General features: G+C 39.5%; 4 protein-coding genes across 12 annotated transcripts; 1 reads left to right on the top strand and 3 right to left on the bottom strand.

The window, feature by feature from the left end:
- Window positions 1-19,739: 19,739 nt before the first annotated feature.
- SLCO1C1 (solute carrier organic anion transporter family member 1C1) lies at window positions 19,740-79,095 on the bottom strand. 8 transcript variants are annotated; one of them, XM_070049452.2, is made up of 18 exons: window positions 76,580-79,095; window positions 70,072-70,153; window positions 69,052-69,308; window positions 68,533-68,666; window positions 64,365-64,518; window positions 63,125-63,266; window positions 55,820-55,952; window positions 52,214-52,338; window positions 49,177-49,323; window positions 46,701-46,799; window positions 44,776-45,021; window positions 43,300-43,464; window positions 36,195-36,390; window positions 31,163-31,328; window positions 27,312-27,496; window positions 26,648-26,712; window positions 22,257-22,374; window positions 19,740-20,788 (listed from the first exon to the last, which is right to left on the bottom strand). In XM_070049452.2, the coding sequence occupies exons 5-18, from the start codon at window positions 64,491-64,493 to the stop codon at window positions 20,566-20,568; spliced, it is 2,139 nt and encodes a 712-aa protein (XP_069905553.1). In that variant the 5' UTR covers window positions 64,494-64,518; window positions 68,533-68,666; window positions 69,052-69,308; window positions 70,072-70,153; window positions 76,580-79,095; the 3' UTR covers window positions 19,740-20,565. The 8 variants fall into 8 exon arrangements, with proteins under 8 accessions (XP_069905553.1, XP_089160037.1, XP_051706798.1 ...); XM_089303911.1 differs by having other exon boundaries at window positions 76,497-77,916; XM_051850838.3 differs by lacking the exons at window positions 69,052-69,308; window positions 70,072-70,153; window positions 76,580-79,095 and adding an exon at window positions 68,961-69,022.
- Window positions 79,082-412,267, bottom strand: LOC100009330 (cGMP-inhibited 3',5'-cyclic phosphodiesterase 3A). Of its 2 annotated transcripts, XM_089303908.1 has the most exons (17): window positions 411,893-412,267; window positions 391,271-391,342; window positions 221,576-221,626; window positions 158,060-158,317; window positions 155,494-155,648; window positions 147,933-148,057; window positions 133,408-133,627; window positions 129,742-129,827; window positions 126,097-126,251; window positions 122,790-122,927; window positions 117,894-118,005; window positions 111,192-111,305; window positions 110,838-111,037; window positions 108,708-108,911; window positions 107,572-107,727; window positions 105,397-105,655; window positions 79,082-87,137 (listed from the first exon to the last, which is right to left on the bottom strand). In XM_089303908.1, exons 3-17 carry the CDS (start codon window positions 221,621-221,623, stop codon window positions 86,896-86,898), a joined length of 2,472 nt encoding a protein of 823 aa, XP_089160034.1. In that variant the 5' UTR covers window positions 221,624-221,626; window positions 391,271-391,342; window positions 411,893-412,267; the 3' UTR covers window positions 79,082-86,895. The 2 variants fall into 2 exon arrangements, with proteins under 2 accessions (XP_089160034.1, XP_051706797.2); XM_051850837.3 differs by lacking the exon at window positions 391,271-391,342 and having other exon boundaries at window positions 411,893-412,197.
- LOC100357065 (ADP-ribosylation factor 1) lies at window positions 123,866-125,685 on the top strand. Its single transcript, XM_051850852.3, has one exon. The coding sequence runs from the start codon at window positions 123,994-123,996 to the stop codon at window positions 124,537-124,539; it is 546 nt and encodes a 181-aa protein (XP_051706812.2). The 5' UTR covers window positions 123,866-123,993; the 3' UTR covers window positions 124,540-125,685.
- LOC149124738 (cGMP-inhibited 3',5'-cyclic phosphodiesterase 3A-like) lies at window positions 302,252-414,070 on the bottom strand. The gene is made up of 2 exons (XM_089303914.1): window positions 413,026-414,070; window positions 302,252-303,385 (listed from the first exon to the last, which is right to left on the bottom strand). The coding sequence occupies exons 1-2, from the start codon at window positions 413,935-413,937 to the stop codon at window positions 303,365-303,367; spliced, it is 933 nt and encodes a 310-aa protein (XP_089160040.1). The 5' UTR covers window positions 413,938-414,070; the 3' UTR covers window positions 302,252-303,364.
- Between the last annotated feature and the right edge of the window lie 79,150 nt (window positions 414,071-493,220).

Genomic DNA, 493,220 nt, shown 5'->3' with positions numbered 1-493,220 from the left:
ATAACAAAATGTCTGGCTTCAAGACATGGTTCTGTTCCTGAGTCCAGCTTCCTGGGAAGCAGCAGATGATGGCTCAATGGTTGGGTCTCTGCAACCCACACAGGAGACCCGGACTGAGTTTCAGGTTCCTTGCTTTAGTCTAGCCTAGCCCTGGCTGTTGTGGGAATTTAAAGAGTTAAATAGTGAATGGAAAACTCCTTATTCCATGCTCCATCTCTCTCTCTCTCTCTCTCTCTCTCTCTCTCTCTCTCTGCCTTGAAGATTAATAAAACAATTTTTTAAAAAATGTAACATTTGTAATTCTCTATCCCTTTATCATTTATCTCTATATTTCTTAAAACTACATAATTTTATTCAATGTTTGCATGTAGTCTTCTTCCAACTATAATATTAGCAACAAAAGAAACCCTAATTAGTCACAGTTTTATGACATATTCGTTTTTAAAAAATAATATTTCTTTGGGAAGAAGAGAGACAGACTATAGAGATAGTCAGAGAAGCAAAGCTTCCATTTGCTGCTGGCTCACTCCCCCCCCCCCCCCAAATATACACAATGGCGAAGGTTGGGACAGACTAATGCCAGGACCCAGGAATGCTATCCAGGTCTCCCTTATGGGTGGCAGGGACCCAATTACTTGAGCCATCAATACATCACTCAGGTCTACATTATCAGGAACAGAGGTCAGGAGACAGAATTGAACTCAGGTGCTATGATGTGGACCCGGGTACCTTAGCCATCAGGCTAAATGCCTGTCATTTTGATATATTATTCATACTACAGATCACAAAATAACAGTTTCCCTGGAAATTCCTGCTTTCCTAGAGAATCCTCAAGGCTTTGTTCCCATATGACATAACAAAGACAAGTCCCAGTCAACTGATTTGTCTTTGGAGCAATGGCGTCCTTCTGCCTTCCACTGCCGATAATCAAGTATTTCTGGAAATTCTGAATGTGACCAAATCTGGGATGATCTAGCTTGTCCTCCATTCTCGTTCACACTGTTCTGTGTCCCACAGACTTATTCAAGTCTTCTTGGATATTCTGAGGATCTGTAACTCACTAAGACTTTTTATAACACAACATGGAGTCTAGTTTAATTGATTACTTCAGATTCTCAGATTACAGAGAGGTTACAGGTTTTGAAGTAAAGTTGGAGACCTAGGAGAAAAGCTGACATTATGCCTACAAATAAGAAAGATGTAAAGATCCAAGTAGAAATTACCTGTATGATACTGATGACTGTGAAATTCTCCAGCCAGTAGGTGGAAGCAGACTCCTGTCTGTAGAGATTAGTAGAATAAGCAGGTCACATACCTGGGTAGGCAAAATCATTTAGAAATTTGCAGCAAAGAAAACTTTCATTCTTCAGGAATCATAAATCTGCTCTTTCTCAGGCAGTATTTATGTGGCCACTAATCTCTACTCAAAGGGGATTAGGAGCCTTCCCAAATTTAACCCATGTGTTGCATATTGAAATATTTTTCATTGCATCTAGAAGTTACGTTGAAAGGAACTTAACAAATAGAGTAAATCATCGCCTGAATAGGTTTTTAATGCTAATAAATTGTGTTAACAGAAATCCCATGGAAAAATTTATTCTGTTCTTGCCCCGTTCTCCTTTAAAGATGGTCCTATTTAGTGTAGGGTTAGGAAAACCAGCCTGGACTTGGAAGAGCAAATCTAGAGCATCAGGGAAAGAAGTGAATGGAAAAATTTTCCTGATGTGATAATATGGATGCTGTGGCCTTTTGTCTCTGTGAGGGCAGGGATATATCTAAGACATACGTTTCAAAGGTTAACAAAGTTTCCAATATATTGGATAGATCCATTGCATAGTTGATAAATAAAATGGTGAATGACAAAATAGACGTTTGGGTGGTGTTTGTTCTCAGGATTTGATATCTTAGTGCAATTGCTTGAATATTTTATATAACACACAAAAGAAGTTGTAGGGCAGTGAAGACTGGTTATTCAGTAGATTGAATTATGGTCCCCAAAGATATTCACATCCTGATACCTGAAACCTGTGATTGCAAACTTACAAGGCAAGAGATTCTGCAGGTGTGATCGCCAATCTCAGTTAGAAAACATCCTGTATTATTTGGATCAACACTGAGTAGAACCAAGTGTAATTATTAAAGAGAGGTCAGAGGAGCAGGCAATATGAAGATAGAGCAGAGACTAGATCCACTCACTCTGAACAGGGAGGAAGGACTCACAAGCCAAGGAATACAAGAGGTCAGTATAAACTCAGAAAATCTAGGAGATGAATTCTCTCCTCATCTGTCCTGGAAAGCATTAGCCTTGCTAGTACCTTGACTTTAAGTCAGTATAATGTTTACAGACTTGCAACTTCCAAAATAGTAAGAGAATAAATTTGTGTTATTTTAACCCACTAAGTCTGTGATACTTTCACAGCAGTGTTAAGAAAATAATAGAGGTGGCGGCTGCTTTCTTCATCCCTCATCATCATCTTTCCTCCTCTGGCCACCGTACGTCTCCCTCTTCAGAGACTAAGGATAGTGAAATACTCAATGAAACGCTCCTGAATGTTTATAGCCTCAAAGGCTCCTGAGGCTAGAGGTTGTTAATGTGCTGTTGTATTATACCCAGATACAAGACTCATAGGGTATCTTCTAGATATCTTGTATCTCATAAACTGACATATCCACTGTTAACCACTATTCTCAATTTTTTACTCCTAGTATTATTGTTTTTCTGAATTATTAAGCTTTCTCCTGGTCTTCTTGTCAGTGAGAATGCACCTTACAGATCTTTAACTACAGGTATGTGTATCATACCCATCCTCAGAATACCCTTTCAAACATCCTTTGTACTACCAAAAATGAAATTCATACTCCCTATTTTAGAGTCTTCATACCCCCTAAATCCAGTCCTTGCTTTTGGTTTCATTTCCCAATGTACCCCTAAGTGTGTTAGACATAAACAAAAAGAAAGCTCTGTGCTCTCTTATGTTTCTTCTTATCTATAACGTCATCTCTAATTTTTTTTTTTTGACAGGTAGAGTGGACAGTGAGAGAGATAGAGAGAAAGGTCTTCCTTTGCCATTGGTTCACCCTCCAATGGCCGCTGCGGCCAGCATGCTGTGGCCAGTGCATCGCGCTGATCTGAAGGCAGGAGCCAGGTGCTTACCCTGGTCTCCCATGGGGTACAGACTTGGGCCATCCTCCACTGCACTCCCGGGCCACAGCAGAGAGCTGGCCTGGAAGAGGGGCAACCGGGACAGAATCTGGTGCCCCGACTGGGACTAGAACCCAGTGTGCCGGCGCTGCAAGGTGGAGGATTAGCCTATTGAGCCGCGCCGCCAGCTGTCATCTCTAATTTCTAACCTCATCTCTAACCGACCCTTTAAACTCCTTGTCTCTTGTTTTCTAAACTCTTGATTGTCATTTCCCCCTGAATCACAACTGTTTGATACTGTCCCAAATCAAACTTAATATTTTTGTAATTCCCAATTATGTCCAATTGAACTAACCTCTCTTACATGGCTATTACTGAAGAGTATGCCCGTATAGATATTACTTTTCTCTGTATTTCTCTCAATTTCCTAGACAGAACACTAGTCTATTCTTCTGTCTTAAATCTCAAATAAAGCACTCAGCAAGGAAATTGGAAATTGGAAATAGTGCTTGGAGTGTCTACCTTGTCTATCTTGGAGGTTAAATTTTAACACATAATAGTAGAGTAACTAGGAAGTTGGAATGTTGGCGTAGACTGATTAGCTACCATGCTTTCTATTTACCATGGAACGTTAAGCCTGATTTTGAGCCACTTAACATATTTTTCACTGCATATTGTTTCTGACTTTGAAATGAATGGCACATCAATGAATTTAGGGGCACAGTATGCTTATAAGACAGGGCCGCAGCATGAGGAGGGAGCATTGCAACTTCTCTGAACACAGCAGCCCAGTTCTTCCCAGTTAGATTAAAGAGGAGTAGGCGATAGAATCCTACCAGTTTCTGCTTCTCCTACTCAAGTTTTTGCAATTTCAGAGGCCACGGGAAGCTGTGCAAGTCAGATGAGCTTGTTGCTGGCATGAGGAGGAAAGGAGAGCAATTACTAACTTCTTAGACATTTCATGGTGGGGAGGTGTTTCCTATTCCCACCTCATTTTAGCAATAACAAGAATTCTGTTATAAGGGCAGTCACCCTCCTTAGTTGGAGAAGAAAACTAATATTTGCTGAGTGTGTGGGTTGGGCTAGGAACTGTGCTGAGCAAGGTTACTTCCTCTTGCTTTTCCAGAGTGTAACTGTGATGGATCAGGACACCTTTTTCCACTGCCGCAGGGGTGGTGCTGCCCTTCCAGACAGCCCTAATCAAGAGGATAATGCTACGATCCCAGTGGGCTTGGAGGGGCAGAACAGTAAGTAAAATAGGATTATTGTGAGCCTAAGAACTAATGTAATTTGGGGCTGGTTTGGAGCCCAACTGGTTAAGCTGCCACCTATGATACCAGCATTCCATATGAAAGTGCTGGCTTGAGTCCTGGATGCTCAGCTTCTGATCCGATTCCCAAACGTTAATGCTCCTGGGAGAGCAGTGGAGGATGATCCATGTGCTCGGGCCCTGCCACCCATATGGGAGACCCAGATTGGATTCCAGGCCTCCTGACCTTGCCCTGGCCCACTCCTGGCTGTTGTAACCATTTGGGGAGTGAACCAATGGATGGAAGATATTTCTGTTTCTCCCCGCTCTTCCCTTTGTCACCCTGCTTTTCAAATAAATACATCATCTTTAATTAGCTCTAATGGAATTTGCTGTTGTGGGAAGAGACCGACTGAGGCCACTATCAAGAGTGGTGGAAGAGTTCACCAGAGCAGTCAGATGCAGTGAGCAGAGCTCGATTTATTAAACGTGCTGCAAGGGAGCAGTGGGCCTGCAGGACACTAGAAGCTGACTGCTGCTGCAACACAGACTGTAATCTGAGGTACCTACTTGTGGTGACAGTGCCTTCTCAGTTAGGTGAGTTTTTCCCAACCATTCAAAAGGTTTTCCCAGGTAAGTGACTTGCATTTTTGGGTGGAGCTGGGGAGTCTTCACTGCCCTCAGTGTGCAGATATTCCAGTGTTCTGGGCCAACCCTCCACATTTATCTTGCTAGATTATGGACTACTTTAGGACTTGTTATGATTTGCTTCTGGTTTCTCCCTTGTACAATAGAAAGGTCTAGCCACTGCCTCTTCTACCATTGTATCTTGGAAGCATATAATCTGATAGCACAGGTTCACAGCTGGGTAGAAATTTTTTTATCAGGATGAATTATATCTTGAGTATCACTCATGCCTGATTTAGATGATATGCAAATGAAACTTTGGATTTCGAGGTTCAGAGATGATGTTGAAATTAGTTAAGACTTCTGGGATTTGGAAGGCGTTCTGAATTTATTTTCATGCCTAAAGACATGACTATTAGTGAGCTTGAGGAATATACTATAGATGGAATTGGGTCTGTCTCAGAACACTTATGTTGAGATCCTAACTGCCAATGTAACTGTATTTGGAAATAGGGTCTTCAGGAGTTAATTAAAATTAAATAAGATCATTAGAGTGGGGATTTAATACAATATGATGAGTTTCCTTATAAAAGGAGACACTAGAGAGCATTCTTTCTTGGCATGTGCACAAAGATGAGCTCATATGAACATATGACGACGTGGCAGCTCCCTGAAAGCTAAGAGTGTCCTCAGAATGGAATCCACCTTGCTGGCATCTTGATCCTGGACTTCAGAGCCTCCAGAAATGTGGAGAATTAACTTCCATTGTTTAAGTCACCTAATCAGTCATATTTTCATTATAATTGCCCGAGCAGACTAATACAGGAAGGTTAGGTTCCCTAATGAGCAGTCCTTTGTCTCTACACTTTCTGCTCCCATAGGTACACAGCTGAGGTCCCATAAGCCTATTGTGAACTGCCCAAGTTCTGAGAGAACATTCAGTGTTTCCTATAACAAAGCAGTGTTAACATCCAAGGACAGGATCTTCAACAAAAGATAAACAAGTGATAGTTTTCAAGTATGTTTATGAAACACATAATCATTCTGATCAAGTAAAGTCAAAATAAGGGATTGTGGGCTCAATTTATTTCAACAGAAATTAGATATAACCAGTAAAATATGAAGTAAAGGCCATCCAGACAACACCATCTGTCTTAGCAGGAAAGACTCAACTATTGGCCCTGGGAACAGAGGAAAGATTCTCCCAGAGAGGACACAGTAAGGGTGAGAAGTAGAGTTCTTCAAATGTGAACTAAATTTTAAAACAGCATTACAAATATATTGGTAACACAAAGGCTGATGAGACTCAACCTTAATTCTGTTATCTCTGATTATGTGCATAATCTATAAACCTCAGGGCCATCTACATCACACCTTGGATCACAGAGGGTAGCTAAAAACAAGAGACTGCGTTCATTCAGTTGAGACACATTTAGGGAGCAGCATTAATAAGCTAAGCCATGTGCTCCATACTGGGCATCTGTACTAACAAGAAAGTTATGGGGGCCGGTGCTGTGGTGCAGTGGGTTAAAGCCCTGGCCTGCAGCATCAACATCCCACATGGGTGCCTGTTCAAGTCTGAGCTGCTCCACTTCTGATCTTTCTCCCTGCTAATGCACCTGGGGAAGCAGAGGAGGATGACCCAAGCTCTTGGGCTCCTGTACCCACGTGGGAGACCCAGAAGAAGCTCTTGGCTCCTGGCTTAGGATTGGCTCAGCTCCGGCCTTTGTAGCCATTTGAAAAGTGAACCAGCAGATGGAAGACCTCTTTCTGTCTGTCTCTACCTCTCTCTGTAACTCTTTCAAATAAATAAAATAAATCTAAAAAAAAAAAAAGTTATAGCTCCTGTTCTCGGGAAACACATAGATTACTTGCACATAAGATTAATGTCCTTGTGGTTGGGCTGTTCCATAAGTAATAGTCTTGCTTAAGCATGGAGAAGGTATCAACCATTAAATTTCTTTTAATATATGAAGAATTACTACTATGTTCAAATATTTTTTTCTAAATGCTAGGGGTTAAGAAAAGCAGGTGTCTGTGATTGGTTTGGGGGTACCAGCTTATTGTTCATCTAGAGAAGCGGTCAGAAAACTGTGAACTGAGGACCCAATCTGGTCCCTTGCCAGTTTTTGGATAAAAAGTTTTACTGAAGCACAGCTCCTCTAATTCACTTATGTATTATTGTCTTTGGCTGCCTTCAAGCGATAATGGCAGAATCAAGTGGCTGTGGCAGAAATCAGATAACCTGTCTAAAATATGGCCTATCTGCTCTAGAGGATTTCATCCCTTTTTAGCTACTGGTCTAACTCCCAAGGTTGAGCCCCATGTTAAATCTGTAGTAGGTATAGATATATGCTATCAATTACCTCATGACTATATCCAGATGGGAACTTGGGTCTTCTCTCTCACTGACCTATATCCCACCCTTAGTAAAATTTTCCAGTTACTTAGGCTAATGCCATTAAAACCCACCTTTCTTTCATTTATGAGTCCACATAATAACAGGAATAAAGTATTTTCCTTATAGGTCTTCCAACATTTGCAAAAGCCATGAGCACACATTGTAATAAAGGAGTAATTTCCTTATAGATAAAGTATTATGGAGACATCTGTGATTCCGAAGAGCTGTGTTGTATTAGCAGCCTGGGATCTAAAGCTCAGGAGAAATCACAGGACTTTTAGGGGTCATCAGTGCATATAAAGTACAAAAACTCTGTGACGATAAATCTCTTACATGATGGTTCGAGTGTTATTGTAGACACGAAAATTAAGAAGAGATGGCCAAGGAGGCAAATCCTGAGAGGAAAAAAATCACAGATGTAGGAGAGGCCAAGAGATATGGTAGTCAGAGCAGTCTAGAAAGCAGGTAATATGGAGCTAAAAAAAAATTGCTGAAGAAAGACTGAAAAGAACTAGGGCTAACATTGTCCACTGAATTAGAGTCTGTATTACCTGGAAATCAGATTATTGCAGAACGAATTGTGTGCACTGTAGAATGAATGGGTGTTGAGCTCAGACACACATCACATCTGGGATACCTAAGAACTTGGTAGGAGTAAGAGTTAAGATTTTAATTTTCCCCTCTGTGACTTTGTTGAAATTTGTTCATCTCTCCTAATCTCCATGTGTGATTTGTAACACGTACTATAAATGTGTACTCTTTTAAACTGTTCAAATCATTAAATGATACAGTATATTAAAATAAGCTGGGGCCCGCACTGTAGTCTAGTAGGCTAAGCCTCTGTATGCAGCACCAGTATCCGATATGGGTGTTGGTTCATATCCCAGCTGCTCTTCTTCCAATCCAGCTGTCTACTTATGGCCTTTGAAATAGTGGAAGATGGCCCAGGTGCTTGGGCCCCCAAACTTATGTGTGAGACCCAGAAGAAGCTCCTAGCTCCTTCCTTCAGATCTGCCCAGCTCTGGGCCAGTGAGGCCATTTCAGGAGTGAACCAGCAGATGGAAGTTCTTTCTGTCTCTTCCTCTGTAACTCTGCCTCTTAAATAAACACACAAAAAAACTTTTAAAAAATAAGCTAGCACAGGGCCTGACTATAGTGAATATTTAATGAGTCACTGTCAGCCTTCTGCAGAATATTCTTGGAAATAAAAGAGGAGGGATACAACAGCATCTGGAGGGAGCTCTGTGTTTCTTTAGTTTTTTTGTGGTGTTTGCTTTAATGTTTAATCACTGGACTTCCACTTAGTGGAAATACAAAACAAAAGAAAGAATGAAATTAGAGAAGCGTTTTAAGTCAGACTCAGAGCTTTAAAAAGTTTCCTGTGTCCAGAAAAGTGACTTGCTTGAGCTTCTCTGAACCCGCAAGTTCAAGGAATGGGTGGTATGAAAATTACTGGTGAAGCAAGAACGCAGGAGCAGGGACACACAGCAGGTTCCCCGGGTGCCTAGGAAAATCGTAGGGTCCACAGAGGGTTTTGATGAAGACAGAATCGGGGCACTGCTGTTGTGGGAGCTACTATGTTCCTTAAGTGTGGTGAAGTGGGCAGGAGGGTAGCTAGTGGAAGTGGAGCTAGTACAGATAGGGCATTTTGCCTATTGCCAGGAAATCTAGGCCCAGATTTAGAATGCCAGACCCCATCAGACAACACACACATTTAAGAATGCACAATAATAACCACTTATCACAAAACAGAATTGTAATAAATATAGACTTTCAAAATGGCCAGGTTTTTGACAGGACTGTGTTTTCTCATTTTTTAAAAAATAAATTTCTGAATAAGGCAAAACAGATGCACTTGTTCGTCTCCTAAATACTTTTCTGTCTTGGAGTTGGAATCTTTCACTGCTCTGGATTTTTCTTATGAGGCATGGAGTATGTTCCAATTCCACTGGCCTTAGGCATAAAATAAATCAATGCCTGGATTTTTAAAATATGGGTCTGATCCAAGCCATGCCTGGCCCGAAGTGCTGCATAACCTATGATTGAGTTGTATTGATGTCAGAAAGAGAACCTTAGAAAATGCAATCTATTACAGGATCGTATGCGCAGATCCACCTGAGTGACCGCAGTAGTAATGTGTAATGGGTTGTAAATAATCCCTCAATAGACTCTTTCTGTCAAGAGTCACTCATGTAAAACTTGTGGGTAAACGGTCGCAAGCCTCCATTAGGTCACATCTATTTACACATTTTTAAAGGCAAATTGATTCTTTTTTAATAGAGAGGAAACTCTAGCCTCAACTTTCACTCAGCTGTCCTGTCTCTCTTGAGTCTGGGGTATTTTATTCATTTTCACACTGTGTTCCAACTCTGTTCCAGGTTTGTTATAACAGAGAATAACAAGTGTCCTTTGACATCCAAGAAATATGCGAGAACTTCAAAAGTTCATGGAAAACGAAGTCAAAAGATAGGTTTATTGTGGTGCAGAACTTTGGAAATACACAAATAGGTTTTCTTTTCTTTTTTTTTCTTTTTCTTTCTTTTTTTTTTTTTTTTTTTGACAAGCAGAGTGGACAGTGAGAGAGAGAGACAGAGAGAAAGGTCTTCCTTTGCCATTGGTTCACCCTCCAATGGCCGCCGCGGCCAGCGCGCTGCGGCCGGCGCACCACGCTGATCCGATGGCAGGAGCCAGGAGCCAGGAGCCAGGTGCTTTTCCTGGTCTCCCATGGGGTGCAGGGCCCAAGTACTTGGGCCATCCTCCACTGCACTCCCTGGCCACAGCAGAGAGCTGGCCTGGAAGAGGGGCAACCGGGACAGAATCCGGCACCCCAACAGGGACTAGAACCCGGTGTGCCGGCGCCGCTAGTAGGTTTTCTTATTATGCACTTTCTGTGAACTTTATGAAGAACCCTTATATGCATGTATTTCTAAATATGGAAATATTAATATATAAATAAAATTTAAAGGAAAATTAACAATAAAAATCCAAAGATATAAGTACCTGACAAGTGTAATGCACAAAAAGGCAAATTCTGTATGCAAAATTAAGAGTGGGAAAAGGAGGATAATAATGTATACTAAGCTTAGATGTTCTAAGTTTATTAAAGTAAAAGTGTCTTTAAAATCTAGATTGTTTTCTAGAAAAATAATGAATTTTCAAAGGTGAACACGTAAGCATACATTTTTTAAAAGCTACAATGATGGCCGGTGCTGCGGCTCACTAGGCTAATCCTCCGCCTTGCGGCGCCGGCACACAGGGTTCTAGTCTCAGTTGGGGCGCCGGATTCTGTCCCGGTTGCCCCTCTTCCAGGCTAGCTCTCTGCTGTGGCCAGGGAGTGCACCTTTCTCTCTGTCTCTCTCTCTCACTGTTCACTCTGTCAAAAAAAAGATTAAAAATAAAAATAAAAAAATAAAAGCTACAATGATGAAGCAAACATTTTTCACAGTGTTTTCTCCCAATAGACAAAGTACATCCTTTCAAACATGAAAGGAACAGATAATTCCTATGCTATAAACATGATTCCAAAGGGGGCCAGCACTGTGGTGTAGAGGCTAAAAATGATTCCAAAGCATTAAAAATTAATCAGTCTTCTAGTTGAATTTATAAAGCTGTATCATCATGATACCAGAATCTGACACAGATGGTACAAACATAGAATTCTGTTTTCCAAAAAAGCTGTATTGAAAATCAGGTCCAGGACTTTTAATTACAAATTGATTCAGTGCCAAACAAGCTGAAAAACAAAACCCCTTCAGGAGATGGAAGATGTCTGTTAGCATCTTAAAGAATCAGAGAGACCCTGCAATTATGAGTCATCATTAACTCAGCAGGTTCCCAAATCATTCAGACAGAAAATGCCTTGGCATCACATTTATTAATATTTAAATATGTTAATGTGCCTCCAATGTCTGACATATACCAGGTCTTCCATAAATAATTTTGTCTCCCTCTTTTTTCTAGTGGTGAGCGCTCATGGTATTGACCTTGGGTGGCATTACTCTTAATCAGAAACATGCAGGCTTTTCCTAAGATAGGTAAAGTGAGAGATGAGTAAAAGTGCTATTGTTCTTAACAAAGTTGTGGGGAGCAACCCGGACTAGACTAAGTTACTGGAATTAAGACTTATTCTATGCATCTGCTCTCCCACAATATGGCGCTGGGAGAGGAGGAAACAGCTTCTACACAGCTGCCTCCAGTTCAACCAATAAACTGTAGGACCTGCTCCTGATTGGAGGAGAGCAGCGTACTCGGCGTGTGGGTAGCAGAGTTGGGATTGGCGGAAGAGGACTATAAAGGAGGAGAGAGACAACATGCACCAGGAACATCTATCTGAAGGAACACCTGTGCAGCCCCCGAGAGAGCCGGCCGGCGGTGTGCCGCTCCCCCGCGGAAGTGGGGAAAGTGGCAGGGGGAACCGCCCTTCCACGGAGGTGGAAGGGATGGTAGCCAACCCGGGAAGAACCAGCAGCAAACCCGGGGAGGGCCGAGCAGACAAAAGAACAGCGCAGGGTCCTGTGTCGTTCCTCCACGAAGAGGGGGAGCAACAAAAGAGGGGAGGCATAACTGAGAGAGAGAGAGAGAGAGAGAGAGAGAGAGAGAGAGAGAGAGAAAGAAAGAATTTGTAGACCTGGAGGGAAGGGCAGGAGTTCCAGGACCTTCATTTTGTGAAATGGGGAAACATACTGTCTTATGCAATTTGCTGTGGCTATAACAAAATACCTGAAGCTCTATACTCTATGCAGAAAAGAGGTCTGTTTTGCTCATAGTTCAAGAGGTCCAAGAGCATGGCACCAGCATCTGCTCAACTCTGGTAAAGGCTTTCCCAACATGATGGGGGCAATGTGTGAGAGGGAGAGTGCACTTAGGAAACAGGAAGCCAGAGGGATCCAAGGGCCAGCTTGGGTTTTTTAAATAATAAGCTGATTTCATAGAACCAACTGGGTTCCCACAATAACCTCATTCATCCATTCCAACGGCCATACCCCTGGAAACCCGAGCACTGTCCAGTGGGCCCCACCATTTCACCACCTCTCAACATCACCACAGTTGTGGGTCAAGCTCTCAGCACATGAATCTTTGGGAGCACACGCAAACCACCATCAAGTCAGAGCACACATGGTACTGTGTGTTCAATGCACAAAAAGTGCAGGAGTTAATGTGATAACTGAAGAACTCAGAATAGCGACCCTATTACATACAGATTATAGGAGAAGAGCAAACGAGTACAGTGGACATGACATTTGACTCACTCTATCAAAGTGCACAGTCAACTGATGTTACCTAAAGCTGGTAAATCAAGAAAGTGATTTGAGCCTATTATTTAAAGATCTGAAAGTGACCTTCAGAAAACCCAACAAACCAAACTGGTTAGAATTCCTCGCCTTAGAGGTGTGGAAGTGAAGGTGGAGGGAAGAACTGTCACTTCTCATTTTAAATCATTTTGTCCCATTTGCTTTTTAAATCATGTATGTGCATTAGTGTATTCACACTTTCCTAATTTAGATATGCAAAACTGATGCCTTATAGAGTTACTGAAAGGCAGCACCAGAACATAGATTAGTACAGCCACAACTCGGCTATTTGATTCTGATAAAACCCAATTTAAACAATGGCTCTATCAACTCTAAGAACTTGTTAGCTTTGGAAAAACCACTAAAACTCTCAGTTTCTTCCTCTGAAAATATAATTAATAACACCAAACACCTAAGGCTATTTTGGTCTTTGAAATTGTCTAAGTCACTCAGCACACATGTAGTGTTTATTAGAAATATATCTAACAGTTGTTATACAAATGAGAATTACTCTCAAGTATAAGTTGTAGTCCATTTATTTCTTGAATCTCCCTTTACGTAGCAGTATAGGTATGTAATATTTAAGTGGAAATTCCTTACGAGCTAATGGTCAAAAATGTTCTGCCAGCAGTTCTGAGTATTCCTATAGTTTGTTTTTCTTTCTTGCTATGAAGACACCCTCACACACTGGAAAGATCTGAAGCAGGCCATCTAATCCAGTTTAAGCCACTCGGTCTGTACAATGACATTATGGAGCTTTATCTGCATGAAGGCTTCAGTGAGTCACATGTTTATTTGAGTTGCTGGTCACTTTCAAGGGCCATGGCTGTAGAATAAGAGAATACCATGACCAGCTAAATGTGGAGTAATTGTGGAATTGACACATCATTCAAAGTCTTACTTCTAATATCTGACCCTGAGACAGAAGGGATTTTTTGACATCTGAAATAGGACTTGGTTTGTTTAGAAAAAACTGATTATGTGCCTTTGTCAGCCGAGTTTACTTATATAAAGTATCAGTGATTCCTTCAGCAAATTGAATTTCCCACTACATGCTACCCTCTTATGCCACAAGTTGAGTTTGGTCTGTGTTAATTCCACTACCGAATTAATAGTTATACATACACAATGTGCTTACTCTAATTGGCATTCAGTCCTTTTCTAGAAAGGACCAGAATTTGATTTTCCTTTGTGCTGATTTATTTTTCATGTAACTCAAGAATAAACTGGGTAGGATTCTTTTGAGAAATCTACTTGCAAACAATTTATTTTTCATCATACTTCAAAAAACTTTGAAAAATAAAGAGGATGCAGAAGACAGAATGAGGGATTCTGATTTCAGTCACATCTGTACAAAGAAAATTCTCAACAAGTGCAATTACTCACAGATTCAGTAAAAATGTCTTATGGGTAAGACTGAAATCAGACATGACCCCCTAAAATTTATACAAAAATGTGGCCTTTTAAAGTTCCCCAGAAGCGCCATCTGGGATGCCACATATGCTACCAGAACTTAGGGTGCCATCCGATTTCACCATGGGCTTATTACTAAATCCTCAATATTAATACGCCCAAGAGGGTTCTTGCCTAATATTTAGAGAAGAGTTCTAAATACCAGCACTGATAAACGAGGCAGCATGGTACATTTGAAGCCTTTTATTTAGTGAGAAAGATGCCCAGAAGAGTGAGAGCTTTATTTAAGAGAAAGAGGTGAATCTAGGTTCATACCGAGCACCCGGAACCAGCCGCATGGAGGAGCATCTAGGCCAGGAAGCCTAGGGTACGTGGCCCGAAGGCCATGCGTCCTGGAGGCAGGGCTACAGCAAGCCCCCTCCTAGCAAGAGGCCAGGGAAAAGAGAATGGCTAGACACACTCTGTCCCAGGCTTTTAACCCACTTCCAAAGGGGAGTGGTTAATTGACCTGATTGGCTGGTGGACACCAGGTGTGGCCAGGTAGGGGGATGAGGTCACACAGGGGTGTGGCGAAGGCATGGTCTTCCATCTCACAAACCTAACTGATTTTAGTCTGTATGCCTGCCTACTTCAAGATCAATATGGAGATAGCACAGAGGATTTCTACTCACAGCTGGCAGGGCAGCAGCAGTTCTGATGTAGGCATGCTGGGGAAAAAGTCTCTTCATTTTCAAAAATAGTGAAATATGGGGATGGATTTTAAAAAGATTTATTTGGCCGGCGCCGCGGCTCACTAGGCTAATCCTCCGCCTGCGGCGCCGGCACACCGGGTTCTAGTCCCGGTTGGGGTGCCGGATTCTGTCCCGGTTGCCCCTCTTCCAGGCCAGCTCTCTGCTGTGGCCAGGGAGTGCAGTGGAGGATGGCCCAGGTGCTTGGGCCCTGCACCCCATGGGAGGCCAGGAAAAGCACCTGGCTCCTGGCTCCTGCCATCGGATCAGCGCGGTGCGCCGGCCGCAGCGCGCAGGCCGCGGCGGCCATTGGAGGGTGAACCAATGGCAAAGGAAGACCTTTCTTCTGTCTCTCTCTCTCACTGTCCACTCTGCCTGTCAAAAAAAAAAAAATTAAAAAAAAAAAGATTTATTTATTTATTTGAAAGACACAGTGAAAGAGATATAGGGAGGCAGGGAAGGAGGATGGGAAGGAGGGAAGGAGGGAAGAAGCGAGGGAGGGAGGGAGGGAGAAAGGGAGGGAGGGAGAGAGAAAATGAATCTTCATGTGCTGGTACAATCCCCATATGGTAATACCCAGCTAGGTCTCTTATGTGGGCAGCAGGGGCCAAAACACCTGAAAACACTTGGCTATCTTCTTCTGCTTCCCCAGGCACATTAGCAGGGACTCTGATCAGAAGCAGAGCAGCTGAGACTCAAACTGGCACTCTAACACGCAATGCCAGCAGCTTAACCTACTGTGCCACAGCATCAGCTCCAGGGGTGCTGTGTTGCAGCAGTTAAGATGCCAGTTGGGACACAGGCATCCCATGTAAGAGTCTGGTTCAAATCCTGGCTCCTCCTGGGAGGCACTGGATATTGGCTGAAGTGACTGGACCCTTGCCCCTCTCATGGGAGACCTGGTTTGAGTTTCAGCTTCCTGGCTTCATATTGGCCCAGTGTATATCTCTCTGTCACTTTCTGTCTTTTCCTCTGTCTCTCTGCCTTTTGAATAAATTCAAAAAGTTTTTGTTTTTTGACAGGCAGTCAGAGAGAGAGAGAGAGAGAGAGAGAGAGAGAGAAAGGTCTTCCTTCCATTGGTTCACCCCCCAAATGGCTGCTACGGCCGGCGCTGCGCCAATCCAAAGCTAGGAGCCAGGTGCTTCCTCCTGGTCTCCCATGTGGGTGCAGGGCCCAAGCACTTGGGCCATCCTCCACTTCCCTCCCGGGCCTCAGCAGAGAGCTGGTCTGGAAGAGAAGCAACCAGGACAGGACCCGGCGCCCCGACCAGGACTAGAACCCAGGATGCCGGCGCCACAGGCAGAGGATTAGCCAAGTGAGCCAAGGCGCGGGCTCAAAAAATTTTTTTTGAAACCTAGTTATTATGAAATAATTGAGTATCACCAATTCAAATAAAATGAGAGATATACATTTAAATCACATTTCTCTATCTCTATTTTTTTTTTTTTTTTGACAGGCAGAGTGGACAGTGAGAGAGAGAGACAGAGAGAAAGGTCTTCCTTTGCCGTTGGTTCACCCTCCGATGGCCGCCACGGCCAGTGCACTGCGGCCGGCGCACCGCGCTGATCCGATGGCAGGAGCCAGGTACTTATCCTGGTCTCCCATGGGGTGCAGGGCCCAAGTACTTGGGCCATCCTCCACTGCACTCCCTGGCCACAGCAGAGAGCTGGCCTGGAAGGGGGGCAACCGGGACAGAATCTGGCGCCCCGACCGGGACTAGAACCCAGTGTGCCGGCACCGCAAGGCGGAGGATTAGCCTAGTGAGCCGCGGTGCCGGCTTCTATCTCTATTTTCAAACTTCATTTTCTCCACTCATATTTTCAGGACAGATATATAAAATGAAATTAGAAGACTGAGGCCAGCGCCACAGCTCACTAGGCTAATCCTCTGCCTGTGGCGCCAGTACCTCCGGGTTCCAGTCCCAGTTGGGACGACGGTTCTGTCCCGATTGCCCCTGTTCCCGTCCAGCTCTCTGCTGGCCTGGGAGTGCAGTGGAGGATGGTCCAAGTGCTTGGTCCCTGCACCAGTATGGGAGACCAGGAGAAGCACCTGGCTCCTGGCTTCGGATCGGCGCAGCGCACTGGCTGTAGTGGCCATTTTGGGGGTGAACCAACGGAATGAAGATCTTTCTCTCTCTCTCTCTCTCTCTCACTGTCTAACTCTGCCTGTCAAAAAACAAAAAACAAAACAAAACAAAAACAAATTAAAAGACTGAAAACAATTTGTATTATTTGATATCAACACTGTATAAGTAAAGCTACTACATTTTTGAGCTGGTCTCCTTTTAGGATGTATGTCTCAGGAAACATCCCAAATATTCTCCTTTGCGGGAATGTTCTATTATGTGTTCTGTTTGTTTGAAAGGCTACTAAGAATTGTGCTTTAATTCCAAGTCTCCATGATCTAAAGTGCTGCCTGAGATTAACTGCTAAAAGTAGAGTATTTCAATCCATAAGTCAAAACATTCTAATAAAAAAGTGTGTGAAATGGGGTGGGCAATGTTTTGCAGAGCAGTGAGCCACTACTTGGGGTCCCACATCTCATACTGGAGTACCTGCTTTGAATTCCTGCTGCTCCACTTCTGATCCAGCTTCCTTCTGATTCACATCCTGAGAGGCAGGAAATGATGGTTCAAGTGCTGGGATTAGTACCATCCACTGTTACAAAGAACTTACTTAGCATGAGAGAAAGAGAACAAGAGGAAATCTTCCATTTGCTGGTTCAGACAAAAATAGATACAACAGCGCAGCTGGGCCAGGCCAATGCCGATCCTGGAACTCCCATCTGGGAACCCAGTATGGGTGGCAGTGATCCTAGCATTTGAGTCATTGTCTGCTGCTTCCCAGGATGTGCAACAGCAGGAAGCCGGATCGGAACTGCAGAAGCTGGGCCTCAGACCAGACACTCTGATACGGGATGTGGGTGTCCCAGTGACAGAAAACCCATCCCTATTTAGTGTATTCTTTTATTATAAGGTGGATGATTTATAGTTTGATACACTGTAGTTTTAAGAGTTAAATCCAAATATGTTATTTAACTTAATCCAGATGATCAAGGGAGATCCTTTAGAATTGTTTCGAACAATTGATTATCTGCAGGCTGTTGAAATTTACAGATGAAGACAACAGTCAGAACAAACTGATTTAACAGAATACTGGATTGTAGAGAAATTACAGATAAAAGAACCAGTTTATTTAGTATTACATTATTGGGTCAGGCTGATTAGTGGCAAAGATAGTTTTAGATTTATATCTGAGTTCAATCCCAGTTGGGCGCCTTCAAGGGTAAGCCATTTTTAACCTCTTTTAGCCTCAGTTTCATCATCTGTTAAATGGATATTCTGATACTAAGAATGCTAAAAAGATGAAGATAGTTTTTCGAGCAGACTAGTATGCAATAGAGTTATGGGTTCTCATTCTGACCCTGAGCATCTCCTTGATAAGTGAGGGTTCTTTCTGTGCACTGGAGAGACTCTACAGCCTCATTCCCACTGGAATCCTTCAGTTCTCCTTTCCTAATCCAGTTTTCCTTCCACTCAGTTACCTCTGGATTTTACAGGACTTACGGACTGCTGACAGATTGGATTGTGAGGTGGCAGTAGCTGAAGGTGATGCCTCCTTAGGGTGGATTCTGTCTGAGGTCTGCTATGGTGGAGGAAAAGAAAGGTATCACATAAGAGAGCTGCAGATTAAAGATGGCAGGTGCTGAACCCACTCATCCTTGTCGCAGGAGCACCAGGAAGCTGAGGAAGCGGAAATGCTGGCCTTGACTTCCTCAGCTGCAGAGAAACAACCATCTGGCACTGTGTGGCAGGGGCAGCTCCGCGTCCAGAAGTCCCTGGACCCTGTGAGGAGTGGCAGGAGGAGTACCAAAGCGCACCATACTCAGTCTTACCATTACCCCACCCATCACTCTTCTTTCCTGTTATAACACCTAGATTTATTGTAGACTATCAGAAATTTAACTTTCTTTTTTTTTCTTTGAAACTAAATACATTTTAATAGAAAACAAAATACAAAATAACTCTTCAGAAAACAGAAATATTGAATCCTTTTTCCACAATTAGAACTTGCTTTATCCTCAGAGCACAGTTTGATATGCGTGCGTATGTACTTAACGATTCACAAAGTGTTCATTAAACTGATATTGCAGTGCAGGAGGTGGGAGCAGATCATCACAGGACAAAAAGACATTGAAAGAGCTACACCTCTGTAGAAATGGTCACTCGGAAATTCACCATTTTTCTAATTTAACCTTGCGGCATCATTCCAAATTATTCTTTATTATAATCTTTCTTTTCAGGGGAGACAATTATTACTTGAAGTGCAGCCATGGAAAGAATCTCTCCTTCCCACCATCACTGCAAGAGCCCAAAATGTTCGCAGTCAAACCCACCCACCCGCTTTCAGGAACATGTCAACCCAAAATTTCCCTTTCTCCCAATACACTGTGCTACCAAATTCTCTGAATTCCCTGAACCTCAAAATTCTAAGTATCACAGCCAGTGCCAGCAGTCAAACCTGAAAGGTAAAAGCAGAGAAGGTTCCCTCTGCCAGTGCTAGGTTTCTTCTTCTCAATAATAATAATAATAATTATAATTATAATTATAATAAAAAAAATCCTGGTTCTCTGTAATTACGGAAAAGGAAAAGACTTTTTGCCAGGACCATTCCCTCCCCTTTCCTGGTTCCCGCCCCAGCATCCCTCCACCTGTAAGGAACTCCCTTCCACCCGGGGATGGGCCACACGTGACACTCCAGAAATTTAACTTTCAAACACATTTTATGAACATATGCAACTAAGCAGTGAGCTACTTACATACAGTATAATATGGGTGGTATTTAGTTAATATTTTTTAATCCACTGAATTCATAGCAGGACAATAAAACAGGTTACCATTCATTTTATTAACTTACAACCATGTTCACATGCAAAGGTAGGGAATGTCCAATCCACAAGCCGTATAAGGCCACAAAATCATTTGGTCTGGCCTTGCCAAGACAACCACAGGCAGGACTCAAAGTTCAATAAATATATAGTAGGCTAATTTTTTAAGCTGATAACTTTATGTGGTCTTCAAATGAGCTTATAAATATCCAAATGATCACTAGAAGAAAAAAGGTTCCCTATCCCTAAAGGTGTCATACAAATAGCACATATAAATGAATAGAAAAACAATTCAACTCCCAATAGCACCTGCCACTACATTTATCTATATTAATTATTGTATTTCAAAAGAAATGAGGAGCTTAAAATGAAATCTCCATCTACGGATTCTAACTCAAGTCTAACATCGTCATTAAGGTTGAACTCAATGGAACTTGAGATGTTAATTAATCTTTCAAACATTTTCTCTTACTATAGACAAATAACTCAGTTGTAAATTGCTTTATACATAACAGCATCCAATAGAGGCAGTTGTTCTAAGAGGAATACAGCAAATACATCAACTGGCACAAGGCAAAGTAAAGCAGGGTAAGTAAATAATATAAGAAATTTGTATATAAATTTAAAAGGCTTAAAATTAGTTCTATCATCCACATCTTGTTCTACTTAGTTATATTACTTTCAAGTGTATTATCTAAGATCTCAAGTCAGAATCATATAGACATTTTTGAAAGAAAAAAGATATTACACATTTTAAAACCATTTTCATCAAAATACATTGCAAAACTTCAACAAGTTAGGAAATATGGCTTCCGGCAATCATTTTCCTAGAGTTGCGTTTCCTTGCCTGGCCAGCAGTTGGGCTGAAGCAGATGGTCACTTGGAATAGAATTTTCCTTCCTGAATCTTGTAGACACCATTGTTCTTTCTCTCTTGGCTATGAAACTTCTGTGCTTTGAAACATCTTTTTTCTTTAAAATGAAAAGCACTGCAAAGCTTAGGAAAATGGACACTGTACCCAGTATTAGGGTTACTCCCAGGTATATGTGTCTAGAAGAAGAGAGAATACCAGTCATAATTATGTAAACTACCCAACTTAAAATAAAGTGTTGAAGGCAGGTAACAATTCCATTCTGAGAATTTCCCTGAGAATGCAAATGTAGACTAGAATGGTAACTCTTGAGGGGCTCTCTATAAAGACTGATAGCTATTGAAGACAGTTAATACAAAGCAATTTCTTAGTACTACAATAATTTTCAGATCCTAGTAATTACAGAAGAACTTCTGCCCTCTTTGTAAATTATTTCCTTTGAACAAGTAACTCTATCCCTCTTTGCCCAGAACAGTCTCAGTTTATGCTACTGTTGTCTGTCATTTTACTACTATCTCCTTTCAATCTCAAAAGTGTCTAGATTTGAACAATAAATTGTGTGGTTATCGTATTCTCAGACATTTCTTGAATTCATGTCTATGGAAAAATTGCATGAAGCAATGCTAAGGAAAATCGGGACTTTCAGTAAAGTGGAATGATTTACAATAAAACAGAGGATTAAATCAATTCCTTTCATAGGAAGCTTTTAGTTCTACACTTCATCAGAAGTACGGTATGAAAGAGCAGGTTGAATGTCTCATTCTGGTCATCTTATAAACACACTCTGGGTTTCTGATTGAGTCTCATTGTCACTACATTAAAGGGAACACAGCCATAGCAAATGTGAGTAAAGCCCAAATTATACTCACAGATCAGATCCCTTTCAAAGAGCAAAATAAATTTCACACATAACATCAAAGCCTATTAAATCAAACAACCAGCTTGTTTCAGATGGTCTACCCAATTCACATCCAACTAAGGTGGTTTAGCACCAAGTTTATTTCCCTAGAAAATGCTCAGCTTTTAAGTTTTTTTTAAAAAAGTCCTTCCTGCTTTTAAGCCATTGAAGTACTGCTTGCAGGACTTAGCATTTGATGAACTGAACTCAATGATATGCTGTGGAAAAGCCATGCTCCCTACTCTATACACACTCAGCCACACAGAGGAAACATTTTACTTTTATGCATTTCAAGTACTGGAATAATTGAACATCAGTTTGGCAATAAAAGCTGGACAGATTTAGAGCCAAATCCAACTCTTGCCCAGGGGGATTATATCTGACGTAAATGGTACAGTCTGGCTCAGTTTGAAAAAGAACAGAATTAAACCCAAAATGTGACCCAAATTTAAATGCTTCTGAGTTACAGTGAATTACCATGAGTGCACAAACTTTCAACATTCTACTTTATTCAGGAGTCTGTCATCTTTCTTTTTAAATGATTAATCACAGTTAGAAATGGGGGTAGAGTCTAAAATCTAGACAATAAAATAACAATTTTTCTTCAAAGTACATCATACTTTTTGATTTGACTATTTTTTACTTTGCAAACAGTGAAACTTCAAGATGAATTAGCACTGTCCATGGCATTTACTGCATAAACCAGGATAATGTGGCAGTGAACTGTGGGGAAGCATTTAAGATGGTACCTGAAAGAATTTGAATCATATAATCTGCAGGATCCTCTACTTCCACATCTTTTAAATCCCCATTTGAGGCAGGAAGTGTCAATCAAAACTCCAAAGTATACTGGAGCTGGGATTCCTGCTGTGAGAAAAACAAATTGCTACCAAAGCATCTGCACATTTTTTTGGTTAGGAATGGCTATGTGCCCTATTACCTTTAGGTCAACAATTACTGTTCAGGAGCTGAAAGGTCATCTCCAACACGCTGAAATCTCCAAAACCTTTCTTCTAGCCCCGTCGTTTCTTATAATCCCCAAACCTATTCAGTAACTGCCAATCGCTGACCTCAAGAAGCGACTTTCCCAGATACTTCAAGCTCAGCTTCAGTTCAACTTCTTTCTCCCCAGGACTGACTGACTGACTGACTCTCTAACCTAGAAACGTTTTATTTAAGGTATATAAACGTCATGCATTTCACAGATGCACATTTAGTAACACAGTGATTCTTCCTTTCCTATGCTCCCTCCCACTCTCCCACCCTCCTCCTTCCTCCCTCTCCTATTCCCATTCTTATTCTCTACAAAGATCTAACTTCATTATATTTTTTTTTTTGACAGGCAGAGTGGACAGTGAGAGAGAGAGACAGAGAGAAAGGTCTTCCTTTGCCGTTGGTTCACTCTCCAATGGCTGCAGCGGCCGGAACGCTGCGGCTGGTGCACCGCGCTGACCCGATGGCAGGAGCCACGTACTTATCCTGGTCTCCCATGGGGTGCAGGGCCCAAGCACTTGAGCCATCCTCCACTGCACTCCAGGGCCACAGCAGAGAGCTGGCCTAGAAGAGGGGCAACCGGGACAGAATCTGGCGCCCTGACTGGGACTAGAACCCGGTGTGCCAGCACCGCAGGCAGAGGATTAGCCTAGTGAGCCACAGCACTGGCCTATGCTAACTTTATACTCATAAGATTAACCATACAATAAGTAAAGAATTAAAAAAATGCTATAAAAAAACACTATTCCTCAACAGTAGAGACAAGGGCTGTTCAAAATCATTGCATCTCACAATGTCAATTTCCCTTCTATAGATTACCGTTTAGATATTCTATTAGTTAGATCAGGGAGAACATATGGTATTTGTCTTTTTTGGGACTTGCTTATTTCACTAAGTATAATGGTTTCCAGTTGCATCCAATTTGTTGCAAACTACAAGACTTTTTTTTACCACTGTGTAGTATTCCAAAGTGTGTGTGTGTGTGTGTATGATAATTTCTTCATCCAGTTATCTGTTGATGGACATCTGGGTTGCAGTTCAATTCACAATAGCTAAGATATGGACTCAACCCAGAACCGTCTCTTCATCAATATATTCCTCACTCTCCTCTATCTGATCATCACATTTAAACCATCCCAGAATCATTTTAATTCTACCGAGTATATGTTAAGCACAGAATCTTTTCCCCACTCCTACTGCCACTGCTTCTACACTAGCTTAAAGCCATTACAAACTCTTCCCTAATGGCATGTTTTACTGACTTTCCTACTTGATTGAAAGCTATACAGGGCAGGAAAAAATGGAGGGAGGAATGTGAAGCCAATACATTAAGAGATATAAGAGAAACAAAGGTTTTCACAAAGTTCGTGGAAAATGCATTTTATGGAAAACCTATGGATGGATTATTTTTATACCAAAATAAATTCTTCTTTTGATTCCATTTTGTAATGAACCTTTTGAAGGTGTATCACCCGAACGCAATGTATGTCTCTGGTCCTTGATCTACGCATATGTGGAAGGAAATATCCTGGCTTTAGCCTGGCTGTTGTGGCCATTTAGGAAGTGAACCAGTTGGTGGAAGGCACGGTGGGATGGGTCCCTGACACCCATGTGGGAGACTCAGAATGAGTTACAGCATCTTGACTTCAGCCTGGCCCAGTCTGGATGTTGAGGGAATTTGGGAAACAATAAGTGGACAGGAAATCTCTCTGTCTCTGTCTCTCTGTGTCTTTACCTTTCAAATAAGTAAGCAAGTCACCAACTGTACCTCATTTTAAATCACCAATTACATGACAAGTTACAGCTAGAAAATCTCACTTCCAGAGCTTACTCTCTTCCTCTCTCGCGTGTGATTTGGTTCCTGCCATGCACTCTGGAGGCCTGGACTGAGTTCCTGGTTCCTGGCTGATGCCCAGACCCAGCACTGGGCATTATGGGCCCTTGGGGAGTGAACCAGCAGATGGGAATGCCCTCTGTCTTCCTTTAACCCAAGTCTCTCCCTGCTTTTCAAATAAGTACATAAATTTTTGTTTTGGAAAAGAGAAGATCTCAGTTCATTTCTGTCCTCTTTTCCCTCTTCTTTTGTAGGCACCATTTTGGGAAAATTTGTTTTAAGTTTCTGCTCCTATTGTTTCTGTTTAAGATAAAAGCAAATTCCTTTGCACATGTGAATAGCATTCCCAACTTTCCACATTTATATCAAAATCATCACAAAAGAAACATTATTCCACATTTTGCTTCTTTTATCCTAAACTTATATCCCAGAAATCACTTGGTAACATGAGCTAGAGATTTTTTGCCTGATTCATCCGTATGCATTAGAGCTTATTACAGCTTATTCAACCAATCTCACACTGTTGAACTAATAGACTAAGATTTTTTATATCATAAAGCATTTTATAGTGAATATACTAGTCCATAAGGATGAAATTTATTTCATATTTTTACTAGCAAATTTTTGGTATCTTTCTAGAGCTGGGGATGCTAGGCCTAAAGGAAACTCCATGTATAATTTTGATAGTTATTGCCAAACAGCACTCTTCAGAAAGAGCATCATTTTCGCAATATCAAGGTGTAAGCATATCTATTTTCTCAAACATTGCAAACAACGTTTTGTAATTTAAGCGTCTGAAAAATAATATCTGTGCAGTTTGACTCTTCTTATGAGAGTATCTTTTCATATATAGAGACATTTATATTTATTTTTCTATTTGTTTATTGTTTGCTTGATCATCTATTCTCAAAATTGAGTTTTTTTATAACAGGGTATTAGTCACTTGTCATATATAAATCATAAGACTTTTCTCAGTTTTTAGACTTTGATTATGATATTCTAACCATTTTCAAATGCTACTTTTTATGAAATCAACTTTATAAATAATTTCTTCTACTTGGAATCAATTTTAATTTGTAGGTTGTATCTATATTCCAAAATAAGTAGATTTAGAACCCAGTTCTAGTGATGAATATTCTTCTAACTCAATAATCTGATGCTTTGATAGGTAACCTTTGTTTTTATATTGCAGAATCACAGACAGCCATGTTGGCACACACTTTTCTTTGTTTACTGTCTAGTTTTATTAAGATTATATGGTATCTTCAAATGTAGCCATTGTATATCAAAAACTATGTAAATTTAACTTAATTTCAAAGTTCTAAAGCTCTTACTTGTTTTTCTTCCTAGGTAATTCTGTCAAATTATAGGAGAACTTGTATAATTATTGAATTTTATTGTTTAGACAACAAACTAGTTAAGGACAGAAACTTTACCTGTCTCACTGTTTTCTACCGATTTTTTTTTATTTTTTAAAAATTTGTTTATTCACTTGAAAGGCAGAGTTATAGAGAGAATGGGAGACAGAGAGAATGGTTTTCCATTCACTGGTTCACTCCCCAAATGGCTGTGATGGCCAGGATCTTCTTTCAGGTCTCTCATGAGGGTACAGGAGCTAAAGCACTTGGGCCATCTTCTACTGCTTTTCCAGGCCATTAGCAAAGAGCTGGATCAGAAGAGGAGCAGCCAGGATTCAAAATGGTGCCCACATGGGGTGCTGGCAGCACCGGAAAAGGCTTAACCTACTATGCCATAGTGCCAACCCCTTACTACAGGTTTTAATCAATGCATATTGAAAAACTTGGTAGTCAGAATAAACATTTCAATTATGATTGAAAGAATTACATCCTTAAATGCATTTAGTTTTATTATTTGAATAATGTTATTTTTCTACTTAATGATATATCCTATGTTTGGGCATTGAGATTAACTCAAAGGATTCTTTCCATTTTAATAATTGAAAAAAAATATACACTAAAGCTTCAGCCTTTCTTACTGATGAATTATGGTTTCTTCTTTGAGGGCTTTCCCATTAGAGCAACGAATGTTCTGAAAATAGGCTGGTACTGGAAGATTGTTAAGCAAAAATTGAGACTGGTCTCACGACAGGCACAGGCATTCAATAAATATATCTGGACCAAAGGAATGGAAGAGGTAAGGAAAAGAGACAAAATAAGGAAAGGAAGAAAATAAAGAAATTAGGGACTTTACTTTCATCATTTAGTTGTATATGGTAATTCTGTAAAGACATTCAGAAAATCTCCCAAATACACTTCTGATAGCTACCAAAATCACAGAATAGATCATACTTACCAAGAACTCTTACAGCTAAGGTGTAGATACCCAGGGCAAAAGACTTAAGTTGTGGCTTAATGCACCTAAAAAAACAGCAGAAGTACTATTACAAAAAATCCATTACGGTAACTGGAAATCTTAGTGATAATCTATTAATGCACATGAAATTATGTTAGAACTCAGGAGGCATTTGCAGAAAAACCACTGGTGGGCTATCAAAGGAAGGCATAATGTGAAAAAAAAAATCCCATTATATGCACTGCTTCAGTGAGTTTATAGTTAATAGCTGTAGAAGAAATAATCTATACATAAAAATACTAAATGCACAACATAGTGGTATAAGATGATCTGGTGAAATCATATTTCATCTCAAACTCATTTTATCCAAACTAGTCAGTATGATCACCAGCATCAAAGTAGCATATTTTATTTATTAAATGACTACAGTGATGTAGGCAGTATATTGTTCTCTAGAGCAATGTTTTACAAACATTTTTCACTAGGAAAATGTCTAGCTATACTTCTGCATAAAAATGAAAATGGGATATATATATATAAAACAAGTTATCTGAAAAGGCCATGAAGAATCTAATGACTGCACAGAAAAGGGTTTTGAATCAGTGTTCTAGATGAATATATTCTGTCTTATATTAAAATTGAGGTCAGAAAAATGAGTACTTACCTCAGAAGTAATATGTATCCAGGTATGCCACCTAGTGATAAAGTGTAAGATGTAATCACTGAAATCACAAGAAAATACAGAAACATTCTGGGACATCCATTGTCTTTCTGACATCTCCCCACCACGCCGGAGGAATCTCCTGATTTAGAGGTTGCAATTTCCACACAGGTGCAGTTATAAAATATCTGTAGTACAACAGAGAAAACACTAATATTAAGGTGACATTTAAATAAGATTAAAGATAAATATTTAAAACTGTATGGTATAATGTTCATGCATGAGAAAAAGAATGGGGAAATATTATTTGATTGTCCTGTATCAGAGTACATTGGACATAGTGAAATCTATAGAGATACAGTATTTCCTTATCCAGACAGCTCCAGACAGACAAACTACTAATCCTACAGAATAATATCCCACCAGGTCCTAGCAAACCCAGCCATACCACCTTCTCTCCTTCACCTCAGCTTCCAAGCCTACATCATCATTATTTCTACCCTTGCTTATCGCAATGATCTTTTCAAGCTCGTCTTGTTTCTACTCTTATTCAGCAATAGCTTGTTTTTCACACAGCAACCAAAGTGTCCCAAAACGATGATCAGATTGCATCATTATCTCATCCTCAACAGTCCCATCAAACATGGCAAGTGTGTCTGTGGAACATGACCCTGCTGCTTTCTCTTCTCTTTGACAGCTGCATGGCTGGCATCTTCCCTTCAGATTTTATACTGAGATTTCACTAGACTTCCTATGACCACTCAGTTAAAAGAACACCCCATATGTCCACCTGTTTGTCCTAAGTCATTGTTTCCACTATGCTTATTCTTACCTATCAGAATGTCACAAAACTGTCCACTCATTTAAAAATTGTATTTCCATATTAGGAGGTAATCTCCACAAAGACATACACTTTTTGCTTTGTCATCATTTTATACTCAGAGTGCAAAATACAGGCCCTCATTTTAGGCAATAAACAAAAATTTGTTAAATACATGGGCATCTAGGAAAAAATCATGATGCATAAAACTCAGCTAAATCTTGACAAAAGACAACTTTTATAATTCCTTAGTTTATTTCTGTGAATTTCATTTGTGAATGTATACAGATCATATAGTGAGTTGTTATTTTCATCACAGAAGAGTTTGTTAATTTTTAGAGAATAAACAAATCTGGCCTTTCATTTTCTAGGGAGAATAGCAATATAGACTATTTTTTTTTTAATTTTTTGCCAGGCAGAGTTAGACAGTAAGAGAGAGAGACAGAGAGAGTTATAGACAGTGAGAAAGAGACAGAGAGAAAGGTCTTCCTTCTGTTGGTTCACTCCCCTAATGGCTGCCATGGCCAGAGTTGCGCCGATCTGAAGCTAGGAGCCAGGTGCTTCCTCCTGGTCTCCCATGTGGGTGCAGGGACCCAAGCACTTGGGCCATCCTCCACTGCCTTCCCGAGCCACAGCAGAGAGCTGGACTGGAAGAGGAGCAACCAGGACAGAACCAGCACCCCAACCAGGACTAGAACCCCGGGTGCCGGTGCCGCAGGCAGAAGGTTAGCCAAGTAAGCCACGGTGCTGGCCAGCAATATAGACTTTTAAAAGCATATCAGAAATTTTGAATCTTGATCTTTGATAGTGTGTGCACAGCGTGTGCGTGTGTGTGTGTGTTATAGGCAAGTCCTGTGTATCTCAGTGTCTTAGTTCTTGCATTTGTAAAATAGAAAAGATACCATTACTTGAGAATCATGGGTTTTAAATGTAATTTTGCTTTTAAAGCACATTAGTCCCTGTTTACATAATGTCTCTAACAAATGGTTGCTCTAGTTAAGAGAAACTGTAGTGGCATTGTTGGGCAGTGGTTTAAGCCACTACTAGTTATACCCACATCCTGTGTCATAGTGTCTAGGATTGAGTCTTGATTATTTCCAGTCCTACTTTCTGCTAATGCATACCCCGGAAGACAGCAGGTCATGGCTCAAGTACCTGAGTTCTGGCCACTCACATGGGAGTTCCAGATGGAGTTACTGTCTCCAGGATTTGGCCTGGCACAGCCCTGGCTGTTGCTCGAATTTGAGGAGTGAACCAGCAAATAGAAGATCCCCCTCTCCCCCCTCCCTCCCTCCCTTTCTGTCTACGTTACTCTGCCTTTAAAATCAACACATAAATAAATAAAATATTAGAAAAAGAACAATGGTCACAGTTGTTAGGAAAAAGAATAGCAATGTAAAGGAAAAATAGAGGAGAGGAGAAGAGAGGAGAGGAGAGGAGAGGAGAGGAGAGGAGAGGAGAGGAGAGGAGAGGAGAGGAGAGGAGAAGAGAGGAGAGGAAGAAAAAGGGGGATGGGAAAAATGAAGCTTCCAGATGAACAGGTAATCTTTCTTGCTAATGATGAAGACCAATCCTTTCTGCTCTAAGACATCAAAATAATTATAAACAGATGAAACCAACCAACGTTACTCTCTAACTGCTGATATGTTTGCCTAAGCCCTCATATTTAATTATTAAGCTTATGTAAACATGTGTGTGTCCTAATTTTCATCCTTACAGTACCTCGGACAAAAACAAATTTTACCAGCTGTAAACAAAAAGCAGTATGACACAGCAAGCCTGAGTCTATGTCTGGGATAGGAATGCAAGGGTGTCATTAGGAAGATGAATCTGTTAGTGATTTGGAGTATATCATGTCATTCTGAATTGCCTTCAGTTGTACACCAAATGCTTGTACCAAAAGTGTATGTTAAAACCCAAATACCAAATGAAAGGTATTTGGAGGTAGTGCCTCTGGGAACTAATCAGGCCATGACGATGTAGCCCTCATGAATGGGGTTAGTTCCATTTATATATATATAAGTATATATAAAATCATGAGAGCTCTCTCCCCATCTCTGCTGTCTGCCATGTAAATACACAAGAGAGTCATCTGCAAACCACCCAGTACATGGCATACTATTTATATCAGCCAGGACCAACTAATACAACTTCCTTCCTGTATTTCCAACCACATTTCCCACCCCTTGATTCCAGCCCACCTACTCATATTATCCAACCAATTGGCTTGATTACCCCAGCAGAGCTGTCTCCGAACCAGCAACCTCCTCATAATCAGAGGTGTACAGACCTCTGTGTTTAGAATTTCTAATACCATCCTCTAATTGTCCTGTCCCTAAAACCTCCTCAGGACATGGATCCCAAGGCAGATTTTTAATATTTATTTATTTATTTGAAAGTCAGAGTTACAGGGAGGTAGAGGCGCAGAGAGAGAGAGAGAGAGAGAGAGAGAGAACGCAAGCGCTTGCGAAGTCTTCCATCTGATAGTTCACTCCCCAAATGGCTGCAAGCCAGAAGCTTCCTCCATGTCTCCCATGTTGGTACAGGGGTCCAAGGGCTTGGGACAGCTTCTACTGCTTTCCCAGGCTATAGCACAGAGCTGGATTGGAAGTGGAGCAGTCAGAACATGAACTGGTACCCATATGGGATGCCGGCACAGCAGGCAGCGGCTTTACCTGCTATGCCACAGTGCTAGCCCCCTGCCCCCAAGGCAGATCTTAGGTTATGATCTTCTGCCTGGGACTTTCTTATCCAGGCTAATACTCCTTATAAGCAAAATGAGAGAAATAGAAACAAAGTTACAAAAGCAGCTGCACCCTGCTTCATGACTCTAATTCTTACCTAATTCTTTTCAACAACTCTAGTTGCATTAATAAATGGTTATAGCTTTCCTGTTTCCTTGTCACAAAATGAGAAGGGAAAGGTAAGAGCCAGGGCTCCTACAAGTGGGTGACAGAGCTGAGTCCCCATGGAGTTGCATAGTTTTTACATTGTCACTATCCCTTGGTCACACAGTTCAGAGGAGCTTTCTTACGATATTATTTCCAGTCCTGTTGGAGGTTTGGCAGCCAGCAAGACAAGGTGATGCATATGTGATTCCATTCTCACCACACATGGGTTCCCATTTTGTCTCTGAACATTTGCATCTTGTGTTGCAATCTGAAAAGAGAGCTCGTTCATGATAAGAGACAGGTTTGGTTCTGAAAAGAAATATGACAGTATACAATATTACCTCTTAGTAGGTGGCACCCCAATATTTTCAAAAGTCAATGTTCTTGTGTGATATTATACCGTAAAAAGCACGCCTTTTAGGAACACAACTATCTTCAGAAATGACAGCTTCAGACCATTACAGTGATACACTATTAACCAACGTTCTCTTGAAAGTTATCTTAAAAAGTTTACAAATTTACACCATGTCCAGTTCTTAGCTCAGGGATTTTACTAAAAACAGTCTACTGTTAATATGATTTTCTAAAATAATCCTAAGCAACGCTGTGTGAACATACACAACAAGGTAGAGAAATCAAGTGAATTTTCATAGCAATTGCTGACATTAGTCCAAACGGCTTGCAGATGATGAGTGTGTGTGTGTGTGTGTGTGTGTGTGTGTATGTGTGTATGAATTTCTTTCAGAATTGTGGTCTCAGCATAAGTAGAGTGTATATTGCAAACAATGTGGCAGAAAAAAATAGCCAGGAAGTAGCCCCTACAAACATGAACATATCCTACTTGTATATGTCTTACCTATAAAAACAACCCAGAGCATCCATCACTTCTCCCACATATCCTCCCACTGTAGACAGCTCTTCCATATCTTACACCATCCTTTCTTGATTCCACATGCTATGTCAATGACCTATTAACTCATTTACTCACAGAAGTTTATTGGACACCTACTAAACACTAGCTTTGGGAGTATGAAAGGTATTTAAAAATATGGGGCACTCAAGCAGTTGATTTTGTTTAGACAGTTATTTTATATAATTTTGATTGCTTTTGCTCCTTTTTTTGTTTTCTTTCATTCTGTATTATCATCATTTTTTGCTAGAATTCCCTCTACTTCTTTCTCTCACATGAATTGCCTAATCCTTCTTTTCTAAGACTACTTATTTATTTGAAAGAGTTAGAGAGAGAGAGAGAGAGCGAGCGATCGAGCATGTGTGTGCAAGCACATTCCATCCTCTGGTTCCCTCCCCAAATGGCTACAATGACCAGGACTGAGCCAGGTCAAAGTCAGGATTCTGAAACTCCATCTGTGTCTCCCATACGGTGGCAGGGGCCCAATTACGTGGGTCATCTTTGGATGCCTTCCCAGATACATTAGCAGAGAGCTGAATCTGAAGTGGAGCAGCCAGGAACAGAACTGGGGCTCATATGGGATGCTGGCGTCAGAGAAAGCAGCTTAACACACTGCACTACAACAGCAGCCCCTACTCTTCTACTGTGATCCTTCGCCATTATTCATGCCCCTCTAATCTTTTGAAAGAGTACACAAGGGTATGCCACTTTTATATGCTTCAGATATTACATCCACTGAGTGCCCTTCATAATTCACTCTTTCTGTTCCCATTTTGAATTAATTTATTTGGTTGTTATCCACTCTTACTGTCTTCCCAAAGACATTTGAAGGATGTAACACAAACAAAAACACACTGGCATGCATACCCAGTAGAGGGCAGGAACTCTTTTATTCACTCCTGAATCTCTAGTACCAAGAATAATTCCTGGCACAACAGTAGGATATCAAACAAATCAATAAATTCAAGAAAAATGCTACTTAATTTTTGCAGAAACAATCAGTCATTTTGGCCCCTGCCTGTGAGAGGTATTTTCTATAATGATTCTAACTATAATTTTTTTTTTAATTTGACAGATAGAGTTAGACAGTGAGAGAGACAGAGAGAAAGGTCTTCCTTCCGTTGGTTCACCACCCCCAAATGGCCGCTAAGGCCGGCGTACTGCACTGATCCAAAGCCAGGAGCCAGGCGCCCCCTCCTGGTCTCCCACGCGGGTGCAGGCGCCCAAGCACTAGGGCCATCCTCCATTGCCTTCCCAGGCCACAGCAGAGAGCTGGACTGGAAGAGGAGCAACCAGGACTAGAACCTGGTGCCCATATGGGATACTGGCGCCACCGGCGGAGGATTAAACAAGTGAGCCACGACGCCGGTCCACTATAATTTCTTAATTGACAAAATGTGCCATCTGGCAGAACAGCTATGGTTTTGTCACCTTGAAAGTAGAAATAGAAGACCTCTAAAATGTCTCAAAACAGAGCAAAAGGGTATTTAACCATCTTGAAAAATCCTATAGGCAAGTTGAACCCTATTCTCTTCCATAAAGTATTCATTGCAGATCCAGTGGTGTGGCATAGCCAATAAAGCTGCTGCTTTGGAAGTTGGCATCCCATATCAGAGCAGTGGTTTGAGTACAGGCTGATCTGTTTCTGATCCAGCTCCCTGCTAATGCACCCGGGAATGCAGCAGAGGACAGCCCAGATACTTGGCCCCTGCCTGCCACATGGGCGAACAGGATGGAGTTGCAGGCACCTGGCTTTGGCTTGACCTAGCAATGGCCATTGTAGCCATCTGAGGAGTGAAACAGCAGAGGGAAGGTAAGATCTGTTCTGTCTCCTCTCTTTTCTTTGCCTCCTCTCCGCTCTACGCCCCTCCTCTTCTCTTCCATCCCCCTCCTCCCCTCACTCTAAAATAAATAAATAAATATATTGAAAGTATTGTGAGCTAAGACCTTGTGATAGTACCAGAAAATATAAAAATGTGCCTTTGAAAGCCAAGAATCAAGCTACAGTATGGACACAGTGGGGCTGAGCTTACAGAATAATAGGGACCGGTAGGAACTTTGGAGTGACCTGGGCCAAACTCTCATTTGGCAGATCAGCAAACTGGGCAGGTAACTTGCTCAAATTCATGGCATTTAGTTGAGAAAAGCTTGGAAATAGACTGCTTCCAGGCCTCTAGATTTTAAATTCCTATACCGGGCCATTCTCCTCACTATAGAAGACTCCTTCCACTGCCATATCTAAAATTCATCTACATCGTCCTGTTGAATGTCCAGGATCAAAACAGCCTTTTAGAACAAAGCAGCATGGGTAATCCACGGGAAACATTTTGTACTTTATAACCACTATAATTTTTTATTAAAGAAATAAGTTTAGTTTGCCATCTAGGGCAGAAATTGATTGCATACATGTTTTATGAAGGATGTGTTGAGAGTAGAATTGTGGATTAAATTTTTTAATTTTAAGCATTTTAAAAAATTTATCTGAATATTTACATCCAAACTAGATTTTTCTTTCAAAGTAATTTCACCGGGAAGTAAGAAATTTTGCCATTTCTTCTGTTGCTTTCTAAAAGCAATGCTCTTCTTAGAATTTGAAGCTTGGCCATTGTCAAGGATATTCTGAACAATATGAAAGCAAATTCTGAGGGGTCACAGGAAGTTTTAAACAATGATAGCAGTACTGCTGTTCAGTACCTTCTGGGTGACTGCTCTGAGGAAGCTAGCACTCACCAGTGAATACTTTATATGTTTAAGAATCTTTCATCTTTGATTATGTAGGTAGGTACACTTTAATGTGAACTTCTAAAATTTTCTGTTGCTCTTTCTGTGTTAGCTTTTGGTTTAGAAACACGATGATATTGTAGAAGAATATCATGTGAGTCACTTATGCCTCTGTCCAAGCCTCAAATCAGCCTTTTGCAGATATTTAGCATTGGGGAAACTGACTTTTATAAACTCAGTTCCTCTAAAGATAGCAAAACATAATTCATAAAGAGGTTTTAAGGTTAAAGTGAGATAGTGATAGTTAAGGTATTTTGTAAATTGCAAAATATAAAGTAGTCCACTACTGTCCATCTATTACGAGGATTGTGGGCACTGTTAAATATGGCACAGGGCTTCTTTTATCCACCCAAAATCTTCTTCAATTTCCTATTTAAAACTAGTATTCTTAGTCTACACTGCTGTTACCAAGGCAATGTTACACTTGTGAGCCTAATGGTGTGACTTCCAGAACTTTATGAACTTTGCCGTCACTAATTTTCCTGAACATTTTAGGAGGCAAAAACTCTAACTGGTGTCCACTGAGCAACAGGAGAAACCAAATCAATGAAGGCAACTGTGGTTAGAACATGGAGTCAAGATAAACAGGCATGGCAGGGGAGAGGGAGCTGGACAGCAAGGAGACCGTGACTGAGCAGGCAGATACGGAATACAGTGTCAGGATCATCTGCCTTTCAGCCACAGGCAGAGTTTCAGGCAATCTGGGGGTTCTGTCCAGCAGATTGAAGAGGCTCAGTAGGTTTTTTAAAACAAAGAATGAATGCATAGCAAAGAACGAAAAATGCCATTAGTGTAAAAAGATGAAATAGTTCAAAGGATCCAGCCTTGCATGAAGACAGAAACTGGAAACTGAGAAATCTAAACACACAGCCTAAATGGGATGAGACAGGTTTTAGGGCATCAATACATATTCTCTCGAGCAACTGTAGGACACCCCGCTAAAGACAGAAGATGTGGGGTCAGTGGGTTGAAGGACAGCCTACTCTTGAAACTTCCTATGACTGAAGTGCAGCAGAAACCATGGAGGCTGGCCTTGAGACCCCACTCCGCTATTCCGGTATCCAGGGAAAATAATAAATTTTCCCATGAATGGTGCATCTATTTTGTGGTAGGCAGGTATGTCATGTCAGTTTAATAAATGGAAAAATAGCATACAAAGCCACATACTGCCACTTTATTAAGAATAAACAGAGGTAAAATTCAAGGTCTGTATTTCACCTATCAAGTATTTTCTTAAAAAATTCATGTTATCTAGCATAAAATGTAAGTTAGGATTTTTTTTGTATTTCTCTAAGATACTCAAATTCAAACAAGATGACAATAACAGATTCTGACTCAGAAGTATTGCTAGCTATTTCATAATAAAACATTAACTTTCATCCCATAATTATGATGTTAAAAATTCCATTATCTTATTTTAAAACTATATTAGTAATTGGACAAATCAAGCCAATCCCTTGAAACCATTTAATGAGGGAACGTACCCTTGGTAGGAGACTGTCAGTCCTGCCACATCCAAGTTTTCACAGCCCAGTGCAAACAGGGAAAGGAACAGGAGGTAACCAAAGACCGCTGATCCCAAGTAGAGTTTTGCAGCTCCACACACACTGATTTTGAATTTTTTCATTACTATTCCCCCAGAGAATACTCCAAGGGCTACTGCTGGTATGTTGATAAGCCCTGAGGAATAAGAAAAATATATCATTTGACAAATTTCTAAAACAAATCTAAGTGTGGTCATACAAGCTTTCTAAGAGATTATATAAAACTATACAATAGTACCTGATATATAATTAGAAAATTCTGCCTTTTACAATTACAGAGATATTGAGTCACTGTTATGTAATGACATATATATATATATATATATATATATATATATATATATCAAGAACTTTTGATGAGAGGCTATGAATGATAGCATAACTGCATACGCCCAACACCATGTCTAGCATGAATTATTAAAGCAATAAACACTGGGGCCCAGCGCTGTGGTGTAGAGGGTAAAGCTGTCACCTGCAGTGCTGGCATCCCATATGGGTGCCAGTTTGAGTCCCAGCTGCTCCACTTCTGATCTCGCTCTCTGCTATGGCCTGGGAAAGTAGCAGATGATGGCCCAAGTCCTTGGGTCCCTGTACCTGCATGGCAGACCAGGAAGAGCTCCTGGATCCTGGCTTTGGATCGGCACAAGCTCCAGCCATTGCACCCATGTGGAGAGTGACCAGTGGATGGAAGACCTCTCTCTCTGCCTCAGTCTCTCTGTAACTCTGCTTTTCAAGTAAATAAATACATTTTTTAAAAAAAGCAATAAACACTGAAAAAAAGCAATGAAAAAAAGCAAGAACTGATGTGCTTCTTGTCTAATTCTTGGATGAAAAGGTACCTGGCAACTAAGTGTCTGTTAATGTTTCTAATGATTGTGTGGTAAAGGGGCTGGTGTTCTTGCATAGCTGGTTAAGCTGCTGTTTGAGATGCTGGCATCCCCTAATGGCATGCCAATTCTAGTTCCAGATGCTCTGCTTTCAAACCAGCTTCCTGAAAATGCACCTGGAAAAGTAGTGAATTATGGTTCAAGTTCTTGGGCCCCTGCCACCTATGTAGGAGACCCAGATGGGCTTCAGGGTTTCTGGCTTCAGCCTGGCCCAGACATGGCTGTTGAAGCCACTTGTGGACAGAACAGATAGATGGAAGAGCTCTTTCTGTTTCTCCCAGTCTCTGTCACTCTGCCTTTAAGTTAGATAAATCTTTAAAAATAAGAGAGAGGATTTTGAGTTAAAAATAATCAGCAAGTGGGATACATGGAATAAAAAAATCTTGGTTTCCTTTTTCTTAAGATTTTAAAAAATTTATTTGAAAGGCAGAGTGTCAGAGAGAGAGGGAGACAGAGAGGGAGAGAGAGAGATCTTCCATATAGTGGTCCATTCTCCAAATGGTTGCATTTGATAGGGGTAGGCTGGGCCAAAGCCAAGAGCCAAGAACTCTATCCTAGTCTCTCACATGGGTGGTGGGGGTCCAAGGACTTGGGCCACCTTTTACTGCTTTCCCAGGTGCATTAACAGGAGGCTGGATCAGATGTGGAGCAGCTGGGACTCGAACCGGACACCATATGGATGCTGGCATTGGCAGGCAGTTTCTATTTTCTTGCCGAAACAAAATTTATTTTTCTTACTCCAGCCTCTTAGCTGGTATATGAATGGTCTTCAAAGTATCCACAGAAAATGCTTAGTTATGTGTGAAAAAAAAACTAATGTGGGGATTTTAAAATTATTTCACACAAAGTTATCTTTTATTTCTATTTTCCATGAACTCTCTGAAGCATCCTTATACTTCCTATCAACAATACCCACCTATAGTTTTCTTTGTTTATAATATACTAGTCCTCAGGTAAGCATCTGAAACACTTACTGGCCATGATCTTAAAACAAGCATGTTATTATCCCTGCCTCAGAGAGCAATCTGTTCATGGTCATGGTTACTAAGTAGTAAAACCAGATTTGAAGCCAAGTCTAATGTCAAGTCCCAGGCTACTGTCACTATATTATATTGCTTCTCTTCCAAGGGGCTTCAGAAATAGTGCCTTTGATAAACAAATGTACAAGAGCAGGGTAATTAGATACACAGATATGCAGTCTCACCAGTAATCAAATGAAAGTGAATAAAACCCAACAACACTAGTAAAAGTCCCATGGAGTGGTTGAGAGCTTGGGTTCTACAGACCCAAGCTTGGGACTGGATCTCAGTTGTACCACCTCATAGTTGTGCAACTGAAGTTAATTCTCTGAATGCCTCTAAATCTTGTCTCCTTTCCTGTAATATTAAGCCAATAATCATGTTGTCAAGGTGATAAAATGACACCGGTGTCCTTTTTTGTTTAATATGCATATTCACTCCAACACCAAATAAGCTAGGAGCGATGTAAAAGCTAATTTATTACTATATCTTTATTAATTATTGTTAATAATCACTATTGCTTCTTCGCACTTGCTGAGGTTAGAGTCCCTGATACTTCTGTTACTGATTTAAAGCAGAGTTATGAGGCTTGTGCAATATACTTTGAGATAGTCAGCACTATTACCATGTAAAGTGAAAACTGTGATAGCTGTACAAATACTTTAGGATGAAATAACAATGAATAATAATAAAAAATACGTTGGGATATTTCAGGGCTTCTCCCTGTGTGAGATATTATTGCAATATAATTCATAACATCTCTCTTATGTTTAAAGAAATAAGTATTAAGATATAAATTTTACAGAGAGAAATGAAAACAAAAATATCTGGTACTTTCAACACTCACAGCCAACTGAATGCAGACAAAAATGTAAAATTTATCATGCATCCTGGGCATAATAAACATAACTTTCTTTCTCACAAATTAAGATCTTGCAGTCTTAATTTTCACTTTAGAAAATTCTAGAGCACATTATAATACAATTAGGAAACATGCTATGATGACTTAACTGCAAGAAAGATAATGATGTTTTCTTTCCTAAATGCCTATCTCCAAATAATTCTCTAAGTATTTCCTTGTTTGTTTGCATAATGCCTCCTAGAATTGACAATGGTACCTCCAAATATCTTCCAGTAGAAATTACAGGGAAATTTAAAGAAAAACCTATAAACTTAAAGCAACAAAATCATTCCACCATATACTTGCCATTCCTTGAATTTGAAACATTTTTCATTGGTTTTTCTTTACAAAGTTAAAGTAATTAACAGAAAAAATGCCATTTGTTTGGAAAGAATATAGCTTTAAACTTTAGGAAAAAGATGTGTACAGCCAAAATAAGTTGCTGTTGCAACAAATGGCCCTTGAATATGCAGGAAAATTTCTGTTCATTCTTTCACCTGTGTCACATCAGATGCCTTTTCTGAGAATAAAGACAGAAATACGTCTTCTTGGTGCCTCTCTCACATTTTAACACAAATTTAATAAGGAGAAGAAGGTGGTAGTGGGATGGAAGAAGCAAAGCAAGAAAGTGAGAAAACAATGTTTACTGAATGACAGCTCTCTGCATTTTACATGCCTTCCCTCACTTTGATTTCACCTAGGGAGTATCTATTTTCATCATTCTACAGATAATCAAAATAAGTGTCACTTACTTCACCCATTTTCCCTTATGCTGCTGTGTCCCACATGTACTAATATGAAACCAAGGGAAGGATCTTGGCTGTAATGATGTGGAATTATTAAGCACTCTCATATACAGCTTACAAAAGCATTTGAATTATCTGTAGATGTGATATATTAGAAACTATGATTGACTGAATTTTAGGCAACCTTTGATATATGATTCCAAACATTCTCATGAGTTTGGATCTCAGAGTCCATTTGATTACAGAGAGTGGAGTCACAGATTTAAAGAAATCAAGTCATAACTTAAAAGAAAATTATCAGTTTGATTCTCCCTGTAAGTATTGCAATTATACACAGTGAGGGTATTTAGCTTGTAAACTCAGGGGAAATTTTATTTTTAGCTATGCCATATGCATGTAAAGATTATATATGGATGGCATTGAGCAGAACACTGAATTGCTCAGAACTTCAGGTTCTTTGATGTGTGCTCATTCTCCTTAAAATAATTTTTAGGAAAAAGTGTTTCATTTATTACCTACTCAGTAAAGTGTTATTATATAATCTAATTATCTATTAGAAGCACCTCTCTCTAAATAATGCTTTTAATTTTCCTTTATGAATTGAATCTTAATTTTAAAGTAAAAAAAGTATTCATCACTGCAGTGCAAACAAAATGAAATGCCTTCCAATCTCCAAGTGGTTTGCACATGTGGAGTAGAGAGAAACAAAACGTAAAAATGTGTCCCTTCACTATAGCTCAAGGGCAAAAGATGGTCTTTTCATTTTGCTAAATGCACTTAAATGTTTTCCTTCACATTCTATAACAATTAGCTGAAATGATGATAATGTAAATGTAAAATCCTTAACAATTAAGGTAGTAGTAGAAATACCAGGAAAATACTCTCATGATCTTTGGATTTACAAAGGACTTCTTAAAACAGCATCAAAACCACGGTGATGAAAATTAAATAAAATTAAAAATAAGCAGGTTACCATTAGGAAAATTCAACAGCATGCTGAAGCCTCAGAGACAACATTGGTAATGCATATATGCAATAAAGAACTTGTATCAAAAAATATAGGAGAGTTCTCCCCAAAGTCCATAGAAATGTATATTATGAAAAGCTATGTATGGATTTAAAAAACTTTTACATGAAAACAAACATCTTTTAATTCCACTGCCCCATAAACCTCTGAAAGTATCTTCACATAGTACTCCTAAAAATCAATTTATAAGAAGTGCAAATGAAAAAAGAAAAAAAGGGGAGGCAAAGGACTAGGCCAGGATTACTGAGAGAGAATGTGGAAATGACCACTGAGCCTGTGAATTAGCGCTTGTTATCATTAGTCATCAGGCAAATGCAAATTAAGCTGTAATGAGATACTACCACCATGCCCCCTAAGAATGGCTACAGTGAAAAGGACTGAGAGCTGAAAAGAATAGGGAGCAACTTGGGACCAGCGCTGTGGCATAGTGGGTTAAAGCCCCAGCCTGAAGCAACTGCATCCCTATGGGCGCAGGTTCTAGTCCTGGATGCTCCACTTCTGATACAGCTTTTCTGCTATGGTTGGAATGCAGTAAAGGATGGCCCAGGTCCTTGGGCCCCTGCACCCACATGAGAGACCTGGAGGAAGCTCCTGGCTCCTGACTTCAGATTTGGCTCCGCTCTGAAGTTGTTGTGGCCATTTAGGGAGTGAACCAGCGGATTAAAGACTTCTCTCTCTATCTCTGCCTCTCTCTGCAACTTTGTATTTCAAATAATAGATAAAAATAGATCTAAAAAAAAAGAATAGGGAGCAACTGGAATGTAGTGGCACTTCTAAGTAGAGTAAAACTTTGGATGACTACACTGTGCTTGTAAAAAACTACTGAATCTAAACAAACACAGTATTTATTACCCAGCAATTGCTCTCCAGAGTAAAGCCAAGAAAAATCAATGTATTGGCTCAGCAACACACAGGACAAACTGTCACATCTTGGTTATCTATAAAATCCAAACGCAGAAGACTTCTCAAATGCCCACCAAAAATACAATTAATAAACAAATAAAATTTAGTCAATTTATATAATCGGGTATGACATAGTAATCAAGAATAACCCACTTGTAAACATGATAACATGGATGAATCTCATAGGTTTTTACTTTAATTGAAATAAGCTTGACACAAAAGAGTATATAGTATGTTACTCAACTTTTATGAAGTTCAAAAATAGAACTGGTCTATGACATGAGAGCTCAGAAGTTATTAGATTTGAGACAAATATTTACTGGAAGGGATATTTGAAGGAGCCTGACATGTGCTATATGTTCTGGATGACGGTTATCCACCTGAGCTGTACATTTGATATTTGTGGACTTAAGTTCTGACTGTAAGTTGTATTTCCATAGCACATAAAAATTAAAAATAAAATAATGTCTCTTCAACTTTTATTCCTCGTCTATTCTTTCAAAAGTCAAGATAAAGCATTGCTTGGCAATGATGGTTGTCTGGGGGAAAAAAAACCCAAAATATTGTTTTCAGATCATTAAATAATAACATTAAATTAACTTGAGTCAATTAACATTAAACATAGAAGAGCAACCTAAACTTAACTTCAAGAATTTTGGAGAATAATCCAAAGAAACAGTGAATCTTACCAGCATCCGCTGATTACCCAGGAGGATCATAGGAAAATTACATCTGCTAAAACGCACTCAGCTATTACCCACCTCTAGCCTAAGGTCTCTTTCAGGGAGGAAGACAGAATGATTTTTAAAGTATGTAATGAAGAAGAAATAATTTAAATCACTGGATACTTGTATCATAAAAAATGTCCAAATAAATAGAATACATGTTATGCCTTTAAACAGTAACACTAAGTGACGTTTATGGACCAAATGAACTAACCCAGGGTTAAAAGTATCCAATTACTTCCAGCATGATGGCTTTGCATGTGCAGACTCTGATTCTTATTTGTTCATTCTTCATCCTTTTCTTTGGCCCTGGAATACCTTTCTCATGTCTTTACTGTACTGCTGTGCTAGAAACACAATCCTTTTAAATAATCCCACTGCCAGGAATCCGAAAAAAGTCTTTTGATTCTGAATAAAAACAAGCTTTGTTTTTTGATGACCACCTCTTAACCTAAGTGTCCTTTTTATATAATGCCAGAAACTGTTGATGCAAGATGGTCACTGTTGTAGGTTTGCAGCTACACTTGAGACATAAAAGCCCAGAGGGAATAATCCCCTGATAAAATGCATGCTTGGTCTGCACAGTATTCCTTCACGAACTGCTTAGGGTGTGTGTCACGCACCCACATGGATGAATAATTCTTGCTACAAAGGTGAGCCAAGGACTAACCTAACATTTTATTCTACTAGGCACTTTTTTTCACTTACTTTTATACTTAAGCTAACATGCCCTAAGTTATCTTAGGTGTATGAGAATGATCTCTAAGATTACCACCAGTTATCCAGATGCATCTGAGCTAACACCTGCAGGAAAGCACAAAGGGCAGATAAGCATACCGATGACAAAGTTGGCTTTGGAGGATGACTGCCCATACTGCTGCTCGATGTACTTGGGTTTATAGGTCACCATGCCAAATAAAGAATTGAACTGAATGGTGCTCGCACACAGATACAAGAAGTATACTGGATTCCCCAAAAGATTCTTCAGAGATGGAAGAAAATCTACAAGACAAAAATAACACAGAGTAATTAAAGACAGCATAACACTTGGCAGAAGATGAAGCTGCGGCAGCAGGATTCAGCTGAGTGAGTCTCCCCCATCACAGAACTCAGGGCAATTGAGGGTGCCACACACTTATGTATTATGTGTACCAAGCCACTGCTGCAAAGCAAGGCTGTGATCTGGCAAGACTTAGACACTGGCTTCACCATGCAGGTAAGACAATTGCATCAGTGGTGAAAGTCAGACAGGACAGATCCCTGTAACAGAAGGAGCTAACAGGCAACATGGATGAGAATACCCCCATGGCCATGCAGCTGGGAGCCAAAGGCAGGGCAGCAGGAATGGTTGTTTTTGAGGTGCTTGGCTTAGAAGTTAAGATGCCTGCATTTCTTACTCGAGTGGCTGGGTCTGAGTCACAGCTCTGCTCTGGATTTCAGCTCCCTGCAAAAGCACACCCTGGGATGCATTGGTGCTGGCTCAAGCAGTTCCTCTCACCCACATGGGACACCTGCACTGACACCTGGCTTCTGGCTTCCACTCTACCCAGCCCTGGGCATTGCACACATTTAGTGAATGAACCAGAGGATGGGAGCTCTTCTGTTTTTCTTTTTGTCTGTCTACCTCTTCATGTCTCTGCTTCTCTAATCAACAAATTAGAGAATGTTTGTTTTCTGGTCTCTATTCTTCAAATTTGGATCAAGGTTACAGGGAAGAAATATGAATGTTACCTCTATTTAACATATATATTTTAGCATGAGAAATGAATTTTCTTATTCTCTCTTCCTATTGTTATCCAGCCAATCATGTCAATACTGCTTGAGGAGGAAAAGGACCAGCCTTGTGGGCACCCCTCCCCCTACAAAGAATCTGTTAAAACTCTTCTGGCCATGTGCCCACAATGCACTCTTTAGTGAGAGAGATGCACTGATACAACCTCTCAAATGGGTGGCTCTCATCTGTTAAAAGACTGCAAACCCTGAAGACCCATTGTTCTGTCCACTGAGATTTCTACAAAGCAGTGATCCTGGGTTCAGACAATTGATGTAAATGTCCACCAAGAAGGTTAGCAAAGCTTGTGGTCATGTGCTCCACTCAGTTTTCCCATAATAAGGCTGATGTGTGAAAAATCCCACTACCCTCCCTGTGTGTGTGTGAGTATGTGTGTATGTTTCTCTTTCCCCCTCCCACTTTCTCCCTCTCTGAACACAGGGGAGGCAGAGAGTGGTATTGTTTGTAAATCTTCTATAGCCCCAACAAGTAAACTGAAAGAACTTCAAAATCAGGAAGAAATCAGAAAGAATCAGACTTACCTCTTGCCATTTCCAGCATTTTTGCTTTTTCTCCATGAGCTGTTTGGTAGTTGACCTGATCATCCACAATGAACCTGGATTTCTCAGAGCAGGAACTGGACTCCTCTCTACTTTGGGGTCTTGGTAAATTCTTTGGTAAACACCAGAAAGGCACGGCTGCAAGAAGACTTACAGTTCCTGCTATCAGATAGCCAAGCCACCAGGCACCTACCCACTGGGGATCCTTCGGGGTAATAGTTACATGATCTGAAAGACAGAGAGGATGGCCAAGGAGCATGCATTGCAAGGCCAATGGGTTGACATAGGCTTCTATTAACAAAATTAAATCCTGGCATTAGCTCTATCCTATCACAAAATACCTAACAATTCATATATGACTTTTATCCTAATCTGGATATTAATGTGTGGTTTGCTGAAGGAATGAGAGAAACCATGTGATGCTTTCTCCTTTGGGTCCTTAGATGAAAAATTATAGAGTCTTAAGTTTGGGGAAGGTCTTATAAAATCCAAACTGTGTACTAGTGCCTGAAGAAGGACCCAGGACAAGAGAAAGACAACACCTGAGAGAGACTAATGAGGGCTCAACATGTCCCACTCAGCTACTCCACATCAGCACCACATTCATCTAATTTATGCATAGAGCATCTAAGATTTTACTCGAAGGAAGATTAATGCCTTGCACCCTCCAAGCCAAATCTAGAATAAACATTTTATTTGAATTCAGATGGTATTTGTATATCTGAAGCACAACTTCAATAGCTAATTTACCATGGAATTTTATGTTTGACATTATTTTTCATTTGATTAAAAAGATTTGACAGATTTTAAATCAAATCATTGATTTCATATATAATAATCTATAAAATATGATTATACTTTGTCACCATCATATTCTATGAGATCAATAAAATGGATACTCATACCTTGAAATTTGGGCTCAACTGCTACCACATTATATTTGGTAAAATATTTATACAACTCTGTCACTGCATGTTAGATGCTTCCCCTTAACAATCCTCTTGCATACCTCTCATCACACTTATATGTCCTCATCTAGATCAGGATTTTACACTTTGTGAAGTCAAAGAACTGAAGTATTTTGTTCACTGCTCTGGAATATCAACTAGGGTATAGTTACAGTAAAATAACTTTGGTGAAGTCATGAATGGACAAATAAAATTTGGGCAGCATACCTTGCAGTTCATTTCATTTAAAAAGTGCAAGAATTTTATATTCTGTTTTAATACACAATGACTTTAAAATGCAATTTCATATGAAACTTGTTTCTAATAGCAGTCTTAGAATTCTTTTTTAAAAAAGATAAATGCCATTCATCTTTAGGGGATGTATCTCCTGGGGATGGGAATAAGTGACTAGCTATGGGAAGATAAAGCCGCCCAATGAAATCCTGCACAAGTATTCTAAAAGGAAGGTCAACATTCTACAATATATTTCCACTTGGAAAAGACTTGGTAAGTTAAAAAAAAAAGAGTGGGGGGTCATTTGGTTGCCAGAAGAGTTTCAGTCCCTAGTTCTTCTGGCAAGTCCCCAGATGCATTATCAATTGATGTAACTCTAATGAATGCTCACACACCTGAAATTGGCAAGAGCCCACAGGCAGCCTTGGTTTGGGGTCTTAACTACACTGGAATGCCTCTCAACTGGCCAATCAGAAATGAAACTAGGATACATCTTCCAAACAAATTATGGTCATTTATTCAGTTCTATCACCACCTATTTTCAAGTTCCATTTACTAATGCATGTGATGATTGTATCAATAAGTTTCCCATGGATTATTTTCATTTTATGAAAGATGACTACCCCGTCATTTTATAAAGAAATGATTTGATACTTTTCACAATGTACCCATATCAAAATTCACAGCATCTAAAGTAAATGAATAAATAAAAATAAACTCCCTTACCTAGGTTTACAAAGCCAATGTCAACATAGAGTTTGGCACATAATGAGCCTAACAGGAAGCCAAAGATTGGTCCTATAATTGCAACTGTCTGCACACACCCTGCACAAACAACAAAAAAAGGAAAGAAAAGAGAGAAGAAGTTGCCGTTTATTTGTTTTGATAAATTAAAATTTTAAACAAGAAATGTGAGATCCAGTTAGTTGCTGAAAATGTTCCAACTCTACATTTGTGTGTATTTCATTTGTCAACTTTTTCAACCACACTGAAAAGGAATTAAGTTTTCTACTTTGAGGGAAGAACAAACACCTTTAAAGCCCTTAGTGTCTTGTGATAAGAAAAGAATATCAAAGCTCTAAAGAAGCTAATTTAGCAAACTTCACTCTCTGGGATTAGATTGCCCACTCTTAAAAACTGCAATTGTACTGGTTTTGATAGTCTTTAAACAACTTGCTATGGTCAGATGAGTGTAAGATTCCTCTTGACAATGAAACTGATTCCTTGCACATTAGAACAGTGTATCCATACACTTCGAGGTTCTGTAGGCCTGTTTTCTTTTTCTTTTTTCTTTTTTTTTTTTTTTTTTTTTTTTTGACAGGCAGAGTGGACAGTGAGAGAGAGAGAGACAGAGAAAGGTCTTCCTTTTTGCCATTAGTTCACCCTCCAATGACTGCCACGGCCAGTGCGTTGTGGCCAGCGCACCGCGCTGATCTGATGACAGGAGCCAGGTGCTTCTCCTGGTCTCCCATGGGGTGCAGGGCCCAAGCACTTGGGCCATCCTCCACTGCACTCCCTGGCCACAGCAGAGAGCTGTGTAGGCCTGTTTTCAAGAGCAGTATCTGTGCGGAATCCTGGAAGCAGCCAGTAAAGGAAGCAGACTTGGGAACAGGTTGAGTGCTCTGGGAGGCTCATGGCCATCAGGGAAGCCCTAACAGTAACATGGCCGACTGCTTAAAAGACACCATCTCTAGGAACCAGAAAAGTGGCTCTTTCTTGCCAAAGATTCCCAACTGCTTTGCATTCAACACACAGCTTAAGGCACACATATTTCTGTAGATTTCAATTAACTGGAGGTGTAACTAGCAGGTCCCAGATCGTTTTCAGAACAGAAAAGAGGCTGGTGCTATGGGTAAAGCTGCTGCCTGCAGTGCCGGCATTCCATATGGGCACTGGTTCCAGTCCTGGCTGCTCCACTTCTGATCCAGCTTTCTGCTATGGCCTGGGAAAGCAGTGGAAGATAGTCCAATTCCTTGGGTTCCTGCACCTACATGGGAGATGCAGAAAAAATTCCTGGCTCCTGGCTTTGGATCAGAACAGCTCTGGCTGTTGCACCCATCTGGGGAATGAAGCAGATGATGGGGGATTTCCTTTCTCTCCCTCTCTGCCTCTGCATCTCCGTAACTCTCCCTTTCAAATAAAAAAAAATTCAAAAAATAGAAGAGAAGAGAGAATTAAGAGAAGAAGTGGGCTCTGTGCTCCTGGTGAGGAAGGAGGCACTGGGCCCGTGCATGCTTCTCCTGGCTATAAACTTTCCTCCAAATCCCAAAGGAAATGCCCAGTGCATGCGACAGAGATTTTGTTCCAGTTCTATTCCCTGCTTAATACTGATTTTTTCCCATAAGTACAAGAAACCATATTCTTAATTATAGCCTGCTTGGCTCAACCAGAACACTGCAAAGTTGTACATAGCACAGACAGGGCAGGTCTGTCCTATGGACCTAGCTGCAGTCCCCTCTCCCTGTCCAAAGAATTTAAATCATACCCTTCTGTCCCCAGTAGACAGTTCTTTAAAAGATCACGAAGCCAAGCTGATGTGTGAAACAGAACAAGCCTTAGTCATTCTGTATCTCTAGCTTTGAGCTTAATTCTAAGACATAGAGTCCCCCAGTAAATGCTGCTTAGATGCATCTGAACTTCGAGGTATGTCTTTGCTGTATCATTTTGGCCTTTGCAGCTTTTGTTGTTGATCATCCACAGAGACTGATTCCAGAGATAGGACAGCCTCTGGCCTTGCTTCCATCCTTTTATACTTTTCTTTACCCATCGCTACCTGCTCTTGTTACCTCAGAATTCTTTGTGATCTCTCATAGGGGTAAAAGGTGCTTTTAATAATCAGTGCTTATAAATATCAAAGAAATTTCTGAGGCTCTGGAAACAAGTTTAGAATATACAGATATGTACACACCTAAATGCTGCAGCAGCACTATAATGATCCCACTTAAAAAAGCCTATAAAATCTGATGCCCACAAGAAGACTTTGAGGCGGTCAGGCGTCACTACAGTGGAGCGCACGATTATTTCCTTCCAACTTACTGTTCTTTCCTAATAGGTCCTTCGAATTGGAGTGCATTCATCATGCAAATCCTCACTGAGCACTTCAGAAATGTGTGAACTGAATATAGGAACTGGTTGCAGTATTCAATGGAATGGAGAAACCAGCTACCCTACTTCCCCCAAAAATGGATAGAGTGGGCATTACCAATATAGAAAGGTGCATTGTCTTCACTGGCAAAGTCATCCAGGTAGGCAATGCCTAGAGGCTGTATGGGAGTCTCTCCCAGGCCACGAAGAAGGTTTCCCAGGAAAACATAAACCCACATGGAGGAGCTGGCATCAGCTTCACATTCTTAAAAGAAAAGCAAACGAGAGCATTGCAATTAGATAACTATCGAAATTAAATATTTACTCTGCATCTCTACAATGTGTCCTAAAAAGGAATTAGAATGCAAAAGTGAAATGGCAAGTAGTCATAATTTGATGGAAGGAAGACTGGAAAATGTTTTGTCACTGTAATCTTGTAGGGAGTGGAAACCTCCCAGAGACTTAACCAAGCAACTCTATTGCTTCTTGTTTCTGTTCTCTCTTCTTATTTTCTCTCTTCTTTTTATTTTGTACCCATTTCAAGCTATTTGAATTCCTACAATCCAGTCACACTCAACAACCTATTGAGGGCAAAATATGCATTTTGAATAAAGACTTTCTCACCTTAACTCTAGACAGTTCTATTTTTCAGTAGAAGTCATAAATGTTTTTATTATTGAGCAAGTTTTATCTGAAACGCAAAATTCTAAACTGCCTATACTTCAGTATTGGGCAGTACTGGCTACAATTATGTTTATTTGATAGTGAACATTGTTTTTAGGATTTTTAGGAAAAAATTTACATAAAATTGGGAACCCCCTATGATTTATCATTGAAATTTTATAAAAAGATTTTTTGACTATTTTTAGAGTGAGATTCAAAGCAAGCAACTTTAAAATGCTCTCAGAAAATCCAGGTCTTGGTACAATCCTGTGTGAAGTAGGATAATAGCCTCCATATCTAGCTTTGAAGAGGTCAAACTCTTTAATAAAATCTATAATGTTAACAACCGCCAATAATTGCCATTTCTAGAAGCTCCCTCCCGGCCACTCACTGGGCTAAGAAATTGGTGGGCATCTTTTAATTGAATCTTCCTAGTGACCCATGGGCTGGGATTAGTCTTTAAAATGGCATTTGACTAGGAAGTGTGAGTTCTGACGAACTGAGGTGAACACCTCTTAACAAGTGGATCAGACTGCATCACAGCTGTGACGACTGTGCACTCTTCTGGGCTTGATCCCTTTTCTGCTCCTTCGGGAAAAGTAGTGCAGGACCAAGGATTTGCACTCTCCTCTCTGGATTTCTAGTCTGCTCCCCAAAATATGATGTGAGTTCTTTTTCTAAAAATTAATTCTAATATCAATTCTAAACTTAACATTTGTATAATCCTAAGAAGCTTTTTATGGTCATCAGTTTTGCTTAAGCGTGGATACTTTAGTTCTGTGTGTAGACACAAGCAATGTGTGGCTATTAAAATTTAAATTAATTAAAACATTTTGAAACTCAAGTAATTTTTAAAATTAAATTAGATAAAATATATCTTTTGGTTTCTGAGTACCACTAGCTCCAGTCCAAGTGCACAACACTCCCATCTGACTAGTGGCAGCAGTATTGGGTATAGGACATGGCCATCGCCCCAAGTCCTGTGACTAGCTCTACTCCAGGGTGTCGTGAGAGAGAAGGAGGACTGGGTGTGGAGCATTTCTGAGAAGAATTTCATGTTCAATCCCATGACCATCTTTAGGGTAGCTTCACATTCATGGTATCTAAGGAAGAGGATGTTCATACTGGAATGTTCCTCACCTAAGGAAGGAGAAGGATTGACTGTGAGTGCTATGCTCCGTACATATCAGGTAACTTTCCCCCTTATATTAAAGATATTTTACTTAAATCCCATGACTCTAAAGCCTATGTGTCAGTTGTTTTTTTTTTATATCAGAATTTGAAGTATTTCCTAACTAGTTGTGCTGCCATTTGTATCATCTCTTCCCTACAATCTCATCACTGACTATACATTGTGTACAGATGAAACGGAATACTTGAGTCAATCCTTGCATAGTGCCCTAAGGAAATTGATTCCCCAGGTCAGGAGTAAAGGAGGGAGAAGGGGGTGGCATGGGAGGGAGTGGTGGCATATTGATGCTCTGGGGGACAAGAGGGGACTTGTTCTCTTGCCCGCACTGAGTCCTAGAGATGCAGGAAACCTCTACAGATAAATATGTAGAGTTTCTGAGTGAGAAAATCTCATTGCACTTTGGCCTGTTAGAACCCAGGGAGGTAATCAGACCAAATCAGACCGTGGAGACAAAAAGGCTGCATGGCAGAGTTAAGCACCCTTGCCTGGGGCTCCTCTCAAGATTCTCACAGTGCAAATCTCACGGAAGAGATGATGGCCTGTTCCCAAGGGCAGTGCAGACACGGCACTGCTGGGCCACATTCACCAGTCCCGTGGACACTAGACCTGCTGACAAAACTCCCTGTGCCCCATCTCATGTGGGAAGCAAGATGATTTCCCTGTGTCCAAGACTGTCACTTCTGTATCAGAGAGCGCTGCTGTGCCAAACAGGACATAGATGAGAACACAAGACGACCCTGTGATGTCATGTGTGACCAAACACTGTGACCAGCAGGGTTTCAGACATCTAAGCTGACAAGGGACTGATAACACCAAGAACCTTACTGCCTCCATGATATTTTGCAAGCTCCTAGAACACAGGCAATGCCTGGGGGAAGGAGGGAGATTAGGACAGAATGAAATTGTTTCTCCCATTCTGATGGAAGAATCTGAATAGGGAAATTAACTTGATTTATGAGGGAAAATTACATTTCTTTCACTCCTGAGAAACCAGGAGTACGAAACCAGTTTTTCCCTGCTATCAAGGTGGTCCATCTTATTTTAGAAACATTGGAAGGCTTTTCCAGTCACCAGTCATTATAGTCATAATATTTGATCATCTGTATATTTTCTTAGGATCTCATCATTTACTGCTTTCTATTCTAGGGATCTTTATGACATTGTAATATTTCAATTTAAGCGATAAAGGCTTGAGAGCCAAAAAAGTACAGATATTCTTATGCAAACCAAAGCACATAGAAAGCACCACCTTGCCTCCAAAAAAAAGAGTTTATTTTGTCAACTTAAAAAACTATCTTACCTTTATCTATTTGAGGTTTTGATTTTTCCATAACTGAGATTGATAATTGACTTCTAGACTCTGGAAGACATGGAGAGAAGCTGAGAGTGGAATTGGATGAAGGAGAGTATCTGTCATATCTGTACCTGTATAAAAAGAACATGTTCTTGGTGATAGACCCATTAACGTAATATATATATTATGTACATGCTCTGCAGACAACTCATCCAGGCATTAACTGAGGTTACAGCTATCTTGGAATCTGAATCACCAAATCAAGCCAGCATTTAACAGCAGAATTTGCTGCAGAGGTAGACTGCGGTTCTGGTTCATGAGTTTCCTATCATACCTGTCCCTGTCAATTACAGAGTGCAGTAAAAGAAAATAAAAGAATTATTTAAATCATCTTAATATAAAATAATAACCACAAATCATCTACTCCGTTGTTGAAAAAGTATCCAACACTTGATAGAAATCATGAATCTCTCTGAGACAGAGCCAAGCAATAATTAAGGCCTTTAGCATAATCTGTTTAGAGTTTGAATTTAGTAGAGCTGCAAGGCTCAATCTAGAGAAAGGATAATGATACATGGGCTTCTTGAATCATTATCTAGGTAATAGTCTGCTTTTTCCACAATTTAGTAATCCAGCTACAACTTGTTTCTAATTCCAGTCCTTCCTCCACTGATGGAGCTATGATGGCAGCCAGGCTGGAGACTGAAGGGCCAGAGTAGGCCGAGGCTATCTACAGTCCTCTGCTCCACGCCACCCAGGGTGACCTTCAGCCAAGTTCTCAGCTCCATCTGGACCCTTCAGGGAAGAGGTACATAGTACAAAGGTCTCCTAACATCATCGTCATTCTCATTTTGTTTTGGTGCTATATGACTATGTGTCTGGCCATCACAGTAATGTTATTTGAGATGCCAATCATAGAATCTCATTTATTCAGCATGGTAAGGAAAACATGTACTGAGTAGTTAAAATATTCAAATGGTCAACAAAAGGGTTACCTTACCTCCCTTTTGTGCACCCTATGCCTCAGTGGGTCTACAGATTCCCCTGAGAAAGGAGGATCTTTGGTACACACATTTTATGTGAATGTTTTAAGGGAGGAGGTTCACAGTTGTCATCATTCACCAAATGGTTCCCTGACCAAAATAGGTTAAGAACCATTTCAAAAGGGTAGCTATTTCCAATTTTTAACTATACAGAACACGTGTTATTGAAATCATAGTAAATATAATTCTGATTAATTAACAGGGACAGAGACACCATGGACTGTTATAATGACTCAAGGCTATTAAAGTGAGCATCAATGGTGATTATGTAGCATTTTATAAAAAATTTAATTTGAACATTCTCAGTTCCTTTTGTCAAAAGCTAACTGTTGCAAGCATGATAATTATTTAGGTTTTGAATAAATAGACTCATGTAAGTGCCTCTTTGTCACCAAATTTTATCTGTGACATTCTAAAAATTATTTGTTTTCAGTTTAGTTGTAAAATGAGGGCTACAGATGGCATCTGTGCCCATTTAGACTCTGTTGGACAAAAAGACAAAAAAAGTGATTGAACAGAGGACCAAGGGTATAGGTGCTTTAGTTCTGATCTACACTAATGGGATAGGACTCTGATGCAGGAAATTATATAGCAGTCTCCTAAACAGTCTCCCTGCCTCCGTATTCACCCACTAAAATCAATTCTTCAGCAGTAGTCAGTGTGATCCCTTAAAAATCTAAGTCAGATGGGGGCCAGTGTTGTGGTGCAGCAGGTGAAGCTGCTGCTTAGGCTGCCGTATCAGAGGGCCACGATTATAACATGCAGAAACCAGGGGCTAGAAAGATTAAGTAACATGCCTAAGGACACATGGAAGAGTTGCTGATCTCCTGCAGAGAATTAAGTCTAGAGCCAAGGATTTATTTATCCTAGGTGACTGCTTCAAATTTTTAATTTTTGTAGTAGAGGAACTATTTTTCCCCTGAGCATATACTGGCGGCCCAATGAATGAGACAGACTGCAGTGCAGGTGAAGCAGGGTTTAAACATATTGGAGACTCACTTGCTCAGCTTTCTCTTTTCCCTCCTTCTTACCCGTCAGTCCCCTATCACACCTCTGCAGAGTCTCAATGATGCAAGCAAACTCCTACCTTGTGGAAAGGATGCCAAAGAGGTGTTCAAAGAGCAACAGAAGTGCCAAACCACAGCTCCCTCTCTAACCAAAAATGAAGGTGTCAGGGAAAGCTCCAAATAGATAGGAAGGCTCCCATTTAAAGATTCTTGGGGCCAGCAGCTGTGTATAGTAGGCTAAGCCTCCAGGTTTGTGTCCTGGATTTTCCTTTGCTGATCCAATTATCCGCTAATGGCCTGGGAAAGCCATTAGTGAAAAAGTGAAAGATGGAAGTGAAAGATGGCCCAAGTGTTTGGCCCTTGCACCCATTTGGGAGACCCAGAAGAAGCTCCTGGCTTCAGATCAGCCCAGCTCCAGTCATTGCAGTCATTTTGGGAGTGAACCAGCAGATGGAAGATCTTTCTTTCTGTCTCTCTCTCTGTCTGTAACTCTACCTCTCAATTAATTTTTTTTTAATTCTAAAAAAAAAAAAAAAAGATTTTGTGTCTTGCCTTTAAAGATTGGCTAAGGAACAAAAAATTGGACTGCACTGATATATATGACCTAGGAATTAAGTCTCTCTAGCTCTAAAATGTCAATGATACAATGACCTAGAACTGACAGTAATCAAAATATCATCTGAAGTGTACTTTTTACAAATACTCTCCTGCTTTGGATCGTTTTGCTAGTCATTTTTCTTAGCTAGCAAAAGGTAAGCCCCTAACTGGGGAATGGCATGGATACATATGAAGGGTGTTGCATGGGAAGTCTGAAGATCTGCTTTAGGGCCCTGGTTCCATAATTAGAAGACACTGACCCTTGACCAAGTCACCAAACTCTCCAAGTTGTGGGCCTCAGCTCTACAACAAAATATATGATAAACTAGCGCGTATATCAAAGTTGCTGTCAGGATAAAAATATTAAAATAATATTATATTAAAATAATAAAACAAACAAATAATAAAATAAAGGTGAGAATCTTTGGAATTACTACCGTGTAAAGTATCAACAAAAGTGCCAAGAGTAGACTTCAGGATTACTAGGACATAGATACTACATTTCAATTGATAAAGGCCTATGTGTGACTACTGGGACGTTGAATGGTTGTGTGAGCTATTTTAAACCCCTTACTCCTCAATTATCCATCAGGCAGTGTGCCACAATCCAACATTTATTATTAACAGCATTCATAAATTACCCATGTGATATTTATAACATAATATGACAATTTATTTTTATAGATATATTTGTCTCCACAGCTAAATGCAAGCATTTCAGTTAAAGCATGTTAGTGAAACTTTCCCTTTAATCTTGTTGACATCAATACATATCAATAATTTTTATAGTTATAAAGTCACAAATAATTACAAAAGTATTCTGAAATTCTCTTCAAAGATGTTATAATAAAAATAATATGAATAATTATGATAGTTTAAGCTTAATTTTAAGTAACCAATTTTAATCATAAAAGGGAGAAATGCAATGGTTGGATAAGAAAAAAAGGTGACTGCTTTAGACTTACTGTTCCATGAAGAACTGAGGCATTGCAATGAACAATGTTCCAACTCCCATGATTAGGCACCCTGCTCCAATTATTTTTGGCCTGTGAAGTTTGGCTCCAAAGTAACTAACAAATGTTATAACTAAGAGATTCCCTGGAGGAAAAAGAAGAAAGCATTTTAAGTTAGAAAACTTAAAAAAATCCAGCAGTATAATTGCATGTATGAATGTACACAGCAGGCCTAGTGATGTTTTGTTTTTATAAAACCACCTGCCCATCATTTTCCCATTTTACCTTTCTGTTCTTTCATCTGGGATGACAAAATCTCTAATATTCATTACTTCAACGACCTCATCCCTTTGTCAAAATATATTAATTGCCATTCCTCCATCTCATTGCACCCAACCTTGTCCTCTTAAAATGTTTTATAACATCAAATTGTAGAAGGTTTCTTTTAGTCACTGTTAAATTTTACTTAGAGTTTCTGAAATAAAATAATTACTCTTCCTTCCTTCATATTTTTCTATTAAAATTTCTGTTAGTTTTATAATTGCTTTTGAAACATACAGTGCATCTCAGTCTAGTTGATATCCCCTATAAAAAAGAAAATTCGCACACCTGTACCTAGTTTTGAATGAAATCAAATGATGAAACTCATATTCATATAAATGACACTTTATAATACATCTATAGGCTTTTTCCAAAAAAGGCCAAATAGAAATAAAAATGACATGACATATAAAAATTTAGGCATCTATATGTCCATTATAAAAACTCAATGCTCACCTATAAAGCAAATTTTATGAAATACAAAAATTGCCATAAAATATGCCCATCAATCTGTTTGTTAAAAAATAATTACAGAGCACGGGAATTTTTGAGGGTTGGAATTACGTCTTTCTAAAATGTTTCTATTGAAGCATGTGATAAATCAGTTTTAGTTGAAGACTGATTAAACATGTTTCAAGGAAGATTTCTCACGCTTTGCCATGCATAAAAATTACTGGAAGGAGGCAGTGAGGGAAGCGGAAACTTGTTAAAAACGCAGATTCTTGGCAGATCCCAAGAGTTTTGGATTCCATGGATCTGGGGGTAAGCCAAGAAATCTGCATTTCTAATGCTAGCTTAAATGTGTTGCTGAGGTTCCTTTCCGGAACACACATTGATAAACATGGTTTGGGGTTTTAGATTGGAAGGATTCTTAATGTTTCAGATATTTTCATTTGGGATATTTAGTTTTTAAGAAGTGTTCTGCTTTCTAGACGTCAATAAGTTCCCAGCAATTAATTATTATGGCTAATGGGTGGCCGTGCTTTGAAGTTCTTGATGTTCTCGGTTTTCTAGCAAGATTCTGTTTCCTTCCATCTGTAAGCAATCACCAAATTTCCTACTGTTTAGTCACATCTCCAGCTTTAGTCAATTGGAAAAAGAGCAGTAATTTTTAAAGCCTTGAGCATAACAATAGAGATATTGAGAAAAGTAGCCTGAGGCTTTGTGAGTCTAAGAAGAATTTGTGTTCTTATTTTAAAAAAAAAAATTAAGCATGATATTTCCAATTTGACATTTAAGCATTCAGAAGACATTTTCTATCTCGTTATATCAATAATTTTGTCCACACTTTTGGGCATGTGCCACAGTAAAGGAAGCAAAATGAAGGGAAAGCTGACTTAGGTTACAGAGAATCCCCGCCCACCTCTACCTATCTTCCATCAACAACTCACAAGGACTCATATCTGCAAGATGTGTCTGTGCTACTTCACAAGTGTGCCAAATAGAAGATGATACCTTTCCAGCATCTGAAATAGTTATAGGAGTTTTTGCTTCCTTTACTTAGTATCTTTTCTGAGTTCTTAGGAGGTACACTTGGAAAATAGATGGTGATAAATAACCTTAAAAACCAGATATCAAAATTACCCAACACCTACTCTCATTAGTCTTTGAAAAAAGACAACAGGTCCAAGACTTTTACAGACGTGTTTCATCGGATTTTCAACAAATAGCAGTGGGTGTCTGGTATGACATAAAGTATCACTTGGGACACATGTATCCCATATGGAAGAGCCTGAATTTGAGTCCCACCTTCACTCCTCTTTCCAGCTTCCTGCTAATTCACTCCCTTCGAGGCAACAGGTGATGGATCATTCTTGGGTCCCTGCCATCCATGTGGGAAACCTGGATTGAATTCCAGCTCCTAGCTTCAGTCTGGGACATCTCGGGTTGTTGTGGGCATTTGTGGAGTAATCCAGCAGAAGAGGGATCTCTCTCCCTTCCTCTCAAATTTTAAAAAAGCCGAAGGAACAGAATGTCTCTCCCTTACACACATACACACACACATTCACACAATTGCATAGAATAGAAAAGAAGGCTACCCATGTCAGCTTGTAAGATTACTAATCCATTGAAGTGAAAAGTAGAAAAGATAATACAAGAAAGGCCATTAGAGCCCAAGCTTAATTATAGATATAAATATAAGAATCTGAAACAAAAAATAGTAAACTGAATAGTATATAAAAATATCTCAACCAAGCAGAGTTTATTTCACGAGTACAAGGGTACCACCAAAGAAGACTTTTAAAAAAATCTATTAGTTAAATCACTATGTAACTGATGGAAGGAGAATAACTCCATGTGTACCTTAATAGTTGTAGTAAAACCACTCTATAGAGTTAATCGCTCATGTATAATAATAAAATCTGAGAAAACCAACTTTTAAAATGTTTCAATAAAAACCATGCAGCAAGCCTATGTATTGTTTCACAGTGAAGTTTTGAACTATTTGCATTTAGTCAAATGGAAAAGAATGCCTATTGTCAATGCTTCTGTTCAATATAGTAATATAGCCAATGCAATAAAGCAAGAATAAGAACTAACAGATCTAAGACTTAAAAAAATATATACATTGTCTTCTCTTCTGGCAATACCATGGTCTATTCAGAAAATTTGACAGTTTCTATGGTCAATTAAAATTAACAGAAGCTCAACAATTATGCTGTATACAGTTAATATTTAAACAGCAATATTGTTCCTAAATCACAGGAATCATAAATAGGAAATTTAACAAAAATCCTTTTAATAACAATAAAAACTTTAAATATGGAATAACAATAAAAATTGTAAATCTAACTATTAGTAATATATTTAGAGAAAAATTGCAAAAAGTTGAAAGCTATAAAACAAAAAGTCTGATCAAATGGAGAATTATACTGTGTTCCTATATGGGAAGACTATCATAAAATATCAATTATATGATCTGATCCACAAATTCTTGCAATTTCAATCATATTCAAATAGAATATTTCCAACAATTTCTTCCTGAACACCCAAGAAAAAATTTGAAAAGTAAAGCTGGAGATTTTCCTACATGATAGGAAAGCTAATTAAAAAATTATAATCATTAAGACATTCTTCTATTGAGTCATGGATAAACACACTTAAATAGATTTACACCAAAGTTGTAAATTACCATATGACAAAGAGGGCATTAGTAATAATTGAGGCCAAATATATATTCAATTAGTGCACACTGTAGTTAGTTAGATCAAAATAAATGAATTCCCACATCATACCATACCATTTAAATTCTTTTTTTTTTTTTTTTTTTTTTGACAGGCAGAGTGGATGGTGAGAGAGAGAGACAAAGGTCTTCCTTTGCTGTTGGTTCACCCTCCAAAGGCCACCACACCGCGCTGATGCGATGGCAGGAGCCAGGTACTTATCCTGGTCTCCCATGGGGTGCAGGAGCCAAGGACTTGGGCCATCCTCCACTGTACTCCAGGGCCACAGCAGAGAGCTGGCCTGGAAGAAGGGCAACTGGGACAGAATCTGGTGCCGCGACCGGGACTAGAACCCGGTGTGCTGGCGCCGTAAGGCAGAGGATTAGCCTAGTGAGCCACAGTGCCGGCACCATTTAAATTCTATTTCAAGTTGGTTAAATACTAAATACTGGCCAGCGCCACAGCTCAATAGGCTAATCCTCCGCCTAGTGGGCCCGGCACACAGGGTTCTAGTCCTGGTCGGGGCACCAGATTCTGTCCCGGTTGCCCCTCTTCCAGGCCAGCTCTCTGCTGTGGTCAGGGAGGGCAGTGGAGGATGGCCCAAGTGCTTGGGCCCTGCACCCACATGGGAGACCAGGAGAAGCACCTGGCTCCTGGCTTTGGATCAGCGCGATGCGCCGGCCGCAGCGGCCATTGGAGGGTGAACCAACGGCAAAGGAAGACCTTTCTGTCTCTCTCTCTCACTGTCCACTCTGCCTGTTAAAAAAAAAAATAATACTAAATACTAAAATTTAAAAAAAAAAGCAAAACTTTTAAATATAGAGAAGAAAGAACACAGAGAAATATTTGCAGCAAAGAATTAGTATCTGGAAATATTAGGTTGTTATATGATAAGCCTTATCTTTTCCTGGTAACTGTCATTTTTAGAAGAGTTTTATTGTATTAAAAACTACTTAGAGGAGAACTTGGGTTTCCAGTATGTAGGCATTAGGTGATAATGCCAAGAGATGTTCAGAAATAAAGGACATTGTTTTATTTAACAGTAACTGAGAGCTAGAAAAGGAGAGGGGCAGTATGTCCAGAGCCCTGGAAGGAAGGAATATGGGAAAAGACAAAAAGACCACGTTAGGATTATGGTCAGGAAACTCACTTGTCTAGAGATACATGTAAATAACTACAGCCAATCTATGATGTTAGTGATAAAAGTTTTCAATGGAAGTTATTAAGAGAACTATATGTCATTTATGGCGTATAGCCTCCAATGAATAATTCTGTATTGAGAACAGTCTAGAATAATGACTAAGAATGTGAAATTATATCCTGGCCCCTACAAATGAAAACTAAGTACCTTCTACCAAATATAGACACATTTAAGTTGTACTGGGACTTGGGAATCCAAGAAAAACTTTGGACAAGATCATTTCTATGTTTCTTTAGCACTAAAATGTTTTTACAATATAATCTGGATTGAGAAAAAAAGTATTACTTGACATTTAATTTTCTCTGCTCAAATCTGGTTCTTTCTGCAAATCTGCTTTATTCTTTCAATTTGCACCAGCTGCCCCTACATAATTAATCTCTCATAATGTATGAGTCACTCATACCTTGACTTCCCATGGCCTCCCATTCAGTTCAGGGCCATTAGAAGGGCAGGTGTAAGGAACAAATCAACCACCCAGGCCTGTCTACAGAGCCTACATAAGGGAGTGATGTGCTCTGATATTGCTGAATCTTGCTATACAAAGTGTGGTTCAAAAACATCACCATCATCTGGGAGCTTGTTAGCAATGTAGAATCATATCCTCTCTATACAGGATCAGCATCTGCATTTTAACAAGGCTCTGGTCATCTGTAGGAATTGTAAGGCCATTTTAAAAACTATTCTGGATTTTATTAAGAAAATATTTTTGTGCTGAGTGTAGGTCAGCTTTTTAAGACTTCCACTAACACAACAGTGCAAAGTAGATATCAGGACAGCTCCATGTTTACAACTGGCAGCTGGACTTGAAACACTTTGTCAGGTTTTCATACAAATTACAGAATTAAAGTACCCAGATTTATTATAAAATATTTTCTGTAAATTTAGTACAGTATCAATAATTCTGCTAGGATATGAAGGGAAACATGAGAATTCATTATTTTTAAACCTTTTTTCCCCTTAGAGAAAACTAAATTCTAACCAGGCAGAACTACAGTTGGCTAAGGTTCAAATGCTGCTTTGCAATTTTTGCTACCTTAGCTTACTCTCCCTTCACTAGTGTCTTTGGATTAAGGAAGATGAGCACTTGATTTATAAATCTCATTTTGGTAGGGTGTTAAGTGATGGATTTGGGAAGCAAAAGCCTGAAGGCAAAAGGATATCTACCAATTTTCTTATTTGTTTTCTGTAAAATTTTGAGTAACAAGTGAAATGTTAAGTTCAAACTAAAAAAAAATTGAACAGATAAAAATATTTGTTAATGTTTCTGAAAACTTATTAGATAAAATTGAAATTGGAACAATGATTTTACTACTGTAGGTATTTGAATTCCAAAAGACTTCAAAGATTGCAAAGGGAACTACTTTGTTTACTTACATAAAAAAAAAACTAAAGCCTCTTAGTAAGTCTATCAATTTGGGACACAGAACAACTGGGATTATAGTCTTACTATTTCCAAAACAGTAACTCAAATCGCTTTCCTTTTTTTTTTTTTTTTTATTTGACAGAGTTAGACAGAGAGAGAGGCAGAGAGAAAGGTCTTCCTTCTGTTGATTCACCCCCCAAACAGCCGCCAGGCCGGAGCTATGCTGATCCGAAGCCAGGAGCCAGTGCTTCTTCCTGGTCTTCCACATGGTTGCAGGCACCCAAGCACTCAGACCATCCTCCACTGCCTTTCCAGGCCACAGCCGAGAGCCGGACTGGAAGAGGAGCAACTGGGACTAGAATCCAGCTCCCATATGGGATGCCAGCGCAGCAGGCAGGGGATTAACCAAGTGAGCCACCACACTGGCCCCTCAAATCACTTTTCTAAAAGGGAATCTACAGTCAATTGCTAGCTAAGGATACCTGTGAGCAGAATTTTTGTTGCTTGCTCTTAGCTGGTAGGAAGCTGTTCTTGTTAATATAATCCATTTTCTAATCTATCTAGACCACCAAGTCCCAAATCCTTTTTTATGGTTTAGCTTCCTAATCATTGCAATACATTATGTAAAAAATTTTAATTTACTTGAAAGGCAAAACAAGAGAGAGACAGAAGACAGACAGACAGACAATGAATGAATCTTCCATCTGCTGATTCATTCCCTAAATGGCCAGAACATTCACAGTTGGATCAGGCTGAAGCTAGGAGCTAGAAATTCCATCACGATGTCCTACATGGTGACAGAGCCCAAGGACCTGGGCCATCTCCCACAGCTGGCCACTTAACCCAGTACACTGTGGCACCAACCCCTGCAGTAAATTCTCAGAGGGTTCCTTTGGGTTCTCCCATATTTCCTAAATTGAATCACAGTACTCCCAGCATATATTACTCTTCTGTACAGACACTTGTCGTATGTTTATGACTCGAAACAGCTACCAGCATGTGATGAAGGTACTCTTTCCCGGGAAAGTCTTTCATTCTGATTGGGAGCCCTGAATTGTGTGTGTGTGTCATACAATAGTAAACACCTGGGGCAGAAAACGTATTGCTAGTTGTGCTGAGAAAGCGAACTACCTCTACAATGGCACAAAGTTTTGGCAAATTCTGTTTCAAAAAAGGTTTTACAAGTTGGATCCCAGCAGAAGAGAGCATGCAGAGAGGGTATCATGCAGGCATGCCTAGGATTAAAGTCAGCCATGTGCAATACCTACCAATTTCAAAACTACCATCAATCACTCCCACCAGTGAGGAGGGAATATCAAACCTTCTCTCTATCTGAGTGATGGTGCTCTTCAGATAGCCTTCGGCCAATGCTTTTGCAAAGTAAACAAAAGACAAGGCCCCCAGGAACATCTGGAAAACAGGGTAGATCACACTTAGTCGGACTGCATTTTAAGAAAAAACTGTAAACCTACTAATCAGACAGACAAGTAAAACACTGAGAACAGTGAATAACATTAAATTTGCTATCAATTATGATTTCTCTCAAGCACTTTTTTTTTCTGACAGGCAGAGTGGACAGTGAGAGAGACAGACAGAGAGAAAGGTCTTCCTTTTTGCTGTTGATTCACCCTCCAATGGCCACCACGGCTGGCGCTCTGCAGCCGGCACACCACGCTGATCCAAAGGCAGGAGCCAGGTGTTTCTCCTGGTCTCCCATGGGGTGCAGGGCCCAAGCACTTGGGCCATCCTCCACTGCCTTCCCGGGCCACAGCAGAGAGCTGGACTGGAAGAAGGGCAACTGGGATAGAATCCGGCGCCCCGACCGGGACTAGAACCTAGTGTGCCAGCACCGCTAGGTGGAGGATTAGCCTAGTGAGCTGAGGCACCAGCCTCTCTCAAGCACTTTTATAGGTTGCCTTCAGCCTGGAGCTCAGGTAGAGTCCTCCAAATTCAAACACTCTTAGAATTCAAAGTGTTTATTGGTTTTCATTCAAAATGAAAGTTGAATTTTCTTTTTGTACCTTTTGCCCCCTGTCTCCCAAGGTCATTCCAATGAGTCTAACTTTGAAAAGATCAGTGTATGGTAAGGCAAGGAGAGGAAGGGTCCATCTATACAGAGGAAAATACCACAAATAAGAACCATAAACAACTCTAGCACTTGTGATTATGTTTTTTACATAATAGAATGAAAAAGTGGAACTACACTTCCTTGTATTTAGGTTCACATTTGTCAAATGCAAACTCAACTTCTTTCTCAATATAAAACATTTTTAAAAATATGGGTTATATGGTTTGTAAGGCATGGGTCTGAGATGAAGTAGCCAAGGAACAGTTTAGCATGTATACGAAACAAACTAATATTTCTTGAGTGAATATTTAGTATAAAGAAAGAACAGGAGATGAGAGCCAGTAGAAGCTAAGTTCAAAAGCAAGATTTACTATGTAACAATGAAAATCAGCAGATGAACAGAAGGCAAGAGCATTCCACCTCATTCTTTTTTACTCTACCTTTAGCTCACCACAGCATGGTTCTTTTGCCTCTGAGGAAGGATACTCTGTTTCAAATGAAGGACTTCCAACAGGCTGCAATGATTTTTTGCAGAATAACTGGATATTTTCTTTGGATGAAGTATCCATTATGAAAATGTCCTTTGAAGCTGTTCTGTCAAGGTTGATTTTAAAAGTAAAAGAAAAGAAAGCTAACTTGTACACAATTTATTAAATTTTTTATTTCACAGTGAGTTACAATGGTAGAGCTATAATTTAAACTGAAGCTACCTTTCGTTACCACAATAAGTTGGCAAAATTTTTCAATTAAAATCAACCAGGATATTTGATTAGCTAATCCTGCTATTGGAACTCTGTAACCAGCATTCTTTCTCAAGCCCTCCAAGTTTAAGCCTCATTATGGCAAAGAATAAATTTAAATGTTGCCTTTGGAATAAATAACGAGGCAGAATTTTGCAAACTTTGTGGTCTTGCCAGTTTAAACTAGGAAAGGAAGAAGAGGAATTCAACCACTTGAATATTAATTCATTGGAATTAAGTCTCTAAAGCTTTTAAATCCATCTTCTTGGCAGAAATGAACAGAAAAGATGACACTCATCATAGATCCCAGTATAGGACCTCATGATTCCTGCGGCATCCAAAGTGAAAATGAAAATATGGCCAAAACAAAGAGATCCATTCTGTGTATCATTTCAGTTTGAGAAATAAAGCAGCAGTAAGATTATTTCTTGGGTTTAGATTTAATTCAAGGGCAAGTAAGCAAGACTGTACTTTGTGCTCTACAGTAAGAAAGATAGCCTCCCTCCCACACTCAGTTGACTCTCCTCCCTCTTGTCCTGGAGAAACTCTGGTCAGTGTCACATACCCTGACCCAACTTCCTGTTCATATCAATACTTACACATCCCATGCCCTCACTTTCTTAGAATTCCACATGGCCTGATATATGCCTGATAAGCTAATGCGAGTAAAACAACTAAAAAAAAAGAAGTAATTTCTGGGTCTCCTTAATGGTCCTCAGATGATATAATTGTTCAATGATAGAGATATTCTACATCCTCATTACACCAACTACAGGAATGTTACCAGGATTAAAATTTCATGTATTATGGTAGGAACTTGAGGGGTTTATTCTGCCTACGTGTACACCATCTTGATTTTATGAAGTGCTTGTTTTGTGTTTACTAAGCCTTAACCTTCATAGTCTGGATTCATAAATAATATTAGGACCTAGAAAATGCAGTAACAATTTTACAAACAATTTATTGCAACCAATAAAGTTAAGCATCATAAGAGGAAAACAGTTTAAATTTAGACTTGCTTCTTTCAGGGATTTGTAAAACAATGGGATAAAAGGCCTGGTTTTAAATTTATATAGTTAGAATTTTTTTAAAAATGGACAAAGAAAAGTAAACAAAACAAAGCTAAAAATCTAAACAAAACAGATTTGTTAATTCCAATCATCAAAAGACAAAGAAAAATACTAATGAGACAAAAATGGGTGTTTAGGAGTATAATATACAAAAATTGTATACAATATGCGGAAATAACTCTAAAATCTTGATAAGACAGGTACTTCCCTGGAAAATATTAATTACCTGTACTGACACCAACCAGAAGAGAAAAACAGCCAAAGAGCATATGAACAGAACTACTCTACAACTATTCTCCAAGTTGAGATACTGGGGATAGCTGATGTAGTAGGAGTGCTTGAGCAAGGGACATTCTTTGAGGTAAAATACTAGGCAAAGAAAAGAGCTAACTATTCATTGGACAAAATTTAAAATGCCTTCCTTATGAAGTCCCATAAAAATAGCACAAACAGGAAAAACTTCAAAAGCAGGTTTTTAAGTTATAAAATCCTCAACAAAATATTAGCAGATACAATTTAACAAATATAACAAGGATTACTGTAAAAATTCAGTAATTGATTAAAAATAGAAATTTTATTTACTCAGTCACCACATGACATGGAGAGCTCAAAATTACATGTCCATTCCTGGCTTTTAAGAAATCTTAAGGAATTAAGAATATAGATTCCCCTTTATCAGCATCTGATATCAACAGTTAACTGTACACATCCACTGAATTACCAGAAGATGAATGCTAAATATGTTCCTTTTCTATAAAACTACTGAGTACTTTTAATTTAATTCCTAGCAAGATCCATTGACTGGTGATGAAATACATCAAAATAGTCAAAGGACCTAAATGTCCAACAAATTATGGTGGATTTATGCTAAGAACTCTTTCTGCAGCCACTGGAGGTTAACGTAAAGAAGTCATTGTAAGTATATAGGTTGACATCACAGAGTTGATTTTTAAAATACATGCTACAAAGCAGCATAAATAACAAACTATGTTATAAAAGACACACACAAATATATATGCATAGAAATATATATATGCATGGAAACAAACCTTCAGGAAGTTTAGAAAAAATGCAAACATTATTTCTGGCTGGTAGCACTGCAGGAGATTTCTTTAAAAATGTTTTATATATCCATATTTTCTATTATTCTATAATGAGCAAATATTTCTTATATGAAAAATATTTTAAAACACTAAAAACAAATGTATCCCCAAGAAAAAACTATATAAAATCAAAAATACTGTAAAACACAAAGTGAGTAACTTTGAATTTACAGTTTAAAATGCAATTCTTTCCCAATAATTACATGACACAATTCAAATTTGCCTACTGTTTTAGGGGTTCAGTTATATTATTTATCATCAACCATAATTTTAAAGCCAGTGTCCAGAAAATGCAAATATTTAATAATAAAATATGCTATCATTTCTAATAAATTTATCTTTAAAAGACTCAATGGGTTAGCAGGAATGCTAATGCCAAAGAGAAAAAATATGTTGAGTATAATGTTTAAAATAATAAACTACCAAAACACAGCATGGAGACACAAAATCACTCTAACAAAAAAAAAATTCACAATAACAAAGAGAAACAGATAATTTGATACTATGTTAGGACAAACTACCACCCAGCTTCACATCGAAACTACATAGTTTTACTTAAAACATTTTATCTCACTGGTTAATGTGCAAATCAATGCATGTATAGTTTGTGAATGTCAAGCTGTCCAGCCCTGTTGAAAACATGGGGAAGAAGTTCAATGACATGAATGAAAGATCCTTGGAACATGCAGGTGCTCCCTCCTCCCCCCCTCCCCGCATCTGCCCTTCCAGAAGCACAGTTAGTACACAGTTATTTTAAAAGACTTATATTTGGCAAGCCTTTAATTGGCCTCCCACTACTTAAATAGATTTTCCCAGGGATAGCCACATGGCAAAGTTTTCATCCAACAAAGTGTGTTGGAATATAACTTATTCTAGAGGTCAAAGAAAAAGGAGCCACGCCACGTCTCTTCATTTCGATCTGAACAAGCTGAATTCTGTGTTCACCTGGATTTGCACATCAGTCCCCCAGTCTTTAGATGAAGAAAGAGCACTGGTGCCCTGGGAGGCTTTCACTTGGATCTGCAGGTGCACTCAAGTCCTGCACTCTGGAACGACTGAGACCCTCTTGAGCAATCAGCGTCCAAGGACTGCTACAGACAAAGTCACAGAGGGAGCTGCTGCCATCCTTCACTTCTCTTGGACACTGACCACGAGGCAAACATCTTTACCAGCATGGCTTCTGGACACCAGGATCCTGCATTCAGATGACCTGAGAAATAACCTCATGGTGCTTGCCAGACAGAAGTCTGATCCCCTCCCCCAATGCACACATACCCAACACAGATAATTATTTGTGCCAGATTCAGATTTAATAAGTGCTAGTGGAGTTTTTTTGTGGCAAGTGATATATGGATATAGATGTAAATATAGAAATACTTTTTCTAATCCTTAATAGCATCCAATAAATTAACATTAAAATTTGCATTTTTTAACATGAGACAGCTCAGGAGCAGCTAAGTGAGTCAGTGAATCCTCAGAATCTATTCAGAGTCAAAACTGGATTTGAGTTTCTCAGACTTCTTGGACCAGACATCTCTCCTATTTGCAGTGAAATCACCAGGGGTCCATCAAGTTCACAGAGAAGTGTTAGGGACCAAAAGCAAGTATGTTGCAGATAAGGGGTTTATTAGCTTCTTTCCTGTGAGACTTTGACATGACCGTCACAAGATTCAAAAGAACAGAACCAGATCTTACCTGGAGGTGGTGATCAGAGACAGCCAGTTCCCCAATGTGCACAGCCAGAGGCTGCACCTCAGGAACGCAGATGGAAAGAGGATAGTGAGGTGCACTCCACAGCAATCGGAGCCATTTTGGCAGGTGGGGACAGCCTGGGTAGAGACAGACAAGAGCAAATTAGGAGAAAGCAAAGGGGAAGTACATGTTCTCACTCCTGGGCAATCTCTTCTTTTTCCTCTTTCCAACTGGCCTCTTTTTTTCTGGCAGTCTGCGGAGAATTGGCCACGCTGGCAAGGCCACTGACGTGCGTCTCAGCTTCCAGGGCACAGAAAGAGCTGAAGCCTTTGAGCCATTTCTTTCCAATTTGCTGCAAGTTTAAGGCTACACGTGATAAAGCTTTCTTTATGGGACAGAGTGAAAAAAGAAAAGCCTGCTTGTGATCTTACTTGCTGATTTCTAGAAAACACAACACTGCAGGGTACGGGGGTAAAGGAAGAGAAGCGGATGAGGGACAGAAGTTTGCAACAAAGATCCCACCTTTTCCTTCCAAGTAGCTTTTAAGCCAGCCTTTCCTTAGGGACATCACTGGGACCCTTTTGTTTTGCTTATTTGTTTGTTTTTGTTCTTTGTTTTACCACTGTTGGGTTAAATCACTGCATGGTTTCCTTTCCTACTGGGATTCTACAATCTGCAGGAAACACCTCTCAGGTCAGATCAAAGCTCTGTAGAGCTCTTTGCAGAAAGAGTTAAATCTCAGAGACATCAGCAGTTGTTGACATCCTCCATTTCTGGGTCTTGAAAAACAAAAAACAAGAAAAATGAAAAAAAGAAAAATCATTGAGTTTCTGACATTGTTTATGCTACCTAATTCCAAAGAAAGAGAACTGCTTGCACAGAAACTTTTCCAAGAAAAACAATTTTAGAGAATTTCCAGCAGTATTAGTTCGCATTAGATTTCCACCAATAATTGAATTAGCTCCCATAATTACCCAAGATTTGTCCCATTCTGAAGTGGCTGTGACACTGGGCTAGACACTTCACTTTGCTCAGCCTCAATTTGTTTCCTCTGTCTAGCAACATTTTTGCTTAAAAACAAAACGAAATGCCTGACAGTTGTCACCCTCATACACACAAAGGGACGGGCGGTCAATATTACAATCACCTTACTAAAAAAGAAAAGAAGAGGATGCTAGGAAAACAGAGTTTATCTTAAACCTTACAAGGAAGCAATAGTATACCCAAACTCTGAGAGACTATTTTATTTTAGAACTCAAATCTGTCTGTGTCATGAGAAGTAAGTGGGCAAACATCTTTAAACATGTTAGATTTTCCAGTGTGCCTGACAGTGCACACTGGCATATTAAAGGGGCAGTTCTATATACCGGTCAAAGGTGCAAGGGGTGTACTTCTCACTAAGAAATATAACTCTCCCCTCAGCATGTAATTTGGTTCCCGACTTCCTAACATAATTCCTTTTCTTATTTCTACAGCTTTCAGTTAAATTTACTATTTTGAACGTGCATTTTTCCTATTTTCACAATATTCAGAGCTTCTTACCAAGGACTGTGCATGGGGTTGTATCTTTCCTTGGTCTCACATTCCACTTTGCCGCTCTAGGCCAGGGATGAGCAAACGTCGTCTATAAAGGGTCAAATAATAAATACTTTAGGTATTTGTTGTTGTGTCCTACAATCTCTATCTCACACTCAGGTCTGCCTGTGTGGTATGAAATTACAATGGACAGTGTTATATATTACTGTTAGCTGTCGCAAAACACACCGAACACCGGAGTAAGGGAACAGGTTTATTGGGAACACCCAACAGACTGGAGTGAAGGGGTGGCAAAGGAAAAAGAGAGGAGACTGTAAGAGAGAGAGGAGAGAGAGACGAGAGGAGGAGAGGAGTCAAGAGGGCAGAGAGAAGCCAAGAGAGAACCAAGAGACCAGAGGAGGAGGCTAGAGAGAGGAACCAAGAGAGCAGAGAGAAGCCAAGAGAGAACCAAGAGACCAGAGGAGGAGGCTAGAGAGAGGAACCAAGAGAGCAGAGAGAAGCCAAGAAAGAAAAACCAAGAGAGCAGGAGGGAAGAGCCAAGAGAGCATGTGTGCAGGAACAGGCCCTTTTAAAACTTTGCCAGAGGGCGGGCAGGGAAGCAGGAGCAGCGAATCCCATTAGGATGGGGGTGGAGCCTGGCTCAGGTAGCTGGGCCATGTGGCCACCTGGCTAAAACTGCGCCAGTTTCCTAACATTGACAGCATATAAATGAGAAAGTTTCCTAAGGCTACAGTAAGAAAGCACCACAAACTGGATGGCTTAAACAACAGAATTTTATTTTTACATACTCTGGAAGTCAAGTCCAAAAATCAAGGGGCGGGCAAACCCTGCTTCCTCTGAAACTTGTAGGGAATTCTTCCTTGCCTCTCCTCCCTTCTGGTGTTGGCTACAGTCACTGTCATTCCTTGGCATACAGACTGATCCATCATTCCAGCAACTGCTTCCATTGTCACATGGCTGTCTTCTCCCTCTGTTTCTGTCTTCTGTTCTTAAAAGTACATTCATCTTATTGTGTTAAAACCCACCCTAATGACCTCACCTTAATTTGATTACAACTATAAATATTGTTTCCAAATAAGGTCAAATTCACAGGAGCAGAAATTAGACCATCTACATATCTTCAGAAACTCAAGTCCATCCCTAACTTGCATGTTCTCCTTTATTTCCTGAGTTATTTCATGCAATCATTTTAATCACTCCCTTCAGTACACATTTAATTCCCCTGTCTTTCAATTTGTTTTTTCTTGGCAAATCTCAACCAGGTTGAATCCAACTTTCTGTCTTCTCCATGTTTGTATCCACACTGTTCTAAAGGATTGGAGAGCACTTCACTAACATGCCTCATGGTTTACTTCATTTTTATAATCACTAATCTCAGGATCTCAGAGGCACTATTAGGTAGAGTATTTACTAATGACCCAGTTACTTTCCCTCTCTCCTAAATGACTTTTCATCTCAAACCTTCCAATGCTCACAATAGCCAAGGTTTGTCAGGTGGAAGCCAGAAACTTAGAGTTTCACTCGATCTCCCACATGGTGGCAGGGATCCAATGCACTTCCTAGGGTGCACATTAGCAAAAATATAGAATCAGAAAGGGAACTGGGACTCAAACTCAGGCACTCCAATATGAGATTCAGGTGTTCTAAGCAGTGTCTTAATTGTGCGAATGCCCACTCCTAAATTTATTTTTTAATTCCACTTTTCTATGAACTTTTTAAAGTACTCTCATGTTTCATACATGTATAATGTCTACATGTCTACAATTTAGCGTTCTCTGTTCAAAAGATCTGGAAACTATGGCCAAGAAAGTGGCCATAAATTCTCCTTGGATCCATGTTTACCGTTAGTAATGAACCATACATCTGATAGTGACTGACACCAGGTCTGCGGGTCTGGTAATATCTCTTCAAAAAGCAAATAGCTGGGACCAGCACTGCAGCACAGGAGGTTAAGCCTCAGCTTGCAAAGCCAGCATCCCAATTCAGAGTGCTGGTTCCAGTTCCAGCCGCTCCACTTCCAATCCAGCTTCCTGCTAATGCACCTGGGAAGGCAATGGTGATAGCACAATTGCTTGGGCCCCTACCACTCTTGTGGGACTCCCAGATGGAGCTCCTGGCTCTCAGCTTCTGCCTGGCCCAGTTCTGGTTGTGGTGGCCATTTGGTGAATGAACCTGCAGATGGAAGATCTCTCTCTCATTTGCTCTCTCTCTCTAACTTGCTGTTGCTCTTTCAAATAAATTAAAAAATCTTTAAAACAAAAGCAGAAAACTAGGAGGACTTGAAGACTTTATTGTGCTAATTAGGGCTCAAGAATCCATCTGAACCCACTCCTGCTGGTAAAATAAAGGAAAAACAGCTACAATAAGATAACTATAACGCTGAAACATATACAATGCTAAAATTCATGAACTCATAACACTAAAATAATGACATGATGTGAGTGTTTGACATGGTAGTCAAACTGCTGTTTGCAACATCTCTGACCCATATCAGAGTGCCTAAGTTCCAGTCCCAGCTTCATTCTCCATTCCAGCTTCCTGTTAGTGTGCACCTATGGAGGCAGCATGTGATGGCTCAAGTACTTGGGTTGCTGCCATTTACATAGGGAGATGTGGCTTGAGTTCACAGCCCCTTGATTTGGCCTGGCTCAGTCCTGGGTAACCAGCAGATGGGAAAAAATTTCTCTCTCCTCTCTTTCTCTCTCTTACCTTCTCTCTCTTTTTCTCTGTGTGACCTTTCAAATAATTGATTTTTCTCCCCCAAAGTAAAAAAACCACATGGTTACTTCATATGACAGTAACTAACAATTTCAATATATTTTAAACTGATGGTATTTAGGAGAAAAAGCTGCCTTTATCTTGCCTTTCCTATCCAATACATTCTTTAGTTATTAAAAGCAAATTTTTCTACAGAATTATCCCCATGAATAAACAAAGGATATTGGTCATTAATGATCAATGATATCAGAAAAAAGACATTTTGAACATGTCAATACAAGTTAAAAGCTTGAAATATCATCATTGAGATAGTCTCTATCCTTTTTTCCATAAAAACCACCAATCTCATCAAGCTTTAGATTAAGTGTAAATATCAGTTCAGAAGAAGTACTAGAAAGAGAAGCACTTTTTTTTTTTTGGACAAGCAGAGTGGACAGTGAGTGAGAGAGAGAGAGAGAGACAGAGAGAAAGGTCTTCCTTTGCTGTTGGTCCACCCTCCAATGGCCGCTGCGGCCAGCGCATCGCGCTGATCCGAAGCCAGGAGCCAGGTGCTTCTCCTGGTCTCCTATGCGGGTGCAGGGCCCAAGGACTGGGCCATCCTCCACTGCACTCCCAGGCCATAGCAGAGAGCTGGCCTGGAAGAGGAGCAACCGGGACAGAATCTGGCGCCCAGACCAGGACTAGAACCTGGTGTGCCGGCACCGCAGGCAGAGGATTAGCCTATTGAGCCGTGGTACCAGTGAGAAGCACATGCTAAACAAGACTAGAACAATACAACCAGCCAAATTTGGAGTGGAGAATCTCATTAGCATAAACAACCCAGATTCTTTCCAACTAAATGGAGATAGGGGAGATTGTATTTGAAACTTAATGAATGAGTCAGTTACAAAGTACTGATCTTGTTCATTCTCTTCAAAAAGAATTTATAAGAAGAAAATTCTATAATATTCTTGAAAGATCCATACCCTCAGAAATATGAAAACTATATGGATTGTATCATATGGAAGACTTCTTGTTAGTTTTCTCCAGAAACGATGATGGTGTTTTTACTATCTAATGGCACAAATATTTCACAGATAAATACCTACACTTTTCATTATTGATTATTTACAAATAAAAAATATATTGGGTTGGATATTTTCAAAATGATTTTGAGAAAGTTTAAGTTCAGGGACATATAGGGAACAGAAGGTCAAATATTGATTGATATGGGTGATAGGTACATAGCATTGCCATACTTTTTTTTCTGGTTTGAATATATTTGAAAATTTCCATAATTGTTGTTTAAAAAGTTTATTCTTTTTTGGTATTTGAGAGGTAGAGTCATAGAGATAGATAAAGACAGATTATAGACAGATGACAGAGAGAGATATCTTCCATTCTCTGGCTCATTCTTCAAATGCTTGCAACATCTAGGGCTGGGCGAAGCTGAAGCTAGGAGCCTGGAACTCAAGCTAGTTCTCCCACATAGGTGGGAACCTAAGTACTTGAGCTATTATCTTCTGTCTCCCAGGGTGCACATTAGGAGGAAGCTGGATTGGAAGCAGAGGCAGGAAATAAACCTAGGCACTCTGATATGTGATATGGGCATGCCAAACAGTGGCTTAAGCTATTGAAACATAATGCCTGCCCTATAATTGATATTTAAATCAATTATACTTAGCTAGCTATACAGTTAAAAAGTGTTAATAGGGGCCAGACATTTGGCCTAGGGGCACGATGCCATTTGGGACATCTGTATCCCATTCTGGAGCTGCAGGCTTCAAGTCTTGGCTCTGCTTCTGATTCTAGCTCCTCACTAATTTGTACCATGGAAGTTCAGAAGATAATGGCACAAATCTCTAGGTTCCTGACATCATCTATGTTAGAAACCTGGCCTCGACCTGACCCAGCCCCATATTGAGGGCATTTGGGTATTGAAAAGTAAGCCACTATATTGGAAATCTCTCTCCTTCTCTCTCATCTTCATCAAATAAATAAAATAAAAATATTAAAATTATGTATAAAAAGGGTTAGTATATAAATTATAAATTCATTTGTATAACTTGCCACAAAGCTACCTTTGATTAATATTACTTTAATTTTCCACTATCCATACCATGTTTTCTTTGCTCATAGTCGGCAGTTGAATTGGTTGAGGTTTTTTACTGATGAGATGACCTCAACCTTCATTCCTATGAGGTCAAGTTCCTTAGCAGTCCTGCTTTTACAGGACACCAATTTCCCACTAAAATTTCCATTAAACATCAAGGTACTAAAAGTTTCTTCAGAGAATTCTCTGTGTTCCAAACACAATATTTCTTGCCAAGATTTTGTATCAGAAACTACCCTCTCCTGATGGTGTAGTAACACAGAACAAAAGGACCACATGATTGTGATTCCAGGGTAATGGAACCATTGTGCATCCTGTGAAAGTATTATTGTCTTAGAAACTATTTTTCTAAATAAGCAGAATCAAAAGTTTGAGATATGAAGCAACTTAAATAGGTTACTAGCTATAATTCCAAATAGGACAATATCTAGTTCCACCCTAAAGTATCCTGATTCTGGCTATCCAAACAGCAATATAAGTGGGTATATGGCTAAGAGCTTGCAATGCACTCCATCAAACTGTACTCCAGCCTCACAGGATTTTAGCTGGGACTCAAGCCCAGTTCTCTGTAACCCAACATTCTTAAGATGGGATCTTTGCTGATTTCCCCATTGCCATTATTGGCTTCTGCATTTGGACCATCAATTTCATCATGGGAAGGAGCTTCTACTTTGTGGCTTACGTGTGTGGTCCATGCACCTTCATTACCTTCATTGTTTTCTTCATGCTTTTCTTTATTTGTGGAAGATGTAATTAGATCTGTCAAAGATTTCTACACCCTAATCCCAGGGACTATAAATAAATTACATAAGAGTCATAAGTCTCATAAGAGACTTTTCATATGTGACTAAGGATACAGGCCCACAATCACATGAGCCCTTAATAACAGAGAACTCTCTTCAACTGGAGACAAGAGATGCTTCCAAAGAGGAAGGTGGAAAGCCTCAAAGCATGAAAAGAACCCATGAGCCATTGATGCTTTGAAAACTCGGAGGTGAGGAGCAAAGCTGGGGAAAACGCAGGTGGCCTAACAAGGCTGAGAGGGGGACAAGAATAAGGTAGTCAGATGCAGCTTGGGATTCCTACATCTCCTACACTAGCACCTAGGTTTGAGTCCCTGCTCTGCTTCTGATGTCAGCTTCCTGCTAATATGCACTCTGGGGGGCAGGAGATGATGGCTCAAGTACTTGGCTCTGTGCCACCCACATAAGAGACCCAGGTGGAGTTTCTGGCTACTGGCTTTGGCCTGGCCCAGCAATGGCTGTTGTGGGCATTTGGGGAATGAACCAGTGGATGGAAGGTCTGTCTGTCTCTCTCTCTCTCTCCCTTTTCAGTCACTGTCTTGCTGAAAATCTGCCTTTCAAATAAATAAAAATTTTTAACAATTAGAAAAAAGACAGTTACAGAAGGATTTGGGAGAGATTCTAGGTGATAACCAGCAAGACAAAGGGAATCTCAGTCCTATAACTTCATTGAACTGCATTCCTGGTAAAAATCTGAATGATCCTGAAAGCAGATTCTACCCTGAAGTCTTTGGAGTTCAGACTGGCCAACACTTAGAATTCAGTCCTGTGAAAGTCCCAAAGCAGAGAGCCCAGACAAGCCCATCTGGTCTTCTCACCTACAGAGCTAATGCATTCACATTATGTTCAAGTCATCATGCGTGTGGTAATGTATTCTGGCAGAAAGGGAAAGCTCATATACCATTCGTATCAGTGTCAAAGTCCTGTAGATGAGAGAACAGCCTTCTGTGTGTTCACCTCTCGCATCTGTCAGGGAGAAGCCAGACACTATTAGGGTATTTCAAAAAGTCACAAACAGTTTTGAAACATCATGCATAATTGTTCCATAACACACATTTCCCATGAATTTTTTGAAGACCCCTCATATGCTGTGAATTCATAATTCTTTGTACCAAAACCAACTTGTTGGCTAATTCCATTTTGCACAAACATTTTAAGTTAGTTTGTAGGACAAGCTGCTATTCTACCCCTCTGAGTGCTTACTGCAAAGTAGGAAGCCAACACTCCCCAGCTCCCTCCCCTGTTCTGTGTGGTCCCAGAGCACAGAGGACACAAGGCACACTGGCAACTCACTAATACATTACACTGACAGACCTCTGTACAGGTGGGTCTGGGGATTCTTCCCGATGCCAGGGATGGCATCAGAAAGAATGTTCAGGACACCAAGTACCCCATGACTGTTGTTTAATCTACCCTAGTAAGGAGATTTTCAAAGAACTCTTCTTTTTTTATTGCATTAAACAGGGTTTTGCGATCATATCACAAGCTCCACCCATGTGGTTCAAAGGGCTGAAGTGTGGATTAGTGTGATCGATACCACACTCACCTGATCTCTGAGGTTTCCTAATTCAGGTAGCAGCTGTAGTCACCCTTCCTCCAGCATGAATCTCAGGCTCTGTTAGAACTTACCCATCATCACTCTTAATACCACATCATTTATCTCTTCCTTACACCAAATCAGTTCAGACTAGGCTGCTCCACTTTGTCTCCTTTGCTCTGAGGACCACAGCATCATGGTACAAGGGAAGCCCTGGGAGAGGGGTGAAATCTGAAACTCAAGCAGACACAGTCAAACTTGTCCTGCTGTGCTATGTGTGTGAGGAAGAATGTGTATGTTCATGTGTGTATACACATGCATACTAAGAAATAGAGAGTGTACATATACCCAGAGAAACAAAGAATCTAAGTGATGACCTGTTCATCTAAGAAAAAGAAACAAATACTAAGTGATGGTTCCTTGTAGAAATGGATAGTCTGAGCCAGATTGAATGGACCTTTAAAGATATGAGACTGGGCCGGGCATTTGGCACGGTGATCAAGACGCTATTTGGGATACTTGCATCCCATATCAGAGTACCTAGGTTTGAGACCTGGTTCTGCTCCTGATTCCAGCTTCCTCTAATGCACAAGTGATGGGATGGCAGCAGGTGACAGCTTAAGTAGTTGGGTCCCTGATACTCATGTAGGACATCTACTTCTGTTTGCCTTTCAAAAAATGACAAAAGAAAAATCATTTTCAAAATATGAGGTTTAGGAGTTGAAATTTCATCTCACAGGTAATGGGGAAATCAATACTTGTAGATTAAAGAGTTCCTTGGGAATTTTGGGCAACACTCACATTTTGCTTTTGTTTCCGAGTACTGCATTTGAGTTCATTAAAAAAGTTTTAAGAGAGTTTAGATTCAGTTTTATCAGTTTCCATCACATTCTTGTTAGGCTCTCTGAAGGCCCATGCACTGATGGAAGTATTACTGTTTTATTTTTATGATTGACTTAAGAGACAGAGATAGACGAGAAGTACCATCTGCTGTTTCACTCCCCAAATACGCATAGCAACCTTTGGGGAGGGAAGAGAATCCAGAATCATGAATCACCAATCCAGCTCTATGGAAGGGATTCAAACACTTGGGCTGTCACTGCTGCCTCTAGGGTGTGCACCAGCAAGAATCTGGTAGTCAGGAGTTGGACTGGGCAGCGGTCCCAGTATTTCAACATAGGATGAAGGTGTCCCAGTCAGCATCCCAACCACTACATCAAATGCCTGTCTCTAAAGTTATGATTTTGTTGCTTTTGTATTGTTATGAATTAACTGCTTAATAGCTAATATAATTGTTCCAGAAGATTCTAGGGATTTAGGTTAAATTGCTTGTCACATTATATCATAAAATGGAAAAAAAAAGAGTGGCTTCAACACAATAAAATCCCAAAGAATCTCAAAAAAAATGTTTTTGAATCATTCAAACAATTCTAAAGCTTTTCAAACATGCAGAACAAAAATAATTCCATGTGTGTGCAATGAAATATTGCATGTGTTGGGCATCCACTGGCAATCTGTAGAGGATGATGTGCACTGGATTCATAAAACAAAAGGCAGCACTGTGTATGTTACAGAACTCTGAAGGTGAATGCCCAAGTTTTGGCACCTTGGTTTTGATGCTCTTTGATTAGAGAAACAATACAGGTTGGTGGTAGAAGATGATGATGATCTTAAGAATTCACCACTGATTGGGGAGAGAGTTGTTACTGTGGGATTACAAGCTCCTAGGGGTTCCTTGGAAATTGGCCAGTGGATCTCATTACTGAGGTGTTGACTACCAAGTCACTGAAGATGGATATGAGAGAGAAAAGATGCCTTCAGAAGACTGGAAGACTTGGGTTGTACAAATAACTACATCAAACATGATACCACAGAATTGTTTTTATATTATACATTATCTTCACATTGTAACATCCACATTGATCATCTATGACACAGCTTTAATAATTTTGAGTATATATTTATGGTATATTAATATATTTATATATATATAAAACCAAGAGGCACTTCCAGTAATTCTGGCAAAAAGAGAGCATCAATATAGTGTCTAAGCTAAAAAATAATAAAAAATAAATACAATTTATCTAATATATTTTTCTGTACAGATTCTACTTTATACAAAACATCAGCCATTAACTAAGTCACTTAAATATTTGTGATGGGATGACAGTAAATATTGCTACATATATTAAGTGCAAGATACAAGTGGAAGGGCAAAAATTCTGTGATTTCAAAATGATCATTTAAGGTCCAATGACTTACTCTTGTGTTTCTAAAAGTTGAAAATTTGGCAAAGTTAGTAATAAACATATTCAGGTTTGTTGACTGTGGTGAGAATTATATTATAAATAATCATCATATACAAATGGAATCCCCAACAGTATCACTTTGGTTGGCAGTTATTTGAATATATTGCTTTTTAGGAATAGCAAAATAATCCAATACTCTGTGGTTTACAAATATCCTAAAAACTCAAAGATTTGGGACATGATAATTAGAACTTGTCAGGAAAAGGAATTAATTGATCAACACAATTGCTCGATAAGTAATTAGAACAGATTTTTCACACCAGAACCCGAACCAAATTAACCAAACCAATGAAAGTCAAAAACATTCTGAATCCAGATTAAAGTTCACTCAGCTGCAGGTGTTATCTTTACAGAAAGCCAAGGAGAATTTCATTTAATTATTTTGCATTGAGAGCTCCAGAATATATAAAAGCACCAATTTTCATTTTGTGATTTCCATGACAAAAATTTTCTAGGAAGAAATATCAGTATGTGTGGAATCAGTGATATTTATTTCCAGTGCTTGTCACCTAACAAATTGTCCTTATGGAAACAAGAATGGTATGAGTTTTTCTGTGAGACTATATTATAACACAAACTGACACTCAGGAAAAAAGTACACCAGTTACACAAATATGCTGAAAATCCCATGCAAATATTTTACAGAGTGTAAAAAAATTAGTGATTTTTAAACTAATGAACAAATGCATATTAAAAGTCAAGCCATTAAAACCCCACTAACAGGTAATATATAGATATGTTAGGTTATTATTTAGATAGTAACACTATAGTATTATGCTTATAAATAGCTAAAATGAAATATCTGATAAGTGGATTTTTGGAGTCATAAAAGTAATAAGTTGCAAATTTTTAAAAGAGATGTGACTGGGGGAGTTCTATCAGTCAACAAGCTGAATACACAAAGAGAACATCTTTAAACAATTAGTTTTAATTTCACATTAAACATCTGAGTACTTTGCTATTATGTCAGGAGTGAAATTACTAGAACAAAAAAAATCCTTTCTTCAACAAATATTCAAGCATCATTTTCCAAGCTCTAAGGGCTAATTCACATTCAGAAACATATATAAGTGTTCATGGTAATAAAGGAAGTCAGCGTTGAAATATGGACCAATCCGACCATTTTTACTCCTGAGTAGCTAATAACTCAATTGGCTTACACCAAAGATGGAGGGGTGTCTTTGGATGTCCCTTGAGTTTTCTTGTGTGTTCACTCCCAAACCTCAGCTCTATTCTTTCTGCTTCTTAGTACCACGGGCTTCACAAAGAAACTAAATATGGTGAACTACAAATTGGAGGGCAAGGCATTTTTTTCTCCTTCACAGGAGAGAATTGTTGATTACTTTCCCTTTCCTAACACTGAGTTAGACAATTCAAAGGGAAGAGGAGCCATACTTTGCTGCTGTGAGTCTGACTTTTTCTTTTTCTGGGCTTTCTGAAAGAGGAAAGAAAGAGTTCCCTGCTATAGTTTTGGTTACATATGAAGTAGGTACTTTCAATGATATTGAAAATTTAGTTAAAGCAAAAAAGCTCTTTTTTACTACATTTATAAGAATCAATTTCAAATGATCACCTACCATTTGACCATGCCTGGCAGGTGAACTGCAGTGGGTGTGGTTTATTGACTGGTCAGTCTTTGGTCTGTGAAAGTCAAGATTAATACAGTTAAATTTTCCTTAGCGGTGAGTATTTGGATTTTTAATTGTGTTTGAATTTAGCAAAATAAAATTCACATTAACAGATTATTTGTTTTTTGACCGAAACTATAATAAATTACAAGATAGTATATTATTTTGTTTAGAAATCACTCAGAAGAGCTCAGGTTAAAATCTGAATATCTAAGGTCAATTTTGGAGAATAAATTTATTTTTTGATCATATGCATTTATTCCAAAAACATCTTTTCCCCACGAGACATAAGGATCTCAGGAAAATAAATTCCATTTTCTGTTATGTGACACTGTTTCTGATCATGTCAAAATATTCAGCACCCCAGCATGAAGGAACGTTATTTTATGAGCTTCAATTTAACTGAATAATGGAAAAATTTTTAAAATAGTGTTAGTTCAGGAAAATAAATCTAATTTAAATAGCATCAATATTACTAATAGATAATGATTTAAAACTACTTTTTAAAGCATCTTGATAGATTTATTCACATGATTAAAGATTTTTTGGTCTGAAACAACTGGGAAACCCGTCTCAACATGGTCACATTCAACATTTCTGACCTATAAGGAGGTGTGGCTTTTCTTCTGTGCATCCCAACTCTTCTGAGAAACAGAATTCCAAGGATCCCAAAGCCTATGAAAGTAATCAACCTTAAAAACATGACATGGAGAAGAAACAGCTGCATTTAGACAGGAAATCCATATTGTTTTTAGAGCCTTAAGCAAATACCAAGAGCCATTATTATTTTTTACCTATATTCAAAATTCCATATAGTCTACAGCCTCACTTGTGTGAAAATAACTTATAGTAGATTGAGATCTACATGAAAATAACTTTCAGTGGATCAGTACTTTGAATCAGCAGATGGACACTGAGTTCCACCAAGGACATAAAGGCTTAATTCTCAGTTTTATGTCTTTAAATATAGTAAGCAAAAAAAAAATACACTCAATTATTTTTGTCATCATTGTTAACCTGCTGTCAGAATAATAAGCTGGGTGAACAAAAAGATCAATTCAGGTAGGGTAAAAAGCACCATTAGGCAAGAAGATAAAAACAACATTGTTTTAATCAATGCAGTGTGTTGGGCAATAGCACAAATTGCCTAACATCTGTAGTTAATAATATAGACAGAAAAAAATAAGTTCTCAGTCTCTGACAACCATTCATTGGTTTGATACATACAAAGATTTATACATATCTCAATTTATCTAAATTATAGTTTAGTTATAGTAAACTTGATGTATATAGTTTACCTCTTCCCCAACTAAAATTCCAATAAGAATCTGAATATTTTCTAGAGGAACAAAAAATAGGATATAAGATCTGAAACTAGCATATTTCTTATTGATTAGGACTTCTCAGAATAATTTAATTTTGGAATGTTCTTTACTTAAAGTGGATAATTGGCTGCTTAATCTTCAAGTTGAATTTGCATAAACAGACTTTAAAAATGGACAGTATCAGCAAATTCATACTTTATTGCACAGGGATGTCACAAGATGAATAAATGACTCAGACAGTGATCATAAAATGTTTTCTTGCTTGCTAAGAGAGATGAATGAAAAAAATTCAGTTTGGTTTCAAAGTACATAGACATTAAAGCTCTCAACTATTTGAAGTTGAGCTAGTAAAATGTGAAAACCTACTGGAATTTTCCACAAATACTACTGACAGTTTTTAGGATAAGGAGGATATTGATTTACTCTAGATTATGAAAGTTCACAGAACTCTATTTTACGGGAGTCTTCCTCCAGTTTGGAAAGGCAGTTCATTTGCAAATGGTGTATCAGTGTGGAAAGGCATTAAATGTGAATCCGGGTTAGGATGGAAGAGGAGGACAATAAAACACTTACTGCAGTTTTCATTAATATGGTACACATTTTGTTGAGGATGGGGAGAGGTTCCCTACACTGATATGGAAGCACCAAGAATATTTCCAAAGTAGAATATAAATGATTTTGGATTATTTGCTTCTCATCAGTTGGGAATTATTCACACAAATATTTCACTTTCATAAAGCAGTCATTTCAAACTTTAGACTTTATTTATGATGATAATTTTCATATTTTTATTACTTAGAAAATAATTTATATTTTTCCATCATTTAAACAAAGAATAGGCCTGAGTCTCATGTCTTTTGCACAGCTTTTACCATCAAAGAAAGTTCTCTGGGAAAGACAGGAAGGGGGCATAAGGAAATGGCAAATCAACAGCCTACATACATCTAATATGAACAGTCTTCAGGACATTTAATTTCTTCTCCTTAATGTTACCAGAATTGCAATAGGTAGGATTTGTTCTGGAATTCAACAGACAGAAGTTGGCATTCTGTTTTGTGGATACTCTTAAACATACTATGAAGAATACCTTCACTTGTCAGATGAAGACCAACATAGATGTATCTGGACCGTGCTACTGCCTCCTTCTTTTGCTAAGAGCAAAACCAGGTCTTATATAAATGACAAAAAATAATTTTATAGTTCAGAAAAAAAAGCAAAAGTAGTGTTTTCATCAAGGAAGAAACATTCTAAACATGAGAGTAGAGAGATCACAGAAAAGACATTCTATAAGTATGCTGAAAATGATACCAATGACACTCAGAACATAGCTGGTCTTTCACTTAACAGAGAGGACCATAGCTTCCAGCTAACCAGTTCCAACCTTTCTTACCATTAATTTTATGATTTTCTATACAAGTATACTCTTCCATAAGTGGGCTAGAAACTCCTTCATTTAAAAGACCTGAGTTTATCTAATGGCACCTGTAAGTAGGCTCATATAAAAATGTAGTAAATTCCAACAAACACATTGGCACCACAGGAAATAAGCTTTGGAGTTGGAAGTGAACACAGTAATATTGCTGTCACCAAAGAAGATGGGGAAACATCACTAGTATTAAATACTTCTTATGTCCCTAGGCATCCCTTGAGATATACTGGGTGTGTATCAAAGTCATACACTCAGTGGATCTCCATCTCTCTCAAATTGTCAAATAACTTCTAGCTTTAATATAATAGTAATCTACTTTTGAAGAAGAAATTACAATCAGCTTGGTTTAATAAACACAGTTCTGGGATAAAGAGGTTCCAATGGCTTTGGCCTACTATTTCATGTTCTTTAAAACAAAAGAAACAAAATCAGGCAGTTTTCTGGGACTTCCACTGTGACACCAGGCTGCTCCCTACATGGGCCATGCAGCTTTAACAATACAGCCAATATGTGGTTATGATTCCACATTGGTCCTGCCAATTCTACTCCCATCACACCTAGCTTGTCCCTCAATTTCTGTTTAGAGATGCATAGGGCAAGATCAGTTTTGTTAAGTAATTAGATGCAAGAGGTATGTGAGTACAAATGGTTTTTTTTTTTTTTCCTCTCTTCTTCACAAAGGAAAGAGAACAGTTAAATTCACTGGAGAAATGTATTTGACTCACAGCAATTTTTGCAAACATGCAGACACATAGACAGTACCAAGAAAACAGAAACAACAAAGTAAATCCTCAATAATGAAGACCTGGTGTTAACTCAGAAATACACTGAAAAAATTTCTAATTATTTAGGTAGAGTCTGCATTTATTTGATCCACTATATTTTCCCACTTACTGAAAAATCTGTCTTGAAACCATGTTAATTTTTTAATGCATCGTCTTCACCTTATTTGGCAACTTTCATGGATTACTATAAAAATCACACTTCCAACAAGAAGAATACAATATCCATTCACGAGTTAACAAAGGTACTTTTAAGGTAAGCTCTCCTTTCTATGACTTCAGAGGAAGTGAAAGCACAAATCTCAACCAAGATTTCCTTGTTTGGATGATGAGTATATAGGATCACAGGAAGAGTTAGAACAAGGAAAAAAATGTTGAAAAGAAATAGACACCAACCATAAAAATTTGGTGTTGGTTAAAAAAGTCTTTCACCTTGGACTCATGGACCCAGAATTCATTGAGTTAGCAGAAGATATTAGTGGGTACAAAAACAATATTCTTTGCAGCATTCTCATTACATTGGCAAAAAAACTATCAAATTATCCATTACATTGGAATAGGTAGATGAGTGGCTGTCCATAGACCTCCATGCAAATGAATCATTGCTTTCTTAATGGGCTTGGAGACAGCTACAAAGTATAAAAATGGTGATTAAAATATAACTTTATAAAAATGTTTCCCTCCCGCCTTTAAAAAAAAAAGAATTGCTATCTACAGAAAAAAAATCTTTATATTTACATCAAGGTACTATTCAAGACATATATAATAATATGAAATAAAATATTGAAAGTGAATATCAACTTTTTAAATAGAGGTTTGGCTCACAGCATAAACAAGTGTAGATAACAAACAAACCAAAAAAAAAAAAAAAGGCTTTCATCAACAGCCCTATCCCTACACAATCCCTTTCTAACCTTCCCTGTCAAACGTATGAAAATGGGCCAGTCTGCAGACAGAGACCACTTCATCACACAGCACAGGGACTAAAACAGGGGTCATCACTGGGATCTCCATACCCAAAGCCAATCTCCATCAGGTATCCATGACCGGGCTTTCTTTCCATCACCATAGAAACCCTTGATTGAAACTTTCTCCTTCATCTCTCTACATAACCCAAAGTGGGTTTCCCGTTACCTGTTTTCTTCGTCTACCATGCCTTTTGCAGCAAATGAAGATGATACAAGAGATCTCTACGAAGTGTCATTTCCCAGGCTTTCTCTAGCATCCTTCGTAGAATTTTAATTGTGTTAAAAGACCTGACTCCAGGTCCTCCCTAGGTGTCTATGAATATAGAATACCCATTCCCTTCATAGGAGCATTTCTCTGAGGTCCACTGGACAGTGCCTCAAATGTTCCGATATGAGGCTGGTGACAGAGTGCCTGCAAGTGGTAGACAGCAGTAGTACCAATTGCAAGGCCTGCAAACACACTCCATCAGCAACGGGACCTTTATTGAAACTCAAGGAGGGCATTTGGATGGATGTCTCCGAAAGACCTCTCAGAGGGAACACCCTTCTATTTGTTCATGTGGTACTGAGTCGACTGCTGCAGCTACTCTATGAACTACTGAAACACTAACAATCTCTCCTACATTTGTGCACATGTGCATGCACACACACGCACGCACACACACACACACACACTCTGTTGGCAGGATGTACCCCAACTCAAATAATGCTCTAGAACTTTCAGCCCTCAGTGCTAAGAGCTGAAGATGCTTAGTGGGTAACCAACACTGGCTGTCCTGTTCCCTTGCTAAGTTGCACCATTTCCTTCATGACTGGTTTTCTTTTACGAACTATTATATCACAGTGACCACTATATAAATATGAACATTACTATGTGTGGAGCCAGTAATCCTGGCTTTCAGTGTGGTGTGTGTGTGCTGCGTGTGTGTATGTGTGCACACATATGAATTTGTGTGTATCTACGTGGGAGCTTATGTACACACAGACACGTGGATATATTTCCTTCTTAAAAAATATCCTTAGAAGCTGGTGTTGCAATGTGAAAGCTTCTTTGAGCAAGAGTTTTAAACAATGTACCTCACCGTAAAAATAACACAGAAAATGTGAAGAGTCCCCAAATGGAACAGGCGTTTGCCCATCTTCTCATTCCTCTACAGTGTTGTGTCTAAGAGTTGTGCTGGCTTGAAGAGAGTCTGCGGCAAGTCAGTGTGTTTGGAAACACGGCTCATCTATCCATTGTCACTGGTTGGATTGTGGGGTTGGGATCTCCTCAGCTCTCGGCTTCCCTTTCTCCTCCTCTTCTTCCTCGATGGCCTGGATCTTTTCTGAGGACTGCTGTGGAGGGGTCTGCTCTACGGACTGATCTTCTATGCCTGTCAACCGCTGCTCATCCTCGATGACTTTCTTCCACATCTTGTGGTTCTGCAGGAGGTGCTGAGTTATTTGGCAGTAGATTTTCCTCCTTTTGAAAGCTTTCTTTCCTTAAAAAGAAACCCACACAGTTAGACTACTTATCTGTGTACTGATAGGAATTAAGTGCCAAGTGGATCCATGTAACCTATCACCCGATTTGCATTTTGTAATCAAGCAGTTTTCAAGAGCAAGGAAAGATGAAAAACATGAAAATATCACTGAGAAATAACTGTGGACAGCATTTGATATTTGGTAATGTCCGCACAAGGCTCTTTTGTGTCCTGATTTTACTTCCACTACAATTGGGTTCTCAAGACTTCACATGGACAACTAGAATAACTTCATGCTATGCCTTGCTTTGTCAAACAGCTCAACTCACAAGAGGGTGCAAGACTAATTTCTTTTCTAAAAATATTGTTTTGTTTTATTTTAAAAATTTGTTTATTTTATTTGAAAGGCAAAGCTACCAAGTGTGGGGAGAGGGGAGAGAGAGAGTATGTGTTTTTTATCCACTGGCTCACTCCCCAAACGGCTTCAATGGCCAGAGGGGTCAATCCACTGCCAGGCACCAGGAACTTCTTCTGGGTCTTTCATGTGTGTGCAGGGGCCCACGCACTTGGGCCAAGCTCTGTTTCCATCCTAGGTGCATTAGGAGGGAGCAGGATTGTACATGGAGCAGCTGGGACTTGAATTCATGTCCCCATGGGATGCCTGAACCAGCCCCAAGAATAGTTTCTTTAAAGACAGTTTGGATGCTACTTGTCTGCTTTGTGGAAACTAAAAAATGCATTTCAAATTCCAAGTCCTCACAGAAGCTGGCAGAAGTCCACTTCTGCACTCCTGTTTCTGCAGCCTGGCTGTTCTCTCTGCTTGCCTGCTGTTCTCCAGAGACACTGTGTCTTCTCCTCTCAAGCTGCTGCTGCTCTCCTTCTGCAATGTTCTCCGTCACTGAAAGTTCATATGCATTCAGCGTTGTAAGACCCTGTCCCATTTCACTGAATTCCTCTTCTAAGAAATAAACACTCTCTCACTGCTCAATGCTCATGCAACTCCATCTATACCTCACAGAGTATTTATTGTAACTAGTATCTCCCCTTCATCCCCTTCTTCTCACTGTCATTCTCACTTCTTCTTGTAACTGTGCATTCAGAATTATTTGGGGAACTCTCCTCCTCTTCTTCCACTATGTGGTATCTCCCGACCTGCATCCCGACAATAAAAGCTGTCACTGATAGGTAGGTATGTGACTCAAGCCAGCCAAAGTCCTTCCCTGGGATTTTCCCCAGTGACACAGAATGAATGTGGGGTTTTGAGGTGGGAATTGGGGATCTGTTCTCCTTTGTCAAGTATCTGGAACAAACCCAATTTAGAGCTGGCTACAGTTTCAACTTCAGAATAAAGCAAGGTTAAAAAAACATAGGCTACATTACAGGTAAGGTGGAGACAAAATTAAGAGAAAGTAAGCACTGATATTAACCTACATCATTTACACAAATAATAAACCTTCCCTTTTTTATGTACTTACTCAACTGGAATTGTGTCACTTGTATCAAAACATAACATCTTAAATAATGAACCTCCTTTAACGAAGGAACATCTCTTGTTCTTGTGTGTTGTAGGGATTCCATTCTCTTCTAGCCTATAGGCTCTTCGAGAGAGCCTTGGACAGCCCTGTACAGATCTTATCCACGTCAAGGCTCAGCAAAGAAGCACTGAACATATAAATAAACTTTTGTGACAAAACAATTTAAACTTTTTGATATGGAAGTATTAAAGTGAATGTTCATAGATTTACATCTCTTGATTGGAGAAACAAAAATCTATTGTGACAGAAGAAATTTAGTGTTTTTTTTTCTCTCTTTTTAAAAAACTGAGTTATGCAAGTTTCATGTATTTCATATATACAGATTTAGGAACATAGTTGCACTTCCCCTCCTACCCTCCCTCCTGTCCATACTCTAACCCTTCCTCCTCCTCCCTGTCACATTCCCACTCTTAATTTTTACAAAGATTTTCTTTCAGTTTACTTAATGATTATATAGTTAATCCTACACAAAGTAAAATATTTCAATAAATAGTATGAAGAGGAAAAAATAAAAAACATTGTTCCTTTACAGAAGAGACAAGGGCTGTAACCAATCATTGAATCTCAAAATGTCCATTTCACTCTGATACATTACATTTCAGGTACTCTATTAGTTGCCCCAGATCAGGGAAAACATATGATATATATCCATCTTTTTAGGACTGTTTATTTCACTAAGTATAATAGGTTCCAGTTGCACACATCTTGTCACAAAAGACAAAATTTCATTTCTTTTTTACAGCTGAGTAGTATTCCATAATTTCTTTATCCAGTCAACAGATGATATACATCTGGGTTGATTCCATGTCTTAGCTAATGTGAATTGTGCTTCAATGACCATGGGGGTAAAGAAAAGTCTTTCATATAATGATATCTTTTGGTTTGGGTAAATTCCCAGGAGTGGGGTGGATGGATCATATGGTAGGTTTATATTCAGATTCCTGAGGTATCTCCACCATACTGTCTTCCACATGGCTGCAACAGTTTACATTCCCACCAGCAGTACACCAGGGACCTTTTCTCCCATGTCCTCGCCAATACCTGTCATTTGCTGATTTATATATGAGAGCCATTCTAATTGGAGTGAGGTGAAAACTCACCTTGGTTTTGATTTGCATTTTCCTGATGGCTAGCAATCCTGAGCATTTTTTCATGAGTCTGTTGGCCGTTTGGATTTCCTCTCTTGAAAAATGCCTGTTCAACTCCTCTGTCCATTTTTATAACTGTATTGTTTGTTTTGTTGTTGTTAAGTTTCTTGACCTCTTTATAGAATCTGGATGTTAAGCCTTTATCAGTTGCATAATTTGCAAATAATTTCTCCCATTCTGTTGGTTGCCTCTTCACTTTGCTGAGTGTTCTGTTGTAGTGCAGAAGCTTCTGAATTTGATGTAATCCCATTTGCCAATTTTGGCTTTGATTGCCTGTGTCTCTGGGGTGTTTCACAAGAACTCTTTGCCTGCCAATGTCCTGCATAGATTCCCCAATCTTCTTTAATAACTTGATGGTATTGGGTCATAGATTTAAGTTTTTAATGAATTTTGAGTAGACTTTTGTTTAAGGTGTAAAATATGGGTCTAGTTTCACACTTCAGCAAGTGGAGATCCAGTTTTCCTGGCATCATTTGTTAAAGAGACTGTCTATGACCCAAGGATTGATTTTAGTTCCTTTGCCAAATATAAGTTGGTTGTAGATACCTGGATTGATTTCTGGAGTTTCTGTTCTGTTCCATTGGTCTACAAGTCTGTTTTTTGGCCCGTACCAGTCTGTTTTGATTACCATTGCCCTGTAATATGTATTGAAATCAGGTATTGTGAAGCCTCTGGCTTTATTTTTTGTCATATGAGATTGTTTTAGTTATTTAGGGTATCTTGTATTTCCATATGAATATTAGCATTATTTTTTCTAGTCTGTACAAATGTCATTGGTATTTTTGCTGGGAGCACAGTTTATCTGTAAATTGCTTTTGGTAGTATGGACATTTTGATGATACTGACTCTTCCAATCCATGAACATGGAAGATTTTTTACATTTTTAAAGTCTTCTTCTGTTTCTTTCTTCAGTGTTTTGTAATTTTCATACTAAATATCTTTGATATTCCTGGTTAAATTTATTCCAAGGTGGGGCTGAATCTGTGGTATAGTTGCCTAAGACTCTGCATGAAGTACCAGCACCACATATGCATACTAGTTCATGTCCTGGCTTCTCCTCCTTTGATCTTTGATCCAGCTCTCTGCTATGGCCTGGGATAGCAGAAGATGGCCCACGTTCTAGCCCCCTACACCTTCATGGGAGACCCAGAAGAACCTCCTGGCTCCTGGCTTCAGACTGGCCCAACTCCAGCCAACGCTGCTATTGGGGCATGAACCAGCTGATGGAAGACCTTACTCTGTCTCTCACCCTCTCTCTGTAACTCTATCAAATAAATAAATAAAAAATTTAAAAAATATATTCCAAGGTATTTTATTCTTTTTGGAACTATTGTGATTTGGACTGATCTTAAAAAGATACTTCTCAAACTTCCATTGTCTGTGTATATGAAGGCTATTGATTTTTCCATGTTGATTTTATATCCTGCCACTTTATCAAACTCTTTTATTAGTTCCAGTAGTCTCTCAGTGGAGTCTTTTGGATCCCCTGTACGTAGAATTGTGTCATCTGCAAATAGGGATAATTTGATTTCCTCCTTTCCAATTGCTATCACCCTGACTTCTTTGTCTTGCCTAATGGCTCTGGCTAAAATTTCCAGGACTACATTAAATAGCAATGATTAGAGTGGGCATCCTTGTCTGGTTCCAGATCTTAAGGGGAATGCTTCCAGTTTTTCTCCATTGAATGGGGTGCTGGCTTCGGGTTTGTCATAAATTAACTTGACTGTGTTCTATACCCAATTTGCTTAAGGTTTTCATCACGAAAGGGTGTTGCATTTTATCAAATGCTTTCTCTGCATCTGTTGAGATTACCATGTTGATTTTGTTCTTCAGTTTGTTAATGTTTTGCAAATGACTTGCAAATGTTGAACCATCCTTGCATACTAGGGATAAATCCCTCTTGGTCTTGGTAAATGATCTTTCTGATGTGTTGTTGGATTCAATTAGCTAATATTTTGCTGTGGATTTTTGCATCTATGTTCATCAGGGATACTGGTCTATAATTCTCTTTTGCTATTTTGTCTTTATCTTTTTCTGGTTTAGGAATTAAGGTGATACAGTCTTCATAGAAGGAATCTGGGGAGATTCTCTCCCTTTTAACTGTTTTGAACAGCTTCAGAAGAATTTATTAGTTCATCTTTAAATGTCTGATAGAATTTAGCAGTAATGCCATCTGGTCTTGGGTTTTCTTTGTTTGGGAGGGTCTTTATTACTGATTCAATTTCCTTCTTGGTTATTGGTCTATTTAGGTTTTCTATCTTCATCACCCAATTTAGGTAGGTTGTACGTGTCCAGGAATCTAACCATTTCTTCTAGTTTTCCCAAAATGTTGAAATATAGCACTTTGTAGTAATTCCTGATGATTCTTTTAATTTCTGTGGTATTAATTGATATATTTCCTTTTTCATCTCTAATTTTATTGATTTGGGTCTTCTCCCTCTTTTCTTGGTTAGTTGGGCCCACGGTATACCAATTTTGTTTGTTTTTTCAAAAAACCCACTCTTTGTTTCACTGAACTTTTGTTTTTAATTTTATTTCTTCTATAAATTAATTACTTTTTTTCTCCTAATAGGTTTGGGTTTGGTTTGCTGTTGTTTTTCTAGGTACTTGACATGCATTGATAGCTCATTTATTTGGTACATTTCCAATTTCTTCATGTAGGCATCAAATGCTATAAACTTCCCTTTTAATACTGCATTTTCTGTAACCCATAAGTTTTGATATGATGCATTGTTGTCCTCATTTATTTCCAGAAATATTTTTATTTCTCTTTTGATTTCTTCTATGACCCACTGTTCATTCAGCAGCATGTTGTTCAGTCTCCATGTGTTTGCATGTGATCTACAGATTCTTTTTTTATATAAATTTTTTATTTTTTATTTTATTTTATTTTTTTGACAGGCAGAGTGGACAGTGAGAGAGAGACAGAGAGAAAGGTCTTCCTTTTGCCCCTGGTTCACCCTCCAATGGCTGCCGCACCTGGTGTGCTGCGGTCGGCACACCACGATGATCTGATGGCAGGAGCCAGGTACTTACCCTGGTCTCCCATGGGGTGCAGGGCCCAAGCACTTGGGCCTTCCTCCACTGCACTCCCTGGCCACAGCAGAGAGCTGGCCTGGAAGAGGAGCAACCAGGACAAAATCCAGCGCCCCAACTGGGACTAGAACCTGGTGTGCTGGTGCCGCAAGGCGGAGGATTAGCCTATTGAGCCACAGCGCTGGCATTAGAGATTCTTGAGTTGTTGATTTCCAGCTTCATTCTTCTGTGGTCAGAGAAGATGCACAGTATGATTTTGATATTTTTGAATTTGCTGAGGCTTGCTTTAGGGCCTAGCATGTGGCTTATCCTAGAGAAAGTTCCATGCACTGATGAGAAAATTGTGTTTTCTGAAACTGTGGGTTGAAAAGTTTTGTAGATCTCCACTAGGTCTATTTGGTCCATAGTGTCGATTAACTCTGTTGTTTCTTTGTTGATTTTCTGTCTAGTTTATCTGTCCATTGATGAAATTGGGGTTCTGAACTCCCCTGTTACTATTAAATTGGAGTCCATTTCTCCCTTTATATCCATTAATATGTTTTTTAAATAGCCAGGTGCCCAGTAATTAGGCACATACATTTTATAATAGTTACATCTTCCTGTTGAATTGGTCCCTTAATCATTACATAGTGCCCTTCTTCATATCTTTCAAGAGAGAAGACTATTTGAATGAATGTCATAATTCACTTTTAGGACTTCTAATTCCTAGACTATTTATTGAGACCTGATTGGAACTAAGCACCGTGTTAGGTTAGAGTGACTCACTAGATATAGACAGACATATAGATAGAGATATAACACTTGACAGAATGGAGTTCTGACTATTGGAAAGGCAGAGTAAACTAGCAGGTACAACTACCCTGAGACTGACAAAGTCTTTAAAAGGCGGAAGAAAGAGAGGAAAATCACCTTTTAGGGAGTGTACTGTATGATGATGCTGGCTTGGGTTAGGACAGGGTAATGGAATTGGAGATAAGCTGGTAAATAGAAGGTAGAACTAACAGGACTTAACAAAGGATTAGTGGTATAGAATAATCTCAGGGAAGAGTCAGGGAAAAAAATAGCAGAAGAAACTCCATACAAGTTAGAGGGACACCAGATCTACATGGAGGGTGTGCACATTCACAACTCAGGATTTGAGCAGCTGAGACCCCCAGCACCAGCTTTGGAGACTCAGATGAGACCAGACTGCAGCAGTCCAAAGATAAAGCTGTGGAAAGACTCTGGCATAAGTCCAGCTTGGAGCCCTGTGGGGAACACTGTACTTAACCAACCTAGAGAATAAAAGCTGGGGTACATTTCTCTGTCTCCAACCACTTGGCACTTGCATCCTGTATCTAGCTGAGAGAGCCGGTGCCATTTTAGACATACACAGCAGCTACACCAGCGCATGTCCATGCACCCAGCAACTAGCTGAGAGGAGATACCTGAGTCTGGATGGGAGAACTGACAAAGGACTGGGGGCTTGTGACCATGGGAGCCTTGTGTGCAGGGACTGTGAAAACACTATGCTGCATGGGAGGGCACAGGGTGTGGCTGGGATTTTGGGCATTCACTGTGGGGGGCTCCACACACGGGGCTTCCTGACTCCCAGATGAGAGTCATAGCTGTGGGATGCTTTGAGTTGTTCTTGTAGCAGCATGGATGAATATTGCATGCACGGGGGCTAGCACCCACACATTGATCTCCTTTGAGAAGAGGAGTTGAGCATGAGACTACAACAGAGCAAAACATACTTCCCCTTTGATAAAAAAAAAGAGATTTACAATGTTACCTGTACATTCCCCTCACCTTAGAGCACTGAATAGAAACCCTGAGCACAGCCAGCACACGCCTCTGGGTATTCATCAAAATAGTGGACACTCCACCAAGTCAAAGGGGCATAGCCCAAAGATAAAAGCAATCACAGGAAAAAACAAACTCAAAAAGTATCTCCACAAATGCCTAAAAAATAAATGCAGCAATTCAAGAAACAAGAAAACAGAAGACAACAAGAATTCCCCCAAAAGAACACCATAATGTTCCACTTCAATAGTGGAATGCGAAGATGAAGAAACTGAAGAAATGCCAGAAATTGAATTTAAAAATTAAATCATAAAATCAATCATAGGATTACTTAAAAGTAATTAGATGCAAATTCACGAACTAAAAAAATCTGACCATGACATGAATGAAAAATTTTCTCATGAAATTGAGATTTTAAAAAGAAATCAAAACAAAATATTAGAAATGAAGAACTCAATAGATGAAATAAAAAATGCTGTGGAAAGCCTTAACAACAGACTCAGTAAGGCAGAAGAAAGAATATATAAGTTAGAAGACAAATCTCTGGAAATTTTACAGTCAGACAAAAAAAAAAGAAATATGAAAACTACAAAACAGTGTTGGAGATGTGTGGGATAATATCAAATGACCCAACATATGGGGCTTAGGAATTCTTGAAGGTGTGGAAAGAGAGGATGGATTATAAAGCCCTTTTTGTGAAATAATTAAGAAAGCCTTCCCAATCTGGAGAAACAAAGAGACACTCAAGTACAGAAAGCACATAGAGCTCCTAACAGACATGACCAGAAAAAATCTTCACCACAGCACATTGTGGTCAAACTCTCCACAGTAAAACAGAAAAGATTCTAAAATGTGCAGGAGAGAAATCTGCCAATTACTTTCAGAGGATCTTCAATTAGCTGACTTCTCAGCAGAAACTCTACAGGCTAGGAGAGGAATGTGAGACATAGTCGAAGTCTTAAGAGAAAAAAACTGTCAACCCAGAATACTGTACCCTGCAAAGCTCTCATTTAGGAATGAAGGTGAAATGAAGATCTTTCATAACCAACAGAAATTGAAAGAATTTGTCAACCACTTGTCCAATCTTATAAAAGATGCTTAAGGATGTGCTACACACATAGACAAAGAAACATGGTCATCATTATGAATAAATTGAAGGCAGAAAATATCCCACTAAAAGAACAAAGGAAATTCAATGTAAACAATAGAAATATTTATGGAAAAATAGCAGGGCCAAGTTATCACTTATCAATACTCACCTTGAATGTAATGGGCCTCAACTCTCCAGTTAAAAGATACAGACTAGCTGAATGGATAAAAAAACAAGACCCATCTATTTTCTGCCAAAAAGAAAAACACATCTCAATAACAAAGATACACACAGACTGAAAGTGAATGGATAGAAAAAGATATTCCACGCTAACGGAAACCAAAACAGAGCTGGTGTAGCCATCCTAGTATCAAACAAAATAGACATCAACACAAAAACTGTTAGATAAGATGAAGAAGGGCACTATTTAATGATTAAGGGATCAATTCAACAGGAAGATGTGACTATAACAAACATATATGCATCCAGAGGACACATGTCTATTTAAAAGAAATGTTAATGGATCAAAAGGGAGACAGGGTCTGCAATACAATAGTAATAGGGGACTTCAATACCCCACTTTCAGCAATGGACAGATCCACCAGACAGAAAAACAGAAAGGAAACAACAGAGTTAATACACACTATAGAGCGAATGGACCTAATGGATATCTACAGAACTTTTCATCCCACAGTTGCAGTTGTGGAGCTTTCTCTAGGTAGACCACATGGTAAGCCATAAAGCAAGCCTCAGCAAAATAAAAAGAATCAAAATCATACCGTGCATCTTCTCTGACCACAATAAAATTAAGCTGGAAATCAATAAATCAAGAATCTTTAGATCTCATGCAAACACATGGAGACTGAACAACATGCTGCTGAATGAACAGTAGGTCATAGAAGAAATCAAAAGAAAAATTAAAAATTTCTAGAAATGAATGAAGACAACAATACGTCATATCAAAACTCATGGGATACAGCAAAAGCATTATTAGGAGGAAAGTGTAGCAACTGGTGCCTAAATCAAGAAATTGGAAATGTACCAAATAAATGAGCTATCAATGCATCTCAAGAACCTAGAAAAACACCAGCAAACCAAACCCAAAACTATTAGGAGAAAAGAAATAATTAATAAATAAAATTAGAGAAGAAATAAAATTGAAACCAAAAAAATACAAAAGATCAGTGAAACTAAGAGCTGGTTTTTTTGAAAAAATAAACAAAACTGATGCACCAAAAAATGGAAGAAAATCAGGGAGAAGACCCACATCAATAAAATTAGAGATGAAAAAGGAAATTTAACAAGAGACACCACAGAAGTAAAAAGAATCATCAGGAATTACTATAAAGTGCTGTATGCCAACAAACTGGGAAACCCAGAAGAAAAGGATAGATTCCTGGACACAAGCAATCTTCCTAAATTGAGCCATGAAGAAGATAGAGAAAACCTAAACAGACCCACAACCAAGATGGAAGTTGAATCAGTAATAAAGATCCTCCCCCCCAAAAAAGCTCAGGACCAGATGGCATTACTGCTAAATTCTACCAGACATTTAAAGAACTAACTTCAATTCTTCTCAGGCTGTTCAAAACAATTAACAAGGAGGGAATCCCTCTAAACTCCTTCAATGAAGCCTGCATCATCTTAATTTCTAAACCAGAAAAAGATAAAATACAGAAAGAGAACTATAGACCAATTTCTCTGATGAACACAAACACAAAAATCCTTAACAAAATACTAGCCAATCTATCCAACAACACATTAGAAAGGACCAAGTGGGATTTATCCCTCCTATGAAGGGATGGTTCAACATTCCCAAGTCAATCAATGTGATACAAAACATTAACAAATTAAACAACAAAAACCATATGATTAGTTCTATAGATGCAGAGTAAGCATCTGATAAAATACAACACCCTTTCATGATGAAAACTTTATGCAAATTGGGTATAGAAGAAACATTCCTCAACACAATCAAGGCAATTTTTGACAAACACACGTCCAGCATCCTACTGGATGTGGAAAAATTGGAAGCATTCCTACTGAGATATGGAATGAGACAAGGATGCCCACTCTCATTATTGCTATTCCATGTATGCCAGAAAGTTTTAGCCAGGGCAATTAGGCAAGAAAAAGAAATCAAAGGATTACAAATTGGAAAGGAGGAAATCAAACAATCCCTATTTGCAGATGACATGATTATATATATGGGATCCAAGATACTCCATTAAGAGACTATTGGAACTCATAGAAGAATTTTGTAAAATAGAAGGATATAAAATCAACACACAAAAATCAATAGTCTTTTTATACACAGACAATGCCATGGCTTAGGAAGAATTTCTAAGATATTCTAAGAACTTATAAGTCCATTCAAAACAGGTACAAAAAAATCAAATACCTTGGAATACATTTCACCAAGGATGTCAAAGATCTCTACAATTAGAATTATAAAACATTAAACAAAGAAATGGAAGAAGATATCAAAAATTGTTCATGGTCATGTTTTGCAAGAATCATTATCATGAAAATGTTTATACTACCAAAAGCAATTTACAGATTCAGTGTGATACCAATCAAAATACCAAGAACATTCTCCTCAGTTATAAAAAAATGATGCTGAAATTCATATGGAAACAAAGGAAACCCCGAATAGCTAAAGCAATCTTAGACAATAAAAACAAAGCCAGAGGCATCACAATACCTGATTTCAAGACATACCACAGGACAGTGGTAATCAAAACAGGCTGGTACTGGCACAAAAAAAGACTTGCAGACCAATGGAACAGAACAGAAACTCCAGAAATCAATCCAGGTGTCTACAACCAACTTATGTTTGACAAAGGAGTTAAAATCAATTCCTGAGGCAAGGACAGTCTCTTCAACTAATGATGCAGGGAAAACTGTATCTCCACATGCAAAAGCATAAAGCAAGACCCCTACCTCACAATTTACACAAAAATATACTCAGAATGAATTAAAAACTTAAATCTATGACCCAATACCATCAAGTTAGTAAAGAAGATTGGGGAATCTATGCAAGACATTGGCAGGCAAAGAGTTCTGTAAAACACCCCAGAAGCACAGGCAATCAAAGCCAAAATTGGCAAATGGGATTACATCAAATTCAGAAGCTTCTGCACTACAACAGAACACTCAGCAAAGTGAAGAGGCAACCAACAGAATGGGAGAAATTATTTGCAAATTATGCAACTGATAAAGGCTTAACATCCAGATTCTATAAAGAGGTCAAGAAACTTAACAACAATACAATTAAAAAATGGACAGAGGACTTGAACAGGCATTTTTCAAGAGAGGAAATCCAAACGGCCAACAGACTCATGAAAAAATGCTCAGGAAAATGCAAATCAAAACCAAGGTGAGTTTTCACCTCACTCCAATTAGAATGGCTCTCATATATAAATCAACAAATGACAGGTGTTGGTGAGGACATGGGAGAAAAGGTCCCTGGTGTACTGCTGGTGGGAATGTAAACTGTTGCAGCCATGTGGAAGACAGTATGGTGGAGATACCTCAGGAATCTGAATATAAACCTACCATATGATCCAGCCATCCCATTCTTGGAATTTACCTAAGGGAAATGAAATCAGCATATGAAAGTTACCTGTACCCCCATGTTTATTGCAGCTCCATTCAGAATAGCTAAGGTATAGACTCAACCAAAATGTCTGTAAACTGAAGTCTAGATAAAGAAATTATGGGATATGCGCACCATAGAATACTACACAGTGGGAAAAAAATAAAATCTTTTTGTTCACAACAAAATGAATGAAACTGGAAAACATCATACTTAGTGAAATAATCTAGTCCTAAAAGGAGAAATATCATATGTTTTCTGTTACCTGTGGTATCTAATAGAGCACTCAAAAGGTAATCTACAGAAGTGAAATTGACACTTTGAGATGCAATGACTTTGAAAAAGCCCTTGTCTTGACTGTTGAGGAACAGGTATTTTTTTTTTTTTGTACTAGTTATTGAACTGTTTACTTAGTATAGGGATAATCATATGTGTATAAAGTTAATTGAAGATAGATCTTAGTATAAATAAGAATGGGAATAGAAGAGGGAGGAGGAAGTGGGGTGAGAGAGCAGCTACAGTGTGAAGAATCACTATGTTCCCAAAGTTGTACTTATGAAATCCAAGATGTTTACATTCCTTAAATAAAAGGTTTCTGGGAAAAATTACCTTGAATTATGACTGAACCACACAGATAACAGAAATTGTAAAATGAATGAATGCCAGAGGAAAATGATCACAGGCAGGTTCATAACCAAGAATTGAAAATATACATGTTTACTTTGTCCATCATTATTCATGAGATGGACACATCAATCAAACATACTGCCCAAATGACATGCACTTTTCTGGATGCTGTGGAAACAAAGATCAATTAGGTTAGAGCTTGCTTTAAAGGAGCTTATACTCTACAAGAGAGAAAGACAACCATGAAGACAAAAACTGAAATACATGTGCTGTGTTTTATGACAAACATACAACTGTGACCAAATGGTGTCACCTCGCCTCTCAGTCTGACTAATCTGAATCAGGTTTCTCCCAGATTACAGATCCCTGACCTCAATCTTTACACTTACATTTACTTTAAAACAAAAACAAAAACAAAAAATTTATGTTTATATACCCTTCACTGCCATCTTGAAAAATAGATCAATCTCCCATTCTCTAGCCAGTTTTACAATCCAAGAATATCTCTATCAGGGGTTAGGGAGCTGTCCCGTTGGAATGCAGTCAACAATAAAGTCTCAGGGCAGCTGTTTGACCGTGCTGTCAAGAAGCCATTTGGGATGTCCAGATCCCATGCTGGAGTACCTGTTTTCAAGATTTGGCTCTGCTCCTAATTCCTGCTTCATGCTAATGTGCCCCCTAGGAAGCAGCAGGTGATAACTTAAGTCTTGGGGTTCCTGACAGCCACATGGGAGATCTGAACTGATTTCCCAGCTGCCAGTTTTGGCCTAGCCTAGCCCTGGCTTTTTTGGGAATTTGGGGGAGTGAACCCGCAAATGCTACCTTACTCTCTCTGTCTCTCAAATAATTAAAGATGTAAAGTAAATCATACGGAATTTCTGACTATAAATACAATATTGTATGCCAAATCTCTAGAACTCATCCCTTAAAACTTTAGTTAAGAGGGTAGCTGTCATATGTGTTCTTATCACAATAAAATTTTAAAAATTAGAGAAAGCAAAGGGATTTGAGGTGGGAGGTGGGAGGGAGAGAGAGAGAGGAAAGGAAGGAAAAGTTGGAAGGATGAAGACAGATGGAGGGGAGGAGAGGAGGGGAGAGAAGGGAGGGAAAGAGTCTTGGAAAGAAAGGGATAGAGGGGCAGGGAAGGAGGGAGGAGATCCCTCATCTCCTAGTCTCTGTGGGAGAGCAGACGCCTAACTTCAATATGCACAAATTAATACACACAGATGGCCCAACCACAGGAGCCTGCTCCCGCCCAGTCTCCTCTAGGATTTTTTCACTAGCTCATCCCAGTACTTAAAAACTCTCCCATCTTTTGTTTCAACAGAGCTGAGTTCCATTTGCACCAAGTGTCTGGTGCAATTTCCCTGTGATGCATCAAATCATGGCAACACACAAATGTCAACCTGTGTGAGAATAGGTAGGACTATTCAAAGGACAAGGTACTAAGCTGGATGTGAACTTGAGAATTCTGTACACTGGATAGAAAAGAGGCTAGCTGCATTCCAGGCAGAGTGAGTGACAGGGACACAGGTCCTGGCCCATATACCAATTTTTTCATTTGCAAGCTTCCAAACAAGATATACTAAAATTTAATAAATTTGGATCTATCGAAGTCTACAATATAGTTAAGATTTTTAAGGCAAATTATTCTTCCATCAAGGCCAAATACTGTATATTTCTGCTTCTTTTTGTTGTAAGTAAGCACAAATTGTGCTGTTGAGAGATTTTTAAATGTTAACACACTTTTTGCCTAATCCTTTCAATCAGGGTGTGACAGATGACTGCTGGCTGAAGGACAGATGTGAATCGCAGTGATGAGAAACACACTATTGCTCAAGGTGATTATTCCTTCCTAAGGTCATCCACATTCATGGCAGTACATTCCTAGGAAAGAGGCTAACAAAACCTCCATTTTTCTTTTTTCCTTTCAGGGCGGCCCCCATGAGAGCAGCTGGGCTCTTATTAATGCCTCTAAATGTTAGCAACAAACCTCTCTGGAATTATACTGAATAAGGTGACGTAGAAGAAAGTTTGTACCAAATAAATTTGCGTAGATTAGAGCCTGCAGGTGGCCTAAAGCATGCCTCTATTGGGAGCCAAACTGTTCAGCACTGGAACCTTTTGAAATGAGAACAAAGAGCCTTTCATTGCCCAAATTCTAAATGCAGCTTAGTACTTCATTAGAAACCTCTTAGTTCGCTGTAGGAATCTTTCAGAATTAATTATGAGGTGGGGTAAAAGCCTTCTTCTCCCAGGATACCATATTGAACCATTTTATTCTGTGTTTCCTGGGAGACCTCCAAGTTGTACAAATTGCAGAAGTCACCAGTCATATTGAATGTAATTTTTTCCTGAACCATAAGCATTGGGTTAAACCAAGTTATCCATCTCTGCTGATACAAACTCTCAACTTAAACTCACTAACAGAAACAAAGGAGTTAAAATTTAAGAAACCTGGGTTTTCTCTCTGGTTCCTTAACCTTGGGATGTTAAATGCCTGAGCTTTACTTTAGTCTTTTATAAAGGAAGGCAGCAAAAACAGATGAGCTTCAATTCCCCTTCCATGTCTAAAATTCCACCACTCTATTTGGGCACCATTTAGTAACTGCCAAGCACTTATCAAAGATAATATTTCCAAAGCTATGGTATCAAATCATTGTGGTTGAGATGTTTTAAATTTTAACTTTTGGAATTCTAACTCTTGCTTTAGTGAACTTGATAAAAAATAGGAAGGTCAGGAGATTCAGAATCCAGAAGTCAGCACAGCACCCCAACACAATGGCACAGAAAGGAATAGAATATTCAGGTGCAGCATTTGCTGCTGCAGCCCAGGATGAAAACCTGAGCCTGTTACATCTCCTGGCCTTGGCCTTTGAATTTCTGATGTCCGGATTGTATGTCTGTGTTTTCAAAGTACATGAATTCAAATAGCCATCAATCGGGCCAAGGGAAGCAAAACTTTTACAGAGGTTGGACCAACAACCCCCTCTAATATCATGCAGTGAGGGAACTGTACTATCCTCAGCCAACTACTTTGTTGTCTGAAATGGAGACAAAGTAAAAAGGGACAGTGAACATATGCTCATTACATGAACAAATGAATAAACAACCCATGAATCTCAAGTTTTGGCTTCCAGCTCTGATTGCCAAGATCAGTGCAAAACTCTTAATGGAAGTCTTTTCTAAGAATCAGAGAAATGAAGTATTACTTATACAATAGAATATTGAAGGAAAACAGCTTCTGATTTCCCCCTTTCTGTACAAAAATTAACAGCACAGAAACAAAAATGTGGTCTAAAGCCACATTTGTAAAACTTTATAAATCTCTAGTTGATAATGAACTCTTGGTCAGACTCTGTTTTTGAGTGCTTTGCGGATGAGGGCAAAACACATGAACACAAGGCTAGAGAATCTCCTTACTAAATCATCGAAGTGGACCAAGTTGTGCATTAGTTTGATGATGATAAAAGCAGTAAGAAAATGATAAGAATGGGGGCCGGCACTGTGGCGTAATGGGTAAGGCTGTTGCCTGCAGTGCTGGCATCCCACAGGGCACCAGTTCGAGTCCCAGCTGCTCCACTTCCTATCCAGCTCTCTGATATGACCTGGGAAAGCAGTAGAAGATGGCCCAAGTCCTTGGGCCCCTGCACCTATGTGGGAGACCCAGAGGAAGCTCCTGGCTCCTGGATTCGGATCAACAAAGCTCCAGCCATTGCAGCCAATTGGGGAGTGAACAAGCAGATGGAAGACCTCTCTCACTCTCTCTCTCTCTCTCTCTCTCTCTCTCTCTCTCTGACTCTCCTCTGTGTAGCTCTGACTTTCAAATAAGTAAAATAACTCTTAAAAAAAACTGTAAGAATGTCTTTCATTGTCACGGTTTTTGTTAAAGGCATTGAAAAATATTCAGGTTATATTTTCTCAAGAAATCACATGCTCTGTTCTCCTGAACCAAGGAATAGAATTTGTACAAATGTCACAGCAAACAATATGGATTTTTAATAATAATGTTGTTAGTCCTTAATCTTTTTCATGACAAAAAATTGAGAAATGTAAAGATATAAAGAGGGTATGTTTTTATAACTCATTATGTACAATGAATTTGATTAGCCATATGATGTAATCCAACCAGATGTGGTTACAAGAAATGATTGCTTCTCATTGTCATTATTGCCACCACCCTGGCCCAAAGTCAGCCATCTTTCATTTGGATAATATCAACAGCCTCCTAACTGAACCCCTACTTCTACTCTTGTTCATACTGCAACCCCATGGATACTGCCAATACTGCAACTGATGCAATCCAAGTTGAATCCACTAATGTTTGAGGAACGTCTGGCCCATGAAATCATTTGGTCTGGCCTTGCCAAGGCAACCACAGGCAGGACTCCAAATTCAATAAATCTATTGCAGGGTAATTTTTAAGTTCATAATTTTGTATGGTGTGCTAATGATGTTATAAATACCAATATGTCATGTGGCAGAAAAAAGGTTCCCCACCTCCGCTGCCACTGAGGATTTCCCATCTTAGAGCAAAAATCCTTACTGTAACCTACTGTGCCCCATCTTCAAAGCCTACCTAACTTGTCTCCCCATAGTCTCTCTCTGCTCCCCCATGACTTTTCTCTTGCTTCAGCCACTTCAGTTCTCTGATACTTCCTGAACACCCTAGCCAATGCCCACTCAGGACCTTTGCACATGCTGTTTCCGCTTCTTGGAATCCTTCTTCCGCACATATCCCCTGGGATCACTCATTACTTATTCTGAATTTTTCTTTGTTTTTTTTTTTTTTTTTTTTTTTTTTTTAATCTCCCTTATTTAATTTTCCCTGTCCCTGGCTATTTTATATAAAATTCTAGTTTTTCTCTGCAATATTTTCTATCTCCCTCATTTTTTTTTTTATCTCTAGCATTTAGTAGTATTTTGTTGATTTGTTTTTCTTAGTATCTGGCAACTCTAAGACTAAATTTATAAGGGTAAGGGTTTATTAATGTTTTATCTGTTTTGTTCAGAGGTCTATCTTCAGAATCTGAAAAAATGTCTGGTACAGAAAAGCAGCTTAATAGACAGGCACTAAATGAACAGATGAGTACTATCCTCTTACCACCTTACTTGGCTTTTTCATAACCAGACTAATAATGGCCTGTAATTGCTCTACACAGTAACTGAAATTCCTTTCATTTCTAAATCATCTAAGATACTCTGAAGAAAAGTCTTGGACTCTCGATTTCTTTTTTTACTGATAGCAAACACATCTTTGTATGATGCTTGGTGTTATTATAGGTTTCACAACCTGCAATTTCTATTATGATTTTGGGAAAGGGAGCTGTGTAACACCAACCCCAGCAGAATGCAGTTGGGCTCAAAATAGGTAATTCATGAGTAATGTAAAACACACCTGAACTGAAGCAAGAAAGCAATTCAGGAAGGAGACATGAGAAGAGGTTGAGTAACTTACGTGGAGATTCACTGTTTTCACAGGCTTCACCTTCATTGGATGCCTCTGCTTCCTCCTCTTCCTCTTCGGGGTCATCGGTATCTCCTGACTCATCACTGTCTTCCACCCATTTTCCGGGCATCAGTCCTGCTGAGTCATAGGAGTTGCACAGGGGCCCCACAATGTGTGAGATGAAGGATTCCTGCAGATTGGCCAACTGGGGGGCAGAACGGTCCATGAAGGGGCTAATGGGCAACCCGAGGCTGGCCTCTTCATCACCCTAGGGATAGGAATTTAGCATGAACGGTTAGCTTGGAAAGGTAAAACACAAGGGGAGTTTGAAATACAAGGAAAGCCAACACTGTCCACCTGGCATCTAAAATGTGTAGAAATCTAAGAACCCAAGCATTCACGTGGAAACGGCTTCTTTACTGCACCGCTAAGAGTTTCAATCAAGAATATTATAATTCTTAAAGCTCTGTTGCAATGTACTACTTTTGTGATCTTGAGAGTTTTGGCTTCTTGCCAAGGAGAAATACAAGAGGTTTGACGTTTCACTAGATACTTCTTATCATATCAGCTAGTGTTCCTTAATCGGCTAATATAAATGCACCTTAACATGCAATGCTAGGTATAATAATCTAACAAATATATAATTTGTTATGCTTTATTTTGTGCATGGGTTCTAGAAAACTTCAAGCACTTATTGACCAGCTCGAGTTGCCATTCTATTTCACCATGTCTTCTGTAATTATGTGGTTTCTGAAAGTCATGTTTACACATATATATTTAATATGCATATTGTTACAATATATGTACTTATTTTGAAGACTTCAAATCCTTCTGGGAAAAAATGACAGATCATAAACCAGAAATTACTCAGCAAAATTAACAAGGGAAATATTCCAAAATATCAACAATATTTATGCCTATGAAATTGTTATTAATGTTGTTATAAATAGATTTTCCTTTTAATTTATTTTTTAAGCATTTAAATATTTCAGGATTGACACTGAACGAATCCTATTCTTGGTATAGGCAATACATTTTTTTTTAATTAACCAGGGTCAGCGTTGTGGCATAATGGGTTAAGCTGCTGCCTGCAACACCAGCATCTCACATGGATACCAGTCCATGTCCTGGCTGCTCCATTTCCAATCCAGCAGGGAGCTCTGAAGCTTCAGACTCCCAATGATTTACAAACATTATATCCTTGCTTTCCTTAATTTCTGTAATGGAAAATGCTTTAGAGGAAGATTTTATACCAGCTTCCAGTTACACTAGGAGTCAAGATCAGCAAGGATTTTCTTTTGTCCAACTGGTTGTTGAGAAGTTTCACAAAACCATTTTTCTAGCTGTGGTCCTTCAAACATATCTTCTGCACCTACGTCACACATTTTAATAAGGCATTTTCAAGACTGTTGGTCACTTCAATTTATCTGGGGCTGGTACATGAGCCTAAGTATTATTCAGATTTTATATCTCTAATCCAATTTTTTTTTCTTGCTAAACATGAAGATGCTGATTTTGTATGAATGTGTTACTTTGGATGTGAGAAGAAGAAAATGCCAATTATGTGTTTTCCTGTTTCTGCACCAATTCTGGAAAAATATAAGATTCTTCATTTTTTAACATGGTTTTGGGGATCAATTGTATGTCCATTCAGGGCAGATTAATTTAGGCAATCAATTTAATTTAACAGAAGAAATATTCCATGTCATACAGAATACTATATATCATTTTTACCAGATATTTTACAAATGCCTCACCTCATCCTGTATGTAATCAATAATAATGTATTACTTTAGAGTTTAGAAAGACACAGCAATCAATATAGATTATATTTAAGCCCTTCAAAAAAAAAAGAAGGCCCTGGGAAAAGCAGCAGAAGATGGCCCAAGTGCTTGGGTCCTTGCCACTAATGTGGGCGACCCAGATGAAGCTCCTGGCCCCTGGCTTCAGCCTGGCTCAGCTCTGGCCACTGTAGCCACTTGCAGATCAAAGATCTCTCTATGCATCTTCCCGCTTTCTCTGTAACCCTGACTTTCCAATAAATAAATAAATCTTTTTTGTAAAAAAAAAAAAAGCAAGCAAAAATATAAAACAAAGTGATCATACTTTTACAGGGTTTGGGGGCTTTGATGAATTTACAAGCAAATTGAAAGTACAGATTATGAGATTTAAACAGTTAATTACCTGTTCATAAAACTCATTAACAATACCCTCTGTCCACTGAAGATGGAGCTCTTTACATTTAGCTGGTCCATTAATGTCCGCCAACTTAATGCACATTTGACAGACCAGTAGACGATCATTTTCATTGGTCCAGTCTATTCCGACTTCATCATTTACCTGTATGAAGGGTAAAGTTTAAACTGTGTTTTGCGGGGTCTGGCACTGTGGGGTAGTTGCTAAAGCCTCTGCCTGTGGCACTGGCATCCCACATAGGCACTGAGTCCTGGCTGCTTCACTTCCAACCCAGCTCCCTGCTAATGCATCTGGGAAAGTAGCAGAAAAGAGCCTGTGCTTGGGCCCCTGCACCCACGTGGGAGACCTGGAAGAAGCTCCTGGCTCCTGGCTTCAGATCCGCCCAGCTCCGGCCTTTGCGGCCATTTGGGGAGTAAAACGGCACATGGAATACCTCTCTCTCTGTCTCTGTCTCTGTCTCTCTCTGTAACTCTGCCATTCAAATACATAAGTCTTTAAATAAATAAATGTGTTTTGCCTCAGTTGAAGTACAATGAAAAAATATTGTCTTGCTACTATGTGGAGATCAGAACATCAAACAATCAGGAACTTCTCAGCTTTGTAAAATACGATTGATGGCTTACAGAAATTAATAGTAAAATAGTTCAGTAAAAAGTGAAATAATTAATATTTAATAATTCTTAATTGTGGTATTGATAGTACTATTTATCAATTACTACATAGTATAGCTCCAAAGGATAAGAAATTTTCTTGATTTAACATTCACATTTGGCATATGGAATTTTGCTTCAAGTTTGTGACCTGACTACTGACAGATAGTTTGCATCTGTATACCAGACAAATGAGAAAAATCAAGTCAAACCCAACAAAAAAAACCCTCAATAATAGTTAAAATTCATTGTTGTTCCTGTAGAGTGAAGTATAATGTAAACAGCACTCCATTTTCTTAGGTATCTAGATTTGGATCAATAACTTTATGTCTGCTTCTTGCAAAATATTTTACTGTACTTCAGTTTTCACATTTGGCAGATACAAGTTGACAGCCATAAGTCTTGTTCAGCTCTTAGTTCCCCAACATTTTTCATTGTGACCATAAAAAGGAAGACTGGTACAAATCTAGTTACCTTGGCATTAAACTTGGCTACGAAGTCAAAGTGTTTCTTCAGGTCAGTGGCCAATATTGCTTCGATGACAAGGAAACGGAAGTGCTTAAATTCCACATGGTCAAGGTTAACCAAGAAGTTGTATTCTGGCCGGGACATGAAAAGATTCCACGCAGCCGCTGCGTGATGATTCTCCAAAACTGAACGATCATTATACAGCACTGCCTAGACAAAGAAGAGAATTAAAAGTCCAACTTGTTAATTTAAAAAATAATCAAAAATAAATGAGAATATGCAATGATTTTGAAATAACTCCTTTTTTAACTGCGACAAATATATAATTTTGTGATGACTCATTATTAAGAAAAACTTATTGCTGTCCACTGACTGTAGATTATGTTCCTCAGTTAAGTTTTCTTCTTTGGTAAGTGAGGAGTACTCACCTATGTTAACAGATTTAGCTTTTCCTTAAATGTTTTTTTTTTTATATTTCTATTCAAGACATGGGAACTTAAACATTTTTAAAAAAAGCAAATATACCAATATCCTTAAGCAGTGACTTGGTTATTTTCCATATGTGGCATAAGAATTGTCTTTCATTAAACACATATGACTATTAAATAGGAATGGATCCCTAGAGGACCACAATCCAAAACATCCTCACCTAATAATCAGCTATAGGAAACATAAGGTGGCTTCCAAGAGTTCATAGGAAACAGAATTCAAAGGTAAGTTTATTTTTGGTGCAAATTTTTTTTTTTTTGAAATCCACACACATGAGGAGTCCTCATAATGTCTATGGAAATGTGTACCATGAAAAAACTGCACAGATGTAAAAAACAACTATCTTTTAATTCTATTTTCCCACAAAATCTTGGAAGAACCCCTGTATCATCTGAAGATGCTTCTTTTTTGAATCTCTTTAACAATGCTGAGGAAGCTGATTAATAGGAAAAAAAAAAAAAAAAAGAGCAAATTGCCTAGAAAATGGCTGAAGATTGTCCAAAGGAGACTATAAAGGGCAAAAAAGGTTCCAGGACGAACTTGAAAGACAATGCACAGGAATGTTACTACTGAGCTAAGTAAAATGGTGGACAGGGTAGGAAAATCCAGATGGTGAACTGTCTTTAGGGAACATATTTTAGCTTTCATTAGGGAAAATAATTCTAGTGTAAGAAGGATGGGCAGCAAGAAGATAAAGGAGTTGGGGGAAAACTGTACATTTTTGTTCAATACAGAATTGAAGAAAATCACAGCAGAGTCCATAGAGAGGTTGTGGAAACGGATGGGAATAGGATAAAAGACAAATGGCAAACGAACAAAAAGAGCAAATATGGGACCACATTGCCCTCTAGATGACCTGGAAAGGAGAGAGAATCCCAGGATGTTCAGTCACCTGGGTCCAGCTGATTCAAGCAAGAGGAAGCTGACCGAGTTTCTTTTTAGAAATGGAGATGCCTAGGTATTCAGTGATTTTTCAACTTAGACATAAATACAAGGATACTTCCAAAAGTTCATAGAGAAACTGAAATGAAAGGTAAATCTATTTTGTAGTCCACAATTTGTGGAACCATGCATAGGTTTTTCATAATATGCATGTTGCCTAAACTTTTTCAGGCCCTCTCCTAGATACAATCAAGCTCCCATAAAGTTATTGTTTTACAATCCATGTTAAGTAAAAATCTACCCTCAAATGGACAAAAGTTCATTCTTCACCTCCTGCAAACCATACGATATGCCAGAGGGATCATATTTGTTGTACTGAAAATACTTCAAAGGAACAACACTTCTACACAAAGAAGACTTACATTCTTAAAAGTCAGGCTTTGGTTCTCAGATCTTTTCATAAATAAACTTCTTTATAAGTCACCTTTTCTTTGTTGAGAAGATTCATTACCGGGAATTCAAGTACACTTTCTTCCTGAGAAGGGTTCCCTACGGGCAGTAAAACTGTACACCTGCCATTAACTCCTTGGGACAAACCATGGATCTTTTCAGAATTAGCATGTTCTTTAGGAATTTTATTCTAGAGCTAAATACAATTTGTTTTATGCTTCCTTGTTGTCCATGATGACTCAGATTTATCAAATTAATTTTTCAGTGACATGTCTAAGCTGAATTATTTCTGCGAATCAAAACCTGAAGATTTACCTGAGGAGCACTTGTTGCAACCAGGAAGGCATTAGTCCTTCCTGGGTGATCGTAGTCATGCATGGCTGCAGCCACGTAGAGAGCCATCAGTTCTAAGGCGGGGATATTCCCAGACAGGCATCCATATCTGTCATCGGGTACATTGTACATTTTTGAGAATACATAGCCCATATGTCCATGTGTAAATCCACTGTCAGAATCTGAGAAGAGAAAGAGAAAGCAAGGGCAACTTTTAAAAAGCACGAAACTGATGTCATTTGTCTTGATTTCTTAACCAACCAAACAACAACAACATCAAGGACCATCTTGTTCCCCTCTTTCACAAGGGAGCGCACAGAGGGACTTAACACATACCCGAGTCACTTGCTGATCCATGATCGTTAATCACAGTGGAGAGACCTGGAATAGGCTGTGTTGTGAGATACCAAACGGCATGCAAGACATCAGTGGCATGGACTCTGTTATGATCTGTAAGCAATGCAGAGGAAGTCATCGATTTGTGAACTCTGGGGACCAAGGATGAAGAGTGCCATCTACTGGATAAACATTTTAGGCCTAACATTTAACTCCAGACAAACGTTTCCAGGACAAATACTCTTATTACTCTTCCATAACTCCAAAATATCCACCATGACAAGAAAAAAATAACATTCACAGCACTCATTATGCAAGCAAATATCTGAAATGGAAAATTCTATATCCTGAGTCTACCAGAAACCTGTGTATTTAGGAAATTCACTATGTAAAATAATGTATTTTCCTCCTGTACTTATTTTCATGCTCCTGTATAAAACCATGCTGAGGACCAAAATAAAAGTGATGATACACCTCAATAAGATCTGATCAATGAGCTAATATTTCATTCTGACAAATGGCACCCAAATATTCTCTGTGAATAAGACACAGTACTATTCTTCTGTATTAATGTTAAAACACTGCGCTAAAAAATGAATGGTGCACCTTTTTTATGTAGATCAAACACACAAGGCAAAATTCAAGGCTAAAATCAGTTATGTTCTTGAATCAACACATTCTAATTTGAGAATACCTTAAACAAAAGACAAAAAGACTTCCTTGTATAATAATGAACATTTATAAGAGTAAGAACTACAGAAAACTCAAATACACTGGTCATGAAGTCATTATCAGGGCAGGTCACTTCTACACAGCAGCTGAGCTTCTTTTGATCATAACCAAGTGTCCAGAGTGCTGCTGGCTCCCCTCCTTTTCCTGGCTAAACTCTTCCATGATTTTTCTTGTTTGTCTGCCCCTCTTGTAATAACCCTTCACTGCTTGCGAAGATTTATCATAAAAGTTCTAACTTTACACATTTCCCATGATGCTAATTCCTTTATAATTTATATGGTTGAATAATAAATACTCAACAGGTAGAGAAGTGAGAAACAGAACATGAAGAATGGCAACGGAATATGAGGATAACACCTGCTCCTTGGGCTGTGAAGAAAGAAGAAACCTATGGTATCTGTGATGTTGGTGGCACCCAGGAGGTCTGTAGGTGAATGGTACCGATTTTCCTACATTTCTGGCAACTCTCAGGAGTCCATCACTAAATGATGACACATAAATAAATCTTGGGTAAATACTCCAGCAAATCAGTAGAGGGGCATGCATGAGTAATGGGTTTCAGAAGATATCAACAGAAGATCTTTGAGAAACAGATCCCCTAGGCTCCCAAGAAAAAAACAACAAAATCTGTACAATTATGTCTAGCAACAGAGATGAAATCTCATGTTGTGTAGTCTTCATAAAGCTGATTTTTTTTAAACACTAGAGTCTATGAGGCTGGAGCTGTGGCACAGCTGGTTAACACCCTGGCCTGAAACACAGGCATCCCACATGGGTGCTGGTTCGAGAACCAGCTGCTCCACTTTCAGTTCAGTTCTCTGCTGTGGCCTGGGAAAGCAGTGGAGGACGGCCCAAGTGCACTCACGTGGGAGACCCAGAAGAAGCTCCTGGCTCCTGGCTTCAGATCGGCACAACTCTGGCCATTGCAACCAACTGGGGAGCGAACCAGCAGATAGAAGACCTCTCTGTCTCTCTCTCTCTCTCCCTCTTTCTCTCCCTCTCTGCCTCTCCTCTCTCTGTGTAACGCTGACCTTCAAATAAATAAAAAAATCTTTAAAAAAAAGACTGGAGTCTATTTCCCCAATACAGCTCATGTTTAGTGATACACACTCATTACATTTACAGATTTTTACACACAAGAAACTTAGAATTACTTTCTACATCTATACCTGTGCCATGTACAAAGTTGATCACTTAGGAATTTTCTAGATTTGGACAAATTTTCTTTTAACTCTGCTCTGATGCTTATTATTCATGTTTTCTTGGGTGACTTAAAAACTCATTTCCTTCCCCTAAAATGCGATAAAGTTTCCTTTCCTTATCTTAAAAATATGCGGACAGTAATAGGGCTAATTTGATAGTACAATTGCCAGAATTACAGAAGTGAATAGATTTTCAAGTGTCTGATACACAGGGTAAGCTTACAATTAATGTAAATTATGAGTGTAATTCACGTAAAATAAGATGTTGCTGTAGAACAAGATGTTCAATGAGCACTGATCACCTGACTTTATTGTATTATGCTGGAGTTGTAAGAATAGGACTGAAGAATCAGTAAGCCCTTGAGGAGGTAGAAGGCAGCAATGATGTGGTACAGGAAGAGAGTGGTGGTCGGGGAGAGGGTGCCACTTGGGGTGGGAATGAACTTTCCTCCGTGGCAAGCTGTCAAGATGACTATATGCAAGTAATTACCATTAGTACTCCAAGTCAGAATGAGCCCAGAAATACAAGGGTGGATGGGGACATACCAGAGGGATGGCAAGACCTGTTGGAGGTGAGGAACAGACAACATTAATCACAAGTACACTTGCAGCTCTTAAGCTGTACTGTTCTCTGCCCTCTCCCCAGTCCCAAAGGCCAGCTCCAGAAGACCTTGTAGGCAGTATTTACAAACTTCCAATGAACAATCCTATCCAAACAATTTAATGCTGAAAATACAGAAAGAAGTGTCCAACTCATTTAATGAGGCCTGTATAATTTTGATTTAAAAATGTGGTAAAGATGGCATGGTATGCGTAAGACAAGTTCCTTTTGCTTTTGAATATAAGTTCAAAAGTACTAAGTAACACAAGTGTTATTCAAAGTTAACTGCTTATTTAAATATGCATGTCTAGTTCTGTGTGTGCATGTCTAGAAGAAGTACGTTGTTACCAATCCTCTAGGCAGAATGGAAAACCAGTGTGCCTTGTCAGTAGCCAGTAAAATGTTTATTAAACAAATATTTACATATTGTCTGCTACATGCAAGCATTATGCCAAGTGTTGATACCTCTGTTGCTTTTGCCATTAGCTGTGTAGTGATCCAGCTCAGGGACAAGCCAACCAGGAAAGTATCTATCTACTTCAATGTCAGGTACTGGCAGGTTTCTATACTATATGTAAACAGTCTCAAGGATTCTTTTTCTTGTTTTGGCTATTGGAAGCCACTAGGAGGAATAAGAAATGATTTCAGAGGTATCTGTACTTTATCCCTGTTATTATCATCCCTCTTATCTCTGCACAATGAACTAACCACCATCCATCGTTATTCTATCTCCCACGCAGCCAACCTCCCTCAATGACACACAACACCCATGTACTCACTCCCATGTGACACACCCTGCCTCTTCCCCAGTGCCTGCCCCTTCTCTCTTCTCTATGGATGCACTTAGTTTCTCAACGTTCTCCTTCTCCCTCAAAGCACTGAGCTGAAGTGAGTTGCTGTAGAGGCTTAGAATTGCGTATCAAGTTTATAGACTTTTTAGACTCAAATTTCTAGCTTTTTATTAAATTTCTGCTTCTATTCCTATGCCCAATATGATGGAGGAAAACAATGAAGAAGGCAAACAATACTTTAAACATGTTCTTTTTCTTTTAGGATATACCTAATATAATAGTGCTAGTCCCTCTAGCTAGTATTGGGTCACCTGAGTATCTAGTTCTGAAATGGGAGAACACATCAGACAAAGCTTCACTGGACTAAACATGGCTGACCAGCAATGTTCCCATTTCTGTCACTAAGCAGCTACATGATGATAGGCTTTTCTGTGGCATTGTCCCCATTACTCAAACAGGAACAGTGATGAGCGCTGGCTTTTACTTTACAAATGGGAGTCCTTGAAATTACAAAAAGCATTCTCAAAAAACTTGACATGTATGAATGAATATGACCAGATGATTATCTTCTTTATTAACCAAAATGTCCAACTGAAAGGGACTAGAACACTATTATGCGTTTATCTCTTGGGGTAGGTGTTTGCCACAGAGGTTGAGCCACTGACTGGGATGCCCACATCCCACATCTAAGTGGCTTTGACTCTTGGCTCTGCTCACAACCCGAGCTTTCTGACAACATGCACCCTGGGAGGCGGCAGATGAAGGCTCAAGGTTGTGGGTCCTACCATCTATGTGAGACCCAGATTGAGCTCACAGCTCCTGGCTTTAGTCTAACCCAGCTGTAGTGGGCACTTGGGGAGTGAGACAGCTGATGAAACTCTCTGTCTTCCTTTCAAACAAAATTTTAAAATAAAAAAAATTAAAAATTAAACACTATTAAAAACCACATTTATCTCCTTGTGCAATTATTAATCACATCTTAACTTGTGCTAGCCCATAATGAAAAATCTATTTTATCACATTTCTATCAGAGAAGTGCCTATATTTATTACCTTATCCTACTCTGTGAAATTTCTCTTTTTGCCTGCCTTTCTTTCTAAATCCATATTCTTCAACTTTTATTCAGAGTCTTGATCATAAATTTTTCTACTTTTTCTCTTCCTTGAAAATTGTTAAAGATGTTCTTAGAACAAAGACAAAAACATAATTTCTAATGTTTTAGCCAATTGTCATGGTAATGTTAGTCTAACTCCATTTTCTTAGGTTCTTAGCCTTTTCCAAATTCATCATGGATTTATTTTAAAGAGTCACTAGAAATATAACTTTAAGGAATAAGTGTTAAAATAAGTAGACGTATCATACATTTTTCATACATGTCAATTATAGTAATATACAAATCTTTCAATAAATAACCATGTTCATTTGAATTCATAACCTCAGCACATAGGAGGTATGATTATTTAAAAGCGACCATGTTGAAGCTAACATTTTCTTGTGAGAAGGTGTAAATAAATGGAAAGTGCCTAGGACTTCTAACAGAACAACCAGGATGACTGCAACAAATTCATTACAATGGAATGAAGAACTAATGAAAAAACCTCTACTCACTTGTAACATATAAAACTGTAATAAGGAAATATAAAAATGAATAACTTCAGAAACCTTTTAAAATGCTCAAATGTTGATCATCTTTTACTATGATTTAATGATAAACTCCCCAGAGAAAAGTTCCCCATTATGACTTGGAGGGTAGTAGTAATTTGAACTCACTGGATTGAGCTATGGCTGATGATATCACTAAAATATGAAGATTACCCAAAAGTTCATGGAAAAATAAAATTAAGAGATAAATTTGGGTGTAAAATGTTCATAGTTTTTCGTAAGATAATTTTCCATGAAATTTTTGAAGATCCTTGGTCCATATTTGAAAATATCACATTAATTCAGAAATTCAGTCTTATGCCTGGCCGGTTTCAGTGTTTTCAGCAGCTTCCTTTCTGCACCAGTTTATTTATGTAACTCTTTAACCTCTGAGAAATCACTAACACTTTATATCAATTGCTGGCATCCAACCAGAGTGAGCCCTGGGAAATTTGTATTAAGAAAGCAAGGCTTATCTTGAGATTCTTTGAAACCATCCACTTTTCATACTTCTATTCTAACTTCTGTGGCCTCGTCAGCCAACCTTTCCCAAGCGGCCTCCCTCTCCCCGACTCCAGCTGTCCCAAATCTCATTTGCAGATTCAATTCTTCATTCTTCTTCCTATGCCGCACTTATCAGCCGTGCATTTTTATTCCCATGCAGTAAGTAAATGACATTTTGGGAAACATTATGTTAACAATATTAATCACAAGCTTAAGTGCCTCTTTCTGAAACTACTTCAGCTTTTTCTAGGCCCACATTTTTAAAATTTAACGTCAGCTCTTTGTAAATACAAACAGACCTGGGATTCTGAAGTCCGAGGTGTATAAAAGCAAATGTAAAACTTAAAAGCGAAAACATGATGTTGACAACATACTTCTATGACACACTGCAACTAATACATCATATGTTAATCATTTTTCTGGCCATGTGTTATGCCCTAGAATTATCACATGATTTCTATGCACCTCCCTGGTTGGACCTATGAGTACTAGTTATGTGACATTTTCTTCAGTCCTATTATGTTGGAGCATTATAGGACAAGTCTACTGATGTGATCTGAAGATACTTGAAATGCTGCAGAATTTTCCAGTTTCCCATTATTATCCATGGCAAAATCAATGTATCCTCTGATACTCAAAGCTTGAATGCTGGCCTGTGGCCTCTCCTTTGGTTTTTACATTTATCTCTTTAGCAACATGTTTCTAATTATTTTCCCATAACCACTTCCAGATGTCTCTTCATTTCTATTTTATCAGTTAGACCACCACTCTCCCGTTCCTCTACATGCCAAATAGATTTATCTTATTTGGGCTGAGAGAATGTTTAGTATTTTGTAGTTTAACTCTTCACAGATAACATAAATTAAATTTACCCAATTAAAGTGGCAGATTATTAAATGACCAGTTAGTTAATTACAAGACATTTAGTTTGGACTTACTGTATGCCAGGCAGTATTATAACATCTTTAAAATTATTATTTCACTTGATCCTCACAATTCCACAAAGCATATATTATGACCCCCATTTTAAGAATGAAGAAATGAGCTCTATAGAGGTCTCACACCCACCTTATAAGAGACAGTTCTAATACAGGTATCTCCTAATCATGTGTGGCCACACTGAGCATCTAGAATGTGTAATTCTATGCTGTCTAGTAATGACTTAATATCCTATTTCCATTGCAAATTCAACAGATTTTAAAATATTCTTGCACAAATTACTGATACTTACAAGGAATATCCCTATAGCCAATCTCCAAAGCATGAAAATAATTCATAAATTCCCTAACAGGAATTTTAAAAGCTTCAAAGAGGCCCATGTCTTCAAAGAGTCTGTACGATACCTGTAAAAGAGTAAGACAAACCCTTACGAAAGATCCTTCTGTGAGTGCTAGATCCAAAGGGAACAACGGGCAAAGGGTGCATCCCAAGAACTGTATTAATTCACCATCAGTGGAGACAAAGGGGAGAAGAGGTCAGGGACATGTGGGAGATATTTGTGTGCTTCTCTGTGAATCAGGACAGGAGTAAAATATGTTAGGGATTGGGTTGGTGTGCATGGTATGTCAGGGGGTAGTCTTGGAGGCAGATGCACCATGGAAGGACTCTTCCTCTGAGTGTAGGGTACCACTGGAGAGACAGGAGCATGGAAATAACTTTGTCTTATTTATGAAAAGAACCTCCTGGCCGCCAGTTGTGAAATAGATGATTGTATAATATCTTCACCTCAGCTTCAATGAACTTTTCTTCACTGTGGTTAGCAAACATATTAAGTTCTCCTCTTTATCTGTGTAAGAATGAATCCCCATCTCTCCTCTTCAAAAATGCAACAGAAAATAAAGTTTATAGGATCCGTCATATTATTTTCTAAGCAATTTCTTTTTCTAGCTATGGCTTTCCTACTATTGCTTTAGGCTACATTTGAATTCTTGTTTTTAAGTACATAAGTACAGGGCATATTACTTCAACAATAACAAAAATGAGAGTTACTGCATACATGAAAACACACACACACAAAGCATTAAATGAGATGCTTCCTCGTGTGTGCGTGTGTGCATGTGTGTAGTTCATATATGGGATAGCACTTATGAGATGGGTATTTTTCAATATGAATATTTAAAAGAAGAGGAATTTGAAGCACCAGAAAGTTTAAATATACACAACTGGTATATATTAGAGCCAGAATTTAAGCCAAGCATATGGTGGTTTCTGATTTTATACTATTAACTGGTTCAAGTCCTACTATTCCTATATGAAAACCAATATTGATAGGAGAGCAAATAGCTCAAGTTTCCTGTGAAACCAAGGGAACAAGATATTTTAGGATATGATTTTAAAGCAAGGGAATTTTCATCAAGATGCTGTTAAAATTAACTACCAATAATTTTACATATGTGATTCAACCCATAAATAAACAAAAGGCATGTTTAAGTGGATAAATATTGGTAACTGCAAACAGTAAGCCCTAATTCAAAATTAGAAGGATGTTCTTTTAAATTTGTTAAAATAAGCATGATAATTATCAAGAGGCAGGCAGTACATTCAGACTGAGTAGTCATTTCCATTGCATGCATATCTCTTTAAACATCTTTTGAAGTGAGAATTTTCCTGCGAAGTGTCAGCCAAAAGGTGATTTCTTGGAATGTCCATGTTAATTCTTTTCAGCTGTTGTAAAGTCTTGAGTGAGAAAGAGAATGAGAGAGAGAGAGAGAGAAGACAAAAGACCCTTCCTATAATAAAATTTTCATGACTTTCACACTTGTAAACTCAAATCAAATGGCAAAACTCACAGTCCTAGTTAGCAAGGCAAATGAAGCTGCATTTTTTCAGACTTGAATGTTTTGTAAATTTGAAGTACAGAGTGACTAGCAAGCATCACGTGGAACTGTGTTGCCTGTTTATTTTTGAAGGATAACTTGAACAAAAGTATAAGTATTTCAGTGAATTTTGCTGAAGTCTAATTGTGAGTTATTCTCAGTCTGGTCTACTGGTGTCCATATTTCTTACATCACATTTGGTCTCACCTCCCCACCCTGAGCTCAAAGAACTCAAAGGGAACCAGCTACCAACAGTGGTAGTTTGTATGCTGTCACTGGTGCTGTAAGAGCCACTGCTGTAGCAGCCCCATTTTTGCTTGGTCAGGCTTCACATGTGGAGAGTCTGAAGAAATAAGAAGTGAATATGTTCTTTGAGGAATGAAGGAGCAGTAAATGTAAGACACCCAGGCTTCTGATAAGGTGATAGCTACATCTGAATCTGGATCTAATAACGACATTTTAGAACAGCTTATCTTCCTTTAAGCCTTGGGTTCTTCTGTAAAACGGGCATTAAAGAAAAGTTCTGGAGAGCCCTGGACATATAGGAGAGTACGTCCCAAAGTTCTTGGGAAAACAAAATCAAAATATAAGTTTATTCTGATGCAAAATTTTGAAATTCATGTAATTTTTTCATGTTGTTCATTTTTCCATGAACATTTTGAAGCCGCCTTGTATATCAAATACAGGACAGAATGAACTTTTTCTCTCCATAGAAAGGAACCACACATTCACTAGTGAAAGATGAAAAAGACAACTTCCTTCCTAGTGCTGCACCTGTGGGACCACTACAGGCCTGTTTCCAGAGAAGATTACCCCAAGAGCGCTAGTCTGTGATGAGTTTTAGAAAATGGGATTCAAAACCTCTCACGAGGATCTCCAAGGTATGAGGCTAAGGTTGAGTGGATAAAATGGCTGTCCCTAAACCTGTACTCAGAGAGAGTATAAAAGGCATCCCTTAGTACTAAGGAGAAAGAGAAGAGGAACAGAACTCCTGAAGTGCAAGGGCTGCTCTTGCATTCCTCAATGTGCTCACAACAAACACATATCATATAGATATAAATCCCATGCGTGTTACATTCAAGCAATAGTCTTGACATAACTTTTTTGTATGCACCCAGTTGAACTGTCATTATTTTGACACATGCCTATTTGCCTAATGGATTAGGAATTCCCTTAGGGCAAGGTCCTAATTCTTTTCCAGAAGGTTAGATTGGTTCTGTTTGTGGAGCTGCATGACAGAATAAGGGCCAGCCCGCTATCTTCTCCTTCCACACCTTCAGTGGCTGGGCTCCTCAGCCTGAAGATCCACACTCAGATATTTGTTGAGAAAATTCACCTCTGATGCATCAAGCGGGAATCAGTATTTCAGGGACTCCTTTTTAACCGCTTTGCAGAACCGTGTCAGGGTTTCCAACAAGCCTACACTGGGTCTTGAAATCTTACCTAAGTGTTGTGTGAACAAGTCTCTTAGTTTCTTGTACCTCTGCTTTGGTTTTTATTTAGAGGACTCAGTTAAACCATTTTAAAACAAGCTGGTAAATATTACTGCTTCATCCCCTTTAATTAAGAGTGTGTATTTTGGTAGATGTTAGATAATACAGCAAATCCATCATCTTGCTTTGTTTTGACTTTTGAAACAAACATCTTCAAATTCTTAATTTCCTTGTGTTTTCTTTCTCCCTCAGCAAAATAAATATGTCTTTAATTGAAAAGCCTTGAAAGTAGTATGATCTAAAGAAAACAATACTCCAAGGTTTGTTATGTAGAAATAGTTTTCATTCTATATTTCTCATAATAAATACAGGTACTCAGCTTTGAAATAAAGAGAACTCAATTTGATGTGCTTCTCACAGTATTAAGGGGAAGATATTTCTGGACAATATGTTATTCATTTTAGAAGATTTGCATATTTATTTGAAAGGCAGAGTTACATACAGGGAGGGAGGAAAGGAGGGAGGGATGGAGAGAGAAAGGGAAGGAGGGAGAGAGGAAGAGAGAAAATCTTTCATCTGCTAGTTCACTTCCCTAGTAGCTGCAAGGGCCAGGGCTGGGCCAAGCTGAAGCCAGGAGCCGGGAACTCTCAACGTCCCATATGAGTGGCAGGGGCCCAAGCTCTTGGGCCATCTTCTGCTGCCTTCCCAGGTGCATTAGCAGGGAACTGGATTGGAAGTGGAGCACCTGAGACTTGAACTATCACCCATAAGGGATGCCAGCATTGCAGGCAGAGGCTTAACTTGCTGCTCCACGATGCTGGCCCCTATTTATTATTTTTTTTTTCAATTTATTTATTTGAGAGGCAGAGAGAAACAGAAGGAGAGAGAGAAAGACTGAGAAAGAGAAAGAGAGAACACTCAAGTAAGTTCCTGTCTTCTATTTTCTTCCCAAATGCTGGCGATGATTGGGGTTGGGCCAGGCTGATGCCAAGAGCTGGGAACTCATTCCATGTTTCCCATATGGACAGCAGATTACTTGAGCCATCACTTTCTGCCTCCCTGTGCCCACAACAGCAGAAGAATCAGTGGCTTGAGCCACAGATTGGACCAGAGTGCTCTTATTTGACTGTCTTCACCACTAGGCTAAACACTCTCCCCAATATGTCATTGTTGGTAAGGCCTAAGCATATGACAATATTCAAGTTTAAGAAAGTCGTTGGAAATGACTGCAGACAACATATTAGTTTATAGATAAGCCACTTCCTTTTTGGGGGGGATTGTGTCAGCTTTTCCTTTGCTTAAATCTAAATTACACACATTTGTCTGCCCTGCTTGTGTATCTCTGCCCCTTTATTAAAACAATACATAATATTTTAATTACAGAACATGATATTATATTCACTTGAAGTCCAAATTTCTTTTTTTAACCTGCTAGCTGTGAATCTACAGAATGCTGGGTGTCAAAATTTACTTTCTTCACACAACACCTAGCAACAGATTTCGAGAACACAAAGAACTTCTGTTTCCTACCTTTAAAACCAAATGCATGAATGCACTTCTTTGTTTTTAAAGATTTATTTTTATTTACTTAAAAGGTAGAGTTAAAGAGAGAGAGAGAGAGATAGCAAGGTCTTCCATCTACTGATTCACACCCCAAATGGCCTTAAAGTCCAAGATTGTGCCTGGCTATAGCCAGGAGCCTCTTTTGGGTCTCCCACATAAGTCCAGGGGCCTAAGCACTTGGGTTATCTTTTGCTTCTTTTTCAGGCCATTAACAGGAAGCAGGATCAGAAGTAAAGCAGCCAAGTCTCCAAATGGTACCCATATGGGATGCTAACCCACTATACCACAATGCAGCTCCATGAATGTGTTTCTTACCTGACTAAGAATACGACCACATTTTCTTCCTATGTTTTCCACTAAATCAAAAATTGGAAAGTTCCAGGTATTTAGTTGTTCCATAATTGAGTCCAGGTTATCCATGACAAGAGGTTCAGGAGCAAGGATTGGTTTGTCCTGCAATGAAAATTAAAATATTTTTCTTCCAAGAAATTCATATTTGCTAAGTTTAACTTAACAACTATGGTTACATGAAATAAATGACTGAAAAATTTCAGATGAACTAGTCTTTTTTCTAATGAAAAAAGATGAAAAACCAGACACTGACCCAAAGTAACAAGGAAAACATCGAACACAGCTTCAGACTATGTTGCATTATTAACTGACCAACTATCCTAGGTTCTTATACACTCCAGCAAAAGCACAGATACTTCTTCTTAGCATAACTGCTTCTGAGTCTATTACAAGGATCTTAAACCAAGGTCCAAGGAGTAAAGCATACTGGAAACTACATACATTTATATCTTTTTATGTTTATGTAGAATTTTCTGGGATAGGATCTCTGCCTTATATTGGGACTCTCAAAAGACTTCGTTGGTGGGAAGGGGAACAGCACCACCTTACTCTAACTAATCAAGTTTATATGAATACTACGAAATCAGCATCATGATTTTATGCTGAAAAATGATAACTGTCACAGTTTTCAGGAATAACTGACAGTTGTTTTGTGATCTGCTGTTTCCTGAGAAACACACACCAATATAAAGACACTTTACAACTGGTCCCATAGGAGGATATTCTTAAGAGTCCATTCACAACAACAGCAAAAACAATGATAAAACATAACAAGGATAAGTAAGCAAATAAATTCTTTTACTTGATAATCTCATTTAAAAATACAAAAGGTAAATAAATTAAAAGAACAAGGGTAATAGCAGCAACAGATAATCACATTATAACTATTTTCTACCATCCACTCCTTCCTTCTAATTAAAGTGATTCAAACTTATGTTTCTTTTTTCTTTAAACACATAAAATAAGTCATCTTTAAAGGGTATTTTAATAGGCAGTTAAGTGTCAAAGAAACCTGGTTGAATATAACCAGGAAAAAAATACGGGCTCATTTTCTAAATTAAGAAGATACTGGTCAGAGCCGCCATCTTGTGGGAGGGCAACCAACGCCTGGCTCCGAGCAGCCGCCGCCGAGGTCTCTGGCTGTTGTAGCTTCCACGTGTGCACGACCATGGGGAATATCTTTGCAAACCTCTTCAAAGGCCTTTTTGGCAAAAAGGAAATGCGCATTCTGATGGTGGGCCTGGATGCTGCAGGGAAGACGAGGATTCTGCACAAGCTGAAGCTCGGTGAGATGGTGCCCACCATCCCCACCATAGGTTTCAACGTGGAGACTGTTGAATACAAGAACATCAGCTTCACCGTGTGGGACGTGGGTGGCCAGGACAAGATTCGGCCACTGTGGCGCCACTACTTCCAGAACACCCAAGGCTTGATCTTTGTGGTGGATAGCAATGACAGAGAGCGAGTGAATGAGGCCCGGGAGGAGCTCATGAGGATGCTGGCTGAGGATGAGCTGCGAGACGCAGTCCTCCTGGTGTTTGCCAACAAGCAGGACCTCCCAAATGCAATGAACGCAGCTGAAATCACAGACAAGCTGGGGCTGCACTCCCTACGCCACAGGAACTGGTACATTCAGGCCACCTGTGCCACCAACGGGGACGGGCTCTATGAAGGACTGGACTGGCTGTCCAATCAGCTCCGGAACCAGAAGTGAATGAGAATCCCCCTTCCCCACCTCCTCCTCTCCACCCTCTGCTTTCCTCTCATGTGGCAAACGTGCGACTCTGTGGTCCTGAGTGCCAGAAGCTGTCTCCATGGGGGGTCACAGTGTGCATCGCACCCTGCTGTCCCTGTGCAGACGCAGCCTGCAGCCAGGTTCTTATTTAATGTAAATAGTTTCTGTTTCCACTGAGGCAGTTTGTGGTACTCCTATGCAATATTACTCAGCTTTTTTTTTTTTTTATTGTAAAAAAAAAATCAACTCACTGTTTAGTACTGAGAAGGGATTTGGGCACATTGACACCTGCCCTCCAGGAGTCCGTGGCTGTGTTAAGAGCTAGATGTACCTCTGGGTGTTAGATCTGCTGAGATCCATTTAGTGGTTGGTTTTAATCCGAACTCAGTGCATTTTTAAAAACAGTTTAAAATACAAGATGAGAACACTTGAACTTACAGCAGGGAGACTGCCTAGTGTGGGGTTTGCAGTAACAGCCCGAGTGCTGGTCCATTGGATCGTCTGCTCCCCTTTGGGGACAAAACCACCCCATGATGCACTCTGCATGGCTGTCTCTGGGTCACCCTGCATTCCATAGCGTTGTGCTTGTGCTCCTGCTCACATGGTCACCTGGGGGAGGGGGCTGGGAGGCCAGGGCGTCTAACTTTTCCCTCAGGCCCCCCTTGGTGAAGCACGCGGCCAGAGTAGGAGCCTGTCGTTCCTGGCACCCACTCGCTCACGCACTTGCTCAGACACGTTGGCGGGATGTGTGGGGTCTCACCAGCAGGAGCGCGTGCAAGCTGAGAGGGTTGGCCCGTTCTACAGCCACAGCCCCCGGAAGCACCCCCACCTCCATGTGTGAAGTAGCTTTCTCTCCCTCAGCCTGCAAGGGTCCGATTTGCCATCGAAAAAGACCTCTACTTGTTTTCTTTTGTATTTTGATAAACACTGAAGAAGCTGGAGCTGTTAAATTTATCTTGGGGAAAACCTCAGAACTGTTTTATTTGGTGTCGTGGAACCTCTTACTGCTTTCAATACACGATTAGTGATCAACTGTTTTGTATACTTGTTTTCAGTTTTCATTTCGACAAGCACTGTAATTATAGCTATTAGAAATAAAATCTCTTAACTATTAAAAAAAAAAAAGAAGATACTAAGAAAAACCAGCAGACGTCCTAAAACTACAACTTCCCCCACCATTCTTTTTGCAATTTTTCTATTATTATCAAATACTGTTTTGCTGCATGACATAATTCATTTTTCTTATGCATATTCCTCCCTTTTGTGGGGGTTAAGAAATATGTACAGATATTTGTAAGAAATGAAAAGTCATTTGTTAAGACATATGTGTAGTCAATTTGCCGTCAATCACCACATAACAGGACCATTACAAGATCAGGAAGGAAAACTGTATTGATGGGGCAGTGCCCCAACTCATGTGTGATCCAAGTGAGATATGCCTGTAAATTTAATGACTCAGGGATCCACTTCCAAGCCAGCCTTGATAGTAGGAGCCCGTCTCTCAATACACACACGAGTTAAGTGACGGGGGCCTACCAGGAACAGCATGGTGTCAGCAGTGTAGGTGCTGCAGCCCGACACTTTCCTCAGAGGCTGTCTGGAGCACTCGGCCTCGTCTTCATTCTGTACTATGTCGCTGCTGTCACTGTTGTTATTGGTTTCATAGTCAGAGGTAACCTGAGCAGTATCATCTGCAATTGAAAGAGACCAGCTTATCATGAGACCTGCAACAGTTTGGAAAGGATTCTCATTTATACAAACTGTCCTAAAATTTACCACTACGTGGTAAATACAGTATTTAGGCAATATCTCTTTCCTGAGCTTACACACCAAGAACATCGGGCTGTAAGAAGAAAAAAGTGCAGTTTTTCCTCACCCAAAAAAATAGGTGAGAGTTATGATCTGTGATTTCTGGGACATTCAACAATTTCTCAGTAATAATGTTTAGATCAGCAGTTCATACTCTGAAAAAAATATGACTTTATGTATCTTTTCCTGTTATCCCTGCCCCAAACCATTCAGAAAATGCCAGCTTTGGATGGGCACATAGATTGGGAGAAATTGCGTTGACACAGCTAGGAAAAAAGTGATCTGTGGCATTCAGAGAGATGGCCCATGCTAAGGAGCATGTGGGATCCTATGTACCCAGTCTTGCTCCTTAGGGGTCTGTGGCTTCCTTCCTTGCCTGTTCTCTTCACTCTATCACATTTCAGTTGGCAGAAAACTGTGCTAAGTGAGGGCCAATCAGAAAACTCCAACTGTCTGGAGTACACTTGCTCCTGGGACAAAGACATCAAGAAATTTCTCAGAGCTGAACAAAGTACCTTCAGGAGGTGTACTGAGTACTTGCTATGATGCGGGTACTACTTAAGGCATTTTATTTGTATGTTCACATTTAATCCTCTCTACAATCCTGTGAAGCAGGATTATTATTACTATTAATTATTATTGCACTATCATCTTCACTTAACAGACGTCAAGCTGAGGCATAGAAGGGATTAGTACATTGCCCAGTGTAAACAGCCAGGTAATCTGCCGTGAGAACTGGAACTCAAGAAATCTGACTCTAGCTTCTTAACTCTATTTTGATGAAGCCTTTAAAAAAAAAAAAAAACTATTATTATTGTGTTCCATGACTTACAAAATCAATGTGTTCTCCAAAGTCACAAAGATATTTTCTGTTTTCTTCTAGAAGCTTTATCAGTATAGTGCTTACATTTAGTTCCATCTCATGACAATGTTTTTGCATGACTGAGACACAGGGTGAAGTTCATTTTTCTTCAACGCACTGGCAAGACCCACTGGACGGTTGTGGACTTCTGCTGAAAGTCCAATGACTGTGTATGTGTAGGTCTAAGCAGATGCTTGATTGCCACTGGATCCATCTGCTTTTTTTGAGTCAGTATCACACCAGCTTGATTACTGTAACTTAAGTTTTGAAGTAAGATAATACATTTCCACTAACTTTGTTCTGTTCCAAGACTGTTCAGAGAGTGGTTGTTGTATGCCCTAACACAAAAAAAATAAATGATTTTTTGCTATGTTGTTGGTGATAAAATGGTTTTTGTGTGTAGCCTATTCCAATCAGAAATGTCTTCTAAGACTGTTTAGGGATCCACCCTTCTTCCATTTTTTTCTCATGCATCTGCTTGTATATTAAAATTAGATACAGGAAGAAATGTAATTGATAGGCTTCAATTCAGAATCTGATGATAAAGAAGCCACACTTCCAGGCCATGGCTATACATGGAAATGAAATATTTCCATTAATCCATCAGTTTTATCAGAGTTAGAAAGGATCAGGATGCAGAGAAGGGATGTTCTACAATGTTGTGAATCTTGAGACTGCTACAGTATCAGAAAATTCTTTGAGTTATCCTTGCTTATGTCTGCTGTACATGTTGCATAGTATAATATTCTCTTGGGAAAAAAATCAGCCAAGAGTTATCGTGTGTCTTTTGACAAATGCTGGAGCAGAGATTTAAGAATTATTGCTAGGTAGCTCTATCACCCTGTTGTCTAGAGTTGATAGAAGCTTTTTATTTTAACTTGGGCACTTTCTTTTCTTTTTTCTTTTCAAGATTTATTTATTTAAAAGGCAGAGTTACAGAGAGGGATGGAGGGACGGAGAGGGAGAGAGGGAGAGAGGGAGAGAGGGAGAGAGGGGGAGAGGGGGAGAGGGGGAGGGGGGGAGAGGGGGGGGGAGAAAGAGAGAGAGAGAAAGAGAGAGAGAGAAATAGAGAGGGAAAGAGAGAGAGAGAGGTCTTCCATCTGCTGGTTCAATCCCCGAATCACTGCAGTGGCTGGAGCTGGGCTGATCTGGAATCAGGAACCTGGAATTTCTTCCAGGTCTCCCATGTGGGTGCAGGGGCCCAAGGACTTTTGGCCATCTTCTACTGATTTCCCAGGCCACAAGAGAGAGTTGGATAGGAAGTGGAACAGTCTGGACTCGAACTGGTGGCCATATGGGATGCCTGCAGTGACCCACTAAGCCACAGCACCAGTCCCCTAACTTGGGTATGTTCCACACCAACAAAACAAAGTCCCTATGGCTGCATCAATAACAAAATAATAATTATTACAGCAATAGCAGCAAAAACTAACTGCTTATAGTGATCCAGATACTATAATAAGGAGTGCTTTGCATGCTTAAAGTGATTTAATTCTCACAACAGTATTTTATGATAGGTACTATTACTTCAAATTTTTAAAAATACTTTATTTATTTGAAAGGCAAAGAAAAACAGAGGAAGAGCAAAGAAAAAGTGGAAGGAAGAGAGGAGGAGGAAAGGGAGTATGAGACACACAGAAAGAGATCTTCCATCCTCTGGTTTATACCAAAATGCCTGCAACAGCCAGTGAAGCCTCAGGCTGCACCCAGGAGCTGGGAAGCATGCCTCCCAGAAGTCAGGAAATGGCCCAGGTATTGAGCCATCACCTCCTGCTTCCCAGGCTATACATTAACAGGAGCATGGAATTTGGAGTGGAGTTGGAACTCAAACCTATACACACTAATATGAGACTTGGGTGTCCCACGAAGCACCTTAACCTCTATGCCAAAAGTATACCCCAGGGGGCCTGGCTTTGTGGTGTAGTACGGTTAATTCACTGCCTGTGATACCTGCATCCCATATGGGTGCTGGTTTGAGTTCTGCCTGCTCCACTTCTCATCCAGCTCCCTGCAAGAGCACCTGGGAAAGCAGCAGAAGATGGCCCAAGTCCTTGGGCCCCTGCATCCATCTTGGAAACCCATCTAAGGCCCCTGGCTACTGGTTTCCAGGCTGGCTCAGCCCTGGCCATTGCAGCCATTTGGGGAGTGAACCAGTGGATGGAAGATTCTCATTCATATTCTCTCTCTCTCTCTCTCTCTCTCTCTCTTTCTGTTCCTTGCTTTCTCTCTGTAATTTTGCCTTTCAAATAAAGAAATAAATTTTTAAAAACTCACAAAAGTCCCAAGGTCCCTCTCTACAGGTGAAGAAACGTTAGAATAGGATTACAGGCAAGCAGGTAGCAGAATCAGTTGATTTTGGTGCAAAATGAGTTTGAAAGTCAAGCAGAGTTTTTTCACCATGTGCATTTTCTATGGATTTTTGGAGGACCCAACTATAGGATGCCTTTTTGATCAGGAAGAAAGAAGTGACTTCCTGTTCGAGAAAACAGAATCCACAGCAATGAATTTACCTGTTCTGCTCGGTGTCCGTTGGGCTGTGCCACTTTCCACCAGGGGCCCGTCAGCAGGATTCCCCTGAGAATACGGTCTGCCACAGCTGGGGAAAATCAGAACAGTTCTAAGTATAACCTCCTCCTTGCAAATTTCATAGGCACACACCATCCATGCATATGTTCACAAAGACAACAATAATCAAGTCTTTCTGCTCTTTACTTATTTATCTAGTGGAAAATTCATTTTGTTTTACATGTGGATATTGATGTAGGGTGTCCTGCTTTCTTTCTTGTGAGAGAATGATCAATAAAATGCACTAGAAAATGCATCCGACTTTCATTCTCCTCTTCCATATCCTGCATGGTATTTGAGGGGAAGGTGCTAGTAAAATGTATTACATTATTTCCAGAATACTGGAATAGGTTGCTACCTATTTTTAGTAGCAAGTTTGGAGGTGCTGGCATCTATTTGGTCAAAAGTATTTTCCCCAATGTAATACATTTGTGTATCTCTAAAAACTTCACCATTAGATTTGTTTCTTAGAGTCCATTTTATGTCCAAATAGGTCTCTAAGAAAATCAAATGTGGGTTAAAATAGCATGATGCTATATCAACTTTATTTTTTTGGCCATAGTTTCCAAATGAATTTTTTTTCAGACTGACCCATCACCTCTCAAAGCCCTAAGGAAATGAACCATGCAGAGGGACACTTTGATGATGAGTGAATGTACAATGGCCTGCACAGGGTACTGGTTGAGAAAAACAGGGCATTGGGTGCCACAGGCAACCAAGAGAAAAGAGGGTGCTTGAGAGGGCAACAGTGCCCCTGGACACAGTGGCTTGGAGGATGTGAAATACTTCTTCCCCCCAACAGTTGATTATTTTGGAAATTAAAAATTAAGCCCACAATGACCTGGTAAAGTTCCAGACTGGCTTCTCCCTCTTTTATCCTCTTTAAAGACTTCATGATTACATTTTAATTCTTTGTTTTGCTGCTGGATTCTTTCTTTTTGCCTAATAATACAAAGCGTCTCAGAGGGGTTTTGTTCATGATTTAATTAAAAATTACCTGCTCAAAAATGAAATGGGTCAAAGTTCATTGTTCAGTATCTTAAATGTTTTATAACAATTCTTTTGAGTGTATTACAGATACAGTACAGAAAAACATTTTTCATGTAGAGAATATCTTCATAAAAAGGAAATATGCTTTTTTTGCTCCAAATGTAAGTAGGAAAGCTACAATTGCTAATTATGAAATCCTATCAGTTTGCCTTAGGCAATCACAAAAAAATGCCAAGACACAAGTAGATACAATTGATGGGCACACATTCTGAGATAAAACATAGAAGTAGAGTTTAGTAGTTTGCATATTTTTATTGCACAATAACACCTAAAAACACTATTTAAATTAGTAGTTCCAAGATATCAGCTCCCATGCCAAAAAAAGAGCCCGTGGCACAGAAACTGCAGCAGCCAGGGGCCAGGAAGTCAACGCCAAACCCTTCCAGTTCAGCAGGGGAAACCACAGCAATTAGTCGTGTGTTTCTGGAGCTCTCTTTGCCTGCATGGGTGGCTGCCTTGAAGGCAACAATAGAACCTGGTTTAAATTATAGACTTATAAAGCCCGAATAATAAAACACACACTACTGTATGTATAAACATCACCCAACAACTAGACAGTGAAATCTTGTTTTTCTCTGAAGCCCCTTTTTATAAAAATCCCATTACATTTTTCCTGCTAAGGATATGAAACAAACAAAGAAGCCCATGATGAGAAAAGCTATGTGAGTGGTAGATCTTTTCTGGACATGTCTCTACCACAAGTCTGGAGCCCACAGTAAGATTCTTCCTAAGAAAGCTGGGAACAGATGTCCTTGGAGGCAGATTTCTCTGCCAGACATCACATCTTGACCCTGAGTATGCATCACAACACAGTACTTTTCTAGTATGTCCTTCCAAGCACTAGATGCATGGGCAACTATTGGCCGTGAACCTAGAGAAACTGGTTCTGTGGTCAAACACTCAGGAAACATGAGATGAGACAAAAATCAAGAGGTGTTCCTTCAGAGGAACTTCTTGGAGCATTTAATAAAGTGACATGTGTTATGAAACATGACACGTCTCCTCGACACTGTACTTCAGAACGCGCTTTTTCTGGTGTAGGAAAAATGATGTTTATATTTCACAGAAATTATTGTAATGAAAAAGCTGATGGATGAAGAGAGGACAAGAAAATAATGTGTCAGGACAATTTTTTTTTCTCTTACCCTGGCTAAACAAACAAAACTGTTTTTAAATGTAAAAATATTTGCAAGGAGAAAATAAAGATTACAAAATAAGAGACATTAATTTGGCTTGCAGAGTTTATGAATAAAGTATATCAACTTGAAACTTGTAAGGTTTAATATCAGCTAGCTGAATATATTGGTAAAATCAGGGTCTATGAACCAAAGTTAGACCCTAGAAGACCACCATGTTACTATAGTAACCTTAGAAAAAGAAATGGCATTTTATTCAAGATATTCACATGAATATGCTTAAAAATACTCTGCTGTTTTCTGTTTTAAAACAATGTAATGCTAAGATCAATTACTCCAGAGATGCTTATTACAGAAAACACTACAAAAATGTTAATCAGTAAGAAAAGGTATTTTTTGCTTAGGGATAGTATTGGCAGAATTATTATTACAGCCATCCTCTGTGACAGAAAACACTTTGCAACTCCATTTTGACACCCAGGATCAAGACCAGCAATTCAGAGAAATATTTGTGTCTAGCCATTGTGTGACATGTACAATATTCACATTTTTAAAATGGGAAATGGAAACTTAAAAAATCATTAAAAATCAACATAAAATACTCCCTGGAGAGCAAGTAAAAAAATCCCACAAAATTTCCTATTATATATTGTATTGTATTATATATATTATATATACTATTTTTATTATAATATTATATTGTAACATTCACATTTTAATTACATATTTTCCACATTCTCCATAAGCAGACAAAACATACAACTAATTACTTTGTATCATTTCTAAAGATTAGCTGGTTGGCTCATATGGACTTTAACAGAGAAGCACTGAAAAATTAAGTTTCTGGGATAGCCCATCCAACACCAATCACATCATCCTATACTTTCTTGTCAACTATTTTGGCAGCCTGGAGTTGTGTGGGCTGTTTTTTTTCTTTTTTTATTTCTTTCTTTCTTTTTTTTTTTTTTTTACAGGAAGAGTAGACAGTGAGAGAGAGACAGAGAGAGAGGTCTTCCTTTGCCGTTGGTTCACCCTCCAATGGCCGCTGCGGCCGGCGCACTGCGCTGATCCGAAGCAAGGAGCCAGGTGCTTCTCCTGGTCTCCCATGGGGTGCAGGGCCCAAGCACTTGGGCCATGCTCCACTGCACTCCCGGGCCACAGCAGAGAGCTGGCCTGGAAGAGGGGCAACCGGGACAGAATCCAGCGCCCCAACTGGGACTAGAACCCAGTGTGCTGGCGCCGCAAGGCGGAGGATTAGCCTACTGAGCCGCGGTGCCGGCCAGAGAATTTTCTTTTTTTCTTTTCTTTTTTCTTTTCTTTTCTTTTTTTTTTTTTGTGTGTGTGTGTGTGGGGGGGCTGTTGATGGGTGTCACTTTGGGGAAAACCATGTTTCATCTTGTGATTCAACTCCTACACAATTCTTACCTGCTACATATCACAGGTGGAGTCAGGATCTGTGGGGAGAGATCTGGGGCACTCTGAGTGCAAATTAAGGCCCTGTGAGAACCTGGGCCTTGTCTCGCGGCTGTGTCAGCAGATTCTGGAAACTGCACTGTAGAAATTTTGCTGACCGGGCTGCTGGCAGGAGTCCCTTGGAGAGGTGAGGAGCAAGGGGACGAAGGAGGTGAAATTTTAGAGAGGGCACCTGAGAAAGAATAAGAGTTAGGAAGTCACTCAACAATGTCTTTGAAATCAAAAGCTGCAACTCTTAAAACTTCACCTTGATTCCTATAAACTCAACAGCCACCATCTGGAGGTAGCGTGTGTGGTTGGGTGTCTCCATGCTATGACATGTGAGTAACCGACCCATTACGAAAACCACGGTGGCGATACTGGCACATCCAGCTAACGCCCTGTTGTCCCAGAGTAACTTCAGGACAGAAGGATATTATTTTCTCCTCCCAGTTTTGCTTCTTCTTGTCATTCTGACATGAAAATAATAGTTGAAGTCTTCTCTTGTGTTTGGCTTCTGTTAAGTGGTGAAATGTTGAGTAGAAGCTGAATCTGCTATTGTTTTAAACATAACCCCAGTATCTGGAGCAAAGTTTTGGAGGCATGGGGTGCTTAAAATATGGAAATAAAGACAACAAACTTTGGAGAGGCAATTCAGTTTATGAGGTCACTTTCAAAAAGTTCATGGAAAGGCATATAATGATGAAACTATGCATAGATTTCAACTTTTTGCACCCAAGTAAACATGTATTTGAATTATATTTTCCATGAAATTCTTTAGGTATCCTTGTATTACACTGACATTTTCAGTGGAAGAGTTCCTTCCTGTGTAAAACAGTACCTTGACTAAAATAATTTTGGGAGGAGCCATTAAAAATATATAGTATGATCCATTTTAGATCAAACATAGGCCCAAAGTTCAAATTTCAAATGTTGTATTTGTGCCGAATTATCTATGCTTATTGCGCGAGAATTTTGCAAGACTTGGGGACAGGGGCCATGTATCTAGATGTCATTCTCTCTTGAACACAGAGAGGGAAGCCAACACTGAAAACTGAAATAAGGAGAAAAAACTTCTGAACGACCCCGTTTACTGGTTTTCATGATTTGACGGCTGAACAATCTACTATAGGGCAAAGCAAACGTAATCACTCCGAGTGCCTCTATTTCTCACCATGTGGGAAATTCGTAAGAATCAACCTCCCATCTCTTGCTGATCTGGGTGGTTAACTGACTGCTTGGCTTGGAGCAAAGCTTGCTCCCAGTGCACAGTTCCTTCAAACGTCTGATTTATCACACCCAAAGCTTTGCTGGTCTCCTCAAAGGAACATGAGGCTTGCTGAAGGTTTTTGTGATTTTCATTTCACATTCTTTGTTGGCACTGTTACTTCTTTTGTTTTAAAAAATGAAGCCTCTCACTCGTCCTTTGCTTAAGCGTGGGGAACAGCAACTTCTCTTTTTCCCACTGTTCTGTTGGTGATTCCTGATGGATTATAATTAACAAATTAAAGTAGGCACAGTGGCACAGCAAGTTAAGCAGCCTCCTGGGACACCTACTTCCTGTCTGGGAGCATCTGGTTAGAGTCCTGGGTCCTCTGCCTTCATTCCAGCTTCTTGGTGATGGATTAGGGAGCATTTGCATGGCTTTTCAAAAACTCACCTTATGATCTGTATTTTGATTTATATTTGTGTTAAACAGATTTAGCTATTTTTACCAAAAATATTGGCTAACTCTCACATTACATAACCTCCAAAGCTAAAAGAAAACTAAGATCATAAAATTTTTAACTCGGAGTTTCCCAACCAACATATCATTTGTGCAAGCAAATTAGAGTGTGATCTAAGTATTAATGTCTGTAAAGTGGAAAAAAAGATAAATGTATTATTCAAATAATAAATATAAAAAATAGAGGCTAGTGCTGCGGCACAACTGGGATTCCAGCATTCCAAGTGGGTGCAGGTTGGAGTCCCAGCAGCTCCACCTCCAATCTGGCTCCCTGCTAATGCTCCTAGGAAACCAGTGGGAAATCTCCATGAAGCTCCTGGCTCCCAGCTTTGGCCTGGCCCAGCCCTAGCTATTGTGGCCATTTGGGGAGTGAAGAAGAGGATGGGAGATCTCTCTCTATATATCTATCTCTCCCTCTCTCTCCAACTCTGCCTTACAAGCAAATTTAATAAATATTTTTTTAAAAAAGAAACATTTGAAAGCTCAAGAATAAACTCAATTTTAACACTATGTCTAATATTCTAAAAAGTTCATTCACAATAGCTACAAAGATTTAAATACTCTGGAATAAATTTAACCAAAGAGGTGAAAGATCTCTACAGTGAAAATTGCCAGACATTCAGAAAATAAACAGAAGACTCACACAACAAAAAATGGAAAAATCTTCCATGATAGTTGATTGGAAGAATTACTATCATCAAAATGTCCATACTACTGAAAGCAATTTACTGATTCAATGAGATTCAAATCAAAATTCCAAGAATATTCTTTGCAGATCTAGAAAAAAACAATGCTAAAATTCATATGGAAACACAAGAGACCTTGAATAGCTACAACAATCTTAAGCAACAGAAAGAAAGCCAGAGGCATCACAGTACCAGATTTCAAGAAGTACTATCTGGCAGTTATAACCAAAACAGCCCTGGCCCTGGCACAAAAGTAGATATGCACACTAATGGAACAGATTAGAAACCCAGAAATCAATTCATGCATCTGAAGCCAGCTAATCATTGACAACTGAGTTAAAACCAATCCCCAGATAAAGAACAGTCTTTTCAACAAATGGTGCTGGGAAATTCAGATCTCTGTATGCAGAAGTATGAAGCAGATTCCTTATCTTACGCTTTATACAAAAAAACAACTCAAAATGGATCAAGGATCTAAATCTATGACCTGATATCATCAAATTACTAGGAAAGAATAATAATAGAAACTCTGTAAGATGTTGGTCTAGGCAAAGAATTCTTGGAAAAGATCTCAGAAACACAGGCAATAAAAATATAAATAGACAAATGGGACTACATCAAGCTGAGAAGCTTCTGAACTGCAAAGAAAACACTCAACCAAATGAAGAGGCAACCTACAGAATGGGATCAAAATATTTGCAAAATATGCAACTGATAAAGGATTAATATCCAGAATCCATAAAGAGCTCAAGAAGCTCAACAACAAAAATAACAATCCAGTTAAGAAACGGCACAGGACTGGAATAGATATTTGTCAAAAGATGAAATTCAGTGGCTGGCACTGTGGTGTAGTGGGAAAAGCCACCGTCTGCAATGCTGGCATCCCATATGGGTGCCAGTTGGAATCCTGGCTGTTCCACTTCCAATCCAGCTCTCTGCTATGGCCTGGGAAAGCAGTAGAGGATGGCCCAAGTCCTTAGGACCCGGTACCCACATGGGAGACCTAAAAGAAGCTTCTGGCTCCTGGCCTCAGTCTGGCCCAGCTCCAGACATCAGGGCTATTTGGGTAGTGAACCAGCAGCTGGAAGATATCTCTCTGTCTCGGCTTCTCTGTAACTCTGCCTTTCAAATAAACAAATACATCTTTAACAAAAAGATGAAATTCAAATGGCTGAATATATACACTATGGAATATTACTCATCTGCAAAGAGGAATGAAGCCCTTTCTTTCACAACAAAATGGATGCAACTGGAAGCTATTATGCTAGTGAAATAAAACATTCCACAAAAGACAAATTTCCTAGGTTTTCCTTTATCTGTGGTAATTAGCAGAGTGCAAAAATACAAAGTATAATTATTTGCATTGCAATCTGCATAAAATTATTCCTGTGCATAAACTTAGAGAAAATGGCAAAAAAAGTTAATGGGAAATGCCTGTTATTAAAAAAAAGAAGTGCCTGGATTTCAATTTCTTTTTGCGATGAAATGAGCCTATTTTTAATTGGGTTTGAAGGACTGTAATATCTTTTTGAAAAGATATCTTACATGATTATTTTCTAATATTTTTAATTCATGTAGCTAGCATTTGTATAGGGCAATTTACCTAGGTGTTACATGTGTTGGCACTGTAATTATGTCCCCCATGATAGGCTTCCTGATAGCTATTTGTACACTTCTGATCACCCCTCTGATTACCAGGGCTCATCTTAGTGCCAGGTAATAGACATAGCATGTATGATGAGTGAATCCATCTTGATAACTAAATGAAATATAAACGCAGCTTATTATTCATATAATTTTTTATTTTTAATTATGTAGTCTCAACCTAAGTCTACATAGTATCAGATATTTTCACATCTTACTAATATGCTTGATACCATTAAAATGTGGTATTTGCTTTAAATTTATCTTGAATCAGGTTTAATTAGGACACTGCACCTCAATTCACAATAGCTAAGATATGCAATCAACCCAGATTTCCATCAACTGATGACTGAATGAAGAAAATGCGGTATTTATATAAACTATGGAATACTCAGCCATAAAAAGAAGGCAATTCTGTCTTTTGCAAAAAAAAAATGTATGCAACTGAAAATCATTATGCATAGTAAAATAAGTCAGTCCCCAAAAGACAAATACCATGTGTTTTCTCTGATATGTAGTAGTTAATACAGATTGCGAAAAAATGTACAGGAATGAAATGGACATCCTGTGATTCGACTGCTGTTTTCAGTCCTTGTTTATACTCTCGTGGAACTCTGGCCTTTCTACTTACTACTTACTGAATACTACATTAGTGGTGCATCAAGCCTGTGATTACAGAGTTGACTGAAATTATGTTCTGCAAAAATTAAATTAAAAAAAGAGGAAACAGGAGGGTGACTGAAGGAGGGAAAGAGGCAGGAATCAAGTATGGTTATGTTCTTAGAATTGCACCTATGAAACAGATGGAGCCTGTTTTCTTTATATTAATAAACTCTTTTAAAAAAGAAATTGAAATGGCCAAAAGACACATGACAAAATGCTCAGGATCACTAGCCATCAGGGAAATGCAAATAGAAACCACAATGAGGTTTCACATCACCCCAGTTAGAAATAGAAATATATATAGAAATCAACAAAGAATAATTGCTGGCAGGGATGTGGGGGAAAAGGGATCCTACTCCACTGTTGTGGAAGACAGTATGGTGATTCCTCAGAAGTCTGATTATGGACCTACCATATGACCCAGCCATTCCACTCCTGGGAATTTACCCAAACAAAATGAACTCAGCATATGCAAGAGTGATCTGTACCCCTTAGTTTACTGCAGCTCAATTCACAATACCTAAGATATGGAGTCAACCCAGATGCCCATCAACTGCTGACTGGATAAACAAATTGTGGTTTATATACGTCACAGAGTACCATTCAGCTGTAAAGAGAGATGTAATTCTGTCTTTTGCATTGAAATGGATGCAACTGGAAACCATTCTACGTACTGAAATAATACAATCTCAAAAAGACAAATATAATATGTTTTCCCTCATCTGTGGTACCTAATAAAGTACAAAAAATATAAAACATATGACCAAAATTGACATGTTGAGATCTGATTACTGTTTACAGTCCTTGTCTCTGCAGTTGAGGAACAGTGTTTTTTTCTTCTTAGTATTTGTTGAATTTTTTACTTAGTGGAGGGTTAAACTTATGAGTATAAAACACACTGAAAGTATATCATTGTAAAATTAAAAGGAACAATAAGAAAGGAGGGAGGAGAGAGGGCGGGAGTGTGGGTAGGAGGAAGGGTGGGGCGGGAAGTATCACTATGCTCCTACCTCTGTATATATGAAATATTTGAAATTTGCTCCCTATATAAATTTTAAAAATTCAAAAAATAGTTCACAAAGCTCTAAATCCCTTCCCATTTCCTCACTGCCATATAACATCAACCTATTTACAAGTCTTACACATACCGGGGTGCTCAAAAAGTTCATGGAAAATGCATATCATCTAAAAATTATTCATAGATTCAAAATTTTTTGCACTAAATAAAACTTGATTCGATTTTCCCACAAGCCATTTGAAGTCATGTATGTGTGTTCTGATATAAAACAGGTTAAAAAGGGCTGGATAATGTAGACTTATTTGAAATGACAGAGACAGAGACTTCAGGTAACTTCAGAAAAGCAGTGTAACCATTAAGCAGGTGAATCCTGGTGTGAGGTGGCATCAAGTTTACTAAAGTATATTTGTCTTTAGTAAATATCTGAATAATAAATATGCATCATGTGACTCTTCCTAGGAATGCAGTGATAAGTAAAAAAAAGTCCCAGCTCTCCGGGAGCTCCCAGTGTTTTGATGGAGAAACTAAAAAATCACAATCAATGAAAAAGAAGAAAGATAAGTGACGTGATTTCAAGTCACAGGAAGCATAATAAAGCAGAGGCTGGTGGACAAAGCAGAGAAGCTCTTTAGATAATCCAGTCTGTGTAGGCTTCTCCAGGGAGGTAACACTGAAAACTAGGCTTGGTAAAATATGGAAGTCAGTGAAACGAAGTCTGGGGAAGAATATTCCATTAGGATGGATCTAGCTGGGGCATGTCAGAGGTCAGCGAGACGTCAGTGGCCGCTCAGCAGAGAGGAGAACCAGAAGGGAACATGGCCCAGACGGGGCTGTGTGGGCCCACGCCAAGGTTTCAACAGCAGCGTCTTAAAAAAAGAGCCTCCCGGCTGGCGCCGCATCTCACTAGGCTAATCCTCCACCTTGCGGCGCCGGCACACCAGGGTTCTAGTCCCGGTCGGGGCACCGGATTCTGTCCCGGTTGCCCCTCTTCCAAGCCAGCTCTCTGCTGTGGCCAGGGAGTGCAGTGGAGGATGGCCCAAGTGCTTGGGCCCTGCACCCCATGGGAGACCAGGAGAAGCACCTGGCTCCTGCCTTCGGATTCAGCGTGGTGCACTGGCTGCAGCACGCTGGCTGCGGCGGCCATTGGAGGGTGAACCAATGGCAAAGGAAGACCTTTCTCTCTGTGTGTCTCTCTCTCTCACTGTCCACTCTGCCTGTCAAAAAAAAAAAAAAAAAAAAAAAAAAAAGAGCCTCCCAACAGTCATTACTCTAGTCAATTCCTTGATTCTTTTAATGGCCAACTGTGTGTTTCGAATATTTTCTATTTTTTTTTAACAGAACTGTATTTCAAAACCTGCGCGAATATGGTGTTTCTATCTTCCCACACTGTATTTTGTAAAACCAGCTTATAAGAACTATATGATCTATTTGGTCATAATTTTTAGTAGCTGCCAGCAGATAGTCTTGGAAATTCTCGATTCACTCTTCAATACAAATTTCAAAGTCCACATGGCCATTAGCGTTCTTGGAATTCACGGATCAGCTCAATTTAAACAAACAAGCAGACTTTAAGATTCCTAGGATGAAATTTTACGTAAAACTGAAACACAGCAGAAGGGCTTTGCCGCCTTGGTACTACTAATCTACATATTTTGAATTCTTCTAACAAGCATGAATCTTGGCTACAACTATGAGAAGCAGGGATGTGTTTATCCTGTAGGTGAGAAGATAAAGATGCAAGTTTACATAAAGTTTAAAAAACAGAAAGGACTAGAAATGCCACAGGAAGTGAACACATATTTACATGTATTAGTCTTCTGTGGGATGGAGAGATAAATGCAGATACAGGCTGGGCAGCGCTTACACAAAAGGCTTGGGACCAGAAGTGCTTCCGATTTTGGTGTTGGTTGGATTTTGAAATATTTGCACAGATTTTACAAGTTGAGTATCCCAAACATCTGAAAAGCTCCAACTTAGATATTTTGTCATAAAAATGTTCAACCTGTAAAGCCAAATATCCTTTCTCCCTATAACAGATACGAGAGGCTACAGATAAATTATTTCAGACACAGGAAGAGGATTCTCCAAAGGAATCAAAGGAAGAATCATCTTTGCAAAACATCAAAAAGAGATTTTCTAAGGTGCTTTAAGCATAATCAGGTTGAAAGTTAAAGGAATGAGTATTATGAATTTTAGAGTCTCCTCCAATTTATGTAGCACATTTACACACACACACACACACACACACGAGTGAAAGGGCCAGATAAATACACATTCTCCCAGAGATATTTATCTTCATTTCATATTTGTGAAACTTTAAGAAATTCCAGGAAAAAGACAGAGCTCATGAAATATAAATCTCTGAATGATTCAAACTGTCCCAATGTGAAATACTTAACACTGAAACACTTAAAAACAAAAAAATTAAAAATACAACTTAAAAAAAAAATCTAAAATACCAACTCCTTTGAGTAAGTCAGCCTGTAATTCCTTGTTCCCGAGAGCCTGAGAAAATGTGTGTCAAGACACAAGGAACTTGGGGCAATCAAAGGAAGAAGATAAACAATACTGGAGGGGAATTATTTAAGTGAATCCATCTGTTTTGTGCTATAAAACTCTCTCAGTTCCATTTTAATTGAACAAGAAAGGAACCAGCTTGTCTGATAAATATGTGCCTCTTTTCCATGCCTACAGGAACATCGTCAGCCTTAATATTTTTCCAAAACATAAAATGTGTCAAAAATAAAGAGAACACAAAATCAAATCTAAACAAAATCACAATATCAAAATTAAGTTTTATGCCATTTCTAATTTTCTATAGGAAAAACTTAGTCTAGTTTAGAGGTATAGAGACATCAGTACCATTATATCAAGCAGTCCATATTTACAAGAACTTGGATAAGAACTACTGCAAATCCAGCAACTTTCCAATAGCAGATTTTTTAAAAATCGGAGTGGTATAATCTTAACACCCCATTTTCAGTAACTCACACTCAAAAGTGAGATTAAAAGTAGTGAGATTAAAAATACAAATTATATTTAAATCTCTTGTTCTGCTTTAATCAAAGGACTGTTATGTGGTATCACCCATTCATTTTATATGAATAATTGTATGAAACTAGGTTGTATTCAGCTATCTGAAATTAACACAGATTTACTGAGCCAGAGGACACTTTGTTTACTTGACTTGTGCAAAGAACAGATCTCATTAGTCCCCTCTGGAAACAGGTCATTAATCTTTCCATTTGCCTATTCTGTATAGCTGCTTCCCCTCAATTCATCGCTTGTTGCTCTTACATTTCTCCTTTTACTCTTCATCAGATTCTGCTTGCTTATGCTCTTTGCCACCAAAAGGGGGCTTTTGGCCAGCGCCGTGGCTCAATAGGCTAATCCTCCGACTGCAACGCCTGGCACCACAGGTTCTAGTCCCGGTCGGGGCGCTGGATTCTGTCCCGGTTGCCCCTCTTCCAGTCCAGCTCTCTGCTATGGCCCGGGAGTGCAGTGGAGGATGGCCCAAGTCCTTGGGCCCTGCACCCCATGGGAGACCAGGAGAAGCACCTGCCTCCTGGCTTTGGATCAGCACAGTGGGCTGCCCGCATCGGCCATTGGAGGGTGAACCAACGGAAAAAAAGAAAGACCTTTCTCCCTGTCTCTCTCTCTCACTGTCCACTCTGCCTATCAAAAAAAAAGGGGGGGGGACTTTCCCCAGACTCTTTCCACATAGTTGTTCCCACAGTCATCTGCATTCAAACATGGCACACCTACGTAGCCCCACCAACCCAAGCAGGGCATTCAGGAAGGGGCACAGGCTTTCAAAACAGAAGGACACATTTGACCAGGGAGAACTGTAACCTAATTCAACTCTCTGGTTCTTGATGGATATTTTTCTCCCTATTGGCAGACTTCCAGGGATTTGTATAATTGAAGTCAGCATGCATTGGATGTAAGTTATTTTATAAGCATTTAGCTCTTCTGTAACAGCAGTCCAAACAGGTCCCAAGGCAAAACTCCCTCCCAAGTAGTCACGTTGCAGAGATCTTATGCACTTGATGTCAAGAACCTCTCTCTGTGGCAATAATTCCTGCCATCTGCCCCTGTGGAAGCTCACCTGGGCGTTGTTTTCTTTTGCACTCCGCCCTATCTTCGGTCTTATGAATGGGGCAGTGGGACCCAGGAACATGAGAATGATCCATCTTTTGTGCTGGTATGTCCACTGTCTGCCCTAACCATTATTTTCAGCTTCAGGTTTTTTTTTTTTTTTAAGATTTTTATTAATTATCTGAGAGTTACAGACAGTGAGAGGGAAAGAGAAAGAAAGAGAGAGACAGAGACAGAGACAGACAGAGAGGTCTTGCAGCCACTGGTTCACTCCCAGATGGCAGTAATGGCCAGAGCTGCACCGATCCAAAGCCAAGAGCCAGGTGCTTCTTCCTGGTCTCCCACAAGGGTGCAGGGACGCAAGGACCTGGGCCATCTTCTACTGCTTTCCCAGGCCATAGCAGAGAGCTGAATAGGAAGAGGAGCAGCCGGGACTAGAACTGGAGCCCATAAGGGATGCCGGAGCGGCAGGCGGAGGATTAACCTACTACGCCATGGTGCTGGCCCCAGTTTCAGCTTCTTGACTTTAAGTTTTTATTTGATTACTTAACTAAAGAGAGCAATCGAGAGAAAGAGAACCAATCCTCCTATTTTCTTGCACTCAGGCAAGGACAAAACAAAACAAAAAAATCCCAATACAAACTGTGCCAATTTGCCATTATCAACTTTTTTTCCCAGTATGAGATCACTAGGAAAAAAGAAGATTGGGGACTCATGCCTCAGTTTCCTCATCTGAACCAACTTTGTGACCTGCTCAAGGGTAATTTAAAAATTTCATTTCTTGAGGAACATTTCATTGTCAGGTATTTTAATTCTGTCTTGAAAAAAAAATGCCTTGAAAAACTACCCATAAATCTGGAAATTGTATTACTTATGCAGTCACGTTTATTTGGATTGTCCCGTGGTACTCCAACTTGTTTACCACTATTATTAGATTCTGGACTTTCTAATATCATCTTCTTTAATATTTCCATTACATATTCCTTTGGTGAAGATGAGGTAGGTAGAAAAGTGTTGACGTCACTCAAAATGTCACTCCTATTTCTGCTGGATTTTCCAAGTATACAATTTTAGGTTGATTTATTATATTCTCTCAGAATGTTGAAGACAATCCATGTTCTGACAATTTTGCTCTCAGACTGATTTCCTTTGATGAAAAGGTAACTTGTCTTTTCTCTGGCTGACCCATAGAATATTTTTTTGTTTTGGTTGTTGGGTAGTTTCACCATTTTGTGATGGGTGAGTTTCTTCTTTTTTTTTAAAAGATTTATTTATTTTATGTGAAAGAGTTACAAAGAGAGAGAAGGAGAGGTAGAGATAGAGAGGTCCTCCATCCACTGGTTCACTCCCCAGTTGGCTGGATGGCTAGACCTAGTCCGATTTGAAGCCAGGAGCTTCTTCTGGGTCTCCCACACAGGTACAGGGTCCCAAGCACCTGGGCCATCCTCCACTGCTTTCCCAGGCCACAGTAGAGAGCTGGATTGGAAGTGGAGCAGCTGGGACTTGAACCAGCGCCCATATGGGATGCTGACTCCACTGATGGGCAGCCTCAATGGCTATGCCACCGCGCCAGCCCCACATGTAAGTTTCTTTGCATTTATTCTGCTTCTCTGCAAATATTTTATGCTCTCATCTTCTACTAAATGTATGATGATATATATTAGACTTCTGATTCCTTGTCTTATACCTCTAAAAAAATTATTTTAAGATTTGAAAGTGACAGAGGGCCAAGAGTGAGAGTGAGACAGAGAGATATTAAACCCCCTGGTTTACTTCTCAAATGGCTGCAACAGCGAGGTCTAGGCCAGTCTGAAGCCAGGAACCTGGAATTCCATGCAGGTCTCCAGAACTGAGTGGCAGAGGCCTAAGTACTTGGACCATCTTCTGTTGCCTTCCCAGGCACATTTGCAGGGAGATGTATGGAGGGATCAGCTAGGACTCAAACCCAAAATTCCAATATGGGATGTCAGTGTCACAAGTGGCAGATTAACCACTGTGCCACAAGGCTAGCTCTCTGAAAATCATTTTTATTTTACAATTTCTCACCTTGTAGCCTTCTGGATAATTTCTTCATATTCTCTTCTGTTGAGTTTACTCTTTCTCTTTAGTGGTCTATGATGCCATTTAACCTATCACCTATCCTTGATTATAAGACCAAAAGTTAGATTCAGCTTCTCTGTTATTATGCCTTTTCTCATTGCTATTGGTTCTATAATCATGTTTTTTCCTATAAACATGTAAATATTAAAATTAAATAACACAGTTAAGTATTTACATTGAAATATCTCAACCTTTCTAGAGATCTAAAACCATTTTGTTGTTCCTGTTGATTGGAACAGTGTTTTCCAGCGTGTTTACAGCTCCTGCTTGGACGCTCTGTATTTAATCTGTTAAAATCCCATGACCTTTAACTGGTGATGCTTTCCTTCAAAAATTCATGGCATGTAATTTTGTAGAGAGCCAAGGAATTCTACAGACCCAGGACCATCACAGTGGCCTTTAAGAGCCTTGGGTTTAATGTGGAATTATCAAATTCAGTTCTTCCACCTTGCTGAAGTTCCAGATGAGTCTCTGTATTACTGGGATAATCTGTATTTGCCCACAGGGCAATCTCAGTTGAAGCGTTTGCTTCCATTATTCTGCATTGCCTGGCGCTAGTGAAAATTCAGTTCTATTTCAGGGTCATTAATGACTTCTGTGTTTTAAAGTGTAATGAACGTCTCTAAAGAGCAGAGAAGTTCAGATGTGTTGCTGGAAAACCAGATTACCAAGAGTTTATTTCAGTGATGTAATTTTAATAGAACTGTATTTTTTGGAGGAAATGTCTTCCTGAACTGAAGAGTAGAGATTTACGCAAAGGAGGTGACAGTTTCAAGGAATATCCAGTATAATGTGCATAATTAAAGAAAGTTTTATGTTTCCTTTTCATGATGAAAGAAACAGCAGAAATCTTTCCTTAAATTGGATCCCTGAAAATTAAGTTTATATTTCAGGATGGGTGTTTGACACAGCTGTTAAACTCCCGCTTGGGATGCTCATATCCTGTATCCAAGCGCTTTGGTTCAAGTCCTGGATCCACTCTCCATTCCAGATTCCTGCTAATGCACATTCCGGCTGTGTAGCAGAGTCCCCCACTCACATGGGAGACCTCGTTGGAGCTCCCAGTTCCTAGCTTTGACTGGGCCCAACCTCAGCTGCTGCTGGCATCTGGGGGAGTAAAACATAAGCATTGCCATTATGAGGACTTCTACCTGTAGAAGTAGAGGCTCTGCTGCAGTTAGCCTGTAGTAACCCCATGATTCTCTGAGAACAAATAGAAAAGCTGAGGTCAAAAATAGGAAAATGATACCAAAGCAAACTGCCCACTTCTTAGGGACCAAGTTCCCAGGCAGAAGAGAACCTCAGAAGGGTGAGCCTAAATCCTGCCAAGTGTTCTTCCCTTCAGAGCATTATTTACTGACTATTGGCATGGACAGGAGGCCTCACATCCAGCCGAAGGGTGCAGCTATCAGGGAGGCAAGCCAGTAGAGCTTTTAGCAATGTCACGAGGCTGATGATACAACAGTTGGAGTCTGGGGCTGCCATGGCAGCCAGCACTCGAATGTCTCATATCTCAGTGCAAAGGGGGTAGCTTTTCCCCAAGAGCTGTTCGGTGAATTCTTAAACTGCTCAAGAAGAGGATGAATAAACTAAGCAGGAAATAGCTAAAAACCTCATGAAAGTTTCCTACAATGTTGAGAAGTAAAACTTTGAAGTTAATGCTTTCAAGAAGTGACCAAAAAAAAAAAAAAAATCCCAGGCTGTCAGTTGGGATTTTAGAAGAGCAATTAAGTGACAGAATTTAACAAAAACTGTATCTGAGACCCTCATCAAAGAAATCTTCCACCAAATCAGTTCATTTTACCTAAAACTTTGTTGTTAATGTTGACATCAGGATTACTTGTTGCAGATAATCTATAATAAAACTTTTCCTCAAACTCATATAGATATCAACCTCTTTTTTTTTTTTTTTTTTGACAGGCAGAGTGGACAGTGAGAGAAAGACAGAGAGAGGTCTTCCTTTTCCGTTGGTTCACCCCCCAATGGCTGCTGCGGCCAGCACGCTGCGGCCGGTGCACTGTGCTGATCCGAAGCCAGGAGGCAGGTGCTTCTCCTGGTCTCCCATGCAGATGCAGGGCCCAAGGACCTGGGTCATCCTCCACTGCACTCCCAGGCCATAAAAGAGAGCTGGACAGGAAGAGGAGCGATTGGGACAGAATCCAGCACCCCGACTGGGACTAGAACCCAGTGTGCTGGCACCGCAGGCAGAGGATTAGCCTATAGAGCCGCGGCACTGGCGATATCAACTTCTTAAAACAGACACTAAAACTAAACTTGAAATTTTTAAGATGATGCTTCTAAAATTATCCTTAATTATGACACTAATTTCCTGTTCATTGAATAAATTTAAGATAAGAAACCTGGTATAACAACCTTGAAAGAACCCTTATCATCATATAAAGTAGAAATTTAAATAACTAATTGGTTACTGAAACTTCTTATTTTTCGAACAATGAGCCCTAAGACATGTGAGTATAGAGCACCCTTAGGACATTTCAACACTGAAGGTTTGGTCACTGCATGGTGCACAGGACATGAACACTTCCTCCAGGAAGTCACTTACCTGGTCGACTCTGCTTCTTAACCTTTACATGGTTAGCGGCAGAAACAGCATAGGACGAAGAGAAGGATCTGCTTTTGGTGAGGGTCATCATCATGGGGTTATTCCAAGAATCAGGACTAACAGCACTGTAATGACAGGATTCAAAGACAAATGAAGACATTATTCACCCACTGTTGGGGCAGATACTGCCAGAATAAAACCATCCTTCCCATAACGGACTTGTCAGTCTGAGTATTGGTACAGGTTCAATGACAAAACCTCTTCACTAGCAGATGACAAAATAGGTCATCCAAGCTCAATTTCTGTGGCAGGGATACTGTCACTCATCATACATACTGGGCTAACAAAAGAGAAAACACAAATTTCTTATTTATCCAACTCTAAGAATCAACCGTCTCATTCTCCTTCTACAAGTGCTCTTCCAAATGCTCAAGGAAAAATGGAAAGATCAGTTGATTTTGGTACAAAATTTTTTTAAAACCATATGTACAACAGATCTGCAAAAAGCTCATGGAAAACATGAGAATTTGTGTGGTTTTCTAAATTTGTTGCAAGGAAATAAACATCTTTTCATCCAATTTTAAACTTTCCCCCCAATTTTTATTTATTTTGTTTTCATTTTATTTGAAAGAGGGAGAGACAGAGAGAAGAGAGATTCTGCATCTTAGTTCACCCATAACAGCCAGGGCTGGGTCAGGCTGAAGCCAGGAGCTCGGATCTCAATTGAGGACGCTTTGGTGAGTAGCAGGGACCCCAGTACTTGAGCTATTGTCTGCTACTTCTTAGGGTGCACAGTAGGAAACTGGATTGAAAGCAGAGTAGCCAGAAGTAGAACCAGGCCCTCCAGCATGGGATGTAAGCATGCCAAAAAGCAACCTAACCCCTGTGCTAAAAGCCCATGCCTCAATTCCATTTCTCATGAACTTTCTGATGTATCCTCTGAGACTCATGCTCCTCACACATTTTCTAAACTAAGCAGATCACCTGCCTAAGATGCAGGTGAACCTACAAGAGCTATACATGTCCTAGTATTTACTTCAGGGCTCTTTAGCACTTATTATTCTTCATGCATCTACATCTAAAACTTAAAACGCTTATAAAATCATTCGAAGATCTACTTTTCACACTATTTTCTTCTGAAGGAAAAGGTTAGCAGCAGGCCTTAATCTGATGATTTCTGTTTGTCAGTGATCCTCCAGAAAGATGGTGACTGGTCAGCCGAATCCACTTGTACACACGATAGTGATGGACTTGAAACCAGCCATGCTGATGGTACTTACGAAGATGGAAGATGTCATGGGGAGACTTCACTGAGAGAATATTTACTACAATGTATAGGGGTCATCAAAATGCTAACTGAAAATGTGAATTATCTTTTAATTTCATTTCCTACAGACTTTCTGAAGTACTCTCATACTTGGGGGTCTATAGGTTGCTTACTGTAAGTAAATCTACAATTAATAGATCTATGAAGGGCTGAGCTAGAGAATATAATGTAAGCCATGTAATTAATGGGAAATAAATCCTGAAGGCTTTACAAACTGAAACATCTCTGTGTGTATTGTTCAAAACATTCCATGTTATTTTTAGTATATGTGCTGCTGAAGCGAGCACTCCATGTTAATTTTAAAACAGAATTCATCCTAATGTGTGAGAGAGAAGAATTTAGTAAGCTGACAATTTTGTACTGCTCCAAGAGGAAAACATTTGGCCTGCATTTTGATAATGCCTTTTTTTAAAAAAATATTTATTTATTTATTTGAAAGTCAGAGTTACACAGAGAGAGAGGAGAGGTAGAGAGAGAGAGAGAGAGGTCTTCCATCCAATGGGTCATTCCCCAATTGGCTGCAACAGCTGGAGCTGAGCCAATCTGAAGCCAGGAGCCTGGAGTTTCTTCCAGGTCTCTCATGAAGGCGCAGGGGCCCAAGGACTTGGGCCATCTTCTACTGCTTTCCCAAGCCATAGCAGAGAGCTGGATTGGAAGTAGAGCAGCCGGGTCTCGAACCAGCGCCCATATGGGATGCCGGCGCTTCAGGCCAGGGCGTTAACCTGCTGCATCATAGCACCGGCCACTGATAATGCCTTTTAAGCACAAGCAAATTTGGTACTGAGTAAAAAAAGGTAATTTTCATCAATATAATTTGACAATTTGATCTTCTTTCAACCTAATCTTGGCAATGTAAGCACAATGTGCGTGGTCTGTCTGGATGTTTTATCGTAAATGAACCTGAAATTGATGGAATTATGGGGTCATAGATGTATGGAGATTGCTGTAAAGGCTGTATAATTAATGGGGAATAATTTTGAGAGAGTCTGTAACCAAAATGGCATTTTTGGGGTGAGCAATATGCAGGCACTGCTAAGAATTTCACATCCAAAATACAAACCAGTACACGTGCTAATGAGGAACCAAAGTACTTTTGGGGAACTGCACCAACAGTCTTGGATCTCTCAAAGGGAAGAATGCAGAAAATGTACTTACTGCTGCCTGGGACCTTTGATTATTGATATACCAGGCAATAGAGGCAGCGCATAATTTTTTTTTTTTGAGACTGATACAACATGCTGACATTTGCATCATTTCATTTTTTTCCTTATTTCATTTATAAAGAGATTTTTCTTTTATCCAGGATCCTTGTATTTGTTTATTTTTAAAAAAGACTTACTTATTTATTTGAAAGGCAGAATTACAGAGGCAGAGGCAGAGGCAGAGGCAGAGAGAAAGAGGTCTTCCAACCTCTGGTTCACTCCCCAACTGGTTGCAACAGCCAGAGCTGGGTCGATTTGAAGCCAGGAGTCAGGAGCTTCCTCTGGGCCTCCCCGTGGGTGCAGGGGCCCAAGGACTTGGGTTATCTTCTGCTTTCTCAGGCCAGAGCAGAGAGCTGGATCAGAAGTTGAGTAGCTGGGACTTGAAACCAGGTGCCCATATGGGAATGATGGCTCAGCAGGAGGTGACTTTACACACTATTCCACAGTGTCAGCCCCTCCTAGTATGTATGTATGTATGTGTGTGTGTGTGTGTGTGTGTATATATATATATATATATATATATATTGACAGGCAGAGTGGACAGCGAGAGAGAGAGAGAGAGAGAGAGAGAGAAAGGTCTTCCTTTACCATTGGTTCACCCTCTGATAGCCACTGTGGCCGGTGCGCTGCGGCCGGCTCACCGCGCTGATCCGAAGTCAGGAGCCAGGTGCTTCTCCTGGTCTCCCATGCGGGTGCAGGGCCCAAGGACTTGGGCCATCCTCCACTGCACTCCCTGGCCACAGCAGAGAGCTGGACAGGAAGAGGAGCAACCGGGACAGAATCCAGCGCCCCAACCGGGACTAGAACCAGGTGTGCCGGCGCCGCAAGGCAGAGCTCTGATTAGCCTATTGAGCCACGGCACCGGCCTTCATGTCCTTTAAAATCTCATCATAGGTATTTCACAAATGGCTGAAATTTGGATAATCATAAGATCAAAGGATACTTTGGACTTGACAGGTAATTACACCAGCTTTTGCCTTATGGTGCAAGTCTGTTTAAACTCACTTGCTGGACTGATTAACTAATAAGATTTACAATGAAGAATTTTTACATAATGTGCAAATGAACTAAATATTTTCAGTGTTCTATATATTATACAGTACGTTGCTACTTTTCCATGTAGACTCATAAAGATAAGACTTTAACATCAACTGAATTTTTTAATACAGTATCTCAAAGAATACATTATGAAGGCTAACTCAATATTTGCCTTCAATTTTATTCAAATAAAATATTTAAAATATGCTCATTTTGGGGCCGGTGCTGTGGCGTAGCAGGTAAAGCCACTGCCTGCAGTGTCAACATTGCATATGGGCACCAGTTCTAGTCCCAGCTGCTCCACTTCCGATCCAGCTCTCTGCTATGGCCTGGGAAAGCTGTAGAAAGAAGATGGTCCAAGTCCTTGGGCCCCTGTACCTGTGTGGGAGACCCAGAAGAAGCTCCTGGCTCCTGGCTTTGGATCGGCGCAGCTCCAGCTGTTGCAGTCACGTGGGGGACTGAACCAACAGATGAAAGACCCCTCTCTCTGCCTCTCCTTCCCTCTCTGAAACTCTTTGAAATAAATAAATAAATCTTAAAAAAATGCTCATTTTGAAAGGTTTATTAAGTTCCATGGTGGAGTACCTATGAAGCATGAGATTTTAACAAACTCAAGATAAATAAATAAATCCTAACCATGTATACCCTATTCCTCATGGAATAAATATCACTATTATAATACTAACAAAATATAATATCAATATTTCTACTATTTGTCTATATATAAATATACACAGACTCATTACAGGTCATAGGTTCCCTCATACACTGTGTGATTCTCATGGTATTTTCAGGTCTTCATTGACCCTTAGTTCTTGATTCCAGTTTAAGTTTCATAAACATGTAGTAGTAACTTGGATACTAGAGAAGAAATCAGCATAGGGAAACCTGTTCTTAATTCCCTTGTGCTGACACAGCAGAAGAAAACTGTACACGGGCCTGCAATGGGAGAGCTCCACCTTTCTCACAAAAGTGGTGTTAGACCCTTATTCTCCCCATTCCTAAAAGTTTCCTAAGTCCTAAAAGTTTTACCAGTAACCATTGTCTTTTATCAAGTTTACAACTGCCTATGCCTGCAATACAGATTTACAGGGGTCTGTTCCAAGGTTCATTTAGAATTATTTAGTGTGATTTATTTTAGCCTTTCCAACTTCTCTAAAGCCTGTTTTTTGTTTTTTTTTTTTAAAAAGACACCAACTTGTATCCTGCCATCTAATTCACCTCTTCCAGCTATGCCTTTGGTACCCTCAACCTAATGATTCCTTGTAGCGGGCATGTTGACTCAGGCAGGCTAATGACTTCCACTCAGAACACACATTAATGTGTGAAAGGACTAAGGGTATTCCAATTCACAGTCCAGTGTCCCTGACTGTCCTTCAAATGACCTGGAGTAAGTCACCCAGCTAGATACTCAAAGGGTCTAAGTCCGTACCCTTTTAAATTGTTACTTATCACCATTGTTCTTTATTTGGTCACTGCAGTCCTCCTAGAGCCCCAATACAGGAAAATCACAGAGAGAAATAAATAAAAGGGCTAGTGGGAAAGAAATTCCAGAGCAAAAATTCAAATGGTCTGGAAATCAATCAGCAGTGTTAGCAATAGGTCTCCTAAGTAAAGAGGATTTTAACTTTGGTTTAAAATCAAGGGCAAAACTAGCTGTATTTAGAGGTGGCACCATCATTATGTACTCATATATGGGTCACCCCTGAGGTCTCAAATTCTACTCATTTCCTCATAAGGCTGAAAATGCAATATCACTTTCAGATTTTCCATCAGGACTCTTTATAGGACAGTGAAATTAAGGGGTAATAAATTAGACAATGGGAAAAACTATACCAAGGCAACACAGTTGTGAGTATTTTTAGGGGAAAGAGAATGAGTAGAATCATGTGCTATTCCTTATCTCTTCTGAAAATATTTGAGGTTGAGCATCTTATAAGCAAAATGGGAGGATCCTTGGGAGTTAAGTTCATAAATGTTCCTGGAACCTTCTTCCTAATGATTCCACTTTCGGCTCCCAATTTCATTTAATTAACTAAAATAAGAGAAGAGGATGGGAAATGAGATGTGACCCGAAGTAACAAAGAATAGAAAGAATGAAGACATATTTGAGAAAGCAGGAGTGGATTTTGGTAGAATCACCTAATGGAAAGAAAATCACAAAACATTTGCTATGCAATGGCAGAAAACTTGGCAAAGGGTGTTAGTCAAATAGTCTCTTGAATCATACACACTGAGAATGGTACTCATTTTCTTAAGAAGTATTTAACAATAATAGTATTAACCACCATTTATCAATGTTTGCTGCTGCTGAAATTGGCAAGTCAGTATTTTTACAGAAAAATAGCACCAGTGTCTTCTAATTCCCAGTGCTGGGAAGCATTCTTGAGACAGTGACTTAATTCTTTCCTGTGATGCATGCAGAAGAGTCACAAAGTCCAGGTTACAAGACAGAGTCGGATTACACTGATACCTGTCAGAATCATTCCATTTTGTTCCTGATTCTATAGATTAAAATATAAACCTTAATATGGAAGAAATCAAACATTTTCCATCAAGAAATCTAGAACGTTCAGCAGTCATTAATTATTTTGAATTGGGGCTGGCGTTGTGGCATGGTTAAGCTGCTGCCTGAAATGTCAGTATCCCATATGGGTGCCCGCTCGTGTCCTGGCTGCTCCACTTCTGATCCAGTTTCCTGCTAAGATGCTTGGGAAATCAGCCAAGTGCTTGGACCCCTGCTACCCACATGGGAGACCCAGATGAAGCTCCTGGCCACACCGGCTTCAGTCTGGTCCATGCCTCACTAATGCAGCCATTTGGGGCATGAACCAGCTGATGGAAGATCTTTCTCTCTGTCTTTCTCTGTCTCTGTCTCTTCCCATCCCCCTCAACTCTGCCTTTCAAATAAATAAATCTTTAAAAAAGTTATTTTGAATCGAAAGATTTCTATTTCTCAGGCAATCTCCGCATTGTGTTGGTATTGCAATCCTGTAATTCAACAAAGATGTGATCATTAGTCATTCATCAGGTTATTAAATGAAATTGAGACATACCTGTGTGTGTGTTTCAAAAATCTTAGATCATATGGTCTCATAATTTTAATTCATTTAAATAATTTTATTTAAATTATTCTAAAATAGAAAAGGATAAACTCATAGCTCCATCTAACCCCACTTCATTAAGTAGGCATTTTCTTCAAAATTTGTTTTTGGATATTAACATTACATTTTATTTATCTTTGTTATTTCTTGATTTTAAGTTATTTTGTAAAAATGAGACAAATGTACTAAATAAAGTTTAATTTAGCAGACGTTTGAACCTATCCAGGTATTCTTCAATATGATAGTCCTTGGTATATGTTGATCTACTTCTCTATATGCTTTTCTGCTGCTGCTACCTGGTTAGCTAGCTGATCCAGTGGCCCAGCAGAATCTACCTTTATTTGCAAATGTAAGATTGGATGTCTGATTAAGGGCCTCAGGATGAATAATAAAGTAGGTGAAATCTAGTCTGGCTCAGTGCTCTTCATTCAAGGTTACACTGGCAGGTCAAGCTGCCCATTTATATTTAAGCCCACATAATAGAGTTTAAAGCTAATTTTCCAAATGTTAATCCCTACATTGTTCTGCATTTAAACCACACACCTTTTCCATGTTCAAAGCTGGCTCTAACCAATGGTACAGGTACTTCAAAATGTTCATGAAAAATGGGATTAAAGGTTAATTTTATTATGGTTCAAAATTTTGAAGTCCATGCATATGAATATGAGAGGTTTTCAAAAAGCTCATGGAAAATGTACACTACAGAAAAAATGATGCACAGATTTCAAACATTTCGTACACCAGAATAACCACCTTTTCATTCAATTTTCATTCAATTGAATTTTTCTTATCCTGGTCAGTGGGCGGACCTCCCTTCTGCTCTAATTTGCCACTCCCTCTCAGTAACTAACTTCTCTAAGAGATAAAATTCAGGAGAAAGATTGTCTAACCTGGGCGAAGGTGCTTCGTGGAGTTTGATGCTGGCACTACGGTCCCTCCGTACTGGTGCAGGCTCCAAGGTGGGCAGACCTGTTGCAGAGGTGGTGGTTGTCCAAGTGGATGAAACTCGTCTCAACAAGCCAGGGGGCAAACTCCTTCTGAGGCGCTAGAAGGGAGTGTTGATTGTATTACCAAGCACATTTTATATAACCAACTTTTATGTAATATAACAGAGGGAAAGGAATTTTTAATTATAAGTGAATGATTAAACTGCACTGGCTGAATAGCATCTATGTAAAATTAGGTTGCTTGGGGGTGGGCATATAGCCAAGAGGTTAAGATGCCCTTGCCCCTTATCAAAGTCTCTGGGTTCAAGTCCCTGCCCTAGCTCCTGACTCCAGGTCCCTGCTGATGCAGACCCGCAAAGGCAGAGATGATGGCTTAAGCAACTGCGCTCTGGCCGTGAGGGAGTCCTGGACTGAGTTTCCAGCTCCCAGCTCTGACCCAGCCAGCCTTGCTGGGGCCTTGCACCCCATGGGAGACCAGGATAAGTACCTGGCTCCTGGCTTCAGATCAGCGCGGTACGCCGGCTGTAGCACGCCGGCCGCACCAGCCATTGGAGGGTGAACCAATGGCAAAAGGAAGTCCTTTCTCTCTGTCTCTCTCTCTCACTGTCCACTCTGCCTGTCAAATAATAATAATAATAATAATAATAATAATATCTAGGGAGTCTTATTTTCAAAGCTTTCACAAATATGGTATTATAGGAACAAGAGTTACTTATTACCTCTAGGATAACTTCATAATTCACCTATACACACATACTGTATTACTTATTATGAACAAAGATTTTTCCACAAAAGTCACCTGCATGGATTAATTTACATCACCTTGTTCAACAGTCCATACTCCCAAGTATCGTGCACTGATAGTATCATGCACCAATACTATCTTGGTAGACAAGTGATAGGAGATAAGTTTAGGAATGTCTCTTTTTCACTGAATGCACCACTCTCTTTTGGAAACTATGACTCACACATCGTGAGATAGAGGAAATATAATCAGTATCACATCCTCTTAAATGAAGACCTTGGCAACTTACTGTTGCTTTTCTGGATTACTTCTCTCATTGTAAGAGTGAAACACAGCATAGGCAGTGAGACAGCAGTATGCGATCTTCACCCTCAAATTAAAGTGAGGGGACTCTCCTAACATAACATCACCAGCAGTCATAATAGGTAGAATCTCAATCTCATTTTATTTGGGGCTAATTATTCCTCCTAAACCAACTGTGTAGGCAGTTTACAAAGATGCATTCTGCCTTCCTAAGACGGTATGAACTTTGAGATATGTACAGCACCTTGAGTTCAAGAATAGCTCTAATATTACATAGTTTCCAGTGTCTCCCGAAGATGTGAATGGGCTTCTCAGAAGGTAACTCAGTAGTGAGTCAAACATTGGTAAATACAGATTTCTTCCTAAAGTCTGCCACTGACCTCAGGTCTGCTTTTCAAGACCTAAAGAGAATGAGTTGCATCTTTCTACATGTCTTTAGTGTTATATCATTCTTAGGAACACCTTTTCCAAGAAAGTGGAAGTCTGAAGGAAGGTATGTAAATACTTAGTTGATTAAAATATGGAGACCACACTCCTTGGTCAAGAGACACACCACAGCAGGGGCGTGAGTGTCATGGACAGACCTCCAGCTCTAACGGACAGCTACTTCTAACTAAACAACGTGTGGGGGTGGGTATCTGAACACTTTAGTCTTAAATATTACTTATTTGCATCTAACACTAACAACTGAACTTGGGACAGGATCCTAATCTCAACAACTTTTATATACTTTGTATCTTATACAGGTTGAGTATTTCTTACCTGAAATGCATGAGACCAAAATTGTTTCAGATTGGCGAGGTGTTTTTTTTTTTTTTCAAAGAATATTTTCATCAAACTTACCACTTCAGTAGCCTTTTTTAAAAATCCAAAATTCTGAATTTTTGGAATGGGATATCTAAGGTGAAGAGTTTCAGATTTCAGAGTTTTTCAAATTAGGGATGCTCAAATTATAAGGTATGAATCTATATAAATCACTACGGTCATCTTTTACTGTAAGTAATCTACAATTAACTAAAACTGCTCTGAGTGCTAACCTTGACATGTTTGAGAAAGCCATGAAGGTATTTTGAATGATTTCACAGTAAGCAAAGAGCAGAAAGCCTTTGAGTTTCAGAAGTCGATAGGTTTAAACAGAAGCTACATTTGAATGGAGAGAGATTATTGCCTGGTATTTTTGGCTTCAATATCCTTATCATCGAGAATATAGCCTGGTATGCAGAGGCATCAACTAAGAATTTCTTGAGAGCTTCAATAAACAAGGTAATAAAAAAAAAAGCTGCATTTTCTACTTACAGAAAGCTATCAAGAGTAGGGACAGAAGCCTTTATGTTTACATTTGTATTGCTTTTGCACTGTGATCAGTTATCTTCCCCACCAGCTGCTATGAATGCAGGCGGGTTTGGGGTAAGACAATTACAAGAGAAAGGGACACTCTACAGGAATGTCATCAGCACTCACCTTGGGAATAGCCAGCTTGTCTTTGTCAGCGCTTTCTTCAGAGTCGGAACAGGTATAGTTTTCACTGAAGGCAATGACAGGGTTCAGCCGGGGCTTGTGTACGGCCTGGAAGGTGAGCTGTGTGCTGAGCAGGTTGCTCACTGCCCGCAAGGACGTGCATACATTCGGTGGCAGAGAGGGGTCTGCCAGGAGGTCAGTAATGAGACCATGAGCCTCGCCCATCACAGCTATGTCCACAGTGATACTGGTTCCTGAAGACTGAGACACAAAACCAAGACCACGTCAGGGCAGCGCGGGCCTGAGGCTGGAAGCACGCACAATTCAAATGGGCTTTTTCCCTGAAAATCAACCTGAGTTGACCGTTCAGTAAAATTCAAGTTACATTTCTACTTTAAATTCTGCTAAAACTGGCCTCGCTGCCACTCTTAGTGTGTTCATGACACATTTTTTAGTGCTATAACTTGGAGAGGGGTAGAGCATAGTTGAAGACAAACAGTTTTGAAAAGTAAGAAAACTCAGAACTGGGAAAACATCTCCTATCAGTCATTCCTGATACATGGAGGGAAGGCACTTGAAAAATATCATGGAGCAATGGAATTAAACCATGAGCTTACTGGTGCAAAAAGTTTTGATATCCACACATAGCTTTTTCATAATACACATTTCATGAACTTTTTAAATAACTCGCATATTATCTAGAAATAACATACCATAAAATTAATGTGACAATAAACCAAATTTCATTTTAGTAATCTTTCAATGTGATACTTGAACATGGGATATGATAATTATTCAACTAATATTAGAGACAGACACTAAAAAGAGCTCAATTTATATTTAAAATCACAATATGTCACCCTTCATGCAGTTGGTAAGAAAGGTGATTTCAGTTCTGGAATCCTGTGATACATTTGCTCATTCTGACAAGTTGCCCATCACAATAGCGTCGTTGTTCTGGACTCATTGAAGAAATGAGAAGCTCAAGAAACAGAACAGAATGGCTGCCCAAGCTACTGGTCAGATAGAATATGGGCGAGACAATGCAAAACTAAGGGAGCTCATGGACAGAAGCAAGGTCAAGAAGGCAGATGAAGCCTAACAGCAGAATGCCAAGGATGCCTTCTATTGGAAAGCTGCCAGGTGAGATGTTCAAGGAACCCACATCCAACTGCATAACCCAGTAAATGATCCAGTATGAAGGTTCTAGAACCAAGTCTTGACTACTGACTACGTCACTTTCTATCTGGACTAACTGTGGCAACTTACTAAACTCTGCATGCCATGATTTCTCCATCTGTCAAAAGGATAGAATAATCATAGTATCAATCTCACAAAATAATTATAAGAAATAATATATGTAGGGCCAGCATTCCAGTGCAGTGGGTTAAGCTGCCACCATGTGACAGCAGAAGCCCTGTGAGTGCTGGTTCAAGTTCTGGCTGCTCCACTTCCAATCCAGCTGCCTGCTAAAACATCTGGGAAAGCTACAGAAGATGGTCCAAGTCGTCGGGCCTCTACCACTCACATGGGAGACCCAGATAAAGCTCCTGCTTTGGCCGGGCCCATTCCTAGGCTGCTGTGTGTGTGTGTGTGTGTGTGTGTATAATTACATGTAATAATAATACTGGTTTCTTTTCCTTTCTATTATTTGTTTTAGTTGAAAGGCAGAGAGACATATAGGCACTGACAGAGAAACATCTTCCACTTTTTGGTTGGTTAGAAGATCTTCCATTAAACTTCTGTCAAACTGGTCCCACGGTTGGACCAGTTTGAAGCCAGGAGTCTGGAGCTCAATCCTGGTCTCATAGATTGGTAGTAGGGAAACAAGTATATGGGTCATCAACTGTTGCGTCTATGATACACATCAATCGGAAGCTAAAATCAGAGCAGAAACAGAACTCAAACTCAGGCAATCCAATATACGATGCAGGTAACTTAACTGTTCTGCCAAACATCTGCCCGTGACTTTAGTTTTTTTAATAATAGGTTAACAGAAGGGTTGGGCTTTTGGCACAGCATTTAAGACACCGCTTGGGAAGTTCACATACCCTATCATAGGGACTGGTACAAGTTCCAGGAGCGTCACTTCTGATCCAACTTCCTCCTAATGCACCCCCTAGCAGGAAACAGGAGGGCTCAAGCACTTAGGTCCCGGTTACCCATGTGGGAGACCTGGACTGAGTTCTGGGCTCTTGGTTTCAGCCTTGACCCTGCTCTGGCTGTTGGGTCATTTGGGGAGTGAACCAGCAGATAGATAATCTCTGCATTCTCCAATCACCCTTTCCTTTCTCCCTGCCTTTCATTTAAGATATAAAATAAATAAAAATTTTAATTATTTCTTTTTAGAGTGTTAAGTTCCCTCATATACCATAAGGAAAGGAAAAAAGTCCGTGAGAAAATGTTAAATAAAACATATAATCAAACATACAGACATCAAATTGGCTCCCTAGTAATAAAAATTATTTTAAGAAAAATATTTACTTACTAAATTAGCAAAATGATATGGCTGGTAGCACCAAGCATTTACAATGGTTCAGGATTGAACAGTGTGTAAGAAATCCAATATTGTTTGAAGGAAATTTTGTTGGTTAAAACATACATTCCTATGATCCAGCAAAACAGACCTCTGACCTAAAAAAAATGCTTCTCCTAATATATAGAAATACAAAAACAGGGACACACAAAAGGCATAGCATGTCTGGGGAAAACCAAAGAGTATAACCAAGAAATGTGTATTGGGAGAGAAATCCTTTTTAAAAAGTTGTCACACCAGTATTATAAAGACTTAAGAAATTGTGTAAAGGGTTTGGGAAGATCCACATATGACTACTTGGTAAACTGTTTTAAAAATATTGTCCAATAGGAGGAAAATGTGTGCCACTGAAGCAATCAATATGTTTACTTTGGTGAGTAGAAAAATACTACAAAAATGAAAGCATCCAGCATCTATGAAGATACCTAGTCCTGGAATAGTAACAAGTCATGGATAGATTATTCTGCAAAGGTGCCATAGAGAACAAGTAAGTCTTCTACCACTAGAATGACAATAATCTTAATAATGATGACAGATGCTATTTACTGAACACAAATCTGCCAAGTAGGTGCTACTGTTAAGTTCATTTCCATTAGTCACAAATAGCTTGTCAACGTCAGAGCAGGGGATATGGGAACATCAGGCTATAAACAAATGCTTTGATCCCACAGGTCAAAGACTGAATCTACATGCTGAATAAATGCCAAGCTTTTTCATTTTACGTGCTTCTTATATACTCAGAAAAAAAGGAATATTAAAATTTTGAAAGTAACTTTAAAACAAACAGATTGACAACTCCTCTTCTAAGTTAAGGTTACTGCTATACAGGATTAACAAAAGCAGCACATTTTGTATCTGAGGGTTAGCACAGTGTAGCTTTTATGAAAGCAAAGGTGGTCAGGGGAAAACAATGACAACATTCAAGCCAATAAGATGTAAATTATCCATCTTGGAACTGGCAAAGAAACCATAGTGGGAAGAATCTCCTTAGTGAGTCTGGTCCTTGCTTTATTGGTTTTCTAACTCAAGTATAGAATTGTGTAATGGTCAATAGCTACATCATACAGAAGTTATCATCACCTTTTTTCTCCCATATGGAAAGCCTTCAATGAGGCATGAAATGGAAACCCAAAAATCAGATGTGTGTACCATAAACCTGCCAAGAGGAACCACACAGGAGATGCCAAAAGGCAGAAAGATAGGCTGAGACTTCAATAAACAACCTGCAAGCCAGAAAGACCATCTAGGGAACCCTCTTTAAGGAATTCCAAGGGCTTTAGTTGTTGGCAGATCTGTTGTTGCAGTTTTTTTTTTCTTTTAAGATTTACGTGTTTATTTATTTGAAAGGCAGAGCAACAGAGGGAGGGAGGGAGAGACAGAAAGATCTTCCATCTGTTGGTTCACTCTGAATTGGCTACCATAATCAAGAGCCCAGAACTCCTTTCAGATCTCCCACATGGGTGCAGGAGCCCAAGAAATTGGACCATCCTCCATTGCTTTCCCTGGTGCAATAGCAGGGAGCTGGATAGGGAGCAGAGTGGCCCGGAAGTGAATCAGCACTCTGATATGAGAAGGCAGCATCACAGAGGCTTAACCCGCTGCACCACCCTACCAGCCTCTGTTGCCAGAGTTTTAAAAATCATATACAAAACAGGGGGAAAAACTGAGTGACTCACATAGAAGTATTTCCATGCCTACTCACTATAAAAATTATACTTCTAGCCATATTAATAACACTCAGAAATATTTAACTGATGAAATCTTAGATAGTGATATTAAAGATTAAGTTTATAAAAAAGGCATTTTTTTTAAGGAAAACCTTAAACTCACAGCCTAAAATCATCTCTGGGTACAGTAATGACCTACAACAAGCAAAAAGCTACAGTTGTCTTGTTATGGTGCGGATGATCAAACAAATCTTTTCTTTTAATAAAAGTTAGTGACAACATAAAACACTCGACTTCACAGGCCTCTGCTTATAACAGAAATATTTACATTTAAGATTTAAGAAAATGTAAGTATGGTTCCACAGACACTATTTAAATGACAACCAAATTTGGATTGCCACCTTTAAATAGAAAATCTGGAATTTAAGTCTGGTAAACAATGGGGGAAAGTGCAGTTTTATAAATCAAACCAAAAATAACCAATTCTCTTGGTTTCAATGCATCTGTTCTTTAAACATTACCCTTTTCTTCCTTTTCCTCCATGCGATCTACTTCACTATCTACCCCAGGATGGATTTGGAAGGCAGAGAGGCCTAAGCAGACACAGACAGCTCCCATTAGCTGACTTACTCCCCAGATGCCCACAGTGATGAGGGGACTGACGCTGTAACACTGAACTCTACCCAGGGTTCTCACATGGGTGGCAGGGACCCAACCACTTGAGCTATCACCACTGCCTCCAGGGTGAGCATTAAGAGAAAGCTGGAATCCAGAATGGAGCCAGGATCTAGGCATTCTGATGAGAGTCTTAACCTCTATCCCAAACTTCAGACTTTCACAAGTGTAAACAGCCTTGTTGGATTACTATCTTGACTGTTACCTGGGCTTCTAGATATGAAGTTAGAAAGGCATCAATAAATATATTCAACATTAAATGTAAGTCCTACATTAGACATGTATCTATCAGTTCAATTACAGAAAATTTGCTTTCACAGTTACTACTATGGTGCTAAGACACTGAAATGGAAGTAGTCCCATGAAAAGGAGGTCTCTGAATATGTGTGTGGGCCAGGAAGGATTTTCACTCTATAAAAACAAAACTAAGGTTCAAAACTATCATAAATTGCAAATGATAAAGTATTTCAATAAATAAGTTTGTGTGATCAACTCACTGGAAGTAAAAGAAAATTATGTATCTTTAAGATGCCAGAATATTTTCTAGAGTTCTGTGTTTGGGCTTATCTCAAAATATTATTCAGAACAGAGATTCCTGAAAGGTAAAATTTTTAAAGAGGGATTAGGAATTAACTATGAAACAAGGTAAATGAAAACAAAGAAGCACATAAAAATAATTTTACTTAAAGACAATGGATGTATCCAAGAGAAAAATCAGAGAGTGGACAAATGGTATCCACAGAACTTTGTTGCTTAAAATGATCAGGAAGATTAGGGGTAGGGCAAGGATAATCCCACTTGTTTTGCTTTAATTTTATTTTCATTTATTTCTTTGAGAGGCAGAGAGAGAAACAGAGAGGGAGACTGCCACACAGAGAGAGGAGAGACAAACACAAGGAGAGAGACCATTCATTGGTTTACTCCCCAAATGATTGCAATGTTTCTCAGCTTGAGCCCAAGGCCAAGAAGGTAACAACTCAACCCAGGTCTCCTGTGTGGGTGACAGGAAACCTACTACTTGAATCTCCTCTGCTTCCCAGCGTCTGCATTAGGAGGAAATTGGAGTTAGAACCCAGGTTCCAGTCCAGGCACTCTGCAGGGCCTAACCACTAGCCCCACCAAAGCCTGGCGTCCAGTGCCCGATCAATTTCCTTTGAAGTGGGACTAGCACAAACAAGTCACAACTCTGCTTCCCACATATTTTAAGGCAAACATTGATTGATAACTTAATAAAAACAGGTTGAAAGCATCCCTGCCCAGAGGCAGATAATATAATAGTTCTGAAGTTTTCTGACCCAATCACTTGATGTGTCATTTGCTTTGGAAATAAATTTATCCTAACTGAAGGAAAATCAGAGCCATACAAGAGCCTTTACTCTTATGTCTACGTGAAAACTCAGATAGAAAGCAAATGCTGACTTTCTCAAATTTGGCCACATAAAAACATTTTAAATTTTATGATGTTTACAGCACTACTGGAACACCAAGGCTAATGCCCTCCCAGACCAGAGGACTGGGCTGGAACTCTTGATGGCCCCTCCCAATGCTGTAAGTTTAAGTCATTTCTCTATGTAAAGGGTATGCAAATGTATCAAAGAATGAAGGAAGTGCTTTTAATATGATTTACTGACATCTTAATCCTTTTAAATTCTGAAAACAGATTTTAAGATTATTATGCAGATTTCAGTAAAATCTCGATTTAGTTGATCTTTTTGCTGGATCTTAAAATTTATTATTTAATCATTGATGCTGTTTACTGCATATGGTAAAATGCCTACTGTATCTTGAGTGCTCACTGGGAACATACTTTCTCGGGAACCACCACAAAATTTTTCTCCCAGCAGTTGAAGCACACATTTCCTATGAGTCAGCTTGGTTTGCTCAAATCTGTTTATCTGTATTTGTCATTGTAAGTTACATATGCCAATGAATTATCTATAAAACAATGTTATGTGATTAAAAATGGAGTTATTTCTGTTATTTCTTCAAAAAATAAGTTAAATATCTTTACATAGACTCATAAAACTGAAGCTGATATGCATTTCTCTTAAATTAAGTAGGAGAGACAAAACTGTAAAAAATTTTTAAAAAATCATAACATACCTGAATGATTTTTAACTACAAATGCTTTCAAGTTCCTAAGTCACGTCCATGATAAAGAAACAAACTGGCATTCATGTACAATAAATTATGACTGTAATATATTTAGAAAAATAAGCAGAAACTCTAATCCACATAATGGACACACATTCAAAGATAAACACTTGACTTTTCATCAACAGACGTGTGCATTGCATGAAGTATTGAGTTAAAACACATCACTAAATGTATGGAAAATTTCCCTATTTCTATTATTCCATGCTCTAAAAACTTTTAAAATTCCTAATTATGTCTGTTAGGAATATCCCATAATATTTTAAACATGATGCTTCTTTTCACTTGAAATGAGACATAATCTAATAGCTCACATCAAAGTGATTCATTTCCATTTCTTGGAGCTTAGTTAATGAATTAGCACACAGGGAGCAAAAAAGTACAAATGCCTATTTTCATCATATATTTAATTTGTAAGGCGGTGCAAGTGAGAAGTTGGAAAGGGACACCATAAGAACTTGGGGTATAGAAATGAATATTTACTTGACATCTCTCAATATTAAATATTTATTTTATGAAGTAGTACATGGGGTGTTTCAAGACACAGGATCTGATGTCAGACAGCCCATGTCTAATTCTGAGATCTGCTAGTATTTTGAGAAATTCCTTTATCTCTTTAGCTCTTATTTTCTCATCTCTACAGGATGTTTAATAATTATATCTACTTTATAGTATTATGGATGATCAAATGAGATCTGGCACAAAAAGGGTCTCAGTAGAAGTTCTTGACCCAAAGTCCATGTGTGATGAATGTTACAGATCACCAACATTAGTACTGTATTGAAAATTATTGTATGTGCAAAGAGATTCATATTGTGCATGTGTTTGTCCAGCTCCACATACTGGGCCAGTAGTCCATCTGTAAATAAACATGGCATGGAGATCTGATTTCTCTACGAGCACAACCAAAACACAATGAAAACAAAACAACAGATTTTCACTTCTTATTCTGAGTAAACATGCTTACAGAGATTGTGCTCTCTACTCCAAACTACTATCATAGTTTTGAGATTAATTTTAGGATTTAAAAAGGAATTATACAAAGTCCTGGTTTCAGTTAATACAACTGGTTGCACTGGTATGATTTATAACATACTATGTGAAAAGGATTCTACAATTCTACAAGCAGGCATCTCAGCTCCATTGTTGGGTGAATTTTTATTTTTTTCTTTCTGTTTAGTCACCCTGGGAGGCACACACAGCATGGGAAGAACATTCTCAGGGTACAAAGACACTTGGGATAAGAGAGGAAAAACAGCCTAAGAGATGACACACAAAAGGGGAAGAGTCACTGGGACTTTTCTTACTCAGCTTTGGTCCTCAATGCTGGGAAAACATGCCTGGCGGGTTTGGAGGCTACAACTCTATAGCATGGTTTTTACCCCACCCGCTCCAAACCTTTCCCTAGGAGACTGTCTATGACACTGGGGAAATAGTATATTTTGGTCTTAACATATTAAATTAACTTAGCAGATAAGTTGAATTTGATAAAATGATCTTTGGTGCCTTACTGGTTCTGACCTCAGAGCCAGCAAAATTGCGTATCTGTTTATACTTTCATCGGACCCATTTATAATTTTAGACTTCAAATTGGTTGGGAAATTTTTAAAAAATGAAATCATGTGAAAATTTTGCAGTAACTCATTGTAGGCTGAACCTTGGCTACAGGCCATCCTAAGGAAACAGATGTTTGCTTACTTTAATTTTCTGGCAGGGAATATGAGTTTACATTTGGATTTTCTCCTTTAGATAATTTATATGTACAGTAGGAGAAAAGCACACAGGCTCTTCAGCAATCACTTTCTAGTATCAAGTCTGGCCATGCCCAGTGTGAGATGTGAGGCACAGCAACCTTCAGCCATTACTGAAATTCTCGATGTCCTTGTATGTTCAAAGAGCACTCCACATCCCCCAATGGAAAGTGGAACAGTGCCTTACGTATCCATATCTATGTCCCCACAACCTATCTGTAAATACACCCAAAGTGATCTAACACTCCCTCTGTTTATGCTCTCTACTTATTTTCCAGACATGAGTGAATTTACTCAGCAACTCAAAACTGACAACGAATGTAGAATACTGTTTTATTACTCAAAATGAAATGATTACTAAATTGTTTACTCTAATAAGCACCGTGTCTCTGAGAGGATAACCTCAGCTGCATTTGCCATTCATGATGGTGCTGTCTCCTATTCCTAACTGGAAGAGAAAAGGCAGCAAAGATACAACAAACTCAGGCAAGGAGCTTCTCACATGACGACTGCCACACATGAATGTGGGATGGTTTGGTTAAGTTAAACCACCATTCAGATAAAAGCATCACTCTTTCTATTGGTGGAAGAAACATTATGAGAACTTAACTGGACCCTCTGATGTGGGTTTGAGTTTTAAAATATTATAGAAAGAATTGTGAATTTGTGAAATAAGTATGTATTTAGAAAGCTGATGGAATTTTGCATTTTAAGGATTCCTATTACACTTGGTTTTGAAGCTGTTTGCTTAACCTAAAAACAATTCAGTGAACAACAGATGGCAGTATTTTGCCTTTTTAAAGAACTGACCATCTCTGAATGAGTGTTGCTCTCCTGTTAACAGGCAGAGCTTCGTTTCTTTTTTCATAGAAAACAAAAATGACTTACATTAAAACCATTGATAGAAATTAATTTTAAAAATTAAAATTGTGCTATATCATTGGTATGACATTAATTACATGTTAGCTGTCACCTTTACTTTTTTTAAATTTATTTATTTAAAAGTCAGAGTTATAGAAAGAGAGGGACAGACACAAAAAGAGGAAGAGACCTTCTATCCGCTATTTCACACTCCTGATGACAACAGTGGCAAGGGCTGGGCTAGTCTGCAGCCAGGAGTAAGGAACTTCATCTGGGTCCCCTACATGGGTAGCAGCAAGCCAAGTACTTGGGCCATCTTCCATTGCTTTCCCCAGGCCACCAGCAGGGAGTTGGAAAGGAAGTGGAGTAGCGGGGACACAAATCAGAGATGCTGGCATCGCAGGTGCTGGTCCTACCTGCTATGCCATAATGTCAGCCCCTCTTTCTCTATTTTCACAGGACGTAATAGATACATGATCCATAGCCACACATAATTTTATTTGAATTTTATATTTTTTCCACATACAATTTCCTATTGTGATTATTCATAAACAACATGTGCATTTGAACACAATGGTTTTGAGAGCCTTTGCTGGCATTTGTTTTATCCCTGTTGTGTTCATCACTAGACTATTTCCAGTCTCAAATGCAAAGGTGCCGCCGATTTTCCTCTACTACTCTCAGTGCAGGGCATCTTCCCTGGACTGCACTGCTACCCTCTGAGCTCATCACCATATCAGTGCCCCTGGGACCAAGTAACTGACTTCCTCCACCCACTTGGGGAGACATGGACTGAGTTCCTCACTCTCAGGATGGCCTTAGCCCAGGCCCTAACATCTCAGACATTTGGGAAGTCAATCAGTGGACAGGAGTTCTATGACTTTCTTTCTGTCTCTTGGCCTCTTAAATAAAGGAAAAATGAGCTGTTTCATTTACTATCTTAATCCTGGAATCTAGTAAAGCACATGCATTCTATGGGCATATAGCAATATTAGACATTATGAATATATTAATAACATGCTCTAAACTTGCAAAGATAAGTGACTTTCCTTTGCTCAATTCTGTGCTTAAAGAAATATACACAAAATTTATAGCATTTGAGGCATTTCTTCAAATGCTTTTTAAAGGCAAATTACTGTATTTTCTGAGAACTGTCCTAAAACAGTCAATCTTCCAGCACAATTTTATGTTCTAATGTTACACTTAAAAAAAAATGTGAGACTAGAAACTAGAGTCACAAATAAAAACTGTATTTAACAAACTGATCCTAGAATAAGCACCATCCATAAGACAGTGAAACCACCAGAGAGAATTAACAGTACTGATAAAGAAGGTGACTCTACATGTTTTTCTGTAACCTAAACATCATAAAAAGAAAAGCAAATATATGAGTGACTACCTTCTGAAAAGAGAGAAACTTCTTAACAAGCCTGGAGGTAAAGAAAAACGGCCTTTGGGGAACAAAGCTCAGAGAGCCTCAGGTTGAAAGGATAAGTCTGGTGAAGTTTGAGGAACGCGACCACAGCAGGAACTTGAGCCACACTCAAGAACTATGATTAACTACCAAGGGCGATGAGAAACCCTGTAGAGCGGTGACATCATCAGTATGTGTGGGGAGAGGAGCCAAGCTGACTCTTACAATCATAGCTTGGGAAGATGGGTAGCTAAGAAGCTCCCACCAAGTTAGGAATCAAAGGAAAAGCAACCAATTTTGATGGGGACACTGAGACGTTCCTCTTTAATTACTTGAAGTCCACAGAATGATTCAAGGTAATTATGAGGAGCAACATGTGGACTGGAAGGACACATTTAGGCATTGGTGACACATGTAGTCATTTCACCAACACACTGATATGGTGATGAGCTCAGAGGGTAGCAGTGCAGTCCAGGGAAGATGCCCTGCACTGAGAGTAGTAGAAGAAAATCGGAAATGTGTAAAGACAAACAAGAAGTTGACCCACTTTTTAAAAACAAGGCAGAAGACAGAGTGACAAAGGAAAATGGGAAGAGACACCTGAGAACTAAGAATATGGTGTCAAAGGGTCCAAGGAATCTATTCATCAAGAAGGAAGGCGTGTGTGATCACTGGGGTTGGAGGCTTCAGAGATTAGTACATTCTGAACAACGCCCACTCATTCAGTACCTGGAATGTCGCTGGCAACATTGAGAGAACAGTTTCAGTGAAGTCTTCAGATTGCCAACCACATTGCAGTAAATGGAGCAATGAAGGGAAGTTAACTATATGAAGAGCCTAAAGCCATTTCTCACAAATGCATGCTGGTTGCAGAATGGGAGATAAATATTTGTTAGGTCTGGAAGGGAAGCAGGGTCCCAAGACTGGTTGGGTGTGCAGTAAGCACGAATGATGCTGGGCACACTCACTAGGGAGACAGCTTTAAAACCCAGGAAAGACAGTGGAAGAAAAATAGAAGAAAGTCCCATGAAAGGAAGTAACGTTCACAACAGAAGGTGTCTTGTCTAAGATAACTATGAAAGAAGGTTTCAGATTTGCAGGTGAGAAGTTACAGTTCTTACGCTGGCTTTTATTTACTCTGTAAATGGCTGAGAACATGATATGGACACCAATGACACTAGAGGTACCTAAGAGAATGAAGACCTTTCAAAGGAGGAAGAAAGAAAGAGCTGCCTATATTTTTGCGACACTGACAGCCTGGCTGAGGTCAGGGACCATGGAGTCCACCATTTTGCTCAGGTACTTTCTTGTGCACATATCATATGAAAAGGCAACAAGCTGAACAAAGGCAGGAGCTTCCAGAGAGGAGAGAAAGATCAGCCAATTGAATAGGAGATTCTGGTAAGAATGGAAAACAGGTGAGAGTAAGTGAGAGAAAAAGAGGGGAAAAACTGGAGGAAGCAGCATTAAGTCAGAATGCATGATGTTGCATTAGAAAGATGGACACAGGATTCCATTAGCAGACTAGTCTCTGAGGCACGAAAGGTTTCTGCTTTTTATTAGCAGAAAACAAGGTTGAAAAGGAAGGATGATGTACACGAACCAAAGACAAAGTTTTCTAATTTTATTAGTTGGCAATTAAGTGATGAAAGATGTCTGAGAAGGAAAATGATGTCAGTTAACAGTATGCAGAGCTAGAGGAAGAGTACAGTGTAGCATAGAGAGTACAGACTTGACCAAGGTTAGGAAAAGGGCCAGACGAGGCTACCTGAAATGGGAAGGCACAGGAAGGAAATAGTGATGGCAACATCATGGAGAATCAGCTGTACTTGGACACTGGTTAGATACAGGGACTTGAAAGAGCAGTGTATTCATTCCTGTAATAGTCTTCTTTATTGTGCCTATGATACTTTCTTAGATCCTTTTTTCAAAAATTTCTTCGAGTCACCAAGCCTTACAAAATAATATGTGGGCAGTACACTGTGAATATATAAAATCTATACTGATTCTGAACAGCTGCCCGAGAAAATGTTCTTTATTTCACTAGCCCCCCACGAGGTTAACAATCAAGGGAGTGGATGCTCTCTGTAGCCCCAAATTATTTGAATATATTTAACATTTCAAAAATGTATTTTAAAAACCTCAGTCAGCTCCATTTTCTCTAAATAATCAAATAAAAATAAATCAGCCTTCAAAGCATTTGTAAATTATTTTTTTGGAACAAAGAATGCATTTTCTCTAAAGAACCAATGTTGTGAGTGACTTTTACTCTGGACTGATACCCTGTTGCTTCGGATGAACTACTTCCATTTCTCGGTAGCCATTGCTCTAATTGTGCTTTGACTTTAGAATTATACTGGTGAGGTTGTTTCCTGTTAGAATTCTTAGGAGAAATGCTTCAGTATCAAGTATTTTTACTGGAATGTAAATTTTAAAGATTCTATCTCAAAAACTAAAAAAAAAAAAAGAGAGAGAGAAAAGGAAGGATGGTGACAGGAAGAGAGGAGAAGGGAGGGAAGAAGGAAACATTATATGCTTGGAACTGTATCTGTCAACTATATTGAAAATGATAAAAACTAAAATAAAAAATTAAAAATTCTTCAGGATCTTCACTCTTTAAGTTTAGCATTTCCACTGGAAGCTCTGTTCTTATCTGAAACTGATCTGCACACAACAGCTTTGGCACCCATTCAACAGAAAATCTGTTCTGCTTTAATTTTCCAGTCAGAATTGTAGAAGGTGAATCATCTGGGATATTTATGCTGTTGGCTACTGTTTATGCTGTTGATTATCCATGGGTCCTCTGCACTGATAAGATGTCATTTTGAAAAGAACTCCTATCTTTAGCACTTTAAACTTAACAAACTAGATTCTATTCAGACATGTTATAACAGGTTAGTGCAAGGTTATTTTGGTGCAAAAATTATTTGAAACCCATGCATACTTTTTACATATTTATGAACATTTTACAGATACAAGAGCAATTTTCAGTTTTCGATTGCAAATATATTGCATTTCAACTATATGACAACATGTTAACAGAAAAAAAAATCAACGATGTGGTTCAAAAAAGGAGTATGCGGGCACTGGGAAAACATCCACTTCTTCTCATTTAGTCAATAACTGTTTACTGAAAATCTATGGGGTAAAAAGTCCTGTCCACACTCTAGGGCCACAGAGATGAGTGAATCAGGGTGCTCTATTTCAACAGCTGACAGTCTACAGGAAGATGCTTGGGGGATGAAAGGAATCAGAGAATTAAAGCGGGAACTGAGGGAAACCTGTGCACGTATCACCACAACTTCAGCTACAAGGATAATGAAGTATTTGCTTCCAAGTATAAACAATCTCATATACACCCAGACATGTGGTTTATTTCCACCCAACTTTGAAAATGACTATCTTGAACTACATTACCACTAATAGTCATAACTCTCCTTAGAGAAGCATAATATGAAAACACCAATAATGATAAAAACAAAACAAATTATCCATAAAGCAGAATCATGAAAAGAGTGAGGAACTGGCAGCAAACACATTCATTAATCAGACTCAGAAACCTCTGGCTTCTTGGCTTTGTCCTCAAAATCTTGAGTTCCTAGAACTCTCATAGTTCACCTTCGAAACATGGATTTCTGCACTCTCCAGCTTTCTTCCCCCTAATAAAGAGTAGGGCCTGCTTTTTGCTAACTGGTTTTGAGGGGCGAGGTGAGCTTCCCTGTGAATAATTGCGCACTGAGAGAAGAGAGGTACACTATATGAAAAGCTTCTAATGACATTTCTGGAGTTTCTAAAATAAAGCTCATAGTTCTAAAGAATTCCATTACAAAGGCCAGAGTCTTCAAATGTTGAAGAATTCACCCAAAAACGCACAAATTTAAGGGGTGGACAGAGGTGGTTGCCAACCCCTACTGGGTCAGAAGCTTTATACCATTCATCACAAAACTGAACTCCTGTCAATGTTTAGGGTACTGCTCCTAGGTACAGGCATTTATCTTTGATGATAGGAAAACAGACTTGCCAATTTGTTACACACTTTTTGTTTAAAAACAATAAATTCTTCCCCTAATCTTTTTTTAAGTTAGGCTCTCATTATCAAGACAAACTTGCTAACATCATCAGTAAACTCCAAGATTGCATGCTGTACTCCCTTTCCTTCACATCTTTTTTTTGAAAATGTCAAATCAGAAAATTCCCAGAAATAAGTCTTAGGAAAGCATCCACAATTAATGTTTCTCCATCAAGAAGAATGCCTTTGCTTCTCCTCCCTATTACCCATAGTTAACCCAGATCCTTTGTGTTATTTGGTTCTAGAAAGAAACAATTTGTGGGCTCGTACAGAACCTTCTGTTGCTGTTCTGAAAGGCATTTGTCTTCATTCTCCTCTAGGTGGTAATGAAAATGAAATTGTGTAATGTACTTGTCTATAGATCTGGGTTCGTTACTTCTGTTCAAGAAACTAGTTTCAGTTATAATCTTACCATATTCAGAATGCTATGAGATCATTAAAAATATGATTATACTAGTGTTGTCAGACAATGGCAGCTCACTGGGATGCCTAACAGTCAGATGTGGGGCAGGACCAACAAGGTTATGTATGGGAAGCATTTAGAAATGATTCCCAACTCCATACAGTTAACAGCAATAAATTTCTGAGTAAAGGAAGAAATTAGGCAAATAAATAAATCATTTGGTCAGAATGGTGAGTCACTTAGGATTGATGTCATAGATTTGCTTTCTCCTTGTGGACTTACGGCTATTTCACCAATGCTTCCACATTGTTGGGACAGCAACAATATCAGATTTAAGAAGCACAAAGGGCCAATAATTTATAGAAATTCAGCACAGATTCTTTAAGACAACAGTCTATGCAAAAAAAAGTTTCAATTTATGATTTTAAAAAATTACTAATTAAATTTTTTTTTGCTCTGGAGATTAGAAGGATGGCTTTAGGGGAAAAATGGTATTGAGTTCTTCTTTCAAAATCATTTTAGAAGTTTAGTTTCATTTCATCTTAAAATAAGGAGGTGAGAACTGAAGTAGGCCATGAGGGCTTGAATTAAATTTGCCATAAAAACAAATGTTACCACAGACACACAAGTATGAACAGAAGCAGTGAATCCTTTCAGGCAACATTTCTGATGACAAACTGAAGACTTAAAAATTCATAGAGAGGAAGGCCCAACTAAAAGTATCCTCAAACAACCTTCTTGCTAATTTCTATGTTTGTAACAAATACTTTTAACTAAATTCATTATCTCTGTCATCAGCCACACTCACTTCTCAAACACCAGTTAACTTGCTGGATCATGAGGAGCCTCAATAGTGGCCCTATGGACTATGGTAACATTTTCGATATTAAGGTAAGTATGTCTAAAGATATCCAGAAATGCCCCGATTTTGAACACTCTTCAAAGCAGATGCTTATGTCATGATTGATTCTTATGCCAATCATGATACTCCCAACCCCCACGCCAGGGATTTAGCCAAGGCAGCTAGGCCAAGTTAATTAGGCATTGATAAAACATGCAGAGAACATAGTTTAGTGCATCTAGTAAAGGAAATCATTGCCCATTGGAGGGGAGTTTGTTGCTGCCAGCAGCGCTATTTGGATCCCAAATGGAATACACTTTGGGATGAAGCCATTATTGTAGACAACAGCAGCAGAAGAGAGAGAATTTAAAACCACCATCATATGTTAGGTCCATTATAACACTGCTGATCCAATAAATTTACTAACCCTGTGGCATCCCTACTTTCACCTTTATTTTATTGTAAGAGAATAACATTTCTTTATTGCTATAGCTCATTCAAGCAGTTTTATTTATCATTGGGAACACATAATATGGCACAAGGTTTTTAGCAAACGTATATGCAATACCATGAAAATAATGTTGTATGTCATGTCTACACTGTGGGCCAATCACTTTGGTTTAAGACACCGGCTTTATTTATAATCTTATTATATTCAAAGTGTGATGAAGCAATGAAATCTTCTGATCATCCTGGGCTCAGCAGACCCAGGAGCCCACAGGGAACCATGGGTCCTGGACACTGGCAAGTTTTATCTAGTTACATGGCTATTTTCTCCACACTGACACTCAACACATCATCCATACCTAAGCTATAGTTGCTAATTATCAGGTGCCACAGACTTTCAATATGACATGTAATAATTAAAATGCAACTCATTAAATCTGTACAGTCACTCTGTGATGTAACTTCAAAATGTTTTGGCAAAAATGGAATTGAAAGGTAAGTTTTTCTTGGTGCAAAAAAAATTGTAAAGCCACGCATATTTTCCATGAACTATTTGAAGATCCTTCATATTACACATGTGTGGATTCTTGGAGTTTCTTCAAGATGAGGACGATTTTCTAGTTATTACTCATCCCCCAAACACTTGGCTCAGGCACCATGGTCCAAAAGGCGCCTATTTCATCTAACTCAATTCTCTTTTCCTTGGTTCTTCTTGGCAGAACCAGCAAAGTTATCCAAACCATTATTGGAGACTTAAGTTTAGCTTTGTATATATTTCTGAATATAAACAGAACTTTATAATTCCCGACTACCTATTGTTTCAATGAGAAAATATTCATTTTTAAATATAAGTCTACTTCTCATTTTAACCTCACCTTAGAAGCCAAACAGCGTATCTGGTTTAGCACATGTTTTTCTTATTTGCACTCTTGTTTCTCCCCTTTTCTCTCCAGTCAACCTAAAAATACTGTTAACATTTCCTAGGCCAACAAAACTGTTCTTTGACTGCAGCTTAGGCACTATCCATTTTTTGAAAATTAAAAACTGCTAGAACTTTGAAACCCTTAGAAAGAAAGCTCTCCTTTCACAAACTCACTATCAGATGCAATCAGTATCCTAATGCAAATATCAAAAGACCCCATTCCTGATTTGTCTCCCCTCCAGGCATTACTGACACCCAGCACCTTGTGAGCCTCTCAGAGAGGAACTGCACTGTCTGCCCTGTTGACTTCCTTCTTAATAGTTGTTCCCTTTTTATTATTTTTGCTCATCTAAATCTCTGACCTTCCCTTCCTGCTCTCACACCAAATACCCATTCATCTGTGGTTCCTACATGACCATTCCTCAGACATTCCATGGATATTTCACACTCACCTTTCCAAGACTTCACTTCCATCTTCCAAAATCTGTTCTTTCTGTATTTCCTGTTATGGCTAGGAATAAGATTCCTCACCAGAACTGAACACTTTGACTCATTTTGACTTTCAATTTATGTTTTGCTTTCTCACATCCAACATCAAAATGACCCCTGGATCTACAAATTTCTACTGAAGATTCTCTATCAACTACTTTTTTTCCATTAAAAATCTCTTCACTCTTGCCTTAAAACATCTCTCATTATTTCCACATGAGGATGGTTGCCCTCTTTTTCTTCTAGTTCCTTCCAACCATAAATCTCCAAGTTCAGAGATATTAATATGCAGCTGTGCTGTCTGATGGTTTCTCAAAGTTATAGAACAAGATCTAACTTCTAGCCATGGCATTAACATTAATGGCATTAACATTAAAGGAAATTAACATTTAATGATTATCCTCTTTAGCTCAGTTAGATTTATACATAGATCTAACCTACATGTATCTCAACTCATCTCTCTAGAGATCCTAGATTTCCCTCCCTCCCTGCCTATATACACACACCCCAAATATAGTACTACTTTCCCATAGTTTGTTTATTGTATTACCTCTGCCTAGCACTCCACTTCTCTCTTATGTTACTGATCAAACTCCAGCTTTAAAACATACAAACATTTTAGCTTCAATCCCAAACTGACACCGTATTAATCACTTCAGCTTTGAAGCCTCCATAGCACTTTGTTCAAACATCTATTGCCATATTGTGCGACTGCTAAATGTTTGCAACTAAAATTGTTGCCCAGATTGTGAATTTGCAGGCAAGAACAATTTTTACTCATTTTTATAATATTAGTGCTCAGCATACTGTAGAATTAAAAAAAAATAATTGTTAAATGAGCAGGCTCTAATTGTCTTCCAACACAATACGCTGTTCTTACAAAGGGTTCTCAAGTTCGGAGTCTCAATTATTCTGGTCAGTTTGAAAAATATTTCCCTGGCCTTTAGATTCAAACAATACCTGCTTCCAGTCGTTACCACCTCCTACTGAGTATCACATTACTCAAGGCAACTGCTAGGAACACACACACTTCAGCGGAGAGCAAATTCAGGTTCCCAGGAGCAAGGAACAAAAAGGAGTTTTGGAGAAAGAAGAGCAGCACAGGGATTTCCTTCGGATGCTCTCCCTGATTTTCCTCCGCTCCAGACTGTGTGGCCCACTGCTCATTTCAGGATTAGTCCTCAGGCATAGGTGAAAACTTCTCAAAAGTTACTTTCTTCCTTGCAATAGCTTGCTAACAACATTGGAAAACATTAGAACACTGATGGAAAAAAGGAGAACTCACTGCAAACATGGAAGTTCGACGTCGTAATTTCTTTCGTTCTACTACAAAATGACTGTATACAATTCCAAATTTCCTTAACTTGGTATAGGTTGATCATTTATACCTTTAAAGAAAGCTAATTCTGGGCTGGCGCCGCGGCTCACTAGGCTAATCCTCCGCCTTGCGGCGCCAGCACACCGGGTTCTAGTCCCGGTCGGGGCGCAGGATTCTGTCCCGGTTGCCCCTCTTCCAGGCCAGCTCTCTGCTGTGGCCAGGGAGTGCAGTCGAGGATGGCCCAAGTGCTTGGGCCCTGCACCCCATGGGAGACCAGGAGAAGTACCTGGCTCCTGCCATCGGATCAGCGCGGTGCACCGGCCGCAGCGCACTGGCCGTGGCGGCCATTGGAGGGTGAACCAACGGCAAAGGAAGACCTTTCTCTCTGTCTCTCTCTCTCACTGTCCACTCAGCCTGTCAAAAATTAAAAAAAATAAAAATAAAAAAAAAGAAAGCTAATTCTGGAGATCTGGTCAACCCTTCTGCTACCTAGAACCAAGTATTACCTTTCACACTTCCTTCTGGGATCAGCCCATACAATCCTATATGCTCCTCAAAGGCGATATTCATTATGCCTTCAGTTTTGCAGGGTTAAAATTTTTTGTGAGTCAAAACGAAGAGCTTCAAACAGAAAAGAGGCATCATCACCTCTGCACAAAATAACCCTAGCTGAGACTGAATTACTGCCTTCCCAGTGGGAGTCCCACTAGTACTGGGACAGAGATTTGGGACATAAACTGAAAATGTCATACTGAAAACAGTTTCCGCCCTGAACAATTTATTGTGGTAAATATTTTTGCTGATAAGTAACAATAAGGAGTATTAGAAAACAACTGGAAGGGGAGAACTTATTTCAATAAAACACAAATACCCTTAATTGGCAACCTTGTGTGTTTTTCTTTTTTTAATATTTATTTATTTATTTCAAAGTTAGAGTTACAGAGAGAGAGAGAGAGAGAGGTCTTCCACCCACTGGTTCACTCCCCAATTGGCCTCAACGGCCAGAGCTGCGCTGATCCGAAGCCAGGAGCCAGGAGCTTCTTCCAGGTCTCCGATGTGGGTGCAGGGCCCAAGGACTTGGGCCATCTTCTACCGCTTTCCCAGGCCATGGCAGAGAGCTGGATCAGAAGTGGAGCAGCCGCGTCTTGAACCAGCACCCATATGGGATGCCAGCTCTGCAGGAGGCTTTACCTGCTATGCCACAGGGGCCACGGTGCTGGCCCCAACCTTGTGTTTTCAAAAGCAGGTGGTGGATGAAGCCTTGACATGGCAAAGGCTGCAAAGAGTTGATGGGAAGATGCTGGACTCCATTGAGAGGTTCCTGTGTATTGGCTTACACGTACCTAGCACACCTCTCACACTCATTTCTTCTCCTCAGCCTCAAAATCAACCCACGTCCCCCTTATTTAATATACTCACGTCCCTTTTGTTAGGCTATCCTTTGGCCTCTTTTATCCCCATATACTTACCCCAATTTCCACATTCCTTTCAACTATCACCCAATTTCTCTATCAAAATGCGGATTGGGTGCCTACACATATTCAGCTTTCATTGAGTGTTCACCAAAGCCAGGTGTCTCAGACAAGCCTAGAGTAACAGCTCTTACTACCATCTCCAGTAGTTCCTAATTGCCACGGCAAAAGATACTTTCTTAGTCCCTGTGCTACTGGACTTCCCCAGAGAACTTCACAATACTGTGAACATCCTCCTCCTACAAACTTCTCTTTTCCCTTAGCTCACGTGGTATCATACCCTTCAAGCACTTTTCCTGCTTCTCTGAACAGTCTGTTTCCTTTCTGTAGTTTCCTTTTATTTGCCATCCTTTAACACTCTCAGTGACGGTCCTCTGGATTTTACCTCTTGAGCTCACCACCACTCTCTATTCTCTAGATTCCCTTTTGACTTATTCACACACTTTCCTTTTTTTAAATTTTTATTTATTTATTTTTTTGACAGCCAGAGAGGACAGTGAGAGAGAAAGACAGAGACAGAGAGAAAGTTCTTCCTTTGCCGTTGGTTCACCCCCCAATGGCCGCTGTGGCCAGCGCACCGCGCTGATCCAAAGCCAGGAGCCAGGTACTTCTCCTGGTCTCCCATGCGGGTACAGGGCCCAAGCACTTGGGCCATCCTCCACTGCACTCCCGGGCCACAGCAGAGAGCTGGACAGGAAGAGGAGCAACCAGGACAGAATCCGGCACCCCAACTGGGACTAGAACCTGGGATGCCGGCGCTGCAGGTGGAGGATTAGCCTATTGAGCTGCGCAGCTGGCTTATTCACACACTTTCATATGATCTATACTACAGGTGAACTTTTAAAAAGTTTGTGGAAAAATGCAATTAAAGGGTAAGTTTATCGTGGTGCCTATCTTTTTAGATTCATGCATAGCTTTTTGATAATATACATTTACCATAAACTTTGTGAACTCTCTTCATGTGCTCCTAAATAAATGATTTTTAAAGTGATCAATATCTCTTCTAGCTAACAACTCAAACAATTTTGTGTGGTTACTGGACTCCTTGGAGAAGAATGTGCCTCCTGATGCTAAGGTGGAGTATCCAATTTCTTCAATACTTGACTCACTCAGTGGCGTCACCTGACTGTGGCATCTCACTCAGTGGCTCCATCTTCCATAAAACCATTTACACTACAAATCCTGGTCATCCCTTCTTCCCTGCATTAATCACTAAGCCTATTATTTTTACTTCCTTTATAGCTTGCTACCCTTTTTATACAACTTCTGCTCCAATAACACTTAATTACTTATATTGCCCACATGCTATTTTTCAACCATCTTGGTGTGTTTTAAATACTTCTGCCAAAAATTTCAACTTTCCTCACCCTACAGCCTTCACTACCACTTTCACTTTTATTTCTTCTAAAAAACATGTTTCCTGCCTCTCTGCTCCCCCAAAAGACTGTAACACATCATCCACACTCCCATAACAACCCTATGTTGTGTCAATCATTGCACTCAAATTGAACTGACTTCTTGCACAGCTTTCTTCCTCATTAGATTGTGAGTTGATAAAGCTCTTTATCATTGGTGCTTATTACAGTCCATGGAACCCATGGAGGGAATAAAAATGCCAAATTAATAATTTAATGCAATTGTCTAATCACTAGTTTGCCTAAGTAAATTTCCCTATTCTAAAAACAAAATGCTAGATAGATAACATGAGTATTGCAATCTGTTTGGTAATGATATTTCTCAGGAAAAATGAGTACTCTGACATTTTCATTTATTAATCAGCCTCTCCTGAGATAAGTTGAAATGCATAACTTGTGTGAAACCTGAATTCTCTGGGTGAACTTAGCATAAAGTTTTTTGAGTCTGAGAAGAAAAATAACACCTCTAGCAGCCCTTCAGCTGGACTCGGGGGACTCAGTGCAGAACTGTCTGGCATCCTTGCTTCCTCTGATCCCTAAGAATGCACTTATGCTGGCGATTTGCCTTAGGCATTCAGAGGCTGTGACCTTGGGTCAGCATGGAGCTGCTCCTGCAGCAACTCCCTCACGAAAATGGGACTGTGTTTTGGATCACAGCATTGGCCTTAAGTCACCAGGCCCTAAACCACTGTACACTGACTGCTTGATTGAAAACTAGTGCCACTGATGTATGGTCAGAGGGTGGTTCCACTTGACTTGAAGGCTGACGGACAATCAATGGCTTGGTTCTTTGTTATGACAACACACTCAAAATGCAGTGAGTCACATACATTGGCCTGATACTTTCCTTGCAATGAGTACTGGGAACAGTGTTGTGGTGCACCAGGTTAAGCCATAGCCTGCCATGCTGGTATCACGTTTCAGAGCACTGGTCAAGTACCAGCTGTTTCACTTCCAATCCAGATCCTTGCCTATGGCCCAGGAAAGCAGTGAACAATGGCCCAAGTGCTTTGGCCGCTGCATCCACATGAGAGACCTGGATGGAGTTCCAATCTCCTGGCTTCCACCTGGCCCAGCCCCAGCCACTGTGCAGATTTGGGGAGTAAACCAGTGGATGAAAGATCTCTGTCTCTCCCCGTCTCTTCCCCTCTCTCATTCTGCCTTTCAAATAAATAAATAAAGTCTTTTTAAAAAGAAATTTTTTAAAAAAGAACATTAATTGTTTTAATAGTTAAGAAATAAGTGATACCTAGGTTCACTGTTTCAGAACTCTGGTGCGGGGGGGGGGGTGATGTAGTATGTCAAAAGCACTACCACGTGAAGCGACAGGCAGGAACACATTGTTTTGATTCTGGTAATGTTCAGGCAAACCTTAACACGTTAAGAGCAGTGAATGTGAACCCAGGCCTTTATAATATCAACAATGGCAGCACTTAGGCTTGGTACAAGTGCTCTGTTCTTTCAACGTGCAGGGAGCGAGGACAAATAGCAAAATAGGACGCTGCTATTCCCATGAGAGCCTTCCTAAGGCTTATTCCTGGAGAAATATTATCACGACATCGGTTACAGACACACTATGACCTGCAGGCTCTTGAGACCATACCCAGTGTGAAAGATTTACTCATGAACACATTTCTAATCTTCATTCCATCTGCAGCAGACCCTGGTCCCGCCTGGGGTGGGGATGGGTAACCTAACTTTCCACCCTCTCCCTTACTTATCCCCACTCGCCCTGCCCATTTAGTTTGTGTTTCTTGAGACCTCCTTTCTCCTGAGGGCTACTTCTTGATGGCGGCCTCTGTTCCTTGTTACAGACCTCCTGTCACCACTTGGATCTGGAGCTTGCTCATGACTAGGAGATCCTCACTGTGCCCTGCGTGTGTCATTTTCCCCTACTGCCGAGAGCAAAAAGGGGATCAGGGAAAGACGAAAGATGCTTCCGGGAACTTTCATCATCTTCAGCGTCACCTCCCAGATCTCCCTAAACCCTGAGTCAGAAGGACACAAACACACCCCCCCAGCAATCCCATGGCTGGGCCTACATGTGCATTTACAGCAGGCATGCTAAGAGGGTTTCAGCATGTGTTCCACTTAAAACCAAAAATAGAGTTCATGGAAAATTGCTCCAGGTTTGTCCACCACTCAGGCCAGTGGCCTGCTTATCCACAAAAAGTGCAGCCACTGACAAGGCAGCCCAAGGTTTTTCAGAAGACAGATGAGCAGTTCCGGATGATAACAGCCAGTGTTGGCACAGGACTAATTTTGAAGACTTTTGAGTCTCTGATGCCCTTGGTATCCTTGACATAGCCACAGATCTACTGCCACCAAAACTTCTACCTCTGATGTGCAGCATATCCGCTGATTTTAGGTAAGGCTTAGGAAGATAGCAGCCTGGGTAGCACAGCTCTGGGAAAACACAATGTCAAACTGTTGACTGAAAATTTTGAGCTACAAAAAAACGAAAAAATTAGTTTACACTTTTTACCTCAATTTCAAATTAACAGTGGAAATCAGTTCATCTAATTAACTGCCCAAGAAACAGATGCATTAGGGAAAAAAAAACCCACATACTTCATCATCTATGAATTACAAGCTTGAGAAACACCAGACACAAAAATAACATAAATCCTGAACACCACGGGTGATGGAAAGAGTTGGGGGTAGAAAGATGACAGGTCAGCCCGGCCTCACCATGTTGGGGTGAGTGGCCAAGGGCCACTCTCACATTTGAAAGCCCCTTTCTTCCTTCTACACGTGGACTCCAAGAGTCTTTGAGAGTTGTTATTTTTTTGTCTTTCCAAATGGTGTAGCAACAGCAAGGCAGCACCAAGCGAGACAGCAGGAGCCCAGCTGCATGTAGCAAGGTCAGGTCTATGGTACCTATGTGTTTCTCCCTTTGGGATCAAACCCCATGACCTGTGTTTTTGTTCCATCATCACCACCGCTGATTCAGACTGTGCAGGTGCTACTGAGCTGTTGGCGAGGCTGTCAGATCCACAAACGACTTTGTCTAGAGATTTTCTTTTTTTTTGAAGGATCACATTATGTCTGACCCGAAGCCAGTAGTGAAACACGCCATCATTCTCAGAGCCACTTAAGGTAACGACAGGCTACCAAAGGCCCTCTGGGCCTCTGAAGGTAGAGAGCCCTCATTACTCTTACAGTTCGGGAAGGCTTTCGATCACTTCTGGGAATGCAAATGAATGAAAGCCCATGTGACAGCTGTAATGAAAGGCTCCTGTCTTCCTGCAAAGCATGCCAGTGCCATCTGGCCCGTCACTGACGTCAGCAGGCCCAGAGGAACAACTGCCCCCACTGCCTCTCTCATCTCTCCCGTCCAGACCCAGCCTCACGCCCCCTCTCCTGTGGCTGACCGCGCCACTGTCAGTTATCTACAAGGACAGTCACACAGCCGCTGTTTTAAAGGGTTCTTTCTGCTTCTGGCCTGCCCCGTTTTAAAAAACAGCTCTGGCGTGGGAACTGCAGTGACGTTGGTCCCAGCTCTCCTAATCCCAGTTAGAGGTTGTGTGTATGGTTCCCTGAAAAAGAAACGTGAAAGGCTTTTGTGGGTGAGGACTTGTGGTATGTTTGAGAGTAGAGGTGTTAAAGAAAATTATTCATCTAACATCAGATCCAGCACCTGCTCCCTTTGATCATGGTAAATAAACACCTAGTGTTATGCAGAGAACACGTCTGTAGCCCTAGGCTGCAAACAGTTGCTTTTGAAGGAACACGGCGCACATACACCCTTCAAGAGTTCCCTAGAAGCTAAGTTGGACTGCTTTTTATCATTGTTGAAACCCTAAGATTATATAGTTATCAAGTTATTTTGCCTTAGGTACACTCTATGAGAAGCACACTTCTAAACATTATTGAATGCAAAGGTAACAGGACTGGTGTGTGGCCTCGTTGTTCAGAAACTGGTGAAGATGCTCATGGCCAATATCCGAGTACCTGGGTTTGATACCTGACTCCAACTCCTGACTCTAGCTTCCCGCCAGTGCAGACCTTAGGAGGCAGCAGATGATCATTCAAGTCAGTGAGCTCCTGACACCCCCTTGGGAGACCCACTGAATTGCTGGCTTCCCTCTTTTCCAGTCCTGGGCACTGCAGGCATTTTGGGAATGAACCAGTGGATGTGAACTAGTGTGCTCCTCTTTCTCTGTATTTCTCTCTCTCTCTCTCTCTCTCAGCCTGTCAAATAAATACAATTTTTAAAAATCAAACAGGTCAATATAATGTTTATACTCCTTGTGGAAAGAACAGAATTCTAAAAGAAACATCATTAAATGCAAATCCTTTCTGAAAGTTCTAATTAAACAAAAATCCTACCCTGGCCGGCGCCGCGGCTCACTAGGCTAATCCTCCGCCTAGCGGCGCCGGCACACCAGGTTCTAGTCCCGGTCGGGCGCCGGATTCTGTCCCAGTTGCCCCTCTTCCAGGCCAGCCCTCTGCTGTGGCCAGGGAGTGCAGTGGAGGATGGCCCAGGTGCTTGGGCCCTGCACCCCATGGGAGACCAGGAAAAGCACCTGGCTCCTGGCTCCTGCCATCGGATCGGCGCGGTGCGCCAGCCCGCAGCGCGCCGGTCGCGGCGGCCATTGGAGGGTGAACCAACGGCAAAGGAAGACCTTTCTCTCTGTCTCACTGTCCACTCTGCCTGTCAAAAAAAAAAAAAATCCTACCCTAATATTTGGACACAGTGTAAAATGGCACAGAGAAGCGAGAAGGAGAGAGACAGGGCAGAGAGAAGATGGAGATATCAGTTGTCCATCTGCTGGTTTACTCTCTAAATGGCTCCAACAGTCAGAGCAAGGCCAAACCCAGGAATCAGGAACTCCATCCTGGTGTCCCACCTGGGTGGTAGGGGACAAAGCACTTGGTCATCATATGCTGCCTTCCCATGCACATCAGCAGGAAGCTGGATCAGAAGCAGAACATCCAAGACTCAAATGCACACTCTAATATGGGAGGATACCAGCGTTCCAAGAGGTGGCTTAGCCCACTGCACCACAATGCTCCCTTGCCTTTTCACTTCTTAAAAAATCTTTAACATCTAACATTGAAAATAACTTTTACTATCATAATTTCTCCTGAAAATCCATTCATGACCTAAGTGAGGTGAGTGATTTTAAGTACAGAGATAACTATCACTTCTAAGTTTTTTGCAATAGCTCCCTCTTAGGTAACAAATTTTTAATCCTACTCCAACTCACTTGGGAAACATGGCACAGCCTCATTAATAGCAATAGCTAAAGGCAGGCAAGGCAGGTGAGGGGTTAGACTAGGTGAGAGGCAATAATGAAAGGGCTTTCTCACTTCCAATTCAGCTCTCACTAACTTTAAGGGGGAGAGAAGCACATGGTAACTAAGATTTCCCATGACAGCTCCCCATTCTTCATCATTTCCACCTCCACGCTTGCCATTCTGACTTCTAAAGATGAGGTTTCTGGTGGTTTCTTCTCTAGTCCTGCGGGTCCTTCTCCTCTTTACATAGAAACCCCATCTGGTCAGTTCCTACCAACTGAGTCTTTAAGTGTTCATGCAACTCTACTGTCCTCCAGGGGGCACATCTCTGAGCAGGGACCTCTCTGCTGACCCATCTCTACTTGGCTCTGAACACACCCCATGCACACATCCTCAACTTAGCTCCTACATTTGATTATCATCTCATAAAACTATGACGTCCTTGCATTCCCAGTGCTTACCATGACATTAAATGCTCAGCAAATGCTTGAGGAAGGAGTGACAGAAAGAAGAAAAGGCAAACATAGCAAAGAAGCAGAAAGGAAGTGCATTAAACAGAAACCATTAAATATGAAGGAAAGAAGAAATAAAAGAATCAAAAGATTTCCTACTGGGGCTAGTGCTGTAGCATAGTGGATAAAGCCTTTGCCTACAACACTGGCATACCATATGGGTATGGCTTCAAGTCCTGGCTGCTCCACTTCTGATTCATCTCTCTGCAAATGTGCCTGGAAAAGCAGCAGAGGATGGCCCAAATGCTTGGGGCCCTGCAGCCAAGTAGGAAACCCAGATGAAGCTCCTGGTCTGGCCCAACCCTGGCTGTTGTGGCCATATGGGGAATGAAACAGCATGGAAGATTTCTCTCTGGGGTTCCCTGCCATGACCCCCCACTTCCCTGTAACTCTGCCCTTCAAATAAATAAATAAATTTTAGAAAAAGATATCCTATTATGTCTAAAGGAAAACAGGATTTATTGAACATAGATGGCAGACATATTTTGCTAGTCATTTTCACCCACTGTCCCATTTAATAATCAAGAAAAAATGTGAAGAATTATTATTGTCACTTGCAGCTGAAGAATTAGATTCACAGAGGTTTTGTTACTGACTGAAGGCTCCACCACTGGCACATGGCAGGGGTAGAAGGCAAGGCAGGTCTATAGATGCTCCACTTTACCTAGCACTCACAGCCCACATTTTGGTTAAAGCAAGGTGGGAAAACAAAGTGAAGGCAAGGCAATGGATAATCAACTGTTGAAGTTGGGGGAATCTTGACAATTCTAGGAGAAAATATATTGGGGCCTGAGAGAAAAAGTCCACAAGACAAGTACATTTGGAAAATACCCACCAGAGGCTAAGCCTGGACTATGCTGCAGTTCCAGGACTTCATCTGGAACAAAAGGTCATTAGCAGCTCCTGATTTAGAGGCAACCTCTTCCTTGAACATATAAACTGAGCAAGTTTTCAAAAACACCTGTCACTTGGTAACTACTGTATTTTATGAGCTGTGTGTGTTCATTTAGGAATGGAAAATCAGAAATGCAGGAGGCTCTGACATAATCACACAGAGGAAAACGTCAATTTAGTAACTGGAGAAAGAGTGAAAATGTTCTGAGAGCTTGCTGGAATCTTAACTCCCTCTAAGTGAAAACGATATCTCATACAATAAATTGACAGAGAAACCAAAAAGAGCAGCCTCCAACTGTCTAGAAGACAGTGTGCAAGGTTTCCAGGGAAGGAAAGCAAGGACGTGTCAATCATGAGAAAAAGAAGTTATTCAGAATTTTAATAGCACCCATGAGCTAGAATTAGTCCACAGAACAGGCCTTATCTTGTTTGAGAACCACTTGAGACTGAGTCAACATACAATATCTCATATTCATAGTCATGCTTTTTTGAGTTATTCCTAAGACTTGTAATATAATAAAGGGACAACAGAAATAGTCAAGTATCGAAGTAGTCGATTTAAAAAAATAAAATTTGAATTAATACATGAAAACTGAAGAGGCAAAAAGAAGGTTCTGATATTAGGAGAATGCTGTTGCCACAGTTTATGTAAATAGGAACATTCTAGAGATAGAATAAACTTAAGAGCATCACATGTGTGTTGTGCTCATCAGTTTGGGATTCTGTCTCATCAGTTTGGGATTCCAAATGGTGTCTTGCATGAAATTTTTTAAAATACCTTGGCAGTTGGTCAATATGTATAATTTCTTGAGATATCTACCATGTATTTTTAAGTAAATAATATATCATCCCACACATGTAATTCTGTAACAAACTAGTATTTCAGACCTGGATTTTTCTAGGTTACCTCACAAAAATGCATTTACAGACCTGCAACTTTGACAAGGGTCCTGCCTATGCATGTGACCTTGCTAAGAGAGCAAGTAGGCTCTCTTTGAACTTAACCTGTGCTGAAAGCATCAAGGGATTCACTCTTCTCTACGAGACCTTCCTAGTACCAAAAGGCCGTGGCCATCAGCTAACTCTGAACCTGAGCCAAGATCTGCCTTCGGCTGTCATCTCCAGCTCTGTCCTCATCTGTCATTTTGTACTTCCCAGTTCTTCACAGAAATGAAGCAGCTCCCCTGTCCTTTATTAGAATCGTTTGTGTCTTTGTGCTTTTGTTGGTATCTGTAGGTTATAAAAAAGTGATTTTTATAAGATAATTTGTAGCTTCTCAACATAATTGTCCATTGATGAAAAGTAAATGAAATTCTTATGAGTTAAGTATCCTTCATCTGAACTGCTGGACGAAAAGCGTTTCAGATTTTGAGTTTTTGAGGTTTTGGAATTTCTGCACGGACTTCAGTGGTTGAGCACTCCTAACCGAAAAATCCAAAATCTGAGATGTTCCAAAATCCAGTTTTAAATGGCAGGTGCTCAACCTGTAGTAAATCAAATAAAAATCAGCAGTTATTGGGAGTGTATCTTATGCTAGGATCCAGTCTATGCACTTTCTCTTGAAGATGCCATTTATTCTCATATCATACTGGGAAGCAGGAACTAATGCTGTACATATTTTACAGATGAGTTTATGGAAGTTAAGTAGTTTTCTCATGGTCACACTGGTAGTGAGAGACAGGGCTTGGCTGCAGTCCCAGGTAGTCTCCAACTCTGCAGCTTTTCTCTTAACTATCAACCTGTGCACTGCCTCATCACTGAAACTCAATTAAACAGATTCTTACCGGTCATTTCATTCTTAGTAACTCACTAGGAGGAGTTAAGGTAAGGAAAATACAGCAACTCTTTGAGAAGAGTCAAGAAATCACTGGGAAAATTACATACCTATTTTTCATGGCTCCCTAATTCAAAACTATTTACTGAAGTAAACAGAAATTGTGGGAGATCTAAAAAGATACAGTCTCTAAGAGTCAAGAATTTATAGGGGCAAAGGGAGGATTTCAGAATCTGAACTTACAGAGGGAAAACCAATCAGCTAGGCAGGATTCTGGACAAGGACTTGCCTGTTACAAGTGAAAGTCAGTTGTCAGACAATGAGGGGTTGGTGACCAGAACAGATTCACTGAATAAGTCTGTAATTTTAAAACTGCTCTGCAGTACTTAAGAGTTCCTTGGGAGGTATATTTTCAAAAGTAAAGTTTCAGTGATTTATGAAATTAACTTTTCTCCCTCAACATATTAAGACTATGGGAGAATACTCTTCCTAAACACAGTTCCTTTTATTCTTTCTCCTCTACACCATATCATGAATGCCACTTTAGAACAGTGTAGTTGTTTGTGAGTGTAATCAAAGTTCACATCAGAATATTCCTACTTAAAGGAGAGACACAAGCAACCACAAAATGAAAAAGTCTAGTCTCAAGTAGACCATTACAAATGTTACTCTGAGTAGTAGCAACTGATACTGTTTCATAATTGAGCTTGCAACATGCATTATCAGGACAAATCATTCTGTGCTTACCTATGTACTACATAATTATATACTTTCTAGCACTAAAATTATTTTACTTCAGTATTCTGTAATATTTAAATATAATTTAATACTTTTTAACAACTCACAATCTGTTGACAAATGACTGTCTTTTATATCCACTATAAAAGTGATGGATCAGCGAGTGACAGCTACTCAGTCTCAATTTATAGAGAAATGTCTATTTGTATAATACTCTGAATCAGAAAAATAGACTTGCTCAAAGTTTGGAGAATAATAACAAAAAAATTCCACAAACTAAATAATCCAAATACACTTTTGGAATGTAGAATTACAACTTTGAAAGGAGCTTTTTTTCTTCCTCCTATTAGTCAATGAAGCTGTGTTCAAATTCAAAATTTGGTGTTCTACCATTCCTCTAAAGAAGTCACATTTCTAAGTATGTGCATAAATATGTATCAATATTACACAACCACTTGTTACTTGATGCATTACCAAAATAAAACAAAAAATATAAAAACTACAATTTTACCTCAAAGACAAAAAAATTTAAAATTCTGGCCATGAGCCTTCCATTTGGTATTACACTTTTAACTGCTCTTCTGATGCAATTCCATATTTGTCACAGTGACAGACTGTAGCACGCCTTTATTCTGCTCATGCTTAAGTCCAACATTCTGAATGCTTTTCATAATTTTAAAAAGAAATTTAGAAAGAACTGTCTCCTGCTATTTTTCCCCCAAACTCAAATTAGTTCATTTTAAGAAGGTTGTTTGAACATCTCAGGAATAAACAAACCTAGAAGCTGTAATTTTCTTCATAGTGAAACCCTCCATTTACTTCTGAAAGAAGCAGGGTATGTCATTCTTCTTTCCATTTATTATTCATATTTCATTACTATCTTGCATGTGCTACAGTAGTTTTGAAAAATGCAAGAGCCAGATTCAAGAGATTAATTTATACCTTCAACTGTCGCTTTTAAGAAATGCTTACATATCTGCTCATTTGTCAAACAAGCGACTTGCAAGTCTGGAGAGGGAGCGGGCATGGGGTACTATTCTGATAGGCTGTACAATCATTCTTCTGACTTAGCACACACGACTGTGCTTGGTGGCACAAAAAAAAAAAAAACAGCAAAACATAATTAGTTGCAATTTGCCTAGCCCCATGATCAATAGAAATAGCAACGGAAGAAAATCACTAAGGCTTTGCTTGTCAAAATGCACACTAGTTCATTGAGTGCAATGATCATGGCGTTAAATTAACTAAATGCTTCTGGATCTTAGAATGTTTTTAATATTACCAACCTGGTTACAGATGACTTTTATTTTCCTCTCCTACCTCAATTCACTTTTATTCATCCTTCAAACCATTGGCTTCTATGAAATTACCCTTGAAGACTTAATCTATAATGTTTTCTCCTCCTCATCTTCCGTTCATTGGAGTCAACACCACACCACACACTGTCCTAAAATTTTTGTGTGCCTCATTTTTTTTTTTAACATCGACTTGTTAAGTTTTGAGGCAAGGATCCTTATCTTTGAACTGTACAGGAATTACTCAGTAAGTCACTGTTCCCTCCTCACAATCACCCACTGCTAGTCACTGACTGTTGACTTTGGCACAGAGGCCTCTGAGAGGTGGTTTATTACACAATAAATATAAAATGGTGCCTTAGTCTGTTTTGTGCTGCCATAACAAAGTATCTGAGACTGGGAAATTTATACAGGATTGAGATTTATTTCTTACAGCAGCTAAAGAGTTTATTTCTTAGCGTTACATGAACCCAACATATAGGAGTCCACATGAGGAGATGGTCTCTGTGCTGGGTTATTCCACGGTGGAAAGTGGAAGGGCAAAAAGAGGAGGTGAAAGAGGGAAGAAAGGGAAGGGGGTCACACTCATTCCTGCATCAGGCATCCATCCACTCCTGTGATAACTAACCTACTGCCGGGATAACAACATTACTGCATTCATGCAGGCAGAGCCTTCATGACCTAGTCACTTCTGAATGGTTCCATTTCAGTACTGCTGCATGAGGAATCTACACATGGACTTGGAGAGTAAAATCAAACCACAGTACATGGGCAAGGTGAACTCAGTTTGATTAAACAGATAATTCTCTAGCACTGACTATATAATTTTAGTTATATCTTGTTTTTATAAAATATCAACTTTTGTTCTAATGTGGACAGTCTCATTTCTACATTCTAAACAGCAGGTTGTTTCTTAAAACTTTTCTAATTTCCTTTAGGTCAACCTTTTCAGTCGGTGCAGTGCTTTTCTTCCTGTCAAAGAGGACTTTGACCAAGTCTATTTCTATGTGGCTTTCAGCCCCTTTCTCAGTACTATGGATTGAGTTTTTACAGAACTTTACTTAAGCAACTCTCAATCACTGTACACGTTGCTGATTACATAACAGAAAGACACTCAGAAACTGGCACTCAGAAGTGGAATGTTCTAACACATCCCTTCTATCTAAAGCAATGAGATAGGAGGTGGCTGGAGGAATCTGCCATCAATGCCTTGGAAAGAGGCGGCCCATGTGATGCAGAGAAGGAACATATGGTAACACTGCTGCCTGCTTATCTTAGAAGGTGGATGATGGACCTAATGGACTCGGAGCTCTGGCAGGGAGGTTGAAAAAGAAGATGAGAGTATCATGTGTGCTATATTGGACAAGGAAATACAAGAAACAAGCACAGAAAAGACTGGCTTTGTTTACCAGGGAGAAGGAAAGGAAATAGAGCCAAGAATTGAGAAAACTGCTATCCACTCTGAAATGGCAGACGAACAGAGTACACTGAGCTAAAAATGCCCATTAATTGGTAAGGATTAATGAAGAGTGTGGCCATCACAATCATGATAAAGATCTTTCAACAGATTAAAATGTCTTAGAGCAAACTGAAAGTCAGGTTATAATACTCAATTTATAGTTTCAGTTGGCTAAAATTATTCAGAAAAAGAGGCTAAATATGCTTTCATCTTGGAAAATCTGTGAGGTTCTCCCAACACAGCCAGATAGTCTCAAATTATCAGCATCTAAAATGAGAGTGAGAAGCTTAAGGCCTAAAGGAGAGACAAATGCAGCACATTTCAAAAATATATCCGGAAAAATCCTACCAAACTAACAGACTCCCTGATGAGGAAGCTCCTATGCGTCATATAGATATTGACTGTAGGAGTGGTCAACACTCTTGAGTAGGAAATAAGTGTATTTTCCATATACCTGGGGGATTACACTACACAGGGATGACTACAAAGGCAGAATGAGGTGCACATTAGCACCGTTTACAAAATACTTCTGAGTCTCCTCCCTTCTGGGTCCATGGAAAGACTGTAAATGCTGGAATCCTCTGTGGTATGGGGGTGTCATCCTGTAAGTTATGGCCAGTGAGTTATGAGGAGAAGTACTAAGTGCTACTCCCAGAGTATGGCATTTAATTGCCAATATCCTACTCCCCAGAGTTCACCCTCTCTCTGCCCTGTGATTAACAATGGCTTTGATGCTGCCTGCACCATCATCTTTGTCTAGGACAATAAAGCAATGGAGCACAAGAAATAGACTTCATGATTTTGAGAGTGGGGGTCTGTTTAATACAGAATGACCATTCAAACTGATACTGCCCTTGACCTAAAAATAAATATCACAAAGAATATGACTTATTTATGAAGCCTTCCTTAGGGAGTGTATTAGACTATCTCCTACCTTAAACTCTCAGAGGAGTGAAATGTAATGCATAAGTAATCTTTAGGTATTTCTTCTGATTCCATTAACTCTGTTACCCAGTTCCTGCCAAAACAAATAATGAGATGGGTGGAATTCTTACAGGACTTATTCTCTCCCACTATGGGATATTCTTCCAAAATCACACTTGTTACTAGTTTGTTTTGCATTTCACACCTCTACTATCTCCCTATCTTTTGAAAACCACTGTTTCAATTATCTTACCATTTCATATAAATTTATTCTTGATGATAAAAGGAAACAATGACTCTCCCCCTATTTCTGGCAAATAAAGTAAATATTTCCAGTATATGTTGAATTACATTTCAATTCCAACAATACAACCACAAATTCAATTTTAAGCCAGAAGTGGTATCACAAATAAATCAGCCTTAATTGATTTTTTTAAATTATCAAATTTTACTGGCCCAAGGTCATGCCAATAGTGAGGGGTTCAAGGAACTTAAAATGTGAATTCACATATTCTGATTTCCTGTCTTGTGTGAATTACACAAAATCAAACGTTAAACTGAATATGAGTCACCAAAAAATGCATAATCCCATGATACTGTGGGTGGAGGGAGGACTTAAATGTAGCAAATGTTCCTTGCTTAAAATCCTTTTGTGGTTCTTCATTACCTTCCAGCCAAATTCCAAAGTCCTCAGTAGGCAAACAAGGCATATCAAAAAGGCTGCTACCTAACCTACTCTTTCATCATATTCCAACATTGTTCATCTACCCCAACTATGGATGGTGGATTTAATTATGTTGGTTCCTAGCCCAAGTTTCTTCAAAAGCTTTAGGAAAGCATCATCTTACAATACAGGGTCCTGCCAGATGTGGCTTTATCAAGTCTCAGCACCCCTAACTAGCATTCTGCCCTGTTTACTATGAGGTCACTAAGCTTTTACACACTTTGCCTTGCTCTGGGAAGTTCTTGTCCCTGGAAAATCCTTCCAACTCCCTCCCTCCTGAGCTTTCAAGACGCAACGTAAATGTGGCCTCCTCTACCATGTATTTCCTATTCAGACTATTTGCAGATCCTTCTTGTCTGCTCCCATCACTCTCACAACATGCAGCCAACCCAGTACCAACTGCACTGCACCACAGATGCCTCGTCTGTTAGACTATGAATAAGGCAGTTCAGCTGATAGGTCCCTACCTCCAGTGCCTAACAGTGCATTCCATGTACAAGTCCCACACGCTGAGTCAAAGACTGACTGAATGAAAATGTCTAGCTGTTTTTCTCAGGCATGCAAGAATCACACTGAACAAATCTTATAATACTAAATCTTGTATTTATAGCACTAAACAGAAAAGAGACACACAGCAATGTTTTCTGAATGAATGCTTGCAGTAACACTGATAGTTGTATATCATCCCTGCACAATGCCAAAGATAACAATAACAAAAATGACAAATAACAGAGTGAACTTATGTGAGACGCTGAAGTTCAAAGACTTAAGTAGAAACTGGAAAGCATACATCCATTACATTTTACCAAGTCGTCCATTGATTTCTCTGTATAATTCCATGTCACTCTTTTTGGGTAGTTGAGTCATGTATTCTAATAATCAGATGAATTCATGTTGAAAAAAATAAGACCAATCTGTATGTACAATTACACATGTTTAAGGAAGGCATATATATAACATTATCAATATCAATTTTTTAGATAAATAAAAATTGTTTATTTGTCAAATTATATTTTTGTAGGTTTCCATAAACTGAACATACTTAGAGATTGTCTAATCTAATTTCTACTAGTAAATGATTGCTTAATGCTAAAAGAGTTTTTTTCTGTTCATTGTGGGTAGAGGATTTAGTTCTTTCACATTATGTAATACCAAGGCAATCCTTATTTCCTGTTTTCCAGATATCTTAATGCTTTTGCCAAACTACTCATCCCTCTGTTTTTAATTAGCTTGTATACAGTAGTGTCTTTATTTCAGGATGTTCACATCTTCATTGTAGCCAATTTTGTTGTCTATTTCCTGCTAACCCAACATTGAGTTAGCCATCACATAAAAATGATAACATGAAATAGAACTTGCAATTCAATTAAGTTCTGAGACTAATCTTCCTCTCAAATTCCTTGCTTTAGAAATGAAATATAATATCATATTCCCAAAACATTGAGGAAATTTAAAGGCCAGTATAGCTGATATTTACAGATTTTTCTCAGTAATATTTAATAGATTAAATGGTATTTGTACTAAGTAAGAGTTTAAATTAAGACAGGGCAAGAGTTTATAGGTTTAAGTTCTTTGATTTGTGAATATAGGCAAATGATGACCTAATTTCTATTAGCTTTTTGCATTTGAGTTATTTAAGATTGAAATCTTTTCAATCACCATGTGTATAAGAAACTAAATGAATTCATCAGTTTATAATCTGTAATGAGCTCTAAGTCCTTTGTTGGGTGAAATCAAGTGCATTGGGTTTAAAAAAAGATAGGAGAGTGAAAGAAACAAAATAGGTTGTCAATGAAAATTGTACAAAGAGCTGAATTTTAAAGTACCCCAAAAACAAACTCAGAATGAAGTATAAAAAGACTATTTTCACATGAATGAAACTCTGTAGATGTTCCCAAACAATTTGAGAGACTAATGTGTGTTGTATATTAAATTATGTAACAAGGATGGGAGTTTGGCCAGCAGTTAAAAAGCCACTTGGGATGCCCATATCCCATAAGAGAGTGCCAGAGGTTCAGTAGGGCTGTTTCTGATGGCAGCTTCCCACTCACACACACCTTGGGGGGCAGAAGTTAGATCCCAGCCACTCCTATGGGACAACCAGAAGGAGTTCCTAGCTCCTGGCTTCCTTTTGCCTCACACCCAGCTGTGGTAAGCAGTAGAAGAAAAAGCTAGGCAATAGATCTATCTGTGTGTCTTTGTCTTTCAAATAAATGACAAAATAAAAACATTTAAAGCAATTACATAATAATATATAGTAGTTCCCAAACACTCCCCATCTATGAGGCCACACTGTTACATTACCAATGGAAGAATTTTGAATTTGCCTCATTACTAAGCTCATACACAAACTGTTGCAGGCTGAGTGCACTTGTCTCCCCAGAACTCATGCAGATGTTTAAACTCTAATGTCTTAAATAATGGTTAATGGATTAAGGGTGGAGACTTTATCTAATTATGGTGTCTGAGAGTTGGGTCTAGCGGGAGGTCTTTAGGTTCCTGGGGACATGCCTTTGGAGTGTGTTTATTGTAAGGGGGTTGATTACTTGAGTTCATGCTCTGCCTGGTTGCTCGCTCTGCTTCCAGGCTCACCATAGGATCATTCCTCTGCACTTGCAATGATGGGCTTCCACCAGACACCAGAGTATGGAGTTGCCTGATCCTGCACTGTAACCTCCACACCATAAGCTGAAATCAACCTTTTCTTTCCCAAGAAGCTCCTCTTGGGTATTTCTGTTAAAATAAGGAAAGGTTAACTAATAAACAAACTGCATATCCAAGCCAGTTTGCAGGGCTAGCATTGCGGCGCAGAAGGTTAAGTCACTGTCTGCAAGGCTGGTTCCCTGTATCAGACCACCTGTTCCAAGTCCTGGTTGCTCTGCTTCTGATCCAGCTCCCTGCTGACGTGCCTGGGAAAGCAGCAGCAGATGGTCCAATTCCTTAGGCCCCTGCTACTCACATAGGAGACCTAGATGGAGTTCAGGCTCCTGGTTTAGGCCTGGCCCAGCCCTAGCCACTGTCACTATTTGGGGAGTGAAATTGAAGTAGGCAGGCATACAGGTTAAAATTGATTAGGTTTGTGAGCTGGAAGACCATGCCTTCGCCATGCCCCTGTGTGACCTCATCCCCCTACCTGGTCACACCTGGGTGCCCACCAGCCAATCAGGTTAATTAACCATTCCCCTTTGAAAGTGGGTTAAAAGCCTGGGACACGGTGTGTCCAGCCCTTCTCTTCTTCCCTGGCCTCTTGCCAGGAGAGGGCTTGCTGTATGTAGCCTTGAGCCTCCAGGGCATGTGGCCTTCGGACCACCCACTCTAGGCTTCCTGGCCTAGATGCTCCTCTACATGGCTGGTTCCTGGTGCTCGGTATGAATCCAGATTTATCTCTCTTTCTCTTTATAAAGCTATCACTCTCCTATACATCTTTCACACTAAATAAAAGCTTAAAATGTACCATGCTGCCTCGTTTATGGATGCTGGTATTTAGAATTATTCTCTAAATATTAGGCAAGAACCCTCTTGGTCTTATTAATATTGGGGATTTAGTAATAAGCCCATGATGATATTGTATGGCACCCCAAATTCTGGTAGCAAATGTGGCACCCCAGATGGCGCTTCTGGAGAACTTTAAGGGGCCACGTTTTTGTATAGATTTTAGGGGGTCATTCTCCGATATCAAAATGGCAAATGGATCTCTCTCATTTTGTCTTGCCTCTCTCCCTATCTCCCTGTCACTCTCCTTTTCAAATAAATGTTAAAAAAACAACTTGAGAATGTCATGCTCTACGTATCTATGGTTAGAATAGCATTCATTATTCTGTAATTGTGTATTACACCAGAGTTTTATTTCTCCTCTTGCTTTTAATCAGAAATTTTGTTAGTTTATTCTTAATGTGTAGAATATTTAATATATTAGTGCTAATGAAATAATTAGACAATTATTAAGGATAAATTTACTCACATTAACAATCTGCTTGCTTACAAGTTTAAAAAAATCAACCAGAAGTCCCAATTTTAGTGATGACAGCTTTGTCTTAGTTATTTTTCAAAACATATAACATCAAAATTAGTACTCCCACTGTAAATCCTTAAAAACTACTTTATGGATGATATTATATTCATACTCATAAATTATCTGGGAAGCAGGCATTCCAGTTCAGACAAATAATTTATCTTACCCATGTAATCATAGATAACTCAATAAATAATATGGCAAATGGCATTTATAAAAACTTGGAAGGAAAGTATTTCCATTTTGGAGCTCAGTTAAGATGCCATCTCTCATATATCAAAGAAATTCGTGTAATGGTGGACTCCCCCTCATCATTCCAGTGGAAGAGTTCACAGGGGACATCATTTCTCTTTGCCAAAAGATGATACTGAGACATCTAGCTATTTTCAGAAAACAAAGGCAGAAAGAAAGTGCTACCAAATGATGTCTTTGCGGTATTTAGACAAGGATGATCTTGGAAGTTGATCTTCTATGCTCAAGGGAAGCTGAGTATTATGTGTTTCGGGAACTAGATAAAAGGCCTGAATTCATCAAGTTATGCATAGCTGTAGTACAGCAGCAGGCAGTGATGGTCCTGGAGGTAGGAGGAATAAGCAGAAGTAGCCCAAGCATGAGGAGGAAGAAGAGGAGGAAGGGGAGGAGAATGAGAAGAAAGAAACTGAAAACTATCATTTCCCTGAAAGCATGTATTCCACATATTACTTTTTAAAAATGTTTTTTATTTATTTTAATTTTATTTGAACAGCAGAGAGACAGAGAAAAACAAAGAGAAAGCGCTCTTTCATCTAATGGTTCATTCCCAAGATGCCAACAACAATCAGAGATGGGCCAGCATGAAGCTGGAAGACCAGAACTCAATCCTGGTCTCCCATATGTGAACGTATGCTTTGTGTATGTACACAGTAGTTGAGGCATTATCCACTACCTCACAGGGTATGCAACAGCAGTAAGCTGGATCAGAAGCAGAGAATCCTGGAATTGAAACAGGTGCTCCACATATGGGATGTAGGCATCTGATAGAAGCAACTTTATTAAACCAAATGCCTGCTCTACTTATTTTCATATAATGCCTCAAAATGTACTGCATCCACAGAACAAAACTATAGAATAGAGATTATCTTATTTTCCAGATGAGAAAACAAGATCCCTGAAAGTGAAATACCTCATGAATGCCACACACGAATTTACCAGTAGGTTTGGAATCCATATCATGTCAAAGATCATTCTCTTCACCACATCAATCTATTTTTGACTGAAGTCAGTGTGGAATTCTGTGGGATACTTCAAAATGGACAGTTTCACACATTTCAGGAAAACTTAACTATAAGCTTTTGCTTTCACAGATGTACAGCTGTAAGAAGACAGGTATAGTAAATTTCATCTCAGTGGACTGCTGCTATCAACTTAGAGGCAGTAGCCGTCTTTGGGGTCTTCCAAAGTTCATATTCAGAGGTAATTGCTATTCCATCATAAATGAGCTAACTTCCTTAACAGTCTAGCTACATACATGGTAAAGTAGAAAGGTCGTAAAGCTATTCAAGTTTGAGGTAGAACACGTTCATGTGCTTTCTGTACATAATAAATCCAATTTACAAAAGGCAGACTAGACAGCAGAAATTGCATTCATTATAATTCTGTTCAATTAAATAATCCTCCCCCCACCAAAGGAACCTTTAACTTAAGGAATACAAACTTTATGCATTTCATAAGTACAGCTTTAGGAATACAGTGATGCTTCCTACTATGCCCACCCTCCTACCCTTCTTCTTCCTTCTCTTATTCCCATCTCATTCTATACTAATATCTACTTTCAATTAACTTTATACATGGAAGAGTAAGTCCACAGCAAGTAGAGAGTTCAACAACTTATGTGAAAAAAAGAAAAAATCATTTCTCAACAGTGGAGACAAGGGCTGTTTAAAGTCATTGCATCTCAAAGATAATTTCATTTTTTTAAACTTTTATTTAATGAATATAAATTTCCAAAGTACAGCTTATGGATTACAATGGCTTTCCCCCCATACCGTCCCTCCCACCTGCAACCCTCCCCTTTCCCACTCCTGATAATTTCATTTTTTTGAGAAAGTTAATTAACTTTAAAGAAGTATCCAAGATGACACATCTTTTGTGAGCACTTAGACATAACTGTAGCTTATGTGACCTAAGAATATCCTCCACTCAATACATTAAAAGAGAGTAAGTCTTTAGGAACAAGCTTTATCATTAATTAAAGAAGCACCTAAGAAAACAAGCAATGAGGTTGGACACTGGCATAACTCCGGACTTTGGCCTGGCTCATTCCCTGGCACTATGGACATTTGGAGAGTCAACCAGCAGAAGGGAGTGCCACCCATTCCCGTCTCCCACTTTCAAATAAGTAAAATAAACACATTAGATATATATATATATATATATTCCTATATATAAAAATGATTGAGAATTTTGTAATATGAACTTCACCACAGCAAAAAAAATATCATATGTCATGTTTTTCCATGGTACTGCCTCACCACCAGCTCTTTACCCATAGGAGATACTCAAACACCTTGAATCAATGACAAAAATCAGCCGCCCTCAAGAAAGATTTTATAGACTCAGTTATGTTAATAAATTACTTAGCACAATATTTCATCAACAAAATGTTCTTTTTCCTTTGGTTAACTTAAAGATCATGGGTGTGTGTGTATTCATTCATTTTTTTTTTCAGAGACACACAGAAAAGAGAACTCCTATCCATATGTTTATTTCTCAAATGCCTGGAACAGTAGGGATTAGCCATGGCAGAAGCTGGGGGTTGTGAACTCAATCCAGGTCTCCAATGTGGGAGGCAGGGACTCAACTAGGAGCCATCTCCGCTGCCTCCACAGTGTACATCAGAAGGAAGCTATAGTCTGGAGTACAGTCAGGACTCAAACACAGGCACTCCAAAATGGGATGCTGGTATCCTGACTGGCGGCTTAACTGTTCCACCAAACATCCACTCCTCAAGGTATACCTGCAAATTTACTATCTCTTTAAGTGTTTGCTACAAGAAGCCATGAGAAGGTAATAATTGTTGTGGTTTGAGTATGTCTTCCAGGGTTCATATGTGGAAATTCAGTCCCACGATGGGAGATCAAGAGGTAGAAATTGGATCTGACTGTGGAGTTTACAGGAGGACTCTCAGAGGGTAAAAAGGATTAGATAATATCATTAGGATGGAGATTCATGATTGGATATTGGTGGCTTTATTAGAAGCAAAACAACCAGAAGACACACAATCACACTTGCGCTCCCATCATATTCACATGATCATCACCAGATGTGACCCTCTACCTGATGTGACCCCTTGACCTTGCACCATGCCAAGCAAAACAAACTTCCTTAATTTACTTTGTATATGGAACTGTACTGGCAATAGTAAACAGACTGATACACTTATCAAAGAAGAAAAACTTACCATGAAAGTCAATGAAAATACACCAGGTATCTCCAGTTTTGCATTTTAGTCCAAGATGACCCAACATACAAATGTCGGAAAGTCTGTTAGGGCAGTCAGTATGCTTAGTATTGACTGAGTACTACCAGTCAATAAACATTATTTGCATTGGGGCCAAAATATTATTTATTGACATTTCTGAGTTTGTATTTCCTATGTTTACAAAGTTAATGCCTAAGTAATGCATAAAACACATCTGACCTACAAAAGTAGAGTGACCATGAAATAGAATAATCTTATCCAAAGCTCAAGGTGTTATTCTTTCAACACACACACACATACACACACACACATACCTGTCTACTACTACTGTGACAGGGTATTATATTTTTATGTTTTTCCATAAATTTTAATATAAAACCTCAAAAATGTTAAATATGCAATTAATACAGAAAGAAATGCAGAGGGGTTGCAAAAGGAAGGAAATTGTCAGTCCTTCAATAAATGTAGATTTGTTGCTAGATAAAGATTATAAATTTTTGAGATGCTTTGGTTTAGCCTCTTGGGTAGAAAGATTTAGTGTTTCCTTATGAATTTAGGAAAGAATTCCATACTAATTAAGTATGCTGTTTAACATTCTGAAATAGTTTTGTAACACCTTAAAAATCATTCTAGAATTTTGGCTGGGAAGTTTTTGTCCCTGGTCATATTTTTATTTCCCATTGAACTGAACTAAGACTGTATTTAAAACATAAGTGGAATTAGTTTGCTATAAACTTGATTTGGATTCCTTTCTGGATTTCTTGCTATTAAAAGTATTTCAGCTATCCTTCTATAACTTAATTTCTGTTGAAAAATCATTATAAAACAAAAAGGTTATTCAGAACTTTTACCAATAGCTCTACAATTTGTAAAACATGCTCACCATGTATAATCAGTAATAACAGGCATTTTAAAGTTTAGAATCTGTTAGAATGGTTCTATTTTTTAAAAACATGCCTTCACAAATATTGATTGGAACTACAGCTATCATCCAATTAAGGCAAGGCCAAACCATAGGCAATTTGTAAAACAGGTTAAACGAATGTTCTGTGTGCTCAAATTTCCCACTATGTGCCCCATTCATTCATTTGTTGGTTCAGCATTACTTGAACAACTCCTAGATGGCAATCCCTGTGGGAGATTCAAACAAGACAGTTCTTAGATCTGAGATGCTTTAGCCTAATGGGAAATTTTACACAGAACACTAAGTATTAGGATAAATGTACAAGGCATACACAATGCATTATGGGAGCTAACATAGGAGAGGGAGGAATAAGAGGGTGGAAGCATAGACATGAGGGAGGGTATGGTGAGAAGAATCACTATGCTCCTAAATCGGTATTTATGAAATCCATGAAATTTATATACCTTAAATAAAATTTAAGAACAAACTATTTCATCTAAAAAATAAGGACTTAAGATACAAAAGAAGGAGGCATTTATTACAGGCAGAGAAAATGTACTCATAAAATCTTGGAGGAGTAAAACATTATGATGTGGAGTACAGAAGATCTGACCTAAAGATGTCTGCAGAAAAGCCAGAAGTCAGAAAATAACACAAGTGTCCTTTTCCTGAGAGCGAATCAGAGTGACTATTCCAGAATAGTCATTCTGTTCTAAGTGTAGAAGCAGATTTAAAGAGCTAGAAAGGGTTATGTGTGCAGCTGTGGGTGTTGTGCATGCACAACTCTGGTGGCAGGGGTACCATCTTTGTAGATTACAGCATGAGTGGTTCTCTTTGGAGTCACATGGTGTATTGTTTTGGTGTGGCAGGCTGTGAGGTGAGAAACCCATTTCAACTCTTAAGGTTGTTGCCTTGTCTTTCAACTCTATACTACCACACTCATTGTTTTGTCCTCATCCCCTAACCTAATGTAAATCTCATCATCTTTCATCCACTTAATGAACCAATGACTGGTATTAATCCAAACTGCATGCTATCATAATCTGCAGATTGACAAGCATCATGTCACAAATAAATTTGGCTCTGAATTTCAGGCAGAAGTAATACAAAACAGACTTCTTTAGGGACTGAAATCCAGTCATCACACAAAGCATTACCTTTAGGTTAATGGTTTAGTGCCATGGACACTCTTCTGAAAATGAAGATTTCCTAGCTCCTTCTAAACTCTTGTTCATCACTGGGACAGGCACCACTAGCGATGCCTGTGTCCCATATTGCAATGCCTGGATCCAAGGCCTGGCTCAACTCCTAATACCAGTTTCCTGCTAACGCCAACTATTGGAGGAAGCAGATGGTGGCTCAAGCTCTTGGATCCTTGCAATCCATGTGAAAGACCTGGATTGAATTCTTGGTTACTGGCTTCAGCCTAGCTATGCCTGGGCTGTGGCAGGTATTTGGGGAGTAAACCAGTGGATAAGAGATCTTCTTCTGTCTTTCTCTGCCTTTCAATTAATTAATCAACAAATTAATCAACTAGAAATCAAAAAATAAAATCTTGTTCATCATAATTTCAGGTAAGCTCCATAGATGATACTGAATGGATAGTGCTGCTCTGCAGGAATAAGTGCATAAAAATAGTCCCCCAAGGGGAACTGCCTGGAGTGGTGCCTCCTTATCTGCAGTTTTACATTCTGTGATTTCAGTTAGCTAGAACCTTCTGTGGTCTAAAATATTAGTGCCTGTCTTGACTTTCTCTCTTGACCATGTTTAGGTAACTTTTATTCTGGTATGCTGTCATAATCATTCTATTATTAGTTATTGTTGTTCATCTCTTACAATGCTTAGCTAATAAATAAACTTTTATCATACACAGGTATGAACACTAATAATATATACAGCGTTCTAGAATAGCCAGTCTCACACATGTATTTCTCACAGATAAAAAGAGATGACTTGATTCTACTCTGTACAGACCATAGTCTAGATACAAACTTAACACGCATCATTTGCCTAAATTTGGAAATATCCATTGAATGAAGGCACAGTTATAGGTCTCCTCATGGAGGCACACTAGTGAGAGACTCATTAGGTGCACACTAACTTAGGAGACCATGATTTTAACAACCTGGGCTGTTGACTGTTGTTCAGAAATAAGAAAACGCACCCTTATGAAGATTATGAAGATAGCTCATCTCTTCTAATAGAAGACTTTCAATGCAATAAGTCACACAATATTTTATTCAGGAAAAGCCACTACCTTATTTGTTTCAAAATCAGTTTTAATGGCCAGAAATCTTTCTTGTATTTAACCAAAATCTAACTACCCTTGCATTCTATTCATTTCTCCAAATGGTATCTTAGGGACAATGTAAAAAAAAAAAAAAAAAAAAACAACACTCATTCCTCTTCTATATTCTAACACTTTTGCTAACTCAAGAGAGCACAGGGTATTCCCATTGCTAGCTATCATCACAAATTCTCTTAAGTAAGATAAACCTCTACCATGTACACTTCATTTCTGGACACACTGGTTGTCTATTTGAGTGCCTTAGCTTTTTAATATCTTGCTTGAACTGTTGCATCAGAACTGAATGCAACATGGCAGGGTGCATCTGGCTGGTGCAGATCTTCCTGGATTAATATGTCTGCTCCATGTGCCGTAACTACCACTGCGGATGAAGTCCAAGGTGACACTTCCTATTAGAACATGCATGGAAAGCCAAGACACTGTGGCAAAAACAAACAAACAAAAAAACAAAACAAAACAAAACAACAACAACAAAAAACACCTAAATGAAAGATCTCTGTGAGTGAGATTCCGGTGAAAAGAATGGGCCATCAGAGAAGGAGGTACCTTTCTCTGAAGGGAGGTGAGGACTTCCATTTTGATTAAAACCTTGTCTAAATAAGGTCGGAGTTTGTGAACTCAAGAGGCTTTCATAGCCTTGGCTGCTCATGACAAGAGCCTTGGGTGATTACTAACATCACATATAAGAGTGTCAGTTGTTAAATCAACAACGGGAGTCACTGTGCACTTACTCCCCACGTAGGATCTCAGTCCTTAATGTGTTGTACTATGCTAATTAATGGTAAAACTAGTACTCAAACTGTACTTTATACTTTGTGTATCTGTGTGGGTACAAATTGTTGAAATCTTTACTTAGTATATACTAAGTTGATCTTCTGTATATAAAGATAATTGAAAATGAATCTTGATGAAGATGGGATGGGAGAGGGAGTGGGAGATGGGATGGTTGTGGGTGGGAGGGAGGTTATGGGGGGAAAAGCCACTATAATCCAAAAGTTGTACTTTCAAAATTTATATTTATTAAATAAAAGTTGTTTTAAATAAGAAAAGCTACATTGTACTGGGCTTGAAATGAACTTAAATCTTTAAGCCTTACTTTTCATTTCTTCATTGACTTACAAACATACAGGTACTTTCTATCTTGTAACTTTATTAAATTGAGTATAAAATTTTATTACCTCCTCTTCAATTTAATCTTGTTTGTTTAACTGCATTCTAACCAGAGCTTAATGAGAAAATCCTAATTGCCATTCACACATTAACTGCAATCCTACTCTTTAATGCAGGTATATAAATACCCATTTTTGTCTGTATTAGTCATTGATAAAAATAATAAACAAAGTGATGCCTTAATGAGTTTTGCAGTCCTTATCTTGTCTTGTGACTTTGTTCTGCAAAAACTATTCTATTATGTGTACAAATGTGATGATCCTTATGGGATCATGAAAGAAGAGATTAATATACTCTCTAACCCTATTTTCTGAAAAATAAACACAATTGTCCCTTAAGCTGTTAACATATAACATTATATAACACACACACACACACACACACACACACTCACACACTGTATTAACAAGTACTAAGTAAGAAGATAATACATCCCATCCACATGGGAGACCTGATAGAGTTCCTGGCTCTTGGTTTCAGCCTGGCCCAGACCTGACCACTGCTGCAATTTGGGGAGTGAACCAATTATTGGAAAATCTCTTTCTCTTTCTGTCTCTTCCTCTCTCTATCTCTATGCCTTGAAAATAATCTTCAAAAGAAGACAATTAACAATATGATACCGATTTTCTAATTTTAGAAAAGTTTTAGATTCTCTTTAAAATGAAACTGATTTTAATAAGTGATCTGGTGGCTGCTATAGGGATTTTTTCAAAAATGTCATCAAAAAACTTTAAGTGTGGTTAGGAGCACTATTTCAAAAAGAATAATTAATTCTAATAAAATTTCTAGTATTTTTCTTAAAGAGATAATGGTTTTATTTCTAATATGGACCATGCTTATGGCTACTCATGCATTTTATATATAAATATATACACACACATATACACATACACTAATCTAGTAGTCATGTTTTTTTCCAGATGGTATTAAAAGCAGGTGTTACTTGTATAAATACTTGTATTTATCAACATATCAGCATAAAAAACTAAAAATCAAGCCATTTTTACTATCTCCTTGAAAAATTGTTCCATATTCTTTTCTATGCTAATTTTTCCATATTTTCTAAAATCCACATAAAGTAAAACAGTGAAATAAATTTAAATTTATATGATTTTTGTACAGTCTTCCCTAAATTTTGCCTTATGTTTAAACATTGCACAGTAAAAGAAAAAAAAAAAACTCAAGTATTTGGTTTCTAATATAACCTCTAGGAGCCTCTCCTGCATTGTAGCTATATACATAGCAGGTGACATGCAAGGGAACTTCAAAACATTCATAGAAAATAGAATTAAAATATAACTTATTTTGGTGCAATAAGTTGTGAAATCCTGTACAGCTTTTTCATAATATGCATATTCCATATCCTTCTTAAAAACCCCTCATTCACTGTTGAGGGAAAAATGTTCATTTCCTTCAATGATTTTCGTCACTATCAATGCATAAAACGAAGAAGACAGAATGTCCTCTATTAAGAACTGGCACTGCTTTACTCTTTTACCTTAATAATAATCTGTGGGAATAAACTTCAGATGAAAATCATTGCTTTAAATTAGAACATCTTGTCCATAAAGCACTATAAAGGAGTGTGACAAAAAAAGGGTGGCTACCATTCTTATTAAAGGTAAATATTAATGATTTTTCTTTATGCCAAAACTTCTATCTATAGGAAATAATATCAGTAGTGCAATGAATGGTTTGTCTCATACATAAGCACAGACAGAAAGTGGTTAAATTCTAACAGACTGTCCCTGTGAAGTGGTAACCTTAGTGATGTAGTTAAACCTATGCTGCAGTTGAAAGAGGGTATTAGCATTATTTCTTGTTTCAAACTTGGGTTAAGTTACTAGCAATTTTCTATGAATAATAAGAAAAAATAAATACCTTTTAAGGAGATTTCAGTTTGGCATGATTGTTTATCATGTGACGTTAAAATAATGCTTTTTCCTCTCCTGTCTTTTTCCATAAACAAAAGCTACGGTGCCAAGACCAAATCATAAGAAATGGTAAAATTATATATTTTTCTTCTTTTTGAACAGAAATAGCAATGCCAAGTTCAGTTTGTTCCATTGATTTTAAGCCAAATAAACAGCAAAAAATAGTGAAAAATCTGGACACATCATGTGTCATAAGTTTCTATTAAAGTCCTTATGTAAATTTCAGGTCCCTGAGCTACATGGGACAGGATGACTCTTGCCCTTACAAATTCCACATGATAAGTGCAAAGAGAGAAGAGGGAAAGGGAGGGGTGGGTACACACTTTGAGAAGAATCCATGTTCCTATATGAAAAAAATAGGTATTTAAATGCTATCTTCCCCTAAATTAATACAAGAACTTAGCGATAATGCAAGTTCATGGTATACTGATGTGGAGGTAAGAGAATCTGTTTACCTGAATGCTTTAGAACCACAAACTCCAGAGGAATCACAAATTAAACAAAAAGCTCTTGGCCTTATTATTCATGCCTTACAAATAATGTCATCGAATCTTAGGAGGCTGCTAGTTTATTACGGATTAACAAAAATTTCTGCAAGACACTCTGGTTTAGCAAACCTTACTTGAATATGTTACACAATGGGTTTATAAACTGTAACATGTTTTCATTCATTTTACAAATGTTTATTAAAAATATTCATTAGGTATTGGGTTGTCACAATCAGTATGAAATAAGACTGATTGCTAGAATAATGCTATTTAACAAAATATATATTTCTACATCAAAAAGGAAACTAAAAAATTGTCCTAGGATTAGAATTCAGAAACTTATATGATGAATTGGAATACTTAAAAAAAAATCAGGAGAGGGCATTTAACTTGGTTAAGATTCCAGTTAAGCCACCTGAGTGGCTGTAACTAGCTCTGAGTTCAGTAACTAGCTCTGCTCCAATTCCAGCTTCCTGATAATGCGCACCCTGGAGGCAACAGGACTGGCTCGAGTAATTGGGTTACTGCCACCCATGTGAGGGACCTGGACTGAGTTTGGCACTGGCTCAGCCTCAGCCACTGTGGGCACCTGAGGAGTGAGCCAACAGATGGGAGCACTAACTCTCCTCTTCTGATCTCTTTCACAAATAATAAACAACATTTTAGAAAATTATACAAAGGCTGCAAATACAATAAACCTGTGCTGTACTACTGTTTTCAAAGATAACAAAAGAGAACTATCAAGAAGTTGTGGCATCAAACCACCATTATCCTGACTAGGGCCAATGAGCAATAAAATGGGGTTTACCACATCCCAAATCACTGTTCTCAGAATCCAAGGGCTTTTATGGATTTCCAAACTTCTCAGTGTAGCTGCAATGGTCATGCTATCCTCTTGCTTCATTGAAGAGTATTGCCTATTTTTACCATTCTCTGCCTTCCCAACTCTCTTCTGCATCACCTCCAGCTGACAACTTCTTTTTGAGAACTAGAGCTTTTACATCTGTTTGCACTTCTTCCTCATCCTGACTGATCACACTGCTTTACTTTTAAAATTTCTATTCCATTTTTTCACCTCACCCAGAATCTACTGGGAGACTCTTCCTCCAAAACTTTTTTTTTTTTATTAAAGTGCTCTTTTAAGTGTCTACCACTGGTACTGTGTAAACAAATTTCTCTAAACTCAAGGTTAAAGTGACTTGAAAAAAGAACTTGGTTACAAAATTCTAAAATGGAAACCCTTGCAGAGATGCAAGTGTGAATTGCCACCCAGAAGAATATAAGCACAGGGCCACAGAATTCCACAAACTATTTTAGTCCACTTGTGATAACCTGCAGGTTTCCAATAAGAATAAACTTTAACTTGTAACATGCAGTTTTCCAAGAATTGATCATGGCATAACCGATAGCCATAAAACCAAAGCAAACAAAAAGACAGAAACTAAAACAAAGACCTCCCATGATCCAAAAATTCAAACCTGACAAGTGGCTTCATTTTTATGACTTTTAAGATAATTTCCGTTCTATAACATCTTATGTTGTTCCCTGGTTTTTTCTCTTGTAATTAATAGCCCCAGTTTCCTGAATTTGTTTATGTTCACACAAGACTGCTTTCTACATAAATTGCTACAACCATTCAATTCTGAGAACCAAATTGCTACACAAACTTTGTTCTGCAAGTAACACTTATTTAACAATCGGTACTATTGATGGCAACACAAAATCTTGGGGAGGGGGATGGATTCTATTAAGTCTCAGTTTATTCACTGGAATGTGGATAAAGAAAAACTCTTATACTATAAATAACATTTAATATTACTCAAAACATTTTGTTAAAAATATAACCTGGATATGCATTAAAAAAGAAATCTAATAGAAAACATTCACTTTCTCTAAATTTTTAGAAATTGTACCAAGAATGTACTAAAAACTTGTATCTTGATCTTTTTTCTGATGCTATCACAAAACAGATGTTGCCAGTCTTTTTTTTTTTTTTTTTTTTTACAGGTAGAATTAGACAGTGAGAGAGAGAGAGACAGAGAGAAAGGTCCTCCTTACTCTGGTTCACCCCCCAAGTGGCCGCTACGGCCGGCACACTGTGCCGATTCAAAGCCAGGAGCCAGGTGCTTTCTCCTGGTCTCCCATGCCGGTGCAGGACCCAAGGATTTGGGCCATCTTGCACTGCACTCCTGGGCCACAGCAGAGAGCTGGACTGGAAGAGGAGCAACCGGGACAGAATCAGGCGCCCAGACCAGGACTAGAACTCAGGGTGCTGGCGCCACAGGCGGAGGATTAGTCTAGTGAGCCGTGGCGCCGGCCTGCCATTCATCTTAAAAGACCAACCATTTACCTCATCTGCCATAATCAGTTCCCAGTTCCTTTGCTTTAATTCACCCTCTCCAGTTACCTGACCTCTGTCACATGACCATCTTCACCTCATCTCACTCTGTCTACCTCTCTCGTGATGGCTCGAGATATTCTAGTCTTAAATTCTTACCTTCTACAAAAATATTATTACATTTGGCACGTTTTTTGCATCAGTTTTAGTCATACATAGAGAAATGCTCAAACACCCACCACCAAAACTTCTCTCCTGTTTTCACAACTGATGAAAAACAAGATCTTACTCTATGCCATAGAAAGCCTAAAATCACCCAGCAGGCTATCAAAATTACTTCCCTTTGTCAGACACTGCAATAACTGTTCTCAAGTTAGCATATTGTTCTTTTGTTAGTGTATTAAGTGGAAGGCAATTTTTTAGATCTGCAAAATTAGTTTCCAGGATGTATAAATTACATTTTAGGAAGCTAAAAGGTGAAATATTTATATTAATTAGTTAAATCTTAATGTGTACATCAAGATATCTGGCAGGGGTTGGTGTTGTGGCATAGCTGGAAAGTCCACCGCCTGTGATTCTGGGATCCCGTATGGGCATGTCCCAGATGCTCCACTTGTGAAACGGCTCCATGCTAATGGTCTGGGAAAAGCAGTAGAAGGTGGCTCAACTGTTAGGGTCCCTGCTATCCAAGTGGGAGACCCAGAAGAAGCTCCTGGCTCCTGACTTTGGCTTGTCCCATCCTTGGTCATTGGGGAGTGAACCAGCAGATGGAAGATATCCTTTTCTCTTTCTTTCTTCCTCTCTTTCTCTTTCTATCTCTGTCTTTCAAGTAAATAATTAAATCTTTTTTAAAAAGGTAAATGGTAGAAAAATAATATAAAACCACAATTATAAAACCTGCCAAACTCGTCTGGGGCTTAAAATGATAGGTGTTTTTATCTTTCAGAATATGCTTTTACATAATCAAACTATTACATAAATTGCTATAAGTCCTATAGACAAACACATATTACTATCGCTTATTTCCTTACTTAGTTTTGCCTGATATAAGGTACCACTAGGTTGTGATCAGACAACACAAACATAAAAAAGTGTATATGAGAATACTGTCCACAGACCTCAAAATAAGGAGGCCATTCAATATGTACTAAACATCATGTCTCCTAATCTATAAACACAGGGGGAGAATAAAAGCATAATTGCCAGTGGCAATTTTCCCTTTCATTTCTGTAGACTTGTTTGATTCCTGTTCATCAATGCTCTTTGAAAGAGACAAGGACCATTAACAAAGAGTGACTTAGTCAAGGTCATCCATCAGCTCACCAAAAACACATGTTCCAGAAATGTCCACATGGAAAGAACCACACTCTCTCTGCAGCTGCTCCAGCAAATCCCTCCAACACCAAAGTGTGGAACGGGTATATCTTCCCCAACTGGTGTTTCAGGACAGGATTCTACTGAGAGCAAAGTGCCTCACAGGCAAATTAAGATGTTCTTGAAAATTGTTCTTTCATAGAATTAAAGATGGAACCTCAAAGCCTGGAAGCTCAAATGCTGGAGGAAGCATTATTCCATTTTCCTGTATGAAGTGTCAAAATGAATTAAGTGATTTTTAATGTCTTCTATATGCACAGTGAGGAGGATATGCTGTGACCTCAGGATTCTCAATTACTGGAAACTTTGCTTCCCAGGGGGCACTGACAATGTCTGAAGACATTTTTCATTATCACAACTGGAGGCTGGGGCTTTGCTTCTGGCATCTGGTGCATTAGAGATGAGGGATGCTAGGGAAGTTATAAAATAGTGGGTTCAGTGGTTAAAGAGCAATCCTATTTTCCCTTCTCAGAGGACAAAAAGAAATGCCTCTGCATCCTCTTGATGCTGTGGACATTGTCAACAACAGCCCCGCCAGGACAAATGTTCTAAGACTGTGTCTTATGAAGTCTGCCAGTGCAAATTAAAGACACAACATTAAACTGTAGCTTGATAAAAGCCATTTCACAGAGTGGGGGAAAAGTAAAAACAGATTCCCTCACAGTGTAGACTGGCTCAAGGCTGACTTTAAGATGTCTAAAGGAAGATCTAATGGGGAAGACAGATATGATGTCTCTTCTGGTCACCACTGCATGAGATGACAAGGCCACCTCCATGATGCATGGGACCCATGCAAATGTTTGTCATGTGGTCCCTGTCCATTGAAACAGATTTTACAACACCAAACTATCCCATTTCCTCAAAACAAAACAAAATAAAAAAGTACCCAATATGAATCAATGATTGGAGTAATTTCTAAAATGGTACTGACAGTGGTTATATTAATACACAAAGAAGTGATGAAAGAGAAAGAAGTGCAGGTAAAAGACATCACATTTGCAGAAAACAATTACCCTGGCAGCTAGCTCTATATAGGACATAAAATATTCCTTGGTAACACATTGGACATTTGGGAGATATAATAATGGATTCTCAATCTATTCACATTAACCCCTTGAAGTAAATTCCTGGGGAATATGCCTGGTCATCTGTCTAAAACATATTAAACAGATCTAACGTTAATAAATTTATATGAAATTACTACAGAGAAGTCTGGAAAGCACTTAAATTACTCTTCACATCCTCTTTTCAAAATAAAAAATATTTAACCTAGAAAAGAACTTGCCTGTCACTGAACTGGACATTGATAGGCAAATGATTCCATTAATTGACTTCAAGAGCCATCAGTTGGGCCAAGGACCTCAATAGACATTTTTCAAAAGAGGAAATCCAAATGGCCAACAGGCACATGAAAAAATGTTCAAGGTCATTAGCAATCAGGGAAATGCAAATCAAAACCACATTGAGGTTCCACCTCACCCGGGTTAGAATGGCTCACATTCAGAAATCCACCAACAACAGATGCTGGCGAGGATGTGGGGAAAAAGGGACACTAACCCACTGTTGGTGGGAATGCAAGCTGGTCAAGCCACTATGGAAGTCAGTCTGGAGATCCCTCAGAAACCTGAAGATAACCCTACCGTTCGACCCAGCCATCCCACTCCTTGGAATTTACCCAAAGGAATTTAAGTTGGCAAACAAAAAAGCGGTCTGCAGCCTAATGTTTATTGCAGCTCAATTCACAATAGCTAAGACCTGGAACCAACCTAAATGCCCATCAATGGTAGACTGGATAAAGAAATTATGGGATATGTACTCTTTAGAATACTATACCGCAGTAAGAAACAACGAAATCCAGTCATTTGCAACAAAATGGAGGAATCTGGAACACATCATGCTGAGTGAAATAAGCCAGTCCCAAAGGGACAAATACCATATGTTCTCCCTGATCGGTGACAACTGACTGAACACCAAAAAGGAAACCTGTTGAAGTGGAATGGACACTATGGGAAACGGTGACTTGATCAGCATAGCCCTGACTGTTAATGAACAACTTAATACATTATCCCTCTTAGTAGTTTTTTTTGTCTGTTCTACTTAATATGACTGGTTTAATTCTGTAATTAATACACAGTTATTCTTAAGTGTTGAAATTTAACTGAAATGTGATCCCTGTTAAACACAAGAGTAGGAATAAGAGAGGGAAGAGATGTATAATTTGGGACATGCTCAAGCTGACTTGCCCCAAATGGTAGAGTTAGAAACATACCAGGGTACTCCAATTTAATCCCATCAAGGTGGCATGTACCAATGCCATCTCACTAGTCCAAGTGATCAATTTCAGTTCACAATTGATCATAATGAAAGGACTAAGAGTCAAAGGGAGCACATAAGCAAGTCTAGTACCTGCTAACACTAACCGATGGAATAAATAAAGGGGAGGGTGATCCAACATGGGAAGTGAGATACTCAGCAGACTCATAGAATGGCAGATGTCCTAAATAGCACTCTGGCCTCAGAATAAGCCCTAAAGGCATTCGGATCTGGCTGAAAAGCCCATGAGAGTATTTCAGGCATGGAAAGCCAAGACACTCTGGCAAAAGATCTCTGCGAGTGACATCTCAGTGGAAAGAACAGGTCTTCAAAGAAGGAGGTACCTTTCTCTGAAGGGAGGAGAGAACCTCCACTTTGACTATGACCTTGTCTAAACAAGATAAGAGTCGGAGAACTCAGAGGGCTTCCATAGCCTTGGAAACTCATGACTGGAGCATAGGGAGATTACTGATGCCATAGACAGGAGTGTCAATTGGTAAAGTCAACAACAGGAGTCACTGTGCACTTACTCCTCATGTAGGATCTCTGTCCTTAATGTGTTGTACAATGTGAATTAATGCTATAACTAGTACTCAAACAGTACTTTACACTTTGTGTTTCTGTGTGGGTGCAAACTGTTGAAATCTTTACTTAATGCATACTAAACTGATCCTCTGTAAAAAAAAAAAAAAAAAAGAAAAAAAAAAGAAAAGAAACTATCAACTCCCAACTTGACTCTCACTGGGATTAAACATGACAATAGGTCTGATCTGATTTCATCATCATTAAAAAAAAATCATCTATTATTTTTCACTTTATGTTTCTGTGTGGGAGCAAACTGTTGAAATCCTTACTTAATGTATACTAAGCTGATCTTCTGTATATTAAGATAATCGAAAATGAATCTTGATGTGAATGGAAGGGGAGAGGGAGTGGGAAAGGGGAGGGTTGTGGGTGGGAGGGACGGTATGGGGGGGAAGCCATTGTAATCGATTATTCGTACTTTGGAAACTTATATTCATTAAATAAAAAAAAAAAAGAGCCATCAGTAATAGATTAATTTCACTAGGTATTGAAGAAAATCAAGAATTAAAGCCCATGACTCCTCCCCCCCCCAAAATCATCCATGAGACTTACGACGTGCTGTGACAGCTAAGTGGTCCAAAGAGTTGCTTCTTGGAATAGAATTGTCATAGTCTAGAGCCTCCAATAGTTGGTAGACAATTTAAGACATGATACTAAATTCACTGCAGGTCACTTTTAAATGTACCGATAGTCTTGTGTGTTTAATAACTTTTTGTTTCACCAGATTATTTGGCTCTTTTCGTGTATTGTGTGTGCAATGCTTCAATCATTGAGGAACACACAAATCAGCCATTCATTATCCAAACAAAGACTTCAATCATTTCAAGGCTAGATGGTTCACACAGCAGCTGTTCCTCCTGTAAATAATCTTAGGTCAAGTTGCTGGTAATAAGACATCAATAATATACTAAATGACTAAAGAATCTGCTAGTCTTTATTGATAAATAAAGCCTTGCTGGTTCCCAGTATATTAAAATTTTTGGAAGTTCAAAAATCCACCAAGGTAAGTAATCTTTTCGATTAGGTACCCTCAACTAAGTGTTAAGTAAATTCTAGGCTCTCTGGAATCCCCTCCTCCTACATGTAACTTTTTCAAAGGATGGCAACTTCCCACTGGAAACTTTTCTTCAAGAATTTAAAGAAAAAATAACAACATGGATTGCCTTGTGAGAATTCCATCCGCAGATTTCATTTGCTATTACTGGGAACACAGCCAGAAAGAAAGAGTGCTGCAGGCTGCTGGAAGTTTATCACTTAGCATCTTTCCTATATTTAGATGATCTACTATTTGAGAGAAGGTAATTTTTTAAAAGATAGGGAGGACAAAGGGAGAAAAACCAGCCAGAAAGTTAAGAGTGAGCTGACAAATAACTTGAACATAAAGTCAAGTCAACTTGAGTGAACCATGCTGAGTTGAGTCACATGGAATTAAGTGTTGGAATTGACTCAAAGCAAGACAGATATTTTTCTATATGCAAGTATTTGTTAGAGAGGATACAGTTTCTCAAAAATGTTACACATGATATAATGTGGGATGATGAAGGGAAATTTGGGAAAATCCCTTATCTATTAAGCATCTCAGGGAAAAGCCAGGAGAGACTAATTCTCTCCAGGTAATAATGGAGGTTGACATTAGATAAAACTCTTTGTTGCCAAAGTTGTCTGGCAACTGTGTGATGAAAAGAGAAAGTTTTGTTCATTTTTGATTCCACAAAAGCTAAGAAAGGGCCTGACATATATTCATGTTTTGTTTTCAGATTTATTTATTTATTTATTTGTAAGGCTGAATGACAGACAGATGAAGAGACAGAGCGATCTGTTGGTTTACTACCCAAATGCCCGCAACAGCTAGGTCTGGGTCAGGCCAAAGACAGGAGCCATGAACTCCACCTTGGTCTTCTACATGGGTGACAGGGGCCCTAGCACTTTGGTCATCACCCACTGCCTTTCCAGGTACAGTAGTGGGAAGGTGAATTGGAAGCAGAGTAGCCAGGACTTCATAGCTGAATTTCTATATGGGATGCTGGTGTTACAATGCATAGTTTCTTTCATAATATGCATTTATCGTGAATTTTATGAAGACCTGTTATAGACCCAAAGCCACATTTATTACATGTGTTTTCCACAGTTAGGTTGTCCATCATTACGTGCAGAACTTTATGCACTCTAAGAAAACAGGAGTCACTAGATTCCCAGTATGTTTCCATTTTTGTCAATATTGCTTCTCTCTTATTCTCATACCAATAGTTTTACTTTCTTTACAGAGTTTCTCCAGGTGCATTGATCCAGTAGTACATTTGAGAATAAGACTACTTTTTTGAAATCACCTAAGTGGTAGGGATGAACGTCAGGTGCCTGTTAGGAAAAGACATAAACAGATGCCACAAGGACCATTCTGCAGTCGAGTGCATTTTCTTCCCTGCATTGCACCATTTTCTCAGTCCTCAATCAATGCATTCTGGAGAATTTGCAGTGATTTCTTCTCCAGTATGATTGTTTTCATCTGCAAGTAATTATTAAGACACATACCTCCCCTTGGCATAAAAAAAGTTTCACTCACTCATTCACTCAACTTCACTCACTTCTGCTGCCACCACTTCCCACAAACCTTTTAAAACAGAGCTTCTCCAGCAGCACATCCCACTGTATTACACTATTCTCTTGCCAGTTCCCATACTCTGTTTTCCACGGGTCCTTCTTTATCAAAACTGCATTCCTCAAGTTCCCTGATACTCTCCTAGTGTTTTTTAAGGTTTTCATCTTTCTTGACACTGTAGCTGAATGCTCTTCTTGGAGTGACCTGATGGCACACTGCACCCATGCATAAACGTACATACACACACACACACACACACAGACACACACACAGAGACACACAAGAAACAGAGAGAGAGATTTCCATTTGCTGGTTCACTCCACAAATGCCTGCAACAGCCAGGGCCAGAACAGACCAAAGATGAGAAGTGGAAACTCAATCTGGGACACCTCCATGTTGGTGGCAGGACCAAAGCCCATGAGCCATAACCAAAGCCCATGCTGGTTCTCAGGGTGCCCGTTAGCAGGAGACTAGAATTGAAAATCGTACTGGGACTTGAACACTGCCATAGCATAGGCACTCCAACAGAGGATAAGGGCATTCCAAGTGGTGTCTTAACTGCTGTGCAAGTGACTGCCCCATTCAGTATCTAACTTTTGATTCTGAATTATTTTCCTACCAACTGGTCCGCCATGAGACCAGGTGCATGCATGGACTCCCTCTCCTGCTTCCCCCAGCCCTTTCAGTGAGTATTCTCCTGGAATACTCTGATTTTCTTTTAGTATTCTTCTTCTGGCAGGCTATCCCTTGGTGTCGATCAGTCATCACAGGCATGATCACCATTGCCAAGTTGACATCTTTTGCTCTAATCTGGTCACAGAGCCGAGAAGGGCCCCTCAAGTATTTTCCTCAAATGTCATCTTCTCACTTTACTGGACTAACACTGACTTAATCAACTGCTCCCTGAAGTGCTCTGTGTTAATGACACCAATTCTCCTGAGTCTGTTTCAGACCTGACTCCTTTCTACCTCCTTCTATCTCTTCCATCCCAAATCACAGCATTCCCTAATTCCTTCTCAGCAGTTTCTGCAACAGCTCCCACCCAGGAAGTGTTTAAAAGAAAATTCATACATATCTGAATATGCCCCACAATCTGCCCATTTCAGGATTTTATTAGCCTTTTCATCCTTTCCCTCTCTTTTGGAAGCTCATCCATTGTTAAAGACTCACCTCAGATATCATTTCTACGAACTATTTTCTAGTTCTACTATAGAGAAATATTCTCTCCCACATAAATCCAATTGCAGTCTGTTTATATATTTAATATTGCATCTACCAGTCTGTCTTACATGTGAATTACACATGCAAGTACTGTTTGTGTGTTTGTGTGAGTTGTTGGAAAGCAGTGACCTTGACATTCACTTTTTCTTCAGAGTGAGAACTACCACAGTGCTGTCCACGTAGGAAGTGCTCCAAAACTCACCCTAAACTCAACTGAGATTTGAGAGAGGCTTTGGAGTATTAGTAACACATTAAGAGATCTGTGTTCATGTATCTGAAATTCCCTTTGACTGAAAGGCTTTAGACATGATCCAAGGAAATGATGGCAAAATAAGAAGGTTCAAGGATGAGAAACAAAAACACAGTATTTTCCCCCCAGTGGAAAAGTGACATTAGATAGGAGGCTATTAATTAATGCCTACCCAATTTATGAAAATTTTCTCCAAAACAACTTTCTTTTTAAATTTGAGAGGGAAAGAGACAGAGAAAGACAGAGACAGACCGACAAAGAGAGTTCCTATTCCCTGGTTCACTCCCTAAATGCTCACAAGAGCCAGGGCCAGGCCAGGCGGAAGCCAGGAGCCAGCAACAATTCAATCCAGGATGGCAAGGACCCAAGTATTTGAGCCATTACTCACTGTTTCCCAGATTCTGAATGAGCAGGAAGCTGGAATCAGAAAATGAGCTGGGACTTGAACCCAGGAATACCATGACATGGGGTGAGGGCATCTCAACTGTTGATCCAAACACTGGCTCCCAAATAAATTTTTGGTAGTTGAAATGTTTTCTATTTTTTAAATGTATATAGTTTTTTGGTTTGTTTTTTCTTTTTACTCTGACAGTTTTTATCTGAGTTTAAGAAAAGAGTGGGACTACATATACCACTTTCACATTAGTTATTCTGCCAATTGAAATATCAGGAAAGACCCTGATGCTCAAACGTTTATTCATGCATGCATTTTAAACATCCTTTGCTTTTCAGAACCATTGGAAGCCTTCAAATATAATGAAGACATTTATAAAAATATTTGTGTATGTTTATGTGGAATTCTGAAGCTGTCTAGCTATATGAAAAATTTGAAATTTTTAAAATATTGCTTGTTTTGGAATTTAAATTTAATTCAAATAATTGTACTTCTATGAGACTTTTTAAAATTTATACTGACAGAGTGATCAATCTCTACCTGAAGATAAATTATTACAAAGTAGACCACTGGGGGAAATAAAACAACATTATATATATATATATATATATATACACACACACACACACACACACACACATATATATATGTGTGTGTGTGTGTGTGTGTGTGTGTGTATAAATACATGAAGGGTCTCCAAAAGTTCATGGAAATATGTGTTATGAAAAGACTATGCATGGATTTCAATCTTTCTGCATTAAAATAATTATCTTTCAATTCAATTCTACCATGAATATTTTGAAGTCACCACTCCAGTATACTACACTACTTGGAAAGGAAATGTCCAACAATTTGTCTTGTGTATTTTTAACGTCAAAATGTCTGAAGGGATAGTAATTAGAAACTCTAGGTTTTTTTTGTGTTCATCTCTACTTTTTTATTGGTTAAGAATTGCAAAGAATTAACCTTGTCTTAATTTCACCTCTCATTACTAACTGTACTTGGAATTCTGATATAAAATATTGTAGATACAGAGAGAGAGAGAAAATGGATAAGTAGAGGTAAGAAGGAAAACAGTAAGGCATAAATTCTTTTGGATAATCCTAATGTAACTGTACTGGCTATGTTATTTACTAACCAAACCAACATTGAACCAAACAAAATCATAGCTATTAAAATCTCAACTGAAACCTCACCTTGACTTGATTTTCCCAGTGACCCAAATTAAATAGTCAGCCACACCAACTTAGTGATATCATAGGTAGACATAAGGTTTGTGAAACACTTGGGGAAAGCTTGTACTTCACAATAAACTTTCAAATACAGTATTGTGCATTCAACTCTTTCTTTTCACTGTATATTTTTTAGTGAGAAATACAAAACATGAGTAGGAGAAACAAAAATTTCTCTCCACTTTTTTTTTTTTAATTTGGCATGCTTACAGTAAGGTAAACATGAACTTCTACGAGATGAATTGTTTTTATTTTTCTCAAAAAATGCCCTAGGAAGAAAGATAATTTCCTTCGTGTAAACTCAGCCTTCATTCTGTCCGGCAGAGCAATTATGGAAGCAAAACAAATCCACATTGTCTAATTAGGTCATTAAAAAGCATAAATGCGTCATGGAAGCTTTTCTTGTTGCCTAAGACATAAAGTAAGACAATGAGAACAGTCTGGTAATATAGAAAGGTTTAGAATTTGTTTCTTTTCAAAAATAATGGGTCCTTTCATCTTTCTGTTTCCCTTAGATGAAGACAGTTAATTTAGGGAGAAAATCTTCTAATTAGTTCAGCTTCCTCTGATTATATTTCAAAATATTTAACCCAAAGCAGAAAGATAGAGAAAAGAAGAAAATACATGGAAAATTATCAAAGGAAGTAAATAAAAGCAAGAGAGTGGGTTGCTGATCAAAATGTATTCTGCAGAGACAAAATGATTATAAATTCCACTCAGATCAACACAGACAATCTGGGAATGTTAGGAGGAGTACACAACTTTTCCCTTGGGATCTGAATCCCAGACTTTAATTACAGCTAACTTAAATAAAAACAAATGGCAGGACTTTTTTGCCTCTTCCTCTCTCTCTACTTACTATTATTTCTTGAGTTTCAGAAAACTCATGGCTCCAAAGTTTAAGAAACAAAATATGAAAGAGGAAATGAAAAGGACACTTACCTGAGAGCCCCTTAGGCCTCGTTTGTGGTCCCATTCTGAATGCCCCATGAGCTGTAAAAAGAAGATGGGAACTGTGGTAAATTCAGCCAGTGTTTCACAGGGCAAATATTTTTACTCTTTCTTATAAAGAATAATTAGGTTGTTGAATCTGTATTCTGATAGTGATATATTAAACAGCCCTCAAGAATAAATTAACATAGCTGAAGAAATAAACTTTTGGTTTGATAGCTACTCTTTGAATTGTTTGGAAGGTATTTTATCATCACTGTGTGACCAAAAGAATCTGTTAATGAACAGCTTTCCTGCCCTTTGTCAGGAATACCCCAGAGAGCTGTCAAACTGTGTACAGTTTTACTTGCATATTATTAAGCTTCCAGTTTATTAGGAAAATATAGTAAGTAATCCTCATGTCCACTTTTTTTTTTTGTTTGGTTGGGTTTTTTTTTTTTTTTAATTTTTTTTTTATTTTTTTGACAGGCAGAGTGGATAGTGAGAGAGAGAGAGAGAGACAGAGAAAAAGGTCTTCCTTTTGCCGTTGGTTCACCCTCCAATGGCCGCCGCGGCCGGCGCGCTGCGGCCGGCGCACCGCGCTGATCCGATGGCAGGAGCCAGGAGCCAGGTGCTTTTCCTGGTCTCCCATGGGGTGCAGGGCCCAAGCACTTGGGCCATCCTCCACTGCACTCCCTGGCCACAGCAGAGGGCTGGCCTGGAAGAGGGGCAACCGGGACAGAATCCGGCGCCCCGACCGGGACTAGAACCCGGTGTGCCGGCGCCGCTAGGCGGAGGATTAGCCTAGTGAGCCACGGCGCCGGCCTTGTTTGGTTGGGTTTTGTTTGTTTGTTTTTGACAGGCAGAGTTATACAGTAAGAGAGAGAAACAGAGAGAAAGGTTTTCCTTCCTTTGGTTCACCCCCCAAATGGCTGCTACAGCCACTGCACTGCGCCAATCTGAAGCCAGGAGCCAGGTGCTTCCTCCTGGTCTCCCATGCGGGAGAAATCCATCCTATGCATGGATTTCAATCTTTTTGCATCAAAATAATTATCTTTCAATTCAATTATACCATGAATATTTTGAAGTCACCACTCCAGTATACTACATTACTTGGAAAGGAAATGTCCAACAATTTGTCTTGTGTATTTTTAACATCAAAATGTCTGAAGGGATAGTAATTAGAAACTCTGGTTTTTTTGTGTTCACCTATACTTTTTTATTGGTTTAGAATTGCAAGGCCATCCTCCACTGCCTTCCCAGGCCACAGCAGAGAGCTGGACTGGAAGAGGAGCAACGGGGACAGAATCCAGTGCCCCAGCCAGGACTAGAACCCGGAGTGCTGGTGTCGCAGGCAGAGGATTAGCCTAGTGAGCTGCAGTGCTGGCCCCTCATGTCTACTTTAACCTACTGTCACAAATGATAAAAACCAGGAGGCTGAAATATTTCAATATTTTTAAATTCAATTTGATAATGTCACAAAAATATGAGCATTTTAAAGAATCAAACTACTTAATGTGAAATGTGCCCACAAAGTCAAAAAATTTAGATTTTTTTCATAACAACAGACTATAAAAATATTATCATGTCACCGTCATGGCTGCCACTACCCCTGAGCTACTCTGGTTACAGAGAAGGATATTTATTTACTGAAAATAAACAAGGAAATAAGAGATATTATCACAGAGGAATCTGACTCCGTTCATCTCTTCAGTACTATCACCAGTGCTGAGTACCAACCAAAGAATGACTGAACGAACAAGCCAGGGCACAAGGAAAATGCACTATAATTATATTTGCATACATTAGTTTTTCTATAACAGCAATGACTCCCTAGTAGATTTAATGACAAAATTCACAGTAGTAAGAACCAAAAAACAACCCTTTAAACATTAACAAGAAATGTTTGAAAACCACATACAGAAAAGAGTCAATCTGTACTGCAGTACATCGGATGCTACTGGTTAAGAGGACTGACTCTAGACAGAGATGAGGTATTCAGTCCCACCCAAACAAAGCTGTAGGTCTAACTCAGTCAAAAGCTAGTAGTATTTATTTTAATTAAAAATATAAATTTCACTTGTGGGAATAAACATAGATGAATCAGCTGTGCCCGATGGGGTAAATCCAGAGGTCTAACTTACAGCAGGAGCTACATAGTTAACATGATTGAGTTGGGTACTGTAAATTCACGAAGAAAGTTCATTTTAGATACTCTTATCACAACAAGAAATAGACACTAGAAAGGTGGCTATGTTTGATGATGTTTATGTTTATTTGTGGACATTAATTTCACTATACACACAAAATCAAAATGTCATGTTGTATACCTTAAATATATGATGAAATCAGAAAATATTACAAAGGATGAAAATACTGTTTATTATCAAAATATGTTAATAAACATAACCTAAATTATGGGATAACTGCATAACATTCAAAATATAAACAAATTAAGATATATTAATGGAAATGAACACAAGCATATAAAAGCAAAATCTCAAAAATAAAGTATCAAAAATTAATGAGTATTTGATGAATCATTTAACAAATAAAAAACATTATTTTGGAAAAAATTTGAATTTAATCTTATAAAAAACTACTAATACTTCTATATATAAAAAGATTTAAATTTTTAAGATTAAACTGTACTATAACATAAAGATCCAAGTAAACATTTAACTTAATTTGAAAATCAAAAGGTATTTATGAAGTTTTTTTAATTATGAGACAATCAATTGATTTGGTTAAATGAAATTTTACAAAGTCTGCACAAACTTCACACTGGTAAAATATCTGCAATAAATAACAGGTAAAAATGTGCTCAGTACATTCAGAGCTCTTCCGCATTGACAGAAATAAAACCTTAGTAGAAATTGAGGAACAAATAATAGCAACTTGAAGAATAATTACTGATCGTCAATGGACTTACAGGAAAAATTTAACTTTACTGGAAGTGAAAGAAATTCAGTATAAATAGTAAGATACTATTGCTACCTATCAATTAGCAAATTAATAATCCTGAACATTTGGTGAGCAGTGAGGGAGAAAAGTAAGTGTGGATATTGTTATTATAGAGCAAATACATGTATACCCATGTATAGCCATATTATATATATTTACATATACTTACATGAGATGTATACATACACTACACACACACACACAGTATTCTTACAAATTCATATCCTCTGAATCAGCACATCAAAATATAAAAATCCAGTAATTTCAATATGTTAACCAATGTGGTATCTACCAAAATAGAAGTTAAACAATAAATTACAATATAGAAAATAACACTATACTGCAATTAAATTTTTGTTTTGAAGACTTTCATAAAAAATTACATGAGAAATTGAAGGACTAAGTGAAAATTCAACAATATAATTTGAAGCCAGCCACTTTTAATAACTTATAGTCAAACATTTTAAGTGTTGGAATGACTGCAATGATTTATAGTTTGGCTAATATACAGTTTTGGGTAAATTAGTCAAAATAATAGTTAGGTAAAATAAACTGTTTACATAATTCATGTCTTTAGTGCTCAACCATTTTTTAAATTTTGGGATTTATTGGCATTACATATCCTAGTAAATATTTATTAATTTAAAGTTAACTATAATAAGGTTTACAAACACTAATCAGTACATGAAATACACAGTATGGTGTAGAAACATACGAATTAGGAACACTTAACTAGTTGTTCACTAGAACTCTCTGATCTATTCTTGACACATTTCAATCATCTCCCTGAATGAGGCCATGGGAATAGCAGCGGGGTAGATGCTTGATTCTGGCAACTTCAACGAGAGACATTGAACATGAGCACAAGGCTGCTGGGAAAATGACATCACAACCCCCTGAAAGGAGCCCTTTGCAACCTGCTGACTGTTAAGATGATTCTCCTCCTGACCAGTGGGTCTAACAGGGTCATGATAGCTTGGAAAATCCTATGTGTGGGCATCACAGTCAAAAAGATCAAATAAATCCCCCAAACAAATTTTAATCAATAATATGTTGACTTGAGAGGATATTTAACAATGACGGCAAGTCAGGAAGTTAACATTTTCCCAAGATCAGTATTAAAATAAGAAAAGCAACATGATGTTTTCATATACATATAACTACTCACTGCTTTCTGCTATTAGTCACAAAATACAACATTCCAAATATAGGCTCATTTGGGTCATCACTTAATATTAAAGAGTAGATCAACTGTAATTTTCAAATCAGAGCTTATAAAGTAAACCTTCCAAAAGCTACTCTCTTTTTTGAGGGATGAAACAGGATAATATTCCAAATGTGTTATCTATCAGATTTATTTTGTAGCATTTTATAACAAACCAACATGAATTATTTAGAGTAAAGAAATTCTATTATTCTATTCTCATATTGTTATATATTAAAACCATGCTTATATCATTTTTATATATAAAAATACTGAAAGGTATCAGTTGAACAAAAATGTGGCAACATTTTAAAATGTATACCACTACTACTTGTTAAAGTAATAAAAGCATTACAGAAATCCATATAGGATGTTAAACAAAAAAGCAATTAACTTTGTTCTTGATAAATGAGACACTAGAATGTTCTCTAGTCAATAAGAAGAGTGTCAAACACAATTAACAGGATTTTTTTTTCCTTTGGATGTGAGGAAATCATACAAAGGCTTAATCAGTAAAATTCTAATTTTAATTAAAATAATCTGGGCCAAAATGTAGTTTTCATTAATTCAGCATTGTGTGGCTGGTGTTTATTAGCATAATCTCTGTAATATTCTTAAATACAGAGAAGGAAGTAGTGATGGTGTAGGGGATGGGGCTAGCTAGGGTGACAGGGCTCTTTTCTCTGATTCTAGCACCCTGGGCATTAGCTAGGGCAAGAGAGCAAGTAAGGAGCTGTAAAGTGAGGATAAACCCTATATTTCGATCCTATTTGCACATGAAGTTTACAATACTGTTATCCAAACACCATCCTCAGACTGTGGACCAAAGACCAAAGTAAGAAGGATGTTTTCAGTATTCTTTTTGAAAACCCACCCATGATGTGGTAAACTAAATTTAACATTGCAGACAATTCAAAATAAAATGTAGGCTTCAGTCACTGGTAAGCATTCTTAGTAAAGCAGAACCAGAGGGCTGATGAAATGTTTTACAAAGTACTACACGCAGCCTTCCCTTTCCCAACTGCCTGGACTAGCGATCACAGCAAACAAAAATGTCAGTTCCTACAAGCAGTAAAAATGACAGCTTGCACAGTGAAACTGAGGAGTTTGAGTTCAGTGAAAACTGATGTTCATGTTTCATCAATAAGAAACTCAAAATACCTTTCAATCAAATAGACAGGATTTGGTGGTAAGCTGCAGGTGACCACAGTAGGCATTTGACATCATCAGGGGACTAGATAGAAGACATTAATAGGTCATAGACAATGAAAAACAGAGGGAGAAACCACGGCATTTTTTTTCTTTTTACAATCTCATACATGTGAACTAAACTTTCGAGATAAATGAAGAGCAGCACAATGCCTGACAATCCTGAGAAAAAGAATGAGAAATTTTATTAAGATGATATGATACTCTTTTAGGAAGAGGAATGCTTCTGATGCAGATTAAGCCACCACTGGAGATGCTGGCATCTCCAGTAGCGATACCACTGGTTTGAGTTCCAGCTGCTCCACTTCTGCTCCAGTTTCCTGCTATTGCTCCTGGGAAGGCAGCAGAAGATAGCCCAAGCACTTGAACCCCTGCCACCCATGTGGGAGACCAGGATGGGATTCTCTGCTCCTAGACCTGGCTACTGCAGGCATTCTGGGGGTAAACCAGCAGAAGAAAGATATCCTTAAATCTCTCCTTCTCTCTCTTCTTCTCACTCTTTCAAATAAATAAATACATTCTTGTTGATAAGAGTACATGGTTACTTAGGAAGGAAAAAAAAAGTTTGCCTCTCCCCATCTAAAAAAATACCCTCTTAGCTATTAAACTATGATTACCCTTCTGGGTAAAGACATTTTCACAAGCATCTTACCAGAAGGTCTGGGGACAGAGGTCAGCGAGGTTATGCCTACACATGGCAAACACAATCTTTCCACTGATGAAGGAATTCTATTAAAAATGGGAAACCTCCCTCTCCCTTCTCGGCTCCCATTAACCAAGACAAGCAAAAAGAAGAATTTCCCACTTTCTTCCTAGCAAACAAATCGTACTTCCTTGACAAGAAGCACAATCTGTTATGTAAAGCATTTTGAAAATCCTAGCTTCTTTGACACTGTCATTTTCATCCTTATGGAATAAATTCTGGCCTCTCTCTTTTATTTTTAATAATAAGTTTCTACATCGCAGTCTTCAGTTAACAGTGCGTTACACAGTACTGGGTTCCAAAGAAAACAAAACTACTGCCAAACACAGAATTTAAAAAGTTCACAGGAGAAGCAATGGAGAAGTCAGCCTGGAAACAGGGGTTCTATCCAAGCAGAGATATTTTTAATAATAGCGTGAGAAATGAGAACTGAAAGCACATTTCTGTAGGTGGACTATTTTCCTTTAATGTGTGTGCATGTGTGTGTGTGTATGTATGTGTGTTCATTCTCCTGGGAATATCTTCTACTGTCTGCTTGTTTATGTAGAAATTAGGGCTGTGCGTTTGGTGTAATGCTTAATGAGACAATGCCCAGGATGTTCACCAATCAGAAGAGTGTCTGAGTTTGAGTTCTGGCCGTGTTCTTAGTCTGCACTTTGAGGAGGTGAAAGATTTTATATATGAACCACAAAGGTAAAGATAGTGAGGAATAAGCACTACTGTTATTTTTGCATTACTCTTGAGAAAATCATTATATTTTACTTACTGAAAACACAAATAGAATGTACAGATAAGGATATAAAAGTCACCACACAACCTGCTATTTTATCATTTCTTCATTAAACACATTTATTGTATGCCTATTATATGGCAGGTACTGCTCTGTGCACAACGGACAGAACAAGATACAGCTGTGTTCCCCTGGCTCTTACACTCAAAAGCAGGAACACAGAAGATAAATGCATGGCCATAGAATACACACAGTGATGTGAAAACTATAAAGAAGCTTAGAGTACAGCAATGGGCTAGAAAATGAGTGTGCCTAGGGCCTAGGAGCAGAGCTGAGTTTATAAAGTAGATGAGGGAAGTCCTTTTGGAACAGTGATATTTTTATCAGATAACAACATAAAAGCAGAGAGCCAGATCCATGTATCTTGGGGAAGAGCAAGCCCAACAGATTAATCAGAAAGTGCAGGAACCGTGGAAAAAAAAAAAGAATGATTCCTCTGAGCAGTCTCAAAGTGTCCCTAAGCTAAATTTAATAAGGGGTTAAATCTGTGCAATCATAGATTCATATTTGGTATTTACTCCCATCTCTTAGTATGAAATTGGCCCAAAAGTTAATTAGTTCTATTAATAAAAAATTACAACGAATACTCTCTAGAGAAATACAAGCTCATCAGAGCTTCTCCTTTCTCCAAATTCTTACATCTAGTCAATACAAGACTTTATAAAACATGTGCCACGCACCACAAAGGCAATGTTATTTCAGTCCTAGCACATAGCACAACTTTACTGTCCCTTTACATACATGTTTTGTTTCCTAAGAGTCATAAAATGCCCAAGAGTGGGGCCTGCATTTTAACTCCACGTTTCATATGATGGGCACGGAGATTTCAATTTGATAATTTAAAGCTCCTTAACTTTGGCAAGTTGCTGTGCACCATTTCCCTAGCATGTGCTTTTCTGTAACTCCTTAGCTAATGATGTTTTTCTCTCCAGAATTCCACGTGAGAAAATGGGCCTGAAGCATCGTTCCTCCCACCCACAGGCTCTCCTGGAGGGCAGACCGGTGGCCTGGGAAGGTCTGCAACAGCGAGCTTAGGCCAGCTCAGCTCTGAATCACTGGTGTGCCTGGTTGTTCCTTTCCTGGGCCTCTTGCAATCAACGGAATAGCAATGTCCAGACTCAACTCTGCTCTTCAGGAAAGGGACAGAGTGTCTGCATTTGGTGTGAGGCTGAGGCCTAAAGACTTGGGAGAATCCCTGAGGATGCCAAACAGCACCACTCAGTCCCCCAGAGTTCTACAGTGGGCTCTGGGAAGATCTAGTTCAGATGGTGCTGGAAATGGTTTACCCTCCTTTATAGTTTGATTTACAAACTGGGAGACCACAGCAGATGCCTTTGTGTAAACCAGACAGAATTAGGACACCAAGACGGATGAACAGCCACATCTACATCACAGCCATGTCCTGACAGCTCCCCACCCACAGACCAATACCACTGTGGGTGCATTATCAACTGAGGTCAGCATCACTGAAGATTTTGCAGGAAGATAGAGGACCATGCTGTATTCTATAAAATACAGCAAAGAGCCAAGAAAATACCCATCAGGCATATCCAAGGGGCGAAGGTAACCATCACCATTTTCCATCTATTCTTTTTCTAAGGTTTTTTTTTTTTTTTTTTTTTTTTTTTGGACTGGCAGAGTGGACAGTGAGAGAGAGAGACAGAGAGAAAGGTTTTCCTTTTCTGTTGCTTCACCCCCAAAGTGGCTGCTACGGCCAGTGCATTGCGGCCGGTGCAATGCGCCGATCCAAAGCCAGGAGCCAGGTGCTTATCCTGGTCTCCCATGGGGTGCAGGGCCCAAGCACTTGGGCCATCCTCCACTGCACTCCCTGGCCACAGCAGAGAGCTGGCCTGGAAGAGGAGCAACCGGGACAGAATCCAGCACCCTGATTGGGACTAGAACCCCGTGTGCCGGCGCCGCAAGGCAGAGGATTAGCCTAGTGAGCCGCGGCGCTGGCCTTTTTTTTATAAGTTCTATTTATTTGTTTGAAAGGCAGAATGATGGAGAAGGGTGCACGCGTGTACATACACACACACAAACACACACAATGTTCCATCCCCACTGATTCAATCCCCAGATGCCTGTTGAAGCTGGGAGCTAAGAACTTCATCTGGGTATCCTGCATGGGTAGCAGGAACTCAAGTTCTTGCGCCATCACCTTCAGCATCCGAGATTTTTTAGCAGGGAGCAGGATTGGAAGTGGAGGCAGACCTCCAATGCTGTAGCTGAATCCACGGTGCCACAAGGCCTGCCCCTCACCTTTTATTCTTGGGGTGGTGGAAGGAACTGAGTCTTTTCCAGCTTACTGAAGCCCGCCTTCAGGATCACTCCCTGGATCTAAGACTCTTCATTGTGATTCCCAGAATAATTCAGCTTTCTCTTATGTTCCTTATTTAAAAAGTTTGATACATTAGTAGGAAAACAATTCTTTAGAATCGAGCCCCCTTACAAAGCACTGAGGGCCTGTAAATACAGCACTGAATGAGTAACATTAATGGATGTTTTCCTTTGCATTGTTGGAGATATCTACCCAAATCCCATCCTCATGGATCCTTCCTGATCATTACTGAGTATTCCAACCTGGCAGCCAAAAACAATTTCATATACACTAGGGAATGAGAAGGCTTCAGGGAGAGAGAAATCCCAGCCCCTACTACAAGTTCTATTTCTGATCATGACAGCGATGTTCCTACACTCCGGTTTAGAATGATTCCATAATTCAATTTTTGCTGCCATTGTTACAATGACAATCATTATACCATCTCTATTTCTACAAAGCTTCAATTATTCTCATGTAATACAACTTTCCTGATCTTTTCTAACATCCTTTCATTGCTATTTTGCATTTTTGGTACTATCACTCATCACATAGTCGTATCACTCACAACACTGCATAAACAATATTTCTTTAAGATATTTTATAAAGATATGACAGTAAAGTAAAATGAACTTGTGAAATTCTGAATAAATTTCCTCCTTGTTTAGTCTAATACACATTAACCTGTTAAGGTATGAGAGATTTTTAAAGGAAAGTAAATTAATTTAAACATTTCTAGAATTAGATACTAGAACATTTTTGTTTCCACAGAGATTAAAAGTTTTCCATGGAAATGATTTTCAGAAAAATTCCTTTCCCATTTTCTAAATGTCTTCTTATACTATATTGATCATCATAAGAACAGAGACATATGATCCCTGTTTGAGTATGAAAATTAGTCGAGAAAGGTAAAATGCCCTGGACATTGCTGGGCAGCAGATTAAGCCATTGCTTGGGACATCTGTGTCCCATATCAAAGTCTCTGGTTCTAGTCCTGGGTTCTCCACGCTTTGTTTCCATCTTCCTGCTAATGCACCAGGAAGGCAGCTGACAAGTGCCCAAGAACGTTGATTCTTGCCACCCACATAGGAAACCCAAATGGACTTCCTGGCTTGTGCCTTAAGGTCTACACCTGGCTGTTGCTGGCATTTGGTGAGTGAACAAGCAGATAGATCTCTCTTTGTCTCTTTCTACTTTCTGTCAATTCATCTTTCAAATAAATATGGGAATCTTTGAGATGAAACAGTAACATAACTAGCCAGAAGTTGTTTGCTTCCCCATTCTTCCCTCTCTTTCTCTCCTTCCTTCTTTGAAAGGCAGAGGGAGAAAGGGAGAAAGGGAGAGAGGGAGAGAGAGAGAGAGAAAGAGAGGGAGAGAGAGAGAGAATCTTCCACCCACTGGCTCACTCTCAACTGGCTACAGCAATGGGGGCTGGATCGGCCGGGGCCCAATGATTTAAGCCATCTTCTGCTGTCTTCCCAGGTGCATTAGCAGGGAGCTGGATCAGAAGCAGACTGGCCAGGACTCAAATTGGCACTCTGATACCAGATGTCAGCATTGTAAATGGCAACTTGACCTGCTATGCCACAATGTCGCCCTCTGTGCTACTTTAACAAGTAATGACTGAATCCGAACTGGCACTAGGGTATACTGGTAAGGCAAAAGAAAAAACAAAACATAACAGAATCAGGCTTCATTTGCTTTCATGCAATTCATAGTTGCAGTCAAGGGATGAATTTATTTCTTCAAAATGTATTTTCCACTGTTAAATCTCCACATCACTTAATACTGTGGAATAAGAGAAAAATTTGATTTCTCTGAAAATCTTTTGTTAAGTACTACAAATTAATCACATATTAAAATGTTGGCCAAGGAATGACCTCAAAATAATGACTACAGAGCAAATATTTAATTATACCAAAGTATTTATTAGCACATCTCCTTAGTAAAAATTATTTATTCCTCTATTCACCCATTCACCCATTCATAGAGTCTTCCAATAGTTATTAGGTATGTGTGTATCTTGCTCTATATAAGCATAACTAATGTTGATATTACTAGCCAAGAGGCACAATAAGCTTGAAATATCTTCTGAATCACTAGTAAAGTATAGCATAATAGTTAAGCATGTGAGCTCTGTAGGCAAAAGTTGACTGGTTCAATTACTACCTGTGGTATGTTCAGTCTCACTAAATACATGACCTCAAACAAGTAACTTAATGTCCTTGTACCACAGTTTACCCATTTCTAGAATTTGTTTACTAATAGCATGTAACTCATGTGGGTTTTACAAGCGTTACATGAGTCATACAAGAAAGCCTTCATACAATACCAGGTTCATAATAAAACTCATTAAACGTTTGCTAACATTTAATTTTTTCTCTGTTAATAATTATATAATATTATTTAGGTGTAAATGCATTCGAATTCTTTGAGAAAAGTGTAATTCAGAAGATATATTGATATATGGCTATTTTCTGTTAAACTAGAATGGGAAAAACCCAGTTCATGACCAAGCCAACACACAATTTAGTAAATTTGATCAAATTTATAATTAAAACGTCATGCATCATTACTCAGAGTAACATGTAACATATGTGCATGACCATGGAGTCTACTGAAACAGATTCAGATTGTTTTCAGCATAACAATGAGTAAATCCAAATTTTAACATTACTGGGTTCCCTTGGTGATGAGAGGCATGGGATGGCTTAATCTTCCTGGCACATAAAGTAACAAAAGGCTGAGAACCAAATAACAAATGCTTGAAAATATCAACTGGGGCAAAAGCTGTGACAAAGTCTATTCAATAAGGCAAAGACTTGTATTGTCAAGTATATAATCTACAATTAGTTGAAAATACAATCAAATTTCTAATACAAGTGATGGGTCTAAAAATCCGACCAAGCCAAAAAAAAAAAAAAAAAAAAAACACAAATTCCATTCAAATGTTTCTGAAATAACCACAATAAAAAGCCTTAAGTTCTGAGCAGACAAAACAAAATGGAGTTTTTCTTGTGAAATATTAAATAAGGCATTGTGGTTTTAATTTATTAACTTTATGAACTTTACTTCAGGTGAAACCCAAACCTCTAAGCACCACTGAATTTGACTATAAATCTGTATTTTACAGTTTGTTAAACTGCCTCTTGTATTATTTCTGCCAACTTGGGTAACTCAGTAGGAAGCATTGAAAAAGTAAATAAATTAAGGCTTTATTTATTATTTCTAGCTCTTCATCTGCTGTTTTTCAGCTAGATCATGTTTCCATTTCTCTATATTCCCTTTGCATGTATATTCCATTTATATAATATTTTATCAAAGGACTCATTCAATGCCATTTGCCCCAGAAAATTTATTAAAACTCAGTCAAAATCACCTGGGCAACTTCATGAGACTAATCTATAAAACTGATCTCCTTTCTTAGGGAAAAGAAATGGAAATCCTAGAGAAAATAATGAAATCCAGACATAGCCTTACTTGTGGTAAAAGATTTATGAGGTCCTGTGCTTGAATAGCAACAGTTTTATTTATTTCTTTTTTTATCAAACATTCTGATATCCTGCATTAGCATAAACATAATTTCTTAAACCACAACATTGATATTATGTGTCAAAAATGGAAAATCTACTTTGACCTCTAAATATTTAACATTTGTTGATACATACATGCAACCATACATAAAATTAGTTAGTTTTTAAAATGTCACATTAAACCAGGTAAATCAGGGAAAAATTCCCTACTTAAGCTTTCCTTTTAAGATATGGTCTTAAAAAATCAACAAGTAGTGTGACTTTTTAAAATAAATCAATAACTCATATGACTTACAACACTGAACTCATTTTTACCCTTTTTTTAACTTTTAATTTCAGAGAAGTTTTCATTTTAAGTCCTACAAATGAAATAAAATAATGCATTACTTTTTGTACTGTCTTATTAATGTGAAAGCTGTAATTTTCCAAAAATACTCTTTGCAAAATTTTTGGTCTTATTTCATTCAACACATAGACATGGTTTGCCTCAGTGCAAGAAAAATTTCAGCAAGAAGACAAAATTTCAAATATTTTCCATGCTACTTTGTCCTGTCCAAACAGCTTTACTCTGAGGAGTTATTGAGAACATGAGAGAATAGGTAACATAGAACAACAGTGAACATTTACAGGTCATGGAAAAATGGAAATAAAAATAGTTTATTTTGGTGTACAAAAATTTTGAAATTCATGCATTTTTTTCACATTCTGAAAACCTTCGTGAATCTAGACAAATTATTACTTTTAAGGTTAGTTTCCCCATTGGTAAAATGCCAAACTCATTAGATTATATGCTTCATATAATTTTTATGAAGCTCAGAAGAGGTGATCAATATAAGATTATTCAATGTGGTTTCATTTATTTTAGAATTAAATTTGAACTCAATACAATAATGCAAGGCTTGGATGCTGTTGACCTTGCCTAGAGTGAATTTCTCCACCTCTTAGCATTGTTCTTGTTCTGCAGGTTTCGTTTTAAATAACACCTTCTCAAAGATACTTTCTATGCCCAACAAATTGTCCATTATCCACCCACCCACCCATCCATCTACTCATTCATCCATTCAACAGTGCAAACAGAAAATGAGCACCTGCTCTGTGCCAGGCTTGGTCCTAGGTGCTAGGGTTTGAAACAAACAAACAAGGTCAGTCTTGCCTTCTTCTCCCTTAGTCCTTAGCATATGATCACATCTATTTCTTGTATTTATTGCAATCTGACAACGATCTTAACTAATTAATTCATTTTCCTTTGTGTGCTTCTTATTCTAGAAAGTGAGTTTTAGGATAGTAGAAACGTTGCTGGTTTCCTTTGCTGTGTGCATTGTGATGAGTGTAAAGGATGACTGGTTTGCCCAGAAGTCAAGTTAATAAGGGAAGCCAACTACTTAGGAATTCACACAATGAGGAATTGGTCAAATAGTCTACTGTTGTGAAAATATCTCTTGGCCCTTGATTTAATTTTTCCCACAGTTCTGTTGCTATAAAAGCGCATCTTGTGAAACACAGAGATTGTAAAAATGTAATAAGTTATACACCCATTGTTTTAGTTTTGAAATCTGGTGACACTTCATGATGGAAATGCAGATATTCTAGGGTAGCACAAGGTCAGAGAAGCCAGGAGCAGACAGTGGGAAGAGGTTTGCCCCTTTATTTTAACTAAGAATTTTCTACCTGCTCTCCCTTGACTTATGTGACAAAGGCTAGTAGTTGCTCCTACCATATTATCTTTTTCTTGTTCCTTTTTCACAAAACCCCAGTTCCCATACAGATGGCAATGTGCCCAGCTAAGCAACTACATTTCCCAGGTTGGATATCTGACACAGCAAGTAAGATGTCGCTTTGGGTGTCCTCATCCCATACTGGAGTACCTGGATTTGAAGCCTGGCTCTGTTTCTAATTCAGCCTCCAGATAATACGCACCTTGGAAGGCAACAGGTGGTAGCTGAAAAAGTAGGATACTTGTCACCCACATGGAAGACCTGACTGAGTTCTGAGGTACTGGCTTCAGCCTGGACAATTCCAGACGTTGTGGGCATTTGGGAGTGAATCCACGGAAGGAAGATTGATAGATCGATCTCTCTCTCTCGCTCTCTCTCTCTCTCTGGCTGTCACTGTCTTTCTCTTTCTGTGTAGAAGGGAGGGAGGGAGGTAGGGAGACAGGGAGGGAGGCAGGGAGGAAAAGAGAGAAAGAAAGAAAACATATTTCCCATCTTCAATTCCCTTACAGACTAGAAATTAAAGGACATGATCCTGCCCAATCAGATTAGCTGAATCGTTACCATGAGAGCTTGCAATACAATTCTTTGAAAGGGTGATGACTAGTTAAGTCTGTTTTGTCTTCCTGCCTTCCCACTCTTCCTGCCCAGAGGCAATAGAGGATTAGGGAGATGAAGCAATGCCATCTGATGCAAAGTGACCATGAGGGAAAGATGATGGCCCCTGCACCAACAGTCCAAAGCCATAAAAATGTCCCCTTGGATACCTAGTTGCGCACTGAGCACATGTGTACACATGCAAACCCCCCCCCCCCCAGTTTTAATGGAAGACTAGCTGCAATGACAGGCAACAAATACCCCTAGAGAAGGCCCTGGAAATGGAAAATAAACAAATCTATATAATTAACCAATTTGGGGTTCACTCCAAAGCAAAAGCCTCACACTCTGTGTAAGTGATATAAAGAAGAACGATATATGTTTCTAGTTTGAGTTTCCTCAATTATGTAACACATACATCAAATTCAACCTCATGAACTAATCACACATGGTAGAAACAACTTGTGGATGTCTCAGTTTCTTTTGCTTTTATCTGTATTTACAATTTTTTTTTAAAAAAAATCACCATTTTTATTTTAAAAATAAATCTGAAGTGCGTCTTTGAAAAGTTTGTGTAAAATGTGTATTGTGAGAGAAAAAAAACTTGCACAAGAATTTTTTTTTTAAAATTGGCACCAAAAGAAATTTATCTTTTATTTCATTTTTTAATACTTTTTGAAATACCTGAATACACACAGTGCTATAGCCAGATAAAACAATGATTCTGGGATGGGCATTATGGTCTAACAGGTTAAGATGTCAGCTGAGACACACACATCCCACATCAAAGACCTGGCTACTATGTGATTTCGACTCCAGCTCCCTGCTGATGCACCCAGGAGGCAGTAGTAGATGATCACCCAAGTGTGTGGGACCTTGTTACACACATGGGGAAACCTGGATGGAGTTCCTACATCCTGGCCCTGGCAACTGTAGACTTTGGGAAGTGGACCAGCAGATGGAACATTTCTTTGCTACTCTGCAAAACAAATACAGAAAGAAGTGAAAGAAGTGAAAGAAGTGAAAGAAGGGAGGAAGGGAGGAAAGGAGGAAAGGAGGAAAGGAGGGAGGGAGGGAAGAGGGAAGGAGGGAAGCAGGGAAGGAGAGAGGCCGAGGAAGGAGGGAAGGAGGGAGGGAGGGAGGTAAAGATGGAATGAAAAGAATGTTTCTGAGTATGTATCACACAATCTAATATTCATTAATAGTTGTTTTAGGAAAATATAATAGATTTTGGAAATGCTGAGCTGGAAAGATGCTCTTCATAACACAAAATGTTATGTGTCTTTTAATTTTGTAATATCAGGAACAAATAGCATTTTTCAGAAATAGCCTGCCTTAGAAATGAAACTAATTTGCTATAGAGCATCTTGAGTACCACAGAGTACAGTCTGGCAAACAATAACAATAAAGTTACGAATTCTGTTATTCAGGGGCAGGCATTTGGCCTAGTGGTTAATACACTCAAATCTCACATCAGAGTGCCTGGATTCAACTCCCAGCTCTGGGTCCTGATTCCAACTTCTTTCCCATGCTGATCTTGTAAGGTAGTGGTAATGGCCCAAGTACTTAACCATACAAAGGTACTACTAGATTAATCATGGAAATGAACATTAACCTTAAAATCTAGCATTTCAAATTTGTCAATTTTCTTTTTTAAAACATAGCAATGGCATCAAGAAAGTGGAAAAACCACCTAGGGAATGGAGGAAATGTTTGCAAATAAATAATCTGATTTTAAAGTCTTATATCCAGAATATAGAACTCTTTCATTCAACAATAAAAAGAAAACAATATAATTAAAAAGTAGGAAAAATGTTGAACAGACATTTCCCCACAGAAGATATGTATATAGTCAACAAGCACACGAAGAGAGGCTCAGCATCATTAGCTACTGGGCAAATACATATTAAAACCACAGTGAGATACCACTTCCAACTAAGCAGGATAGCAGTAACAGTATTTTCACACACACACACACACACACACAGAGGGAGAGAGAGAGAGAGGAAATACTGGCAAAGATTAGCAGAAATGGTGACACTCAAACTTCACTGGTAGAAATGCCAAGAGTTACAGCCACTTTGGAAAACCAATTGATAGTCTCAAAATGTTAAACACAGAGTTACCATTTGATCCAGAAATTCCATGTCAAGGTATATATCCAAGAGAAATGAAAATGTATCTCCACAGAAACCTAAACCTGAGTATCCACAGCAATATTATTCATAATATCCCACAAGTAGAAAAACTCAAAAGTCCATTAATCAGCCAACTGACAAACAATATGATATATCCACAAAATGGAATATTATTTGACAATAAGACAAAATGAAATACTAGTACATGCTACAACATGGGTAAACCTTCAAAATATTACACTAAGTAAAAGATGTCAATCACACAAGACCACAAGTAGTTGATTCCTTTTAAAAGGAAAGTCCAGAGTATAGTCCAATATATAAAGGAAATAAATTAGTTGTTGACTGGAGGAGGAATTTGGGGTGGGGGACAGATAGGATTGGACAGTGACTGCTAATGGGCATAGGGCTTGAATTTGAGGTGAAGAAAATACACGGAAGTTAGTAATCATGGTTTGCCTAACTGAACATACTAAAAACCATTACACTGCAAGCTTTAAGTGGGTAAAAATCTATGGTATGTGAATCTTAATTCAATAATACCTTTATATAAATGTGCATGCACACACCCTACACAAACACACAGTTCACATTGTCTTGAGGAAAAATAAACATTAAATTCATCAGCTATGTAAATTGGAGAAGTGCTTTGGAAATGCTACTGCACAAAGAATGATAACACTATGTGTGAAATACTTTAGCTGTATTGTATAGTACACATATGCATGGCACATTTCTGAAAAAGCAATAGGTGTGTGCCTGCAGATCATCATTCTTATTCCTAACTACTCACAAATTTAGCAATCCTTAGCTAGTCCCACCTACACAGCTTGAAGCAAAGGGAGATTTTTTTAAGTACTTATATTGTTTTTTCCTGAAATTTGCTCTAGGAATCATCCTCCACTGAAGAGATACAGTATTAAACTTCCGGAATTGTCATTTTAAACTGTGGTTCACATAGCTTTTATTTTCCTTGACTCTGTAAACAATGTTCCTCTGAAAACATCAGAGCGTCAATTTCAGCATTAACATGGGTATTTAAAATTCATATTCAGAATCTTCTAATAATTCTTCAAATAACTCACATTTTAACCAGCATGTAATCTTTCATTTATATTAACCACAATGGTGATCTAAGCCAAACCACATGCCAAGCTATTGATTGCTATATGTACATAGCAGACAGAATTCTGGCCATCTCATTTTTATAGGGGAGGAAGATACATAAGGACATTTTTTAAAAAATGGAAGACCATGAGTCATTTGTTTTTCTTATTAGTGGATGAGTCCTTACTGAGTGTCAGACATGCACTATTGTCTATGCATTGCTTTTTTAAATCTTCAAAATAATCCTCTGTAACACGATCATTTCCTCTCTTTCATAAATGATGGCACTCTGACACGTAGGGCTCTCTCCTAGGTGGAATCAGCTGGAGGTGCCACAGACAGAAGAGAGGTCCGCAGTAAGTTCTACTTTTAAAAACTCTACATTTGATTACTCCCACACAGCATGAAACGATACATATCAACAAATCACAAATATTGAAACCACGACTTCTTCCCTGAGAGGTAGCGCCTTCAGTCAAAGTCAAGCTAACGCTAAGATGTGACACTTGAATTTTCAAGTATTTCTAAGAGATTGCCAGGGATGAGGCTTGAGTCAAGTCAAATAGAACCTTTTGCACACAACTAAATTCAGGACTAGAAACCGGAGTGCCGGCGCCGCAGACGAAGGATTAGCTTAGAGAGCCGGGGATGCCAGCTCAGCATATATTTTCAAGTCAGGAGAGGATACAAGAAAGGTCAAAGAAGAATCACAGTAACAGGTTTGTCCCTTCGAAAGACAAGTGGATCCACAGAGAAGCAACCCATTTGAGCGGCAGAGGAATTTGTGGGGAAGAAATTAACAGCAAGATCCTTAGAAGAGCTCTGCAAAATGCAGAGTCAAAAGAATATTTTTATTAAAGTTCAAACTCATTCCCGTCTTATTCGAACAAGGAAAGATCTAGTCAACCCCAGACGAACTTGCTGGGATACAAGCACCTTTCACATAAGATGATTGATGCCATAACACATTCTTGATCTCACCAGTGCCTCTGCATGAGGTTGAAACCGTGTCAGCAGGTATCACAAACCAAAAAACACCAAAGCCTTATTCATCACAGAACCCAACAAAAGACAGAACACTGCCACGTCAAACGGAAATGCGAAATCTTAGTATGTCATTTAAATCTGACTTATATCCAACACCCCTTAAAGGATCTTTAAGCCAGAAACTGTGTTCAAAAGCCTGGAGTGGCTGCCAAGCATTCAGATTCTGGTTTCTTTCATTATGCAGATTAGTGGATGGGCTTGTCTTACTCAGAGCACTGCACTGAAAGTATAAATGGTAATATGGATGAGAAGGAAACCACAGGAATCCCACAGTACACATCCTTCAAGGGGATCAATATACAAGCTTGGCTACTGGGCCTTCTGTCACCCTATAGAGGCAGCTCACACTCATCTCACTGGCTGGAGAAGATTCAAAAAGGAGGATTTAAAAAAGCACGGAACAAAGGCTCCTGTTTCACTTATTTGTCATTCATAGATTCACTCAATGGTGAGAAAGTACTGATGGCAGACATGGGTTATGTTAGAGAAAGAGCTAAATGAGTTTCCACCTGGAAGGAACTCTCTCTGGGAGGAAAGTAGACATGTCAACAAAGCATTACAATATAACATCACCCTTAAAATAGCTGATCCTTCCAATATGGAAGGCTGGCGAAGTCTTTTAACAGGTGATTTGAAAGTCCGAGAGACATTTATCATAAAGAAATGGAGGCACACAGATGGACTTGGAAGATCATGACAAGTGGATAGAAGACCACTGGCAAAGGGTCCACACTAGAAATACCTGGAAAATTTGCCCCCCCCCAAAAAAAAACGGAGTCTGGCTCACTGACAATCTGTTTATTACCATTCATTGAAAAAAGGGGCAGCAAATTCCAAACACAAATTCTGAAGACTCTGATAAGGCAGGGAAAGAACCTGGGAAATACACATCATGGATTTAACACAGTCTCTGCCTTCTTCAGATCTGTTCTTTAAATAGATACCATCTAAGGGGGCAAGTGTTGTGGCACAGCAGGTGAAGCCATTTCTTGCCATTCGAGCATCCCATATGGGAGCATAGGTCCCAGCTGCTCCATTTCCCATCCAGTTCCCCGATAACGAGCCTGGGAAAACAGTGGAAGATGGGTCAAAATCTGGGCCCCTGCCACCTATGTGGGAGACCCAGATGGAGCTCTAGGCACCTGGCTTCAGCCTGGACTAGCAGAGGCACAATCTGGCCTTTTGAGGAGCAAACCAGCAGATTGGAAAACCTCCCTTTCTGTCTCTCTTTCTGTAACCCTGCATTTCAAATAAATAATTGGGGGGAGGAGGGAGAGAAAGAGAGAGAGAGGAAGGGAGGGAGGGGAAGAGAGAGAGGTGGGGGGAGGGAGGAAGGGAATCTAAGAAAAGGAGGGAGGAGCTCAATAGGCTAATCCTCCACCTAGTGGCGCCGGCACACCGGGTTCTAGTTCTGGTCGGGGCGCCGGATTCTGTCCCGGTTGCCCCCCTTTCAGGCCAGCTCTCTGCTATGGCCCGGGAGTGCAGTGGAGGATGGCCCAGGTGCTTGGGCCCTGCACCCCATGGGAGACCAGGAGAAGCACCTGGCTCCTGCCTTTAGATCAGCGCAGTGTGCTGGCCGCAGCATGCCAGCCACGGAGGCCATTGGAGGGTGAACCAACGGCAAAGGAAGACCTTTCTCTCTGTCTCTCTTTCTCACTGTCCACTCTGCCTATAAAAAAAAAAAAAAAAAAAAAAAGGAGGGAGGAGAGGGGGTAAAGGAGGGAGGGAAGACGGAAAACATCAGATTTTTAGAACTGTATCTATCAACTACACTGAATCTATTCTCTTTGTATTGATATCACATCAACATAAAAGTAAAATATCAGATGGTTAAAAAAAGAAAGTGGGTGTGGTAGGCTGTTGACAGAGGAAGTAGGGGTCAACAAGTAGAAAGAGCTGCTATGGAAAAGTTCTAGAATCCAGGCAAGAGAAGAGCAGACCTAAGACAGAGACAACAGTAATGGAGGAGAGATGGGGGAGATGGAGAAACACTTTTTTTTATTTAGATTTTTTTTATTTATTTGAAAGACCTACAAAGAAACAGAGACAGAGACAGAGGCAGAGGGAGGGAGGGAATGAGAAAGGGAGGGAGAAGGAGAGGGGGAGAGGACAGAGGGAGAGAAAGGCATATCTGTTGGTTCACTTCCCCAAATGACCACGATAGCTGGAAATGGGCCAGGCTAAAGTCAGGATCCAGGAGCTTCTTCCAGGTCTCCTACATGGGTGCAGGGGCCCAAGTGCTTGGGACCATCTTTCCACTGCTTCCCCAAGCACATCAGCGGGGAGCTGAATTGGAAGTGGAGCATCCAGGACAGGAACCAGGGCCCATATGGGATGCTGGTGCTGCAGGTGGCCGCTTTACTTGCTACACCACAGTGCAGGCCATGGAAAGACGTCCTGAAGGTGAGATTTTATTTATTTAGAGAAGACAAAAAAGGGCAACCACAGAAAGAGGAAAATATCACTTACAGTTTGTGTACTCTTCATACTGTACTATAAATACCTCTGTGAAAAAATGCACTCTTTGATGGCTGGCTTATCTTTCACTTACTTAGCCTAGCACCGGGTTTGCCACTTAGTAACTGCTCCCAAACGCTGAAGTTATTCAATAAATAAATAAAATAAAACATAAATGCTGAAATATGATGGTAATGACAGAGCATGGACAAAAGGGGAAAAATCCAGTGCAAATATTGGGGCATCATGAATTATAATACACCATTAATGCCACAATTGCATTATTTTTGGCAGTTTCTTCAATTCAACATAGGATCCTTCATACAGTCTTATATACTGGGTCAAATAAATTTCCATTAAAAAAGAAACAAACACACAGAAACCTGACGTTAATGCACCTGTTCAACCCAAATGTTTGCACCTCATGTCAGTAATGCAAATATTTTGCTAATATTGAATGCTAGTCATTTTCCAGTCATGTCTGATCACTCAGTATTGCCAATCTTAATGCATAAACTTAAGAGACCAGAGACTCTAACTTATTTTATACACAAAATAGCACCCTAAAACTCTAAGTAAGGGCTGATTATGGTGACAAAAATAATTTTAAAAGTGAAATTAAGAAAACTTATTCACATCTATGGAGTATACCCATTAATTATTCTGTGTTAAACAATGTGATAAATGCCTAGTGTTCAAAATTATATTCCTTGTCATAGACTTTGTCCAAGTCTGCCTTTTGTATTTTGCATCTATCACTATTTTTATTTATAGCTCTTCATATGTAGCTTTTGGCAAAAATGACTGTAAGGTATAATTACTTTATTTTCATGGACTATATTAGCAAATGAATTTAAACTAATTAGAAATGTCTTTCAAGTTTCCAATCTATCGGCTTCATATCTGGCTTGTTGCCACCATCATCTGAGGGTAGCAATTGGAACTTAAAAGTACAAATGTATCCATTTAGCAACCAAAGAAAATAGACCTACCAGACTGGGGCATGTCATGTGAAATATTACAAAATTCTTATCTCATAATTATTGAAACTGAATGAAAAAATGGAAGCCTAAGACATGGAATAAGCAGCTTAAAAATCATTCCTCATTTTCAATGTAAAACAAATCCACTGAAAATAGTTGCCTGTTCAATAAACTTCTTGAGCATTTTAGAAAGTATTACTCATCAAAAAAACAGTATCTGCCAGCGCCGTGGCTCACTAAGCTAATTCTCTGCCTGCGGCGCCGGCACTCCGGGTTCTAGTCCCGGTTGGGGTCCTGGTTCTGTCCTCGTTGCTCTTCTTCCAGTCCAGCTCTCTGCTGTGGCCTGGGAGTGCAGTGGAGGATGACCCAAGTGCTTGGGCCCTGCACCCGCATAGGAGACCAGGAGGAAACACCTGGCTCCTGGCTTCGGATCAGCACAACGCGCCAACCATAGGAGCCATTTGGGGGGTGAACCAACGGAAGGAAGATCTTTCTCTCTAACTCTGCCTGTCAAAAACACACACACACACACACACACACACACAAAACAAAAAACCAGTATCAGTCATTCAACAATAGTTCAATGCCTTGGCACTAATTCCCTAATGTAGGCTATACTATCCACAATTCGAACAAATGGGTGCAGTGCAATTTTTTTCCCAATAAATTTCACACTAAAGATTAAGTCTTGATTCTACTATCATAAGCAATTGTGGGAGGTTCAGTTCATTGAATGAGGATTCTGTGTCTCAATACACTAGGGGAATAACTTGCCTGGCCTCATCTTGCTGGGATTTTATGATGGAGCAAATTAGAGAATGAAAGAAAAAGTGTTTTTTATCAGCTTATGTAAGGATTATGAGTGGAAGAAATCTACTTAAATTGTGAAACAGATTTTAAAACTATTCACCACATATTTTGTAAATTTAAGATGAGGTCAGGCATCAGAAATAAAGGATTATATTTAAGATTATTCCTCTTCATATCACATAAATATTATTTTGTCCTATAATGATGTAATAAAAGAGATAACAGTTTGTATTATAAATTACCCTGCAAGAACAAAGATTATTCCTCTGCATTTCAAATAAACATTATTTGTCTTATAATGATGTAATAAGAGATATTGGCTTATAATATACTACAAACTATCCTGCAAGAATATGGGAAATGCATTCATAAAGAAAAATTTTAGAGCACAGTGGGGGCTGTTTTGCTGACATTAGAAAAACAAATCATGTTGCAATCTTAATTTAGGATACCAAAACAAACAGAAACTGGTCCCATAAGATGAAGCTAAGAGAACTGTGTAGGTTTCAGAAATATGATCTGAGCAGGGGAACGCTGGTAGCTTCTAGGAACTTCCAGCAACTTAACTTTGGTTTCATCTCAAAGAAGCAGATCTCTGGATTATCCTAAAGAAGAGGCTTTTCTTGGCTGAAACGTGAAGCAGATAATAGATTTCTTTTTATTCTCAAGACCTCAGTTCTGACTTAAAAATTTAAATTAAGCACAACTAGAACTTACGTTGCATGGAAGTATTTAAAAACATGGCTGCTTTCCACAAAAAGAGCATAGCATTATTCCAATTAATGTACACCAATCAAAAGGCCTGGGGGTGGTTTTGATTGATCTTGCTTCATTTTTTTAATTTGTTGAGTTTAGTGAGGCATGTACATTTTTCTTTTAATTTTCTAATTAAATTTAGCTCAAAAAAGAGGCTATGCTTTTAAACTGTGATTTTCCATGTCAATTCTTAATAAAATGTATTTTATAGTTATTAATATGGATTTGTAGATTCATATTTCATCTCTAAAAACTTATATTTGGATCTATTATTGACTCACATTAGAGCTTGCTCATGAAGTGTATACTCTGAGTTTTATTTCTACTGTCTGGAGAAGGGTGTGTCTATGAGATACAATATTAGATCAAGATGGATTGTGGTAATGTTTTAAGCTATATTTTCAGTGTTCACACTAAGCAAAGTAAATGATAAGATAATTGTAGTGTTCTCTAGATTTCATTAACCAACTGAAAAGAGAGAGAAATGACTATTGAATAGTCAGCTTCTCAACTCTGAGGTTTTGTTTTAAAAAATGAAGTCTTCACCTTTCACTACCGCCTCATTAATCAAACATTTCAGATACAAACATAACTAAAAACGAAAAAGGACAGAGAAATACTAGGGTGACAATCCCTCATAATAATTTGTGAAATATGATGAATTTGTCAACACAGGAAAATAAATGAAAATGTATGTATTCTCAAGGCAGGCAGTAAGTGCTGAATTGAGGAACCAAACAGGGTGCCAGACTGAATGACCTTACTAATTAATTCTCCAGGAGAGCCCAACAGTAATGCTTCTGATGCATTAGTTTGCCAGGGTTGCTGTAAAAAAGTACAGCAAACCGAGTGGCTTAGAAGAAGAGGAGTTTATCACCTTAGTTCTAGAGACTCTAGGTTTGAAATCAAGATCTCAGCACGTTGCTGTTCCCTCTGAAACCAGTCAAAGAAGAACCCTTCCTTTCCTCTTTCCAGTTGCTGGTGCTTTACTGGCGATATTCAGCATTTGTTACCTTGAAGTTATATCATTCATTGGCATTCTATCTTCAGAAGGCAATTTTCCCTTGGTGTGTATCTGCTTCTGTTCAAATTAACTTTTTAAAAATAATGACATTAGTTAGGTTGAATTCAAGCTTAGCCTACTGACCTCACTGTGATTTGATTACTTCTTGTTTCCCAAGGTCACATTCTGAGGTAAAAGGGGTAAGGGCATCAAAATAACTTTTATGGGTCAGGGGCATGATTCAACTCTTTTTTTTTTTTTAAGATTTATTTTTATTTATTTGAAAGTCAGAGTTACACAGCGACAGGAGAGGGAGGGAGAGAGGAAAGGAAGGGAGAGAGGGAGGATGGGAGGAAGGGAGAGAGGGGGAGAGAGAGCAAGGTCTTCCATCAGATGGTTCACTCCCCAGTTGGTCTCAAAGGCTGGAGCTGCACTGATCCGAAGCCGGGAACCAGGAGCTTCTTCTGGGTCTCCCACATGGGTGCAGGGGACCAAGGACTTGGGCCATCCTCTACTGCTATTCCAGGCCACAGCAGAGAGCTGAATAGGAAGTGGAGCAGCCAGGACTCGAACCCACATGGGATGCTGGTGCTTCAGGCCAGGGCGTTAACCCACTGCGCCACAGCGCTGGCCCCATGATTCAACTTTAACACATGGGTCTTCATTTACTTGGCTATAAAATATGGAAGATCAGTCTAGCTAGAGGTGCTCACCCAGTAAGCACTGGTGGAGCAATTTTCTTTTGTTCAAAATAAAAAGTGCACTTGAGGATTGGATTAATAGCACTTGCTAAAACAGAACTCGGATAAGAAGTATGTTGACTTCCGCACTTGCTAGAAAATCCAGTTAGATATACTGACTGACCACATGAGTCTGCTGGGAGGTCTGACTTGCAGATTTAGGATTTGTAGATCCCAGTGATACAGGCAGACAGGATAACATTGATTAGATTTGTGATCTGGAAGACCACACCTTAACCACACCCCTCTGTGATCTCATCCCCACCTGAATCCACCTGTATGCTCACCTACGAATCAGGCTACATGACCACTCCCCTTTGGAAGTGGATAAAAGGCCTGAAAAAGGTATGGACCTTAGTTGCCCTTGCTGCTCCGCGCCTTCGGGGCACATGGCCTTTGGGCCACCTGCGTTCTCTCTGCCTTTGCTCTCTCTGCCTAAGCTGTTAGTAGCTGTTCATAACCAACTGCTTGCTGCATGTGGCTCCTGGACTGCTCTCTGCTTGGTATGGATCTAGATTTCCCTTTCTCTCTCAGATATAGTCCTCATTTTCCTACGCATTTCTCTCACTGAATAAAAAGCATAAAAACTCACAATGTTATCTAGTCTATTTGAGCCAGTATTCAGATTTCTTTTCTGAATTCATGGTAAGAACCCACACAGCTTATTAATTCTTATTAATTTTGGAAATATTAATAAGCAAATCAGTATCACCAGGATCAGCAAGACTTTTCTAGCCACATCTTACATAATTTTCTACAACACATTTAGAACTTGCATTCCTATTATATAGGTGAAATCAATTAGGCAAATATATATCTTGTGCCTGAGAATTTTTGACACAAAAACCTAAAAACCAGAAAAAAAAGTCACTTATAACTCAGAATACTTCAAATATTATTCACATTAACACTGTTAATAAGGCCTTTCAATTTCTCTAGACCAGGGTCCATTTTCGGTAAATACTATGTTTCTTCTATGAATGCACATTTTGTAGGATATACTCACTTTGATACATTATAGCAACTACAGACCTGTCAGGGAACACTGTTTTGCTAGGTGTTAGGACCTCCGCCTGGTTTGGTTCTACTGGAAAGTTCTTGTACTCCTCCCTTCCTTGGTTGTCTCAGCTGTCACCTGAGGATGTCAATTAAAATCCAACCAGTATGCACAACATGCCTACCTCATTCAGCAATGACATCACTAAATTATGATAGATGCGTAAGGGCTAGGAAGATAATGGTGACATCAAAGATTCTGAACACTATAAACACCGTCTAGGTTACAAAGAATTTACAATAGAAGGAGGTGGATCACCTGAGTGGAAGCAAAGTTTACACTCATGTATCTTGGCTGCTCCCTAGATTTCCACTAACTGTTCCTGTTCCTCTGATTCAAAGTGGCAGTGCTCCTCCTGGGGAAAGCACCAACTGCCATCACCAGAACATTTCACAGTCTATTATTCAACACCAGTGAGTCAGCGCAGATCACAAAACACAACCACGTTCTTCCTACGGCTACGGCTACGGCCAGGGCTACAAGCTGGGGTTTGAGGAGGGGAGCGAGAGGGTTGCATCAACATAAATCAAAAGTCGCAGCTTTCTAGGTTGCAAGTTATTCCTAGCCTCAATTTTCAGCAGTTAAGAGTAACTCCTGGCAATAAAAAGGATAACCACAATGACTAAGACACTACCAAAGTCCTCAGGGCTTTGAAGACCTATGGACCCTTTGATCACCGTGTTAAACCTTGTTCAAAACCTTCCAGTCCATCTCACAAAGGCCCTCACTTTCTATCTCAATCAGGGCCTCCCAGAATTCAGTGCTTCCAGCTGGGCAGGCAAGAGCCTGAGAAAGTTCTGTGGGTTTTGCTTTTTTCCCTCCTCTTTAAAGTTATACAGACACATATAAAATGTCTGCTTCTACATTTTAGCCACCTCAACATATGAAACGATGGGGTTTAAACAGTAAAATAACAATATAAGGAGGGAGGGAGTCTTGCCCCTGGCATCAGGTATTGTAAATAGAAAGGAGTGCCAGTGTAAACCTTTATTCAAGAGACTGGGTTCTTTGTCAAGCAATGTCTTTCTTCCAAAACATCCTTGCTGCCATATGTCTGCCCCGGGCCAGCTGCAGATCTAATAAGAAAGTTCTCATTCATGTTGTATAATGTTTTACAGGCTTGCCACGGGGGTCACTCTCTGTGTGTCTTTTACGTCAGAGTCAAAACTCTAACAAACAGAGAACAGAAAGATGCCAAGAAATGTACGTTGGGAGGGGACAGACTGAGGAAAAAGAAAAGAAACAGCGCATCAAGTTCATTGCCTTTTCTATTTATCCTGCAGCCAAGGAGGGCCAGAAGCAACGTTTTTGTTATTAGGCAGGAAAAAGAGGATGGGGGAATGATTAGGTTGTATAAACAATATCATCAAATGTAAGATTAGAAATGTTTAACTCTTTCCTGGCTATCTATTCAGAAGGCACACATGCACTAATCTTTTGAAATGCTTGGTAGCTATTTAATTATGCTTCTCATGTAATATTCATTCTGTTAAAAAATGCACAGAAATAATGTTTCCCATTGGCCTTAAAGCATAAAGATGAATTAGAACTTCGTAATTTACTTCACTGAGGGACTAGGGCAGATCATCCATCTCACATCTTATGTTATCATACAAACTCATGCTGATATGAAAATAGATTCAGCAAGTTAAAAAAATTCAAATCAATCTAGGTTTGGCACTATAGTAAAAGGCATAAAGTGTTTCAAAAACTGAATGGATGATGGCTTTTGCTGTGCCTTCTCTAACCCTAGGGCTCCACTGTAATGAATTCATGAAGTAGATTTGTCCATCACTCACAGAACATGAGTTTGTGACACCATATGCTTCGAGGTTTAGAAGGCACAGTACAGATGTCTGTACTACTTTCTTTCCCTATGTTGACTAGCAACAAAGGTAAATTTTCAAGTAAGCTTTTAGATTCTGTGTACAGTTTAAAAATTTAGTCACAAGCAAAGGAGTTTTTATAAAGTTAGAATGCAATCTCAAAAAAAGCGCAAATATTGTTGGAGCATGAGAATACAGAAACTAAAAATCAACAGACAGATGCCAACACAGTTGCTGAGAACAAGTCAACTTGAGAAGATTATGGGAAAAAAAATAGAAACAACTAAACAAGAAGTGAGAAATTTCTATTGGATGCCTAAGCCAATGTGTAAAGTCAAAGCTAAGTACCAATATGGCACTTCAAGTGTGATGTTCATGTCAAAACAGAGGTCTCAAATAATAACCTGTTTATAAAAATTATTTATTTTAATATACTCAAAAGGCAGAGGAAAAGACAAAGATCTTCCACCTGCTAACTCACTCCCCAACAGCCCACTGCAGCCACGGCTGAGCCAGGCTGAAGTAGGAGCTCTGAACTCAGTCTGAGTCTCCAACATCAGTGGCAAGGACTCAAGTGCTTGTGTCATCACCTCTGTCTCCCAGGGTGTGCATCAGCAGGGACCCGGAATCAGGCCTAAGCTGAGACTTGAACCCAGGCACTACGATATGGGATGTGTTTATCTTAAGCAGCAGCTTAACCACTGTACCCAATGCTCGCCCCAAACAATAATCGTTGCATGAATTCAAAGAAGTGATATTGAAAGTTTCAAAGTACCTTAATGATGACTTCTGTGTTAGCACCCAAGTCTCACCAACTTTGAAACAATGTCCGAGAGTGTGAGGGTATTTTTTTAACCTGGAAAATTTATTATTGTTTTCCATTTTTGTTTATAAAAACTCAGAGAAAAGGCAAAAACCCTCAAGTGGGAGCTTTTTCTTTGGCACTCAGTACTGAGAAGATAGCAACTTTGGTTACTCATTCTCTTATTTTACAGTCCTCTGGTTTTGCCAACTCTCTCCTCGTCTCTCTTTTACTCATTTACCCTCTGTACTCTTAGAAGTATCCTTTGGTATAAATTTAGCAGAGAGCTCCAAACCCAAAAATACAAATTAATATTTTGGAAAGACTATCCAATTTTGACATTGCACACAGAACAGTTAAATTATATTAACAGTATATCATACAGTGATTGCTGTTATATCAAAAATAATGACTCTGGCATTAAAGGGTTTTTGTTCTAAAAATCTCCATGTTGCTTCAATGGAAGCTACTTAGGAGGACATTTTAAAAGCATACAACAATAATATACCACAGATAATGTCAAAAAGGCACAGGAAAAATCAGAATGTTTACACTGGGGAAGATTTGAAAAAGGCAAAATAAAATTATCATTCTGTTCTTAAAAAATATTTATTTGAAAGGCAAAGTTATAGAAAGAGGGAGAGATGGAGGGAGGAGGAAGGGAGAGACAGATCTCCCTCTACAGGTTAACTCCCCCAAAATGGTCCCCATGGTCAGGGCTGGGCCAGGTCCAAACCAGGAGCCCTGAACTCCATCCAGGCCTCCCACATGGGTGACAGAGGCCCAGGCACTTGGGTCATCTGCTGCTGCTTTCTCAGGAACATTTGCAGGGAGCAGGATAGGATGTGGAGCAGCTGGGACTTGAACGTGTGCCCATATGGGATGCCAGGGTTGCAGGCTGCAGCTAAATCTGCTGTGGCCCAATGCTGGCACCGAAACTATCATTCTTGAAATTAGCTTTCATTCCCTCCAATTCCATCTGTGATGTCAAGTATAAAAGTCACCGTGATGGTGAACACAGAGATAGTCAACAAGCAGGGTTTGCTACACAACATCATTTTCTAAGTCTACTAACAGGGGTGTTCTCAGAACACATATATCACTCCCTTTTACAGAGGAAGAAACTGAGGCCCAGAGAGATTAATAACGCCCAGAGAGATTAGGAACAAAGTGGCTATGGAACCCTATCTGCACAGAAACAAGGAAGAGGGAGAAGTAGATGATGGATCCACAGAGACAGCATATTTACTTCTTAGGATCAATGGATGGCGCATGTTATATCTTCTTATTGGTCATTTTATATTTTATCATTTCTCCTGCTATTTTAACTATATACAAATACAGTTATAGTTCCATACTGTTAAAATATGCATTTTAATAAAATTAAGTGTATGTGATAATATTACATGTTATACATGATGGGGCTTTGAAAAGTTCGTGGAAAATGGAATTAAAATTAAAAGATAAGTTTACTGGGGCTGGCACTACGGCATAGCGGATTAAAGCCCTGGCCTGCAGTGCCAGCATTCCATATGGGCACTGATTTGAGTCCCTGCTGCTCCATTTCTGATCCAGCTCTCTGCTATGACCTGGGAAAGCACTGGAAGCTGGCTCAAGTGTTTGGGCCCCTGTACCTACATGGGAGACCTGGAAGAAGCTCCTGGCTCCTGGTTTTGGATTGGCACAACTTCAGCTGCTGTGGATAATTGGGGAGTGAACCAGTAGATGGAAGACCTCTCTCTGGCTCTACCTCTCTGCCTTTCAAATAAATAAAATAAATCTTAAAAAAAATACTTTTGTGCAAAAATATGAAGTCCTTGCACAGGAATGGTTTTCAAATGTTTATGATAAATGTGTATTATTAGAAAACTAAACAAGGATTTCAATTCTTTTGTCCCCAAATTAATGTCTTTTAAATCCACTTACCATGGCTATTTTATTTTTTTAAAGATTTGTTTATTTATTTGAAAGTCAGAGTTACACAGAGAGGGGAGAGGGGAGAGGGGAGAGGGGACAGGGGAGAGGGGAGAGGGGACAGGGGACAGGGGAGAGGGAGGTCCTCCATCCACTGGTCCACTTCCCAATTGGCTGCAACGGCCAGAGCTGTGCCTATCCGAAATCAGGAGCCAGGAGCTTCCTCTGGGTCTCCCTGATGGGTACAGGGGCCCAAGGACTTGGGCCATCTTCCACTGCTTTCCCAGGCCACAGCAGAAAGATAGATCGGAAGTGGAGCGGGCAGGTCTCCAACTTGCACCTGCATGGGATGCCGGCACTTCAGGCCAGGGTGTTAACCTACTGCACCATAGCACTGGCCCTCATCCATGGCTATTTTCAAACACGTGTGTATACTCCTTAAAGTATTATATGGTTCACAATTAAAAAAAAAAAAAAGTAGAGTAGGCATTTGACTTAGTAGTTTAAAAGCTGCTTGAGACATCCAGGTCCCTTACTACAATGCCTGGGTTGTTTTCCATGTCACTTTGAGCTACCAGCCATCAGGTATAGCCAGACATCAGTGGGTAACATCAACAACCTAAGGGTCCTTTGGCACCTCCACAATGCATTCTCAGTGCATACAACAGCAGATCCTAGAGACTCTGTCTTCAAAATCCTTCCCAATTCCAACCTTGCTTCACCTCTAAAATCTCTAACCAAGACCTTGTTCAGATAGTCTCACTTCATTCAACGGCTCAAACAAGATCCCAAAGAGGTCTGCTCCACTGACCACAGAAGGGAACCCGGCACACTTCTGTACTGTCCGTCTGCTTTCCCAACATTACTTCCTTCATACCGCTCTGCATTTCCTGGAATACTTAATCACTTGTTTACATCTGTTTCTTGCAGTGGTTTGCAAACTTTCACAATCGCCTGGAGGACTTGATTTAAAAACAAACAAACAAACAACCCCCACAAACAAATCACTGTGGTAGGCACTTGGCATGGCAGTTAAGTTGCTGCATGAGACGCCCGCAATCCCATAGGGGAGTGCCTGGATTCCAGTTCTGACTCTGCTCTCAATTCTGTCTTCTTGCTAACAGGCACCTTGGAAAGCAGCAGGTTATGGTTCACGGATCTGAGTCCCTGTCACCCACATCAGAGACCTAAATTGAGTCCCCTGCAGCAGCTCTTGCTAGGAGCTCTCTTTCTCTCTCTGATATAAATGGTCTGCAGTGATCACACTCTGAAACATCCTGCCCTACAGTGTGACAGTCCCTCTTGTCTTGATCACCACTCTGTTCTTACACACTGGAGAGCACCCCGTCTAAAATTCATAGATGATGTCGAACCATGATGTTTAAAGAAATGAATCAATATTTTGGAACAAACCTGTTTTAACCTTACAGATATTTATATGGTCATCAGATTCTCAGTAATATATCCTAAAACACTCCTGAAACAAACTTTTGCATAAATACACAGATACATCCTTTTTTTTCTTTAAATGTGCTATGCATCAAATTGGAAAAATAGCTATGACCAGACACCATGAAATGCATCAATAATCAAGGCATTTGCTAATCAATAATGAACAGCTGAGCCCTCAATTTATTTAAACTCACTTTGCAAAACAACTAGCCAACATACCTGACTGCATTCCTTACTCTAGGGTTTTCTGGATGTTTTTTAGATGCTCTTTTACTCACGTCACCACTCCTTTCTTAACATAAATTCTTATCTCACAGCAGCTAGGTCATACAGCAATTCCTGACTGCCAAAGATGTTCACAGAAGTAAATGTGTACGCCTGTCTCCTGCCAGGCCAGCAAGCCTGTTTCTGGACACCTGTGTGCTAATCTCATGTTCACAAGCCTAAGAAAAGGAGCAAACTCCTAGAGGCACAGCCAGGAATGGGGCCAGGAATATATTTGAGGCAGAAGGGGAAGGCCTATAACGAACAAAGGGAGCTGTACTTGGCAACACATGGAACATTTCATCCCCAGAAGAAGCAGGGCTTTCTTTAGTCCAAACTGTGGGTGGACATGAAGAATAATCCATCAGAGGTGGAGAAGGGACATGTCATGATTCAGTGTCTCCCTTCTGGTTCCTCTCAGGTCACTAACCCCTTTTGTAGCATGAGTCCCTCATGGCTTTCCAAGTACACCCCTCACTGCACAAAACATATGCTAGTATTTTTCAGAACAACTCTTGGCTCTGGTTTCTGCTTGCCTGACCCCAGCCTTCCCTCTGCCTCAGGGCTGTACGCTAATGGTGGGTGCTTTTGAGCATATGAGGCAGGAAGCAGCAGAAGGATAATCAAACTTTGGGCCAAATTCTAGAAACAATTTGGCAACTTGAGCAGGTATCTGTTGTCCTGTCATTTCATATTTTCATAAACATATATTAAAACCAACCAACCACCACCAACCCCCCCCCCACAATATAGTCAAACTCCCCATTCTACTGGCAGACCTTAGAAAAGCAATTATAAATATTTCTTAAGCATCAATATGTGTCTCTTGGCTGACTGTTCATGGTGAATTTTTACTCCTATATTGGCTGACAGCCAGCACACACCAGGGTGGATCTCAATGACTTTCTAGCAACTGTGCATTCAGGAAAAAATAAAGCCGATTCAAACAGAAATTCAAGTCAAACAATTAAATCTTCTGTTGATATTTGCTCCTGATTTTCTTTAGGAAATGTGATGTCATTGCCCAGCCTAAAGCTAGCCATACAGGGCTCACATTACTTACAGAAAAAATTTCCAAATTCTAACATGATCTCGAACCATGACTCTGCTTCTCTGGTGGCTTATCTTGTAGCTTATGCTTCAATGATAAATCACTTGGAATTTCTCCAAACTTGCTTGGCTGCTTATTTTGATACCTGTGACTTATGGTGCAATGCACGGGCTTTGGTATTAAATAGACCTAAGTTCCAAGCTTGGATCCTTCACTGAAGAAGGCTGTCACCTTGGACAACTTTCTTTAACTCTTCATCTTTGTTTGATCCTCATTAAAATAAGGATAAAGGACACATACCTTGGAGGAATGGAAAGAACTGAAGTAAAATAATGTCTTGAAAGGACTGGCATACAACAAAAATTCCTTTTCCACTCTCATACACTTCCCATTGTCAAAACCTGTTCAAAAGCCATTTCCTTGAGGTAGCCTTCCTTGTCAGATTTATCACAGGATGGAGAAAAAAATCACTAATTCAGACAATGCTCATTTCCATCTTCCTTTGCTTTTTAAAGCTATTCTTTGTATATACATCACTCATTGTACCATTTAGCTTTCGTAGGGCAGCACATTTATTTACATTCCCTTTTCCATTATAGGTAGCAGGCTTGTTAAAGAATGCACTGTGTGTAAATTACTTTGTATAATTTAAATAAATCAATAATTACCACAAAGGTTTCTCCATATGAGTAAAACAATTTAATCAACATAGAGATCAAAGGGAAAATTCTAACAATGTAAGCAGATAGTGAAACACAATCACTATCTTTCTGCTATGGTTTGGATATAACTTTGGGAGTCCTCCAAAGGCCCATGTGTTAAAGGCATGGTACCCAAAGTCTATGATCATGGTACTTACTAAGCAGAAACTTAATCCAATTATGGTATTGAGAATAGAGGGCCTGAAACAGGCATGGAGGCACAGCCGGTTAATCTACCACTTAGGACACCTGCATCCCTATCACAATGCCTACAATCAAGTCCAGCCTCTGCTTCCAATCCAGCTGCCTACAAATACACATCCTAGGAGGTGACAGAAGACAGCTCCAATAGTTGGGTCCCTGCCACCCATGTGGGAATCCCAGATGGAACTCCTGGTTCCGAGCTGCAACCTGGCCTAGCCTTGGCTGTTGCAGACACTTGGAGAAAGAACCAGTGTGTGGAAGATCTCTGTCTCTGTGCCTTTCAAATAAGTAAAAACTAATAAATGAAAAGATAGAGGAGTGCTCTTTAGGAAGTGATTAAATTAGATTAGGTTGTTTGAGTAAATGCCCATGCCTAAATCATATTTGCTTTGTAAGGAGAGACTCAGATCCGTGGATACGCTCTTGCCCTGTCCCGCTCTGCGCTGCCTCAGGACTGCAGCCAGAATGCTCTCAGAGAGGCTCCACCAACACAGCTACTTAGCCTTGAACTATAAACCTCAAAAACTGCTGGCGCCACGGCTCACTAGGCTAATCCTCCGCCTGCGGCGCCAGCACCCCGGGTTCTAGTACCGGTTAGGGCGCCAGATTCTGTCCCAGTTGTTCCTCTTCCTGTCCAGCTCTCTGCTATGGCCCGGGAAGGCAGTGGAGGATGGCCCAGGTCCTTGGGCCCTGCACCTGCATGGGAGATCAGGAGGAAGCACCTGGCTCCTGGCTTTGGATCGGTGCAGCACGCTGGCTGTAGAGGCCACTTGGGGGGTGAACCAACGGAAGGAAGACCTTTCTGTCTGTCTTTCTCTCTCACTGTCTAACTCTGCCTCTCAAAAAAACAAAAAAACAAAACTCAAAAACTGTGAGCCAAATAAACTCCCTGCCTCATCCACAGCAGTATCAGGTATTTCATAATTGTAATAAAAACCTAATACACCCTCGTTATTACAGGTGACTCAAATTGAGATACACACTTTTTCACTTTATCAAAATACAACAGCAACTAATTGCATACCGGGCACTATAGACATAAAAATGAACATGGCATGGTCGTGAGGAAAGGAAAGGTTATGGGGGGTCAGGGATGCTGCCTGCGCCACTCCACGAGGCACCACTGATAACAGGGTCCCTCCTGGTGTTGTGTAATGGGAGTCTCCATACAAAGACTCACTCTGACAACTACTTGCTTTAGAAATGGGACTTTCAAAATAAAGGTAGTGAGACAAATAATAACCATCTCAATTAAGTATAACAAAAATCAACCAACTGCTCCAAACAAAACCAACTTTAGTCACACAAACTTCAATGCTAAAAATTTTATAGTTCTCTACCATCATAAAGATGCCAGATACTACTTCTAGAGTTTGAAAAAGTCCATTTTGCCTAAAGCAACACAGTCCAACACAGCAGCCAGTTAGAACATGTGGCAATTGACATTAAATTACTCGAAATTAAATAAAATTTAAACTTCAGTTCCACAGTCGCATTAGCTTTATCTTCTGTGTTCAAAAGCCAGATGTGGCTGTGACTACCAGACTGTACAACACAGACAAAAGATTTTCATCATCACAGAAGGTTCTATTGAACAGTATTGCATCCAGTGAATTAGAATGAAAATCTGCTTTTTAAAAATCTGATTATGCCCCTCTGTTTACTTAAATCCATTATTAATTGGGTTACTGACTCTCTGTTACCAAAATATAAATGTCCTTCATCATTTTCTACATGGAAAAGAAAAGGAAAAAAATATGGAAGGAAAAAAAAAAAAACAACTTAGATTGGATTCATCTGTTAATCTTGGTTTACAAACAGGAAAACATTCCAGTCCAGTTTTAGACATGCTTTTCTTACTAATAGAGCAGTTGACTTAATTTTAATAAGTAGTCTTCTATTCATTCTCTCTACTGCTTTTTATAAATAAGGTATTATTTCATGCACAGGCCAAAAGCTAATAATTACACCTGCAGATCTCCCAAACAGATCCTACTGTTTTCAGTACTCAACATACTTGAAGCTTCAACTCCAAACCTTCTGAAATTCAGTCACTGTCAAATCAAGAATTAGAAAGCTTTCAAAAAGTTTCCCTTTAAGCTATAAAAAGGAACTGATCATTAGTCTTTATTCTTGCAGAAAATTTCTATGCCCATTGTCCACTGGAACATTGACAAGACCTGTTTGTATACCATCTCTGAAGAACAAACAAGTCATTTCTAAACACTGGAATTCTGTCTGCAATTTTGCCTTTGGTGGGAAAATACAATGTCTCTAAATTCTCAGGGATATTTAAATATTCAGATTTTGAAACAGTATATAGGAATGAACAGCTATTACCAATGCCAGAGAGATGAGTCCTTTCCTATTTAAAAAAAAAATCATAGTCTAGTCAGTGTTTCTCAAAATATGGTCTTTGGGGTGAGTATTTGGGATGAGTTGTTAAGATGTTGGTTGGCACACCCACATCCCACATCATAGTGCCTGGGTTAGATGCCTGACTCCAGCTGTTCATTCCAGTTTCTTACTGATGTAGGCAAGGAGGTAGCCAGCAAGGAGGACCTGAGGTCTCCAGATACTCCCTGGAGCCCCACCTGCTCCAACCGAGTCTCCTCCTTTCCACGAGGAGGATAACTGCACCTCCAGGAAACAACTTAGAACTGACATGGAACACAATGCCCAACACGGCTGCCAGTTGCATCCTGCAATAGCCTTTAGCTAATTATTATAAACTTACAATAAAATTACATCTGTCACTTTTATTCCCCTCATGCACCTGATGCGATCACACTTCTCAGAATTCCAAAAAAGAGCAAAGAAATGGGCAGTACTCAAAACAGATCCCAACCTCTACTCTTGTTAAATACTTAATTAAATAAGTCCAGTCCTAGACACCACTTCGATACATCAAGATTATAAAAAGTGATAGACTGGAACCTCACTGAGTGTAGTGCATCTCTGAATACGCCCACGTGACCTCCATTGTGCACATTCACTATCCAGGCAAAAAATCTTGTTTCTCTGCTGATCTTGATCTAAATCTCATCCTCCAATTCTTCCTTGTGCAAGAGATAAGAACATGGACCCAGTTATCTGACAACAACTTGACTCAGTTACTCCACAACACCACCAATGCAGACCCTGGCAGGCAGAAGACGATGGTCCGGCTATTTGGGATGCTGCTGCCACGTGGGAGACCTGGATGGTGTTCCTGGTGCCTGGTTCGTGGTTCCAGCTCCAACTCTGTCTGGCAGTCACAGGCATTTGGAAAATGAACCAACAGATGTCTCCCATTCTATTTCTCAAACAAGTAATTTTTGAAATGATAGTCTTTAACAACCCTTATTTGCAGTCTCTTTATCAAAAAATATTATGCACAGATCCCAGGATGCCAGGTTTACTAAGCCATAATCCTAAGACTGGGGACCTAATAGCACGTATTTGACAAATGACAAATGTTATGCACACTTTGGTTTGACAGCTGTCGTCATAGTGAAATTATATTTATTTACATTGTATGTTCATGATTAATTTTCAAAAATATCCAATAGAATTAGGGCACAATAAATATTCAGTTTGCTGCACGCAGTCACTGTTAGAAACACAGGAGCAAGTCAGTGAAACAGCTTACTTATGTCACGCTGCCTATTAGACAACTGAGAAAAACACCGCAAATAGGAGCTACCGGAGTCACAATTTGTAAAACCAAGTAATCCAGACGCAGAGTGAAAGTTGACCTTTTCTCCTCACTGCTCAGAGTCACAGCAGCCCCCTTCCTCCAATCTCTTCCTCACAGTTTCCATTGGCCAGGAACCAGAAGCATGTGTTACTTTGTCAGTTATGTGTTATTCCAGGTACTTAGATCACTGTACTTTCAAAATCTAATCTTGTTGAATGGACTGATGGACGTGTCAGTGTACAAGAAACAAGACAAGAACAATACATCATGCTCGTTGCTCTGAAAAAAATGAAATCACCTTCAAAATCACTTGCCATTTCCTAAAACTCCATTAGAAAGTAAGGACTAGAACAAAGAACTTCAACTGCTGATGTAGCCCAACCACATGGCTTCCCCAGCAGCTCGTATTCATTGAATGCCTCTGGGACACGTGCTCCCCTGGGGCTCTGTGTCCCATCTGCACACAGATGGGCAATAGATCTTTCTGCTTTAAAACTCTGTCATTTGTATGGGGAGAGGAATGTTCTCCTTCCTAACTATGGCTTTTAGCTTTACCAGATAAACCTAATTCTGTTGGCTTATTTCAAACAAAATTTAGCTCAGTGTGATTTGTAATTAGTTAAGCTGAAATCTGCAAATGTATAAAATAAAAATTCAAATATATAAACATCTTTACTATTAAGTTAATCACCATGAAAATTATCTGAAAGCTTAAGAAACCCTACCTTATTAGAAAATAACCAGGGGATTTCATAGGATAAAAGAATTGATTCAGCATAAACCAAAGAGGATTGAGGCTTAGTTTTGTCCATATGGAAATATGCAGTATTTAACATGTTAGGTAATGACTGTGTTTGAAATGCATTCGAAGTAGAACTGGTCACAGATATACTCCACGATTATTTTACTACCACATCAAAAGATACAAATCAGGTAACCATAATTTACTTCTATATTTCCATTTAAGTGCTTAGCATTGTAACAAAGTCAACAAATTCCACCAATAGCTCACTAATTGACCTCACAGAGCAAGATTTGAAGGTACTACTGCACTGAAATGAATATTAATGCTAAACAAAAAGTCAATATCAATCATTTCCAGAATTTGAATTAAAAAAACCATGTAAAAATAACAAAGCCTCTTCCTTGATATTTCCACAACATGTATTACTTTTTCTATCATTATCTTAAGGTGAAAACAAATCAAAAACTTCCCTTGGTATGGTCTACTGCCCAGAAAGCACCAAGCAAACCACATTTGAAGAAAACTCTGGGATTCTACACTACTGTCAAGGAGATCTGGGACCCTCTAGTCTGCTTTGGATTACTGAGTCAGAAAATTCCAAGCATCCAGTACAAGGTGACTTTATATGATTTGCAGTGCACTTCCAATCTGCTATTATCTAACACAACACACTGTTGCCCATTAGGAATGTCTCTCAAATCACTATCTATCCAGGTATAAAACAAGGAATCTTTTGCTAAAAAGTTGTATGCAATCATCAACACTTGATGTTATACAAAAGAATTAATGTATGGTGTATTTGACACATATTGTGAGGCCTTGCATTCAGAAGTTCATTTACATGTTAGCAGTATTTTATAATATTCAGTAACCACTTATTTGGTATCTACTATGTGCTAGGCAGTATACTATCATCTTAACACATAATGTTTGTCTAAGCCTTTACAGTAACTACCAAGATAGGCATTATTAATATAATTTTGCAGAAACGTAGGAGGAGTCTTATACCAAACTGACACAGCTAGTAACATACTGAAATAACATTTGAAATCAAGCTCATTCCTAAAATGTAATATCTTGCCACTATGTTTCACTGTTTCTCCCGTTTTGTCAGAAGGCTTAGTTTTCAATATTTATAACTCACACAGTGAAATTAACACTGAATAAATCTGTAACTGAAAAGCAAAAAAAAAAAAAAAAAACAAAGCAAACAAACAAAAAAACAGTTATAGACCTGAAAACTGAGAATCAGAAAATCTAAAAGACCTGTTTGAGTTCACATGACTACAAATGAAGTAGAAACAGAACTGAGACTCAGGTCCAAGGGTGTCAAGCTTCTACTCTTTTATAAAGTTAATCTGATGACATTTCATATATCTTATATGAAATATTATTAACCTTGCTTTACTTTAAACATACCACAAGGAATATTACTCACACGCTTGATACACGGACATCTTTGAAAGAGTGATTTTTAAGAAATTTAATGAGGTTAGAACATTCATGAATAGTTAATAACAAAAAGACAATTCATCCCAAGGCACATTATTTTTTTCCCTAAATTACATCAATCAGTTCAGTAATCAAAGACAAATCCTTAGATGATTTAAAAATGAAAAAATTAGTATAGACTAAATACATTATTGATTTGAGTATGCCGTAACATTTCTTTATCTTCTGAAAATTTCAAACACAAGAAATAAATAAGAACAACTTAATTTCACACCTATATTCAGAATACTGAATATGAATATATTTAGTCATATTTAAGACTATTGCAAACAGTAGAGTAGAATTAGATATTACACAAACTAACTCAAACTTTTTCTAGAATGATATTCAGATGGGTGAAGTAGCTTGCTCTGTTATGGTAGTTACAAGTTTCTATTCTCAACAGTGTCAGCAAATTAGAATCACCCAGGACCACCAAAAATACTGAAGCCTGCATTCCACCCCCAGCAAACTACCTCAGAGGACAGGCTGGACATTTTGATTTTTGCAACCCCCCCCCCCAATTATTCTAATGTATACCTAAGGTAAGGAAACCCTGAGAGTCTAAGAAAAATTTCTGCCTTTTGAATACAATGAAAATAAATTTAAAAAATAAAGCTCATGAGTAATGCATATAATTAAAACAATTGTGTATGGATCTCAAGATAACATCAAAATACATTATTTTTTGATTCCATTTTCCCAATTTTTTGAAATACATTCAAACATTAGAAGATGCATCTATAATTGTATTTTGATGAGACTATTTCACAACTCTAGGACAGATTTTAAATTAACAGCAAAGCAGAGGTTTTCTGTTCATAGCAATACAAATAGTTTCTGTTCATGGAAGCTCAAATTAATTCCACCTGCTTGAGATATATACATTTATGAAAGAAAAGTTCTCATTTGAATTGCATTTAACATCTTACTGGTTCCTTCAGTAATCAATATGTTAAAGAAAATCTCTGACATTTTATGTTTCTGTGAACCATGATATAACCCTTTTTAAAATTACACTGAAACACAGCAAAAATGGCCTCTAGATTCCATAATTTGACTTTAGTGGAAATTTTTAAATTGTACTATCTCATAAGTATTTGATATTTTAATTTAGCTCCAAGATTATTAGCAAAAGGGTCTTAAGTACTATTTGAGATTCTCTGGATTATGCATTGATAGAAACTGTCACAAACATCAACCCTTCAAATTTTTTTTTATTAATTCTGTCACTCTCCTCAGGCACCAATGACCTAAAGAAAAAAATCTATAACTTTGTGCAGAAAGCTGATGTAACTATCAATAGATATCATTATTTTTGGAAGCAGAAACACTGTCCCATTGAACCTTCTGGTTGGACTTCCCTACCTAAATGTCCTTTGTAAGAGTAAGCCACAGTTCAAACTGAATTCAAATTTCTCAGTTCCTCTGTCAAACTTGCCTCTTTTCTTTCACTTTTTTTTTAAAGATTGATTTGTTTATTTGAAAGGCACAGCTACAGAGAGAGGTGGGGAAAGACAGAAAGGGATGTCTTCCATCCACTGGTGCACTCTCCAGATGGCTACAGTGTCTGGAGCTGGACCTGTCCAAAGCCAGGAGCTTTGTCCAGACCTCCCACGTGAGTACAAAGGCCCAAATACTTGGGCCACCTTCTGCTGCTTTCCCAGGTACATTAGAAGGTAGTTGGATCAGAATTGGAGCAACCGGGACTTGAACTGGTGCCCATACAGGATGCTTGTGTCTTAGGTGGCAGCTTCACCTGCTACACCACAATGATTCATTGTTTCTTTCACATCCCTCCCAGCCACCCAGCCTCCAAGAGCCCAAGATGGATCCTTTCCTCAGTTCCCCTACCAGTCACTCATTCAGAGCTAATAATTCAACATCAGTCATACTCCAGTAGATGATGATTCACATCCATCTCTTGGTTTATGCAAACTTTCTTTGCACTGATGTTCCTACCTTAAAATTTTCCATCTCAACTTTGTGTCTCACACTGACCACTGAGCTAGAATGCTCTGTTGTATTGACTTTGGCATACCCTGGTCCTCCACGACAGAACAAGGGATCTCCAACACGATATGGAAAACCATCCATTACCTGGTCTTGTTCTCTTAGGCACCCTTACTTTCTATCACCTGAGCCCTCATAAGTGATGCTTCAGTGACAGAGTACTTTTCCTGCATGTTCATTACTTCTTGCCTCATATTCTTTCTTATTTTTTTTGTTCCCCACATCTTTGGCTACATTTTAAAAATTACTATCACTTTCACTTCTTTAAGATTTATTTATTTTAAAGGCAGAGTTAGAGAGGGAGAGAGGGAGAGGGGGAGAGGGGGAGAGGGGGAGAGAGACTGATCGATCTTCCACCTGCTGGTTCACTCCTCAAATGGCCATGATGGTCTGAGCTGGGCCAGGCCAAAGCCAGGAACCAGGAACTCCATCTGGGACTCCCACATGAGTGGCAGGGTCCAAATACTTAGGCCGTCTTCTGCTGCCTTTGCTGTCTTCCCAGGCACATTAGCAAGGAGCTGGACAGGAAGAGGAGCAGTAGAGACTCCAACTGGCACTCTAATACAGGATCCAGTATTGCAGGAAGTGGCTTAACACAAGTGCCATACTGCCTGCCTCTTTCACTTTTTTTTTTTTTTTAAGATTTCTGTTGTTTATTTGAAAGGCAGAGTTACAGAAAGAGGGAGGGATATATCTACCTTCTGGTTCACTCTCCCAAATAGCTACAACAACCAGGGGCTGAGACAGGTTGAAACCAGGAGCCAGGAGCTTCTTCCAATTCTTCCACGTGTGTGCAGGAGCCCAAGCACTTGGGCCATCTTCTATTGCTTTCCCAAGCACATTAGCAGGGAGCTGAATGGAAAGTGGAGCACTGGAACTCCAACCAATGCCCATATGAGATGTTGGCATTGCAGGTGGCAGCTTTACCCAGTATGACACAATGCTGGTCCCCCTTTCACTTCTTTAAACAGCTTTCAAGGCCATCTCGTATTTAAGTACCACATACCTGCTTTCATTGTTTGCACTACAAATGAATTATTGTGGGACAGGCATTTGTCTTAGAGGTGAACACACCTGTGCCCTATATTGGAGGGCCTGGGTTCAATATCCCACCGCAGTCCAGTTTCTTGCTAATGTAGAACCTGGGGAGCAATGGATGGCTCAGTAATTGAGTCCTCACCATCTACATCAGAGACCTATGCTGAATTTTTGACTCCTGGTGATCAGCCCATTGCAGGACATCTGTCAAGTGAACCAAAAGATGGGAATCATCTGTCTGTCTCCATCTGTTGATGTTCACATGTGTGCGTGCATGTCAAATAATTTTCAAAAGACATTTATTTTAACTGTCTGTGTATGTGTCTAGCCAAATATTGAGATGGGAGTATCCTGACAGCTCAACATAGAACCAATTACACATTTCAGATATTGTTATGTATGTTTGAGTTCAACTCACTATACACTAAAACAACACAAAGACCACAGTGGTTCAGCTTTTAGACTCTTGCCTAGAATTTTTGCATCAAGAATGCAGAAAAATAATGTAAATATTTCATATGAGACAAATATCCTTACCATAAAGGCTCTTTTGCGGTCATTACAAAGTTCCAAAACAACTAGTAAATTGATATGTGGAACAGAAAATGGTATCCTAGAATCCTTTTCCCCAAAACACTCTTATCACTCTTATCACCAGAGACACAGCGGCAGTGCAAATGGGTCTCAAAGAGTTTTTATAAATATTTCTCAGATCATCTTTCTCACAATCCTCAAAGGGCATATACTTTCTTTTGCCAGTTCTTTCCATCATATATTAAACTGTGATTTCTGATTTTTGTCATGTGGTAGATACTAAATATCTGTTAGATACTAAATAGTTCACCAAATCCCTTATTTTATCTGGTTTTACTCAAGTATTTCAAGTATTTAACATACTATGTTAATATAGTTTACTGCTAACACTGTAAAATTTACACTGCAAATAGATATGTACACACACACACTGAATGACTGCTACCAGAATACAGCAAATGTTCCAGTATTCAGAGCAAGGAAACCTATGAGCATTTACTACGACTCTGATTCATGTTTACCCATCTAGATTAATCTTCTGTTGTGATTTCACCAACCAGACTGACTGTATTCCTCTCCCTAAACTGGTAACACCGATTACAGCGTGGATGCCGCCCAGCATGGGTAACAGAGTCCTTGTCTCCAACGCTTGGTGGGACAGCCCTGTGCATTTGGGTTTTGGTCATTTTCCTGGTTCTGGCAGATGGCCGCATTTAATCGGTGACTACCAGGAAAACAGATAAAGAAACACACACATAAGTGACTTCTGTGTCCTGATCCCTCACAGAGCATGGGTTCATTCTTCCTTCATAGAGCAATACAGCCCACGTCACACAAACTTCCTCAATCTCAGAGCCTCCATCCTACAAAAACACCTTCACCATATCCACCTTTATCTCCTTTATCCTCCATTTCTTTTGGACAAAGGATGTCTATCTCCAGCCACTGTTAACTGATTCACCTCGGGTTTAAATTCCCTCTGTCTCCCTCTCTCAAAATTCAGCTCCATCGGTCCTCAGCCTAATTCACCCTACATCATCAGCCTCTCCATCTGCATATTCTTCTCAACAAAGACTCAAATCTAATTTAAAAAAAAAAAATGTTTTGAGAGGTAGAGAGACAACGACAGAGGTTCCATCTACTGGGTCACTTTCCAAATGTCCACAACAGCTGGGACGGGGCCAAGCTGAAACCAGGAGCTAGAAACCCAATGCCCTTCTCCCAGACGAGTGGCAGGGATCCAGTCACTGCATTCATTCCCTGCTGCCGACCATGGACCACAACACGAGCAAAGTGGAGTCAGGAGCAGAGCCGGGTGTCTCGTCTACGCGCTTGCCATGGACTTGAGGGTCCTCGTCAGTGCGTTAACCTGCAGGCCAGATATTTGCCCCTCATCTTTCTACAGATACAGTTTTTATCTCCAAAACCTCTTTCCAACTATTCCTCTTTTCTTCTCCTTTCAAAGCCCAGCACTCTGAGAAGTAATCTAAATTAGATTTGTCCACATCCTCCTCTCCATCCATTACCGTACTCCACTATCTGGCTTCTACCATAAACGAAACATAATCAATTTTGGCCTAATTGGCTAATTTCAGGGGGTTCTTCTTTATAATTTATTTTAGTTGATTGGGTATATCACAAGCCAAAACAAAAGACAAATATGTAATTTAATTAAATGGACTCAAATTTGTATAGCAATTCAGAAAAGAATATAATTTCCTTATTATATGGAAACTGCCATTCCTATAACTGAATTCCAAAAGTATCAAGAACTACATTAAAATCAATGAAACTAAAAAATTCAGAAGGAAATGCTGATAAAATCTGCTATCTGAAAAAAGGCCATTTTACAATGTTTCAAATGGAAGAATAAGGTCTAACCATAAAATGATGAAAATTTTGCGCTGCAAAAATGTATTACATAGTTGTAAAAGTCAAGCAATGTATTTGAAATACTTTAACATCATTTAGAACAAGTAAATATTAACATTTGAAATGATAATGAGCAGAAAATTCATGATGTTAAAGCACAAATGGCCAAACACAGAATTTCAGCTTCATAAGCAATGAAATAAATGAGCTGTTTCATTTTACACATCAAATTTGGAAGTAATTCAAATATATCTCTCAGTTCTAGTTACTGTGATTTAAGATCAGCACTATTCTTATGGTTTCTAGAGAGTAGCAGATATATGAGTATATACGATTCTCATTTTTTTTCCTTTTTAGATTTTCTAAACTGTACCAAGGAGAAGAAAAATATTTAATAATCAGAAGGAAAACATTAGGTAATCTAGTAACTGAAAAATCAGGGGATATACATAATTACAAATTCACGAATAGACACTAAAAAGCAATGGAATAGGCTGAGATGCCTGTGGGATGTCTGTAGGGCCAAAACTCCCTCTTAAAGTACTTTTCCTACCAATTTACATTACGTTTTGGGTGGAAGAATATTTTATTCAAAATTAAACTATAAGCCGTCGCCGTGGCTCACTAGACTAATCCTCCGGCTTGCAGCGCCAGCACACCGGGTTCTAGTCTCAGTCGGGGCGCCGGATTCTGTCCCGGTTGCCCCTCTTCCAGGCCAGCTCTCTGCTGTGGCCAGGGAGTGCAGTGGAGGATGGCCCAAGTCCCTGGGCCCTGCACCCCATGGGAGACCAGGAGAAGCACCTGGCTCCTGCCTTTGGATCAGCGCAGTACGCCGGCCGCAGCGCGCCGGCTGCGGTGGCCATTGGAGGGTGAACCAACGGCAAAAAGGAAGACCTTTCTGTCTCTCTCTCACTGTCTACTCTGCCTGTCCAAAAAAAAAAAAAAAAAAATCAAACTATAAAAATACTTTTAGGGTAAATAGTTCACACTAGGACATAAACGATAGATTCTTTCCACAAAAGTTTTTTTTTTTTTTTTTTGACAGGCAGAGTTAGTGAGAGTGAGAGAGTCAGAGAGAGAGAGAGAGAGACAGAGAGAAAGGTCTTCTTTCCGTTGGTTCACCCCCCTAAATGGCTGCTATGGCTGGCGCGCTGCGCCAGTCTGAAGCCAGGAGCCAGGTGCTTCCTCCTGGTCTCCTATGTGGGTGCAGGGCCCAAGGACTTAGGCTACCCTCTATGACCTTCTTGGGCCACAGCAGAGAGCTGGACTGGAAGAGGAGCAACCAGGACAGAATCCGGTGCCCCAACTGGGACTAGAAACTGGGGTGCCAGCGCCACAGGTGGAGGATTAGCCTAGTGAGCTGCGGCGCCAGCCTCTGAAAAAGTTTTAATAAAAAAATGAAATATACTGCAGTAGGGACCAAAAGGAGACAAGGCAAACATAAGCAGAAACATGGATGGTAAACCAGAAGCCCAGAACACTGAAGACATGCTTGGCCTGACACCTAGAACTATGATTTCCGTGTAGGTTTTTTAAAAGGCCTTTTCCCAGAATATGATGCTTCAGTTCCTGCTTCAGCGGAAGCAGCTGTGGCCACAGATGTAGCCTCCTTCTGTTATCCAAGCCAAGGCCCTACTGGATAGAAGCAGGTTAATATGGCTCTAATGGTGGTAGATTAGATATTTGGCTTGTCTGTTAGACATAATTGAATCTGTGTTTTTGAGAAAAGCTCTTGATGACGCACAATTTCACAAATCCGACATAAGAAGGGCAGTTGAAGATCTGGTGACAGATCAAGTGAATGAAAAATGCTGGCTATATGCGAATGAAAAAGACATAAACAAATTACGATGGAATGTTTATGTTTCTTTGGAGATATAATTCCTTATCTAGAAAGAATGGTCTCTCCACAGAGCAAAATGAATGACCAAATTTTAAAATTATGAATGCTTAAGAAAAGCACCACTGGGGAAACAAGTGAAAAATGATTTAAAAAATATGTATATATGAGCTACTTGGTTGTTTATTTCAAGTATTTGGGCTGACAAAAAAGGATCATAAAACTGGTAATCTCAGTAAGCTCTCTGAATATCAGAAACGGGAGTTAATTCCATATGGCTAACCTTTTAATCTAGGTTGCTCGGAATTTTAGTTGAATTCCAAATTGTAAAGTGGTTACTCTAAAGGATATGCTGTCCAAATGAGTTCCTTTAAAATACATAGTAATGGATGAAATCTAAAGAGCTCCAGGAATACACTTTTTTTCTGTCCCAAATTTTAGTTAATTCACTCCAAAAATACTGATTGCCTAGGATATGTCAAATACTGTCCTCAATGCTTGAAAAATATCAGTCAACAAAACAGTAGTCACCATTGTGGAGCTCAAATTATACTGAAAGAGAAAATGAAGAATAAATACAATATTTTTAAAAATTCTATCATATGTAAATGGTTTATAGAAAGAAATAAAGTAACATAATGTGCATTGGTAGTATAGAAGATAGGGCTTTCCTTTGAAAAGATGGTGCAGGAGCCAGGGTAAAGCACAAGGGAAGGGTTGAAGATGCAGACAGACAGGGAAGCTCTACAAAGACGCACGGAGAAGTGGTTCAGACTAAGAGAAGAGCTAATGCAATGAGAAAACAGCCCGGCAGGCACAAGGCACAGTAAGGACAAGAGTAGCTGGAGCAAGGTGATAAGAGATGAGGGAACAACAAAGATTAAGGACCCTAACCACTCAGGCCCTGGAGACAGGTACAGGGAGTCACTGGCCAATTTTAAGCAGAGGAGCAACATTAACTGACTTGGGTTCTTCTCTCAGGCAGTGAATAGGAAGGGAAGGTGGAAGCAGAGAAAAGTGCTAGGAAGTTTCTGAACCCATGAGGGCTAGGCATGATGTTAGCATGATGTTGGAGTCCCAGGGGCAGAGGTGGTAAGAAGTCCATGGATTCTGGATCATTTAGGTGGACCTAAAGGAATTTGCTGTTGAAATAGGGCTGATACATGAGCGAGGAGGAAGAACCAGTATTTTTGACAGAGCCACCAGAAAGCTGGAATTGCTACCAGCTACTAAGAAGGCTGAGAATGGATTAAGTTCGAAGACAACGACTGCAAGTTCCATTTGGCAGGTGGAATTGGAGATGTGTGCTAGCTGTCTACATCAGAAAATCAACTATTATGGTTAGATATACAAATCTGGAATTTAGAGGAAGTGTGCATGCTGGACACATAAGTTTAGCAGTCATCAGTCTGGTACTTATGTCCTAGGTAACACAGCGAAGAAACTAAAGCACTCACGATCCACGGAGCCATGAACCTCACATACCTTATGTTAATGACTTCTGAGAACTTGCCTGATTTTACAGTCCAGAACTTTGTAGGGATGAGTAAATTGGGAAAAGTCTTAGTAACCCCCTGTGGCTCACCAGCTTCCCCTGAGGCAATGAATTTTGGAAGAGGCAGAACTTGGGCTTCTACCTATGTATATCCATTAGCCGTATTACCTCTTGGGGGCCTAGTACACACAGAAATGTAGCTTATGTTCTGTGATGAAAGAAAACAAGACAAAACAAAAGGCTCCAGAAAAGTGGGTGCAGAATTCTGCACAATTATCACTTGGTATCATAATAAATACTGAAGAGGAATTAAGTTTGAAATTGAGGGCCAGGCCTGCACCGTGGCTCAATAGGCTAATCCTCTGCCTTGCAGCACCGGCACACCGGGTTCTAGTCCTGGTCGGGGCGTCGGATTCTGTCCCGGTTGCCCCTCTTCCAGGCCAGTTCTCTGCTATGGCATGCACAGGAGTGCAGTGGAGGATGGCCCAAGTGCTTGGGCCCTGCACCCACATGGGAGACCAGGAAAAGCACCTGGCTCCTGGCTTCAGATCAGCACCATGTGCCGGCCGCAGCACGTCGGCCGCGGCGGCCATTGGAGGGTGAACCAACGGCAAAGGAAGACCTTTCTCTCTGTCTCTCTCTCTCACTGTCCACTCTGCCTGTCAAAAATAAAAAAGAAAAAGAAAAAAAAAAGAAATTGAGGGCTGGCGCTCTGGCAGAATAGGCTACACCTCCACTTGCGGTGCCAGCATCCCATATGGGCCCAGGTTTGAGTCTTGGCTGCTTCACTTCTGATCCAGCTCCCTGCTAATGGCCTGGAAAAGCAGCAGAGGATGGCCCACATGCTTGGGCTCCAGCACCCATGTGGGAGACCCAGAAGAAGCTCCTGGCTTCAGATCAGCACAGCTCTGGCCTTTGCAGTCATTGTGAAACAGTAGGTGGAAGACCTCTCTGTCTCTCCCTCTCTCTCTGCCTGTAACACTACCTCTCAAATAAATTAGTGAAAAAAATGTTTGAAATTGAGTTTAATGATATTTTATAAAGAAGAATGAAAATATACAGGGTATTTCAGATTTTTAATCAAAATGCTTAAAATATTTTTAATTTTCTAAAGAAGTAAATAGCATTTTAGAAAAATCATCTGTCCTCACAAGACACCTAATTTTGGTGTCAAATTTTTTTTTAATTTTTTTTTTTGACAGGCAGAGTGGACAGTGAGAGAGAGAGAGACAGAGAGAAAGGTCTTCCTTTTGCCATTGGTTCACCCTCCAATGGCTGCAGTGGCCGGCGCACCGCACTGATCCGAAGCCAGGAACCAGGTGCTTCTCCTGGTTTCCCACGCAGGTGCAGAGCCCATGCACATGGGCCATCCTCTACTGCCTTCCCAGGCCACAGTAGAGAGCCGGCCTGGAAGAGGGGCAACTGGGACAGAATCCAACGCCCCAACCGGGACTAGAACCTGGTGTGCTGGCGCCAGGCAGAGGATTAGCCTATTGAGCTATGGTGCCAGCACTGGTGTCAAATTTTAACTTAACTGTGTACATATATGTGCAACATTAGGGAAACTCTTTCCCTGAAACAGGACATAGAAAGAATGGTTTACTCACTTGATGCTGTATTTTTCAACAGCCAATAGTAGAATCCTCTCTTCCCAAATACGAAGCTTTAACATTTCTTGTCCTTTTTAGATTTTAGATAATTAACTAAGTAAAAATATTAACTAACATTTTGGATGATGTTTATAAGGCAAATTAGAAATTCTACAATGAAGTGTTATATTAGGCTACAAAATAGGTCATAGTTCAGAAAAACAGAACTGCAAGGCCAGCGCCGCAGCTCAGTTGGCTAATCCTCCGCCTGCGGCGCTGGCACCCCGGGTTCTAGCCCTGGTTGGGGCACCAGATTCTGTCCCGATTGCCCCTCTTCCAGTCCAACTCTCTGCTGTGGCCCGGGAGTAGTGGAGGATGGCCCAGGTGCTTGGGCCCTGTACCCGCATGGGAGACCAGGAGGAAGCACCTGGCTCCTGGCTTCGGATGGACAGTCAACCAACGGAAAAAAAGACCTTTCTCTCTGTCTCTGTCTCTCTCTCTCACACTAACTCTGCCTGTCAAAAAAAAAAAAAAAGTATATTGGAAAACTACTCTTTGGAGACTTCAAAATTAAAAGTATCTTTAGGAGCAGGCATTTAGCCTAGTGATTAAGTTGCCCGTGTTCACGCTGGAGTTCTTGGGTTCAGGAGCTCCTGATTCCAGATTCCTGCCATTGCAGACCTTGGGAGGCAGCAGTGGTGGCTTAAGTGATTGGGTTCCCACCACTCATGTGGGAGACCTGGATCCTATTCCCTGCTTCTGGCTTTGGCCCTATGACCCCCCTGGCCATTGCAGGCATTTGGGGAGTGAGCTGGTATATAGCAGCACTCTTTCTTGCTCTACCTCTCTCAAATAAAAAAGTGAAATTTAAAATAAAGGAAAATATATTTAGAAGTTTTGAGGTATTAAAGTTTCACATTTATGTAATAGAACTACAGGGACAAAAATAACCATCAACAGATATTTGGACTGACATTATTTTTCAAAAAGAATTTCTAAAAAGGCCTGCTTTATATAAATTATCATAAAGTTTAATATTTTATGTAGTAGCATATATATGCTACTATATATATTTACAGGACTACATATACAGGATATGTAGGATATATAGAACTACAGAAGATAATTGCTAGCTACACATTTACAATGAAATCAAAACTTACAGACCAGACCACTTCTTTGTGAGTTGAGAATTCAGATTGGTTAGCAAATGCAAGTACTTTGGCTAAGCCTAACAAATATTTACTATATGCTGCTATATTTTCAGTAAAGTACAAAGATTCACCACAGTACATATTTAAAGTAAACAAAACTCTTCAGTACAAAAAGCCCCTTTAACAAGGCCTAGAGAAATATCACCGATGTAGAAAGAGTTGTAAACTTTTAGAACATCTTTTATTGTGGATATACTATTTTGGGGAATGGAATAAAACAGTTATTGCATGCAATCTACAGATGAGCAAATGAAGTGCAATGACTTAAAGAAAAAAAAAAAAGATTCACACAAGTCTGCAAAGTTGCTAGTGGAAGAGCAGACTCCTGAGTCAAGTTCCACAAAACTGGCCATGTACCACCAAGAACCTGTCTTTGTATAGAAAATAAATGTACAAATGTATGGCATCTAGAACTCAAGTCAATGGCTGGATATACAGGACTACAGAATATAATTGCTAGCTACACATTTACAATGAAATCAAAACTTACAGACAAGACCACTTCTTTGTGAGTTGAGAATTCAGGTAGGCTTAGCCAAAGTACTTGCATTTGCTAACCAAGCAATTCCTTGTGCAATTATAAGGAAAAGGCTTCTGGTGCTTTTAGCTACCAGCATGCATTCAGAATAAGGGTCCCCAAGATGTCCATGCCCTAATCCTCAATACCTGTGAATATGCTACCTTACAAGGCAAGAGGGTCTTTGCAAATGTGATTAAGAACCTGGAAATAGGGAAGTGATCTGGATTACCTGAGGGCCTACTATGATCAAGGTGTTCCAAAAGGAGCTGATGGGAGGAGATGTGTAGAATAACAGTATGTGAAAAGTACTCCCCAAGGAGGATGGGCTAGAAAAGGCAACGCCTGCCAACACCTTGCTTTTAGCACAGTATGATCCATATTTAGATTTCAGACCTACAGAATGATTAATAAACCTGCATTGTTCAATGCCAATGATAATAATCTGTCACAACAGCAACATAAAACTAAGACACTCATTAGATCCCATTTATTTATAAATGAAGAGGTATTTTAACATAATCATGGAGAGTCTAAAACATGCCAGGTTCTAGGAGCCAGAGATAAGCTCTCCACAATCAGTTAAGAATGGTTTATAAATGGCTATCAGCTGCCTTAGTGTGTCCATCTTACAAATGTGTCTCCACACACAATATGTCAAGAGAGGAACAGAAAAAACAAGGAAAAGATGACACAGAAGAAATCACTTAAGTAAACTGTACAAATTACGAAACCACAGTCCAGTTGGGATTCCTGAAGTTTGACATCCACTTTCTCAGATCCAGCTAGTACTTCTTGTCTAACTGGTATTGTAAAAGCAATGCAAAGCCTTTCTTCTAAGATTCGGGTATGAACGGACCCTAAATTTAGCTGAGAAATCCATCAGCCCCAGACCATTCTGAAGATGCTCAGTTGTCATGGTATTTTCTTGTGATATAAAAATATTTAAGCTAAGGAACTTACTCATATTTTCTAATGGTAGCAATAGCAGATTCTATTACTTAAAAAAACTGAAATTAAAATATGGTGGATCTTAGAATGGTTTAAAACTTACAATGAATATAAAAATGATGTTTTAAAATTAGAACCTAAAACTACCAAAAATTAAAGTTTACTGATATTATAACTATGACACATAGTTACATAATATGAATCTGGAAAACTTGGTCTCAATAATACAGATTATTACATACAATGCTGGCCTCAAAAATACGTAGAAATTGAAATGAGGTAAAAGATACTGAAAGATATGAGAATGATCCAGATGTATCTATGTAATTCATCTCTAAACATTACCCATGTCTTCTCCAGATAGGTTTCAGATTGAATATACTTTTTGCCAAATAGGAACTAGATAAAGAGAAACAAAAATTTATTATCTTGATTTCTTTTTTTTAGAGCTTCATCGTCAGTAGCTGAACTTCCAAACTGCTTATTTTGAAAGCTGTATTAGGGATTAACAAAAAATCTCCCTGTGAAATACCTTTCAAAGCCCAAAGGGTCAGAAGCACTAGCCTGATGAATATTTAATATTAATTAGTATTATAAACAAGTATAGAAACTCAACTTCCTATTAGTATCGTAACCTAGCCTATAAATCCAGTAAACTTTATATCACCTGTGATGAACTAAGGAGCCTTAAAAACATTAAGTTCAAGAAAAAGTACTGTAATGACTCAATAGGAAATAAGAAACTACACATCTATATATAACAATGATTAAATGGTGACGACGATGATGATAGCTCTGTTTCCTTTGTGTTGAGTTCTGAAATATTTATCTCATTTGACCCACACACAAATCCAGCGAGATATACATCATCTCCATATGCAGAGAGAAAGAATGATTTCCAAGTACTTAGCACAACATTATACAGCTAGTAGATGGTAGAGCCAGGATTCACACTCTGGTCAATGCCAGGTCTGCCTCGCTCTCAAAAAGCAATTTTTAACTGTTTTCTATACCACCTTCTATAGGCGGAAGTCAATGTTACAAAACGAAGCACTGAACTATGAGTCTGGCAATTTCTCTTTTCCTAGTTAAAAGACTATGGAAGAAATCAACTCACTATAGGTTCCTTTAACTATAGGCTTAGTTTCTGCTATTATAAATTACAAAGATTATATGATGGCCAACGTTTTTTTCTCTATAATTCACTCATTCTTTCATTTATTCTATAGGTATGTGAAAGCACTTCAAAAGTTTACTGAAAATTATATTAAAAATGTCTACTTGGTGCAAAACTTTTGAAATCCATGCACATGAGAAGGGTCTTCATAAAGTTCACAGAAAATATGCATCATGAGATTTCCAAAAAAATTACATGAAAAATAACCTATACTTTTAATTCTCCTTTCCATCCTTTTCAGGAACACTGTGAAGTATTTATGTATACTGAATGCCTTCTTTTAAAAGAAGCCACACCTGCTCAAGTAGTTGGAATCCCATGATGAACAATGGAGATAGTATCCTTGACTGTACAACTGCAGTGAGGATGGGGAAGACTTCTCTGGTTCCCTAACCAGAAAAGTGAATTACGATCAGAATAAAAATCAGAGGGTAAGTTTGAAGTGTTTAGTATCACTCATTAATATTTAGTGTTTCCTAGACCCCCTATAAACGAAAATCTATCATCTGGTAATGGAGAAAGTCATGTGATTCATTAGGAAACACCTGCCTAGCAATAGTTATTCTGACAAAATATGTACATGGTATTAATCTTCCATCCTCAAAAGATACATGTAGGGATAAACTTTTGGATTAATATTACTTTGTGAAGGACCATTTACAAATGAATGATCACTCCATTTCTCAGTGTTTCAAAGTTCATTCCAAAAATATCGGGAAATTTAATAGACAATTTACTGAAATTAGAATGCTCTGTATACTGGTATACTTGATACTATATTGGTGATGGACTGTATGAAGTTAGGAAAATTATTCAGCATACGACTAAAGTAGTGACAGCATAATGCATTTAAACTGGATACTTCAAATGCAATAATGCAGCCATTTATAATACCATTATATTCTCAAAATCTAGCATCTTTGCTCCTCAAGGTACTTTGGATTTTGTAAATTAGTCTGGAATGATTACTTAGAATATTTATGATCACTACAGAATGGCTTCATTTTTCTAAGTGCTCATTAGACAAATAAAAAACATTTTTCAATATGTTTTGCTAGGGAAATAAAAATAAATTTTAACTACTTCTTTCTATGAATAATTTCAAATCACTTCTACTGAACTAAAAGTCTTAATCCATTTAAGTGATCAAAAAGTTGACACAAACAAGTGGAGGCAATAATTTTATATTGGTTTCAAGTAGTGATATTGTACATACCTAGTTAAAATGTTAATCATATTTACATTAATTTAATTTCAGTTATTCTCTTAGCACTTTACAGGAAATAAACAAACCCTAACTTGAGGCTGATGTATTAAAGAGGCTTACTTTTCAATTGAAACAAAATTTGAAAAATGCTAAAAATTAAAAAAAAATACTACCTTTGACTCAACAAAAATTCTCTATTCCAATTCAAGTAATCTTGTTTACTGTTTCAAAATGTTCATAAAGCCAATAGAAAATTTGTGTCACTCTTTGCTCACAGAATTGTTAGAGCATCGTAGTACTGGGTGGAATTTCTATGACTGAGCCATGATTCCATATTCTTATTTTATTTCATTTCACCCTCAACTCTTGTAAATTCTCCAGAGTGAAAGAATCACAGTCATTTTACACTTTTTATCAAACAGTTTGAAGAATTAAAAAAAGTGAAGGTCTACAGCAAGATATAAAAGGCAGGGTAAGCAGCCCGCGAGCAAAATGCCTAAGATCAGAAGTGGTTCAAATGCTGGTTTTTTTTTTTTTTTTTGAATGCTGGATTATTTGCATACACATAATAAGCTATCTGGGGTTTGAGACCCAAATCTAAACACAAAATTCACTTCTGATGTATATATATCCTATACATAGAAGCAGAAGGTAATTTTCTATGTTATTTTTATAATTTTGTGCTTGAAACAAAGTTTCGTGGTGTGGGATTTTCCACAGTAGAATCATGTTGACATTCAAAAAGTTCTGAATTCGGGAGTTTTTACTTCGGATTTTTCAGATAAGGGGATGTTCTATCTACACATATTTTTTTAAGAATATGAGGTAATCCCTTTAAATGTTTTCCTCTAAGAAGATCGGCAGAAAAATATTACAAACGATAAGCTGGAAAAAAAATTCCTGAAGAAAGAAAAGAAAGAATTCTAGACCCATAGCACACAGAAAAAAAAAAATATTTGGAATCTAAATAAAAAACGGTTAGAGGATGGAGGTGAGATTTATGGACTGTTTTTCAGTAATAAAGTATACTCTTCAAAGGATAAAGATAAATCATTTACTTCTTTTAAACAATGTGTAAAAAACTGCCTCTTCCAATTTGTGCCTCAAAATATACTGCCGTCAGTTAAAAAATAATAGGCAATATCCCATAGAAAGTGCACTACATTCTATTAAATTTGCTCTGACACATTCCACTCCATCACTGATCAGTTGTAACTGTGCCTTCTGTGTTCTCCATTTTCAAGAAGCCTCCATATTTGAAGGAAAACTCTAAAATGCCTCTCCAGGTTGACTTGGATCCTATTTTAATTAAATCTCCTACATTCTGTTGGATGCGAACAAACAGGAATCAGAAATCTATCAATTCCATCAGAGTGAAAAAACAACTGTGGGAATGCAGGCAGGAGGCAGGCTTGCCTCTGTGGGAGTGAAGGAGGGACAGAGGAGTAGGAGCACATGTTCAAGGCCCAAGCTCTCTAAGGCAGGCTTTCCTGCTGACCAGTGACAGTGACCTTGGGAAAGTCGTGTCACCTTCCTAAACGCAGATGTTCCTGTAAAATGGGAATGCCAGCAGCACGAAAAGGATGGGATTTTCTGTGGATGAATAAGTACACGGGCAAAACGTTCCTACTACACTAGTTATCAGTCAGTACGTGTTAATGATTGTTAAAAGTTAGTAATATGCACAGAAAAAATATATGCACACTATATGCAAACTCAATGAACTGTACATTCAAGATCTGTGCAACTACTACATATAAAATGAACTTTAACAAAAGAAAAAAGTATATACATATATATATTCAATATTCATATGTTGATCAAACTCCTCTCTATATCTATAAATACACACTTATGAGAACAGAGGTATAGAGGAAGAAGAGATGTCACAAAATGACTGACTTTATTTCTTTAAAGATTTTATTTATTTGAGAGATAAAGTTACAGACAGAGAGAGGGAGAAACAAGGAGAAAGGCCTTCCATCTGCTGGTTCATTTCCCAATTGGTCATAATGACTGGAGCTGAGCTGAACCGAAGTCAAGCTTCTTCCAGGTCTCCCACCTGGTTGTAGGGGCCCAAGCACTTGAGCCATTCTTCACTGCTTTCCCAGGCCACAGCAGAGAGTTGGATGGGAAGAAGAGCAACTGGGACATGAACTGGTGCCCATATGGGATGCCAGTGCTGCTGTCAGAGGCTTAGCCCACTATGCCACAACACTGACCTTTGCCTGAGTTTATTAAAGAGAAAAAGGCTCTTACAGGTAACTTGTTTGGAAATGTTTTTCATTATTAGTCTCAATATTCTGATGGTAACAATGGACTCAAATGATTTTACACATTAATTTAAAAATCAGTTTGTTAATCACATTTTGTCATAAACTCTAAAACAGACACAAGGACCTATGTCATCAACATTCCAAAATGTTAATTGCCCTCCTGGTGGAAGTCTTTCTTCTGTGTTTACTCCCCACCTCTTTGTAAGGGTCCACTCTAACAAGCACGACTGATGATTGACAACTCCAAACAAGTCCATAGTATTGGTCAGTGTTGTGGTGTGGCTGGTTCAGCCACCACCTGTGATGCCATCATCCCTTTGGAACACAGATTCCCGTCACTGCTGCTCCACTTCTGATCCAGCTCCCAGCTAATGCTCCTGGGAAAGCAACAGAAGATGCTTTGAAGACTTAGGTCCCTGCCACCTACATGGGAGACTGGGGTGGAGTTTGTTCCAGACTCTTGGCTTAGGCTTGGCCCAGACCCAAAGGTGGTGGCCATTTGGGGAGTGAACCAATAGATGTAAGATCAGTCTGTAGATCTGTCTCTCTCTGTCTCATGTTTCTTTCTCTGTCTAACTCTGTTTGAACCCATGATATCTAAGAAGAAACCACTGTGCACTATTTGACAAGTATTTCTTCTTAGAGTTTTCCCAACAATTCCACATTAATATGGTCCTCGATCTGCCATACATATGAAAGTGAAACTGTAGATTTATTAGGCTAAGTAAGATGCCCAAGGTGGCAGAGATGGCTGTGTCAGAGCAAGGATTGGGACCCATGTTTGATTCCACGGGTTGTGATTTTAATCATTATATTCTGGGGCCAGAGCTGTGGCATACCTTGTTGGGCCACTGCCTGCAATGCCGGCATCCCATATGGGCAACGGTTTGAGTCCAGCCTGCTCCACTTCTGCTCCAGCTCTCTGCTATGGTCTGGGAAAGCCATAGAAGATGGCCGGAGCCCTTGGGCCCCTGCATCTGCGTGGGAGACCGGGAGGAAGCTCCTGGCTCCTGGCTTCAGATTGGCACAGCTCCAGCAGTTGTGGTCAACTAGGGAGTGAACCAGCGGAGGGAAGACTTTCTCTCTCTCTCTCTTTCTCCCTCTCTCTCTCCCTTTCCCCTCTCCCTTTCCTCTCTCCCTTTCTTCTCTCTGTGTAACTCTGAATTTTGAATCAGTAAATAAATCTTAAAAAAATCATTATATTATGTAGGACCAAAAGTACAAAAAGAATGCATGTGCTGGTTCCCATCTTTAAGTCCAACTTGCATGTGATCTCTGGTCATCCTGCTGATGTGATACCAACAAGTCACTTTATATTTTTAACTTTTATTTAATAAATATAAAATTCCAAAGTAGAACTTTTAGATTATAGCGGCTTTTCCCCCCATAACCTCCCTCTCACCCGCAACCATCCCATCTCCCACTCCCTCTCACATCCCATTCTTCATCAAGATTCATTTTCAATTATCTTTATATACAGAAGATCAACTTAGTATATACTAAGTAAATATTTCAACAGTTTGCACCCACACTTTAGATAGATCTTTGCCTTACTGTTATCCTGTTTCTATCTGTACTGGGGACAAGTGGTAAGGAAAGAAGAAGAGGCGGGGGAACCAGTAAAAGAAACATTATTTTTCATCATTACAGTCTATTTCAGAGACAAAAATCCAATACTGTAGTATAAGATATAAACAAAATTTAAAACAAAGTTTGGAAGGGCTAAGGTTTATATTGAAAAAAAAAAACTTAGTTTGAACTAATTTTAGATATAGAGAAGAATTACAGAGTTCCAATATATCTTCTAGTCTGAAGAGTCTAAGATTTTAACCCACAAACCTGATAGTGTCTAGCAAATCTATGAGATAGAGCTTTTATATTATTTAATTTTGGGTAAATTTTCCTTTAATAGGCAGATACAGTTATCAGTTTATGTGACAGAGATTACAGTGGAAAATGCTTAATATGGAGTAAAGGAAAAAACTGTAAAAAAAGCATCATGTGACATTGTTGTCCAGTGATCCCTGTAGCACACCATATAACTCATAAAATCTCTCTTACATAAACATGCTTTTAGCAGTTAATTCATGTACAATTGGTAAATGGTGGGATAGCAAAAGATCTAAGATGACTGACTTTTATGGGTTTTCCCCCAACTACTTAGCATTTAATCACCAAGTATTATCAGAAGAGAGTAGACTAACACAGCCGAGGAGAGCACCTGCTTATCCCTTCCCACACTGCCCTGCTCAGTTTGATTATTCTCTTACAAGTACCCAATGTGTGTATTTCCCTGACCTTGATCACCTCCACCTCCCAGAAGCATCAACTCTTGTTCTCACATCTTTCCTACAATCTACCTTACCTTTTCACTAAGGAAATCTTTAATATTGATGGTGGTATTTACTTATACTGACATGTCTATCTATCACATTCTAGCAGAAACAACTGCCCATGGATTTATCTTGTTCACATGGAAACAGGGAGATTCTTAAATAAATCCATTTTTCATTTATTATAAAGCATTTATTCAACTTCACAAGATGAGTTCATACATATAATTTACTATAATGTTTTTAAATTAGGCTATTATAAATTCTTAATAAATATATAAATTACAATTATTTAAATTACTACATATAATTTTTTCCCAATCAAGCCAATTGGTATTTCTGGGACTGACAGGTACAGAATACTTTGTCAGCTGTGTCAGAATCATATTGAGTTGTTTCTGTTTCAAATCGAATAAGGATGCTTCCTAAATCATCTTGAGGGCACCACCACTTAGAGTTTCCTCCTGAGAAGGACCTAACAACATTGTTTTCACGACAGGATCAATGTCTACCTCAGAACATGGCACAACAGTCAGGACCACAGTGAAACAGATCACACAGCCAGCAGAATTTAAGCACAGCATCGCTGCTTCTCTTAAACTTTGGAAAGCAAACAGCATGAGAGAAAGAGAGTGAGCAAACAAGCGTATTCCTCCCAAGTGCTCCACCATGGCCAGGGCTGGGCAGAACTCAATCCAGGTCTCCTACATGGGCGACAGGAATCCAGTGAGTTTTGTCATCATTGCTAATTTCCAGTGTCTGCTTTGGCTGGAAGTTGGAATCAGAATGAAGAGTCTGAGCCATGTAACGAACCTGGTACTCTGATGTAGGTGCAGGTGTTTGAACTGCTACGTCAAATGCTTTCTTGTACTGCTCCTTTATGGAACTTTTCTCATGAATTTCCCTGGGCCCATCACCTTAACGAGGACCTTACTGGCAAAGTGAAGGACTCTCTTCTGGAACCCTTCAACTCCCTCCTCTTCCTCACCACGTTCATGTACTGTTTACCTGCATCTTACAGAAACTGGAAGCCATCTTTGTAGGCTTTTCTCTTTGAGAACACAGCCCAAACCCACGAGAGGCAGATGTTGAAGTTCAAAATCTCTCTCTTCTAAACCCTAAAGACACATTTAGAGCCCAAGCTTTATACATTACAGCACCTGGATTCTGAAGTCCAAGGATCTTACTTGCATTCAGCTGATGGGAGTGACCATCAGAGGACTTGGGACAGAAACAAAACCAAACCAAATAGCCAGGTTGAGGTTGGGGGGATTTATAACCACCCTTGCTATCCAACCTACAGGTGTCAAGGCCATGCAGGGATCCAACAGGGGCTGCATTTCTTTCTCTCTCTCTCTCTCTCTCTCTCTCTCTCTCTCTCTCTGACAGATAGTTAGATAATGAGAGAGAGAGAGACAGAGAGAAAGGTCTTCCTTCCATTGGTTCACCCCCCAAATGGCCGCCACAGCCAGAGCTACACCAGTCCGAATCCAGGAGCCAGGTGCTTCCTTGTGGTCTCCCATGTGGGTGCAGGGGCCCAAGCACTTGGGCCATCCTCCACTGCCCTCCTGGGCCACAGCAGAGAGCTGGACTGGAAGAGGAGCAACTGGGACTAGAACCTGGTGCCCATATGGGATGTCGGCACTGCAGGCTGAGGGTTAACCAAGTGAGCCAAGGTGCTGGCCCTGGGGCTGCATCTCTCGACCCAGGACTACAGCTGCTGTTCAGGAGCCTCCTTCCCACAGCACTGTGCTTGCTGGGTTTTAGGAACACTCCTCTCTTTTTGCCTTGCCTAGCACAGGAAAGAGAGTTATTCTGGAACCCCAATACCCCAGGTCACTTCATTCCTTGTTGCACCTCTTAATACTTTCATAACTAGTCCCTTCCTTAGGATCTTCTATGAACCCTGTAACGGGCGTTTACCTCCTGCCAGACCTGCAGCATACACAGCACTAGGGCAGTCTAGCTTCAGCGTCTAAGTTCTGCTTCCAGCCACCATGCAATTCTGCCTCCTCACTATGATGGTCTATGTGGCTCTCTCAAAAGTACATGGGAAAAGCATATTAAGGGAAACCTGTGCATGAATTTCCAAAACACTGTGCACCAAAATAAACTTTTCTTTCCACTTTTTCAAGTGCCTTTGTGTGTCTTTTTTATTATTGAAAGACTATACACTCAATTATTGATAGGAATTTTATGTGGTAGGATTGCAGGAGTGAACGTAAACATCTATATTTTATAGTTTTACAATATTTAAATTTTACTACCTCTCCACCTTTCACTTTAAAAAAATGAAAAAAAAATTAAACATTCTCCTTAGGAACATCGCTGATACACAATATGTTAGTAAATTTGTTTAGAATTTTGTCAAATCTACATGATTGCATTATATGAGTATTCATTATATTTTACAGGAACTGGAATCTACATCACACTGCAGCTTCATTCCACGTGTATCACAAGACTTAGCCACAGTGTAGAGAAGATTCGTGTTCTTTTCCATTCCGCAAGCAGAATCATTTCTTCCTAATTCTTGAATTCTCACAGTGAGTTTCTCACAGTATAAATGACTCTAGCAAGAAAATGAAACTCAGTATTAACAAGTCTGCTTCATAGATAGGCACTCTGGAATGTCTCCTTTCCATCTATTCAAGGCTGTTATAATTTTCTTGATAGGTAAAGGAAATGTCAAGCTTTATTTTTAAATGGTAATTAATAACTAATGTGTCCCTGCCATCTGTTTATCACAAGTCATGTTTTATATTAGTACCTCACATTAAATTAACTAAGCTGATTGAAGGAAGAAATCCTAAGAGACCAGTCCTTCTCCATCATTTCTTTCAATGTGAAATGTTAAAGCCATCAATTTCACATGTGGTGTGTCCTAAAAGCTGAATCTAGCTCACTAGGAACAAACACAGACCCAGGATTCCCCCTCCACTAGGCAGAGAAAGCCTCCAGATGTCACTCAAAGCCAACTCTCTTACCAAGGATTTACTACTGAATGACTGCCAGCAGTGAACATACTACAGCCCCAAATCCTTCTGTCTCTATGACGTCAAGACCTCCATAGCCCTGTATTTCCTGAGTAAACATCTGGGAAAAATCCAGGTCATTCATTATTGGAGCATAAATGTTAACAATCAATGCCTCCTAGCCATAGCTGTTACTCCAGCCTAAAACCCATCTGTCATCAACATTTAAATCAGTGAACATTATTTTCAAACTCAATGCTACTAGAATAAAAGCTATTTAGTCTGTAACTGAGGCAAGAATGAGAACTGAATATAAATTTTAAGTAAATGATCCATCTTATGATCACATTTGATTATGTATGAATAGTTAAGCATCAATAATATTTAGGCACAAATTATTTCCCTTACTCTATCAAGACTGGTATTGAGTTGTATACTGACTTTGTATTCTTTCATGGAAACATATGGAATAAACATAGGACCAAACAAATAGTTATTGTGTCTTATTTTTATGACTACAATAGTTTTCTTACACACAAAGCAACATTTTTTAAATCAAAATGGAAATAAGGTTCTGGCACAAGGGCAGCCGTCATTTTTCACCCACACCTCAAGGCATGCTCATATTGTTGGGGCAGACTGCCAAGCTTCCTAGCCATGTTCCTCTGACCCCGAATCGCAGCCAGTCTCAGCCTTCACTAGGAATTTTCTGAATTAATCTCCAGAAAAGATCAAATGAATGCACTCCTGCTCTTGCCATGCACTCCAATGAAAGAAAATACAAAAACCCTTAATGAGAGGAAAATGACTAAAAGAAACTAAGCTTGATTAAAAATATACATTTTTAAATAAACCAAAAGCATGCTGCTTTTTTAAATAGCCATATTCAGATTCAGATTGAACTGCAGAATTTGCAATATTGTATTTGCAAGAGAACCTCTGATAATTCCTAAGCAATTTACTAACTCTAAAAGAATTGTGATTTAATGCTATAGTACTCAAACAGTATTTTTCACTTTGTGATTCTATGTGGGTGCAAACTGTTGAAATCTTTACTTAATATATACTAAACTGATCTTCTGTATATAGAGAGAATTGTAAATGAATCTTGATGTGAATCGAAGGGGAGAGGGAGAGGGAAAGGGGAGGGGTGCAGGTGGGAGGGAAGTTATGGAGGGGGAGCATTGTAATCCATAAGCTGTACTTTGGAAATTTATACTCATTAAATAAAAGTTAAAAAAAAAGAATTGTGAATTGAGTCCTGAAGAATTGTTAGATGAAAATATTTACTAAAACATATGGCAGCACTTTGAATTTCTATTATTTTGGCAAAATAATGTTATTAAACTTGAATGATAATTTGCATTCAGTGCTGTAGAACCTAATTCTGTTAAAAGCCGTCTCATTTAAAAAGGCATTTGTCTCACAGAAGCTAAAATAAAGGATGGATTTTTAAAAAGGTGAGTGACATATTGAGCAGTTGAGAAACCTTTTAAAGGTGGCTGTTAAGAATTCTTGCTCACCAACAGAGAACAACACCCTTGCGTGCATTTCTCAGACGGTGTGGCAGTGTCATGAACTGAACCAAGAGAAATCCCTTCCTGACTGCTACCTCAGATGGGAGCCAACTGCAGGGGGAGAGGGTGCCTGGGAGGGAGGAAAGTGAAGGGTGAGATAGCACCTCTGAGACTAGAGTGCAAGGAAGTGGCTTTTAGTTCTATTTACTTTTTGGTCCACGCATTTCAAAATGCTCCTGGGTAATCACGCAGCAGTATCAATGTCAATGGAAAAGAATTCACACTCTCCTTTTCTTTCAATAGTAGTCATTATAGGAGTAAAAAAAACAACAACAAAAAAAAAAAACAAAAAACAAACAAACAAACAAAAAACAACCCACTCCAATGAGTGAAAGCAAATAGCAAATATCAACAGCATGGAACATCCCTGAAAGACTTTGAAATAGCCACAAAGACAACACAAAAACAGAACAAGGGGTGCTCTGACTAGTTTTAAGCCACTTAAACCTCTGTGATAGAAAGTCACATTAATGCAGCTTATTCTCAGCAAACTTACAGTATGTAATTAATATTGTGTCAATGGAATGCAACTGATTGTCTCCTAGATACTGACAAGTTTTTGCATCTTTTTCTACATTTGTTACAGCATCCCTCTTTAACTTTAAATATATATGAGACATTTCTCCTTTGAGTAATTTTAACATCATCTTGGTTCTCTTGTTCATCAATTAACTACATAAAATCTTCAGCATGCATTCATCTCATCTTTGTACCAGAGTCATCCAAAGATTTTAATGTTTTAAAAATTAGAGGCAGGCATCTGATCTACTAGTTAAGAGACCAGTTAGTTTGCTTATGTCCCATCATCAGCGCACGAGGGTTCGAATCCCAGACTCCAGCTTCTTGCTGATACAAACCCTGCAAGGCAGCAGGGCTAACTTAAGTAATCTTATACCTTTACCCATGTGGGAAATCTGAATTGAATTTCTGGCTCCTGGCTTAAATTCCCCACTACTGTGCCCATTTGGTGAATGAAGCTGCACATGGAAGATGTCTCCCTCTCTCGCACGTTCTCAACCTCTCAAATAAGTAAATAAATAATAATCTTTAAAAATTAAAATTATCTTTTATCTGTACACATGGGCATGTACACTCATACTCATAGAAAGACACATTAATAAAATTTAAAACATTATGTTTGGATTGCAAGTACATCTTCCCATATTGCTCTTCTATAAAATTTTCTAAGTGGATTAATATAGACATAATTCAATACTTTTAAAAATTTTAAAACTAAAGAAAAAAACAAAATAATGCTTTGAACGACTTTACACTTAGTTCTAGCTCTCAAACATATGTTTTTAATATTTGTGATTAGGTGAAAATAGCCAGCTTCTAAAACACCATATGTATCACATTTTCATTTTTCAAAACATAAGGAACATGAAACTAAGAATTGCTAATCCCAATGAGTATATCACTCTATCAATATGTCAAGGCAATATATTGTAAAGAACCATTACAAATAGGTTAAAATAAGAAAGTAGACATGTAATATTAATAAAGGAAACAATTATTCCTTGGATTTTTAGAGAAAGAGTGGCAGAGTAGCAAAACCCCAAGCAGGGGTATCCAAGTGTCAGCAAGGCAAAGTCCTGGTCAGGCCAGGTTCCTCAGCTGTTTCAAAGAAAGCATCTAAATTCTCAGGCTTACAGATTTATTTTTCCTATTCACTAGTACAGAAGAAATAAATCTTGCACTCCATGGCCCACCACACCGATAAAGAACACGAGTGTCTTGAAACTAGAATAATAATACTTAAAAGTAGAATTCAGTAAATTATTATACAAAAAACAAATATCACAGATTATGAGGACATAGATTCCATGAATATATAGACAGCTGAATTTTGATAAAACAGCAAGAGCAACACACAGAAAATCAGTAACTTCATTATGTATCATTAGGAATTCTCAAGTCATCTTCCTGCTAAATAAATCAATAATACACCAACGGAATATTGTGGTCCTACTTTTGTCTTTATTCTGAATGCTGAGAATACAAATAAAAAGTATTCTTTGTATTTGGAGTGAACCAGTGGGTAGGAGCTCTCTCAAATAAATAAATAAAATCTTATTTAAAAATCGATTAAAAAGGACAAATATTGTTACAGAGTGAATTGTATCCCTCAAAAGAAAGGAAATCTTCATCTAGCAACTAAGCCACAATGAAGATTTCTAAGTGTTACAAGGGGAGAGGAAGAGGGCACCATGTGTTTTACATTTTAACTTAAAGAAGCATCAAGATGCAAGTTTCCCTATTTATTAAAAAGTCAAAATGCTGGGGCAAGTTCTGGCCTGGCAGTTTAAGACGCTATGTCCAATGTTAGATTTCATGCCTGCCTCTGGCTCCTTACTCCAGGTTCCTAGTAATGCAAATCCTGGGAGGTAGCAGAGAGGGCTCAAGTAACTGAGTTCCTGATGCCCACATGGAAGACCTGGACTGCATTCCTGGTTCCTGGCTGCAACTTCAAACCCACTCCGGCGTGGCAGCATGTAGGAAGTGAACCAGCAGATAGTAGGCCCTCATACTGTCTAATAAATTTCTTTAAAAATCAAAGTTCTAATTCAAGCAACAAATACAATATATTCTCAAAGCAGATAATATTTAACATGAATAGGTGTGATTTTTTTTTCCAACCTCTCTCCCAGAATTTATTCTAGTTTTCACAGTTTTAGGAGTTTTGAGATGAAGACTAACGTGTGCATATCAAATCTTGTGAATATGGTACAACAGGGTTATCTAGGAAAAAGGCAATGCTGTGGCAAAAGGAAACATCACTAGTGTATTAAAAAAAATCACACAGAACCTTTTATTTGCCTAATTCCTGCTGGGTAATGTTCTTCGCACTTTCTAGGAAAAAGAAATCGAGCCTTTCCCTTCCACAGAAACCTGAAACGTTGTTCGGGAAAGACTGGGAGCAACCAACTGAAAATTAAGCAGTTGCTGCCAATTAAATCTTTAGTACAGCTGCACCCATTTAAAAAGAGCAGCTGTTGAAGTCATGGACATACATTCTCTGCATCATACTATAAAACATTAAAATATAGTGCTATCTGATTAAATAGGAGAAGTTGCAAGTGCTAATCTCAAACAGGCAGACATGTTTAGCTCCAACATGATCTTCTGAGTAGCAGTTTCTATTATTGTCTAAGGCATATTATAGCTGGACCAGATTGATTATGTATAACTGGACTTTCTGCATTTTTCAATTCTGAGTGCCCAAATCGACCTCTCTTCAGCTAAAACTCAGTTTTTTATTCTCAATTTGTACATGAGATTTTCCCTCCAGTATCTTCCCAAGTCAAGCATTTAAGTAAAGCTCTCTTAGGACAAAACACACACACACACACACACTTCCAGGAGTGGAGAAAGTTCTCTATGCCATGGCTTTCTGATACTTACTTTAGAAAAACAATATTTGTGTTTCTATATGGGTTAGAAACATTCTTGTACATGACTTTCTTTAGTGCACAGGAAAGAGGAGGCACATGTGCAACGAATAATTCTAGTCACTAAAGTATTTTCCTTTTTCCAGTTAAATGATGAATTATGTAATCCTAAGAGTCAAAGCAACAAGGAGAAATAATCTAGTGCTTTCCATACTTGCCAGAGAAAAATCATTTGATGAGCTTGTTAAAAATGTCTGTTTACCAGGTCACTGCCCTGGATAGCCTGAATAAATTTTTCAAGCCAGGAATCTGGGTAGAACTTAGGAGATTCGAAACAAGATTCTGTTAGCAACAAACAGGATTCATTCTTAAAAACATACAAATAAACCCTAAAATACTTCTTTCAACTTTTTTTTTTCCTGGCTGCTTTGTACTGCTGCTTTTTGTGCAACTTGGAAAGAGTAGGACCTACAGTGTACCTGATTTGGTTAGAGCTAGATTTAATAAGGCAAAGGTGCTGTCCAGGTGATCAGAATGATTAGCTAGTTAATAAAATAAATCAGCAAAAAAGCAAAGAACACTTAAACAAATTACATGTACCTAGAATAAACATTGGGTTTTAACTTGTAACATTCATTTTTTGTATATTCATCCACCAATCTGTCTATGAAAGGTTAAAATCCTTCAATGTTTGGACCTCATAGTTGGTATTTATTCCATGTCACCTTGAAAAGAAAATTTAAATATGTCTAATGCAACAGAGTTCTTGGATAGTTTTGTCAACATTTCACAATCGTTTCATCAATATATACATATACATATATACATACATAAATATATATGTAATGTATCTAGCCATTTGCCTTCAACAAGTCTTCCAAAAAAAGAGATCAACCAGATTTTCACAGACAACATTCAACCAAGTTTTCATAAACAGCATTGAACCAGTTTTTCATAGCAAGATGATTTTTTGTTTATATTTCAATTGTTTCTATAACACGGAATTAAAATAGGTACTGATAGTAGTGAGGATAAGAGTTGTGTGAACTAGCATGGGAACAAACACAACTGATAGACATCCACTAGTATTTTTAATACAGGATTAGAGAGCAGTGGGTAATCAGGCAAGCCAGCTCATGTTGCATCAGTGAAGATAATTTTTTCAATGGTTTTATTTCAGAACCGGAATGGTGTTCTACCTTCACTGACAATGCTAGTTTTGTTGGGTTCATTTGGGAGTCTTCTCTGTTGGCACTGATTTTCACAAGAAGATGGCAGAAGAAGTTGTTCGTGTTTAACACTCAATGTAATGCCTATTACACATGGTAGCTCATCCACAATTAGAGAAACTTTTAAATTCTGAATGCTGAACTATGTAATATATTTTTAAAAAGGAACTAAGTTTTGAATGTAGAAGACCTCTCCTAATGGCAATAAACAAAAATTATATAAGCAAGTTGTTTCTCTGTTGCTTTGGAGTGTCATCCTGTGATTTTTTTCCCTGTCATTTTAAAGCACTAACTGATAAATCCTCCTCATTAACTGACCAATGACAGATTGTCAATGAAGACTCAAAGTTGCTATGTTCTCTTCAAAGACAGGGGAGATTTGTCCTCACAGCTATTAAATGAGGCCAGGTAGCAGAAGCAAGAACTTCATGGACAAGTAAATTCATCTTCATTATGATCCCCATAGCCAAAGAAAAATACGCCTCAGATCCTTCCTTTTGTCACTGTAATAAAAGGACTCACAGAATGATGATTAAATCTTGACAAATCAAACCCATTCATCATCTAGAGACCTTGGGTTTAGATAATTGGGTTTTGCTCTTCTGTATGCCTACTAATTGCTTTCCTGTAACAACCAAATTAAAATCCATTTGATTTTGCTATACAAGGGTACCTGCAAGCATTCACAGAAAATGGAATTAAAAGATACACTTTGTACACACACACACACACACACACACACACACAAAAGTTGGCAGAGCAGGTTAAGCTGTTGCTTTAGACATCCCCTATCACAGCACCAGTTCAAGTGCTGGCTGCTGCACTTCTAATCCAGCATCCTCTTTGCTAATGTGCCTGGGAGGCAGGCAGCAGATGATGACTCAAATGCTTGGGCATCTGCCACCCACGTGGGAGACCCAGAAGGAGTTCTGGTCACTTGGCTTGAGCCTGGCATAGCCCTGATTGTTGTGGGTATTTGCAGAGTGAACCAGCAGATGAAGAAAGACATCTCTCTCTCCCTTTTTCTCTCCCTCTACCTTTCATATAAAGTAATTTTTTTAAAAATATTGAAATCTTTGTATATGAGGGAAGCTTTAAAAAGTTCATGGAAGTGTGTGTTATGAAAAAACTTTGCATGTATTTCACAAAATTCTCTGCCAAAGAATTACCTTTTAATTTCACTTTCCATGAATGTATTTGAAGTTTCCTCTGTTAAGCTTTAAATATTAACATTTCAAGCTACAAAAGTTCAAAAACTATTTCAAGCAATGATGAGAGTCTAGGTAACTGTAGATATGGAAACCTCAAATCTAGGTGTGCTCAGTACAAAAGAATCACTGCCCTGTTACAGTGTCTGTCACACTGGTCCCAGGACAGCATTTGTCAAATGTGCTCCTGTTTGGTCATAAACTCAAAAGGAACAAGATTTATTTACATCAGATGATGATCAACCAAAATACTTTTAGTTGTTAGACTCCTTTTGTTTATTTCTTCAATTCCAGACCTACATAACAGAGACATGAGATCCATGTGCTCATGCTAGACACAGCTGAACACACTGAACGGAATTTAGGTATCAAAACAGGTAACACCAACATCAACTCATTACTGAGTCTTGTGTTTGGGTCCTGACTCTGCTTCTGATTCCAGATTCCCGCTAATACACACCAGGCCATAATTCAAGTAGCTGGGTCCCTGACACCCATGTGGGACCTGGATTGAGTGTCAGGCTCCTGGCTTCAGCCTGGCCCAGCTCCAGCTGTTGTGGGCATTTGGGAAATGAATCAGCAAGTGGAACATCTAGCTGTCTTTCCCTTCCTCTACTGCAAATAAAAATAAATAAAAACTAGGAAAAAAAAGGCATTGATGTTAATAAACACAAAAAACTATCATAAAGTATACATTTTTAAGTCAGTATAATTAATTTAGGCTCTGTCAGCACGATGATGAAAGAAATTCTCCATAAGAAAATTCAGAAAACTGGTTGACTTTTTTGCATATATAAAAACCTAAGCAAAAATCCAAGTGCCAAAACTATGACCTGGAAATGATTTGAGCTTCATATAAAATAAGGACTTTTTAGGAGTTTTTTACATTAGAATTCAAATTATTTAAATACACTCCAAACTACTGGAATTGTCCTGACTTTAATAAGGATTTTGTAGTACTGAAACTTTTTCTGATTATAAAAAAGAAAAATGTCAACTAAATAACATTTTTTAAGAAAATTTATTTATTTAAAAGGCAGAATTACACAGAAAGAGAAGGAGAGGCGGAGAGAGAGAGAGAGAGAGAGAGAGAGTCAGTCTTCCATCCGCTGATTCTCTTCCCAACTGGTCCCAATGGCTGGAGCTGTGCCAATCCAAAGCCAGGAGCCAGGAACCCCTTCCAGGTCTCCCACGTGGGTGCGGGGGCCCAAGACCTTGGGCCATCTTCTACTGCTTTCCCAGGCCATAGCAGGGAGCTGGATCAGAAGTGGAGCAGCCAGGACTCAAACTGGCACCCACATAGGATGCAGCATTGCAGGTGGCAGGCTTTATCTGCTACACCACAGTGCTGGTCCCCAACTAAATTATATTTCAACATAGGTAGCATATGCAGCTGATGTATTATTTCTTGGAAGCCTTTATAATCATGATAAATTTTATACAATTTAATAGTACAGAAGTTTTCCATTTTGATAAGTACATTACTTACTGAACCACTGTACCAGGTGGGTGCTGCAAAAATAGAAACTAAAAATGGTAAGGAGTCCTGAGGGGCTCAGCTAATGCCAAAGTGTAGTGGTTACAAGTGTAGGCTCCAGATCTACTGCTTACCAATGATGGGACTTCAAAACCGTCCATGGCAAATGCTCTTAGAAGGTAAGTTTTATTTTGATGCCTAAAGTTTTGGAATCTATGCCTAGTTTTTTCATAATAAGCATTTCCCATGAAGAACACTTCACAATGCAGGTGTTTCCAGAAGCCTGGTCTGACAAGGCACGTAACCTGCAGACGGCTGTATGGGGTGTTTAAGTCTGCCTCTCTCAGGACATTTGTTTTCTCTCTCCTTTTCGAATCATTACTCCTTCCAATTTAGCATGCTTCCTCCAAACGTGGCTTCCTTATTTTTTCCAAATGGGCCAGGCTGTCAATAGGAGTAAACCATTCTTACTCATGAGAGTACTTTGAAACAAAATTCAGATGAAGAGCAATGCTTAATGTTCATTATCCCACTCTCACAGTCATTATTTTGAACATTGCTATTGTTGACAGCCTCTTTTGGAAGAACATGAGTCATCTGCACAACCTTAAAGCCTTACACATTGTATTTATTTGTTTTAATTAATTATTTGAGAAATGAGTACTTCTGAGATTTCAAGGAGCCAAAGTTGTGGCTTCTGGCAGAGGATTAGATCTGGTGAGAACTGCTGACTCTGGTGCCCAGGAGAAAGGCAAGCTATTGAGGCAGATGCATCATGAAAACGCGTTTCAAGCTCCGCTTTTGGTTGTTATAAAGGAAGGTGGCAGTGGGAGGGGAGCAGTTAAGATGTTTTTCAAAAAGCATTAAATTGTTTATGAATCTCACTCTCAAGGCTAACATACTCAACAACAAGAAAAAAAAGTCTGTCTAGGTTTCTGTCTCACATACACAACACTATTCCTGTAAGTCAAGAATAGTTCAATTACTTTTAAAAAAATAAAAGTATGCTTGTTTCCTCCTTTTTGTTGCTGTTCATTTTATCTAAAAGCAGAGAGAGAAAGAGAGAGGCAGAGATGGATCTTCCACCTACTGGTTTACTCCCCACCCCCCAAATGACAACAGCCAGGGCTGAGCCAGAGCCAGGCCAAAGCCAAGAGGCTGGAGCTCCATCCAGGTCTCCCGTGTGCATGGCAGGGATCCACCTTTTTGAGTCACTTGTACCTTCCCAAGATGCACAGCAGAAAGAAGCTGGATCTGAAGAAGAGTAGCTAGGAATGGAGCCAGAAGAGTAGCTAGGAATGGAACCAGGCAGTCGGATATGGGATGTGGGCATCCCAAGAGGCAACTTAAGCTGCTGTGCCACATACTTGACCCTACTTAGTTTAAAACATACAAATCCAGAGCAGGTGGTTTGGTTGAGTGTTTAAATTGCCCACATCCCACCTCAGACTATCTTGATCTAAAACCTGACTCCAGATCCTGACACCATGTTGCCAATGCAGACCCCTGGAGGTAATAAGTGATGGCTCAGGCAATCAAGTTCCTCCCACCCACATGGGGGACCTGAATTGCATTCCTGGCCCAGGCTTCAGCCCCAGCCTAGCCTCATCTGTTGTGGACATTTGGAGAGCAAACCAGCAAATGGGAACATGAGCCTGCTTTCGGTCTCCCTCTTTGCCTTCAAGTAAAAATTTTAAGTAGGCAAATCCTTCGTTCCCTTTAAAACACTCAAGCATATAGAGTTACATGTGGAAGGATGCATAGACTCTGCACAGAACTGTCAAGTATACAATGTACACCAGCTCTAAGAAAGGTCACGTTGCAGAATTAAGGGTTATACCTTCCCTTTCTGTGCAAGAAAATACATGCTCATTTCTGCCTGGAAAATGTTAAAAATGAGGCCTTTGGTCTACTCAACATATAGCATCTCTTCGTATAGAGTTTAGTTGACATAATTTTACCTATTAACTCATATTACAGTAAGTGAATTTTAACTCAACAGTCCTAAGAATATATCAATGTATACAATTAGCCCCCACTTATACAACCTATCCCACTTCTCTCCCCACCCGGCAAGAGTTTCAAGGTGTTTTAAAAGCTTTTTGCTAGAATGCAGTGAGACAAAGCATAAATAAGAAACATATTCTCTCTCCAGAAATTACATTGTTTCTCTTTCTCTTGAAATTCAGGGTGAAGTAGAGAAAATGCTGATAAAAAATTTAATGATTGGAGCCGGTGCTGTGGCATAGTGGGTAAAGCCACTGACTGCAGAGCTGGCATCCTATATGGCGCTGGGTGGAGTCCCGGCTCCATTTCCAAAATCCAACTCTCTGCTATGGCCTGGGATAGCAGAAGATGGCCCAAGTCCTTGGGCCCCTGCACCCACATGGGAAACCCAGAAGAAGCTCCTGGTTCCTGACTTCGGATTGGCATAGCTCCAGCCATTACGGCCAATTGGGGAGTGAACCAGCAGATGGAAGACCCCCCTCTCTCTCTGCCTCACCTCTCTCTGTGTAACTCTTTCAGATAAATAAATCTTTAAAAAATAAAAATTTAATGATTTGGGGCAGGTGTTTGTCCTGATGGTTAAGGTGCTGGGTGGGACGCCCATGTTCTAGTTCCAGAGTGCGTATGTTTGAGCCCTCACTCTGCTTCCAAGTCTTGCATCCTGCTGATGCAGAAGCTGGGAGGCAGCAGGCGATGGCTCAAGTTGTTGGGAACCTGTCCTCAATGGGAGGAATGAGGACTGAATTCCCAGCTCCTGGCTTTAACCTGGCCACCTTTGCAATTAGGAGAATTTGGTTAGCGGATGAGCGGATGTGAGCTTTTCCTTTGTTTCTTTGTATTTGTATCTCGCCCCTCTATTTTTATTTGTAATGCAATATACAGGAGAGGCTTGTGTTAAAACCTGAATGTCCTAGCAGCAACTGGAAGAAAATGCATAACTGCATAATTTTGCCAGTGTGATATAGATTTTAAATATTATTTTCCCAATATCAAGATACTGATTTTTTGTAATTATTATTAAATTCTAACTCATGTGATTGTGATTGACTCTGATGAATACCTTGGAAAAATGATTTTCCTGGCTGGCGCCGCGGCTCAATAGGCTAATCCTCTGCCTTGAGGCACCGGCACACCGGGTTCTAGTCCTGGTCGGGGCACCGGATTCTGTCCCGGTTGCCCCTCTTCTAGGCCAGCTCTCTGCTGTGGCCAGGGAGTGCAGTGGAGGATGGCCCAAGTGCTTGGGCCCTGCACCCCATGGGAGACCAGGAGAAGCACCTGGCTCCTGCCTTCAGATCAGCGCAGTGCGCCGGCCGCAGCACGCCGGCCATGGCAGCCATTGGAGGGTGAACCAACGGCAAAGGAAGACCTTTCTCTCTGTCTCTCTCACTGTCCATTCTGCCTGTCCAAAATAAATAAATAAATAAATAAATAAATAAATAAAATAAATGATTTTCCTGCAAACCCTCATCTCCTGATTAGTAAATTGAAGGCAACAAATCTAGAGGGTGTCTGTGAGGTTCAAATCAAACAGTGTACTTGAAATGCTTAGCACAGTGCAAGTAATTGAAGGCTATTATTAATCCAAGATAAAAACTGCACTTTCTCGGCTGATTCTCAACTGTTCTGACTTTTGGTAGTCTTTTTTCTCCCATGGGTACTTTTTCCAGCCAAGCAGCTCTATAGACTAGTTCAATTCAAAACATATCCAGAAATAAACACTGAATTCTACTTAATGACATACATAGTGATAGATTTCTAGGAAAGGTACCCATGTCTGCAACTTGCTTTCAATCACATCAAATATACGGATGCACTGGTGCATGGACAAAGGGTTAGAGAGACAGATGGACCTGAGAGTAAGCAAATATTGCAAACCCTAATGGTCGATTCTAACCAATACACGCACAGATGTTCAACGTAAAGTCCTTTCGACTTTGATGTTTGAAATTTTCCACCTACTCAGTTGGGAGTAAACTTAACTACTCACATCACATCTCACTGAAACCTCTCTGGATCCTGAACAATTCCAAGGTCCAATTGTGGGTAAAGGGCATGGTCGGGAAAAACTGAACTATCTTCCTTTTTCATGGCAAAAACAATGCTTGGAAGGTGTTACTAAGTTATTTGGAATTTTAAACAAAATGGAGGAAACCTGATTTGCGGGGTAATGTATGAATCACAGAGATGAAATCAACAATTTTCCCTCTAGCATGACACAGAATCTATCAGTAATTCATAAGATTTCCTCTATCTTAAAAAGAACTCAGTAGCACTAGACAAATGTATTCTTGAAAATATAATACAATAATATTGAAAAAATACAAAATCATGTGGATTAATTTTTAGGAAACAGGTGAAATGTCTATAATGCTCCAAATTGTGTCCCCATTGACTGCCCTCTCCCTCGACTTCCCTCCTTCCAACTCCAGGATAGGAGGCAGACACCTCCATTTACTTCATGTAAGAAATTATTTTAATAGAGAGTCTTGTTACTTTTTATTTGAAAGGCAGAGTTACAGAGAGAGACAGATAGACAGACAGACAGGGACAGGTCCTCCATCCATTGGTTCATTACCCAAATGGCTACAAGGGTCAGAGCTAAGCGGTCCTAAGTCAGGGACAAGGAGCTTCTTCTGGGTCACTCACACGGGTGCAGGGGCCCAAGGATTTGGGCGTCCTCAACTGCTTTCTCGAGTATATTAACAGAGAGTTGGATTGAAAGTGGAGTAGAAAGGACTTAAATCAGCACCCATAGGGGATGCCAGTGCAGTTGCAAGCGGTATAACCATGATGCCACAGTACCCATTCCAAATGTTACTTTTTAATCTGCCATCTATATAGCTGGGGTTGAATTATTCACTTGACTGCTTTACATTTTAGTTTAGTTCACAATTTGGCTAGAAATGCTGTTCATGATGACTCTAAAAATATTTGCCTAAAAGACAGCAAGAGATCATTCTGTTGATCAGAAATTCAAAGGCTGAAATGCCTCTTCTTGTAAACTGCATTATAAGTAGTAATATAAATATGGTGTTTATAAACATAGTGTTTGGGTTTTACTAGGTTATTTTCAACAACAGGGAAAAGACTTACTCATGGAGAAATACTAATTCACACATTAGCAGCTGGAGAGTTCACAAGCAACCCTAATGAAATATACAGCATTTCTCCAAAAAGATTATCAAAGGGACCTTGGGAAACTCTTGAAATTGTTGAAAATGTCAGGGATGCATCTTTCCTTCTTTGTATCCCGTGCTGAGGACATGCTCCTGATATGTTTTTTGGACAGAGGATCACCCTCAAAATATGTCTCTGCAATGAGTATTCGGATAAAATGAGACTTACTCACCTGCACTAAATGCCCAAACAACATTAGGAAGAGACAGGGCAATTTTTCTGTATTATTTTTTTAAATAATTTTTTAAATTTATTTATTTATTTATTTATTTTTGACAGGCAGAATGGACAGTGAGAGAGACAGACAGAAAGGTCTTCCTTTGCCGTTGGTTTACCCTCCAATGGCCGCTGCGGCCGGCATGCTGTGGCAGGCGCACCACTCTGATCCGAAGGCAGGAGCCAGGTGCTTCTCCTGGTCTCCCATGTGGGTGCAGGGCCCAAGCACTTGGGCCATCCTCCACTGCACTCCCTGGCCACAGCAGAGAGCTGGCCTGGAAGAGGGGCAACCGGGACAGAATCCGGCACCCCGACCGGGGCTGGAACCCGGTGTGCCGGCGCCACAGGGCAGAGGATTAGCCTATTGAGCCATGACGCCAGCCCTGTATTATTTTTTAAACTTCATAATCAACAGACCAGACAAATGAATGCTCAGCTACCTCTTAAATGCTAATGGCAAAAAGGAATATAGGACATTCAGCAATTATATTCTTAATAATTTTTAATGTATAGCTTAATAAGTACTGACATATTCAGCCCACAGATTCATGCCAGTTTGATGGAATTTGCCAAGGGTTATAATTTTGTTGTCATATCCTCTTGATCTTTGGGGAAGGACTTTTTATCTCAACCCAAGGCACTGGTTTGAATCCCTGTGGACTCAAGCATATGTTCAAGGGACTCGGTCTCTCCATCTTGGATAATTTAGATAATCAGAAGAAACAAATTTCCCCTCAATGCCAACTACATTCTTGCAGTCAGTTAATAGAATACAGGATGGCACCAATGGTTCCAAAAATGTCTGCTTCTTGATTCCCTCCTTTATTAGGACTGTGTCTGCAGCCCACTGAAATCTATTTCCAGATGCACAGAAACCAAGAGCATGTCCTTTGTTCACTATGTATCAAGCACACTTAAAGTTAACAAATAACTTAACTAGGGCACCAATTAATTGTGCAAAGGGGTTGAAAAAGGACTTTGTATCAGGTTTTTAAAACCTTTACTTAGATTTTGCCACAGAACACAATTCGAATAGAAAAGCAAATGGGAGTGCACACAAGGCACTTGGATGTGCTATAGATTTCAGATGACATAGACAGAAACAAGGCAGGCAAAGATCAAAACTAGCAACATGAAACTTTCTTCTTAAATTCCTATCTTTAAGGCAGAAATACTGAATTCCTTGTTTTACCCAAATTTCTTTAAATGTTTCTTGAATTTTTTGTATTATATTCACATGTGAATCACAGAACAGTAGACAACCCTTACTCACTAGAATTAAAATATCAATTAAATCTTGCCTACAAATCTCAAATTTCCTAAGACCAAATATTGAGCTGTACAACATAAGCATCACACATCTTCTTTGCCATCTGGCATTAACAGTAGCTGACCCTGGTTTTTCCCAGCCTAGGGACATTATAGATCAATGATAAGTTTGGGACATTTGTATCATGCTTGTCAAGAGCAGAAATGTTGCACAAATATTTTTTTCTAAATATTGCCATAATCCTCAAAAATAAAAGCCAAGACAAAACCTTTCTTTTACACTTCAAAAGAAAGAACAGTAAATTACCCAAAACACAAGTGGTTAAAGCAAAGAGATTTAGATTAAGAATAGCATCTTATCACATTCCATAGTTTCTAGCATGAACTAAGAAATATTATAGCATTTAAACTATCCAAGTCTTATGGCTTCTTGGCTCTGTTTAACTCCTGTTTCTACTTGTATATGTATCTAGAACCAGCTTCTTGGGTTCCTACCAATGGCTCCAAAAACTTCTGCTTCTCAGTTTCTTCCTTTTTTGGGACTACAGCTTGTGTCTCCATCCCACTGAAATCTCCATTTTTTTCCAGATGCACAAAAATCAAAGGCATGTCCTTTGTTCACTATATATCAAGTAGGCTTAAAGTTCACAAGTCACTTAATTGGGCCACTAATTAATGGTGCAAAGGGGTTGAAAAAGGCCTTTGTACCAGATTTTTAGTCTTTAGATTTTTCTATAGAACAGAGCTTAAATGGGAGTATGCAGAAGGCACTTGGATGTGCTACAGATTTCAATGGGAAAAAAATGGAAAGAGCTCAAGAACTTGAAAAGAAAGAATACAAAATCAAAATACATAAGTATAAAATTTATTTTTACATTTGTCATAAATGTAGATGCTAAGGAAAAATGAGCATGCCCCCATTCTTCCAGTGGACAAAAAAAAAAAAAGACATCTAATGAATGACTTCCGAATATATGAAAAGAGGTTCAATATTACTAGTCATTATGAACATGAAAATTAAAATCATAGTATATTTCTTTTCATACTCATCAGAGTTGTTGGTACACAAAATAACTAAAATTCACACACCCTGCAGGGTAGACTGAATACTATTAACTACCACTTCGGAGTGTGATTCTTCCTGGGGAAGATGACCGTACACCTCAAATCTGACATAGTTTCCACTCCTTAGGGAAAAACTTGCACATGAGCAATGGATGCCACATGTAATTTGCTTTATACTATTACACAATAATATTCAAAAAAACACATTAGAAACAAGGCAAAAGACCACTGATACTTGAATGGATAACTATGTTATGGTATGGTACTTTCATACAATTAATGAATATATAGTAGAAAATGAACAAACAATAGCTACACACATCAACATGGTTCAATCTCAAAAACAATGCTGAACAGAAAAAGCAAGTCATGCAACACACACTGAGTGGTTCTAATTTTACAATGTCTGAAAATACACAAAACAGGCCCTTCTTAGCGCCATCTGCTGGCAGAGCTTCCCCCTGCTCCTCTGTCTTCTGGGGCCACCCTGGGTCATTTGTGCAAGTGCAGCCACGTGGCTCCCTAAGACAGCCCCCTCTATTTGGAGTTCTTACAACAAAACAGACAGTGACAACAAAGGATGGTCTGAACTTGATCAAGATTTGGATTATGTTGAAGCAGCAGAAGAAACTAATGAACAAACAAAAACCAAAAGGCATGGCTAGCTGTTGTGATGATGCAAAATACTCAAGATTCTTGTGGTCCTTTACAAGACACTTGAGAGTATGGTAGAAACTCCAACAGGATGCACTGAAAGCTTGCCCAGGGCAGTTAAACAGTTCTCAAAAAGCTTCAAGTTCCATGAGCACGGAGGGAAGCCAGATTCTGACGGAGTTCATGATCTTCAAAGGAGAGAAGCTGTTCTCCATCAGCCGCTATTTGATAAGAGATTTGAGATCACTGATGCAATTCATGGATCTACAAAGAAGAATGTGAATGGAAACCAGATGAATAAGGTGTCATTTCAGAGGGGCTGAAACCAAAGGCCAATTCTGAAGATGGAAAAAAAAAAAAAGAGGATAAAGGAAAAGAAGACCCCCAAGGGGATTCCAGAATTTTGGTTCACTATTTCTAAGAATGTCAACCTGTGCTGTGATATGGTTTAGTTAGACAAGCCAATTCTGAAGTACTTCAAAGACATCAATGAGAATTTCTCAGATGTTGGCCTGAGTTTTATCTTGCATTTTTCATTCTGAATCCAGTAAATATTTCACAAGCAAAGTGTTGACAAAGGCATATAGGATGAGATCAGAACCAGATGATGCTAATCCCTTTTCTTTTGACAGGGTCAGAAATTATGAGATATACAGGGTGCCAGACAGATTGGAGAAAAGAAAAATGTCACTTTGAAAAGCATCAGAAACACAAGAGAGGTGGGACAGTCTGTATGTGCCTTAAACAGTTTCCAGGGACTCTAACACTCTTGCCTCTTGTGACGTTCCAAGGAGTGGAAACTGTAGGATGCTGCTGGCTTCACAACTGGTCACATGTAGACTGAGTGCTATACTTCAATGGAGGAGCCACCGAATTTTGATGATGATGATGATGATGATAATGATGGTGGTGGTGGTGATGATGTTAATGATGATAATGATGATGGAGGAGGGGCAGGATGAGGGGAAGGAAGAGGAGGTTTATCCTAATTCTTACTGCTTTCAGGACGAGTATGTCATGGTAGATCATTGAGCCAGGCTTCTTTTGACTGTGTACTCAAATGAGTAATACTGTTTACTTCATTACCTCACAGCTGTGTTAAGGCTTATTAAATTAAATAATCAAGTCTCAAGAAATGTTTCTCAATCTCATTATATACTCAAAAAATTTGGGCTTATTTGTACCACAAAGGGGAGATGCACCATCCTAGTCATACCAGAACTTGATAATGAAGCTAGAAAATAAAGGTTAAGTAAGTACTTTTTTCTGGACCAGGCACACAGCTCTCTTTCACCCTTCATCTGGCTCCTATTTTAATAAAAGTGGATGAATGAACTGCATCAAAAGGCCTACGGGCTTTCCCCAGGTATTTCCAATGACTGTATTACTCTCATGCTATACAAATCATGGGACTCCAGTGGAAGTAAGACCACGGGAGAAGTAGGGATGGCACTAACCATGAGACTGCACAGCCTCATCTAAAAATGTCTCAGGCCACTTACTGTTAATTTGGGAGGTTGAACGTTTTTAGACAATGAGGGTGGCCTAATCGGATTGTAATTAGAAGGTCTAGACTTCCTACTCTTAACAAAATCACATTGACTTCAGTTTCAGGCGTGATGACAGTTTCATTTGTAAAAAGTTGAGTGTTAAGGTCTGGGAATAGAAACATTTTATTATTTGTGTATTACTCTCTATTCCTCTCCTGAGACTTTAACTATTGGAAATCCTTAGCCAATTGCAAGAGGTTTTTCCTACTGAATTTCAAAATGATTCTGTTCGTTTCGCTTACACATTTTGTACTAATTTTTATAACCATATTGCATATAAACACAGCTTTTTCTGAACTTACAAACCTTATATGTAAAGAGAATCTCATTTTCAGTGAGAAAGAATTAACAAAATCACTAGTTTGTCATTTCTCTAGGAAACAGGTACCACCAACATGAAGGAGTGGCTTACTATATAGGATGTGGTTTGCAGAGAATTGTCTATAAAATTAGAGTTTCAAGGGATGTCGAGGTTGATCTAGGCCATGTCTCCAGTCCTGGGGAATGATTTATGAAGGCAGGCGGAGGGGAGAGGCAATTTCCTGCAATTTGGTCACATCTCATACTATATGTTAACTATATTAAGAGACACATGTTGGGGCCAGCATTGTGGCATTGGGGGTAAAGCCACCACCTGTGATGCTGGCTTCTCATTTGGGCAGTGGTTTGGGTCCCAGCTGCTCCAATTCCAATCCAGCTCCCTGCTAATGGCCTGGGAAAAGCAGAAGATGGCCAAGCACTTGAGACCAAGATAAAGCGCCCAGCTTTGGTTTAGCCCAGAGCTGGTTGTTTGGCAGCCATTTGGGAAGTGAAACAGCAGAATGAAGATCTCTATCTCTAACTCTTTCAAATAAATAATCCTTTGAGAGATAGACATCTTTATGGGAATACAGCACCCTGTGAGATGTATAGCCTCTGACAAGGTTTCACCTAATAATCTGAACAGTGGGAATGTAATGTTTGCTATTCTCTAAACTATATATGTTAATGTATTTTACAGTCTTTCCTGTGCATGAGGGTCATGATTTCAAGTTTTTAATTCACCAAAATTCAATGATACATGCCATTTCTATGATGCGCCTCACCATCTTTATTGCTCACTGTTGACTGTGGGAAAAGCCTGGGTCATACATTTCACTACATGGGAGGTCACATACAACAGGCTTACATCACACATCACTTAAAACATGTATAATGAAATACATGTAAAGGATTTCCCAAGTTGTCAAGTGATAATTTTATGGTGGGATTCAGTCTAATGGTTAAGATGCTATTTTGGACACCTGCATCTGAGGAGTGTGTGAGTTTGGTGCCAGACTCAGGGCTCCAGCTTCTTGCTAATGTGGATCCTGGGATGCAACAGTAAGACCTGAAATAACTGGGTTCCTGCCACCCAGGGGAAGACCTGTAATGAGTCCCTAACTCTCAGTTTTGACTTTGACATAACCTCATTGTGGGCATTTGAGAAGTGAAACAGCAATAGGAGTGTGTTTGCTCTCTCTCTCTCCTTTCTCACAATGTCACAAAATAGTAATTTTATGTGAAATGTGAATCTGAAAATACATCCTCTTTAATGTCTTCAGATATTTAATCAGTTTATATATTAAGCTCTTTGCACTCCCAAACTTATGTGCCAAATTTTTAAAAATTCACCCAAACAAGATTCAAATATAAAAAAAAATTGAGAAAACCCAGATAAGGGTTAGAATTTAAAATGTTTTCCATTTTTTTTGCTCAGTATACAGAAAGTCACTAGCCACTTACAGCTTTTCTGAGAAATAGTTCTTAAGATAAGTTACAGCTGTGATAATGTGGTCATTTAGTTTAATAAAACTCCTCAGGGATTACTGGAATCAGAGAGATTCAACAACTCCAAAGTGTAAGATTTTATAGCTAACTAAACAGTTGCACCTTTAGGGGGAAAAAAGAAAATGAAAAAAAAGGTATTGTTCCTTCTTTCAATTTCCAGAATTTCCAACTGATTGGGGTTGACAAGGGAGGGAAAGGAGGAGAGGAGCAGGAATGTACAAAAGCAAGCTCTCGATAAGGACACCAACTATCTGTCAGGACAGATTTTTCCACTAGAAACCCTCAATGAAATAAGAGAAAACGCACGGAGCTGCCTAGCAGTTCTAAGACACTCTGGATTCCTGTATGGAACAAGTGAGGGGCCCCTTCCAAGCTGTCTTTTCCCATCCAGTCTCTGAGGAAATATGTGAAAAATGCAGACTCCTGAGCCCCAGCTCCGACTAGTGCATCAGAGTCTGTGGGGTGGTATGCAACAACGACCTTGCTTATGTCAACATACATTCACATTTCAGACTCTGCCAGGGACTACAGACCTCAAGAGGGCAGGGCTCTATCTGCTTACTTCAATGTAAATTAAGAGCCAATATGCCTCAGTATGGACATAAGGGACGTTTATGGTCTACGTACTTTCTGACCAATCACATCAGTGCCACATTGGCAAAAGCATTTTTTATAAAGATTTATTTTGTTTATTTGAAAGACAGAGTTACACAGAGGCAGAGACAGAAGGAGAGAGAGAGAAAGAGAGAGAGACGGGAGAGAGAGAAAATCTTTTAACCGTTGGTTTACTCCACAGATGGCCGCAACACCTGGAGCTGGGCCAATCCAATGCCAGGAGCCAGGAGCTTCTCCCAGGTCTCCAACATAAGTGCAGAGACCCAAGGGCTTGGGCCATCTTCTACTGCTTTCCCAGGCCATAGCAGAGAGAAGGATCAGAAGTGGGGCAGCCAGGACTCCAGAACCGGTGCCCAGATGGGATGCCAACACTGCAGGCAGTGGGTTTACCCACTACTCCATAGTGATGGCCCCTGGTAAAAAAAAATATTCTAAAAGTGCTACATTTTCCCTTGTATCCAGAGTGGCAAATTGAGCAGCTAGCAGATATATGGAATATATTCGACAGTTTTTGATTGAGAAGATCAGAAAAGTAATTTAAGAGAAACATGTATCATTTATCAAAAATTCTTTCGGTATAAAATCTAAAATTTATTATTTTTTTCAAAATGTACAGTTTTAGTTAAAAGCCAATTTATGCAGAATCTAAAAATCTAGAAAATCCACATACCTATTTATTTTTTCAGTCCTGATTCTTGGATTTTAAATATTGAAGGCCTTGAGGGGAAAGATAGGTTTCTGAGACTGTAGATTTGCTGATCAGCAAAGAATAGCAATGCTGCTCTCAGATCTGCAAAAGGGAAGCCAAAGAGGCGAGGCAGTGATCAGCTCTGTATCTCTAGGAGTTTGGATTTGTGGACCAGAAGCACAGAGGCAAAGGGGTTATTCCATGCCAGTGGTGCTTTCCATTGCAAGACAGACTCAGTTGGTTAGCCATTCAAAACCAGCAATGCCCTGGAGCAGGCCTTCAGCTGAGCTAGCGGTTAGGCTGCCCACCTCCTACATGGGGTACCTCTGCTCAATTCCCAGCCTTTGCTCCTGGTTCCAGTGCCCTGCAAATGCACACCCGAGAAGCAGTGGTGATGGGTCAGGTGATCAGGTTTCTACCACTCATGTGGGAGACCTGGACTGAGTTCCCAGCCTCAGACTGCCTTTGACACTGCTCAAGCTATTAGAGGGAATGGGGAGTGAACCAGCAGATGGGATTCTCTCTTTGTCTCCTTGCCTCCTACATAAATAACAAAAAACTACACTCAAAATGATGGACGACACGGAATGAATAATGTCACACGGATCAGAAAAACAACATGAGTTTTGTTAACAGATATGGCAGGTTAACAGAACAAACCAGAAAATGACTGAATTTAAGATATGATTTCCCAGAAAAGTTGGAGACAGAAGCAAATTCCAAAAACAAGGAGATGCAATTTCCCAAAGTCATTATTGGCAGAGCATGTCACTTTGAGTTTCCCAAAGACCCACAGAAAGCAGTTCTGCCATGGGAATTCTATTTTGTCTGCCTTCATTCTCCACAGCGACCTTTAACTCCAGAACCAAGGCATGATTTACAATTACAGCACTGTTAGGCAGTGCTAAATCATTTACTCCATTTTTACTTCCTAAATAAGTTACTATTTCCCTACTCCTCCAACATAATATTTCCTTTCATAAAAAATATATATGCTGTGCCTGAAAATATTATGCTTCTCTAGGCATGATTCAAAATGGGATATCTGGGATATCTTTTAAGGCATACAAAAGCCCATGTATTTACTGGAAGGGCATCCGGGGTATTCCTAAAGCTGAAATAGTTCCTTAATAATTATCATCAACAACACAGGACTTGAATTCATTTATCACATTTGGAAAAAGTCGGTTTCTCTGCTGAATAAGCACCCTGCAGATGTATACTTCAAGAAATATTTCTGAAACCAATGTGGAGGATTAGGGCATGGGACGCTATAAACAGGAGAGCACTGGGACCACAATCTCTGTCTACACAGCAAAAAGACCAAGGCAGGCTAATTCCACCAAGGTGGCGTTTGGAGGAGTTGACATAGAGCCCACAAGAAATTAAACCACAAAAGAAGTGAGAACTAAAGCTTCCTACTAGTGTGCAGGCTGGGAGGCAGCAGGGGATGACTCAACTGCTTGGGTCCCTGCCACCCAAATGGGAGATCCAGGTTCAGCTCCTGTCTCCCAGTTTTAACCGGGTCCAACCCTGGCCGTTGTGGGCATTTTGGGAGCAAAGCAGCAGAAAGAAGATCTCTCACTCTCTTGCTCTGCCTGCCTTTCAAAAAAAAAAACCCAAAAACCTGTAAAACGTGAGGAATGAGGTCCAGAAACAGGCAAAAATGGATCTTGGATGTCACAGCCAGGTAACCAGAAGGGTACCTGGCATTTTGATAGCTAGGAATATCTGAAAAATCTCACTCAGTTCTAGTGTTAAAGAAGAGCACTTAGGCCGGCGCCGCGGTTCACTAGGCTAATCCTCCGCCTAGCGGCGCCGGCACATCGGGTTCTAGTCCCGGTCGGGGCACCGGATTCTGTTCCTGTTGCCCCTCTTCCAGGCCAGCTCTCTGCTGTGGCCAGGGAGTGCAGTGGAGGATGGCCCAAGTGCTTGGGCCCTGCACCCCATGGGAGACCAGGAGAGGCACCTGGCTCCTGCCATCGGATCAGCGCGGTGCGCCGGCTGCAGCACACCAGCCGCGGCGGCCATTGGAGGGTGAACCAACAGCAAAGGAAGACCTTTCTCTCTGTCTCTCTCTCTCACTATCCACTCTGCCTGTCAAAAAAAAAAAAAAAAAAAAAAAAAAAAAAAAAAAAAGAAGAAGAAGAAGAGCACTTAGGCCCTTCAGGGCTAAACATCAAGAAATACATCTCCGAAGTTCGCCAAAGCATAAAAAACTAAAATGGCTAACAGTGTGAAGTAATGATCAGCATCTCAGACTTCCTGCTTTGACTGGATTCTGAAAAGCAGAGGAGAGGTAATGAGCTGCATGGCTTTGGACTTCGCTCTGAGCCCAGAGAGGGAAGTGTGAGAACCTGAGTAACTGGACTGTGCTAAGGATACTCGGAGTGAGAAAGGGCAGCCTCACACAATGAGCTGTTAGCACCCTTGCCCCCAGAGTTATTCAACACAGTTACTCCTGCCAGAAAAGACGCCTGGAATAAGAGGATGCTTAGGGGTTCTCCCATCCTTTGCACAGAGAAGTCCTGTAAAATCCAATTATGGTGCTTGCCAACCCACCACTGACACACAGTGAACAAACACTTCTGAAGTACTTGTTTTTAATTCCCTTCAACGGTAGTTAGGTTAAAAGTCAGAACAACAACAGCAAAACAATGCTCTTGTCTGGCAAGCTGGAAGCTGTGGAATGGTAGAAAGGGAAGGGCAGAAGTTATCAGTGTAACCTGCAAGATCAGGCACCCCTTGCCACTGCTGCTTGTACTTTCTCCCACAACCACCGTTCGTGAGAATTTACAACGCTTGTGATGCCATGCCAGGCCATTTATCTTTATCACTTCATTTACTCTTTTCAATCAATCTTATAGATTCCACATTATTAGGACAATTTTACAGACAAGAAAATGAGAACCAGAGAGATTAAATAACTTGTTCAAGACCACAGGCTAGTACAGACCAGACTCATCGTCCATTCTAATTCCCAGACAAAAGATGCATGGTAAAAAGCAACAGATTCAAATGCAAAATGTAATATGCAAAATGTCACTAAAAGAAAGGACGCAAGATTCTGAGACAGCTCAGAAAAGGGAATGCTCAGAAATCCACTGTGAATGGAAAATTAAACTCCATAATAAATTTATGAATAGGGTACAATCCTTGTAGAACAATGTTGCTATTTTAAAACCTGAACAATACAATTTACTTCTCTTAAGCATAAGGGACAAAAATCACAAAGCTAGCTCCAAAAAGCAGAATTGCTATTAATTTAAATAACTGTTCCAGGACATGCTCTTATCCATTGACCAACATTCCAGTATTTAGCTCATATATTCAAATTAAAGTGAATACCTTTACAACATGCAAGCAATCAAGTCAAACATCTAGTAAAAGCTCCCAAAGACTGATGCTTTTAAAAGAAAGCATCACAGCCAGTGCACGGCTCACTAGGCTAATCCTCCGCCTGCGGCGCCAGCACCCTGGGTTCTAGTCCCGGTTGGGGTGCCAGATTCTGTCCCGGTTGCTCCTCTTCCAGTCCAGCTCTCTGTTGTGCCCCGGGAGTGCAGCAGAGGATGGCCCAAGTGCTTGGGCCCTGTACCTGCATGGGAGACCAGGAGGAAGCCCCTGGCTCCTGGCTGCGGATTGGTGCTGTGTGCTGGCTGCAGTGGCCATTTGAGGGGTGAACCAACGGAAGGAAAACCTTTCTGTCTGTCTTTCTCTCTCACTGTCTAACTCTGCCTGTAAAAAAAAAAAAAAAAAAAAAAAAAAAAAAAAACACACACACACATTAAAAATCTGAGGTTTATTTTTAAAAATTCTGTTGTATGGGATCAACTAATGCTGAAACATCTAGGCTAGAGGACAACACAGAGTACTGAGCAGAAAAATAAGAAGTCTTTCGGGCTGGCACTATGGCACAGTGGGTTAACGCCCTGGCCTGAAGCACTGGCATCCCATATGGATGCCAGTTCTAGTCCTGACTGCTCCTCTTCTGATCCAGCTCTCTGCTATGGCCTAGGAAAGCAATAGAAGATGGCCCAGGTCCTTGGGCCCCTGCATGCATGTGGGAGACCCATAAGAAGCGCCTGGCTCCTGGCTTCGGATCAGCGCAGCTCTGGCCCTGGCCATCTGGAGAGTGACCTCTCTGTCTCTACCTCTCTCTGTAACTCTGCCTTTCAAATAAATAAAATAAATCTTAAAAAAAATCAAAAAGTCCTTATGAAAAGCTTGCAGGACCAAGCCCTCACCTATTTGAGAAAGTGTTGGGCTAGACTTCTTTATAATTCATTTCATAATTAAGCATTCTAAATTACAAACAAAAGAAATGGCAGGATCGTGGGTCGCTTTTCTTGTTGTCTTCTTCCTTAAAGAATCTCTCTGGAACATTACACATACTTAAAATGTAGCATTTTAGCCAACTCTCTCGGCTAGTCCTCAAATTAGAATTTTTTAAAAGATGAAAACAACCAATAACTCAGAATTTATGTTTAATAGCTGTCTTCTTTTACTCCTAATTAGATAAAAATTGAGTGTGCTTATTAAAATATCTCATAGGTCAAGTAGTTCAACAACTCAAGACAAACTCCTAGGCTTGCTTAACCAAGACAGCCCACTCAACAATGCAAAAAAGAAGTCTCCAGAAGCCTACTGCTATCTGTGCTTGTTGTCACAAATTTCAAATTCAACTCTATAATTCCAAGGACCATTTATTTTGTGCCCTTCTAACCATGGCACTGAAGAAACGTACCTGAGATCTCTATTTTTCAAACTAAAAACGGAGGCTAGGCAAAAAGGTTGTAAACTGGAGCAGGTGGTGATGGCTACCAAGAAAGAAGAAGAGAAATTTATCCTATAATTCAAACCTCAACCATCACACAGAAAGCCATCATCAGGTAATTATTCTTAGTTGTAAATTAAGTCATTCTAATATTCAGGTTCAATTTGTATAGAATATCAGCTACACAAAAACTGAGGTAGAAAAGCAAAAGTAATAATATGGCCTCATGAGAGACACAGAAAAATACTATAGTAGTCATAATTCAGCCCTAAAATAACTTACTTAAAGGTACAATGAAAATTAAAAAAAAAAAGCATTCATATTCAAAGCATTGGTCAGGGCCACTCTAAACCACAGTATAACCACATCAACCTAGCTTAGTATCCTCCCTTAGATAATACCACTGGCACCTTCTCTCATCCAAGACCTCCCTTCCTACTGAAACCACGAGAACTGCTGCTCCAGTTCACGAAGAATTCCTTATTATTTGAACCTTTTTTGCTTATATACTTTACAAAATTTAAATTTCTAAAAAGAAGAAACTATAGGGGGTGGGAAAATGGGTGTTTGGCCTAGCAATTACGATTCTGGTAAAGATGCCCAAATCCTACATCAGCGAGCCTGGGTTTGAATCCCAGCTCCACTCTTGATGCCAACCTCCTATTATTGAGCACCCTGGAAACCAGCAACTGATACTTCATGGGACTGGGTCTCCACCACCCCTGTGGGAGACCTAAACTGAGTTCCTGGCTCCCAGCTTAAGCCTAGCCCAACCTCAGTCATGTGGTGCATTGGAGGAATGAGCCAGTGGGAGTGTCCTCCCCACCTTCCCAGACCGAATAAAAAATTTTTAAAAAAATTTTGCATATAACAAGCAAAACAGCTTCATTCACAGTCTGTAGCTGCCAGTGCAGTGTTTGTGCTCCACAGAACCATTCTGTCTCGTTGCTTGACTTCCCAGAGTTTGGCTGTCAGAAACTGGAATGGGAACAATTTCCATGTTGCATAACAGTTCCTTTGCACTGGACATAGGGTGGGGCCTCAGGACTCCTAGAGACTATTTGGTTGATCTCTAGGGAACATGCTTTTGAAGAGCCAGAGAGAAAGAGAGAGAGAAATAAATGGGCCAGAGGGTCAGGTCTCAACCTGCTGCCTTAGCTCATAGGCTCTTCACACTCAGCAATGGCCTCTGTACCCCTTCCATTTAAAGTTTCCTATGGATCCAAAATCTCAGACAGGAAGATCTTAATATGAGTAATGTTTCTGGCACCAATTTGTATTATTTATAATGTTTCCCTCTTCTGGAACATTCTTTTAAATATAGACTCTCCAGTTTGAAGAAGTCAGAACCGTTTGTCCTATCTGCTTTCTCCATTTCAGTACTTTAGTCTTCCAGGACTTTAGTTTTCCTCAGGACACATTAGCATTTATAATATTGTATGTGCAAGTACTCAGATATTGAACACTGTAAAAGCATGTGTACTTAGCTGGAGAATGGCATAACAAGAGAGCTGTGGGTATGTCTGATTCAACAACCTAAAGTGAACTAACACCAGGGCTCCTCTGCTCTTGGAGTACAGACCCTACAGAAATGAAAAATGACATGCTAAAGGAGAAGAGAAACCATGCAGAGCAACCTCCAATTTCACTGTCATTTATCTTCAGAAAAAAAGGTTTGATAGCACCAGGTTTTTTTTTTAGTTATATAGAACTTCAAATCCCTGAACCAAACAAATAGCAAGTAACAAGAACCTAAAAATAGAGAAGTATAAACAGCTATGTAAAACAGTCCTCATTTCACTTTCAGATTAAAGTCACCAATGTTAAAAGTTTTTTAAAAAAGTTTTTATTTATATAAGAGGAACAAATTTCATGCTTTTCATATATAAAGATTTAGGAGCACAGTGATACTTCACATTCTACCCTTCCTCCCACCCCCACTAATTCATAATAGTGAAATTTGCTCTGCAGTGTAAACAAAGTGTGATGTTTTATCAACTCATTATGTAGTGAGTGTTCATTCTAAGGTTGGTCATTTCTTCTTTTTTTTTTCTTCTCTGTGTGTGTGTGTGTATATATGAGAGAAAAGAAGGGAGGGAGGGAGGGAGGGAGGGACCCACAGAGATATCTTTCTTCTGATAGTTCACTCCCCAAATGGCCACAATGGCTAGCACTGGGTCAGACTGAAGCCAGGAGCCAACAACCTCATTCAGGTCCCCCAGGTGGATGGCAGGGTCCCAAACACTTGGGACATCTTCCACTCCTTTTCCCAAGCCATTAGCAGAGAACCGGATTAGAAGTGGAGCAGCCAGGGGCCGGTGCCGTGGCTCACTTGCTTAATCCTCCGCCTGTGGCACTGGCATCCCATATGGGCATTGGGTTCTAGTCCTGGTTGCTCTTCTTCCACTCCAGCTCTCTGCTGTGGCCCGTAAAGGCAGTGAAGGATGGCCCAAGCGCTTGGGCCCTGCATCCGCATGAGAGACCAGGAAGAAGCACCTGGCTCCTGGCTTCGGATTGGCCTAGCGTGCGCTCTCTCTCTCTAACTCATCTGTCAAATAAAAAAGAAGTGGAGGAGCTGGGATTTGAACTAGAGCCCATATGCAATTCCAGTGTTGCAGGTGGTAGCTTTACCCGCTACACCACAACGTTGGCTCCTAGTATGTCATTCCTTCTCTATAAGATACAGTTTGATGGTAACTAGTTGGGTATGTCTGAAAAGCATTGGACAAGAACTTTCTCACACATGAGAAACAACTGTTATCATGTGCCTCATTTTATTCAGTATCATCAACCATTTGAAGCTGTGCAATCAGTCTTCAAGGAAAAAGAAAATTTGCATCTTACATTATTCTGGTCAAAAAATTATTATGGGCTACAAGGCCATGCAAGACAGACAGGACTTAAAAGTAATCATAATTCAGTCTACAGTAAAACATATTACAATCATAACCACCCAGAATAAAATCTTATACTTATCAATAAGTATCATTGGTGGCAATGTTAACTGTTCTCACTCCTACTTCCGGGTAGACACAGGCAATGTGCTATCTATCAGAATATTGTCTTCAGCATAATCAGATTGTAGGTTTTGTTCTCCTAAAATTTGACATTTTAAAAGAGTTTTTAAAGTAAATGACTATCAAGTTGCAAGAAAACCTTAAGTGTTTAAATAAGAGAAAATCTGCAATATTGAAAATATTAACAATTTTTTAAAAATCTAAACAAACCAAATAATTCTAAAATGGACCAAATTAGAATGCTGAATAAGGCAACCATGAAGAGAAGAATCCATTTTTTGTAAGAGTACTAATACTAACATTAATCTTCACAAATAACCAGTTATTTAATGTTTAAATTTCTGATTTGGACATTTTAGTTAAGTACTTATCAGTAGCATATTTTTCACCTCTAAATATGAGTGACGTCCAAGGCTAGAAGTATCATTATTTGGTGGTTCCAGCTTCATTTATATATGGGAATCCCCCAGTGTAGAGAAGTGGCAACGAAACAAGAAAAGCAGTACTAACATATTACATTTTCTAGTTCTGACAGTACAGTGTTTCTTCAAATGCAGATCCATGTCAGTGGTGGAATAAATGATTATTTTAGATGCAACAGGAAATGCTTATAGGCAGTGTATGTGTATATTAAGTCATTTACCTCTTCAGCTCTGCTGTAACCATCTAATCTAATCTTTCTTCCATTTATCTCCATTCTAATGGCTGTTTTTAAAATCTTCTGATACTCTCTATAATTGATACATAGAGCATTAAAAAGCACTTTGGGGAAGTGGGACTGCAGCACACCAGGTTAAGCTGCTGCTTAATTTGCCTGTATCCCCTATAGGAGTGCCTGGTTCAAGTCCCAGCTACTGCACACTTCCAATCCATCTCCCTGATTTTTTTTTAAAGATTTATTTTATTTATTTCAAATACAAAGTTACAGAGAGAGGTAGACACAGAGAGAGAGACAGAGAGAGAGTTCTTCCAGCTGCTGGTTCACTCCCCAGATGGCCGCAACAGCCGGAGCTGCGCCAATCCGGAGCCAGGAGCTTCTTCTAGGTCTCCCACATGGGTGCATGGGCCCAAGGACTTGGGCTATATTCCACTGCTATCCCAGGCCATAGCAGAAAGCTGGATTGGAAGGGGAGCAGCCAGGACTACAACAGGCACCCATATGGGATGCTGGTGCTTCAGGCCAGGGCTTTCACCTGCTGCGCCACAGTGCTGGCCCCTGCATCTCCCTGCTAAAGCATCTGGGAGGCAGTAGATGATGCCCAAGTACCATGGGCTTCTACCACCCAAATGGGAGACCCTCACTGATTTCAGGCCTTTGCCTCTGACCTGGCCTAAACACAGCTGTTGCATGCATTTGGTGAGTGAACCAGCGAATGGAAGATTTCCCTCCCTCTCTGTCTTTCCCTATTTCTCTATCACTTTGCCCTTCAAATAAATAAATAAATCTGTAAAAAATAAAGCATTTTTTGAAGGAGAATAATTATTTTTTGTAAACTACATTTAACTCATATCCATCTTTTATAAAACAACATGTCAGAATCCATTAGAATTTGCTACAGTTATATTGACAGGAATTTTAGCTTTAAAAAAATTAATAATCAACCAGTACTACCATCCCTTTCACTTACTGGATGGAGCCCAAAATGTCAAAATAGATTACTTAGAGAAGAAAGTAGACAACAATGACTACATTCATTTGGCTTTGCCAGAGACTTGTATCTGTCTATACTTTATGTCTATATGTAAAATAACTAGAGGGGGAAAAGATGGAAGAAAACAGTCTATTACCATATTTCCAAAATTCCAATCACCTTCCTGATGCTGACATACGATGGTTCAAACACCACAATATTGTAAACTGAATGTTTTTCTTTATATTAGTATTTTACCAGTCTTGTTTTTTAAAAAAGCCTTATATCTCTTCCTAAATGGAAGCTCACTAACATGTTATAGAAGTACAAAGTGGCCATAAAACTAAATTTAATGTGAAATAATGCCATGCTGCTGAATTCCAGCAAGATACGAATCCCTGACCAACATTCTGAGCCTTAGGCCTGCTCCCATAGTTAGAAAGGGTGCTCAGGAAGTGTCGGAGGAATGAAGCACCAAAATGAATTCTGCTCTCCTTACTTTAAACAGAAAGATAGAGTAGAACTGAAAAAGTAAATGACTTAATATACAAGTACACTGCCTATAATCATTTCGTGTTGCATCTAAAATAATCTTTTATTCCACCAGTGATACAGACTCTGCATTTTAAGAAACACTGTGATATATTGGAATAAGAATACGTCACTGAAATACAATTCACATTTCATCTCAAATATGGTGATTAGTCTAAAAACACAATGGCATTCATCAACATTCTGAATGATTGAGGGAGGGAAGTGTCTGACTACATGAATGGAGAGGAATGAGAAAAATGGGTAGAAATTGTGCATCTCTGAGATCAACTCCCATATTCCTACTTATCCTGATTAACAACACAGTCTTTAAAATAATCTGGCTGAAGCTATCTTTTAAAGTAGCAAATATTTTAAACAGCTTTTGCCGCTAATTCTGAGATAATCACTAAATCTAGTCCTCACATTAATAAAACAACATGGTCTTTGTCCTAACACAGCAGTGTGTGAGTTCTGCCATCCCATTAACATAAACAATTTTCATACTACTCCGAAATCTTAAAGATCAGTCTAACTTACCAGGATTTTAATCTTGCTGCTTTGCATTATTCTTATGAATATGTGATGCTTCAGAGCAGTCTACATATCTGTCTCTGTAACATTCTGCTTCTACAACCATTTGCTTCCTAAGAGTATTATGTCTTTAATCAGTTACACTATATACTTTCAGAAATGAATTGCCTTTACTGTGAATTATTTGCCCCCAAGTTGGCTATTTTAAAAAGCAGTATAAAAGAAGGACACCACTAAAATGAGTAAATGAACAAAGATGTATACAGACTATTTACCAGTTATCAATTTCATTATCATCTTGCTGAGCCATGGGAGGCTGGGTGATTCCAAATTACAATTCTTTAAAATCATTGGCTAGCGAACTTCTTGGCAGGTTCCACTAAAGGCAAGCACTGGGTAGTGATTTGAGGGTGGAAGAAAGGAAAGGGTTTGGCTTTCTTTTCATTTTCTGTTCTTACCAGAGCCAACAATAGCAAAGAGCCACTGAGATGTACTGCAGTTACTGTGGCATCCAGGCTCATATTTGCAGAAATTCTAGCAGCATTGAGTCCTAGGGACTACTCAGCACAATGCTATTCAGAGTGGCAGCAGAGGTAGTAACCCCTCCACCAACCCAACATCAAATGCAATTTCATGGACTCAAGCCCTCAGTGGTAATAGCTTTCTACAGCCAACAACCTTCCTTCTTCTAGCATCTCCCATTCTCCTAGTCCTTGTAATCAATTCCTTTCACTCAACATATTGCTGCTTATGTGACAGAGGGTTTTGACTTTTTATGAGGGCACTACTAACAGAGTGAAACTAGCACAAGTAAAACTCAAAAATATTTTCTCTTCCTATCATTTAATGAGAAAGTTCTAATATTTATATTACACGTTAAGGCTGCAAAACCTTCTAAAACACAAGAACATGGCAAAGACTTCCTGAGAAATGAGTGTTATGAAAATGTATGCATAGATTTAAATTTTGCACCAAAATAAACATCTTTTAATTCCATTTTTCTATGAACTCACTATTCTTGTAATATTGATTTTTATTAACCATATCAAGATTCTACATGAAAATACCTACATACATACACTCAACATACATAAGAACAAATTCTAATGATAAAATTCATGGTCTTAATGGCTGAATTATGCATAATTTTTCTTCATAAGTTACTTCACTACTACAATTTATTACTTTTAATAAGAATACATTAAAAGGCAGGTTAATGCATACTTATTTACAAAGTTAGAAATTGTGCTAGTAACTTCAAAAATGCCTTTAAAAATCTTTGCAAGTATCTTTTAGCCCATTTTTTATATTAGAAGCTTTCCACTGGGATGAATTTCTGTTTGTAAGAAGATAAAGAAGGACCATGATGTTTGCAATGAGACAGACTGCATGGCTATCCTAGTCTGATCCTTTCATTAACTGCATACTGTGGAGAAAGGCCTACTTCAGAGGACTGTTGAAAATTTTACACAAAATTATAGATGCTTAAAATACAGTACCCTGATATTTTCCATCCATTCCTTTCTTTGGTCTAAATAACAACTAACTACATATTCAAAGTCACAAAGTAAAAGTAACAAATTCTAACTGCAAAAAAACCTTGAGAAGTACAAAGAAACCTGAACTGGAGAAAAAGTCATCCCTCCTTTCTCACAGAGTGAAGTACTGTGAACATTTGGCATATTTCCCTCACCCTCTTAACTACCTGTCGGGGAACGGGACAGCTGGCCAGGCTGTCCCGTTCCCCGACATGTGCGTTAACCTATCCGGAAGGTGTACGCCTGCAACTACCCACTTTTAGGCATACATGTTTTATTCCCTTAAAATCTTCTTTTAAATCCAGGTTGTCCCCTTTTAAGGTGTAACATAAGTATTTTTCCATCATTTGATGAGCCTCTGTCAACACCATGCTTACATAACGTAGCGGCACAGAGCATTCTGATGGCTTGAAAGGCTGCGTCCACACACAAACGATGGGCAGCGCGTCCACACTGGTGCCTGTGCTTTGCACTAGACTGGTTCCATGTTTCTGCATCTTAAAAAGTATGGTATACTTCCTGTTGACTTTTGGATACAAACAGCAAAACCATGGACTGACTACCGGCTGCCTTTCACTTCTATCTACTCACAGTAGTGAAATTCCTCCCATACCCATGAAACAGACTGAAAGCCTATCACAGTTTTCTACTTACAGCTTTGCCCATGTTTCTGAAAGCACATTAGTATGAAGGCAGGATACAGCTACTGACAAATTCCATTTCTAAACCACTCAGATAATTCACTCTTAAACCTATACGAAAAGTATTTTCCCACATTGTTTTTAAAACTAATATTTGTACAACTCAACAAAAATACAGAATAAGCAAAAGAACCATGACTACAAAAGCAAATTATGGTAACAAATTCAGTACTTCACTGAACTTAAATGAAAACAGAAGGCAGAATATCCACATACAAACTCATCAAAAAACATATTAGTGACCTTCAGGCAAATCTACAAAGTCACCCAGCACTACCTTTTGTGCTTCTATAATGGGCAGTACAGTAAACTGACTTATGAAGAAGACACACACATGTAAAGACTAACATATATAGAAAGAAGAACATTTATCCAAGAGCCTGAAGCACAGAATAAAAACTACATGTGAATATTTTTAAATAAAAGGGCATCAAGGAACAGATCAGTCTCAGTTTATAAAGTTAATATCTAAAGGAATTATCATGATAATAATAAAGTTTCTGATCAAAAATTCCAGAGATGATATGCACTCAACATGCGGCAATTTAGGGGAAATGAAATAGTCTTTCTAAATGGCAATGTAGCTGATATAGTTTTAAATATTTTCGGGTCATAATTTAGAAGGTCTTCTCTTAAAAAAACAAAAAACTGGCCGGCGCCGCGGCTCACTAGGCTAATCCTCCGCCTTGCGGCGCTGGCACACCGGGTTCTTGTCCCAGTCAGGGCGCCGGATTCTGTCCCAGTTGCCCCTCTTCCAGGCCAGCTCTCTGCTGTGGCCAGGGAGTGCAGTGGAAGATGGCCCAAGTGCTTGGGCCCTGCACCCCATGGGAGACCAGGATAAGTACCTGGCTCCTGCCGTCGGATCAGCGCAGTGTGCTGGCTGCAGCATGCCAGCCACGGCGGCCATTGGAGGGTGAACCAACGGCAAAGGAAGACCTTTCTCTCTGTCTCTCTCTCTCACTGTCCGCTCTGCCTGTCAAAAAAAAAAAAAAAAAAAACAAACCTACAGCATTGCCAAAAAACAACAGACAAAATTAAGTATACTGCAACTTATTAAGTTATAACAACTCAGATATGAAAATGTTGGAAAATGTTGACATAATAATACCTTTGAATACAGACATTATATTCTTTTCCACCAGTTGATGTGAGACTTTAGGAAACCTGTATTCTATTCTGGAGCAACCAGATAGGGTGGCATTACATAATAATTGATATATTTATGTGCAATATCTATATAAAATGAGTATACACAGAACTGCAGTTAAGATATTGCATATAAAGATAAATATGTATTTACATATATATTTTATATGTATGTGCATTCACAAACATAAACACATCTTAAATTATATATGCCCTATTTTACCTTAAGACACTACAAATATAATACTAAGGGGAGTCCCACAGAATGGTGGATACCTGTATAAATCTAAGGTCTAAGCATGGAAGTTAAAAACAAAGCAGAATGAATAAAGAAATCTTTCCCTGGTTAGAATTAGCAAATCGACTCCATTCTCTGCAGTGCCTTAGATGTAAAGAGGAGGGGTCACTGTTGGATGCTACTTGAAATTTTATTTCTATGTGCATCTTCTCGCTTACCAAAAAAAAAAAAAAAAGAATGCATCGTGAGAATGAAGTGACTGATTAGCCTTGAATAAAGAAGTAGTAAAAAGATTCCTGAGAAGGAAGCTTTGGCATAACTCAGATCAAGGGAGGGAAAAGCAGAATTTAAGGCTGGTTGACAACACTTTCTTTTTTAAAAAATATGAATTCATTTATTTATTTATTTATTTGAAAGTCGGAGTTACACAGAGAGAGAAGGAGAGGGAGAGAGAAAGAGAGAGGTCTTCTTTCTGCTGGTTCACTCCCCACATAGCCACAATGGCTGGAGCTGCACCGAGCTGAAGCCAGGAGCCTGGAGTTTCTTCCAGGTCTCCCATGTGGCGGCAGGGGCCCAAGGACTTGGGCCATCTTCTACTGCTTTCCCAGGCCATAGCAGAGTGCTGGATCGGAAGTGGAGCAGCCTGGACACAAACCGGCGCCCATATGGGATGTGGGCACTGCAGATGGTGACTTTACCCACTAAGCCACAGCGCCAGCCCATCCCCATGCTCTCTTTAAGAGAAAACAGTTCTTAGTATAGTTCTCTGCTGGCAAAGTAACTCAAAAACACAAGCCGTTTGCTGGACTCTTGTGGACAAGTTCACAGCTTTAACTCTGCACTGGTGATTAAGTGCTACACCATGAAGAAACATGAAGGGGGCTATAAAAGAACATTAAAATTCTGTATTGATAAACTGAAATAACCAGTTGTTAGCTACTGTGCAGTACTTGACAGCTCGACCCATGGACACATCCATAGCTAATTATATCTCCAGAAAGTCTTCTGGTAGGAACTTTATAACCAATATATTTACAGTACCGTCCTGATTTGGTCATGTTTTCATGTTTTCAGTTGTTGCAACTGTAGCTTCTAATTATAAATTAGTAGAGCCTTGTAGCTATTAAATTTAGGTTATATGGGGTTTGATTCACCCTGAGGCACAGAGATGTATGTGTTTTCATCAACCTTTGGGAAATATAATTTCCTAACAAGACAGCTATAAGGTATAGACATATGGGTCAAACGTGAAATATTAACAATAGTTTTATTAAGTCCTCAAATATATATAATTTCTTTTTCAACTTTTATTTAATAAATATACATTTCCAAAGTACAACTTTTGAATTATAGTGACTTTTCCCCCATAACCTCCCTCCCACCCACAACCATCCCATCTCCCACTCCTTCCCCTATCCCATTCTTCATCATGATTCATTTTCAATTATCTTTATAATTTCTTTTGTGATGTCACATATTACATAAGCAAACTAACTCCCAGGGAACATACTACCAAGCCCAATATTTTAAAGTATCACCCGGGAGGGGCTGGCGCCATGGAATAGTGTGTAAAACCCCCGCCTGCAGTGCCATTGTCCTCTATGGGTGCCAGTTCAATTCCAGTTGCTTCACTTCCGATCCAGTTCTCTGCTAATATGCCTGGAAAAGCAGCAGCAGATGACCCAAGTACATGTGCCTTGCAGCCATGTGGGAGATCTGGAAGAAGTTCCTGGCTCCTGGCTTCGATTGGCCCAGCTCTGGCCGCTGCAGACATTTGGAGAGTGAACCAGTAGACGGAAGACAGAAGATCTCTGTAACATTGACTTTCAAATAAGTAAATAAATCCTTAAAAAAACAAAAACAAACAAAAAAAAAAAACCTACTCTGGAGCAGGCATTTGACCTAGCAGTTAAGGTGCCTGGGTTTGAGTCCCTACTCTGGCTATTCACTCCAGCACACTCTGGGAGGCAGTAGGCATTGACTCAAGGAGAGCTGGATTCCTGCCACTCATGTGGGGGACCTGAACTGAATTCCCAGATCTGGGCTTTGGCATTTGGGGAATGAACTAGCAAATGGAAATTCTTAGTGTCCCTCTGACGCTTAGATTAATTTTTTTTTTTTCAAAAGAAAAGTGCTTTCTTCCGAATTTCAGTAAACTTAGGAATATAATGTACTGTTGTCACTCAACAAACTTATTTGGGGCAGAACACAGCAAATGCCTCCAATCCTCTTGGCTCGGAAATACATACTCTCTCTACCATTTCGAAGAATGCAGGGATAAACTCCTCCACAGTGAAAATTGTCAAAACCTGGTGAACAATAATGAACAGCTACATATCAAAGATGACTTCAGTTCTGTTGATGACCAGGAAAGAGAGAAACTACATATTAAATCAAGTGACCTCCAAATTAAAAAAAAAAATCCTTTTGTTTCAGTTATACTCATTAAGCATTTATTATTGCTTATTATGTTCTACACACCAAACCAGGCACAAAGAACAAAAACAATGAACACAAAGGAGTCCATTTGTGCCCTCACATGATTTAGTCTATGTGAGCCATTATGAAATTCCAGTAGACACCGCAGTGCTATGAAACACTAGAATTAAAGGGAGGCAAATTGATCTCCATCTGGTATAGGATTATGCTCACATTCAGAAAGGACTTTAACGCTTTCTCCCACAAAAACAAATTTAGATATTTAATCTATATTATATAAAATTGTTTATATAATATATATCAAAGCATATGTGAAATATAAAATTTATATTGAATTTTTACATATGGAATATATATGTGTATAAAATTCTACCTCATAAGTGAACATACAGACCATTGGACAGTACTGAGGAAAACGGTTACTACACTGAAGTCTGAAGCTCTAAGACTGGGAGTTTGAGTCACGTTCTAAATACCTGACATTTTACCATGACTTCTCACCTGCACGGGCTCTCTCAAACCATCAAGGCATTCTGCCAAATACTAGAATTTCTGCTGACTCTGGATTTTAACAGCCAGCTTTGTAGAACCGAAACACTTTTCTGTAAGTAATTTTTTTTTCCCTTGCACACCCTTCCCAGGCTGACCCAGATCAAGAGAAAAACTCTTTACTGCTTTGAACATATCCTCAGAGTCAGAAGGCATAGTTCCCCGGCACCTCAGGTACTCAGCCTTTGTTTGGCACCCACTTGCTGTTATTCTACACTTCTTACCACCTTGTTAGAATTTACCGGCTCCTAATTCAGACATGCGTCTCCACTTGTGATAAAAACACAACTAATGAGCAAGTATTCACCAAAGTAGGAGCACATGCCCATAGAGCATCTCTGACAGAGCAGGATGCAGCCCAACTGAAGATGACTCTTTGCTGAAGACAACTGGAACCACTGCTCCTAACATTTCTATGCAAATCTTCATTCAGAGGGCATTCTCGCAAATGGAAAAGCATTATGCCAAAGACCACCCAACGTCTTAGGTATCCAATTATTACAACTTTTGTAATATTCCATGAGTTATTTTTCATTTTTCCCAAATAAAAGAGCTTCAAACTGAAGGAGTTTTCCATTTTAAACACAACTCTTAAAAGTATATGAGTGTCCAGCTGGCTCAACAGAAATCTGTGCAGTATTTTTACTTTGCTGGGGAAAGGAATTAAGAATATGGCACTTTCTCCTCTATAGCTCCTCTAAAATTAGAATCCCAACAGTCAGGAAGAAGAGCTAATTCACTCTCCTGGATGACAGGAACTAGATCTCATTCACTACCATATCCCGGCTACTTAGTATAAACCTCAAAGCATTTGGCAACTTGGTAATGAGGCAGCTCTAGTAGGCTTTCAAATATAGCTTCTGAATTAATAAGCAAAACTAACAAAGCAGCAAGCTCAACAAAAGTTAAGCATTAATGTTCATCAATGTTTATGAATCAAACTCTTTGGCTTGACAAAGAAGAACAGAGAACAATGTAGTGTTGAAATGTGTAGCTGCCTTATAAAACTTTATTTTCAAATGCAACTACTAAAATTAATTAAGGGTTATCTGGCATTAAAAAACAACCAGGATAACAGATTATTGTTTAACTGAAGGGCAAAAGAACTTGGAAGAAATGATGATTCCACTATATCCCCACCTTACCTTCCCAGGGGCCCGGGGTAGATCTTTTCACTATGGAGGTCTGAACTGTTCCACTACCAAATACACTACTGGGATGGCTAAATCAATTTAGCTTCTACACAATTTAGCTCCTAAATTCAGCTTTTTAGCTACAGCTTTGACTTTCTAAGTAAGAACGTACTTAGGAACCCAGTAGGTGACAAAAAAGAATGTTAGGATAATGAGTCTTAATGCAAGAAACTGAATGAAGGGAACCATTTGAGAGGATTAACTGAATCCTGTTACCAAAGAACACTTTTAAAATGCTTGAAAACAAGAAGGTGTATTTGCGCTGTGCTCTGTCTTTCCAAGCGTACCACGGCTTGCCTTTTACAAGTAAAACTGTTTTCAGTGAAGTTGAGAAACAACAGTATTAGCAGTGCAAGAAATTATTTGAATAGCTGTCTGCATTCATAGCCAAGTTCACAAAAAGGAAATAAAACCACTCAGCCTAGGAAAAGCCAGACATAATGTTAAATGTCTTAACTTCAAGTTTCTCTGGAATATTTTATTCAGAAAAAAAAAACTTTTAACAGAAGTAAAATACTTATCGAAAAAATTTTGTAGGTTACAAAACTGTCTTTTCCACACCAATTTTATCCCACACTTTTTCTTACATGGAATCCACTGTCCACTTTAGGAAGATGACCACCACTTTCCTAGAACTGACAGCTTTAACATTATTAATAGAGTTTTAATACACAGCTAACCGGTTGCTCCCCATATCTTCCCATCTCAGTAAAGGACAGAGACGTATTTCTAGGCTCTCAAAACAGAAATCCATTAGTAGAAGAGAATGTAGGGTAAACCAAAGTGTTTTTCCCACTATAACACACCACTCGACACTCTGACACACAATTTTCAGGAGATACTAACTGGTGTCTTCTAATCCATTTAATTCTATCAACTCAAATGTAACAGCAGATCCTATAGTTAGAAGGCTCAGTCCCCCCGAAAAGTGCCTTTCACTGCAGAAGTCAAACAGAAACCCCTGCTTGTCACCTACACTTGCAGCTAACCACTCTAAGGAATCCCATGATGTCTCCCTCAGGTTTGATTACTTTTCTAGAACAGCTCATGGAATTGAGAGAAAAAAAACTAATGTAAGTATTATAGAATGAATAGGATTTGGCTTCCTAAACCACAAGTCTTATATTAATGGTTAATGAATCAGTGCTAATGGTTGATGGATTAGGGTGAGGGTTTGATCTAATTACAGTGTCTGCAGGCAGGGCCTTTGGGGAGTGATTGGATTGGATTAGGTTGCTAGGGAAGAGCCCCATGATCAAATCATGATGGCTTTAGAAGGAGTGACCACATGTGCTTCCTGACCTGCCGTGTGCTAGTTCTTCCACACACACTCTGCCACTGCCAGCTTCCAACAGATGCCAGACTACTCAGACTGTTGGTTCTTGAACCACGGACCTTGAACAGTAGTCGAACATAAACCTTTCCCTTTTAAGTGGCTCCTCTGAGGCATTTTAGCTAAATTAACAAAAATCTAATACAATGTGTTTATCCATTTATCATTAAAAATATATAAATAAAGGACAGCGATGAACAGCCCATTTCAGATGCAAAAGCAGAGGTATGAAAGAAAGGGCGTGGAGCCTCCAATGCCCTTTAGGTATACCACCTTCCAGGTAGCACCACATATTCACCCACCCAGAAGCTCCTCTTGGGACTTTTTGTGCGCATCACTGAGTAGACACAATTGATTAAGTCACTGGTTGCCCCACTGAGCTGGCACACTGGGTGAATCACTGGGGATCAACTCAGCCTTCAGCCCTTCTCCTCTACCCGGAGGCTGAAGTGTGGGGCCAGAAGTCCCAGCCCTCGAATCCTGCCTGGGTCTTTCTGCCCTGGGACGCCTAGCCATCGGTCATAGCAACAGCATACTAAAATCACTCACCCCTCAAGAGGTCCCAAGGGTTTTAGAAAACTGAAATGAAGGCCAAACATGTACTTCATAACATCACAATTAGCAAATTCAGTTTGTTCTGCTTTTAGCACATTTTCCCCACAACCTTCATGACTACCTCCAAGCCACCATATTTTCCCAACTGGATGCTATACAAGAGGCGGATTTGTCTCATCCCTCCACCCTTGCCTGTCTATGGTCTGTATTACACATCACTCTTCTGACCAAGACCCTCCTCTTCAGTACCATATCCTGGCCAGGATAAAATCCCAAATCCTCAGAGCAGGCATTTGGCCTCATGGTTAAGACGGTGGTTAGGATGACCGTACCCCATTTCAGTGTGCCTGGCTTCAGTTCTCAGCTCTGGCTCCTAACTGCAGCTTCCTGCTAATGCAGACCCTGGGAGGCAGTGGCGATGGCACAACTGTTTTGGGGCACTGTCACTAGGTGGCAGACCTGGATTGAGTTTCTGGCTCATGGCACTCACCCTTCCCAGCGCTAGCCATTGCAGGCTTTGGGGAATAAACCAGTAGAGTTTATTCTCACTGCCTCTCAAATTAACAAAATGTTTTTTAGAATCCAAAATCTTCCACATCTGCAAGAATCTCACTTCTGCGACTGCAACCTTGAGTCAATCACTCTTGCCCTTGCTCTTCGGCAGCAACCTCACTTGTGAAGTTTACCACTGCTGTGTTTTTCTACTTGGAACACACTTCTGCCAAGAACTACACATGGTTCATTCTCTTGCTTCTTTCAAGGAAAGAATCAACCCACCCTTATCAGTCTAATCTTCTCTGACCAACAGACCTAAGACACATGCCTCACGATTACCTTTAGGTAACACTTAGCCTGCTTGATTTTTCTTTAAAGCATTTATTCCACCTGACCTATTACTTATTAGAATGAAATTTAAAATAAACAGATGATGTATTTACCTCTTAACTGACATTCTAAATGGTTAGGATTCAATTAATTGTTTACTAAAAGAGAGTACAAACAGCCCCTAAAAGGGACTTACAGACCAAGAAGTGAAGAATGTAATATACACCTGGGATCCAGAACACCAACTCAAATAACTACAAGAACACTTTCTGGGGAAGTATTTGGCACATCAGTTAAATCACCATGTGGGATGATTGCAACCCATACTGGAGTACCTGGATTCAAGCTCCTGATTCCAGCTTCGTGCTATTGCAGTTTTAGGAGGCAGTTGATGATGACTCAAGTAGTTGAGTTCTTGACTCCATGTGGGAGATAAGGACTCAGTTTCAGGCTCCTGAAGTGGGCATGGTCTGGCCCTGGCTGTTGTGGACATTGAATGAGAAAACCACAGATGAGAGCTGTGTGTGTGTGTGTGTGTCCATCTAAGCTCGAGAATGAGGGGAATGAACATCAATTACAAAAACATCATGAAAAAGCTGGAGGAGAGCAGAGAAATAATGTTCCTCTCTCACCCCATCTCAAAACACTCAATACACTGTTCCTCATTTGGGAGGCATTCAATAATAAATAGCCTTCTGGAAGTGTGAACATTTTTATTTTTATTTTGCTGGAGAGTAGAGAAGAATTAGTGGGCTGGTGTTTTCTCAGGACTTAAGCTTATAAAATCTGACAAAGGGAAAAAACCAGTTGTAGTTGGTGAGGTAAACTCTGCAAATTCTCATAAAATACAAATCCCCAGCTATGCACTGGATGGGAAGGGTTCTGTTTCAGGCGTGCAGGGGAGAGAAGGAGAAGACTGTGCTATTTTTAAGATATTGGGTAAGAATGGCTCTTTTCCACTTTGATATTCTTGAACCACCCAAATGTCGTGTGTCCATGCAGCGCTGTCTGGATACAATCAAAGGCAAAGCTCTGAATTGAGAGGAAGGAGGCAGCTCATCTTCTCACATGCTGCTACCAGTGATTTTTTTTTAAGCTTTGTGACCTAGAAAGGAGATGTACGGTATGAATGATGCACGCTCTGCAGAGAACACAGGGCGTCATCAGTGTCTATTTATACCTCCAGGAAGGAAAAAGTGAGTACAGGGCAGTGATTCTAAACTCCAAGGACCAAGTATGCAAAGATCATCTGGAAGAAACAATAAACAACACAGCAAGAGAGGTTGATGCAGTCAGTCAGAAATAAAAGGTGAAGCCCCCCACTCCTGTTTTCCTTGGTTTTTCCAAAATCTGGTCAGCTTTTAAAGAATTTCAAGTTGATCCCCTGCTATTTCCCATTACTGTGTAAAGAAAGCATCCCAGGGCTAAGTCCAACAATGCCACCCACATTTTAAAAACTGGCTCCATTCCCTATGTGCATACACATTCACATTTGGCTATAATCTCAAGCCTGGATGTACTGAAAGTCTTCGAGGAAACTGCTTCAATATTAAGAGAGAATTTAGAGGGGCCAGCGCGGTGGCACAGCGGGTAAAGCCACTACCTGCAGAGTCAGCATTCTATATGGGCACTGGTTCTAGTCCCAGCTGCTCCTCTTCTGATCCAGCTCTCTGCTTTGGCCTGGGATAGCAGTAGAAGATGGCCCAAGTCCTTGGGCCCCTGCATGCATGTGGGAGACCCAGAAGAAGCTCCTGGATCCTGGCTTTGGATTGGCACAGCTCTAGCTACTGCAGCCAACTGGAGAATGAACCAGCAGATGGAACCCCCCCCCGCCCCGCCGCCGTGTGTATGTGTGTGTGTGTGTGTATGTGTAACTCTTTCAAATAAATAAATAAATCTTTAAAAAGAGAGAGAGAGAAAGAGAGCAAGAAAGAGGGAGGGAGGGAGGGAGGGAGAATGAATGAGAGAATTTAGAAAAGCCTTAGAGTGACTTAGGTGATTTAACTCCAAAAAATGAGCAAAAAAAAAAAAAAAAAAAAAAAAAAAAAAAAAAAAAACAAGATTTACACAAATTTGTACAATAGAGAATGTTCCTCCATGTATGCAGTCTCTCTAACATGGCAAAGACCCCAATCTAGCTATTCATGCTGATTTCTGTACCCTTAGAGAATTTGATGTCATGTTTTTCCCAAAGACTTCCATTCGTTCCTAATGCAAGCTGTGTAATGGAAGGCCCAGCAGAAATGATGCTCTGAAACCTACCCATTTTGCCCATATTTAACCCAATTAGTTGCACAATATGGCTGTCTTGGTTTGCCTGTGGAGGTCTTTTACAACAGCAGAGATGGATTTGCTGACAGCTGGCCAGTGAATGAGGTGTTCTCCAAGGCTTGTCACTAGGGATTTCCTAGCTCAAAATGTACAGATGCCCCTTCAAGGGTACTTCAACAAGTTCATGGGAAAATGGAACTAGGGAGCAGGGTTAGCCTAGTGCTCACATCAGGGAACCTGGGTTCAATTCCCAGCTCTGGCTGCTACTTCTAGCTTCCTGGGAGACAGCAGCAATGACTCAACTAACTGGGTTCCTGCCACCTATATGACAAATCTGCATCGAGTTCTCCAGCTCCTGGCTTCAGCTTCAGCCACTGTCAGCATGTGGGGAGTGAATCAGTGGATGGCAGCGCTCTCTGCATGCACTCACACTCTCTATCTCTGTTTGACAAATAAAAATTAAAAAAGAAAAAAGAAAATGGAATTAAAATTTATTTTGGTGCAAAAATTTTAAATCTTTGCATCATTTTTCATAGTACATATTTTTAAGAACTTTCTTATGCATGAATTTCAACACTTTGGGACCCAAATTTACTTATCTTTTAATCCCATTTCCATGAATTTTTTCAAGTCCTCTTATTTTAGAGGGAAGAGAAATCTAACGCACGTGGAACCCTGATCTTCGGGATGGCTTTCCCAGTCGGAGGCTGGAGGAGGAATAAGGAACACAGGACAGATACAAAAGCTCAGTCACACATACTTGAAACTGACGGGTGCTGGATAAATATTTGCTTATTTATTCTATGATAGAGGGCAAAGAATTACGTGCTAGGCCATCTTAAAAAAAAAAAAAAAAAAAAAAACCTCCACATGCACTATACCAACAGGAACTTGATTTTCAGGAGTTCACTAGCTACAAAGCTTTCTTGTCTTGAACTTTTTGCTACACAATCCAGAACTGCAAAGTTGTTCTTTTTCTCTTCCCACACTGCCACAAAGAAAGTCATTAAAGAAGGCTGCTTTTAAATCGCAATAAACCTGGCATACACAAAATTAGTTGTTCTTCCATAGGTTATGAAAGCACAAATATTCAGGGGACATTTTGATTTGGGGAAATATTTCTGAGAGGAAGTGAATTATGGTCCATGAGAAAATTCACTCTGTGAAGCAAAGCAGACCAGCAATGCATATCTATTTCTCTCTTTCAAAAGAAACTTCATTTTCTTGGAATATGATTTTTTATGATTCTCATACTTAATTTTTAATTTAAGTAATGCATCTCTTTATACTTTTCAGCATTGCAACTGTAAGCCAAAAGTCTACATTCCCACTAAACAAGGGTCTTTTTGCTTTTTACTTGTTAAATTTTATTATGAGAAGTATTAGGCCTTTTTATTCTAACAAAAATTTAACTCAAAATTAAAAAGAAAAAGGAAGGACAGAAGAGGAAACAAAGGGAGGGAGGGAGGGAGAAAGGAAGTAGCATTATGCTCTTAGAATTTTATTTACAAAGCACATTGAATCTGTTAAAAACTAATCAAAAATTAAAAAAAAAAAATCTATGCACCCTGGGGTGGGGGGAAGCAAGCCAAGGAACCTATTCAAATACATTTCACTTACACACAACCGAAGCAGATATTCCTGTTACGCAACCAAAATGAAGAACACCGGTCAAATTATCTGCATCTGATACTTCTTTCCGATTTCTCCATTTTACATTTAGATACGTGATCATGATGATGACGATCTTTACGCATTCCAAAAAATAGTGAGTTATTTCTCCTAAATAGCTTATATTAGCAAGTACTTCTAGTATGTTTGTAATTTCTTCTTTCTCCCACACCCTCTTCCACATCTATGCAAGTCACCAAGTTCCTGCATCCACGTTATGCAAGTCACCAAGTTCCTGCATCCACGTTACGGGTGAGGACATCGGAACACCATTTTAGCAATAGCCACAGGTGAGGTTCCTATGGTTTGCTGCCGAATGTCCCCCAAAGACCCAAATGTTGAAGGAATGGTCCCCCAGGGTACCAATTTCTACAGTAGAAACCTTTAGAAATTGGTGTTTGGTGGGAGATCATTAAGTCATTGCAGGGTGGGATGCCCTTGGCAGTTACTGCCATAGGACTACTATTGTTAAGAGCCTGAGTTTGGGACCAGTCTCTCCCTCCTCCTCTCCCTCTCCCTCCCCCTCTCCCCATCCCCCTTTCTCTCCGCCCCCCCCTCTGGATCTCCCTCTCCCTCTTTCTCTCTCTGCTTCCTGGCTCCCAATGTGATCCTTCCTGTGCACCTATTTTACATTTGCTATGGGGCCTTCATCAGAGTTAGTAGTCTGCCGTTTGGACTGTAGCCTCAAAATTCATTAAGACTCTTTCCTTCCCAAGCAACGTGTCTCAGGCATTTCAATGTAGTCACAAAAAAGTGACTAATACAGTGATAAATTAAGATTTTTATCCCCAAGGCTACCTTTATATTATATTTTCTTCAAAGCAATTTCTATATTGCTTCTTGCAAAAAGAATTAAAAAGCAGCAGTAAGTGTTGGCAAAACTAAAGCACAAGTTATCCTTTATTAAGAAAAATATTGTTTTTATGAAATGCAACACACCTATAAAGGAGTACTTCAATGTGGAATTCTGACTTGTTCCAACTCTGCTCACTATCAGATTGATGAATTATGGAAGATGAATGATCATGCATGCAGCATGACTTATAACCAAGGATAACTCATCCTATTTTCTGTGTCACTGGTTTTTTCTTCACCATTATCAATGGACAAGATAGCTTTAGGCATCTCAGCCATAACATGCTTACATTTATAAACTTTAAGCATATGCTTCCATTTTCAGTGTTTTAAACTGAGGCAATTATTTTAAAAGACACACAGTCATACATCGCAAGGTTATTTTAGCTTTAACTTCCAAACAGCTAGATGTGATTAGATTTTTACATATTCCTAGAGACCACAGATTTCAGAATCTATTGTACAATTTCTGATTTTCACCACACTGCAGTGCCATTGATCATTTCCATTTGTCCCCTACTTTCATCCACAGGACAGGGTCACATTTCCCTTTGTCTCTGAGCTCTGTGAGGCCATGCATGGCCAATGAACAAGTATGCCCTACCACTCAGAAGTGCTAAGAGCCAGGGCTGATCTACCACTTCCCTCCACCCGGCTCATAAGATTGCCGAAGTTGTCAAACAGAGCTTGTTTTAAAGAAATCCTGATTTATAGGATCTGTGGGGAGCAACCCGGACTGGACTGAGTTACTGGAATTAAGACTTATTCTATGCATCTGCTCTCCCACAGTATGGCGCTGGGAGAGGAGAAAACAGCTTCTACGCAGCTGCCTCTTGCCAACTTGAGTGATGACCTCCAGGAGCTGATCCTGATCCTGATTGGAGGAGAGCAGCGTACTCGGCGTGTGGGCAGCCGAGTTGGGATTGGCGGAGGAGGACTATAAAGGAGGAGAGAGACAACATGCACCAGGAACATCTAAGGGGAGCGACAAGGATCTTCCTCCCAATCCACATGGACATAAGAGAAATATCTGAGGTACCCAGAGTCCTCCAATATCAGGGCACAGAAGTTCGTGGTCAAGGCTGCAGTCTTTCAAGTTCAGCTTCTGCCACATACTAATTGCATGAGCTCCTGAATTCTTCATCCATGAAATTCTACTTCTCCAGTTTACCATGAAGATGAAATAAATGATTATATATCAAATGTTTATTTTAGAAAAGCACCTCTTAGGGAGAGTTAACTGGTCAATCTAGCTCATTTTATCACCCATAACATAAATAAGCCATTCTTCTACATCACAGTTTTTCATTCTTCCTCCACTAAGGATGTTGCCTTCGAACAGCCTCAACTGTTCCAATTCCACTCTCCTTCAGGCTCCATTCCATTCAGATGTCTCCGAATGTTCCCTAGGCCCCAGGAAATAATCTCTTCGAATTCTGAACTAGAAGATAGTTTCTAACTGCTTCATGGCAATTAATGAATACACTACTCGAAGTGTTATGTTTTTCTTTTCTTTCTTTCTTTCTTTTTTTTTTTTTTTTTGGACAGGTAGAGTTATAGACAGTGAGAGAGAGAGAGAGACAGAGAAAGATTTTCCTTCCATTGGTTCACTTCCCAAATGGCCAGCATGTCCTGCGCTGCGCTGATCCGAAGTCAGGAGCCAGGTGCTTCCTCCTGGTCTCCCATGTGGGTACAGGCGCCCAAGCACTTGGGCCATCCTCCACTGCCTTCCTGGGCCACAGCAGAGAGCAGGACTGGAAGAGGGGCAGCCAGGACTAGAACCTGGCGCCCATATGGGATGCCAGTGCCGTAGGCGGAGGATTAACCAAGTGAGCCACAGCACTGGTCCCTCTATGTTTTTCTTTACTCTGTTCTCATGTAGCCAGTACTTCTTCCCGGTAATCCATGTACATTCCCAATAGCACACACTTGTAATGCTTTACTGATCCTCATGGTTGAATTGTTCAAAAATAGATCCAATTGTAACATATAACTTAGTTATAATTTGTTACTATAGTACATGTTTATACACACAGTGAAACCATAAGTATTTCACAAAACAGGTGACCTTCAAATGACATACAGCTGAGGTGATAGATGCACTAATTACTCTGACCTGATCATTACACATTGTACACACATGTTGAAATGTCAGACTGTATCCCATAAACATGCACAATTACTGTATGTCAATTAACTGATAAAAAGTTAGAACTTCTGTTTTAAATACTGGTGGTTTTTCTCCCTTTACCTCTAAGGAATCAATGATTAGATAAAGTCATTCCTCTAAAATGGCATGTCATGCTGATGAGAAATCCTAAAGGAAAATTTACAATCTTTGACAGAAAAGGCCCAGCTCCCACATTCCAGGAGCAGAAAGGGAAGAAAGCTCATCTTCCACAGTTGGTCAGATAGCATTTTTCACTCCCAGAGCCATAAAGATGTCACAAGGCAGAGAGGAATCCTTGTAAACAACTTAATGTTTGAAAAACAGTCTGCTATTTTTCCCCAGACTCCACTGCCAAGAAAGCCTAGTGTTCCTCGATACCCTTTGTCGCCTTGGCTATGGTAATCCAGTGTTCAAGCAGTACTGGGACTTACTGAGAAAGAAATTCACTCTTGAAAAGCAACTGGGCTCTGTAGTGTGATCACTACAACCTGAAAAGAATGTGACCTAGCCCAGACCTCTTAGTTTAAATGATCACACAAAATTAAAAGGGACTTGGAGAAGAGTGCTTGCTTATTATCCCGATTGCAACTTTTCTTAAAAAAAACAAACAAACAAACAAAAAAAAAAACAACTCTAACTTTTAATCTTTCACTAAAGCCAACCCCAATCACCCATAAGGTCATGAAACTATCTCATAAACTCCTTCTCCCTCATATATTCCTTTAAAATTTAAGACTTTTGGAGACTGAAACTTACAAATTAAATCCAAACTACTCCTTATAAAAACACAGGGACTGGCACTATGGGACGGTAGGGAAAGCCTCTGCGTTTAACACCAGCAGCCCACATCACCATGGGTTTGAATCCTGGCTGCTCCACTTCCATTCCAGCTCCCTGCTAATGGCCTGATAAAGTCAGCAGCAGAAGGCACCCATGTGAGAGACTTGGATGGAGTTCCTGGTTCCTGGTTCGCATCTGGCCCAGCCTTGGCCACTGTGGTCATTTGGGGGGTGAAGGAGCAGCTGGAAGGTCTCTCTGTGTCTCTCTTTCCCTCTTTGACTTGCAGGTAAGTTAACAGATCTTTAAAAAACAAAAGAAATCACTCAAAAAAGAAAAAACACAAAGCAGAGAAGTAGCTTAAACAGAATACATCCTGTTCACTTCTCATATCGATATCACACACATTGATCCTTTCAAACATGGGTGTTTCTCACATTCGTTAGTGTCAGAGCTTAATCATATTTCTTTGGATCCTGCACCTAAAAACAGTTTTAAAATATTCTTTATGTTAACAATTCCCAAATAAAAGCAACCCAGAATATAAATGCAAAAGGTAATGAGTTTCAACGTATATAGAAATAGGCAGCCATCATTGAAGTTCCTTTAACAACAACTCAATGTTCTCAGAAAAGCAAATCTCTGTGAAGCTGTGCTGTTTGTTCCTTGTTTCCCTTGTGACATCCTGATGGTTTAAACTATTCTGTCGCTGAAAAACTCTGGAGGTTTGGGAGGGTTCAGAGGAAGGTTCCACTTTCTTTTGAAAGTTGTAATTCCAGTGAAACAATACAATTAACTTCTCCTGCTTTGCAAATATTAGGAAATTATCATTACAAGACTACAAGGTAAAGACATACATATGCATTTTAGAGTAAAGATTCAGGGGCCTGAGCTGTAACTTAGTAGGCTAAGCCTATGCCTGTGGCGCTGATGTCCCATATGGGCGCCAGTTCGAATCCAAGCTGCTCTTCTGATCCAGTTCTCTGCTAATGGCCTGGAAAAGCAGTGGAAGATGGCTTGAGTGTTTGGTTCCCTGCACCCATGTGGGAAATCCAGAAGACACTCATGGTTCCTGGCTTTGGAATGACCATGCAGCCATTTGGGGAATGATCCAGCACATGGAAGACCTCTCTGTCCATTTCTGTATGTAAATCTGCCTCTCAAAAAAATCTTAAAAAAAAAAAAAAAGTAAAACCTTAGCAGACACCCCTTGTGCCCAGAGCATGAACAATACTGGAATATCAAATTATTTTTCCTCAAAAGATAAGCAGGCAGCAATAACCAATGATGTGAACATTTTCAAGTACAATAATACATACATCAAATGCAGCCTTTATTTGGTGTTCTTAACATATTATTGTAGAAAGGCAGTCTATTTTCTTTAAAGATTTACTTATTTACTTGAAAGAGCTGCAGAGAGGGGTGGGGGGGTGGGGAGGTCTTCCATCCGCTGGTCCACTCCCCAGTTGGCCATGATGGCTGGAGATGTGCTGATCCGAAGAGCCAGGAGCCAGGAGCCTCCCCCAGGTCTCCACAGATGGCACTTAGGCCATCCTTCCCTGCCATCCCAGGCCACAGCAAAGAGCTGGATTGGAAATGGAGCAGCCAGGACTGAAAACGGTGCCCATATGTGATGCCAGCAATGCAGGCGGCAGCTTTACCTGCTACGCCTCAGCGCCGGCCCAAAACGTAGTCTAAGAGATGATGATCATTTTTCCTTTCATGAATGAAAACAACAAATGTTATGAGTAGTATAATAAAGCTTCATTCATGTTTCCCATTTTTCTATGTTGACTAGCTGACATAAATAGCCAAAATGCATACCGCATGTCATTTATAAAAATCAGAATAAATGTCTTTTTACACCTGAGTCTTGAGCTAACAATTAAACATTCTCACTGCTTTCATCTCTTTCATGCCAAAGCTGAAGTTTTTTGAAATCTTGTCATATTATGGATGATTACAAAAATATTTTGAAAGTACGTGAAGATTTCATTTTTTTTTTAACTTTTGTAGCTGACTTAAAGACCAAATATATTAAGTGATAAGAGAATCTAAGAATCAGGGTTCTGCCTCAATGATTAAAAGCATCTACTCGGGGACTGGTGCCGTGGCTCACTTGGTCAATCCTCTCCTTGCGGCACCGCCATCCCATATGGGCGCCGGGTTCTAGTCCTGGTTGCTCCTCTTCCAGTCCAGCTCTCTGCTGTGGCCTGGGAGGGCAGGGGAGGATGGCCCAGGTGCATGGGCCCCTGCACCCGCATGGGAGACCAGTAGGAAGCACCTGGCTCCTGGCTTCGGATCGGCGGAAAAGGAAGACCTTTCTCTCTCTCTCTCTCCCTCTCACTGTCTATACTCTACTTGTCAAATTAAAAAAAAATTTAAAAAAAAAGCATCTACTCAACTGGAAGTAAGGCACTGGGTTTGTAGTTGCGTCACATGAAACATGTGAATTCAGAACATCACACAGTCAATATCCTAAGCAATGAAGATGTTATGACAGAAGCTAAATCTCTCCAACATTTCTCCATCAGAATGTGGATGTGCGTGCACACCGCACTCGTTCCTACTATACTCTGCAGGGCTTTTGAGATGAGTGACTTTGGAACCACATTTTCTCATATTACTAAATCACTAAGTGCAATGTCAACATCTGAAAATAATTATTTCTGTGTATTCGCATAACCTTGGAATGCTGAGAAATGTATTTGGCTTAAGACACAGTGTAACAGCCATGAGAACTCTGCCTCAACATTATATACAGCAAACTTCTTTAAGGGAGGAATTACTATGTGGTCAAATTATTCTAGCAAACATTGAAAAGCTGGTTATGCTGAAGCTAAACTAAATGTTCAGGAGGCTGCACACCTGTAGATAGTTAAAATCTTCCTTAAAAGAGAAGTGGGAGTAACTTGGTAAACTCTGGAGAAAATGGAACTGATTCTAGCAAGACTATACATCCAAGAATAGGAACACTTCTTAACTAGACAGAATCAGCTATAGAAGATCCCAAAAGTCAACATTAGCAATGGTTTTCCATAGATCTTCTTTGGAAGACAACTTTAATGGAATGATTCTGTTTTCACAAGCAGTCTGCTTGAGAAAAATCTATTTTCTGGACATAAAAAAGCATTTAGGAAAAATGAGAAAAATTGCTAAATATGAGCACTCTGACAATATCCCTCAATTTAGTTCAAGTCAAACTTTTGAGCTATGAGCCCCAAAGGATGTATATTATGATAATGGAACCTGTGTGAATTAACGTCTACTTTCCAGCCTAGACCCAGAATCACTGCACTACCAGCACCTAGTAGGACCACAACCAACATTGGTTAAGTGAATTAAAGCTCTGTCTTTTCCCAAATGTGGCCCTCAATTGTTTTCACCCATTTGTAGCAAAGTTGGAGAGGGCCTGAAATTTTGTCATAAACCATCTACTAGCCTCTAGTAGTCTCAAAGTTGATTGATCTCACATAACTCAACAATCACAACTTTTTTTAAGTAGCAGAGTCCAGATGTAAACACTCTTTTTTAAAAAAAAGATGTATTTATATATTTGAAAGGCAGAGTTACATAGAGAGAAGGAGAGGCAGAGAGAGAGAGAGAGAGATTCGCCGGTTCATTCCCCAAGTGGCCAGAGTAGTGCCGATCTGAAGCCAGGAGCCTCCTCTGGTCTCCCACGTGGGTGCAGGGGCCCAAGCACGTGGGCCATCTTGTACTGCTTTGTCAGGTCAGGCCACAGCAGAGAGTCGGACTGGAAGTGGAGCAGCTGGGACTCAAACTGGTGCCCATACAGGATGCCAGCACTGCAGGCAGCAGCTCCCCCCAGTATACCACGGCGCAGGCCCCGGAGTCAATACTCTTAAACAACTGCATGGAATCAAACTCAAAACAGTATCTTAACTTTTACCTACGACCCCAGCAGGAGAGAAAGGAAAAGAGGAAAAAGAAAAAGCCACAACTACTGTTATTGCAGAGAAGTAACAACTAAAATTAGCTCACTTACCCTGCAAAGGAAAGTCCTGTCCTAAGAGGAAAACCAGTTCACAATTATTGTATCCTAAACCTTACTAAGGTTGAAAGAGAGGGCTAATTTGCAACTATCTAGAAAAGGCTTTGGTGTCTAAAGAACAACTTCCACTTGTCAAATATGCACATGATCTTAACTGAGAATTTAAACCTCTCTAGTCTCAATTCCCCTCCAAAAGAGAAAAAGAATACAATATAATTTATAAAACACCCTGGTCCCCTGAGAGTGTATGCCTCATGGAACTTGGAACAGGCAGAGTAAAATCAGACCTCACTCACTACCCTCAGAGAGCAAAGGTGATGTGAAACTGGAATCCTGGAGAAGAAATCATACACAACTCCTGATGAATTCCCACTTCCTCTGACTAAAGACTTTCCTCCTTAATCCCAGACCCTGTAACCATCAGTCATTTTTGGTCTGTTATTCTAGTATGAGAAGTTGGACTTAAGCATCATAAAAGTTTGGGGGAAAAAAAAACATTGCTGAATACTAGTGAGCTCAGGGACTGATAATATGAACCTTTCACCCTAAGATGGTTCCTTGGGAAAAAGCAAGCAGCGTGGTTTCCCCCTATGACGCCCGGCTTGCCCCTCTCCCATTCTCCCAGGTGGTGCTATAACATTTAGCAGCTGCTGTCACAGTATCTTTAACATCCCAGAGATGTTTTTTTTCTTTTTTTTTTTTTGAGGGGGGGAATAATCAGAGTACTCTTTAGTTTCGCCACCACTGGTGCTTAGGAAAAGTTGTATTTAAAATCAGGAGCTAAAATACCGATCTTGACTCAGCCCTCCGAAGCAGAGCCTAGGAGTCTGTGTTTCCAGGTAACTCAGAGGTGGCTGCTCCAGGAACCCCATGCTGCATGGAAGTAATCTATCACCTCACTTTTACCTGTGTCATTTAAAGGATACCACACAAATTCCTCCCACACCAGAAATCTAACACCGTACCAGAAAGACCACAATAAAGAGGCAATGAGGAGAGCACAGTTCAATTCCCTTCTTTAATGTGTGCACCCAGATGTGATGCCATAACCTGTGCAATCTCCAAAATGACCATTTCCAGCAGTTGCCTAGACTAGGACATAGACACACCTGTGCATTTCCTCTGTGACCCGTACAATAGCTGTGAGCTAAGCACAACAGTTATAATTACCATTTTAGAACAGAGAAAAACAGATTGAGCAAATAAAGCAACTTATTCATGGTCTGCTAATGAGCAGGAGTGAGATCGAGGAATCAAACTCTAATTTTGTGTCCCCAACTCTAGAATCTGTCCAGTCTAACAGTGCCTTTCACATCTCCCATCTTCCCTCCCTCCAGGACAAAATTCCCTTGACAATTGTTACAATACCAATCCAGCAGTTGTTTAACTTGGGTTGAGGGGGGAAAAAATCAGTGGCATATTTTGGGATCATGTTTTCAGTACATCCTGGACCCTAATTGTTTTCAGTCGTTTGGAAGACAAACCTAAATTCATTTTGGTGACATATAACAAAGGAAAGTTAAGATTCTGAACATTTGATTCAACAGCAGATATTTTCAATCAACATGAATACCGATGCCAGAGATCATCAACATTCGAAATCTTGTCAAAATGCTCCACGATCAAGAATTTCTCAATGACTCCCCAATAACAGGGTACACAGCTTGCTGTGGCAGAGGGGGCAACAGAAGCAGCCCCTGCCCATGTTCCTCCCCAAGACAGGATCTTTCTGGAAACTGAGCTCATCGTCCCCCAGGCCATCCTGTTTGTTTCCTGCTGTAACTCAGCACCCACTGAAACATCTACTGCACAGAAGGGATTCTCAGTATTTCACTAGAATAACCAAAACTGGATCCCAACAATACACAATGTCATAAATACTAAACTGTATCAATGTGTAGCCCTCATTTCCTTCTTCATAAGTGGATTCTTTTCCCCATCAATAGGGTTTAAAGTTTGTTCTAGAAATTGTAATTTAGGATAGTCCCAACTTCACTCCCCTGTCACGTTGCAGCGTGAGAGGCTGCAGGTAATGGCTCAAGTACTTGGGTCCTTGCCACCCACTTGGAAGCCCCAGAATGATTCTGTGTCTTCTGGCATCTGTCTGGCTCCATTTCAGCTGTTGCATCATTTAGGGGAATGAGTCAGAGGTATCTCTCTCTCCCCACCTCTTTCCCCTCTACTGCTTCCCCTACTTCTTCCTCTCCTCTCCCACTCTGTGTGTATGTGTGTCCTTCAAATAAATAAAGGGTGCTTTTTTTTTTTCAAAAAAGTTTTTCCTAGAGAAAATTCTTTTCCTTACAAACTGGTTAGAAATTACTCTTTAGGAACTGAAAAACATAATCCCAAGGCAATCTAACCCACTCTGCTCAAATACCACTGACTCACAGAAACACAAACAGCTCACATTTATTTTAAATATACGCTTCATGACATTGTAGAAATTAAATTTCTGATTTCTCTCCAGATCTTGGCTCAATCAGCATTTCATGAGAGAAAGAAATCTATTACAGGTTTCTCACAGCACCGCATGCCTCACTTCCTTAGATGGCATGTAGCTTTCTAGGTATTTCCTCTCCCTGTCCCTGCCACTAGATTACACTTCCTCTCACGACAGCAACCCTTACTGCTTCGCTCACCCAAGAATCCACTGCACCTGCCTGGCTATGATCCCTACAGGTCTAGGGTTACGAAACACAAGCAAACACTCTCAAAAACCATTTAGTTCTCAACACTCTCTCCGCCTCTGACATCAGATGCAGAAAGACAACAAGTTTTTCTCTGATAGTTCTGATTGGAGGCACAATATAGAGCAGAGATTCAAAGTCGCTGAGAAATGACACATGAAACAAATTTTAAGTTGACAACATTGCCAATGCATGAGCCCATCCTGGTCCACAGATAACTCACATGACAGTCATCACGAGCGAGAACTAAAGTCAAGTGAGCCAGCGTATATACGTATCTGTAGGACTCCTTCATCTCCTATAACGGAAACTTTGTACACTCTCCTACTTTCCTTTAGAAAATCTAACCTCATACAACCCCAGAAACACAGTGAAAAATTCAGTCTGTTTAGCGAGTAAATGCCTTGCCTCTGTTGCAGAAAACAAATAAACAGGGCCACTTCTGTGTGGCTCTGAGGAAATCAGTCCATCACCTTAGGCCTCTGTTTATTAGTCAGCAAATACAACATCACTCTAGTTCAAAAGTTCTATCCACACTGACACGATTATCATTGCTTTTCACAAAAGATTTGGGAAGACGGCAGAAGCCTTTCGTTGCAGATCTGTGTTTTAAACGTGCTCACAAATCAGAAGTCAGGTCAGCAGGCCGCTCCTGTCACTTGTTTTGCTTTACTACTCCAAAAACAGAAAAGCATGAATCTAAAAGCAATATGTAAATGTGTTATAAAAGTAGTATATTAAACAAGAATGTTTCTGTGCCAAAACACTTACACACAGCTGAAAAGGTAAGGCCTATAGATTATAGCTGCTTTCATGATTCCTCTTGGTTTATTTTACTGAATGTCAAAGAATTGAAATACTGAAGCCATGGGAAATGTGACATATCATAGCTACATGTTTGTCTAAATAGTAGTGGTGTGTGCATGTGTGTGTATGTGTGTATTCTTTCCAGACTGGTCACTATTGAACCAGAATAGAGTCCTAACATTTAGCATTCTTGATTTAATTTAATCCTCACAGTAACTCAAACGTCTTGATTTAAACAGAAAGCCTCGGTTTCAGAAAGGCAGCCGAGTTATGACTTTAAGATTAGGAAGCTGATAAAAAAATCTCTCATCTCCATTGTCAAACGTTCTATGTATGTACAGGATCCTATCCTTTTCCAGCCAACACAACTTTTTTTCCCATAGGTGAACCTAGGTAGCAGAATAAGATTCCTACACACAAAAAATTAGAAATCAAAATGCATGCAAAATACTTTTTTTTTGGCTCATTCATTGTCTTGGTAGCTTCTTATTCTTCATCTTTTATTTTCAAACAAAACCTAGCCTATTTTAGGCCCAATTTTCGAATGGCAAATAAATCAATGTACAAACTTTATACTGGGGTAGTCATGAGGATGAGACGACAACCTAAGAACAGTCTCAGGACTGGGAGGATAGGTAAGACTGAAACAACATTCTGGGAGTAGGCGTTCAGACTTGTGGTTAAGAAGCCCATGACCCACACTGGAGAGCCTGGGTTTGATATCTGGCTCTGGCTCCTGACTCCAGCTTCCTGCTAACACAGGCCTGGGAGACAGCAGTAATGGTTCAAGTAATTAGGTTCCCACCACCCAGATGGGAGACCTGGTCTGAGTTCCCAGCTCATGGCCTTAGCTTGGCCCATTTCTCACCATTGTAGGCATTTGGGGAACAATCAAGCAGATGGCCGCTCTTTCTCCCCTTCTCTGTATCTCTACCTTTCAAAGAAAAAAAATAATAATGTATAAAACCAATCTACCAATGAATCCAATATTTAAGTACAGTCATGTGTGGCATACTAAAGTTTCAGACCACATCTATGACACTGATCCCATACAATTATAATAAATTTGGAAAAGTGATGGGGTAGCCATTATAACTTACTTTCTTAATACATTACTCAAATGTATTTGGTGGTCCTTTGTTTAAGCCTACTGTATTACCAATCATAGAAAAGCACAGCACATATGGGAGCAGGTACTTAGGCTTCTAATTATGACACCTGCACCCCCCAAACTCAGTCTCTGAGTTTGATTCCCAGGCCTGGCTCCTGACTCCAGCTTCCTGCTAAGTAGATGCTTGGAGGCAGTGATGATGTTTCAAGTAACTGGGTTCCTGTCTCTTAGATGGTAGATCTAGGTTTGCATTCCTGGCTCCTGGCTTTGGCCCCAGCCCAGTCCCAGCCATTGCAGATGTCTGGGGAGTAAGCCAGCGGATGAGATGCTCTCTGTCTCTGAAAAGAAATTTTTTAATAAAGTTTAGAATGCATAATACTTGATAATATGACATGTTACTAGTTTATGCACGTATTATACTTGTTATTATTTTAGATTATATGCCTACTACTTATTAAAAAATTAAAAGTTTACCATAAAACAGTATGCATGCTATGCCCAGCCTCAGCCTCAAATATCTTGTGTTTACTTCATCTCTTGACAGTTTAGAGAGACAATATGAAGTGTTTAATCTATACCAGCTAGGTTTAGGTAAGTACATTTTAAAATGCTAAAATCATCTGAGGATCCAATTTTCAGAACACATTCCCACCGTTAGGCAATGCATGACTGTATGTATTGTGGCAGTAACTGTAGCTGACTAAGAGTGACTTGCCTGAGGCTGAGGCAGGGGACAATTGTAGGCCTGTACAGGAACATGAACTTAAGGTAGTTTTCACACTAAACATGTCCCTTTCCATAGATCAGCTAGCCAACAGTAGAAAGAGGCCATCCATATTACCCTCACAATCACCCTGTTCATCCAGGTTCAGTGAAATTGTGTTCCTGTATATTACAATTAGGTTCCTAATGTTCAGGCATTGGGCAGCAGACAGTGCAGATTCATGCAACAGGGAATGATTCATGGCAAAATATGGTATTTTAGCATAAAATGTGAAACTTTACACAGAAGCCCACTACAGCATTTCTTACTTTCATAGTTCTGCAGAACATTCACTCTCTGAAGATAAAATAAAGCACTCTGTTCCGAAAACAATGAATCAAAAACTTGGGTAATTCATCTCAAAAACGAAATGGAAAATTTTGTTTTGGGAGAAAAAAAGAAAAAGTTGTTAGAATATGAAGGCTTCATTTAAACCATGATGTTTATTGAAGCTAGAGTATACCCACTTAATCCTATGAGCAAAATTTCCTTAAAGGAAACACTCTTTCTGAAGGATATCGTTTGTGAATTCTGTATACCAAGAACTACGAGTGCTTCCTTCCTCTCTGCCTAGAAGACAACAGAAGACACAAAATGAAACATTCACTTGTTGCATTAAAATTTCATTGAATGTAGACGCCTTTGTAAGGGTCCCTGAGTATGTGTGTGAGAACTCAGGTACATTAGGAGAGGAAGAAATAAATAGGACCACAAAACAATCTTCTCAGTGTACTATTTAAATTTGAGTAATAAACATTTCCAATTTTATTCCCTTTATTTACTACTAATCATTGGGTAAATATCATCTTCTATATTTTAAATAAGAAAGTCTTATTTTAAATTTTTAAAAGCACTTTTTCAGTTTTCTATTATTGCATGCCCAAGTAATAGGTTAACCAAATTATATCAGTATGGTATGTACCTTCAATTTCCCTAGCATAAAGACAATGAGGAGGTCCAAAAATCCTTTATGTATTTAAAATGCCTTAAGATAAAACACATGTAGTTTGCTCTTCTTTTTGAGATAATTTGTCTTTTTCAGAAAGAAGAAATAAAAGCAGCAGTGAAGAGACTTTGGCAGTTAAGTTAACCACACTTTGGATGACAGACCCTATTACTGTTTATCTCTGACACAAACATGGAAATTTCCAAGACTGTAATGTCTGCAAGGCCCATTAGAGGGAGCCACAGGGAGAATTACTTCTATGGCAAGTGGTATTCAGGTGAACCAACCACTGGCAGAAAATGCCAAGTGACCCAAGAATATTAGCATACGGCAAGGAATGTTTCAAGCCACCAGGATCCTGACTCTGGATAGCACCTGCTGATCACCACGTCCCTGCATGACCAAGAGCCATTTGAACCTCAATTAACCTTAGATACAACTGAAACATAGAGGGTCTACTGGGGCAACTGTCCTTACAAAAGCAGCACACTACATAAATCGCTCACTAGCATTCAGAACACCTGGATGCACACTGACAGTTTCCTGGCAGCTTCCAACGCTTTTCAAACTATGCGGGAAGATGCAGCCAACTGCAGAAGGTAACTTGCCAGCATAATTTTTAAAGTTCAGGGAAAAATGGAGTCAAGATGTTTATTATGTCACAAAAAATTGTTGAAATGGATGCACAGTTTATTCATCCTGTGTGAAACACTTAAGCATCTAGAAAGAAAATATTTCTTAAAACAGTTTTTAAATCAACTTTCCATATTTGAAATGACTTAGTCTTGTTCTGCTTTCCAAACCTTGAAATCAGACCTTGTGCTAAAGACTAAACACTCACATCATCTTCCAAAGCAATCAGTATCTGCCTTTTCCTGAAAGCATTTAACTGGTGTTTAAGCAAAAGAATATCTTCCTACACATCACATAAACATTTCCTGTTTGAGAAGAAGAAGAAAAAAAAAAGCAGATTCCAAGGAATTGGAATAAGACCAATACCAGGAATTGTTTCAAAATAAATTGCATTATCACTTCTGCAAACATTTTAGTAATTTTTTGAGAGGCAAGGAAACAGGGAAAGAAGAGAGAGACAGAGAAAAACAGAGATTGCACACTTATCTGCTAGTTCACGCTCCAGACACCCACAAGAGCCAGCTAGGACTGGGCAGGTTTGGAGCTGGAGCACAATATATATGTCCCACATGGGTGGCAGGTACCTAAGTAATTGAGCCATCACACTGCCTGCCAGGGTTTGCCTTAATAGAAAGCCGGAATCAGGAGCTGGAACTAGGAAGCAAATCATGGTGCTCCAATGTAGGACATAGGTGTCTTACCCACTAGGCTAAATGCCCATCCCCATTTTGGTAATCGTTCTTTTGTTTCTTTGGTTTGCTTGAAGATAAACATTGCCCACACGTTAACTAAACAGCTGGAGGACTAAGAGATTATCTATGGAGTTCTGATCATCATCTAAACTCATGCTAACATTATCTGATATTTTAGCAGTACTTGAATAAAACTGAAAATATTCAGATGATTGATAGTGTCCCTTTGTAATTAGATAAAAAAAAAAGCACCACACATTTCCAAATTATACACACGTCTCCAAACATCACCAACACATTGCAGTAAAGGCAACGTAACCATTTTACACTTTATAGATGATGAAAGAAAGCCCAGTAATGGGAGTTAAAAGCTAATAATTCTGAGGGCCAAGACTGAGTCCAGTTTTGTCTACATCCAAGCCCACAGAAAAATTCACTCTCTAGCCATAGTGTCATTTTGCCACTGATTCATGTAAGCACAAACATTTCAGTCACTAAATTCCTTGTCCAAGTTTTGATATTTTGGCCATACAGGCTTTTCTGCGGCTGAAAAGCTAAAAATCGGCAAGCTGTCATTTTGTTATTGTACACTAGATCCGATCACCTGATTTCCTGGGAAAGCATTAGATCCCACACCTACACAACCTGGACACAGATCGTGCACTTTTGTGAACCAGTCTCCAAATCGTTTTGTGACACATCTCTGATTTACAAATGACATCTCTAATCACTCTCTAAATGTTTGCAGCTGTGTTTATGACTCAGCTAACATGCCTAACACTTCATACAATTGCACTCTCAGAAGCCACACTTAGAAGAGTGAGCATGCATTCCAATATCCGTATGAATTTGCAGCCGCAGAGCTAACAGAATTGGAAAACGCTAGATGCCCTTCCTTTGTTGCAATCTGGATGAAGCAAAAGAGGTGAGAAATTTGGTGGGTTATTTTAAAAAACGGGAAAATGACATGAAAGGCACAATTTGTGGAAAGCAATTCATACTCTTTTGGGCCTGACAATTCTAACCCCAGATTTATACTCAATTGTATTTTCAAACCACATGCAAAATTTTTAAAAGGGCAGAGTTGTTACTGGTCGGCTTCAATTCCGACTTATTTAAGTCTCTTCTGTTAAGAACAAATACTTCTGGACGAAAAGTCAAAAAGGTTATTTTGCCTTCCAAAATTTTGAATTTTAGCCTCAAAACTATGTTTCAGCAATAGAGTCACCTTAGAGAAATTCCTCTGCCTCAATGAACTTCTCTCTTAAAATGCTTTCCTGCACATGTGTTTGCTTGAGAAAGCAACACTAGCAAACAGTTAAATACCATATGGTACAAGTCATGGAAAAAAAAAAAAGAGTTTAACTACAGTTCACATAAAACTAAAAACTCAAAGGGAGGTTATTTTGAAAATGTACACAAATAAATTTTAAAAAACATTTTGGGGGCATTTCAAAGTTCAAGTCTAAAACCATAAGGCAAAACTTAGCAGATGCTGGCATTTGACTGCTGAGTGATGTCTGAATAACACAGTAAATAGCAAGGAGATATGACATGGATTTGATGCTTTGGTTTTGAAACAAATGAAGAAACTGAAATGATGAAGACCAAAAAACAAAACAAAAAAAAGTCAACAACCACAAAAAAGTGAACACATTTTTTCTACTAGCCAAAACTATCAGTCAGTCAGTCAATCTCAGCTTTCTCTTTTATAATCTATCCATCTATCTTTCCATCCATCCATGTCAGTTTATCTTTTATAACGCCTCCTTTATCAGGTTTCAGTTTATAATCCCTCCCTCCTTCTAACATGGTTGGCATGCAGCAGGGGCTCAGTAAGTGTTCATTGGCGATAACTGCCTCTTCATTTAAAGAGGGGCCAGTATATTACTTTGGACCATTTTGTCATCCTACTGTGTTAGTTTGTTGAAAATTGCTCTCAGCTTGGTGTCTTACACAGCCTCACATAGATATGAACATCACACTACTCACATACAAAGGAAACGACTTGCAATTTTAGCACTTGGATGCACAATAACCTGTTGTAATTACACAGCCCCATGTTTGGGAACATTAAAAAACTGTAAAATTTATGGACTGCATTTAGTATATATGCCAGTTATATCCTCCCTTCATCTTCTTGATATTAAAAATTAAAATGCTCAAAAATTGAAATAATGAACAATCAATATTGTTTCATTTGTGAAGTTTCTCCACAATTTAACAGATTGTAACAATGAGCTAACACTGTATGTTTATGTCCCTCAAAAAATCTTAGTAATTCAGAGAGTAGGATAAAAGTAGATGCAACTTATCTAGCCAGAACTACCTAAATATATATAGAAACAACCCCTAAGATATACCATTTTGTTTCAAAGAAAAGTTAGAAGTTTATCCCTAACTTGAATGGCTTCATAGGTTACTATGTGTTCTAGATTATAACAAACTCACATTAACCTAAGCTGCAAAGGAAAACACATACTGTGATTTCTCAATTCCGGATTTAGATAATCTTTAATCTTTACATTGGACATCCTAATTGGAAATATTATATGGTAAAATTAAATGAAATTAAAAATATCTATCTACTAAGAAAAACTGTAAAGTTGTGAAATTATTGTAATGTTTGTTCAAAGAAATGATAACATTGCTGAAAGTGGACACAATCTAATGTGTGAAAACTGGTATTAATAAAATCAAGGCCAATATTTTGACATGATAAATGTAAGGAAATCCTAAGATACACACATGCCTAACCATAAGAAGGATGTATCTGAAGACACAAGCATGAAATACCAAAGGAGAACCATGCCTATGAAACACAAGTCAATTTCTAACCCTGTACCATAGCTATCTTCTGTTGTATTTCCCAATAGTTCACTTTAATTTTATTCAACCCTTAATGATAACCCTTACTACACTGGTAAGAACCTCAAAATTGTCTCTACATATAAAATTTAAAAGTCATTAGGGATCAAGATGAAAACCATGGGATCACTTTAACCAGATTCCAAAACCAAGTAATACTTAATTTGCTCTTTATCAAGCCCCTATCAGTCCTTTATGTATGCTGACTTCTAGATAAAGAATTCTTAATAACATGCTGAACCAAAAACAATTTTCTGAAATCTGGGGGGAAGGAACCCTATCATCCTTTGTTCCTTGATCACCTTTTGTTCTTTGATCAAGTAGTATTCCTTGATTCATCCTTAAAGTGATCAAAAAGAAGTGAACCAATTACATAGACTTTTCACTTCTTTGATTTTGAGAGTAACCAATAGTGCCATCAAGTCTAACTTCAAACAACCAGGAAATAATATAATCACCTTAAAAATCTCAATAAATTTTCCAGGAATCCAGTTTCTTTGCTGCTCAAGCCCAGTGAGGAGATGAATAAACTTCATTTTAGTGATTAAAAGTCACTAACTTTAAGCTTCCACCATAGACAAGAATTTTTTTTTTTTTTTTTTTTTTACAATTTCTAAGAACAAAAATCTACAGCATTTACCTCTCTCCTTAATAGGGAGTTAAAATACGCATTTTACTTTCACTAAGTTGATTCTATTTTCTAGAGAAATTCATGTGTCCACTTTTTAAAAAAAAATGACAAACTTATAAATAATTGGAGACAGGTGTTTTAGTTCCTGTTAGTCTTCTCTTCTCTAGGCTACGCAGTCTCACTTCCTCTGTTTTTCACATGATTTCCAGACTTCTGGCACTTGAATTTGTCAATGTCCTTCCTAAAATTATGGTGTCTTGGACAGAACACAGGATTCTTACTGTGCTCTGGCCAGTGTGAAGTACGTCAAAGATATTACTTCCCATGATGTGAACAGTCTTATTTCTATTTATACTGCTTAAGGAAGTCTTAAGGTTTTTTTTCCTTTTTTTCTTTTTCTTTTCTTTTAAGCAGCTGCATCATCCAGTTGGCTCAGATTAAGTGTGTAGTCAAGGAAAAGTTCCAGATGTTTTTCACAAACTGAAAATTTTCATATTCAGTTCTCACCCAGAGCCAGTAACCACCAGGTCCAGCAACAGGCAGAGAGCTTAGATGCACAGCTGCTGGAGTACACAACAAAGCTGTGGGATAACCATCTTGATTTTGCTACAAACTCTCTTCTAGCTGCTTTTCTTAATCCTTCCAGAATCGAGGCTCACAATGTTATACTGTGCTGTCTTTCTATTAGACGTAAATAAATTCTTGAGTGAGATTACGCATTGTGACAGAAACTTGGGAAACAAAATAACATCATCATTGTGACCACGACATTCATATTTCTATATATTTGTCACTGTTCTACTAAAAAGAACCATAGATAATCCAGGAATAGGTCTTAGACATTCTGAGCATGACTTTATAGCCCTAAGTCTGAAAGTTACTTTTAGGGTTGTTGAAAGGATTAGAAAATCACTACCTGAAAAATGCTTAGAATCATGGTTGACCTAACATAAGTGCTAGCCCCTTTCATATATCAGTTTTATACATGTCTATAAACATACAAATATGCATACATGTACATTTATACTTGTAAGTCCTAAGTTCCTTACGGCAGTATGACAATAAACATTTAATTAAATCATACTGAGAATTTATTTTTAAAATGCGAAATATTACTGTAGAGTAAGTATTAAGGAAAGTAATAACATCACAAACACTGTAGAAAGAAAAAAAAATCATTCAACTTCTTTAGCATCCATCTTTGCAATGCAATTATCTTCATTAGCATCACATATGTTCAGGGATTAAAGATAAAACCAAACTACTCTGAAAAACATGCATTACCACCAGGTATTATTGGTCACACAAGCCATTCCAGATGTTTGTCTCTTCTCATACTTTAATTTGATATTTATTGGTGGCCTAGTGTTTATACTAATCCAAGGTCATCTAAGGACAAGTGCTTTTGTTATTCCAAATGAATGACACAGGATTCCACAGACAGTCATTTTGGCCTAAGGATTACACAGCAATGCAACTAAAAGCATCTCATCCCTAGAATTCCCTAAGCATAAGTCCTCATTTGTCTTTGACGTACAGCTGCCATGTTGTACACAAAGATAGAGCAATGTGTGAGCCATGACAGAACCCCAACTCCTGTAATTGTACTGTGATACACCACCTTTAAATATCTGTTGTGTTATTGATCGCCTGTTTGTGTTTTCTTATAATCACTGTTAAGTTTTACCAACACTTGTTATTGGCAGTTTGCTTATCCTACAGTGCAAGTGATGGAAACTTGGAAATTTTTCTATGCTTTTCCAGTAAGTAGATACTCTGATGTGTACACCTAAGAGTTCCCATGTGTATCCTTGGAAGGCAGGTGTAAGCATTCCACATAGCCTCCCAACAGTATTTGTTTTGCAAGGATGGGAGCACATCATTGTTCACTCTTCTATGAATTTACAAGAATGGGATGTTTTAATAAAGTAAAATGAGCATATGCTGAAATTCATAATTTACAGAGTAGCCAGCGACTCAGACATGTTCCTCTGTGTCTACTTGTGCTTACTGAGTAACTGTCCTACCGAAATAGAAGCTTGTGCTCTAAAGGAAGTAATTTTAAGAAGAAAGCAAGTAAGAAAAAGTAACAGGTCTGCTGGGGTAAAGGACCCAGCCAAATGTAAAAGGAGCAAAACACTTTGTTCCTGTTCACGTCACCATTCCTCACGAAGCTTCCCTTCCTCACCTCTATCTTCTCCATTCCCGGCCACTAAAAAGTACTTTATTTTATAGCCATTGCGCAATATATCAAGTATTAAGGGGATTACTACAAGGGTACTTCAAAAAGTTCATGGAAAAATAGAGGTAATTTTTGTAAAAAAAAAAAAAAAACAATAAAATCAATTCATGCAGTTTTTTCATAATATGCATTGTATATGAACACTCTAAAGATCCTTCATATATGGATATTTGCACCAAAATAAGCTTATTTTTAATTCCATTTTTTCTTGAACTTTTTGAAGTACCATCATAGAATATATAAAGAATGTCAAGTTAAAAATTATTGATTCTTTAAAAATTCTACTTAGGTGATGCCTATTTTTTCTTGATCCGGTGTTTATAGTCATACTAAGAAAAGCAAACATCCAATATTTTGAGTTTCTAGTTTATACCATGTCTCACCAATGTCCACTTCACTAAGACCTGATCCTTCTTTATGCTTACATTAAATGCCATTACTGCATTCACACCCTAGTTATTTCTCACTTGGGATCATTAGATGTACTGTCTGCTCTTTCTATGCCTCTAGTACCCAAGAGAATAAGAATATCCACCTTTCATCTCCCTTCTACCAACCCTTGCCTCACCTTGGGGTGTGTCCAGGCAGAAGAATCTGAGATCTCAGCCAGCTGGCCCTGCATGCCACCAGGAGCTACAAGAGGCAGGAGAGCTCTTGCAGCCTCACTTGCCAGAAAGGGAATCAAACTTTTCAGAGAAGGCACAGTAAAGTAGGTGGCACAGGGAAGACGCAAGCAAAGGAGACGCAAATCACAAATCAGACACTCGCCAGCACTAACGCCTTATGCATGACAGTCCACTTAACCATCATAATTATTTCTAAACCAGAATTAATGATTCTGAACGTCTGTTTTGGAAGGAACACCTTTGTTTGTCCAGGTGCAAGAGGCTGTTTCCCTCCACCACAGAAAAACAAGTTCAAGGCATTATGAAAAGTGTGCTCTTAAAGAAAAACACTGTATTCTTAGCTGTATGTGTAGTGTGAAATATTGCAGGATTCAATCACAAAAAGGAAGTCAACAAAGACTGCTATGTGTGTAAAGGTATGAATGTCTAAGTATGCACACAGTGCCTATCAAAGATAGAAACAGAAACAAAATGTGTGTGTGTGTGTGTGTGTGTGTGAGAGAGAGAGAGAGAGAGAGAGAGGGAGGGAGGGAGGGAGGGAGAGAGATCAACTGATTTGGGAGAAAAACTGAGTTCTTAACGGATATGATTTTCAACTGCTATGATTTTCATAATTTTCATGCCTACCAAGATATAAGAATGTATAGAACTCTATCTTAAATCTGTAAATATTTCTTTTGTATATTTTACAAATGTATACTTTATTAATTTTTATAAATATATATGCGTATAAAATACATAGTGATATATGAAAAGCCACATTTTTCAGAGATATGATTATAGTATATGGCATTATAATTTGGTATCTATAAAACCAAAAATAACTAAAATCAACTCTGGTATCCTTGGTTACATTTTCCAGTGATTTATAGGACTCCAAGTCTAATAGCACACCACTGGAATGTTAAACTACGAATGCCACTAACTACTAAAACAAGTTAAATGAAGGTATCAGTATCAACAAATGATGTCCTCCCAAGAATGTATGTGTTATATTCTGGCTGTTAAAACTAAAGAATCATCTACATTTTTAAGAATCGTTTCCAAAACAGGAAGTAAATAAGCTTCAAATGCAGACTGCCTTTTTAGAGTCCCGCATTTCTAAACATACAGAAATATCCATTTAGGTCTTACCTTTGGGACCTTATAAACAAAAACTGCCTGTTTTTATTTTATTGGGGAGAGGAGGAAAAAATAGTCTTGATGGGTAGAAAGATTCTCCAGTATTCACCTCAATCTATATCGAGTCACTGTCAAATTCTTCCACACATTTGTGGAACATGACCTTGATGGAAATAAGCCTCTATAAAGCTATGACTTTCAGACAGCAAATATTATTTTTAATTTTATTTAGGGCTTATAAATCTCATGTATTTCATACATACAGATATAGGAACTGTATATATTATAATGAGTATTCTCAGTGGCAACACGGAATAGAAAAGGTTGACGTTTATTCAAAGGAATTAGATCCAGTATATAATCTAAAAATTACACTGCAGTCCTTTCTTCTTATAACCATTTGTAATTACAAAATAATGCCCTTCAGGGGCTGGCTTGTCATTTTAATAGAGCAGATGATTCCTGCGACCATATATGTAAAAATAACTGTAGCAATAGCTATGTCTAAAGACACAATCAAAATTAAGACTTTGCCATTATTGTCCTACAGAACTCTTACACTATTAGTAAAACTTGACAATTTAGGTAGAAAAAGAAAATACAGTTATAACACAGTCTGAGCGAAATGATCCTGGACAGGCTATTCTCAGAGCGTGGCGTTTCCAAATATTTGCCCACTCTTTACTTTATGTTGTTCATTACCAATCTATGTTTCCAGGACTTCAAAGGCCAGCTATTCAAAGGAGCAAGAAGCTAGACAGACGAGAAACCTGAATACCACTCCCAGGAACTCGGAGTGCTCCAGCCCAGCCGCAAAACCAGGCCTCACTTCACCTCTCCCATTTCCTGTTCAAAGCAAAGGTTAGAAACAGATTCTGTTCCCAAGCACAAAAGTGAGCATTTTTTTTATTATCAATAAAATTCTGAGCAGTGCACACAGGTACAAGTGTTTTACACTATTTGCTTATTCTATATGAGTTATAAATCCTAAAGACAGATGCCAATATAATTGTTACATTCTACAGATTAACTTGGCTGCCATCAAAGCAGAAAACCTCAGCAATGGAACAGTCTCACAGTCTTGGGTTGTTAACTGGTGTGAACACAGATTTAAGACTGATAAGGATATGTATAAAAACATAAACTAATTTGATTGTCAGAGTCAGAGCTACTGTTAGTATAAAATGACTCCTGCACATGGAAACATATGCCATATATATCCAACCAAAGGCAAAAGTAAATGAAAAAAATCAACTTCAGAAAAAAAAAATACAAAAGCTATGAGATGCATGAGTACGTGTCTGAAAATCAATGTCATAATATTTGAAGGTGGCTAACTTAACACTTGAACAATTTCAGGACTCACATATCATGGAGTTAACCCAATGCAGGTATTTTACTTAATTTATCAACATTGTCATGCTTTTACCACTTCAATGCCCTCTACTTTATTCCCACCAAGTCAGCTCATCCTTCAGCATCTCCAGTGATCAGAAAAGCTATTTATTTTTTGGTTCTAGTTAGGGAACAAGTCTAATACTCACATATGTGCCTTTCCCCTGTTCCAATCAAAGTACAGTCCAACTACCTGTCACACACGGTTAAAGGGGGAAACATCCATGCCTTGTGCCCAACGGCTTACCTAGGATTTGATGGCAAAGTGGAATGCCAATGCCTTAACCCAGAAGCCTGTATTTCAAGAGATACGCCAGTATGCACCCAGCGGTCTCTGTTTAGTGCTGCGAGGCCAGTCTTGTGGGAACTCTCCCCACACAACAAGGAAAAGTTAGGCTTCTGCTTCCTTTGCCTGCTCCTTTGAGACAGAAGTAGGACTGCCCTGATGGCCCCCAGATTCCACAGTCCATTCCAAGTTTCTGACCCAACTTGACTCTTAAAAAAAAAAAAAAAGATTATTTTTTTTAACTTTTATTTAATGAATATGAATTTCCAAAGTACGACTTATGGATTACAATGGCTTCCCCCCCATACCGTCCCTCCCACCCACAACCCTCCCCCCTCCCACTCCCTCTCCCCTTCCATTCACATCAAGATCCATTTTCAATTATCTTAACATACAGAAGATCAGCCTAGCACACATTAAGTAAGGATTTCAACAGTTTTCTCCCACACAGAAACATAAAGTGAAAAATAATAGATGATTTTTTAAAATGATGATGAAATCAGATCAGACCTATTGTCATGTTTAATCCCAGTGAGAGTCAAGCTGGGAATTGATAATTTTTTTTTTTTTACAGAAGATCAGTTTAGTGTGCATTAAGTAAAGATTTCAACAGTCTGCACCCCCATAGAAACACAAAGTGAAATATATTGTTTGAGTACTCGTTATAGCATTAAATCCCAATATACAGCACATTAAGGACAGAGATCCTACATGAGGAGTAAGTGCACAGTGACTCCTGTTGTTGACTTTACCAATTGACACTCCTGTCTATGGCATCAGTAATCTCCCTATGCTCCAGTCCTGAGTTTCCAAGGCTATGGAAGCCTTCTGAGTTCTCCAACTCTTATCTTGTTTAGACAAGGTCATAGTCAAAGTGGAGGTTCTCTCCTCCCTTCAGAGGAAGGTACCTCCTTCTTTGAAGACCTGTTCTTTCCACTGGGATCTCACTCACAGAGATCTTTTTGCCAGAGTGTCTTGGCTTTCCATGCCTGAAATAGTCTCATGGGCTTTTCAGCCAGATCCGAATGCCTTTAGGGCTGATTCTGAGGCCAGAGTGCAAAGGCAGAGTCAGAGAGAGAGGAACAGAGAAAGAGGCAGATCCTCCACCGGCTGGTTGACTCCCCAAATGTTTGCAATGCCCTGGGCTAGGCTAGGCAGAGCCAGGAGCCTGCAACTCCATCTGGGACTCCCAGGTAGGTGGCAGTTGCCCAAGTGCTTAAGCCATCTTCAGCTGCTCTCCTAGGAGCATTAGCAAGGAGCTGGACTGGAAGCCAAGCAGATGGGATAGAATGGATATTTAATGGGGCTGCTGGCTTTGCAGTGGCTCAACCTGCTACACCACAACACCAACACCCCGGCTTTACTTTAACCATCATCCCTGCTACCTGCCATTATTAGCTGAGTTCCACTCTTCTACGATACTCAGTTACTTCTAGACTGCCTCCAGCCCATACAATAACAACCTCAGTGTGCAGCTCAGCCCTTTCTCATTTGTAAAGAATAGCACGAAGGCTGGAAGCCAAGTATTCATGAATGCATGAGACTTGAGTGAGTTAGCAGGATGGAGAAAGAGAGCTTTATAGGTAAGATTCACACTGCGTTTCCTGCCAGCTCCTGGTCCCCTGTACTTTCTCCTGCCATTACTCTTCTGTAGGTTGCCAAAAATATTCTAAAATAGTCTCTCTGCAATGCCAATATTCTCTGACATTCCACGCCCTTTCAGAACAGCTAGGGTGAGAAAGGAATGGAGTTCTCTCCATGCTTTTATCAATCTCTAAATAGTTTCCCATATTTTTAAGAGAAATTTTGGTGACAATTTAGTCAGTAAAATAATCTCTACCTAAACAAAATTATCCCATGTAATTGTCTCTCCTCAATAAAATTAAATGTGATCAGAAGAGTGGTATAAAATTTCAAATTATTATCCAAATAAATATACTTATTAATGGCATTCACTAATATTGAGTATTTAACAAATATGATTTTCATATTTTACAAAATGAAAGAAAAACACTAGCTATATGAAATAATACTACTTTGTTTTATTTTCAGTCAAAACTAACATTTTAAAATGAAGACTTTTCATGAAAAAATCAAGTCTCACTTGGTATAAGTTATAACGTGTACCTTAGTGTGTTGTTTCCTCCCTTCAATAGCAACACAAAAGATCTATCACAGAGAACCTTAAAAACCACTGCTCTGGGAGCAGGCATTTGGCTCAGGGGCTCAGACACTGCACGCACGCCCTCATCCCACATGGGAAACTTGGTTAGAGTCCCAGGCTATTCTACTTCCCATCCAGTTTCCTGCTAATATGCACCCTTGGAACAGCAGATCATGACTCAAGTACCCAGGGGGGACACAGATGGAGCTCCAGGCTGCTGGCTTTGGCCTGGCCCAGCCATGGCTGTTGCAGTCATTTGGAAGTGAACCAGCAGATAGAAGATCTCTGTGTGTGTCTCTCTCTTTAAAATAAATGAAAAATCACTTTTTTAAACAAATGCTTTTAATTACTACTCTGGGATTTTTTGGAGAGAAATTTTCTTCCAATTTTAATTATCAGGTTATAAGTCACTATTTTAAAGCACAAAATATTTAGTCCTTTAATTTATAACCCATATACAGAAATATATCTGGAGAAGTAATTACACGTGAAATAAGGATTTATTAAAATACTCACTTCAATATTATTTATAATGGAAAAACCTGGGGATAATCAACAAGCCCAACATAAATGTTTAAATCATATGTAGAATATTAAGAACTGTACAAGTGATTTCTCCAGACTTCTAATGCTCTAGAAAATGGTGATAAATTACTGTTCACTTGAAAATACAGCTTGCCAATGAACATATGAGAGGACTTCAAAAACTTCACAGAAAAACAGAACTAAAAGTTTATCCTGGTACATAAAAAATTAAATCTATGCATAACTTTCTATTGTACACATTTTCCATAGATTTCCTGAGGCTCTGTAACACTATCCCAATTATTTAAAATTTAAAAACGAAGGAAGTACTGAGAAAACTGGCAAAACATTGCAGACCACTGTTTGCATTTACTTTGTTTTGCTCTGATTTCAGGAAGGATTTAAGCTAAGCATTTTTAAATGCAATTACATTAAATAAAAGTTAAATTAAATTGATCAGGAAGAGAGATTCCACTTAACACACTGCCAGGGTGTGGTTCATCCACAAATACCATCAAGTTTGGCACAAGCCAGGCACTTAGTAACCAATGCAAACAGATTAGGCACCACAGCAGTAAAGCTAATCTTTATTGAGTGCCTATTATGTGCAAAGTTTTGGGTTCAGCACTATCCATGAGTCATCTCACGGAGTTCTCCTAACACATCTAGGATTGGTGTTCTTTTGCTTTCCCCATTTCACAGAAGGAAAAGAATGAGACAGACTAAATTGACCTAAACCTAAAAACTAACAAAAGGCAGTAATAAGAGCTTACACACCAAGTTATTCCTATTCCAAAAGTCTAGATGGAAGACGCCTTTCAGAGAGGCACTGGGTACCTGATACGACCATTCTAGATTTTTCATATGGGGAAAACTAGAATAACTCAGTGAAAAGGAGAATGGATTTCGGCATCAGGCCATCCAGAATTCAAATCCAGGCTCTCCCACCTACTAGCTTTGTCTTATCTTAATGATAACTCATAATTAAAATCAATAATAGATACTACTATAAGTAAGTAACATTTGTGTACAAGACACATGTATATATTACCCCATTTACTCTTTCTGATAAAATTCAGGGATGATGCAGGTAAGTTGACTAGAGCATAGAATAAGAACTCTACTAATCCCAGTTTTTTGTATGCCACATTTTCACATCAAGTATGTTTTACAAATCCTATTATTCTCCCACACTACACTTGTGGGGCACACAGACTTCCAGACTTTTAGTGGGGCAATCACAAGGTCTGAATTGCCTACATGAGCCCTAGTGCCATTCAGAAGCAGTTCTGGCTGGAACTGGGTGGCTGAACTCACATGTTTTTGCTGTGTCTTCAAGCTCTAAGAACCTGTGCCAGACAAAAGTCCATGCTCTCAGCACGTACACCCTAATTTTCACTTCTGAATCACTAACCCAGTAAAGATAAAATAGGAGTAAGTTTTACTTCTCAAGACTCCAGTAGCAACTTGGTGAAATATTCTTGATCATATCAACGTCTGAAGATAGAAGCCAATTTTAAAAATTCAAAATGAAACAGAAAAGGGAATTTTTTCATTCCAATATGATGTTAAAATGATCGTTTTCTGTAACTGGACTTTAGTGTATTGCAATTTATTTTCTGAAAAAATAAACTGACCCTGAACATTAAGGACTGCCACAGAAACACTACAGAAAAAGCTCTGCTACCTAATGACACATCAGGAACAGGGGTGAGGTCAAATTGAATGCACAGAGTACCAATGCCCACGTGACAACATGGATTTGAGCTGCAGGAACATTCCTCACCATGCAAACATATTAAATACAAACATTTTAGCTGTACAAACTATTCCTAAAGGAGGCTCCCTTCTATATTAAAAGTAACTAGGTACAGCCTATGGTTGTGTATTCATATCCACATAGGAAAGCACTTCAAACAGTTCATGGAAAATGGAATTTGTAAATAATGTTATTTTGGTGCAAAAAAAAGCCCCTGAAATCCCTGAACAGTTTTTACATAACACATATTTTTCATGAACACTTTGAAGATCTCATACATATTAAGTAAATGAACAAAGAAAAATTTTCACGTAAGTAATAAATCTAGAAAACACATTCAAGAAATAAGGCAACTTCTGATTTTTCAAAACATTTTTAGAAGCAATGAATGTGTCCAGAGAAAGCCTTAAAAAGACACAACTGAAACACACAACAATAAGGTATTATTTTATATAGCATGTGTGAAGTCATCCTAAGTTTGGAATATTTTAAAGTAACTCTAACTTTGCAAAATGATATTTTTTCTACTATCCCTGGCACACAGTGGTTGCCTAATAAATATTTCTTGAATGTTCAATTCCGGCCTTATTTTAGATTGTGACTATTGAGTCAACAGTCTTTCTTTTACACACACACACACACACATGCATGAGTACCTGCCACCAAAGTGAATTGTATCCATTTGTGTCTTAAATTTATAAATTTATATCATTCATTAATTAATCTATTACTTTAGTTATTGATGAAACCATCATTTATTCTTCCTTGAACACTTAAAATGTACTAGACAGATCTTGAAAACAACAGGATAGTAATAACTTCTAAAAAGGCAAGTGACTTGTCAATTATTTTACATAGGAAAACAAACTGAGGTAGTTGTTTTGTTTAAGATCATTTAGGTCACTCACTATTAGATTCTTAAATCCACGGGTGTTGATCTCCACTGGTGAGAATTTTAATTTCTCAAGTCACTTACTCCTTCCTTCCATGCCCACCATAATTTCACATGCATCTATAAATCAACTTGTTCATGCAAATAGAGTTAATACCAGGATACTTGAAAATATTCATGGAAAAACAGAATTAAACAGTAAGCTTATTTGGGTACAAAAAATCTAAAATCCAGGCAGAGCTTTTTTATAATACCTATTTTTCTTGAACTTTCTGAAGATCCCTTATGCTGTGTTTTGGGTATTGTTGAGCCACGGATGTATACCTTGGAAGTAACTCTGATTTCATATTTCTAAATGAACCACACTGGGCCCCGTAATGTATCAGAATCAAACCTACCAAATGAGTCCTTTTGGGTCAAAGCTTCAAAAGGCAGGTAGTTACTACCTCATTTTTTTATGTGAGAAGGTAAAAATCCACAGCAACTGCATATCATACCCAGAATCACAAGCTAGCATGTGCTTAAATTTGGGCTGAACCCCAATTCTGTTTGACACTGCTCAATGATGCCTCCATATCTCTGTGCCCAACTCTGACACACCACAAGCTCCCTTCTTGCCAATTCTGCAGGACAGGAACCTCAGGTCCATCAGTCCATTTGTTATCAAGAAAGGAGTAATTAAGGAAGAGGCGTTGAAGGTTTCTTCAAAATCAACTTTACACTATCAATAAAGGGTCACCTTGTTCTGGGGGAAAATGAGAATACCCCAGCTGGAAATCTGATGGATGGGAACCCAGTGACTACACAAAGACACAAGCTGTATCTGTCAGACTAGGGATCAATGCCAAGTCAGAGCCGAAAAAGGAGCCTGGGAAAGCCAGCGGCTTGGGGTCAGGGTTAGGGAAACAGCTGCTATGGGCATGATACAAAAAGAAAAGAAAAAATAGAAAGAGAAATCAGCAATAAATAGAACTTAACTATCTCAACATTTTGTGGTTAAAAGATGTCTTTAAATAAAATATATTTCAGAGGGTGAAAAAAAGTATGCTACTATCAGCAATCCTATAAGGTTTGATCATTAGGAACAAAGGGTAATGAGTATTTTACAATCAGAATTTCATTAAGTTTGACATTCAATTATGTCTAATAATGGTTCATATTCACTGATTTTAATAAAAAGTGAACGTTTTTCTTAAAAATGTTACTTTCCTCAATTTAAATCAAGAAAGAAAATAACTAGAAAGAAATACTAATTCAACATAATTGTGTTTCTAACTATGAGCAAATATTTATACATGGCCCAGAGGATAAAAGACAAATAAAATGAGTGCCTGTCTTAGAATCTAGTGTCTCAGAAATCTGTATATTTTACTTTTTTCTAGGAATTGTTTCACAGTTTAACAAATGTGATTACTGCAGAGAGATTGACAATAATTCTTAGACCCTCAAAATTTATAATTCAATGCACACAAAATACTAATAAGAAGCTAAATTAGTTTTTCTTCTTAAAAATTCTACACTAGAAAGACAGACACAGTAGATTTTCTTTGCTTGGACTTGGATAAAATCATTTTGTCTAGATGAACCTCATTTACTCATCTTCATTCCATCCATATCAGATTATCTGTAAGATTTTTCTGCTGTATGATTTTAAATGTACAGTTATATGTCCTGAGTGTACCTCTAGTGTCTTCCTAAATATTTATGCTCTCAAAAATACTTATCTTTCCAATAACAATAAGGGAATTTCATCTACTCTCATGGCATTTTTGTCCACCAGTAGAAGCTCCCAAAATCTATGTCTTAGATGCATTTATTAATGCACGTGTGTGTATAAATAGTATGCTGCATAATACTTTAAAAATACATATGATGGGCCGGCGCCGTGGCTCACTAGGCTAATCCTCCGCCTAGCGGCGCCGGCACACCGGGTTCTAGTCCCGGTTGGGGCGCCGGATTCTGTCCCGGCTGCCCCTCTTCCAGGCCAGCTCTCTGCTGTGGCCCGGGAGTGCAGTGGAGGATGGCCCAGGTGCTTGGGCCCTGCACCCCATGGGAGACCAGGAAAAGCACCTGGCTCCTGGCTCCTGCCATCGGATCAGCGCGGTGCGCCGGCCGCAGCGCGCCAGCCGCAGCGGCCATTGGAGGGTGAACCAACGGCAAAAGGAAGACCTTTCTCTCTGTCTCTCTCTCTCACTGTCCACTCTGCCTGTCCAAAAAAAAAAAAAAAAAACATATGATGGTACTTCAAAAGTTGATGGAAAATGCAATTAAAAATGCTTATTTTAGTGCAACACTTTTAAACCCACAGTTTTTTCACGGTATGCCTTCTGATTTCAAAATATTTATACATCAAAATAAACTTCCTTTTTGACTCCACTTGGCCATGAACTTTTTGAAGGACCCTCATATATATATTTTATAACACCAGAGAATTCCTCATTGCCTGTTTCCCTATAATCTTCTCTTTTAACTACCTTCCTTATCTTAGGAATCCTATTACTCCATTTCACATCATCTTTCACCAAATCACTCAAGGAAGAAATCCAAAAACTCTTTTTTGCCTACTGACTTTGGGTCATCACTTTAAATCTAACAGAATTTACAGGCAATAATTTTTTAAATATATTAAATATCTCTAGTGTCTGTCTCCTTTCCCTCCACCCAGTTTCCACACTGTCAAAGGTGCTATCCTTTGTCATCCAAGATGCTGATCTAACCATGTCTACTCTGGGTCTCCTTTCATTTCATTTGCTGGCTCCTGGTTTCGGATTGGCCCAGCTCCAGCCATTGCAGCATTTGGGGAGTGAACCAGTGGATTCAAGACGACTTTTTCTGCCTCTGCCTCCTGTAACCGTGACTTTCAAATAAATAAATTTAAAAAAAAGAGAAAACCGAAATCTAGTTAGGAAACTACTAACTGATTTAACAGAATCTATAATTAATTATAACTACATGAAGTATAAAAAGGGTTGTAATTATAGTGAAGTTTTAAGGACAAATATAAACTACAGAGAACACATGTGCTGTGATCTGAACCTGTCGCCCACAGTTTATGTGCTGGGATCTTAATCTCCAAGGCAACAGTGTTGGGGTGGGGCCTCATAAGAGGGCGTCAGGTCATGAGGGCTCTGTCTTCTTGCATACTAACATTATTACCATGGAAGTGGGTTGTTATAAAGGTGAATTCTGCCCTCCTGTGCCCTCTTGCCACTTTCCTTCTGTCTTTGGCTGTGGGTTGACGCAGCAAAAAGGCTGCTACCCGGTGTGAGCCACTTGACCTCACGCTTCCAGCCTCAAGAACTGCAGGAAGTATCTGTTCTTCCTAAACTGCCCCATCTCAAGTGTTGTTACAGAAGCACAAAACAGACTAAGACAATATGGGATTTTATTAGGTCAGCAGAAGTTGAAATTTTCAGAAGAAATGAGTTAAAGGCAAAAAGAAGAAGAAACAAGTATAAACATGGAAAAGGTTAACAACAGCCTCATTGAAAGGAAGGCCCTTGGCTAAAAGTGGCACATAAAGTTCAGCACATGGTAATGAGATAGTTACAAGAAAGAATCTAACTAGGTTATGAAGACCTCAAAAATTAAGTAGAGGTCGGTGCCGCGGCTCACTAGGCTAATCCTCCGCCTTGTGGCGCCGGCACACCAGGTTCTAGTCCCGGTTGCCCCTCTTCCAGGCCAGCTCTCTGCTGTGGCCCGGGAGTGCAGTTAAGGATGGCCCAAGTACTTGGGCCCTGCACCCCATGGGAGACCAGGATAAGTACCTGCTCCTGCCATCGGATCAGTGCGGTGCACTGGCCGGCCGCAGTGCGGCCATTGGGCCATTGGAGGGTGAACCAATGGCAAAGGAAGACCTTTCTCTCTGTCTCTCTCACTGTCCACTCTGCCTGACAAAAAAAAAAAAAAAATTAAGTAGAAGGAGCTGGTCTAGACAGGGAAAAATCAAGTGAACAAGTAGATGCTTTTACAAAGAATGGCACTATTTAGGTCTTCTACATTGTACTACGCAACCCTGGAGTTCCATTCATTATATTTCTGCATTCAACATCAGCTGAGAGTCATGCCCACAATGACTACCTGAGCACGGCAGATTATGGGCTAAGTGCAGAGAAAATCTATAAAGATCTGTTACACTACTTCAAGAACTCAGCAACAAATTCAAAGAGGCATAAATTTGTGACTGTTAACAAGGGAATGAGATGAAAGAATAAAAGTAAGTTTCAGAATAAGATCACCATTCTGACACATGCTATATTTATATTAATATGAACCAGTAATGAAAAGACAAAAATTGTATCATTCTATTGACATGAGATACCTAAAGTCACCAATTTCATTAAGATAGAAAGTAGAGTGGTGAACACCAGGGGCTTGGTGAACAGGAAAACAGGGAAATATTGTTCAATGGATTTCGAGTTATAGTTTTACAAGATGAAAAGAGTTCCAGAAATGGATTCTGGTAGCTTCTGGCCAACAGTGTGAATGAAATTAACACCAACAAAATGTCAATTCAAAAGGCTAACATGGTAAATTTTAAGTCATTTATATCATAATTTTAAAATATGACTTTTAATTTCTTCTATAAATTAGAAAATAAATGACAAATGTTAATATCAGATTAAGGTAAGAAGGTAAAAACGATGTTACAAGTTCCTCTAAGATCAATAGCTTAGAAGATGGGGTGAACAGAGCTGTTAGGAAAATACAGCGAGGGGATGCAGCCTACAGGAGAGAAGAGCATGCATTTTCAAGCACGCCTGATGGGAGCACCTCAGTGGCAATGTTTCCTAGGCATCTGGAGGCAACAGATAAGAGCTTTGTGGACAGAACAGGAAATACGCTGGCTTTTATTTTAGGGCCACCATTATTTAGAGAGGAGGACCCATCATAGTGTGTAATTTTGAGCCTTACAGTTTAACAGATATGTTTTTAAAATACATTTGGTATATCAAAATTTTTTTTCATATCTTGAGATCCCTGAATTGGGGCAATCTTACAATGAACAGTAACTTCTTAAGTAGCTTTATTGAGGAATAATCAACAACCAAAAACTATGTCTGTGAAAAAGCCTATTGTCACTGTTTTCACAAGAAAAAAATAGCATCTTTTCAAGAAAAGCTATAGCTGCAGTAACAGAAACTGCCTCTAGATAGATTAGGGTAGTATCATTCATGGAACAAAGGTCTAGAACCCAGGTCAGACTCAGGGAAGAAATTAAAAAAAAAGAAAAAGAAAAAAGAAAATCCTGAGAGTCCTAATAAAGAAGAGTCCTTTCCCTCTCCCTCCACTGCCTAGATTTGTATCAGTTCTTTCTGGAAGTTGACTTTCTCTGCTCCTTACCCCTCCAGTTTTTGTGTATTAGAAAAGACTAATTTAACTCATCCTTCATCGTAATATCAAATTCCTGGATCAGAATCCCACCACTCAGCTTGGGAGAGACAAAGCACAGCCAAGAAGACAGGGTCACGTCAAACAAGAACAGCTTACAGAGCATGCTACCCTCAGGAGAGCCCAGCGTCCTAGGAAGAATCAGCAAGTGCATATTCCAGCTAAGACCAAAGATGTGAAACACAAAATTCAGCATAATTGAATTAAAGGGGTATCTTCAGTCTGAGGAGACAACTTGAGAGTCCTAAGACACATATAGACCACAAAATAAATATTAAAGGGGGAAAAAAGAGTCAAAGTGTTAAAAGCAAGGACATTTTTGAATCAATGTAACATTCTATGGTAATATTTTATTAAATGGTTTTTGTGGGGCGAGCATTTGGTCTAGTGACTAGAACGGAGGTTGGGACGCCTGCACCCCATATGAAAGTGCTTCCACTTCTGAATCCAGCTTCCTGCTAACACACACTCTGGGAGGCAGCACACGAGGTCTCAAGTAGCTGGACCACCAATGTTGGAAACCAAGATTGAGTTCCTGGCTCCTGCTTTGGCCTGATCCAGTCTCAGCCTTTGAAAGCATTTGGGAAATGAACCAGCAGATGAGGGGAGTGTGTTTGCTCTCTCATATTTATATATATATGTATATATACAGATATATATACAGATATATTTGTATCTATCACTCAAATAGACAAATAACTTTTGCACACAAGATTATTTCTATCAGTCTACCAACATGTAGGATTGATTTAAATGTAGGATTTAAATGTCCACTTATTAGACAGAAAAGCCAAAGGTATGAAATTCCCTGACTTGCCCAATATTGAATAGCAAATAAATAGCAGAATCACAACTTGCACCAATGTGCATGCAGCTCCAAGGCCCTTCTCTTATAATAAACTCATCACTTTGAAATGATTTGACTGCAATATTTTTCATTCAAGGTATTCAAACAATAACAAAAGGAGCATTTGTCACAGAAATGCTATAGGAATAATTACTATTTGGGGTGTGAGACTTACTATCTCACCCCTCTGATGATATCCAACTGTAAAATTTCATGAGTTTACTAATTTTTTTTCAGTAACTTCATATTCAAAGCATTCACATTAAGCCAAGAATAACAACTTTCCCACCTACCCAAGATTTTGCAATCTTGGTAATTTCCAAAAAGAAAATGTTCTCTCAATATAGCATCAAAATTGTCAGAAAGAATTCGCCTTTTTCTTTTTTTGTTTTTAAGGAAAAGAGACTTGGTTCATCATCAAGTAAGAAAGCTATCAATAGTAAATATGTTAAAACCAGAGAAATAATGTTTTCTAGAAAGAGTCTATGGCCACAATTGATAAAAATAGCTTAAATAAAATAGTTACGTGTGGCTTCCAGCTGTGTCGTTGACCTACAAACATGACAAACACTAAAACAAATCATGTAATAAATACTACTTTCCAGTTCCAGATTTCACATGCATCAGTCCAAGAACCTACATGAGGAAGAATTAAGGTGGGCAAGATATTACAGCGGCAAGGGTTCTGGGTTTGTCCACGCTGCCTTTAATAGTTTGATCAGACTTAGTGAGCCTCGTCTGTCCATTCACTGAGTTTGCACAGGACTTCATGTGAGATAAACATTCCATTTACAGAAGGGAGGAAAATATAAAAGCCAGTCATGCAGAGTTTTCCAAAGTCCACACTACAAACGGCTTCATCATTGTGCTTTGAGAAATGCTGCAGCAGAAATAATGTATAAATGAGGTTTCCAAAAGTTCCTGGAAAATACCCATTAATTTTTAATTCAATTTGTCTACAAACTCTTTCTTTTTAAATATTTATTTATTTAAAAGGCAGAGTTACAGAGAGAGACAGGGAAAGATAAGTGATCTTTAACCCACTGGTTCACTCATCAAATGGCTGCAATGGCTGGAGATGGGCCAAACCAAAGCCCAGAGCCAGGAGCTTCATCTGGTTCTCCCACATGGGTGTGGGGGGCTCAAGGACTTGGGCCATCTTCTGCAGCTTTCCCAGGTGCATCAGCATAGAGCTGGATCAGAAGTGGAGTAGCTGAAACTGGAACCAACATCCACTGGGGATGCCTGCATTGCAGGCAGCATTTAACCGATTATTCCACAATGCTTGCCCCTCTTCAACTTTTCTGATACCAAATTAAAGTTGTCATAGGTTTTAAATTTTTAATGACACTTAGAAAAATCTCTTGAAATACTTCAGGCATGTGTTAAATTAAAAATTATGTTAAGAATGGCAATAAATTATAGAATCAGTATTACAAATTTTCCTTTAAAACTGATTTTCATAGTTTATAATACACAAATGTGTAGTATTAGAGAGAAAATTCCTAAAAGGGAAAAATAAGAATACATATTACATTAAAAACAATTGATTATAAATCCATTTAATCTTTGAAATAAAGAAAGGAACACTTTAATGAACATCATCTGCAAAATAAAGTCCACTTGAGCCAATTTTCCATGAAGAAATGTGTTGCCCTTCATAAAGAGGTGTTTTCTAACATCGAAACAGCCAAGCAGCAGTGCAAATTTCAACATACAAAACATCACTAAGAATATCAATTTTTTTGACTTTGGGTTTTCATTTAGGAAATGCAGATCCTACACCAATAATGCATGAAGGGAGACTGATAACAGCTATTTAAAATTTTTAATTTCATCCATACTCATAGATTTCTAAAATATTCAGTTACATATGTGACCTTTCTTACAAGGTTTTATGTGAAAGAAAATATATTTTATTATATCTCGGTGAAAGAAAAGTCTGCAGGGGCTGACACCATGGTGCAGTAGATTAATCCTCCGCCTGCAGTGCTGGCAACCCATATGGGCACCAGTTCTAGTCCCAGCTGCTCCTCTTCTAATCCAGCTCTCTGCTATGGCTGGGGAAAGCAGTAGAAGATGGCCCAAGTCCTTGGGACCCTGAACCCATGTGGGAGACCTGGCTTCTGGCTCCGGATCGGCGCAGCTCCGGATGTTGCAGCCACCTGGGCAGTGAACCAAAGGATGGAGACCTTTCTCTCTGTCTCTCCCTCTCATTGTCTGTAATTCTCTCTCAAAAAAAATATTTTTTTTAAAAAAGAAAAGTCTGCAACATCATATTCCAAAGAAAATATAAAAATAATTTATATATTAATTGCTTTTCTTCAAGTAATCAATAAGTGTATACATATACAAGATACTTCAAAAAGTTTATGAAAAAATGAAATTAAATTTTATTACCAAAAAATGTGAAATGCATGCAGCTTTATTCACAATACACGTTTTTCATGACCTTTGTGAAGACCCACTTCCATGCAAGGATTTCTAAATTTTGGATCTAAAATAAACTTGTCTTTTAATTCTACTTTGTTACCAACATTTTTTTTTAAAGATTTATTTATTTATTTCAAAGTCAGAGTCAGAGAGAGAGAGAGAGAGGTCTTCCATCTGCTGGTTCACTCCCCAGATGGTGGCAATGGCCAGAGTTACACCAATCTGAAGCCAGGAGCCAGGAGCTTCCTCCGGGTCTCCTATATGGGTGCAGTGGCCCAAGGACTTGGGCCATCTTCTACTGCTTTCCCAGGCCATAACAGAGAGCTGGATTGGAAGTGGAGCAGCTGTGACCCAAACCAGCACCCATAAGGGATGCTGGCACTGCAGGCGGCAGCTCTGCCCACTGCGCCACAGTGTCGGCCCCTGTTACCAACTTTTTGAAGATTCCTCAACTACAGAAGATACATAAAGGCCAACTACAAGTCACTTAAAAAACAATCCTAAGTTTTTTATAAATTTTTAAAAAATAACTTGAAATTCTAAAATTAGAAATGCCATAATCAATTAGAAATATAATTTTAAGCCAGAGAGTCTTTGTATTAGAAAGGATTAGGAGGCCGGCGCTGTGACGTAGTAGGTAAAGCTGCTGCCTCCGGTGCCGATATCCCAAATGGGTGCTGATTCCAGTCCTGGCTGCTCCACTTCCAATCTGGCTCTCTGCTATGGCCTGGGAAAGCAGTCAAAGATGGCTCAAGTCCTTGGGCCCCTGCACCCGCATGGGAGACCAGGAGGAAGCACGTGGCTCCTGGCTTTGGATCGGCGTATCTCTGGCCATAGCGGCCATTTGGGGGGTGAACCAATGGAAGGAACACCTTTCTCTCTGTCTATCTCTCTCACTGTCTAACTCTATCTGTCAAATTAAAAAAAAAAAAAAGTGATTCGGAAGTGCCAGTTTGTCTGTATCAACCTGCTCTAATAGCACCTTATACGTAGATCCAGCAACACCATCAACTCTTCGCTGGGAACCCTGGCAACATGTGCAGAACATGACAAAAGAGCTCATTTTGCTAGACTTGGAGGTACTGTTACATTGGCAGGCCCAGAGACCCTAACTTAGAGCCATGTCAGACTAAGTCCATCTTGTTACTCATTGGCCTGTCTAAAAACTCTGTCATTTAAGGGGCCAGCACTCTGGTGCAGTGGCACAGGTTAATCCTCTGCCTGTGGTGCTGGCATCCCTTATGGGCACCAGTTCTAGTCCCAGCTGCTCCTCTTCCAATCCAGCTCTCTGCTGTGGCCTAGGAAAGCAGAAGATGTCCCAAGATGCCCCTGGACTTATGTGGGAAGCCCCCAAAGAAGCTCCTGGCTTCGGATGGGCACAGCTCCAGCCATTGCAGCCATTTGGGGAGTGAACCAGTGGAAGGAAGACTTTTCTCTCTGTCTCCTCTCCCTCTTACTGTCTGTAACTCTACCTCTGAAATATATAAATAAAATTTTTAAAAAGGCAGTCATTTAACCAGAGTTTACTTAAGCATTCAAGAAAAGTAAACTTTTAGTGAACATCTATTCAAAACCCAGTCATGCAATTATTATGGGAAGAATATTGAGAGTTTGCAAAGTGCCTGCTACTTTGGCAGATGCTGAAAGCAAATAAGATGAAGGGATAACATCAAGAGACAGGAAATGTTATCTTCATCCTCCAGCTCGCATACCTGCCAATCAACATCTGCCTGGAGATCCCAAGCTGCGTGGCATACCACTGCGACTTCTGCCTTCAACATGGCAGAGAAAAACCTAATGACAAGATATCCATCACATAGACCAGCAGAACAGAGAGCCTAGAAATAAACCCAAACATGAAGTGTCAACTAACCTTTGACAAGAGGACCAGAACACATTGGGAAAACGGGATGGTCATCTGGTACACTACATGTGAAGAGGAACTCGAAAGGGATTAATGACTTAAACATAAGACATAAAACTCCTAGAAGAAAAACAGAAAATGTTCCTTGACAACAGTATTAGCAAGGATTTTTTTTTTCTCTTGGCTATGATACCAAAAGCAGAGGCAACAAAAGCAAAGGTAAACAAATAGAAATACATCAAATGACAAAGCTCTGCACAGTGAAAGGAATGATCAATAAAATGAAAGGGCAACCTCTGGCATTAGAAAAATATCTGCAAACCATGTACCTGGTAAGAAGTTACTTTGCAAAATATATAAGGAATGTACATATTTTAATTCCAAAAAACTCACAAATAATTAAAAATGGGAATAGGCCCTAACCATACATTTTTCCAAAGAAAACATGACCAAAATACAAAAATGTGCTCAACATCACTAGGAGCCATGCAAATGCAAATCAAAACCACACTGAGTTATTACCTGTTAGAATGCTTATATCAAAAAGATAAGAGATGCCAAGGACATAGAGAAAAAGAAACACTTGTATACTGAGGGGAATATAAATTATTGAAGCCACTATGAAAAGTAGTATGGAAAATGTTAAAAAAATTAAAAATACAACTACTAAATTTCACTTCTGGATATATATCCAAGAAAATGAAATCAGAATGTCAAAGGGAACTCTGCCCTTGCATGTCCATTGCAACATCATTCACAATAACCAAAATATGGAAAAAACCTAAGTGTCCACCAACAGATGAGTGAATGTGTAAAATACATGTATACTTTTTTGAATTTTCATTTATACAAGGTGAATAAATTTCATGTATTTCATATATATAGATTTAGGGGCAGAGAAATACCATTCACCCTCCCTCCTACTTCCTGAATTTTTCAAAAATACACTTATGATGTGTATACATGTGGGTCCCTCTCTCTCTCTCACTCACACACACACATACACACAGAGAGAGAGAGAGAGAGAGAGAAACATTAAGTCATAAGAAAGAAAGTGACCCTGTCATTTGAGAAAACATGAATGAACCCATGAGACATTGTACTAAGTGAAATAAGCCCAACCCAGAAAGACAAATATGATGTGCAGGGGGTTAAGCTGCTACCGGTAAGGACAGCATCAAATACCAGAGAACATGTTTGAGTCCCAATTACTCTGCTTCCAACACAGCTTCCTGCTAATGTGCCTGGAAAGGCAGGGTGTGATGGCTCAAGTATTCAGGTTCCTGCCACCCACCCACATGTGGGACACCAGGATGGAGTTTTTATCTCTTGGCCTTGACCTGGTCCAAACCTGGCAGTTACAGGCACGGGGGGAGTGAATCACTGAATGGAAGATTTCCCTTTATTTTTTCTTCCCTCTGTTGCTCTACATTACAAATAAATAAATCTTAAAAAAAAAAAAAAAGACAAATACCAAGTGAGTACACTTATATGTGGAATCTAAAAAAGATACTGTATAAGCAGAGCATAGAATAGTAGTTCTAAAGGCTGCAAGATGGGGGGGTTTGGGAGAGATTAGCAAAGGAATACAAACTTTCAGTCATAACATAAGTAAGTTGCTGGGCTCTGATGTGCAGAGTGAAGACATAGCTAATAATACTGTTCTGTTTCCTTGAAATTTAGTCAAAGAGCAGATCCTAAGTGTGTTCACCACATACACAACATACACACACACACACACACACACACACCACCCCAGTTCCTAGGCATGGTAATGAAGTCCTCATTATTTTGATTCTGGTAATGCTTTCACAATGGATACCTGTATCAGGTCACCACATTGCACAGCATGACTATATATAATTTTTCTCTCAATTATACCCCAGTAAAACTAGAGATAAGGATGACAAAACAGTGACATGTATACGATGTGAACACAGAAATAAGGAGCCCGGGTCAATCAGAGGTCAGAAAAGGTTCAGAAGGTTTGTGAAAGAGACAGTTCTACAAACAGGGCATGAAAGATTAACGGGAGTTGAGTAAGTACAGAGGAGAAATGAGGTCATCCTGAGAACTGGAAGAGGATGAAGGTGGCCAGGAACCTGGCAGGCTCACAGGAAATGGGAAGTACCACGTAGAGTAAGGAGGGGGTGCACAAAGAAACCGTGAAAGGCCTGTGTGATCCTAGGGGCAGACCACACTTCACAGAATCGACAGAGGACAAAGGAAAAAAAAGGTGGAAAGAAAAACTGCAGAGTGGACAGAGCAGGATTCCTAACAGAGTCTTTCCAGTAGCACAGATCATACTCCTCCCTCCTAGGTCTCCTTCCCCACATCTTCTCACACTCCCTTCTTCACATGCAATTCCAAACATGACACACAACAGCCGATCTTAGATTCATTCTTTCCCTGAATCAAACAGTGTGCCACAATAACTACTGGGGAAACAGATAAAGAAAGTGGCAGCAAAGTTGGTGCTGGAGCCAGCAAGCAGTAGGGAACTATTATTACCCGTTCTTTCTGCGGTATCAGCCAGTAGATAAAGGCATATTTTACAGAGAGGATTTATGTGCTAGTTCCTCCTCAAAAAGCTGTTCTACACTACACAGATGTGGAATGGCAATGGTGCTTGGCAAGTAGCCAGCAGCTCACAGAATATGAATCAAGCCTGAAAACAGAAGCAATTTGGATATACACAAATCAAGTGCCCTAGAGTATACAGGTCCAAGAATTAAACTTTTAGGAACTGCTATTTCTTGAGAAAAACACTAGATAGGGGCAGATCAATGGGGGAAAGCTGGCACTGAGAGTGCACTTTGACATAGTTATCTTAAAACCAATAAATCAATAAAGATATTTAATCAGGGCCTATCACATATTCAGTACTCTGTTAGGTTCAACTTAGCATAAAAAAATTAAAATATGTGGTTCTTAAACTCAAAGAACTTACATTATTATATTTTTAACTTAAAAACAGCCAAAGTTTCCCCTCTTTTTTTCCTAACCCTACACGCATATAGCTTCCTATGTAAGTGTGACTCCATTAAGTCCAGGACCCAATCAGTTTTAAGTGACTCACTGTTCCAAATTTACAATTATTTTTGTTAAAATTTTAACTCAGAAAAACAGGGACAGAAATGTTATTTCCTGCCTGAAATAAAGTTATAAAGGTAGTAAAATTTATTAAGAGAAATAAAAAATAACAAGTAAAATATCAACGACATTTGAAGAAAATGACATCTATTCCTACTAGCCTGGCACACTCAGCTAACTTCTGTGTTAGCTTCTCCAGTTGAAGTAGTTCTAACAGTAGAACACTCAATGACATTTTGTCTTTATTTTAAAGTATGCTTTTGCAGAAATCTGGCCAAAGTATGTCTGTTTAAATATGCAAACGTACCTGCCAAAAAGACAGAAATTCCACAAAGAGCCTTGAAAAGGAAATAATGCATTAGGAAGTTCATGCACCAAACAAAGATTGAATTTTAAAGTTTGGCAGTTAGAAAAGTTTTTTAAAAATTGACTGCTGACTATATATATAGCTCCCCCAAATAGATACCTATATGTGGCTGGCGCCACAGCTCAGTAGGCTAATCCTCTGCCTTGCGGCGCCGGCACACCAGGTTCTAGTCCTGGTCGGGGTGCCGGATTCTGTCCCGGTTGCCCCTCTTCCAGGCCAGCTCTCTGATGTGGCCAGGGAGTGCAGTGGAGGATGGCCCAAGTGCTTGGGCCCTGCACCCCATGGGAGACCAGGAGAAGTACCTGCCTCCTGCCTTCGGATCAGCGCGGTGCGCCTGCCAGCCGCAGTGCGCTGGCTGCACCGGCCATTGGAGGGTGAACCAATGGCAAAGGAAGACCTTTCTCTCTGTCTCTCTCTCTCACTGTCCACTCTGCCTGTCAAAAAAAAAAAAAAAAAGATACCTATATGTGCATATATATCTACATATTGGAGTAAATAATATACATTTAACCTAGATTACATGTGATTGCTCTAGAAAAACCTAAGTACAAATTTATTATAATTGATAGTCTTCACTTTGTTTCTTTTGAAGCTCAGATTTGAATTTGTGCTGAAATGAAAATGATATTATTTTTGTCTTACAAAAAAGGCAATAAATAAAAATAAATAATTTTCTTTAAAAAGACAGGGATGGGCGTTTGGTGCAGCACCAGTTAGGACGCCACCTGGAAAGCCGGCATCCCATATCTGAGAGCATGGGTTTGTGTCTCAGCCCCACTTTACACCCAGGTTCCTGCTGCTGCATATTTTGGGAGGCAGCAGGTGATGGCTCAAACACTTGTGTCCGTGCCACTGATGTGGGAGACCCCAAATGAGTTGTAGTTCCTGACTTTGGCCTGGCTCAACCTTGGCTATTAGGAGCATTTGGGAGGTGAGCCAGCAGATGGGAGCTCTCTCTCTCTCTCACTCATGAAATGGAATGAAAATCATTTTTTTTTTAAATTTAGCCTGTCATACTTTTTAAAAATATTTTATTAATATAAAGAGAACAGAGTTCATGATCCCTAGTTTTTGATTTTTGAGATAACATTGTTTTAATTTATTCTATAATAACAGAATTAATACTCCACTAAATATGGTGTTAAACAAGTAAAAAGGAGAAAGACCACTGTTCCACAGGAATATAACCACGGGCTAAAAATGATAACCCAATCATAATATATCAATTTCATTTATATACATGGTTTTTTTTTCTTTTTAGTACTCTATATTAGTTACCACAAATCAGAGAAATACATATTTGTGCTTTTGGCTCTGGCTTATTTCACTAAGCATAAAGGTATCCAGTTACATCCATTTTGTTGCAAAAGGCCAGGATTTTATTCTTTTTATGGCTGAGTAGTATTCCATAACGTATACACACAACATTTTATTTACATAGTCATTGGTTGATGGCATCTGGCATCTAGCTATTGGGAATGCAGCTGCAAAAACCACGGGGCTACAGAGAACTCTCATATGCTGATTTCTTTTCCTTTGGGTATATTCTCAGGAGTGGAATGGTTGAGTCACATGGTAGATGTATTTTCAGACTTTCAGGGTACCTATACCGTCTTCCACAATGGCTGTATATTCCAACCAACAAGGTATTAGAGTATCATTGTACCTTTATCCCCACATTCTTATAAGCATTTATTGTTTCCTTATTTCTGTATGAGAGCCATTCTAACTGGGGTGAAATGAAACCTCTCTGTGGTTTTTGTTGGGTTTCTCTGGTGGCTAGTTATCCTGAGCATTTTTTCATGTCTGTTGGCCATTTGAATTTCACCTTTTCAAACCTGCCTCATCTAGTCCCTTGCCCATTTCTTAACTGAACTGTTTATTTTGTTGTTATTTTCTACAACTCTTTATCTATTCTGAAAATTAATCCTTCATCAGATGAATAATTTATAAATACTTTCCCTCATTCTCTCAGTTACACCTTCACTTTTTAAATTGTATTTAAGTTACACAAGTTTCATGTATTTCCCATATACAGATTTAGGAACATAGTGATACTCCCCACCCTACCCTCCCTCCTGCCCATGCTCCAACCCTTCTTCCTCCTCCATCTCCCATTCCCACTCTTAATTTTTACAAAGACCTACTTTCAATTTACTTAAGAATCGTAAAGTTGACCCTACACTAAAAAAAAAAAAAAAAAAAAAAAAAAAAAAAAAAAAAAAAAAAAACCCACACTCAACAAATAGTATAATGAAAAAAAAATCAGTATTCCTCGATAGAAGAGTCAAGGGCTGTAAACAATCATTGAATCTCAAAATGTCACTTTGTTCAGTGTTTCTTTTCTAAATCTCCTACCTTATCACAGAATTGTGATTTTGAGCATCTCATTTTAAATGTCTTCATTTTCTTCAGGAAGCAATTCCCACAAGTTCTTCCATTCATAGCACAGTTGTAAATCTAGTTATAACAGCAAAGGGCTGCATGGTAAATACATTTGTAGGCTGATCAGGAAAGCTGTCTTACAGAAGAAAGATACATTGTTGCCCTCAGGCCCACACATAGTGCCAGGTACTACAACTGTGAATAAATAACTTAACAAGCAAAGTTAAGTGCTCTCTCTGCAAAGGTGCATACTTTGCAACAGAGTCAGCCATGTGTGCTAACTCTAAGAAAGGGAATAAAATTCTAAAGGAGCACAAATGATAACATTGACTCAAGGAAATTTGAGCTATTCAACATCAGAAAAATTTCACTCAACATTTTAATTGTCTCTGAAGACCCTACTGAACTGTATATAGTATTTTAAAAATAATTCAAATCAGAATGAAGGCCTTAAGTGATCAAGAATAAGTTTAATTAAAATTATCGTATGCTATGTTCCCACCCACACACAAAAAAAGCTGGATAAGTAAACTTGGTTACCAATTTAACAATGACAATAAAAATCTATGCGACAACAGCATTTCTTAAGGAGAGTTGACAAGGAGTTGAAGTTATAAATTATTTTTCTATTTCTACACAAGATTCTTTCATCAAATACTTCTCATTCATATATGAGACTTTTCTATCCTGAGTTTTAACTATAACATTTACTGGTGTCAAAAGCGAGTAGTCAGCCTAGCAGTTAAACCATGTCCTACATGCAGTGCCTGAATTCAATGCCCGGCTCCAGCTCCTGACTCCAGCTTCTTGCAACATGGAGCCATGGAGGCAGCCATGATGACTCAAGTAAACTGAATTCCTGCCACCCATATGGGAGACCTGGATTCTATTCCCAAATCCTGGCTCCTGCCCCAAACCATCCATGTTCATTGTGGGATCGCCTACTGCTCCCTTCCTATCAAAAATTAAAGAATGTATATTCACTGATACCCAAACTTGCACTTCTCAGAATTGTGGGCAGAGACCTGCGCCGCCGTAGCTCAATAAGCTAATCCTCCGCCTCTGGCACCAGCACACCAGGTTCTAGTCCTGACTGGGGTGCTGGATTCTGTCCCGGTTGCCCCTCTTCCAGGCCAGCTCTCTGATGTGGCCAGGGAGTGCAGTGGAGGATGGCCCAAGTGCTTGGGCCCTGCACCCCATGGGAGACCAGAATAAGTACCTGGCTCCTGCCATCAGATCAGCGCGGTGCGCAGGCCACAGCACGCTGGCCCTGGCGGCCATTGGGGGGGTGAACCAACAGAAAAGGAAGACCTTTCTCTCCGTCTCTCTCTCACTGTCCACTCTGCCTGTCAAAAAAAAAAAAATTAATTGCTGAAGTTCAGAATTAGGATTTCACCAACATAATCTTCTGCCTCTGAAAGGATATGAACCCATTTTCCAACACAGTATCAGAAAAAAAGTATTTTTGACAACAGTATAAAAATAAAGCAAAAATGGAATTTCTATTTTATAAAAAGAAAAAATTATGTTGAAATCTTTACTTAATGCATACTAAACTGATCTTCTGTAAAAAAAAAAAAAAGAAATTATCAATTCCCAACTTGACTCTCACTGGGATTAAACATGACAATAGGTCTGATCTGATTTCATCATCATTTAAAAAAAATCATCTATTATTTTTCACTTTATGTTTCTGTGTGGGAGCAAACTGTTGAAATCCTTACTTAATGTATACTAAACTGATCTTCTGTATATTAAGATCATCGAAAATGAATCTTGATGTGAATGGAAGGGGAGAGGGAGTGGGAAAGGGGAGGGTTGTGGGTGGGAGGGACGGTATGGGGGGGAAGCCATTGTAATCCATAAGTCGTACTTTGGAAATTTATATTCATTAAATAAAAGTTAAAAAAAATTATGTATGAATTATTTGCTTCAATTTCATGTGAGTTTGTAATAGCAGTCATAAATGTATTCCAGAAATTCAGAACATTGAAGTTTTTCTTTTAATTATCACATTTAAAAATATCATCTGGGGGAGCTGGCACTGTGGCATAGTGGGTTAGGCCACCTCCTGCAGTGCTGGCATTACATATGGGCACCGGTTCGAGTCTCAGCTGCTCCACTTCCAGTCTGGCTCTCTGTTATGGCCTGGGAAAGCAGTGAGGGATGGCCCAGGTCCTTGGGTCCCTGCACCCATATGGGGGAGGGGGGCCCAGAGGAAGCTCCTGCCTCCAGATCAGTACAGCTGCAGATGTTGGCAGCCATTCGGGGAGTGAACCAGCAGATCGAAGACCTCTCTCTCTCTGCCTCTGCCTCTCTGTAACTGTGCCTTATAAAATAAATAAGTAAAAATATCATCTGGAGCCTACCTTAGATTATTAGAACAGAATCCTGGGGGGTGGGACTTAGATAATTTTGATTTCCTGAAGATGAGTCCAAAGCACCATCAGGATTTCGAAGCTCAGTACTCATTTGCCCTGCAGGTCCTGTTATCTCTGCACCACTCAACTTAGTCTTAATCAGATAATGCCTCAGGAGCAGAATTACCAGCAAAGCTCCACAGGCATTTCTTGACCCTATCTATGGGGACAGCCACTGAATTCCACTCTGCTGTCAGATTTAATGAGAAAATGTGGACTGACAATATCAAAATGTCTAATGTATATGTAGGTTGTGATGATCTCTCATCTACACAGAAACAGCTATTGGCGATCTTCATGGCATTGCTATCAGCCATGCAGACAGAAGAAAGCTGAGCTCAATCACATATAGATGGCCCCCAAAAACTCACTTCTAACAATATTCACCATCACAGAGGAAAAATATAAGGGTCATACGACACTGTTAGAAAGAGTGCTGCCAGCGTCACTGCTCACTAGGCTAATCCTCCGCCTGCGGCGCTGGCACACCAAGTTCTAGTCCCGGTCGGGGTGCCGGATTCTGTCCCGGTTGCCCCTCTTCCAGGCCAGCTCTCTGCTGTGGCCAGGGAGTGCAGTGGAGGATGGCCCAAGTGCTTGGGCCCTGCACCCCGTGGGAGACCAGGATAAGTACCTGGCTCCTGCCATCGGATCAGAGCGGTGCGCCGGCCGCAGAGCGCTGGCGGCAGTGGCCATTGGAGGGTGAACCAACGGCAAAGGAAGGCCTTTCTCTCTGTCTCTCTCTCACTGTCCACTCTGCCTGTCAAAAAAAAAAAAAAAAAAAAAAAACCAAGAAAAAGAAAAAAGAGTGCTATGGAAACTCAAAGAAAGGAGGAGGAATTACCAACCCAGATGATTAGAAATGCATCAAGAAGCAGGTAGAAGACAGGTTACACTTCAACCTAAGGTCGTTGGAAACCAGAATAGAGAGATGAGCATTAGAGGCTGGGAGCACTAACACTGAAACAGAAACAGGAATTAAAGAGATATACTTGTCCATCTCTGTGGAGACAGAGAGTATAAGCATAGACTCTGAACAATTCAAATGAGCTAGAAAACTGATATGGCAAAGGAAGCAGCACTTTTAAAAGGCTGGAAGTTAGGAAAGGAGAATGAGAGAGTGTCATGAACCCTGTATAAAGGTGTGTTTATTTTATTTGAAAGGCAAAAATGAACTACAATCTACATTTTACCAAAGGATAGACATGATTTTATCCATTAACAGTCAACAAAACCTCTGTCATGAGCAGAGCTGTATATGACGAAGTGCTGCATCCAGAAATCCCGCCTCAGTGCTTCTGCTGTATTAGGTTTTAGCGGAAGAGTAAAGAAAATGAATTGGTATTTAGAAAGCATGGGCTAGGAAGCCACCGAGGAGTGAGGAAGCCACCTAGGAGTCCACTCAAATATGAAATGACACACCATAAATGAGGATAGTGAGAGCAGAAAAAAAAAAAATAGGGGGGGAGGAGACTTAACACAATGATGATCGCTTTGAAACAAGTTATATCCTTTAAATTCCAATGATGCTTTGGCTGTCTAGGGTAATGGAAACAGGAAGCCATCAGAGCCAGCAGACCTGGACTCAAATCCCTGCCCCGTATCTGATAAACAATGAGAACCTGAGTAAGCCACTTAACTCCTTGAGCTGCAGATACAAAAAATAACAGACATTTCTAATCTTCCTGTGAGGAGTCACTGTGATACCTGCAAAATGCTTAGCACACTGAAGGAAGGGGGTGGGGAATAATAGTAAGAAAAAGAGCAAACAAGAAACAAAATTCAGATTAACTTAGTTGCAAGGTTTAGCCACCAACATGAGGTTGATCTTTTTAATTATTTTATGTGAAAGGCAGACAGACATAGATAGATACAGACACAGACCCAGTCATGCACACACACATGCACACACACACATACACACACACAGGTGGGGGGGGGGTAAAAAAAAAAGAGAGCAAGCACCACTCCATTCACTAATTCAGTCCCACAGTGCCCACAATCGCCAGGGCTGGGCTATGCCAAAAGCTGGGAGCCAGGAACTCAACCCAGGTCTCCCATGTGAGCAAATTGGACCCAACTACTTCCATCATTAGGTGTGTATGCATTAGTAAGGAACTAAAGTCAAGAGCCAGAGTCAGGCACTGAACTCAGGCTCTCAGATACGCAACGTGAGCATCATACCACTATCCTAAATACGAGCCCCACATGAGGTTTTACAAAACAGGACTCAGCAGCTGCACTGCACCCTTATCAGTGTCTGCCAGTGCTCCTCCATGAGACAGTAGGAACTACAGGGCTCTTCATTCTCCAGTATTTCATGCTTCATGTAACAGCTCCTTATTTTTAAAAACAAAGCTCAGGGGGCCGGGGCTGTGGGGTAGCAGATAAAGCTGCCACCTGCAGTGCCGGCATCCCATGTGGATGATGGTTCGAGACCCTGCTGCTCCACTTCCGATCCAGCTCGTTGCTGTGACCTGGGAAAGCAGTGGAGGATGGCCCAAGTCCTTGAGCCCTTGCATCCGCGTGGGAGACCCAAAAGAAGCTCCCGTCACCTGGCTTCAGATCGGCGCAACTCCAGCTGTTGCAACCAACTGGGGAGTGAACCATCGGATGGAAGACCTCTCTCTCTCTCCCTGCCTCTCCTCTCTCTGTGTAACTCTTTGAAATAAATAAATAAATCTTAAAAAATTAAAAAAAAAAAAAGCTCAGTTGAAAAAGGGCCATCCCCACAGGTAAGATGGCACCTGCATCCCTGGCTCCAGGACATAAGCTATGGACTTAAGAAAGGATCCATGTTAAAGGAAGTAGAATGGAACACAACAGGACTATTGGGCACTGCATAAAGAGGACACAGAGGCTCTGGCAAAGCTTTTAGACTAGAAACATCAACGCTGGGCCAGGGTCGTGATTCAGCAATGCAGGTATCCCACACTAGAGCCCCAGTTCCAATCTCTGCTGCTCAGAATTGGATCCAGCTCCCTGCAAATGAGGCTGGGAAGGCAGCGGAAGATGGCCCAAGTGCTTGGAACCCTACCACCCACAAGGCAGACCCATATGGGGTTCGATGCTCCTGGTTTCTGCTTGGGCCAGCGCTGGCTGTTGTGATCATCTGGGGGGTGAAGCAGAACATACAAGATAGATCGCTCTCATTCTGCCTAGCAAATAAATAAATTAGTATTTGTTTTTAAAAAATTAACTTGATCCTCCTTCTGTCCAATTTGATCACTGATACACAAAACTGCCTCATTTGGAAGGATTGGATTGAGAATTAACATGAATACACAATTGAGAGCTTAAAGCAACATTCAAAAGAGATTTGTAAAAAGCTTGTGATATAAGATTATACAATCCTAACAGCATATTATGAATTCAGGAATGACTATACTGATTTTATACCTGAAAAAGACAAGTGTCTCTCCACTTGTTTGAAACACAAAAAACTAATGAGAAATAAAGTACTGAATACTCTTGAAACAAACTTGTTATTTGTATCTATATATTTGTGATTTTGTAGAGGTCTCTCTGTTGCTCTAGTGGGCAAAAAACTAAAGTCATAGTACTTTAGCATTTCCAAGCAGTTCTTTTATTGTATGCATCTTATATGTAATAACCAGACAAGGAATAAAATTTCAGATTTAACCCAAAACTCAAAGGTCCTAATCCATGTGCCAAAGCTGTCTCTCATGTGTGCCTTTTAGTCCCTTCCTGTAACCTCTCATTTCTTCATGAGGATGTAAGTGATTAGGCCAAGTGCAGGAAATGTGTTCTGGCTTTAAAAATGCAGTTAAGCCACCCACATTTGCTGCGGCTCCATTGGCAAGTTGGTGATTTTACATCAGTTGTTTACATTAGTGTCATTTTTGAGCAATTTAGAAACCTTCCTTTTATACACTTGTTCACAGTAACATTCGTCACAACAGCCAGAAGTGGGAGTAACTTCACTGTCTGTCAGAGGCTACATGGATAAGCAAAATGTGTTACAAATGCTCAATGGTACAGTACTCAGAAATAAAGGGGAAGGAAATCCTGACACATATTTCAGCCTGGATGAAACTTGAAGACATAATGCTAGGTGAACTATGCCAGTCACAGAAGGACAAATATTGTTACATTTTGTTTATATTAGGTAGTAGCTAAATTCACAGAGACAGAAAACTGAATGAAGGTTACGGGGGGTCGGGCTAGGAGGGAATGGGAGTTATTTTTTAAGGGGTACAGTTTCAGGCTGGGAGGATGAAAATGTGGTGATGGATGGCAGGGATAGTTGCCCATTACTGGGAACCTATTTAATGCCACTGAACTACTGTGGCCCTATCTCGTTGGTGTTTTTGCTTCCCATGGTGTCAGTTATTTCTTGTCAATGGTGAACCATAAATAAATAAAAGTTTTGAATATCACACCACCAAGCTCAGGACACGACTCATCCTTCTGTCCAGCGTGTCTACACTGTGTACACTACCCACGTATCATTGGTCACTTAGCCAACTCGGTTATCAGACCGGCTGTTGAAGTACTTCACTGCTAATGTTCCAGTACCCCTTACATGGTACGTCATAGCACTCTGTCACAACGCTGAAGTCATTCACCACACTTCATCTCATCACACAGGCCTTGGACCACTTGACATCACAAGGGTAAACACAGTACCATTAGATACCTTGAGAGGAAGAAACCTCATTTGTGTAACTTTCATTACAACATGTTTTCTTTGTTATAATTATTACTATTCATTATTGCTAATCTCTTGCTATGCTCAACATGTAAGTTAAGCCTTATCATAGGCATATATTTTAAAAATCTCATATACAATAAATATATGTGTGTGTGTATGTGTGTATAGTTCAGTACTATCCACAGGTTCAGCCATTCACTAGGGATCTTGGAACCTTCTCCCATGCATAAAGGGAGATCACTGTACTTTAAATGATTGATATGGTCAATTTGATGTTATATTTATGTTACACTTCTAATAAAGTACATCTTCCTATAGCTTGGAGACCTGTTAGAAATGCAGGCGTTCTCAGGAATGGATGATTAAAGGGAAGTTTTGGTTGAAGACTAATATCTCTAATCATTGATGAACAAACTTGTCCACACTTCTACTTCCACTCACGGTGTACATTTAGGAATCATTTTCTCCCATGGACTGCAATGAAAGCACTAAGGTAAACTCTCTGATTAGGCCATGTCATCCTAGGGAAGGTATTAAAGAAAAAAGCTAGTAAATAAGTGCAGTTCTCTAAATGGCTTCTCTCTCATTTTTGTGAAGACATTAGGCTCAGACTCATTACAGATTTTCCAAATAGTATTGGCATGGTTATCAAGATAAGAGCTTTGGAACTAAATGTGAATGAATCAACTGTCACAGAGTGAGACACCTGGCATCTCTACATAGAGATAATAAAAACAAGTCCTAGATTTTACCCATATTAGCACCAAGGGCAAAAAAAATGAAACATTAGTAATAATAGTTTTACAAGCGGGCCAGGATGTTTATCCTGCAGAATATAGCAAATTTACACGTTCCTCCTCCCACACAGCCTCTGCCTTCTCCCCAGAAACACATTGGCAGATATTTTGCCACTCTCTCTCGCATTGGTTTAGCCTTATTAATCTTCACATAAAAACTAGTATTAGGGCTCCTACACTGGCCAACAAAAGATGTTGAAATGGATCAGGCCAGAACTCAAAAAAACAACCTGACATTCCTACAGAAAAGGAGGTATCAACAATTCTCCCAGATGATTTTAAAAACCAATTAAAGTTCAAAAAGCATTCAGTAAATCCTCCACTTGTTTTATGCCAGCTCATCTTTAATCGTTACTGTTATGAATAACCCTCCCTTTTGCATTCAATCTCTGTCAGAATGCTTATAATTAGCTTTGCTGGCATTTAAGAAAATCAGCTGATTCTCTTTTTCATTGAATTTCCTATTACAATAATTTCGATTTCGTGAATATAGTTTTGAGGCCATCTTTAAGTTACGTACTCAAACAGGTGATTATTTACACTTTAAACTTAAAATAAACTTGAGTTTGTTCAAAGGAAATGGAATAGAATAACCATATGTAGGAAACAGTATCATTCAGTCCTACTCTGTGAAGTCCATCGTAATTTCCTCACCCAGTTACACTAGCTTCCTAATAGGAGACTTCAGAAAGTTTGAGGAAAATGGAATTACAAGGTAAGTTCATTTTATTCCAAAAAAAGTTTAAATCCACACATATGCTTTCAAAAAGTTCATGAAAATTCTGTATTATGAAAAAATCATACAGATTTCAAAAATTTTTGCACCAAAATAAACTTGTCATGCTTTTTCCGGTACTCATTTATATTATCATCATAAATTACTATATTATCCAAATACACTCCCATAATATATAATCATATTAACAAATAAGTTGTTTTTATTATATTCATAGGGAACAAACTCAGCCTTGAGATATATTGTAGATATGATTCTTCCAGTCTTTGAAAGTATCAGCAGAGCTTGCAACATTTCTTGAAATGAGCCTAACTTCCTAACCCCGGGCAAAGGCCACAGAGGTATAAAAACACATGGCATGGTGCCTGGCATGGCACTTGTACAAAAATATTAAGCTATGATTCACCAGTACAATATAGAGACATGTGACCCTCACTGTGTCTGCTTCCTCGCCTGTAAAATGAGAACAAGGGCATCAACCTCAGGACACCAATGAGGATTAAATGTAATTATAAGCATGAAGCATTTAGTGAGAGTAAGCAATATACAAGGTGCATTAAATTACCATCATCATCATCACCATCATCATCACCATCTCAGACAACTCCTAAAACATTTCTATGTGGTAAACTTCAAAAGAATTTTTTCCTATATAAGAAAAGTGAAGCTTTAAGAGATTAAGCATTATAATTTATCCGAAGCTACACATTAATACATGGAAGGGCAGGGATTTGACTAATCCCAGGCTTTAGGATGACTTCACAGGAATCATTCAGCAAGCAGGGTGCAGGTGTTGTGGTGCAGTGGATTAAGCCATGGCTTATGGCACTTGCATCCCATATCAGAACAGCAGTTCGGGTCCCTGCACTTCGACTTCCCACCCAGCTTCCTACTAAAGTCTATTCTAGGAGGCAGCTCATGATGACTCAAGTGCTTGTGCCCTTGCCACCCATGTGGGAGAGCTGGATGGAGTTCCAGGCTGCTGGCTTCAGCCTTGCCCAGCCTCAGGTATTCCAAGCTTTGGGAATAAACCAGGAGAGAGAGGATCTCTCAATATCTCCATTGCTCTGCCTTTCCAATAAATAATTAAAAACAAAAGGCAAGTATAACTGGTCACAATGCTACAAACACTGAGGTGGGATTCTAGAAAGAAGGCTGTGAAAGCCCAGGCTAAAAGGCAGTCTGCTCACTGAACCTGCAGCAAGCCAGACCTTGGCATTTATTTTTTAATGCAATGACAGTTCAACCTCTTTCATCCTGACATCATGAAAATATTACTAAAACTACATTTATAGGACTTTACATTTTCTCCATGTAAATATGTTCAGTGTTTTCACCATTCAAATATGTGCACATTTTAAAACTAGTATTTAATCATCTAAACCTTTATCTATGTCTCCTAGTGTTTAGCAACTGGAAATTTAATAACAATACTTTCTTTTTTTTTATTAACATTCTTAATAAACTGCTGAAGGTGGTCCAGTGGAAGACTGAGATCTGGTCTTGGAGATTCAAGTTCTAAATTCCCCTGTGCTTTTCTCCTCTGCTCACCAACAAGACCAGTTTTCCCTGGCTTCAGCGACAGCACCACATGCCAACATGGGAGATAAATCCATCAATATGACCAGCTTTATCACGTCAGTGAAACGTTAATGGGCCCCACAGCCTACACACTTTTAGAAAGGTTGACTAAATAGGGAAACCAATTAATGGAGATCAACTAGCACAAAGGTTAACCTAAGAAATTAGAAAACAAATGTAAACCAAGGATTATATTTCTCAACGTTTCCATTAGGAAACTGTGAAGAGTTTTTTTTTTAATTTATTTAACTTTGTAATGTGCACTTCCTTAATTATAAATAATTTAAATATTTAATTTAAATATATAAATTGAACATGACAATATAGATGAATACAAAAGAAAAATATCTTTTTAAACAAATCCTACGGATGATCATTAATAATTTAGCATTTTTAAATGTTAGTTTCCTTTCTTGAAGGCTGAATTGCTATAGCTAGACCCAGATTGCCAAATATTTTTTTAAAGTTACACAGACACACAAACACACATAAATAAATTTAAATACTACATCTCTTCATTAAATTGAGAGAAATTCTTCAGATTCAATGGAGAAATTCATCTCAAGTGATACTATTTCTATCATCTCATTCCCATATAACAACATAAATACTATGCTACCAATTCCAAATTACATTCTAAACATAATCACAGTGGCTACCATTTATTCCAGGTTGAAATGTAAATAAAATTTTATTTATCAGAGCAAGCCTGTAGGGAAGAATTTATTATCCATATTTAATAAATGAATGCATTCAGTCTTGGAGGGACTAGTCATCTCACCTTAGACCAGATGGCTAATAAGCAGAGAGAGTAAAGATCAGAACCCAAATCCAATAAACAAATCCTGCATTTTAACCTGTGAACCGAACTTCAATCCTTCCATCAACAGATACTGCTATCACTGTTTTCACACTTAGAACTAGGGAGGAAAATCAATTACAATTCATTTCACCCTCCTATCTACATGGAATATTAATAGCATAAATGAGCAGTACTCTAAAGTTGTTTTCAACATGGGCACTACTGACATTTGGGTCAAGATAATTCTTTGCTGTGGGGAGTTGGCCTGTGCACTGGAGGATGTTTAATAGTGTTTGTGGCCTCTACCCACTCAATGTCAAACCAGTAACTCCTCCCAAGTCCTAATAACCACAAAACATCTCCAGACACTGCAAACCCCCCACCAGGGTAAAGCGATCTCCCACTGACAATAAAGGGCACACTCTCATAAACCTTTCGCGACACGGAGTAAGCCATGTACCATGTCCAAGCTCTTTTATGTCTTATTTACATTTTCAAACCCTACTTTCTTTCGGTGGAAATGGTAATTACAGAATTTGATACTCCTGAAAGAATATGTAGAGACCAACAAAATTATAGAGATTTTCTGATAGCTCATTTATCAAAGGAATTAATAGTTAATTAGATAAAAATATTTCAGGTACAACTCTTTCATTTAGTCCCCAATAAAGCAAACCTTCTTTTATTGCCCAAAGTGCCACAAAGAGGCTTCTTATTCATCCCAACTCATGAAACAGTCATACATACCATCTTTAACACAGAAATCTTCTAGAACATTCAGTGCTGTAGCTACTCCCTGTCCTTTTTTTTATGATTTCCCTATAAGTTACAAGTATGAACTCATAAACTACTGAAAATAAATAATAAAGCATAACTTTATGGGGGAAAATTATGAAATCGTCTACCTTTCAAGGCTAGAAAGCCAGTAACTAAAGTCAAAAGCAAAGCCAAGTGATCAGTGAAAAACCCTTAGCAAAATACTGCCTGTTGTAAGAATATTTTTGTCCACGTCAAGTGAAACTCCTAGAAAGGCCCTTCCTCTAAGCCATATTTATTTAAATCACTCTGTACAGGAACTTTGTACAGGAAAGTAAATGCTTGCTTGGTCTACAAATTAGGTTCATGCCCTTCTTGGATCAAGTTTATAGACCTGTGATTTGTAAACTTTTTTTTTTCTCACGTCAACATACCTGATGGATGTGACACACACATCAGTAACTGTGGCTCACTACAGCATTGATTCAGGAGGTTGAGAGGTCCCCCTAGAGAGAACATATCAGAATCGAGGGCAGGTTAGTGTTTGGAAAAGCCTACCATGTGATAATCACCCTTGCAGAAGACAAAGAGCTATTGTTACCACCACTTGAAAGCTCACCTAGGATGAAAAGTTCATTTCACCGTTGACAGTGCCACCCTATGCTAGAAACACTTCCAAAGGCATCCTTAATTTGGTGCATCAATCTCAAGCCTGACTTTTGCATACATTTTGGAAATGTACTAATTGTCATAAATTTGTCGAATTGTTTTATATGTGTTTTTAGAAGCAAAGGTGCAAAGTACCAAAGGCACACTATGGTTAGAGCACAGTATTGACTCACATGAACATCCTCAAAGCTATCTAGCAAGAACTAAATTTAATTATCCCATATTATCCAGCTCATTAAAATAAAGCCAAGTACAGCTTTAACATATGTTACAGTTCTAACTGTACAGACTACTGATGTGTACACAGGGGTGCAACACAATCACACTTCCTGCTCACCTACATATTGATATTGTGTAGCTTTCAGGTTGATGCTGAGACAAGTGTATGTTCAAGAAAGATGTATAAATTATTTTGGTCAAAGAGGTGACAATCATACTCTGCTTTGTCCCAGTCACTTCACCTCTAGACTACAACACCAAGTTCAGGACATCCCAGCTCTACAGACCATGATATCCATAAAGAGAATAAGAGAAAAGAAAAGGTAAGTGGAACGGCATGGAGAGGAATTAGTTCCCTTTCACCATAGTGCCCAGGTAAAACTTTCAAGGAGGATCGTCTATGAAGGGTTTCCTAATTGTGACTCCACTGCTGATTTGCCTGCAACCCTGTAACAAAGTACAGTGATGCTATCCAGGAAAGGTAACACATACATATGCAAGAAAAAAGGTCCTCTGAAAGTTCAATATGATATATAAGAAACCATGTGTACAGGAGAACAGAGAGCAATGGAGATTTTGCCAGATGGGAAACTTCACTAAACAAATAGTAGACATCACATGTCACTTGCAGAAAGGTGATCCATAGAACTAGCTAGAATCATTGAATAAACCCAATTCACATACACACATATATGTAACATTTGTAGCTACATATAGATGTATACACACATACACACAAGAGGGTACCTTGTACATACAAGAGGCAAATGGAATTGACAAACATTTATTTTGATATGAAGAATTTTGAAAGCCATGCAGTTTTTTCACAATACCCACTTTCCATGAACATTCTGAAAACCCCTGTATGAATGGATTTCAAAATTTTTGTACCAAAATAGTTGTATTTTTCAAATCCAATTTCCATGAACTTTTTATAGTAACCTTATATAGGGGTACCACATATATACACACAATGTTTGTATGTGTGTGTGGTTTTATCTTATGAAGGCTTTACCTAAGCAACACACACACACACACACACACACATCACAGTAAATATCTAGGATAACCCGAAGGAAAAATCCAAGTAGAACTCAATCTGGTAATTTTCCAATGTTAACTGCTCGGGACTCCCTAGATTTTCTCAACTGATAAAGTAGTTTCCTACCCAGTCATGTGATTCAGCCGTCACCTGTTCAAGGGTAAGAATCTTGCCATGTACTTCAACTGTAATCAGGAGTTATGACAGCACACTGCCTGGGGACTGTCGGAGAGCTACACAGAAGCTGCAATCTGTACTGACTGGGTAATCACTTTCCTTCCAAAGATTCAGCAGCAAGAGCAAAAGGGATCTGCTTTGTAAGACTGAGTACATCTGTTTTTTTTTTTTTTTTTAAAGATTTATTTATTTATTTCAAAGGCAGATCTTTCACCTGCTGGTTCACTCCCCAAATGTCCACAAAGGCTGGAGGTGGGCCAGGTCAAAGTCATGAGCTTCATCTGGGTCTCCTGTGTGTGTGGCAGGGCCCAGTTACTCAAGCCATCATCTGCTGCTTTCCCAGGCACAGGGAGCTGGATGGAAGTGGAATAGCCAGGGTTCAAACCCACACCCAGACGGGATGCCAGCGTCCAGGCGGCAGCCTAATTGCTTAATTCACTGCACCACAATGCCAGCCCCAACATTTACTCTTAAATAGGGTATTCTTTGTATTTACTGAAATTTTCAAAACTTCCAACCTTTCTGGATTTGCATTTATCCACTGGGCACAAAAGCTTCTAGTTGTAAAGATCCCCTAAGGTTGAAGCATTTGGATCAGATGTTAGGATGCAACTAGGGATCCCTGCTTCCATGACAATGTTCCTGTGATTAAGCCCCAGCCTGTCTACTTCCAATCCCTGTTCCTGCTAATGTGCACCTTGGGAGTCAGCAGGTACTGGCCTAAATGCTCAGGTTCCTGCCACCCATCTGGGAGACTGAGAGGGAGTTCCAGACTCCCAGCTTCTGCATGGAACAGAGCCGGCTGATGCAGGTGACTGGGAAAGAAACCAGCAGATGGAAGATCCTATTCCCTCTCTTTATACTTTTCAAATACATAAAAATTACTTTTTTAAAAAATAAAAAGCACACGAGAGCATACTGGGAAGAGACATACAGTGAGCAAATATGACTCTGGTATTAAAATTTTTTCAATGACAAATAAAACTGGGTAACTTCAAGCAGACAAGGTCACAGGAGATTGCAAAAGCAACACACATCAAATATACCCAAAGCAAACAAATGCATCATCTTCCTGTTAAAAACAGACAAAAACTCATCTGAGGGTGCTTTTCCCTTGATGAGCAGCATCACTGTTGTCCCAGTTTTCCAGGTTCAGAACTTTAAGTCATGTTCACGGCCTTCGTTAACACCTTCCACTACCAATCACTGACTACTCCTACCAACTACGGCTCTTAATTTTTTCTTACAACATCTTTCCTCTCCCACCACTAGCTTAATAAATCTTCAACATCACTAACCAGGACTTTTAGAATAGCTTCTTCAGTGTCGTTCTGTATCCAATGTGGCCTCCTTCTGATATACTGCTTTCAAAATCCTATTTTGGGTAGGCATTTGAAACAGCAGCTAAGTTGCCGCTGGGGACACCCACATCCTATACTGGAGTGCCTGGTTCAAGCCCCAGTCTACTCTGATTCCATCTTCCTGCTAATACCCATCTGGGAGGCAGCAGATGATGGTTTAGATCCTTGGGTCCCTGTCACCCACTTGGGAGACCTGGATTGTGTTTCTTCTCCTGGTTTCAGCTTGGCCCAGAACTGGCTCTTGCAGACATTTAGTGAGTAAACAAGTCAATGGAAGATACCTCTCCCTCTCTCTGCCTCTTTTTTCCCCTTTTATCTTTCCCTCTGTATTTCTTTCGAATACAATAAAATTTTTAATAGCCCATTTCTTTAAAATGTATGTGTGTGGGTGTTTAATTTGGGGCAAGCATTTGGTCTAATGACTAACATGCCCTTAGTGCCAGGGTTCAAGTCTCAGGTAGGCTTTCAATTCCAGCTTGCTGCTAATGCATGCACTAGGATGGCTCAAAGATTTAGCTTACTGCTTCCCACCTGGGAGACCGAATGGAGTTCAAGTCTCTTGGCTTCAGCCTGGACTAACTCCCACTAGTTGCAGGTATTTCTGGAGCAAACCAGCAGATAGATCTCTATCTCTCTCTGCCTTTCAAATAAATATTTTTTAATTATATTTATTCACATTACTGTCTGGATGACAAAGTTAACATGCTGTGTACACAAAAGAATGTTCAAATTCCTCAACCTAATCTTATACAGTCTGTGTTCACCCCTACCCCAACAACCTGACTCCCCTATCTTATCTCTTACAACTTCCCACACCCCACCTCACTCTCAGCACAAAAGCGAGGCTATCTGCTCCACGCGTCATTTCCAGGACATGCTACACACACCACACCTGCGTCCAGCTGCACACAGCACGCTGCACTCTCTTCCTCCCTCCTATCTCTGGGCCTCACACGCAGAGGGGAAACAGAGAAACTTTCTTGTACAGATGCATTTTGTATATTGCACCAAAACTGACTGTAGTCAGTTTAATAGTAAACACACGAAAAAGTGATGCATCAATGCAAAAGAGAAGTCACAGGAAGATGGGAAGACAGAATTTTACCAGAAATCTGCCTTAAGAGGGTGATGGTATTTGAGTAGTAAATTTAGCTGTGACCTTTGCGCAGGGCAAAGTTCCCGTGACTTTGTGTGTCTCAAAGCATTTATCACTTGGCACTGTAGTCATGTGTTAATGTAGTGCCTTTAGGATACAATCCAGGGGGGTGCAAGGGCAGCTGGAGTCGGAACCCTCCCCCAGCAACCCCCATGCTTTCTGGCATGTTATAGGCACTCTTCAGATGTTCTGGAATAAAAAATCCAAGCAGTGTTAAGTTTTCCAAGGACGATTCCCACGAGCCACAGAACCCAGTTGCAAGCTAGGGGCCAACAATGCTCAAGGTGACTTTCCCACTGGGAACTCCAAGTATTTACTGTAAGGACTGGCACTCTGGTCTTCCTCTCAGTTAAAATTCCCAGTGTCAATTAATAACCTGACATTCTGATTGATGAGTCCCAGTTTTATTATTAGTGTGTCTCAGCAATGGATAACCTCTGGTTTCATGGAAAAATTGCATCTCTGACCTGCACGATGAGAGTCTGGTTTCTAGCCAAACACTCACTTCAGTGTTGATTCCTCCTCTTCCCTTCCCATGCAACTCACAAAGAAAAGATCTAGTGGTTTCTGTTACCTTAACCAATAGTCAGCTAGCACCATGCTAACTCTCCTACATGGATTAGTAAAAATTGAGTGGCAGGACTGAGTAAGGTTATTTTTTTTTTCTGTTTACCATCTCTGATTCTGTCAGTTTTTTCTGGAAATATTTTTTCCTTTCTTTTCACTTTTATTTGTTGGTTTTGTTAAGTGAAGCCACAGTCTATATTTTTAGGTAGTTATAGAAACTGGTTTAATATTCTTAAATTTATTTGTGCAGAGCTCTTCTAATGAGAAAGCATGCTAATAATCCTAAATATGGAACTAACGTTTAAAACATTACAAACTTATTGCTTCCTTTCCCTATTCATTTATTTAAACAAGCAATAGCAAATGGAAATATATAAGGTTCCCTAATCTTAGAAAGGAAATTGCTAAAATCTTGACAAGCACTAGTGAAATTCATTGATATTATATACAGTGTAACTCAGACAATATAGAAGCAATCCATCATATTTCTGCTCATGACTTAAAGACAAAATTTGAAAACAAAAACATTTATCTTGTTAAGTATGCATCAACTGTGAGAAAACCTATACTAGATATTTAAATAGTTTGATAACAATATGAATTCTAGGAAAATAAATTTTTAAAGATACACTCATTATATTGAAAAATAATCATGATGAAGCAGAGTTATATTGGCAACCAGTACTGGTCTGGTAGTCAGAGAAGCAGGAACAGGTTGTGTAAAGAATGGTCTCTCCTTAGTAGAGCATTATGTTTTCATGTCCATATCATATTAAAACTGTTATGGAAAAGTTGTGTTGCCTTTTTTTTTGACAGGCAGAGTGGACAGTGAGAGAGAGAGACAGAGAGAAAGGTCTTCCTTTGCTGTTGGTTCACCCTCCAATGGCCGCCGCGGCTGGCGTGCTGCGGCCGGCGCACCGGGCTGATCCGATGGCAGGAGCCAGGTACTTATCCTGGTCTCCCACGGGGTGCAGGGCCCAAGCACTTGGGCCATCCTCCACTGCACTCCCTGGCCACAGCAGAGAGCTGGCCTGGAAGAGGGGCAACTGGGACAGAATCCGGTGCCCCGACCGGGACTAGAACCCGGTGTGCCAGCGCCGCAAGGCGGAGGATTAGCCTAGTGAGCCGCGGCGCTGGCCGTGTTGCCATTTTTTAAACACAAACAGGACTAAGACTATCCGATACTGAAACCTACTTGAGCATATGTGTATGTATTTGAGTAGATTTTTATGTATTTTAGCACACACACAGTTACATTTTTTCATAAAACCATTCCCTCAGACAAAGTTCTAAAAACTATCTATATGCCAATCTATCATTTCATAGACCTACTCTGGAGGACACTGTGCCAGCAAGACTGCCCCTCTGAGAAGAAACTTCATACCCGTCCAGGCAAGCAGGTCAAGGCTCAAGAATGCACAGGATCTTACTTCCAACCATGTTTGTACCCCGTATGGAACGTGACATGGCCATTCAGAAAACCACCTGCAAGGGCAATTCCCGTATCTCCAAATCAACTTCTAGGGAAGCAGCCCTAATAAATGTGCTCTTAATACATCCAAAGGAATTATGTCATATGACGAAAGTGTTGTTTTTCTGATTACAAACTGTGTGTGCAGTGTTTAAAACTTAGAACATACAGAAAAGGAAAGAAAAATAAGCAAAAACCATGATTCTCCCATACAAACAATGGACACTTTGACAAATTTCCCTTCAGCTGTGCATTGGGGTGCTGTAGAGGATATCATGCCCTGACCTCAATTTTGTTTCCTGATTTCTCTTTCCATTCATGGGAAATATTTTCTCATGTGACTAAGAAATCTTCATTTCACACATTTGAAATCTCTTCTCTTTCGTTGTTCCCAAACAGTATGTAAAGCAAACAAAAAAAAATCAGAAATTAACCATGGTATAGAGTTAGCAAACTGAAAAATCAGACTGCTATCGAGCTATCGTAATTTAAATATTTACATGGCCTATCACTGACGTTTTTGTAGGTTGACAAATGGTCCTCATTAATAAAACAAAACAGAAACATTTCTCTACAGGAAGGGCTGGGAGGTACTGACATATGTCTTTAATGAAAAGAAGTTCGTCAGACTATTCAAAAACTAATAGAGAGAAAAAGTCTAAAATTTTCTTTGAATAGTCTAATGGTTCTGCTGCATTAGAGCGTAAGTATCAGAGCTTCTACAGACAAGTGTATCTGCTACGAGTACATCTCTTTCAGGAAGGAAAACGTGGGAACGGTGATTCCACTGGTTAAAATTTTGTTGGGCTAAAACATAATTAAAATCATAAAGACATTTATATCGGAATAAAGTTTCAAAACCTACTTTCATTATACAAAGTGTTAGGCTATTCTGGCAAACTAAAAACATTTGAGGAGTTTGAGATCATTGACTAGAACTTACTTCACATAAGGAGATCTGATGACTTTCCTGCAAGCCAGGCCCACAATTTGTATACCTTTTAGAAGGCGCAGGTGGAAGATAAAACTGAAAAATGAAAAAGTCAACCTAGACAGAATTTTATTAAAAACAAGGAATAAAGATAGATATACCCTTAATATTAGATCTCTAAAAAAAGAGAAGACATTAAAGGAACTTACTCTCCCTGCTTGATGGGTTGATAGCCCAGTTGACACCAGTCTTGGAGGTACTGCTTTTGATATCCGCTTACATTCTACCCACTGACATTATTACTATTTTTGTCTAATTCCCTAACATTGCCAAATTATTACAAGTCTTTTAATTGGTTTGTATTTTTCCATCCTAATTCCTACAATCAGCAGCTTAAGAGATTCTTTAAGTCTGGTCATACCCTTTCTTTGCTCAAAAAACAATTTCGTATAGTGTAGCAATTTGACACGAAGAGCTGGAAAAATAGTGTTAGGACCTAGGTCTCTCTGACCTTGCTTCTGATATTTCCTTATCTCCCTTAAGACTGCAACAACCAAAGAGAACACAATTACCTTTCATCCTTTCAACTCATGCCTGAAATCTCTTCTATAACAGGAGAGAAAAAAAAAAAAAAGACAGGAATGTAACCACACCTGGATGAACTTTTGTCACAAGATAATGTCTGTCGCTGGACTCTCACATTCTAAAGGAAATCATTGACAAGTTGATTTCTGTCTCCAGGGCCCGTTTATTCTCCCTAATAATCATTTACTATCCCTCCAAATTGCCTACATTCTTTCATCCTTCTTTTCCTCAAGCAGAAGGAAATTTAGGCATTGGAGCTTCATTGGCTTAGAAGACAATGACATTTCTGCATTTCTCCTCTCTGTATTTTATATCTGTGCACCTTTTCTGCTATTAACCTGTCTCTTTCCAGCCTGTCCATTTCAACCAGCATTCAGAAGGTGAACGGGTAGTGTTCACTTTGTCCCTATGCCTTCCATGGTGTCCTAAGCCCCTAAGAACAGCAGGTCTAGCAAAAAGGCCATGGCCTATGGACTCTGCTGGCCCTCCTCACCTTCCTACATCTCCTGTGTCATAAACATAAAAACCAGAGGACTTTCTATGACCAAGTTAGGAAAGAGATGACTACCCCTGTGAAAATTCTACTAAAACCAATGGTGGTAGAATGAGACGACACAGGACTCTTGCTCCTGCCAACGCCAAACCAAAATAACTACCTCAGACTAGAAAAATCATTCAATAAGTGGAAAAATCTGGAAGAAAATTAGTCTGAGGATCAAAAGAGGGGGCAGCTTGAGGAATATCCTTAGTAGATACACTGAACAATCACCACCTTGTGTGGAAGTCAAGGCCAAACCAGGAGTAGACTAGCTGCTTTGCCTAGATAATAAGCAGGAAGTCTCTGATAGTAGAGAATAATGGCACCAATGGTTAAAAAAAAGGGGGGGGGGGCGGGGGAAGGGTTAACTGGGATCTTATCCTGAAAACTGAGATGAAAAATTCTGAATTGTTTTGCGAGGCAAAAAATGTGGGTTATAATGGCAGATGGAGTGTAAGTAAAATTTCCGGCACAAACTGCGCTTCTGTGCAATGGGTTATATGACACACTGCATAACTGACTCTCAACAGCTTCATCCGTCACTTTCATAAACATCTTCAAGGACGCCATCCATTTTCCTAAATATTTCCCTTAATCCCTTCTCACTCAGAGGGTTTTCATCCCAAGCACCTGAGGTCATCCCAGTCCGATTTCTCTCCTTTCACCTTACTTTCCATGGCCTCAGGCCTCCTCATGGGCAAGTGGCTTTGCTTGCAACTTAAAACGCTGTGAAATTTGTTTATGTTGTAAGACTTGCAAGCCTCTTTGGGAATCAAATGCAAGTTTGTCTGCATTGTTTTACATGGCACTTTCTGATATTTAGCCTACAACTTACAATGACCTGTCCCCAATAGCCAAGAATAGAGATACTCTTGTTCAGCTGGGAAAAATGTTCTACCAGAACTCCTGTTCACTGTTTGCATTAATTCAACCTTTTTACTTTAAGCAGTAGATGATATTATTTCCATAATACACACAGAATCACTAAGGTTCAGAAAGTTTATCTGCACATTGTACATTTTGATGTGTTTCAGTCTAGTCTACTTAACACTTGTACAGCAATGTGTTTTAGGCTTTGTAACAGTCATGTGAGATACATAGAGAAGTTGTTATTCCTATTTCACAAATGAGGAAATTCATATGCAGAGTAGTCAAAACTTCTTCTCTGGGGTATCCTCACTGTGGAAATCAAGGTGACAACACTGACAATAACATAGGAAGATCACGGGTTCACAAGCCATCATGTATGTGAAAATTAGTTTTTCCCTGTTATACTGAGCTATTTGGTAGAAACAAGTACAAAGGGACTTCAAAAAGTAAGTACAAAATGGAATTAAAAGATGCTTTGTATTTTGGTACAAAGAATTTTTAAATTCATGCACACAAGTAGTCTTCAAAACGTACAAGGAAAATATGTGATGAAAAAATTATGCATTGGATTTAAAAATTTTTGAACCAAAATAATTTAATCTTTAATTCCATTTTCCCTGACATTTCTGAAGCATGTTTGTTTTATCAGTTAGTTGAATCAGACTGCAAAACTATGAATTTCCTGTAAAGAAGTTTTAGTGGACAGAAGTTTGGATTTCTCAAAAAAGCACCTGGGTGCTCCTTAAAACTCATGTCTAAATCCTACTCTACACTGAATTAAATCAGAGTATCTTGGATGGGATCTAGGAATCTGCATCTCAATACGTTTGCTAGATGATTTATATTCCCACTAAATTTTGACAGCTACAACATGCAGTTCAATCTAGAAATTATCAAACTATGTGCAGTTAGTAGGTGAAGTACGGTAATCTCGTCCCAGATTTTGGAGGTGTCTAAAGGGAGCTGATTAATCTATTAATTGGATGCACTTACTGTGATAGTTCATGAACAACACAGTTTGATTAAATTGGTATTACATAAAAAGTACTTATCAACAAGAGAAAGGAGAATCCAGACATATTGAAATGCTCAGAATGAAACAAATATTCCATTGAAAATACAGACAGTCCTGGGATCCAAGATAAGACAGACTTACTTGCTGATATTTTTAATCAATTCTGGTCACGTAAGAGGTAAGAGTTCACATAAGATTGCCATTAAGGTACATTTATGTGTCACAGAGATAAATGTGCTAAAGAATAAGAATCAATGTCTTAGAAAGCAATGAGCATGGGATAAGTTCATGAATCTGACTTCTTAGATCATCACATGAGTGCCTTGGGTCCAGGGACAAATCCTGAGCCAATGCCTGGCTCAAGTCCCACCCAGCATCGAAGAGTGACTCTTTTATGCTTTCTTCTCTTTGCAAATCATAAGGAGTTCTAGACCTTAAGTGCACCAATATTATATCCCCCAAAGCCACACAATAAATATTTTTTGAAAACTGAGGAATTATTCATTTGGTTTTGATCTAGCCTCCTTTTATGCACAAGCAAAATACCAGCATTCACTTTCATACTCATTTTTCATGGATAATTTCATTTCCGAATAGCACTTTTTTAGAAAACATACTTAATCAGTGTTCAGTCATCCAACATTCCCAGCCTAATTCTCACACTTTTCATGAGGCCAGTTAATTGCTTAAAGGAGTGCCACTGAAAACATTCAAAAGCTCTAGCTGTAATTATCTAAAAGTTAAGGTTAAGAAGAGTCAATCCAATTATTATTTAAGTAAAAAGAAGTGGACAAAATGAGGCATCGTTCTATCTATGCTATGATTTAGATCCTGTTTATCTTACAAAAATAATTCCAATTACAGAAAAAAAATCACTAGGAGTAAATGCAGACATTATTCAAGATGATGGTGACGTCGTTTCTTGTCCCAGTAGAGAAATATACTTAAAAGATTTTGTTTCTAAATTTATTTTCTAAAAATAGCAAATAAAAATGGCTTGGTTTTATTTTGGTTATTTCAAATTAATTTATAACTGATTTCTCAGTTTGTGCTCTATTTTTTTCAAAGAGACATCATGTTCAGATTTTTAAGAAATAGTGTATCCAAAGAACTCAAATTCTGGAAGATATTAGTTATTGGCAACCTTTCTATCATTTGACATGTACAGACAAAAATAAACTTGTCACAGTATAACAAAGTTGGAAATAACTTTTATTCTTAAACACTGTACTCCTGGTTTATCTAAGATAATGATAATCTGCCTAACATACACAAAGGAAATGTCTGGTTTCACGGAGAGGGTATGGCAATCTCTCTAGTAATTATTAAAACTGCAGCAAACAAAAGGTATTTATTTGACTGAAAATTGTCTATTTTCACAAGTCAGGTTCTATTAGAGCTAGGTGGACCAAAGGAAAAAAGACTGGCTACACTAAAATTTGCTATTCAATGAATGAAACCTTTATTAAAACAGTCCATTTTCAGCTCATCTTGATTCTGAAATTGTAATTCCAGATCACTCTGCATGACTGAACTAACACTGCAGTTGGAAGACATTTCAAATAACCCAGTTTCACAATGTCATCTTTGTAAACAATTGCCCCAAAAAGTTTTGTAACTGATCACCATTAAAAGAGATAGAACCTACTTTGCAATACGTTTTTCAGGTGATAGAGCTAACCTCTAACAAGCCTCTAACAAAAATAAAAACTAATCAAGTATAAAAAATGATTGCTGAAGAATGCCTATCACATTTTTGTGGAACAGAAGATCAAGTCAGAGTTTATCTCAATTTATTAAATGAACATGAAAAAGGCTAGAATTTTTGATTCTAGATGATCTCTGGATCTGTGATTCTAGAAGATCTCTATAGAAGAGATCTTCTGGATGATTCCAGAGATCTTCCAAAAGTTTCTGCTACAATGATCCTGGTGGAAGCTTGGTTATTTTCAGATAAGAGTGAGCAAAAAGCAAGTCTCTACAATTCATGCCGAACGTGGGATTTCCTACCAGTAAGAGAACAAGCAAGTCCAGTCCCTTAGCAATACATGCAAGGAAATATTTTAAAAAGTGACAAAAATGCAAACGCCATAGACACATTGATAATATATTCCTGTTCTCTCTATAGAAGTTTCCTTAAGTCAATTTAGTCACGAGGCAATCCCAGGAGACTGAAGAGATAAATATTTCAGGTTTAAAGTCATTTATTTCTTTCCATCCATTGACCCTGCCAACCCCAGCCAGCCAGCACCTACAATGAGCAGGGCACTGGGCCAGAATTTTCTAAAGGAAATGTTTATGGCTGAGACAGGAGGCTAAAAAGTCTGATTCCTGTTTTAATGGAAACAGTCATGATCTGAATCTGATTTCTTCGGTTGCTGGACTATAAAGTAAATTCTCGAGTTGCTCAGTTGACTCTCTCCTTCCCAGGCTTTCTGAGAGATGGAGACTGAGGTAGGACGCTGAGACACTCCCATACAAGGGGCTGTTTCACACCAGGAGGACAACATCTCCTAAGGAGGATCTCACAGGCGGACTTGTTAATAAGGCCCTCTACGATAACTACCAGACAAAAACAATTCCCTTTATTTGTGTTCCTGCCAGCTTAAAAAATGTGCTAAGGTTGCCGATTCCACACAGCAGCCCCTCCGCTGCCTCAACACGAAATACTGCTCCGAAGATAATGCTTGATGATTTCAGAAATTTTTTGCACCAAAATCAACTTACTTTAAATTTCATTTTGAAGTATCCTCCTAATTGTATGATTTCAAACCTCCATTAGGTTTATAGGAGGAAACATTTGCCACAGACACAGCATAAATATTCCTTTATTTAAACTTGCTTCTGAAAATGGAAAATTTTTATTAAAATCGTATTAGATGAAAATCACAATCTTTTTGTATAAAGTTACTTCAGTATTCTTAAGAAACGAACACTAAGGGAGAAAGAAGGCATTTCTTAAGTTTTTCAAATACCCCAAGGGACAAGAATCTATTAGGTAAAAAACTTGAAGACCGGTGTGTATGTGGTGGGGGCGTGTGTGTGGCAGGAATCTACAAGATCCATATGAATACTAATTCAATGCAACTTCAAAATTAGCCAAGACAAATGACTAGTTACATTCCAATACGAAGTCTTTCAAGTAATGGATCTAGATTACAATGGCATGTTCTTCACCAGGCAGCACCCAGGCTTTAGAAGGAGTGAACTTGAATCCACTGTTTCATTTTATCCAAATGTGCTTCTCTGTGTACTTTTTGATCTTCTAGATTATTGCCTAAGTGATATGTGGAAGCCTGTGAAAACCTTCTACTACTTTTATTCTACAATGCAATGATAATGAGATGCCCCATTAGTCACAAACATGAATACAGATATGAACTATTATACACAAAATAAATGTACTATTGTTTTGAAAAGCCCATCTGTATATCTACGTATATACAGGGAACATGCCACACACAGAAAGTCATGTTTTCATTCTAGATGTGACATCGGAACTGGCCGAGAGTTACTGAATTCACAGAGTTTGAGCAGAAGTGACAGAAAGATTGTGACATGAAACACATTTGGACTTTTTCATCTGAAATCGGTTTCAAATCACAAACTGCAGAGGGAACTCAGCAAACAGCAAAGTCACCTGATCTCATTAGCTAGTTTAGAAATTCCACACTATCAAAATCGTCCATCCCTCCCTATACAAAAAAGGGAACCGTCTTCATTTTCTTTCAAGGAAAGTGCTGTTTCCATAACAAAAGGTGAGAAATCAGCCCTGTAGACACTATAATTGTCACCCATTAAAGCAACCCTCAGGTTTGCCCCCTTAGTTTCCTCACTTACAAAGATAACAACCTGCACTACAAACACATGCACTTTCATTTCTAGAGACATAGATAACCCAATTACAGACTAGTCACTCTGAACTTGTGTATGTTCACACTGAACACAGGCACAATCCTTGCTATACACAAACAATGAGAGGCAAATTCATAATCAGCTGGGACTATTGATTCTGTGTTACAAATCAGGTTAACATAAAGGTTCTTTATTAAACACTGCTGGACTCCGTCTCTAAAACCATCCTATTTCAAAATATGTGCAGTTATGTGAAATGAAGGGAAGAAACAGACTTGCCAACTCTTAAAGTGGTACAGAAAGGAACTATCAAGATGACATATTAGATTGGAAAGATTGTATTTCAAATGCTATCATTAAAACTACCTAGGTTTTCCATTAAAACTGAAGAAGTGACATTAGTATTCAACTTTTTCAGCTCTTTCAAAATGTATAGCTGCTCTGTCCAATACGGTAGCCTTTAGTCATAGGTGTCTACTGAATATTTGAAGTGTGCCTAGACCAAATTGAGATGTGCTTTCATTGTAAAACATACTCCAGGTGGTTAGTGCCAAAAAACAGAGTGCAAAAATCTCAATTTTCATACTGGTCGCATGTTAGCATGAAGAAGTTGATATTAAATATATTATTATCATGCATGTGACTCACCTGTTTCTCTTTACTGTTTTATGTGGCTACTAGAAAATGAAAATTAAATATATGATTTTTGTTCTATTTTTATTGGACAATGCTTATCTATAATGTTTACAGGACTGTTTTCATCAAAGCCACTGGGTGACACTGTTTCTCTATGAAACAGATAAAACCAAAGCAACTTCCTGGCAGGGGAAAATCACATATGCATGCATACACACACACACACACACACACACACACGTGCCCCTTGCTGCCATTCATCATCTTAGGATGAAAGAACAGATGTTTGCTTAAGTATTTGTATCACCCCGTTAGCAGGACTAGCTATCCCTGAAAATGCCAATCATCATGCACAGACTCTTCAATAATAAATGACAGCTTGAACAAAATCAGACACACAGAGGATGTGTAGATGGTGACTTAGGGTCACGTTCTTCATGACCTCCTGTGGTACTATATCTTATTCAGTTCAGTTTTAACGGAGTCCTAAAGAACTGTACAAAACAAAAATAACCAGCTGCTTTTGCTAAAAAAAAAAAAAAATTCACTTATTTCCAGATTGTTATTTTTTACCTGAATTTTGAATTCTTGAGTATCTTAGAGACAATTTACTGAAAAAGTAAAATTAAAAAAAAAAAAAACCTTTTTTTGAAGAGATAAAAAAATCCAGAAAGTTCAACATAATGGATCTTTACTGATTTGGACAAAGTCAACAGTAACACCTTTCAGAGGATGCTGGATACTATTTGAAGCCGAAAAAATTCGCAGTAAGGGCTCAAAAAAGTTTTCTGGTGCCCGTATATCTAGTACTCAGTCTGGTTTACTCAATTCTCTAAGTCAGAATGAGAAGTTAGAGTTGCCTCCACCCCAAATGATACGGAGGCAGAAAATGACCAGGTGGACTCCTGTCTACTCTGTGCCTCCCGGCAGCATTTTCAGGTCACAGAGGAACTGGACAAAAGCTATTTTGCCACAGGCAGTCAACATGCATTCAGCAGCTCAGTTCCCTTCTCTCCAAAACCAGAGGGAGTCTAGTCTACCAGCTGCAGACTGGCACAGCACTAAGCATTTTCAGATATCACTGCCACCAGCTACTTAGAGTCACACGGTATCTTAAGATAGGAAAATAATCAACCTATGTGCTCTTTTCAAGCATAACATGTCTCAATCCAATGATATGTTTGCCTTTATTTCAGAACATACTTTAAATGTTAGGTAATTTCCATTTTTAAAAAAATCACCATGTCTTCAAAACAAAGTTGTTCAAAATATGAACCATCTATATTGAACCAGTATGCTAAGGACCGTCTAGAAATCTGTGGCACTACAGACATTTGTCGATAAAAATGAAAAAAATAAGTTTTTGCCTGTAATTTCAGAGAAGAGATGAATGGGTCCTGAATCGCAGAGTAAAAACTTGCTCCAAGCTGTCACACACATTTCTCCAACTGCTTTCAAAGTGCTCACATAGATATTTTACTGCGATTTTTCTCTTTCCTTATGCTGATGTCTCATACCCTAAGTGGGCTCTAAGCTCTGGAGAGACAGATGTGTCATAGCTGTCTGGGTATAATTTGCATGATTTTTAGCACAAGGCCTAATGGCCAGCTAAAACATGCTGATCTGACATTTGATAGGGTTACTGACCAAACATCTTTATGGATAATATTAGTGAGGGGTAGCAACTTCTTTTAAAATAGTAGTATATATTCATGATGAACAGATGTCAAGTAATATTTTTGAAAATTGCTACCCAAGAGCTCTTACTCTATACTGTAATTCAGACATATTTTCAATATTTCTTCCCTAGTTATCAAACCTGTGTATTTTATATATACAGCAGCATAAATTAACACTGTCAATTTAAAATGCAAGCAGTTCCCAAGAGTAGCTTCATTTTTAAAACTCCTTTAAAAAATAGTAAAAGTATATGTAAGCAATTATTAAAAGAAATTAACCTGTGAAGAAGTAATGTTCATTTGAATATTAACAAACACATTTTTAGAGACAAGAATATGGAGATTTCTAGACTCCTGAGGCTCTTCAAAAAGTCTGATGGAGTTTCATGAAGCGGATAAATGCAGAACGTAAGCACAGGTTGAATTTACTGTATATATGAAAGTGTTTTATTAGAAGAGCTCATAATAAATATCACAAAGAGAAAAGGAAGGAGGAAGATTCCATGGAATAGGGGATACACAGCAAGTGACTGAACAATTCATGTAAGGTTATGCATCAGTTCCTAAAGCTAAAGAGATTTTCCCATGGACCAACACAAAGAAACTGCCTGTGAGAGTCAGAATCTCTTTGGACACCACAAGACCCAATAGGTAAATTGATTATCTTCACACAACCAGGAGAGTTCATCTCACCATGCTTACATTTTCTGAAAACTACAACCCCATCCGAATCCCAAAATAAACTCATTCTTCTGATGGACTGAAGTTAGTACAGACAACAGGGCTGTTAACAATACAACCCATATCAACTGCAAATCCTAAAATACAATGCATTGGCACACTTCTATCTCTAGGGTTGACCAACCTAAGTTAGAACTTATTTAAAGCAGAAGTTGATTTAAGTTTGGCAAAGCCTTTATACAACTGAGTCCTGAAGAAGTTACTCTCAGCGCTGAATTTCCTAATATAACAAATTCACACAAATGTCACTACAGATATAATGAATGTTTTTCCATGCCAGTGTCACTCACCCTTGCCTGCCTGCACACCCTCCCCCCAGACTTTTCAAAATGTATTTCATACACAGAGTCACTGTTCTGGCTGTTTATTTAATTAACAGACAGCCCAGCACACACAGCATTGCTTTCAGTTCTACAGTTTTAACTTTTTACACTTCAGACTCAATACAGAAAGAGTAAAATTACTGTTTTCACTCTTTCCAACCTCTGTAAATTTATATAGATTCACTGACTATTTCTGTCGGTTAAAACAGTTTTTCAGTACGCTTTAAATATCTGTATTCACAAAGTAAAAATCACAATTTTGTCCACACAGAAAAACAAAACATTCTTTTCCTTCACCTTTCCCTGGGGATAAGAAAATCTTGTTTTTCCTTTTCAGAATTTTCAGAAGTTGACATTAATTAAATTTAATTCTGTCACCAAGTCATAAATAATCAATATTGTTCTTTGTATTGCCATAAGCTGCGTAATACTACTGAAATGTGAGAGAAGCTACAATTCAATTATAAGTCCAGGGCTGTTTCTGAAATTCATTCCATTTGAGAACTACATTATGTAATACTCACACAGATTTACAGTTCTAAATGTTAATATACTCTATATATCCCAAAGAAATAGTTCTTTATTTTTCATCTGTACTATAAAAGTAAGCTTTACTTTTACCAAAGATCTGACCATTCCATCATATGCCTACCATCCAATGTCTTCCACCAAAAACCTTATCTATTTCTCCTATTTGTCTTTTTTTTTTTTTTTTGCTGTTGCTGGGTTTTTACTTGAAAATGTCTTTTATCATATCAGTGATCACAAAAAAACAACTTTACTCTTTGTGATAACCAACTTTCCAACAATCCATTTATTTCTTTTGCTAAAGATGTTTCATAGTTTAGGGAAATATTCATCAGATATAATCCCAGTTCATAATTACATAATACAGTTATCTGCACATCTCTGATTGATGTATTGATCACAAAAATTCCACCTTTAAATGGCACGAGCACATTAATGCAGAGAATCATACGCCTTGTGCTTATACAAGTTGTAACTAAAAATATTAAATTCTTAACATGTAACTAAAATAAAACTGCACTCATTTGGAATCTAAAGAGTGAACGTGCAAGGTGATCAGGTAATCAGAGAAGAATGAGTAAACAGCTCTATTCTTCGATGCATCAAGAGCGAGACATCCTTCAAATACAAGTCTCCAAATATCAACAACTGCATAATTTAAATTTCATGTTGAAAAACAATGTGCTTATTAAGCATGCACAATGTCTAATAATTCAGGAATTCTAGGAACCTGTATATATTCCTGTGTTGGGGGGAATGCAGTGATAACTTAAGAGAGCTGTCCCTGTCCTTGGATATCAAAGTCACTTAGAAAAGATGCAGACACCTCCACAGACAAGTGGTCATTGTCATCTTCACTTGACCAACAAAAAAGATGAATGTGCCACGCATGTCCACAAAGTCTACCTGGATGCTGAAGGCACTGGGCTGGCAGGCCTGACCTCAACGTCAGGAAGATGCTATGCGCTCTGTTCTCTGCTGAGAGTAAAGATACTTTCCCTCGAATTCCCAGACACACCCAGGACCTGATTAATTCCCTGATCAAAGACTAGACCTAGTTCTCCTTTCTTTGCTGGAAATCATCCTTATCACTGCACTGTAAAACTCAGTCTCGCGTGTAATATCCAATCCATGGTGTTACTGACGCTAAAGGAAGTATAGAAGGGGGACAGGGAAGGAGGAGAAAAACATACCTGTCCACTGGTTTAACCTCTGAGGATTTTGTCATATATTCTCTGCCCTTTTAGAATTGAGCGCCACTGGAGACAGACGTCACAGGCAAGAGGCCACTGTCATTTAGGCAAAGGAGGAAATGCTTTAATTCTTACACATTCAAACCTCACAGTGAGCAAGGCCCAATAAAGCTTTTCAAGAGGCCCCTAAGCTACTTAACTGCACTTGTTTCCTCTCTGCATTGCCTTCAGAGCAGAAGGGGTTTCAGAAATGAACTCATCAGCTCGCAGAAGGGGGAGTTGTTGCACATTTGTTTTATAGTTGTTTTGATTCTTGGCTTTGTCAAGTATGCAAATGACAGTGGTACACTTTGCACCCTTAATCAGGAGTTTGTTTCCTTATGATAAAACAGATAAGACATTTACTATATAGCGCCTGAACAGAGTCAGGGCAATATCTCATTCCTCAGCCTATCTTATAAGATACTGCCCAAGTTAGTTCCCACCCACTCCCCACAAGGATCCTTAACAGCGACTCTGATACTGTCACACCTAAAACAAGTTTTCAGTGGTACATTCACACACAGACACACACGAATTAAAACTTCCAGGATCCAAATTTCTACAATGTAATCTTGTTTTTCTATCCATCCTAAGAGATAAAGTCTCTTTAGAACATTCTTTATGAACAGTCTTTTTTTAAAAAAAAGTAACCAAAAAATTACCAAACTAGATTACAAACATGCATTTTACAACAGCATTAATCAGCAAGACATTTTAAAAAGCAATGTTCAGTTGTTCTTTTAGGTTTGCAGATGATTCAGATTTTTCATTTATCAATTTAAACCAGAGAAAACCAATAAAAACAATCAAATCAGCGGGTTAAGGTGGTTAATTCACCCAAACACCTCCTTTTCTCAAACCCACTCTTACCTCTTTCTAAACACTAGGAAATTTCAGAAATTTACAGATTAAGTGATATTAATTTGGAGTTGAGTTATTTGCGATAAAATACAGATTTTCCTCAGAGATTATGATTCAGTTTTGGCAATACCACATCACACTTCTCTGAATTAAAAAATACTATGTTCTAAACATATTTAAACTAGTGGCTTTTTTATTTAAAAGATATGCTCTCCTGTAACTACTCAAAAAAAAAAAATCAAAGGTGCTTTCTTTCTAATTAGTTTACTACCCCCACACCTTGATTTATTCCAAAGATGCTCAAATTCCTTCCAAAGGCAAGTTTCCTTGACTTGTTTGCACCCTCAGTCTTGGAGTAAGCTTAAACCTAAGAAATATCTGTTTTATCTAAACAAAAAGCTCAATAAGTGCGTTTGTTTTAAAATAAACACAGACTGATGCTGTCATCCATGCTGCTAAATACTGTCAAACAATCACAGATCCCTGTAATCAATTCCATCCCAGAAACAAGCTGGCCACCCACACCACATGATGATACTATTTCTTAGAAATAGTGAAACAATTACCCACCAAATAAACGGAGAAGAAAATGCTTACCGTCTCTTAGGATATTCTCTCACTCCTTCACAGTGTCAATGTGTGCCACAGGTGGACATAAATTTAAATGGGCCAAGTGTAAATTTCCACTGGCTGTGCACACTTGTTGGATCCACCATCAGGTGTCAAATTGGCTTCAAGGAGAGTCTACCAGTTAAGGGTGCCTTTTCAAATACACTCTGTATTTAAGTGAGAATCTGCCCTTTTTATCCCCTTTAAAGCAACTCTTCCATGGTCTTAAAATGCGCAGTGACAATAGTCATCCCCCAGATGGTTTGAACTGTTGGAGCTTCACTGTTAACTCCAGACTCCTCCTCCTCTCTGAGAGCTATCTGTATCACCAGCCATCTAAGGAACACTCTCCTGAGTTAATCTTTCCTGTAAAACCAGCCTCCGTCCATCTGAATCTCTCAGCACGCACCGCAGAGTGTACGAGCTCAAGGGATGTGATTTTTAGTTGACACAGCAGTTTGCACTTTCTCCACAGTTCTGAAGTTCAAACATCTGATTCCCCAAATTTGAAGTTTATGGTGATGATATAAAGCACAGTAGCAGGCAAACAACGCACGCCCCTAAATTATACTTAAAAACAGATCTGGCAGCACCACATGCAAGTCTCTCCAAGTAAAACTAAGTGCAAAGCCAGACTACCCATCAAGAGCACCTTCAAGCATGTCTCGCTTTTGCTCTGGAAGCTTTTTCCTGGTTTTCACAGGTGTTTGTCACTTCACAGGACATTTAAAATTTCTTATAAGGAAGAAGCTTTCTAAAAAGAAATGTAAAATCCACGTGGTCAATGATCACCCTCTGCTTAAAAAAAGAAAAAAAAAACCTAAGTTTAATTCTAAAAGTTCTGCTCAGGGAGCAAAGACAGCACTTGAAGACGTGTGGTGTGGGGACGCGTGCACCAGGTGCAACCAATATAACAAGCGGGCCCAGCTGTGGAAACCCAGCACGCACCATCTAGTTTTGTTACTCGCTCACGTTACAAAATACAATGAAAAAGCTGCCTATGAGGTCCAAAGTTAAAGTCGCTTTTCCAGGCTACCTTCCCTCTAGTTCCCAGCTGGATCGAGTTTTCCCCCGGAGCGAGCGAGCGAGCGAGCGAGCGAGCGAGCAAGCCCGGGGCTTACCTGTTCCCGCGGTATACAGGGCAGGGAGGTCCTCCGGTGGGACTTGCTGCCGCCGCCCGACATCTCGGCCGCCACCACGGAGCTGGACCGCCGCCTCCGCTTAAACCCCGGGCTGTCCTCCTTGGTCCCCGCAAGCAGCCGGGACCACAGATGCTCCCTCGGAGCCGCCGACTGCGGCAAGATCTGCTCCACGTACCTGGCCAGGAGGATCCCCAGCACGCCGGCCAAGTACGCCAGGTAAGGTCTCCAGGCGACCTTGAACCTCTCCAAGGAAGTGAGGGACACGGTCCTGACCGCGCTAGTCAAGGCGATCATGGGGACGCCCAGCTTCAGCCTCAGCACCAGCCATGTCGCGGCGGCCAGGCAGCTGAGCACCACCCCCGCGGCGGGCAGCGAGAGTAAACGATCCTCCCCGACGCCCAGCCCGAGCTGCACGAGCGCTTCCCCCCCGCAGCAGGCGGCCAGCAGCGCGACGGCCAGAGGCAGGCGCACCCCGGCGCGCAGGAGGTACAAGCCCATCCAGAAGAAGGCACACAGGAGACTGAGCAGCAGCGCCGAGGGCTGCAGCCAGGGGCTGAGCGGCGCGCCGCCCCCGGGAGCGCCTCCCCGAGGGCTGGGGAAGACGCCCCCTTCTGCTCCCGGGGCAGCTTCCTCCTCCTCCTCCTCCGCCGCCTCCTTCTTCCTCAGCTCCAGGTCACAGCCGACCTCCCCGCGGACCAGCCTCACCAGCAGCGCCAGCACAAGGGACAGGGAGCCCGCGCACAGCGCCGAGGAAAGTTTCCGCGAGCGCCGGAGCGGCCGCAGCACCAGGGCGCCCCAGCAGCCGCTGCAGCCGGAGCTCGGGCGACGACGGGAGCCGTCCCCGGCAGCCGCGGGGGCCTGGCTCGCCCCGCCCGGGCCGGGCTTGTCCATAGTGCGCGCTCCTCGCCGGATCGCGGGGCCCCGACAGCCCCGCGCGCACACCCGAGCTTCCCAATCCCACCGCGGCACTGCCTCCGTCTTCTCCCCAAGGCCCGCGGTCCGCTGCCAAGTTCCAGCTCTCGGATAACTCCCGGAGAATGCTTGATGCTCCAAAGCGACTTGCCAAAGTGGAAAGCGAGCCCACACCGGCTTCGCCTTTTCTCTCTTGGAATCGCCTGTGAAAATGCCCTGCTCCACCCCACCCCCCCACTCTCCCACTCCCACCCCCACTCCCGGCTGGTCTCCTCCCGGGGTCTCTTCCCACTTCAGAATTTTAAGAGCTGCCCGGGGCGTCCCGCGCGCGGGGCCCGCTGGCGCCGGAGGAGCCGGAGAGCGCGGGGCGAGCCCAGAGCCATCGCGGGCGCAGCTCGGCGCGGCGCGGCGCTGCAGCGCGCCGGGCCCGCGGCGGAGGGAGGTTTCCCCCTGCTCGTCCTCCCTGCAGCTCTTGCTCTACCACTCTTTCTCTCCTCGGCAGATCCTCCTCCCCGGCACGGCCCCAAGACCCCAATCGCCATTCCCTGGGGCGGGACGCAAGGCCTCCGCCACGGCCGTCCGTCCAGCTCCTAGCAAAAGGCGGAAGGAAAGCGGGGGGGAAAAATGGGAAAGGGGCTGAGAAATAATCGAGAAGTTGCTAAGTCCCGTCGGAGAGAGACTCGGGCCTGGAGACGGGCGGCTGCAGCCGGAGGAGGGAGGGAGGCAGGGCGAGGGAGCGAGTGAGCGCGCTGGGGAGGAAGGGAGGAGGACGGGCCAGGGAGGGGAGACGGGAGGCCGAGATTTGCTTTTTTGTTTTTTCCCTCCTTTTAGGTTGCAAGGTCGGTGGTGATTTGCACTTTTGCAGAAGGGAAGGCACTACTTGCAACTGTGTGAAACACGCAACCCGAGTGGCCGGCGGTCCCGCGGGCTGGCTGGCTTTAAAGCCAACTCCCTAGGAACGCGGTCTGGGCCCAGCTCCCGCCCCTCCCCGGAGGCGGCGCTGCTCGCAGCTCCCTGGCGCCTTCCCCGGGCGGGCGCGCAGCCCTCGCAGCCTCGGGCGCCGCACCGGGGGCCGCACGCGCTGCCCCGCCGCCCAGCAGCCCGCCGCAAGCCCGGGGTGCGGGGTGTGCGGCTGCCCCTGAGGCTGCGCTTTCTAGGAGCTCAGCGCCGCGGATGGGGCGGCCCGTGCGTGGCTGCTGGGCAGACGGTGGGGACCCACACACTTCCTGTCATCTTTGGCGACACCCACGTCTACACTCGCTGATTTACAAATGCCTGTAGGTTCTCAAGTTAGGGCCAGTAGCAAACAGATGTCTAATGAGCAGCTGCGAAGTCTGTTTTTCAACAGAGAACGCAAGCCAGACCTGTTGGTTCCAATAATGGAAGAATCTCCAAGAACTGTCAGACCACAAGAGCCTTAAGAAGGAGGTCCTTCATTTAAAAAAATAAATTGTAACTAATTTTTTTTTCAGTGACATGAGTATTGACCAACAGCTGTTGACTGCTGACGGTAAAATTGCATTGAGATTAAGCGAGCAGAGCCTCAGGAGGATTTACACAATGAAGTAGCGCGCACACACACGGTGACACGCATAGCCCATCTGCAGTGAGGAAAACTGGTCCCTAGTTATCAGTGATTTCAGATGCAGGTACTGTAGTAATAGTTATTTGAGAAACTAAAGGATTTTTTGGATGGAGAGTTGTCATTCCCTGGTTCACCCCCCACCCCCCAAAGGCCTTGCAATGGCAGCAGCCTAGAGCCTCAACTCCCTCCTGGTCTCCCCTGTGCTTGGCTGGAGCCTAGCGACTTGAGCTATCAAGGCTGCCTCCCAGGAACTGCATGAGCTACGCGAGCTGGAACCCAGTATGGAATCCACATATTTCCATGCAAGATCTGAACATCTTAATTAGTGTCAACACTGGCTCCAAAAGGAAAAAAATTTAAATTTGGGGCAGTTTATTTAAAATAATAAAATAGCTGTTCAGTAGACTTGTAATAAAAATTTAATCAGGGGTCAACGCTGTGGCACAGTGGGTTAAGCCTCCGCCTGTGGTGCCAGCATCCCATGTGGGTGCTGGTTCTAGTCCCAGCTGCTCCTCTTCTGATCCAGCTCCCTCCCTGCTTGTGGCCTGGTATAGCAGTAGAAGATGGCCCAAATGTTTGGGCCCCTGCACCCACATGGGAGAGCTGGAGAAAGCTCCCGGCTCCTGGTTTCAGATCAGCTCAGCTCCAGCCATTGTGGCCATTTGGGGAGTGAACCAGCAGATGGAAGATCTTTCTCTCTGTCTCTCCCTCTCTCTTTAACTCTGCCTGTCAAATAAATAATAAATCTTTAAAAAGTAAATAAAAATTTAATCAATGCTCCTTTGGGAATGGGTTTCTCCATTAAACTAAAATAAAAACATGGTAGTCCTTCGTTCAGTTCTAATATGGTTATCTTAGATGTCATTTGCCTTCACTAATAACATTAACAGTAACCCAATTTCATCTTAATTATCTTAACATTCCAGGTGAAAGTGTGTTTATAGCCTGAAGTATTTGGGTAATTGGTTCAATATGCCACTGTATTTTGTGTGTAGGGATGAAACTATGAAAAAATGCTAAAAGGAGATACTTGAGATAAAATTAATTCACTGGGAGAAGGTGGCTTAAGTTTTAGACTTAGCTTCATGGAAAACAGCCTGCAGCCATCAGAGGCAGATATTAGTATTAATATTGTCACATAAGTGGGTATGAGAGGTTCGGATGGCAAAGCTTCCCTCTGGCACGTATCCAGAACTGTGCTACCACACGGGAGCACAAGGTGGGCAGCTAGTCAGTGGCAGTGGGCACCATCTGTTTAATAATTAAGGAACCAGGAGCAGCAGTGTCTTTGCCAGCAACAAATGAGCCCCCTGGCATGCTCACATACCTCCATGAGTTTCCTTTTTAGACACATGATTCATAAGCCAGATCCTACCTGGGACACTTCAGAGTAAGAAATCTTGATTGGAATATCATGCTTCCCTTGGCATCAAAAATAGCACATTAAGGTTTAAAAAAAAAAAACTATAAAAATCTGGACTTATACCAAGGTTAGAAAGAAAAGCATCATGAGGGAAATTGTAGAACATTTCGATTTTCTGTCTTTTACCCCCACAATTATCTCAGTTCTTTAAAAATGATAAAAACTCCTAAGAGATGGAAATTAATTTTTTTAAGTTGGAATAGAGAAAAATAGCATTTGTTCATGGCAGCAAAGCCAGAATACTAGGTTTTGTGTTAGATGATGACATCCTGGAGCTGTGCAATTGTATAACAAAGGCAGTGCTCTGGCATCGAGGTTTTTCCTCATTTTCAGCAAAAATCTTAATCAGAAAGTTCTCTGGGACAGGCATGGTGGTGCAGAAGGTTAAGCTACCATTTGATACACCAGCAGAGTGCCTGCTCCAGTCCTGAATCCGCTGCTTCTGATCCAGCTTCCTGCTAATGCATCCGGACAGGTAGCAGATGATGACACAAGTGCTTGGGGCCCTGGCATCCATGAGGGAGACTTGGATGGAGTTCCAGGTTCTTGGCTGCGGCCTGGTTTAGTCTGAAAGATCTCTCTCTCTCTCTCTCATAAGCAAAAAAATACACATTTTTCAAAAGAAAATTGTTGAATCCACCAAAAGACAGATGTTAGATTCTTCTCTATATTACCATCTAGAACCCAGCTGCAAGTGGACAAAAACAACAAACACTCCTGTTGGAGAGAGGCAGCAGGCTACAGGGCTGTCCCAACAGACAGGTGCCTTTGGAAGAGAGTATCCTAAATACAATATATTAGGCCGGCGCCGTGGCTCAATAGGCTAATCCTCCACCTTGCGGCGCCGGCACACCGGGTTCTAGTCCCGGTTGGGGCGCCGGATTCTGTCCCGGTTGCCCCTCTTCCAGGCCAGCTCTCTGCTATGGCCAGGGAGTGCAGTGGAGGATGGCCCAGGTGCTTGGGCCCTGCACCCCATGGGAGACCAGGAAAAGCACCTGGCTCCTGGCTCCTGCCAGGATCAGCGCGGTGCGCCGGCTGCAGCGGCGGCCATTGGAGGGTGAACCAGCGGCAAAGGAAGACCTTTCTCTCTCTGTCTCTCTCTCTCACTGTCCACTCTGCCTGTCAAAAAAAAAAAAAAAAAATACAATATATTGCAATACAGAAAGTAGACACAGCACTCATATGTAAGTACTGCCCATTTTCTTCACACAGTGACGAATCCTAATTCAGATACTTACTACACAGGAAACGAATAAAGAAAGGGTTATATATAGAAAAAAACAGTGCAGCATGGACAAGAGGAAAAAAAAATTAAATTTGACCTGATGAAGCTCTGCAATAGTCAAATCCAGCTAATGTCTTTTTTTATTAGTTCTTCGTGAGGGGAATCTGGTAACTACCCCCATTCCAAGTCAGTTTTACTTAATCAAATGAAGGTAAGAGAATTCTATTATAAAACCCATGAAGTTTACACTCCAGTGTATGAGTTCACTCATTCTCCAATACCTCCATGGCCTCTATGCTTTTTGCCAACAGATACCTAAAATATATATCCAAAACAAGATTCTTACTTTCTAATTCCATACCTCTAACCCCTACAATCCACACACCCAAGCTCTCTTTTCATTCTTCTCTCATCCACATTAAAAAATTAATTAATTAATTAACAACCAATCATCTCTGGTTGTTTAGGTGCCAAAAGAGCTCATGGCCCTTGTTTTTCTGTTTTTTCCTTTTTTGCTGTTGTTTTGGTTTTTTTGTTTTGTTTTGTTTGTTTTGCCTTACCTCCAATCTATTATCAGATTGATGTGATTCTATCTCTAAAATACATCCCAAATGCCTATACTTTCCACCATCCTTAAAAAAAAAAAAAAAAAAAAGACCTGTCTCAGCATTGCTGGCCAGGACAAAGCAAAAGCTAACTGGTTTTGACTTCCTTATAAGTCATTCTCTGTTCAGCAGACTGACAGTTTAAAAATGTAAATTGGGGGCAAACATTTGACAGTTAAGATGCTGCTAGGGTTGGCCATATTCTATGTTGGGGTCTATGAGTTCAAGTCCCAGCTTTTTTTTCCATTCCAGCTTCCTGCTAATTCATATCCTAGGAGGCAGCAGTGATGGCTCAAGTACTTGTATCTGTGACACCCACATGGAAGACCTGGATTGGGTTTCAGCCTTCTGGCTTTGGCCTGGCCCAGTCCCTGCTATTGTAGGCATTTGCAAGTAAAACAGTGGATGGAAAATCAATCTTTCTCCCTCTCTGCCTTTCAAATAAAAGTGAAAATAAAATTTTTAATATAAACTGAATGATACCTGATGCTTAACACTATTCAAACTCTGCACACTGCCCTTAAATAACTTGAAGTGCTCACAACAACAAAAAGGACCTTCTTGACCTTGCAAAACCACTCTGACCTCTGCTCCTATTCCAATTCTGCTTCGCTAAGGCAACAAAGTATGCATTAGAATTTTCTTGAATAACAGGGATGTATCCTGAGCTCTCCAACATGGTGGCCACTAACCACAAATGGCTCTTGAGGAACTGTGTTCTTGTATTTTATTTTAATTAGTTTAAATTGTAATCACCTCATATAGCTAGTGGCTACAATAATGAAGAATGCGTTTCTCATACCTGAAGCTCTCTTGATGTCTTTTATTATGTGTCAAATCAAAAAAACTTCTGCTCGAGACGTTAGTATCTAAGGTTTTCACATAGCTGACCACTTTGGCTTCATCAGCTCTGACCTCAGATATGACTTTTTTCAGAAAGGTTTTCTCCCAACAATCTTATCAAGCAGTTTTGGGACACCCCATGTGCGCATTCATATCACGCTACCCTGGCTCATTGTATTTATAGCACTTATCATTGTACAACATAGTCTTGTTGATTTATATGTTTTCGTGTTTATCATCTGTCTCCGTTGACTACAGAGTAAGTGCCATGTGAGTAGGATGGTGAGTGTCTTTGCCTCGTTCACTGTGTATCTTTAGTTACCAGAATAGAGTCTAGCACATGGAAGAAGTTCAATACCTACGTGTTGAATAAGTAAACAAAGTAGATGAAAAAATAAATACATGATGGACGATATAAATTGAAATGTATTTTTAAAATACATTAATCCTCCGCCTGCGGCACCAGCATCCCATATGAGGCCTGGTTCTAGTCCCAGCTGCTCCACTTCTGATCCTTCTCTGCTATGGCCTGGGAAAGCAGCAGAAGATGGCCCAAGTCCTTGGGCCCCTGCACCCACATGGGATACCAGGAAGAAGCACCTGGCTCCTGGTTTCGGAATGGCACAGCTCCATCTGTAGCGGCCATCTGGGGAGTGAACCAACGGAAGGAAGACCTTTCTCTCTCTCTCTCCCTCTCACTGTCTGTAACTCTACCTCTCAAATAAATAAATAAAATCTTTTTAAAAAATCATTATGAAATTTAAAGATCGTTTTCATGTATATTTATATTAGTAGTTCTTGAGGATTCTGCTGTCCAAGTTAGACCAATGGGCAAAAACATGCAAATAACACTTTTACAGAAGGTTGCTTAGAAAGATTTAAATTACTCTAGCTATTTAAACTGCTCATCTACTAAAAACATGAGTATTGTGAAAGTTTTGAGAAATTTGTATTGATTACCAGGTGAAATATCCAAAATCCACAGCAGTTTCCTGGTAGACACAAGGGAAAAGGAGATCTAAGTATAAGCATCTGGGTGGCAAGTAAGCTGAGAAATGCAGAATGAGAAATCTGAATGTAAATGATTCAAAAGTCACATTTCACATCATGAACCATGCCAGTTAACAATACAACTTCTGGATTTGAACTTAGTTTTAAAAAGCTGTATTGCCAAGATAAGTATTATTTCTTTAAGTATAAACGTTTTGTGCTTTAAAATTTTATTTCTTTGTTTTCATTTATTTGAAAAGCAGAAAGAGAGCTGTCTTCTATCCTCTGGTTCACTCTCCAAATGCTCACAACAGCCAAGGTTGGGCCATGCCAAAATGAAGAATCTGGAATTCAATCCACATCTCCCATGTGGGTGGCAGGGATCCAACTACTTCAGCCATCACCTGCTGCTTCCCAGGGTGCTCATTAGCAGGAAGCTGGATTGGAACTGGAGAAGCCAGCACTGAAACCAAGCCACTGCGCCAAACACCCACTCCAGCTGGTCTTATTTAAATCTTACGATTTCACATGTAGTTAACAAAAATGTGCAGAAGCTTCCCTCTCTGCGGAATGCCACCTTTCTTTGTAGTTTCCAAAGAATGAAGTCATTGCTGTGGATAAATAATTGTGAACTAGCACAAAAATGTTAAGGAGTAAATGCACAACATGGGAAGCAATTGTAACCCAGAAAACTGTTACTAACACAGAATCACACAGTCTCTAGCACAAACCACTAGACAGCCCTGTTTCCCCTCTATGCCATCTACACTGACATCCTCTGACAGAGCTGGCCTTGCCTAGTCACATCTTGAGTGTTAACGGCTGGCTCCACCTTTTCTTTTTTTTTTAAAGGGTTTTTATTTGACAGGTAGAGTTACAGACAGCATGAGAGAGAGAGAGAGAGAGAGAGAGAGAGAAAGGTCTTCCTTCCGTTGGTTCACCCCCCCAAATGGCCGCTACGGCCAGCGCTGAGCTGATCCGAAGCCAGGAGCCAGGTGCTTCTCCTGGTCTCCCATGGGGTGCAGGGGCCCAAGCACTTGGGCCATCCTCCACTGCCTTCCCAGGCCACAGCAGAGAGCTGGACTAGAAGAGGAGCAACTAGGACTAGAACCTGGTGCCCATTTGGGATGCCAGCGCCACAGGCGGAGGATTAGCCAAGTGAGCCACGGCGCTGGCCTCTGGCTCCACCTTCTCTAAACAACCACTAAGGAAATCAGGGTGGTTTAGGTTCACTGCTTTCCAATCTTGTTCACCTGTGGCCCATGTAGAACATGGTGCTATTTCCTTGTCACATCAGGTAAAAGGACAAGGCTTCAGGCACAGGGCCTGGGGAGATCAAAGTGTCACACACATCTGTAGCTTGGGATATCTAGCTGAGGATTTTTGAGACACCTAGTGTTTGACTCACTAATAAAATATAAAGACCCTTAAGTAGACTGTTAACAGAAGCACAGATTTAAATAAGCATAGGGTTGGGGCTCATATTATGGCAAACTTAAAGGGGTAAATCAAGATGTTAGTACCCTGCTGATTACTGTATAGCCATTCCTTGTACCTAGTTCCAATCATTTTCCCATATAATTCTCTCATTTGGTCTACAACACAAATGCAGGACTTTGGAAATGAGATGCCCTATCATGAACAGACTTAGAATCTAATTCTTTCCTACCATACATTGATATATTCTACATCACATCTGTTATCTTCCCTGAGAATCTCAGGAACTCATCAATCACTATAGCATCTCCTTTCTCTGAATTGGCTGGCCCTATAACCCTTAGAAAACTGAATTATTGCATAATAATACAAATATTAAGTATTTTGTTCAATAATGAAAACTTTTGTGATATCACCATGCTTTTTACATAATAATCTTACATGCATATATACCCAAAGATGACATTCGATATAGAACCGAAGACTTAAGCTCCCCTTGCAGAATTCTTTATACCTTTCATGTCTCAACCCCAGTGGACAAGACTATTTAAGAAGGCAGAAACACTGGGCATAAGAGTAGAGCATAGAGCAACTGAGCTTAACAAAAGTACTGTGAACAGTTCATTGATGTGAAAATCTGTTTTTAGATAAAGAGAAAATTATAAATACTATGAATAATGAGAAGAGCTTTGAATTTGCTTTTATTACTAAAGAGTTTTAATAAAATGAATCATTCTACTTCTCAGCATTGGCAAGAACAGCATGACAAGTTTAAGTGAATATTCCTGTGGTGAATGGAAATCTTGCAGTTTTCACACTCATCCTTACAGATAGTAATTTTCTTTTTTATTTATTTATTTATTTTTTGACAGGAAGAGTGGACAGTGAGAGAGAGAGACAGAGAGAAAAGTCTTCCTTTGCCATTGGTTTACCCTCCAATGGCCGCCGAGGCCGGTGCACCGCGCTGATCTGAAGCCAGGAGCCAGGTGCTTTTCCTGGTCTCCCATGGGGTGCAGGGCCCAAGCACTTGGGCCATCCTCCACTGCACTCCCGGGCCATAGCAGAGAGCTGGCCTGGAAGAGGGGCAACCGGGACAGAATCCGGTGCCCCGACCGGGACTAGAACCCGGTGTACTGGCGCCGCAAGGCAGAGGATAAGCCTATTGAGCCGCGGCACCGGCCCACAGATAGTAATTTTCAACACGTGTGTAGAAAAAAGTGGTGGTAGGGGGATGGGGGTTGGGATGAATGTGATCTAATTTCTATGCAGTAATGATTACCTCCAATATCATCCTATTCCGAAAATAGAAGCGAAATACATTGGCAAAAGCCTCAGAGTAATATTTAACCTGATCTCTTTTTCCTTAAGGCTATTTACTTTAATTTTTAAAATAAATGCTATTATTAATATTATTATTAATAATGTTATTATTATTATTATTTGAAAGGCAGAGAATCAGAGAGAGATTGAGATTGGGGGGAGAGGGAGAGAGGGAGAGGGAAATGTTCCCATCCACTGGTTTACTCCCCACATGCCCACCATAGCTGTGGATGGGCCAGTTCAAAGGGAGGAACCAGGAACTCATTCCAGTGAGTTCCCAAGTGCTGGCAGAGATCCAACCACTTGAGCCATCACCTGCTACTTCCTAGGGAACACATTATTAGCAGGAAACTGGTATCAGGAACTGAGCCAGGAACCAAACATAGGCACTCTGATATGATATGTGAGTGTCCTAAGCATTACCTTAACCGCTGTGCTAAACAACTTCCCCCTAACTTGAATCTAAAAACAAAGCAAAAACCCTCTTCCACCAGACTGGAAACAGTCAGACAACAAAAGTAGAAGAGAATCAAAGCAGTGAAACATTTTGTTGTGAGAAAGAGTGGCAGAGAACACACAATAAGGTAAGGGTGGGCAGATTTTTCTGCAACATTAAAGTCATGAATGAATTATAAACTATTGTAGCCTACAAAAACAGGCCTCTACAGAAGAGGAACATCTCAAGTGCTATTTTATAAAGAATTAATTTTACCAAAATTCAAAGGGGATGTGTAATGGTATGGCAAGTATCTATTGTAATGCCTGCCAACTGAGTTACTGATAAGCAAGCAGTCCAAGACCGGGTTCTTACTGACTGACTGCATGAGGAAATAGCATCAGCTCTCCAGCTGCTGCCAGAGGCAGACCTTATGAGACGGGAGAACTTCAGGATGATTTGCAGTTTCAAGCAGAGCACACATATTGAGAGAAATTTTAGTTACTTGACAGAAAGGAAAACAGAAGTCTAACCTATTTCTGTTTTATATTTCAACCCCTCTGAATTGTCAAGTTTCTTTCTCCTTTGCCTGTAACAGTTCTAATAGTGCCCAAACTGTTCCTTTTTGTGTATGTGTTAGTAGGATGCCGGCAGGTGTCTGTGCTACACAGAACACTGGTCTATACATTTAATCCTGTCTCATATGAAACCTACCCATGCTTCTAAAAGTTAGTGGAATCTTTTGCCCTACCTTATCTATTTTGGTGGAAATTTTTAATTAAGTAGTCAAGGGTTAGAATTAGATAACTGATGAAAAGACAATAAGAAAGGAGACAGATAATTTACTAACTGAACAGAAATACATACCCTGAATAATCCACCATTCACTGCCCTTTTCTGTGCAATGATCTAAGGAGAAGGCATATTTAAAACTAGAATGAATTTATAGATTTAAAAGTCATCCATAAAACCCATATGCAATTCTGGAAATATCAAAATATAATAGCTACATTGTGCTTTGCCATTTTAGAGTAATTTTGTATTATTACTCTAATTAAAGTTCACAAAGTGTGTGATGTCAGTGAATCTTATGTTATCATCCCTATTTTACATAAAACAAGCCCATCCTGGAGGGAGTGAGATTTGCTCCAGCTAAGAAAACAGCAAAGATAACACAACCCAGAAGTCCTGACTCTTCACTCCAGTGCTTGTTATTGATACAACGTATCACCCAAGATCACCTGAATCTAAGCAAATTTGTAGGTCACCACCCATCTCTCACCTAATCAAAATACTTACAGCTTGGAAATTTTCAAAGATGGAGAAATCTCACTATATTTTTATTTTTGATTGGAATGCAATTCACCTATCACAAAATTCACCACTTTAAAGTGTATCTTTTGGTATTTTTAGCATATTCACAAAGTTTACATCATATAATGTTTGAATGTTTTTATCACCCCCCAAAAATTCTATACTCATTAGTAGCCATTCCTTATTCTCTACTCCCCCTGGACACCAGGAACCAATAATCCAGTATCCAATATCCATCCTTGTAGATTTACCTATTCTTAACATTTCAAGTAAATGGATTGTGTAGTAAGTGACATTTTGTGTCTGATTTATTATAACTAGCATAGTTTCAAGGTTTATCTATGTTGTAGCCTGCATTAGTACTCATTTGTTTCTGTAGCTGAAAAATATTCCATCAAATCAGTATACTGTTCTTCATATATTCTGGTACAAGCCTATTATCAGACCCAACTCACAAATATTTTCTCCCAGTCTTTGAGTTGTACTTTTCACTTTTTTGTCGATGGTATCCTTTAAAGCACAACAGTATTACAGATTGATGAAGCCCAACTTATCCAATATTTTTACTGCATGCCCTTTTGTTTATATTTAAGGAATCATTGCCAAACCCAAGGTCACAAAGATAAATTCCTATGTTTTCTCAAAAGATTTTTGTATTTTAAATATCATTTGATCCATGTTGGATTAATTGTATATATATGGTGTGAGCTGGGGATTTAAGTCTATATTTTTTGCATGCAAACATCCCAGCACAATTTGTTGAACTCCTCCCGCCCCACATCTATTATCCTTAAGAAACAAGTAAGAATTGTAGAACTCTTAATCGTAGAAAGCTTATCTCTTATTGAGATAAACTCTGCCTTTTAAATATATATCCCAGATTTGCTTTTGGAGAAACACTTGTATAACATGAGACTTTGTTCCTTTCTATGCATAACAGGATTTCAAGTATTTGCAATCTTTACCAAGTTTTATTTTTTTCAAGAGAGAATTCTCATTTTACAGAACAATTTATTGGACATAGTTGTTCATTGTTGAATATCCTTATGGTTTTCATGACTACATGTTAATGTCATTCAAGAATGTTCCAGGTCTGATTCTGCTGATGTAGAACAAGACTATTATATTAGTTCCCATGATCAGGGATACATATTTAAATTAATGGAATCTGAAACCAAGTTAACTGTGATCTTCAACTATATCCATATTGTCCCTGATTCTTTAAAATTGAAAGATTTAAAAACAATAACTTCAGCAAGTGATAATTCTCTCATCTGTTGATTCTTTTATTGTGCACTTCAGTCAGGTAAAGCTGCTGCCTGCAGTGCCGGCATCCATAGGAGCGCTCGTTCGAGTCCTGGCTGCTCCACTTCCAGTCTAGCTTTCTGCTAGGCCTGGGAAAACAGTAGAAGATGGCCCAAGTCCTTGGGCTCCTGCACCGATGTGGGAGACCTGGAAAAAGCTCCTGGCTCCTGGCTTCAGATCGGCAAAGCTCCAGCCGTTGCAGCCATCTGGGGAGTGAACCAGCAGATGGAAGACTTTTCTCTCTCTCTCTGCCTCTCTATAACTCTGCCTTTCAAATAAATCTTAAAAAAAAAGGCCTCCTAGATAAAGCTTATAGAGTTGTAAAAGTACATTTTGTAGAACACTGCCTAGCAATTAAAAAGAATATAGGAGAGACCATTTGGCCTAGTAATTAAGACAAAGTCATCCCACCACACAGAACCTTGTTCCATTCCCATCTCTACCTCCTACCTCAGGCTTCCTACCAATGCACACCCTTCGAGGCAACAGGGATGGCTCAGGTAATGGGGTTCCTGCCACCCACATGGGAGACCTGGATGACATTCCTGGCTGTGTGTAGAGATAAGCATGTGCAATTATCTCTAAGAATCTTTAAGTAAATGTAATTAAAGAATACTGTCACTTGACTTGTTGTCCTGCACTACATACCTTTATAATTCTCTTTTTATTTGTAGTTGCATTGGGCCTTTTAGAATATAGGACTGTTTGTTACACTGTCTCATATTATTGCATCTTCCAAAGCATTGGACTCAAAATGGAAACCTAATTTTTGAATATTATAGATTGCCTTAAGGCTGATATTAAGACTAGATTGTAGGGCCAGTGCTATGGTGTGGTAGGCTAAGCCTCCACCACCAGTGTGGCAGCCCATATGGGCACCGGTTCATGACCCAGATTCTCCTCTCCTGATCCAACTTTGCTTTTGGCCTGGTAAGCCCAGGTGCTTGGACCCTTGTACCAACATGAAAGACCTGAAAGAAGCTCTTGGCTTCAGATCAGCCCAGTTCTGGCCATTGCAACCAATTGGGGAGTGAACCAGCAGATGGAAGACCTTTCTCTCTGTCTTTTCCTTTGTCTGTCTATAACTCTACCTCTCAAATAAATAAATAAAATATTTTTTAATAAAGACAATAGTGTGAGGGGCTGGCACTGTGGCCTCCGCCTGTGGCACCAGCATCCCATATGGGCGCCAGTTTTAGTCCCGGCTGCCCCTCTTCCAATCCAGCTCTCTGCTATGGCCTGGGAAAGCAATAGAATATGGCCAAGTGCTTGGGCCCCTGCACCCGCATGGGAGACCAGGAGGAAGCACCTGGCTCCTGGCTTCAGATCAGTGCAGCACGCCAGCCGTAGCAGTCGTTTGGGGGTGAACCAATGGAAGGAAGACCTTTCTCTCTGTCTCTCCCTCTCGCTGTCTATAACTCTACCTCTCAAATAAATAAATAAAATCTTTAAAAAAAAAGACAATAGTGTAAGACCACAGAAGAAGTATCAAAATACTTAAATATAATTACTTAAATATAATTACCTGGGCAAACTGTGGGAAACAGGTCATTGGTATCTAGAAATACCTCTTTTTTCCTCTTAAAGGCTTCAACTCAAATACAAAGAAACAAAAGTGCTTAAATGTTTAATGTTTGTTATCCGCCCCCCTCCCCCACTAATATGGATTTCGGAAATGAGGGCCCTGCCTGCACTTCTCCATAGTCAGAGCCTCCCCTGCAGGGAGGGGGCGAAGGCTCACATTCACTCATCAGAGCTGTTCTCTGCCTGAAACGGGGAGGCATTTTTTTCATTCTGCTGAAACCACAGAACTATGGTAACTTTCCACAGAAATGGCAAATTACATACGGAGCTTAAGCTCAAGAGTTGCCATCAACCAAAATCTAGACACAGGGCACTTTAAGTTCAGTCAGAAGAGTGAGGCATAGAAGACAGCAATGTGGTTCTCCCATCCCAGGAAAGGGGTGGCTCCAAATGTATGTGAGAACATGAAAGTTGTCCGCCTCCTCTTCCTCCCTTGGTTTTTTATTTTCTTTTTTGTTTGTTTGTTTTTTGCTTTTCTAAACAGCCATCCAAACTTCTAGTCCATTTACTGTTAAGAATTAATTGACCGTTATTGCTTGAATTTTTGTTATGCGATTAGTATATGTGTAAAACTATAGGTGACACATGACTATGTGTCCTGAAAGTTATGGGTGACATATAGGTACCAGGAGTTGGCTAAAGATCTCAGATTATTCTATATTAAAATGATTCTGTCGTTTATTGTGGATTCCATTCCTATCTCAATTATCCATTATTCTCAATTATTCAAAGGACTGGAAAAAAAAAAAAAAACAGAAAAAACTCTGAAGCTTTAGTCATTGTATAATAGTGCATTAATATTGAGGAGCTTCTGAAGTTTGCCCTCATTATAAAGGTTTATTGAGAAGGGGATTTCTCATCAACAATTACAGTCACATCTCCACAAGAAAGTTATTCAAACAGGTGTTTTGTTCTGCTGGCACATAAAGTAAGAGTACAGGGTAAATTTTCTCCCATAGAAATATTAATTATCCTTCTGAAATTTCCATGCATCTTATTTTTCTACACTGTACTAAGAAGCTCATGTTGCTACCTAGCTGGAACCAGATTGTAGGACACAAGGCTACATCCTTAACCTTATAAAAGTGCCCTGGAATTTTTAATGAGCAGATGTGGTCAGAACCTCAGTCTTCCATCTCGCCCAAGAGAAGGTTCTCCTACAGCACAGTGCACCATAGCCCACGCTGGGGAGTTGGCTCTGGACCACCTTGGGATGGAAGTGGGCCACCAACTGAATCACCGCCACCACATCCCAAAGCATCTCCCATCCAAGCCTTCCCTGGGCCCACCCCTGCTGAACACCCAAGGTTTGACGAGATCACAGCTTTAGAGCATTTTATTACAAATTTTAAATTTCCAGTCTCTGGTTTTCATATTGCATTTCAAGATCAACAACCTTATTAGGAGTAGTAGATTTTTTATTTTGAAATTTTATAACACCTTTCCACTGGGAAATTCCAAGCAGGCTACTGAACGGCATTACCACACAGGCAGAAATCCTCACAACACCCCTATGAAGGAGGTGTTAAATGAGAGACAGGGAGAGAGAGAGAACGAGCAAGCGAGCGAGAGAGGTAGGTCTCCATCAACTCCTTACAAAAGCCCAATCCTTAATAATTAATGAATGAAAAGACATCTTGAGGCCAGTGGTCACTGGAAGTAATTGGCATATATTTTCTCAGCTGCCTTTAAATGAAAATGGCAATAATTTAACCAATATATTTGGGCTGACGGCTAAAATAAGTTCCCTCTTGCACCCAAGCAGTAGAGCTAAGTGAGATCTGAACAGACTACTCTCTGTTCCCCCTTGATTGCAGAAAACTCACATGTTGTGCTCAGGAACTGAGTATTTCCAGTGCTGCTCACAATTACGGCTGTCTTGCTCTGTCCTCACTCAAGAGGACAATTGGAAGGACACCAGGTTATATTTATTTTCCTTTACTTCCTTTGCTCTCTCCTCAGGCTTCCCTTATGAGAAACTTTTGATGTCTAAATGAAAATATAATGGAAGCACATTTTGAGTGATAAAAACAACAGAGTCCAGTTACCAAGGTGAAATTGTAAGACATAAAGTCACAGTTTGAACAACAGCACGGTGGCCCCAGCTCATTTCGAATGCCTCCTTTGATAACACATATTTTACAGAACCACTGTGGTAGATGCTGTGGGCTTCCCTAGGCGGTACACACCAGAAACTTCCAATCACTCTTCTCTGCCTCTTCCAGGCTCACAAACATCACGCAGTTCAGACAATGCTAGGCTGACAGATGGTAAATGATTTCCTAAGTATGCAGACAACTGGGGAGGGGAGGGTGGTTGGGGCAGATCTTTCCCCTGGGGACATAGTCATGGTTTCACTACATCTGGAACTTTGGCTGCTACCTAGACACATGGGACAGTAGACCAGGGGGCAAAAAAAGAAAGCAGTCAACCACATTGACAATCACATGGAGATAGGACTTCTGTTGTCAAATGGGAGCAGTAAATGTAGCTTAAATTCAGAATTCACTGAGGTGCCTCAGGGTGCTCGAATCCCAGGGGATAATCTGACAAGATCAGGGCAATTTAGGTCCCTGAGCCCTCAGGGATCTAGGTCTGTATTACAACCACGCAAATGACTTGTGTCTGCAGAGTGTTGACTGGGGGGTTGGGGAGGGGGACTCCATAATGGCAGATGGAAGATGGAGCTGTGGACTTGATGCCTATCTGGCTCATCCTCCTGTTGTCTTTGTTTTAGAAAATATGTGCATTGGGTGGGGGACAAAGGTTGAGATTGGTTACTCCTTTGTAGAGTAGATTTACCTTTGTAGAATAAGAACAGCTTAGTTAAAATCAGGGCATGAGTGGATCTGGGTGACTCAGAGGGTGGATATTGTAGCAGAAGATGATAACATACTACTCATTAGTACTCTTCCCTGTAGATACCTACAGCCCCTTAGTGCAAGCACCTGAGCCTCCCAGCCCAGAGTCTTTCCTTACCAAAAGGTGTATGAATGCACAGCCGTGTTGTTACTGCTTTTGTAACCCAGCTACAAGAGTGTTTTGGCAGAGACAGACAATTATCAAGCAAGATTTACCATTGAGTCAACCATTAAGCATGGGAACATCGAGAGTGGGGCAAAGATTGTACTTAAATGCAAGACAGAGAGAATCATCCAGTGTACAGAAGAAGGAAGGTTAAAGAAAAAAGTGTTAGTTCAGTGATCACACTAAGTTGAATTCAAAGGGCAGAGCATCCTAACACTCAAAGTCTAAGGAAGCTCCCAATCTTTAAATAACACAAAGCAGCCTGGACATGCAGGTCTGGAACAACTTTCACTGCAGACTGCCTTGTGAATAAGATGAACAGACAATGCACCTCTGTGTGCTTCTGCACCTCTTTCTCTGACCCATCCATCTCTTTCATGTCTATGGATACCGTTCTCCAACCAGTAGTTCTTGACTCCTTCCCTACTGTAGTGCTCCAGTCAATAAAATATTGTAGCTACTGTCATAAATCTTTTTAAAAATGTGTATTTACTTATTTAAAAGGCAGAGTAAACATGTATTTACTTATTTAAAAGTGACAGGGAGAGATAGGGTGGAGGGGAGAGAGAGAGAGAGAGAGAGAGAGAGAGAGAGAGAGAGAGAATCTTCCCTTTATTGGTTCACTGCCCAAATGGCCATAATGGTCAGGGCTGGGCCAAGCCAAAGCCAGGGCCAGGGCACTCCATCCTGATCTCTCATATGGGTGACAGGGGCCCCAGCACCTTGGCCATCTTCTGCTGCCTTCTCTGGTGTATTAGCAGGGAGTTGGATAAAAAGCAAAGCAGCCAGGACTCTACCCGGCACTCTGATATGGGGTGCCAGCATCACAAGTGGTATCTTAGCCCAGTGTACCACAGTGCAGGCCTCTACAGTCTTAAAATCCTACCCTCTAATTTAGGTTTCTGTAGTTTGGTCACTTTGCTTTTCCCTAGTATAGCGCTTTTGGGTACCAGTAATCCAATGAGAGGCGACTCATGGCAAGCTTTGGGACCCTTCCACTCCATAGCTAACTTAACCTTGCTCTTGTCTGAGACCCAGAAAGACTGACCTAGATGATAACTACTGAAATTATATCAATTACATTTTCTAAACAAAAAGCTTTATTTCTGTATGTTCTCAGAGTCTTAGAAGTTCCTAATTTTACTACAAATTGGGTCATCTTTGGCTATGTTTAAGAAAATTGGCTAGGATTATATTTTTGAAAGGCATGATTATCCTCAGGAGAATGGCAGTGGAAGAATTCACTGGCTAGCCAATTTTTTAAAAAACATGTAGGCAAAAACGGTGATCTCTCTACCTCTCAGGCACTACCTAAGACAGAAAAGGGCCTCATAGTTAATACCATTGGGTTTGTATTTGAGCTGGGTCACAATGGAAGTCAGAAGGGAAGAGAGATGCAAAATATGCAACACAGTTTGTTTCCTTTAGGGCATGCAATTGGCCACAGTGTTGTGTGATGATTAGGATGCCAGCATCCCATATTGGAATGCCTGGGTTTGATACCCAGCTCCACTTCCGATTCTAGCTTTCTGCTCATGCACACCCTGGCAGGTAGTGGTGATGAATCAAGTAGTTAGGATCCTGCCTCCCACGAGAGATTTTGTTCTCGGCTTACAGTTAGGGTCCTGTCAGGGCTGCTGTGGGCATCTGGGGAGTGAACCAACGGACATGAACTCTATCTCAGTTTGAGTCTCAGTCTCTGTTCCTTTCTCTCTGCCTTTTTTTTTTTTTAAAGATTTATTTATTTATTTTTATTTGACAGGTAGAATTATAGACAGTGAGAGAGAGAAAGAGAAAGGTCTTCCTTCTGTTGGTTCACCCCCCAAATGGCTGCCGTAGCTGGTGCTGCACCGATCCGAAGCCAGGAACCAGGTGCTTCTTCCTGGCCTCATGCGGGTGCAGGGCCCAAGGACCTGGGCCATCCTCCACTGCACTCCTGGGCCACAGCATAGAGCTGGACTGGAAGAGGAGCAGCCTGGACTAGAACCTGGTGCCCATGTGGGATGCCGGCACTGCAGGTGGAGCATCAACCAAGTGAGCCACAGAGCTGGCTCTGAAGATTTATTTATTTATTTGAAAGGCAGAGTTAGAGAGAGAGAGAGAGAGAGGTTGAGAGAGAGAGAGAGAGAAATCTTCCAAACACTGGTTCACTCTCCAAATAGCTGCAATGGCTATGGCTGGGTCTATCTAAAGCCAGGAGCCAGGAGCTTCCTCTTGGTCTCCCATGTGCATCCAAGCACCTGGGCTATCCTCCACTGCTTTCCCATGTGCATTAGCAGAGAGTGGGATCAGAATGGAGCAAGTGAGACTCGAACCAGTGCCCATATGGGTTGCTGGAGTTGCAGACAGCAGCTTAACTCGCTGCACCACAATGCTGGCCCCTTCTCTCTGCCTTTTAAACAAACAAAAAAATCAGAAAAAATGATAATTTGGTAGATTCAATATGCAAGATTACTTCAAAAGGTTCATGGAAAAATTGAATTAAAAATAGGTTTATTTTGGTTCAAAACATTTTTTCAAATGCTTGCATAGTTTTTTTTATAATACATATTTTCCATGAACTTTTTGAAGACTCCTCAGTAGGTATAAATTTCAAAATTTTTGGCACCAAAAGAGACTTATCTTTTAATATTATTTCCCATGAACATTTTGAAGTACCCTTATATTTCTGTACTAAAGTAAACAAAAAACTATAGCATACTAAAGAGGTATCATCACAAAGTGTTTTGAAGATTTTGAACAAGCTGAAATTAAAGCATTACCTAACCCACATTTTGATCTTACCCATTCCCACTAAAGCTTTATTTTTCATCATATTTACCTGATTCCAAATCAGGTCTTCTCAGGGAAGATTTCAACTATTCCAGAAGAAATGAACAATTCTCCACCTGAGTGTTTATTTCTCTCCTCTTGGACCATGGCCCAACTTTGGTTTGGGAAAGAGGCACAGTTCAGATTTTTCCACAGGCCTTTTTGACCTACGCGAGTCAGCTTGCTATAAACCAAGCTCCTGCAGCTTTTCTATCCTGGCAAAGCTGGGAAAGCCATAAATATTTTTGGCAAAGCAGAACCCTAAAATAAGACAAGGTTTTTTATTTCAAGATCACATAACATTGGTCAAAGTGGTAGACTCAGGCAAATGCGAAAGCATATTTTTAAAGCAAATATGTGGTGATATAGAAATATTTCTCACACTAATCCATGTCAACGATCTGGCTAAGGTTTTCGAATCCTGGGCTGTATAGGACACCTTGTTTCAGAAGATTACAAGTGGCACTAGGTTCTGTTAGCTGAACGTCAAAGGTGCTGACGTGCCAGTAGCTGCTTGAAGTTACAGAGGTTGGAGAATAATCCTAAGACCAGTGGTTTCCAAAGTTTATTGCATTTTGGAATCAACCAGAACATTTGGACGGTCTCACCTGACAGTTTCGCATTCACTGGGTCAAAGGTGGGCCTGAAAACTCGTACGGCTAAGAAACCCCCCGGTATTACTGATTGTGCAGGCTCCAGAACCGCACTGCAGTAGCTCACGTAGCCATCAGAGGAAAGAGAAACTCCAGACCCCATCAATACTGCATTTGCATATAATATCTACTTCTACTGCATCTGCTAAGACCTTGCAAGAGTTAATTTTCCAGTGAACACAGCTTTTCAGTTTGTTGAGGGTTAATCATTGAAGCCACCTGAATTCACAGGTTGACAGGGATGCCAGCAAAGGGAAAGTCCCAAATGCAGGGCTCACAGTCTCATTGTTTCCCTTCCGCACAGGTTTAATGATCATCCCCAACCTCCTGAATTGCAAAGCATCACAGTTGATGATTAGTTTGCACTGAAAAAATGGGATCTCTCTGACATTATTTTATCTCAAAGTGGGCCCATATTCTCAGCATCTCCTTGGTTTACTCTAAATGGATCATTCTAATTTTTAAATGCCAAGGTATTTCATGTAAATAAGGCAACATCAGGGGGGCCAGCGCTCCACCACGGTAGGTAGGTTAATCCTCCGCCTGCAGCATCGGCATCCCATATGGGCTCTGGTTCTAGTCTCGGCTGCTCCTCTTCCAGTCCAGCTCTCTGCTGTGGCCCGTGAGTGCAGTGGAGGATGGCCCAAGTGCTTGGGCCCCTGAACCCACATAAGATACCAGGAAGAAGCACCAGGTTCCTGGCTTCGGATAGGCACAGCTCCATCCATTGTGGCCATCTGGGGAGTGAACCAATGGAAGGAAGACCTTTCTCTCTGTCTCCCCTCTCAGTCTGTAACTCTACCTCTCAAATAAATAAATAAATAAAATCTTTAAAAAAATAAAGCAACATCAAATATGGCAACATATTTGTTTTAAAGATGTACTTGTTTATTTGAAAGGCAGAACAAAAAGAAAGAAAAGAGAGATTGATCTCCCATCCACTGGCTCATTCTCCAAACAGTAGAAGGCAGGGTTGGGCTAAGCTGCAGGCAGGAGCCAGGAACTTTATCCGGGTCTCCCACGTAGGTGATCGATCCATCATCTACTGCCTCCCTGGTGTATCAGCAGAGAGCTTGATCAGCAGCAGAGCAGTCAGGATTCACACTGGCATTCTGATAATGGCTGCCGTGTCTCAAGCTGCAATCTAACCTACTGGACCACAATGCTCTTCAACAACAAAATCTGTTCACGTTCTTCACTGTGAGCACCATGGGAGATTATACCACTTCTCCCAGGCCCTTGTCCACCTCCCTGTGCGAGGTTCCGTATCACAGCCCTTGGCCATCAGCTTGCTGTCATCAGTGACACTGGCTCACTTCTCACCACATTGACAGCTTAGCCATGTGGCTGGCTGTGGCCAATGGAACATGAGATCTGTAAAGGGCCTAGGTCCCACCCATACCTTTCCCTCTACCATCAAAATGACAGTTCCTCGGCAGAGGTTGATCCTTCAGTTCTGTTCTTGAATCAAGATGAGGAGGAGCAGAGTCCCAGGTGACACATATCATGGGTGAGAACTAAATCCGTTTGTCTAAGAGACTGAGATTTGACACCACGTGGTAACTTAGCAAAAGTACAATATGAATACATGCAACACGTAACGTAAGAGAGGGGAGGCGTTTGGCCTAGCACTTACGGTGGTGGCTGGGACATGTGCGTACCCTACTGGGGTGCCTGGTGTCAGTCCTGCTTTCATTCCCAATTCAAGCCTGCTGCTCCGAAGCACACTGAGAGGCAGCTGGTGACAGCTCAAGTATTTGGTCACCCGCCCCCAACATGGGAAACCTGGACTGGGTTCCTGGCTCTGGAGTAGGCTAACGGGGGAGCGAACCAGCGGATAAGAGCTCTTTGTGTGCTTGTCTATATCTCTCTCTATCTCTGACTCTATGCCTCTGACTTTTAAAAAAGAGATTTTTATGACCTCATTTATTGGAAAAATGTCACAGAGAATATAGAAAGGATGTGAAGTTTTACACGGTCTCATTTGCCATCGATAACTCCAAGATCCAGAGAAGTTAAATGATTTACCCAAGTGTCCAAACTTAGTAAATGGACTATTATTATTTCCAAGAAAATGGAAGAGAGATAATGATTTAGGGTCATGTTCAGAAATGTGCCAGTCTGCAGAATCTACTGAAGGCAAACAGATTTGAGAGTTCTATATTAGAGTTTTGCAATGAATCTCTGCTGGAAACTGGCTGTCTGGTGTTGAAAGCAGAGTTCAGCAGCGAGAATCATCATCATACTACTGGTGTGGAAGACGACACACGAGGACTAAAAAAGGGCCCTGGGAAGCTAACATCCACATCACTAAATGGATGTGCAATGAGCGTGAAGATGAATACAGAGGTTGGAGGGCTGGTGCCGCAGCTCAATAGGCTAATCCTCCGCCTTGTGGTGCTGGCACACAGGGTTCTAGTCCTGGTCGGGGCACTGGATTCTGTCCCGGTTGCCCCTCTTCCAGGCCAGCTCTGTGCTATGGCCCGGGAGTGCAGTGGAGGATGGCCCAAGTGCTTGGGCCCTGCACCCCATGGGAGACCAGGAAGAGCACCTGGCTCCTGGCTTCGGATCAGCGCGATGCGCCGGCCACAGCACGCTGGCCACGGCGGCCATTGGAGGGTGAACCAACGGCAAAGGAAGACCTTCCTCTCTGTCTCTCTCTCTCTCTCTCACTGTCCACTTTGCTTGTCAAAAATAAATAAATTAATTAATTAAAAATAAAAAAAGATGAATACAGAGGTTGGTGATACAACATCTTTGGCTCAGTTAACTAATTTCCCTCCATCCAGTGCCTTGCCCATCCAGTCATTTGAACCCAGAATTTGGCAAATAAGAATCTGGCCCCTGTTTTGAGCACACTGTGGCAGCATTCTTTAATGAAAACTGCTGTAAGAACACTTATTCTTATGGGACACATCACACTGACACTTGGCTGGCAAAAACAGCTACTCAATAACTACTTGATCACTTGTTTAGCAACCTCAACTATCGTGAATATAGTAATTTCTTCTTTTGAGTTCATCTCTGCTCAACCCCACAGTTGTGTGCAGTGGGAAAGTGAACCAACTGATTGGATTTTCTCTTTTAAATAAATAAAATTAAAAATAAAGTGAAACAGGGTAAAGCTACCAAAAATCTGCATATGTTTAAAAGAAATAGGTGGGATGAGGTTGAATGCTTGAGGACCCTGGAATTAAAAGTGGAAAAGAGCTGGCTATTAATAATAAGGCTTAGAAGGTGCCATTTACCTTGGTCAGTTTACCCAAGCACGGGGCTTGGCATCACAGCCAAAATAAGCTTGTCAGTCACCCAGAGCTTATGAATTTCAGAAAGCTAACTTGCATTTTCTAAACTCATAAGGGGCTGAGAAATGCCTACTTTGTTAAATTATTGTTATCATTTAGAACTCTTAGTCACAAGGGACAAAAGGCCCCAATGTCATGCTGGCTTCACCACAAAGGGATTTTACTGATTCAAGCACGCAGGAGCGTGGCTGGCTTGAGTCAGGCTCCAACAGCATCACAGCTCCCTGGTTCTCCATCCTGGATTGATTCCTCCCCACATTTTGAATTTACTTGCAGACATGATGTCCCTTCTTAATTAAACACCAAACACCTCTGCTCCAGACTTCACATCCAGTGTGGAAGGGACATACTCTTCCCTAAATATCTGGAATTATACTGTCGTGGCATCTGCAGGGTCACATACCCAAACGTCAATCAATCATTAGGCCAGACAGATGGCCTGGGCTGCTTCACCTTGGCCAGCACTGAGGCTGACTGTGAAGTTGAACCTGCATTGATTTTAAGGCTGAGTGCAGGGTTTAATCATTCTTCAGAAGAAAAGCTTAGTGTTATTAAAAAGTAAAGATGCTGGGGGTGTGGGTGGGGCAAACAATTCCATTATAAAATGAAAAATGCCACTGAATTAAGATACTTGCCTCAACCAGACAATACATGCTTTTCTAAGCAAGCTAAAAGTGGGGATCTATATTAACGGAACATTTTTTTTTGCAACAAAACAAACTTCTAATTCCATTTCCACAAATTTTTGAAGCATACTTGTGTATGTTACAAACTATAAATAATCCACATTAGAGTTCAGAAGTTCTTTTCCTATTGTATATTAAGAGTTCAGTGAGATTTGTGTCTGTTTGGGTATGGCACAGACTCTCTGTCTTCACCCATTGTCAAATTGTCACACATCTCCTCTCTCCTCAAGATGTTCTAAACTTCTAATCACTTCTTGGTAACAAATTCCTTATTACTAATAGTAGAAAAATCTCAGAGTTTCTATCTTTTTTTCAGAATTTAATATGCAGTCTTCATAAACTGGAAGCCTGTTTCACTCCTTGGGGTTGGCTAAAGGGCTACCGCCAGTATTTATTACACAGGGACTGGCTTCTGTCTCTATTTGAACAGCCCAGCAACTTTGTTTCTTCTCTGAGTGCAATTTGTCTGCCCCTCCTGTGTTTTGCCAGCCCCACGGTTGTTGCAAGGAGGGGTGTATGTTCTGCTGCTTGGCTGGAAGAATACATTCCAAATTAGATCCAAGTTCAAAATGAATTCCCCACTAGGCAAAAACATGGACTCCAGTATACTTCCTGTGTACCCCATTAAAAACCCGTTTGGCCTGGAGTGTTACAGTAGAACTATTTTGTGCTTAATAATATATTCAACACTAGATACCATGGGAAATACAAAGGCTCAGGGCCATGCTCTCTGCACTGAAAACCACACACTTTCCCGGGAGGCCATATTCACATGTAAGTAACACCACACATACATGTGCGTGCACACACCCACAGGCACACATCTTGAAACTAATTCAACACAGCATATAGGAAAGTAAGAATGTACAATACTGAGAGTTTATTGGCAAGAAAATTTCAAGGAAGGGGGTCAGCATTGTGGCAAAATGAGTAAAGCCACTACTTGCATTCCATATGGGCGCTGATTGGAGTCCCAGCTGCTACACTTCCGACTCAGCACCCTGCTCCCTGCTCATGGCCTGGGAAAAGCAGCAGAAGGTAACTCAATACTTGGGCCCTTGCCACCCACATGGAAGACCTGGAAAATCTCCTGTCTTCAGCTTGGCCCAGCCCTACATGTTGCAGCCATCTGAGGAATAAACCAGCATCTAGACGGAAGATTCTCTCTCTCTCTCTCTCTCTCTCTCTCTCTCTCTCTGTAACTCTTTCAAATAAATAAATAAATACTTTTAAAAAATTCAAGGAAGTTTAATTATTCAGGAAAGACCTCATGGAGACAGCCTATCTTGAATATTCCTTTGGAGGCAGGGAGTACTTGAAAAGTCATGCCAAGTGTGAATTATCCAAAAGAAAGAGATTCCAGGTGAGTTGGATCCTAAAGCCTAGTCCCAATTATTTGTCCACATGTGTATACACCAAATTTAGGCCACATGTGTATACACCACATTTTGTTCATTTTAACTGCTTGTTTTATCTCTATAAAGCCCCAGCCTATTGGGGATGTATATTTAAAGTATTTTCTAATGTTGCATTTATTGAAATCTAACTGAACACTGACATTTATTTTAAACCTGATTATTCTTGTGTGAAAAACCACTAAAGCTTTTTAAAAGCTTCAAAAAATATTTCAAGTTTGCGAGTCATCAAATAAGCCATTCTATCATTTTTGTAAATGAACGCATAAGGGTGCCATTCTCTTGGTTATTCACTGATCTGTTTGTTAGAAGCCTTTATTATAGATGCAGTCATTCTGCAAATATTTCTCTAATGCTTTTAAAATAAATAAAACCCAACCGTTGCCTTTAAGCAGCAATAAAATCAGGAATGCATCAAAGCAAGAACTCCAAAGTACAGCTCAAGGTGGCTGTGAGGTGGCTCTAGTGTTCAAAGGCATTGGAAAATGATTCTGGAGAGGTGTAATATTTATATGTCAAGTCTATCTTGCCACAGCTTTTGATGATATTTGAAAAAAAAATTTCCAACCAATGGTCATTGATTTTTTGGCATGTGCTCATTGACTTTATTTGTGACTTGGTTTTATTTATAAATATATCCTGCATCATACCAGGTCATTTTAAAGAGTGGGGATATCTCAAGAGTTTGTTTTACAGTAATACAAATAAACACAATTTAAACAATTTATTTAAACAGAAGTATTCCACTTGCCAAGTCTAAAAGGAGTACTTTGTACTTCATGGTTTTTACACAACAGCCCAATCTTACTTGGCCAAATGCCTTTAACAAAACAGCAAGATGAGAGGGGTTAAGGGTGAACTTGCTACTCACTGAATCTAGAGATGACAAATTATTCATCCCACTGAAGAAAATAGCTCAAAAATGTGTAATGCAAATCTGTTTTGCCCTTTTAGTACTGATTTCAATGTCAGCTTTTTCCTCTTCTCTCACAAATACAAACTGTAAACGAGTCATAGAAGGATGGCTCCTGTGAGAATTATTTTCCTCAGTAAGAATGAATGGCAAGTATAGCCTATGCTTCCCATCTCAGTGCAGCAAAGTTTTTAACTGAGACACCCTTACTGAACAAGCAACTTTTCATTGACTTTAAGACACTTGGTTTCCTAAATCATGCTTCCCAGAAAACATCTGGTGCCTTGCCGCCTGTATCTAATAACAGAATGCAAAGTCAGAAACAAGTAGAGCAAATTCAATTATCTTTTCTTTCTTTTTCTTCCACAGTTATATGGCCAATGTATATATGGAATTTCTGAAAAACTCATCTACCATACAGTGAGAATTCTCTAGTATTCTCATATACCTAATTAAATATTTTTAAGTCAACTAAAATACTGACTTTGGACACGGATAACCCTTCAAATAGAAAAAATTGCTTTGTCATTACAGTTCATCAGAATCTGAAAAATGTTGAAATGATTAGAGCAAAATCGTGTTGTAAAATGTATTAGGTATAGAGTTTTCAGCCTATTAAAGTCAGCAATGTATCATCAGTTGCCTAATAGATCTGGCTGTGTTTCCAGAATTCATAAAATACACCAGTTTTCCTTTTTCAAAAAATAATAGATGGGATAATTCTCTTTTTTTAAGATTTATTTATTTATTTGAAAGTCAGAGAGAGAAGGAGAGGGAGGGAGGGAGGGAGGGAGGGAGAGAGAGGAGAGAGAGATGTCTTCCATCTGCTGATTCACTCCCCAATTGGCCACAACGGCCGGCCCGGCGGAACTGCACCGAGCTGAAGCCAGGAACTTCTTCGGGGTCTCTCATGCAAGTGCAGGGGCCCAAGGACTTGGGCCATCTTCTACTGCTTTCCCAGGCCATAGCAGAGAGCTGGATGGGAAGTGGAGCAGCCGGGACGTGAACCGGCACCCATATGGGGTGCTGGCACTGCTGGCACTGCAGGTGGCAGCTTTACCTGCTACACCACCGCACCAGCCCCCTGGGCTCATTCTTTTAAAAATTTCTTTTGAAGATGGGTACTTGTATCTGTTATATAGTCAATTCATACAAATTTTGTATTAGTGACTGATTACTAATAATGAAACTATAGCTGTAAATTATAAGATGGAGAACAACGGCACAGTTTCATAAATAGTCCCATTCCTGTGCTTTACAACTTGAGCATATGAAGATCAATGTTTTGACCTATCTGGATTCTCAGGCTGCAAGCCCATCATGGCTTTGCATCATTAAGAGTAAGTTTAGGGGCCAGCTCTGTGGCATAGTACGTAAAGTCACTGCCTACGAGGCTGGGATCCCATAGGGGTGCCGGATTGAGACCTGGCTTCTCTACTTCCAACCCGGCTTCCTGCTAATGTGCCCGGAAAATCAGCAAAATATGGTCCAAGTGGTTGGGCCCCTGCATCCAGGTGGGAGATCTGGAAGAAGCTCCTGACTGCTCGCTTTGGCCTGGCTCAGTCCTGGCCATTGCAGCCATTTGAGGAGTAAACCAGCAAATGAAAGATATTTCTCTCTCTCTCTCTCTCTCCTCTGCTCCCTCTTCCTTCCTTCTCCTTTCTCCTTCTCCCTCCTCTTCCACCTCCACTTCCTCCTCCTCCCACCTCCTCTTCTCCCTCCTCCCTCATCTCCCTCCTCCTCCTTCTCCTCCTTCCCTCCTCCTCCCTCCTCTTCCTCCTTCTCTCCTCCTCCCTCTTCCTTCTCCTCCTCTTTTCTCCTCCTCCTTTTCCTCCCTCCTCCTCCTCCCTCCTCTTCATCCTCCTTCCTCTTCATCCTCCTCCCTCTTCATCCTCCTCCCTCTTCTTCCCTCCTCCTCCCTCCTCCTTGTCCTTATTCTTCTTGTTCTTTCTTCCTCTTCCTCTTCTTCCTGTTTAACTTTGACTTTCTTTTCTTTTCTTTTTTTTTTTTTTTTTTTTTTTTTTTTTTTTTTTTTTTTTTTTTGACAGGCAGAGTGGACAGTGAGAGAGAGAGAAAGGTCTTCCTTTTGCCATTGGTTCACCCTCCAATGGCCGCCGCAGCCGGCACACCGCGCTGATCCGATGGCAGGAGCCAGGTACTTATCCTGGTCTCCCAGGGGGTGCAGGGCCCAAGCACTTGGGCCATCCTCCACTGCACTCCCAGGCCACAGCAGAGAGCTGGCCTGGAAGAGGGGCAACCGGGACAGAATCCGGCGCCCCAATCGGGACTAGAACCCGGTGTGCCGGCGCCGCAAGGTGGAGGATTAGCCTAGTGAGCCGCGGCGCCGGCCCGACTTTGACTTTCAAATAAATAAATCTTTTAAAAAAGTTTAACAATGCCATTCACAGATCAGTATTACTAAATATATGTTCTCAATATCTTTTCTTCTAAGAAAGATGCTGATTTTTAAATGATACTCATGACTTTTTGAGTATCTTTCACAAGTCATTAGCTTAAAGCTTCACTTGGAATACTGACATCTTTTTCATTCAATGACAGCCTTTGTTTCTAGGAGACTCTTCAATTTTCATAAGGCCTTATCTAATATTATATTTTAATATGCTAATGAGACAGTTGGGTGACTAACATACAATAAATATTGCTGAAGAACGATTTTTTAAATGAAAATAAATATTCATAAAAATGGACATACATTTTATTTAATTCATTATTTTAATGAGGGAAACAGTAAGATGTTACAGTTAATTTAAAGAACCTTATGTATAGGTAACCAAGGATCCAGAACGGAACTTACAAACACACGTAAAAGTGTGTCCACAGCCCAGCTGTCAACTGTATTCTGCAAGACACATTTCACTTGCACTTCTATGTGTAAGAATTACCTGCATTGTTATCAGTTGTTTAGAACTCACCGAGATTGGAAATAATTCAAAGACAACAATAGGTGGAGACAACCAGGAAGGGTGAGCTAAATCAAATGCCAGCAGAGTCCCAAGACTTTGCAACCGCAAGGAGCTGGATTCCACCAACAACCCAAATGAGTTTGAAAGAGAAATTTTCCCAAGAGTTTTCAAAGGAAAACTCCAACGAACAATTGATTTTTGCTTTGCAATACTTTCAACAGAAAAGTAAGTCAAAATGTGCTGGATGTCAGGTCTACAAAAGTGTAAACTAATAAATGAATGCTATATTAAGCAGATACATTTGTGGTAATTTGTCATGCAATAGAAAGTTAATAGATACATTCATCCTATTTGCCTGATTAGCAAATACTTATCACCATAAGCACTTGTTAAATGTAACCATCATCCCTACTTTACTGATTTCCCTCCTTGATGTTGGCATAGAGTTTTTCTATCAAGTTTAAAGATTTGGAGACACAAGTCATACTCGATGTTAAAAGTGTGAAAACCTCTAATTTCATTAGATTTACTATGTATGCGATTCACAAAAGGAGCCAGAGCCCACATTTCTGTTTACCCCTGACCGTGGTTTAAAGCTCGAAAGGGGCAGGCGCTTGGGGCAGAAGTGAAGACTGGTTGGGATGCCCACATCCCCCGTGAGGGTGCCTGGGATCAGGTTCCAGTTCTGCTTCCAACTGCTGCTTCCTGCCAATGCAGACTGGAGGAGGCAGCCAGTGAAAGCTACAGGAACTGGATCCCTGTCACCCACGTAGGAGAACCTGATTGAGTTCTAGGCTCCCGACTTCTGCCTAGTGCAGCTCCAGCTGCTGTAAGCATTTTGAGCTGAACACAGCTAATGCAAGTTCTCTGCCTTTGTGTGTGTGTGTGTGTGTGTGTGTCTACCTTTTAAATTAAAATAAAAATGTAATAATACTGCCTTAAGAGTAGCTGGCTATCAGTTTTTCCAAATGATTCTCCTGTGTTAATAAATACATTTCTTTATAAAAGAAAGGCACTTGTTAATTTGTTGACCGTGGACCTCTCCTGGAGAGAAGGAAGCTTACTTTCTGTCATCTGATGAGGCCTTGGAACTAAAGGATCATCATTTGTATTGAGATTCTAAAATGAATGGGTCAGGTCTGAGGGTTTTCACCCTTGCTGGCTGGACTTTGGGAAATGTCCATGTCTGAGCTGGCATGTGCCATTCAATCCTTTATCCAGCACTGAAAAGTCCCTGATACTAGAGCGCTGCAGCAGCTATGCAGTTTTTTTGTGGCTACGATCAAAGGCCAAGCAAGTGTGCCACCACAGGAATAGGAGATATTAAAGAGCCAGAGAAAAGATGAAAAATTTACTAATACACATACCTCAAAATAAATACACCTCATTTTAATTTGAATTTTGAAGTGATGGTGTAATACATGTTTTTCAAAAATCAGGTGGGTATTTTGAATGTGTCTAACTTTTATATTATATTACAATATGCTGGGATATTATGTAGCCTGTAGCAAAGAGGTGTGCCTGTTTGTTTGTTTTTTAAATAGAATGAAATAAAGGTAAACATTTAATAACTAATTAAATCCTCTCCCCAGTTCCCCCTTATCTTTTCTTTTCCTTTGTTTAAAGTCTTTATTCTTTAGCTGGCACTAGGCCAAAGCCATGGTGTTCGCAGAACCCTGGTTCCTTCTGAAGCATTCAGGAAGAAATCCACTACCTCATTTATTCTAAAATAACATTTATTTTATTTATTTGGGGGGAGAGAAAGAGTGAGACAAAGTGAATGCAAGTGCTCCCACCTGCTGCTGGTCCACTCCTCAAATGCCAGCAACACTGCAGAGTGCACAGGCGACAGCCAGGAACCTGAACTCATTCCAAGTCCCCTACATGGCTGGAAGGAACCCACTGACCTGAACCACCACTATTACCTGCCAGGATGCAAGTTGACAGGGAGCTGCAGTCAGAGGCTGGAGTTACCACACCCTCATCCTAGCTGGCATCTTAAACCACAGGGTGCATCGTTGCCCATATAACAATATTCACTTTGCTTTTATCACACACATTCTATCTACCAGGCACTATGCCAAGTGTTTTGTATACATCTACATCTTTCCTAAATCCTTACCAAAAAAAAACCTGTACTTTTGATTGTGTCTCATTGCACTGTGAAGAATTTGAAACACAGAGTATTAAATTGTTGGGGATTCTAAGTCCAGCAAGTGGCAGGTCAGAATATCCGAGAGCTTATTCTCCTAAGACTTTTCTATTTGCTTTCTCAGGAAATTAGCAAGCAATTTACATGATTCTCAGATGCATATTAAAGTATACTGATAATATATTTGGTTACCACTGAAGATGTGAACACAGAAACCAGGCACTGGAAATAAGGTGATACCTCTCCTCAGCAAGCTGACAGTGTCTGCAGCTGACAGGGCACACGAGGCATTGATGCCATTAAGGCAACTCTGCAGTTTAAATATGTTCATTGCAACACTATTAACAATAGTCAAACACGGAATCAACCTGAGTGTCCATCAACAGATGACTGGATAAAGAACATGTGGTATATATACACAATGAGAGTAACTGGCTCTTGCCGGCGCCGTGGCTCACTAGGCTAATCCTCCGCCTTGCGGGGCTGGCACACTGGGTTCTAGTCCCAGTCAGGGCGCTGGATTCTATCCCGGTTGCCCCCCTTCCAGTCAAGCTCTCTGCTGTGGCCAGGGAGTGCAGTGGAGGATGGCCCAAGTCCTTGGGCCCTGCACCCCATGGGAGACCAGGAGAAGCACCTGGCTCCTGGCTTCGGATCAGCACGGTGCGCCGGCCGCAGCGTGCCAGCCGTGGCGGTCATTGGAGGGTGAACCAACGGCAAAAGGAAGACCTTTCTCTCTCTCTCTCTCTCTCTCTCACTATCCACTCTGCCTGTCAAAAAACCAAAAAACAAAACAACAACAAAAAACTTGCTCTTAACAAAGAAGGCAATCCTGTCATTTGTGAGACTAAAAGACATTATGCTAAGTGAAGCAAGTCAGGAAAAGGCAAATACCACACGTGATTTCACTTACATGTGAGATCTAATAAGGGGAAATCGAAACTGAGATTAGAACAGTGGTTGCCTGGGACAAGGAAGGGGCAGGGATGGGGAATGGTAGGGCAAAGAGGACAACGGTGCATTTAGATAGGAGGAATAAATTCTGGGACTCTACTGAACAACGGGACCAAAGCTAATAATGACATAGTATATACTTCCAAAGTGCTAGGTCTGCAGAACTTAAATATCTCAGCATGTGCACGTGCACACACACACACACACGTAATAACTATGTTTGGTAATGGATATGTTACATAGTGGGATTGTGGTAATCCTTTCATAAAACTTCATGTTGTACATCATAAATATATGTCTAACAAGTTTTTTTCATTTATACCTCAATATAGAGAAAAACATTAACATAAGATTCGTAAAAATTTGTCTTGAAGTCACTGTTTTGTGTATGTGTGCACATGTGTGTTGGGAATAGTTGTTAAGACTCCAATACCTGTCAGTTTAACCAGATCGCTTTCTTTCCAACAGTATTGATACAAATTGAGATAAAACATGCCTGGGGAGGCATAAGGTAGCAACACTTCCAGAGAACAGTCCATAAGCCACATCCCCTCCAAACACAGCCCACAGTTTTAAATCACTCTTACATGGAGTCCAAGATACAGATGATCTTAATTGCTGTTAAAAGTGTAATGGTGATCACCCAAGGCTGGGGAGGTAAGACAGAAAGGAGGAGTGGAGAAAGGTTACTATACTAAGTTATAGTTAGACAGGAGTAAGAAGTTTTGATGGTCTGTTGCACAGTGGAGTGACTATAGCAAATCTTAATGTCCCTTATATATCCCTGTTTTCAACTGGATATAGAATTTTGAATGTTTTCATCATAAAGAAATGTTAAATATTCAATGAGACAGAGATAATTACTCTGATTGGACATTATATGATGTTTACATGGATCAAAACATCATATGGTTTCCCACAAATATATGTGCATTTTTATGTGTTCATTAAAAACACTTTTTAATTAATGATAGTTTTAAAAAGGCTAAAAATTTTTCAATATTTATTTATCTATTTGAAAAGCAAAGTTGAGAGAGTAACACAAGTGATATTCGATCCACTAGTTCACACCTCAAACGGCTACAATGGCTGGAGCTTGGTCAGTCCAAAGCTGGGAGCCAGGAGCTTCTTATGGGTCTCTCAAGTGGGTGCAGGGGCCCAAGGACTTGGGTAATCTGCTGCTTTCCCAGGCACATTAGCAAGGGGCTGAATTGGAAGCAGAGCAGCCATGATTTGAACCAGGGTCCATATGGGATGCTTGTATCTCAGGTGGCAGCTTCCCGTTAGGGTACTACACTGGCCCCAAAAAGGCTAACACTTTTAAGGTTGCAAATGATTACAAGTATGTCATCAAATTAGTGCAAAGTACTGAAAAAAATTTCTAAGAACCTCATTAACCAAATCACTTCATTTTCTTCTTACCACTATTATAATTAAATAATTATTCATATGTGTTCCTTTGGTAGATTTGTAAAGTTTCACTAAATCCATAACATGTCTAATACACTAATAGAACATCTAACTCATAATATATACTCAATTAATATTCATCAACATGGATGGAAGGTAAGTGAAGAAAGAAAGAAAACAGGACGATCCAGTGACTAATTTGGGCACGTTGCACATGAAAAGTAAAAATGAAAAAGTAGTAAGGGTGTCTCTAGACTTTAGCACCATAAGCCAGATACACAGCACAATGGATAGAGAAGTGAAAAATTCATTGATTTAACTCCCTTTATATGGAAGCTGTTCCACCTCGTCCAGAGTGGAGCTGACTTCATAAAACATTTTGGTGGCCTGGAAGGAAGGGAGAAAATTTTTAGAGTGGAGCCCTTGGGAATTTGAAAAGCATTGTGGGGAGGCTGAGAGGGCGAGAGAACATGAGCTCCTTCTATCAGCGCTGAAGACGTACTATTGATGAAACACAATGATCAACTGTGTGGTTTTCTCGCTCATTGAGCAGTAAGAAAATTGAGAGCAGAGATGGTACTCTGTATTTTTGAAATTCAGCATTCAATAAATATTTAACACATAAGTCACGGTGCAAATGGATGAAGGCCATGATGGAAATAATCTGGGGCAATCTGGTCACAGAATCTTGGATGATCAAATACCACCATGAGGTCATGAGGGCAATCATTATAGAGAAATTAGTACCCCACCCATGACTTGAAAGATAAGCAAAATTAATCTAGGTAAATAAAAAGGAAGGATTGTTTTCCCTAAGTGAAGAGAATGGGCTTGCAATGGCAGCAAGGCTCTGGAAAACAAAGCAGATCCTGAAAACTACATGTAATTTGGTAAGAAGGAAGTAGATAGTGGGAAGATGTGACTGGGTTGGTGAGAATTGACAAGGATGAGGTTGGAGGTGGAGGGAGTTTGGGTCTTACTCTAAAATTAGTATTGAACATTTCAGGCTAGTTAGGCAACTGTAATGGCTGGATCATCCTCCAGTTGCATAGTGACTGAACATACAGGGATAGAGACTTTAGGAAGAGTGATAATTCCAATAGTTTCTGCCAAGAGTCATGAGCATGTGAACCAATGCACTTCTTGTGGGAAAGTGGAGGAGATATGGTGGTTAGGGAGCAGGTGCAGTCACTGATGTTGTGTAGGTTTCAGCCTAGAGTTTACAAGTGATGCCAAATCAGATGAGAGTATAGAGATTTCAGATGTAGCTGAGAGAATAAAGAGTTCAGATATATTGAACTTGAGCTGCTGCTGTAAAATGATAAGAAATAGCAAAAGTTACTATAGACACCTGGATCAGGCACTTATCCTGATTTTTGTACACATAATTCATTTTTAAAAATTTTAAAGAAAGATGTATTTATTTGAGGAGAGAGGAGAGAGCGAGACAGCCAGGACTGGGCCAGGCTGAAGCTAGGAGCCAGGAACTCCATCCTAGTCTCTCACATGGGTGACAGAGACACAAACATTTGAGCCATCTCCCACTGACTTCCCAGGTGCATGAGCAGGGAACTGGATGGGAAGCAAAGCAGTTGAGACTTGAGCCAACATTCCGACATGGGATTCTGGCCTCACAAGCAAATGACTTAATCCACTGCACCATGCCAGCCCTTGTACATGTAACTGTAAATTCTGAATGCCATAATGTATATAAACATTTTTGGAGAAGGCATAGCATCCAATATTACCATGTAGATTAGTATCTATGAACTCTTTTCTAAATATGCCATAGTTAGGAGAGTAAGGCATGAAGTTTTTTTTTTTTCTATACCAACAAAGCCATATTGCAAAACCTTTAAAAAACACATTAAACTAACAAATAGTCATGCATTGTATTTTCCAAAAATGGTATAATGGGACTGTTTGCAATTGATTCAAAAGAATCCCATCCTATACAGCTATCTCATGAACTGAAAACTTGGTACTTCATTTAAAAATAATTCATTAACCCAGTAGGCAAAATATTTGAGTAAGAATTTTAAATGAGGTCTGACCTTTGCTGTGTTTTCCTATATGTGAATGCCTGTTCACTGACACACAGCTTTCAACAGCAGTCTCCTCACCAAGAGCTACAAAGGATGTTGGCCAGATATAAAAATCAGTATCCTTAGGGCAGGCATTTGGCCCAGTGGCTGAGATGCCAACTGGGACACCCACATCCCATACTGGAGTAATTAGGAGAGCCCACTCTCCATTCCAACTTCCTGAGAGTGCACACTCTGGGAGGCAGCAGGTGATGGCTCAAGCACTTGAATTCTGATTACCCACACAGGAGACCCAGATGACTCCTGGATCCTGGCTTTGACCTCACCCAGCCCTGGCTGTTGTAGGCTTTTGGAGAGTGAATCAGTGAATGAGAGGTCTCTCTCTGTCTCCTTTCCTTTTTTTTTTCCTCCTTAAATAAGCTTTTACACACTTATACCAAAGAAAGACATTTTCAACTCCCTTGTGCTGTTTCCCAGGGAATCCCCTACTCTAGCTCCCAAGACATCACTGCTTTTCTGATATTTTTTTAAAGCTTTGGGTTAGTGTTCAGGAATGTCATAGAAATGAAATCATGCAGCGTGTACCCTTTTGTGTCTGACCTCCTTTTGCTCAACATCCTGTCTGGGAGAGTCATCCAGTGATGCGCCCAGGCAGCTCAAACCAGGTCCTCAGAGTCAATTCTGTGTCTCTTTTCCCAAGCCTGCATTCAGTGACTTCAAGCTGGTAACCTGAGACATAGCAGGGCTGGAACATTTGCATCATGGAAATTTGTAAATGTTATAAGTCAGGGCTTTCCTTATCATGAAAAACCAGTTGTCAGCACGTCCCTGGATTCATGACTATGGCTGAGTGACTCAGGAGGGCAGCCCTTTATATGGCCCAACAATATTTCTTCCCATAAATATGTTACACATTTTTAGTAATATACTTTGTAGATATGCCACAAATTGTGTTGGTGCACATTTATTTTTTTTCCCAGTATGGAGCTATTATAAAGGGCTATGACTGCTCTTGCATATATAAAAAAATCAGCATCTGCATGTATCATCTCACCTGTCCACATCTATAATTTTCTGTATTTTGCAGTATGTGCAATAGGATGGGTAGCTTCCAGTGCTACTCAGTGGAGTTTAAAGTATTTTCTCTCCCTTTGATTAAATTAGTGTACTGAGTAAACTGTGTAACAGGGGATAAAAAGCTCTACAGTAGGAAAAAATTATAAAGGAGATCCTGAGTATAAAAATAATTTCTATATTTTTTCTGAAATGAAGGGAGAGGCCATGACAGTCCATGATGCAGCAAATGAAATTTCTTGTGCCATTTGGTCCTCAGGAATGCAAATAAACAGGAGAAAAAGATAGTTAAATATATTTAAAATTAATAAACTGCTGATGGTCTCTCACCAATAATAATAATCATAAACTCACCAAGGCCCTCACCTTCCTGATTCATTTCCTGAATAGCTGCAAACAGCCTTGGATGTGCCACCAAAGCCAGGGGCCAACAACTCAACCCAGGTCTCCCACATGGGTGATGGGAATCCAACTCTTGAGTCACCATCTGCTCCCTCCCAGGGTGTGCATTAGCAGGAAGCTGTATAGGAAGCAGAGCTGGGACTTGAACTAGGCCCTCTGAGGTGGGATACAGGTGTTCAAAGAGGCATTTTAATCACTATGGCAAGTGTCCAAGGTGTCTGCTCCAAATTTCCACTCACTCTATCATATAACTTGGGGAAAAATGAATCTTTACAGACAGGAATTCCATGACTATCTTAAATAAACCACTCAATATTCTCTCTTCCTAAATTATTTTCATTCGTAACAATTTACTATCAGAAACAGTATATTTTATTGCTTAATAGTACTTTTGCCATAGCTCTTCAGTGGAATATAGCCCAGGAGAGCAAGGAGTATGTTTAACCCACAGGCTGTGCCCCTGTACCTCCAGTTCAGTGTCTGGCACAAAGGAGATGATCAATAAATATTGTTAGTTTGATGAATTTCTTTTAGATATTGTGAGCATGTATTTTCACACGTGCTCTCTAACTGAATCCTCACACCTTTGAATTGGATAATAATAGTAGACACATACTTGAAACAATACTATTTAGATGTAGGCAATGTTCTTAGGGCTTCAGTCAAAGTAAATCTTAAAGTAACTTCAGGAAACATTCTTATTTACAGATAAGGATATGGAGACACACGGAAGTTATATACTTAGCCTACAGTTATTTATCTAGGACAGTGGTTGTGTCTGGATTTTAACAGAGTCAAGCTTGTTGTTGGTTTCCATGATGTTAACAGCACAGAGCTTTCCACTGGTTTATTGTACATGTTAGACAGGCTGAGAGCTTTGGATGGAAACTACTGTTTCCTTAATTATATTTTATATTTGTGCTGGATTTATGTTTATTATTGCTTTCAAATATCTTTTTGTAACTAATGATTGCTGTAGTATAAAATGAACACTGCAGAAAAGTGTTCATAACACATTTAGAATTATTGAATTGCAGATTGCCAGAGCAAAGGGAGAACTTAGATGTCACCCATTTTCCAATCAATAAATGGGACACTGAGGCCCACACAGGTCCAGTGACACTCTGTGGTCACCGAGAACATCAGTTATCATCCCAGCTTGGAAAGAAGGCTTTCAATTGAGTAGCTGAAAGCGCACAATTTTTCAACACCTACCTTTCTCGCTTGCCTTTGGCTAATGAGGCATAGATGCTATGGTGATAAATGCTCCATAAGTAATAAATGGAACAGAAAATGCACTCTGCAAAGGGGGTGGGTAATGGTCTTTTCCCTCCTTGTGTTTAATGATTAAGCCATTCATCCTTACACAGAAATGACAAAAATCTATTCCATGATCATTTATCAATACATGTTTTCAGATTTTAAGATTATTGAGTTTATCATATTTTTACTGCTATAATATATATCTGGATAAAGAAATAGAGTATATCTGCCATAATTTTATTTTTTACTTTTTTGTTTAGTCTGAAACTGATGATTAAATAAGTCTTAAAAACATGTCATATCCCCATGTCAGATTTTGTATTGGACATTACTGTTTCATGAGTTCACTCAACAGATATCTATCTGCTTCTAACCAATGCCAAGGACTACAGAGAAATGCACAGTACCCTATTGGGAAGAAAAGCTATCGAGAAAGACAAACCCAGGTAGAGGGCATAGAGAGGAACTATTTTTGTTGGGGTGGTGTCAGGAGGCCACTCTGAGAAGGGTGACATGCAACAGAGACTGGGATGGATTGAGTTACCTGTAACAACATTTGGGGAAAGTTACTCAGAGAGTTAAGGGTAACTGCAAGGAGGAATATATTAGCCAAGTTTGAGAAACATCAAGACAGACAACATGACTGACAGAGTGAGAGCCTGAGCGTAAAAGCAGAGACACTGATGCATGGAGGAGCCTGCTGGAGAGACGTGCAGGCCACTCGAAGAGCTTTTGAGTTTGTTATAAAATGGGAGCCCAGTGTGTGCAAAGGGGATTCAGGAGCCAATGTACTATGTTGTTCCAGTAGCAGCAGCGTCGGACTAACCTTATGTGATGGCAACTTTAATGTGTCAGCTTGACTGGCTTAAAGGATGCCCAGGTAGGAGGTAAAACATATCTTTAGGTGTGTCTTCCAGAGTGTTTGCAGAAGAGTTTAGCATTTGAATCTGTAGACACAGTAAAGAAGTTTTCATCACTGGCATGGGGATGTGGGTGAGCATTATCCAATCCACTGGGGGCCCCAATATCAACCCAAGGCAGAGGAAGTGTGAATTTGCTTTCTGAGGAGCTGGGACCTGCACATTCTCCGGCCCTTGATAATAAGAATTCCTGGTTCTTGAGCCTTTGGAGTAGGATCAGGACTCACAACGCTGGCCTCCAAGTTTGGGGGCCTTCACATTGGATTGAGATTTACACTCGACAGTTCTGCTCCTTGGCCCTTGGGTTTGGACTGGAATTCCTGCAGCTTTCCTAGGCCCTCCAGCTTGCAGATGGCAGATTAAGGACTTCTCAATCTCCATAATCATGCCTGAGTCAATCTCTCATAATTAACCTCTTTCTAGGCATCCACATGTATCCTGTTGATTCTATTTCTCTCAGGACCCTGTCCACCACACTTGGCTCCAGATTTCCCTAGTGAGTAGAATGTATAAGAAAGGACCCCATCAGCAGACTAGAAAAGGTGAGGAATTCCTGCAAGCAGAAAGCAATGTCAGGGGCAGGTGTTGTATTACAGCAAGTTAACCCACCACTTGAAATACTGGCATCCCATAACCAAGCACTGGTTTGAATCCTGATGGCCCTGCTTCTAATCCAGCTCCCTGCTAACATGTCTGGGAGCGCAGCAGGAGATGGTCCAAGCCCTTGGGCCCCTGCCACAAATATGGGAGACCTGGATGAAGTTCTAGGCTCTTGGTTTCAGTGTGGCCCAGTATGGTTGTTGTGGCCTTTTGGGGAGTGAACCAGTAGATGGAAGATCTCTAGATTTTTCTTTTTGTTTCTCCCTCTTCCACTGTCACTCTTCTTTCCAAATAAATAAATACTTTAGAAAGAAAAAGTAATCGGCAGCTGATTGATAAAGAAAGATAAGATTGATAAAGAAAGTAAGGCAGATAAGATCTCCTAGACAGAGAAATCAGAAAACAAACAAAAGAGTTCAAACATTTGGAGCAAGAGCAAATAGTCACACGGGAGCCCTGAAGGAGCTCTCATCTCAGAACCAACAAATGGAGGAAGAAGTAGACCACGGAAATTAATTTAACTGCTTGCACATCACCTAGGGAATTGCATCCCCTACCCTCTTAGACTGCCTGTGATTCCGTGTAGCTGATTGCTTTTGGCTTTGGCTAACACTTTGAGAACTCTGCTCCTAATAAAGTAGGATTACAAGTCTAGAGTTGGAGAGTGAGCGAGATACAAAAGAGAATTTAAGGCAACTTGGAGCTTTCCCCAGGGACACTGGAAGGGCGAAGGAAAATACATGAAAGACCAAAGGCGTAAAATCCTTTACACTTTCCACTCCCAGCTTAAAGCTCTCCTTATACAAATTGTTATGAGGGTCTACATGCACCATTGTAATCCAGCCTGCCAATTAACCAATATAAGTTGATATTTGAAATCTATCACCCATTTACACAAAGTTCTCAGTCTCCCATTCTTAACTCTGAATGAAGAGTGAGGGATGGAGAACTTTCTAAACTATTTCAAAGACAGAGAATAAACAGTAACAACAAGAAGCGAGAATTAGCATCAGACTTCCCATCAGCAACCCTTTCTTGCCAGAAGACAATGAAATGGCATCTTCAAAAGTCATATAAAATTCCATTTTTCGTGGAATAGTTTGAAAAATCATAAAACTATACAAAATGATGGGCAGATACCTCCAGGGTACCCATGGAGGGAACCCACAGAGCCAAACCCTCAGTTTGGGGACCACAGGCAAAATCAGCTTTAGCTTCTAACGGGAACCACCTGGAAGAACAGTTAAGGTGCATCCCTGAGCCTTCACCCCAAAGCCCCTCTGATTCAGCGCATCTGGGGTGGTGGAGCCACAGGGTTTGTGTGCCTCAGGGACTGCCAGGTGATGCTGATACGGCAGTTGGGGACCACATCTTGAGAATCACTGGGTTAGGCCCTGTTCAGACCTTTGTGAGTCACTTACCTATATCACTTGCCTGGCCCCTATTTAAATTTGTAAATCCAGCTTTAAATCTTCCTTGGTATCATTATTCTAATGAACTAGTGTTTCTAGTTTTGAAAAGCACATCTTTCATAACTAAGGGGAACCATGAAATATTTGTTCCTGTTTGAGCCTATGGGATAAAAGTAGCCTTTTTTAAAAAAAATCTTTTTTTTGGAATGCATTTTTATTGAGAAAAATGAGAAAGTTACTAAGAACAAAACTGTTCGGTCGAATTTATTTTATATATCCTGTGCTATGGTCTGAATATTTGTCCTCCAAGTGTATATACCGACAGACTAATCCCCAAAGTGCTGGTGTTAATAGGTGGAGACTTTGTGATGTGTTTCTATTATGAGGGCAAAGCCTTGGGACTGATCTCAGTGTTTTTATGAAACTAGCCCAGGGAAGCTAGTTTACCTTTTCACCATGTGAGGACAGAGATAGAAGTTGGCATCTGAGGAATGAACCCTCCCAACGCTGAATCAGCGAGCACTTTGATCTTGGACTTCCAGCCTCCAGAACTGTGAGTTTATTGTCTGTGAGTCCCTCAGTAGCCCAAACAAAGGCGTCCTGATGGTTTTCACCTATGTAAAATGGTCTCCCAGGGGCTGCAGAAAAGTTGTGGAAGATGAGTACAATGGAAAAGCAATGCACGGATTTAGAAAACTTTTTTTTGCACAAACATAAACTCTTCCAATTCCACTTTTCCACACACTTTTTTGAGGGCCCCTTGTAGATCATTCTTTGTTTACAGGTGCCCCTGTATTCCTGGCCCTGTTGGACCTGTTACTAACAGCTGTGCTGTGGGTGAAAAAATGTTTTTCATTCTTCAGCTTGCTATTCCAGAACAATGAGGATGGAATTCAAATTGTTAATGCTGGTGAGAACTGAACTGATGCCCTCAAAGGTCTAAGCTGAGTATTTGGTTAGATATTATGGTAACTACGATGTTAATCATTCTGATGAAGATCCTGGTGTTCTATTTCAATTCTTTGGGTTATGGACTTATTAGCAAATGTGCATTTTTATGACCATAAAAACAATACTAAGTATTTTGAAACTTATTTTGAATAAAAGAATGGGTTTCTTAGTTTGCCAGAGGCAAATCTCAGTGAACTTAAGTAATTCCAATAATGGTGGGAAACTCTAGTATTGCATAACAGAGTAAAAAATCTATAAAGAATCAGAGAAAAAAATAGGAAATAGCAGAAACAGCAACCAGACGATGGCACAAAGGAATAAAAACAAAGAGTGATTGCCATTTTGCTTTATGGAGCCCAAACATTAAGAACAGCCAAATTTCTCTCCATTTTACTACTGCTGGCAGGAAGGGAGTTGAGAGAGAAAACCTGCCAATTAACCTCCTTGCTGAACAGGCCACAGTCAGAAACATGGGAAGGAATCAGAAGTTCTGGGTCCAAAATGCATAACTAGGAATTCTAGTGTGCATAGGCATGATTTTTCAGTTTTATCGTTTCATTGTAGTGCTTAAAACTAGCAGTTTAAGGGCTGGCATTGTGGTGCAGTGGGTTAAGCTTCCTCCAGCATCCCAAAAGGGGGCTGGTTCAAATTCCAGCTGCTCCACTTCCAATCCAGCTCCCTGCTAATGACCTGGGAAAAGTAGTGGGGAAGAAAGCTCAAATGTCTGGGCCCCTGCCACCCATGTGGGAGACCCAGATGAATCTCCTGGCTTCAGCCTGCCCCAGCCATGGCCATTGTAGCCATCTGGGGAATAAACCAGTAGATGCAAGATTTCTCCCTCCCTTTCCTCCTCTCTCCTTCAGTAACTCTGAATGTGAAATGAACAAATAAATCTTTTTAAAAAAAGGAAAAAAAAAGCCAACAATTTATAAGTCTCATAGCATATGCTAAATAGTAATATTATTAGAGCACCCTTCCTTTCAAATTATTTCACATTCCATTATGAGTGTCTGTGTAGAGATATTACGTTTGGCTTCCAAAGGGCACTTCACAAAATGAAAATAATAATAATGAAGGTCGTTAGTATTTTGTTCATTTTCCCACATTACTGTGTGGAAAAGATAGAGTTCAAGTTTATTCAGCAAAATATTTGTGACTGATAGAGTCATTTTAAGATCTGGGTTGTGTGGAAGGATATACCTATATTAGGGATACTTTTCTTTTACTGAGCCTGAATAATATGTGTGACTACTTCAAGAAGTACATGGAGAATGGTATATAAAAATAGGCTTATTCTGGTGCCAAAAAACTGAAACCCAGGCATGTAAGGAGTCTTTAATTCCCCTTTCCATGAACTATTTTTTAAAAGAGATTTATTTATTTGATTTGAAAGGCAGCATTACAGAGAGGCAGAGGCAGAGAGAGAGAGGTCTTCCAACCCCTGGCTTACTCCCCAGATGGCCACAACAGCCGGAGCTGGGCTGATCCGAAGCCCAAGCTTCTTCCATGTCTCCATGTGGGTGCAGGGGCTCAAAGACTTGGGCCATCTTCTACTGCTTTCCCAGGTCATAGCAGAGAGCTGGATTGGAAGTGGAGCAGCCAAGACTAGAACTGGCACCCATATGGGATGCTGGCAACTGCAGGCAGCAGCTTTACCTGCTACGCCACAGCACTGGCCCCTTCCATGAACCTCTGAAGTAACTTCATACTTGAATAGGCCATAAAGCTCATTGAAATCAGCTTGTGACTCATTTACGCACCCCTTTGAGAAATTTTGAGGAAGTTAATGGCTAATTTTTACTCATTGCTGAACATGGATTACAAACACCAAGCTTCCTTATTAGAGACATTAAAATCAGCAAACAGTACATATGCATACCAGTTGAGGTATCAGGAGACCTGAACTATGGACTTGATTCTATCACTCAACATTATGAAGCTTTAGTAAGTCACCTTTTCTCTAGAAACCTTAGTTTTCTCATAATAAAATGAGGATTAAAAAAAGATTTCTAAAGACCCCTCAACTGTAAAAATTATTGATGCTAAGAGGACAGAAACTATGTAAAGTTAACTGTGAAACAACATAAGCTGACATATCTGAAACTTGACAAATTTACCTGTAAAAATAATTAAGACTTGGTTTTCAGTTCTCAGACAGCAGAGCTACCTTAATATAACAGCAAGTGACAAAAGGACTCAGCAAACTCTAGCTCTCAAAATATTGGTAGACCCAGATTGAGTTCCAGGTTCCTGACTTCTCCCTGGCCCAGACCTGGCTGGTGCAGGCATTTGGGGAAGGAACCAGTTGATGGAAGACCTCTCACCATCTTTCATGCAAAATAACAATAAAATTGCAGACGTTTAACATAGAGAATAGGGCTGAGATAATGGTAGAAAGAACCATGCAATGCTTGCCTGCTTTCGAAACCCATGACTATGCTTGTGGGTCCACACAGCAGGCAAGATGGCTGCTCTGAGCTCAGCTCTTGCTGAGAACCACAGGACCGGAGTGAGTGAGTCCCTGGCAGAGCAGTACAGGACTGGAGTGAGTGGGTCCCTGACAGAACCACAGGACCGGAGTGAGTGGGTCCCTGGCAGAACCACAGGACTGGAGTGAGTGAGTCCCTGGCAGAGCAGCACAGGTAGGTCCAAGAAGATTCCTACAATTTGCTTGTGCTTCAAAACCAGGCCTTTGAGGTACAATTTCAAACTACTTGTCACTGACATTTTGTGGGGTTTGAAATAAATTTAATGGGTTCAACCAAAAGTTGACAATTACACAGGACAGAGCTATTCACAGTGTACTAAACACAGTTCATGTGGAGGGATGGCACAGATAACAAGGATATTGCTTACAGAGAAATTTATCCAAAGCAATTTATAAAACACACACAATTACTGATGATCAAATGATGGTGGGCATGTCTGATTTAGTGACCAATAAATAAAAACTAGCACCATTAATTCATGATGGTCATTCTGACTCGCACAATTCCCTGATACTCTGTTCCAGCATTCAGGTAACACAAGAGCCAGTCAGAGACTCAAAGCACAGGAAACTGCCAAAAAGATGTTGCTTTTGCTTGAGGCTCCAAAGGACACAGATGCTCCAACAGAAGCAGTAGGCAGTCTACACGGCTTCCTGGTGAGTCATAGAGACGTCCAGCATCATTGCATCTGTGGGGTCATAAAGACCTGGTTGTGGAGAAGGTTGGCTGATGGAGTCCTGTTCTCAGCACTATGGAGAGCTGGCAGCTGTGCAGGCCACCTGGTCGGCGTCAAAGCAGGTCACAAAACAGGACAGACCTTGCTCTCAGACTCTAGAGGGTCTCACTGGAAAAGTATTCTTTACCCAGCTTTCTGCATCCTTGTCTTTTGGCCGAGTCTTGGATAAGTAGCATATAGACAGAATTTCAAAAATACATTCTAATACTTGTTGTCTTTGGAAAAGCAAATTAATATGTTCATATCTTTTGCATATTCCAATTATCCTGACCATCGTATTTTGTATTTTCTATTTATTTCTTAAATCTCATTTTTAGCTGTGTGTCAATACTGAGTGAAATCTGTGTAGTCCATCCAGCAAAGTACTGGAATCTGTGTTTTCTAGTAAGTGCCTCATAATTGAAATAGTCAATGTGATATAAAGTTATGATCTACTCTACTTAGCTGAGCACCCAAAGACTTTACTTCCATACATATTCCTGAGATCTTTCCAAGTATATATTAAGAGACATCTGCATTGTGTGTGTGTGAAAGGGCGTTCTCCGGGATTGTAAATCTGGACATGTTGGGATATAAATTCACTAAACACTAATAAAATGGGAACTGTCTTCTTTTTGGAAAACATCTATCTCAGGTAAGGAAATGAGAGTGTCCAGAAGGGACCTGGGTAGGCCGGCCACAGAAGGGTAACTGCGAAAGGGGTAGAGAAATAGCTGCTCTCTTAGGGAGGGAAGACTCAGAAGATGTTAACTTTCAGAGTTTTCTAGTTATTCTGATTTTCTTTTTTTTAAGATTTATTTATTTATTTGAAAGTTGGAGTTACACAAAGAGAGAAAGAAAAGCAGAGACAGACAGAGAGAGAGGTCTTTCATCCTCTGGTTCACTCCCCAATTGGCCACAACAGCTGGAGCTGTGCTGATCCAAAGCCAGGAGCCAGGAGCCAGGAGTCAGGAGCTTCTTCCAGGTCTCCCACATGGGTACAGGGGCCCCAGGACTTGAGCCATCTTCTACTGCTTTCCCAGGCCATAGTAGAGAGCTGGATCAGAAGTGGAGTAGCTGGGTCTTGAACTAGTGCCCATATTGGGTGCTGGCACTGCGGATGGCAGCTTTATCCTCTACACAAGTGCTAGCCCCCTGATTTTCTTAATATCTTCATTTAGATTTTCAGGACCCAATTATTCCAGAAACTTCTGAAGATAATTTCTAAAACTGATTTTGAGCATTTTGGGTCATATGGTGATAAGAGTTTGGAAATTCTTGCAGTAGGATCACAGACATTCTGCAATACATGTATCTTCTGTTTCTGGCACGACTGTCTCGTGGATGCCTGGAGTAAAATTCCCAGTGGAAAAAAGCAAAAGGGTTTGAATAACACATAAGAGATTCAGGTTAAATCCAACAGATCTGTTACAAATTCAACTATGTTAAACAGTAGGTACAAGTGAAAATGGAATTCATAAACAGGAAGGTAAAATTTAAGATTATAAAGAACAAACTACAGAGCTTCTAAGAGATGGAGCATATGAAAGAGATACTAGTTCTACAGGGATGTTATAAATTGTTCTGGTACATTCTGCAATGGAGTTTCAGAATAAGACTGGAGAGAATGGAAGGAGAGGCAGTACTCAACTGGGGCTGAGAATTTCCAGCAGTGAAGTAAAAACAGAACCTGTTTTTAAAGAACCCAATGAATCCCAAGGAGCATATAAACAATTTTTTAATTGTAACATAAAATCAGGATACAATTTCCAAAAACAAAATGCCCCTAACCAAAACGTCTTAAAATCATCCAGAAAGAAACTGCAGATGTTCTTAAAAAATAAGAATTAGAACTAACCACTAATAACTCCAGAGCAATAAAAAAGTCAAAGACAAAGGAATAATGGCTTTCAATGAGGAGAGGAAGTTGCTATCACTTCAAAATGGTTTTCTCAGGGAAACATGTTTCGAGAGTGATATAAAGAGAACAGGATGCAAACAAAACCTGTGAAATCGAACACTACTGCACATTGCCGCAGTATCTTGTTAAGGATATATCTCAGGGGCTGCCGCCGCAGCTCACTAGGCTAATCCTCTACCTTGCGGCGCCAGCACACCGGGTTCTAGTCCGGTCGGGGCACCAGATTCTGTCCTGGTTGCCCCTCTTCCAGGCCAGCTCTCTGCTGTGGCCCGGAGGTGCAGTGGAGGATGGCCCAAGAATTTGGGCCCTGCACTCCATGGGAGACCAGGAGAAGCACCTGGCTCCTGCCATCGGATCAGCACAGTGGGCCGGCCGCAGCGCGCGGGCCGCGGCGGCTATTGGAGGGTGAACCAACGGCAAAAAGGAAGACCTTTCTCTCTCTCTCTCTCACTGTCCACTCTGCCTGTCAAAAATAATAAAAAAATCAATAAATAAAAAAAGGATATATTTCGGGAAGGTGGTAAGTGTTCACCAAGGAAGACAGAAGATGCAGAGACCAGTGAACAAAGACAAAGGAAACACGTGAATGAACCTGACCAAACACGGACTCCAGACAACAGAAACAACTCGTGGACCGAACAAACAAGATGAAACTAAAATACCGGATGGTGGAAATATGGCATAAACAAACCACGTAACTACTACAAATAACTTACTTTGAACAAAGGGAGATAGATGAAACTTTAAAGAAAACAGGACAAAGATGGACAGAATGGATTAAAATGTCCAGCTGTTTGATTTTACTCAGTCTGTCATCAAATGAAAAAGGCACTATTATTTGCCACAAAAAGCAGAAAAATAAAGTACTGCCTATGAAACTGTGGAATTAAGATTTACTGTTATGATTCTGTAAAGTTCTCTGTGACCCATGAAGTAGCACACCAGCTCTTTGCTTTGAATTTTTTTTTCCACTGGGGCTGGTACTGTGTGGTAGGCTAATAAGCTTCTGCCTGCAGCACCAGCATCCCATATGGGCGCTGGTTTGTGTCCCTGATGCTTCTCTTCCAGTCCAGCTCTTGGCTATGGCCTGGGAAAGCACTGAAAGACGGCCCAAGTGCTTGGGCCCCTGCATCCATGTGGCAGACCCGGAAGAAGCTCCTGGCTTTACACTGGCTTAGCTCCTGCCATTGTGGCCATTTGGGGAGTGATCCAGGGGATGTCTCTTCCTGTCTCTATCTGTAACTTTCTCTCTCAAATAAGTAAATAAATAAAATCTATTTTAATTTTTGTGTATTGATCCTGGGTAATTTGGGATTCTTTCTACTTTCAGCTGCATTTATTGATGGGTGATATAAAATCATTATGCAAGTAGATGAGAAAGCACTCTAAGTTTCTCTTCTAAGGCCTTTTTTTTTTTTTTGGTTTCAGGTGTTTTCTTAAGTGAGCCATACTGTCGTTGGTTTCTAAATTGCAAAACAACATAAATTCAACAATAATAACACAACCAGTTAGATTGTGACAAGCTTTTCCTTTCTTTAAGGGAAGAAAAAAGAAAAAGAAAACACACAATGGAGGGTTAAATAAATAATAAGTTAAAAAAGAGAAAAATGTAAAGAAAAAGCCAGTTAAAACAGGCTTGTGTTTACTTCGGGCAACTCTGTGCAAACAGGAAACGTGATTTTCAGCAGGATGACAGGTCCCGGCATGCCTCCTTCCCAAATAATACTGACAAGAAAGAAGAGACGTAAGACTGACTCAGCGGCGCCTGCTCAGAGGCACACCAAAAATCCGTTTCATTAGAGCACAGGGCTTCCTGCTCAGCACAAATATCCATGTATTTGTTCAAAAAGCCATAATAATGTTAATACAGACAACAGTTTAAAAACAATGTGAATAGGCCTCACTTTCGATTGATAAAAAACTCCAAGTGTCAGTAACATATAATTCTAAATCATTACGTGTTCAATAACATTTTCAAATACACAAAAAAGAAGTTGATAGATACACTGTTATATTAGACAACACATCTTCCTGAATAACTGGCAGATTGATTAGAAAAGAGAATAATAAGAAATGAGATGAAAATGTAAAGTTTTAACAAATGTGTGTGTATGTGTGTATATATATGTATAATATATATAAAATTAACTGAAATGCAAAACTGTAAAATATGGAGCTTTTTTGGAGAATACATGAAACATTTACAAAAACTGATGAGGTGCCGTGTAATAAAGAAAGCGAAATCGATATCAAAGAATCAATATTTTATAGAGCACTTTCTGTTTTAAAAAAATAAGCTCGGGGGTTAGGCACAGGAACATAGTGGGTTAAGCTGCCATTTGGGACGTCCATATCCTATATCTGAGTGCCTTCAGTTGATTCCTGCCTCTGCTTCCCATCCAGCTTCCTGCATTGCGCCTGGGAGGTAGTAGATGATGGCCCAAGTACTTGTGTTACTGACACTCATGTGTGAGACCTGGATAGAGTTTTTGGCTCCTGGCTTTGGTCTGGGCCAGCCCCAGTTGTGTGGTCATTTGGAGAGTGAGCCAGCACATGGAAGATTTCTCTGCCTCTCTTTCTTTTTCTAGCACTCTTTTGTATTAAAAAAAATAGTTAAAAACTAAAAAAAACTTAATAAAAATGATAGATTTAAAGTTGAAAGATGAACAATTTAAAATATAACATATCACACATAGTTCAAAAAATTAAAATGAAGACTTCAAAACACTGACTATCCAAGAATAACAATCTTCCCAATTAAAGCTTGAGGAACAAAGCTAAAGTCACAGTACTGGGAAATGCATATTCTTTAAGATTTATAGAAGAGAATAAATCTGATAGTTCATCAAATATCTAACTAAAGAGGCTTATTAAAAAAAGGATATTTCCAATGTAATCATAAGTATAAATAAAGATTAAAGCAGAAATTAAAGAGATGAGAAAAAATACAAAATAATTATTTGAAAAATTATTGCATATATAGTTTAGAAAAATTGAGCACTTAAAAAGATAAAGTATAATAATTCTGGTAATGAAAGGAAGATTTAACTACACATGAGTCAAATATAAAATGATATAAGACAAAAAGATATGGCAAATTTTAAACTTAAGCCGAAATAAGAAAAATATTACTATCTAGACAAATATGACCTATCAAGAGATCACTACTCCTATAGATATGATTTTACAGGTGAGTTCCAAAGTTAATATGTTTTATAATACAATTTTACAAAGAAGAGAAAAATGAAACCAATCCATAACTTAACTGATAAGAGTAGTATATGCACTGGCATCGTGTAAGGGATAACATAACAGGAAATATTAAAAACCAGTCTGATTCCTCACCATATAACAAAAATCCTAAAGATATCAGCAAAACAACTCTAGTAATCAATAAACTTTTCCTTTAAAATTAGGAATAAACCATTGATGGACTCTCTGTTTATATTCTATGATATTGTAGACCTTATCTAATTTAGTAAAATAAGAAAAATATGTATAAGAATTGGGAAAGAAAAAATGTATTATTTGCAGATTATATGCATATTTAGCTTTATAAATAATTTTACTTTCAGTAGATTATTAGAATAAGAATATGGTAAGATTGCCTGATGCAAAGAAAATATAAAAATCAACTCTAATTTCTGTGTATCTTCCAATAAGTTACAACATTTAATGTAAATAAGTATATTATTTATAATAGGAATCATGAATATGCTTTCTAGAGATAAATATAAACAGGAATTTAAAGAATGTTATATTGAAAGAAATCATGTAAAATGTGTTTAATTAGAAATATATACCAAGTTCATAGATAGGCAAATTCAATAAATTTTTTATTCTCTCTACATGGTTTAACAGATTCAATAAAATTCCAATCAAATTTCAAAATGATCTGTCTTAGAATTTGACAAAGTACATCTAGAACTTACATGCAAGAACAAAATATCTAGAAAAGCTAAAATATTCATAAGAAGGAAGTTGAGGAAGAAAGTGTCTTATTAAAAAATAAAACATTATAAAGAAAATTTTATTAAGACAATGCAGTAGTGGTATAGAAAAGTAAATCAGTGGAACCAAGTAGAGAGCAGGTTCAAAGGTAAACATATATATATATATATATATATATATAAACATATATATGTCTTTATGACATAACAGAGATAATTGTTACCCAGTTAGAAAGGAATGAATTATTGACCATATCTTGGGGATGGAACACAAATCCAAACATGAAAGTCATTTATGTCATATAAACACTTTACATATAGCTTGCAGGAAACATTTTACAATATTTTTAGTGAGCCTGAATTTTTTCAAAAGATTGATTTGAAAGAATAACATAGAGAAGGAGAAAAAGGATCTTCCATGCACTTGTTCACTTTTTTTTAACAGATTTATTTATTTATTTGAAAGGCAGACTCAGAGAGAGAGAAGTCCTCCATCCACTGACTCACTCCCAGATGGCTGCAACTGCCAGATCTGGGCCAATCCAAAGCCAAGAGCTTTTTCCAGGTTTCCCATGTGGGTGCAGGGGCCCAAGAACTTGGGTCATCCTCCACCGCCCTCCCAGGCCATAGCAGAGAGCTGGATCGGAAGTGGAGAAGCTGGGACCTGAACCAGCGACCGTATGGGATTTCAGCATTGTAGGCAGAGGTCTTATCCACTATGCCACAGTACAGGCCCCACTTGTTCACTTCTAAAATATCTCTCATAGCCAGCACATGATAAGCCAAATCCAAGCGCCAGGAACTCCACCTGGGTCTCCCACATGGGTGTCAGAAATCCAAGTACTTTGGACATTATCTGCTGTCTTCTCAGGCACATTAACCGCAATGCTGAGTCAAAGCAGAAGAGCCAGGACTCGTAGCAGCACACGTATACAGGATGTGGGCATTCCAAGCAGTGACTCAATCTGCTGCCCCATGACACTTGCCCCAAGACCTATTCTGAAAATATCACCTTCCGTAATGGCTGTAAATAATCTGACATAATTTTTCTTATTTTAACTCAAAAGATCTGTAAAAATTCAAGGGGAATGTATTTTACGAATAAAACTTTGCATGGATTTCAAAAATTTATTGAACAAAAATCCTTTATCTTTTCATCCCACTTTCTATGACCTTTTTGAGTACCCTAGTATACTGATGTTTGTTAACCATATCGCAATACCATAAACTAAATAATATATATACTTAATATTCTAGATAATTTAAATGTGAGAAGAAAAGAGAGACAAAAGATAGATACAGAGAACTCCTATCTGCTGTTTCAATCAATATTTGCAGGAGTTGGGGCTGACTCAGTCCACACTGGGAATCCAGAATTTAATCCAGGACTCCCACATGGGAGACAGGGACCCAATTACTTGAGCCATCGCTGCTGCTTCCCAGGGTCTGGGGTACCAGGGAGCCAGAGTAGGAGCTGCAGCTGGGAATCAAATGTAGGATGTGGATATTTTAACCACTAGGCTAATTCTCCACCCTTCTATATCCGTTTATTCATTTTTATGTGTTTGAAGGAGAGAGAGGAAGAGGGAGGGAGGCAGGGAGGCAGGGAGGCTGGGAGGCTGGGAGGCTGGGAGGGAGGGTGCTGTCATCTGCTGGTTTTTACTCCCCAAATGCCCTCAGCAGCCAGGACTGGGTTAGGCTGAAGACAGGAGCCTCAGGTGAGTGAAAGGGACTCAAGTACTTGGTCCAGTAGCTGCTGCTTCCCAGGGTGCATCGAGAAACTGGAGCAAGAGCCGTGTAGAACTTCATCCCAAGTACTCTGATGTGATGTGCTGGCATTCCAGGCCGAGGCTTAGCATGCACCAAAGTGCCCTCCCACATCTTCAACTATCCTCCAAAGATCCAGACAATACTTAGAAATAGTACCAACTTCAAAAAGGCCCTGGCTTAAAATGGGAAATTAGAAAATAACAGCTACAGATACACGGTTACCAAAGTGAAGAGTATTAACCACAGTTGACAAATACAAATTTAATAGACATTGTGGCTCTCTGCCTTAATGGATTTTCTGTGACTCCCTGAATAGATCATCATCCTGCCACTGAAGCAGCCTTGTTCCCTGCAGGCCTGTCTACTACAGCCAGAAATATACTGTTCTCTAGAAGCCAAAGGACAATTCACCGAGGTTAGACACAGAATGGAGCATTTCAAGTTTACTTGAAAGCACATATGGCTTCAGTTATCAGGTGAATGGAATGTTGTTTCTTTTTCTCTCTCCTCATATTGATCACAGGAAAACCAACTTGATGAGCAGACAATCACATACACATGATGTGTTTCTTAGCAGTAAGAATAAATAAAGATTTCTTCCTAATTCCAACATCCTCTAACCTGGGGCAGCAGCTGCACATGCCTATTCCAGATAATTTATATATAATATGTATGATATATATAATTTTATAAGGTGAACACTAAAGCCAAGAACTAGAAACTCCACCCAGGTGTCCCCATAAGGCTGGCAGTAACCCACATCTTCGGGTCATCTTTTGTTGCTTCCCAGGTGCATTAACAGAGAGCAGGACTAGAAATGGAGCAGCTGGGACATCCAATGGGATGCTGGCATCAAAGGTAGTGGCTTTACCAGCTGGGCCACAATGCTAGCTCCAGGAACAGATCTTTGAAAAGGGTTAGAAGAAACAGGCTCTGTAAATGAGTGAAGCCTGTATGAAAGGATGAAATAAAAATATTTCCAGCCTGAAAAGCTACTATTTATCATTTTGAGGTACAGGGCCAACACGAAATTTAAATTTTCAACATTCTAAACAAACAAGTAAAGTGTGGCTAAAGTTACTGTGGTAAGTATTTCCCCTGATTTCCTATTAAGAGCTGAAAAGCCCTTATCTCTTGACAATTTAGTGCTGATATTATCCTTGGTGGTGCTCTTTGCATGCAAATGTACATACACCTCTTTGTCTGGGGGTGACAATTAGCTGTCCTTTGTGCTGAATCAGCCCTGTCTTCTCCTTTGTGTTTTTAAAAATGGAGTAAATTGCATTTGGCCATAAACACTGCATTATTAAGTTCTCAACCCAATATTTTTACCTATTGAATTAGGCAGTTATTCCTGAATGGGTTACATTGTTTCAAACCTCTATGTTTTCAATTCTTTATTTTTTTTCCATGAAAAGTACGAGCAGACCGTAAAAAGTTCATGGAAAGCAAGTTTACAACATGTTTTAGCAAAAAAATGAAAACCTATGCTCAGTTTGTTAATATGCATGTCCTACGACCTTTTGGAGACCCTGTTGCACATACTTCCTTCTTTTTCAAGATTACCTTCAACTTACTACATGCCAGAAATCTGCTCACAGCTTTCTATACATTATCTCAGTCAATTTCATAGCAACACCTTGAGGAAAGTTCACCCTCCTTCAGCTACATGGGGACACCAAAGCTTAGAGGGATTAGTTTGTAAGTCATGGTGCCATTGTTCCTTAAAGCCCCCCCTCTCTCTCACCTGGACTATGGCTGCATCAGTGGAAATGAAGAGCAAAAGGCTTGAACATCAAAGATATTACTCTATTACAGTGTACAGAGTTCAGGGATTAATTGGATCTGGGGTGGGAAGCAGGTAGCAATCAAAGATAATTGGAGGCTCTTGACGTGTTTATTATTAGTTACAATAACTAGGGGCTCAGAAGATCCCTTGAAGTCAACCTGGATAGGAAAAATATTGAACTCACTTCAGATAATCTGAGATCTAGGTACCCATGGGACAACCAAGTAGTGCCCACTTAAACAAGATTGTACTGTGGTCTATAAAGAAAATAGAGGGGTAGATATTTGGCCTAGTGGTTAATATGCTCATGTCCCATACTGAAGTTCCTGGGTTCGAGTCCTAGCTCTGGCTGCTGGCTCCAGCTTCCTGTTATTGCAGATCCTGGGAGGCAGCAGCAATGCTCAAGTAATTGGGTTCCTGGAAGACACATGTTGACTTCCAGGCTCTTGGCTTCTCCCTTGCCCCATTCCAGTAGTTGTAGGCATTTGGGTAACAAAACAGCTGACAGGAACTCTATTTCTCCCTGCCTCTCAAACAGACAGATAAAAGAAAAAAATATATATGATGGGGGATGAAGGGGTAAGAGGAAAAAATTCAGGAAAAAACTCCTGTTGGCTCTAATAGTGCAACTACATACATGCATATTTAATAACAGAAAATTTAGCCACACTAAAGAAACTCACCTACTTATCTAATCAGAACACAAAAATGTTAACATTGTAACAAATATGATTCTTTGCACTTAGCTTCTTTAATGAACTGCTGTCAAGTTTTACAAAAGTCCAAAATAGCCAAATATAGAGAACTTAATTTGGAAAACAAGTTCTATCTTGAGCTAAGGCTGGAAGAGAGAGAATTTGGCTCAAGAAGTTTCCCTTAATTTGAGTTGGTTTTACACTGTGAAGTTTCATTGGATTCAGAATTTTTTAAAGTGCTGCAACTTCTCTTGAAAATTAATGCTATAACTTGTACTCAAACAGTATTTGACACTTCATGTTCTGTGTGGGTGCAAACTGTTCAAATCTTTACTTAATATATACTAAATTGATCTTCTGTATATAAAGATAATTGAAAATGAATCTTGATGTGAATGGAATGGGAGAGGGAGCGGGAGTTGGGAGGGTTGGGGGCGGGAGGGAAGTTATGGGGGAGAAAAAGCCACTGTAATCCGTAAGCTGTGCTTTGGAAATTTATATTTGCTAAATAAAAGTTTAAAAAAAAGAAAGAAATTTGTCATTCTTTCACAGTAAAACAAAAAAAGAAAAGAAAATGATAAAAAAAAAACCTATCAAAGAGGAACTCAAGAGAGCCATTTCTTTCTCATTCTTGAGTGCCTATCTTACTAACTGTCATACAGGTTTTTTTGTTAATGTTGCTTTTTTGTTTTGTTGTGTCTTTTTGTAGAATGGTTGCTGTTAGTGAAGAATTTCTAGAAAAGTTTCCATGAGGTTTTGGATAAAGACAATATTCCATTCTGTTTTATCTGATAACCAGAAATGGTATGCATGCAAGAGAGGGAGAGAGTGGGGGAGGAAGGGAGAGAGAGAGGAAGAGAGAGGGGTGGAGGGAGGGAGAGAAACATATAAAAGAATAAAATGTGACTTAATTTAAACTCTAGATAAACTTTCAGAAACTACAAGGCATTAGATATGGTTATTAAATAAAAATGTTAAAACTTCTTGACTTACGCCACTATGCCATATGTGCTAATCACTTTTAATTGTCCCCAGCTAGACATCAATTTTTTAAAAAGGATTTTAAAAAAAGAAAGATGGAAAATTCTTAAGCTGGCTAGGTAATAATCGACTTGCAAACTGTTCATTTATGTCACCAAAGGGAAAGGGGAGCACACATTAAGTACTGCATGCTAATATGCTTCCCTCAGCTTATCCCACATACTTTAACTCAAATTGCTCATATTTCTTCACAGAAATGTCACCAAATGTCTGTACAACCCAATTTTTATGAAGCTTGAGAAACACAGCCAGGAAAAGTCTCTCTTTGACGCACACTCACTAGACTACGTTCACAACTCAGGCTGTGAGTTAGTTCATCTCTTGCTATCATAATGAAATACCCAAGGGTGGGTAATTGACAAAGAACTGACACTTATCTGTCCTGATTCTGGAGGCACTGACTAACTGCTTTTGTGTCTAGTGAGGGCTCTCTGCACCCAGGATGACGCGTTGATGCTACACTTGCTGGCGGGAAGTAAAGCTGTTCCTCCCACGGTGGAAGGAACAGGATGGCGAAAGGCAGTCAAACTCCCTCCAGGGCACCCTTCTACAGTGGCATTAACCTGGGTGGAGTACCTCTCCAAAGTCCTTACTTCCCAACACTGCTGCACTGGAGATTAAGTTTCTGACACATGAATTTTGGGAAACACGTTCAGATTATAGCAGGTTGTAGAAAGGCATCTCATCATGTGCTTTTGAACATCTAGCTGTTGACTAGCATGAAAGATATCAGGTGGTTAGGCCCCTGGAATACCGAAGTAACCTAAAAATGCTGTTTTCTGTTGTCTATGGAGTATCTTGAACTTAACATAAATCTCTCACCTCTAAATGGTTAGTTTTATGCTCAACGTAACAACTGTGATTCATAATCTGACCATAAAATACATGGCCAGATTCTTAGACCAAAGCACATTCTGAGGCTCATTAGGACAGTGAGTTTTTCTTAGAGTAGGAGTGGAGTAAAGATGACATTTCATACATAAGGACAACAGAGACCAATACAGGGCAGTAGTTGATAATTGGCCCCACAGCTTATAAAGTAACAAGAGCCAGGACCACAGCCTCCCCAGATTCACAGCCTCTCAGTCAAGGAAGCTTATTCACAGTATACTTTCATCAGGTTTACAGAATTTGTGAGGGTAAGACTGGCCATTAGTTATCGATGACAACTGCTGAGGCTGCTTGGGTCCCCATTTGTTATTTCTAGAAAAACCAAGTGTTTCCACCAGAATTGAAAATTTTGGGGAAAAGTATAATTTACATGTCAACTTCCAATAGAATATTCTTGGACAGAAAATGTGCCACAGTGCTGCTCTGTGGGAAGAGGTTCAACAGAGACCAGACACATTCTAAATGAAGAATTTTTAGTTACTTAGTAGACACATGGAAATGAGAATTGATTTTGCATTTAAATCTGTTATATAGTGAATATGGCTAGTGCTTGCTAATGAATGAGTCATTTTATGATGAAAATTCTGGTGTATTCTTCATCCTTATCACCAACAAAATAACACAGATGTAATTAAGTGTATGTGGTGGCATTTCTTTGCAACTCTTCTCTTTCCAACAGGATTGTAGACTCTGTGGGCACAGAGACTGTTATTGATTTATCATTATAACCCCAGTAACAGGCCGAATACCCTATGCATGGTGGATACTCATTAAAATTGTATTCAATGCACCTAAATCAAGAGTTGATCTGTGTTGTAACAGGAATAGGAATTTTAGATTATTGCCTGTTCTTTTTTTCTCCCATTGGTATAAATTCCTCACCAGCCTGTTTGCTCAAGCTTAACCCTAGAACAAGAGATAATTTTAAACAGTGCAATTCTTACTGGATAGGGAGGCAAGCCTAGCTACTGACTACTTAGGTAATACAATGAACTTCTCTGGGCCTCAGGTTTTCCATCCAAATAAGGGGTGTGGGACGTGCCACAGGTTCTCTCTTAGCGCTCTTCTGAGGATTCAATGAAACAATGCTGTATGTAAACTCTACTCTGTTATTTATAGAAAAGACCAATGACTCCCACAGGGACTCATGCTGGAGAGTTGCTCTTCTCCCATCTCATGTCACACAGATGTTACCGGAACACCTGCACCCGTCTCCAGTATGAAGAAGGACAATCAGTGTATTCCTTTAAGATAGCATTTTCTGGGGAATAGCATAGTTTGCTGGTTTGCCCTTAGGAGTTTCCAGAAGGAAACTTTCCATGCACGTGGTTGAATTACTGCCTTTCAATGGATATTATTTCTCGAGATGCTAGGTTTGTGGATGATGACAATGGAGCTGGGATGGTGGAGTTCAACTTTGCCACAATTCTTTGAGCATACATCATTTCCCGTAGGAAGTGCATTCTGTCTTAGTTTTACAAAGGCTGGGAAGGTATTTCTTTTCTTTCTTTCAGAACCTATGCTGCTTTTTTTTTTTTTTTGACAGGCAGAGTGGACAGTGAGAGAGAGAGAGAGACAGAGAGAAAGGTCTTCCTTTGCCATTGGTTCACCCTCCAATGGCTGCTGCGGCCAGTGAGCTGCGGCCGGCGCACCATGCTGATCCGATGGCAGGAGCCAGGTGCTTCTCCTGGTCTCCCATGGGGTGCAGGGCCCAAGCACTTGGGCCATCCTCCACTGCACTCCCGGGACACAGCAGAGAGCTGGCCTGGAAGAGGGGCAACTGGGACAGAATCCGGCGCCCCGAACGGGACTAGAACCCCGTGTGCCGGCACCGCAAGGCGGAGGATTAGCCTAGTGAGCCGCGGCACCGGCCAAACCTATGTTGCTTTGAGATATTTTGAGCACAGATACTACTTTTAAATGTTGCTAAAGGATCTCAAATTATATTTCTTTTATTGTAGAACTGCTTCCCCTTCAGCTGTAAATCAATTACCTCTGATAAAAATATACTGTTGAAGTCGTTAACATTCAATAAGTAAGTTCTTTGCAGTTCTTTGATATAAAGAAACAACAACAAAATACCCTTTTATATGAATGTCTGCAGGTGGGTGCTTTGATAGCGTCTCTGTTTCTACAGGGTAAATGATTAGTTTTCCGGAGAGTAAAAAAAGCAAAGGATGCATCTAAAAATTGAATGTTTTTTCTCTGCTTGAAATTTAGTGAGGTAAGTAGATGTTTTGTTATTTTAGCCTATAGCAGAAGCCTGAAGACTGACCATGTGAGCAAATGTTTCAGGGTCTTACTATATGGGATTTCTGTAGGAAACTCAGCTCATTTTATTTGAAAACACAATTGAAATACATCTCAAAGCTAACTCATATTTTGTAAGCCTACTTTGGCACCATACTCTTGGAAGTGATTATGATCAGTATTCACAGGAGATATTTTTGGATGACTATCTACATAGGACATTCTGTGGAAAAAAAATCATACAAGGCAGAGTTTGCTCAAGAATCTTCTAACCCTGTTGATAGTCATTATACATGTGGCCAAAGTTAGCCAACAACACAAATCAGATAGTTATTTCAGAGAAAATACCAGACTTTACATCAGAAAGGTCCCAGTCTACTAGTTTTAAGAACTGAGGTACATTGCTCATTCTTATTTGATTGCTATTTCTATTAACTGTAAAAGAGTGATACTGATTGTCTTTCATTCAAACCTATGTTTCTGGTTGTGAAAGTATTTCGTAAATTTTAACATTTGTTAAAATGCTGGGTTTTACCTAAAGATAACATGCTGGTACCACAAACACAATTCACACAATGAACACTATTACAGTTCAGAGGAAGAAGCAAACAGCTTGTACTGTTAAGACATGTTTTCAGTGAAGTACATTTGAGGTTAAAAATTTTATTAAATTTTTAAATCATTTATTTATTTATTGAATTTATTTATTTATTAAATTATTTTAGGCAAGTTATAGAAGAGCACTGCTTGGATTATGCTTATGAACAAAGTCTTTTTCCTCACTAAGTGAATGCTGTACTTTTACTTTTCTTCATATATTTGCACTAACTGAAACCAGGTCTAGGCTCGAAAACACAGTTTTAAATTCAGCATCATGCAAAATTTATTTTCCTCTCTAGAGATATCTTTGCTAATTTCAGCAGGGAAAGTGGTGCAGCCATGAGATCAGTAAAGTTGGATGGAGTGTGACCAGCAACTAATTGAATCTGAGCCCAGAACAGGCAACAGATATCACCACTTAGAGTCACAATCTTCAGTGCATGAATGCCTCTGAATGGGTCACCTCAGTTTCCCTTCTGGGAAAGTTCTGCTTATATCATCTTCTGATTAATAAATTCTTGGTTGAAACATCCTAACTGAATTTAAAATGGCTAAACTGACAGATATAAAAAGGTATTTTCTGATTTTCATTTCTCTATATAACTGTCAGTCCTTTAAACTTTTATCATTTATGTTTTTACTTTCTACTGAGAAGTGTTCTGTGCAATTATCACCATTTCTCAAATAGCAATGTCATTTTATTCCAGTATTGCTTATCATATAAATTTATTATGTTATAAAATGTAAATTAAGGGTGCTGGCATTGTGGCACAGCAGGTAAAGGTGTTATTTGCAACACCAGCATCCCATATTGGAATGCCAGTTCAAGTCTGAGGTGCTCTGCTTCTGATCCAGCTCTCTGCTATTGCACCTGGTCAGGTTCTTGGTCAGGGCTGGCTCTCTAGGTTTCAAATGGCTGTGTGCAGCCCACGTTGTCACCTGGTGGTGAGGGAGAGTGCTGGGCTCTTCATATTCTTACTGGGGCCCTGATCCCATCACGAAGTTCTAGCCTCAAGACTTCATCCAAAGGTAATTGCCTCCTAAAGGCCCCACATCCTAAACCCCATCAGCTTAGGGATTAGGTTTCAACATAGGCATTTGAGGTGATACATACATTGTATAAAAAGCTTAGAAGCTAGACAAGGCATCTAATGAATTTGTAGCTCCAGAAGTTGGAGAAGAGAAGGTTAGTGCCATGGTTGATTGCTGTTGTGTGCACGTGGCAAGATGGGAAACAGATAGAAGTTTAGAAAACAGCAGACAAATCTCATAAAGAAATGAATGTAAGTAGAGGAGAGCAGAATTTTTGAGAATTATATAGATGGAAGAGACAGTATCTCAAGCCTAGCCAAAAAAGAACAAAATTAATAAATGCTCTAAGGTGAATGTGTAGTTAAAAATTTGGCCATAAGAATTAGGAAAAAAAAGTATACTTGGTTCATATAATGAAAACCTGGAATAGATTAAGGTGATGCCTGACACCTTCTTAAGAATGGACAGAATGACTAAGTTAGTAGAGACTGAGACTAAGTTCTGCCCTCCCACTAAATTCTGATGTTTCCAAAGGACTCATAGCAAGCTGAGAGAGAGAAGCAGAAGAATAAACACTTCTTAGATTTGTTTTATATATAAATATTTACTTATTTAAATTTATGTATAGATACACACATATATGTGTATAAATATAGCACATCTTTTAAAAAAGATTTATTTATTTAAAAGGCAAAATGACATAAACAGAGAGAGCTTCTCTCTGCTGGCTAATTCTCCAAATTCCTGCAATAACCAGGGATGAGCAGACCAAGGCCAGGAGTCACAAACTCCATGCAGGTCTCTCACATTGGTAGCAGATTGCAGGCATCTGGGCCATTACTGCCTCTCAGGTGCATTAGCAGGAAGCTGGATCAGAAGTGGAGATTGGACTTGATTCTAAGCACATGGATATAGGATGCATGCTTCCTAAATTTCAGCTTAATCCTCTGCTCCTTAACTCCTACCCCAGAAGAGTATATCTTGAAAAGAACTGTGGCTACAAGTACATGAAGCTAACCAGACTTTAATAGATAAGAAGACAATAATTTTTTTTTAAACTTTTATTTACTGAATATAAATTTCCAAAGTACAGCTTATGGATTACAATGGCTTCCCCCCCATAACATCCCTCCCAACCGCAACCCTCCCCTTTACCACTCCCTCTCCCCCTCCATTCACATCAAGATTCATTTTCGATTCTCTTTATATACAGAAGATCAGTTTAGCATACATTAAGTAAAGAGTTCAACAGTTTGCTCCCACACAGAAACATAAAGTGAAAAATACTGTTTGAGTACTAGTTATAGCATTAAATCTCAATGTACAGCACACTAAGGAAAGAAATCCTACATGAGCAGTAAGTGCACAGTGACTCCTGTTGTTGACTTAGCAAATTGACACTCTTGTTTATGGCCTCAGTAATCACCCTAGGCTCTTGTCATGAGCTGCCAAGGCTATGGAAGCCCCCTGAGTTCACTGACTCTGATCATATTTAGACAAGGCCATGGTCAAAGTGGAAGTTGTCTCCTCCCTTCAGAGAAAGGTACCTCCTTCTTTGATGACCCGTTCTTTCCACTGGGATCTCATTCGCGGAGATGTTTCATTTAGGTGTTTGTTTGTTTGTTTTTTTTTTTTTTTTTTTTTTTTTTTTTTTTTTTTTTGCCAGAGTGTCTTGGCTTTCCATGCCTGAAATACTCTCATGGGCTTTTCAGCCAGATCTGCATGCCTTAAGGGCTGATTCTGAGGCCAGAGTGCTGTTTAGGACATCTGCCATTCTATGGGACTGCTGTGTATCTCACTTCCCATGTTGGATCATTCTCTCCCTTTTTGATTCTATCAGCTAGTATTTGCAGACACTATTCTTGTTTATGTGATCCCTTTGGTTCTTAGTCCTATCATTATGATCAATTGTGAACAGAAATTGATCACTGGGACTAGTGAGATGGCATTGGTACATGCCACCTTGATGGGATTGAGTTGGAATCCCCTGGTATGTTTCTAACTCTACCGTTTGAGGTAAGTCAGCTTGAGCATGTCCCGAATTGCACATCTCTTCCCTCTCTTATTCCCACTCTTACATTTAACAGCGATCACTTTTCAGTTAAGTTTCAGCACTTAAGAAGAATTGTGTATTGATTAAAGTATTCAACCAAAAGTATTAAGTAGAACAAACAAAAAAAATACTAAGAGGGATAACATATCAATAATTTTAAGAGCTTGCAGCTAAAGATACCATGGGTCAGGAATAACAGAACATCTTTTTCTGAATAGAAAATAATTCTTGGGTCCTCCTCTTTCTATAAGCAGGAAATAGGCTGAGCATGATCCTATTCCTCACTTCAAGAAGAAATAATCTCCCATGTTCCCTTCCCATGGAGCCAAGTAGGATAGTGAGATAAGAAAAAACACACAGAGGAAGCAGACAAAGGCCACTAGAGGAAAACAGGTAAGTAAGCTTCTCCCTGGGAAGAGAATTGACATAATCAAGGAATATTCCAATCCTTAGGACCCACAGAGACTTCAGAATGTAGCATATCCAACTATAAAAAGAATTCCAATGAATTTATTTCTGAATCTAAATTATTATGACAGGTAGAAGCTGCATACATGCATGTATCTATAAACCTCCTTACATTCAGAGTACACTTGTAGAATCTTATAAAAATGCTAATTCTGACTCTTCTCTGGACAGATACTAACCACCACTATCCACATATGTTTTGTAACAAAACTGTGAGCGCATTGATGAAGAAAGGCTGTCCATAAATATGGCATAATCTAGCATTAATGCAAGTCATAGAATAAAGAGTCAATTATAAATACTTGCTATGTTATGCTACATTCATGACCTATTCTACATTGAAGAACGCATGAAACAGTCTCTAATATGGACTTTCCATTATTATTGGAGGAGGGAGACAGAGGAAGCAGGGGGAGGAAAACACCATCTGCTGATTCACTCCCGAAATTTCCACAATGGCTGAGGCTGGATCAAGAGCCAGGAACTCAACCCACGTCTCCTACAAGGGCCAGGAATCCAACTACTTGATCCGTCACTACTCTCAGGATCTGCATTAGTAATAAGCTGAAATCAGGAGACAGGATACAAATCAGGTGCTTTGTACAATATAGCACATGGGTTTCTCAACCAGCATCTTAACTGCTAGGCCAAATACTCTCTACTATTTTTTGCTTTGTATGACTTAAACTAGACTCACTAAAACACTGCTAACCATGCCACTACTTTTCTGCTGTTTTTCTTGAAGTTCAGCTCCAACCACATGACCTTGGAACTCAAAATCTTTCCATAATTCTCCATTATTTTCCGAGTCATGAGAAAGCTTCTCATTCCGGCATTCTAGACTCTTCAACATGAGACCTTTAATGCTGGTAGCTTTAATTCCTGCTATTAGCATAATTTCACATAACTGTAACACATATAGTTGAGTGAAGTGGGTTGTGTTTTCTTCCCCAGAGTAAAGAGAAACTTTGTATACTAAAATAAGAAACTGCATTTTTTTAAAAAAAATAAGATTTAATTTCTATTTAGTTGAGAGAGAGAGAGAGAGAGAGAGAGAGAAAGGGAGGGAGGGAGGGAGGGGGAGAGAGAAAGAGAGGAGATATCTTCCATTTGCATTTATTACACAAATGCCCACAAAAGGCTGGGATGGGCCAGGCTGAAGCCAAGATACTGAAACCCCAGCCAGGTAGTTGGAAGGGACATAAGTACTTGAGACATTACCTTGACCCTCCCAGGATGAGCATTAGCAGGAAGCTGGATCAGAAGTGGAGGAGCTGGGACTCTATGCAGGAGCGCTGACACGGTACACAGGTGTCCCAGTTGGTGACTCACACAATTCCTGTCCTGAAACTAATGGGTTTTGTCCCATGAAATTCTGTTTGCAATCTTAGAAATGATGATACCACATGATTTTCACTGTCAAAGGAATTGATTCTCTTCTGCTTCATCGGTTCTTATTTTAAAACCTGCCCCTGATGGTGCTCACCAGAGCTTTCGGATCTGCTGCTGGACTTTTGCCTTTGGAAGCGTGCCTTGCCCCTGTGTTGACACCATGGCATCCATCCATTTATGGCTACTGTTCTTTGCTCCCAGATTTCCTTCTGGCAATGTGCTGTTCCCCTGGCTTTGGCTATTCCTGACATCAGTCTTCACGCGACTTGGTGCCATCTGCCACTCAGTCACCTTCTCCTCCTTTCTTGGCTTCAGCTCTATGGACCCAGGCTTCTACCTTCAAGGTGGGGGTTGGGAAAACCCTCATGTGGGAGTTGGCAGGCAGGGCTCACATTGACCATATGCTGCAGCCAAACCTGCCCAGTCTTTAGTCTGATGGCTGCCTTGAATTTCCTCCTTCCCAGTGGGTTTTTGAAGGATGAGAAGATCCTATCTGTCTTTCTGGATCTATCCTAAATGTCACCTATTCTGTGAAGCTTGCTTTCTGTGAGTCCTCTGGACAAAAGGAATCCATTCTCTCTCTGAACTCTTATCACATTTCTTATTTCTTCAAATTTAATTGACTTACTACTATTTATTCATTCCTCCCTTTGTTCTTTCTTCTCTTTTACCCCCTCTCCTTTTCTCATCTGAATGCCAGAGGGTCCAAGGCAAATAACCATGATTTGACCCGAAAGGTATTCACAGACTAAGATACAAAATTATATATATATATATATATAATTATACACATATAATGAAGTTTGATTGTGCTTTGGTGGACGAAATCTTAGGAATCAGAATGTACAAAAGGATATCTAGCCAGATTACATGGGAATGGAGAAAGAGCCAGAAAGCTTGTTACATGGAATAAATCTGAAATTTGATCTTGGAAGTTAAATAGGAGCTAGGAAAACAAATAAATGGGGAAAAATAAATTTCTGATCAGGAAGACCTCATGAACAAAACCATAGAGCTGTGAGGACTTGGCCCAACCAGGAAGTGGCAGGCACAGAGGCATGGCATGGACAGCTGACATACCTGTTGGGTGAGATGGTTTGTAAATAATAAAGCTAGTGTCCAATCACAATTACTCAATTTTTATTTGGCTTTCCTGTTCTCCATAAAGGACAATGGCATTTATTTGTTTGTTTTGAAGATTTATTTATGTATTAGAAAGGCAGAGTTAGAGCGAGAAGAGAAATGAGAAATCTTCCATCTGCTGGTTCATTCCCAAATGGCCACAACAGCTGGGTCTTGCCCAAGCCAAATCCAGAAGCCTATAATTCCATGTGAGTCTCACATGGGTGGAAGGGGCCCAAGGACTCGAGCAGGCTTCTGTTGCTTTTCCAGGATCAGAAGTAGAGAAGCCAGGACTCAAACTGGTACACGTGTGGATGCCAGCATCACAGGTGGTAGCTTAACCCACAGTGCCACAACACTGGACCCCTGTTTGTTTTAAAAAGGAAAAATACTTTGATCTTTGTTATGACTAAAACAAAAAGTAAGTTTAGTAGTAGCAGAAGAGATCATATATACTTGCTACTTTGAATAATTAAACTTCCAAAACCCAACCAGAATATATCAGACAGTGAGCAGAACTTAAAGAGGATGATTTCCCGCAATTCCCATCCTATCTGCAATGACCACATTACCCATGATGATTTACTATCAAGATGGATGTGGAAAGGGTTTCTGGAGCATCTTGGTAGAGATGCTGATTCAATTAGGAAATACTTACATGGGAATTATTTCTTAGTATAACTGTTAATCAGGATAATGGCTCACCAAAGGGTCTACAACCTAATAATCCCTGAAACCTGTGAATGTTATTCTTACACAACGAGAGACTTTGCAGATATCATCATTACGGATATCAAATTGAAGAGATTATCCTAGAATACATGTGTGGCCCAAGGTGGGGGGTCACTATGGCCCCTCTCAGTGAATGAGGGAAGCAAGAGGTTCAGTAAGAGAAGGAGGTGTGACGATGGAAACACAGAACCACACCATGGACTTTGAAGATGGAAGAGAACAAGAAACTAAGAAACAGAGGCAGCTTCTAGAAGCTGGAAAAGTCAAGGAAAACCATTCTCCCTTTCCTTAAAGCCACTCTGCCCATACCTTGACTTTTAGCCCTGCAAGACACATTTGGGGTTCTAATGTCCACAACCATAAGATAATATGTTACATTGTTTCAGTCATGATGCTTATGCTAATTCATTACAGAATAACAGAAAATTAAACATAACAGCTCTCAGCTTCGAAATGCCCTTCACTTTTCACAGGCTGTCTTATTCACTATTATATCTCCATTTTCTAGCACTATGCCAGGGACAAAATAATAACAATATTTGGACTTAATTAAACCATTCATTTTTATTTAGGAGTCTATATTTCATACACAAGACAGGAGACTGTAGCTCTGAAACTGATCTAATAGTTCTGATCACATATTCTCTTATTAATTAATTGACTAACAGAGACAGAAAAATACAGATACACAAAGACATACAGTGAGAACTCCTATGTTCTGGTTCACTTCCCCAATACCAATAATGGCTAGAGCTCTGCTAGACAGAAGCCAGCAGCCAGAGACTCAATCCAAGTCTTCCACATAGGTGCCAGGAACACAATTTCAGTCATTATGCTGGTCTCTCAGGATCTGCACAGGCAGAAAGACAGAATCAGGAACCAGAGCTCAGAATTCAACCCAGCACTCCAATGTGGGATGTGAGTGTTTTAGCCACTAGGCTAAACACCCAGTCCTTCAGGGGCACATTTTCAATTCCATTGTACCAGTCTGCCACAAGAAATGTAATACATTTTTAAAACAGAAGAGATATTGATATTTGATTAAAATTTAAAACATTCCAATAAAATATAACAGAAAAATGCAAAAATCTTGAATGAACAACTATGGATTTGCATAAAGTATAAACATTCAAGCAGCCACTATTGATCTAGAAATAGAGCATTACCACTCTGAAGTGTCCCTTCTGTCCCTCATCCTATGACTGTTTTGTTAATAGAGTACAAAAAAAAGAGTACAAAAAAATGTAATGTATAGGAGTGAAATTGACATTTTGAGATGTGATGATTGTTACAGCCCTTGTCTCTACTGTTGAGGAACAGTGTTTTTTTTCTTCTTACTATTTGTTGAATTCTTTACTTAGTGGAGGGTTAATTTTATGGTGATAAAATAAATTGGACATATGTCACTGTAAAAATTAAAAGAATAAAAAAGGAAGGAGGGGGAGAGTGGGAGTGTGGGCAGAAGGGATGGTGGGATGGGAAGAATTACTAAGCTCCTAAAGCTGTATAAATGTAATACATTAAATTTGTTCACTTTATATAAATTAAAAATTAAAGAATTCCTTTAGACTTTTAACACCAGATGAGTTTTGACCGTTTTCCAAACATGCATAGCTTGCAACATACAGTATGCATTATTCTATGTCTAGTTTACTTTAACTAAAATGTTTGCTGGTCATTTACAATGTGTATAACACTTTATTCATTTTCATTATGTATATTACAACATTTTCTGTAGTATTATAATTGATTTATTTTTCCAATACATGATTATTTACAATAATTAGAGTGATACTTTTTTAATATTCTTTATTTATCTTTTAGTAACTACATATGTATGTATATATATTAATATTTACCTATGAGTAAAATCGCTAAGTCATGGGATGCTTTCTTTTTTCAATTTATTTCTTTTTTTAACTTTTATTTAATGAGTATAAATTTCCAAATTACAACTTATGGATTACAATGTCTTCCCCCCCATAACTTCCCTCCCACCCACAACCCTCTCCTTTCCCACTCCCTCTCCCCTTCCATTCATATCAAGATTCATTTTCAATTCTCTTTATATACGGAAGATCAGTTTAGCATATATTAAGTAAAAATTTCAACAGTTTGCACCCGCAGAGAAACACAAAGTGAAAAATACTGTTTGAGTACTAGTTATAGCATTAAATCACAATGTACAGCACATTAAGGACAGAGATCCTACATGAGGAGTAAGTGCACAGTGACTCCTGTTGTTGACTTAACAAATTGACATTCTGGTTTATGGCATCAGTAATCATCCCAGGCTCTTGTCATGAGTTGCCAAGGCTATGGAAGTCTTTTGAGTTCACCGACCCTGATCATATTTAGACAAAGTCATAGTCAAAGTGGAAGTTCTCTCCTCCCTTCAGAGAAAGGTTCTTTCCACTGTTCTTTCCACTGGGATCTCACTCGCGGAGATCCTTCATTTAGGTCATTTTTTATTTTTTTGGCCAGAGTGTCTTGGCTTTCCATGCCTGAAATACTCTCATGGGCTTTTCAGCCGGATCCTCATGCCTTAAGGGCTGATTCTGAGGCCAGAGTGCTGTTTAGGACATCTGCCATTCTATGGGTCTGCTGTGTATCTCGCTTCCCATATTGGATCTTTCTCTCCCTTTATTATTCTATCGGTTAGTATTTGCAGACACTAGTCTTGTTTATGTGATCCCTTTGACTCTTAGTCCTATCATTATGATCAATTGTGAACAGAAATTGATCACTTGGACTAGTGAGCTGGCATTGGTATATGCCACCTTGATGGGATTGAATTGGAATCCCCTGGTATGTTTCTAACTCTACCATCTGGGGTAAGTCAGCTTGAGCATGTCCCAAATTGCACATCTCTTCCCTCTCTTACTCCCACTCTTATATTTAACAGGGATCACTTTTCAGTTAAGTTTCAACACTTAAGAATAACTGTGTATTAGTTACAGAATTCAACCAATTATATTAAGTAGAACAAACAAAAAATATATTAAGAGGGATAACGTATTAAGTTGTTCATCAACAGTCAGGGCAAGGGCTGATCAAGTCACCGTTTCTCATAGTGTTCATTTCACTTTAACAGGTTTCCTTTTTGGTGCTCAGTTAGTTGTCACTGATCAGGGAGAACATATGATATTTTTCCCTTTGGGACTGGCTTATTTCACTCAGCATGATGTTTTCCAGATTCCTCCATTTTGTTGTAAATGACCGGATTTCATTGTTTTTGACTGCTGTATAGTGTTCTATAGAGTACATTTTCCATAATTTCTTTATCCACTCTACTGTTGATGAGCATTTAGGTTGAGTCTAGGTCTTAGCTATTGTGAATTGAGCTGCAATAAACACTAAGGTGCAGACAGCTTGTTTGTTTGCCAATTTAATTTCCTCTGGGTAAATTCCAAGGAGTGGGATGGCTGGGTTGAATGGTAGGGTTATATTCAGGTTTCTGAGGAATCTCCAGACTGTCTTCCATAGTGGCTTAACCAGTTTGCATTCCCACCAACAGTGGGTTAGTGTCCCTTTTTCCCCACATCCTCACCAGCATCTGTTTTTATTTCTTTTTTAAGATTTTTTTTTATTTGAAAGTCAGAGTTAAAGAGAAAGAGAGAGAGACAGAGATCTTCCATCTCCCCATTTTCACCCTCCAGATGGTCACAACAGACCAGCCAAAGCCAGGGGCTTCTTCCAGATCTCCCACGAGCATGGCAAGGGCCTATGTACTTAGCCTATCTTCTGCTGCTTTTCCCAGGCCATTAGCAGGGAGCTGGATTAGAAGTGGAGCATCTGGGACTTAAATAGGTGCCTGTACAGGATGCTGGCATCAGTGGTGGCAGCTTTTCTCTCTAAGTCACAATGCGGGTCTCTGAAGACTTTTTCAAAGTGGTTCTATCAACTTACAATCCCAACAGGGGGGGAAGAAATTTCCAATGGCTGCATACTCACACCAGTACTAGGTTTTCACTTTAGAAACAAAAATCTAGCTGTCTGGTAGATAGATGGTATCTATTCAAACCCTGAATATATATCAGCCATTATTACCCTTATGTATAAATTGGGAGTCTTTTGATCCACTATAGGCCTCTTTATTTTTCTTTTGAGTTGCCTGCCTTTTTCTTGGTAATTTGTGGGAGTTCTTTATACTTTATACTTCTTTATTCTTTATTAGCATAGTCTAGATATGACTTCTTCTATGCTGATGGTTCCTTTTTCCTTCTATTTGCTAGACAGAGATGCTGGCATCAGGGTCCCATCACCAATAGGGGGCTGCCCTGAACCAATGCCAAGTTATAGTTTTTACACAGCTTTGTCTGCCTCACTAGTCCCTAGTGAGAATTTCATCTTGCCAGTTATTTTTCCATTCATCACTGAAAGACTGCTAAAAGTTCTCTTCTGCTTTGAAACATGACCAACTTCTAGGTTAACTCCTCTATACCTCTTACCATGAGGTCTGCCCTTCATATTCCTACTTTCTTGGCATTCTAGAACCTCTTTTATCCCCCTCTTTAGTTCAAGGAAGTTTCTAAAATGTCTGATGGCTTTTCTTCATCTTAGTGGTGATTTCTGATGCAGTTTCTGACATTTTGCCATATCTGTAATTGGCAATGCACACACAATGAACAAGAGATGCTTGTGGTTTGCAGACTTAGCACCTCCCATCCTTGTGTCCCGCAGTGTCCTTCCTCTGGGATCTTGGCTCTCAAGTCTTAGTTTCTGTTGATGCTCTCTGATGCCTACTGAATACATATACAGAACAAGTGTGTGTGTGTGTGTGTTGGGTTGTTCTTGGTAGAAACATTGCTCTTCAACAGAATAACTATATAAGAATTGAAAATGGAAGTGTTTATCTGAATGATGTGCTGTATCAGTAAGTGAAGTGTATAAATGGAAACAATTTAACTAAACTGACATGCTTAAAATAAATTGTTGGAAAGAATTTACATATGCTACTTTCAAATGCAAGCAAATTCTTTGAAGGATTATAAAAAAGAGGTAGTGAAGGAAAAAAACAACCAGGAAATATACTTTGAATGGTTAGAAATAACAGAAAATTACTTCCTTACAATGCAGGACATTGACATTTAATTTTGATCCTTTTTAAACCTTTTGTATAGATTATAAATTTTGTCCTGGATCCTGTAAAAGATAATTCTCCTAGAATCCAGCAAATGTTAACTACGGATAGGTTATACACAGAGAATTCATTTGCTTTTTAATAACTTGACAACACACATCATGATACATCCTTAAAATAATATCTCCCTTTAGTCAGAACAATTGGCATAGACTGTCATAATGATTTTTTGGACATGTCTGATATAATTAAGGTATAGAACAGTTTTTCACTGGTTGAATTCTACCCAGAGCATTGATTAATGGAGCTGGATATTAACTCATAGTTCATAATTAGCATTTAGAGCTATTGCACTGCCTTATCCTATTCAGCAAGCTTCTCAGTTATAGGGACAGGCACTTGGCAGAGGAATTAACATGCTTTTTGGGATGCCAAAGTATTGGAGGGCCTGGTTCAAGTTCCACCTCCATGTCCAATCTAGCTTCCTACTAATGCATACCATGGGAAGGAGCAGGTGGTACTTCAGTTCCTGCCACCAGTGTAGGAGACCTGGATTAAGGTCTGAGCTCCTGGCTTTGGCCTGACCTGGCCCTGGCTGTTGTGGGCATTTAGGGAGTGAACCAGTCAATCTCAATCTCAATCTCAATCTCTCTCTCTCTTTCCCTCTTTCCCTCTCTCTCTCCCATGTTGCCTTTCAAACAAAAATGAAAAGCACAGAAGGAGTGTTGATTATATTTTTCAGTGATATTAAGCAAAGAAATCTGGTTGTATTTATATGAGGAAATCAGAATTTCAAAAGTTTATAAAGAATATAAATTGCAAGTTCAACTATCTAATAAATAAGTAAATACATATAAAGTACACCCACATTTAAAAATAATTGAATATGAAACAGGATCCAAGATGGCTGAACAGTGAGAAATCACGCTGACCTCAGATGCTGAAAGATAGGAGAAAAACAAAGGTTGCATCACCTTCTCAGCAGACTGAATGACAAAAATGTTCAGCATAGACATGAGAGAACAGAAACACAGTGGGACAGCGAGCAAAGAGGGTAGACACGATATCATGGCTGACTGTAGCACCAGCCAAGCCTGCATCTCACCCAGCTGGCTGACACCCAGGAAACGCCATCTTCCCCAGTCAAGTTAGGAAGAAGCTCAAGTTGCTGTTGGCAACTTTAACTAAGGGACATAGCTCCCCTGCTTCTGACTGCAAGTGCAGCCTGGGGAGCTGGCTGGATTCTGACGGACTACCTTGCTCTGAAAAGGGAAGCCACATTGCCTCCCTCCCCTCTTTGACCCTTCCAAAGTGTCAGTCTCAGCTGTGTGTGGCAGAGTCCTGATGGAACTGTGCTCTGACTCGGCACCCGGCATGAAATCATGCTACCACCAGAAGTGACTAGAGCCATTGTCAGGGCAATTCGCAGGGTTGGGAGCAGATCCCTTCTGTCCTGCAACTGTGTGGATTCTGGGTATAAGCCCTGCAGATATAGTCACTCATTGTTCATAATTCAAAGGGGTTCCCCTCAGTTTTTTGGGGCTGGCACTAGCAGAAAGCTGTATAAAATTTGAACCCAACCTTAGGAAGTTCCCTGTGCACCTCCTAGCTCATAGGGCTTGGAGCCCCATGCACAAACCCCAGGATCATCCCTACATGCCACACGAGACCTGGGGTAATTCCACCTGTGCCTTGTGGAACTGGGACTGTTGATGTTAGAATTACAATCTTTGGAGTGATTTGCACTCATTTCCAATATCTGAAATGCTCTACTGCATTGCCATGCTTCAGGCTGGTGATTACCACCATTCCCAACATCCGGCTCCCACCCAGGAGATCTGTGTAAGGAATCCACTGTACTCTGCAGCACCAGGATTCCCTCAAACCCACTGGAATCTACTCAGTGAGACCTAAGGAAGAATCTGCCCGCTTTTCACCTCTCGAGACTTGTATCCACCAGGGCAAAATCTCCTGAATATGTTGTATTCACCCTGGAGGACTAGAGCAATGTTTAAGTCACATTCCCTAGTATGCAGATGGGAATTCCGGTGTTATAAAGTCCACAAACAGTCACACTTTCCAAGTAGGACCTGAGAGAGATCCTAACCACATCACACGGTCCTAGAACAACGGCTATTAATGCTACTGGCACCATCATCATTCAGGCTTGCCTGTGGGACAAGGGGACAGTCTCCCTTTTGTGATCCTCAGCACCAAGAACAAGGCCCTGGCTATCACAATCCCTAGTGTAACTGATACCCAATTCTGTGGGACCTGCAGATACATAAAGAAAACCACATTAACCTCAAAGTCACACTTCTATCCCCACCAATTGCTACAGTGTTATGTATAAACACATCTGACATTGATTAAAGAAAAAGAAATCACTCAGAGTTTACACTTCTGGACTTACCTAGAACCAAAACCAAAACAACAAGCCAAGTCATATCTTGCATTCCATCTAAAGCATAAACTCTTTTCAAAAATGAAGACATGAATACCTAACTGTCTGTATTATTTGAACACATAAATAGAATTTTTCTGTTCATCCGATTTCTTAAAAGGTTAATGCCTGCATGGCCACAAATGAACAACCCTTTCATTTTTAAACTTATTCACAACAATATCATATTTGTACCCTCCCTTTCTTGTATGTTAAATATTTAGTGGTACTAGAGAATAGTATTCTGAATCAAGTTAGACAACACAAATGGGAAAGTTGTGATAATTCAGCACTAAATTGAAACTGAAGAGGTACTTTTTATACTTAAATTTTTAAAAGAAATGTAGCATGAAATTTTTGAAGAAAATCAGAAATAGTGATTGTGGAGATTATTTTTCTATAATGTACAATATTTCCTTTATATATTACAAAATACTTTCATTTCAGTAAAAATTTCAATTTTCCTATCAGTGTTAAATGTTTCAGCATATTTTAAAAACCTAGGTACTAAAACTAAAATTATTTTAAGAAAGTATTTGAATTTATGCTGCTTATTTTCATGTACTATTCACCTAAATTAATAACTTTTAAAAGTATTTCATACAGAATAGAAAGTATTTCTAGGTAAATATCTCATAAGTAGAACATGCTATCAGCCATCAGTATAGTGGAAAAAGATTTTTATGGCCACTTGTTAAACTAATTATTGTTAAACTTAAGAACATTGCATAGCTTATGGGGCAATGATGTGAAGAGTCCTAAAACTTTCTGAAATATCTTAAAGAATTTCCAAAATTGACAAAATGAGATAATATCACTAAGGCATATTGTTTAGGTCAGGTTTCTTATGTCTTGCTAGAACAAATTTATTTGAAAAAAATTATGTCAAATTGAGAAAACATACTAGAATAGGGGAAAACAGATACAAAACCAATGCAAATACATCAAAAATCACAAACATACTTTTGCAAACCTATTCATTTATGGCTTTTCATAATTCATGAAGTATATAATTTCATGCCTAGAAACATCAGTTGTGTTAACGGTTGAGTATCCCAGTGATGCACAGGGAGTAAAGTTATTATTTTTAAATACACAATTTTACTTATTGTAGAGTAGCACAGAAGCCTTAGAATCAACAATTTTTTATAAAAATTCTGTATTTGTTAAAAAAGTGGGTAAAATAAAAATGATGTTTTGTTATGAAATTCATGACAAAAAGAAAAAAATAAACTCTTTCAAATGAAACCTATTCCACAATGAAGAAAGGATTATGACATCAGATGCACAGACTTCAATGTAGGGACATAGAAGACATGAAGAAGCAAGGTAGCAAGACATCTCTGAAAGAACACAAGCATTCTCTGGAAACACAGCCTGATCTGAAGGAGATTCATGAGATGCCAGAAATAGAATTCGAAATGATGATAAGGAAACTCATTGCAATGCAAGAAAATACAGATAGACAGCTTAAAGAAATGAGAAAACCAGTAAGTAACATGAATGAAACATTCACTAAGGAATATAAATCATTAAGAAGAACCAAACAAATTCTGGGGATATAATCTTCAATCAGTGAAATAAAAAAGTATGAGTGAGAGCTTCAACAGCGGAATAGACAAAGTGAAGGAATCTGACACAGAAGGTAAGATCTGAAGTAACCCAATCAGAAATAAAGAACAAAGAATGAGGAAAGTCTATGTGAAATATCGGATACCATGATGTGAACAAATATTTCTTTTATAAGAATTCCTAAAGGAGAAGAGGACAAAAAAAGGCATTGAGAATCTACTAAATGAAATAATAAATGAAAATTTCCCAAGTCTTAAAAGAGACACCTCCAGATACAGGAAGCTCAAAGGACCTCAAGCAGACAAAATAAAAAATGATCTCCATTGTAGTCAAACTGGTAAAAGTACACAACAAGGAGAGAATCCTAAAGACAGTAAGACACAAACATCAAGTTTCATATAAAGGAAAACCAATCAGACTAACAGTAGACTTTGCAGCAGAAACCAACCAGAGCAGAGTGGGTTGATATATTCAAGGTCTTAAGAGAAAAAAGCTTCCAACCAAAAATATTATACCCTTAAAGGCTAGCTTTAGAAGTGAAGAAAAAATAAAGCATTTCCCAGATAAGCAAAAACAGAGAATTCACCACCACCAGATCAGCCTTATAAAAAATTCTGAAGGGAGTCCTACGTTAGGAGTAAAAAATCATTTTAACATATGAAATTACCAACTTCATTAATGGAGTAAGTACAATCATTAACCAATAAACAAAATAACAGGTGTTAGTCCTTAGCTATCTAACCAAGAATGTAAATGGATTATATGCACCAGCCAAAAAACTTAGGTTGGTGGAATGGCTAAAAAAAGAAGGCCTAACTATATCTTGCTTAGAAGAAACTTCACAAATAGGCATTATCTGAAAGGGAAGGGCTAGAAAAAGCTATACCAGGCAAATGGAAACCCAAAACAAGCAGGAATAAGTATAGTCATATCAGACAAAACAGACTTTAAACAAAAAACTTTAAAAAGAGACAAAGAAGAACATTCTATAATGATAATAAGATTGATTTGGCAAAAAGATAGAAGAATTATAAATATATACAAACCCAGCACGAGACCACACAAATTTATAGAACAAATATCACTAGACCTAAAGGGAGAGATAGACTCCAATACAATAACAGTGGGGGACTTCATACCACACTGTCACCAACAGACACATCATCCAAACAGAGAATCAGCAAACACACACTGGAGTTGAACTGTACTATTGAGTAAAAGGACCTAAAGGACATTTACAGAACATTTAACCCAATAGCTACAGAATACACACTCTTCTCATCAGTTCATGGAACACTCCCCAAGATAGACTATATATTAGGCCACAAATTACATCTTAGTAAATTTAAAAAGACTGAAACCATACCATGTGTGTTCTCAGACCACAGAAAAGTAGAAATCAACAATGAGAACAATAACAGGACATTTACAACTACATAGAAATTATACAACATGCTGCTGAAAAACTAATGGGTCATTGAAGAAACTAAAAAGGAAATCAAAAACCTTCCTGAATTAGATGAAAATGAAAATGCCTCATATCAAAACCTTTGAAGGGGGCCAGCACTGGGGCATAGCAGGTAAAGTCCCTGCCTGCAGTGCCAGCATCCCATATGGGTTACGGCTGCTCCACTTCCGATCCAGCTCTCTGCTGTGGCCTGGGAAAGCAGAAGAGAGTCCAACCCCTGGGCCCCTGCAGCCACATGGGAGACTCAGAAAAAGCTCCTGGCTCCTGGTTTTGGATCAGCACAGCTCTTCTGTTGCGGCCATCTGGGGAGTGAACCAGTGGATGGAAGTACCCCCCCCACCTCCCACCTTTCTCTCTCTGTAACTCTTCCTTTCAAATAAAATAAATGAATCTTTAAAAAAAAACTGTGGGATACAGAAAGAGCAGTATTCACAGGGAAGATTATAGCATTAACTGTTGACATTAAAATAGAAATGTCTCGAAGACATGATCGAATGATGTATCTCAAGGACCTAGAAAAACAAGTACAAACCAAACCCCAAATTAGCAGTTGGCAAGAAATAATAAGGGTCAGAACAGAAATAAATGAAAAAGAAACTGAAAAAAAAAAAAACAAAACAAAAACCCACAAAAGATCAACAACAACAACAAAAACTAGCAGCTTTTTTTTTTTTTCTTTTGGAGAAGATGAACAAAATATGGCACTGGTATTGTGGTGTAGCAGGTTAAGCCTCTGCCTAGGACACTGAGAGCCCATGTGGGCACCAATTTGAGACCTGGCTGCTCCACTTCCAATCCAACTCCC

The sequence above is a fragment of the Oryctolagus cuniculus genome, chromosome 9, assembly GCF_051225735.1.
Source record: "Oryctolagus cuniculus isolate XC-2025 breed Fujian yellow rabbit chromosome 9, ASM5122573v1, whole genome shotgun sequence".
In the NCBI taxonomy this organism is placed as follows: Eukaryota; Metazoa; Chordata; class Mammalia; order Lagomorpha; family Leporidae; genus Oryctolagus; species Oryctolagus cuniculus.
The sequence above is the reverse complement of the archived record's forward strand: the minus strand, read 5'-3'. Positions and strand labels throughout refer to the sequence as shown.

Excerpts from the sequence above, each read along its gene's own strand:
- SLCO1C1 (XM_089303909.1), bottom strand. Across the intron at positions 49,324-52,213 it reads AAAACCTCAAATAGATAAAG|AATGTGAAGCTGATGCCAGC; the intron begins GTAAGATAGTTT and ends TTTTCTTTTAAG. Across the intron at positions 26,713-27,311 it reads GGATACATATTACTTCTGAG|GTGCATTAAGCCACAACTTA; the intron begins GTAAGTACTCAT and ends CTGTTTTTTTAG.
- LOC100357065 (XM_051850852.3), top strand. The coding sequence starts at position 123,994 with ATGGGGAATATCTTTGCAAACCTCTTCAAAGGCCTTTTTGGCAAAAAG.
- LOC100009330 (XM_089303908.1), bottom strand. The coding sequence starts at position 221,623 with ATGGGGCATTCAGAATGGGACCACAAACGAGGCCTAAGGGGCTCTCAG. Across the intron at positions 126,252-129,741 it reads ACGGACACCGAGCAGAACAG|ATGATACTGCTCAGGTTACC; the intron begins GTAAATTCATTG and ends TTTCAATTGCAG. Across the intron at positions 111,306-117,893 it reads TGGCTATAGGGATATTCCTT|ATCATAACAGAGTCCATGCC; the intron begins GTAAGTATCAGT and ends CATTGCTTACAG.
- LOC149124738 (XM_089303914.1), bottom strand. The coding sequence starts at position 413,937 with ATGGACAAGCCCGGCCCGGGCGGGGCGAGCCAGGCCCCCGCGGCTGCC. Across the intron at positions 303,386-413,025 it reads CCTGTATACCGCGGGAACAG|ATCCATGAATTGCATCAGTG; the intron begins GTAAGCCCCGGG and ends TCTTCTTTGTAG.